A 508,702-nucleotide genomic window follows, 5' to 3' on the forward strand; every position below is an offset into this window, starting at 1 on the left:
TCATTTCTGAAAAAGTGGATGATGCAACTTTTCTAACCATAAAGCGATAGAAAACTTTCCTAAAAATATGTCAACAACCAGAATAAAGATGTATGATTTGAAAAATTGGACAAAGTCATACATTTTCATACATTCTAGCATATGGTAAAATATGCAGGTAACAAACACTGAGCATATCATCAAAATTTATATATGCCGATAAAGAATGGATCCTTTAAAGACATCCTGTAGTTATTCAAAGCCACAGCAAACATTCATTAAGCCATTTTTTTTTTTTTTGGAATTGCTCTCAAGTTTATGGCATGATGTTCTGACTGTCCTAGCAGGTGCCAAATCATCATCCCTTAAGGATCAATTTTAATTTAAATTTTAATAGTGGTCAGAAGCCATTTAGAGTGAAGTATGGTGAATAAAGCAGTCACTCTATTTATTTATTATTTATTTTAAGTAGTTTCTTTTTTTTCCCACTGTCCTGCATGGGGACTAAGCTACACATACATGTATACATAGTTTTTCCTCCCGTTGTTGTGCTGCGATGTAAGTATCTAGACATAGTTCTCAGTGCTACACAACAGGATCTCATTGTAAATCCTTTCCAAGAGCAATAGTCTGCATCCGTTAATCCCAAACTCCCAATCCCTCCCACTCCCTCCCTCTCTCCCCGGGCAGCCACAAGTCTATTCTCCAAGTCTATGATTTTGTTTTCTGTGGAAACGTTCATTTGTGCTGTATATTAGATTCCACTTATAAGTGATATCATATGGCATTTGTCTTTGTCTTTCTGACTTATTTCACTCAGTATGAGAGTCTCTAGTTCCATCCATGTTGATGCAAATGGCATTAAGTTGTTCTTTTTTATGGCTGAGTAGTATTCCATTGTGTATATATACCACCTCTTCCTAATCCATTCATCTCTCGATGGACATTTGGGTTGTTTCCATGCCTTGGCTATTGTGAAGAGTGCTACAATGAACATGTGGGTGCATGTGTCTATTCGGGAAAGTTTTGTCCGGATATATGCCCAAGAGTGGGATTGCGGGGTCATATGGTACTTCTATGTATAGATTTCCAAGGTATCTCCATACTGTTCTCCATAGTGGTTGTACCAGCTTACATTCCCACCAGCAGTGCAAGAGGGTTCCCTTTTCTCCACACCCCCTCCAGCACTTTTATTTGTGGATTTATTAATGATGACCATTCTGACTGGTGTGAGGTGATATCTCATGGTAGTTTTGATTTGCACTTCTCTAATAATCAGTGATATGGAGCATTTTTTCATGTGCTTGGTGGCCATCTGTATATCTTCCTTGGAGAAATATCTCTTCAGGTCTTTTGCCCATTTTCCATTGATTGATTGGCTTTTTTGCTGTGGAGTTGTATAAGTTGCTTGTATATTCTAGACATTAAGCCCTTGTCAGTTGCATATTTGAAACTATTTTCTCCCATTCTGTAAGTTGTCTTTTTGTTTTCTTTATGGTTTCCTTTGCTGTGCAAAAGCTTTTCAGTTTGATGAGGTCCCATGGGTTTATTTTTGCTCTATTTCGATTACTTTGGGAGACTGACCTGAGAAAATATTCATGATGTTGATGTCAGAGAGTGTTTTGCCTATGTTTTCTTCTAGGAGTTTGATGGTGTCTTGTCTTATATTTAAGTCTTTCAGCCATTTGGAGTTTATTTTTGTGCATGGTGTGAGGGTGTGTTCTAGTTTCATTGCTTTGCATGCAGCTGTCCAGGTTTCCCAGAAATTATTGCTGAATAGACTTTCTTTTTCTCATTTTATGCTCTTTCCTCCTTTTTCAAAGATTAATTGACCATAGGTGTCAGGGTTTATTTCGGATTCTCTACTGTTCCATTTGGTCTGTCTGTTTTGATACCAGTACCACACTGTTTTGATGACTGTGGCTTTGTAATATTGCTTGAAGTCTGAGAGAGTTATGCCTCCTGCTTGGTTTTTGTTTCTCAGGATTGCTTTGGCGATTCTGGGTCTTTTGTGGTTCCATATAAATGTTTGGATTGTTTCTTCTAGTTCTGTGAAAAATGTCCTGGGTAATTTGATAGGGATTGCATTGAATCTGTAGATTGCTTTGAGTAGTATGGCCATTTTTACAATATTAATTTTTCCAACCCAGGAGCATGGAATATCTTTCCATTTCTTTACATCTTCTTTAATTTCCTTGATTAATGTTTTCTAGTTCTCAGCATATAAGTCTTTCACCTCTGTGGTCAGGTGTATTCCCTGGTATTTGATTTTTGGGGGTGCAATTTTAAAAGGTATTGTATTTTTGTATTTCTTTTCTAATATTTCATTGTTAGTATACACAAATGCAGTAGTCACTCAATTTAGATAGCAAAATTTACAGTAAAAGAAAAGCATCATATAGGAGTTCCTGCCATGATGCAGTGGGTTAAAAAATCTAACTACAGTGGCTCAGGTCACTGCAGAGGTACAAGTTCAACCCCTGGCCCAGCTCAGTGGATTAAAGGATCTGGTGTTGGCACAACTGCAGTGTAGGTCACAGTTGTGGCTTCCACAACTATGGCAACTGTGGCCTGGACTCAATCTCTGGCCCATATGCCATGGGTGCGGCCATAAAAAGAAAGAAAAAGGTGTGGTATAATTACAAAACAACATGATTGTTCTATAAGCTCTGAAAGAAACAATGCCTATTCCTCAAAGAAACTTGACTGTTTTAAAAAATACAGCATCATTTGAATTATGTTGCCTTCCTAATAAACTACTTTAAATTAACTTTGATGAATAAATATTAACCTGTCTGCTAAAAACCAACCTAATGACTTATAGTAACATTCTGTTTATTATAATTGTTTTAAAATATGAGAGTACAAGATTTTTTAAGCTATATGTCTAAATACTTTAGATCAACATTTAAACTGGGTCATGAAACCAATTTAGTGGTTGCAACCAATATTAAAAATATAGACGAGGAAATACCAGAATGCCACAAGTATAGTCGACATAAGTATGACTTTATCAAATTATTTCAGTAATATATTTTTAGTCAAGCATTCCTTATTCAGCAAAAATTTATTGGGCAAACATACCACACCGGTCAGCCATTTGGACCACCACCTGGTATTCTCTCACCTAGATGTGTCTAACTTCTTTCAGCCTTAACATTCTCTGGAATAATGAATTCCAAGTTTAATTGCATTTTAAAAATTTTTCCATAAAATATTTTTAAGTGATTACTGTGTGCTAGAACTTTATGTGCACTTTACTATAGTATCTCATTTAATCTTTGTTCTAGTTAAAATTGCTGCATAAAATACCATTCTAAAACACAGTGGGTTAAAACAACAATAATCACTTACCTAGTTCACAAACTTTGAGCTAAGTCAGCAATCAATAGAAAAGGCTTATGTCTGTTCCATGTTGTATCAGTTGGGGCAGCTTCACTGGGGTTGGAGAATCTGCTTCTAGTATGCATTAATGCATGGCTGGCAAGTTGGTGCTGGCTGTCAGGTGGGAACTCAGTCATGGAAAAAGGCAAGGAGACCCCATGCCTCTCCCTGGTTTCTAGGATTTCTTCTCACCATGGTTGGATGGATGAGTTCCCAGAAAAAGCATCCCCAGCGATAGTAGGTTTCTTTTTTTTAGGTTGTGCATATATATTTTTTATTAGAGTATAGTTGATTTACAATGTTGTGTCAATTTCTGCAGTACACATAATGACCCAGTCATGTCTATGTGTATATCTATATATACATTCTTTTTCTCATACTATCTTCCATCATGTTCTACCCCAAGAGATTGGATATAGTAGTTCCTGGCGCTGTATAGTAGGATCTCACTGCTTATCCATTCTAAATGTAATAGGTTGCATTACCAACCCTAAACTCCTAGTCCATCCCCACCCCCATATTCCCAACCACAGATCTGTTCTCCATGTGCCTGAGTTTGTTTCTGTTTTGCAGATAGAATCATGTGTGCCATCTTAAGATAGCTAGTTTCTTAAACATCCAGAACCTGACACCATGCATTCCATTCATGAAGTAACCATAAAGCCCAGATTAAGTAGGAGGAGACATTGACTCGACTCCATGATGCAAGAAATGTCAAAAAATTGGGGAACCATGACTCAAACTGCCACATCTTCAAATAGCCACATAAGGTGTATTTTCTATTGATACATCCCAATCTTATAGACAAGGCAACTGACACAAAGGGATACTTAGTAATTTTCCCCAAAGTCACACAGCTTTTACAGGTCACCTAAGCCCTGGGCCTAGGCCTTTCTGTCTCCAAAGCCAGGCTCTTGTGACTCTGCTATTCTTCTGATTAGTGCATATAAAACTCTACATTGTTCATAATTTATAGCCAGGATTTGTTGTTTCAGGGTAAAAGCCAATAAGTGCCATAAATTGAGAAAAGTATGAGTAAGGATTTACTGATAGTGAGTAGATAAACAGACGAAAGAGCTTAGTAATCTGTGAAAGAAATACAAAAAGGTTGGCAGACACACGATCAAGATAATGCTTGAATTTAAGCAAAACAGTAGTACACGAGAAAGTCATTCTTGACTTATTAACCTTTTTGAAAAAAAAACTATTCCAGATGGAGATAAACATGTTCCTCAAGTATGCAATGAAATTCTTTTAGCCTTTAAGAAGAAAAGTGCTCTAAATGAAAAGTACTTTTATTATCAGCCAAAACAACCCCTATCAACATTGTAGGAGTATGAGTGATTTTTTTCCTTATGTCTCCAGAACTGAATACTAAATAGGGTCTAGTATTCTTTTTTTCTGTGATGTTAGCTGTAAGTGGTTCTTAGATATTCAACACGAAACTCAGTTCTACCCTTTGAGGTTAACCCTTGCTCTCTAACACAAAATATAAAAATATTTAAAATTCAGAAGAGTGTGAAAACACACCATTGGCTTGTTGAAAGAACAAATTTCTTCCTAGAAGGAAAACAGAGGAGCCATTCAAATTCATAGAAATAATTTAAATGTGTTTTCAAGTGTTCAGGATATAGTGGCAGTTTGGTTTCCAGTGACATTCTTTAACTTCAAAAGGTGTGCTTTCTGCTTTAAAAAAAAAAAAAAAAATGGAAGGACTACTTTTATTTTTCAGGCAGCAATAAAAATCTTAACTTCCATGATGTTCAATACACTAACATGTGGAGAAGCTGACAGTGCTTTTGATCACTATTTTCACACCGCATTTGCACTGCTGGGACAACGCCTGTTGTATTCACTCTTGTAACCCCAATACCTAGTATTGTGTTTGGGTTAAGACATTTGATAAACAATTGCTGAATGAATGAGACATTTCATTTGTTTTAAGAAACAATATTTAGGAGTCCCCATCGTGGCACAGCAGAAATGAATCCAACTAGGAACCATGAGGTTGCAGGTTCGATCCCTGGCCTCACTCAGTGGGTTAAGGATCTGGCATTGCTGTGAGCTGTGGTGTAGGTTGCAGATGAGGCTCGGGTCTGGCATTGCTGAGGCTCCGGCCTGGGAACCTGCACATGCTGTGGGTGTGCCCCCCAAAAAAGGAAAAAAGAAATAATATTTAGTCATAGTCCATGTACATTTCATGGGTTGAATGAGTTTGATCAGTACGTAAAAATACATTTTTACCTTGCTTCCCTTAATAGTTAAATAGAAGCAGGCATATTAGAGACCATCTCTTTTAGACGTTTGTTACAAATAAAGAAATTGGGCCTAGAATCAGAGAACCTAGCAAACCTGGCCAAAGTTCATGGATGCTGCTGAGAGTCAAACCAGGCAGACCCCCACCCAAGTGGACAAGGACTTCGCTACCCTCATTATCAATATGAAAGGGAAATGCAACTGCCCTTTACAGACCAAACATGCACCCATGTTCCCCCAGATGAGGTTTAGCTTGGAAAAGAGAATTGATCACATAAATGAATTCAAGCATTTGTAATTTCTTTTTTTTTCTCTCTCTATTAAAACGTTAGCTTTGTTATTATTTTCACTATCTTTACATCACTTTTTTTAGTACATTCAAATGTTGAAAAGACCACGGTTGTGTTTATTACCATAGTGCCTGTTACCCGGTAAGTTAATAGGAAGAAAACAAACATAAAGCTGTGTTGTTAGAACACCTCCAGGAGTCTCACTTGTTCCATATACTGGTTATATATATGGAGACTGGCTTTCCTACTCTGCTCAAGAGGCAAGATGCCTAGAAACCATGAAGATGGTTGCATTTCTTTTAAAATCAGTGGGAAAAAAAAAGAAAAATAATCCAGATTGGATTTTATTCATCCTTACACCAAGAGAAGCACAAGTGTTTTAATATTTTTATAGAGAAAGCGCTCATGAAGGCAAAACTTCTGAGGGCCCATTGGAAATCATGATGTGGCCCTTGGCTCTCTGGGGTACCTTAAGAATGGATGATGCTACAGAAGTCCACTGAGCTCATTGAAAATCTATGGACCATGGTGAGAGTGGGCATCCTTGTGTTGTTCCAGATTTTAGTGGGAAGACTTTCACTTTTCTCTATTGAATATTATGCTGGCTGTGGGTTTGTCATAAATGGCTTTGATTATGTTAAGATATGTTCCCTCTAAACCCACCTTAGTAAGAGTTTTTATCATGAATGGATGTTGGACTTTATCAAATGCTTTCCCTGCATCTATTGAGATGATCATGTGGTTTTTGACTTTTCTTTTGTTAGCATGGTATATAGCATTGATTTATTTGCATATGTTGAACCATCCTTATGAAACTGGGATGAATGCCACTTTGTTGTGGTGTATGATCTTATTTATATGTTGTTGGATTCAGTTGGCTAAAATTTTGCTGAGAATTTTTATGTCTATATTCATCAAAGATACTGGCCTTAGGTTTTCTTTTTTGGTGGTATCTTTACTCAGTTTTGGTATTAGGGTGATGGTGGGTCTTTGGGAGTGTTCCTTCTTCAACATTTTGGAAAAGTTTAAGGAGGACGGGTATAAGTTTCTCTTTGTATGTTTGGTAGAATTCGCCTATGAAGCCATCTAGTCCTGGACTTTTATTTGTAGGGAGTGTTTTATACATATTCAATTTCATTTCTAGTAATAGGTCTGTTCAGTTGATCTATTTAGTCTTGATTCAGTTTTGACAGGCTCTAGGTCTCTAGAAAGTTTTCTATTTCTTCTAGGTTGTCAAATTCACTGGCATACATTTCAACATAGTATTGGAAGTCCTAGCCAGAGCAATGAGACAAACAAAAGAAATAAAAGGTATCCAAATTGGAAGAGAAGAGGTAAAATTGTCACTGTATGCAAATGACATGATACCACATACATAAAACCCTAAGTACTCAACTCAAAAAATACTTGAACTGATCAACAAATTCAACAAAGTAGCAGGATATAAGATTAACATTCAGAAATCAGTTGCATTTCTGTATACTAACAATGAAATATTAGAAAAGGAATACAAAAATACAATACCTTTTAAAATTGCACCCCCAAAAATCAAATACCAGGGAATACACCTGACCACAGAGGTGAAAGACTTATATGCTGAGAACTAGAAAACATTAATCAAGGAAATTAAAGAAGATGTAAAGAAATGGAAAGACATTCCATGCTCCTGGGTTGGAAAAATTAATATTGTAAAAATGGCCATACTCCCCAAAGCAATCTAGAGATTCAATGCAATCCCTATCAAATTACCCAGGACATTTTTCATAGAACTAGAACATACAATCCAAAAAAATTTATATGGAACCACAAAAGACCCAGAATTGCCAAAGCAATTCCGAGGAACAAAAACTAAGCAGGAGGCATAACTCTCTCAGACTTCAGGCAATATTACAAAGCACAGTAATCAAGACAGTGTGGTACTGGTATCAAAACAGACAAACAGACCAATGGAACAGTATAGATAACCCAGAAAGAAACCCAAACACCTATGGTCAATTAATCTTTGACAAAGGAGGCAAGAATTTAAAAAGGGGAAAAGACAGTCATTTCAGCAAGTGGGGCTGGGAAAACTGGACAGTTGCATGTAAATCAATGAAACTGGAACACACCCTCACACCACGCACAAATATAAACTCAAAATAGCTTAAAGATTTAAATGGAAGTAAGACACAATCAAACTCCTGGAATAGAACATAGGCAAAACATTCTCTGACATCAACCATACAAATGTTTTCTCAAAGTAACAGAAATAAAAGCAAAAATACAAATGTTTTCTCAAAGTAACAGAAATAAAAGCAAAAATAAACCAATGGGACCTAATCAAACGGAAAAGCTTTTGCACAGCAAAGGAAACCAAAATAAAAGAAAAAGACAACTTACAGAATGGGAGAAAATAGTTTCAAATGATGCAACTGATAAGTGCTTGATCTCTAGAATATACAGACAACTTACACAACTCAATGGCAAAAAAAGCCAACAACCCAACTGAAAAATGGGCAAAAGACCTGAAGAGACATTTCTCCAAAGAATATACACAGATGGCCAACAGACACATGAAAAAATGCTCCATATCACTGATTATTAGAGAAATGCAAATCAAAACTACCATGAGATACCACCTCACATCAGTCAGATTGGCTATCATTAATAAGTCCACAAACAACAAATGCCAGAGAGGGTGTGGAGAAAAGGGAACCCTCCTGCACTGTTGGTGGGAATGTAATCTGGTACAACCACTATGGAGAACAGTATAGAGATACCTTAGAAATCTATACATAGAACTACCATATGACCCAGCAATTCCACTCTTGGTCATATATCTGGACAAAACTTTCCTTAAAAAAGACATATGCACCCGCATGTTCATTGCAGCTCTATTCACAATAGCCAAGACATGGAAACAACCCAAATGTCCATTGACAGACGACTGGATTAGGAAGATGTGGTATATATACATAATGGAATACTACTCAGCCATTTGCAGCAACATGGATGGAACTAGAGATTCTCATACTAAGTGAAGTAAGTCAGTACGAGAAAGACAAATGCCATATGATATCACTTATATGTGGAATCTAATATGTGGCACAAAGGAACTTTTCCACAGAAAAGAAAATCATGGACATGGTAAACAGACTTGTGGTTGCCAAGGGGGAAGGGGAGGGAGTGGGATGGATTGGGAATTTGGGGTTAATAGATGCAAACTATTGCCTTTGGAATGGATAAGCAATGAGATACTGCTGTATAGCACTGGGAACTATATCTAGTCATTTATGATGGAGCCTGATAATGTGAGAAAAAAGAATGTATACATGTATGTGTGACTGGGTTACCTTGCTGTATAGTAGAAAATTGACAGAACACTGTAAACCAGCTATAATGGAAAAAATAAAAATCATTTTAAAATAAAATTTAAAAAATACATAAAATAAGTGATGGACCAAAAATAGGGGGAAAAAAAGAAAATATACAGACTGGAATACAGAGCTCAATATGAATCACCAGCAGGTGGAAAAAGTGAGCTGATGTCTGGCTCCCGTTTAAGAAATATCTTGGGTACAGATGGCCAACAAGCTCATGAAAAAATTATCAACATCCCTGATTATTAGAGAAATGCAAATCAAAACTACCATGAGATACCACCTCACACCAGTCAGAATGGTCATCATTAATAAGTCCACAAAGACGAAATGCTGGAGAGGATGTGTAGAAAAGGGAACCCTCCTGCACTGTTGGTGGGAATGTAAGCTGGTACAACCACTGTGGAGAATAGTATGGAGGTACCTTAGATATCTATACATAGAACTACCATATGACCCAGCAATTCCACTCTTGGGCATATATCTGGACAAAACTTTCCTTAAAAAAGACATATGCACCCGCATGTTCATTGCAGCTCTATTCACAATAGCCAAGACATGGAAACAACCCAAATGTCCATTGACAGACGATTGGATTAGGAAGATGTGGTACATATACACCAAGGAATACTACTCAGCCATAAAAAGAACAAAGTAATGCCATTTGCAGCAACATGGATGGAACTAAAGACTCTCATAGTGAGTGAAGGAAGCCAGAAAGAGAAAGACAAATGCCATATGATATCACTTATATCTGGAATCTAATATACAGCACAAATGAACATTTCCACAGGAAAGAAAATCATGGACTTGCAGAATAGACTTGTGGTTGCCAAGGGAGAAAGGGAGGACACGGGGTGGTTGGGGAGCTTGGGGTTAATAGATAAAAACTATTGCCTTTGGAATGGATTAGCAATGAGATCCTGCTGTGTAGCACTGGGAACTATGTCTAGTCACTTATGATGGAGCATGATAATGTGCAAAAATAGAATGTGCACATGTATGTGTAACTGGGTCACCATGCTGTCCAGTAGGAAAAAAAAAAACTGTATTGGGGAAATAACTATCAAAAAAAAAAAAAAGAAAAGAAATATCTTGGGTTAGCAAATGGTGAAGTCAAAGTCAGTGGCAGAAACTGTGAGGGATCTGTTCTCTCAAAGTTTGTTGAGGAAAAGGATTCATAAGTTTTTCCCATGGACTATCTATCTCTGAGCTACATTTAAAGGAGCTGTTGTGCACTTTCCTGGGATATTAATGGGCCTGAAGGGACTGCCAGGCTCCTAAGCAGCTGCAGCAGGAGTAGGTTACCAGTTGAGGCCAGAGCACATGCCTCAGTTCAAAGGGGGCCAGGAGACTGGTTCCCCACTAGGGATTGAGAGTGTCATTATAAAGAGAAATCTTTCAGGCTGACAGAATAAAGCCAGTTTACAACAATGTTAGTCAACTAACAGCTTTCCTGCACCAATGACCCCTGTTTGCTTCTGTCAGAAAGCTGTTAACAAGGGGGAGGAGAAGCCACAAAAAGGAAGAAGAAGCAAACCACAGTATCCTCCAGCACGTATAGGCTTCCTACCTGCATGAGGTCCTGACTGCTGCATCCGAGAGGAGTTAACTTTTACTCTATTTTGACATTTTGATTACTATATGGGAGTGGAAATTCCACATGTCAGAATCAAGACAATTTTAAATGACCATACAACATTTTATTAAAAGAGCAATCCAGTCATGCCTGAGGCTTGCTGAAGGGGCCTGAGGGAACTCTCCTCCCCACCCCCCTGCATCAAATAAATGTTAAAGAGATCTTGAGAAACAAAACAAAACAAAACAAAACCTGGCAATTTGTTCAGTATCATCCATTTCAGCAAAAGTATTCTGAAATAGTTAATCAGTTCAGAAATGGTTTCACAAATTGAGATTTCCTGTCACTTGAATATTCATTATTTCACTGTGTGGAATAATCATTCTTCATGTAATAAACAAACAGATAAAATGAGCACAGAATTTAATGCATGATTTTACACACCAAACCATAAATGAGGGGAAAGAGTCTCCAAGAGCCTTTATATAAAAAGGAAGGTGCCTCTTTTTATAAAGTCAATGATGACACAACATCCAGGCAGCAAAAGAAGAGGGCTGGGTGAAACTAAGCAAATCCCTATTTCATGTTGTAGGCTGCCAATCACATCAATCAATCCGTTCTTGATAAACACAAGACATGTGTTTGACTGTGATCACTTCTGTTTATATAAAAATATTCATGGAAAATATAGAAATATTTTGAAAGTTTAGAGAACTTTAATATAGAGGGGAATTGTGGAATTGTTTATCACTGAAAGTGCATATCCCAAATATACATTTTTTGGAAATATCTTTACTCTTTCAATCCTAGAAATTTCTTTCAACTTCTAAGTAATTTTATTTGTATGAAATACATGTGAAAAGATTTTTCAAATAACTTTAATAAAAATAAATAACTGAAATTCATTTATTTATTTAAGTATCCTATGTACATCTACTCCAATTACAAAATATGCACAAATTGTTTTCCTAATAATACGAAGATATGATTTGCCTATGAATAAGGAAATTAATGAATGATGGACTTTCCTCACAAATGCTTGACCATGGAAAGGTAGGTTTTAAGAGTTCTAGTTGAAATGAATATTCACACAACTGCTTTTAAAACATGAAAACTCATCTTAGGATTGATATAATAGCCATTCCTTTATGGTTCATTTTTGAAGTTATTATTTCTAATGATCATTTCTCTGATACAAAGGGTGTTAAAAATATCTGCTGACGGGAACACTGGTAGAAAGCCTTTTGTAAGGAACATCTTCAATAAAAAATATCAATTACTTCCCTTCACAGAAGTGATATTCTAAGTCCATCCCATCTTATTCAATACTGTCCCATTCAAACCCACTTTGTAGCCTTCTACCTTTACTGGTCACCTAATAGGTACTAGACACTAAGCTTAGTAATAAATGTGCTACAAATATGAGGAATCCTTATTTTCTACCTTTAAGGAGATCATTTATTCATCTAACAAACATTGGGTGTGAGCCTATTATGCTACAGATTTCCTATGGGAGTTGGAGATACAGTTAGCAGAAATGTGGCCAAGGTTCTGGCCATGTGAAGCTTACACAGTATAGTAGGAAGGTAAATACTGAAAAAGTTAATCTAAGCATAGTTGTTACACAGAAGTACTGGATGGGTTATGACAGCACATGACAGGGGCACCTAACTCATCTGCAATATTAGGTCAGGCTGTTATGTGGACAGCAGGCACTAAATTATAATATCTGTAGGAGTTCCCGCACAGTGGGTTAAGTCTATGGCATTGAGGCAGCTATGGCATAGGGTGTGGCTGCAGCTCATATTTGATACCTGGCCTGGGGAACATCCATATGCCATGGATGCAACTGAAAAAGAAAAAAAAAATACATAAATAAAATAACTGGAATAAATCCAGAGGATTATAAGTGCTAAAAGAAACATTCCAGGGAGTTCTCATGGCTCAGTGGTAGTGAACCCGACTAGTATCCATGAGGACACGGGTCCGATCCCTGGGCTCATTCAGTGGGTTAAGGATCTGGTTTTGCTGTGAGCTGTGGTGTAGGTCACAGACACAGCTTGGATCTGGAATGGCTGTGGCTGTGGCAGAGGCTACCAGCTGCAGCTCCGATTTGACCCCAGCCTATAAATTTCTATATGCCATGGGTGTGGCCCTAAAAAAAAAGAAAGAAACATTCCAAAGTACAAGGAACAATGAGGTAAGAGTGACCAGTTCTAATTGGCATATGACTAAAGAAAGCAGAAATCTGGAAGACTACCCAGATGCCATTTGAATACAGCAATGAAAGATATTTTATCAGGGAAGAGTTTAAACCCTCAAAACAAACTTCAAAACGTAATGGCATGAACAAAGTACTACCTTTAGCTCAAATGACGCTATCATCCTCCAGACATGACTTTCATCTTTGGCTCCAAAGTAGCTGCTCCTGCTCCTGTCATCACATATGAATCCTAGCCAGCAGAAAGAGAGAAGGGAAGTAGACCGTATGAAATAACAAGGAAGAGTAACCATAATAAAATGTAAAGTGAAAAATGTAGGTTGTGTAATAATCTATAAGGCATTATTTCTGTAAAATATAGCATATATACTATTTTAAATATATAACATGTGTATATTATATTGGGGGATATATACACATATAATATATGTATGTATATTTCCTGAATAGAAGAATATTCTATTCCAAATATATCTCTATTCAGGAAATTGCATGTTCCTTTGGGCAATGGAAGTAGCAGGTAGAAAGAAGGCATTTCTACCTTAAATAGCTCTATATTATTCAAAATTTTATATGTATTACTCTGCAAATAGCTCTAAAATAAAGGATACCAGAAGAGTTAATGTGCTTATATTTCTCCCCATAAACACAAACACACATAACTTACACATTAAATCAAAAAGCATTACTTTTAATTAACTTTATATAGAAATAAAAGCCATCAGAGAAAATACATTTTTCTCTTGGTTAGTTTAAAGATCATGCTAAGGAAAAAGTAATCCAACATTCATTCCGTTGAATGAAGAATTTCATAAACATGCTCCATTTCTTATTCTACCATTGAGCATAATAGGTCCCCAGCTAGAGAAATAACAGTACTAAGCAGTGGCTAACTTTTTTTTTGACTTCAGGATGTCAACTTAGGATTGCTAGATCTATCATATTTTAAAATTAAGACTTCATTTTTTAGAGCAGTTTTAGGTTCATAGCAAAATTGAGCAGAAGGCAGAGAGATTTCTCATACATGCCATGGCCCCACACATGCATAGCCTCCCCCACTATCAACTTTCACTGATGCATCTATACTCACACATCATAATCACCAAATGTCCATAGTTTACATTACGGTCACTCTTGATGTTGTATATTATACGGGCTTGGAAAATGTATAATTACATGAATCCATCATCACAGTATGATCCAGAGTATTTTCATTGCCTTAAAAATCCTCTGAGTGCTGCCCATTCACCCCTCCCTCCACCTTAATGTCTGGAAACTACTGCTGTTTTTACTATCTCTACAGCTTTGCCTTTTCTAGATTGTCATATAGCTGGAATCATACATTATGCAGACTTCTCAGGTTGGCTTCCAATATTTAAATATATATTTAAAGTTCCTCTACACCTTTTCATGAAATAATAGCTCAGTTTTCCTAGGCAAGCATGTTCCTATCACCTCATTAGTATTTAACTTCCTTAACACTAAGGTAAGACAAGATTTCCTTTGGATATCTTGAAAATAATGAGAACAGTGCTTTTCTTGGGAATAAATGATGTTCCAAATATCATTAGTAGTAAGACTGAAACTAAAAGGACATAGAAAGATTGAGAATGTGGAATACATAGGAATAAACTTAACCAAGGAGGTGAAAGACTTCCTCAGTTAAAATTATAAAATGCTGATGAAAGAAATCAAAGAAGATTCAAATAATTGGAAAGACATCCATATTCGTGGATTAGAATCCTAATAAGTTTAAAAATGTCCATAGCATCCGAAGTAATCAATCTACAACCAATGCAATCCCTATCAAGTTCCTACAGCATTTTTCACAGAAAGAGAAAAAAAAACCCTTAAAACTCATAAGGAACCACAAAGACCTTAAATAACCAAAATAACCTTTAGAAAGAACAAAGCTGAAGGTATCATGCTTCCTGATTTCAAAACACTTAAAAATTAAAGCATTAAAAGAGTTGGTGCCCACATAAAGACCGACACAGACCAATAATACAAAAGCCCAGAAACAAACACGGTTGCATATATGTTTAACTAATCTTCAGCAAGATTGCCAGGGTTACATAATCAGGAAAGGACAGTCTCTTCAGCAAAAGGTGTTGAGGGGATTGGATACCCATGTGTTCTTACCACAATTAAAAAAAAAAAAAAAAAAAAGGATGAAGGCGTTCCCGTCATGGCGCAGTGGTTAATGAATCTGACTACGAGCCATGAGGCTGCAGGTTAAATCCCTGGCCTTGCTCAGTGGGTTAAGGATCTGGCATTGCCATGAGCTGTGGTGTAGGTCGCAGATGCGGCTCGGATCTGGCGTTGCTGTGGCTCTGGTATAGGCTGGCATCTACAGCTCCAATTAGATCCCTAGCCTGGGAACCTCCATATGCCGCAGGAAGCAGCTCTAGAAAAGACAAAAAAAAAAAAAGGATGAAAATGTGGGTGATCAGCTCCCTGATATTTAATTAGTCAATGGTATTGGTAACTAAATAAAAGGTTCATCAGTATCTCCAATTTCCAGCTGTGGTCTGAGAGGTACATATTTTACATTCTATATAATTAGAAGGTACAAAATGTAAATTCAAACTCTTAAGAATTACTGGATTCAAACTTGGCTTCACTGCCATTTAGTTGTATGAACTTGGGCAAGCCATTCATTTGTCCATGTTTCAGCTTCATTATTTGTGAAATCATAACTAACCCCTAGTTTATAAGGAGCTTATCACACTGCCTGGTACATACAGGTTCTCAACAGAAGTAACTTACCATGACTCTGTTGATGATATCTGCTGACCATGGTTTGGAGAAAGGATTCTTTCATTTTTCTGTCTCCCCTCCCTCTTTCTTTTTTTCTTCTCTCCTTTGTCTCTTTTAAGTGTTTTTTTTTTTTTTTTAACCTGCATTCTATTTCTGGAAAAGAGCCTATGTAATTGTATCTTTCTTCTGGGTATTATTTGCCAAGCAGGTGTAAAAGTGTAGTGCAATATAATTTAGTAAAACCTAATTTTAGGTATTGGATTTGTACTTCTCTCTGTGTGAGCAGATCCAGCAGGGTCCTCACAGAATTGTCAAGCTGTGTGAAAGAGTACATGACCATGAAGGGCCAAAGGAGTCAATTTTCTAATGTCTCATATTTGACTTAATTTGGTTTTTTTACTTAAAGGAAAGAATAGGAAGGAATAAGTAAACGAGTTCTTATAATTTCTGAACAAGTAAGGTTTCCTTTTGCCTCATTAAGAGCAGATGCAAAAACCATTTTGTCACAGCACAACACAGGGTCTAAAGGCCATCTGGAGAATTTAATAAAATGGAAAGTCAGTAAAATTTGGATTACATACTTTTACTAAAGATATGAAAGAATAGATCTGATCTTTCCTGTCTTCATCGTGAAATAAGAATATAATTATTAGAGACTGCAAATACTGCCAAGAAAAGTATTTTTAAGAAAAATCATAAAAATTCCTGCCAAAGTTCTACTTATAAACATCAAAGAAATAAAAAACTTTAATATTAAATTGCTTTTTTTTTGGAAGTATATCAGGAAACCTCCCCCTGAAAATGTTTTAAGAATGACCCAATATTCTTACCAACCAGAAAGAAAGAAGCATTTTGGGGAAAAGAAATCAGATTTCCAAAAAGAAGGCAACAAAGAGAAGCAAACAAATGATTTTCCCAAAGTGTTTATTGTAAGTGGTTGTTGAATGATAACCACTACTTGGGGTCCAAATACCATACACCATCTCCTTATCACTGGGGTAGGTTCTATTTCTTGGCCTTTTAGTAGCTTTCTGTATTAGGTTCTTCTGAATGCTTCACTTGTGTTAACTCATTTACTGTTACAAAGTGATGTGGGTGGTATAGTTATTAACCCCATTTTACAGACAGGAAAACAGAGTGACAAGATTTTAAGTGACCTTTTTGCTTAAGGTCACACAACTAGGAAGTGATAAGGCCAGAATGTGATGAACTCAGTCCATCTGATTCTAGAACTTGTGTCATTATTTCTCATGCTGGACTCTTGCCTGGGGAAGAAGACTTTAGGCAAGGTGTGCCCATTCCTTGGGCTCCATTTAACTCATGTAAAAAGGGTAGTGAGCAGTATGGGATTAACTCAGTGCTGTTATGATCCATGAATCTGTGAAAACAGGGAAGTGATCCAAGGAGAACGTCTAAAATGACAAGCATTTTGGAAAAACAAAGCTAATGATGAAAGACAAAAATAACAGAATGATCGAGCCTTTGAGAAGGGAGAGTATATTTGTAATTATGTTCATGGAATAACAGCATAGTAATAATAGTAGTAGTAGCAGCAGACAATGGTGCCCATCTTTTTATTTCTCCAGAGAAATTTTGTTTATGTTTCAGCAAGAAAAATATTTTTGCCTAAAGCTTGTGACAGTTTCAGATTTGCACAGGAAACTGCATATCATCTTTTTCTTGGAAACTTATGAGGGTGCAAGAAAAATCATGACTCTGCTGTTTACCATCCATAAAATTTCAGCTGAGATTTTTAATTTCTCTGAGCCTGTGTTTTCTTCCATACAAGGCAAGAAACAGTAATACATACTTACATGGTTGATGAAGATATTAAATGAGTTATGCCCAGAGAGATGCTTAGTATTCTGTCCAGGATCTACTTACCACTTAAATACATTGCAAGGGTCATTATTGTGATTACTGTTACTATTTTCCCTGGGGTCAGTGATGAATCCTTTGACATGAGTTTTGGACCTCTAATGTGCATAGATTAAAGCCTGGTCATATTTGCACATATATCTTTTGTTTAAAACAAAGATATAAATAGCAAAATATTTTGTGACTTGAATTTACATTAGCCATCATATTTGAAATTTTTTTATCAATTCTGATTGTCAATTAACAATGATCCTATTTGAATGCTAAAAATTCCATAGGAAGCCTATAGAATCTTTTTTTTTTTTGGATAAAGTTTCAAACCAAAGACACATCCTTCCATGTTTTATTGCAGCCATTTAAGACTGAAACAGAGATAAACATGGCTTCACCTCATCAGTGGGTTGATAGATAATGCTACATTTATTGTAAAATCAGAGTTCTTAATGTTTCCTCACCATTCCCTGTCCTATGTACCAGTGGTCCCATGCAAACCAAGCACACAAACGAATATTACACAGATGTGCTATTGGCCTTTGCTTTCGTGCTTACCAGTTAAGAGTTGGAAAGATCAGGTTAGCAGCAGAGGATGAAATAGATAACATTTTTCATGACTTCCACTCATTACTTATTTTCGGTAATTTTTTTTGGCTTCACCTGTGGCATGTGGAAGTTTCCAGGTCAGGGATCGAACCCACACCACGGTTGCAACCTGTGCCACAGCTGTGGCAACAGTTGATCCTTAACCTGCTGCAGCACAAGGGAACTTTCCTTATTTTCGGTATTTTAAATAACATTAACATATGGGTGGTATTTCCTCCTGTATTAAGTTGCTATGGATAAAATTTTAAATCACTTTTTCCTTTTTGCCACAAGAGACACAGGAAGATGAAACCCAGGTATGTTATTTCCTGAGATGGAGATTTAATTTGCCTGAATAACTCAAGTTCAAGTCCATCTACAGCAGCTTGGTACTTTTTTTTTTTTTTTTTGATTTGATTCAAGGTTAACCCTTTTTGAGATTCAAAATGTTTTTTTGAAATTTTGTTTATTTGCTTGTCTTACCAAATATTGAGTGTGAACAAATTCGGTTGATAGTATATCCCACTACAAGTTAAGCCCAGTGAAGGCAGGTATTTTGTCAAGCTGTTTATAGTTTACAGAACAACACTAACTCATAACTGGCTTAAAGTCCTTACTTGTTGAATGAGTAAGTCAAGGCTTCTCAATCTTGGCAACTATGGACATTTCCATATGATTCTTTGTTGTGGGCAGCTACCCTCTGCATTGTAAGATATTGAACAACATCCTTGCCTCTACCCTCTAGATGACAATAGTTGCCAGGAGTACCCCCTCCCTGTTGTGACAACTTAAAATATCTCCAATTCTTGGCAAATAACTCCTGGGGGAGGGAAAGGTCCACATTGCACTTTATTGAAAACCACTGCAGTAAATGAATGTATTGCCTTCACATGTCAAAGGAAATCTTCATAACTCTAAGTGCCTGGCCAAAAATGAAAGAACGTGGAAGCTATCTGATTTACATAAGCAATAGAGGCCACTAAAATGGATCATTTATTCTCCATTAAAGTTAACAAGGTTCTTGAATAATTTCAATATATTTGTTAGACCAAGAGGGAAATTATCTTTCCTTATCATGGGGCAGAAGACGAATCACCCACCCTCCCCAAGGTCTGCAGCATCCCTCCTATCTCTCCCAACCTAGTTCTTTAAGGAACTTAATGTTGTATCCAGGTCTGAATATAAAGGTTCTAGCCCCAAAGTCTATGGAGCATTCAACATTGCAAATGGGATATGGAACTCTGGGTTATTTTGGTGATGCAGCTGTTGGCGGCTCATACATTTCTGGAACGTGAAAAGCATCCTCTGACAATGTGCAATTGTTGTCTAAGCAACTACAGTGCCACTTGCTACAATTCTGGGTTCCTATACATGTGTTTAGAAGACTTGGAAAATGTGCCACCATATTAGCAAGAAGGAATGTTGAGTGTGAAGAGAGGCCTGGGGAAATAGGCTCAGTAATCACACTTCATCCTCTCCAAGTTCTCAGCTCAAATGAAATGCAAGTGGGTGGTATTTTAATGAAATCTACCTCTCTGTCTCAAGAGATACAAATGTTTAGCTGACCTTGGTCAAGTTACTGAGCCTTTCTAACCTGTATATGCTGTCCATAAAAGAGGGGATGGCTGCGATGTTTAAAATGATGTACTCAAAACACCTAGCACAGTGCTTGGCATGCAGCGAGAACTGAATTGATATAGCTATTATGATCATTATCATCATGATCAAACATTTGCAGGAGGTGTTATACCTCATAAGCTAGTTGACTATGATGGAAAGAGCAAGGATGCAAGGACAATGAAGTCGTACAGACTCAGAGTGGAATCTTGGCTCAGCCAATTAACAAGCTGTGGGAACTCTTGTAACAATCAGTTTAGGTTATGTTGTACTGTAGTAACAGAAGACTTACACATCTCAGTTACTTACAACTCCAAATGCATTTCTTGCTCAGGTCCAGGTCAGTTAAGGTCCAGTTGCGGCTCTGCTCTACATCACTCTTATTCCAGGACCCAGGGGGTGAGAGTAGCCTCTGTGTAATACATTGTATTAGTCGTGGTAGAAGGAAATCAACAAGATGGCAAATCATGAAGGGGTTCTTAAAACTTCTGCCCAGAAATGTATTTATCACGTCTGCCCACTCCCACTGGCCAAAGCAAGTAACATGGAAACTCCCAAGTTCAAAAGGGCAAGGAAATACAGTGGAGGGCACTGCAGAGAATGACAAGATGGTGCCACAATCGACCATACCTGTGATGTGGGCCTCCGAGCCTTTGTCTTTGCTTCCGCAGAAGCATGAGCAGTTAAAAAGTTAACTAATACACATGGGGAGATTATGATGTGCTGGACTCTGCCCAAGATATGTTATCTACCAAATCTCACCAGGTCCTCAATAACAACCATCTAAATGGAAACTGTTGGCTGAATTTTAGAGATTTAAAAAAAAAAACCCTGAGATTAAGTAACGTCACACAAAAAATCATACACAAAGATTTGCAGGAAACATGCACACACACACACACACACACACACAAAGTATTTGTAGTTGCATAATGGCTTATTTTTGAAACAAGTTGTTTCTAATTGTTTTAGACTCGATCTGCATGTAGGAAGAGCAGGAGGAACAAAACTGGCTAGCTGCAGATGGTGCAATGAGCCCTTTGGAGTTCTGACTCACTAACTTTCCAGTTTTTCTCCAACAGAATCCATGGGCAGGGGACATCTACACTGGGTCCTCTTTCTTTACCAAGTTTTGGCCTGCTGCCTCCCCTTCTCAGACTCCAAACTATTCATTTCTACCTTTCTCCTCAACTCCTGAATATTAGTCATCAACCCCCTCCAATTCCAAACCTTTTTGGCAGATCTTTGTGGTAAACAGATGGGCTATCTGTGTTGCTGGGAGACCACTTCATAATGGAATTCTGTCCAAAGGGACTAAAAAGGAAGAGGACCTATCAGCTCTATGAGGAGCGTTGAAGACTCCTCCTCCCCTTCCTTTCCTTTTTTTTTGTCTTTTTTTAGGGCTGCACCTAAGGCATATGGAGGTTCCCAGGCTAGGGGTCGAATTGGAGCTACAGCTGCCAGCCTACACCAAAGCCACAGGAATGGGGATCCAAGCCACATCCACCACCTACACCACAGCTCACGGTGCTCAGGGTGATGTCAGATCCTTAGCCCACTGAGCAAGGCCAGGGATTGAACCCACATCCTCAAGGATACTAGTTGGGGTGGTTACCACTGAGCCATAATAAAAACTCCCTGTCCTGACTATTTTGAGTTCAACTCTGGCTTCATTCTCTGCACCTCCCTTCCATGGCCCTCTACTCCCTCATCTCTAAAATGAGAATCTTAGTACTATGGACCCATCTGGGATTTGTGAACATTTAATGAAGTAATGTTATAAAGCCTTTAACACAATTTGTGATTCATGGAAAGAAAACTGTTTTGTCGTTATATATTATTTCTGGTAAGGTTAGCAGACTAAGGGAGGAAAAGAGTATGAGTTGGGGGAGTGGCGCTCAGTCCTATTTATGATGGATTTGAGGAGGGGGGCTTCATTTGAGGACTCTATCTTAGGCAAAGGATCTTGGTAGAAACAGCATGAGTTTTACAGGAACTTACATTCCAAACCTTGTTTAGCCTCATGAGCTGTGTCACCTAGGCTAACTTTGCCTCACTAAGTCTAGTTTCTACTTTTAAGAATGGCATAAAAATACGCCCCTGACCTCATACAGTAGCCATGCGGATTACCTGTCTGGCACACTGTCTCCTATTTTCACAACTCATTCCTCTCCCCTCACCTCTAGCCCCTTTCCCTCCGACCTGGCCCTCTGCTTACCGCTGAGGGAATGGGCAGTGTTTATCCTGTTCCCTGATGTGTCCCAGTACACCTGGAGAACGTTTCCAAGAAGGCTCAGGGAATGACCAAGTCATCAGTCTTTCTTTGGTGGTCAGAAGGCACCAGAACGCACACACCTCCTTATGAGGGGTATGGGCTGCCTCTCTCTTACCTGAAACCCCCGTATGCAGGCAAGGAAGCATCTTGCTGAAGGTGCCAGCCAGCTTACCTCAAACCTACAGGCCCCAAATTGCCCTGGAGCCTGAGGGCACCGAGCGCGCTCGACGACTCGGCCCCAAGGTCGCGCTTCCGCCTCGCCCACCTCCTGGCCCTCCCCTCCGGACCTCGCAGCTGGCCAATTGAAGCCTCGCCTGGGCAGTTGCGCGGGCTTCCCTCCCACCCCCACCCCACCCCGCCCGCCTACCGCTCCCCCGCCCCTCCCACCCTTGCCGCTGTGCTCGCTGCACCCGCGCGCAGGCTTTTGGAGCCGAGCGTTCGGGAGCCCGCACCTGGCACCCAGCTCTCCCCCGCCTCGCTTCTCCGGCTTTTCCCGAAAGAAGGCTTCTGGTCCTAGGGACGAGGACAGTGTTGGCCCTCGAACTTCATTTTCCCAGGCACCGCTGGGCGAGAAGCCCGAGCAAGACGAGCTATGGACCCCGTGAGTCAGGTAGGACCAACTGGGAGGCGCGGGTGATGCTGCGGGACCCCGGGGCTCCGGATGACGCTCCCCCAGCCCCTTCTTCACGCTATGTCTTCCTCTCTCTTGCCTCCTTGGTCCACAGCTGGCCTCAGCAGGCACCTTCCGGGCGCTGAAGGAACCCCTTGCCTTCCTGCGAGCCCTGGAATTGGTGAGTAGTGATGTGTGTGCGGGGAGGCGAAGGAGAGAGCGAACCAGCAGGTGAGGAGAGGTCGGGTGGGGTGCTCCCTGCTCGGTTCCTCTCCAAGCGTGGGATTCAAGCCGCTTCCTTCAAGCCTCCCCACTGCCCAGGTTCCAGTCCGGGGTTGAGGAACAGGACGAAGGGACCTGGCTTGGAGGCGGAAGCTTGGTTTTGCACGGGCTTAGACGAGGTGTCTTCTCACTTCGGCGGCTTGCAGACGCTCAGGGGCTGTGGAAAGGAGCCTCCTGGGGAGACGAGGACGGGAGCAGATGGAGGAGCTGTCCTGGGCTTTGGCTGCTCACCTGGCTTTCCGCGGGGGTGAGGACCTGGGGGTGAGCAGAGTAGCGGGGAGGACTTGGCCAAGCTCAGAAAGTTGGTCCGCACTCGGGGCAGCCCTCCGCCCCTCCTTCGATGCTGGAAGCGCTTAGCCGCCGCAGCTCCGGCAAGAGAAGCTGCGAGGCTGTGAAAGATGCTGTTATAGAGAACGGGAGTCCTTCCTCCCATCTTAGTTTCTTTACTCTGGCCACTCCTCGAGGGCTTTTCTGATTTCTCCACGAAGAACCTCCTAGCCTTCTCTGTGGAGCTTTCTTCAGCGACTGGTCATTAGGAAGTTGTAGTACTCTTCTGTTTTGTTCCCTTAAAATACAACTTAATAGTCCCAACGCAACTTATCTTTTGGCAGAAGAGTGAAGCGCAGAAACAGTTACCCAGGGGGTCACACAGAAATGTTAGTGTTGCTGGCTTGGATGATGGTTATTCGGAGTGAAATCTGCGGGTCACACATTCTCTCTTGCTAGGAGCTCTGAAAGGCAAGTGAATCTATCTGAACAGAAAGTTCAGAGCCCGTCATATAGCATTAATCACAGGTCCTATCACTGACTAGTTGGGAAATTATGTAAGAGCCTGTTCTGTCCTCCCAGATCTCAGCTCCAAGGGCCAGGATCCTGCTTTGGCAGCACAACCGTGATACATGCTTACTTGGATGGTCTACAGGGTAGTCATATTTGGCTTGTTTGTAAACTGCATAAAAATGCATGAATCTATCAGCTGGGCATACATTAGGGCAACGTTTGGAGGGCTGGGACTAGTGGTTCTGGTATGGCTATTCTAAAACTGTTTTTGTCACAGCAAAGTTAAAGCAAGCAGGACTCAAAGTCCAGGCAGCTTTCAGTTGACTTTCTCAGAGTTCTTTCTGCATTCATTCATTTAGCTGTTCAATAAACATTCTTTGTGGAAGAGTGATTTTTTTGTTGTTGTTTTTGTTTTTTTCTTAAAGTAATAGCTCCATTGTCAAGCCATTGCCTCTCAAAACCAAGTTCAAAGACCTGACATCATTTCTGATATAATCTCTTATTGTTTCACATTGTCATTGTCGCTGTCCCACTGTCATTGTCACTTACCTGAAACATTAGTTGGTATTCCCTTCAGTCCTGTTGCAGTGTTTTTTCATGTCACTCCTCATACACAGCCTCTATGATCATATTTTGAAGTGTGGTAAACCTGGATGAATTTTTTTAAAATGCAGATTTTGGAAATCAAATTAAAATATTGTGAAGGTGGGTGCCTGGGAATCTGCATTTTAAACAAGCTCCCAGGATAAGTCGTATACACATTAAATTTGGACAACCAGCACCCTAAGCTTCATAAAGTCCCTCCAAAACACCAAAGCACTTCTTACCTTAATGCTCTTGTTATTCCTGTTTATACTATATGGAGCACCCTCACAGCTCAAACTGAGAACAAATGTTTGCTTTTTAACCTCAGCTTAAATATTACCTCCTCACTGAAAATTGTGCTCATATTTGCTCCTTCCCCTTTCCTCTACCCCAAACTGAGTGATTCACCCCATTCTTTGGGCTTCTGTTACAGTTACATCTTAACCATTCACTCATGAGAATGTATCACACTGCCTTATAATTGTTTTTTTTCTTGATGTGTATGTGTGTAAATGAGAGAGAACTTATTACATTAAAACTTTTTTTTTTATCAAAGTATAGTTGATTTCCTTTCTTTCTTCTGAAGCTCTGAGGAAGAAAGGTTTTGCTTGTAAATCAGTTGTTAGGCCATTGTTTGTGGGAAAGAACCTGAAAAAAAGGGACCAGAATAACCTTAAAGGATAAGTTAGTTGATCACTACCTTTGGAAAGAGCTGAGGTAGAGAGATGAAAGCAGGGAGATAGGTAGTTTGAGAAAGTTTATCAAAGTGGAGAAAGGGAAAGAAAATACCTTTTCTGTGCATCCAATAGGTGAAGAGTTCCTCTCAGGTATTTGTTTTCTGTGGGAGATAGTGACAGTGAGAGAGTTTTAGCTCTTCAGTGGCAGGAAATGTGTTCTGTTTGTAGTCCCCACAGGTGTCTTTCATGGTTCTTGGTAAACAGTAAGTGATCAGCGAAAAGTGTAAATTGAGCACGACAAAGCACTAATAACACCCTAGTTTCTCCTGTTCTGTGGGGCAGCAGCTTTGAAGTTGGTAGTCTTTAAAGTCTTGGAACTGCAGTCCTTTTATATTTTCAGTATTCATATGTAGAAGTAAAAGTGTGTGTAAAGGTCTATGTTTAAGGTTATTTACTGTGACATCCTTTGTAGAGGATGCAACTGGAAACAATTAGTAAGTCCATTAGTAGGAAAATTGTTAACATATGATTCAGGCATGCTGTGAAATATTATACTGCCTTTAAAAAGATGGGTTAAATTAATATGCCTTGACCTGGGGTTCAGCGTATATAGTTATATTTGATAAAACTAAATGCAGAAAAATGCATTTCATTCTTTGTGTTTGATGAAAGTGTTATGTGGAAGAAAGTGGTTTTCATTCAGCACATGGAAAAAGTGAGCAATCAGATTTCAGAGAAATGGATTGTATACAATATATATTTTTTGTTTGTTTGTTTTTTTGCCTCCTGCGGCATATGGAGGTTCCCAGGCTAGGGGTCCAATCGGAGCTGTAGCCACCAGCCTATGCCAGAGCCACAGCAACGTGGGATCCGAGCCGCATCTGCAACCTACACCACAGCTCACAGCAATGCCAGATCCTTTAACCCACTGAGCAAGGCCAGGGACCGAACCTGCAACTTCATGGTTCTTAGTCAGATTCATTAACCACTGTGCCACAACGGGAACTCCCTGTATACGATATTTTTGAAAAAAGAAAATACAGTTTTTGTGTGTGTGTGTATGTGTGATTTGTATAAACAGAGATGTATATATCTCTGAACTTTTGAAATTGATTTTTTCCCAAGGGGTATAATTTGAGGTTCAGTGGGGAGAGGAGAGAGTGAAGAAAAGCTGTGGTCCTCAGGAATAATCACAGGCATATCACTTGTCCACAGTTTGTGCACATGAGTAATTATGTTAAAAAATTCACATTTGAAATGATTTCCTATGGATGGACCACATGAAGCAGTATTACTTCTAAAGACATCCACCACTTTGAGATTTATCGCCTTGGGGGGAAAATGCATTTTATTGATGTGTTCTTTGCTTAGGAAGGGCTTATGGATATAGTAGATTTAAAGTTTAAAAACATATAAAAGTCAAGCCTTCAGGGAAAAGCTTTAGGCAGTTTCAAAGACCTTGAGGCAAAACTTCCAAATCCTTAATCTCTACTTAAATGAGGTCGGGGACTTTTCATTATCTTTTCCATCAAACTCAAAATTCAGGAAATAGTGCTGACTCAGGTGGTCTGTTTCATTTATTCCCTGATGATAAAAAAAGGTCTAGAAAAGTGTCTTAAACCATCATTTTTAAATGTAAAACATTTCTTAGATTGAATTTACCCTGTTCTTCAGACTAAGTTGGTAGAGTCCTGCCTTCCACTGATGGTTCTTATTTTGCTCCTTCAATTCTTTGCCAGTAGAACTTTAGTCTAATTTTTTTTTTATTTTTTTGTTAATGCAGTCTTTCTGCTCTCTATTATTTACAAGGCCCTGGATTTGCACATGTGGATTTATGTGTAGTGGAAGGTAGGGGCCCCAACAATTTCACATTGTCCAGGACTAGAATTAGTGCAGATGTAAGGGCATCAGAGAAACTTCATCTCCCCCAAATGCTGTTTTCTTGGCTGGCAGGTCCAGATTCTGTCCCTCCAGAATGAACTGCTGGGGCAACTTGCTTGATTACTCTAGTTCCTATTCTTTGATCTCCATCTCCTATTTTGCTATGCCATTTCTGCTACAACCCATGGGTTCCATATCCCCATTCTGCCTTCCCTGTCTGCCTTCCCACAGGAGGCCAGCTAATCCAAAGATGTTGGATGTCTGATGTAGGAAGTATAGAGCTATTTGATTTCAGTGGAGGCACTTGCTTCCATAGTCTTGCCTCTTGAATATAAATTCTGATCTATGTTTTCCAGACATCATACTGCCTGCTTGATATTAATGGTGTTTCTTTTTTTAATGGCATTTCTGATCATGTTATTGATAATCACACAGTAAGTATGTTTATAATATATAATATAATGTAATATAGTATAGTTATCATTTTAAATCCTTAAGCAGAGAACTAACAATAGTGACCTCTGTCATGCAGACTTCATGTGAGGCCTTATATTGCAGTGTTTTCTATGCATCATCGTGTTGAATCTGTATGACTAACTTTCCCATTTCACCATGAAATTCAGGGGATGTTAATAACTCATCAAGGACAAAACGGTAGGAAATGGCAAAGCCAAGATTTGAGCGTTCTCACTCCAAACTGTATTCTCTTAAATGCTACACTCTTCTACTTCCTTCGATGTGGCGCGCACCTGCTGTACCTTATCCCTAATCCTCAGAGAAACGTTAAAAGGCAGATGCTATCCTATTTTGCAGTGTTTATCTCACCCACTCTATATACTTGAGGCCTTTTCTGAAAATGCCAGGGAGTGTTTATATTTAGAGACTAACTCATCAGACAGCAGTTGTCTTTGACATTGCTTTTTCTTTTGATTATTAATTAACCGAGGTAGAGTAGGTTCTAATTAAAAATCAGTGTCTTTTCACAAAAAAATATGTAGAAAAAGACTTTGATCATAAAGCCAGTAAGTTTTATTTTATGGTCTCTTTTTTGCTTTTCTTAAAAATACCTGTTCATGAGTCAGACAAGTCTTTTTTTTTTTTTTTTCCTAAGTAAACAAGACAGGAATTATATATAACTAGTTTAAATTATGAGCAGAAACCTGCCATTGAGGATCTGATGTAATTTCAAAGCTACATTAATTTGTATTTAATTATAACTTTCTAGCCACTCAGTTAGTGACAGAAATCGTAGGCAACTGGGACATAAATCAATACATAGACTTTTCATAAAAGAGCAACTCCCCAGGGGGCTAATGCATTTGTCACTTAATGCTTTTCTGAGCTTTATTAAGGCAGTTGGTATTTGGCCCCACAAGTACCAAAGATATGTAAAAACACTGTTTATAGATTTGGAATTGATTTTATTTTTTCACTTGCTTGGTGACCTTGGACAGTTATTTAACTTTATTAGGTATCATTTTTCTCATCTGTACAATGTAATAGGATAATAGTTCTTACTTCAAAGTGTTGCCATAAATGATTTAATCCAATAAACTGCCTTTTTACAGTGCCTGAGCTATGAAAAGTGCTCAACAAACTATTTTGAATATGATAATGATGGTAAATAATAAATTGCAGGGACTTTGTTCTCAGGAATTTTTTTGTTGAGGTGTGAGGAGACTGTTTTCCTCATCTTTCTGAAATCATAATTCATAGACATTGCTTATTCTTGAAAGAGTTACATGTATCCAACTGAATTCTCCAGGGTGTAGACAAAGGTACTTATAGACTCAACCATGGCCACTTACTAACCACATGCTAATACCCATGTACACCTGGTTCTTGGGAGTCACCTAGACAAAAATAGGATAAGAACCCTGTGCTAATATTATAAGACAAAAGAAAAAGTCTCTAAGGAATAGATCTACAGAACCACAACTTTCCTTTGATTCTTTATTTCTGCAGGTGTATCTTTGATCTTGGCTGTATTTGCAATTATTCTCGTTCATTCTGTTAGCTTGGCCATCCTATGAGAATCTCACTTCCTCATTGAATTTTGGAGACAACAACTCTTGCCTACTGTCTCACTGTTTTGGAAATTTTAAGTAAGAACAATCATGTGAAACAATTTGTAAACTATTTAATGTTCTCCAAAAGTAGAAGAGAATTGTGGTCATGATGATGACAAAGGAGTAGTTTTTTTTTTCCCCAATCTAGGTGACTCTGGATGTCATAAAATAATTGAGTGAAAATTAAGGTGTGACGTGATCTTTGCTTCAGCATCCATTCTCCAGTCTCTGCCCCAGTCTCTTTGGTCTCTTTGGAACCCACAAGAGAGAATGATGCTACCACCTCAAGCTGATGCATCATCAAAACTTGGAGGAAGTCCACCCTCAACCCTTTTATCTCTCATACTAAAAGCCTATTTCCTGCTCTGTACACCTTTCACATCTCTGAGGTTTTTGAGGGGCCTGGTGATGGGTTCTTGATGGTTGATGGACTTCCACACATGCCCCCTCCTCTCACTCTCCTTTTCACCCAACCCCTTTTAGCTGGCAAATTCCTCTCTTTTCAGGTGCCAGATTAGATGTTACTTCTTTGGGGAGGGCCTCTCTGAGTAGGGAGGGCCCAGTAGATGAATCAGCCTCCTGATGACTCTCGGAACACATTCTTTAATGACTTTTCTACATTTTAGCACCTCACCCAGACTAAAGGCTCTATGAAAACAGGGATCTTGTTTGTGTTGCCCATCAGTCCATTCTAAGTACCTAACACAGTGCTTGATACATGGTAGGAACATCTCCAGGGGCATTCTTAAGTCCCAGCAAAACACCTAGGCAGTAGGTGCTTAGCAAGTGTTGGTTGAAGGAAGTCGGGGGGAAAAGGAGGGAGGAGAGTGAGTAGAGAATGAAAAAGTGAATCCATGAGAACACATTGGATGGGGTTTCAGTTACTTTTTGTGATCTCCATTGTGAAGAGGAATTATAGGGACTCCCATAGAAACAAGGGTACTTGTTAGTAGCTGTTAGTCTTGATGGTAGAGGAGAGTAAGTCACAGGGACTGATTCAGCTGTCAAGGAAAGAGGGCAGCTATAGATGTATCCACTGCCTGGCAAGGGAGGAGAACTCAGGGAAATAAAAGTGTGAGGTTGGAACAGGCCCAGGCCTCAGGTCTTGGGTTCAAGGCAAACCCTAGCAGGAGTACAGCCAGTATTGTGCCTTGGCCACTGTCCCACAGCCCTCTTTGCTTGTTGCCTTTCTGCTGCCCTTGGAGCTTATTCTTTCTGTGATTCTAATCTCCTAAGAGAAGGAGTATGATTGGTTTATTGGGTAATTTTTTCAGAGTGGACACAACTGTCAGCCCCAGGCCATATCTGGCTGTGGATGGGCTGCCCTAAGCCAAAGGTCCCCTGCAAGTCCTGTCACTAGTGGCCTGAATCAAAAGGATCATGAGATTGAAAACATGCCCCTGGACTTCTTTTTCAGCTGGAGCCATGGGACAATTCTTCAAGTCCTGGGCACTTTAGGCCCAGGGAGAGTTTTACCTGTCTGGTGGATGGACGAATAAGGAAGCACTATAAAACTTCTCCAGAACAAGACATTATGTCTTTGAGATTTGGAGAGCAGCATTCCTAGAATTCTCTCTGCTGAGGGGCCATTGGTGGGTCCATACTGATGATGTTATCTTGGTCTGTGCCTTTGCCCTGTCAGCATGGGGTTCTACCAGCTTGTAAAAGCCTCTTCGTGAAGCAAACATGGGGGTTTTTCCCTAGTGTTGGGACAGCCTATCTGTGAAGGAAAACGTGTTCCCCTCAAGCCACATGCACATCATCTTTGTTCATATATTGGTAGGTTAATTCAACACTGGCACTTAATGTTAGAACACTATGTTAATTAGTACATCAGTTTATTAATGTGGTAGAAAGGAGAAAAGCATGAATGGATGGGGTTTGGGGGCTTGTTTTTAACTTAATATTCCTATGCCAATTAATTTTTTTTTCTTTTTTGGCTGCCCTGCAGCACATTGAGTTCCTAGGCTGGTGATAAAATCTGAGACACAGCTGTGACCTACTCCACAACTGTGGCAATGCAGAGACAACTCCAATCCCATTGTACCACAGTGGGAATTTATGTTTTTTTATCCTGAATGTTTATTTGTGGGAGAGTCATTGGCTTCCAGTGACTCAGTGGTCTGATGTGTCCTGTTTGTTTCAGGAAGGGGAGAGGAAGATTGGTTGAAAAGCAAGAATCACAGGAAAAATCTGGAAGGTAGCATGGAAATTAAAGTGTCATGGGCTTTGGAAAGATCCCTTTGCTAAAATTCTGGCTTTTCTTTCTAGCCGTGAAGCACTGAGCATATTACATAGTCATGCTAATCTCAGGTCTAAGGTCATCAAATGAAGATTATAAGATTCATGTCTTTGGGTTGCTGTATGCGTTAAGTAAGATAGGGTTTATAAAACCCCCAGTAGAGCTTCCTTTATTCCGAGGCTCCCTCACTGTCACTAAGGAAAAGTTTGTTAAAGACAATGATATGCCATCTATAAATACAATTAAGCACTTCTAAAATTTCTAGGAGGGTATAAACATAAAGTTTGCTCAATGTGTTTTTGTCATATCATTTTTCTATTATTATCTCTCTATTGTGAGAACATTCATTATGAGATGACCAGAAAATATACACAAGTAGGGAGCTCATGACACAGTGGTTAATGAATCTGACTAGGAACTATGAAGTGAGGTTGCGGGTTCGATCCCTGGCCTTGCTCAGTGGGTTAAGGATCCGGCGTTGCCGTGAGCTGTGGTGTAGGTTGCAGACCCGGATGGGATCCCGTGTTGCTCTGGCTGTAGTGTAGGCTGGCAGCTGTACTCCGACTGGACCCCTAGCCTGGGAACCTCCATATGCCATAGGTGCGGCCCTATAAAGACAAAAAGACAAAAAACAAACAAAAAAATCCACAAGTAGTAGTAACACTTATATACAAAGACAGGCACTTAACCTAAGTACAACACGTGTGTTATTTCACTTTAAAAATTTTGAAGGACCAAATAATAACCTCCTCTAATATGTGAAGAAACTGAGGCCTGGAGAGATCAAAAACTTTCTTAAAAATCATGCAGAGAGTATGTGAGAGAGCTAGAACTTGAACCTAGGAAACTGGATACCAGACTCCTTAATCTTAATCATTTTACAATGTTGCCTCCCATTAATAACGATCATTCATTACTTCCAAATCTTGAAATTAAATGATTTTCCCAATGGAAACAGTGGGGACACTGTACATAGTTCCTTCTTAAAGTCATGTCTTCTTATTCCTAATCAGGTCCCCTTTCTACCATCTCATGCTATCAGAGCATAAAGCAAAATTTAGATGCTCAGCCCCATAATGACTAAAGATGTGCAGACCTTCTCAGGGACTTTTTTACTTCTCAAAAATACTCCTAATCCCTGAGGAAATTCTACTGATTGGTGTATATTTTCTAACAAAATCTTTGTTCACTGGTCCACTACATAATGAAATTCAGGTTCAGGAATGTGTTGTTGAAAATTGCCTGTAAAGAGTTCTATAGAATTCAGAAAGGATCTGGGTATTTGGCAAGATTATGAACACATAAATTCATTTTGGATGCCTGATAAATTACTTGAGTCAAACATATTCATCATCATGGATGCAAGAAGAGCAAGTCAGTTTTGTCTGCTCATTGTGTGTGTGTGTGTATGTGTGTGTGTGAGAGAGAGAGAGAGAGAAAAGGAGAGAGAGAGAGAAAGAGAGAGAACAAGCACTGCCCTTCTTTGGATTTGTTACTTTGAAGGATTTGTGTGCCAAATAAGAAGACATACCCCCTGTGGTTTTAACAAGAAGTGCTCACACATCCATCTGGTCTACCACGAAACTGCCTGACTCCTTGTTCATGCCTTTAATTCACCTGCTAGCTTTGCCTGCACCTGATAGACAGTTGGCAGTACCTTTGGCATCCTTCCTGAAGCTGCAATCCAGAAGAACTGAGAAGGTAGAAGGGTTAGATTAGAAGAAAGAGTGATAACAGAAAGTTACCAGGCACAAACCCATCATCTGAATGAAGAATGGAGATCCTGGGAGATATTTAAACTAGAAAAGGGAGTGTCTTGATGAGTAGAGATGGTGATTATGATTTAGAGTGATGGCTTTAGAGCCACACAAGCCTGGGTTCAAGCATAGACCTTGGGTGTGTTTAAGGGCAAAGCATCTTCACTAAGTCTCAAGTTCCTCAGGGATTTTACTCACTTAAAAGATACATTTACATGGTGAAAATGAATTCATGACTGAAAAACCTTTGACAAACCCTTTACGTCCCTAACATTCAACTTCTTCAACTGTAAAATGAGGATAATATCCATAACACAGATTTGTGAAATCAAATGAGCTAACTTTCTGTATGAAAGTTCCCATCGGAGGGCCCAATACATACTGAACATTCCCAAATCTAGAAACTTAAAGCTCAGTTATCTGGGAGATCTTTACTATAGGAGCAATGCCTGATGTATTACCTTTAATTTGCATCTATAGCTACAGTTGTTTGAGGAAAGGAAGAAGGCGTATTTCAGGAAGAAGGCATATTTCAATGTTTCATAAAACTATACTGTATATAATAACTTTTTTCATCACAATCACATCACAGATTCTATTTATGAAGCAACTGAAAACAAAACATGATTCTATGTATTTGAAATCTGTTTTAGAAGACATGCTTCATTGGTTAAAAAAAAGTGGGGGGGAGTTCCCATTGTGGCACAGTGGAAATGAATCCGCCTGGTATCCATGAGGATGAGGGTTCGATCCCTGGTCTTGCTTAGTGGGTTAAGGATCTGGCATTGCCACGAGTTGTGATGTAGCTTGCAGACTTGGCTCGGATTCAGCGTTGCTGTGGCTGTGGTGTAGGCTGGCAGCTGTAGCTCCAATTTGACTCCTAGCCCGGGAACTTCCATATGCTGCAGGTGTGGCCTTAAAAACAAGAAGAAAAAAAAAAAACCCACCAAAGAATATATGTGAAATTGTTTGTGGCATTAAACTCCAGATATTCCAGGGAAAATAATGTGTTTATTGGCAAGAATAATAAATTTGAAATGTAGATACTGTTTGTACCTTTTATTGTTATTTTAAATTGCTGGCTGCTTTTTGTTTTCTTTTTAATGCCTGGCTTTATTCACTCCATTTAACTCTTTTGGTAACAGAAAGAATGCTTGGGTTTGACTCTCAGCTCCACCAGTGTCAAGCTATGTGACCTTGGGCACATTATTTGACCTCTCTGGTTCATATTTACAAGAGCAAAATTAATAGTAATTAGCAGGAAGAATTATCGTGTTGGTTAAATGAGATGACATTTGCAAAAGTGATGGCTCATAGCAAGCACTCAGCACATGCTTATTTTTCGTCTTTTCCCTAAGATATGTTTTAGTGCCAATGTAAATTTCTCAAGATTTTGTGAAATTTTAAAAATTTCACAAGGGTCTTTTTTCCTCTGGATGTTTCTAAGTGTTCTTCCTGTCTCTCTCTTTGTCTCTGTCTGTCTGTCTCTCTCCCCCCACCCCACCCCCCATATGAATTCTTTTTACTAGAGGCCATAAAGACCTGGAACATAACCCATATGAATTCAAATGGGACTGTTCAATTTCGTATGTGTGGCTGGCAAGGAAAGAATGATTAGACTGGATTGTCAAGTCCTAGATCAGTGTCCCAGACACTTTGGAGCCCCAGGCTGTCCACAGGCTTTGGGAAGGTGACCATGAATTTGTGAAACTTTTCTGAAAGGAATAACATACTTATTTATTTTAAAGAAAGACAAAGCCCCCATAAATAGTGGGAGTTCACTAAATGGCTGTAAATAAACGAGCTCTTGTTATGTGCCAGGCTGTCCTAAGTCAGTGCTGTGTACATTATACACACAATGTCATTCGAACCTCACAGTGACCTCACTTGCCCAAAGCTACAGAGCTGATAGGTGACCAAGGCAAGATTTTAGGCCACGTCTGTCTGACTTCCTGCGTCTCCCACTCCTGCCGTGACCCAAACATACTAAGCATGTTTGTATTTGGGAGTGCATTTCTTTTGACTCGCTGTTTACAGCCACTTTTATTCATAAGTTATTTGTTTAGTAATTGAAAAATCACAAAAATATAAGCAAAAGCTGATAACTAAAAATTACCTTATCCTTCTACTGAGAGAGAACGAAAGTTAATATTTTGAAAAATATTCTTTCAGACATTTTAATGTTGATGTACCTTTTCTTTCCTGAAAAACAAAACAAAACCAACCCATGATGTTCAATTGCTAGGGCTGCCATATCATAGTACCTCAAACTGGGTAGCTTTAACCACAGAAATTTACTGTCTCATAGTCCTGGAGACCAGAAGTCTGAGATCAAGGTGTGGCAGTGTTGGGTCCTTCTGTGGGCCATGAAGGGCGTTCTGTTCTGTACCTTTCTCCTAGCCTCGGGGGCTTTGCTGTCAATCTTTGTGTTCTTTAACTTGTAGATGATATATCACCTGAAATTCTGCCTCTGTCTTCACATGGTTTTCTCCCTATGTGCATATTTATGTCCAAATCCCCCCCTCTGTATGCACAGGTTACATTAGATTAGCACCCACCCAACTCTAGTATGGCTTCATCTTAACTAATTACATCTGCAGTGACCCTCTTCCCAAATAAGGTCATATTCTTAAGTACTAAAGGTATGGATTTCAACATAAGAATCTTGGAGGCACACAGTTTAACCCATAACAAATGAGTTCTTAGAATAGGCACATTTTGTCATCTGCTTCGTTCTCTTTAAAGTATTATGAGTATGTTACCATGCTACTAGTTAAAATTTCTTTCTCCATAATTTTGATGACTATATGTTATTACACTGTATGCCTATATTAGAAATTATGTAACTAATCTCAACTTTCAGTAGTTTTAAAAATGTATGTTATTTTTAAAACCTGCAAAGAACCCCTTCTGAAGTGTTACGTATACCTCTGTTATAGTTTACTTAGTGTCTAGATGTAGAATTTCTGGTTCAAAAGGTTATGCATTTTTAAGCTATTTGAAACAAATATCAAATTGTCCTCAAATGAGGTGGTCCCAGTGTGGGCATTACCAGTTAAAATGTTTTCCATTTTCATAGACAAACATGAGATCTTGATTAAATTTGTACTTTTTAAATTTTGTGGTGAGATTGTGTATTTTTTTCATAAGATTGTTTATATTCTTCTTTTCATTTGGAAACATTTTAATGGACAGAATGGATTTGTAAAGCAATAGCTGAGGCTGCCAAACTCATGATGCTGTTCACATGGACTTTTACATAAGCTGCTGCCTTCATCTTTCTAGGTCACTGTACTACTCCACTATTTGGAAATTATTTACATTGCTATACTCTGACTTGGTTAGAGACAAATACTGAGCTATCCTTTCTCTGAATCATGATATTAGAATAGATGTATGTGATTTTTGGAATACCAAAGTTAACTTCTATGTCATGAACCTTGAATAATAGAAATAAATTTATAATGTAAATTTAACCATCCAATTTGCATTTCTTTACATTTTAATAATACGCTTATTTATTACAAGTAACATCATTGTTTTACCTTAAATTATACTCTTAAGTGTTGGTCATACTCAGTACCTTTCTGAAACTTGCAGCTCATGTATATGTATGTAAGTAACTCATGGATACAAATTAATGCCACACCTTTTTTGAGGCACTTGGAACTTTAATAATTCTTCTGAGGGAAAGGCAGGAGTGGATGAGATGTTATTGCTTCATTTGAAGCATACCTGGCTTGTGATTACGAAAGGCTCTATCAATGAAATAAAACAAATTCAGCATCTGCCTGATGCCAAGGGCATTTCCGCTCTCTCGGATGACATTCTTGACCACACTTGCTATTAACAGAGATAACATTATGGACGTTCTGCCTCTGCCTCACATATGGCTATTTTGGACCACCTTGGCCTCTTTGTGAATTAAAATAACAGTCGTTAACATTTATTATATACTTATATACTTCTGAGCTCCAGGCTCTGTGAAATGCTTTCAACAAGGATGTCATGTAATTCTGACAAATGTATTACAATGCATGCGTCATTATTTCCTCATCTTTAGGGCAAAGAATCTGAAGATTAGGAAAATAAGTTTAAGTGGGTACCGTTTAAATGTGTGCAGTTGCTAACAGAAGAGCTAAGATTTGAATCCAGGTCTTCAGTGCTTCAAAAAGATCCAATGTGGAGTTCCCGTCGTGGCTCAGTGGTTAACGAATCCGACTAGGAACCATGAGGTTGTGGGTTCGGTCACTGCCCTTGCTCAGTGGGTTAACGATCCGGCGTTGCCGTGAGCTGTGGTGTAGGTTGCAGACGCGGCTCGGATCCCGCATTGCTGTGGCTCTGGCATAGGCCGGTGTCTACAGCTCCGATTCGACCCCTAGCCTGGGAACCTCCATATGCCGTGGGAGCGGCCCAAAGAAATAGCAAAAAATAAAAATAAAAATAAAAATAAAAAAAGATCCAATGTGCTTATTAAGCCATCAGCTGTAGAGGAAGAAGAGTTCCATTTTCTCCCAGACACCAGATCCATATGGGAAGAACAATCCCAGCCCACCAGGTTGCCATTTATAGCCCAAAGTGAACCCAGATGAGGGGTAAGCCCAAGCATTTAGCCAGACAAATGGTATCCATGGGGCAAAATCCACCAATGTAGCAATTTGACTAAAGCTATTTATTTATCTCAATTAGGTGGAGAATTCTGTTATGGGCTAGCAGAGCAAAATTTTTGAGTTCTCTTTGCAGTTCAATGGCAAGTACATTTTTAAAAAAGTTGTTTCTTATGAGTTCACTTCATAAAACAATAAATGAAAGAAAGGATGGTTTTGATTTGCTTTGAATTGCAAAAGAAATTCTGATTTGTAGATCTCAGAACCACAGTGGCCAAAGGCAAATGATGGAAAATACTCAGAAAGAACAAGGGACTGGTTGCTCCCTACCATATCATTTTGTCAATAACTTCTCTGCCACCCTTTCACCGACCCACATCTGCTTGTAAAAATGCAAAGATCCTTGCACTTATAAACCTTTTGTTTTATTGACTTGTTTTAGGTGACATTCAGTTTCCTCTGCCATATTGATTAGCCTGCCTTTGAAGAACCTGGGGAACATGCCCAAGGCCATCTGGTTGGTAAATGTTTGGGGCAAGAATGCAAACCAGGTCTGCTGGGGGCCAGGCAAATAATGTATAAGGAAGCAAGAAGCAGGCTCCCACAATGGACAACAGCGGCAGCCAGAGATATTGGCATTTCTGTCTACAGAAGCAGCTTCTTCCACTTTAGCCAATTGTTGCTGAGCAGGAGCATAGGCCCAAAGTGTCCAGATAGTTACACTTTTCTTCAGAAAACAGCAATAAGGATTTCGGTGCTATTCTTGCAAGGTTTTAATGTTGGAAATGTCTTCCATTTTTCAAACACAGTGAGACCCATTCTTTGCAAAATACACAAAGCATCATTTCCTTCTGGATGTAGCCCACAGTCTCCAGCTTATTCCCACCTTACCACAGCATCCTAGCCCCCCTGGAGGCTTTGTCTCCATGCCCCGCGCCCCCCCCGGCCAAGGACCCAGCCCAGTTCCTCTTGCACGGAAAGAAAGTTCTCAGGAGCCATTTGGCTGATGGATGAATGGGAACTTTGGTGTTCAGAAATTAACCCTAGCTTGGTTTTTGAAATGATAGAATTAGTAAGTTCAAGAGTTCTTTTACCTTCCTCCAGATAAAATTTAAGAATTTTTCACTAATGTCTAGGAAGCATAAAAATATAGGGATTATGTCTTGGGCCAAAACCATAATGTGAATGGAGGCAGTGGCTCCTAGTAGCGACCAGGGTAAGTTAGTGACACAGCTCTGGGTGCCAGACAATGCACTGAGAAGACCTGAACTTCTCAGTTAATCAGTGTAACCTCAAATAATTCTGTTCCTAAACAGTGTGGTTTAATTGTTGTTTAAAGAATCAATGAGTAAAGAATCCTGATGAGGGAGGATTCTAAATATTAGAGTAGGAATGTCCAAGAGAATATTCTGCATGCAGTGTTCTGAATATTCTGTAGTATTCTAAATAGAACATTATATTCTTCACTGTCTGTTACAGTAGTCCCTAGCCACATGTGGCTATTGATCACTTGGAATTGAGCAACAAAATTTTTAATTTATGAGTAATTTAAATGTAAAGAGCTAGTGGTTACCATATTGGATAGCATGCGTGCAAAGAATTAGCCCATCTATCTGTTTGGCAAGGGCAAGATGCTAAACTTCAGTAAAAAACTTAAAAGGGACTGGCTGCTATGTAACAGAAAATATTCATCGTGGCTCTGTTCTTTTTTTTTTTTCACTTTTAAAAAAAATTTATTATAGTTGATTTACAGTGTTTCATCAATTTTTGAAAAAAAAATATATATACACACACACACACACACACACATTCTTTTCCTCACATTATCTTCCATCATGTTCCATCACAAGTGATTGGATATAGTTCCCTGTGCTGTACAGCAGGATCTCATTGCTTATCCACTCCGAATGCAATAGTTTGCAACTACTAACCAGAGCCAGGAATCCCTAAATTCTAGAAGAGAAACAAGCAATTCATGTTTTATTTAGTCCTACTGCCTATATTTTATTTTATTTTGAGTTAAATATAGTTGATTTACAACACTGTGCCAATTTCTGCTGTATGGCAAAGTGACCCACGTGACTCTGTTCTTTAAAACATTAATTTTTACATTTATTTTGCAACACACCTCATTCAGTTGGTGGCAGGGAGGTTTTCAAGCCAACTTCCAGAAATTTATCAGACCCTGAATCTTCCAAACTTTACCAACTCTTTAGTATGCTTTTTACACATTTTATATATATGTTTATATGTTTATGAACTTTATACATTTGTACATAAATTTTAGAGCTTGAAATAAAAAGATAAACAAGTAACCTTTTCTGTTTGTATCCTGATATGAAGCAAGATGACAGTTGTTAAAGTTTGTACTAATTTGTTAGCACAAGAATATCTCATAATAGTAGTTACTGTTTTGTTTTAATGGCTGCATCCATGGCACACAGAAGTTCCTGGGATAAGGGATTGAATCCAAGACGCAGCTTCGAATTATGCCACAACGTGGCAATGCTGGATCCTTTAACCCACTGCATCAGGCCAGGGATTGAAGCCTCTGCAGCAGCCTGAGCCACTGCAGTTGGATTCTTTTTTTTTTTAGACTGGTGGAGCAGTTGGATTCTTAACCCACTGCCCCACAGCAGGAACTCCAGTAGTTACTGTTTTTTAATGAGGATTGCATTTTATTCATTCAGGAAGCAGACTAAAAGCAACACAGATTGCTCATTATTATATAATGCAGATAAATTAATTTCTTCGAGGTTTAGTTATCAAGAAATCATGGTGAGACATTTATTCTATGATTAGCAATGTAGTCTGGTAATGTTTTCACAGTGGCCGTATGAGCGTATCATTAGCATGCAAATGTACATTTAAGAGAAATAGGAGCATGGTAATCAGATTATGAGAGCAACAGTGATGCAGATGCATCATGATTGTGGTGTCAGCCATCTGAACAAGACCTGGGAATGAGTAATTGCATGTGTCTCATACCCTTCTCTCCTCCATTTGTCACCCATAGAGAGTATGGGATTTTAGAGATGGCCCAAGTGTTTTAGTTTTGTAGTGTCTTTGGGGTCCCTTGAAAACAATGCCAAATTCAAAAGTGGCATATCTGAGGGTAATTAACTGGGAAGTGATGGCAGAGAGCAGGAATGAGGGACCAGGGAAGTGAAATCGGGATGGGGAGGAGGCATAACCAATATAAGAGTACATTATGGAGTTGGTCATCCCTGGGGGACACTGTTGCTCAAACTTATAGGGCTTCCTGAGCAAGCAGCCTCAGGCAGTACCTGTCAGAACTATCTTGGGAACAAAAGGGTGAAATAGTAACCTTTGGGCTCCAATTCCCCATTACACAAGGGTAGCCTCATGGAAGTTAACTCCTGTGTTAGTTCGAGTTCCTCCAAAGCAAACTCTTAGGTAACGATGATAGTTTATTTGGCAATTAATTCTAGCAAACAGTGGTAAGGGAGTGGAGAAATGAGACAGGGAATGGAAGGCAGTAGGTAATACATTATTTAAAATGTTACCACCATTGGCAAGCAGGTTAATTCCAGTGAGAGACCCTGGGTACTAGTGTGGAACACTCATTGGCTGAAATTGTCACCTGGCTACTTTTAGGAATACTGGGAAATGTAGTTTGTAGCTGTCCGTGCTGTTCCCTCCAATAGAACTGCTGTTAAAGAAGAAAGAGAGAGTGGATCTTAGGGAGTTACCAGTTTCTAACACAAATGTTTTTCAGATAGTTGATGAACTCCCCATTTTGCTTTGGCTGAATTTATTTATTTATTTTAAAAATTCATTCTTATCCTTATCAGAGATCATTAAGCAGAAATCATTTGGTTGCAAGGAAAAGGAACCCATTGAAACTGGCTGAGGGAAAAAATAGGATATGTTGGAAAGTATCTGGTTCTCAGAAGGCAGAACAATTGGTCAGACTTCATGAGAGAGAGGAAGAGGGAAGGGGGAGCTGGGAGTTGGGAAATTCATGAAGAGTTTTCCACCATCTTGAAGGGCTCTTGTTTCATCTGCCATTTGCTTCTCTTAGTGTTCTGACTCCATTTCTTTGACTTTTAGTGTAAATATCTTGCTCTACTTTTTGTGTTCAAGAAAGACCACCTCTGCCCCTAGCCCAATTCTAACCTCACAGTGTGAGCAGCCAATATTGCTGCTCTGGGCACAAAGTCTCAAGAGTCAGAGAGCAGCTGACTCAACCTCCACTGTGGTGTGGTTCCAGATCTGGGGAGAGGAACAGGACCACAGAGTATACAGAGGCTAGCTCGTGTTGGAGGGAGGGAGATTCTTCTAGAAGGAGCAATAGGGAGCAGGGAGAAAATGGTTACTATCTCCACTCCCTGACAGTGACTTTTTCAAGTATGAGAAACTGCAACATTTATAAGAAAGCAGAGTCCCAAGGCAGTTGGTAATCTTTGCTGAATCACAAACTCCCAGGAGAATGGTGGTAGGCATTCCCCAGTAATTGAGAAACTAGCCCAAATGAGGTATCTCTGTGGGTGGTGACCACCACTTAGATGTTGGAGACACTCATCTTAAGACTATCTCCTATGCAGGGGTGTGAAGCACTTGCATGTTTTGAACATAGCATTGTTGAATTCATTAATCAGTAGAGGTGCTTGGTATTAAAATTAGCAGCAAATGATGAGTGTCCTTGATTGCAGACTTGGGATGTGTTTTTCACTTGTGGTGCTCAAGAGTGATTTGAATATGTTTTTGATAACTGTTCCAAGTTTCCCTGCCAGTTTTAGAAGAACTCTTCACAGAGCTGGTTGGGGTACCAAAATGGGGAGTAGAAGGAGGGACTAGAACTCACCTCTAAGTGATGCCTTGCAAATGGTACTTTGACAGTTTTATAAAATTTGTTAACCAGAACCTCCTTTTATTTTTTAATTTTTTTTCAGAACCTCCTTTTAAAATGCTACTTATGTTCTGAGTTATAAATGTGAATTCTAGAAGGCACATTGTGTCTGTGTCTTTCTCTCTCTCCATCCATCATGCATCCATCTGTCCATCTGCCTTCATCCTAAGGTAATGTCAACATGAGTCTGCAGATTTAAATGCTTTGGTTTAAAGAAAAAGGGCACAGACTTGGTATTCACTAGGAGTACAAAGGACTGGGTCCCTTACCTCTGGCTGGCATCACATCTTTGAGCAGCCCCTTCTCTGGCTCTCTTCTCCTTCCCTCTTCTTTCCTGGAGAGCACTTCCCCAGGAACTCCAGAACAATCAGATCTCTATCTCAGGCTCTGCCTCTAGGGAACCTGTTCAAAGATAAACATGTTACTGTGGTTAGACCCTGTTTTTTAAAAAGCATATTGGCAAGGGAGCTGTCGAGGGTTGGAAATAGTTTAAGTGCAGTGAAATACGATTTAGTGAAAAGAGAACTGGTTTGAGAATCCATGCTTCAATCTCTGTTCCCCATGTGACGTTAAACAAGTCACTTTCTGACCTCCACACCCTCATTGGAAAAATAGGAGTGTGAATTGATCTTTCCTGCACCATCTCCTACTAATCTGGTGTTGTGTAGACATAGCCCTTTATTTCAGTAGTGTTACCATGTCAAGTTGGAGAAAGAAATCCAAATATTTAGATAATGCCGTGAATAACTTTTAGATAGGAAATGTGCTTATTAGCATAATACCTAGTGTAGAGTAGGCCTTCAAAAAGTGTTAGGCATTTTGAGCAATTATTTTTAAATATTTATACTTAAAATGGGATACTTTGTAACTGTTGTAACTGTTGGCTAAGATAGCTCAAGCTGTAGGACAACATCTAAAAAAGGTTTCATTACAAGGATTTAGCTATTTTTTTTTTAAGTTGGATTGGTACAGAAGAGATAGCTAGAGGACATGGTTTACCATCTCACATTGAGTTTTATGCATATACCAATGTTCACTAGCTTGATAAATTTATTTTGGTACTGAAGTGTATCAACAATTAAAATTTCCTACAGTCTTCCTTCACCAAAGTAAATGATTTTCTGTCCTGAGGCTGTGATATGAATCCTCCGGAGATGACATATTTTAATGTATACAGTTCTTCCAAGTTTATTGCAATAGGCTTATGCTTAAATACGTATGATTTAAGGAGGAAAGCAAAACTATTTTAGAAAATTCTTCATAGAAACTTAGCAGTAACTAGCAGATGGATGCTGATGAAATGAATTTGTGTCACTTTTTGACACCTCTGGATTTTGTAATGTCCCCATCTTGTTTTCTGTTGGGGCTGCTCATCTGTCATTTGTCTCATGAATTAATTTCACTCTATTATTAAAGGTTACTATAAGCTTCACCGAAATATATGTTCATTGAGGATGTATGTAATTCACCTCTACAATTCCATTACCGAGAGCTGGGCCTGTTTCACAGTGGGCACCCAGATGTTTCCTAAAGGAATGGATGTATGAATAAAATAATTAGTTGTTTTCCCACCTTGAATGCCATTCCTCATCATTGTTCCTTGTCTCATCATTTTCTCCCCTGTTGAAATTTTACCCACCCTTCTAGAACCATCTCAGATTCTTAGATCATTCTTTTTCCTTATTTGAACTTTCATGAAAGACATTTCTTCTGTTTGGGAGACTCATGGTTTTCCTTTGTGTCTGAATGAGTTAGGCTGGTGCTTCCCAACCAAAACTAGCCTTTGCAGGAGGAATCTCTTCCTATTGTTATTCAGACATAATAACATTATATCCAAATACACAGGTCTTTAAGTTTGTGGAACAGAATTAAATCTTTTTGGGCCTGACCCCAAGTTCATTATTCAGTCCTCTGCACCACTTTATTTCAATGGTCTTCAGATTATCTAGTTGTATTTTATATTCTTAAGTATAATAAAAATTTTAACATATTGTTTTTCATTATTGAAAGCATCAATAATAGTCACCAACCACCTTGAATAAATGTGCATAATTTATCATATTTTCTTTAAATTTTCCCTTAAAATAAATTTTTCTACATATAACAGTCATCATTTTAAACGTAGAAAGTGAGTACAGTAATGAATTCACTTTCAAAAATTTATATTTTCAGAGGTGAAGTTCAGGTATAAAACATTGTAAAACATTCATATAGAAATACTGGCTTTGGAAATATTCTATCCCGTAATTCTGAACTCAGAAAAAAAATCTGAGAACAAAATGCTGTGCATCACGTTATCACTTATCACAAGCATCGTGGCTATTGTCATGGTTCCCTGTGTACCAAGTATCCAATTCAAGCAAGATGATGTAGAGGGAGGAAGGCCTGAATTTGTTCATCAAGACCTTGATTCTGGGTCCTGACTCTGCCACGCACTAGCTGTTAAGATCCTGGATGAATCACTTCTGTGTATGAGCCGTGCCTGCTTATTTCCCAGTTTTTGGAGATCAAATAGTATGTGAGCCATGTGTGTGGTTATGTGTACTAAACTCTATACACACAGAAGGTAATTTATCCTGTGGAGTCAGACAGATTCATGTTCAAGTTTGAGCTCAATTGCTTCTGAGTGTAGGGAAGGTTTTTGATCTTATCTGTAAAATTGAGATTAATATACTTACCTCATGTATTTATTGTGACCATAACATTTTCAAATACATGTACAGTACTTAGGATAAGTACTCAACAAAAGCTAGCTACCAAAGAGTAATGAAAAAGCACTGAATGAAGACTTTAGTTTGTTCTATTCCCCCTTTTAAAAAATCAGTTTTCCCTTCACAATCATGATCATTTGGACTCTGCCAGAAATTTGGGGTGAGGTTTTGAAAAAAGCTACATCATTGTTTGGTGTTATATGGTCATCTCCCATAAAGCAGAATGGTCCCTTTGAGTTTTTCCAAGAGAAAGCTGAATTATCGGGAGACATTGGCCATCATGATCTGCTGTGAGGGTTAAGAGCCATAGGGTTCATAGCCCATTGAGATCCTATATAGTTAATGAACCTCTCCCAGTAATTCTGGGCAGCTGAGGAGCAAAAGTATATGGTTGCCAAGGGCTATAGAACTGATCCAACACAAAACCTGAACCAACTGAAATACTACATGAATTCTCCAATAAGTGCTTTTTTTAAGCATTAAAACTTATAAGAATAAAGTATTTTAAAGAAATATTCTGAGAGGCAGTTCTCTTAATTTTATTTTGTAGAATTATTGATAGCTATAATTTTTATAAAAGATGTAAAGAGTGTTTAGCTAAATATTAATAACATCTTTAATATAAAATTTGTTGTGCAAATGAACTTAGATGCTGTGTTCAATATAGATTAGCAGGTTTTTTCTTTCTTTTCCACTATGGTTTATCATAGGATATTGACCATAGTTCCCTGTGCTATTCAGTAGGATCTTATTGATTATCTTCCTCATTTATTAGAGCTTACATTTGCTAGCCCCAACCTCCCAGGCCAAACCTCCCCCAAACCCCTCTCCCTTGGCAACCACAAGTCTCTCCTCCACATCTGTGAGTCTGTTTCTGATTTCATAGATAGGTTCATTTGTGTCATATTTTAGATTCCACATATAAGTGATATCATATATGTCCTCTTTCTGACTTACTTCACTTAGTAAGATCATCTCTAGGTCCACCCATGTTGCTGCAAATGGCATTATTTCATTCCTTTTTTTGACTGAGTAGTACCCATTGTGTGTATATATACCACATTTTCTTTTTTTTAATTAATTAACTTTTTTTACCTTTTTTTCCTACTGTACAGTATGCTGACCCAATTGCACATACATGTGTACATTCTTTTTTCTCACATTACCATGCTCCATCATAAGTGACAAGAGAGAGTTCCCATTGCTACAAAGCAGGATCTCATTGCTAATCCATTCCAAAGGCAATAGTCTGCATCTGTTCACCCCAAGGTCCCAATCCATCCCACTCCATCCCCCTCCCCCTTGGCAACCACAAGTATATTCTCCAAATCCATGATTTTCTTTTCTGTGGAAAGGTTCCTTTCTGCCACATGTTAGATTCCAGATATAAGTGATATCATATGGTATTTGTCTTTCTCGTACTGACTTACTTCACTCAGTATGAGAATCTCTAGTTCCATCCATGTTGCTGCAAATGGCACCATTTTGTTCTTTTTATGGCTGAGTAGTATTCCAGTGTGTATATATACTACATCTTCCTGATCCAATCATCTGTCAATGGGCATTTGGGTTGTTTCCATGTCTTGGCTATTGTGAAGAATGCTGCAATGAACATGCGGGTGCATGTGTCTTTTTTAAGGAAAGTTTTGTCCAAATATATGCCCAAGAGTGGGAATGCTGTGTTGTATATGTATAGTTTTCTAAGGTACCTCCATATTGTTCTCCATAGTGGTTGTACCAGCTTACATTCCCACCAACAGTGCAAGAGGGTACTCTTTTCTCCACACCCCCTCCAGCATTTGTTCTTTGTGGACCTATTAATGATGACCATTCTGACTGGTGTGAGGTGGTATCTTATGGTAGTTTTGATATGCATTTCTCTAATAATCAGGGATATCGAGCATTTTCTCATGTGCTTGTTAGCCATTTGTATATCTTCTTTGGAGAATTGTCTATTCAGGTCTTTTGCCCATTTTTCCATTGGGTGATTGGCTTTTTTGGTGTTGAGTTGTAGAAGTTGTTTGTATATTCTAGAGATTAAGCCCTTGTCAGTTGCATATTTGAAACTATTTTCTCCCATTCTGTAAGTTGTCTTTTTGGTTTCTTTATGGTTTCCTTTGCTGTGCAAAAGCTTGTCAGTTTGATTAGGTCCCATTAGTTTATTTTTGCTTTTATTTCTGTTGTTTTGGGAGACTGACCTGAGCAAACATTTGCAAGGTTGATGTCATAGAATGTTTTGCCTATGTTCTGTTCCAGGAGTTTGATGGTGTCTTGTCTTATATTTAAGTCTTTCAGCCATTTTGAGTTTATTTTCGTGCATGGTGCGAAGGTGTGTTATAGTTTCATTATTTGCATGCCCCTGTCTAGGTAACCTAGCAATACTTGCTGAAAAGACTGTCTTTTTCCCATTTTATGTTTTTGCCTCCTTTGTCCAAGATTAATTGACCATAGGTGTCTGGGTTTATTTCTGGGTTCTCTATTCTGTTCCATTGGTCAGTATGTCTGTTTTGGTACCAATACCATTTTCTTTATCCTTTCATCTTTCAATGGACATTTAGGTTGTTTTTGTCTTGGCTATTGTGAATAATGTTCCTACGAATGTAGGGATACATGTGTCTTTTTGAATTAAGGTTTTTTCCAGGTGTATGCCCACAAGTGAGATAGCTAGATTATATGGTAGTTCAATATTTAGTTTTCTGAGGAACTTCCATACTGTTTTTCATAGTGGTTGTACAAATTTACATTCCCACCAGCAGCATAACAAGATTTCTTTTTCTCCATACCCTCTCCAGCATTTCTTCTTTGTAGACGTATTCATGATGGCCATTCTGACTGGTGTGGGGTGGTACCTCATTGTAGCTTTGATTTGCATTTCTCTAATAATTAGCGATGTTGAGCATCTTTTCACTTACTGATTGCCCATCTGCATTTTTTTTTTTTTGAGAAATGTCTATTTAGGTCTTCTGCCCATCTCCAATGAGTGCCTTTGACGGTTCTTTGCTCCCATCCTTATTCTAGGACTGTTCAAGAAACCTGTTCACTCCACAGTGATAACATTTGAATGGCAAATTTTCTTGGAACAAGTAACAGCTGAATTAATTTTATATTGTAAATGACTGCTAGCAGATCCTTTTCTGCAAATGAGTTGTCTTATAAGGGAAAGCTTTTGGGAATGAAGGGGACAAAGAAAGTATCACTGATACCAGTCCAGCTCCTAAAAAAGTAAATAAGACCCTTGGTCACCTTGAGAATCAAGTAAGAAAAGTAAGCGTGCACATGCGTGTGTGTGTGTGTGTGTGTAAGACATTTTAAATTGATGGTCATTTGGGAGTTCCCATTGTGGCTCAGTGGTTAACAAATCCGACTAAGAACCATGAGGTTGTGGGTTCGATCCCTGGCCTTGCTCAGTGGATTAAGGATCCAGCATTGCCATGAGCTGTGGTGTAGGTTGCAGATGCGGCTTGGATCCCGTGTTGCTGTGGCTCTGGCGCAGGCCAGTGGCTATAGCTCCAATTCAACCCCTAGCCTGAGAACCTCCATATGCACCGGGAGCGGCCCAAGAAATGGCAAAAAAACAAACAAATAAATAAATAAATGGTCATTTGGATGTAGTTTTTCTCTGTAAATAATATCAGAATTGGTAAGGTCAAAGGAGAGACCAGGCTGGAGGAATTGCCTAACTTAGAAAGGAATTGATCCTCCAAATTGCAGGACACGCTACAACTTTTCATTTCTTGAGAAAATATTTTGTCTTTCTTTCAGAGCCTCCCAGTTGGAATTCTATGATTTAAAAATATTATAAGTGAGAATTGTTTGAATGACTCATACAAAATATTCAACATTTTCTTCCTCTTGGGACTATAAGTATCACAATCTCCCCTTCACCTTTTTTTTCAATAAAAACATTGTGTCTGTCTCACTGGAAGAAAAGGAGAGGATTTGTAATGAAGGGTTGGCCTTTCTGGAAATTAAATTTATAGTAGTTAATTTTACTAATTAAACTTAATATAAAATGTAGAATTGTATTGTTCAGTGGTAAGACAAACTAGTATCTTAGAAAATAGGATTTTGTATGGTAATTTTTATTAAATGCTTCTTGTGAAGAAGACTACGAGTGATGACAAGAGTTTTACACAAGTTAAGGATCAGACAGTTCTGGCTTGCTGTCCTGATTCTGCCATGTTACCTGTAGAAAAAAGGGGAGGGTTATATTCTTTCGGAGCCTCAGTTTTCAGATAAAGACAATGGACCCAGTTTAGGAATGACATGGTGTACTTTCTGGTCTCAGAGATGGTTCCCAGTGGCCCCACCTCCTGGTATTCACACCTTTGTGTAGCGCCCTCCCACACTCAGCTGAGTTGGTCTGCCCAGTGGAGAGGCCCAGGAGATGGGAAACTGAATCCTCCAGCCAATAGCCAGAGAGGAGAAGGGGCCTGCAAGCAGTCACATGAATGACCTTGAAAGTGGATTCTCCCCTGGCCAGAGTTGAGCTTGGAGATGCCAGTAGCCCAAGCTGACAGTTTGACTGTGATCTCCTGTCTGGTACCACCAGCTCAGCATTCCTGGGTTCCTGACCACAGAAATTCTGTGAAATAGTAAATATTTGTTATTTTTAGTAGCTCATTTTTTAAAGCTAATTTGCTCTTCAGTGGTTGAAAACCAAATTTGCATGACGACAGGAAGAAGAGTATTCTTTATACTCTAAAAAATTGAAAGCTTGCTGAACATTTACATAGGAAGTGTACGAGATTTGTGTTTTAGATTTTTTTTTCCATACTTAAATCCTATGTTTTCTGCCAGTTCTCAAACTATATTGTGATAAATAAACACCTGGTGAACTTGTTTAAAACATATACACCTAGGCTTCACTACCAATCATTCTGACTTAGAGAATCACAGGCAGAGCTTAGGCATCTTTCATTTAAACAAGCACCTACACAAACACCTCTCAGAAGCTCTGCCCTTGTCAAATAGAGCCGTTACCCTTAGAACCAGTTCCAGTCCTTCTTGCATATCTTAGGATAACACCCCATCCCAGTTTGCCAAATACTTTCTCTTGAAAGTGCTCTGTCCCAGGTGATCCCTCATTTGTGGGCACACTGTGATGATTGGTCATTTAGCAGCTTCCCACACCAGCATCTATAGCTGGTATGCCCTCATCACCCCAGTCTCTGCACCTCTGCCTGCCAAGGTCTCACCCAGCATTCAAGGCCCTGTTCAAATGCTGTGTCTCCATCCCAGATGACTTCTCAGATTCCCCTCTTTTATTCTGAGAGCTTTTAGATTCTCAAAGCATGTTTCCTTTTACAGTATCTTATAAAAGGAACATTTGTACCTTCTTTATCCTTTGTAAATTCCTGGAGGCAAGGCCTGCTGTCTTATTCATCTCATAATTGAATGTCAGGTTCCTTGATTTGAAGTGTTGATTCAAGATCAGTTGCCAGCTTGCTGAGGCCCTGAGGAGCAAACCTTTAGGGCAGGTGACAAAGCATCTCTCTTTAGTGAGGTTTCTCAATATGCTCCCTTTCAGTATGTTTGAATTTAGAGAAATCCTCTATTTCTCACTCTGGCAACAGTAAATAGGCTGCCATTATGAAGAAAATGCTGCATCAAGGCAGGTGAGTTCTTCCTAACACCTGATAGTTCCTCACTGGCAGAGCTGACTGACATGTTCCTAGGGCCTTCCACTTATACCCGGCCTCTGCCTACCAGATGTGTCAATGATGAAAAACAATATAAAATTAGTTTGTAGATGGCCCATTAAGATTTGCCAGGGAGTTCATTATAATAATAAAGATCAAAGTAGGGAACTCAGCATGCTTAATTATGACTTCAAAATGCAAAGAAATCCATTCCAGCTCTCTCTCCTCTCGTCCTTGAAAAGGATGAAGTTCTCTCTGCCCAGTTTCAGATGGATTCCATACAAAAGGAAGACTGTGCTTGGGGGATAGGTGGTTTTAATCAAAGGTTCGATGTCTACTCAGTTTAGGCTGGAGGAAGGCAGGTTCATTCAGTTGATCCAGGGAAGGGAGGAAGGCTTTTCTTTTCAACTGTCGTCATTTTTATTGTGCTTTCTCTCACAAAGTGTACAGTTTTCACTCTCCAGAGAAGTGAAGGCAGAATAACTGGAGGACATTTCTGGGCCATAGTAATAATAATAATTGTTGTAAATTGAATACTGAGTTCTAGGACCTTTGCTATGTGAAAGCATCTCTTTTGGGTGAGGTTTTTCATGGTCCCTTTGTGAATTTAAAGTAACTTTGTGCTTTATTCAGTGGTAGATAGGGCATTTTCCAACCTAATTTTCCCAATAATACAAAGGAGGCAGTACCATTATTGTCTCCATTTTACAGATGAGGAAATAGAGGCTTGAGGTTCAGTGATTCACCCAGAGTCACACATAAGTTACATAATAGACCAGGATTCAGACCCACACAGACTTCCTTCCAAACCCAAGTTCACAACGACTGCATTACGTTCCCCACCACCCTCACCACTTTCTTAAAAAAGAGAGTTCTAATGAAACAATTCTCTTTTTGGAAAATCATTTCAAAAATGGTTACTCGGACATTAACAAAGTGCCAAGATCACTTCCTTCATTCCTTAATATATGTTTGTCTCCCCAGATGTTGTGTACTGATTATTCATATTTTCTCATTGATTGATGTATAACTTCAAAAATGCTTAATTCTCCTTTCTCTTTGCTCTTTAATTAGCAGCTTCCTCAACCTGAGCTGGAAGTTTTGTGTTCTTTCCTTCTTCCTCTGTCTTCTCCTCACCTCAGCCTTTCTGCCAACTAGTTTTTTTAAGTTGAAGGAATTCTTTATAGTTCAGATAATCAGCCCTCAATTTACATGTTCTGTAAATTTTGGTTTTTATGTATTAAATTGTCTTAGAAAGAGGTCACACATTGAGATGAAGTGAGACATCCAGTGGTGATAAGACTCCTAGGGGAGTCTACTTAGAAAGTTCACTTTCAAGAAAAAAAAGCTAGATTCTGGTCTAATTGCTGTTGGGGGACTAATAAAGATCTGATATCAGACTCGAGAAGGATATAGTTCATGGCTCACAGTAGGGAAAAATAATAAATAAGGGTTTTTACTGTAGGAAAGGACTTCGAAGGATGAAGAAAAAAAGGAAGATTATCTTCAATAATACTAGGAAATATTAAGGAAGAGGAAGAACAAGGGCCTGAATATCATTAAATATATGAAATAGTGGAATTAAGTCCTTCATTTTGCTTTGGCATTGAAGTTGAGTGATAAAGAGGAATGTGACCTTTTTTTGTAATGTTTTTAATTATTGTGACTTCTCACTGTAGTTTAAATGTAGCCTGTAAGACATTCCAGGACAAGGAATGTGTCTAATCAGTGTTGATATCCTTAGCATAGAATGATTCCAACACATAGCAGGCATTCAATGAATATATCCATAAGAAAATTTTATTTACCTACATGTTTTATTCCCTAACACTTTATTGAGATATAATTGACATATAATAAAACATATTGTTACCATTTCCACTGTTTCTCATTCCTGTGGATGGATACACATTTCCATCTGCTATCATTCCTCTTCTGTATGACGTTCTTTAACATTTTTTTATGCTGTGTCTGCTGATGATAAATGTTCTCAGCTTGATTATGTCTGAAAGAGTCTTTATATAATTTTTTGTTTTGAAGACATTTTTGCTGGGTATGAAATTCTAGGTTGTGAGTTTCTTGCTTTCCATATTTTAAAGACGTTTATCCACCATCTTCTCACTTGTTTTGCTACTAACAAGACATTTTCTGTAATTCTTATCTTCACCCCTCTGTACATAATGTGTTTTTTTTTTTCTTCCTGGCTGCATTTAAAAGTTTTCTCTTTATCATGTGTTTTGAGAAGTTTAATTGTGATATACTTTAGTGTTAGTTTCTTTCCTGTTTATTGTGCTTAGAAATTCATTAAGCCTTGGAGTTCCCATAGTGGAGCAGTGGTTAACGAATCCGACTAAGAACCATGAGGTTGCGGGTTCGATCCCTGGCCTTGCTCAAAGGGTTAAGGATCCAGCATTGCCATGAACTGTGGTGTATGTTGCAGACGCGGCTCGGATCCCACGTTGCTGTGGCTCTGGCGTTAGGCGGGTGTCTACAGCTCCAATTCGACCCCTAGCCTGGGAACCTCCATATGCTGTGGGAGCTGCCCAAGAAATGGCAAAAAAAAAAAAAAAAAAAAAACAAACAAACAAAAAAGAAATTCACTAAGCCTCTTGGATTCATGGGTTTATAATTTTCATCAAATTTACAAAAAAAAATTTTTTTTTTGTCTTTTTGCCTTTTCTTGAGCCGCTCCTATGGCATATGGAGGTTCCCAGGCTAGGGGTCGAATCGGAGCTGTAGCCACCGGATTTTTTTAATCTTCCATGCCTTTATTCAACTTCTTGAACATCTGTAATATAATTATAACTGTTGTAATATCCTTGTGTGCTAATTCTAATATCTATGTTACTTCCAAGTCAATTTCAATTGATTTTTCTTCTCATTAAGGTCTGTATTTTCCCCTTTGCATGCTTGGTAATTTTTGCATGGCTACCAAATATTGTGATTCTTACTTATATGATGCTGTACTTCAAAAATTTCTACGAATATTATTGAGCTTTATTTTGTCAGGGGGTTAATTTACTTGGAAACAGGTTAGTCCTTTTAGGTCTTGCTTTTAGGATTTGTTAGTTAGGACCAGAGGGGTGTTTGATCTAGAGCTAATTAATCCCCACCACTGAGATGAGAGCCTTCTGAGTCCTCTACACGATGCCTAAGAATTAAACCCTTTTCATTCCAGCCATTGGGCCCAGGCACAGTTACTGGCCCTGTGTGAACATCATGTACTCTTCCCTCTAACCTTTCAGGTGGTCCTCTCCCCAGCAGTGGGCAGCTTCTCCCATGTGTGCACTGACCGGTAGCTGCTAAATAGTCAAGGAGAGCCCTCTGTGGGTTTTCCTCTGTCTCACCCTCTCTTAAGCGTCCTACTGTGCAAGCTCTAGAGGCTTTAGTCTCCTAGACTCTTATATGCAGTGTGTATGTGTGGACTCCTAGTGCTGGATGGATTCTTCTGGCTTTCTGCCTGGGATGGGATTTGCATGACAGTAGACTGTATCTTAAAGTCCTGTTCTGTGTACCCACTCCCTATCATTTAGGTCTTCTCTGTTGAGTGAATGTTTTCTCCACTAGAGACCCAGTACCCAGCTGGGTTTAGGGGGGAGCTCCTTCCTTTACCCTACATCTTCCACCTCCAGGTACACACCCCAGCTTCCCCTACTTCCCACCATCCCACACTGTATTCTTTTTCCCTTGGTGCCATTGAGACAGAATCAGCTTCACCTCTCTCTCCATCAGTCTCTTTTTCATCTGGTTTCTTCACAGAAGATATCAACTTTGAGAGGAATATGGATTCTCATTGTTTTAAGCAGTTAAAAAAATAAATAAATCTGCTTATAAAAAGGAGAGTTTATTGACTTAGAAGCCCAGAGTTAGAACTGGGTTTATGTTAGAAGTTCAATTTTTCATCTTTAACAACTTTAACTTTCAAAAAATGGAAACTTCGTAATTTTAACTTCACAGTTTTTTCTGTCTCTCAGCTCTGCTTTCGCCTACATTGGCTCTACTCTCAGATTCTTTTTTTTTTCAGCCATATATTCTTTTTCAGATTCTTTTTCATTATGTTTTTTTTTTTCAAGATATTTAGTATAGTTTCCTGTGCTATACAGTGGGACCTTGCTTTTTATCTATTATTGGCTAATCCCAAACTCCTAATTTATCCCTCCCTCCACCTTTCCCCTTTAGTGACCATAAATTTGCTTTCTCTGTCAGACAAATTCTTGCTCATGTCAAGATGGCAGTGGCAGCACCAACCTATGCTTTCTCAAGTCCAGTCCAATGGACTATTGTTGTTCTAAGTTCTTCAAAAAAGTTTCACACCACTATTGGCTCTAACAGGCTCACATACCCAACACAGAGCCAACACTTGGGCTTCTGCAGAGTGCAGGCTGGCTTAAGCCTTAGAACCAGCAGGGAAGCCTTACCCTGAACCACCTGACATGAAGATTAGGAGGGCTCATTGCCCAGGACAACTCAGGAAGGGGCCAGTGGAACAGGCTCTGACCATGACACTGTCTTGCTCCCAGTGCCTGAGTAAACACGTTCAGACCAGTGTGGGAGAGGGGCTTCTGCTGAGCTGTTCCCTGCCCTACCTTGCTAGCTGAAAGCCAGCCAGAGTGCACATATGTGTTATTCCGTGCAGGTGTCCTCCCCACATTCTGCTGAAACTCTGATGGATAAAGTTAAGTGTGCACGAGTCAACAGAAGCCAAGAGAAGGTGGTAGTATTTTTGTTGTTTGTTGCTTCATTAAAAAAAAAAATCTTTTTGCTTTTTTTGTGATTTTAATTAACTTCTGGTTTTCCCTGTAACATCTTACTCTAAGAAGACATGTAATTTAAGAAATGTAATTATATTGATAAAAGAAGCTCAGTTGTCACTTGGAGAAATTTTTTTCTGTGCCCATGAGAAGACTGGCTGACAGTTGGGAAAATGACAGTCAAAAAAAATCTCCTGATTGACTTTTCCATAGAACTGCTCAATGTGGTATGTGTAGAAATAAGTAATCTCAAAGATAAAAGCAGGTAATCCACTTTAAAGTTGTGTATATGTGTGTGTGAACAAATATATAAACCCACACATATGTGTATATATATATATACACACACACACAATTTAATACTCTATCTAAACTTAATATAGGAAGGACCCTTGTGTTGGAGTTAGGAACCCTGGGATGTATCCATCTCTGCAGATCAATCCTTTAAGACATAAAAAAAAAAAATCGGAGTTCCTTTCGTGGCACAGTTGTTAATGAATCCAACTAGGAACCACGAGGTTGCGGGTTCGATCTCTGGCCTTGCTCAGTGGGTTAAGGATCCAGCATTGCCATGAGCTGTGGTGTAGGTCGCGGACACGGCTCGGATCCCGCGTTGCTGTGGCTCTGGCGTAGGCCGGTGGCTACAGCTCCGATTAGACCCCTAGCCTGGGAATCTGCATATGCCACGGAAGCAGCCCTAGAAAAGGCAAAAAGACCAAAAAAAAAAAAAATCTTCTTCCTGGCCTCAGTTTTCTCATTTTTTAAAGGAGAAGGTAGGAAGTAAATCTAACATTGAAATAAGTCACACAAAATAATTCAAACAACAAAGGATAAAGTATTCATCACAATCACTCACTCTATACGTAGATAGTGTTTGACGTATTGGTGACGTTCCATCTGGGATTTTCATTGCCTGTGTGCCCAAAGATACATGAATATGCTTTTACGTAAGTAAGATTGACTATGTTTGCTGTTCTGCAACCTGCTGGTCAAAGACTTAATTTGCTGCTATTAAAACTATAAATTCACAGCCTTCTACTAGCTGGGATCTAGGTGCTGCCCAACAAATTCTCTGTTTACTTAGTCAGCTCTCTTCCTCCTCCCTGCTGTTTTTCAAAGGGACTGTTTTGAACTGGGCCATTTTCAAGCTTCCCCTACATCCATCTTTCTCTTCCCACCAGCACATGCACTCATTTCCTACTTTCAGAAAAGAAAGAAACCCTTTCATTCAAATTCTTGCAGTAAAACCTACTTACATAAATGACCTGTGTTCATGCACATCCTTTTATCATTCCTTCCTGAAAGAAGTCCTGCTCATGACTGTCCTGTCCACCTGTGTCCTGGACCCCTGCCTCTCCCAGCATGGCATAGCCCCATCCAAGTCTGTTGTGCTGAGCTCCCTGAAGGTCTTCATTCGAGGGCCACTAACCTCATCTTAGTTCTTTGAGCAGACTAACCTCTTTCCAGTCTTAGGACTCATTCTTGTCCCTGTTCCTGGAATGCTCTTTCTTCCACTCACACCAGAGCTGGCCACTTCCCACCTTTCAGATTTCCTTTTGGATATCCTTCCTTTGCAAATGCTTCCCGACAGTCTTGGTAGATGTCTCTTCATCTTGATAGATTTTCCATCAGCTCCACGCTTGTTTCTTTCACAGCACTGATCACAGGAGACATTATTGGATTGTTGGTTTGTTTCTTTGTTCATCGTCTGTCTCTCTCACAAAGTTACAAACTTCATAAAGGCATAAACTCTGTTTTTATGACCAAGGCATACTCAGGGCCAAGCAGAGTACCAAAAAGTATTGCCATTATTGAATGAATGAATGGACAAATATCTTCCTAACTTGGGGAACATTTTACTTGAAGAAAAGTTGACCTGATGTTTTATCTAGGCTAATCTTGTAAATATTTAGAGATTAAATTTGGTGGTATAACCCCAATTCTTCATGATTCTAATCCAGGTCTTGAAATGTATGCACTGTTTTCTTATAACCAATTGAATTGTCACATACAAGTTCATGTGAAAAATAAGACGTGAATAGACATTTTAATATGTTGTATGAATTCAGTGCTTTCCCTTACTTGTATGGTGAGAAATTAATATGGAAGTGTTTCCATATGAAATTGCCTTTATTTCATGGATATAACACTGGAGAGTTCTGACATAAGACTCTGCAGAGTCAAAACTTATAGTTTATTCAAGAGGTCATAAATAGCATATTTTCCCAGACATGAATCTGGGATTTAGAAAATTAATTCTGTAAGGCCATGCATTTGCTGGTCTATTGAAGTCAATAAAAAAAAATGTATTTGAAAGACACTTATTTATCTACACAATGTTCCCCGAAAAATACTGGCACATAATTTAGTCACTAAATAAGAAATGAATACATTTCCTTTTGACTTAAATTTTTGTTAACAGTGGCCAACCTAGCACAGTAATGCCATACTCACTCCTGGCAATTACTGGTTTTATAGAAGAATTACAAAAAAGATAAATGATTATGTCATCTACATCTCCTGTGAAGAAAATTTAGCTTGTACTGAAATAACCTTTATTATAGAAAACATATTTGCATCATTTAAAAAATTATATTAGGAGTTCCCATAGTGGCTCAGTGGTTAACGAATCTCACTAGCATCCATGAGGATGCCGTTCAATCCCTGGCCTTGCTCAGTGGGTTAAGAATCTGGTGTTTTCATGAGCAGTGGTATAGGTCACAGACACAGCTTGGATCCTGTGTTGCTGGGGCAGTGATGCAGGCCAGTAGCTACAGCTCCAGTTTAACCCCTAGCCTGGGAAACTCCATATGCCGCAGGTGCAGCCTTAAAAAAGCACTAAAATAAAATATAAATTAAAAATTACATTGAGATATAGTGGATGTACAATATTATATGTTACAGTTTTACAATTCACAATTTTTAAAGGTTATATTCCATTTATAGTCATTCTAAAATATCAGCATATATGCCCTATATTGTACAATATATTCTGTAGCTTATTTTATACATGCTAACATTTTTTAATTTATATGACAGCTTTTTTATGATTACCCAAATGACATTTTGCTGTTAAAGTTTGGAAAATATAGAAAAACAGAAAGCAGAAAATAAGCCTCCCTCATAATTATAACACCCAAAGATAATGCCTGATTTTAGATATACTATGTATACATGTTCTACATGATTAGAATTATGCTGTAAGTATTTTTATAGCCTTTTTTCACATATTTTGAAAAATTTTTTATCATGTGGAATTCTCATAAAAGATTACTTTTGCTAATGGCATAGTATCATAACGTATTGCTATATCATAGTTTAATCAGTCACTAATTATAGGAAAATTAGGTTTTAATTTTTGCTTTTTTATAAATAATGCTATAGTGAACATCTTAAGATATACGTCTTTATGCATTTTTTATTATTTCTGATTATAAATTCTTAAAGTGGAGTTAATGAGTCATTGGAAAGTCGCAACAACTAGGCTTAGTCACTAAAAAGTATGTCAAGGTAAAACAGAAGGAAGAGAATCCAAACTCATGTATGGTCACCATATATTTTAAAAATATTCCTATTTCTTCTGGCAGCTGCTTGCAGACTAAACTGAATAAAAATATATTCAAACCTTCTAGTGGGGCACATTTTGTAATAAAGGCACATTTTGTAATACAGAGAACTTTGGGGTCTAAACTTCTGGACCAGAAAGGCAGAGTCCAGGGAGAGCTCCCTGCTCTGTGTCCACTGAACTGATCGAATTACCTGGCATGTAGCAGTAAGTTAAGAGATGTCTAATCCAATGATTGAGTGAATGAACCATTATTCCTGCCAGAGAACTTTTAGACTCTAAGAGCTCATCCATACACTTCAGGAATTGTAATTACCAATTTTTTACTGACTTCCTGCGTGGAAATGACATCACTCTGAGAAACAGATACACATTTGAATTGAAGCTTTGTGCTTCACTCTGTGACCTTGTTTCAGTTTCCTCCTCTGTAAAATGAGGATGCAGTATTTGGTTTCCCAGAAGTTCCTGCCTTTCAAAGAAAATGTAATCCAAAATCTCTTCTCTCTTCCTCTCCTTTGATTAAATCAGTTATTAATTTTGAAAACCAGAAGCATGAACAGTGCTAGGAAACATGTGTCATGGAAAAGTCAGGAGAATGAAGGGCTTTGGTTACATAAGCATGATGGCTGTAGATTGGATTCTTAACCCAAAATAACCTAATTACTTAGACTGCAGTTTTGAAGGTTATACCCCTTGGAAAATTTTCACTTATGAAAAGGTTTTATGTATTTTGAACGTATTTTTTAATATCAATATTCTTTAGTCTTTTCATTTTGTCAAAGTAGAACTGCGAGGGGCTTAGTCCATTCCTGACCTGTGAATACAGTAGCACTCTTCTTTATTATCATGGTATACAGTTGAAACATATTTAATTATAGAAAAATGTGGGTCCTGGAGAAAAGTTCAAAGAGGAGAGTGTAGTTTTCGCTCTCCCTAATCTTCCTACATTGGAAATTGTGAGAGTCAGGGTTTCTATAAGAATCCATTTACCTTTCTAGAATACATTAATGTGACGACTATAATGATGATTATGAAAGCCAAGTAGTACGTGGGCACAGAGAAAGGAGAATTTAATTTGAGCCCCCAAATGTTCCATGGTGTGTGTGTCCAGATCTCCTGTGAATTTGCTGGTTTCTTAAAAATGAGGAATATGCTTTATCTTCTCTGTCCTAATACACAATTCATTGCTTAGCACCTAGTAGGTGCTTATTCTTCACTGTCACCTAGGGCAGGAGAAACTTCTCTGCCCCTCTTATAGGGAAAAGAGTTTAAATTTCTAGCCCTGTGTATATGCACAGAAGTTTTCTGTGTGCTTATGCACGTGTCTCCACGTGGGCAGCCAGTCTGAACACAAAGAAAACTCTTGAATAAAATCAGCTGAAGGCCTCCTTGTGATGCCCATTAGAAAGCGCCCAGTGAGCCCTCTGAAGTTTCCCTGACAGGAGTCAGCTGAAAAGCAGCCCTGTCAGGCTGGCTGCCAGGGAATTAGCAGTTTTCAGCTCAGAGGAGGTTGAACTTGTGCTTGTCCCTGCCACCAAGGGAGTCCACTGTTGTTACTCTCCTGTTAGGTTTGCAACAGACAGCAGTCAGTGGGGAGAGATGTTGCCTTGCAATGTCCTGCTTGGCCAGGATGCTAGGAAAGTTTTTAATGGGGAATTGTTTGACACTTGACAGTGGTTGGAAAAACACACAGCAATTATCTGCATCCATTGCTTAGAGGCATGTAGGGTTCCCATAATGTCATCCATAAACATTTGTCACGTGATTTCATTTGTAAAGTATAGCATAGACACTGAAGATGTGAGCACATATAAACAGCATATGGGGACAGACTTTTGAGTTCCACATGTGGACTAGTTACTGTGGTAGGTACTTTCCTTTCTCTAATTCATTGATTTTCCATAGATTTTCAGGTAAGTGGTGGTATCTCCACTTTCCAGCTGAGGAAACAAAGCCCTAGAAAGGGTAGGCACTCTCTTGAGGTCACACAGTTTGAAGTGGATAAAAGAGCACTTGGATCCCATCTACCTGGTCCCCCAAGATCTGCATGCTAGACCATTGACCTATACTGCCTCCACAAATATACATTTATTTTTAAGTATTATATTACTGATCATATACAGGCTTTTTTATATAGGTCTTTAACCCTCACCATGACTCTGTGAGTTAGGTGACTCTGTTTACCCTTTTACAAAGGACAAACTAAAGTGCTAAGAACCTAGTCACTTTCCCATGACACTCAGACTTTCAGGGTTAGACCTGTGTGGGGCAAATACCAGACCCTTTTCACTCAATCTCAACATCTCCCCTGCCCTTGAGAAGCTCAACGAAGTTCTACTGTATAGTGCAAGGAACTATATCCAGTTTCTTGGGATAGACCATGATGGAAGATAATGTAAGACGCGGAATGTATGTATATGTATGACTGGGTTACTCTTCTGTACAGCAGAAATTGGCACAACATTATAAATCAACTATACTTAAATAAAAATAAAATAAAAAAGAAGTTCTTCACGGAGATGAATATACACAGATGTAAAGAGATTTACAAGTCCCCATCCAAATACCTGCTCCATAAGAGTGATCTCTTGTAGACGAGATTGCAGAGTCTCAGGAAGGGCCATCTGTTTATAGGGCATTTCTCCTGCATAATCATCCCTTTAAGGGGCAGGGAGAGGCCATTCACTGGGGATTATCCAGTAAGAGCTTTCTCAGGTAGGCGCTGCAAAGAAAGGAATGGAAGATAAGACCTTAAACCTCAAAGAGGCCTTCTTTTCAGAATTCAGGAAGTGCTCAAATGGAAGGGGTAGTTTATGTGCATCAGTAGAATTCAAAGAAGCAGGACTCTAGCTGCAGAGTGACTGTGACATTCTTCAGGGCAGACCTTTTGACACTGGTTCCTTTTGAAGCAACAGCAGAGCTTGTGAATCCTTAGCAAGCTTTCTCTTGAGGGCAGAATGCTCAAAAAATGACTCCAGAGGAAATAACAAAGGACCAAATGGAATATTATAGATTTGACCCATGGATTTTTCTTTTTACCTCATGGTTTCATTTCCTAAACTTGTGGGTCCTTTGGAGAAACAGATGGGAACTGGTAGGAATGTAGTCAGTTCCACAAGCATTTATTGAACTCCTGCTGTGGAGGTGATAGAAAGATGAGTAGATTGAGTCTCTCTCCTTGAACTTGTTAATAATTGAGATAAAATATACACAGTTTAGTGATGACTTTAAAAAAAAAGCTCAACCTAAATGTCGACAGTTATATTTTATTACTGGATCTTAGTGAGGACTATGGCGAGGAGATAGCCTCTCAGGTAGCTCTGAGGAACTGCTCCAAAGAGGTCAGGCAGGAGAGAGCCAGGATATGTAGGAGTTTTTCCTGAAAAAAACACTTGTAATTGAACATCAAAAGATTACTGCTAATCACAAAAATCAAACATCTCAAATAAATGATTTTAGTACTTTCCTATGAATGGGAAGATGCAAGAGTCTGGGCTCATTGGAATGATTGTTTTGATATGCATCATAAAAACCTAGAGGAGTTCCCGTCGTGGCGCAGTGGTTAACGAATCCGACTAGGAACCATGAGGTTGCGGGTTTGGTCCCTGGCCTTGCTCAGTGCTGTGGTGTAGGTTGCAGACGCGGCTCGGATCCCGCATTGCTGTGGCTCTGGCGTAGGCCGGTGGCTACAGCTCCGATTTGCCCCCTAGCCTGGGAACCTCCATATGCCGCGGGAGCGACCCAAGAAATAGCAACAACAACAACAACAACAACAACAACAACAAAGACAAAAAAAGACAAAAAAAAAACAAAACCTAGAGCCAGTATCCTGTTTTTCTCCATCCTGAATTCCCTTTAGGGTGCACCATCAGGGCGGCTGCAGTGGCTGATGGCTTCATGTTAGGAATGGCAGGCGGCATTCTTTGTCCATATCAGAAAGCCTCCGTTATCTTGGAGTAATTTATTCCTGAGAAGTTATTTCCTACTAAGGCGCCAATAAAAGCTTCTTGGAGGAGGAAACATTTGAGTATTTTATTTTATTTTTTTTATGCCAGGACACCCATAGCATACGGAAGTTCCCAAGGTGGGGATTGAATCCAAGCTTCAGCTGTGGCAATGCCAGATCCTTTAACCCACTCCACCAGGCTGGGGATCAAACCTGCACCTGTGCAAAAACCTGAACCACTGCAGTCAAGTTCTTAACCCACTGCGCCATAGTGGGAGCCCCAACATTTGAGTATTTGATCTGGATTTAAAGACCATAGGACCTGGTAAATTATAAATAGAAAGCTCATTCTAGAATAGGGGAAAAAATCAAAAGACGAGAGTGAAAGAATGTACATTCAAAGAGAGTATATTAAAGCAAGCTCAAAGTATGACAAGAAATAATGCTTGACTTTTCCTCAGCACTTACTTTGTTCCAAAAATTATGTTAAGTTTTTCACATGCATTCTTTCATTTAATATTCACAACCTCCCCATGAGACAAGTATTATTATTTCCATTTTACTGAGGAGGATAATGAAGCCCAGAAACAGTAAGTAATTTGCTCAGGTCACACAGCAAGTAGCATAGTCATCATTTAAGCAATATGATTGTAAAATCCTGATGTTTAAACTCTTAACAGTATACTGCCTCAGGAGTTCCCATTGTGGCACAGCAGAAATGAATCCAACTAGTATCCATGAGGATGGAGGTTCGATCCCTGGCCTCACTCAGTGGGTCAGGGATCTGGCGTTGCTCTGAGCTCTGGTGTAGGTCGCAGTTGTGGCTCAGACTCCGAGTTTCTATGGCTGTAGTGTAGGCCAGCAGCTGTAGCTCTGATTTGACCCCTAGCCTGGGAACTTCCATATGCCATGGGTGTGGCCCTAAAAAGGAAAAAAACAAACAAACAAACAAAAATAGTCCTATAATTGAGGCTGGAATATTGGCCAATAGCAATAATAATTAATATAAAAATAATATAAAAATTAATAGAATTATTGTAACTATCACTTGACTCCGGTGAATATTTTAAGAGTAAAGAAAATATTTTACTGGGCAAATTACTTTGATCTGACTTACTCCCTACACTAGTTGTATATCATTAATCACATTTTTTCTCTTTCTTTCTTAAATGGCCACACCCGTAACATATGGAAGTGCCTGGGCTAGAGGTCGAATTGGAGCTGTAGCTGCCAGCCTACACCACAGCAACAGCAACACTGGATATGAGCCACATCTGCTGCCTATGCTGCAGCTTGTGGCATCACTGGACCGGATCCTTAACCCATTGAGCAAAGTCAGGATCAAACCTGCATCCTCACAGACCCTATATTGGGTTCTTAACCAGCTAATCCACAGTGGGAACTCCAGATCTCATCTGAGAGAGTAACTAACTTGATAAAAGAACGTTAATGAAGTAATAGATCTCAGCTTTGAATCAGTGTCAGTGCCCTCAACCGTTACATTGCATTGCTTCCCAAGACTAGAACCAGATGATAAGATCCTTGAATTCTAAGCCAGGAAGTTTGCATTTCTACTGGAGACAATATGGAAATATTAAACATTTGTGAGCTGGAAGGTGATGTGCCTTGGTCTCGACTTTTGGATGATTAACCTGGAACTGGTACATAGAATGGAGTGTCAGAGCAGAGGGAGAAGTTATAGGACCTATTGCAAGGGTCCATGCAAGAGGTCCAATCCAGGAGAGATTGTGAACCAGGCAACTGCTCCTGAGAGCTCAATAAAGATCCTTGGGTTGAAAGCAGGAAAGTATATGGTATTCAGTTTATGAACGGTTTATGAATGATTAGGCTGCTCTTTTGGTGCCTTGAAATCTAGATCTCTTGCTAGAGACAGAGGCTGCCTGTAGTGAATCGGCTGGCCAGGAAGCCTTTGGAGCTAGCAGCTATTTAGTATGGAGAGAACCTGGAGCTTTGATTATCAGACACTGGGGTACAGCTGCAGCCACCCAGATTTAGCCTAGCCAGATGGTGATGGGTAACTGGCTGTTCTCCACAGACCTCGGGAGAGAGCACAACAAATATCACAAGTGAGAGGCACATGGCTCCCCATGGACTCAGAAAACTTGCATTGTGCTTTTCTGATTCACTTAAGGTATTTTCTTCCCATGTTATCTCAGTGACATGAATTCAGGTTGATAATGGTGAGGAATGTTTTATACAAATTAGATTTTTTAATAAGGCCATCTGGTGGGTTGTTCATATTTATATCCTAATATCCTTCGAAAGTCCTTCTAGGAGGTTAGAAGCTGAAAAATTATCTGCTTGTACAGTATTAGTAGAAACTATTTATAGCATAGCAGAACAGCCATTGTAATTACAACTTAATTCTTGGGTGACAAGAGACAGGATGTTAATTAGATCTTTCAGATAGTAGTAATGACCACTTACTTATACCAGGCATTTTTCTCACATGTGATAGATATGAATTCTCAGCATCACTCAGTTGGGGGTATACAAGAAACATAACTTTAACAGCTTCTTTAATAAAGAAGTTTGAGCTCACAGTCTACCTAGTGGTCAGAACATCATCCACCTACTTTGAAGAAAGGTGTGATTCAGAAGTGTGTTAGTTGGTCCAGGTTTGGAATTCAATCATGTTCAAAATCATCCTCCCTTCTATTTATTCCTCCTTTTGACCCAGTGAGGGTACTAAGCTCAGGAGATCTTACTCAGGTGCCAACCTGGTGACAGTTGGGAGTGGGTGTCCATTTATTCATCCAGACCTGCAGGCCTACAGTCAATGTAATTCATTTAGCCAGCTCTTGATGCACCTGCAAACAGAAACTAGAAATCTGCTAGTTCTGTCTGGACCCCATTAGACTCCTGGCTCAGATCACCTAGTGAGGTGAAATTCAGCCCTCCCATTATTCCCAGTGCAAACTATCCACATCACTGGCATTTGACCACTCTCCTCAGCCAACCACCATTTCTCCCTCCAGACCCATGAGAAATTTTGCATGTCCTGTCCCCACAATAGCCTAGAGCTCTGGAAGTCTTGGGGCTACAAAAGGAGCTGCTTTTTATCTCCAAATCTCTTTGTGTGGGAAGCTGAGACACTGTCATTTTTATTCAGTGGTCTACTTCTGAGGAATCCAGCCCCAGGACAAATAGTGACTCATGCCTATCCATTTGAAGGGGGATGAGGTAGGAAGAGAAAAAGAAAAGATGAGTAATGGAATTCTGTTGTGGTGCAGTGGAAACGAATCTGACTAGGAACCATGAGGCTGCAGGTTCTATCCCTGGCCTTGCTCAGTGGGTTAAGGATCCAGCATTGCCCTGAACTATGGTGTAGGTTGCAGATGCAGCTCGGATCTGGCATTGCTGTGGCTCTGACGTAGGCCGGCAGCTGTAGCTCTGATTAGACCCCTAGCCTAGGAGTTTCCATATGCCACGGGAGCTGCCCTAAAAAAAAGGCAAAAAAAAAAAATTAAAGGCGTCTCATCATGGCGCAGCAGAAACAAATCTGACTAGGAACCATGAGATTTCAGGTTCCATCCCTGGCCTTACTCAGTGGGTTAAGGATCCAGCATTGCTGTGAGCTGCAGTGTACGTCGCAGACGTGGCTTGGATCTGGCATTGCTGTGGCTGTTGTGTAGTCTGGCAGCTACAGCTCTGATTCGACCCCTAGCCTGGGAGCCTCCATGTGCCATGGGTTTGGCCCTAAAAAAAAAAGAAGGGATGGGTAAATATTTCAAATGATGATTCTGTCATGCATGTGTGATCTTAAATCTCCACAGGACTTCTGGGTAGTAGGACCGATGACCTTAATGAGAAAAATGAGTCTTAGGAAAGTTAAGGCACATGTGAGAGATCCCACCGAAGCCAGGAGACATACAGACAGATCTGTTTGGACAGACCTGTCTGATGGCAAACAGTGAGCTCTTACTCATCATTCTACAGATAGCAGCTGAGGCTGGCTTATGAGACGTCTCTTAGAATTTACCTCCTAGGGTACATACTGGGACTGTTGTATGAACCAAATGACCTTGTGATAGAAAGGCTTTCTTCTTACATTGTCAAACATTAGGAGCAATAGTTAAGCCATGTCACTATTGTGAAAATCTCCTTCATACAAATGGGATTATGCTGACATTCCAAAGGACATCACCTTTCTTGGGGATTTTCAAAGGAACTTCAGAGAGTCATTGATTGGGATTTCTCTTTGTTTACTCCAGATCATTGAGTGGCCAATCTTGTCATAAATGTGACATGCTGGCATGATGAAACTGAAAGCCTGGAAGCCTAGTTTCTGGTCCTTCAGTTTCTCACAGTGAAGCCCTGAAACCTGTGTCTTTTTCATCCCCAACCAGTGTCTCTCTCTGTTAAATAGCACCAAGAAAGGGAGTTGTGGTTGTTACTAACTTTGAGATCTTCAGAAGAAAGCAGAAGTTCGTGGCCGGAATTGGACTCGGTAATTCATGGAAGTAATTGAAGGGTTGTGCTTTTACTCTTCCAAGTATACACTGGGCTGGTTTTTAGAGGTGTGATATGGAAATATCTTGGATTAAAATGGCCATCAAATCCATTTCCTCACTCCCAAATGTTACCAAAATGAAGAGTGATATTTTCCCAATCCATTAGAAGACTAAATTCCTTGTAGAAATAAAATGAACCACTGACATTTTATTCTTAGCAATTTTTTTTCAGTGACTAGATATGTATTAATTACTAGCTGTGTTAAAGTTGCAATCATTTGTGCAAATTGGGAAGGAAAAAATAGCCACTGGCTATGATAAGTGGAGATAAATATATACACTATAAAAGGAAATGTGCCCCCACCAAAATGACTAAAATGAACAAAGCAATACCAAGTGATAACAAGGATATGAAAGAATGTACATCAGTTTACCTTCCCAATGCTGGTTGAGAATGTAAATTTATGTAATTTTGGATAACTAGTAGTACGAAATAAAATAAATATATAGGTAGATCGATGTGGAATGTATGTTCAAAATGTCATATGTGTAATTGTATGATATATGCATTTATTATATATTATTAATATTATTATATGTAGTGTAACTTATATAGCCAAGCAATCTTAGAAGTGAAGAGAGTAACTAACTTTGCTGGGAAAAGGGTAGGATGAAATTTCTGGGGTTCTGATAATATTCTTTTTGTTGATCTAGGAACTGAATGGATAGATGTGTTCAGTCTATAAAAATGCATTGAGCTCCTTTGCAGTTTTCTGTATGTATGTAACGTGTCCAGAAATTTGCTTTGAAAAAGGTAGTGTGTGAAAAGGACCAGGAGAGGCCCAGATGGAAAAGCAGGACCAGCTAAATATTGTTAACAAATTATTTGGATATAAATTACAAAATGTTATTCAAATATAGAATATCGTGTATGTGGGATCTAAAATAGATTTTAGTGGGCCTATCACTCAGTTTTAACATGACTTTTAAGAAAGTCTACAAATCTTACATCTGTCACAAGACCAGTTATATCATTCAGGATGCTCCATACTAAGCTGTAAAAAAAAAGTACACATCCTCAGGAAAAGTATGATATAAGCAGAGAGTTCCTTCTCACTTTTCCCTTTATCCTCAAGTTCTAGAAGCTCAAAGCCTCCTCTCCCTCTCTACATCTGTCTAAAATCTTTCTATTCAGGCTGCACATTTCACAATTAAGTGACCTGTTTAGCATTCCTAGCCCGAGTCAGTTCATTTCATATCAAATGAAACTGGTCTATATTTAAAAGGAGGAATTCATAATGTCCCAGCATGATCTAAAAACTTAATCACTGGGTTGAGAGCGCCCAGCCCCCAGTTCCCCTAACATGCCTTTTCTCTCTGGCTTTGACTCACAATCATGTGTTTTTAAAATGGACAAGAGGATGAGCATAAAAGCAAAATTGCTGGTGACTAAGAATAGTAGCCAGCAATCCTGGTAAGAAGGCAGTGCTCCAGGGCTTAGTAGGAAAGCTGTGGAGGCTTGTGCACTGTGGTCATGCAAGCCAGCATATGACTGGAGGATTGATGTGACCTCTGAAGAACCGAAATCCCCAGAGCTGGTGTCTGAATCCTCTGTGATTAGATAAACTTGCCATGTTTGTTAGTGGCTTATGTGTAGATAAGAATATTATATGGTTTTACTTTCTTTCTACTTTTTACTTATTATAAAGTTCATGAGAGGTCAGGATCTGTTTTCCCAAATTTACTGCTGCATCTCTGTTTATCAAATAAGATGTACTGTAGTAACTTCACATTGCATTTCTTATCTGAATGACTTGAATACAGTCTGTAAGTCAAAGTGAACCTGAGGATTATCTCAGCTATCCTAGTTTTGGAAAATTGGGCTGGTGCTTAGGTCCTTAGTGCAAAGGTAATAGTTATTATCATTGAGCCTGGAAAAGTACAGTACCCACTCAAGCAGATAAATGGAATACTTGGACTTTGCAGCAAACTGACTCCAGAGCACCTGATTCACAGTCAAGGGTTACTTATATATTAAAAATAATAGCTAATAACAATGAAAGTTTATGACTCAGCCACTGATCACTTAACCTGCATTATAATTTAATTACCATGATAACCCAAAGGGGTAGCTACTCTTCTTAGACCTATTTTACAGGTGAAAAAACTGAGGCATGGAGAGGTAACTTGTCCCAAATGGTATAGTTGTTTAGTAGTCAAGCCAGGATTTGAACCTAGGATCTAAAATAGGTTAATATATCTACAGCAGTCTAATCTTTTAACTGACCTGTTTGCTAACCTTTACCCTAGTCATCATGATGGAGTAATTTGGAAGACAATGGAATGAATTTGTACTTAATCCAAATTATTTCTTGAATCAGATAAAATCTCCAGATGTAATGCAGTACATTTCTTGAGAAGAGGACAGTACTGCTTAATGACTGGTAAAGATCACATGTCTTAGGACCATCCTGATTTACCTTGGGGCCTTGAGCAATTCACAGAGTTCCTTTTCACTCAACTAAAGTGTCTGTGCCCAATAGACTATATGGTTACCCTGTGAACATATTTGTCTCTACCAAAAATGCCCAAACTTCTCAAAGCTCAGGTGTCCAGGAGTTCCCACTGTGGTACAGCAGGTTATGGATCTGACATTGTCTCTGCAAACAGCATAAGTTGCTGCTGAGGCATGGGTTCAGTCCCCAGCTGGGCTGCACAGAGAGTTGAGGATCCAGCATTGCTGCAGCTGTGGCATAGGTCAAAACTGTGGCTTGAATTTTATCCCAGACCTGGGAACTTCCATATGCCATGGGTGTTGGGGAAAAAAAAAAAAAAAACCCTCAGGTGTTTAGAATAGAGGCTACATTAATGATGAGACTGGTTTCTTCATCGGACCCAGGACTTTCAGAATCAAGACCAGGCTGCTGCTTGACTACAAATGAGCTGTCCAGGCACCTCTGGATTTTATGCACAAAGGTGATCCCAGATTGGCCAAGTAGCCCTCTCTTACTTTTCCCTTATTAGAGCAGCGAAGTAACAGCACAGTCTTCTGAAGTTGGATGGCATTCAGGGGGATATGTAACACCGTGTTCCCAGGGCTCTGGGCATCTGGGCAGAGATTTTAGCATCAGTTTGGACTTGCTAGGCTGAGAGAATCCTGTGATCTGACACATGCCGGCTCAGCTGTTCCCGATGTTGTCCAGGAGCTCGGTGACCCTTTCTGGGCTTTAAAGTGCTTCTCAGACTTCAGGAGCCTTTTATCCAACCCATGTACCCTACGGAAAAGCAGTCCTGGGGCCCTGTCCTTGCTGGCAGGACTGGTCAGTCTCCTCTGGTCCTTTGGGTATGTTCTTCTGAAATATAGGACTTCAGGGACAGACCTTTGCATAAGAGTTAAATACCCCTCCCATATGAGTGATGTCTCTTCTAATTGTAAACGGTAAAAGCATTGGTTGAACTGGCTTAGGCAAAACAAACAGACACACAAACAAATCCATTCTTTGTCTTGGTTCAGATTCCTGCATGAGATATGTCTAGTTACAGGATTTCAAGTGATGTCTTTGGAATCTATCTCTTTATTTCCAACTCTTGGCTGTTTTTCCCTGTGTTTGTAGATGTGCAGCCACAGTGATCAGAAGCAGGTCCAAGCTTCCATGATTCTTCATACTTGAGACCTGAGAAAGACCACTTCTCTCTGCATGCATTTCAGCCCTTAAATAAGTGCTCTAACCAAACCGGGGATGAAGGAGGAGACAGTTAACACTCAAAAAGTTTTTAGGAGTTCCCGTCGTGGCTTAGTGGTTAACGAATCCGACTAGGAACCATGAGGTTGCGGGTTCGGTCCCTGCCCTTGCTCAGTGGGTTAATGATCCGGCGTTGCCGTGAGCTGTGGTGTAGGTTGCAGACGCGGCTCGGATCCGCATTGCTGTGGCTCTGGCGTAGGCGGGGGGCTACAGTTCCGATTCGACCCCTAGCCTGGGAACCTCCATATGCCGCGGGAGTGGCCCAAAGAAATAGCAAAAAGACAAAAAAAAAGTTTTTATATGCTAGTTGCAGTTTAATGCTTCATTTATATATGTTAGTTGATTTAATCTCTCCACTGGCCCTATGAGAGAGGAATTAGTATTATTATCTATATTTTACAGATAAGGAAACTGAGCTACAGACAAACTAGGTAATTTTTTCAAGGACATATAGCTTGTTATTGGTGAGTGGATATTTTAACCCAGTCTTACTGTGGAACTCATGCCCTTGACTCTACACTGTATCTTAAGACAATTAATGAGTAGTTCCACCATATGAGGAAGACACATTTTTCTAAAATAAGACTTTTCATTCAGACAAATAAATTAATAGTGATAGAGGTCACTAATGTTGTTCTGTAGACCTAGATCATACTTGTGTGGGTCACTGAACTCTCTCTGATTCTTCATCCTCATTGTAAGGAAGGTATTGGTCTAGATAAGGGTGTGAAATACACAACGCCCATACCACAACACTCTTATGCCCATAATGTACCCAAGGCAGACCCTGCTAATCTTCCATCACATCATTTGTCCCTTAGATCTGGATGCAGCCTTAGGATCCTTCTCAACACACTAATCCAGGCAGCCTTACTAACTGGACAAAGTTTACACGTGAAAATGAAACCTGTTGCCATTCTAAAATCGAAAGATCTCTACAGGCATTTCCAAGGCTTACGTTTCAGAATTCTTCTAAGGCAGCTGAGGCAGTCAGAAAGGCTTTTAGATCACAAAGCATAATCATAAGAGTTTATTAGATGCTCCTGAGAAAGGATTCCTAAGAATCCTTCAAGAGTTCTCTAACTCTGCTTCAGTTCATCCTGATAAAGTGTTTGGTTTGTTCCATTCTTTTCCTCCTCTTCCAAGAAATGGTGATAACATACCACAAACCTCTCTTGCTATATTCTCTCATGTGTTTACCCCCACTCTCCGAAGTGCTTTCCATCAGAACTCCTGAGACAAGCCAGCAGTTGCAAAGGGGCCTGGGCCTCAAAAATAAACCCATGCACATATTTTTACCTGGGGAGCTTGAAAAAAATTCTTTAGAGGGCCTGAACCTGTTCTCAGTAGCCCTGGGTAGTACACTCTCCCACTTTATGAGAAAATTGAAACTCCAAGAGATAAAAGACTTTTCTAAAGTTATACAACTGGAAGTAACCAACTTGATTCCTAGATCTCAGGCTTCTGGCAACAAATCTACACATGTCTATTGAGCTTTTACAACCCAGGCTGCGTGCTAAAAGCTGAGGGTTTGGAAGAGGCTTAAGCCAGTGTTGTCTCTCCTGGCAGGTATTTTCTAATTGGCAAGATGGAACAAATATAAAACACTGATGAGATAAAAAGTAAGTGGTCTCAGACAGTGAAAGACAAACATCATAACGACATTGCTTATATGTAGAATCTACAAAAAGGATCCAAAAAATGTACTTGCAGAACAGAAACAGATTCACAGACTTTGAAAAACTTATGGTTACCAAGGGGGTCAGGTTGGTGTGGAGGGCATGGACTGGGGGTTTGGGATTGACATGTGCCCCCTGTGGTATATGGAATGATTGGCCAACAGGGACCTGCTCTATAGCACAGGGAACTCTACCTAATATTCTATGATAATCTATGTGGAGAAAGAATCTGAGAGAATGGATATGTGTATATGTATAACTGAATCACTTTGTTGTATGCAGAAATTATCACAACATTGTAAATCAACTATACTTCAATAAAACTTTTAAAAAATGAAAAATAAAATGCAGAGACTCTCCCTTCAAACAAAAAGCAGTGTTCTATGAGTCCTGAAATTCCCTTTAGCTAGTGTGTAGTCTCAAGGGTAGTGCTTTCAACCTCTCTGGGATGCATTCCCTTTCAAAACGTGTCTAGCATATAGATCTGGAGTAAAAAGTTTCAAAAGAAGCAAGACCTGTGGGAGGAAGGGAAGAAGATGGTTAAGTCTTTTCATTGCTTTCTCTTGCTCATTCTTCTGACTCATCCTTTACATGAAGCTCTAACCTCACTTCCACAGGAAAGTGTTCCCTGATGGCCACATCCCACTCCTGCACTCAGATTTGGTCCCCCTCCTGCCCATGTGGCTTTGTCCAGCTCCTGTGTTAGACTTAAGTAAGTGGCCGTTAAGCAATCTGTCTCTCACCTGGAGTGTAAACGCCTCCACGGGGGTTAAAATACATCAGTCCCTTCTCCTTGTATCTTCAGGATTTAGTTCAGTACTTGGTGCATAGTACCCCTTCAGTATATGTATTAAGGAAAGAAAAGAGGGAAGGAGGAAAAAAGAGAAGTATATACACCTTAGATCTTAACCTTAATAATAATTCAAAATGAGACTAAAATTCCCTGAGCCCTTATGAGGTCCCAGAGTGTTTCTCTCATTTCTGTAGGATATAGGTTTCATCCTCCCTATTTTATAAATAAGAGATCATGAAACTGAGAGGGTAGAAAAAGGTGTTCTATACATATGGAAATCAAAAGAAAGCTATTTTATCATATCAGATAAAATAGACTTTAAAATAAAGACTGTTACAAGGGGAGTTCCCTCATGGCTCAGCAGATTAAGGATCAGGCACTGTCACTGCCGTGGCTCTGGTTACAGCTATGATGTGGGTGGGTTCAATCCCTGACCTGAAAATTTATGCATGCCATAGGTGCAGCAAAAACAAACAAACAAACAAAATGTTTCAAGAGACAAAGAAGGAAACTATATACTGATCAAGGAATCAATCCAGAAAGAAGATACAGCAATTAAAGATACATATGGGAGTTCCCGTCGTGGCGCAGTGGTTAACGAATCCGACTAGGAACCATGAGGTTGCGGGTTCGGTCCCTGCCCTTGCTCAGTGGGTTAATGATCCGGTGTTGCCGTGAGCTGTGGTGTAGGTTGCAGACGTGGCTCGGATCCCGCATTGCTGTGACTCTGGCGTAGGCGGGGGGCTACAGCTCCGATTCGACCCCTAGCCTGGGAACCTCCATATGCTGCGGGAGCGGCCCAAGAAACAAGAAATAGCAACAACAACAACAACAACAAAAATACATATGAACCCAACATAGGAGCACCACAATATATAAGGCAAATGTTAACAGCTGTAAAAGGAGAAATCAACAGTAAAAAAGAGATCAAAGCCCAGAAAGTTTTCATAACTCACAAAGTCACCCCATTATCAGGCAATGCATAGAGGATTTGAACTCAGTCTGTCCAACTCCAAGGTTCATTCTGGGGTGTGTATCATTCAAGAACAGAGTTTCTCAACATTGGCTCTATTGATGTTTTGGGGCACATAATCCTTTATTGTCAAGACTCCCTTGTGTGCTGTTGAATGTTTAGCAGCATCCCTGGACTCTACTCACAAGTGCCAGGAGCACCTTTCCCTATCGCTATTTCCAAAAATGTTTCCAGCCCAGGCCACATGTCTCCTGAAGGACAAAAATCATGCCTAGAGATTTTATTCATGCCTTAGAGTAATAAGCCACATCCTAAAAATAACTGATTAAAACTCATAATTTCTCAAACCATATTTTTTCCTAATCCTTAAGTTTATCTTAACCTTCCTTGGTTGAATTCAAATTAAGGAAACTTTCAAATCCTAGTAAATTCTTTTTTGGTTGCACTCTCTCTTTGGACTTTTTAGAAACTTGACAATTAGTAAGTTCCTACTAACCCCCAGCCCAGCCTGGTGTCATCTTTGAATCTGAACAGCAAAGAGAATAGCCTCAGTTTCAAGGGAAGCCAAGCGTAAAAGTGATGGTTCAGACTGAAATGAGGCATTTCTGCTTTGCTACCTCTTTTTCATTCATAGCAGTCACCAGTCCAAAGACAGTTATAAAATTAAGGGTGTAACTAAATTTTGTCTTTTCTATCTAACTCATTTTTATAGGTTAATTCACATTCAGTGCAGAGGGGATTTTTTTTAAAAGCTGAAATGTTTCATTAAGATTTTCTAAACAAACTCTTTAGAATGACACGATGGTCTATAATAATAGGGAAATTGGTGACACCTGATAGTGGACCACATAAAACTTCTTAGAGTTTAAAGAGGGGGTTTTATTAATTTTTTTAAAAGAATACTCTGTGCTCTTTCATTCAAGTACTGTAAAGTATTTTTGGCTCACAGCTGCTTTAATGGGCAGAGAAAATGGGTTGGCTGTGGAATTCAGAACAGCTAACACATTTTTTCTTCTGGCATGTAAAAACCATGTGCAGGCAGGGACAGGAGGTAGAGGCCAATCCATGTGCTTATAAAATCTCCATCAGGAACTGGCTCTCTCTCTTACAATTAGAAAGTTAAGCTTGGGTCGTTATAGAATGTGGTCTACTTGGAAAGGCTATGGCTTGGACATAGTTGCTGCAAGGGAGAGTCTGGTGAGATGGGAGATCAGTGCCATTTGGGTGGTGTGGCAAAGGATGTAGTCAAGAGAGGCCAGGTTGGTACACATAACAGGTATTATCACAGCTGCCTTTCACTACCTGCTCTGCTAAAGTTCAACCTGGAATTTCTAGGCAATTGTCTCAACGGAGTGTGTGTGTGTGTGTGTAGATGATGGTGCTTAGAGATGCCCTTTAATAGTCACAGGCACTCAGAGTGAAAGCTGACTGCCTCAGAGGGAAATGCTTCTCTTGCTTTTACAAACTCATTGTGTAGATTTGAATCCTGGGCTGATCCATAATGCTATTTCCCTGCAGTCAATCCTGACTCAGACTCTTGCTAATGTTTGTGTCCTTTGACTCCTTGTAGCTGCTGAAATTAGTTCCACTAGAAGATGCCTAGAAATCCTGCTACTGGAAGAGAGTTTTATGTGGAACAGGGACTGAGCTGCCAGGAAGGGCCCTGCCTTAATATCTGGGATATAAAGCCAGCTGAGAAATAGCCCTGTATTTGGGGGTACAAAGTCCCCGGGAGACGGTGGTCATGTCAGTGTTGGGTTTGGTGCTATAGGGAGAGAGAACACTAAGTGCAAGTGGTCATGAAGGAGGGCTGGGCCAGTAGAACTCACCATACCTGGAAGTGCACAAAGTTTCCACCTTCTATGAGTTTGGTTGACCCCTGTATCCTAGGAGTGGTCTTTCCTTAGGGAAACTGTTCATCTGAGGGCTTCTGACCTCAGTAGCCTTGACCCAGGTTCTCTCTTGACTCACAAAACTTTCTCACCTTCCTGACTTTGTTCCTTCTTTGGGGCCATTGTTCTCTGCAAACCCTTTTCTTGCTTGTCTCCTAGTCTTTTTTAAAGGCCTCTGTCCTGACCGCACTCAAGTTCCTGATAGCTTCTTACATCTCATTTGTCAACAAACAGAAATATTGGAAACAACCTAAATGTCTGACCATTAGAATTTGGTTAAATATTTCGTGGAATAATATACAACAACAAGAAGTGATGACATAGGAAATTCTTTTAAAATATATTCACAATTATTTAGTAAGGCAGAAAAAAAAAAGATGATAAAAGAGTATACATAATATACTCCAGTGGCCACAGCCACATCTTGCTACTTTGAGATGAAACCAGAAATTGTCCCAGGAAAGTACTGAATAAAGGGGTTGAGGGGGCCTGGCTTCACCTAATAGGATTCCAAATACACAAAACACACATATACCCACACAAAATGGAGTAAAATACTGATGAAATATTCACCTAAATGTTAACAGTGGTCACCTCCAGGTATTCATAAACATTTAATATTTTATAACCTAAAAAATGTATTTATAAAATCTAGCCTCAAGGCAGTCTAGTGCAGAAATAGTAGTCTTTTCAACAAATGGTGCTGGAGCAACTGGATATTTATGCAAAAAAAAAAAAGAGAGAGAGAGAAAGAAACTAGCACTGAGTTTTACCTTTCGCAAAATTCAAGTCAAAATGAATCAGAGACCTAAATGTAAGATGCAAAATTATTCAACTTCAGGAAGAGGACATAGGAGAAAGTCTAGATGATCCTGGGTTTAGTGATGACTTTTTAGATCCAACACCAAAAACATGATGTGCGAAAGAAAAAAAATGAAAAATTGGATTTTATTAAAATTAAAAACTTTTGTGAAAGGTACTGTTAAGAAAATGAAACAAGTCACAAATTAGGAGAAAATATTTGTAGAACATATATCTTATCAAGGACTTAATTGTATCCAAAATACATTTTTTTAAAAAATCTTAAAATTTGACAATAACAGAACAACTCTATTGAAGAGTATATAGACATGTAGCTTAGGAAGATTGTAGATGGAAAATGAACATATGAAAAGATGCTCAACATCAGATGTCATTACAGAATTGCAAATTAAAACAACACTCAGATACCACTACATACTGTTAGAATGGCTAAAATGTAAAACACTGATAACACCAAATGCCAGTAAGGATGTGGAGCAACAGGAACTCTTATTAATTGATGGTAAGAATGCAAAATAATACAACCACTCTGGAAGGCATTCTCTAATTACAATCTGTATTCTGAAAAACAGTTTGTCAATCTTTTACAAAGCTAAACTTAGCATCCTATGTGATGAAGCAAGTTTCCCTTAGATATTTATCCACATGAGTTGAAAACTTATATAATACACAAAATATGGTCCACAAATGGTTATACACTTTATTCACAATTGATAAATACTGGAAGCAGCCAAGATATCCATCAGTAGTTGGATGAATAAGCAAACTGTGGTACTTCTAAACACTGCAATATTATTAATAAAAATTAAATGAACTATCAAGCCATGGGAAACATGGAGGAACCTTAAGTATATATTGCTAAGTGAAAGAAGCTAATCTCAAGAGGCTAATTTTTGTGTGATTGCAATTATATGACATTATAGGGAAGACAAAACCATGGAAATAATAAAATGATCAGTGGTTTCCAGGGCTTCTAGAATGATAAAGGAAGGGAAGAATGAATAGGTGAATCTTAAGGGATGTTTAGAGCATAAAACTATTCTGTGTGATACTGTAATGGTATATATATGACCACATGCATTTGACAAAACCCACAGAATGTACAACTCAAAGAGTGAATCCTAGTGTAAACTATGACTCTAGTTAATGATATTGTATCAATACTGATTTACCAGTTTTAATAAGTGTATCACAGCAATGCAAGATATTGGTAATTGGGCAGTAATATTGGTTTTTTAAATTGTCCTTAGAAATTTTTTAAATCATCCTTTTCCAACTTACTGAAGTGCTAACTTCATCACATAGTAAGCTTTCTTATATACAAAAACTGATATTACTGAATGGGGAAATAGACAAATCCAAAATTACAACTGGGGACTTCAGCACCCTGCCCAGCAATTGATAGTACTACTAGATTAAACATCAGCAAGGATATAAAATATAAGATATATCTTATAAGGATATAAGAACAATGCCATTAATCACCAGGATCCAGGTGACCTTTATAGAGCACTTACTTGGTATTCATAAGACAATCAACACAATAACAGCAGAATACACATTCTTATCATGCACTGATGGGACATTCATCAAGATAGACCATATTCTAGGTCATAAAACAAACTTCAGTGTATTTTAAGGAATTGAAATCATACAAAGTATGTTTTCTGACTCTAATGGAAATGTATTTTATGGTGGAGAGAGGGAACACATGTAAACCTAAAACTGCTCTAAGAAATAATTGTTCATTTATTTAAAAAGAAATCTGACCTCCAGTAAAGCCTTGAAAACTCTCTTCTGACCTTTGGACTCATGCAAACCAATCTGGCTTCTCATCCACTCACTACCCTGTGATAAGTGCTCATGAGAAGGCAAGTCATGGTGGTGGGAAGTCTAGATGTCTAGTCCTCTCAAAATAACCAAAGGAAGAACCTGGGGATGGGGTTGCCTGGCGTTCTTGGTCATCTCTTCTTGTCTTTTTCTGGACATCTTCAAATAATGAGTCAAGGTGAAGGTAATAGAGTAAATCTCCAGTTAGGACGTATGGCTGCCTTTGGACTCAAATGCCTTCTGAATTGTTTTCAGATGTGCATATGTGAGTTTATCATTGTCAACCGCCTGAGATAAGAGCCATTAAGGAACCTTGGAAGAGATCCTCACATGAGGGTCACAGACACATGTGGGTAGTGTTATTAATTCTGTTTATGCTTGAGAAAAACTGTGGCTCAGGGAGTCTGAGTAGTTTGGCCAAGGACACACAACTGGTGATCACACACAGGGACCCTGCAGAGACCAGAAATCACAGTCTCTGCTCTGTTAAGGCGGGACTTCCACAAAAAGGGCCATTTCAGCATCCAGCAGTCCTACTACATGACAGCTCCTTTCTGGCTTCCCTTGCCTCCTTCAACTCTTACTCTACATTGAAGCTCCATCACTGCCCAGAGTAGGCTGACCTCACCAGTGAATGTTAGGATACTTTCCTCTCTACCCCTAAAGAGACCCTACTGATGATTTAAGATCAGGCAGAGACAGTCTCTCTTCTAGAATCCTTGCCTCATGTTTTTGCTTTTAATTCCCTGAAGATGATGACTTTTCTTGGTTATCTGGTATGCTGTCAGGTTCTTGAGTAGTACTCAATAACTTCTAGTGAATTAATGAATGATACTTTTATCAAAACAGTTATTTCATGCTAACATGTTGTCATTGTCACTTTTAGTAAGCACATTTTTATGAAGCACGTACTAATCCCAGGGAACCATGAATGAGTATACAGCAGTCAATATGACAGGTGACATCCCTGCTTGCTATCTCCTGGAGAGACAGACAGTAAGCAAATAACAACATTAGTATGTTTAAGTTTTTAATTGAATTTTTATTCAGATAATTGTAGATTCACATGCAGGTATAAGAAATATATATCCCAGATGTTAATATTGCAGGGTCTATATTGTTCCAGAATCCAGCTGTGTTCTAGTAGCACGATTATAGTACACTGTCACAGCCAGGACAGTGAAATTGGTACAGCCCACCTGTCTTTTTAAGACTTCCTCAGTTTTACTTGTGTGTGTGTGTGTGCATGTGTGAGAGAGCACATGTGTGTCTATTTCTGTACAATTTTATCATACGTATGCTTGTGTATCTACCACTACATTCAAGAAAGAGAACAGTTCCATCACCACAAGGATCCCTTGTGTTGCCTTTTCTAACCACCTTCCTCTCCCACCTTATCCTGAAACCTTGTGCAACCAGTGTTAATGTCCTCTTTTTCTATAATTTTTTCCTTTTTAAGAATGTTATATAAATAGAATCTTACAGGATGTAATCTTTGGGGCCTGGTTTTCTTTACTCAGGGTAATTCCCTTCAGATTTATCCAAGTTACACTGAGTACCAATATTCAGTCCTTTAAGGAGTTCCCTGGTGGTTCAGCAGATTAAAGAACTGGCACTGTCACTCCTGTGGCTCAGGTCACTGCTGTGGTACAGGTTTGTTCCCTGACCTGGAACTTACACATGCCATGGGTGTGGCAAAAAAAAAACCCATATTCAGTCCTTCTAATTGTTGAGTAGTAAGCCATGGAATAGATGGAGGACATTTGTCTAAGAATTCACTCACTGAAGAATATCAAGACTATTTTTGATTCATGGCTTTCAGCAATGAAACTGCTGTGCACTTTTGTGTACAGGTTTCGTGTGACCATTTTTTTCTCTCAATATTGTGTTATAAAATGTTTCAAACATAAGGCAAAGTTGAAACAATTTCAGGAAACACCCATATACCTACCACCTAAATTCTACCATTAATTTTTTAATTCATAGACTTTATTTTTAGAGGAATATTAGATTTACTGAAGAAATAGCCAGTGTAGAGTACACATATACCCCTTCTCCTCTATACAGTTCCCCCTATTAGTCATATCTTGCATTCATGTGTTACCTTTGTTGCAACTGATAAACATAAATTGATATATTATTAACTAAAGTCTATAGTTCACATTAGGGTTCACCCTGTTTTGTAGTTCTATGGCTTTTGTCAAATGTTCAGTGTCATGTATACCTCTTTATAGTATCATACAAAACAGTTCCAGCACCTTAAAAATCCTCTGTGCTCCATCTGTTCATCCCTCCCTTCCTCCCACTTGGGATCCCTGACAACTACTGACCTTTTTACTGTCTCTGTAGTTTAGCCTTCTCTAGAATGTCATATAGGTGAAATCATACAATATGTACTCTCATCAAACTTGCTTCTTTCACTCTGCAGTATACTTTTAAGGTTCTTCCATGTCTTTTGTCACTTACTAGCTCCTTTCTTTTTTATTGGTGAATAATATTCCATTCTTTGGCATTTCCACAGTTTGTTTATCCATTCAACTCCTGAAAGACAACTTGTTTGCTTGAGTTTCTGGCAGTAATGAATGAGGTTGCTGTAAACAATTGCGGGCGGGGTGGTTTTTGTGTGAATGTGTATTTCAACTCATTTGAGTGATACCTGGGGGCACAACTTCTGGATTAGATGGTAGACTGGGTTCAGCTTTGTGAGGAACTGCTCAGCTGTGTACAGAGTAACTTTACCATTTTGCATTCCCACTGTTGCTCCACCGCCTCATCAGCATTTGGTGTTGTCAGTATTTGAATTTTAACAACTTGGCTAAATTTATAATTTCCTAGTGATATTTGATGTTGAGCACCTTTTCATATGCCTTTTTTTGCTGTCTGTATGTCTTCCTTGGCAAGATGTCTTTTCAAACCTTTGCCCATTTTTAAGGTTATTTGGTTTTTTATTGTTGGATTTTCAGAATTCTTTATATATCTTGGATACAAGTTCTTTTGTTTATCTTTTGAAAGTGATTTTTATTTTTTTAATTATAATTTGTTTATAGTGTTCTTCAATTTTCTACTGTACAGCAAAGTGACGTAGTCACACACATATATACATTCTCTTTCTCACATTAGCCTCCATCATGCTCCTTCACAAGTGACTAGATATAGTTCCCTGTGCTATACAGCAGGATCTCATTGCTTATCCACTCCAAATGCAATAGTTTGCATCTACTAACCCCATACTCCCAGTCCATCCCACTCACTCCTCCTCCCCCTTGGCAACCATAAGTCTGTGTTCCATGTCCATGAGTTTCTTTTCTGTGGAAAGTTTCATTTATGCCATTTATTAGGTTCCAGATATAAGTGAAAATCATATGGTATTTGTCTTTCTCTTTCTGACTTACTTCACTCAGTATAAGAGTCTCTAGTTCCATCCATGTTGCTGCAAATGGCATTATTTTGTTCTTTTTATGGCTGAGTAGTATCCCATTGTGTATGGATAACACCTTTTCCTAATCCAATCGTCTGTCGATGGACATTTGGGTTGTTTCCATGTCTTGGCTATTGTGAATAGTGCTGCAATGAACATATGGGTACATGTGTCTTTTTCAAGGAAAGTTTTGTCCAGGTATATGCCCAAGAGCGAAATTGCTGGGTCATGTGGTAGCTGGGTCATGTGGTAGTTCTATATATAGTTTTCTGAGGTACCTCCATACTGTTTTCCATAGTGGTTGCTGGGAAAATTGGACAGCCACATGTAAATCAGTGAAACTGGAACACACTCTCATACCATGCGCAAAAATAAACTCAGAATGGCTTAAAGACTTAAATGTAAGATAGACACTCTCAAACTCCTAGAAGAGAACATAAGCAAAACATTCTCTGATATCAACCATACAAATGTTTTCTTAGGTCAGTCTCCCTAGGCAACATAAATAAAAACAAAAATAAATCAATGGGACCTAATCAAACTGATAAGCTTTTGAACTGTGAAGAAAACCATTACAAAAAAAAAAGTCTAGGGAATGGGAGAAAATTTCAAATGATGCAACTGATGAGGGCTTCATCTCTAAAATATATAAACAACTCAACAGCAAAAAAAAAAAAAAAACCAACAACCCAATTGAAAAATGGGCAAAAGACCTGAATAGACATTTCTCCAAAGAAGATATACAGATGGCCAATAAGCACAAGAAAAAATGCTCAATATCACTAATTATTAGAGATAATAGAATTAGAGATAATTTTGAAATGCAATCAAAACTACTATGAGGTACCACCTCACACCTGTCAGAATGGCCATCATTAACAAGTCCATAAATAACAAATGCTGAAAGCATGTGGAGAAAAGGAGCCCCTCCTATACTGTTGATGGGAATGTAAATTGGATATAAGTTCTTTAACACATATGTATTTTGGAAATATTTTCTCCCATTCTGTGGCATGCTTTTTCATTTTATTAAATAGTATTTCACAGAGCTAACATTTTTAAACTTTAATCAAGTCCAATTTATCAGTTATTTTCTTTCATGGATTGTGTTTTTGGTGTTTTATCTAAGAAGTTTTACCAAATCCAAGATCACCTAGATTTTCTCTTGTCTTCTTCTAGAAGTATTATAGTTTTGCATTTTATATTTAGACATATGCTTCATTCCAAGTTAATTTTGTGAAAGTTCTAAGGTGCACATTTAGATTTTTGTTTTGTTTGGTTTGGTTTTTGCTTATGGGTATTTGATTTGTTGAAAATGCTATTCTTTCTCCATTGAATTGCCTTTGCTCCTTTGTCGAAAGCAGTTGATTCTTGATGCAGATGTTCTTCTGGTCTAGTCATCTATTCTTTCTCCTATGCCACACAGCATTGATTATTGTAGGTGTTCCAACTTGAAGAAGTTCCTCTTTAATCTTAGTTTGCCTAGAGTTGTATATATATAAAAAAATCATGAATGGCTCTTGGATTTTGTCAGATGCTTTCTCTGCATGGATTGCTATGATCATGCAATTTGATGTGTTTGGTTTGTTGATGCGGTAAGTCACATTGCTTGAATTTTGAATGATGAACCAAATTTGCATACCTAGCATAAATTCCAGGTACATACTTGGTCGTGACTAGTGACCAAGTAATGATTGGGTATACATTTGGTCATGGTGTATAATTCTTTATTTGCATTTTTGGACAAAGTTTGCTATTGTTTTGTCTAAGACTTTATGCAAAAATTCAAGAAATATTGGTCTGCAGTTTTAATTCTGTGATGTCTTTGTCTGCTTTTTGTATCAGGGTGATGCTGGTCTCATAAAATGAGTTGAAAGTGTTCCTTTCTTTTCTATTTTCCTGAAGAGATTGTGTAAAATTGGTGTTAATTATTTTTTAAGTGTTTGGTAGAATTTCTAGGAAAACCATCTGGGACTAGGATTTCTTTATTGGAAGCTCTTTAATTACAAATTCAATTTCTTTAATGGTTATAGCACTATCCAGATTGTTTATTTCATGTTGACTGAGTTTTGGTACTTTGTTGTTTTGGAGAACCAGTCCATTTCTTTTAAGCTGTAGAATTTATGAGTACAAAGTTATTTGTCCTATGCCCTTATTATTCTTTTGCATGTGCTTTTAAATAATGATAAGTATCATAAAAAAAAAAAAGGATGATAAGGGAAGGCCTCTCTAAGGAGGTGATAGGTGAGCTGAGATCTGAAAGAACCAGCCTCAGATAATTGAAGAAAGCATTCCGGGCAGAGGGAGACATCAGCACAAAGAAACAGAAAAACACCTGGAGCAGGAAAAGCAATAAGGAGAGAGTTGGTGTTGAGCCTGGAGAGGACTGGAGTTAGACAGCATGGTGGCCTTGGGTCATGGGGAACTCTTAGTTGCTATTGTAGGTGAAGGGGGCATCATTGCATGGCTTAAAGCAGGAAAAACCATGCCTGAATGTATATTGATAAAAGGTCGCTGTACCTGCTCTGTAGAGAATGGATGGTAGGAGAATCACAAATCAGAAAACAGGTATGAAACATTGGTGATTTTTTCTCCAAGATGATGGTGGCTTGGCTCTCAGGGGCAGCAGTGGGAGCCAGAGCAGGAACATGGTTTGAAAGTACCATTTCTTTTACTCGTTGCCCAACAGGCCTGAATTCCTTCTCCTAAGGGCTAGGATCAGCCATACCCTTTTTGTCGTTCTTCCAGCCCAGTTACCTTTGTTCAGACCATCTAAGGTTCGTGAAATTTAAATAAAGTTCAGACTATCAAAAATCATCTCAGCTATATTTTGGCTTTCCTTCTCAGTCCATTCAAGCTGGTGGCACAAACATACCATAGACTGGGTGGCTGATAAATGATAGAAATTTATTTCTCCTACTTCTGAAGTCTGGGAGATCCAAGATCAAGGAACGGGCAGATCTGCTGTCTGGTGAGGGTCAACTTCACGGCTGATAGAGGACCACCTTCTTGCTGTGCCCTCACATGGGGTCTCTTTTTTAAGGTCATTAATCCCATTCAGAACCTTTTCACCTCCCAAAGACCCCACCTCCAAATACCATCACATTGGAGATTAGGATCTAACCTACGAATTTGGGTGGGGACAACACAGACATTCATCTGTAGTTCAGACCATCTAAATCCATGAAGTTTAAATAAATTTGAGACAGTCAAAAATCAGGACAGCAGTATTTTGGCTTCTCTTCCACTATGTAAATCACCCTAAAATTTTTTGTCTAGGTGCATGATTCACAGCCTCGCGTTAGAGGGTTTCTCGAAAAGGCTTCAGCCATTTGTTTTGTCAGAGGTTCAGGCCATTGTTCAGCGTTGAGAGATAACAGGAATACAGTTTAATGTGCTACAGATGTCTGGGACGGTGACTCAGGCTCCTGGCAGAAATCCAAGCCAGGAAACCTGCTGCTGCAATTCGTATTCTTCTTCGTGTCAGTGCCGGAAACAGCCCGCGCTGTAATTGCAGAGTTTATAGTGATGTAAATGCAGCCAAACCCCAAGTGAAGCCTCACAGATGTACATCATTAGGAAAGCTCTCAGCCTGTCTTCTCTGCTGTTCAGAGGCGATTCATTTGCAATCAATTTCAAAGACTCTGTGGACGAGAAGAATGTTCTCTCATGCTGTCGAGCTCACTTGAAAATCTGCCCTCCTGACACTTTGATAAAAGGTAATAACCCAACTTCTTGTGTTCACAGAATGTGCTTATAATAACAAGCCTGGCATTTTTAAAAAGACCCCGTGTATCTTTAAATAACGGAATACATCATTTTTCATTTGAGCCAATTGTCTGCAGCCCCTCCCTTCTCCTTACTTATTTTCTGGTTAATAAGGAGGCAGACCCTTGAGCACACAAGTCAGAAAGCCCTGGGTCCTTATTTTAGAAGGTCTATTTCCTAATATGAAAGTCCAAAAAAATTTTTTTTGGTCAACTTTAGCGTATAAACTTTTTTGGGGGGGGTCTTTTTTTAGGGCCGCACCCGCGGCATATGGAGGTTCCTAGGCTAGGGGTCTAATCGGAGCTGTAGCTGCCAGCATATGCCACTGCCACAGAAATGCCAGGTCTGAGCGGCCTCTGTGACCTACACCACAGCTCACAGCAATGACAGATCCTTAACCCACTGAGCAAGGCCAGGGATCAAACCCACAACCTTGTGGTTCCTAGTCGGATTCTTTTCCACTGTGCCATGACGGGAACTCATAAACTTTTTGAAATAAAAAATTGTTAAATGTAATTGTAATATTAAATATGCATATTATATATTAATATTTAGCTTTTCTCCTTTTTTAATATATTAAGATCCCAGTGGGAAATAGGTGCACAAGCAAAGAAGACAGTTCATTACTAAGGGGGTGTTAATGAGTGTAGCTGGGTCTGGGGGGCCACCTTGGGGGTCAGTTGCCTGGGAATGTGTAGTAGCAGAGAAGTTTTTATCATAAGCCCACAGGGATGCAGGAGGAGGCACAAGTGGGAAAAAGGAGCTGTCATGGGAGATTGGTGACCTCCAGTGAGGGGGATAGCTTGGCTGAGATACCCTTACAGGAAGTGAGACTGAGGAATCCCTCACTCTCCTCCTCCTCCCCATCCTCTGATCTTTTGCTAGGCTCCCATTGGCTGAACCTAACTCAAACTGAAGCCCAAGGGAACCCACAGATGTTCCTCTACCTAGGTCACCTCCCAGGGAAAGGGTAGGGGAGAGAAGGGTGGGAAGGGGATCTGGAGGGACAAATTCATATGTTTTTAAAAGGTTTATGTCCTCACATATTAATTTTGAAATATTGCATATGTCAACTATAGAATTTCCTCAAACTATTTTATTTAAACTCTCCTCATGCATCAGTTTTGTTTTCATCACTAAAGCCATCTTTGAGTCACCTAATACAGTTTTAAGAAATCTTCACTTTTTAAATAAAGAACTTCTAAATCTTTCTGTGATCCTATTACTGGAATCTTGACCTGTCTCAAATAGACTTTCATGTATTATTATTTATTTCATTCTTCATATAGACACATGTTTATGTGCTCTGCTATATAACTACTCACTATTTTACTTTTTTTTTTTTTTTTTGCCATTTCTTGGGCCGCTCTCGCGGCATATGGAGGTTCCCAGGCTAGGGGCCCAATCGGAGCTGTAGCCACCGGCCTATGCCAGAGCCACAGCAACGCAGGATCCAAGCCACGTTTGCGACCTGCACCACAGCTCACTGCAACGCCGGATCGTTAACCCACTGAGCAAGGGCAGGGACCGAACCCGCAACCTCATGGTTCCTAGTTGGATTCGTTAACCACTGTGCCACGACGGGAACTCCCACTCACTATCTTACTTCTAAAAATGATTTTAAGAGATTATTTTTAATGCTATTTGTTCTTTGCTCCTAAGAGGTCTTATTAATAGAAAGTATGATGAAATACATATTAAATTTCTTTGTTCCTCCTTTGACCAGTTCTATCAGCTTGCCTTAATAAGTGTCCAAAAGTAGGATTGATTGAGGTCACTTCAGAAATGTTGTGCCTTTTCCAGTGGCACAACATATTGTGCCACTGGAAAATATATAATTGGGGAGGTTTTGTAATGATATAAATGTAAAGCTATTCCTTTTTTCTTCAGGAATCATTTTGTGAAGGGAAACATTGTTTTGCTCAGACATACACTATGCTAAAACTCTAGACCTCAGTTCCCTCATCTGTAGAATAAGAATAATACTAGTTCTTACCTCAGAGAATTCCTTAGAAAAACCAGCACAATGTAATTAACATAAAACTGAGGAGATAGTAAGTGCCCAAGTCATTTGGTTTATGTTAATTATTTATCTGTAAGGTTTCTCAGTGGCCCTACATAATCCACAGGCAAAGGGGGTTGCTCAAAATGAGGCAGGTCCTTTTGTTCTCAAGCCAGCAGAAAAAGGTCCAAGCAGAGCAGATTCAACAATAGTATACTGAGAGACGGAATTGGATGAGTGTAAAATTTAGGCAGAGGATAAACAGGTCTTCATAAACAACCTGTAATCATCCAGGAAGTAGCCTGCCTCCTACCTGAACTCAAACTGGAAATACTGGAATTTATCCACAGCAACCAAATACAAATATTTTTCAACTACACATTTGCGTTTCATTATTGTTAAATCAGGTCTTTAATCTACTACATCCTAGTCTGAATAAGAATAATCATCAATAATCTTCAGTAATTTTCTTTAAAGATAGTTCTTTAAAGAAATGGATTATGGGAGTTCCCCTTGTGGCTCAGCAAGTTAAGAGCCTAATTAGTATCCATGAGGATGCGGGTTCGATCCCTGGCCTCGCTCAGTGAGCTGATGATCTGGCAACTCCCTTTGCCCGGTAAATGGCAGAGCATGGGTGAATCAGTGGTACAGGTCTTGGGCACCAAATGATGCTGTCTTGACTTCCTTTTGATGTTGTCTTTTAGTTTCATTTTGGTTCTTTTTCTTGTCTTTCTCATAAAGGTATAATGCAGAAAATTGGAATAACCCATGGAGTTTGTCCAATTATATTTAAGCTAATCAAAGCTTAAATGTAAGCCATTCTTAATACCCTGGCTTTATATTTCTAAAAGGCAGGTCTTTTGTGGCCCCTTCATACTGAAACTAATAAAAAAAGCTAATGTGTCATGATTTTCCATTTCAGTGTCTCTTCCACAGCATTGTAGGAAAGAAATCTTAATTATCAGAAGACACCTTCCATAATTACAATTATACTTAGTATGTCCAAATATTAAGGGGAAGGGAAAATATGTAGGTCAGTCCTCTTCTACACACACATGTGCATGCATGCACATGCACACACACACACACACACACACACACACACATGCACTTATTAACTTCTGGGTAGAGACAGAGATTTTTCCTTACAACAGGATCTGTATCATCCTAGCTTCTCACATTCCCTAAATCCACTCTAAGATTTGTGCTGGGAATAGGAGACAAGGAATAGGGGAGTTCTGTCTTGTTCATGGTTTTTGTTTTTGTTTTGTTTTTTGGCAAATGAGTACTTCAGAATATATCATGATAGAAGCTATATTGCTAAAGGTGTGGGTGTGCACACACATGTGCATGAATACCTGTGCACACTTGTGCACACATGCTTTGGGATGAAGAGGAGAGAGATGTTGCACCATTGTGCAGAGCATCCCAAAGGCATTAGGCAAAAGTGTAAAGTCACATGCCTCAGGGTCCAGGCAGGTCACAGCCTGCAGGAAAGCAGACTGGCCATTGGAAATCCATCAATGTGCTCAGTGGAAATGACACGTGCCCTCCATGCTGACATCACAGTCAGAAGCATGCATGTGTGCGTATCAGAGACAGGCACACTATGGCAATTTGGAGAGCTCTTGCCTCTCCTGATAGTTTAACAAACAAATTAGGGGCTGAAGCATGTCTATAGCTTGGATCTGCCTCAGAGACCATCAGACCTCTTATCAAGGCACAGCTGCTCCTTTTACCAATGAGGAATTTGACCCCCACTGTGGTTACCTAAGGCCATATCCTCATGCTCTTGGCTACCTGCCCCATATGAGACATTTTGGTTCCTTCTTGCATATTTTCCCCTCTCCTGTGTAGTCCTAATTGTTTCCTAGACTGTCTTAAAGTGACCAGTTATCCCTCATCTTTGTTGGTTTTACAGGAAGAAATATGCTCAGTGTCTCAAAAGCCAGAATTCTGAGTGATCCACTCACTTGGTCTTGGTGATTTTTTTTAAAGTTTTATTGAAGTATAATTAATTTGCAAGGTTGTGATCATTTCTGCTGAACAACAAAGTGACCCAGTCACACATATATACATGTCCATTCTCACTCAGAATCTTTTCCCATATAGATTATCACAGAATACGGGTAGAGTTGTCTGTGCTATACAGCCCAAACAGATAGGCACCATGCATACTGCTTGTTTATTTATGGCAGGTCTTACTCTTTTCATCTGTTTACTTCATCTGGTTTCAGGAGTAACAGGACGCTCTGTGCCTAATGTATTTGACAGTTTGAGTCCAAGCTGCAATATTACATACTTCCAGTAGAGGGCAGGTGTGCTTTTCAAATCACAAATGTGAGTGTGCAGTAGCTGGGAAATCATTTCAGCTGGCTTTCCCCTAATGCGCCAAGAAAAAAAAAAATTCTTGGTTATTTGTTGCTTTGAAGAAATTTAGACTAGGTTTTTCTTAGCTGAGAGAATTTAAAGTAGAAACATTGGCTTTTTTTTTTACCTTTTTTTTTCCTACTATACAGCACGGTGACCCAGTTACACATACATGTATACATTCTTTTTTCTCACATTATCATGTTCTATCATAAGTGATTGGACATAGTTCCCAGTGCTACACAGCAGGATCTCATGGCTAATCCATTCTGAAGGTAATAGTCTGCATTTTTTTTTCTCTCTCAGGCAATAGAAATTAAATTTGGGGGCAGTGAATGATACACTGAGAAATATTACCTGAGATGACAGATTTCTAAATGTAAATGTGACATTTGGTTTTGTTAATCCCAGGCTGGTTTTGGAGTAAAATCATATGTAGCATAGTGTTCAAAGATTTTTTGATATTCGTGGATGCCTTTATTCAACAATAACTTGAACTAAGAACTTGCTGTGTGATAAGTAAAGTATATCCATTTCTAGAAACTGGGCATACCGCAGAGACAAGAAAAAGCTCCTCCATGAGGTCACAGAATTTACCTTCTAAGTAGCAGTGAAGTAAAACAATCAACTACTTAGTAAGGAGAATCTAGTTGCATCAATATTGTTGCAGATGACATTATTTATTCTTTTTTTTAACCACTGAGTAGTATTCCATTGTGAATTAAGTCAGAAAGGGAAAGACAAATACCATATGATATCACTTATCTGTGGAATCTAAAATATGGCACAAAAATGAACGTTTCTACAAAACAGAAACAGATTCACAGACATGGAGAACAGACCTGTGGTTGCCAAGGGGAGGGGGTGGGAGTGGAATGGACAGGGAGCTTGGGGTTAGTAGATGCAAACTATTACACGTAGAATGGATAAGCAGTGAGACCCTACTGCACAAGGAACTATATCCAATCTCTTGGGATAGGACATGATGGAAGACGGTGTGAAAAAAATAATGTATATATATGTATGACTGGCTAATTATGCTATTCAGCAGAAATTGACAGAACACTCTAAATTGATATACTATAACAAACAAACAAACAAAAAGCCCCAAATAAGTAACCGAATGAATGATGACTGATTGGGATACTACTAACTGCTAAGATGCTGTATTAGCGAGTATGGAGGCTGAGGGGCAGTGTGGTGCAGGTAGTGTGAAAAGTGTTTTCTCACAAAGTGATATTAGAGCTGACCCTAATGAAAAGCAGGAGTCAGCCATGCAAACACCTGGGGGAGGGCATTCCAGATAGAGGGGACAGCAAGGAAGAAAATCCTGAGGTGGAAACCAGAGAGGGAATGCCAGTGAAACTGGAGTGAAGCGAGCTAGGAGAAGAGAGGATGAAATATACAGAAAGAGGTGGTGAGCAACCTTTCATCAAAATGTGCAGGCATTGTCAAGGAGCTGTAGTTTGCCCCATAAAATTAGAGACTTTTAGTATTATCCATCCCATTGTTCTCAAAAGTGACAAAAGAATCTCCTGAAAAGCTTGTCACATAGGCAGTCTGCTGGAAATTCTTTTTTTTAATTTTTTTCTATTTTTATTTTTTCCCACTGTACAGCAAGGGGATCAAGTTATCCTTACATGTATACATTACAATTACATTTTTCCCCCACCCTTTCTTCTGTTGCAACATGAGTATCTAGACATAGTTCTCAATGCTGCTCAGCAGGATCTCCTTGTAAATCTATTCTAAGTTGTGTCTGATAATCCCAAGCTCCCGATCCCTCCCACTCCCTCCCCCTCCCATCAGGCAGCCACAAGTCTCTTCTCCAAGTCCATGATTTTCTTTTCTAAGGAGATGTTCATTTGTGCTGGATATTGGATTCCAGTTATAAGTGATATCATATGGTATTTGCCTTTGTCTTTCTGGCTCATTTTGCTCAGTATGAGATTCTCTAGTTCCATCCATGTTGCTGCAAATGGCATTATGTCATTCTTTTTTATGGCTGAGTAGTATTCCATTGTGTATATATACCACGTCTTCCGAATCCAATCATCTGTCGATGGACATTTAGGTTGTTTCCATGTCCTGGCTATTGTGAATAGTGCTGCAATGTACATTAGGGTGCACGTGTCTCTTTTAAGTAGAGTTTTGTCTGGATAGATGCCCAAGAGTGGGATTGCGGGGTCATATGGAACTTCTATGTATAGGTTTCTAAGTTCTATGTATAGATTTCTCCAAACTGTTCTCCATAGTGGCTGTACAAGTTTACATTCCCACCAGCAGTGCAGGAGGGTTCCCTTTTCTCCACACCCCTTCCAGCACTTGTTATTTGTGGATTTATTAATGATGGCCATTCTGACTGGTGTGAGGTGGTATCTCATGGTAGTTTTGATTTGCATTTCTCTTATAATCAGCGATGTTGAGCATTTTTTCATGTGTTTGCTGGCCATCTGTATATCTTCCTTGGAGAAATGTCTATTCAGGTCTTTTCGCCCATTTTTCCATTGATTGATTGGCTTTTTTGCTGTTGAGTTGTATAAGTTGTTTATATATTCTAGAGATTAAACACTTGTCAGTTGCATCATTTGAAACTATTTTCTCCCATTCTGTAAGTTGTCTTTTTGTTTTCTTTTTGGTTTCCTTTGCTGAGCAAAAGCTTTTCAGTTTGATGAGGTCCCATGGGTTTATTTTTGCTCTAATTTCTATTGCTTTGGGAGACTGACCTGAGGAAATATTCATGATGTTGATGTCAGAGAGTGTTTTGCCTATGTTTTCTTCTAGGAGTTTGATGGTGTCCTGTCGTATATTTAAGTCTTTCAGCCATTTTGAGTTTATTTTGGTGCAAGGTGTGAGGGTGTGTTCTAGTTTCATTGCTTTGCATGCAGCTGTCCAGGTTTCCCAGCAATGCTTGCTGAATAGACTTTCTTTTTCCCATTTTATGTTCTTGCCTCCCTTGTCAAAGATTAATTGAGCATAGGTGTCAGGGTTTATTTCCGGGTTCTCTATTCTGTTCCATTGGTCTGTCTGTCTGTTTTGATACCAGTACCACACTGTTTTGATGACTGTGGCTTTGTAGTATTTCTTGAAGTCTGGGAGAGTTGTGCCTCCTGCTTGGTTTTTGTTTCTCAGGATTGCTTTGGCGATTCTGGGTCTTTTGTGGTTCCATATAAAAGTTTGGATTGTTTGTTCTAGTTCTGTGAAAAATGTCATGGGTAATTTGATAGGGATTGCATTGAATCTGTAGATTGCTTTGGGTAGTATGGCCATTTTTACAATATTGATTTTCCCAATCCAGGAACATGGAATATCTTTCCATTTCTTTACATCTTCTTTGATTTCTTTGATTAAAGTTTTATAGTTCTCGGCATATAGGTCCTTTACCTCCTTGGTCAGGTGTATTCCGAGGTATTTGATTTTGTGAGGTGCAATTTTAAAAGGTATCGTATTTTTGTATTCCTTTTCTAATAATTCATTGCTGGTATACAGAAATGCAACTGACTTCTGAATGTTAATCTTATATCCTGCTACTTTGCTGAATTTATGAATCAGTTCAAGGAGTTTTGGGGTTGAGTCCTTCGGGTTTTCTTTGTATAGGATCATGTCATCTGCATAGAGTGACAGTTTGATCACTTCTCTTCCTATATGGATGCCTTTGATTTCTTTTGTTTGTCTAATTGCTGTGGCTAGGACTTCCAAAACTATGTTGAAGAGCAGTGGTGAGAGTGGGCATCCCTGTCTTGTTCCAGATTTGAGTGAGAAGGCTTTCAGTTTTTCCCCATTGAGGATTATATTTGCTGTGGGTTTATCATAAATGGCTTTGATTATATTCAGGAATGTTCCCTCTATACCCACTTTGGCGAGGGTCTTGATCCTGAATGGATGTTGGACTTTGTCAAATGCTTTTTCTGCGTCTATTGAGATGATCATATGATTTTTGACTTTTTTTTTGTTAATGTGGTGTATGATGCTGATTGATTTGCGTATGTTGAACCGTCCTTGTGAACCTGGGATGAACCCCACCTGGTCATGGTGTATAATTTTTTTGGTATGTTGTTGGATTCGGTTGGCTAAGATTTTGTTGAGAATTTTTGCATCTATATTCATCAATGATATTGGGCGATAGTTTTCTTTTTTGGTGGTATCTCTGTCTGGTTTTGGAATGAGGGTGATGGTGGCATCATATAATGTCTTTGGGAGTATTCCTTCTTCTTCAACCTTTTGAAAGAGTTTAAGGAGGATGGGCACCAATTCCTCTTTATATGTTTGATAAAATTCACCTGTGAAGCCATCTGGTCCTGGACTTTTATTTGTAGGGAGTGATTTTATGACCTCTTCAATTTCATTTCTAGTGATCGGTCTGTTCAGTTTGTCTGTTTCTACTTGATTCAGTTTTGGCAGGCTGTAAGATTCTAGAAAATTGTCCATTTCTTCCAGATTGTCAAACTTGTTGCCATATAGTTGTTCATAGTATTCTCTTATGGTTTTTTGTATTTCTGCATTATCCGTTGTGATTTCTCCTTTTTCATTTATAATTTTGGTGATTTGGGTTCTTTCTCTCCTCTTTTTAGTGAGTCTGGCCAGGGGTTTGTCAATTTTGTTTACCTTTTCAAAGAACCAGCTCTTGGTTTTATTAATTTTCTCTATTGTTTTTTGAGTCTCTATTTTATTGATTTCTTCTTTGATCTTTATAATTTCCTTCCTTCTGCTGACTTTAGCACTCTGTGTCTTTTGATTGGAGCATTCAGTCCATTGACATTTAAGGTGATAATTGATAGATGATTATTTATTTACATTTTGGACCTCGTGTTCCAGTTGATTCTATGGTTCTCCATTCTTCCTTTCTTTCTTTTTTTTTTTTTTTGGTTGGATGGTCTCCTGTTACTATCTGCTTGAGTGGTTTTTGTTTTTTTTTTTTTCCATTTTTGCGAATGCAATATTTGGTTTTGGCTTGTGGTTGCCCTGCTTTTTAAGTATGCTAACCCCTTCCTATAATTGTGTGTTTTAGCCTGATGGTCCTGTAGGTTCAAGCACTTCATTACTACATTAAAATTAAGAAGAGAAACATACAAACAAACAAACAAAAAGGGTTATTTATTTCCTAACATCCCTTGCCCACATTTTATGGTTTTGATGACTCCTTTTTTTTTCTATTTAATTTTATTTTGTTTGAAGCATGTTCATGATTAAATCTGTATGCTGGCTTATTTGAGTGACTGCTCTCTGACTGCGGTTTCCTCAGTCCTAGTTCTTCTTCTTCTTCTTTTTTTTTTTTCTTTTCTTTTTTCTTCCCTGTCCTTCCTTTCTTTTTGGTTTAGGGAAGCCCTTTCAGTATTTCTTTTAGCCTGGGTTTTGTGTTGCTGTATTCCTTAAGTTTTTGTTTGTTGGAAAAAAATTTTATTTCCCCTCCTATTTTAAATGATCTTCTTGCTGAATAGAGTATTCTAGGTTGCATATTTTTTACTTTTAGCACTTTAAATAACTCTTGCCATTCCCTCCTGGCCTGTAGTGTTTCTGTAGAGAAATCAGCTGATATTCTTATGGGGGTTCCCTTGTAGGTAACATTCTGCTTTTCTCTTGCTGCCTTTAGGATCCTCTCTTTATCACTAACTTTTGAGATTTTTATTCTTATGCTTCTTGGTGTGGGTCTATTTGGGTTCAATTTGTTTGGGGCCCTCTGTGCTTCCTGTATCTTGAACTCAGTGTCCTTTAGATTTGGGAAGTTTCCAGTGATAATTTCTTCAAATATATTTTCCATTCCCTTATCTTTTTCTACTCCTTCTGGAATTCCTATTATGCGTAGATTGGCCTGCTTTATATTATCCCATAGGTCTCTTATATTGCTTTCCAGTTTTTTGATTCGGTTTTCTGTCTGCTGACTGGATTGGGTGATTTCCATTATTCTATCTTCCATATCACTGATACGTTCTTCTGCATTATTCATTCTGGTTTTTACTGCCCTTAGTTCAGTTTGTATCTCTGCAAATGAATGTTCTAGTTTTTCTTGGCTCCTCCTTATATTTTCTAGTTCCTTTCTGAGGGTATCTGCATTACTGTTCATATCTTCTCTTAATTCCTTCAGTATTTTCACTATTTCTCTTTTGAACTCGAGGTCTGTCAGACTGCAGAGATCTGTTTCATTGTTGACTGTTTTAGGTGAGTTCTCCTGTTGGTTTGACTGGGGGTGGTTTCTCAGCTTCTTCATCTTGCTTGTTGTTTTCTTTTTCCTGAGGGAGTTGTACTCTCCGTTATTGGGCAGTGTTTGCCTTGTCACTGCCGTGGAATATTTCCTGAGGGCTGGCGTTGTTGGTCAGTCTTTTTTGAGGCGTGTGGCTTTTCTGGAGTGTTGATGGGGCTAACAGGATCTCTTTGAAACAAAGGAGGACTTCCTGAGGGCAAACTGGAGTGTGAGGTCCACACCACGATGGTAGCAGATTTCACTCCGTCAGGTAGAACTTGCTCTGGTGTTTTTAGGCTGTGGGGTTCTTGCAGGGTGTTGGAGGTGTTGGGTAGCTGTTCCTCAGGAGTGCAGCACCCCCTGGGGGCTGGAGCAGCTATCTGGGTCACTGAGAACCCAAGAGGCTCTTCCCTAGGGCAGCCCAACTCAGAAGGACGGTCTGAGAATGTAGGCAAATCTTTTCACAGTCTGGCCAATCTTGTTGTAGGTTTTCTGGGCTGCAGGTGGTCCTGCGGAGAGCTGGCAGTCCTTTGAAGCTGTTCCATGAGAGTGTGGCTCCCCCTGAGGGCTGGAGCAGCTAGCTGGGCTGCTGAAAACCCAAGAGGCTCTTCCCCAGGGCAGCCCGACTCAGAAAGACTGTCCAATAATTAGGCAGATCTTTTCATGGCCTGGCCAGACTTGTTGTAACTTTTCTGGGGTGTGGGGGGTCCTGCCAGGAGCTGGCAGTCCTGTGCCATTGTTCCGCGGAAGTACCGCTCCTCCTGAGACCTGGAGCAGCTAGCTGGGCTACTGCGAAGCCAGGAGGCTCCTCCCCAGGGCAGCCCAACTCAGAAAGACCATCTGAGAATTAGGCAGATCTTTTCATGGCCTGGCCAGGCTTGTTGTAGCTTTTCTGGGCTGCAGGGGTTCCTGCCTGGAGCTGGCAGTCCTATGCAGCTGATCCCCGCGAGCTCGGCACCCACCTGAGGGCTTGAGTTGCTAGCTGTGCCGCTGAGAACCCAAGAAGCTTTTCCCCAGGGCAGGCTGATTCGAAAAGACTGTCCGAGAATTAGGCAGATCTTTTCACGGCCTGGCTAGGCTTGTTCTAGCTTTTCTGGGCTGCAGGCCTTTTCTCGGGGGCTGGTGGTGTTTGGTGCTGCTCTGCGGGGTGTAGCCCCTCCAAAGGGCAAGCAGGCCTGTGCAGGGAGAGCCCCTGTGGTGGTAGACTTCAGGCAATTGTTGAGGCCAGCCCTCCCGGATGGCAGGCAGCCCCAGGTTCGGCGAGAGCGTAGGGGGTGGCGGGGGTGGGGGGAGGGGATGCACTGGGAAGCACAGCTTTCTGCTAGCTAGCTGGCCTGTAAGCTTGCTGTGGAGTGAGGAGTATTCTATGGGGACCCACCCCTTCTTCTCTCCCCTCCCCAGCACAGGCGCAGACCAGGCTCTTCTCCCAGGTTCCCTCTGATGTGGCTTTCTACTTCCCGCCCCTAGATTATTGCTCCCTTCCTCTGTGACAACTTTGTTTTCTAGTCTCCCAGGCAGTCTCTGCCCCGTCAAACTTGACAGACCGGTTTCTAGACCTCCCAAGCAGTCTCCACTCCACCCCGCCTCCCCAGCCCTTTCCTGGGGACTAACCTCTGGAGCCGAGGTCTCGGTGCCCAGCCCCCACCCAGGCATCTCAATTTTTGGTGACTGTGCCTGTAGTTTAGACGGTCCGTTCAGTTCTCGATCTGCTTTTCAGAATTCCAACTTACTGCTACACTCTTCTCTGCATCTGGAGATTCCTCTGGTTCATTTGATCTTTCCCCCGAGTAGGTGACTTTCCAGGGTGCAGGATTGCTTTCTCCTCCTCCGTTCCCTTTCGGGAGCGCCTGTCCAGCTCGGATTCACCTTCTCTCACTCTCCTCTTTTCTCTTGTTTTGCCTAGTAATGTCACGAACTTCTTGCTGTTATTGGAGTTTAGGTTCTTCTGCCAGTGATTGGTTGCTGTTCTGTGCGAGTCATTTATCCTGTAGATGTCTTTTTTTTTGGTTGTGTTTGTGGGAGAGGGCGAGCGTGTCCCCCTACTCTTCCGCCATCTTGTCTCCTCCAGTGGAAATTCTGATTTAGAGGTGTAAGGTGAGCCCCGTGGATCTGTATCTTCAAGCTCCATGGCTTAGAGATGCAAGGGGTCCATGGACCACATTTTAAGAAAATAGTGACTTATCGGTTAGGGTTCTAAGGTTGCAAGCAACAGATTTCAACCTAGCTAAGTGAAGTAAACAGAGAATATGGAAGGCAACTGGGGAGCTAATGGAACAAGGGGAAGTTGATAAACAAGACCCAAAGATGCTCTAGGGAGCTAGATGTGCAGAAAAAAAAAATGGGGCATCTTTTCAAGGCAGTATAATGTAGTGTTCAACTCCAGCCCAGGTCCTCTGCCTCCCAGTGCAGACCATTTATTCTTTCATAGTTATTAAGCATCTCCCAAGGGCCAGACAGTGTGCTAGGCTCTGGTGATGCAGTGATAACAAGAGGGGCCTGAATCATTGTGCCCTTTCAGAATACATCTTTCTTTTTTTTCGTTTTTCTTTTTTTAATGTATTAACTCCTTTAATCCTCACAACAGCTCTGTGGATGACTGTCTTTATCACTACCCCCCGTAAAACCATATTGTTCTTTCTCCATATACATTTATTTGTTAATTGAGGAAACACTTATTAACACCTACTGTACACAAAGTGCTGTGGGTAAAATAGAAATCCACAAAATAGTCTTCATGGTAAGGAAACATATGATTAGGGGAGAAAAGTACCCATAGAACTCAGAGGGGTAAGAGGTTGTTATCAACCCACAGGAGTTGAGATGTCCTGGGAAGAAACTGATTGTCCTTATTCATCTTCCTTGACAGTGAGGAAGACTTGCTGGGGCTGCCTAGAATTAGGCATGCCGTGGGCTCCCTGCTAAGGCGGGACCTCTGATGTTGGCCTTGGGCCTCCTGTGGTTTCAGCAGAACATTCTGGACTTATTTGACACTGATGACAGATTACAGAGTCCTTGCTCATGCAGCCCTGGAGATTTGGGATCACGATGTGGCCAGATCAGTAGGATGATTCAGGCCCTCCTCCATCCCCCTCCTGCCTGACTCACTGATGACTCCAGCCCTTCTCATTTCAGCTCCACTCGAAGCAAACCCTCCACTTGTAAAAGCTTTCCATCACACTAAGCTGTTAGTGCAGCCAGCTAGGGGGCTGAAGCAGGCTTCCTAATGCTGTGGGTGGTGCTGTGATAGGATTCCAGGAACAGGCATTTCCTTAGCCTGGGGAGAGCTAATTTTTTGTGTGAATTTTTATGCACAAAGCTAGAGTGTTGTCAGATCCTCGTTTTTTCACTTCTTTGCTCTTCATGCTTTGTGTGATATTTAGAAAGACCATCTGAAACTTGCAATTTGAAGGGTTTGACTTTCTTAGGAGGTTCATTGTGTGAAAGGAAGGACACAGATTCTGAAGTTAGGCTGCCTGGGTTCCAGTCTTAGCTCTGACACTTACTGGCTACAAGAAGTTAGGCAAGTCCTCATTTGAAAATGAACTCTAATAATAATAACCATCTTAATAGAGTGCACAAGTTAGCAGTTGCCACAAAAGTGCTATGTAGCAGGGTAGCAGGCCACCCTGCTACCCAGAGGTTGAGTTATCTAATAAGAATCAGGGGAGATCAGTGGATCAGGCTGATCTAAGATCAGCTCGGCTGGTTCCACACTGCAGGTTAGGGTTTGCTACACATGGCCCTCATCTACCTTGGACCAACAGATTAGCAGCAAATGTACTTCTTATGGGGGTGGCAAAACCATAAGAAGACGAACATGAGGCCTCTTAAGACACAGGCTTGGATTGCCCCACTGTTACTTCTTCCCTGTCCTGGTGACCAAAGCAAGTCACATGGCAAAACCCCAAGTCAAAAGGCAGAGAAATATACTCTTCCCCTTTAGTAAAAAGAACTGCCAAGTTCTATAGCAAAGGGAGTGGCTACACGGAGGAGTGAAGAATAGAGATAAATAATTCATATAACACATAATGTTATTGTGGAAATTAAATAATGTGTGTTAAGTGCTTCGATGCCTGACACATAGTGAACACTGTATCATTATTCTTTTTTAAATGTCTTTTCAGTCTAGAAAAATTTGCAGGTATGATCATGAGCATCTTGAGACAGATTGGAGCCTGCCTTATAAACGATGGACATGCATGTTATAATAACCACCATCAATATTTGTTGAGTGTTTTTGTATTCATTATGTAATGTGACCTTCACAGCAAACTGGGGAGTGGGTTTGACTTTGTCTGTTGTAAGTAAGGTGACAAAAGCTCACAAAAGCAGATTTATGGGACAGGAGATCCTAGGATTTCACCCGAGGTTTGTCTAGCTTCGAAGCCTGCTGCAGGCCTGAGACCAGCATCTACTGAAGGCCAGAGCCCCCCCCACTTCCCAGATCATTCGGATTTCCAGAGCTAAGATACTGCCATTGGCCATAGCTTTGCCAATGATTGCATGTCCCATTTCCTCCCCCGCACCACTTCTCTGTCCATCCTGCACTCATCAGCCAAGGCGATTCTTTAAAAATGCAAGTTTGGGGAGTTCTTTTGTGGCTCAGCAGTTAATGAACCCTGCTAGTAACCATGAGGATGTGGGTTCAATCCCTGACCTCACACAGTGGTATAAGGATCCAGCGTTAGCTGTAAGCTGTGGTGCAGATTGCAAATGTAGCTCAGATCTGGTATTGCTGTAGCTGTGGTGTAGGCTGGGAGCTACAGCTCTGATTCGACCTCTAGCCTGGGAACTTCCATATGCCAGCCATAAAAAGAGAAAAAAAAAATGCAGGTTTGACCATGCTACCCACCTGCATAGAATTTAAACAAGGCACTACTACTTTCAGAAATCTTAAGATTCTTAACATTCCCTCAAAGACCCTGATGTTCCAGGGCCTGCTTCCCTTTGCATCCTCCATCCTTCCAGCCTCTCTGGGTCTGGGTGCTCTTGCCTCCCCAGCCCTTGACCAGCCCCCTTCCCTGGCACACAGACCTCTGCAGATGTTCTTCCCCATCCCTGGGCCTGTCTCCCTCTTTCCCTGGCTCTCCACCTGGTTAACTTGCATTCATCTCCATGTATAAGTTGGAAGACTACTTCTGCAGGGAGACACCCCTTTCTCCCCGAAGGTCAGCTCCTGATTACCTGCTTTCTCTTAGGCCTGTGCACTTGCCTTAACAGCACTTGCCAAAGCTGTAAGTCTCAGTTGGTAATTGCATGATTCTGAATATCTGTGAAACTCACATCTCTGTTTTAGGGTCTTTAGGACAGGTTTGAGGTGGCTCATCTGCCTGGGATCTTCTCCAAATGCCCCCTGGCCTTGGGTCTCCTTCCTACTTCTCTTTGGTCTCGGCTCAAGCCCATCTCCTTAAGGAGTAGGACACAGCATCGCTAGTTATGTGAAGCTCCATCCTTCTCTTCTCTAGTACTTTGCACACTCAGAACTATTGTATTCATTGTCTGCCTTTTGGAGAAATCCATAAGCTCCGTAAATTTAGCAGTGACCGCTGTGCTCATTGATATTCCTAGCAGCTAGTGAGGAAGCTTGATTAAACTTGTGTACCCAAACCTCACTGGAATCACAAGGCATCAAGAGTGTGTTCATCACCCTGGCCATCTTGGCTAACTTCTGTGGCACCTTTGGAACTTTGTTCAAGGAACACAACAAATGCATGGCATTTATTAAACACTTACTATGTGTTAAATACTATGCCACATGCTTTACAAACAACATCTCATTTAATCCTCAGAATAACCCTCTTAAGGTTTTGTTAACATTATCTCTATTGCCAGTGGGGGAATAAAACTAGAAAGACAGATGAAACCATTTTTTCAAGGTCAGTAGGAAGTGGTGTCTTCCTTGAATCTCCAAGACTGAGTGAATGCCTTCCTCGTTTTACTGTGCTCCCAAAGGACTCATGACGTTTGTCGTTGTCATTATTGCCCTGTCTTATGAGACTTTGAGAGCCAGTGTCTCACTCCTCGTATTTTTTTCTTTTTTTTAAATTTTAAATGATTTTTATTTTTTTTCATTGTAGTTCGTTTACAGTGTTCTGTCAATTTGTACTGTACAGCATAGTTATCCAATCAAACATATATATTCTTTTTCTCACATTGTCCTCCATCACATTCCATCACAAGTTATCAGATATAGTTCCCTGTGCTATACAGCAAGATCTCATTGTTTATCTACTTCAAATGCAATAGTTTGCATCTGTTAACCCCAGACTCGCAGTCCATCCCACTCCTTCCCCCCTCCCCCTCCCCCTCCCCCTTGGCAACCACAAGTCTGTTCTCTAAGTATATGAGTTTCTTTTCTGTGTAAAATTTCATTTGTGCTGTATATTAGATTCCAAATAGAAGTGATATCATACGGTATCTGTCTTTCTCTTTCTGATTCACTTTGCTTAGTATGAGAGTTCACTCTTTCTTGTTCCTGTGTCTGCGTATTGGATACCCAATTCATGTTCACAGAATATGAGATATATGTGTCCTGAAACAAACCCATAAGCAGTTTTAGAAAGGGAAAAAGAAGGATTTCCCCAATAGATTAAGAAAAAATGAAAGAAAGCGATGAAATCAGTAGATGTAAGCAAAGCAGAAGTAACAATATCTAATTGAGTTGTAGTAAGAGTGAAATGATTTAACATGTTACCACGTGCTTAAAATAGTGCTTCTGACTTTTAAAAGTACCCTGCAAATAGTGATTGTCATTATACAAATGTTTATGATGTGGCCTAGACATCAGTGCCATGTTTCTCATGTCTCTGGCAGGGTTTAGATCCTTGTCCTAGCTCTGCTGCTGGTTGCGCCTAGAGGGTGAGCAGACCCAGCTCTAATGCTTCCCCAGGGATGGGATTCCCTATCTGAACTCCAAAGATCCCTCCCACATTAGATGCCCTCTTATCAACCTCTCTGGAATCTGCATTTGTACTCTGGAACCTGGCATTGCTGGTTTCTGGCTGAGCTAGCATGGTAACCAGGTACCTTGACATTAGGACCTCTGAAGTCTAAAAGTCTAACATAAAATTCCTCTAATACCATTTAATGTCCTTCTATTAATTTTTTTATGATACTAAGCATGCTTAATGCCTTCTCTTCTCTTTTGTATTAAGAAATTCAGGAGTTCTTGTTGTGGCTCAGCAGGTTGTGAACCTGACTAGTATCCTTGATGATGGGGTTTGATCCCTGGACTCCTTCAGTGAGTTGAGGATCTGGAATTGCTATGAGTTGTGGTATAGGTCACAGATGTGGCTCGGATCCTGCATTGCTGTGACTGTGGTGTAGGCTGGCAGCTGCAGCTCTGACTCCACTAGCCTGGGAACCTCCAGGCTCAGTGGGTTATGAACCTGACTAGTATCCATGAAGATGGGGTTCAATCCCTGGCTGTACCTCAATGTGCCACAGGTACAGCCCTAAAGGAAAAAAAAAAAAAAAAGAAGTTCAAATATTTTCCGTGTTTTTATTCAAAACATACACATTCAACTGCTGTATACCAGGCACTGTGCTGGGCTCTGGGAAGCACAGGAATGAACATGAGATTCACCCTTCTCCTTCTAGGCCCAATGAGAGGCTAACCTTCAATAAGGAACCCATAGAACCTTATCTTCCACTTCATGTAGATGAATCTTATCAGATTCTCCCAGCAAGAGAGTGTACCCACCTCTGAGTATTTGAAAGTGAATTGAATGTCTGCACAGTAGTAGCTTTCTCCCTCCCAACAGCTCTCCTGTTAGGAAAATTCACCCCAAAGTTAGGTTGTTCGCACTTTGCGACAGAGACTCAATGTAAATCACAGTGTGCTACAAAAAAAAAAAAAAAAAAAAAAGAAAGAAAAAGAAAAGAAAAAAAAGAAAAAGCAAACTCCCTGTTGCTTTGAGATGCCTCTGAGATTTCAGGTTGGCAATTGCTGGCTCTCCCAGAAAGATGCTCTTTCCTGTGTGCAGTCATGCCCCTCTCCGGCACCCCCTCACCACTGAGAAGTCACTTTGAACAGCACTGTTGGCTTGAAGCCTTTGAAGACTTCTTGCTAAGGAGACCATGCAGGCAGCAGCTGTATGATCTTTCTGATTTCGGAGAGGTAGCTATCTTACAGACACACCTGGCTTCAAGTCCCAGCTCTTTGGGATTGTCTTTGTGATTTTTGTCCAGTTTCTTTACATCTCTGAACTTCAGTCTCCATATTTGCAGAATGAGGATGATAATAATACTATATGCATCAAGGTCTTTGGTTGCAAGCGAGAGAAACTTATTTTGGTAAATATAAGGGGACACAAGGTGGAAAATGTTTTTGAAGATTATGCAGTAACTTGTAAATACTAAGTGAAAATACAAAGAAGCAGACTCAAAGAATGAGAATTAAGCAGCCCTGAGAATTTATGAATTAGGAATTAAGAACTACTCTCATCAGATTCTCAAAGATAAGTGTGAAAATCTACCTAGAGTTACGACAGGCATCTTAAAGTTAATATTTATAAAATAAAACTTGATTATTCCACCAAATCCTGGAAATCCCTATTTTTGTAACCATACCCTCTTTCATCCAGTTACTTTAGGCAAAAATCTTACAGACATCTTTGCTATCTTCTACTCCTACCTCACATCCAGTTCATCAGCAAACATTTTTTAGTCATGCCTTCAACCTATATACCTGATTCTGACTGCTTCTCACCTCCCCTGCATCAACCACAGACCAAGAAGTGCCCCTATTTTAACTGGACCCTTTGCAGTGATTTTCTTTTCTCTTCCAGTTTCATTTCTTGCTCCTGCTCCAGTTCTGTTCCACACCAAGCAGTCAGATTAATTATTCTAAAAACAAAATCAAAACATGTAACTTATCCTTTAAACTCTAACGACTTTCCATTTTATTAAAAATAAAATCCAATGTCTTGATTTTGGCCTGTAAGACCCAGCATCATCCAGATATTGGCCTCATCTCCATCCTCACTGTGTAGCTTCCTTCCCCTTTGCTTGGCACGTTAGCCTCCCTCCATATTCATTGAATAGACTATGGCTTCAACCAATCTTGGGTCAATGTATTTGAACAAAAATTCCAGAAAGTTCTAATAATCAAAGTTTGAATTTGCCACATGTGGGCAACTATTTAAATATCATTTACATTGTATTTACAACTATTTACATAGCATTTACATTCTATTAGGTATTATAATCATCTAGAGATGATTTAAAGCATGCAGCATCTTAGGTTATATGCAAATATTACATCATTTCATATGAGACTTGAGCATGTATGGATTTTGGCAAGAAGGTCTAGAGGGAGGTAGCCTGGAACCAATCTCCTGTGGATTCAGAGGCACGGCTGTATACTGATTCTACTTTCTGAAATCTGTTCCTTTTAGTCCTTTTGCTCTATAGTTCAACCTCTTATTAGACAAGTAATAAAACAAAATTTCTAAAAAATTGCTCTATACCTTCTAAAAAATTGCTCTATACCTTCAGCCTCTTATTAGACAAGTAATAAGACAAAATTTCATAGAGAGTCAAAGCCATTATCTGAACGATTCCTGAGGAAAGTGACTGTTAACACCATTGTAATTCCCTGAATTCCAAATAGTTCCCTGAATATGGAGACTGCATAGTAGTATGACACAAGGATTTCTGCAATGTTCATATGCAACTAACCTGCATTGTAGCAAATACAATGTTTGGTTTTTAATATCATTTGGAGTAATGTTCTTGTGTACTTAACTATTGGAAGCAAGCATCATTTTTCATAATTATTACTTGTTTTATTGCTATCTTCTGCTGAAAATTCAAAGCTTTTCCCTTTTACAGGATCTATATTATAGGAGGAAATATTAGCTCTTTGATGTTTAGCTATTTAGGCATTTTCTTCTAAAGAAGATCAGAGAGATAGTAATAATAATAATAAATTCTTATGTTTACGCATTTTCTCCTTCAAGTGTTAAAAAATGATAAGCAGGGAGTTTCCATTGTGGTGCAGTGAAACAAATCCAACTGGTGTCCATGAGGATGTGGGTTTGATCCCTGGCCTCGATTAGCAGGTGAGGATCTGGCATTTCTGTGAGCTGTGGTGTAGGTCACAGACAAGGCTGGGATTCTGTGTTACTGTTTCTCTGACATAGGCTGGCAGCTGTAGCTCCAAATCGACCCCAAGCCTGGGAATTTCCAAAAAATAGAAATAAAAAAGATAAGCCTGACCAACACCATTTTTCCTATCTTTTGAATATGAATTCTGGGACCCTGGAAGTTTCTGAGATTTTACCACTGACTATCACTAGTAGGTGACTGAAGAGTGAAGCAAATTCAGTTCTTTTGAAACCATAGCTTAGAGACAGATGAGGTGTATTCCTGATTTGGCTGCTGAAATACATAGGCATGGGTTGTTGTTCTTACACTGATTCTCTCTGTGATCTTAGGCAAGTCATTTTCCCTTTCTGAGCCTCCTTTTCCTCATCCAGGAGGTAGAAATGATAGCTAACTCATGGGCTATTGTAGAGTTTAAGCAAAATGAGCTGTAATCATTTAGTCATTTATTTACTTATTCATGTAAGTATTATTTGAACCCCACTTGGTGCCAGGTAATGTCGAGGTACTCAGAATACAGCCCTGAATTAAGACAGTCTTTACTTTGACTGGTAGGTAACAATGAAAGTGCTTCAAGGCTCACATAATAATATTTCCTTTTGTCTTTTTTTCAACTAACTTCCTTTATAGTATCATTGCTTGCACCAGTTTTGAAAACTGTGCATGGTAATGAAGGAGAGCATTAAGTATTAAAAGAAATTTGTCACTACCACATTGTTACTACTCTTGGTCTATTATCCCTGAAGAAGCAAGTTCTCTGATTTGGAGGGATGGAAAATGTTAACTAATACTACTGGTTAATAATAATATTGGGGAGTTCCCGTCATGGCGCAGTGGTTAACGAATCCGACTAGGAACCATGATGTTGTGGGTTCGGTCCCTGCCCTTGCTCAGTGGGTTAACGATCTGGCGTTGCCGTGAGCTGTGGTGTAGGTTGCAGACACGGCTCGGATCCTGCGTTGCTGTGGCTCTGGCATAGGCCAGTGGCTACAGCTCCGATTCGACCCCTAGCCTGGGAACCTCCATATGCCACGGGAGCAGCCCAAAGAAATAGCAAAAAGACAAAATAATAATAATAATAATAATAATAATAATAATAATATTGGAGTAACCATCTGCAAAAGTTTTCCCACTCTCAGATCCTGTTCTTTTTTTCCCGTTTTCTCTGTCACAAAGAAATCCACTGCTAAGTATATTGCAATATATGAGTGAGTCCATTTGTCTATTCTAGATGAATTGTACTTTTGTGCAAGGTATTATGTGAGTTTCCCAATTTGGATATTAGTGAAAGTTTGTAAAAAGCAGGTGGGAAAGGTAAGTAGATAGTATGACTTATGGATTCAGGATCTTCATGTCAATCCAGTGCCAAATTTTAGGACAGATAATCAAATAGATAGTAGATGAGATACCAAAGGAAGAAAGTAAACTAGAAGTATCAACTTCAGTGCCTCTTTAAAAATTTAAGATTATATTAAAAATTTTGAACATATCTCAAGGTAAATAAGGTATTTGGATAAGTCACTCAAGAAATCCTTGTTGTCAGCTTGGGTAATAGAGACAGTAAATTCTGAATCAATCGAACGGTCAAGCATAAGCTGTGGATTAAAAGCGACCAGTCCAGATGATCTCTGTCCTTGGTCCTGACCCATTCACTGCCACTGATGACTTGTATTAAAACCTCAAGGAGTGGTTCCCAAACATTTGAATTACTTGGGGCACGTGGGGAAAATAGGGCTGCTTGGATCTAATGTTGGAGATTTTGATTCTGTGGGCATGAGATGTTCTTCTTTAAAGAAATTACCTTCATCAGTCTTGTAAATAACATTAAATTGGAGGATAAATCAATATATTAGGTGGCTAAATTATAATCTCAAGTGACCTGAATAAACTGAAACAAGGGCTGAGTTTAATGAAATGACGTTTTAAACAATAAGGGTAAATGTAAAGGCTTACTTTGGAGGGTCTGGAAAACCATCTGTACGGGACATGAAGGGGAGTGTGAAAGCTTAAGATCAGTCACTGCAAAAAATATTTAGACATTTAGCTGACTGCAATGTACACATATGCCACCAGAGGGCTTTGGCTTCCAACCCCACAAATGTGAGCTGAAGCACAAGATATTTGCCAGAGGACGAGAGTTCAACTGTACAATTTATAATTGATTCACAGGTTCCAACAAATGACACCCTGTATGTTCAACAACCAGAATGCCTTCGAGAAATAGAATTTAGAGTTTGGAATGATCTGTAGCCATCTAGTCCAGAGTTATTCACACAGAGTTCCATGGATCTCAGAATCCTATAGGGAGGCTTCCTGACTAAGGGTTGAAGGGGGCCTCTGGGATGAGGGGACAATTGGTGGAGCTCAACACTCCTGCCCCAAATGGAGCTTCAGCCCAGGTAGTTATGCTAGTATCTCCTTTATACTTTAGGTGTCCCAATAGAGATTTGTGTAAGAAATTTAATTTTAAATTTTATTAAATTTTAACAAGAGGAAATAAAGCTGAAGAATTCCTGAAAAGTATGTCACCCTTAATATTTGCTGTCAAAAATATCACCAGGGTATATTTTCTCCAAAAGATTCTCAAAGAGGAAAGAAACACACATAGTGCTCTTTCCATTAATTTGAGGGAAAGCTGTTACCCAGGGGAAAACAAAAAGGCCCCTATCTAGCTAGCTAGTGAGCTCCTGGCCAAAATTATTATTTTATTACATTTTCTATTCAGCTGAAAATCAATGCAAACATTTTGACCCTTGGTACCACTTCAGGATGCTGGGTCTGTAATAGGAACACGCCTCATTTTCTGATTATTTCTCACATAAACCTGGTGAGCAAATGATCTGTGGGAAGCTTTTGATGTTCTATTCCCTGATTTCCTTTGTTGCAGCAATAGCTCTTTGCTATTTTAAATGATACTGAACATTGTCTGTATAATTCATAAATATTTGCATTTAGTAATTATATCAGTAAAAGATTTGGAAGACAATTATGCTGAATCCATTTTATTTTCTGCAAAAGAGGCAGAATCTTAATTAGTTTTACTTTTGGCACTCATTACCCCATATATAATCTCTGATTATGTATTGAATTCAAGTAGAATTTAAATCTTTTCAAGACTTTCCTGGGATAAAATTGAGGGTTTTCTTTTCTCCCTATAGGTTTCTTTTTCTTCTAAAATGCTAATTTTATCTGGGGGTGGGGTGAGAAAAGAAATGTTTATTGTCTTGCATAAGTTTAGACAATCTTTATCGCTACAATTATAGGGCAAGAAGAGAGTAACTTCACCATACTATGAAAGGAAAAAGGCCAAGCATGATACAAACCAAAGAAGGTCTCTCTCAGAAACTTCTGGATCAAATTTTTAAGTAAAGAGTTTGCACCTTTCAGAGCTTCCAGTGTGGTGCAAGGGGATCAGTAGTGACTCTGCAGTACCAGGATGTAGGTTCGATCCCTGGCCCAGCACAATGGATTAAAGGATCTGGCGTTGCCACAGCCGCAGCCTAGATCACCACTGTGGCCCAGATCTGATCCCTGGCCTGGGAGCTCCATATGCCACCGGGCAGCCAAAAGAGAAAAAAAAAAAAAACTGTGCATTTTTCTAGATAACATTGTCACCCAGTAGTTCATTCATTGTCATTCACTTAGCAAGGGTTTAATGTGTTTTCTCTGTGCTATTTGATTTTATTAAGAAAATGAAGTAAATAGAAGACACAGTTCCTTCTTGTTTGGCAGCTCATCAGTCTAGGAAATAGGATATGGATGCACCTGTAACAGACTTAGTTTTACAGCCTCTATCCAGGAGTTATAATGAGTAATGCAGAGGAAGAGTCATAGGACCATCAGTTGAACTTACCTCTATGCCAGGCACTGTAACTGGCCTATATTATCATATTCACTCCTTACAACGCTGCATTTTGAAAACAAAAAACACCCAAGTCAGAGAGTAGTTAAGAAACTTACCCTACTGTTAACACAGCAAGTTTACAGAGTGAGGATTAGATGAGATACTCAACAGTAAGCAGTAACCACAGTGCCTGACACATGAAGTGCTTCTTGAGCATCAGCTTGTAGAGCAGGTAGTATCATGGCAGAAGTAGTAGCATGTGCCAGGGTCCTTCCTACCAGCTCCATGAGTTCATTACCTGTTTTGATCCTCATATTTCTGTTGAGAAATGGGCCCTGTGAGGGTAAATGATTTTCTTGAAGACAACAAGCATGGAAATGGTGAAGCAGGAATTCACATATGTTCTTTTTGTGCAGGCTTACCAGCTCTGGAGTTTGGATTTTGTTTTTCAGAGAAGAGTATCCTTATTGAAGAATTTCTGCAAGGAGTGACAGCAACAACAGTGGTAGATAAAGGCTACAGTTGCAGTGATGTTCTGGAGAGACAGGGTGGTGAAGGTCAAAGAAGGTAGAAATTATAGGATCAGTTTGGAGATGATCACATCCATTCAGGGGTGATAAAACTGATGTCATGAGAAGAAAGCTGTTGGTTTTGAGAGCAACAAATAGTCAAAAGAATATCTGGGCCTGAGTGATGTGTAGAAGAAAGGATTTATGGAAATTAATGACAGGCTGTGAGGCATGAAAAGGAGAGTTTGCCTAGACCAAGAGCAGGTGCAAGGCTGAGGGCTGTATCTCTTTCTGTCACCTGGTATCTGCATTGCTGAGCAGTGTGTGCCTCCCATCAGGGGCTCTCTAAACACTTGTGTGATACATTCATGAATGACCAAGCCCATACTAGGCTTCAAGCCTGAGCATCCTGCACAGAAGCAGAGAAAGTACAGGAAGGGACACTGGTTGAAGTAAACAAGGAATGTGAATTTGCAGATGCTAAGCTTGAGGTAAAGTAATTGCAGGTGCAGAGCCAAGCACTGAACATAAGAAACTCAAGTTCAGAGCAAGTTTAGGTCTGGAGATGTCACTTCAGGGCCACCCATGTAGAAGGTGATGGTTGACATTAAAAGGGCAGAGTTTTCTTAAGGAAAGTGAGAACAGAGCAGGCCAAAAGAGTAAGGAGCCCTTTGGTGTGGAAAGTCATCATCCCAAAAGAAGGAATTTATTTCCAAAAGGAGGTGGTGACAACAGTGTCCAGTCCTGCTGAATGAACTGGGGGAAGTAGAATGGAGAGATGGTCTTAAAATTTAGCCAAAGGACTTTATCAAAAAGTTCAGAAAAAGCCATTTTATTTATACAGTGTTGTTTCAAGTCAGATTGCAAAAACTTGCTATGGTGAGCATAGTGCAGTAAAAGATGACCACCCGTTGGTAAATATTCAAATCAGACCTGATCCAGGGGGGTTTCTTAGAGTTGAGTAAGACATTTTATGTGTGGATGTGGTTTATTTTCAAGATTAGGAAAAGTAAATCATCCATGCTTATAGTCTGTGTTGTAGGCTGAATCTTTTCCCCAAAAAAATATGCATGTTGAAGTCCCAACCCCCAGTAACTCAGAATGTAACTGAATTTGGAAATAAGGTCTTTAAAGAGGTGATTGAATTAAATTGAGCCATTAGGATGGGATCCAAACTCAGTATGAGTGGCGTCCTTATAAGAAGAGAAATACTCCAAGGGTGTGTGTGGGACAGAGTGTGACCATGTGAAGAGGCAGTAAGCCAAGGGGAGAGGCCTCAGGAGAAACCAACAGTGCTCACATGTTGTCTTGGACTTCTAACTTCCAGAAATGTAAGAAAGTCAACTTCTGTTGTTTAACCCACCCCTTCCCCCCAGACTGTGGCATTCTATCATGGCAGCCAGAGCTAAGGCTGCCATTGTTGGGGTGAGAGTTAGTGTGAAAAGAGGGACAGGCAGTGGATAGATGGAAAATAACAGTGTGCATACAAAAACAGTATAAAGTTCATTAAGATGTTGAGGTAGGTTCCCTCTTTGCCCACTTTCTGGAGAGTCTTTATCCAAAAATAGGTGTTGGATTTTGTCAAAAGTTTTTTCTGCATATGTTGAGATGATCATATGGCTTGTATTTTTAAGTTTGTTGATGTGGTGTATCAGACTGATTTATTTGTGGATATTGAGGAATCCTTGCATCTCTGGGATGCACTTGATCATGGTGTATGATCCTTTTAATATATAGTTGGATTCGGTTTGCTAATATTTTGTTGAGGATTTCTGCATTTATGTTCATCAGTGATATTGGTCTTTAATTTTCTTTTTTTGTGTGGCATCCTTGTCTTGTTTTGTTATTAGGGTGATGGTGGCCTCATAAGTAAGTTTGGGAGTGTTCTTTCCTCTGCAATTTTTTGGAAGAGTTTAGAAGAATAATAACTCTTCTAGTGTTAACTCTTCTCTGAATGTTTGATAGAATTCATCTGTGCAGCCATTGCATGCTGGACTTCTGTTTTGTGGAAATTTTAAATCACATTTTCAATTTCAGTACCTTTGATTGATCTATTCATATTTTTAATATGAGAAAAAGAATATATTATACTTTTTATTAGAGTATATATCAACTATATACTCTATATATCAACTATATTCTAATAAAAAATGAAAAAAATTAAAAAAGAAAATTATATCTCAAAGTAGATATTAAATATATGAATATGATATATTGAAAAAAATCAGTTAAGAAAATAAAACAATTAAGTGCTGAATGCTGAATAACATAGACTGTGATATTTCTTGATCACTTAATTTTCTTAAAACATATTAACTATTGTCTTCTTCTACTGAACACACCAATTTGTTCCTTTGATGTTTGGAACTGATATTCAAACTCCTTGAAGTCTGATCTCTTTTTCTATTCTGTGGCCTTTTTTGGCTGTTGTTATTTAATGTATTACTACCTATGAATGACAGAGGTGTTGCTCTCAAGGCCTTCCATGTAATTTTTTAATGTGATCATAATTGGGATATTCATCAGTCATCTAATACCATTTTTTACTTGTAGCTTAAGCATTTTCAGACTCCTTTCTTGTTTCATTATCATTGTATGAAATTCCGAGATTGATTTAAGCCATGGAAGATGAAGCAGATTTTCCTTCCCCACCCACAGTATCCAAAGATTCAGAATCTCCAAGCTTGTCCAAGTCCTTTTCTCATCCCAGGACCATTTGTCATGGGTGAATTCTTTCTCGCTTATTTAAATCTTACTTTCTAAAACAGAGAATAAAATTCACAAGTGGTTTGTGTGGCTCCATCCTTGTGGATCAACCACATTCTTTCTGGTTTGTTAAAGCCTATATAATCAGCAAATGGCCGGATATAGAGGGATGGAGGAGCAGTGTACAAATGATGCACTTGTAGATGTCAGCATTAAGTGGATGTGTTAATGCTCCATTATTCTCCAAGCTCTTTGTCCTATGGGAGAAGCTTTCCCCAAATCTAGCCCAAGATTAGAACAGTGATATTTTAGAATATTTGGCAAGATTTCATTTAGAAAAACCAGGCCCTTGAGAGTGTCCTGAAAGGATTGACTCTGTCTATATCTGGGATTTCCTTAATCTTTTGATCATCCTTTAGGTAGGTTTTTTTTTTTTTAAATTTTAAACATATTGACAAGTTGTCTGGTGCACCAGTAAGAATCTATTGGACATTTTCTTTTAATATAACTTCATAATCTTCTGTAGAAGTCTGAATACAGAATTTGTGCTCCTCTGCAGTATTATCCTGGAACTCAACTGTGTCCATCTCACCTTGGGATGGTTAAAGTGTACCAGTACCACATGGCTTTTTCTATATGATTTGTGGGCATAACTGGAAGTTTCTGGATCAAAGGCAAAACTGTAGGATGTATCTCTTAGCATGTTTTGGATTTCAAAATAAGGGGAATTTTTCAAATTTTATGTTTTATACTATGAGGTTGAACTTTGAATTCATGAGGGACAACCTTGTAAAAATTCAGTGCTGAGTTCAAGAATCCTATATGATAGAGTACATTAAGAAGCTAAGAAAATATCCTCCAAGCCCTGTTGTTGAATTAGAATTTAAATAATCCCATTTTTGTTATATAATTAAATCACTTTTTTAAGATTTTATTATTATTATTATTATTTGTCTGTTTAGGGCCACACCCATGGCATATGGAAGTTCCCGGGCTAGGGGTCAAGTTGGAGCTGTAGCCTCTGGCCTACACCACCGCCACAGCAATGCCAGATCCAAGACCTACACTACAGTTCATGGCAACACCGGATCCTTAACCCACTTCATAAGGCCAGGGATGGCACCTGTGTCCTCCTGGATCCTAGTCAGATTTGTTTCCCCTGAGCCATGACAGGAACTCCTTAAAGCACTTTTAGACCCTGAGTCTTCAAGTCCTTCAAACCCATTTATACTTACATGATATTTTGGTTATAGTTTTTATAAATGGAAGTGCCTACCATTAGTTTTTGCTGAGGCCTTAAGTTTACAGTTAAAGTATGTTCTACACAGGCTCCCTGAAGTGCTATTTAATGTCAGTATAGTGATTTCATTGGGTACTGCTTAAAAAATATTATCTGGATGCCAGTGTGTCCAAAACTATCTCCAGCCCTGACCTGCCGTTGACACCCAGACTTGAATATATAATGCTCCATCAGACACGTCTACTTGGATGTCTCAAGGCATCTAGAAATTAGCATGTCTAAAAAAGGAACTCTTGGCTTTCTACCTTAAAACCTGCTCCATCAGAATTCTTCTCCTGCCAAGAAAGAGCACCACTAACTACCCGACTGAGCAGCCCCAAACCTGAGTCGACCTTGGTTTCTTTCCTTATCTCTCCCTGACTTTTCAGATCCATCATTAAATGCTGTCAATAGCATCTTTTGGATATCTCAAATTCATCTGCTTCTCTTCATCGTTTTTGCTCCTACTCTAGTCCAAGTTGTCACCATCTTTCAAGAGGGTTCCTGTAATAGTCTTCTTTTAAAATTTTTTGTGTTTCAGGTTTTTATAGATTATACTCCATTTATAGTTATTGTAAAATATTAGCTATATTTCCTGCACTGTGCAATATATCCTTATAGCTTATTTATTATGTACAGAGTACTTTGTACTTTTTAATCCTCTACCCCTATCTGCCCTATCCCTGCATTAGTTTTCTAACTCAGACCTTCTTCTAGTCTTGCCCTTCTAAAATCCACTCCCTTTACAACTGCAGGAACAATCTTGTTACTGTGTAAATAAGTTCACATCACTTTCCAGTGAAACCTTTTATGGTTTCTCCTTAACTTTAGAATAAAATACACACTATCATGGCCTGCAAGGCCCTGCATGATATGGCCACTTGCCCATCTCTCAACCTCATTATACACCTCTCTCTACCTTAGTCACTGTTCTCCCATCACCTTGAGCTATTTTTGTAAATAGGCAAGACGTCCCATGCCAGTGCCTTTGCACTTGCTGAATCTCAGCCCAAAGCAGTGCCCTGCCTACCATTCCCCTTCCCTTTCATCTCTTCATATGTTGAATTCTTTCTCCTCATTCAGGCTTTAGCTCAGGTACCAAGTTATGGGAGTGACCTTTCTTGATCATCTCATCTAAAGTAGCTACATACATTCCCCTCTGTTTCTATCTATCACGTCGCTTATGTTTGATTACTGTCTGAAATTCTTTCCTTTTTTATTGACTTCCTCCTCCTCTATAATGTACACTTTACAAAAAAAAAAAAGACCATACATGTGTTATTTGCTATTATATTCCTAGTGCTTCAAACATCTCCTGGAACATAATAAATGCTTCGGTGCAGAGTCATGTCAGTATTGTATTTTTACTTTAGTGTTTTTCACAAAGTCATGCCTTAGATCAATTTCTCTCTTTATCTTTCCCTCTTAAACATCCCATTTTACCGATTACAGCTTACTTAGCTCTGTGTGTGTTGAGGTGATAGTTTTATTTTGAAATTGTTAATAGAAAGGTTAAAGAAAAAACAGGAGTACAGTATGTTGATTGAGCTTATAGATTCTGACGCAGTGTAAGTGTAATTTATGAGACACAGCTGCTGTTAAATGACTTAAACATTTATTTAGCAAAGGGCACATGAAAAATAAACATTTAATCACCAGAAAAATGTTTTCTTACTGATATAACCCAATAAAATGTGGCATTTTATTTCCAACTTTTTAGCCAGTGGTTCTGGAATTTCCTGAAGCTTAAACAAAGTTAACAATTCCAGGTTTAAAAGGCAACTGGCTCTTAAGTTAGAAGTCATTTTCAGGTAAGAAAAGAAGTCTTATTTTATAAGTATAATTATCATATTTAAGTGAAACTGACAGCCTGGAAAGGTACAATAAAATAGCTTCAGGACAGTAGCAGATTTCAGTAGAGTAATGCCAACCTATCATCTTTAATGAAATCATGTACTTTGACTTAAAGTCTTTGTTTAGTGTACTATAAAATAAAATGCAAAAAAATTTTTTGAAGAATCAAATAGCAAGGATGAAGCAAACCAAATGTGATACACTTTAGATGCTTTAAGAAACCCTGCTCATGAAGTCACAATGCTCCAGAAAATTGGAGTCTATGTTTTTAAACAAAACATTAATTACATGGTTTTATACTTAGCAGAGCACTGTAGAGTTATTATTCAGAATGTTTCATGATTTTTTTTCCTCTTACTGACAAGTTGAATCTTTAATAAACAAGTATAGTGGAATTTGGTGGAATACAGGAAACTTGGACTGTCAGAATAAATAGACACAAAATATTAAAAGATCAACTTCACTAAGAAGTCTCATTATATTGCTTCAGAAAGTAAAGAATAAAAATTTCAGGCTAGGAGTTCCCATTGTGGCTCAGTGGTTAACGAATCCGACTAGGAACCATGAGGTTGTGGGTTCGATCCCTGGACTTATTCAGTGGGTTAAGGATCCAGCATTGCCGTGAGCTGTGGTGTGGGTCACAGGCTCAGCTCAGATCCTGTGTTGTTGTGGCTTTGGCATACGCCAGTGACTACAGCTCCAATTCGACCCCTAGCCTGGGAACCTCCATATGCCGCGGGAGCGGCCCTAGAAAAGGCAAAAAGAAAAAAAAAATTTTTCATGCTATAATTCTGTACAGTTGATCTGTGGATCCATATTGCATTTGCTATGAGAACATAAAATCAAATATTTTATAAAGAAAAATTATGCAGTATAATAAAATATTTTCAAAAATCTCATATGTATTTTTGTATATAAATTATAGATATTTATAATATTAGTATTATAACTGGGTTTCAAATATAATATTTCATGATGTGACATGATGTTATTCAAAGCCATAGCATTAAATAACCTTAAATCATATAGTGGAAAAATATTCATTTTCAAATTCTTTCTCTCTTTCAAACTTTTATGGGATTTTCCACTGTGGAGCAGTGAGTTAAGGATCTGGCTTTGTTCTATGGTGGAGTGGATTCTATCCCTGGCCCAGCACAGTGGCTTAAGGATTTGGGGTTTCGGAGTTCCTGTCGTGGCGCAGTGGTTAATGAATCCGACTAGGAACCATGAGGTTGCAGGTTCGATCCCTGGCCTTGCTCAGTGGGTTAAGGATCCAGCATTGCCATGAGCTGTGGTGTAGGTTGCAGATGCGGCTTGGATCCCGCATTGCTGTGGCTCTGGTGTAGGCTGGTGGCTACAGCTCCAATTAGACCCCTAGCCTGGGAATCTCCATATGCCACAGGAGTGGCCCTAGAAAAGGCAAAAAGACAAAACAAAACAAAAAAAAAGGATTCGGGGTTTCTAAAGCTGTAGCACAGACTGCAGTTGGGGTTCAGATTTGATCCCTGGCCAAGAACTTCCATATGTTGTGGGTGTGGCAAAAAAGCTATTATGGAATTTTGCAAGCACACACCAAACAGAGAATAGTATATTCGCATACTCATTGCCCAAGTTTATATCTCTTGCTAAATTTAAGAAATTTCCAGCCCTAATCCTTTAAGTACTTCTAAGAACTATCCTCTTTGTCCTCTCCTTCTGGGACTCCAGTGACGTGAGTGTTATATCTTTTGTTTGAGCCCTACAAATCCTTGAGGCTCTGTTCAATCTAGCAAGACAGAAAACCTTTTAGACAATAGCTATTCCACACCAGTCAAGCCCCACTGAAAACAACTGGGGCCCCACCTTCCCCCCAACTAGCCAAGGTCAAGTGGGAAGGGGAGAGTTCCAAATCCACCAGGCTGTAATGAGGAACCCTAACCACCTGCTTCTCTACCCTCACCAGAGTGACAGAGAAGGCTGTGTAGGTGGGCAGGTCTTTCCTGCCTGTTGGGTGGTAAAAAAAGCCCCACCCCATCCACAGAGTAGCAGAAGACCACCTAGGGTGCCTGGATTTCCATGCCTGCTGGAGTGCTTTGGGAAGAAGCCTGGTAGAATCAGAAATTCCACAGCTGCCTAGTGGCAGTGTGTCCACACCCTACTCCTGTGGTGTCAGTGGAGAGAAGAGTAGCAAGACACTCCTCCCCAAGCCAGGGAGGATCATTAGAGACCTGTGCGGAAGTAGGCTTTCCCACTCCCAGCAACACTAACACAAGTCCCTTCTGTTCCTTAGCTGTCAGTGGAGGTAGGTGAGGAGCCTGGACTTCTTTCCCACCAGGCAATAATGAAATGAGGCAGCATTCCCGGCCACCCCACCCCAGCCCCAAGCAGTATCAGAGGAAGCCAGTTAAAGTAGAGATTTGGAGTATCATGATACTAGACTCTTTCTATTCTTTTCATGGTCCTTTGTCTAAACAGAATAGCTGTTTTTTTTTGTTTTTGTTTTGTTTTGTTTTGTTTTGTCTGTACCCATTGGTATTTTCAGGGAGCTGGTTGCCTCATCTCCATGTCTGGGGTATAACAGGCAAAAAGCAAACCCAGGGAACTCACTGCCATGTTGTTTCTTCAGTTCCAAGCTCCCTAGACAGCCCGACCTTCTCCTTCTCCCCTTTCATTGTTGTCCTATGTCTGATTGCCATATAATTTCCAGGGTTTGTACTTAGCCAGAAAAATAATGAAAAAAGTGCCTCCTCCCAGCTTTATTCAGGCTGGTTTTTATGTCCTCACCCCTTCCCCTTCTCCTGCCATTTACATGTTGGAAAAAAAGGAGTGTTTTTATTTTTTGTTTGTTTTGAAGAATGTCCAGCATTCTGGATTTCTGTATTTTTATGTATCCCTTAATAGGTTCTTCCATTTCCTGTATTTCCGTAAGCTGCCAATTAGAACCAGAGACTTGATTAACTGTGGCTTTTATTCTTTAGGCAAATATTTTATAGATTGTGCTGTGACCCTCACACCAGGAGATGCTAAACATCTGGACCTCCCACTTTCAGGGAGGTACAGATTATCAGAGAGCTAAGGAGTTGTGGCCTTACTCATCCATTATATAGTTTCCTATCAACTTCCTCTGATGGTGTTCACATTCACCTCTCTTTTGGTTCTAATAAAATTGCCCGCCTTTCACCCAACCACATTCTGAACTAATTGAGAATAAAATTGAGGACTACAAAGCATGTGGCAGCCATTGAAGGGTTGAATTGGGAAAAAATAGCATAGCTTGAGACTTATTAGCTCCCAAGAGAAAAGAGTGGATCTGAACCAAGATTTTACCTTTTCCTGGCCACATTCATTAAGCAGATAAGTCAGTCCAGCCCTTCTGAAGCAGCATGAGCAAAGGGATGGAAGAGGCCATCAGTTGCCCTAATAGGACTCCTGCCATATACACTGACAGCATCCCTCCCTACAATACCAAGAAGTATACCTTGGCTTCCTGTCTCATCTCTAGCAGTTTAATTGGCAGCTGCAATATAGTTTTACTAAAGGTTAGTAAAATGTTTGTCTTTTACAGATGACTTCTATTTATATCACAAGATACCAACTTCTAATTTTGGGAGTGATATAGGATTTCTTTTGAAAAGATAAGTTTATTAAAACAAAAACATGGGGAGTTCCCATCGTGGCGCAGTGGTTAATGAATCCAACTAGGAACCATGAAGTTGCAGGTTCGGTCCCTGCCTTTGCTCAGTGGGTTAACGATCCAGCGTTGCCGTGTAGGTTGCAGACGCGGCTTGGATCCCGCGTTGCTGTGGCTCTGGCGTAGGCCAGTGGCTACAGCTCCGATTCAACCCCTAGCCTGGGAACCTCCATATGCCACGGGAGCGGCCCAAAGAAATAGCAAAAAGACAAAAAAAAAATGAAGTCATTTAAAGAATATAAAAAATGGAGAATAGTATGGTGAAATACTGCTGTGACAATAATTGTCACTAAGCTTTATATAAATGCTTAATATTTGTGAAGCCCAGATTAAATATCTAATGGCATTGTATTGATGTGGACACAAAGAGAGGAAAAAATGCCTTATCTAAAACATTTCAAGGCAATCATTGCTGGACGTGAACTCCAGTTACCTAAAGCCTTATTGGCTGCTCCTTTCTGGCTCTGCTTTTTCCTGAAAGTGCTAAGAAGATTGTGTGACCTCTGCACTAGAGGCTGAGAACATTTGGTTGCAGCCCTGCAAAAGCAGTGCCTGGGTCTCTCCTATTTATTGCTGTATTCCCAGCACCTGGTGGAACGTGCAGCCCATAGTGAGTGCTTAATAAACATTCCTAAAATGTGTTGGATACTAACTTATATCCTGCAAAATTTTATCTTTTACTTCTAAATAGAGTATCCTTTGTTGAGATTCAATTAAGGTCAATTTCTGACCTCCTTTCCTCCTCCAAAGTCTGTTTATGACATGATCTTTGCCAGACCAAAATGTGTGATTTCAGGTTTCCTGTATCTTAACTAGTCAGGAAAAAGTCTTATAATTCCTTAACCCTGATCAGAGTTTGTCCTAGAAAGGACATGAATAATACATCCTAAGATAGACAGATGCAAATGGTAAAAATAACCCCTCATTATAATGCTAGAATGTTCAAGCATTTGGCAGAGTTTTGATTTTAAGCCTTTCAATCAGTATTTTTCCAGTTTATTGAAGTATGATTGACAAATAAAAGTGGTAAATATTTAGGTTGTACATGTGATTGTTATAAGTGTAATACATAGTGATTTAATATACACATGTATTGTGAAATGATTACCATAATCAGGAAAATGAACACACCCATTACCTCACATAGTTAGCTTTTCCTTGCAAACTTCAGGTATGCAATAGAGTATTAACAGTAGTCATGATGTTGTACATTAGATCTTCAGAGCTTATTCTTCTTATAACTGAAAGTTCGTACTCTTTGACCAACTTCTCCCCATTTCACCCACCTCTAAGCCTCTGGAAACCACCATTCTACTCTCTGCTTCTATGTGTTCAACTTCTCCACATTCCACATGTAAGCGAGATCGCACAGCATTTGTCTCTTGGTGTCTGGCTTGTTTCACTTAGCATAATGTCCTCCAGATTCATGTATATTGTTGCAAATGTCAGGATTTCCTTCTTTTTATGGATGAATGATATTCCATTATTTATATATTTAGATATATTTGTGTGTGTATATATGTGAAATGTAGTGTATACATATATATGTATGTATTAAATTTTCTTTATTCACTCCTATGTTGATGGACACTTTAGTTCTTTCCATATCTTGGCTATTGTAGCATCATGGTGAATAATGCAACAGTGAACACAGGAATGCATATATCTCTCTGAGATACAGATTTCATTTTCTTTCGATATACACTCAGAAGTGGGATTGATAGATCATACGGCACTTCCATGTTTAATTTCTTGAGGAACCTCCGTACTGTTTTCCATAATGGCTATACCAATTTACACTCTCACCCATAATGTAGAAAGATTTACTTTTCTCCACATCCCACCCAGCACTCGTTACCTTTTGTCTTTTTTTGGTAATAGTTGTCCTAACAGATGTAAGGTGACATCTCCTTGTGGTTTTGATCTCCATTTCCTTGGTGATTAGTGATGTTGAACACCTTTTCAGGTACTTGTTGGCCATTTGTGTATCTTCTTTGGGAAAAAAAATCTCTATTCAGGTCCTTTGCCCATTTCTTAATTGGGTTATTACTGTTATTTTGTTGTTGTTGTTGTTGTTGTTTGCTATTGAGTTTAGGAATTCCTTATATATTTTCCATGTAAATTCCTTATCTCGTGTATGGTTTACAAATATTTTTTCTCATTCATTAGGATGCTTTTTCATTTTTGTTGGTTATTTCCTTTGCTGTGCAGAAGCTTTTCAGTTTCATGTAGTTACACTTGTTTATTTTTGTTTTTGTTGCTTGTGCTTTGGATATCATATCTAAAACAGTCATTACCGAGACCAATTTCAAGGATATTTTCCCCTATATTTTCTTTCAGGATTTTTACCATTTCAGGTCTTACATTTAAGTTTTCAATCCATCTTGAGTTTTTTTTGTTTTTTTGGTTTTTTTTGAATATGAAAATAGGAATCCAGTTTGAATTCCTTTGTATGTGCACTTACAGTGTCCCCAGCACCAATTATTGAAGAGCCTACACTTTCTTCATTGGATGTTTTTGGTGCCTGTGTCACAATTGGTGGACTGTATATGCATGGGCTTATTTCTGGGTTCTTGATTCTGTTCCATTGGTATGTGAGTGTGTTTTTATGCCTGTATCATACAGTTTTGATGACCATAGCTTTATAATGCAATTTTAAATATTGTGTAATATTAAAATGAAGAGTGATGCCTCCATGTCATTAATATTTATAAATAGAAATTTATAGAGTTTCTATGTGCGCAGAGTGTGCTAAGTGCTTGCTAGTGATTTTTCTCACTCGAACATCGTAAAACTCTATGAGTTAGTTGCTGTTGTTATCTCCTTTTCTAAAAGAGATCGAGGGTTAGAGGTGTTAAGTAACTTGTCAGGTGAAGCATAGCTACTGCCCTTGAGACTGGATTCAATTTCAGATCTTCCTAACCGGAGAGAAGAGCTCTTAACCTCCACTCACACTTGTCCTTGGAATAACTTAATTATTTAGAAGGCGTTCTTGAGGTGCGAAGACTACCAAGATTTAGATTTGAAAGGACCCCTGGCCCCAGCTCTCATACTTACAGCTTTATGACTTGATGCAACCACTTCCTCCTCAGTGTTTGCATTCTACTGATACCTCCTGTACTATTATTTACTTAGTATGTACTTGATCCTCTTCTTTGAGTAGATGACTCTGAAGATCAATACAGTGAAGAAAACAGTATTACTAAAATTTTCCTAAATACTGCCCAAAGCTTTGATGGTGACAACCATGTCCTTCCCCCATCCTTCCATTGCCTTCCCTCCCCTCCTCTCTCCTTCCCTTTCTTGTTTGGAGGTTGCCAGTAAGTATTATGGAAGTGTAAAAGCTGTGCTGAGACCACACTGAGACTCTCTCCTGGGTGTAATAAGGAATACTGAAAAATAATTGAAAAGAAAGTAATTTTTTGATGGTGTGGATTCATCATATAACATTGTGTGTCATCATGTAATATCACCTCTCATTCTAAGTGTGTGCCCCACAGTTTGAGAATAACTGGCTTAAACTCTTTGCAGATTTTTGTCAGAATCAAATGAAAGCACGGAAATGAAATCACTCAGTAAAGTGGAAATTTCTTTTACCCCTCTTTCCTTCATTTTGGAAGAAATAGCAACTCATAATCTTATTCTTAATATTAATAGCACCTCTGGTTCTTCTGTCTGTATATTTTTCCAAAAATCATCTATGAAATGTTTTCAAATGAGGTAGTGGCTGAGGACTGCGAGTATATAGTTAGACTTTCTATGAGACCAAGTGGAAGAAAACCCTTCATTCAAGTTCAGGGAAACATGTATTTATACTGTTTACTCTGTGAATGATGGAGTCAGTCAGCATCTGTTTTGAAGCACATGCTATATGTAAGCCACTCTACAGAGAAGAACCAAATATGGTTCTTAACCTCACAGACCTAAGAGTTTTGCATAGACCAATAAAGTTGAGAGACTCAAAAACGAACATTAGCCTTATCAAGATCATGTAGGTTGAATGCCAAATTATACCTTGGGGATTGTAACTAGGTAGAAGGTCATTCACGTTTATTTCATCTTGCTTAACACCTACTGGGTCCCTGTAATGCATCAGGTCTATGGTTCATAGTAATTATTTTGGTAGCACACAGGTAATATATGCAGGGTACTTATGACAAATGAGGCTCCATGGGGGATGGCCTCACACATTTATCATAATCATCTGTTACTCATCCTTACTTTATATGTAAAAATTGGAGGCACAGAGTGTACGTATGCTAAGTGGCTAAATGGCGTTTGAACCCTGTTTTAATTGACCCCATGGCTTCTGCCTTAGTTGCTGAGCCTGATTGTCTCATCCCCAAAATAAAGAAAGAAATTTCTTCTACCCTGTAGGAATCCACGTGTTCCATTGCCGCCTGCCATCTTCGAAGGCATGGGGCAGTGCTGAGTTCTGGAGTAATGACAAGGTGTCTGCCTTCTTCGTTAACAAGCTTTGTTTGAATCTTTTCGATGGCATTCTTAATGTTCCTGAAACCTGCTTTGTGTTTGTTTAATTATAATATAGTCTGGCACTTTGACATTTAATTTTCTTGTTTGGTTGTAATTATCTTCTATGAGAGTAAGAGAAGAGTTGGATTATATTTACTTCCTTTCTTCCTTTTTTTTCTTTTTTTTTTCTTTTTCCTTAACATGAAAATCTGACTGTGACTCACTGTGTTCCAATGAGCCTCTTTTCTGGGTGACTGACCTGGGTTCAGCCTTCAGGGACGGGGCTGTACAGCCAGCCAGGGTCAGCCATCTGGGAACTGGGAGCTGATCTTGCAGGACGCAGCATGGTGCTGCCCCAGGTCAGCATATCAGGCAGGCTGTGTCAAAGAGTACACTGTCAGTATTCACAACTGATGGTGAGCCTTGGGCCACAAGAGAACCTCGACAAGACAGTGGGGACCCTGCCAAGTGACCTCTTCTCTTCTATCCACATAATTAAGTTTTTCAAAAGAAACAGTCTTGTCCCTCAAGAATCCCATTTTGCTGGGGTCAGGTTGTATTTGGCCTGGTAGACCACTTAAGAAATCAGGACAGTTCTTTAATAGATCGTGCAGTACTGCATAGAGCAAAACAAACATCTTCCACTCACACAGTGTGTATGCTTTCTTAATGATTTGACCTGATCCCCGCAGCAGCCCCCTAAGAAAGGGTTTCCTCTAATTTAGTTATTTGCATACCACCTTTATGATTTTTATTATATCTGTGTACTACTTTTTATCCAAGTAGGTGACTCTGTATTTTTCTTTCAATCACTATTTTTTTAAATAAATATAAACTTATGTACCACATAGTTATGTTAGAACTCCAAAATACTTAGAAAGAAAAGTACAAATCTGTGATTTTCTTATAGATGGGCTTCACATCTCTTAACCTTTAGAATTTTCCATCAACAAGTTCAAGTTAATGATCTCTAAATGCCACCGGTCATTGCAGCCCCCACTTCTTTCCATACTTAAGTTTCCCACTCTGGAGTTCCCATAGTGGTGCAGCGGAAATGAATCTGACTAGGAACCATGAGATTGCGGGTTCGATCCCTGGCCTCGCTTAGTGGGTTAAGGATCTAGCATTGCCGTGAGCTGTGGTATAGGTTGCAGACATGGCTCAGATCCGGTGTTGCTGTGGCTGTGGCGTAGGCTGGAAGCAAAAGTTTCTCACTCTGTAAAGAGAACTCTAGCATCACTATGACCATATGTGATTAGAACAACTTTGAATATATTCTCCTAAGCGTTTCTCATCCAGCCAGGCTCCTGTTCACTAGCCTGGTTTCAGGGGGTAGAGTAAGACAGAGTGAGAGGGAACATAGGAACACAGTCTTAGTCAAAGAGGCCAAGATTACCAAAAAGTTGGGCCAAAAGGAGGAACAGAGGAAAAGAAGAAAGACTCACGGGGTGGGGGCTCCTGCGGGAGATCGAGGGGTTTGAAGTGAGAAGTACAGAAGCATCTGTGGGGTGTGAGAGACTGAGGGGTGGGAAACAGCTTGGGGCTCTCCTGCTGTGTGTAAAAGGTTGGGTTTCCTGGGAAGCTGACCATGAGTCTGTCTGAGACTAATACTCAGGACATTTATCAGAGAGGACTTGGATCAACACCTGGCAAGAGGAAGCAGGATGAAGCAGAGGAGGAGGATGAGCCACAGTGTGGTCATAGAAAGGCTTCAGCTGAGCCTGCAGGATTCTGAAGACAGGATGACCCTTCAGACCTGCCCACATCCTCCTTCAGCCACTGAATGTGGGTTGTCTCAGGAAGAGAGAGAGGACTCTGGGCAAGGTGGCCCTCTTCCTCTGAGGCCATCTCTGAAGGGGCTGAGAGCTGGGTGCTGCCCACTGGGCACTGAAAGCTGGCAGCATGACCCACAGCTTGGGTGATATGTCCCTTCTTCCTGAAGGAGTCCCTGGGGTCATATCACAGCATCTACCACATCATGTATTATAAACTTATCCCCATTTAAGGTTCAGGTTAAGTTTGGAGTTACTTTTTAAGCTATATGTGTATTTTTTTAATGGTGTCTTTAAACAGTGACTCTGCAGAGACTGAGCCCATGAGGTCCCAGGAGTTAGAAGATTTATACCCAGAAACTTAATATTAGGTTCCCAAAGCTATTAAATGATACCTGCACACACAAATTCCTGTAAGTAGAAAAGAGGTGGGTAGGGAGATGTTTTATTATATTTTAATAAAACAATAGTCCTGACCTCTGAAATTAGATATTTTTGGCATTTTCATGAAGAGATTTAGAATGTTGGCTACAACTGGGCTTTTATTTTTATCAACTTATGTTCAGCAAGAGTAAGAGTGGTGATTTCTTGGATTTGCTGTCATAGAAGTTGGAAATAAAAGAATATGTTTTATTGAGCACCTTGGTGCACAACAGATTGAGAAACATTGCCTTAAATTGATGGACTGTGTGTTTGGACTCTCTTTTCAGACAAGGTTTTTTGTTTTTATTTTTGTTTTGCTCCAGATAACCAAAATGTACCTTAAGCATAAAAAAAGAAAAAGAAAATTTTTAGGTTTATCATGACTGGGACCCAGTCCAAATTATGTAACAGGTTGGCTCCATTCTCAGGCAGCCTTTCCTTAAGATGGTTGTCGATGGTCTTGGACTTACATACTCCAAAGTACTAAACAGAGAGTGTGTTTCCTACCAATGATTCCACCCAATGGAATGATTCCACCCAATGCTGTGGGACTGATGCTCTTTGGATCTGATTGGCTCCTTTCAGTCATGCGCCCATCCCTGAGCCAATCACAGTGGCTGAGGGGTAGGGTATCCTCATTGGCCAGGTGGATGTGACGTGCCACTCTGCAGCCAGGACATCCCATCAGCCTGTCTGGAACCTTGTGGATTGAGAATTCAGTTGGGGTGATTCCAAAAGGAAAATCAGTATGCTGTCAGTGAAAAAAGGGGTATGTAAATGCCAGTCAGATAAAAACACCTAACATCAACTATCCTTTCAGACCAAAGTGAAAATTCTGCCTCTGCTGCTTTTATTTGGTAAACTACATCAATTATTTTCCCCACTGTTGTAGTATATAAAATGGGGCTGATAACCCTGATTTGGCAGGATTAGTGTATCAATAGTTGTTGTATACATAAAAGCTCTTTGGAACATAGGAGGTGCTCACTAATTAAGAACTATAATTGTAGTTAATAGCAAGCACACTCTTGGCTCTATTCTGATGTTTCCACAAGTATTATCTAACTTTCCATTAGGAACCTATGAAAGCTGTCAATTTGGACCAAGCACTAAAGACACCTACCTTTTCATAGGATAGTTAATGTTGTCCCAGCACCATGAAGAGAAAAATACATGATATCTCAGCATTTTCTACCCTGCACACAAATTGGCAACTGGGAAATAGTTCTTTCTCTAAAGAACATGATCAACAAATGTGTTTTGTAGCCCACTTTTGAATTTTAATCAAAAGATTGAACAGAACTAGATAGAATATCAGGCAGGCCTTTCTCTTGATGGTGCATTTAACAAATCAGTGCAGCAAGAATACATTCTTCAAATGGTACCCAGGTGGCTTTAAATACATCAAAGGCAGGAAACTTGGAAAAGGATGAATGAGTGTGAAATTCAAGTGCGATGGGGTTTGATGTAACTGAAAGGTTAGAGATAAATGAGACTGTATACCTCAAAGAGAGGGATCTGGGCTGCTCCCTGAAAAAGGATATGGTATCATTGATGATTGCTTTCTAAGGACACCTATCTCATTTGCCATTGTGGGAATACAATGTCAATGCCGATGGCACTGTGGGAAAGGAAATAGAGCAGTGTTAGGGCCAGACAGTCATGGGCAAGCATCCTGTTGGGTGAACTTGGGCAAAATGTTCTAATGCCCTGGACCTCCGGGTCCTCATCCCTTCACATGTTCCTAGTGATGGTCTGCCTCCAGCCTGTTTTTTTTTTTAACTCTCTTAAAAGTGCACCCCACCTCGGGGCCTTCTCTTACATTATTTCCTCTGCCTGGAATGCTCATCTCTTAACTTCTCCTTGCTGCTCATCCAAGCCCTCCTCCTCCTCCTCCTTGGAAGTTCTCCATGCTCCCTGGGTCTCCTGATGCCTCCAGAGTTCAATGTACCCTTCCAGAGCCCTCTGCCCTCTTTCTTCTATTTCCTCTTAGATTGTCAGCCTGTGAAGCTTGGTGTCATATCTAATATATTCCCAGGTATGTGCTCAATGCCAGGGACAGTGCTGGGCCAAAGTAAGTCCTCACTATTTTTTGAATGGATTAAGTAATTATCATTTAAATTAGATATACTGAATTTCATCACAACTTGTCTGCTTCTATTAATAAACTTTTGGTCTATTTATGGGAGAAAATATCAAGAATGGCTCTTCCTAGAATTCTCTCCATCTCTTTTGAGCACCATAGCTAAGCCAGGAAATGGTCTAAAAGAGCTCCTACCTGCTCCCCGCTTCCTTCCCTTGGGCCCATCCTAGGCCACTGCAGACTCTGCCTCACTGTAACATGGGAAGTCCATAAAACTGGCACCGGTGGGTCTTGTGACTCTCTGTTTCATAGAGGCTTTTTTTTTTTTTTTTGGCTTCCTGAGGATATTTGTATCTGTTAGTCATTTAGGTATTGGCCATCTACTGAGTACCACTTTGCACCTCTCCCAGAATGGGGGAATCTGGCCTCGAGTTTGTATGAGTCTGAAAAATTATCTTTCTGAATGTCAGTACTATCAATATTACCACAAACATCAACTACCATTTATTGAGGACTTACTATGTGGTGCTTACAATGTTAAGGCAATAATAATAATTGCTAACACTTGTGAGAATTTGTGTCATATACACACACACTATATATACATATAAAAATATATACACATTATATATATAAATATACATATAAATAAGATGTGTATATCATATATATTCGTTTAAATCTGAGAATTAAATTAACCTTATGAAGGGGGACCAAGTGTAATCTCTCATACAGATGAGAAAAGTGAGGCAAAAATTTAGTAAGTAGGAAATCACAGAAAGATAGTAGCTGAGCTGTGATATGAACCCAGATAGATGGGTTCAGAGTCTGCTTGAACTCCTATGCTAACCTCATTTCAGAGTTGAGGAAACTAAAACTTTTTATGTACCTGACATCTCACAGCTAGCAAATAGAGGCAAAAGTAGTAATTCAGGTGTGCCCGACTTTGGTGATCCTTGACAACCATGTCTATTGCCCTTTCCTAAGCTGTGTTGCCTCTTTTTAGACATGAGTGATGAGCAGAGGTTTCTAAGTGTGAGCTTAGATTAGAAGTAATCTCCAACTCCATTAGGACTGGCAACTCTATTCCCTAACTCAAATGCACTATCAATAATTAATATTTGTGTAATGATAAATTTATCATGGAGAAGAGAAGTCACAAGAATCAGTCTCAGTAATGCTACCAGATGTCCCTCCTTCAGGGTCTTGCATTAGTATACTCAAAGTAGAATATCAGATTGCAGTAAGAGTCAAGTTCTCAGAAATGATCCTGCTGTCTGGTTTCAGACGTAAAAATTGAAGAGATTCTCTGGTTACACTGTTGTATACAAACTTTGCAAATTACTGGTTTCCGTCCCACATTTGCCCAACTCAAGGGATGACCATATACACAGAAGAACCTCTAAAATAAAGTTATTCATTATCCTTGAGGAAATGGCATGTGTGTCTGTGTTTATCTGTTGATGGAATCTTGGAAATCTGTTGCCTTCCCCGTGCTCTTAAGCATCATCTGGGGAATAGAGCTACATCCTTATAAGGCTATCATGAGAACCTAAGGAGGTAATGTATGGAGAAAGTACTCTGAAAAATGCTGCCGTGCTGAAGAAATGGAAAGTGTTATTATCATTATCGTCCCAGAATTCACTTGCTCTTCAGGTGCCTGATGGTTCAACCGTAATATCCAGCCCAAGTGGAAGCTCTTCTTTTTCTGCAAAGTAATGCTGAACCAGGCCTCCATTTTCTTATTGGGGGAATGTTGCCACTCAGAAGGCAACATTTCCTTTTCATTAGCTTTTCTTAACACAGGTAACATATGAATGAATTATTCCTTGTTGGGGGGGACTGTACTAAAATATCATAGGTAAACCTCCAGTTTTTCTTGACTCACACCCCAATTCCCATCTGGCCTTCTTCCTCAGAGAGAAGCACTGTAGTGAGTATATTTTGATTCTTATCTATATTTTTATGCATTTCCCTATGCATATGGCCCTGGAAAACTAAGTGGTATGATTGGAAGTCTTTAAATAAGTAATATCATTCTGTTTGCATTGTTTTGCAATTGGACTCAACCATAAATCACTGAAAAATATGTCCTGGACATTTATTATTTTGTTACATATGGACCTACATTATTCTTTGGAAAAGCTATGCCATATTAAACAGGATAAATATACAAAAAATTAATTTTATTCTTCTTCGTACTGATAAATAACTGTGTTCCTTCCTCCCTCCCTCTCTTCCCTCCTTCTCTGTATCATAGATAAAGCTAAAATAAACAGTCTAATGCATGTCTCCTTGTGCATGTTATGTGAGTATTTTCCTAAAATAAATACTAAGTGTAGTTACTGTTAGAGTAACTATAGAAATTTAAACAAATTTATAGTAAACAAATTTCCAAAGTGGCTGCATCTTTTATATTTATTCCTTTCATTGGTGTTAGAAAGTGACTATTTTCCCACATTTTTCATGGAACTATTGACAGATTTCTTTATGTTTGCTAACTGAACGAATAACAAATGGTATGCCTTTGCCGTCTCCTTATTGATGGATGGCATTTCATTTCATAGCCTTTATTTATTTGTCTACAGAACATTGTTTCATTGATTTGTGAAAGTTCTTTACTTATTATGGCTACTCATTTTTTTGTCTGTTGTATACATATTATAAATATGCTCTAGGTAGATATAATTTTAACACTTAGATAAAAATTTTCCTTTTCATCTTTCATGTTCTTAGATAAATGTCCCCTCCTCAGGAGTTCCCATTGTGGTGCAGTGGTTAACAAATCCGACTAGGAACCATGAGGTTGCGGGTTCAGTCCCTCGCCTTGCTCAGTGGATTAAGGATCTGGCATTGCCATGAGCTGCTGAGGTGTAGGTTGCAGATGCGGCTAGGATCCTGTGTTGCTGTGGCTCTGGTGTAGGTTGGCAGCTACAGCTCCAATTCGACCCCTAGCCTGGGAACCTCCTTATGCCGCAGGAATCAGCCCTAGAAAAGTCAAAAAGACCAAAAAAAAAAGTCCCCTCCTCAGAGAAATCTTTTTTTGACCTCCCGGATCAGATCAGCTGTCTTGGTATACTCCTTCAAGACACAGTGTGCTTTTCCTTCATTGCATGTGGCATAATACTAATTAATTTTTTCCTAATTTTTATTTCTGTGTCTGTTTCCTGGTCAAATGTAATCTCCCCAAGGTCAGGATTGTGTTCAATCTTAGCCAGGACTTTTCCCCAGATCATTGCACTAACACATAATAGGTAAAAAAATAAATATATGTTAACTGATCATATAAGCTTTGGAATAGGACAGACATGAATTCAAATCTTAGCTCTTCCCCTGGCCTAGCTGTGTGACCTTGAACAAGTCTCCTAAACCTCACTTAGCCTAAAACACATTTTGTAATTCTCTTTTCTGCCTGTTCTTCATTTTTGTTTAATTTCATGTTGGAGTCAAGCTTTTAGTACTCATTCTAACCCAGAATTTGGTCAAAATTAAATCTTGTTTTGACTCTGTCCAAGGGATTATTTATAGAAAAAACAGAAAACTGTGTTCACTTTGAGGATCTCCTGGTTTGGTCCCTGAGGACAATATTAATTGTGATTCTAAGCTTTCTTAAAAATTGGGCAATTGCATCCACAATTTTTTTTATTATGGTGAAATCTCTTACCTTTAAAACAAATCATTTTCACCTTTTTTAGATCAAAGGAGCCATTCAGCCATCTTCTAAAGAGAAAATGCTCCCTAGATTTCCCTGGGCAGGAAGAATGTCAAATTGCTGTAGGCCACACTGCTAAGATATAACCAAAGAAAGCTGAAACACCAGATCTCATTCTGTTCAGAATCACATCTCTAGAATTTTAGCTCTGAGAAAATAGAAATGTGTTCAAAGAAATAAAAAATGCCTTAAATAATCATCCTTTAAATAGTGCTTTAACTAAATGCCAATATTTATCACTAAAGCCATCCTGAGCTTTAGCACCAGATAAACTTCATGATTATCTCATTTTTATGCGGCAGAGTTTATCTAAAAAAATTCAGTTTAAATAGGCATATTTATCAGGTTATGGATCTAGTTTATACACCATGTGAAAAGCAGTGTGCTATTATAACCCACACATGGTGGGTAATAATAGGTTTAGTCAGGACTTGACTACTGATTATCAAACAGTTCTCATGCTTGAGGAGTTAAGTCATACTGGGTCCTGGTTTCTGACTCCAGTTTCTACTTTATTCAGAAACTTGTTAATGCCCATCCATCTTTGCCTAAAACACAAGATTATTGAAGGTAATGCTACCAAATGCCATTTGTACTAGTTTTTGATTTGGTTGAATTATTTCCTTAAAATAAATTTCCAAAAGTGGAAATAGATTCTCTATGACCCTAGTGTTTTTCTGGACAGGTGACACACATTTTCAGTGCTGCTCGCAAAATATGTGCAGTGATAATAATAATAGTAACAAAATGACTAGCTTCTGTTTGTTGAGTAGTTATTGTGTGTTAAACACTGTGCTAAGCACTTTGCACACATTATCTTTTCTGAACCTCACAACAACCCTGTATGGACTACTATAATTAGGCCTGTTTCCAGATGGAGATGATGAGATTCACAGGATCAGAGAGGCTAGTCAAGTTGCCTAAGGTGACACAGCTCATGAGTGTTGTCCTTCCATTATATATGAAGTAATAGTAGTAATAACTAGCAATAATTGATCACAAGTATTGCATATTTAATATATACCAAGTATTGTATATATAAACATTGTATATTGTACATACATAATCTCTTTAACGCATTTCTTTATCACTGAAACTTTATCTGTATCGGGTATTGTACTTCAAATTTTCTTTGTTCTTTTTTTCTTATTTAGTGAGTACAAAATCATCCCTTGGGAGTTTTTTAAAAAGGTTTCTTTTTTAATTGTAAATATGAATGCCTCTTCTATTTTACAGCTTCAGCATCTATAATTCTGAAAATGCACTACATCTATCTAAAGCCCAACTCTCTGTCTTACTTTATCTTGCTTTACTTCAATTTCCTCATCTTTCATAAAGAGTTAATGAGTGAAGACATGCAAAGCATTCAGAGCTGCTCCCAGCCCATAGTAAGCAGCCTAATAAAGTTAGGTATTACTTAATAATAATAATAACCTAATAATAATCACTCAAGCATCATCGGCCATCTATGGTTAAATTCCTGCCCAGAGAGAGACACACTATTGCTGGCAGCGTATTTACCCCCTTGGGGCTTACACCCTCCCATTGGATAGTCCCTTGTGTGACTTCAGCTCCACAATTATTTAATTCTGGGGCTGGCAAGCCCTCTCCATGAAAGGACTCTGCCCTTCTGTTCAGTGATTCATCCTATCACAAGGCTCCTCCATCTCTTTCTTCTAAGAAAAGCTCTTAGCCTAAAAATGAAACTTCAAGAGCTCCCTTTCTGACAAAACAGGTTTTATAGAAACTCAAGGAAGGAAATTATAAAACCAATTCTGTGGACAGGTCAGTATCCCATGTCTAGAGGGAGAGGGAGAAGCTTTCAATCACTTGTTCCCAATAGCCTGAATCAGTCTCCCTTTCAGAAACAATGTTTTTTTCTTAGTCTGTCAAGAACACTTCTGGCTAAGTCACTCGGCTGTCCGGTCTTTAGTTTGAATATGATGGCGGGGGAGTGGGGAGTTCTCCCTCCAGCTCAGAGACCACCAGTACTCAAAATCTGACAAAAAGGCAAACGGTAAAATTTAAGTATTTCATACCTGTGTTTCATTTTATTTGCAGTGAGAACCTTCTGATTGTGATTCTTTTTTTAATCATTTATTTATATATATATTTTTTTCCCACTGTACAGCATGGTGACCCAGTTACACTTACACGTATACATTCTTTTTTCTCATATTACATGTTCCATCATTAGTGACTAGAATGCCATTTGCAGAAACATGGATGATTATGATTCTTTAGTAATAGAATAAGGGCAGAGTTTGAAGCCTTGAGGACACTGACATGAAACTGCAGTGGGGTAGGTTAGCGCTAAGCAGCTTTAAAGAAGGGAGAGAATAGGGAGTTCCCATTATGGCTCAGTGATAATGAACCTGACTAGTATCCATGATGATATGGGTTTGATCCCTGGCCCGGCTCAGTGGGTTAAGGATCCAGCATTGCCATGAGCTGTGGTGTAGGTCATAGACATGGCTCAGATCCCACATTGCTGTGGCTGTGGTGTAGGCTGGCAGCTGAAACTCTGATTTGACCTCTAGGCTGAGAACTTCCATATACCATGGGTGCAGCCCTGAAAAGCAAATAATAATAATAATAATAATAATTAGAAGGGAGGGAGAAAAGAGGTTCTTTTGGGTGACAAGCTATCTGGGAGTAGTCTTGGCACCGCTATTTACTGAGGCCTGGAGCTCACTTAACCTCCCTCTGCAGTCATGGATCTGGAAAATAAGGGGAGTGATTCAAATTGGTAGTTTTTTTTAACTTCTTAATGCAGTGGAACCCTTTAAAAAATATTTAGTTGAAACTCTGATATATGAAACAGATGGAAATCAAGCTACACAAGATAAAGTTAGAACTGAGGCCCCAACGTGCTTGGGCCTTCATTTCACTTATTTCTTCCCTTTATTCCCCTTCCTCCACACCCTCCTCTGTTCTCCTCTTCTGGCAGCTTCTGGGGCACCTTTGAGGAACTCTTGGGACCCAGACTGTCACAGTTAGGAGATCTTTATTAAGGTCTTACTAGTTCTGGCAATCTCTGATATCAGAAGCTAGGTGAATACTAGGCTACTGAGTATGATGTAGAAGAAAGACTATCAGTTTCGGAATTAGGCAGACCTGGGTTTCAATCCATGCTCTTCCCTGCACTCACTCTATAACTTTGGACAAGTCAGTTATCTTCTCTACAAACCCCGTTTCTCATATGAGGAGGATGAATGGTGATAATAGCTCATGACCAGTGTTCATGAGATATTAATTCCCTTCTTTTCTGTGTCCCAAGAATTTTCTTTGAAGGAAGTGAAAAGTGGCATTGAGCTAGGCTTTCAGATAGCTTTGGCCAAGGTAGTATTTGGGGATATGTACATACATATACCATAGTGGAAAATAGGATCTCCAATTATCCTTGGAGATGGATAGAGGAGATTCAAGAGGATGTGATGAAGGGAAGAGTGAAAGCTTTTTTAGAAAAATCCAGGATGCAAAATGACCAAATGACCAGTTTGGCTATTGGGAGCATGACTCAGCCCCAAGTTTGATTGTTCTTCACCATCTGTAAATAAAGTCGGCTCCCTAATCAAGAAGGACTCCCCAGGGTGTTGGAAAAAGGGAACCCTCCTACACTATTGGTGGGAATGTAAGCTGGTGCAACCACTGTGAAGAATAGTATGGAGTTTCCTTAAAACACTAAATATGGAACTACCATATGATCCAGCAATCCCACTCCTTGGCACCTATTCAGAGAAAGCCATAATTCAAAAAGATGCATGCACCCCAGTGTACGTCACAGCACTATTTACAATAGCCAAGACATGGAAGCAACCTAAATGTTCATCAACAGAAGACTGGATAAAGAAGATGTGGTACCTATATGCAATAGAATATTACTCAGCCGTAAAAAGAATGAAATAATGCTATTTGCAGCAACATTGATTATCATACTAAGTGAAGTAAGTCAGAGAAAGACAAATATCATATGAGATCACTAATATGTGGACTCTAACAAAAAATGATTCAAAAGAACTTACGAAACAGAAACAGACTCAATTCAAAACCAAACTTACGGTTACCAAAGGGGAAATGGGGAATGGGAGGGATAAGTTAGGGGGTTGAGATTGACTGCTATATATAAAATAGACTAACAAAGACCTACTGTATAGAACAGGGTATCCTACTCAATATTGTCTAATAACCTTTATGGGAAAGGAAGCTGAAAAGGAATGGATATATGTGTTGTATAACTGATTGACTTTGTAATACACATGAAACAAACACAGCTTTCTAAGTCAACTATATGCTAATAAAATTTATTTTTAAAAAAGAAAGACTCTGCATTTCAAAAGGGGACAAAGTGGGGAGATCTCGTAGTGGCTCAGTGGTTAACGAACCCGACTAGTATCCATGAGGATGCGGGTTTGATCCCTGGCCTTGCTCAGTGGGTTAAAGATCCTGCGTTGCCATGAGCTGTGGTGTAGGTTGCACACATGGCTCAGATCCCGAGTTGCTGTGGCTGTGATGTGGGTCAGCAGCTACAGCTCCAATTTGACCCCTAGCCTAGGAATCTCTGTGCCACAGGTGTGGCCCCCAAAAGCCAAAAAAATGTGTCAAAGTGACTGTATAGTTAGAGTATGGGCAAGTGTCCTAGGAATAGTACCTTATAAAATGATTTTGAGTGAACAGTAAAAGCAAATGGAATCTTAATCTCCATTACAAAAGTCTGGTCTCTGTCACAGAGAGGTACACTCTTTCTACTCTCTGTTGCTGCAAACATGCATAAAGAATCTGACCACTTGAGGATATTCTTTCAGAGGACTCTGTCAGATAAGGCAGGAATCAAAAACACATCCCAGGAGGAATGTTCGAATGAGACCCAGTCTGGGAAGCAGGCAGAAAAGAAGGCACTTCTTGAGCGAGGAAGCAGGAATGCATAATTGCTTTCCTGGTAGGAAAAGCTCATCAGGACCTACAGCTAGAATGACTGAGATGCAGGATGTTGGGGAAAGTTTCTCCAGTCTTGCACCATTGAGCACAAGATGCAGAACCCAGGAGGAAACTTCCTCCCAAGTAACAGAATTATACATCCACAGTCGTTACCCTGTTACTTTGTAGTTCCTTTCACTAAACTATATATTTTTTTGTATTTTGACTTTGTATTCAACTGTATAATTTGCTTTGACCAGTCGAGTGAGGTGGAAATGAAGTGTATCAGTTAGAAATGAAGTGTGTCATTTCTTAGATTATTCCATAAAAGGCTCCCCATATTTCTCCTTGTTCTTTTGTGCCTCTGCTACTTCCTTGAGAAGACAATGCCTTCATTGCTCAATGGAATGAGAGTCACTTGCTGAGAGCCACATAGCTGAGTCAACCAGCAAATTCTCTAGAGACATAAGAGAGTTCAGGCAAGAACAGCAAAGCCCTCCCACATGAACTATAGACCTGAGAGGAAAAGAATGCTAATTGTTCATATGCACACAAAATGTGGGAGTTCTTACATAGCAGTAGCTTGTTTTCTTAATGGGAAACATTGTATTTGTTATCTATTGCTGCCTAACAAATTACCCCAAAACTTAAAGGCTTAAAATAATAGTAAGGTTTTACTATCTCACACAATTTCTGTGGGTCAGGAATCCAGAATTAGCTTCGCTGAAAGGATCTGACCTGGGGTCTCACGTGAAGCCAGAGTGAAGATGTCAGCCAGGTCTTCACTTACCTGAAAGGCTGGCACTTAGTTTACTTCCAAGATAGCTTACTCACGTGGATGAGTTGGCAGAATGCCTCATTTCCTTATCACATGGATTTCCCTGCTCATGGGTCCTCACAACCTGGCAGCTGACCTTCCTCACAGCAAGAGATGTCCCAAGAGGGAGCTCAAGGAGGAAGCCACAGGCCTTCTTTAAGTTAGATGGAGAAGTCACCCACCAGCACAGTTGCAACTTCTCTTCCTTTGAAGAAAGTCACTAAGGTTAGCCCCCACTTAAGGGGAGGAGAATTATGTTCCACCGTTCAAAAGCAGGAGTGTCAAAGAATTTGTGGACATATTTTAAAGCCCTTCAGGTAAGTACTAGATTAGATGATCACTGAGTCAAACAAAATGCAGGAGTGGTAGCTCCCCAAAATAAAATAAGGTAATCCTCCCCCCAAAAAAAATTTAAGTAATTCCCCACAATAAAATGCTATAGGAAGGGGAAGTAGAAACAGAACCATCAAAAAATAAAATAAACACAAAGGGAGGCAATGCCATGTAAATTGGGCTTAGACTCCCTTCGTATGACCCAAGGAAAAGGAATGGGATATTGTGTCTAAGAGCTATAGCAAGACAGAGTGGCCTGGATCTTGTGACTAAAGGTCCTCTGAGATTGTCCAGAAGAAAGCAAAATTGGCAGTAGAGCAACTGATGGCAGAGGGAAGGTCAGGATATGAGAACTAGATGTAATACACACAAGAAGGTTTGTTTAATTATGATGCTAATGAAAAAGAGATTCCAGCTTGAGAAGCAGAGGTTTGTTAAACCTATGGTACTTTAAAACCTGTAATGCAGGTGGATAAAGGAAAAGAGAAGGATGGAGTTCATGCACTCATAAAGGTATTATGAGGAATTCTGAGAGGGGGGCTACGAGTGAAAGGCAAAGCAAGCATCGGAGAAGATAATTGGATTTGCTGATGAGTGGCCTGCGGGCGTGCCCTCCACACACAGGCCAGGAATCAAATAAATGCTTAATATGAGCCATTCAGTTAAGAGCATGCCTTTGCTGTGGTCAGTTAGATGTAAGAAGAAGAGGATGGTGATGCTTTATGGGTTTGGCACCAAGGTGAGACTAGAAAGTGCTATTCCAGTCATAGGCCACTGGGGCTCAGGCCTTGCTACTTTCCATCATGTTGCAGGTGAACTGGCTTAAGGGCAAACAGCAAGAGGGTAGGGAGGAAATACAAATACAGCATCGTTATCTGCTTACTGGCTTACCTAGGTTGTCTGTGCAAAGTTTGCATGTGGTTAACTGTGAACTTTGTAGAGTGTCTTGCATCTAGCCTAGAACAGAATACAAACTTGAGGATCAAGTCAATGACTTAGCTGTTCAGTCCCAAAGAGGTAGAACATCCTTGGTACTATGCCTGCGTTCATAGCAGACACCACTGGTTGATGGCTCTGTTTGCAAGTGTAAAGGAGGCCAGGGGAATCCTTATGGGAATCAAAATGGTGCTCCTAACAGCTACTACCAGTCATTCAGGGTTTAGTGTGAGGAGAGCCCTGTTTGCCATCCCTAGGATCAGTCTCTCCATAGGGTGAGGAATTCTTGACCAGTAGAGGATGAAGAAAGCAGTATATTTGGCAAGGAAGACACCAGTCTGCTGATCCTCAGAGACAGCAGTGATCTCTTGATACAAAGAAGCCCATGCTATGCATCCTTAATTTCATATATCCAAGCCTCTCTGGTCATAAAAGGAGAGGATTATTACAGATGAAGGGCCTCTACTGTCCTCATTAAAGATGCAGGTGGAAGCTGGGAAAGTGGTTTGAAGAAGACCACTTTCTAGACCTGATAATGTTGGCATGTGGGGCTGGAGAATTCTTTGTTGCAGAGGAGGGGGGATGTCCTGTGCATCATGAGATGCTCAGCATCCTCTGGACACCAAAGCATGTCCATCTAAGTTGTGACAGTCACATGTATGTCAACAAATTGTCATACTTCCTGGGGTGTTTAGGAGGGTGCAGAATCTCCCTCAGTTGAAAACCACTGCTCTGGTGGTTTCTGATGATAATAATCACCAGCATGAATTCCAGCTCCCATAAAAATGTATTTTATAACCCAGTGTCCACAATGATAAGAGCACAAAGGATTCTAGAAACTCTGTCCTTTGGTCATTTTTCTTTTCTCCATTAACCCCCCGGGCAAAACCTTTGCAGGAAAAAAGGGCCAGCCTGTTTGTGGGTATAGCTGAGGGCACTCCCCCCAATTCTGGTAATTCCAAGACAAAGAGAATGGCCAGGGGGTGGGGACTGTGTATTCACTGAAGGAAAGGGAAACAAGAAGGGCCACAAGTCTTACTTGGGTCATTCTCATCTTCAAGCCTTTGCTTTTGCTGTTCCCTCTGCCTGGATCTCTCTTCCTACAGATCTGTGTGTGGCTGGTTATTTTTGATCCAACAGGGCTCTATCCAGATGTCACTCTTCCTGAGACAACCCAACCAGAGAGCACATAGCCCTCATCATACCTTACTTCATTATACTGTTGCATTTTTCTTCATAATCTTTAACCTCTGAATTTGTTGTCATAATTTGAACATATACTTATTTCCTATTTCCAGACACTCACTGGAGTGTGAGCCCCCCTAGAGCAAGGACCTTATCTTTTTCATTCACTGCTGTATCCCTTGTGCCTGGCACTAAGTGGCAGCTTGGGAAGTATGTGTTGTACAAACAGGTAAAGCGTGGGATGCTTGATGAAGTCATTACACGTGTGATGGTAGTGCAGATTTGGAAATACACGGGGCATGGATGTGAGCACACGGCTTGGAGACCTAAATTGTTTCATCATATGAAGGGAAAATGGCCTCAAATATGAGACCAGAAAACATTGACTGGGAGATAAGACTAAAAGAGTGAACAGCCATATATATCTTCTAGAATGTGTGTATTAACCCATTAAATCCTCTCAGTGAACCCATGAAGTAGGTACCTTTGTTGGAGACCACCACCACTTAACAAATGAGAAAACAAAATGGTACCCAGAGGCCAAGGTAGCTTGTTCAAGGTCATACTGCTCGTGTTTTGGAGAGCCAAGATAGGAAATTGAACATTCTGGTCTTAGACCCACACCCCAAACCATCACACTAATGGAGGAGGACAGATGAATGGGACCCTTGATGTCCCAGAGGTGAGAGAGAACATGATGTTGGGAAACTGGAAGGAGTCAAGATGGATTATGTGGCAAGAACAAGTAAGAGGGTGGTAAGGGATAAAGTAAGCTGAATAGAAAGGAACACCATCAGGGAAAAGCCCACTCATTAACAAACTTGGAGTCATCCTTAATCCAGCACATGTCTCACATTGCATGTTGACATCAGCCACCCCATGAGCTGTGGTGCAGATTTAATTTCTTGTGACCAGGTCCAATTTATCAGTTGGTAATATTTAGAAAGGTATTCATGGTAGCTGTCCTGCCTCCAACCATCATTTGCAGGGAGAACAAAAACACTGAGCCCAGGTGCTTAGCATCCTGCTTTGGTTTATTTATTTATATATTTTTTGAATAAAAGGCAACGGAGCATTCGTTTTTATCCTGGAATAGATGGTTTGTCCAGCTGTAGATGCTGTAGAAAGGAAGCTGAATGTTAATTAGATGTCAACAGTAATTATGGTGATTATGTTTTTTGAATAGCTATTGGGAATAGCTGGATCTACATCTAGAATGTGATGTGAATGACATTTTAATAGTTTTTAAGAGAAAAAGAGAGCAGCCTGTTACTAAGGAAATTACAGTGAATAGAATTATAGTAAAATAGATTCCTTAACAAAGGAATATAACAATGATAATCATCACACATGAAGTATACACTATATATTGAGGGAAATTATGAAAAAAAGTTTTTGAGACAGGATCCATTATTTAAAAGAAAACCAATTATCTTAAATCTTTGCCTCAAGGTTTCATTGGAGTGTTTCCAACTGTAAGTATCTTTTTGGTTTTTCTTGGAACTGGGTCATATCGCAGATTTTATAAACCTATCATTGTAATGATATTTTAATTACATGCTTTTTATCTACTACAGGGACTCTGGTTCTGCAACATTTCTTATGAAATGTTCATCCACTTCATAAGAAATTTTTATTTAATTAATTTATTTTTAGTATTTTTAAAAATAAAAGTTTGGGGCATCAATATTTTAAAGCAGATATTTATTCTGCTTTTTTTAATATTGAAGGAGCCCCCCCCTTTGTATTTTTTTTTAATAAGTCACATGATTCTTTTAAATAGAGCATCTGTTTCTTATATTTAACATATTTCATGTAAACCTTGAGGGTAAGGCAAGATTAATCTGGCCTCTCAAACTGGAATTTTAAAATCCACAGAAGGGAGAGGCACTGGTCTAATTCTTTGTCATCACAAATTATCAGCCAGCAGTGTAGATGAACATACAAGTATTTATTTAGTCATACATTCAACAAACACTTGTTGCAGGCCTACCACGTGTCATGTGTCATGGGAGAGGAGTGGGCAGTAATCCATGTCATTATTTGGTGACATTATTATGGGGAAAGGACATATTGACCATCTGTATTAGTGGTTCTCTACCACAGCTGCTGCAGCCCAGGTGATTGCTGCCACCCCCCAAATCCCAGGTAAGAAATGTAGTTGACAGTGATAAACAAGAGAGGCTCAGGCCCTATCTGTAACCATCCGTGGGAGGTCTTTAGAATTCAGTGGGCAAAGAGTAAACAGGATGATGATGAAAGAAGAAATACCTGAAGCTGTGGGGTCACGTGGGTGGTATGAAACAGGTATAAAGGGAACCTTCTTGGGAGAAATGGCCTACAAACCAAGAAGAAGGTAGTACCAAGTGCAGAGCTAGGGCAAGAGGGAGCATCATTGCAGAGCACTGAAGGCAAGAGTGTGGTACTCATCCTTGTCAGCGACAGTAGTCCTCCAAGACCTGATCTAAAGGATGGAGGAGGCTGTGTTGAGCATTGAGTTCTGACAAGTTCAGGGTCTGTGGACTATGTGAAAGCCAGGACATTCTCTCAAGAGCAATCAGAGGCAGAGAGAGGGGGTTGAGCAAGAGTGAAGAGATCAGATTAACCTTTGAGGAGGCTGCTTGGGCTGCCTGTGCTGAGTGGTGTGGGAGCCCAAGGGAGAGCAGTTAAGGGGTTCCTTCCTACGAGATCCTGGGTAGGAGATAGGGCGATTGGAGCTACAGGATAGAGAATAAATGGATTTAAAGTAATATTACATATTAAACAATGGAATCCACAGAGCTTGGTTTACTGTCACTCGAATTCTGTGTTACTGGAGAACATTTCAGCGTGTTGAATTCAACAGTAGTAACAAAATAATAACTGTAATCTTAATAACAGCATTTATTGTATTCTGCTCTAGGAAGGGCCCTTTTCATCAGCACTTCTTATTTAATCTTCACACTATCATGATGAATTAGACATAGTTGGGTATAGAGAGAGAAATCGGGGACCCAGGGGAATTGAGTCTCTTGCCCAAGATCACACTATGAGCAGGTAGCAGAGCTGGGATTTGAATGCTGATGGTCTGACTCCGGAGCCCATGTCCTTGCTGGAAATACACATCTGAGACCAGTAATGGGATTCCTAAATATCTGAATCTTCAGATATATGGGTTAAGAATGTAGTTTTTTATTACCAATATTCTGCTTGTCAGGTCCAATATCCTTGTACTTTCAGTGAGATTTATTCCTTTTGCTATGGAAAAAAAATGTAGGTTTTGGATAAGAAAGAGAAAAAAGAGGGAAAAAAATCAAATTTTTAACAGCATAAGCATGGACTAGGTATCCAGCACTTTCTATACCAGGTATTTTTCTAGGTGCTTTATTTTTATTCCTCGCTGTCCTGGGTGCAGAGGATATATTATTTTTAATGTTCTAAGAAACTCTAGGAGGCAGGTGGTATGCTTCCATTTGATGGACTCAGAACCTGAGATGGACAGAGATTTAGGGTTATGTCCAAGGTCATTCCACTAGAATGAGGCAGAGCCTAGCCATGTTCTTGTTTGCTTTCCGGGGCACACCTCCTCTCGCAAAGAGAAAAGGAAGACAGAGGTATGTAAAGCACAGAAAGAAAGGGGAATTCAAAAGGTAGAGAAGAAAAAGGAAATCTTTGCAGAGTGTAGAATTTGGAGTTGGACAGCCTCACAAGCAGGCCTCATTAGAATAACTGGCTCTCCTCTCTTCATCTTGTTGCCAAGTTCCTTGAGAGTAGAAATGGTTCTATTAACTTTAGTGCCCTACTTTGAACTTCACAATGGTTGGAAGCCAGGACCAGAACATAAGTTCCAGTCTAGATATTTTTACTGCTAGCAGATGTGATTTGGTGCCCTTTGGATTGTCAGAGATCAGTCCATGTTGAATAATTGAGACTCCAAGGAATATCAGCTCACCTCTGAATTTTCTGGGAATAGATGATCCCTGGACTCACAGGCCACCTGTCCTAGACCCAGGATCTTAACATTGGAGGACTGAAGCACAGGCAGTTTAAGTGATTTACTTACTTACTGAGAGTCACACATGTACCTGATGATAGAGCTTACCCTGAGTTATTTCCATTGCATCTTGGCTTTCCATGGAGAAATTCCAGGAATAGTTCAGGACTGCAACAGCAACCACCCACTGCAGCACAGACCAGGAGTGGTTCAAGAGTAGTGATGCTGTGTCCAACTGGCCTCTTTATCCCTGTAGTTAATAGAGTGCCTAGTTCACAGCAAGCTCTCAAAAAAAGCTTGAATGAATGAAGGATTACAAGCATCATGAACAACTCAGTCCTGTATATTAAAAAGGTGTTGTAGTCTAGCGATCCAGCCTCTGGTGCTGAGATCAGATTGTCTAGGGTCAGATCATCCCAGCTACATGTTTGACATTTAGCTCTCTTGAATTCAGTTTTCTCATCTATAAAATGGAAATAATACTGTAGTAGGATATTCCACTCAAAGTACTTGATAGGGCTTGATGTATAGTAAGTATTATCTGTAACTAATTTGTTAGCTCTAATAAACATACTAGTAAAATGCCTTACTTTGTAATCTTACATCATTTCCCCAAGTTACCTTTGCTCAACAAAAAGAAGAATACACGGACAGAAAACAATCTTTTGAGAGATGAATCCAAAGGTGTAATCTAGTCTTAACAGGGAGCAAAGCCAATGAAGTGAGTAGAAAAGGTACCCAGATATCAGCTGATAACCCAGAGTGGGTGTCTCCATTTTCCCACCCAAGTACAGATGCTAGGGCTCTCCCTGCAACACCCCATGTTGATATTGATGGCTTGTCTTTCAGAAGATTCAAGTGTCCAGGACCTCTAGACATACTAGGGCCATATTTCTGTTGAATGATTCACAGGTATCTTTAGAAAACTGGCTGCCTTGGGTTCTCAGAAAGGGGGCATGGAGGGCTCAGCCATGAAAGTTGAAAGGTTTTGGTGTGGCTTCCCCTTGACTGCCCCCCAAGAACCTTTGCAGTCTCCATGTTGACTCCCCCTCTCCTCCTCTTCATCAAGTCTCTCCTCTCTGACTCTGCTAACCTCCCTCGGATTTTGAGCCCCTCTACTCTCTTCCTCTCTTACCTACCCCCAGGGGCTTAATGACCCTTGTCTTGTCTCCCTCCCGATCAGTTGGCAGCTTGCTTTCTTCTTGTTCTGATAAAATCATAGCATAAACCCTGTCTCCTTTCTTCATTCCTCAGAGGCTTCCATTTTGATTCTCAAAAGCTTTTTCTTCTCTCAACAATATTCCTTATATTTAAAAAGCCATGGGTTTCAAAGCTATTGTTTCTGATGCAAGCTTTAAGAACATATTGGGAATTCAGAAAAACTGAACATTGATTTTTTTTTTTGTTTTATTCTCTTTATATTTCTGCTATAACCACACCAGTTCTCCTTGAGGTAACGTGGTACTTCTGACTGACCGTATGAAGCATCATAGTCAAAGAAGGGAAGAAAAGCACAAAGATTGAGGTTTCAGGATCATATCTTGCTCTGTGACATCCATGCATTCTGGGTTCTACTTTCCAGTTTCAGCAAATTGGCCCCTGTTTTTGACTCCAATGTGGACATGGATCCCTGGACTCTGCTCTCTTGCCCTTCTGAAGACACCAAGTGAGGACTGGGGTGATGTGGGTCTCCCAAAGTTCACCCTTGTTCTTCACATCATCCATTGGTCCTTATTTTATAGATGAGGAAACTGAGATTCAGAAAATTTGAGGCCATCAATTTTGCTGTTCATCACATATTTTCAGCTCCTCTTTTAAGCACTGTTCTACCTCCTTGGTATTCAGTGCACCTATATAATTTACTTTGGTAAATAAAATATGAACAGAAGTGGTACTTATGGGTGGAAGCTCTGAGAGCCAATGCACAGTTCACCATGCTCTCCTTCCCTGTGCCTCAACCATGTCCCACATGGTGGGAATTTCCATTCACTTACATCCTGGAATAAGGGCAATGTAACGCAGAGCCCTCTCCCACCCTTAGTGAACAGGTAGCAACATGCAAAAAAAGAAAATTTCATTGTTTTAAGCCACTGGGGTTTAGGGGTTGTTTGTTAACCTGACCTGACCTTGATCATCCTCATTAATACAGAAGTCACTCATTCATGCAATTATTTATCCATTTATTTATTCAACAGATAATTATTGCATATCTACTCTGTGCAAAATATAGGCTAGGTACTGCAAAAGTAAATCGTGTTATTATAGCCTCTGGTAACTTGTTCACCGAAGTCAGAACTTTAATTAAATGATTAAGTTGGGTTTCATACTCAACTCAATGGAACCATTGGATTTCAGAGTTTGTGTTCTGAAGTGCTACATTCTACTATTTCAAATAAAGAATTCTAGAATAGTTCATGATTGGTTTAAAACACCTTTCAAGGTCTGAGTCTTATCTGTATTAGAGAGCATAACAGGCTAAATTCCTTGTGTTGTCAGTTCAGTTGTAACGGGCAAAGTGAATTACTTTAGACTCACCACCAAAGAGAGGTTGAACAAGATGCTAAAATTTGCGCCATGTGTTATGGGGAAGGCATTGGTCATGGTTTCTGGTTGTCAATAGTATCTTCTAAATACTGTTAAGTTTTCAGGATTTTTCCGCTTGATGGTTTTCACCTCCCCAGTGTAGGAGTCTGAAAACTCACTTCCATTCCATTGCAGCTAGACCACAAGGAATATATCAATTCTCCCCAAGAAAATTCATCCCCTTTAGACTTTGATTCAGAAACGAGCAATCAGGGGGTAAAGGCTTACTGTGGAATCCTTTTAGGTGGGGAGGGGCAACAGAGAGGTCCCTGGCATTGAGAGCAGTGATGGCAGGGGTGAGTGCCTGGCATGTGTGTAGCATCTGAAATGAGGCTGCAGTGTTGAAAGTAGCTCATTCAGTAGTACCAGTGCTGGGGGGAGCACTTTTGTTCTCATCAGGCTAGTTTTGGAACACGATATGGGGCATTATTCCTGGAAGTCTGGCATTAAGCCCAGTTCTCTAAACCTCCCAATAATTCTGTGAACTACCCACTATCCTTTAATGAACTTGTTTTCTGCTTAATCAGCCACAGTCAGCTTCTGTTTCTTGCAAGTCAGAACCCCAGCTGATACAGTATGGAAGCTGAGTCAGAAAAGTTTCAAGCCAGATCCTGAGAAAAGAGAACAGCAAGTGGCAAATCCAAAGGTGTGTGGGTGGGTGAGTGGAGAATTAAAGTCTAGGAAATCTGAAATCAAAGATGGGAAGGGTTGAAAAGGAAGTGAACTCCTGGTTCCCCATGAACACATTGGTGTGAACAGCATCCTTCTGCAGGTCCATGACGCTCAGATCTGTTTATTCAGTCATTCAACAAACAGTTATAGAGTACATACTATATGCTTAGCCCCATGCAGGGTAGTGGGGGATGTGATGATGGATAAACCATTAGCCTAAAAGTTTTATGTAATGGGGAGGCTGGTCATAATCAAATGATCACACTAATCAACAAATATGTAATTACAAACTGACAATTTTTTAAAAAGTGGTATTCTGAGTGCATTTAATAGGATGACATGACTGAGTGTGGAGAGCAGAGAAGGCTTCCTGAGAAAGTGATTTTGGAGCTGAGATCAGAAGAGCAAGGACAAGCAGGGGGTGGGAGACAGCAGAAGAACATTTAGGAGATGTGAACAGCATGTGCACAGATGCTGGAGGCAGAACAAACAGGGTATATTTGAAGAACCATGCAGCAGCTGAGATTGAAGGGAGCAGAAAAGATGATAATGGAATGTGCTAAGGCTGTAGTGGTTCAAGGGAGTTAGGGAATACCATGCAGAGTCTGAAGCTCTATTAAGGATTTTAATCTTTTTCGTAAAATCAATAGGAGGCTATTGAAGGGTTTTAAGTCATGTGCTAACACTGTTAGAATTGCAGTCTGAAATGCTATGCTGATTATAGTAGTGACAGTGTGTGTGGTCGGGGAGTGGAATGAATACAAGAAAGTGGATTAGGAACCTATAACCATAGGCTGGACGTGAGTGGGTTGCTAGATCACGCCAGAGCATTGGCAGGAGAGATGGAGAACAATAGAGTGATGGGAGAGATGGAGAGGAAGAAAATCAGTGAACTTCACAATGCGTTAGATGTATAGTTAGTGGACCCCAACTTTTCTGAGTTGGTCAACTTATGCAAAGACCATTGGAATAACATTAGTTTCGACAATGGAAGAGTGGGGATAGTATCTTTTTCATGCTGAGGTGTCTTTGTACCAATAACAATAAAATACATATAGTTGAATATGGGGATCTGAAGCTCTGGAGTGTTTTGCACTAGAGGTATCTCTCTATTGATCCTAAAAATAGAATCTTCTGTTAATCCCATACCCCTAATTTGTCCCTCCCCACTTCCCTCTCCCCTTTGATAACTACAGGTTTGTGTTCTCTGTCTGTGAGCCTAGTTCTCTTTTGCATATATATTCATTTGTATTAATTTTTAGATTCTACAAATAAGTAACATATAGTGTTTGTCTTTCTCTGTCTGACTTATTTCACTAAACAAAATATTGTTTAGGTTCATCCATCTTGCTACACAAGTTTCATTGCTTCATGCTAGGTTTCATTGCTTTTTATGGTTGAGTGATACTTCATTGCATGTGTATACATAAAATAGATAAGCAACAAGTATTTATGTCTGAATAGCCAGATACTTATACCCATTACTTTGTAATAACCTATAATGGAATATAATCTGCAAAAATAATGAATTGCTATGCTCTACACTGGAAACTAACAATATCATAAATAAACTATACTTCAATTAAAAATAAATAGCTGGGTCACCTTGCTGTACAGTAGAAAATTGACAGAACACTGTAAACCAGCTATGATGGAAAAAATAAAAATCATTGAATTAAATAAATAAAACCCCCACCACAAAACTGGGAAAGAAATCAGAATCCTCTGAAGCTACAATCTGTCTAAACCCAGACTGAAAAACCCAAGTTATATACATTTGCCCACTGATTCACTTCATTTAATGGAGCATACACCTGGCACCAAGTGTGAACATAGAGAGACAAGAAGGGGGCACAGACTTAGAGGAGCATTTAGTGTAGTTGAGAAGTAGAAAAGTCAATACAAAAGCAGAATAAAATGTAAGTAATGGAGTTATGCACAGAAGTCTTTAAGAAGGCACTCTTTGGAGGGCATATTTTAGGGCTGAGATACAAGTATAAATTGTGTTCTAGGAATTGAGAACAGTGCTGCAAAGGCTTAGAGGCATCAGAAAGTATGTTGTTTTTAAGGAATCACCCATATTATTAAATAAGGCTGAAGTAAGGGCATTGAGGGCTGGAAAGTAGTAGAAGATAAGGCTAGAGATTTAGACAGAAGATGGGTATCAGCGATCCTAGAAACATTTTTAACTTTAAGATTGCTCACGTCACAGAAGCATTTCAAGAATGGGAGAATGGGACCAGATCTGTGTCTTACATAGCTAACTCTCCAGTGTTGTGGTGGATAGCTTTAACAAGAGATCAGTATCCAATATCCAAACTTGATTTCTGCATCCTTTTGGTAGGAGATTTTATATTTATCAGTGCCTTTAGGGTTTCAAGTGTCCATGTCATTATCTTATCTCATTTGAAGCATGACAATTAGAAAATGCTACAAATCAGTGTACTATTATACTTTATCCTTTTCATGGTTAAATTAGGTAATGCTCACAAACTAACACTGACTTGCTCACTTGTTAGAAGTCATAAAATAACCTTCCTCATTAAGCAACCATTTTCTCATCACAAAATTTGGAACAAGGTAAAACATATATTAATCTCTATTTAAGTGATATATATTAACTTCTATTGTATTCTGTGATTCACCATATCTTGACCATAGGTGACTTGAACTATAAAGGTCTCTTATCTTTCTGCCACAATTTTCCAAAAGCTCAGAGGGTAGCTGTCAATGAGAACACTGGACTAAAATTTGGGTTTGTTTGGTCTTAATGAGTAAATAATTGAGAACAAATTCTAAGGAGGAGTCCCCAGGGGCTTATGAAATGGCTTATTTGGTCCACCAATAAAGCAAGGTAGAAAATTAAGTTTTGTTAGGCTAAAACCATTTTATTTTCCTTCACTGACACAAGCGATGAGGACAGAAATTAAGACTAGATGCCTAGAGCAAATAGAGCCCCAAGTAGCACTTCAACAGAAAACAGTCCTGCTAAACTAGAACTTCAAATAGCAACACTGTGGATACTTTTAGTTTATCCCATTCAAGTCACTGTGAGCTATTGACTTACTGTGTGTTTTTATGTGTAAGAGTCAGGCAGCTACTGCTACTCCTGACTGCTATTTGGGAATAAGGGACTAAGGGTCTGGGAAGGAAGATCCCCACCGTGTTTTTCATGCTTTCCAGGGCTAAAGGTTCTGGTGCTATGAAAGTTAGGAGGCAGCTGAATATTAGCAAAACAAGTGGTCTTTTAAAAGCAAGAAGCTGGGGTATCATCATATAAGGAGAATTCTTCATTTATTTTTTAGTAATAATTGGAGGTGAGAATAAGATACTCCAAGAGGGGAAGAAAAAAAATTAGAAACAAATACCCTTCTGAAATAGAAACAAAGACCCTTGGCTGTTTTTTTCTAAGGCAGTAACTTGAGTATCTTGACTGACAATCTCTCTTATGAAGCCAATATTGTGAATAAAACAATGATTCTTGTATGGGAAGAAAAGCAAAGGAGGCTTCAGTGGTTTAATAACAGCCTTCTACTGGCTGGGTTGCTGAAAATTTAAAATATAAATTGACAGTAATTAGTTTTGTTTCTTTTATTTTAAAAATATTAAGCATTAAATATCTTTTTTTAAAAATCATGTACAATAGAAATCCATCTTATTCTTTGGAGCTTTATTAGGTTGTGAAAGCTTCACTTCAGCCTGGGTTCTAAGTCTGCTGAATTGAAAGAACTATAAAAAGAGACTTTGCACAACAGATCTGCCAAGTGCCTTCATCATGGGAACAATGATAGTGAGATGTCAGCAGTGCTGAAAAAGAAATACAAACCTATCCCTGCCTCTTCATTATTGCAATTTAGAAATATTGTGAGTATTCAAGGTGATTACAGAAACTTTCAAAACCAACAGCCACTAATGAATAACTGGAAAAATTATCTACTAAATATTTTGAAACAATCAAAATCAAATGCACCTGCTACGGAGTTTATTTATTTATTTTGAAGTTAAAAGAAAATGTATTAGAGGTGGAGAATGTGAGAGTCTAATTACTGACTGACTGTATAAACTGGAGCTTTTCAGCTTAGATATATAATAATTCATCCAGTATCATTTGCACATACAATGGTATTGACTAGGCATTATGTTCATGCTTATGTCTTTCCTTGAAGTATGTGTGTGTATTTTGAAGTTTACCACTTTTTAATTCACAGTAAGGTAGTCAAGTACTTCCCTCTTATCTCTGAGTAGTAAAAATTTCCTAAACTTTGTGATGTGCTCCAGGAGGCTGGTTCTGACTCCTAAGTGTCAATGGTTAAATTTTCAAGGATTTTGTGAGCTGATTGTTAAACATGGTCATTATTAAAAATTAAATCATATTGACTCATTATTGAATAGGTTATATTTTAAAAGGATAGTAAACACCTGAAAGTCACCATTTTCTAATTATTTCATTGCCTCTTATCTGTTCTCTTGGGGTGATGCCTGTTTATTGTATCATGACATTTCAGTTCACGTGATTATCTGTAGCAAGAAGCTTGGCATTATACTGTATTTCATTTTATTTCATATAAGTGTGTTGCTGTGTAGATCCATATGCATACTTATACATAGGGTGTATATCAAACACGCTTAAGGTATGAATGTTATCACTGTTCCACCCAGTAATCTGGAAAGTCTGGTTACAACTGCCTAGATGTGTTAGGTGTTATTCATTTGTACAGTTTGGTGGGAAAAACTATAAAGTGGCATGCTACTGCCACGACACTGTGTTTGACTCTGAGTGTAGGTAGCTTGAAGCTGGTCATGCTGGGAGTATTGACACCATGGATACAGATCAGAGTTTAATTTATGGCTTCATTGATTATCTAAACCAGAGATTGGAAAACTATGGCTTGAAAGGCAAATACTGTCCCAGAGAACGAAGACTTTTTAACCTTTTTTTAAGAGTTATTTTTCAAAAAAGACAAATATTTGACAAATCATCTGTGGCAGTTTTTTTTTTTTCTGTAAAAGCTGGTAGTAAAAGTATTAGGCTTTGTGAGATAGTATGTGTCTCTCACAACTTTTTAAATCACCCTTTCTAGCACAAAAGCAGCCACAGACAGGTTGTAAACAAATGGCCATGGCTGAGCTCCAATAAAACTTTATTTACAAAATTTATTTACAGCCAATGGGGCTGATTTGACCCACAGGCTAGTTTTCAACTACTGGTGTAAGTTCTAAACAGACATAATTAACTATGTTCTGCAAGTGTCCTTCTAATCAATAAATAATAACTGTAATAATAATCATTAGCTCTAAGTAGTGCCCTTAAGGAATTAAGAGTATCAATGACCTTTCACTATAGCAAGAAGCAACACAGCTAACTGGAATCACTTGACTGTCCCATTACAGGAAACTTCCATCTCTGAAGGCTCTTTGTTCTATCATGTTATAGCAGTGGTGAAATGAAGCTTTGTGGTTTTAAAGCCCTTCAAAATTGTCTGATTCACTAGGCCACACAGGTAACTCACAAAGCAACAGAAGCTTACAAACAAGATATGTCCACTTACTCAACCGACTGGTCTTTCAAGTGATCTAAAGCCAAATGTTTAGGATGTGCTCTTAACTTTATTGAGACTCTTTTTTGTTGAATCATTGAACATGACATTTAAGTTCACATGGATTAACTCTAGTAAGTAGCCTGGTATTATATTGTATTTGCTTCTATCTTATTCGAGTGTTTATATGGAGCCAAATATACATACCCATAGCAGGATGTATATCAAACATGCCTAAAGCACAAATGCTCAATCTTCCCACCTAGTAATCTGGGAAGTCTCTTTACAATTATCCAGATTTTAGGGCCATGAGCCACTTAAAATTAATGGAATATTTGGCTTAATAGAGCCTTAATAGTTTGTAGGCATTTTTTTTTCATTTTTAAAGTTTTATTGAAATATAGTTGAATTTACCATGCTATGATAAATTCTGCTATACAACAAAGTGATTCACATTCATTCTTTTTCAGATTATTTTCCCACATAGATTATCACAGAATATTGAGTAGACTTTCCTGTGCTGTACAGCAGGTCCCCTTTGGCCAATCATTCCATATACCACAGTGTGAATATGCCAGTCCCAAACCCCTAGTCCCTGCCATCCCCACCACCTGTCCCCTTCAATAACCATAATTTGTTTTCAAAGTCTGTGAGTCTTTTTCTGATCCACAAATAAGTTCATTTGTATTCTCTTCATAGACTCTACATGTAAGTGATATCATATGATATTTGTCTATAATTTCATCTTGAAGGACAATATTTATATACCTGAACATTCCTTCCACTTTGTGTAGAGTTCCTCCACATGCACCCTAAAAAGGAAGAGTCCCTCACCTGTCAATCAAACTCTTATTTATTTGAGGCCTTGTGGGAAGGGTCCCAGCCTGTCCTTCAGAGGCCCTGTAAATAATCGGACAATGTAAGTAATGGTAAACCTGCTGGATGTGTGCTCAGCCCATCTGAGTTCTAGGTCTGGCCTTACCTCTAGGTCACTGGGTCAACCTGGTCAGCCTGGACTAGATGTTTCCCTGCCATAGCCTCCACATTGCTATAACCATCAAAACAGAAGTAGGACTAGGCAGACTGTAACATGCCTTACAGCTAACACTCTGTGATATCAGCTACTTAGAGCTAGAAAGTATTTCCAAGGCACATTATCACGGCCCTGCCCACCTTCCGGGGCTGAAGGAGTGTGGTACAAGGGAGAGGGACTAAACTGAGAGAGGATTGTGGTGACAGAGCTACCCCAGAGGTTGAAAACTGGCAGCCCTCACGTCACATCAGGTTTCAAGGCTGATAGTTTGTCCCATATAACATTTAGTGCTTTTTTAAAAAAATATATTTACCAATGTTTTAAAAGTTACAATTTCATGTTAAAGTTTGGATTGTCTACTCTTCTTGAAAAATGGAAAAATCTAGCAACCTGGTCCCCACATTTCCTAATTGCTATGGGATCTGGGGCCTAGTAGCAGCTGCTCCTATTAAGTGAGTCAGGGATGCTATAGGATATCCATATCTTGAATACAGATAGAAGATGATTTTCCAAAAAGGCATATGAAATTCTCATTTGAAGGATCACAACACCCTACTTTCTAAGCACCAGCTAGAAGAAATATCATTGTAGACATCAGTTCATAAGCAATACTAGGATTAGGTTCATTTTCTTTGTTGAAAGCAGTCCACTCCATGAAATTCCAGTTTCTTCACATTAAAACTTTCCTAGGGAAATAGCTGTGATGGTTTGCATAAAATTTTAAGACCATATCTACATAGGAATAAATCCAACAAAAAAAATGAAAGATCTTTATGGGAAGAAATGCAAAATTTTACTAAGATATCTAAAAGAAGACAAGAAAAATTGGTTAGTTTAAAAAAAAAAACCCATGGGTGAGAAGGCTCAATATTGTAAAAATGCAAATTTCTCCAAATTGGTCTATAAATTCAGTGTAATTCAAATTAAAAAGTGCATCAAATGTTTTTAGATACATTTATTCTTCACTTTATTGGAAGAAGTAAAATCAAGGAAAGGTGAGTTCCCTTCATGGCTCAGCAGTTAATGAACCTGACTAGAATCCATGAGGATGTGGGTTTGATCCCTGGCCTCGCTCAGTGGGTTAAGGATCTGGCACTGCTGGACGCTATGGTGTAGGTCACAGACACAGCTTAGATCCCACATAGCTGTGGCTGTGGTGTAGGCCAGCAGCTACAGCTCCAATTAGATCCCTGGCCAGGGAACCTCCATGTGCTGCAGGTGTGACCCTAAAAAGACAAAAAGACAAAAAAAAAAAGCTAGGAAAGGCCAGGATAATTTTGAAAGATAAGATGAAAGAGGGGGAAATGTCATAAATGTTATATGAACCTTATTGCAAAGATATTATAATTAAAACAGTACAGTATCAGTTCATTCATAATTAAATACATCAGTGCATCAGAATGGAAAGCTGAAATATTATATCCATATATATTTGAGAATTGCTATATTTGACATTTCAAATCAATGAAATAAAGATGAACTATTTGCTAAGTACAGTTAGGAAAATAGACTTTCTTTATAGAAAAAGTGTATTACTAAACCCTTCATACAAAAATAAACTCCAGAAAGATTAAAGATGTTAATGGGAAAAATGAGATGGTAAAACTATGAGGAAAAAAATTAGGGAAACATCTTTATAACAGGTTAGGGGGATTCTTAAAATAAGCGATAAAAACAAATATTTTTAAGATAAATTACTTAGACTTTATTCAAAGTTAAATTATATATGACAAAGGATGTCTTAAACAAAATTATAAAATAATAGTTGATTTGCAAAAGACTTCAAGTTGTATAATGTTAAACAAAGAATTTGCATTCAGAATACATTAAAAAAACCCTCTTACAAATCAGTGAAGAAAAAAATACAAAATAACCCAATGGCAAAAGACAGTAAGAGGCAAATCACAGGGGAGGACACAAAGTAGGCAGTAAAATACGAAAAGGTAATCAGTCTTTACCAGTAATCAAGAAAATTCAAATTAAAATAAAAGAGATAAAAACATATATCCACACAAAGACTTGTGGTTTTTATTTGAAAACCATAAAAACATTGGAAACTACATAAATGTCCATTAATGTATAGATAAAATGTGGTATAGTCATACATTGAATAGGAAGAAACTAAGTATTGATAAACAACAAAATAGGTGACTCTGAAAAATTTTGAAGCTCAGTGAAAAAAGCTTGCCCCTCCCAAAATTATATCCTGAATGATTTCATTAATTTAAAAAATGTAGAAAATGCAAACTAATCTTTAGTGAAAGAAAGCAGATTTGTTGTTACCTGGTGTATTCGTTTTCCATTTCTGCATGATAATTATAACAAACATAGAGACCTACTGTTTATTTATTTATTACCTCTCACTTCCAACAGAGCGGCAATCAGCTGGGCTGTCTGCTCAGGCTCTGGGTTCTATTTCAAGCTCTCCGGTTGTTGGTAGAATTCTGTTTCTTGCACGTGTAGGATTGAGGCTCTAAACTCTACCAGCATCTGTCTTTGTTGTGTGGACATCTGTCTCCACATAACAAAGTTGGGTCTGTCAAGGTCAACAAGAGAGCTTGTTTGCTTTTTCACATCTTTGTGGCTTCTTTATCTGACCTTTAGAACCTCTTTTAAAAGGCTCGCATGATTAGATCGACCTATCTGGGATGACCTTCCTTTGATTAACTTAATCAAGTTAATCAACTTCATTGGGGACCTTAAGTCAACTGATTAGGAACCTTAATTACATTTGGAAAATTTCTTCACCTTTGCCACATGATCACTGGAGTGCTGTTTCTTTCCATATACAGGTCCCATTCCCATTCAGGGTAAGAGGATTACACAGGATACTACACCACAGGAACTTGAGAACCATCTTAGAGTTTTGTTTGTCACACACAGTGTCAAAGTTGAGAGGGATGCAAAGAGGCACTCATTACTGGAATTTTATTATTATAATATTTTATTATTTTAGTATTACCTCAGTTGCATTTGTACTGGGTAACACAACTATGGTATCCAGAATCTGTATTTAAAAAAAAAAAAACAAGTTTGTATTGTCTGAATTTAATATGCCACTGTCCCAGGACAGGTTTTTAATCACTCTGTTAACAAACATTAAGAAAATGTATACACTGTGAACAGTCTCTTTGACAGTATGGGACAGTTTGGAGAGTGGGGCATATTCATAAGTTACATGATTAGTCAGGAGAATTTTCCCTCCTGCTCTTCTTCATAAATCCAAACCCAAATTTTATTACACCACTCTCTATCCAGTGAGAAGAGAGAACAAAGGAAAAAGTGTGTATTGAAGGTTATCTTCCTCTTTCAGTCAAATTAAGCAGGGCAGGGAGCCAAGGAGGAAGCAAGACCCCTGTGTGTAAATTTGTAATGCAGGCATATCCTTCTTGCTAGTGTCTGTGCCTGATCCCAAACACATTAAATCCATCCCCTTAGGAGAGAAGAGGGAAAGGGCAGAGTCTGCCTCCCTGTCTCTTCAGTTGATCTATACCACGAAATGATGTGCCATTGAAAAATCCTGTTTTCACAGAATAGTACATGGAATGGGGGAGATAATTATGATAGAATCACCAGGAAGAAAATGCAAGATTAGGTCCTATTTGTAGAGTAATCCACATTTTGATTCAAAAAAAATAGGCACATATTCATTTGGGTAGAGAAAAGACTGGAAGGATCTACTCTTCACGAAAAGAATAGTCATCTGAATGGTGGGATTCGTGAATACTTTGCTGCATGCATTTGTTTTCAGACCATAATTGACAATATTTGGAATAGAATGAAAAGCAAGTTTAAGTTCTTGTAATAGGTTTATGCACTAGGAATCATGAACAGCAAACATGGAGGGAGCTTACAGCTCTAGCAGAGGGCTCCCCATGTAAGTAATAACATCTCAAGGTACTCCTCTGCCAATAATGGTATTAGAAGCACCACTTCTGAGCTCTCACTGTTTCCAAGCACTTGGTAGAGAATATCCTATTCATTCCTTGTAGCAACTTCATAAAGACCTATTCACTCTAGCCTAGTTGCTACAAGCTTAGGTTCCACAATCAACCTGCCTAGTTTCAAATTCAGATTTTATCTCTTACTACCTCTATGACCTAGTTGAGTTCACCTTTCTGAGGCTCAGTATCTACATCTGTAAAATGGGAATAACAATAGCAGCTACCTCCTGGAGTTATTATAAGTAATAGATGATATCATGGAAACAGTCCTTAAAATATCTTGGCATATGGTCAGTGTTCAGCATTCAAAAAATGTGCTATAATTATCCCCATTATATGAATGAAGACTTTAAAGCTCAGAGAAGCTGAGTTATTTTCCAAGGTCACTTGCCTCTAAGTAGAGGAAGTATTCAAACACTTGTCTTCTCAAGTGTCAAGCTTTTAATCATTATACTAGGAATTACTTTGATTGCTAAGCCACATGAAGCTTAAGACTTTACAGATAATTAACTTGGGCTGGAATTTTTCTTTTTGTCTCTGTAAATAATTTGACTTTCTTTGAGCTGGAATTTAACTTCCAAATTAATTTAAAATAATTTAAAATAATTTTAAAATGCCGTCTAGACTTACAGCTCTATCAAAATAAATATTCTTGTTGTGATATGTCTTGACAGCTGCATTCCTTGAAGAAATTATATGACAAAAAAATGTCTTTCTAAACCTCAAATTTTGAAGACAAAAAAAAAACTCATGCTATTTGTTTGAAAGGATGAGTTATATGGAGCAGTAAGCTCTCTATCTAAAAAAAAAATGTACTACAAAGCTTCAAGGAGACAATAAAGTTTAAAAGAACCTGTTATCTTCATTTTATTTATTGCTTTTTAAAAAAAGCTAACACTGAGCTGCATATTGATATACAAGATAAACCAGTTCTTGGTATATTTCAACTTGTCTGCAAGTCAGTTACTTTGGTTACAGCTCCGAGTACATGTTCTCCATGAAGAATAAAAGACATATTCACATAAATCATTTCCTCAGCCTATAATGTTTGTATCAATGAAGATGAGGTAGATGCTGACCTTGGAAAGAAAAGTGCTTAGAACAGGATCTCAGCAGATTTCTGTCCTTTGATGAACTGAAGGTTGCTGTCTCAGTCATAAGCCTTATGGAAGCTGGAAGCCGTATGGCTCAGGCGTCTCAAGGTGTGCTTTTCAATCCCAGATCAGCCATTGATTGACTCCATTGGAAGTCTTGAGCTCTTTATTTAATCTCTCCTGGTCTTGATCTTACACCTGATGAATGAGAAGGGGGTGGATAATAAGGCAGTGGTTTCCCACACTGGCTATGTGTCAAAAAAAAAAAAAAAAGCTTAAAAGATACACATCCTCAAGCCCAACTCCAGATCTGCTGCATCAGAATTCCTGGCTATGTGGCTCTGGATAATATTATATTAAACCAGTTCATTTGCTAATTCTTGTATACCCATTTACTGCACACCAGGCACTGTGCTTGGTGAAACTAGCAGACTGCTGATTTCTTTTTGTTTTTTCTTTTTACAGTTGCAGGTGCAGCCTATGGAAATTCCCAAGCCACGGGGGTTGAATTGGAGCTTCAGCTGAGGCCTGTGCCACAGCCACGGTAATGGAAGATCCATGTTTAGTGGTCAGCTGGCTGCTGGCTGTTGGCTGGGCAATGAGAATGACTAAACATGGGTTTTTCCATATTATGCATCAGGCTGCCAGCACGATTCACATGCTTGCTTGAAAAACTTCCAAAAAAGAAAGTGAAAACTTTCAAGATAACTTGAGACAGGCTGGGAACAGGCAAAACTTCATTTCTGCCACATTCTATGAGCCAGAGTAAGTTATAGGTGAGGCCATATTCAAGCAGTGCAGAAATGAACTCTATTTCTTACCTAATAAGAGCGATAAAGTCACATTGAATGAGTGTGGATAAAAGAAATAGAGCATTGCTTTTTTGCGATTGATATACCACGAATAGGAATAAGAACTGGACAACATAATTTAAAAATGCCAAGAACTCATGTGTTGACAAGTTAGAGCTTTGGGTTTCTTTTTTTTTTTTTTTCCTTTTCCTTCACATTTTTTTCACATAGGTAGCTATTACATTGTTGATGAAATAAACAATGATTGAAAGCTAAAACACAGTAAGGGGAGCCACAGTGAGAAAAAGATCAACAACTTCATTATTCACTGTACTGAGAGAGTTGTATCCATAACTTGCATATCACAGACCAATTAATGTAGCTTTCTGTTCTCTAATGCATGCAGGTGAGTAACAATTGGAAGATTCTGAAATTGCCAAAGCCCAGTAGTTCTCTAAGATATATCCAATGGCCTTGGATCTCAAGTGGAATTAGCCATGAGAAATCCAATTATTCTTACCACTTCTGCACACTCTGCAAATTACTTGGGTTCTCACTATCTCAGGACTGTAAACACTTTAGCAATCTCTGGAACCCTCAGGGAACAATTCTTTCTTAATAGCCATGATTTGTGATCATTGAAGTTTTGTCCATTTAAGAACCAAAGTTTTAGTCCTTTTTAAAAAACTTACAACTATTTTGTATAGAAGTCGTTCTTTAAAAGTAAAAGCTGTTCATGTCCTTGTGTTTTAAAATAGAGTTGATAAAAACCATTTTAGCATAACATAGTTTTTTAAAATATTGTTCTTTGCCGTAGTGCAGTGACATCTTCAGAGCTTTGTGAAGCGAAGTAAGGTTTCTTTGCCGTTACATAAAATATTCTGAGAATATTATTCTTTCAAGTTCTCATTTATGCCCTTTTTATTGTTTCTGTGCTCTCTCTTGCTCCCATGAGCTCTAAGTATGCCTTCCTCTGACAGTTTGTTCCATTTTACTTGGCTTTTTCTGCTATGCTGTCATCTTAGAAAACCAACTTTATTAAGATTATTTGTAGAATAAGAGTAATTATGCTCCACGTAAGGACCAGGAAGCCTCTAATCTGAGTAAGGGGCATAACCTTTAGTGTACCTTTGGTGACGTGTCCTTTGACTGCTTTTTTTCTTGGTCTTGCCTCTATCCAAGGAAAGACAAGAGCCAGATCTGGGGATCCAAATCACCTCATCGAGTGTCAAGGAGGTAAAGATATTAGCGACCTGAATGAATAAATAAAATACAGTCTAGACAGGCTCACTATGCTTAGGACATAAAGCATTCCATAAACCTATTTTGCCAAAGGTTAGTTTGTCAAATTACAGACTTTTTCAAAGCATTAGCTTATTTTTACATTGTAATTCAAGGTTTAAGGTGAGTTTGCTCATTCATTCCACACATTCATTACTCCTGCTCTGAAGATGTGCATGCATGCTAACATGTACACAAACACACACAGACACACAATGATAGAGGTAGAAACCCTGTCCTTGTGGAAAGTATATTCTTGTTTGGATGGTAGAAATATAAGCACATAATTGTGAACTCTTAAGAGAGATACCATAACTGAGACATTATCAGCCACTGTGGAAGAAGAGACAGTGGAAGCAGAAAAAGACGCCCTGTAGGTATCTCTCTGTCCCTATAAAGTATGGTTGATAATATCCACCTAACAGGTTTATTTTAAGGGTTTATAATAACCCTAAGTAAGGATATATAAATTCAAAACTTATTATATAAAAAATTATATATAAGGTGAAACTTGGATTCGAATCTTGACTTCATCATATTAGCTAGGTTTTTGCTTAGCCCCACATTTTTTTTTCTGGAGAATGGGGTTAAGGCCTACCTTCTGGTTTGGTGTAGGAAGAATTAAATAAAAGTAAAATGCCCTACATAGTGCCTGGAACAGAGTAAGTGCTCCACAGATGTCAGCTTTTTTCTCTTTTTCTTCTTCACTGAAAGGGTGGTAAGTGAGCTGGGTTTTGAAGGATGAGTAGGAATTCACATACCAAACCAAATAACAGATCTTCAAAAGGGAAAGAGGATTTTCAACAAAGAAAATGTGGATATTTGCTTTCAGAAGTGGAGGGTGATTTGTGAAGTTGTTGCCCTTCCCTACCAAGCCAACAGTGCTTCCCTGTTTCTTTCTCTGTCTTCAGTAAAGCTAGTTCACTGACTTAGTGGGTTCGTCAGCTCACCTGTACCACCTTACTAGTATAATATTATTTGAGCTCTCGTTACATTCTAAGAGTGTTGGGACTTTATGAAGGACAGAGAGGAAAATGCCAGAAATCCATAATACTGAATGAACGAATAGAATTTTGAAATTGTATGAAGAGGAACAAAATACCCCTTCCACAGTCATATCCTCATGGTCTGAAGGTAAATCATAGACAAGAAACTTGAAATCCCTTTATTTAGAAGTACTCTGTTCATCCATTTAATAGACATTTATTGAGCACCTATCATTTGCAAAATGTTGGATTGAAAGGGAGAGCAAACATGGCAATGGCTAACTGTGAGTCAGATGGAAGGAAACAAGGACTATAAATGAAAAAACACAAACTGAATTGGATGGTATGGCAATTGGGTTGGTCTTTGAAGGGCACGTAGGGCTGTAGTTATCTGAGAGGAAAAGTGAAGGCATTTTATTGGAGGGAACAGCACAAGTAAAGGGGAGAGGTATTAAAGCAAATTGCTGAAAAGAGAAGTTCGGTTTGTTCTATAAATCACCAAGCCCCTTAAAAATCAAATAAACACAAAGAAAATATCACACAGGAGACACAGAGCTAGAACCAACATAGTCTTTCCTTGGTACCCTCCTAAAAATGTCTTAGTTTCCTGCTTCACTTTTTTTTCTTTTCCTGCTGATGACTTAGGCCTTTCAAAGGTGCCTGTAAACTGTGTAGCAGTCACTGCCAAGGCCTTGCTGTATCCCTGAGCTCTCACTGCTCCAACACAGGTCCTTGGCATCCTGCAGGGACCCAACTTCTCAGCTTGGGGGCCTTAGCCCCTCCCATGGGATGGGCAGGGATTGGAGGAAAACTGGGCCAGCTTCCTGCCCCTCATGATGACCTGCTCATTAATGCATTCTTCACTAGCTTCCTTCACTTCCCTGACTCAACCCTCCCCTGCCTTTCCTGGAATCATCTTCCAAATAAATGCTTTGCACTTAGAGCATTGTCTCAAGAGGAACCTTGCTTTAAGGGCAGCCAAAGACAGCACGTCAGGCTGGTTTGAGGCAAGAGAGCAGAATCTAGGCTGATTCTGTGGCATGGTTCAAGGAGCATTTCTTTTGGTTGGGAACTCTGATTTTTTTTAGTTATGTTTTCAGGAGGATGAAATGAGTTAATTCACATGAAGCATTCAGGCAAGGGCTGAGCACATAAACACCCACCGTGGTCATCGCCGTTATTATCTTTATATTGGTTCCCCCTCTTATCTTTGGGGGTGAGAGCATGCTTACTAAGAGGGGAAAACTAGACATGTAGAGGTGGGCATGAGGGCTCATTAATTCCCCTTCCACCCCCATGGTACAGATTCCAGAAGACAGCCGTTCCTTCTTGAGGTCAGAGACCTCTTCCTCCTGAGAGCCTTGGTTGAATGTCGATCTCACCTTATGGGACAAGTCTCATGGCTGGGTTGACTCTAATTTAATCCAAGCCTTCCAGAAGACAGCCGTTCCTTCTTGAGGTGAGAGACCTCTTCCTCCTGAGAGCCTTGGTTGAATGTCGATCTCACCTTATGGGACAAGTCTCATGGCTGGGTTGACTCTAATTTAATCCAAGCCTTCCAGAAGACAGCCGTTCCTTCTTGAGGTGAGAGACCTCTTCCTCCAGAGAGCCTTGGTTGAATGTCGATATCACTTTATGGGACAAGTCTTATGGCTGGGTTGACTCTAATTTAATCCAAGCTGTGGCCTAGTCCACTGTGCAGGGATTGCTAACACCTATCAAATGCCCACTAGGAAGAAGGAGGCGGGGACCCTCCCAGCTTAAGACTGAAGAAGTCTGAGTTTGGAGCTGGTAATTCATGTTTCTTCTGAGCTGCTCAGGTGATCCAGGTGCACAGCCAGGTTTGGGAACTGTACTTCTCAGTGGCCTTGGTCCCCAGGATTCACATCAAAGACCTTGTGGTGTCCTAACAGAAAGGGGAGGACATTTTCTTTCCAAAGAGAATATAAGGCTGACTGCTCTTACACCACTCCAGCTAATGTGAGAACAAGTTGTGTTTCTAGTCCCTTACAGGCAATTTCTGTGCCCACACTTCCATAGAGATGGGAGGAAAAGGGCTGCTCTTAGACTTGAGATAAGTGACATTCTGGAAATATCAGAATGTCCTGTTCTTCAGCTTCACTCTCTTAATTTGTATCATTTAACAACTTGGGGATGGTTTACAAAGGAACTAACATTTTAAGGGAGACATTGGTAAAGCATTCTATTTTAAAAATAGATGCACAGCTGAAGAGGAAAACTGGTTTCTCTCTGAGTGAATGCATAAGGCATGTTGAACCATTCTAAGCAGGCCCCGCAATAATAAATAGTCAACTAGTCTAGAAAGAGAGGTTGTATTTTATGTTTATGGAAGCAGGCACTGAGCACAGATACCAACAGGAACTCAGGAACTCTGTTGAGGGCTCTAAATTTCAGTTCTCAGAGTACCTTCACCAAAGATGTCTCATGCTGGTATCATTGCTGCCCTGTGAGATTGGCCAGGGCTGTGGCATCTTTTTTGGTAGGCTTGAGTCCAAGGATTTGAGGAAAATATAAATTAACAATGCAGGAAGTATCCCCAGAGAGGAGGGATATTCTTGGTTTATAAAACTGTAAGAGACTTTATTGGCCAAATGGATTGGCCAACACACACTTAATTTGCTTTAAGTCAAATGGCCAAATCTTATATCATAGGAATCCAGAGGTATCTCCAGTGTAAGACATGCTCAGGCCAAAGAAAGTTGTTTTCTCAAAGATTTCAGAAGCCCTTAAATTCAAATAACACCCCAGATCTCATTGACAAATCCCATTCTCCAGTTGCATCACATCGTAACTTAAGACCGGGGTCAGGATGGGAAGGGGGGAACAGAGTAAGGGAAATTGTTTCAGATGGATCCTAACCCAGTAAATCATGGCTGGTGTCCTTGGAACTTCATAAGCACACTCATATGTGCCAGATTCAATGTTTTGTAAACTACTGGGGCCCTCATTGTCTTTCCCATCAACACCCTGTTTTATGAAGAGCTATAACTGGTTGTGAGTTTTGGAGGCGTGTTTGTTTTAACAGGGAAATTTGAACTCAGTTTGTTGGGAAGGAAAGAAAGGCCAGAAAGCTGTTCTGTAAGCATTTGACTCTTAATTCTGTCTTGCCTTAAGTGTTAGCGAGGAGAGAAAGTGCATGACACTTGGGTCGTTATCATTACTGTCAGGCTGCTTTCCTGTGTTTCTGTTATCACTCAGCATTATCCTTCCCATTTTACAGGTGAGGAAATTGCAGCTTAGAGAGGCTAAAAGGGCCCTACAAGGGTACACAGTGGGCTGTGACCCCCTTCATCAGTAAAGAAGTCACAGAGCTCATCATCTAATTGACTAGTCATTTCTCAGTGTACTGGGCATCATTATGGAAAATGGTCCCCATGTTTTACTTCCCTCCCTCTTACTACGTTACCAACAAGATTCATGTGAAAAAAAAAAAAAATGGACCTCAGCGATTCTTTCTCATACAAAGTCTTAATCCTTAATCATAGCAACAACTGTTCATCTTGTGGTTCCACACCAGGCTTTGAGAAATATGTGTCAAACCTGTAAGCCTTCGCTTTGTTGATGGAGCTCTCTCTATTATAAAAAAAAAAAATGATAGGAGGAAAACAGAGAGCTAGGTCCTTGCTCTTTCTCATTAGAATTATGAGTATGGACTTAAGAAAATGTCTTTATTTTCTCTTCTTGATTTAGCAAAGATGTACTGAGTACCTATTATATGCAAAGCAGTATTGGGTACTCTGCAAGATTAACAAGAATGATTCTACTGTCCAGCAGTTTAGGGTGAAACCACTGCTAACCACTAATACCAGAACAGTGGGTGTTATCACCAGAATGTATGCCTTTGAACAACATCATCACTCTTGTTTTCCAGTAAGTATAAGCTCAGTCACAGAGGGGATGGGCAGCTGCCCTCCCTGGATATCTATTCTAAAACTGCACACATTAGCAAGGCTGGTAATGAGATTTGCAACCAGGACTTTTGAGTCAGACAACCTAGGTTCAAACCCTAGCGCTAACACTTTTTAGCTTTACAGATTTGGGCAAGTTACTGAATTGCACTAAACAATAGCTCCCTCATTTGTAAAATGAAAACAACACATTCTAGATCACAGGGTTGAATGATAATTACATGAGTTACTACATGAACCGAGCTAAAGCTAATACCCAGGAATAAGTATTAGCACCATTCTTTGCACCACAAAGACAATTGTAAGGAATGACACTTGCCAATTTCCTCCAAATTCCATCAGTGGTTCTCCATGCTCTCTTGGCTTCAGAGGTAAAACTTTTTGTTCTTGTATAACCATGCATAGAAGCCTGGGGTATAGAAGAGCAAACACCATCTTCCCCACCTCCACATATTTACTTTTATCATTAAGATGTGCATCATAGTAATTCAGCACTATTCATTGAGTTGCTAAACAAATATGTGTTGAGCACTGTTTATACAACAAGCTCTGGTATGTTCCAGGCTTACACAGGTAAATCCTAATGATCCTAAGTACCTTTCAGGCAGGGATCTCACTTCTCTTTTTCACCACTGTATCCACAGAACTTCGCACATGCCTTCACATAGCATTTGCTCCATAAACAATTGTTGAACTGAAACTTTTAGACTAAGAAGTGAGTGTCCTTTCATTTTGGATGTATAACAAAGTTCTCATGGATTTGGGCACTGTTCTTCCCTAGCAAACATATGAGCCCCAAGTAGGCTTTAGCTATGATATAAACCTGGAGTTACCTTCTCTCCAGAGTTAAGGTCTTTCTGGGATATCGAGGGAGTTTCTAAAGGTATTCAGTCCCACCATTGGCTTCAGGTATTTAATTAGAGCAGGAAATAAAGCAGACGTTACCCAGCTTGTAATAATTCTGGAGGTATGGCCTGAGACCTAGGAGATTAAGGATGGATCTCAGGGGATCCCTAGACTGCCCTCCACGACATGTTAGAAGGAAGCCAATTCTTTAGAGACCTGCTCTGAAGACTCAGTAAATCGACCCAGGTAACATAACTATTCAGAAATGCCAACACTCAAGGCCATTTCCAACGAACACTCACTTACTTTAAGCCATGTGCCTTGGCATTCCCATTGTGGCTTAGCTGGTTAAGAACCCAACATAGTGTCCATGAGGAGGCACACTCAATCCATGGCCTTACTCAGTGGGTAAAGGCACCAGTGTTGTCACAAGCTGGCACAAGTAGGTCACAGATGAGGCTTGGATCTGATGTTACTGTGGCTGTGGTGTAGGCTTAAGCTGAAGCTATGATTTGACCTCTAACCTCGGAATGTCCATATGCCACAGATGTGGCCACGAAAAGAAAAAATAAAATAAAATAAAATAAGCCATGTGCCTCAATGACATTCCTGTAACTCCCTCACCTTCAAGTGAGGAAACTCTGCTAAATCTTTTTGAACAGGGCATGGGCTGTCCTTTCCTTTCCAAAATGTGACAGGCTCTTCCCTCTAGAGGAGAAATGAAAGAGCTGTGCATCATCTCCCTAAAGCAAATAGGATCTGGCAAGGGGTTTTATTATCAAGATTATAGCTGTCCCCATATTGTTATACGCCCTGTGTCCTTACACTCTGCATGCAAGTAGTTTACAAAGACCCAACGGCATAGAGTAAGCAACAGAACTGGAACTCAGATCCATCTGTTTGTGTAATCAGGTTCCAGGTAGGAAAGAGCACACTCAAACTGGGTGATTAAAGGGAGTTGTGTTTAAAGGGGGAGGGGGCTTATTGAAAAGGAGAAGGTAGCACTTAAGTAGAGCAAAAAGGAATAGTGTGCACATGCAGCAACTTGAGGCTAGTAACTGAGAAGAGCTGTTACCACCCTGAGCCTGAAGGGTCAAGTGCAGGTAGGAAGGGGAAAGGAGAGACAAAGAGACAGGAGAGACAGTGTGCAGCAATAACAGTTTCACTGCCCTGGTGGTCTCTGCTAGGGGGATGGAACCACCTCAGGAACCCATCAGGAGGGACCGAGAGAGTAAGTACCAGATTTCAATCTCCTCTCACCCTCTGACCTCCTGGCAGCACTTCCTATTGGCTGCCCCTCCACTGGGAAGCCTCAGGGAGAGGGAGCTCGTGGATATGGTCCAGTTAGGTCAGCCTGGGACACAGAGCGGGTGGGAAGGGAATCTGGAGAGACAAATGTGTCCCTGAAGTACAGCATCTACCTGAAAGGTTGTGCACTTAACCATACTTACTCTGCCCCCAAATCCTTCTGTCCTTCCACTTTTAGCAGATCATCTTTGCTTAGCTGCGTCTGTGCCAGGTTCTTTGCTTTAGAGAATTTAGAGATGAATAAGGTGTGGCCCTGCTCCTAAAGAGCTTAAACTCATGGTCTTCAGAGAATGTGTCAAACATTTTTCACTCGCTGGTTTTTGTTTTATAAATGTTTTTATTATTTATATTGAAGTATACTAGATTTACAGCCATTCAGGTATATAGCAAAGTGCTACAGTGTATGTATACATAAATATATATATAATCGTATTCAGATTATTTTCAATTATAGGTTATTACAAGATATTGAATTTAGTTCCTTGTGCTATACAGTAGCTTCTTGGTGGTGACCTATTTTATATATAGTAGTGCATGTCTGTTAATCCCAAATTCCTAATTATCTCTCCCTTGATGATCATAAGTTTGTTTTCTTTGTCTGCTCCACTTGCCACTTTCACTATCATTTTTTCTCCTTTTTCCTCCCCCAGTGGGGCTACGTTTGCACCGAGACATCCACACACTCCTCAAAGCTTGTGCCATTACATTTCTTAGCTTCTCTTGTTTCCACAGACTTTTCCTCTGTGCTCAGCTTCTTTTTGCCAGCCTTGAACTCTACTGAGGAATGCTAATAACCTACTAAATGTTCAAATGCTATTGATATTATTTTAACTCATTAGGTCTTTGCAAATTAAAAGAGAGTTAGAGAAAAACACTCTCCTTCAAGAGCAAGAAAAAAAACAAAAGGTCTAGAAAGTTCTGCTAGTTCTCACCCTAGCTACCTGTCTGATGTGGACAGGTAGCTAGTTCTCACCCTAGCTACCTGTCCACATCAGAATAAATTGCATTTTACTCCTGCTAGGAGTTGTTTGCAGTCAAAGTAAGGAAGGCATGATTAAAGATTTCAGGGTTGTTCCATAAGTAGATTGAATGTAAATGCTGTCATTACTATAGCATGAAAGAGTTGAAATTGCTTGGTAAGCAAAATGCAAGAGCCTTAGCTAATGCCCTTGGTCATTTATTAGTGTGGCCAGAGTAACGTTCTTGTCTTTGATTACCTCCCTCTCCCTCCAGCAATGGAGAGATCCTCATGGTGCTGGAATTTTCCTTTCAGTGTTTGCTAAATGCTTAGAAAGCTAGACCTCCCACTGTCCAAACCTGCAGCAGACAGGCCTGGAAGTACCCCTTATGAGAAGCCAGATGTTTACAAACAGAAGCTGTAAGGGCAAGGCACTGTTGCTTTTACCAGGAGGTGTGTCCACCAGGGGAGACCAGCTTGTTAGTTTAGGGAGAAAAAAGATTCATTTGAAGTTGTCTGAAGGCTGTGCTCAGTTGAAAGATTCGAGCTAAAGACCTGACCATATTGGAAATTAGCATTGCTAATGATGTTTTTAGAGAATCACAGATTACTTTAATCTATTTAACCTTCTCTATAAATACCCAACATAGAGAACATTGTACTATTTTTAATAACCTAATAATGGGTGGATGTTATTTTTTAAGACAATAGTGACAATGCTAATATTTTTTTTCAAACAAGAGCCATCAAACAATGGCATATGGCTTTAATTTTGTCAGTTCCAGTGGCATGTTAGAGAGTGGTAGCCAACTGTCTGAACTGTCTGATAGAGGAAGATAAGGACAGTCTAAATGGCTGGCTGAGATTCATTAAAGGACTTGACGTTGACTCAAAGGTTCATTCAATAAATATTTCGTGGGAGACGGGATTAAGATGGCGGAATAGAAGGACTGGAGCTCAACTTCTCTCCTAAAAACAACAAAATTCACAACTAAAGACTGAGCAATCTCCACCCAAATGGACTGGAAACCCATACCCTACTCCAGAAGAAAAAGAGGAGGCCACATCCACAGGTAGGAGGGGTGATTTCGTGATATAAACAACCCCATACCTCCCAGGTGGGAAGCTCCACAGACTGAAAACTAACTGGCTCACAGAGACTCACCTACAGGAGTGAGAGTTCTGAGCCCCACATCAAACCCTCACATGCTGGGATCTGTCCCTGGGAGAAAGAGCCCCTGGAGCCTCTGGCATTGAAGGCCAGGGGGGCTTGTGCACAGGAGCCCCACAGGACTGGGGGAAACGGACACCCCATTCTTAAAAGGCGCACACAGACTTTCACGTGCACTAGGTCCTAGGGCAGAGCGAGGTATCCACAGGAACCTAGGTCAAACCTGACTGCAGTTCTTGGAGGACATCATGGGAAAACAGGGGTGAATGTGGCTTGTTGTGAGGGAAGGACATTGAAGGTAAAGTTCTTGGGAATATTCAGCAGTTGCCTTTCTCTGGAGGTGGCCATTTTGGGAAAATCTGGCCCCACCCATCAGTCAGTGCTGAGAAGCCCCAGGGCCAAACAACAATCCAAGTGGGGTCACAGCCCCACCCAGCAGTAAACAGGCTACCTAAAGAGCCTCAGGTACACAGCAGCCCCTAATCCCATCCAGAGACTAAGCCCCACCCACCAGAGGGATTAGAATCAGCTCTACCTACCAGTGGGCAGGCATCAGCCCCTCCCATCAGGAAGCCTACAGCAAGCCCCCCATACCGACTTCAGCCACAAGGGGGGCAGACACCAGAAGTAAGAGAGGCTACAGCTCCATTATCTATAAAAAGGTCACCACACCAAAAACCTATAAAAATGAAAAGACAGAGAACTATAACTCAGATGAGGGAGAAAGGAAAAAACCCCAGAAAATCAGCTAAGCAATGAGGAGATTCTCAGCCTCCAGGAAAAAGACTTTAGACTGTCGATGCTGAAGGTGATGCAAGACATTGGAAATAAACTGGAGGCAAAGATGGATAACTTACAGGAAACACTAACCAAAGAGATACAAGATATAAAACTTAAACAAGAAGAGATGCAAAATACAATAACTGAAATAAAAAACTCACTAGAAGCAGCTAACAGCAGAATACAGGAGGCAGAAGAATGAATAAGCGAGGTGGAGGACAGATTAGAAGAAATTACGGATGCAGAACAGAAAAGAGAGAAAAGATTGAAAAAAAAATGAAAAGAGTCTCAGGGAACTCTGGGACAATGTTAAACGCAACAACATCCGTATTATAGGGGTGCCAGAAGGAGAAGAGAGAGAGAAGGGGACAGAAAAAATATTCCAAGAGATAATAGCTGAAAATTTCCCTAACATGGGAAAGGAACCACTCACTCAAATCCAGGAGGCACAATGAGTACCATATAAAATAAACCCAAGGAGGAACACACCGAGACACATAATAATCAAACTGACCAAAATTAAAAACAAAGAGAAAATATTGAAAGCAGCTAGGAAAAGAAACAAATAACATACAAGGCAACCCCAATAAGGTTATTGGCAGATTTTTCAGCAGAAACTCTGCAGGCCAGAAGGGAGTGGCATGATATACTTAACATGATGAAAGGAAAAAACCTCCAACCAAGAATACTCTACCCAGCAAGGCTCTCATTCAGATTTGAAGGAGAAATCAAAACCTTCACAGATAAGCAAAACCTGAGAGAATTCAGCAACACTAAACCAGCCTTACAACAAATACTAAAGGAACTTCTCTAGGCAGGAAAGAAAAGATCAGCAACAGGAAACAAAAATTCTGCAAATGACAAGGCTCACCAGTAAAGGTATATATACAGTTAAGATACGAAATCATCCATGCACAATTATACCATCAAAATCAGAAATCATGAGAAGAGGTGGGTACAAATGCAGGACACCAGAGATGAACTTGCAATTAAGAGAACAACAACTTAAAACAATCTCATATACATATAGACTCTTACATCAAAACTTCAGAATAACTGCAAACCAAAAATCTACAATTGATACACAAACAAGGAATCTCTGGAGAAGAAATATATCTCATAGTAAATAAGTGCATAATCCACCATGAAGGGGGTCATTTGACATCATTCTTGGAATGCTGAAGTCTTCTAAGATCTGATTCTGATTTCCTCTCCATCAAAGAACTTATCATAATTATAATTAAATAATGCCACTATACAATTAAATAATACAGTTCTACAATTGTATTATTAATAACTATTTCTCTCCATGGTACAGTGTAAAGTCTATAATGTCTTGTTTATCACATCACCTAGAATGGTGTAATGCCTTCATTGAAAAATCAATGAGATGGAACAAATTGTGAGGACATATTTATATAGTTACACTGTTTTTTAACCAACTTACGCATTTTATATTTTACTTATTTTCAGAGGGTGTATTATTTTTGTTATTCTTACCAGTTGTTATTCTTTTTACTATGCTATATAAAATATTTAATGGTATATAAGGCTTTTTTCTTTATAAATTTTAGTTGATAATGTAACAATTTAATATAATGCTAATTTTTAAAGAAAAATTGAAATGTAATAGATAAAGCTAAGTAGTAAAGATGAAAGCCATAAAATTGGGATAAAGTATAGAATAAATTTCCTATTTGTCTCAGCATATTTTCCATTCCACTTCTCCAGTGGGAGTCACTTAATCTGTTTCTTAAGATCCATTTTATAATAATCTGTGTGAATGTAATTGTGTGTAAATGTATGTATTTTATTCTGTAAAAAAATAAAAAAAATAAATGGCTGGCTGACAAGACTATTTGCTCTCCAAGGACAAATGTACAGTCAAGTATCCAAATATCCAAATATTGCTGTGGGCCTAGATGAACTGAACTCTGGCAACCCAGCTTCTATAAAACATCCGATCAGTATGGTTTACAGAAGAAGCTTTCCACTATCTTTGACATGGCCTCCACTGAAATAAACATGATACAGAAATCCACAACCTTTCAAGAAGATTCCCCAAAAGAGGAGATATAGTCTCTCTGCATTAATATGAATGAATCAGTCACCTTTGTTCACCCGCACTGTGTTCCAAGACCCAGCTCCCTTGAGAAGCTGGTTTCTTGGCCTCTTTCTCAAGCCTAATTTATTCTTTGTTGATTGATTCATGAGACATTATTGAGCATCTACTATGTGCCAAGTCTTCCCTTAAACACTGAGGATGTGGTATTACAGAAAACAAACAGACTTCCTACTTTCCCAGAGGTTATCTCCTAGTGAAAGATGATAATCAATAATTAAATAAACAAATAAATAAGCAAGAATTAATTGGGTTAGAAGAAGTACCAAAAACCCCATATCTCTCTCCCACGTGCACATACACACACCACCACCAGCACCACCACCACAACAGCAAAATAAAGGGTAATGTGAAAGAGAGTGGGGAGAGAGGGTGTCTTAGGTCTGGTAGTCAGGGAGGAAGGACACTCTCAAGAGTGGACAGTAGAGCTAAGGATCCAATGACAAAGGAACAGAGTAGGCAAAGATCTGTGGAAAGACTGTTCTAGGCAGAAGAAATAGCAAGTGCCGAGGTATACAAGACTATATGGCTGAGGAGTAGGGAGGGAGAGAGTGGGAATGAGATAAAAATAAAAGGGCAGATGGGAGCCAGGGCAGAGAAGACTTTGAAATCATGGTCAAGGTTGGAGTTTTAGGAGTTCCTCTCGTAGCTCAGTGGTTAATGAACCTGACTAGTATCCGTGAAGATGCGGGTTCGATCCCTGGCCTTGCTCATTGGGTCAAGGATCCGTCATTGCCATGAGCTGTGATGTACGTTGCAGATGAGGCTTGGATTCTGCGTTGCTGTGCTTGTGGTGTAGGCCAGCAGCTGTAGCTCTGACTCCACCCCTGGCCTGCGAACCTCCATATGCCACAAGTGTGGCCCTAAAAAGAAGAAAGAAAGAAAAAAAAAAAGTTGGAGTTTTACTTGAAGCCTACTGGACAATGATTGAAATATTTTTCTTGAATGAGAGTTACGATCTCATTTATACTCTGAGTAGCTCAATCTAGATAACAGGTTTCTCAAGATAAGAGGAAAGGCAAGGAGATCTCTTGGGGGTCTCACAGTGGTCCAGGTGAGAGATGAGGGGAGGAGGACAGTAGAAGGTTAATGCCTTATCTGAAATGAAACAGGAGACAGGAACAGCTTACCTCAACAGGAGAGCAAAATCAAACCAACAGTCCTACCTAGAACATTATCTAGTCAAAGTTGCCCCCAAAAGCTCTTTGGGAATCATTCAGTGGAAACTATTCAATTTAAACATGAGAAAACCTAGAGTTCCCTGGTGGTGCAGTGGGTTAAGAACCCAGCGTTGTCACCACTGTGGTTCATGTCGCTGTGGTGGCACAGGTTTGATCGCTGGCCCTGGAATTTCCACATGCCTGTGGCAAGACCAAAAATTTAAAAATAAAAAAGATAAACACAAAAAAACCTAAACATGGATAAATGAAGGGGCATGCTCAGTGTCACTGAGCAAACCACTCACAATCCCAAGACTGAGCCTCACATTGCCTATCTTCCAGGGGATTGAATATGGTCAAGTCCACCCAGAAAGAAGCCAAGTCTGGGTGGCTGGTAGACCCCTGTCTACACCTGGGGTTCCCAGTCTCTGTGGTATGAATCTGAGGATTGGGAAGAGCAGTGGAGTTATTTCAGAGTTCATGTAGCCATATATGGATTGTGCACACCCTTTGGCTGAATAAATAAAAGTGTAAATGCTGCCATGTGGCATCGAGAACAGAGAGGTTAACAGCTTGATGCCTGGCATCCAGCTAAGTTGAAATCTGGGCTGTGCCAATTATTGACTGTGTGCCTTGGATAAGTTACTTAACTCTTTGGGTCTTGGTTCTCTCTTTGGTTAACTGGAATGAAGATTGTAACTCTTTGCAGTTTTGTGAGGTCCACATAGGATAACACACTTGTACAAAAAAGAACAAAAATCTTAGCATAGTACATGACACAAGCAGATATTCAAGACATGATTGCCTTGGAAGACAAAACTTCTTTGCTTTCAGTAAAAACAGGGCTCTTAACATTCAAAATGAATGAAAATGCCTCATTTGCCCTCTAAAGAGATGCTTAGGTATGGTTCTGCCCCACAGGTGTGTGGCTGGACCCATGGCCTCTTGAACCCAGCTTTAATGCTATGGGTGCATCTTTCATTCATTTATCCCACAAATGTTTACTGAATGCTAACAGAAATGCCTGGTGGTTCTCAGCCTTTTTTGTTTCCTGCTTCGACTGTGTTCATTTGCTTAATTTACTCACCTGAGTGACTTCTCTCCTTGAAATGCAGTGATTTTTCACTTGGCAGGTGAGAGGTGGCAGAGAGGGGAAGGGAGGTGGAAGGATGAGGTTCCCATCAGAATTTCAAAGGGGCCACATACAGTTGGAAGCTCCCATCAGTATTCTGGAGCATTCTGTGTGAGGGGCAGGCACATGGCAGGAAGAGGAGAAAGGGGGCTGGAGGATGCTGAGCCCTGATCACATGTGCTTTGAAAGCACTGCCTTAGGTAATTGTAATGTGTTCCTCTCCAGTCCACCAACAGCTCTGTGAGGGGTTATTATGCCCATTTCACAGAGGACACACTGAGGCTTGGAGACTTTGTGGTACTTCCCACATCACATGACAAGTCAGTGGAAGGATGGAACAGGAACCCAGGTTGCTTGACAACTCATCAGGCTTGGTTTATTTGGTCCCCTAGACTCCTCGAGTTGTTGCTGTGTGTTTAGAGAGGGAAGAAAAGGAGGAAGGAGCTGGTGACGCGGATGCTTGGTGTGGTGGTGCCAGTGCTGGTATGTGTGCAGGAGAGAGAAAGGGAGAGGGACCCAGAGAAAGAATCAGGACTGATTCTGAATTAATAATGACCAAGATAAAGCCTGGCCAGCCCAGGGGAGTATCAGTCAGGCCATCACCAACCACATGAAAGATAAAGCAGAGACGCCAGGGCCAACCTCACGCGCTTCCTGTACTGAGTGGAATCCTGAAATGAGGAGCAGAGAGGGGAAGAAGCTTGTGGATTTCTTCCTCCTTTGCTGTGGTGTTGCCCTCTGAGGGAAGGGGCCTTCAGGAAGCCAGTGTGGGGAGAGCCTCTAACCCATGGGCAGCCTCTCCATGAATCCCGTCCCAATCCCACAAAACATGTTGCCTCAGGATGTTTTCAGCCCTTGGAACTCGTCCACTCATCTCCCTCCTGCAAAGGCCTGTTTGTAGATAAAGCAGACCCAGGTCTTATGGAAACCTCTGTCATCTTTTTGATTTTCAGATTTGGCCGGGGAGACTTGAAGTCACACTCCTGGGACAAATAAGCTACCAAGTCCTCATTCTTCCCTTCCCCAGTTGCCAGAGCTTGAAAAGCCCATCTCCCGGCACCACCACCTTAATGATTATTTATGGATGGTGTGTGGCTTTCCCAAGTGGGAATCAGGCATAACATCCAGGCATTTCCATAAAAATGAGGGCCATTTTTTAAACAAACATATACGTGTCCTTAATCTATGCAAATCTATTCACAAGGATTTTATAAATCCACCACTTCCCACCCTCACCCTGAACACATAAGATCGCAGCTCCTTTTTCTTTCCCATTTTGTTTTTAAGCACAGGGTTGAGAGAGGAGGGGGCTTGTGGAGTCAAGGGGGAAATGGTTCTCCCTGGGTGGTGCAGCCAGCTTTGCGCAAAGCCAGCGGTCCGGCACTTGCAGTTGGGAGCAAAGAGCCAAGTGTGGGATGGTAACCACCTCCCGCAAAGCAGTCAGCCTCTCACCAGAGGGAAGTATCAGGTTGCTGTACTTCGGCTGTGGGTTGTCACTGTCTAATAATATGACCGTCTTGCCATCTCTCTGCAAATAAGGCAGAAGCTGCTACCTGATTGGTATAACATCTCACTTACCCTCCTCATTGATTTTCTTGTTCTCCTCCTTTGCTTCATAAAAAGAGGGACCAGTGGCTGGTGCTGTGGACAGAGACGCTTGGTTTTTAGTATGAGACAGCCTCTGTTTTCTTTCAGGAGAGGGAAGTTGGATTATCAATTCTTTTGTAAATGTGTATGGTGATATTTGCTCCGGTAAGTTTATATCTCTCTTGATTTACAGCTGGCTCTGTGTGTGTGTGTGTGTGTGTGTGTGTGTGTGTGTGTGTGTGTTCATAGACACATTTAGGCTGTACAGTCACTTATCTTTCCAAATACCATTTTTTGAGATATTTGGTGATAACGTCTTTTTTTTTTTTCACTTTCCTTGCTTGTATTCATATGTTTCAGCCAAAGAGCTGTGCTGTGTGATAGTGTGTCACTTACCGTAGTTGTTGAAGGATGTGCCAGGTTTCTTTGAACAGAGTAAGGAAACTATTTAAGCGAACTTATATTTGGCTTCATAAAAATGTAATGTCATTCTGCCTCCCACCAGGAGTGTTTAATATCTTAAGTATATTCATTGTGCCATAACCTGCATACCATTTTAATTAAAGTTTCTTCCTCGGCATCAGACCAAGAATTTCTTAAACTCTAGAAATAGGTACTAAATATTGTATACTGTGCCAAAAGGGGTGTGCTAATTTCATGAGGTCTGTAAACCAAGGTAGAATGGATAAGATGAGTTTCCTCTAAGATCAGGTTCATGTGTCTTTAAAAGAACTGAATCTAGGGAAAGTATTCAGATCATTAAAGTAAATCTCCAGCATTCCATGAAAAGATATAATCACAAGTGGCTGTTGCTTCCCTTCTCTCTTTCTTTCCACTGTGTATTTGTGCCACCATCTGTCAGATGCCCAGCCCTGGCTGTTGTGTTTCTATATCTGAAGCTGATCAAGAGAAAAGTTGCTGTTATTAAATTCCAACTAGTGTAAAACCACGATCTGCTTATCACTGCTAATAATGATTTTTAAAAGCATTACCTGGTTAACTGCTTTGTTTCTATTTTTTTCCGGAGAGTGTTAGAGGGTCTGAATTCTTTATTGTTAATTCAAGAGTCTGAGAGAAAGTTTATTAATATAAATTATCCTAGTCAGAAATGATAAAGTGATTAAGTAATTTCTCTAATAGAAACAAACTGAGGCTTTCATCTCCTCTTTTTGTTACACCATCAACAAATCTGTACAGTCTTTTTCATGATGAAAAAGAGGATATTTTTATAATGAAAGTTAAAGGCACTGTTGACTAAGAAGCAAGAGGAGGTCTGGCTATATATTTTTTGGAGATTTTGAAAGTAAAGTTGGGAAGGTCATGTATGCCTAGACCTCTTAGGCATAGAATCTTTTTCAGAAAAGCAATGATTCAGATCCTGAAGTGGTCTGGGGCATCTCATGGGAATACGGTGTCTAGGAATCTAGGGATGTGGTCCTCATGTCTGTTTCTTTGGGGAATTCTGCCCCTCGCACCCTTTGCAAGATGGAATGAAACTTCTTATTCAGAGAAACAGAATTTTGAATCCTGGTTAATCTAGTTTAGCCTCAAAAATTTCCATTTCAACAATCCTACAAACCCATCTGAACTCACGTTGCCTCTTATTGGTCCCAATAAGCATGTACCTAATAGCGGCCTTCGATGCCATAAACCCTCACTGGAACCAAGTGATCCCTAGCTGATGGTTTCTTGAAAAAAGAAACAAAACTTTTATCCTTGGGCCGTTGGCATTTACTGCCAAGTAAACTCAACAGCTCTGATCATTCATCTCTGTCTCACCCACACTCACTCCCCCAACATCCTTAATATTTTTGTCTCCTTTCTCTTTACCTGGCTGTTGTAACAGGATATATACAAAGTTTTTAGTTCTAAATGGAGTTTATCATCCTCTCAAGCTGTTTAGTAATATAAATTAATGAAAATGTGAGAGGGGAGTGGACCCCTGCTGGTGAAACATCTGTCTTTTCCTCCAGGTTGCCAGTTTGCAAAACTGTTAGGGCTCCAAGCATGCTTGCATGCACAGATGTCCTAAGGGTGATGGGGCACCTGTATCTTGAAGAGGTCAAGACCTTTTGTGTGACTTAGGATTAGTGTGCCTGGTCTTAAAAGCATCACTTTGGAAAAGTCCGGAGTGCCATAGCCAAAAAAACCGTTGTAACCTTTTCCAAGAAATAAAAACCTGTGCCATGTTGGGGAGAGTAACAAAGAAAATTTTTATTTCACCATGAGACTGTTTAATCTTTTTAGCAAGATGAAGAATGCATTTAGTGAGTATCTACTGTATGCCTGGCACTATGCTAAGCATTTTACGTGGTTCATTTCCTTCCATCTTCACAAACACCCCAGAAGACAGATAACATGACCTCCCTGTTTCACAGATAAGAAAACAGAGACAGAGGGCAAGTGTGTGATTTGTTTGAGGCAACACAGTGATGATGATGAAGCTCAGAGCCAGGCTAGCTCATTCCAGAGTCAAGCTCTTCACCTCTCCCCTCAGCCGGGATCTCACATCATCAGTACAATCTACAAACAACTCCAAGGCTGCAGTGATCTACAGGGGCTTCCAATAACACACCATATTTCATGAGTGCTTTTCCCCTCCTGAAGCTGCATAGGATCCTTCTTCGCAGACTGTGTTTTTGCGACTCCAAGCTAATTATGCATTTGAAACTAGAGAACAGGTATTATATTTCCACACAACTTGGGCAGCTCAAAAAATGTGGATAAGAGGAAAAGGAGGCAGCCTAGCAAGAACTCTATGCAAAGGTGGCAAAGTTAAAATAGCTTTTTTAATTGAGCAAAAGAAATCCATCCCTTTGAGTTTTAGTCTTTTGAGCCTACAGTCAAAATAAAAATGTGACAATAACACAAATATCCATACTTCAAGGTATCTGGCTTGTCACTGATGCAAAATATAAAAAGCAACTGCTACTGAATTGATGTATTTATGGAGAATTTGTAGAATTCTTACTCTTTTTTTTTTTACTCACTCCTAGTATGATTTTCTTACACCCTTTAGCCATCTGGAAAGGGCTGAGGTGGTGCTTAAGGTAGAATATTGCAAAGTGTCTATACCACCTGGGTAATTAAAAAATAAAAACAGCTGCCGATAAAGATGCTGAGAAGCGTGACAAAGTTGAAATTCAGGATCCCCAGATGCATTCTTTTGCACCTGAGCACTGAACTCCCCATTTGAAAGCCATTTAAGCCAATAAAATTCAAATAGATCTTTTAGGAGGAAAATGTGACTGACATAGAATCAATGTTTGAAATGTCTTCTCCGCTGGCAGTTTGCAGACTAGAGGCAGGGCCCACCCATTGCAGGGTGAGTCTGTGAGATGCTGCGTTTCCTTCCCTCAGTGAGAGAGAAAGGATGTTGAGTGATGAAAATGTTATTAGAGGATAGAACCTAGCCGAGGGCACTCTTGCCATATTTCACCCCAAACCAGAGGGATCTAAAACCACGAATGAACCAACAAATAAAAACAACCCATCACAAATCGGGAGCATTAAAAGTCAAGTTTTGAACTATTGACACAAGATTGACTTCTTGGTGTGGTCAGCTGCATCTAATAGCGATAGCTTTTGAGTTCCCTCTGGTGTAGCCAAGAGTTCAAAATGCAACATTCAGTAAGTTAGGTTTCATCTTTTTTTTGTCAGAGGTTGGTAACTTATTGATTCTCTATTACCTCTTTTTCTTGCTCTTGAAAAAAATAATAGTTGGGTGGTTTTAGAGCCAGTCGGGATAAAGAAATTTAAATCAATCTGCTTTTTCCAACAGCATTTATGAGAATTTTTAAATATATTAATAGTGATCAAATGGGCACTTTTACTTTAATGAAATATGTTGTATTCAGCCCCCATGTTCATCCAATATAGGCATATCCTTTAAAACTAAGCTTAGAGACAATTTTAGAAAGTTTGTAATTCATCAGTTTCCTTCTCTAAGATAGAGCTTTCTTCCTAGAGGTGACCAAATCCAAAATAAATCACAGTACAGATTGTATTTCATCTTACCTGTGTTTCCTTCTGCCTTTTCTTTGGCTGTGGATGTGTGTAATTGAACACGTTGATCCATAAGAGCTTAAAAATGATCTGTTAAGTATGGAGACAGCATCTGGTGTTAAGACAGAATGAGTGTTGGACGAGGCTTGAATTCGTTATCAAACATTGTAAGCTGGTGTGCAAACAGTGCTGGTGGTCCTATTCCATCTTTGTCTAAGAAAATGAAATCAGGGAGGTTGTCAAGCCCAAAAGGAGCCCGTGAAGGCTTCAATCCTCTAGAATAGGCTTTAGGTCAGTGATGTGTCTTGAAATGTTTAAAGATTAAGGGTGAGTCGAAAATGGAAACACCTCAGTCTCTCTGCAGACTAATGGATCTGCATAATTAATATATTTTACAGTGATCATCTTTAAACACAGATTTTAGCCAAAAGTCCTAATGGAAAATGGTTCCTGGGCACATTCAGATGCATTCCACTATACTTTCTGGAAAACTTATTCCCAACACAAGGCATTAGTTCACTGTGGAGCTTTGGATTGGCCAATATAATTGGGTAATCATGTCATTTGGGATCCTTTAGGGACTGGCATGTTGGGCTTATTGATGATCCCCATGTGACTTCTTTATCCATGCTTACAAGAATCTTTAAATCCTCCCAAATTACCATGCATTGTCTCCCTCTAGGCTTTCTGGCAATGATATGACAAATATTTTAGGCTTGTTTTATTTCTGGTACAGTATGGCTTTAAGAACATTTGTGCCCAATATAGATTATTACTGCAAGGACTTTTTATATCTTTCTTTTTTGGTCATCCCACAGCATATGGAGTTCTCAGGCCAGGGATCAGATCCGAGCCACAGTCTCAACCTAAGCCGCAGCTGTGGCATCACTGGATCCTTAACCCACTGTGCTGGGCCAGGGATTGAACCTGAGTCCCAGCACTCCCAAGGCACCATTGAACCCATTGCACCACAGCAGGAACTCCTACATGGACTTTTTAAATCACCATATTGACATCCATCTCTGAATGATTAACCTATCTAGCTTTGGATCTCCTTAAGGAAGGAAGATGGATATAATTTGGCATCCCAATTGCCTTCCTGTAAGAATGAATGGTTGACACCAAAAATCTTTTTTTTTAATTGGGAGCAGATTTGAGGGAAAGATTGGAGTGTTAATGTCACCAGGCTATTCTTTCATTCATGCACTATTTAAGGATGCCTGCCATGTGCCAGATACCATGCTGGACGTGGGAGATACCATGATGAACAGATAGACATAATATCTGCACTCTCAGAACTAACTGCCTTCATTTTCCGTTTTCTCATCTAAACCTAGTTTCTCTTTCATGGCCCAGGATGTGTCTTTTTAAAAGCATAATTGAACTGTTCTAGTAAGACATTTGCAGGAAATATGTGCTTTTGGTTCTGTCTGTTCATGCTCAGTGAAGTAACGAAAGTGAATCCATTTATTTACTGATGTGATTACTGTCTAGCTGAAATGGAATGGTCTGAAGGGGGGAACTAGGGGAGGTCTTGCAGGTGTCTTCTAAGCATTATTTATTACTCTCAGGCATCCTTGGATTTGATAGGCTATTCTCATGCTTGCCTGTGCTGGACGGACTGAAAGGGAAGAAGCTTCAACAGGATATAAAAGTAAAGAAAATAGAAGAGTAAACAGAGAGTGTGCCTAGAGGACATAAGATTTTCACTGGCAATATGAATTAGATCTAATTGGCATTATCAGGTTTTCTCTGTGTGTTCATTCAGTCATTCATTTATTCTGCAAATATATTCATAAATATATTTGAATTCAATATATATAGTGTCCACTTCATGTCAAGTATAGCACTAGGTGCTAGAGCACTTGAATAAGTATGATATATTAGTTTCTAAATTCATCCAACTTCTAGGAAGCCAGGATTTCTTAGCTTGGACACTATGAACATTTTGGTCTAGAAAATTCATTGATGTGGGGGCTGTTTTATACATTGCAGGATGATGCTAAACGCAGCATCCCTGGCTTCTACCCACTAGATGTCAGCAGCAAACTACCCCCCACCCCGACCCCGCCAAGTGGTGAGAACCAGAATTCTCTCCAGACAATGCCAAACATCTCTTCATTAAAATCTTGCAAGAAACTGAGTAATTGGCACCAGCTCTGACTGAGTCTTCCCTGCACATTTTTACTTTTCTACTTTCAGATACTCTGCTGCATGCTTTGCTCCAGGATTTTTGAGTGGTTTTCCCCACATATTCTGTACAACTTGTCTAATAAAGACAAGTAAGGCTTCTTTAATTCTTTTTCTTTCTTTCTTTCTTTTTTTTTTTTCGTCATTTGTTTTTTGAGGGCCGCACCCACGGCATATGGAGGTTCCCAGGCTAGGGGTCTAATCAGAGCTGCAGCTGCCAGCCTACGCCACAGCCACAGTAATGCCAGATCCAAGCCATGTCTGTGACCTACACCACAGCTCAAGGCAACACCAGATCCTTAACCCACTGAGCGAGGCCAGGGATCGAACTCACAACCTCATGGTTCCTAGTCAGATTCGTTTCCACTGCACCACGATGGCAACTCCTTTATTCTTTTTTTTTTTTTTTTTTTACTAGTCTGTCCTTTACTTCTCTTTAACACTTTACCAGGTTCACTTTCCCTACAGGGCCTTGTTAGATTCCAGCAATCAACAAATGAGGTGATACTAAAATATAACCTTTTAAGAGATGAATCAATGGAAGTTTAGAATCCTTATTTGCCTACCTTCTTGCAACTAATAATGGATAGGACCTAAATTCACACTCATGTGTCCTGACTAAAAATATCTGATGTTTTTCTACAGTATTATAAACTTTAATGAGAAAACAAAAATATGTTTAAAGCACACTCTCTCTTGGAGACTGTTTTGGAAATAATGGCAGTGTAGCAGTGTCTGGAGGTCCACAGGCTTGACTCCTTACTCAATATTTTTAACCAGGTTGTTTTGAGCTCTTAGGGTTTCCTCAGTAGTTCAGGGAACGTGGACCCATATATCAAAAGAGCCACAAGAAGCCTTCAAGATGGGTAGAGTAGATAGGGCATGGCTTATGAAGTTTAGATGCACCTACGGTATGAGTCAGCATGCCAGCAGGAAAAGATAACTTCCTCACACCATCGGACCATTTCCTGGTGACGGTGAAACATTAAAACTTAATTTTGTTAAGTCATGAAACTGAGATCCCAAAAGGTGAGTTGTATTTCTCCAGGCCTCATGGTGAATTCCATACAGAAGGATAAGAGCAGGGCTCAGTGTACTTCCAGCACAGTGAGCTGAGGAATCATTGCCGATGGAGAAAGGCCAGTTTATGGATCTGGCACATACCAGAAATGGATTTTTAAAATAGTGGTAGACATTAAAGACAATAGTAGTTTGCAGTAGTGCTTATCATGCATGCGCCTGAGCTTGGGTAGATGCATGGCTTTCCAAGAGAGGGCCTCCACCTTACCTGAACCCGCATCCTTGATCATCTGATGAACTGTTAAAAGGATAAATTAGAAGTTTGGGATTACATAAACACACTACTCTATATAAAATGGATAACCAACAAGTACCTACTGTATAGCATACGGAATTATACTCAATATTTTATAATGATCAATAAGGGAAAAGAATATATAATGTATATATATGTGTATATATATATATGTGTGTGTATATATACATATATATATATGTGTGTGTGTGTGTGTGTGTGTGTGTGTATGAATCAGTTGGCTGTGCACCCAAAATGAACCCAACATTGTAAATGACTATACTTCAATTAAAAATAAGAATAAACCCTCCTGCACTGTTGGTGGGAATGTAAACTGGTACAGCCACTATGGAGAACAGTTTGGAGATAACTTAGAAATCTATACATAGAACTTCTATATGGCCCCACAATCCCACTCTTGGGCATGTATCTGGACAAAACTCTACTTAAAAGAGACACATGCACCTGCATGTTCATTGCAGCACTATTCACAATATCCAGGACATGGAAACAACCCAAATGTCCATCGACAGATGATTGGATTCGTAAGATCTGGTATATATACACAAAAAGAATGACATAAAGCCATTTGCAGCAACATGGATGGAACTAAAGACTCTCATACTGAGTGAAATGAGTCAGAAAGACAAAGACAAATACCATATGTTATCACTTATAACTGGAATCTAATATCCAGCACAAATGAACATCTCCACAGAAAAGAAAATCATGGACTTGGAGAAGAGACTTGTGGCTGCCTGATGGAAGAGGGAGGGAGAGGGAGGGAGTGGGAGGGATTGGGAGCTTGGGGTTATCAGACACAACTTAGAATAGATTTACAAGGAGACCCTGCTGAGTAGCATTGAGAACTATGTCTACATACTCATGTTGCAACAGAACAAAGGGTGAGGGAAAAAAAATGTATATATGTAAGGATAACTTGATCCCCTTGCTGTACAGTGGGAAAAAATAAATTTAAAAAAATAATATTAATAATTTTTAAAGAAAAGATATCTGTAACTATTGAGACCCTTGGCACTTTTGCCAAGATATCCAAGATACAAGACCATCCAAGCCTATTGCTCTGGCAGAGCACTGTTTTCTGCCTGCATTGTCTGAAAGAACTGAACTTAGAATGAGAGGAAATAGATCCATATTCCACTTAGGGATATTCATGGTCTTAGACAAATCATTAGCTTTCTCTGGGCCTCAGTTTCTTCATTTGTAAAATGGAGATCATTAATCCCTTCCCAGAGTTTTGGAGAGGATTGCTTTCATAAATGATATGGGAAAACCCTTTTAAGACCACATAGACCTAGACAATCATATCATTATTTCTTTCCCTCTGTAATCAAAGTTCAGACTGCTATCAGTTTTCATTCGGTGCTCTTGATGAGTGCATGAGGTTAGAGGAAATGCCTCCCCCATCTACCGAGAAAATGACTGTATTTATGGGATGGGTCTGAAGGAGTCTAGAAATGCTTTGATGGGTAATTCCATCTCAAGGGGAGATTTATATCCATATTGTAAATTGCAGAGACAAAGTATCTTCACCGAAGAATAACTGTAATAAAACCAAACGTAATATGGATAAAGCAGTTCCCTATGATCAGCTCATCTCAAGGCATGCTTCTGTATTTTCCTTTCTCCTTCCTCAGAACCCTTTCACTGCCATCTGTCCAGGCATAACACGTTTGCTGTGGGGTCTTGGAGGAGGGGATTGACATGACCTCTGACCTTAACCCTCTCCTCTCTCCAGATGATTCCAAAAGCCCCTTGGAGAGCTGACAAATTCCAATTTTTTTCCTCCTCCCTAAGGATCCAAACTCAGGAAAAACATCTTGCTGGCTGCCCTGGGTTTCTCGTTAGCCCCAGATGCAGGAAATTCAAAGGTTTCTCACTTCTCATATTTTATTCTCCTCAAAGCATCTCCCAACACATTTCGTTGGAAAACTCAGTTAGCTCATATTTTTTCCAAGAGCATTATCTGCTGGCAGTCCCCTGCCAGACTCCTTTTCTTCAACTCACCTCTTCACGCTGGCTGGTATTTATAAATTCCTCATCATCCGAAGAGTTAGGAAGACACATCATCTAACCCTCCCCCAGACCAGTTCCCCAGTGTGATTACCTTTCCATTCCCACTGCCTCTAAAACCCTAAGAGTGTTTCTCACACCTTTTTTCCCCTATGGATCTCCTCAGGAAGCAAGAATGTTTTCTCAGTCATTTATTTGCTCATCCATTCATTCATGTGTTTCTGCTGTATTTATTGAGCCAGTAAACACCTGGCCACTATACAGCCAGGCCTCGTGTTAAGGTTTAGGATACAGAGGTGACTAAAACTGGTGTAGTCCCTACTCTCCTAAGATTTGCAGTCTAGTGGGGGAAGAGGCAATTTAAAAATTCCTCAAAAGTGACTTAATTACCATTGTAGTAGGTGCTAAAAATAAAGCTAAGCCATCTTAGGTACTAATTATGTGATAGGCACAGCTCGTGTATTTCATGCATATTAATTCATTTAATCCTCGTAATAACCCTTTAAGGGAGTTCAAAGAGGGAGGATTAGAGCCCATAAAATCCTGAAGGGCATAGACTCCTTTCATAAATCTAAGAATATGGGAATGAGGGTAACACAGCAGGACAAGATGCTAAGAGTTCACGTAGCTGACGTTGATGCAACACTTACTGCTTACCCTGTGCTCTGCACGTCCCTAGGTCTGCACCTTCACAGCAGCATCCTGAGGGGGTCACTGTTATTATTTTCATGATGGGGAAAAGAGATGTAGAAACCCTGAGCTTCTTGTCCAAGGTCACACATTTTATAAGTGATGTTTCTGAAACTATAGCTTAGGTGTCTTTGACCCCAAGCCTGGGCTCTTAAATGTAATGATAACTGAAAGGCTGATTAGGATATTCCTCATTTGGTTCATATTCTGGAAAATACTCTAGAATGGGAATAAAGAGGATTATTTTAATGCATATCTGATTAAGAAATATAATGATTTATCTTGGAGCAAATCAGAGCTTGTGTGACGAGGAGTATTGTGTCCTTAAATATCCTTAAGCATATTTCAAGGGAGACAACCAGCTGCTTTTACAGCTTCCTATTCAAAGGATGGATTGAGGACCAGCTGTGTCAGTGTTACCCAGGAGATCATTAGAAATGTAGAATCTCTGGTTCTACCCTAGACCTACAGAGTACTAAAGTCCACATTTAGTTGATCTCCACATAGTTCAGATGCGCAAGTAAGCATTAAAGCTCATCTCTAGAACAAGCTAAAAGATTGGGCCTCCAGATCTGCTCATGATGCTAACTGACCAGTTGTTTGTCCTCCCCAGATTTTCTTCGCTCTGCATCCTTATGGGTAGAATCAGCATTGCCCCAGAGAATAAGAGCCCGAAACTGTTGGGAAGATTCTATAGAAACTCTGAGTCTCTTTTTTACCTCTAGAGTCATTTTTTCCTAGTGTGGTCCATAGACCACTTACATCAGAATCACTTGGGGATTTTATTTAAAATAATGCTTAGATTAAAAATAGACTTCTCAGGAGTTCTTGTCGTGGCTCAGTGGTTAACAAACCTGACTAGCATACATGAGGACATGGGTTCGATCCCTGGCCTCGCTCAGTGGGTTAAGGATCCATTGTCACGGGCTGTGGTGTAGGTCGCAGACACAGCTCAGATCCCGTGTTGCTATGGCTGTGGTGTAGACCAGTGTCTGCAGCTCCGATTGGACTCTTATCCTGGGAACCTCCATATGACTGTGAGTGTGGCCCTAAAAAGACAAAAAGACCAAAAAAAAAAAAAGTAGACTTCTCAGAGCAGCAGCAAATGCCAAAATATATAGTGTAATGATGTCCTCAAAACCAAGAGATTGTCAAATGAGCACTGAATATCCTTCCTGAGGTGTTTATCAGGAGCAAAGATACAGTAAAGACGTTATCAGACAAACATTAAATCACATTTAATTTTTACATTTCATTAATCCTTTTTGGGAGGAACTACCTCTGTGGAATGTATACTTTGGACCATCAAACTTTGGTTTCAAATTCTGGCGCCCATTATCTACTAGCCATGTGACTTTTTCTTAAGTGACATACATCTGTGAAGTGAAGAAAGAATTCACACTACTAGGTTGTGAGGTTCTCGACAGCGTATACGTATATAGCATGTAGTACTGCACTAAATAAATTGTAATTCTTATAGTTGGTTGTTGAATGAAATATCATAAAATCACTTCTCTTAAATTATCTATACTGTCATAACATAATTTTTTTTTTTATTTTCCCACTGTACAGCAAGGGGGTCAGGTTATCCTTACATGTATACATTACAATTACATTTTTCCCCCACCCTTTCTTCTGTTGCAACATGAGTATCTAGACAATGTTCTCAGTGCTATTCAGCAGGATCTCCTTGTAAATCTATTCTAAGTTGTGTCTGATAAGCCCAAGATCCCAATCCCTCCCACTCCCTTCCCCTCCCATCAGGCAGCCACAAGTCTCTTCTCCAAGTCCATGATTTTCTTTTCTGAGGAGATGTTCATTTGTGCTAGATATTAGATTCCAGTTATAAGTGATATCATATGGTATTTGCCTTTGTCTTTCTGGCTCATTTTGCTCAGGATGAGATTCTCTAGCTCCATCCATGTTGCTGCAAATGGCATGATGTCATTCTTTTTTACGGCTGAGTAGTATTCCATTGTGTATATATACCACCTCTTCCGAATCCAATCGTCTGTCGATGGACATTTGGGTTGTTTCCATGTCTTGGCTATTGTGAATAGTGCTGCAATGTGCATGTGTCTCTTTTGAGTAGAGTTTTGTCTGGATAGATGCCCAAGAGTGGGATTGCGGGGTCATATAGAAGTTCTATGTATAGATTTCTAAGGTATCTCCAAACTGTTCTCCATAGTGGCTGTACCAGTTTACATTCCCACCAACAGTGCAGGAGGGTTCCCTTTTCTCCACACCCCTTCCAGCACTTGTTATTTGTGGACTTATTAATGATGGCCATTCTGACTGGTGTGAGGTGGTATCTCATGGTAGTTTTGATTTGCATTTCTCTTATAATCAGCGATGTTGAGCATTTTTTCATGTGTTTGCTGGCCATCTGTATATCTTCTTTGGAGAAATGTCTATTCAGGTCTTTTGCCCATTTTTCCATTGATTGATTGGCTTTTTTGCTGTTGAGTTGTATAAGTTGTTTCTATATTCTAGAGATTAAGCCCTTGTGGGTTGCATCATTTGAAACTATTTTCTCCCATTCTGTAAGTTGTCTTTTTGTTTTCTTTTGGGTTTCCTGTGCTGTGCAAAAGCTTTTCAGTTTGATGAGGTCCCATGGGTTTATTTTTGCTCTAATTTCTATTGCTTTGGGAGACTGACCTGAGGAAATATTCATGATGTTGATGTCAGAGAGTGTTTTGCCTATGTTTTCTTCTAGGAGTTTGATGGTGTCCTGTCGTATATTTAAGTCTTTCAGCCATTTTGAGTTTATTTTTGTGCATGGTGTGAGGGTGTGTTCTAGTTTCATTGCTTTGCATGCAGCTGTCCAGGTTTCCCAGAAATGCTTGCTGAATAGACTTTCTTTTTCCCATTTGATGTTCTTGCCTCCCTTGTCAAAGATTAATTGAGCATAGGTGTCAGGGTTTATTTCCGGGTTCTCTATTCTGTTCCATTGGTCTGTCTGTCTGTTTTGATACCAGTACCACACTGTTTTGATGACTGTGGCTTTGTAGTATTTCTTGAAGTCTGGGAGAGTGATGCCTCCTGCTTGGTTTTTGTTTCTCAGGATTGCTTTGGTGATTCTGGGTCTTTTGTGGTTCCATATAAAAGTTTGGATTGTTTGTTCTAGTTCTGTGAAAAATGTCCTGGGTAATTTGATAGGGATTGCATTGAATCTGTAGATTGCTTTGGGTAGTATGGCCATTTTTACAATATTGATTTTCCCAATCCAGGAACATGGAATATCTTTCCATTTCTTACATCTTCTTTGATTTCGTTGATTAAAGTTGTATAGTTATAATACCTTTTAAAATTGCACCTCACAAAATCAAATACCTCGGAATACACCTGACCAAGGAGGTAAAGGACCTATATGCCTAGAACTATAAAACTTTAATCAACGAAATCAAAGAAGATGTAAAGAAATGGAAAGATATTCCATAATTATGAAATTATAGATTAGTTGCCATAAAGAAAAACCTACTTTCAGTACTTTACAAGTGATATTTACCTTAATCTGGCATGTATATCTTATCATTTTATTCACTTATTTATTCATTCAACAAATGTTTATTAAGATTCTACTAATGGCAAGGAATTTTCCTAGGCATTGGAAATGCAGCAGTGTTATATGTTACTGAATAGGATAGAGATGGTGGGTGGTGGGGAGGGGAATAAACAAAGAGAAAAAATGTCAGATAGTGGAGACATAGAAATCAGGCAGAGGGGATGGGCTGTTCTTTCAAACTTGTATTTTTTTTTTGTCTTTTTGCCATTTCTGGGGCCGCTCCCACGGCATATGGAGGTTCCCAGGCCAGGGGTCGAATCAGAGCTGCATCTGCACCCCACACCACAGCCCACAGCAACACCGTATCCCCAACCCACTGAGCAAGGCCAGGGATTGAACCCACAACTTCATGGTTCCTAGTCGGATTCGTCAACCACTGAGCCACAATGGGAACTCCTAACTCGTATTTTTATAAATTGAATTAAAAAGTAACTTTATCAAGGGAAGCCTACAGAAAATTTTTAGACGTGTACATAACAATTTTCCATCTTGGTGAATTTTTGGATTTTCTCTTTAGGTTTTCTTGATAGTGAAGCCTATTTGAAAAACTTCAATTGGTTTGGGACTTAGTGAGCATTGGTACCACCTTTCTATCTTCCCAAACTTGACAAAGTCATGTTCATTCCATGTGATATTAACAGTAACCTCAGGAAATGAATAGATTAATTGTGTATTGAATTTTCTATCGAGTGAGGGAAACTTTGACTCAGAAACACCATTTTCAGTTGACCAGGGGTTTACAATTGGTAAGGCTGATAGAAAGACTCAAACTTAAATCCTCTCTCCCTGAATTCAGCATGGACTCTACCATAGTACCTCTTCTTATTTTACAGCCTCTACAAAGCCTCCATGAAATAAAGGTCAGGGCTCTAGGATATTGGTCTGCATTGTGACGACTTGTTGAGGTTATTTTAGGTTTCAGCTCTTACCATTGTCTAAATATGGTGCTGAGGATGAAAATGGGATAAATAACATAATGGCAAATGGAATTTATGAGGCATGGAGCATCAGCTATAAAACCATTTGGAAAATATGGAATTTTCCCAAGCAAATTTACTTATATTTTAGAATAGGCTTTGTAAGCATTTTATTCCTAATACCTCTCTTTTAACAAATTCTGCTTAAAATTTAGGAAGAGTTTATTCTTACTCAGAATTGGACTTATATCCTAGTGAATTCTACCAGCCAAACATTCAAATTATCTCGAAGATGTTACGTCTTTCCTTCTCATTCTCTTGCTAGTCCACAAACAAGGCTACATTCTAATAATGAAAATATTAGAGGGAATATGTGAAAAGAGAAGAACACCAGAACTGGCTGTAACTATTTTGTGAATCTTTCCAGCACAATTAGAGCACAACTGGGCTCCAATGGAGCCATGTCTACCTCTGGATCCTAGAACAGCCTCATTAATTTTCTCATCTTATTACATCGAGGTTAAAATCCACATTACCGTGTTCAAACTCTGCTTGCTAGTGAAATAATGAAATTTTCTACTGTCGTAATAGGTCACGTCTTTGTTACTCACACACACAGTGCTATATTTCTTTCCCCCAACTACATATGAATATAAAATTTCCAAAACAATAGGAAACACCCAGCCTATTCAGCCATCCTAAAAACATAGTGCACATGGCTTTCTAATATTTGTGGCCCCAAAGTTCTGACAGGGAAGATATTTATCCAGAACTGTGTCAACTTAAGTATAATTAAAGATTATCAGTTAAAAAGAAAGCCGTTCATAAATAATGTAATGTGATTGAAGGGCAGTTTTCCCCGCAATCATAATTTTTAAGCATCTTCTTTTAGTCTCATTCTTCCAGGTCCTCCAAGCTAAGAGCGATAGTTAATCATGGTTAGCCAGGGTGTCTGCCAGATACAGGTGGGTTGGAGCTAGAAATCAAAACATATCAAGAGTAGAGAGGAACCTGGACATAAAGTTTCAGTCAAGTTAGATGAATAAGCTCTACAGAGCTGATGGCCAACATTGCATTTTAGTCAACTATCATTTTTATACACTTAAAATTTATTAAGAGAACAGATCTCATAGTAAGTGCTCATTTCACAATTTTTAAAAAATAAAAGAGTTACCATTGTGGTTTAGCACATTAAAGGACCCAACATAGTCTCCGTGAGGATCAGGGTTTAATCTCTGTATTCGCTCAGTGGGTTAAGGAGCTGGTGTTACCATAGCTGCAGCTCTGATACAACCCCTAGCCTGGGAACTTCCATATACCACAGGTGCGGCCCTAAAAGAAAAAATAAAATTAAAATTAAAAAATACTTTTTAGAAAGTAGAGGGACCTGATGGTGTTAGCAAATAATAATGACATTTTATAATTTGCAAACACAGTAGAAACTCTTTGAAAAACCCTACTCATTGCACTTGTTGGAATAGTCACTGTTCTTTATTCCCTCTAAAAAATTGTTAATTCTTATGGCATGTAGAATTCTTGTGAAAAGTTGGTATAGTCAAGCTCTACTGAATCCACCAACTGATTTGTACATTTATTCACACTGTGAGTGAGTTGTTCTAAACCTCAAAAGGCATGCCCCCTTTTTTCCTCTCATTTTGCTTTGTGTATAGCTGTAAGTGTATGTTCAGATAATCTCAATGCTAAAAGTCACTTGTTTTATCCTGTTTCCATTATATTGTTTACTGTGAAATAGACCTCAAATAGACCCTGTTCTTTTTGCTGTCACTCCCGAGTCTCTGTGTCATGGTTCTTAGCAGAGAGTAGACCTTCAGAAAATGTTGAATGAATAAGTGATGAGTATATAGAATTTGCTCTTTGAGCAGGAACATTGCGTTGCAGCAGGATCTTTAAACTCCTCAGGTGAACCAATTTCTCTTTGGTTTGGTTTTGTGGGTGTGTTTGTTTTTATTTATATGTTTGTGATTACCTTTTGTATATTTGATGTACAATATTATATTAGCCTAAGGTGTACAGCACTGTAATTCAGTACTTTTACAGATTATACTCCATTGGAAGTTATTACAAGATCATAGCTGTAATTCCCTGTGCCATACAATATATCCTTGTTGCTTATCTATTTTAAACACAGTAGTTTATATTTCTTAATCTCATACCCCTAAGTTGCCCCTCCTCCCTTGCCTCTCCTCTTGGGTAGCCACCAGTCTCTTTGGGTTTGTTTGTTTGTTTTGTTTTCCCCTGCCTTAAAGTCGTTTACCTCAATTCATCCCAAGCCCTATCCCAGCTGTTAAAACAGATTGGAGCTATCCACTACCAATGAAGACCAAACACAAATACCAACAAAACTGCTTTTCATTTTCTGCCAAAATCAGCAGACCCAGGGGAGCTCCCCTCTTTGCTGAGGGACACCTCAACAGTGTGCTCACCTGGGCTATGTGAAGCCCAGGTGGGTGTCAGGTGGGCAGTGCCCTAGGCCTTTGCTTGTTTCTCCTTACCTGGAGCCATCATTCTCTAAGCTTCCCTTCTCTTTGCCTTCTCTTGCTTCCCTCAAAGTACCTCTCCAGGAGTTATCTTAGAATCTGATACATGCCCCAAATCCTCTTGTTTTTCCTCTCTCACAGAAGAATTAGCTTTCTGGTAAACCCCTCAGTGTTTTCTTTTTGAGTAAATTCTGACTTTCCAGAGATAGTTTTCAATTCCAGTTATGTTTTTTATTCTGACAACTTCAGTCTCTTGAACTGATATTTCCACTTAGAATGATCCCTTTTTATTATTTTATTTTTCTTCTTTAAAGTCCTCATAGGTCATTGTTTTTCCCCCTAGAACTTAAGGACATGTGAGAACCCACCAGTAGGCATAGCACAAGAAGCACAGAAGGCTCGTACATTAACAAGTTCTTTGGTGAAGTTCTTGCATCTACTAAAATAAATTAGGTCAAAATAAGATTGAAGAGAGCTTCAAGTGCCCCAACATCTAACAAAATGACTTTATTATCTAGAAAATAGGAAGAAGTGAAAAGAACTTGCAGAATAAGAAAATCATTAAACTCCTGCATTTATTAAAGGGATAAAGTCTCAGTGGAGCAAATTCTAACGTATAGTAACTTAGAAAGAGGGGAAAAGTCCCCTGAAGAATTATACAGGTCCCTGGAGCTCAAACTGTATTGGGGCATGTTAAGTATTTAGCAAGTATTGGTCCAGGAAGGAAGGAGGCCCTACTGCTATATTCATGCCAGGTAAATGGAATAATTACCTTATTCCTACTGATGTCTTGGATATTACTGATCACATTCGATACAATAACTTTGGTGGTGACTTACCCAGCTTGCTTTTGTTACTCTAAATTAAGGAATTTTCAACCTACTTCTTATGAATTGTTCTCTCCTTTCAAGACCCTCAATTAATTTTCTTCTTACCTTGTCTACCCTTAATCCTAATTGTGTATGTACCTTTTGTGAAAATCAGGGCATTTGGGACACTAAAACTTTATTTGGTTTTGACATATGATAAAGTAATTGAATCATTACATTAATAGTCTCATTACTAACAAGATTAGGTCTTCCTTGAATTTATGTGATATTTCTTAGCACTATCCTCTGCTTTTCTCACCTTCATTTTCTTCCTTCCTTTCTCTCTCTCCATCTGTCTGTGTATCAGTTAGTTTTTGCAGTGTAACAACCCACCTCAAAATTTCATAGCTTTAATCCATACTATTTATGATTCTGTGAGTTAGCATGTTGGCCTGAGCTGAGCTGGACTGTGTGTCTCCTGATCTTGATGGGCTCACTCATGATGCATCTGTGGACATTTTCTAGTTAGTAAGGTGGTTCTCTTTCTAGAGATTAGCCATCTCTCAGTTGGGAAAATGGCCATGACTAGGCAACTTACCTCTCATCATTTAGGAGGCTAGCTTGAGTTTGTTCTCAGGAAAATCTTTAGACTCCAAGAGTGAGCAGGAAAGCTGCAAGCCCTTTGTAGGCTTAAGCTTGGAGACTCATAGAATGTCACTGTCATCACATTCTGTTGTTCAAAGACTATAAAGCCATCACAGATTCAAGGCTTGGAAAAAATAGACTACAACTCTTGATGAAGGTAGCACCATTTTTCAGTGTATCCAGCACTCAACTATGATTTCTGTGACTGTCCCTTAAATCTTGAGTCAAGTGTCCTCCCCTCACCTCCAAAGAATTCTTACTTGCCCAATCTCACCTGAACTCAGACCTCTTTAAAACAGGCCTAACTACTGTCTCCCTTTCCTCGTATCCCATTCCTGGCAATAACACTGTCATTTTCTCAGGCTTTTAATTGTACTCCTCTCATGCCCTTCTCTCTCTACACTTTCTTTATAAACCAAACCACCAAGTTCTGTGGGAATCCTTCTCAAGTATCTCTCAAACCCTCCTCTTTGACCACTCAGATTTCTCCTCGATTTCCTTGCTGCCAATGGTTCTTCCATCTCAAACATCCCATACAGTTTTCCCAACTAATTTTGACTTATTTCTTCCCTCTCCAGCTTTGAACCTTCCATGACTCTCCAAGATCTGCTACACCCAGCTCAGATTTCCCTGCCAGAGCCCGCTTTCTGATTTGGCCCCACATACCCATGTAGATTGATTTCTGCTACCTACCAACGAGACACTTCACTGGCCCCAAACACTCCAAACTGCATCTCTCCTTTACTCACTTCATGTTATCCTCCATCCTTTTTGCCTTTTAAATGCTAAGTCACATAGAGACCAACTTTCCTTCCTCTAGAGAGCTGAAAGGCAGTAGTCAGTGATTTCTCACTTTCCTGTTGTTCCATTATATGTTTAGCCAGCACTCTATATTTTGCCATGTAATTACGTTTCATCCTAAATAATCCCAGTATTCATGTGCACTAGCATTGGCTTCTCCAGCTAAGTCTGATATCTTTAAAGTAGAGAAACACATCATATCCTCCTTTTGGACTCTCCGGATCTCATAGGACAGGATGTGGGCAAAATAGTTATTCAATGAAAACTTATTCCATTGAATTAAACCTCTGATTTCATTTAATTACTCCCTTTTTGGAGATAGTTTTTCTATTGTTTTAAGAAACAGAAAGGCCTTGGAATTTATCAAGTCCACACAGACTAATACTTATGGGTATGAAAGGAAACTGTGGGTCCCTAAGCTGTTCTTTACATGGACTCTGTAACCTCTTACTCCTGACAGAATGGTCTCTACTACCAAGCTGTAGGAATAGGCTGCCTTCCCTCATTCAAACAAGCCATCCTGGACACCTTCCTTACCCACCACATCCAACTCAGCACTGAATCCTATCATTTTTGCCTCTGGAGTATCCTTCAGTATGTCTGCTTCTATCGCTACTCTTACCTCTCTCACTTTCCCTTGTCCCCTTGCAACTTCTCATAAAAGGTCTCACTGTTTTCCACTCTTCTGCCCACCCATATCTTCCTCCAAGGCATTTTCCACATAGTGACAAAAGTGATCATTTCTAAATTCAAGTCTGCTCACCCAGCTTCCCTGCTTAAAATGTCCCAGTAGTGTTTTACTGTTAGGGTAGAGGTCAGTATCTTTAACAGAACTTGTAACCATGTGGCAGCTAGCCTCTGTCTGCCTCTCCAGATAAGGCCTTCTTGTCATGCCCCACACCTACCTCCATCCAGATCTGTTCCCCAAATGCTCCATCTTCCCACAGGGGCTTTGCCTGTCCCATTTCCTCTGCCAACCCTGTGTACCCTTCATTCACTTGTAGACATCCTTCAGTCAACTTGGATTATTGGGGAGTGATTTAGTTAATGTTCACTCTTCCATCAAACTATAATATCCTTGAAGACAAAAAGCCTTTGTTTTTGCTCTTCAGTGCATTTACTGAGCATAGCAATGTCTGGTACATGTTAAACATTCAATATGTATTTGAGAAAATGAGTAAACAAAAGAATGAATGAATGGCCATATGGGTTCTAGCCCTGCAGTCATGCATAAGTATGCAAGAGATGTGGTTTCTGCCCTCAAGAGTTTACATTTTTGTTAAGAGAGGAAGGTATGTAAGTTATAAAGTATAAAGTGTCCAATAGAAACTTAAAGACAGAGGGATTTTGTGTATACAGGGAATATATATTAGTTTCCCATTACCACAGTTACCACAAATTACCGAAACCTTTGTGACAGATAATGAAAATTTGTCTTAGGGTTCTGGAGGTGAGAAACCTTTTTTTTTTTTTTCATTTTTAGGGCCACATCAATGGCATATGGAGGGTTCCCAGGCTAGGAGTCAAATTGGAGCCTCAGCTGCTGGCCTACACCACAGCCACAGCAACATGGGATCTGAGCCTCATCTGCAACTTACACCACAGCCCATGTCAATACCAGATCCCTGACCCACTGAGTGAGGCCAGGGATTGAACCCTCATTCTCATGGATACTAGTCAGATTCGTTTCTGCTACACTGCAGTGGAAACTCTATGGCGGTAAGAAACCTTAAAATCAAGGTATCATTGGGATTGCATTCCTTCTGCAGGCTCTAGGGGAGGTTTTTTTGTTTTGTTTTGTTTTTGTTTTGTTTTTTGCTTTTTCCCTGATTTATAGAAGCCTTCTGCATTCTTTGTGGCCCCTTCTTTTATCTTCAAAACCTGTAGCCTCTTCTAGCCATATTTAAATTCCTTCTCTCTCTCTCTTTTTTTCTCTCTCTCTCCTCTCTGCTTCTGTCATCACATCTTCCCTGACTCTAACCTACCTGTTTCCCTTTCCTATGAACCTGTATACTTATATTGAGCCTACCCAGATAATCTAGGATAATCTCAGGGTCCTTAATTTAATTACATTTGCCAAGTCCCTTTCACTGTGTAAGATAATAACATGGTAGGAGATAATTCATGGATATCTTGGGGAGGGGGCCTAGTCATTATTCTGTCTACCACAAAATTGTAAAGACTGATATAAGAATTGCTTCATGGAAAAAGTGGCACTTGAACAGAGACTTAAAAACACAGAGTTGCTGAAGGCACCCTAGGGAAAGACAGACACATAGGTGAGGGCTTATAGGCAAAGAACAACTAATAATATGGTGAGATGGATTGTAAGTAATTTGTTGTTCACAATAAGTACTGAAAGCTGAGGCCAGAGAGGGAGGCAGAGACCTAAAGACAGAAGGCAGGTGGGGATGGTGGCCTGGGCTAGAGCAGTAGCAAGTGAATAGAGAAACTGTAATCAGTATGAAGAATGTAGAACCAATGAAGCCAGATAACTGAATGATTGCGATGAAGGAAGAATGCAGGGGGCCTTTCAGGTTTTTTGACTCTTGGGGTGGGACAGAAGGAGGTACCTTGGGCTGAGATGCAGCACATTTCAAAGGAGGTTCTTCCCATGGGTTCCAAGAGTCACCTTAAAAAGAACACAGCCTTTAAATACTCATTAAGCCTGGAGTCCTAATGCCATACTGGTTAAATGGGTTTGTTGTTACATCGCCAATGTTTCATTGAACTTGCAGCATTAGTAAATGATTGCATTATAATCATCATAATCATTAATGAGATCTGCTTCCTATGAAGCAAACTCTACATTACACAGTTCTTTCTGCTTCCCTCTGGCATTTGTCTACCATTTCTTCCCAGGAAACATAAACATGTCCACCGATAAAAGCCAAATGCAGCAGCTTCCTCCTTTTGCTTGAGCAAGTCTGACACCTTCTTACATCTTTGTTCTGGCCTTTTTCTGGACTTGTGTCATAACTTTACTTCTCGTCCTCTCCCCATAGACCTCTGGTTCTCTTAGGGTTTTGGATTCCATCCCAGCATCTGCCAGATTCAATGGTGAGGCCCAGGGAGATCAAAAGAGCTCAGGTCCCTCCAGGTTCTCATCCAAAGGCAGGTTCTGCTTGTCTTTGAAAGCTTCAAGGTATGGATGAAGTTCAAAAGAAGGAGGGTGTCCCTGCTTTTGGCTAAGAATTCAAGGTACATAGTCAGGTTCAACTCTTGACTTTACCACATACTTGCTGTAGAATATTAGAGAAATTACAGTGTTATGAGCCTTAGTTTCCCCATTGCAGAACCAGGCTAGTACCTACCTTGCAGGCATGTTGACTGTTCATTTGAGATAATGCATGCAAAGCACTTTATTCAGATCTGGCAAGAAGGAGATGCTCCCCTCACATTAGTTGCTTTTTTTGTCTATGAGTATTTTATTAATAATAATTACTGTAATGTGGCTTGGAAGTAAATAATAACAGATTTCATATGGTAAGTCCAGACTCCTTCTGAAGACCTGCCTTGTCCTGACCCAAGTCTCTCATCTCACATTCTTCCTCTCCTTGCCCAGTGCAGCTGTAACAGCTTCATTTCATTCCTCAAATGTTCCAGGCTCTTGCCCTTCCTAGAATCTTCTGCCTGGAATCTTCTCTTCATCCATCTCCAACTCTTCCCAAGGCTTGCTCCTGTTTAGTCCTTTGAGCCTGAGTGTTCCTTCCGTCTTCACAGAAACCTTCACTGTTCACCTTGTCACCTGAGAAAGCCCCTCTGTTATTCCATCACTTTACCTATTCATACTTTCATTTCCTTTATCACAATTTTATATTGGTTTATTGACTTATTGCCCGTTGTTCCCACAGTAGTTTAACCACTGAGAACAGCATCCATATATGTCTATATCTGTCATCTCTAGCACACTTAGTAGGCAGACGATTTAGAAGATTTTTTTTTTTAAGGAAAAAGCCCACAGACCTCTGATAAAATTGCAATGGGTAAAAAACTATTCCAGGAAGTGCCATATATTAAATTCAACCTTGAGTCCAGTGATGTGAATTTATACTCACTAATGTCTATTTTAGATCACTGAACTACACTTTATTCCCAGATCATAGGAAATCAGCTTCCTAGGGTTCCTGATAACAGAGGCTATAGAGGCGCCCTTTCTAAATTGTGCATTGATGGAAAATGAGCTGAGACTTAACTCTTTCAAATGATGTTATCCTCTCACCTCTATTATGACCAGGAAGAGATGAAAACATCAGACCAAGAAAGTATTCTTTGCATACTTCAGTGTGCATCCATTAAAATATGCATTTCCAGCCCATCTCTGCCAAGGAAGTCAAACCACCATAAGGTTTTGATGTTCTCCTATTGGCCTCCGGGGCATGTATTTCTGTTTCCTGTAAGGGGAAGTGTGCTGGTGGGGAGCGTCCAGACCCAGGGCCATCAGGAAAGGGAGTGGAGTTCATGCTGCGCTTCAGGCTGCTCTGCTCTGCAGACACACAAGTTCAGCTGCCAAGGCCACTGCTAACAACATTCCTCAGAGACTGGGTTGTTCCATTAGAAATCCATTCTGTACCACAGAGTCACTGAAATCTCTCGTGTGCCAGCAGGTGCCAGCAGACGGATTCTGCCACTTTCCCCTATAGTTGAAGGAACAAGAGAAAGTTGTTTTTATACTTTATAAGACAAAAAGTTGTTTTTATACTATATAAAACAGAAAGTTGTTTGTATACTTTATATACTTTATACTTTACTATGGAACATGTATAGTTTATCTTTTCAGCAAAATGATTTACTTTCAGGTTATCCCCCTGTAAGAAGCAGCCTGGCTCAAAAAAAAAAAAAAAAAAAAAAAAAAAACCAGATCCAGGATTTTGTAGTAGACAGAGTTTTGGTGCACATGGAATTAGGTAATGACATAAATCTAAAGGACATGACTTTTGATAAGTGTTGAGGAAATTCAGAAGATGTGGAATCCGAAACCTCAATGTATATGTGTGAATGGGGGGTGGCAGGGTAGGAGGAGGGGCATTACACCTGGAAAGTGCTTGCCTGAAAGGCACCTGTCTGATCAATTAAGTTTTAGTAGGAGGTGTGGCTAATCTGTTACCAGCTGTGGCACCTGATAAGTTGTGCTTCTCTTTAAGAGCAGTGGTTGGCCGTGGTTCTGGAGTTCCCGTCATCAGGCAGTGGAAACAAATCCGACTAGGAGCCATGAGGTTGCGGGTTCGATCCCTGGCATCACTCAGTGGGTTAAGGATCTGGCATTGCCATGAGCTGTGGTGTAGGTCGCAGATGCGGCTTGGATCCTGTGTTACTGTGCTGTGGCATAGGCTGGCAGCTGTAGCTCCAATTCCCTAGCCTGGGAACCTCCGTACACCACAGGTGTGACCCTAAAAAGCAAAATAAAAAAAGAGCAGTGGTTCTTAGCCTGAGGTCTTTGGGTCACTAGATGTAGTTTATTAGGGACCCCTAGAGGGCTGAATCCACTGAATCTATATGATGTTTTAAATATATGTGGAGATGAGAATTTTCCTATAAAGTAAGTCCATTGCCTTTAGTAGCTTCCCAAAGAGTTAACAGAGGAAAAACAGCAGTCCACACATATTCCCCACATCATCCCATGAGATGACCTAGATGACCACTTTGTCAAATTTCCCCAAAAACATATTTATGTTATTCCAACTTCCACGATGATCTCACACCATGGAGTATTGTTATTTAATTAAGATAACTCTTCTTTATCTATTTTTGTCATATTGTTTCTGCTTTCTTTTCCTTTATCGCTTCATATTTTACCTGGATGGTTTTTATTCTCACATCTAGTTCTTCTAGTTCTGTTTATTTCCTTACAGACTCATTTGAACCACTTGTAGGGGACATCCTCCCCCCACCCCCAACCAGGTACTTTGATATAAACTTGTGGATCTTCCCTGTTTGGAGGGAGATAAGGGGTGTGGTTCCATTAGTTCAACAAATTACTATTAAATGTGTGCTATGAGCTTAGTATTATGTTTACCCTGATGACAGTAGTGACATGTTGGTCTTTGTTTACTTTCATCGAGAACTTTGGCTCTAATATTCTATCCTACTTTTTATCTTCTCTGTAAGTGTGTGGCAGATCCTGGAGGGTTGCTCTGGGTGAACTTGCATTAATTGAGGAGATGGTTTAACTTACAGACGTGATGAGAGCACCTCAGGAGTAGGTGGGTGTGAAGGTAACCAAGAGATGGCCCCTGCTCTCGGAGGACTTCCAACCAGACAAGCAAGGAAAGAGCATAGTGGCATCCTGCCATTTTGCAATTCTTAATTATTTCATTTGCAGTTAATTTCTTTCCACCTCTTCTGTAGGTAGTCCAGCTTTTTTGTCTAGTTCCTCAAATTCCTAGTCTCCTCCTTCACTTCCACTCATTATATGATTTCACTCAATCATCTGCTGAGAAAATTAACATCCTTCCACATAGGACTCCTCAATTTCTCTTCTTTCCAATTCGCTTTAATTCCCTGGAGCCCCATCCAGTGACTACAGTTTGTCTCTTAGAAGAAGAATTGTCCTTCCCGTTCATTAAATACATTTTTATTGGGCATCTACTACTTGCAAGGCAGATTCCATTTAATTTCTATTCCCACATCTTCTAATTTCCTCTTGCCCATGGAAATCCCTTCTTTTAGAATAATGTCACTTTTGGGGGGCATAATTGTCTTTGATTCCTATGAACAAATAAAGTGATTTTCTGATGATATTTTAACCTTGCTAGATGTGATAAAAAGTGGTATGAGTTTAACTTGGGAGCCAGAAGTTAAAATGTTTAGAAAAGGTCACTGTGTCTTTTGACATGTCTAGTGATTTTGAATGGCTACATATTTGCCGACTCCTCTGCAGTGCTAGAGTTGATGGGATAATATTTATGTCTGTGCTCATGGCTACTATGATCTATATGAACTCCACTTAACAACATTAGTACTCAGAAACTAAAACCAATCTATTAAATATTAAGTAATTTGATATTTTATTATCTCTTGCATTTGATCAATAGAAAGACATTATTGAATGATGGTGGGGACTTTTGTCTTATTGTCTAGGAAATAAGGTGCTTTATATGGAATGTATAGCCCTTCAGGCTATGGTGATCTTTCATCTCATTAAAACATAATGAGAAAAGGCTCCTCTCTCGTAATGAGGCAGAACTAAATGGGTTCTTGGAACAATCAATAAAATATTATTAAGAAAGAAAATTTTTGTAAAAGAGGAGAATATATTTTCCTCTAAGTCTTGTGATTTTATAATAATAAAACAAAATGAGACTTCCTTACTTTAAAAAATATTCCTCTCAGAACTCTTAAGATTATTCTTCAATAGCCTCTATAAGAACCATCAAACCTATTCACATTATATTAAATTTTAAAAACTATTGTATTTTATCTATACATGGACGTTTATATCTACATCAGTTTATAATATGATCTCAATTTGTAAAGACTTTTAATAATGGAAGATTTCAAACATAGAAAGAAGCACAAAATAATAAAATGGGCCTGTATTTCCTCATGGCTCCAGCAATAATCAACTCATAGCTAATATTATACTCCCATCATTACCCTCTCCCCAAGCATCAGATCATTTCTCCCATAATAAATTTGTTTTTATCTCTCAAAGTTATGGAAAACAAAAACACTGAAGTGCCATTTCACACATCTTAAAAATAGCAATAATTCAATATCATCAAATATCTATGAACTTTAAAATGTCATTTAATCTCATGGCTTTTTTTTTAGTTTTGCAAATCTGAATTTTTGATATATCTGTTATGACCTTTCTCCACTTCTCTGTTTCTTTTCATTTTTTGTACATTTTATAGTTTATTGTTGTTATTCTTGAAATGAACAAGGCATTTGCACCTGGAAAGTTTCTCAGAGTCTGGGTTTCGCTGATTTCATCCTTGTGGTGTCATTTTACATGTGTCTCTCTCTCCTGCATTTTTTATAAATTGGCTGTTGGACATAGAGTCTTGGTCAAATTCAGGTGTTTCTGGTTTGTTTGGCAAGTATACTTGAAACTTGGTGAGATCTTCCATAAAAGGCACATAATACCTAGCTGCTTCTGTTTTTGTGTTATCAGTCATTAGCACTTAGATTGATTCATTAAGCGTTGTGTCTTAGCTTGGGCTGCCATAGCAAAGTACTAAAGACTGGATGGCTTAAAAAATAGAAATTTCCTTTTCACAGTCCTGGAAGCCAACAAGTCTAAGATCAAGGTGCTTGCAAGATCAATTTTAGTCTGAGGCCTCTTCTCTTGGCTTGTAGATGGCTGCCACCTTGACATGTGCTCACATGGTCTTTCCTTGGTCAGTACACTTGGGAAGAGAGACAAAGAGAGGGAGAAAGCTCTTGTGTTTCTTCTTTTAAGAACACTAATCCTGTCGGAACGTGGCTCCATCCTTAACCTCATTTAACCTGAATTACTTCCTTATAGGCAACATCGCCAAATATAGCCACATTAGGGGTTAGGATTTCAGCATATTAATTGGGGAGGGGCATGTATATTCAGTCCATAATGGGTTGAAAAAAATGGGTCTAATTCTATTTTCCTTTCTTCATTATTAGGTGAATAGTTCTATGAAGGGAAACTTCCTCTCTACTGTTAGATCACTTACTTGTAGCACTCTTAAAGAAAAGGCAAGATAAAAGATTGATGCTTCCCTTTCACTCACTAGGTTAAAAAAAAAAAAGGATTTGTTCAGGAGTTCCCATTGTGGCTCAGTGGGTTAAGGATCCCACATTGTCTCTGTAAGGATTCCGTTTTGATCCCTGGCCTCACTCAGTGGATTAAGAATCTGGCGTTGACACAAACTTCAGTATAGGTCACAGATGTGTGGCTTAGCTCCCATGTTGCTGTGAGGCTGTGGTGTAAGCCAGCAGCTGCAGCTCTGATTTAACTCCTGGCCTAGGAATTTCCATATGCCATAGGTGGAGTGGTAAAAGGAAAGAAAAAAGAAGACGGGAGTTACTGTCATGGTGCAGTGGAAATGAATCCGACTAAGAGCCATGAGGTTGAGGGTTCAATCCCTGGCCTTGCTCAGTGGATTAAGGATCCAGCGTTGCCATGAGCTGAGGTGTAGGTGGCAGACGCGGCTCAGATCTGACATGGCTGTGGCTGTGGCTGTGGCTGTGGCATAGCCCGGGAACCTCCATATGCCGCAAGAGAGACGACAACGAAGAAAATGGATTTATCCACTGGTAAACTTTAACCAATTAAATATTTATTCCTTTTAGTGTAGTTCTGAATTCATGGCTTCAAACTGTCGTTTTCTATCTGTGTGGCCTTGGATGAGTCACTTAAGCCCTTTAAGCCGTGGTTTACCCAGCTCTGAAATGGGGATGATGATAACACCTTGGAGATTTCAATGAGATCATGTCTGTAAAGCAGACATTATAAATAAGTGTATTGCTGGACACTAATAGAAGTTCCCTGAGTGGTAGCAGCAGTTGTGTTTTTAAGATTAGAAATATAGTTGGAAAATATTACTTTAGAATATACATCAAACTGTCCTTCTACTCTAGTATTTTGGGTATTTTTCAAATGAATAGTTTGCTGTCTTTTAACTGCCTATTTCAAGTTTGCATCTTTTCTATTATACAATCAAAATAATACCTGGTAGCAAGTTCTCTATTATTACAGAGATGATTTGATGACTATGCTTTGGGAGGTTCAGACATTGATTTCCTAGTAAAGAAGCACAGCAATCAAAACAACTTCACAAGGAGTTCCCATCATGGCTCAATGTGTTAAGGACCCGACGGTGTCTATTTGAAGATATGGGTTCAATCCCTGGCCTTGCTTAGTGGTTAAGGATCTGGTATTATGACAAGCTGTGGCAAAGGTGTGGCTTGGATCAGTGTTGCCATGTCTGTGATGTAGGCTGGCAGCTGCAGTTCTGATTCAACCCCTAGCCCAGGAACTTCCATATAGTGTAGGTGCGACTTAGATGGAAAAAAATAAAATGTTACAAATATCTCAAAGTATGAACAGTATAGAGATGAAACTTGCCAGTGAGGAGTGCAAAGCCAGTAGAATGTGAAAAGGGCTTTGACTCTCTCCACATAGCTATTTGCATGTTTTAAAATTCTTCTGGCAATAAATGGTTTTATGACTCATTCTGGGTTTCTATCTCCTATATCATGAGCTTAAATATGATGCCTGTTTATATTCACGGCTTATAATTGGTAAGCCTTGGATGTTATTTAATATAGCCACAAGCACAGAAAATGCAAAACAAAGGAAAATCAACTCATGTTCTTTTTATGGGACCCTGTGCTTGTCTTTTTCATTCAAGTGAAGCTGCATTTAAAACAAAATTTTTTTGCTTTAATTTTTTAAAGGGAAAAAGGAACGAGAGAAACATCTCTGTTTAATGAGCCATGCAGTCTAATGAAAAGAATTCATTGATTGTGGCCAACTGGTTATGGATCAGTATTTTTCTCCCAACTAATCCTATGTTATTCTAATTTGCTTTATGGATATAAATATAACCCTAGTTTATGAAATGTTCAAATTTTAGAGAAGACATGTCAAATATACTAAATTTATCCTGAATAGAATCCCAGCTTGACTTTTACTTTCCATTTAGAGGCCTGGTAACTAAAGCCTACTCTTTAAAAGAAAGGGGTTAAAGTGTTGTGACTTTTCTTTAGTTTAAAACAAAAAAATTTAATCATTCTAGGTTATCATGAAAGCATGACTTCTGGCAAGGAGTAATTCATGTCAGCTTATTGAATTACAAAACAGTAGCTGTGTTCCATGCATTTATTTTGTTCTAATTTTCCTATCAAGCAGAAGTATGCAGTTAAGATATCTATGAAAGATTTTATTCAGTGGTATAAAATTACAATAGGTAAGATGGTTCAGGAAGTCCGTATCAGAAATTTATTCTAGAAGAATGTCAAGTTCAAAAACACTACAATAGGCAATAAATTAATTCACAAGACTCTCAAATCAGGTATCAGAGAAATGGTGTCAGTTCTGGGTGAGAGGCTCTGTGGAATTTTTATTTTTTCTTGTTGTTCCATTATAAAGGATATGAGAGAATTGGAGCTGATGCCTTTAAAAATAATGACCATCATTGACTCTAATGAAAGATAAGTTACACTTTTACTCAACTAAGTATTGGCACTTACACTTAAACCATATATTCCCGTGGCATATTTTGAAATAGTCTTACCTTGATTGTAAACAGTGACTTCACCAAAACATTTTAATAAATGAGTGAGTAAAAAATGTGATTTTATTTACATTTTTTGAAAATGTAATTTTTAAAATTTTTTAATTGAATGTAAATTCTTTAAATTCTATAGTGCTTTACAGTTTTCAAAAGTTTCATGCACATGATTTCATATAATCATATAATCACTTTTTTCCCCTACTTTTATATTCCCCCCAAATGTAAATAATTTGAAGGTATTACTAAAGATGATTCTGGCAGGGAGTGAGTTTTCTTTGATTAAACATTTTTTCCTCCAAATGAAAGTTAAAAACAGAACAGCCATCTAATGGCAGGCCTGATTTTACTTTGCTCAAGTTGCCCAGAGGTTGTTTAAATAAGCAATTTTGATAAAATCTTTTTTAAAAATTGAAGTATAGTTGATTTACAATATTGTTTAAGTTTCAGGTTTACAGCAAAGTGATTCATTTATATATTTTTCCAGAGTATTTTACATTATAGGTTATTACAAGATATTGACTATAGCTCCCTTTGCTATACAGTAAATCCCTATTGCTTATCTGTTTTTATGTATAGTAGTTTTATTTGTTAATCTCATACTCCTAATTATTCTTCCCTCCCTCCCTTTCTCCTTTGTTAACAATAAGTTTGTTTAATAAAATCTTTATTATTATTATTATTTTATATAGGGAATTAATTTTGTTAAAGTATGATTGATTTACAATGTTTTTTCAATTACTGTTGTATAGCAGAGTGACCCAATCTCACACAGTTCCCTGTGCTGTACAGTAGGAGCCCATTGCCCATCCATTCCAAATGTTACAGTTTATGTTCACCAACCCCAAACTCACTCTCCATCCCACTCCCTCCCCCTTTCCCGCAGCAACCACAAGTATGCTCTCCATGTCCCTGATCTGGTTCTATTTTATAGATAGCATCATCTGTGCCATATTTTAGATTCCAGATATAAGTGATATCATATGGTATTTTCCTTTCTCTTTCTGACTTAGGTCACTTAGTATGAGAATCTCTAGTTCCATCCATGTTGCTGCAAATGACATTATTTTGTTCTTTTTATGGCTGAGTAGTATTCCATTGTATATATGTACCACATCCTCTTAGTCCATTCATCTGTCAATGGATATTTAGGTTGTTTCCATGTCTTAGCTATTGTGAATAGTGTTGCAGTGAACATAAGGGTGCATGTGTCTTTTTGAATGAATGTTTTATCTGGATATATTCTCAGGAGTGTGGTTGCTGGATTATATGGTAGTTCTATATTTCGTTTTCTGAGGTATTTCCAAACTGTTTTCCATAGTGGTTGTACCAGTTTACATTCCCACCAACAGTGAAGGGGGTTACCCTTTTCTCCACCCTTTCCAGCATTTGTTATTTGTGGACTTGTTAATGATGGCCATTCTGACTGGTGTGAGGTGGTACCTCATTGTAGTTTTGATTTCCATTTCTCTAATAATTAGTGATGCTGAGCATTTTTTTCATGTCACTGTTGGCCATCCATGATATTTTTGGAGAAGTGTCTATTTAGGTCTTCTGCCCACTTTTCAAACAGTTTTTTTGGTGTGTGTGTGGTTGTTGTCATTGAGTTGTATGGGTTATTTATATATTTTGGAGGTTAGGCCTTTGTATGTTGCATTATTTGCAAAGATTTTTCTGCCATTCTATGGTTGTCCTTTTGTTTTAATGGTTTCCTTTCCTGTCCAAAATCTTTTGAATTTAATTAGGTCCCATGGGTTTTTATTTTTGTTTTTATTGTCAAAAAGCAAGGTGGATCAAACAAGATGTTGCTGTTATTTTAGTCAAGAGCATTCTGCCTATGTTTCCTTTAGGAGTTCTGTAGTATAGTTTGCAGAAGACATGATACTATACTTGGAAAACCCTAAAGACACTACCAGAAAACAGTTAGAGCTCATCAATGAATTTGGCAAAGTGGCAGGATACAAAATTAATACACAGAAGTCAATTGCATTTCTATATACTAACAATGAAAGGTCAGAAAGAGAAATGAGAGGAAACATTCCATTCACCATTGCATCAAAAAGAATAAAATGCATAGGAATAAACCTATCTAAAGGGACAAAAGACCTATACTCTGAAAACTATAAGATGCTGATGAAAGAAATCAAAAGACAACACAAACAGATGGAAAGATATACCATGCTCTTAGATTGCAAGAATCAATATTTGCAAAATTACTACACTGCCCAAGGCAATCTACAGATTCAATGCAATCCCTATCAAATTACCAAAGATATTCTTTACAGAACTAGAGTGAGATATTTTAAAATTTGTATGGAAACACAAAAGACCCCAAATAGCCAAAGCTGTATTGAAAAGGAAAAATGAAAATGGAGAAATCAGGCTCCCTGACTTCAGACAATATTACAAAGCTACTGTTATCAAAACAATATGGTATTGGCACAAAAACAGGAGTATAGATCAGTGGAACAGGATAGAAAGCCCAGAAATAAACCCAAACACCTATGGTAAACTAATCTGTGACTGGACAGCTACATGTAAAAGAATGAAATTAGAATACTCTCTAACACCATAAACAATAAAATCTTTTTTGATTACAAAAGTTTTACATACTTACTGGGATAAATTGAAAAAATACAAAAATAATATTAAAATGAGATTTCGCTTCCAAAATTCAGTCCTCAATGTTAACAACTGATAATACTTCAGTGCTAGTTCTCTAGATCTTTTCATATACCATTATAAATGTATGCGTATATAAATACTTTTATAAAAATGCAATGCATGTAGGTCATATTGGCAGTTTGCTTTTTTTTTTGCTTTACATAAGGTTACATATAACTTTCTATATTGCTTTTCATACTTTCTAGCATTTGCATAATAGTTCATCGATTGAATGACTCCAAATTTATTTGATTATTTTTTAATAGGCATGAAGATTGTTTCCAATTTACTTTTTCTGCTACAATTATGCATTTTACTTAAAAGATTTCTGTCAGGCATTATATAGGAAAATACAATTCAAGCAGAAATTTACATTTCAGTTCATGGGTAAGTGTTAAATTTAGCATATAAAGCACAGGACTTTCTAGGCGCTGTCCAGGGCAAAGGAAGTGACCTGATGCTTGGATAGGTTTGACTGTGCCATCTTACCTTTATAAAATGCCACAAATGCTTATTTTACTTCTGCATCTTTTTCTCATATATATCCGGGTCAGACAGTGGCAACTAGCTGATTAAACAACTGCTCCCAGCCCTTGTACTATCGCTTACCCCCTCTGCAGCCCCGTAAAGCTAAGCGTTCACTTCCCAGTTTCCCATGCATCTAAGGATGTCCATGGAAACTCAGCAGCCATTTTTTCTGGTGATGCAGCAGAGACCATAGGAACCAAAGAGACATCATCACTACCAGCAGCCATCTCAATATGGACATCTCAATATGTGTGCAAAACCAAGTCCTCATTGTTTAAGTCACTATACCTGAAGCTTTCTGTTACCTGTATCCAAATCCTTTTCACAAACTGCTCCATCTCCACCTTGCAGGTTTAAGAAAACTATTACATTTAAAATGGATAAACAATTAGGTCCTACTGTATGGTACAGGGAACCAGGTCCAATCTCCTGGGATAGACCATGATGGATAATAATATAAAAAAGAGCAAATGTATATGTATGACTGAGTCACTTTGCTGTACAGCAAAAATTGGCACAACATTGTAAATCAACTATACTTTACTTTAAAAAAAAAAGAAAGGAAAATGAAAATGGAAACTTCTTATGCTATGTAAGTAATTTGGGGTGCTCCTTCTGCAGGGATCCATCAGAATTCCCCAGGTGATTTGTCTGAAGTACCAATTTTATGAGGCTTCTTTTTCTTGGGAAGATTTCCTATAAATCAGAAAGCAGCAAGATAGGCACAGTATCCACTTTTTTGATAGGTAGCATGAAATGGAAAGAAGCGAGGAAGATGGTGGAGCTGGTTAAGAACATAGTTATAAACAATGACAAGAAAAAACATACAGCTCAATGGTAGAAAGCTTTTTGACAATGGTTTTCAGTGCCTCTAAATAAGATGAAATTATACTCTCTTCCAGGGGCAAGTTGCAGTTTTTATGTTCACAGCAAGGTCTCATCCAAGATTTTACAGGGTTGTTCACAAAAACCTTCTGGGTCAGAGTGGGTGCTTAGTCAGTTTCTTTGGGAAAATCCAATTATCAACAAGAGAAGAAACACTAAAAGAAAGAAGAATTGGACCAAAAATGAGTAGAAGTGGAACATTAAGTTTTAGAGGCATTCCTCAGTCAGCTGAGGGCCTTCTGGGCAGTCCCCAGGGTATAAGGAAAGCCACAGTTAATCAAACACTCTTTTTGCACCAGAAAGCATCCTGACAGTATGTATTCCTTGCTTTTCCAGGGCTACTATTGAGTAATCAGCTCCTCTAAACAACTATGTTCCCAGAAATGCCCCTCAGGGGTGCTAAGGACCAATGACTCATCAGCCCAAGACAAATCATAAAAGAAGAAGGGCCAAGAGGGGCTGGAGAGGCAGGAATTGGATCTCTTTAGCCTATAAGCTGTTGAATGATGGACAGGTATGAAAGTGAGAGACCCACAAAGCCCTTACTGTGGGTGGCTGACAGTTAAGAGGGACTTGTCAAATGTAATTGGCAGAACTACTCCTGTCAGGCTTCTCCAGTATTCCTATCATAAGAGATTCTCAGTCTTTCCCCGCTGATGGCCTATGATGCTGCTGAGAGAAGGATTGAGTTGCTTGGGCAAAATCCACGAGCCACCATGGGCAGCCATTTGGATGATCAGGGCTTTGTCTTAGAGATGCTTTATTTCTTCTTCACTTGGCTTTCTGAGCGTTGATGTGACACAGAAAGCCTTATCCAGCCTATATTTATATTTCTGTATTATTTACCTTTCTATAGTCTTTCCAGCCAGTGGGACACCCTTCAAAGCTCTGGGAGACTTTGGAAAAACTAAGATAAACTTGAGAGAAGGGCAGATCCGAGGTCTAAGCATGACTACTTCACGTACCAATAAACCATGTGATCTGGGTATGCTGTTTGACCCAGTTTCCTCATCTGGAAAATTAGAGATTGTTTTCACTTTAGGGTGTTGTTGAGGGTTAAATGAGCTCATGTAAATAATGCCTTTCCTGAAGAGACTGGCACAGAGTAGTGATTTTTTTCATTACTATCATCATCATCACCATCCCAAAGTTTGTTATTCAGCTTCGCTACCAGGGTACCCATTTCCAAACCCTTCATCATCTCCTCTTCTTTCACTCATTCATTCATATGTTCATTTGCTTGACAACATTGTTGAGCTACCTACCATATTTTGGCACAAGAAGGGTACAAAGAGAACCAAAGTGTGGTCCTACTGGCAAACCATCTACAAACTGTCTAGGGAAGCAAGACACCTGCCCATCTTCCAGCCTCTATCCCTGCCTCCTCTTGATCCATGCTCCCTATTGCAGTCAGTGTGGCCTTTCTGAAATGCATATCCCTCCCCTGCTGAAAACCCAACCCCCTCCTAAAACTCAAGTTTCTTCACACTGACAAACTATTTCTGTAAGGGTCAGTTAGTAAATAGATTTGCCTTTTGGACCATAGTGTATTTATCATTAGTACTCAATTCTGTCATTGTAACCTGAAAGCGCCATAGACCATACCTGAATGGGTAGAGAGGGCGAGGCATGGCCAAGGGCCCTAGTTGTCAGATCTCTGCTAGACCAGACCTGGTGCATCCCTGCCACCTCTTGAATGGAGTCTCCACTTGCTTCTCATCTTACAGTGTCCACCCCAGTAGTACCAAGTGCACAGCCCAGATGTGCTTTGCTTGCTCACTTGAGTGTCTTTAACTTGCTGCTCTCTCTGACTAGAACAGTCATGTTCTCCCTCTTACCTGGCATGCTTGCCTGGCATCTACTTGCTCTCCATTCCTCCAGACTCCACTCCTCTGCAAGTATGCACCACTTTTTCCTCTAGCATGCTCCAGTGAGTGCCACTACCCTAAAACATGGTCACCTTGCCTGTTCATTCACTTGTCTGCACCCCCAAAATAGATAGCAAGTTCTCTGGAGTTGGGGGAGGGAAATATATTTAAATATTTAGTCAACAGGTGTTTAAGGAGCACATGCTTCATGCCAAGGGCTGTAACGGTGGCTGAGATTCAGCAATAAACAAAGAGAAATATATTACCTTTCCTCGGGAAAGTGGTCAAAATCTAAACATGTGAATACATGGTGCCAAACAAATATAGATTTTTAAATGTCTGCTCATATATATATTTAAAAAAAAGAAAAACAGGGAATATGAGAACCAGAGTGGGGATGGACTGGGCTCAGGAGGCCTACTGTAGTCAAATAAGACTTGCTGTTTGCAAAGGAACTCAGCTTATTTGGAGAGTGCTGTGAAAATGAGAGTGTGGTGAGCTCGAAGCTGAGGTTGCATGAGGGAAGGTGCCCAGGGTGGTACTGGTTCTTCCATTAATACAGTCCTAGGGCCATTGAAGTGTCTGAAAAGTCATAAGTGCCTGGTCCGTGTTTGGTAACCTCCTCGGTTGCCTCTCCCAAAAGCAGATCCTGAGACCTGCTTTTGGGAAATGTAAGGATTTAGGCTGAAAAATGTTACCTAAGAAGCAATGTCAGGAAGCACAAACATGAGTGAGAAAAACACCAACCATGGGCATGTTTGTGAGCAGATGTTGCCATGGGCAACAGGGGGCTCAATCCCATTGGGAGAAACTATGTTGAACACATCTCAGACTTTCCTCATGGATGGACAAGGACACCCAGTGTTTATCCACCAACTTCCATTCCACATTGTTTGGAAGCTGCCAGGGAATTGACTTGCAGTGACATGCACTGCACCTAGTCACAGGATGAGCACATTCCTTCTGCCTGAGAAAGCCCTCAGCAGAGAGACGAATGTTTGGGGCAGGTGCTTTGATGTGTATGAGGACTGTCCCCTGAAGCTGCAGGAGGCCTCTGGGGTGGGCTAAGGGGATCTAAGCTGAGCATCAACAACCTCTGCTATAATAATGGACTAAATCAGTAAGTGAATAAATGATTGAATGGAAAAATGAATGAATGAGTGACTAATTGAGGTGAATCAATGAAATAAGCCCAAGGTGAGTGATAGGAAATAGCAGAAATATGAGATATGAAATAAGGGGAAATGTGAAATAAGAAGAGTGGATCAGGAGTTCCTGTTGTGGCTCAGGGGGTTAAGAACCCAACACAGTGTTCAGAAGGATGCAGATTTGATCCCTGGCCTCACTCAGTGGGGGAAGCATTTGGCAGTGCTGTAAGCTGTGGCTTAGATCACAGATGCAATACAGATCCATTGTTTTTGTGGCTGTGGTGTAGTCTGGCAGCTGTAGCTCCAATTCAGCCCTTAGCCTAGGAACTTCCATATGCCACATGTACAGCCCTAAAAATAAAAATAAAAAAGAAGAGTGAATAAATGAAATCAGCCCAAGGTTCTTGCTTCAGAGGAGAGAAAGGAAAACTCCTTTGATGGCAGTGGTCTACTAGAACATAGCTGACTGTGTAGCTCTTTTCCCATTCAGGGTTCAGAGTTGTCATGTTGGTAGCTTGGAACTGGCCATGGTGGGAGTATTTACACCATGGAAAGTGGCAAATGCTATAAACCAAAGCCTTATCCCCTGGACATCTGGTTGTCAGTACACACAGCTTGATAGTAAGAGAAGTACCAATAGTTGGTACCAATCTTCCAGTCTCTTTCCACTCAGTCTCCTTACTCTCACTTATTTTTTTCTAACGCATCTTTCAGGCCCAAGGATGTGTATCAAGCCTTGGAAAATGTTTCTGCCCTGACTTCACTGCAGACCCCTGTCCCCATGAGGGCCATTAATCAGCCTGGATTCCTGTCCTCCTCCAACCTATTGCTTTCAACTATGCCTTGCAAATTAACCAAAAGGATTAATAGCAGCTTTCACTGATGCTCCTTGTGTAGTTCAATTAATTCAAAGGAGGGAGCTACTTGCCCTCTTTCCAAGGGAAAACTTTTGGTATCATTAACTGTGTAAAGGTATCCCTACTATGGGGGATTTGGGTTTGCGGATGCTCATTAAGCCAGAAAACACAAGGCAATGCTTCTCTTTCACCTCAATGTATTCCTAATCAGGCTGCATGTGAGGGAAATCTTTGCTGGCTAATTTCATCCATTTAGAGAGTAATTTTTGTTGTTAGGAACAGAACCGTAGATCATCCAAGACAGTAGTGATATGAGAGTTCATTGTAGGAGATTTATTTCAGTCTCCTGAACTCAAGGGAAGTGAATGATTGGGCCAGTGGTTATGATATTGATTATCTGAGAATGTGCCAGAAGGTGAGGTGTCTGCCCTATTTGAGGAGAATTGGGACTTTGAGAAAATGTGGCAGCTCAGAGCTTTTTTTCATTGAAATATAGTTGGATTACAATGTTGGGTTAGTTTCAGATGTACAGCAAAATGAGTCAGATATATATATATACACACACACATATACATACATATATACATATATATATATTCTCTTTTTAGATTATTTAGGTTATTACAAGGTATTGAATATAGTTCCTTGTACTATACAGTAGGTCTTTCGTGGCTATTTTATATATAGTAGTGTATATATAATTTAATCCCAAACTCCTGATTTATCCCTTTTCCCCCTTCCTCTTTGATAACTTATTTGTTTTCTATGTCTTTGAGTTTATTTCTGTTTTGTAAATAAGTTCATTTTTGTCATTTTTTTAGATTCCATGTATAAGCAATATCATATGTTTGTCTTTGGCTTACTTCACTTAGTCTGATAGTTTCTAGATTCATCCATGTTACTGCAAATGGCATTATTTCATTATTGCTTATGACTGAGTGATATTCCACTGTGTACATATGTACCATATCTTCTTTATACTTTCATGTTGATGAACATTTAGGTTGCTTCCATGTCTTGGCTATTATAAATAGTGCTGCAGTTAACATTAGGGTGTATGTATCTTTTCAAATTAGAGATTTATCTGGATATATGCCCAGGAGTAGTTCTATTTTTAGCTTTTTAAGGACCCTCCATGGTATTTTCCATAGTGGTTGCACCAATTTACACTCCCACCAACAATGTGAAAGGGTTCCTTTTCTCCACCCCCTCCAGCATTTGTTATTCATAGAGTTTTTGATGGTCACCATTCTGACTGAACACAGAGCTTTTGTACTTTCACTTGATTTGAATAAATGGACCTTTGCCCCTGGGTTTTGCCCCCGATGTCTAGAAAGGTGAGCAAGTATAGTGCACTATCAGAAAGAAGGTACAGGTTTGGCTGAGGATGAACATGGAGCTCAGACTTACAGAAAATAACACTTGTGCAAGTGCACACACATAAACACAGTATCTTTACATCTGTCATCAAGTTGCATATGGGCCTTAGAGAATTAGCCTCAGTTGAAAATTTTTGTTCTCTCTCATCTCTGTCTACATCTCACACACATGGGTCCCTTCAGGCTCTTGTCCCTCTTGAGTCCTCCCCCAGTTCTTCTACCATCTTGGCTGCATAATACCAAGTTTTCCCATCTCTTCCATCTCCCAGGAGAGGACACTGTCCCCCTCAGGAATAAGCATTAGTCTGGCAGCACCAAGCATCTACAGACACACAGACCATCTTCTTGCTAATATTGATGGCCTCTCCAAGCAGCAGTTGTTAAGAAAGTTGATGTCTCTTTACAACATTTTCCAAGATTCTTCTTCTAAAATCCTTTATCCTATCAAGGGTGAAAAGAAGAAGGATGGGGGGATGGAGAGAAGGAGGCAGAGAGGGAAGATAGGAAGGAAGGAAGGAAGGAAGGAAGGAAGGAAGGAAGGAAGGAAGGAAGGAAGGAAGGAAGGAAGGAAGGAAGGAAGGACAAAGTACACATTCTCCTTGGCCATGAGCTTGCAGTATGTGTTTATGAGATACCAGTGGGACACATGGAAAACCTCAGGCCACTAAAAGTTTTGGGGCATAGAAGGCTGGAACATTAGACAATCTTTATTTCCACATGGCCCAAAATTGTTCTTTTTCTTATTCTAAAGTTAAATAGAAGGCTGCTGACTGAGGAAGTCTACAAACTAGGATTCTAGTTCCAACTCTGCTCTAGCTGAGCTGGGGAAGTGAATTTTCTTCCCTAGTTCTCAATTTCTTCACTAGGGTGGTGGAGGGAACGGAGGAGGGCGAGGAGGAGAGGGGACACTTTAATGGTTTATTGAGGGTTCTGAGCCTGGTGCTTCAGTGTGTTCTCTCAGCATATGTATACAAAATCATGTGCAGTATGTTACTCTCAACCTATTTCACCATTCAGCTGCCACCTTGGCCTTTCATTGGCTCCTTGAACCTGTCAAGCCTTTCCTCCCCTGGGGCTTTGATTGAAGCTGTGCCCTCTGCCCAAAGCACTTCCTGTACCCCACCCTCTGTCACACGTGGCTTCCTCTCCTTTATCCTCAGGATATTAGCATAAATGTGACATCCTCCAATACAATGCTCTATCTAGGAGAGATTCTCCTCCAAACACTGAACACAGTTCATAATTATTGTGTTTATCTGTTCTTTTGCTTCTGTTGCCATCCCCCATCCAGCATTAAGCTCCATAGCTGGCAGACACCTACTTTGTCTTTGTCTTTTCTCTGACTTTTTTACCTTTCAGTTCCCCACCAGCTGGCACCTGGTAAATATACCATTAAACATCTGCTGAATGAGCCGGTGAATTAGTTCTGATTTAATGGCCGTAAGCTTGAGGTTTGGAGAAGTTAACTCACTCAGTGTCAGACAGCTACGAGTTGGACTCAAGCTCAGGTCTGCCCAATTCCAGAAGGCTCCTCTCTACTACCTAGAGTAGAGCAGCTGGGCAGACTCGGGGAGGGGAATTAGGGAGTGGGTTTCCAAATTTCCCTCCACTCTACATTTCTCTACAACACTGAGAGAATTTTGAACCCACAGAGAGTTTTGATTTCTTCTCCCCACCCTGTCTTGATGTATTCTAATTATAGGACCAGGCCCCTGGCTGATATACTCTGAAGGAGTTAATTTCACTCTCCCAAATAGGGAATCAACCATCCCTATAATATGTTATTCACTCAGCAGGATCCAACTCTTCCGATGTTATACAGACATTATCTGTTTAATCCTCACCAAACCCATGCGAGTTTGATATCAGTTACACAGTATGATTTCCCTTTAATCAGAGGGGACTGTGGGGAAGGAAAGTTAACCAGAAAGCCCGTAAGTATCATATTTAACTTGAGTACAATGTCTTATATTTTCCAAGCTCAATAGAAGTTAAAAGAAAAAGAAGTAGTGTGTGTGGTTTTAATACTCCGATGCCTTCCTTCTATGAGGCAAACATATGGAACTAAATACATAATTATCATTCCATCTTAAGTTCACTGCATGGTAGTATTAATAATATGTTACTGTATATAAAGCACTTTAATATAAGATGAAAAACCAAAGGTAGTTTCTTTGTAGCAATTAAGCCCTGAAATGAAAGGATTTGTTCTTAGGCTCTTCACCTCTAAATCACTACGTTTTAATGTTTAAAAAATTTCTAAGAATGCAACTGTTTGAAAACATTCTGCTATTCTGCCACATTTTCACTATAGGAATGTTAAACTTCACACGTGTGCACACACACATACACACACACTGTTGTTGACATGAGGAAATATGATCACATATGTTAAGTGCTGGGCGTGATGCCTAGTCCACAGCAGGCATTTAATAATGCTACCAACAGATAATTCCTCCTAACATTTCCATGTACAAGTGTTGATTACACACTTAGGATTCTTGCCCCAGAGAAATGCACATGTATAAACACCACACAGACCTCTGCATGAATTAAGAAGGAACTGAACATAAATACTCCATCTTAGTGATTTGGGAAGATACAGAGGAGATCCCTGTTGTACAGGTAAGGAAACGACCATCTCCACATCATACCACAGGGCCTTGGGCCCCACGACTCCATTCTTTCTTATGGAAGAAGTCAAACCAAAGGTGTTATCATGACATAGCACAAAAGGCTGAGCCATCCAGTAGAGTATGATGATACCTCAATTTAAGCGTTGAACAATTAAAATCATGTCCTCCTTATTCCTACCAATACTAAGATCTGACAAGCAAATGCACACTGTAGGGATAAAGATCTGATTCCCTTCAGCCTTGGTTCTGTGTGTATCATCCCCAGATTTCACAGTGGGTTACAGTAGCTTCTAAATGCCTCCTCAAGTCCCACTGGTGATATAAACTAGACAGAAAAGCAAACAAAGCAAAAATGATTAGTTTTTCTGGATGGTTCACCAGGGCTAATAGTCATATAGATTTAGCTAGGGAGTAAGTCTAAATTTCCTCTGTTATGTCCTGCAAGATCTTGCCAGAAAGCTCATCTACTGACAGTAATAACTTTTGTTAACATTTATTGAGTGCTTTTTCTGTGCCAGGATCTATTCCAAATGCTTTACACACATTAACACATATGAACACATCTATTGTAGCTTTTGGTTAAGTTGTTTCCATTTAAAAATACTGATTTTTAAAAAGTAATAACTTGGTGGATTCTGGCTCAAGATGACACAGTAGGAAGATCCTGAGTTCACCTCCTCCCAAGGACACACAAAAACTACCACCACATATAGAACAACTATCTCCTTGAGAGCAACCTGAACACTAGAAAGAACAGGTTTTCCAAAACTAAGACTATAAGGAAAAGGCTACATCAAGATGGGTAGAAGGAGCAGAGACCTGGTCTAGTCAGAATCTACACCCCTGGTTTCCTGACCCACAAGAGGAGGGATATCAGAGCCATGGCATTTTCCCCTGAGGAGTGAGGGGTTCGAGCCCAACATTGGGGTCCCCAGTGTGAGGGACCTGCATCCAGGAAAATGAGCTCCAGAACATCTGGCTTTGAAAGCCAGTGGGACTTATGTCCAGGAGAGCTGGAGGGCTATAGGAAACTGAGACTTTGTTCTGGAAAAGTTCACACACACACTCACTCTCTACAAGTCCCAGGGCAGGGGCAGCAGCTTAAAAAGTACCTGTGTCATAGGAGAATTCATTGACTAGATTTAGGGTATGCACAGGAGGGGCAGAGATCTGGTGGAACTTTCTCATGGGACAGAAGCACTGCCAGGTGCCATTTTTTTTTTAAACTCTCTTTCTACCTACCAGGCCTGGCACTGGCATATACTTTTTCTTTCACTCTCCATCAGCTTAGCCAACACTGTGTGAATCACCCTGACATTTTCCTGAGGACCTACCCTGCCCAACCCGCAAATCTCACATGATTCCTCCAAAGCAGTTGCTACCACATTCCACCCAGCAGACATCCCCAGCTGGCACTGGTATCCCTTCAAAATGCCTCCTGCACCAAGGGTCCAACCCCATGTACCAGCACACCCACAATAATCTCAGTTGGGCCTCAAAGCTACTTCAGAAAGTGAAGGAATAGAAAAGATATTCTATGCAGATGGAAACAAAAAGCAAGCTGGAGTATTAATACATATCAGATGAAATAGAGTTTAAAACACAGTCTGTAAAAAAACAAAAAGAAGGGCATTACATAATAATTAAAAAAAATAATTTAACAAGAGGCTATAACACTTGCAAATATGTTTATTTTATTTTATTTTATTTTATTTTATTTTTCTTTTCTTTTTAGGGCCACACTTGTAGCATATGGAAGTTCCCAGGCTAGGGGTTGAATCAGAGCTACAGCGCCAGCTGACACCACAGCTACAGCCACATGGGATCCAAGCCGCAGCTTCAACCTATACCACAGCTCATGGCAATGCCAGATCCCTGATCAAGGCCAGGGATCGAACCCACAACCTCATGGATGCTAGTCGGATTAGTTTCCATTGAGCCACAACGTGAACTCCCTTTTTTTTTTTTTTTATTTTAGGGCTGCACTCATGGCATAAGGAGGTTCCCAGGCTAGGGGTCCAATCAGAGCTGTAGCTGCCGGCCTACAGCATAGCCACAGCAACACCGGATCTGAACCACATCTGCAACCTACATCACAGTTCACAGCGCTGCTGAATCCTCAACCCACTGAAAAAAGCCAGGGATTGAACCTGAATCCTCATAGATGCTAGTCCGATTCGTTTCTGCTGAACCATGAAGGGAACTCCCTGTAAATATCTTTGCACCCAACACTGGAGCACCTAAACACATAAAGCAAAAATTAACAGACATAAAAGAAGAAATTGATAGTAATTCAATAACAGTAGAGGACTTTAACACCTCACTTACATCAATGGATAGGTCATTCAGATAGAAAGAAAATCATTAAGGCCTTCCATGACACATAATATCAGATTGACTTAATATATACAAACTGTTCCACCCCATGAGAGCAAAACGTTTTTCTCAAATGCACTTAGAACATTCTCCAGGATAGAGCACATGTTAGACCACAAAATGAGTCATGATAAATTTCAGAAGACTGAAATCATATCAAGCATCTTTTTTGACTACAATGGTATAAAACTAGAATCTAGTTATAAGGAAAAAACTGGGAGAAACACAAAGACTTAAAGGCTAAACAACATGCTACCAAACATGCTTCTTCTGATCAATGGGTCACTGAAGAAACTGAAAAATACCTGGAGACAAATGAAAATGGAAACAGCATTCCAAAAATCTATGGGAAACAGCAAAGGCAGATATAAGAAGAAAGTTTACAGTGACACAGACCTACATCAGGAAACAAGAAAAGTCTCAATCTAACATTATACCTATAGGAACTAGATAAAGAAGAACAAAGCCCAAAGCTAGTAGAAGAAATGAAATAATGGAGATCAAAGTGGTAATAAGTGAATAGAAGCTGAAAAACAATAGAAACAGTCAATGAAACTAAGAGCTGGTTCTTTGAGAAAATAAAACTCTAAAACCTCCAGACTCATCAAGAAAAAAAGAGAAAGGGCCTAAATGAATAAAATCAGAAATGAAAGAGGGAAAGTTACAACTGACACCACAGAAATACAAAGGATCCTAAGAGATTACTATGAACCATTATATGCCAACAAAAGAAATGGATAAATTCCTAGAAATGTACAGTTTCCTGAGACTGAATCAGGAAGAAACAGAAAATCTGAACAAGACTGGTCGCTAGTAATGAAATCGAATCAGTAATCAAAATAAATAAATAAAAATAAAAACAGACCCCAACAAACAAAAGTTCAGGACCAGCCAGCTTCACAGGTGAATTAAGCACCTTTCCCATGGTCACATTCCAGAGCCAATGCACTTAACCCTTATGCAATAACTCCTCTCACTATGTAAGGTGAGCTGGTATACCTAGTGGGGACCCTAAGCTACTGTAAGAAGCTGAATTCCAAAATTAAAATTTAAAATATTGGGAGTATTACAGCATTGGTTAGTGTTAAGTGCAGTGGACTTTCTTTTGAAATGAGCAGGAAATTCTTTTGTTTGCTTGCTGTCTTTGGCCAGATGTATCTTCTCTCTGGAAGACTTATCTGAATTTCTGCTCTTAATTGTCAGTTCTAATTCCCACAGATCCAGGTTCTGTCTGTACCAGGATAGACTATGACATTAATTGGTAACCTTTTAGCAGTTGACTTAGAAAGCTAACACAGAGCTGTAACCAACAAGGGGGCTTGAGGCTGACATATACTGAGACCTTATGTTATGAAATGGCACCTCTTAAATCTTTTCCTCTACTGGTCAACTCTAAAATTCTGTATCTTTTTAAAAATTGATACTATTTCATACTAATATGTGGAGTCTAAAAGTAATAATAATAATAACCTTCATAGAAATAGAAAAGACCAGATTTGTGGTTACCAGAGAGGCAGAAGGGGGGTGGAATTGTGGAATTGGATGAACGTGGTCAAAAGGTACAAACTTCTCATTATAAGACAAATAAGTCCTGGGTATGTAATTACACTATGATGACAATAGTTAATAATATTGTATATGTGAAAGTTGCTAAGAGAGTAGATCTTAAAAGTTCTGATCACAAGGGAAAAAAATTATGTTGTACACCTAAAACTAATGTAATGTTATATATCAATTATATCTCAATAAAAGAAAAATGTTTTTTTAATGTCAAAAAATTTTTAAAAACTATACTATTTCAAAAGACAAAACCTTTTTATGGCAGAAAATACAGATAAAAAGAAGCAAGCAAGGAGGCATTCCAAATTCTTCCCAGGTGGGTATAACCATCATTAATCCCTCCATGTGCAGCTTTCCAGAGAGATTACCTCTCTACCTTCTGAGGCATGACAGCTCTTTACACAGACAGCTGGTTTCAAACACAGACCTTTTGTCCTTTTGTTTAATTTTTCTGCAAACAAAATTACTCCAGCTTTCCAGACAATTTTTTCAGACCCCAACCCTTCCCCGCATTCCCCACCATCCACCCAGGACTTCATTCCAGCCTGAGCCAAACATGATGCCACACTTTAGAAACACCATAACTTCCTTCAATGTAGATGCTAAGCCCCTATATATATCTCATGAGATAAAAGCCATCCTAATCCCCACCTTCTCTTTTGTGTGTCTTTGTTCTCCACAGCTTTTTGCCATCTTTGCATTTGCAACATGCGGTGGCTATTCCGGAGGCCTGCGGCTGAGTGTGGACTGCGTCAACAAGACGGAAAGTAACCTCAGCATCGACGTAGCGTTTGCCTATCCATTCAGGTAGGGAATGGTGACCAGTGCTTGTTCAGCTCTCCAAGAGGGAGAGCACTTCCTTCCTTCTGTGGTTTCTTTCTTTTCTTTTCTTTTCTTTTCTTCTTCTTCTTTTTTTTTTTAAGTTTCAATGGAGTATAGTTGGCTTACAATATTGTATTAGTTTCATATGTACAGCAAAATGGATCAGTTATACATATAAATATATCCATTCTGTTTTCCCATATAGGTTATTACAAACAATTGAGTAGATTTTAATGTGCTATCCAGTAGGCTCTTGTTAATCATCTACTTTATACAGTAGCGTGTAGATATTATACCCACCCTCCCAATTCTTCCTTTCCCCAACAGTTTCATCCATAGTAACTATAAGATTAGTTTTGAAATCCATGAGTTTGTTTCTGTTTTATAAGTTCTTCTGTGATCATTTTTGTCCTTCTCTGGTTCTTAAAAAATGCAATCATGGGGTTCCCGTCGTGGCTCAGCAGAAACGAATCCGACTAGGAACCATGGGGTTTGCGGGTTCGATCCCTGGCCTCGCTCAGTGGGTTAAGGATCCGGTGTTGCCATGAGCTGTGGTGTAGGTTGCAGATGCAGCTCAGATCCTTCATTGCTGTGGCTGTGGCATAGGCAAGTAGCTACATCTCCAATTGGACCCCTAGCCTGGGAACCTCCATATGCCATGGGTGCAACACTAAAAAGACAAAAGACAAAAAAAGAAAAAAAATGCAATCTCCCAGGGATTTCTGGGCTCCTAAAAAGAAGGATTCTGCCTGAGCCCAAAAAATACCCAAGCAAATAAAATTCCCAGCCAACACCCTGTGGAAAAGTTATTCCCTTGTATCAACAAACCACAATTAACTTTCTTACCCCATAAAAAATGCTACAAATGGCCCTGTATTGGGGTCATCAATGAGGAAACCTCAGTTGTACAATTCCTTCTTCTCCATCCATATTTCTAGTCGCAGGGTCTCCAAAATTCTAGAATTGTGTCACCTCTAATTTCATATTGACTATGCAGTACTTGCTGATGATGTCTTTAATGATGTTAATATCTAATGTTGTTTCTATGTGCCACACATTGTGCCTAGCTCTTTACCTGTTTAATCTCATTATCTCATTGCCTTTAGGGAGAGTACCTCATTTTCAAATTATTCTTGCCCTTTTCAAATCAGAAAACTGAAGCACAGATACATTAGCCCACATTCCTTTGGCCAGTAAGTGGCAGCATCAGTGTTTGAGCCCACCCAGGTTGAGCCCAGAGCTCACATCTCTATTCCTGTACTTAAATTGTTTGAGATAACTCTTTCAACCTCTTTATAAATTCACTATGAAAGGTAATACCTGTCTATAAAATGATGATTAAATACCTACCAAGACTTGTCCCATATAAGACATCTTGTGATTCTGATCCATGTACCCAAAGTAAATGAATCAAATTCAATTTTTAAATAATTTATTTCTGTAAAGCTACCAAATACTTGGTACCAAATAACTGGTGTGATTTTTGAAAACTACTTTCAACATAATATTTTAGCATCTTATTAGTATACTCTCTTGTGTGCACTTTAATTTTGCAGACATTTATTGAATATTTGTGTTGTGCCAGACACAGTGCTGGCTTTGGAATTACAGAGAAAAGTAGAAATTAGCCCCTAAAACCTTTTATTAAACAGGCAAATACAATAAAAGGTGAATTCTGAATCCTTAGCTCCTAGCTCAGGGATACCCACAAGTAGCTGCTTCTCAAATGTTCTGGATGATAATGGCATGGATAAAAAAGCAAAGAAAATGTAATGTAATACAACAGCCTTTTCTTTATTAAAAAAAAAAAAACAGGCAAATACAGTGTTTTCCAAATCTTTCCCATGGAGCCCTAGATATTTAGTGTTTCTAAAAAGAAAGGAAGAGAGGAAGAAAGTAAGAAGAAATGGACAGAACCTAGAAGGGAGGAAGAGAAGGCGGGAAGAAGGGAGAGAAGGAGAATTTTTAAATTACATGATAAAGTAAGTTTAAGAAATACTTCTTGGCGCTTTGCCTTTCTAATACACATTTTGAATCACCAAGAACATCATGTTTCCCCAAAAATATATTTGACCATAGAAACCCTTTCTCACCAAGCATCTCAGAAGATTTGTATATCTTGGAACACATCCTTAATATATTGAGTGAAGAGTTTAGAGGCTATGAGAGTAAATGTTTTCATGGCAAATTTTAGTTTTGAAAACTCAGAGTAATAAATGAATGAATAGATGTGCAAATACTTATCACAAGGCTGTAATGTGCCAAACACTGTGCTAGACACTTTCATGTATATCATATCACATAGTTATTACACCATCTCTGTGAAGGGGGTTCTAGGATTCCGATTGAGAAGACTGAACTAAGAAATTTTGTCAACATCACAAAGAAAATCAAACCCAAACTTTGGGATGTCCTATGTTCTAAAATATAATCCCCTGATTGAATAAAAGCTAAAGAAAGCAATGTTCAGGCTGTTTGAAGTGTGATGGTAGAGCCAAAAATTATGATGGAGTAAAGTGAGAAAGTTGAAAAAGTGGTTTGGGGCAAGACTTTAGAAGACCTTGAATGCTCAAGTGATTGAATAGGGAGTATTTAAAAAATGGTAACGAGAGAGTAATAAGGAAAATCATTTTAAAGTTGAGAAGATAAGTTTAGATTTGATCCTACCCAGTTTGAGGTGTTTTCTGTCAGGAAGTTTTGTGTTCGAACCTCATATAAGAAGGAAGAGGGGAAGCTTAGAAATGGAGCTCCAGGAGTCATCTCCATGGAGTGAAAAGTGAGTCCTGGACAAAGAGAGGTCATTGAGAGAGATGGAAGAATGAGCACACAGGGCAAGATGCCCACCCATAAAAGAGGAATGACTGAGGGTGACCGAGAAGAGCCAAATGGAAAAGGGGTGAGACAACCAGCAATGGTAGGCTTCATGGAAGGTAGGAAAACATCGTGCATGAGTGGTACCACTCAGGTCTTCAAAGTGAGGGAGTGAAAACTAAGCAAAGGCTGGTGGATATAATGAATGGTGGGCATTAGGAATTTCATGAGCTGTATCAATAGGAAAGAAAGCATGCCATGCTGGTGGAGAATGGGACATAGAATTTGGTAGGTTTTCCCTCAGACAAGTAAAATGCAAAATGTTGGAGTTCCCATCGTGCCGCAGTAGTTAACAAATCCAACTAGGAACCATGAGGTTTCAGGTTCTATCCCTGGCCTTGCTCAGTGGGTTAAGGATCCGGCATTGCCATGAGCTGTGATGTGGGTCACAGGCTCGGCTCAGATCCCGCGTTACTGTGGCTCTGGTGTAGGCCAGCAGCTACAGCTCCGATTAGACCCCTAGTCTGGGAACCTCCATATGCCGCAGGAGCAGCTCCAGAAAAGGCAAAAAGACAAAAATAAAAAATTTTTTTAAATGCAAAATGCTAAGGCTGCAACTATTTTCCCTTCAGTCTGCATGAGATGATGTTTGTGAAGAAAGACAGCAAGTTTGTTAATGACCTTCTTATAGAGAAAGTGTTCATCTCCTGCTTCTTGAAAGTAATCACCTCATTTCATGACATGATAATAAACTTGCCACCTTAGCTAGACAGTAATAAAGGTTTCCATAATAAAGGCATAAAAATCTTCCATCACTTGAGAACAGTTGAATATAGAAAATAGTAGCAGATTCATAATGAAAAATAAATTAAGTTGTTATATCTCTTCCATGTCTTGAGACCACAATCAGGATAAAAAAATAATAAGCTTTCTGTCAACTTCAAGCATTCTTATAGATATGGGAGTAGTAATCACTGCTTTTGATAATTAACAAATTAGTAATCACTGCTTTTGATAATTAACAAAATATCAGGATTAATTTATCCTCATATTTATTGTTGAATTTTCCTAAGTAGTTCAAAATTAGAAACAACTTATATGTCTAAAAATAGGGAATCAGTTAAATAAAATATGGTAGGCAGCCACTAAAAGTCATTTTCTCAAATAACATTTAAAGACATATGAAATGCTCTTGGCATTGTATTAGGTGACAAAGCAGACTACAAAATTATTTGTGTATAGATATATGTCATGATTCAAAACGTTTTATTTTATACTGTAGTACATACTCCCATTGTCCATCTCTCTCTGTCCCTCACATTTCACATCTATACTTTTTACTGAAAGCCCACATGTCTGTGAAAGCACTTCATGTAGCCACAGGCACTTTCTTGGTCAATATGCAGGTCAGGCAAAAAAGGCTGGGGAGTTCATGTCTCCTGGAGCAACCCTCATACAAAGACATTCTAAGTGAGGATAAATATCCTAACTTCCTTACCTCCGATGGGGTGTAACTCTAAGCCATGTTCCATACCCAGAAATACCCAGCAGGGTAGCTCCGCCCACAGTGGAGCTGGTTATTAACAAAACTTTTATTACCTACTTTACCTTTCCTGTCTCAATTTTCCACTGCCCTAATGGTGTTTCCAGAGATGATTCCTCCAAAAACAAGTTGCCCTCAAATCTTGATCTCAGAGTCTGCTTCTGAGCAGTCCACCCTCAGACACTACCACTGTGTGAACTACAAACATTAAAGGAAGTGGATGGATGAATGCGTGGGTGAGTGGATAGATAGATGGATGGATATATAGATGGAGGCATGGATGGATGGATGGATGGATGGATGGATGGATGGATGGATGGATGGATGGAGAGATGAAGAGAGAGAAGTAATAAATAAAGATAGATCACTGTTTCCTCTCACTCTAAATCCTGTTGCAGTGTTGCCCATGTGAAAAGCAGCTTGGAAAAAATCAAAACTTTCAGAAACATCTCCTTTAGTGGTTTTCAATTCAGGTTTCATATTGGAAGCCATGATTGGTTTTCTCTGTCCGTGTTATTTTAGCATATGTGGTAGGTCTTTTCCTTTTTATAGTCATAGTAGCATGTACTTCAACCTTAATTTCTGAAAAATAGATGATCACTTAGATTTGAGAGGTGATCCCTGAGGCCCCCAGAATGAATTTGTTTAAGACATAGTCTATACTTTCTCCATCCCAAATATCTTCTCCAAATTTGGCGATTTAACCACATAGCTTTTCTCTTAGGGTAACAACAAAAACCATGTCATATTTTATGGAGATTATGTGATGAACACTGCATCAAATGGTTAGTTTATCTCTAGGTGGTGAGATTATGAGTCAATCGAGTATTCTTTGTACACTTGTCCACATTTTCCAGATTTTCTACAATAAGTTTTATGACTTTTTACACTACGAATCTACTGAAGCCACATAATGCATGTTGAACTCTAGAGATGGATTGCCTAGGTTCCATCCCTACTCTGGAACTTAACTTGCTATGTTTTGTTGAGACTGTTGCTCACCATCTCTGTTCCTTGTCCATAACACAGAGACAGTGTTACCTTTATCAGAGTAGTGTTGTATTAAATGAATCATATGTAGGAAATGTTTAAAATAAGGCCTGGCACTCCATAAGTTCTCTCTTAGTGTTTTATTTTCACTTTCATGACAAGGAAACGATAATTTAAAAAGAGAGCTGAAGAAGATGATTATTCTAGTTAATTAGCAAAATTACCCTCAAGACAATGAAATGACCCCTTCATTATGTTATATTTTACCCAGGATGGGAGCTTCCCCAACACTCTCTCTCTTAAGATACAAACAGAGAGAGATCTTACATATTTAATGGTGTTGCATTTATTACCTTGCTTTTTAATTCTTTAATGCTTATTTTGGTTGTCCTGGAAGGTATTATTATCATCAGGCCTGAAATTTTTTCCCATTAAACTAATGGGAGAATGAAAGCCTCCCAAGGTACAGAGTGGAAGGTGTTCAGTGGCCCCAGCATGACGTTCCCAGGGTTGTTGGGCATGAGTGGGATGGGCAAATGGGACTCCAAGTCTGATCCTTGTGATCCTTAAAGCAGAATTTGATGATGGGTCTTCCATGTTGAGGGAAAGGCCAGCCGGGCCAGCTTACTGGGTACTGGCTGCATGAGCAGTGTCATGTCCTCTTTATGACTCTAGCCACTTGTTCTGATTCACCCACTCTCTTTGGAATGTGGAGCCAAGTGGAGGTGGGTGCCAGGAAAGCGGCAGAGTTTAGGCCATTATCCTGTAATGCCAGCTCTGCCACAGGGGAAAGCATTTGCCCCTGAAGATCCTTACCCTAGAGCAATGGCATTAAACTTTTTTTTATCATAATGGCCAATTTGAGGGGAATAAAAGTGTGAAGGGCTGCCATTTTTTATATCTTATGTTCCAGAAATGCTGCATTTGCAAGTATATTTGAGTATGTGTTTATTGGGTTTCACACTTTGGGGTTCAAATTTCAAAAACCTTATATAACTCCTGTATCTCATGTTATTGTTATGCCTTGAAATAAATTTTGTATGTGGTGAAACCTGGTGGTTCTCTGGAGCAGAGTGCTTGGGAGAGTGGAAGATTGTGTAGCCAAAGGATTGATGGTAAATCTCTGGCCAAACCCTTGGCTTAACCAAGCTCTACCACCCAGCAGATGGGCAAGTTAGAGTCTCCCTGAGCCTAGGGTTCTGTATTCTAAGAAATAAGAGTACTTTCCTTAAAGTACAGTTGTGACCATTCAGTTAGGTCATACAAGTTGTTTGTGTAAAGGTCTGGCCCACATCAAGTGTTCACTACATTGTATATTCCTTGTTGTTAATTGCATGGATAGAACTTGGTGCAAGGAATTGGTACAGGGTACAGTTGTAGACCAAGGACAAGGACTGTCCTATTTGGAGATATCTCCAAGGAACAAAGGATCCATCATTTTCAGGGAATGTCTGCAGAGATTACAGAAAAATGTGGCACACTGGTGGCTGCCATGGAATGGGTTAAATTAAAAAATTAGAGAGTGAGCAATTAATTTATTCCACCCCTGCCTCACTGTTGGCCTTGCAATCTGAGTTACTGCTAGGTGGATCATTTTGTTGCAATTCTTTGTCAAAAGAAGAGTGGTGGGGAATTCCATACAAGGATGTCTTAGTTTGGCTTCTCCCAAAAGCACACACCAAGACAAGGATCTGTAGTTTTCTTGGTAGGTAATCCCTGGAAATACCATTAAGGCACAGAGTGGTATGACAAGGAAGTGAAGGAAGCCTGTGAAGAGTGGATTAACAAGCGAGGTACCATGGTGGGCACCTGGGGAGATGAAGACTTCCAGGAAACCCTGGATAGCATGCTTCAGGGTAATTCTAGCTAGCAAGTGATGAAGCTAGGGTCATTATCCAGCAGCACCTGCTGGCCGTTGGTCAAAAGCTGCACCTACAGGGGTTATGTCCCTGGCACTGCATCTAGACCAAACATACCCTAGCAGCCTGTGAAAGCCTTCAAGTTGAGATCATGATGCTTGCATTAGAAAGCCATCATTGTATACAGAAATGGTGAGTACCAGAGAGGTGTGGGTGGGCAACCAATGGCCTCTCACACAGTGAACAAACTCTTTAATCATCTTTCCTAGATCTGTGACTGATCCCTTGTTGGATCATTTATTCATTCTTTCCAAAAATATTTATTGAGCGCTTAGTCTACAAGGGCCTGAACTACATAGACACTTTGGAAGTATTGGTTGGTAAAGTGGACACTTCCCTCATAAAATTTCCCTTCCCTCATAAAATTTTCAATCATTTGGGAACAGGAAGAATGCAGAAAAAGGGGGGACAAAGAACACAGGTGCACACACACACACTCACACACTTAGAGTAGAGGTGACTTACAAGAAAAGGTGTGCATTGTACAGAAATGTACAATCAGGGTTGGTGGGAATGGAAGGGGTTAAAGGATCCCTCCCTGTATAGGAGGATCCAGAAGGGCCTCCCTGAGGAGGTGGCATTTAAGCTAGTCAGAAGATGAGAGGGAGAATGTTCTAAGCCAAGGGAACAGCATGGGCAGTGTGATGATGAAGAGAAGAGGGGGAGAAGCTGCGCTGTGTGCATGAGCTGGGTGGGGAGAGCCTCTCTGATGAAGTGACAGTGGAGTTCAGACCTACAAGAATTAGAGAGAGAGAGAGAGAGCTATGATCCTTGGAGTTACCAGAGAGTGTATTCTAGGGAGAGGGAAGAGCCAGGGCAGGGACCTGATATCTGGGTTTGGGAAGAGTTGGGGAACCTGCGAGGAGGAGGAGGGAGGGAGGCAGGAAATGAGCTTGGAGAAGCAGGCAGCAGCTGGACCACATTGAGCCCTAAGAGCTAACAAGAGGAACTGGGATCTTACACTGAGTGCGATGCAAAGTCCTTGGAGGTTTTAAACAGTGGAACCATGCAACGTATGCTTTTAGCAGATCTTTTTTCACAGCTATGAAAATAGCTTTTTGGGAGCATGGGGCAGGGGGAAAGTCAGGAGGCCAGTTAGGCAGCTGCAGCCATCTGGGGATGGGGTGGTGGGGGCGTAGACACAAGTGGAGGCAGGGGAGAGGGAACTGTATGGTCCATCACACGTCAGACTTGCCTGGTCATCCATGTCTCGCCTCTTAAGAAAATTTGCATCTACACCCCAGCCCAGTTTGTCATCTTTTCCCAGGTTTTTCCATCACTTTTGTGAGTGCCGTTGGGTAGCATTTGGTCAATATAGGGATCAACTTTCATATTTTAAGTTTTTTGTTCCTGACGTTGGCCTTGGGTACCCTTGGAGGGGGTCACTAGTTTTTCAGCACTGTATGAGGATATCATCCAGAACAGTCAAAATGCAAGCTGCCAGCTGACTTAACTTGGATGAAAACTTACACCATCAGGACCTGTTTGTGAAGGCATTTCTTATAGCAGTAAGAAATATATGAAGTAGATAATAATCCCACTTTGTGGAGTATGGTTTGAAACAAGTCATTGCCTAGTACCAGTAAGAAAGAGACCTCAGGACAGGTGATTCAATTTTAAAAATTTAACCTAGGGAACGAGGGAGGCAGGGCTTGGATGCTCAGATCAGAGGACAACCCAGAGATTAGTGACTGTGAGAATTCACCACCACCACAAGGTCAGAGCCTGGGGTGGCAAAGTTAGGCCCTTGAGCCAGATCCAGCCAGCCTGCAGCCTGCTTTTAAATAGTTCAAGAGCTGAGAATGGTTTTTACATTTTTTTAATGATGATCTTTGAAACATTAAAGTTATATAAGTATCTACAAAATATCCTTGGTTTTTACCTTTTGGCCCATCAAGCCACAAGTATTTATTACTGTCTGTCCCATCATAAAGAAAGGTTTACTGAGCTGTGGGAAAGAGGCATAAAGGGAGGAGGTGCTCTTATTAGAGCTTAGGATGGGCTCCTGTGTGGCAGGAGCTGGGACTGTGGAGAGAGAAGGTGTCCAGATGACCATGAGCCAAGATGCCTATTGCCCAAAGCAGCAAGAAAGAGGGGAAGGGTGATTCTGGCTTCTCCCTTGCTCCTGCCCTCCAGTCTCCCACCAGAGCTCCCCACTGGCCTAACCGAACTGCAAGCCACATGGTAAGGAAATCAGGCCCCTGAGATGCAGAGCAGGGGAGAAGCAGGTCATGGAATTGAGGCAGTGACCAGCACAGAGTGCCTCGCTAAACCTCAGTTTCCTTGTCTGCAAAATGAGCAAACTGGACTGAAGCTTTCTTAAAACCTTTCACTCTATAAAAGCAGAAATACAGCCACAGCTGATTCTGAGAGAGCAAGAGAAAATGTAAAAATTCAACAAAATTACTTTATATACTTTTTCTTTCAGCCTCATAGGGCTTGTTCTGAGATTTATCCTATTTTGGCAAAACTCTGAACAGGGCTTTTCAAACCAGGATTGGGGCACGTACTGAAAATAATTGTAGGTTATGTAATCAAAGCTGTTGTTTCTGTTGAGCTCCCTTAGGGAGGTGACAAGTGGCAGAGATTAAATCAGTGTATGCTGGGTGAACCTTTTATGTAGTTCTTAGTCTCACTGTGTGTAATTGTATAGAGCAGGGGTGGCCAGAACCTCATTTCCTGGGAGAAGCTCTACCCCCTAGAAAAACGCAAACATTGCCTTTCTTCCAAGTTATAAAAACACGTTCTCGTTCTTCTTTTCAGCAGTTTTCATTCCTAGGGGTGGGGGATGGGGTTGAGTTGCCCAGAAAAGAACAAAGGAATTCAGCTATAGCAGCAGCCTGGGAATGTCAGAAGGAAACATCCCACTCACATCTGTCTGTATGTCCCTTGGAAATGTTAGGTGCCTGCTCCATCCCAGTAACCCCCATCTCTGCTTCCTTCTCTGTGGGAACCAGAGGAATGTTGAGGCATACTTTGCCTCCCCTGGAGCTATCAAGCATGTGGCCAGAAGTCACACAGTAGACTGTAGGCGGTCCAGCTGTTGTCAGTTGAGTGCTCAGACCTGTGTGCCCCCTTCTTATCTCCACCCATCCCTGAGAGAGAGGCACATTGGTGAGCTGCAAAAGGAAGTGAATTCTCCAGGGACCAGGAGAAAAAGGAGGCAAATGCTCAAGCTGCCTGCTTGCCAGATGCTCAGCAGTCAGAACTGAAAAGGAAATATATGGGGGCCTGGGGCATCAAATGGTGACTACTGTGAGGCTGGAATTTGCTTTCCCTCTCCCTCTTCCAGGATCCAGCTGTGGGAATGCAGAGACCTGGCTGGGAGTCAGGACTTCAGATTCTCTCTCATCTGTGTCATGTAAAAAGCTTGTTAAAAGTGGAGGTTGTAAGATCCTACCCTAGACCTACCTGATCAGCATGACTGCTGGGGGAGCCCAGGATGGATACTTAGCAAGTCCCCAGATGGTTCTTAGTGACACAGAAATTGGAGACCTGCTGATCTAAGAAGAAATAAAGAGGTAGCACTTCAGTTTGCAATTGCCTGATAGTTTGTTTTAACAGTGATAGATTTTTTGAAAAATATTTGGGATTGCACTTTGGCTTAAGCTAACACTTGCCTTATTTATTATATTTAATAGGATAAAATAGAAAAAAGAAAGTACCATAACTAAGTAAATGAATGTTTCTATTTTCTGTTATTCCCGAGTTGTCTTTTGTAGCATGTATTACTCTTAGAATGAAACCCAATACATGATGAAAAAGCAAATAATAATTTAAATTTGGTAGTAATGGGCAAACTGGCAATTTCATGGTAGTACTTTCCTTTTCTCTCTAATATGCTTTTGAGCAAGTCCTCCCAAAAGAGGTTGAACTGCTAGTTGCCTTTCCTCCTTAGGCTAAGCAGCAATTAGGGTAGAAATCAAAAGTAGGATAGGTATGTTAATTGTTTTATTTTGTGTATGTGTGTATGTATACACACATATGTAAATGACTGACATATAAAACGATTGATAATTATTGATAGGGTCCTTATCCCCTTGACTGTCACAACAGCACTGTAACAGAGGCAGAGTTAGAGTATTTTTATTTCCCTTTTTGTGGATCAGCGCACAGAGACTTAAAACTTTATTCAAAGTCACACACCTAGTAAATGCCAAAGCCAGAAACCTCCCCAAATCTTGTGACCTCTTTGGGTGTCTTAGTGGAGTTGTTTACCAACTACTCCAAACTTTATTTTAATAGCAAGAATGAAGATGAGGATGAAGAAAGTGATGATGATCACCATACCATCATTATCATCAAACAAAAGCCAGTGTTTATTAATAATTCTACTATAGGTGAGGAACTGTGCCAAGCACATCATGCATATCGTCTGCTTTAGTGCTGACAACATCCCTCTGAGATAACATCCCAGTACGATAGCTGCTCTGCACCCCACTTGACAGGTGAGAAAACTAAAGCCCGTTGACATTGAATAACTTGTTCAAGACCACACGGCTGTTAAGCAGCAGGACCAGACCTTGAAGAGCTGGGGTGGGCTTAGCTCAAAGGTCATGCTCTTCACTGTCACACTGTGGAGAGCAGCAGTGATGTCCTTGAGTTGACAAACTACCACGAGAGCAGAGAGTCTTTCCTCACTCCTAGACTTTGAGCCTGCTCTCCACCAGCAGTCAGGCTGGGCAGGTAAGAGGGAGGTAGAGAATGGTTCTTGGGGACATCGTGTTCCTTGGGACTCAGAATTATTGGCCTTTATTTTTCACTTGACTTCCCAAGTCCAGGAATAAACTATAAAGCAAAACCCCCTCAGGCAGGAGCTATCATGAGCACCCTTTTTCCTTTCGCAGCTGGCACAAATTTGAAAGAAATGAGCTGTTGCTTATACAGTTTGTGGAGTGTTTTGATTTGAAAGATTCTATGCCAAAGGAGCAGCTGTCACTTGGAGACTGTTGAGGAGTCACATAAATGGCAGGGTTTTCTAAGAATATAGTTGTTCTGAAGAGTTTAGTGCTGGAGCAGATTCTGCTTTCCCAGACAGAGGGATGGATTGTGGAGGGGAGCAGAGGTTGGGAAATTGAGTTTTCCTAGGTAGTGATCGAGGGATTTGAACATCTTTGATCACAGTGAAGGATCTTTAGTTATAACTCTCCTTAAGCCTGGTACTGAGATATCAGAAATAACTAGAAAATGCAGAGAATCTATCTACCTTAAGTACAGAACTGGCACTTCTGAGATGTACTCAGCTCTAAGGATCTTTCTAAACTAGCCGAGAATTATGTTCAACAATCTCTACATACATGTTTTATTTTAACATACCTACCAGAGGGTTCATTTTTCATCCTTTCTTCCACCATTTTTTACTCCATCATCTTAAACAGTTACATTTTTTATAGCCACATGTTAAATATCTCTTTTTTATTAGAAAAAGGAACAGTATTTTTTTCTGTTCTAAAAATCCCATTGTTCAGAAATTAATGAAGTAGAATATCAGAATCCTCCTTAATGCAACTTCTTAGAGATAATCACTCTCGAGAGTTTTGATGTGTATCATTTCAGACTTTCTTTGCATGTACTTGTTTTTACTCAAACTGATTTTGTTGTAAATATTATTTTGCAAATTATTTCTTATTTTTTAAAAACAATGGTAAATATCCTCCATCAGCCCTTATGGATCTACCACATTCTTTGGCCTCATAACTTTACCATGATTTATTAAGCCAATCACTTATTGATGGATATTTAGGTTATTTTAGTTTTGCACTGTTAAAAACAATGCTACACTTTTAAATAAATTTTATTAGAGTATAGTATGCTCCACTTAAGGTAGTTTTATAACTTTATTTGTAAGGTAAGTTCCTGGGACAAAAGGTTCTTCACATTCTTCCCAATAATAGAATTGAACAAGTGAACAAAATTAATTATTAGTGAGAAGTGTGTTGTTATATAATTATTACACATTTGTATTCCTGGGAAAAATTTATGAAGAGCAATGTACTCATCTTTCTTTATATCCAATCCCCGGTGTATGTACCTTATCACTTTTCTCCACCCCTGTTGCTTCATTAAATCAGCATTCCTCAGCACAAATCTAATGAGATTTACTAATCAAAGCAACATTCACTGTAGTGCCAAGTACAGTACCTGGCAATGATGGAAATTTGAAAAAGAAAAGAGAATATGTTTGTGCCACATTTTAGACTCCACATACAAGGGGGAGTGGGAGAGAATGGGATGGACAGGGAGGGTGGGATTAGTAGATGCAACCTATTACATTCAGAATGGATAAGCCGTGAGGTCCCACTGTATAGCATAGGGAACTATATCTGGCCTCTTAGGATAGAACATGATAGAGGAGAGTATGAGAAAAAGAATGTGTATATATGTATGACTGGGTCACTATGCTCTGCAGCAGAAATTGGCACAACACTATAAATCAACTATAGTTTAATTTAAATATTTTTCTAATTTTAAAAAAGAATATTTTCTCTCTCCATTGAGTTTAGTTAGTCTCTTAAAAGAATGCTCGATATCACAGAGAGATTACGTGGCTCATCAGGACCCACAGCAAGTCCTTGATTATACAGGAATTGCACTAATATCCCTGAAACCCTTCCTCGGTCTGACCATCACACAGAGTCACAGTGTAGATAATTAGAAATAAGGCCCTATTCATTTTTACTAGTGACAAGGGGGTCTAGAACAAATTGCCTAAATTAACAAATTAATATTTACACAATGTGACCAAACTTTTTAAGAATTCATACATTAAATTAATTTACATCATGGATGCTCATCATAACAAACCCTCATTAAATGTTGGCATTGAACATGGTCTGCCCAATAGAGATTGCAAAGAGAACTCATGTACCAACCCCTGGTCCCTCGCAGATAGAAAAATATCATGAAAGAGTGTGTCTTCAAGTTTAATTTTCAAAAATTGCATCTTGCTTATCTCCGTGTTTAGTTTATTGCTTGTCAAAGTGAGAAAGGACTAGTTTCTCTGATCTTTTCACAAGTCACCACAAGCAATTGTTAAGAGAGTAAATGCTGTCAATTAACACCCAATTAAATAGGACATTTTTTTGTCAGTATAAATCATCTTCTTAGGCTGACATGAACTTTACCATTTTCAAACCTGAAATTATTACTCTGATTACCATGTTCTTTAGAGATGTAATTCAGTCTCTCTGTGGAGTGACTGTTCTCTGGAAAAAAAAATGATAAAGTTTAACATTTCCTTTATGCAGAGAAAAAAAATTAAAGCATAAATATTCCATATTTAAACAAATAACACCATAGAAGAAAAGGAATGTAAATGCCTTATGTTGTACAAGGCTAAATGAAAAATGTAATGTGAATTACTTTCTAGTTCAGCCTCATCATCAGTGCCCAGATGACTGTGTTTCTGTAGTTTTAAAAATCACTTCCATTTTCATCCAAATGCTGCTAGCCAAATAAACAGTGTGTCTCTAGCACTTTTGATAATGCTTTCTGGACGAGAAATACAGATAGTATGAAAATAAGCAAAGCATACCCACTTCATCTTTCAGAGTCTCACTGTACATCAACCAGGAGTCCTCAGAGACTTGTCGAACTTTTGAACTTGTCCATTTACTCATTTGCTCAGTCAATGCATGCCAAGCATGCAACCAAATGAGTATAGGTTGCTTGCCCTTTGCTTCACATCCAGCCCGTACTTGACCATGTTTGGGTCCTAGGGGCCCCACCCATCTTAGCTAATTGGATGATGGATAGGCACCAAATTATTAGTTGGTCACCAATCTATAAATGGTTGCTGGGACAGAGAGAGACTCATTCATTTAGCACATTTTTGGAATGCCTGCACTGTGCAGGGAAGTGCTCTTGGTGCTGGAGATGAGTGGAGAGCAAGTTGCATTGGGTCTTTCTTCTGGAACTTAACATGTGGTGGTGAGGACAAGGAGCAGAGACAAGAAATATGCAAAGGAGACTGAGATCATGTTAGGTTCGATGACAGAAACTAAACAGACTGATGTGGGAATGAGGTAGGCAAGGAGGTCCCTTTTATATTGGGCCATTTAAGCTGAGATGTGAATGACAAGAAGGATGAACCATGGGAAGATCTAGGTGGAACATGGAGATGGAGCAGCAGGTGCAAAGACAGAAGGGAACCTGGTGAAGTAGAGCAATAGATAGAATAACAGTGCATATAGAACATGGTGGAGAAAGCAGAGAGTGGGCTGCAGTGAGTCATGCAGGGGCCAGTAACAGATAGGGTCTCATGGGCCCTGTAAGGCACTTGAATTTTATTCTGGTTGCAGTGGGAATGCTTTATTTAAAACAAAAGGAGTGACATGATCTAATTTATTTTAAGAATTGCTTTAGCTACTGTGTACAAAATATTTTTTCAGTTTACACAAGAGATGAGGGTGGCTTAAATAGAGTTTTAGTAATTAAGAGGGAAAAAAATGTAAAGATGTAGGATATGTTTACAAGGATGGTACATAGAACTGGCTCATAGAAGCTGGGAACAAGGTAAGGCAAAGAAGGAATCAAGCCTTTGGGGTCCAAGAGAGTGGTAGTGGGAGGTTGGTGGGACATGGATCAGTTGTCCCGTTTTGGACTTACCCAGTTGAGATAACTACTAGATGCAATAGTAGTTGTTTTAAAACAGACGAATGAATGGCCTGTTGTAGAAAGTGATAGTAGACCAATCAGTCCCTATTTGAGGAATTTGCACTAAGAAACTGAAGGGGGGAGTTGCAGATGATGGTGCAGTCCAAGCCAGAGAGCCCACGGAGAGGTCTGTATGAGCCAAAATTTTAAGGAAGCAAACACTGAATTAAAAAGAAAGCCAGCTGAAGGAAAAAGAATATCAGATCAAAAGAGATAGATATCTCTTGAGGAATCGTCAGGGCGCTTGGCCCAAGAGGGACCTGGGAGGTGAGTTGCCTTATATCTTTCTTACTTTCTAGTTCTGTCTTGATATGCCCTTCTGAAAATATGCTGTTTTCTTATTGTAGCTTTGGTGGGTCACAGTTTCTTTCCAATAAATTAACCCAATTGAGATGAATACTTCAGTACACTAAGGACCACAAAGATGAGAAAGATAAAGTCATTGTCCTCAGTTGAGTTCACAGCCCAGTGAAGAAGAAAAGATAATAATAAAAAGAATTGTTATGTAAAGTCCAAACGGAATGCTAAGGATGTTAAAATGCTATTTATTTGCCGTTTGGTATTGCCTGTTTTTTTGTAAGCCATCAAAAAAAGCAGATATACAACTCATCTCTTGGAATCTGCATCAAGTAATAGAAACTGCAAACAACCATTTCTGTTAGGAAATGTATGGCATTATATAAGGTAGAGTTTCCCAAATTTGATCCCGGGATTTACCATAAGTGTATACCACGTAGACTCATTTATTTAATATTTTTGTGGGGTTAAACTCACTTTTGAAACTTATATACATACTGTAGCCTCATCCAAAGCAATAAAGCCCTCAAATAATAGTTTGTTTGCTATTTATAGAGTATTCTAATATCATAAAAATAAATACAGATTGTGACAGTAAAGAGCTGACCTGTGTGTAGCTAAAATCATGTCACCACCAGTAGGGCTACAATTGCCAATTCTCATAAAGACTGACATGGAGAGAAGAACACTAGGCTCAGATGTACAAGATCTGACTTTGAACTTGGCTCCTTCACCAAGGAGCAAATCTGCAGTTCTGGGGGAAGGAATCTCCTTTCCCCTCAGTAATAAAATGAATATACACATTCCCTACCCACGAAGTGATTATAAGGATCAAATAAGCCAGAGGATGTTCAGATGCTTTTCAAAAGAAGTGTCCAGCCAATGATGGTGCTCATTAAGAATGCAGCTGTGGACTATAATGATTATACATATGGCTTCCTGATTTAAGTGCCGCTTGGTCAGTGCTGGCACTTAAAAACCAAAAAGATTATTGTCTCCTCTAAGTTGTGCTCCAGAATCCTGCAGCTCTTTAAACATGACTGCACTTATTATCAGAACCACACAAAATGGACTGTGCTTCAAATAATTTCCAATTATTTCTAGCAAGCAAGCCTTGTCTTCCCAACTATATAAAGGAGCCCCCAGGGAAGGCACCTTCTTTTATCAAATGAGTTTATTATGAATAGACTGTACCTTATAGTATGTGGCATGGCATGAGCAAGGATTTAGTGCCACTTATTGCCTACAGCCCTGGTAAGAAATAATTAAGCTCTCTGAATTTATTTCCTAATTTGTAAAAGGGGAATAATAATAACTGTTTTGTAAGAGTTTTGAGAACTTTAATGAAAAAATGACAGTTAATTGCTTAATGGTACCTCAGCTTTAGCAAGCTCTAAATAAATATCAGCAAGTCTCATTACATTGCATGAAGGATAAGAATTACTAATGACATTGGTGACATCTATATTAGGAGTCTACGATTTTAAGTATCACAGTACCCACCTCCTAAGTTTACTGAGAAAATTAAATCAAAGTTCTGACATGTAAACAGTGACACATGATAAGTGCTTAATAAATAGTCTTTGCTATCTTCATCAGTGTTTACTACAGAAAGTTTTACTTTGAATAAAGCGGGGTATGATGACAAGTTTCTTAGTTGTAGAAAATTCTGTGTTAAATCACAATTGATTGTCTATGTTATCTGTATTCTGTCATCCAAAAAATACTATAGGAATTTAGCTTAATGTCGGAAAATAATAGGTGTTCAAAAGATACTATGCTATAAACAGGAGATATTAGCATCTGGTTTGAATACCTAGAGCTCTTTACTGATAAAGAGCTAGACACGTGGTATACACACTACCTACTTGTGGCCACAAACCCTTGAAATGTGGCTAGACTGAACAGAGATATGTTGTAAGTGTGAAATACACACCAGGTTTCAAAGACTTAGAATGAAAAAAAATTAAAAATTTTATTGGTAGTGTTTGTATTGGTTAGACATTGACATGGTAACATTTGGGGTATATTGGTTTAAATAGATAGATCCATGTAAATTCATTTTACCTATTTGTTTTTGCTTTTATAATGAGCTACTAAAAATTTTTAAAGTAATCACATGGTCTCATTTGTGGTCTGCATTATAGTTCTTTTGGACTGCACTAATCTAAGCCATTTCATAGTTCAAATGTTGACAAAATACTGCAGCTCAACTTAACAGTAGCAAAAATTTTTTTTGGAATTTTAATGTAAATTATTTTTGTACTAGTTTTTATGTGTTGAAGCCTCTTTCTAAACTTACTGTTTTGTAGCAAGTCACGACTTTAAGTGGGGAGAGATTGGTCATCTCTTCTGTTACTGGTTTATATCTTAGTGTATGTAAAACATATTACTTTGTAAGATAAAAAATGTAAGGTAGTTGTTTTCCACTGAATTAAAGTATAGAGAAAGTAACACTTTGCCCCAAAACTAACAAAATAACAAACACAGAAATGAATAGTTTATTATTACATACATAATCTTGAGGTAGAGTCAATGGCTGAAATTAGGTGATGAGTCTGAAAACAATAGTGGATTGCTTACATATCAGTAGTATTTGGATTGGTTTATATTAGTAAAATATTGCTTTCAGTAGTGCCATTATGCCCCACAATAATGTTTTGATTGTAGAAGACTATCATGTCCTATATGATAGACCACATTAATTTGTGAATCCAATGGATTTTTACTGAAAATAATCTTACATAACATGCTGCATTTCCAAATCTCCATCAGGAAGATGGTATATATGAGAGGGTGGCCTTTTAATGAGTTGATTTAGGTGATTTTTGATATGAATACATTTTACCCAAAATGTGTCAATAATTTTTTAAATCTTATATGGATGCACATGTTTTAGCCCTGTGTAGTTCTGAGTATCCAAGCTTTTGAGCAGGTTATAAAATGAAGAGCCCTTGTCAGCTAAGGGCAGAGAGAAAACTGCTTTACTTTATGGAAATCTTCTTAACAACATTCCAGAAACTTTCTGAAGCATCCAAAATAACTTCCTATAAAGAGGTATTAAGCACCAACTTGCTTTAAGCACCAACTTGCTTTAGCTTAGAATTCATATTTCACAAAATACAACAAACAGAACATCTCTGTGTCTGCAGTCCTGTCCCCTGTGCTTTCCTCCTTTGTCCTATGGGATTTTAATAACATGCCCTTTTCCAAATTTACAACTGATTTGCTCTTCCAATTTTCATCTATAAGTCTGTCTTTTTCCTTTTGGAGTGCAGAGAGTGTTAGCTTCCACAGCTAGCCCAGGAAAGCCACATGCATAGCTAAAATCATATGCATTTACAGTGACCACCACAGGTGCAAGATGGTCCATTCAAAGAGATGCTACAGAAGTTCCCCTAGTGGCTCAGCGGACACAAATCTGACTAGCATCCCTGAGGACACAGGTTTGATCCCTGGCCTCTCTCAGTGGGTTAAGGATCCAGTGTTGCCATGAGCTGTGTTGTAGGTTGTAGACGTGGCTCAGATCTTGCGTTGCTGTGGCTGTGGTGTAGGCCGGCAGCTACAGCTCTGATTGGACCCCTAGCCTGGGAATCTCCATATGCTATGGGTGCAGCCCTTAAAAAAAAAATAGATAAAAAGATGCTACAAATTGAATGTTGTCTCAGAATGTGCCTTGAGGGTCTATTCATGAAGAGAAGCAGTTTTAACTGGCGACTGAAAAGTGAGTAAAAAGGACTTCTGTGGATATACTGAAAAGGGCTTTGGGAACTTTCAAGGACTGCAGAGGTTAACTGCAGAGCTTCTGTTGTCATTGGATAGTATTTCTAAATGCTGGTCTTCTTATTGTCAGGGGTATGCCCCCTCCTTACTCTTCTGCTCAGTCATGATGAGCTGCTTTTGTGGTGCAGGTAGACAGAAGGTTGTGGGGAAGGGACAGAAAAAGAGCAGGACAGCATAGAGAGATTTCTGAGATGATTTTGAAAGAGATATAAGGAAGAAAAGGGGTGTTATTTCAAGAGATGGTGTGTGTGTGTGAAAGACAGTAACCAAACTAAGAAGGAAGAAGGAAGAGAGAACGTGGGGCTTGCTCCATGCTCAGTGATGGCAACTCTTTTCTTGAGCTTCCATGCTGTTCCAGGACTGTGCCGTGTACTTTACACACATGTGATCTTCACAGTCAAAGGTAGTACTAGTCCCATTTATGAATAGGAAAACCAAGCCTCAGAGGCTTAGATGTTAGATTGAACCATATGACATTGCCATATCCCAATCAAAATATTGGCAGCATCATATGATTCAACCTACTACTTTTCACAAGGACACAGAACTGGTAAATTTTGGAATGAGCATTCAAATGCAACTCTACCTGGCCCCAAAACACTCTACTGTCTCACTTCAATGTGAGATCTAAAATAGCTGAACTAATAGCAATAAAGGGTAAAAGGATGGTTGCCTGGAGATGGAGGGGTCACATAAAAGGGGAGATATGGCCTAAGGTTATAAACTTCTAGTTGTAAGGTGAGTAAGTTCTGGGGATCTAATCTACAGCATGGTAACTTCAGTCAACAGTATTGCACTGTGTACTTCAAAGTTGCGAAGATCTTAAATATTCTCACCCCCCACACACACAAAAGGTAATTATGCAAGGTGATGGAGGGGTCAGCTAACCTTATTGTGCAATATCTGTATCAAATCATCATGGTGTACACCCTAAACTTACATAATGTTATATGTCACATGTATTAATAAAGCTAGAAAAATAAGTGAATAATAATGATAGATTGGGGGGAGAAAAAATTTGAATACTTTCAAATAGAAAGGGGGTTGAAAACCACCCTTTACTGGCTCCTTTCACAAATGTACCCTGAAATAGTGAAGGCTCTGAAAAATCCGGCAGAAGAGAAATCTGTTTATCTCTGTTAACCCAGTATTTCCCAAACTCGTGTGATCATAGGACCTTATCTTTAATATAACATCTATTGTTAACATCACACAGCTATGCTTCCACAGGACATACTTTGGAAATGTTGAGCCAGACATTAGCAAATTTTCATTCTAATTGAAAAAGAAGAGTTCTGTCTCTTAAAAGGATCACTTAAAATTAAAAGCTTCCATGCTGCCTCAGACACATTCTCTTTCCAATTTATGGATCCGCTTTTGACAGAGGCAGAAATGGTGTTCTCTGGGTTAACCCATTCAAACCTACCATGTCCATTCATTAGTCAATGTGTTATATTGAGCACTGACTCTGCTAGCCTGACTTAGACAGTGACAATGCTAAGAGAGGTGGATAAAGATCTAAGAGCTATGAAGCACCTCATGTGGTGGAAACATCAATCAAATGAAAATGGAGGGGAAGAAAGGGTCAAGAACGTCTCTTGTAATTTTATCTTGGGTGACCAAGTAATTAGTGGATTTTAAACTGAAGGTGTGTCTTAATCATACTCCATTTTCCTTGATTATAAATAGATAATTCATGAGTATGTAGCCAGACAAAACTTACTAATGAATAATGACCACAGTCTTATGCCCCAGCACCCATGAAAAAGCACTAGGCTTTATTAATTTTGCTTCCTCCCTTCACCTCCTCTCTGAAGGAAGTGCAGAATCTGAGTAGTGACCAAGATAGTGATGATAAAAACACCTGGATGAACCTGAGCTCTTCTGAGGCAGTCAAGTAAATGTTCCCCAAGAATAAAGAAGGACTTGAATTTGTATTGAGTTGCTGTTGTAGAACACATACAATGTTTAAGAGAATCAAGTGCAATGATTGGGATACTAAATAAGCTACACTCAGTTATATATGACAGTGCAGAGGCACTGGGCTATGAGAACCTTGGCTTCATAGATAATGAGCCAATTTTAGGGAGTCTGCGAACTCAAAAACCAGCAGTGTCAAGCAAGTACTACCGATGAAGTAGGCAGGGTATGAAAACACCACGGTGCAAAAGGAATGGAAAAACAGTCTCTGCCACTCAGGTCTAGAAAGAACCGATGCTAAAAATAGTGTAGAAAAGTTTTAGGAGAAACTAAGTATTTGCATAATTTCTCTAAGATATTTATAAGTTACAAAGGGGAAAATAATAAACTTGGTAGTGGAGAAACCCAACAGATGCCACCCTAACCAAGGTTAACATCACCAAAAATAAGATAACATTTACATCATGGACCCCATGATGTGAGGCACTGGGATTACAAAATTGCTTCTGTGGCCTCCTTGCTATAAAAGGCATAGCTTCAAGCCAATCATGAGAAAAAAGTAAATCAACCCAAAAAGAGACATTCTGTGAAATAATTGACTAGTAATTATCAGAAGTGCCACACATAAGACCAGTAAAAAACTTGGAACCGTTACCCATTGTAGAAGAAAAAAGAAGCCTAATAACTAAATGCAGGAGTTCCCTTGTGGTGCAGCGAGTTAAGTATCTGGCATTGTCACTGCAGTGGGCATGGGTCACTGCTGTGGCATGGTTTCAGTCCCTGGCCTGGGAACTTCCACATGCTACTGATACAGCCAGTGTGTGTATATATATATCAGTACTATATATACACACACACACACACACACACACACATATGCACACACATGCACACACACACACATACATACAAACAAACAAAGAATATGGGATCCTGGATCAAGCTCTGGAACAGAAAAAGGACATTAAGGGGAAAACAGTTGAAATTTGAATAAGATCTAGTTCAGTTTAAAATATTGTGAGATATTAACAATAGGGAAGGTGGATGAAAGATATATAACTACTGTCTATGCTATTTTTTTTTGCAAATTTTCTCTCAGTCCAAAATTAGTTCAAAATAAAAAAGTCTAGAAAAATAAAGAGAGCAGAAAAACAAAGGAAAAGAAATGATGAGATTCAGAAACTCCAACACAGCACCAACCTGTAGAAATGTAGTGTGAGCCATGAATCTGAATCACATATGTCATTTTTAATTTTCCAATAGCAACTTAAAGACAAATTTTAGAAATTTAACCCAATATATAAAAAATATTGTCATTTCAGAATGTAATAAATATAGAAAATCACTGAGATCTTTTATATTCTTTCTGGTTCTAAGTCTTCGAAATCCAGTCTCAATTCGGAGTAGCTACTTTTCTCATTCTCAAAGGCCACATGTGGCTAGTGGCTACCATGTTGGACAGCACAGCTCCAGCACCATCAAGACATGATGTATGCACCATACATTCTGTATGCATCTCTTATTTGTGCTTCTTTCTATGAGGGTTTTGTTCTTTCTTAATATAGACTCCTTCCTTCCTTCCCTCACTTATGAGCTTTATATGTTCCAGGCATTGTTCTATCCACAAAATAGAGAAAAATTCCCAACTTCATGGAGCTTCCATTCTTGAAGGAGGGATTGCCGTAAACAGTAGCTATAGTAAATAAGTAAGTCATATAGTAAGTAGGAAATAGTAACTGCTCTGAGGTGGGGGTGTAGGGGCACAAACCTGGGTAAGGTGACTCAGCTATGCTGGGGGTAGGAAAACTGAAAGAGGCAGGACCTAAATCAAACCCACATCACCTATGACTTTATTCTGGTCCTTCCCATCCTTTAATTTCAACAGACCATTTTGAGTGGACATAATAATGAGACAGTGAAACACCTGGTTGCCACTTTCAATGTCTGGTATAAAGGAGGTGTTAGCACTCTGAACAGCCAGCCCTCCAGTTAAACAAAGCAAAAATTTGCAGGAGTTACCTTGTAAGGACTAGGGTATCTCAGCAGAAACCAAAAGTTTTGAAATCATGCAGTCCATTGTCATTTTTTGACCTGAGTCTAGAAAGGTTTGATGAGTAAGATTTGATTCTTTCTCGCCCTGAAATTTGAATAATTACCTACAGCCTGGTGAACTTAACATATTTGAAAAATCGATTTATTTTCCTTAGAGGATGGTGAATTTTGTTTACTCCAGTTCAATGTTTTGTTTTGTTTTTTTATTTCTGGTCAATAATAGTTACTTATTGAAATACCTCCCAATCTCAGTTCTTTTTGGTCTGGGATGTGAGAAAAGAGTAGCTCCCAGAAAGATTATAAGGAATCCTGCAACCTCTGCCTTTCAGAATCTGAGATACCTTGAAGTTAAAAGGCAGAAAGTACAAGAGAGACAGAGAGAGATAATTTGTCTAGTATTGTGTGTGTATTCGTCCTGCCTCTGATTTTGTGAGGTACTTGTCGGAATGTAGATTCTTGGGCCTAACCCCAAATATTTGTAAGGTGGAGCCTGAGAATATAAGTTGTTAATAAGATTCCTGAGTGATTCTTATGCCCACTGGGTATGAGAACCATGAATCCTGGTGCTGGAAGAGCCCAGTTTTGAATCCAGATGCTTTGCTCAGTGGCTGGGTGCTCCGAGGGTCTCTTGTAAGGAAATGACATTGGACTGCCTCCTGCATGTTGGGTCCTCTGTCTGTGAAGCCTTGTAACCAGAAGACAAGAGAATTGGGATCCAGCATCCTACCAAGCCAGGCCCAGCAGAAGGATTCTTCAGAGCTCTTAAGTTGTGACATTTTAACTAACTCTTCTTTTCCCATTTTTTAATGCAGCTGGAGTCGAGACTGCTTTTGTCTCTTTGTTTTGCTAAGGGAAATGCAGGCATTTGTTTCTGCTCCTTTTCTTTTCACTTGGTTTCCTCTATGGCAGGTATTTGTAGTCCAAGGAGGCAAGAAAGAGAACTAGGACAGACTCCTGCTTTCAAGGCCTGCCTTGTGGACCTGGGAAGGGACATGTCGGGTCTTGAAAGATGAACCAGCAACCTCTTTGTGTACACTGTGAGCGTAGGCCTTTTATCAACTGTGGTCCCATCTAAATAGCTTTTTTTAAAGTATAAAGTGTATTATCAGGGCCTAAGAGGTAACTTGTAATTATGGGCTCTCTAATGGACCCAGGTACTGTTTAAAAGCACCAAATAAAAGAGAAACCTATGAGGTTTGTGCTCTTTAACTAGACCTTAGAGTCCTGGATGAACTTACTTTTTTATGTTACAGTCTCTTATTTTTAACTCATTTTTTAAAATTACAAAAGCAAGAGATGCCCATTGTACAATATTCAAATAAAACAAATATATTAAGTAAAAAATGAAAGATACCCTATACCAACCACTCCAGTTCTATTCTCTGCTACTCTTTCTGGATTTTTCCATACGTATATAAATATATATAACTACACACATACCATACAAACACACACACACAAGAGTAATTAGGGCACCTTAAATTGTAAATGAGACCAACTTATTTCAAAAATTTTAGATAAATGAGAGGAATCTCAGCTTACGTAATCGTACTTAACTGAGGTAAGACTCTGGCTGGATCCAGGGTCTCCAACAGGGTAGTCTCTCCTCTCATCTCATGATTTCTTGGCATGTCCTCTTTCTGTGTGTCTGCCTCATTCTACTCCCTTCAGTTGACTTTCCCCCCATGTTGAAGAGGATAACTAGACCCGCAGACCTGGATTTGGTCTAGATTCAAGACAAAATAGTACCCCATCTCCCTTCAAAAATGTAGACATCCTAATCCCCAGAACTTGTAAGTATGTTGCTTGACATGGAAAAGGAGAATTTTTTTTTTTTTGTCTTTTGTTGTTGTTGTTGCTATTTCTTGGGCCGCTCCCGCGGCATATGGAGGTTCCCAGGCTAGGGGTTGAATCGGAGCTGCAGCCACCGGCCTACGCCAGAGCCACAGCAACGCGGGATCGGAGCCGCGTCTGCAACCTACACCACAGCTCACGGCAACGCCGGATCGTTAACCCACTGAGCAAGGGCAGGGACCGAACCCGCAACCTCATGGTTCCTAGTCGGATTCGTTAACCACTGCGCCACGACGGGAACTCCGGAAAAGGAGAATTTAAATGGCAGATGGAACTAAAGTTGTTTATCAACTGACCTTAACATGGAAATATTATCCTGGATTATCTAGGTGGGCCCAAAGTAATCACAAGAGTTCTTAAAAATGAAAGAGGGAGGTAGAGACTCTCGTACTAAGTGAAGTAAGTCAGAAAGAGAAAGACAAATACTATATGATATCACTTATATATGAAATCTAATATATGGCACAAATAAACCTTCCCACAGAAAAGAAACTCATGTACTTGGAGAATAGACTTGTGGTTGCCAAGGGGAAGGGGGAGGGAGGGGGATGAACTGTGAATTGGGGCTTAATAGATGCAAACTATTACCTTTGGAATGGATAAGCAATGAGATCCTGCTATATAGCACTGGGAACTATATCTAGTCATTTAGGGAGCATGATAATGTGAGAAAAAGTATGTATATATGTATCTGTGAGTAGGTCACCTGCTGTACAGTAGAAAATTGACAGAACACTGTAAACCAACTATAATGGAAAAAACAAAAATCATTTAAAAAATAAATAAATAAAAGCTGACTAAGAAAGAAAGAGGGAGATAAATTAGAGTTAGAAAAAGAGATGTGACAATGGAAGCAGGATCAGAGAGATGTAATGTGGGAAGGACGCAAACCTCCACCGCTGGATTTGAAGACAAGCAGAGCCATGAATGAAGGAACTGGATGGCCTCTGGAAGCTGAAAAAGGCAAGGAAATGGTTCCCCCCCACTCAGTCCTCCAGAGGGTAATGCAGCCATGCTAACACCTTCAGACCTTGGTCATATTTCTGATCTACATAATGATAGTAAATGTGTGTTCTTTTGCACCACCAAGTTTATGGTAATTTGTTCTGGCATCCATGGAAAACTAATAAAGGGCCCCAAAGGCAAAAGATTTCTTCTCCTCAAAAAATCCAAATTTTAAAAAATCCATGGGAAGCTTCTTACCAGCCTAGCTTGGTTCTCAAGCAACCTCCATCCCTGTCACCATGATCAACAAAGTTAGTATTTGATTACCCTTTATGTCAGGCAGAGGGGATCAAGAGATGTGACTGACAGCCCTTCTCCTCAGAATCATGTTAACTGTCCTGGGAACAGAGAAATTCCCCCAGGGAATATCGTGCAGCTTTGTTGCTTATAGTTTGTGGTTTAGAATGGATTTATGATGTTTATTTTTTTCTATAATTTGCTTCATTCTCTTTGTAACATATTTTGGAGATATTTCCACTTTAATTCATATAGATCCTACTTTGTTCTTTTTAGTAGCTACATGCTATTCCATTGGTTAGAGGAACCAAGCTTATTTAACCAAGTTTTCTGTTAATGGAAAGTTAGGATGTTTCCAACTGTTGCTTACAAAAAAGACCGAACAGTGTGTCCTTCAGTATGTCTCTAGGAGCAGTGGTCCCTACCAAATAGGTCCAGGTCTAAACTCTCAGTACCTGTAAGTGGGACCTTGTTTGGAACCAGGGTCTTTGCAGATGTAATTAAGTTCAGGGTCTTGAATGAGATCATTGTAGATTTAGGATGAACCCTAAATCCAGTGACAAGTGTCCTTATTAGATACAGAAAAGAAGAACACATAAAAACACAGGAGAAGGCTACATGAAGATGGAGGCAGAGATAGGAAGGAGCCTCTACAAGCCAAGGGATGCTAAGAATTGCCACATCCACCAGAAGCCAGGGGAGAGGCTTGCCATAAACCCTCCCTCAGGGCCTCTAGAAGGAACCAACTCTTCTGAGACCTGATGTCTGATTTATGGCCTCCAAAATTTCACAAGATAAACTTCTTTTGGTTTAAGCCACCCAGTTAATGGTGCTTTCTTAGGGGAGCCCTAGGAAACAAAAACACACGGGTTGTGGGAGCAACCGGTTCTCCTGCCTCCTTGTTTTTTTAGCTTCTGTTCATCTCTCAGTCACCTGGGAAGACCAAGGACTAGAAGGTCAGATCACAGAAACCAGAGCCCATAGGAGTCATTTCAATCTCCATTTCTTGTGAATAGGCTTTGTGATTTTCCTTCTAGGCCCATTTTGTTTAAACAAATGATGAAATTAGTTTGCTCTTCAGAGTCAGCTCCCAGCGGCTGTGTGGGCAGGAGGCAGACCTCGTGTGAAAGGAGTGGCCAAGCAAAGGGAAGGCTTAGGCAGGATACTCCTCTCACGTGATCCATTGCACTATAGGTCTTCAGTGACTATGCATAAGAGGAATGAGTAAATAGGCAAATGAAGGAAGGAGGGAGGGAAGGAAGGGAGGGTAGGGGAAGACAGATAAAGTCAACTATGACTATGACAAAGGGAGACCTTTCAATGAATGCCCAGTAGAGCATCTTGCTAAAAATTAAGCCCTTTATATTTAATTCACAAACGTGGCTGAAAATGCTCATGATGTGCTTGGTGTGTACTACAGTCACACAGGCTGGCCATGTCCCCACTGTCACCACCCCTACCACTGCTGTTTCAAGTCACATATTGAAATGCAGTGAGCGATATCTCAAGCAGAGAGCTAGGCATCTGATTATTTTTTTTTTTTTAATCAGTAAAGCACTAAAAACAAAACCAACAAAGAAAGGCAGTAAGGCATACAGGTATAATCACAGTAGACAGGGGTCTTTACTGCATTGAACTTTTTCTCATCTGGCTTCTGACTTATGTGAAAGACCATTAGGCCAAGTAGCTCATGCTGGTCATTAGCAGCTGCATTTTAACTTCAGGCTTGAATGTTTTGGGGAGGTAGGAGGAGAAAGAAAGAAAGAGCAGGTGTTGATATGCCTGTTTTCAGGGTGTGTAGTGTATCACTGCCTGTCCTTAAACCTACTGAAGGAGACAGGTTATGTGATGGAAGATCATGGGAAATGGAGCAACTCTAAGAAACCCCTGCTGTTGTTCCTGCTAGAGCAGATATAATGCCTGTATTTGGCTGTTGGCCTCCCAGCAGGTACATGGCCTTGGCTCCTGCCACTCCCCCTTCTGGAGTCCCCTCCCCTCATCAACGCCTCTTGCAAATCCTACCTCCTGTCTTCCTACCCTGGAACTTCAAGAGAACAGTTCACAGACCTTATTAAATTGGAATAGTTGATATGAATTGTAGGAGGAGGCCACTGGGGACCAGTAATTGAATAAAGATGTAAACCAGTGTTAATAAGAATTGGACCAACCAAGAATTGCAGGGCCCCAAATGAACACTTTTCTATTTTCACTTTTCCTCAAGCTCCTGATGAATAACCTTCTGCCCTTAGGATGCCTGAGATTTGCTCTTTTGATAGCCTCTGATGTGCTTGTTTTCTCAATGCATTGAAATTTGGTCACAGGGCAGGAGCTAGCAGAGCTCTGAAGCTTCCTCAAGAACTTGGGTCTGTGATGTATGTTTAATGTTTTCTCTCTGTTACAGAGATAAATGTCATCAGTAATTCTGATTGGCAGGCTGGTGTTTAAGGCTTTGGGAATTATCTGAGTCCCAGGGTAGCAGAAATTGTTCTCCATCCAAATATTTACAAAGCATAATTAAAGGGATTGATGATGTAGGGTTCTAGAAACAATATGGTAGTGTTACGTTTTCCAGAAGTTTTCCCTTCCTCCATTTCTACTAGTTCCATCATTTCTTTTTTCCCCCGTCTCTGTTTTTTTCAATTCATGATTTTTGCTTTCAGCCTGCCAAACCTTTGCGAGCTTCTGATACCTCAGACTCTGCATTGAATTTCTCCCTTGGCCCGTCTTGTTACTGCCCCTCTGTTAATTTCATCTCCTCAATATCCAAAGGCCCCCTCAGGCTTCGTAGATTAAATCTTCCACTCTTGTCATTGTCCTCCTCACTTTGCTTAATTAGATAATGTCGGAGACAGCTTTGAAGATGCGAGGTGCTGTCCCAGTGCTAAGTGGGATGGTTATAATTATTATCTTGAAGCCTCACCGTAATCTGCTTCTTCTCTCTTGTTCTTTTCTCCCTTAGTCATCTGGGTATGAATAATGAACACAGTCTTTCCTTAAATGGAAAAATGGAAATAGAGCTGAGTTCTTTTTTTCCCCCAGGATGCCTGCTAACAGAAATTGAGGCATAGCCGTGTGCTTCTGGCCTGGGAAAAGGGACAGGGAAGGTTAAGACACTGCAGTGTGTATTTTGAACAATCATAGTCTTAGAGGTTTTTTAAATGACTTCTGTTTTTACTACCAAACCAACAAAAAAATTGCTGTAGAGAATGTGGATAATTCAGAAAAGCACACAGATGAAAAGACATATGACATGTGTTTTCACTTACCAGATTTTGTGTATATGTGCATATGTGTGTGTGTGTATATATATATATATATATATAATGTCCATATTAATCTATTTTCACACATAAAATAGGGACAACTTGAACATAATGTTTTCTAACGTACCTCTTAAATTTACTGCACTGTGAACATTTAAATTACATTTTCTTCACATCATCATGACCACAGAACCCCCTCTTATACAAGTACCACAAGTTATTTAACCCAGTCCCCATAGGTGAACAATTAGTTGGTTCCCAAACAACAGTTAGTCTAACAATTAATTGGACTGAAATAAACAATGCTGCAATCAGTATCCTTTATGAATAGTGAATATAGGTTTTTTAAAATAATTATTTCTTCAGTGACAATCCCTGAAATTAGATTTGCAATTCAAAGGCTATGAAAGTTTAGTTAGCATTGGGCGTTGAGTAAGACACCCACAAGGTGATAACTCATGCTACTCATCTTGGTTTGGATAAGAAAAGGAAAACCCTGTGTTGGAGGGTCTCTTTCCTGGTCTTTCCTCAGCTTGAATGACTAACACCAGATTGGTCTTCTTTCTGGATGGACATGCTTTGGGAGTATCCATTGGATTTTTAGGATAGCTCTAAAGAATGGTTCAGGGCTCCTTGTGACTCATCCCTGAGGTCGTGTGTCTCTAGGATATCAGTTGTATCAAAGGCAAATTCATGTTTAAAGAATGGCCCACTGGAAACATTTACTCAGATTTTGAGCCAAATTAGAAGAGAAATTCTAAAGAAGGAAGAAGGAATATTAGTGCTTGTTGACTACCTATACAGTGCTGACATTGTCTTCTCCTAACGGATCTTAAAAGATAGTGAAGTTGCACCCTTTTATGTTTTCCTTTTCCTTTCTTTCTCTTTTTTTTTTTTGTTTTTTGTTTGTTTGTTTGTTTTGAGGACCATGCCTGTGGCATAAGAAAGTTTCCAGGCTAGGGGTCGAAGCAGAGCTGCAGAAGCTAGCCTATGCTACAGCCACAGCAACGCCAGATCTGCAACCTACACTGCAGCTTGCATTAATGCTAGATCCTTAACCCAATGACCAAGGCCAGGGATTGAACCTGCATCCTCATGGATACTAGTTGGGTTCTTAACCCACTGACCAAGGCCAGGGATTGAACCTGCATCCTCATGGATACTAGTTGGGTTCTTAACCCACTGAGCCACAATGGGAACTCCTTGCCTTTATTTTATAGTTGAGCTAGAGTCAAATCCATCTCTAACTGATGCCAAAGTCTATGGTCTTTCCTCCCCTCTATAACTCAGTTTTATAGTTTTTACCACTCAGAGCAAGTTTCAAGAGCCATGAAGAATCTGCCTCTGACTTACCTGTTTTCATCTTCTGTCAATTTTTTCCTTTCTCTTTAAATATCAATTTGGTACATATTTGGCTTTCCAAGTATTAGAAAGCAACATTTCTCTTGTTTTACATGTGGGTCATGTTTTCATTAGAATCTCTGATGTATTAAAGTATTCTTTTTTTTTCTCCTTACCTATAAATGTAATATATATTCATGAAGGCTTTGAATACTGTTATATATGGGATGTCATTTAACCTGCTTTGCAAAGTCTGTTTATAAAAGCAACATCTGCTTGTTGGGGGGAATGTTAACATCTTAACTCAAAGGGAACATAAACTGTGGGCTTTAGAGTGATCTTTCTACACATGTATTGACTGAATGTTTAAGGAGATTCTGACATCTCTAGCCACAGGTGTTGTACAAACCAAACAGTGGACAAGACAAGCTTATATCCATAAATTAAGGACTCTAGCAAAGACAAGGATAATATAGCATGAGTGTTATCAACCCAGGTAGACAGCTTTAGAAGCAATCTTAACCTCTAAGTCTCAGTTTCCTTTTCTGCAGAATGGGAGATAGTAAGGTTTATGTGGACAATCACTCTGCTGGTTAAATTAGTTCATGTGCTTTCAAGTGCTTAGCAGAGCACTTGGTACCCAAGTTCGATGTTGGTGGATGATGGTAGAAGAAAAGATACTTTAAGAAGCAGACAAAACCATAGAGTGGATTTTTATTGGGAAAGCATAAAAAGTATACAAGGATGGACTTTCCTAATGTAGACATCAAGGATCTAGCATCCAGCATAAGTCACAACTGCTGCTCAGATCTGATTCCTGGTCTGGAAACTCCATATGCTGTAGCGTGGCGAAAAAGGGGGAAAAAAGTGCTATGAAGAACCCGAATTACTCTATAATTTGTTTAGTTACACTATAAATTCTTTTGGAACCATGTTCCCTTCACCCCAATTTGAGAACTAAGGCAGCTTTGCATTCTCCTAGAAGCATGCCACATTTCGCAACATCAGAGCAACACGCTATACCAGGATAAAACTGCCCCCAAACATGGAGGTCATAGAATACATTTTCATTTATCTGAACAAGGTCGAAAGGGAGAGGGCTCTAATGAGGAAGACCCAACCCCACAGGCAGAGATCCCAACCACAGCTGTGTGCTGGATACGTTCTGTGCCCTTGAGTACTTAGAGTGTGGAAAAGAAGACAAACAGGAAAATGAAAAAGTGCAGGGCAGAGGGGCAAAGGTAACTGTATATGCAGACACTGAAAGGAATGATTTCATGTTGCAGGTTGGGGAGGAAGGAAAGGAGGGCTGCAAATGTTATGAAAACAATGGGAGCTTGGGGTTAACGGATGCAAACTATTGCTCTTGGAATGGATTTACAATGAGATCCTGCTGTGTGGCACTGAGAGCTATGTTAGATACTTACTTTGCAGCACGACAATGGGAGGAAAAATTATGTATGCATGTATGTGTAACTGGGTACCCATGCTGTACAGTGGGAAAAAAAAATTTAATTATCTCCATAGAAAAATGCAGCAGTGGCCCAGAATCTTTCAGAATCTTGGGAATTTCTATGGACCATGTGCCATATATTACACCAAAATCAAAGTCCCAGGTCACAGGTAACTCAGAAAGTCACCCATGTCCTCTCCCATTAAGTTCATCCTCCTTCTCTTTATGAGAGAGAGGGAGCAGAGGATATAGGTGAGTGGAACCTGTCAGGAGACATGCCTTCATCTCTGCTTCACAAGTTCTATCTCTTCTATGTTATTCTGTAATGCCTAGAATACCTAAGCCTTCAAATGCCTGAATTCTTTTTTTTTTTTTTTTTAATTTGTCTGTACCCATGGCATGCAGAAGTTCCCAGGTTAGGGATCAAACCCATGCCACAGCAGTGATCTACAGCATAGCAGTGACAATGCTAGATCCTTAACCTGCTGAGCCACCAGGGAAATCCAGAAATTCCTGAATTCTTTTTTTTTGTTTTTTTGTTTTGTTTTGGTTTTGGGTTTTTTGGGGGGTTTGGGGTTTTTTTTGGGTTTTTTTTTTTTTTTTGCTTTTTAGGGCCGCACCCACAGCATATAGAAGTTCCCCAAGCTGGGGGTCAAATCAGAACTACCGCCTATGCCACAGCCACAACAATGCAGGATCCCAGCTGTGTCTGCAACCAACACCACAGCTCATGGCAATGTCAGATCCTGACCCAATGATTGAGGCCAGAGATCAAACCTGCATTCTCATGGATACTAGTCAAATTTATTTCCACTGAGCCATGACAGGAACTCCCTGAAATTCCTGAATTCTTGATATCCAAAGGAAGGTACAGACAAACCTTTTCACTATGCATATACAGCCTTGTTTGTGGAGGACTCTAACTGGGTCCCATGCCTAAAGGCCTGCTTGCTCAACAGAGGGCTCTAACATGGACAAACCAGAAAGGGGCACTACTAAGGAAGTGGTCTGGTCATTCAGTGATGTTTGAGTGAGGTGAAGCAAAATTAGAGCCCTTCTCCACTTTCAAGTGCATTGCTAATTCCATTTACATTAGCCCCTCGATGCTTAGTATTTTCCTTTAGACACACCTAAATTCATATCATAGCCCTATTCCAGCCTTGGACAAGTGAGCTAACCTCTTTGAAAACTGAGTTGACATGTACTGAATGCCAGCTGCATATGCGATATTGTCCCAGGTGTTTGATGGATGTGGCCTCAGCCCACTCTCAAAACAACTCTACAAAGAAGGAATTATTAGTAGTAGTATTGGATATTGCTCAAGGTCACACAGCAATGAGTGAACAGAGCTGGAAATGGAACTCAAGATCTTCAGCTCCAAGGATAGAACCCTCACTGGTGCTTCCAGAACCACAGATAAATTTCAGCATTTGCGAAAAAGAGACAAGACTGATCATTCTTCAGGGCAGTGGTAAGGTGAAATTTACCACTTACTGAAGTGGTAAGCTTCAGCTATCAGTGAATAGTAGGGTCCATGCCCACAAAGGGAATTCTTTTGGAAGAATCTACAGGCATAGAAATCTGGTTGACCACAGAAAATTCACTGTCACACACCCCTGACCATAGCAAGCCAGCCCACTTCCTACACCAACAGTGCCTTTTATCTGTTCTCTTTTTTTCATCTGGTCACATTGTTCCTTTCTACATTATTCTTAAGTGACTGTTCAAATAGGTTAGAATGATGGCATTTCATTTCTCAGTGGTCTTCATTCCTGGTTGCTGTGATCCTTCTTAGTGAACAAATGACTTGGCTTTTCTACAGTTCTCTGGGTTGATATGTTTCATTTGCAGTTGCAGTATGGTCTTTCAAAGATGAATGATCAGAAACCATCACTGAAAAATCAAAAATGCACTTGGAGGCAGAGAGCCAATATAGTTTTTCTTGTTCCTTTAATTATTGTGTAGATACGCTTAGGTTTGGAGTGTTGTTATTCTTGTGGAAGAGAACTGAAGGCACATAGCTAACTCTTCAGTAAACATTTTTGAGCCCTAGTTTTGGATACAATGCAAGGCTAACACTGGGCAAAGATAAAGGGACTCCCAGAGAAATCACAATGGAGCTCGTCTTCAGAGTGGGCCAGGTAGGGGTTGTGGAAGATTATAGGCTGAGAGAGATAAGACAAAGAGAACTACTGTCCATTAGAAAGGTGAAGGAATAGGCTGGGATGATTTACCCAAGAGAAAGACTACTTCCATCTGGAATGATCACTGAAAGCTTCCTAAAGGTGGTGGCGATGGAACTGGACTTTGAAGGACATAGATCATCTAGACTAGGATATGGTAGATCAGGGAGGGTGAAGGACAGTCCAGCTATGCAGAATGTATCTGGAGAGAAGCATATGATAAAGGGAATTTATGAAGCAGATTAATTTTTATAAAGAAACATGACATCATTTGATGAGGTAATGAATAGGGACTGAACCAAATTCACATCTCTGACGTCATTAACTACCCTTCTCCCTGGCTTGCAATCCCTCCAATTCATTACTGCCCCAGGGCCTTTTCACTTGCCATTCCCTCTGATCTGAACACTTTTCCCAGATCTTTGCAGTCCCTTACTCTGACAAAATCCTTGTTTGTGTTTAGCAAAACATATTAAACATGTCTTGTTTAATACCCTCTGCCTGGCACAGGAAATCTCACATCCATTGTGTTCCTATTTTGTGCCCACCCGTGTGTCAATATCACTTCAAAGTACTAGTTTTTATGTGATTCTAGAAAATTGAAATTTTTTATTTCTTCCTCTGAAAATGAATTTGAAAATACTTACTTCCCTTCAAGCAATGGTTCTCAGCCTGGAGAACTTTAGAATCACCCCTGGACCTTTTGAACACCCTCCCTCTCCTTAGGTGCCCAGGCCTGGCACCAGACTAGTTAAGCCTGAATCTCTATAGCTGAGGCCCAGGCTGTGCCAATATCTTTATAAAACTCCCCCTGTGGTTCTGGGGGACCACCATCCCCCCCTCCCCTGAGAACCGCTGCTCTAGGTGGAGAATTCAGGGGTGGTGGCCCTCTGTGATAAGATTTCCCTTCCTTGCTTGCTCTGGTTGGGGGGAGGGAGGGTGAGTAGCTGGATCCAAAGCAAAGAGACACAGTCAGGAAGGCAGGAAGCATGATATGTTCCTGTTATTCCAGGACGAGTAAAGGCGTGTCTGCTGTATGTCAACAAGGCACTGTCCAAAAGGGGTTCGGGGCATCGGGAACCAGAGAGAAGGGTTGGCAATGAACATTTGGGTCCCCTGAAATGCTCCCTTCTCTTGGAGATAAGACTGCTGCCTGCAGGGTTTGGTCATGAACCAAGGAGGATATTCTAGTTAGAAGGCCAAAGGGGATTTCCTTCAGATCGTCGCTAAACCAAAAGTGTTATTTCCCAGAGTGCAGTAGCATGTTCTACAATCACCGTCCCTTTTAGACTGTGATGCAGAGTCATTGCCTTAGTCCACAAGGCTTGCCATGCTCTTGTTCTCCCTTCTGTTCCCACTTCCTGGTGCTTTTCCCCTTCCTGGGGACACTCCAGCCACACTCCCCTCCTTACAGGCCTTGAGGAGCGATTCCCCTCTCTGGACCATGGCCCGTTCTTACCTGGGCCCTTTAAGACACATTAAGCTCTCTCCACATGGTTGCACAATTTGCTCTTCTTAATCTCTGCTCAAATATCACCTCCTCAGACAAGTATACCTCCCTGATCTCTTTATCTAAATAGCACCCTACTTCCTCTCAGTCTCTTGGCCCTGCTTCATGTGATTTATAGCTTTTATTATAGTCTATATTGTTTGGCAGTTCATTTTCCATTTTCTCTAATGGAGTGTAAGCCCAAAGAGCTGGAATCATGTCTTTCTTATTCATTGCCATATCCCAGCTCCTACCACAGAGCCTGGTACTGAGTAGATGCTCAATAAATATTTGTTAAATGGATGAATTTAACAAGGTTTTAGTTTCATTGTATTCATTGGCATGTTTATCTTCTCTAAGGGCAGGTGATACTAAACTTTGCATTCAAGGTAAATGGTCTGCTTTTTAAATGAGATAGTGTCAGGAAAGGGGAACTCCATTTAAAGCAAGTAAATGGAAGCATAAGTAGTCCACAGATGTGATATAACTCACAAGAGTGATGAGAATGACTGATGTTTGGGAAACACTGGTCTAGAAACAGATCAGAAAGCCAAGAACAAACCAGGAAGTAAGAGGACTATCATCTAGTCACCCAAGTCAGGTTGCTGAATGGTACAATTCACCTGAAATTTACTGAGCATTGGCTGTGAGCTTAGTATGGCGGGGTAGGTGTGATGTGGAATCCAGTCCATTTTCAGAGGTAAACCTCCGAGACTGCCTTGGGCACCATGGTAGTAGAAATCTAAACATTATCCATGCTATAAGCAAGGCCCAAAGAGGCCACAGAAGGGTGGCATTTGTTTCTCTGGAGGTAATCAGGAAATCTTTCTCTGAAGAGAAGGGAATTTTGAACGGGGCCTTGAAGAATGGGTAAACTTTCAACAGGTAGAAATGGGGGCCAAGGCATTCTGGACGGAGGAAACAGCTGGAGCAAAAGCCAGACAAATATGGGGAAGTGAGCCCCCAGGGTACAGTGAAAACAATATTTATGGACATCAGTGGAAAACTATGCAACACTTCCAATCTGCCTGCTTTAATCTCTGTGTAACTTACTCCTCATGCAAAAGGCACTTCATATGACTGTGTCCATGTCCTCATGGACAGGGGCTTTAGAAAGGCATCTTTACTTCCAAATAACCAACCTCAAATCCACTATTTTTTTAAATTGAAGTATAGTTGATTTACAGTGCGTTAATTTCTGCTGTACAGCAGTGATTCAGTTATACATACATATATACATTCTTTTTTCATATTCTCTTTCATTATGGTTGTCCCCAGGATCTGCTCTTTATTTCTGCAAAACAGGTACCTGGAAAATACCATTCTATCATTTCCATTATAAGAAAGCAGGCAGCAATGAACCATTGCCATAGCTGTGTATTAAAACGATACCCATCCTTGATTTAAAAAAAAAAAAAAAAACCCTCTGGAGAATCCTTCTGACAAGGGGACATTACTTGTCAGAACCCTGTTAAGCTCCATGGACTGGGAGCAGCTCTCCTTCAGCACCAGGAATCCAAATATATCTACACTTGGAACTATCAAGAGTCCACCCCAAGCAAAAAAGCTCTTAGTGAAGTCCTTTATCTCAATGGGGAAAAGAATCCTTGAAAAGAGGTTTCCCTTGATAGCCGTAAGTGCATAAGCCTCCCTGCTCCCTCTCCCCAGCAGCCCCCTGATGAGTAATTAATGTCCTTTGCATGGCTTTATCCTGCTACTTTGCAATATTCTGCCCCCCAACCCCATGTAAAGCTCATGACCTCAGTGATCATTTTTAAAAGTTAATATGATTTAATATGGCACCTTATCTTCCCAATGTGCTTGAGAGTTAACATCCTACTGAATTTCATCAAAGGTTTTTGTTTTGAGTTACAGTATGGAACAGAAAAGTCTAGGGAGGACGTTCTGATATTAAATAATGCATGAAGAAAGGAGCCATTCTTCCCAGTATTTCAGGAGCTCATGCTGGTTTCTAGCTTTTCCCACATGCTAATTCATCATTTTGATAAATCTTCCACTTTGGAGAATAACTACAGGAGAGAAATCTCTTTTTCTCTGCCTGTGTGGTGGTGGTGGTGGTGGTGGTATGTGTGTGTGTGTGTGTGTGTGTGTGTCTGTCTGTCTGTCTGTCTGTATGTATGTATGTATGTGTGTATGTATGTCTGTCTCTGTCTTCCTGAATTAAGAAACAGCCCATGAAGTGAATCTCTCTCTTGATCTCCTTTTATCATTAACATCTCATTTTCTACCAAAGCGTGCTTCACGGAATGTTAACAGCTGTTACACAACCTTAATTTGGAGTCAAATAAACTTTAGGGAAAACTGAGTTAAACAGAGTTAAGCAGATATATTTACTGAGGTCATGGAATGAAGCCTTTAATAGGTGGCTCCACACGATTAATATTCAAGAGGGCTGTGTCATTTGCAGCATTTCCCAAATTGAGTGTTTCCATGGAATCTTTCCTTGATGAAGTGTCTAGAGAGACATGAGTTCATCAGCTAAGTGTTAAACCAGCAAAAAGAGGCCTGTGTTGGCAACAGATGCTCAGATGGCCCCTGCAATAGCTTGGATATCTTGTTGCCTGAAAATCCACAGGGTAGGCCAAGTCAGGCAAGTTGTGCAGAACTGGGAAGAGGGGTGGACATACTCCCTCTGCATTTTCCAGTCCAACTTCACTCCGACTTTCTCATATGTAATGGGGTGGCAATACCTACATCGCAGAATTGTTACCAGAATTGTCAAGATGACTAATTTGTAATAATGTTAAGTAAAAACTCTCAGCTCAGTAGCAGATGAGAAGCATACATTCAGTAATAGTCTCTGGTTTGTCAAGGTCCTTTGGTGCTGCCCCTCAAGTTTTACTATCTATGCAATCTCACAGAAACTTGTTACAATGCAGATTCTGATTCAGGTCTGAGATGGAGGCTGAGATTCTCTGAATTTATTCTCCTAGTGTGAGGACTGTACTTTGAGAAGCAAGCATCTCCAAGATAGCAAAGGAACAGAACATAGTCCCAACTTTTAAAGAGCTATCATATATGGAGAAAAACTAGACATGCAGGCAGCTAGCAATGTGCTGGTACAAACGATCCACTGTGGAGGACAATGTTAGAGCTCAATCAGGGTTTATGGGGGAGTTCTCACCTTGATATGACTTTGAATGATGAGTAGACTTCAAGTGGGCCCAGGATCCTGGGTTCTGGCTGTGCCGGGGAGGCAGCACGCTCCCAGAGCTGAAGAAGCACATAGGAGACTCAGAAGATGCTCATGAACCATAGCGCGAAAGACTTGGTGAAGAGGAGGAGGTCAGTATAAAGTGGATCATGAACCTGGACCTGAGTCACAGGTATCAATAAAACACAATCTGGGAGAGGTTTAAGCAAACATACGTTTCCCAGGGATGCCATAACTAAGTACCATAAACTACATGGCTTAAAACAACAGAAGTTTATCATCTCACAGTTCTGGAGTCTAGAAGTCTGAGATCAAAGTGTCAGCAGGGCCCAACTCCCTCTTGCAACCTACAGGGAAATCCCTCTTGCCCTCTTCCTGGTTCCTGGAGGATTGCAAGCAATGCTGGAGGATTGCAAGCAATTCTGGAGGATTGCAAGCAATGCTCGGCATTCCAGTCTCTGCCTTGGTCATCATGTGGCATTCTCCCTGTGTTTTTATCTTCGTGTTGTCATCTTCTTCTAAGGGCCCCAGTCATATTGGATTAGGGGCCCATTCTACTCCAGCATGACCTCATTTTAATTAATCACATCTGCAGTGACCCTGTTTCCAAATACGGTCATAGTCAGAGGTATTGGGTGTTAAGAATTCAGCATCTGAGAGTTCCCGTCGTGGCTCAGTGGTTAACGAATCCGACTAGGAACCATGAGATTGCGGGTTCAATCCCTGGCCTTGCTCACTGGGTTAAGGATCTTGTGTTGCCCTGAGCTGTGGTGTAGGTTGCAGATGTGGCTCGGATCCCGTGTTGCTGTGGCTCTGGCGTAGGCCGGTGGCTACAGCTCCGATTCGACTCCTAGCCTGGGAACTGCCATATGCCACGGGAGCAGCTCAAGAAAAGGGAAAAAGACAAAAAAAAAAAAAAGAATTCAGCATCTAGAGTTCCGCTGTGGCTCAGTGGGTTAAGAACCCCACTAGTATTCATGAGGATGCAGGTTTGATCCCTGGCTCTGCTCAGTGGGTTAAGGATCCGGCATTGCTGTGGCTGTGGTGTAGGCCAGCAGCTACAGCTCCAATTCAGCCTCTAGCCTGGGAACTTCCATATGCTGTGGATGCAGACCAAAAAAAAAAAAAAATAATAATTCAGCATCCCTTTTTTGGAGGACTCAATTCTACCCTTAACAGCAAATAGGTATGTATTCATTGGGTCCCAGCCATCTTCTAGGCCCCATCAGATAAACTTCAAAAGTAACTTTTTCCCACTGAGTACTGGGAACAAATGCAGGGCCAAGGGCTGCAGACCTCTGCCTTCTCTATCTCCACCCCTTCCCAAGTATGAAAAGATTCCCTAGGACATCCCCAGGGTCACTGAACTAATAAGCTGGAAACTCAGGACACTGATGCTGGGAAAACCAGGGCAGTATTAGAATTCCCACAGATGGACACCTTCTTTCTTCATTCCCCCTACTCCTACAGGAATGCTACATCATCCTCAAGGAGCTTCTGAAAGCGTGAGCTCCAGCTGCACCCTCTCTAATGTGTTCACACAACAGGGTTCAGTACAATAACAACATACAAAGTCCTTCTCCCTGGGCTTTCTAAGAAGCGGCAGCCTTCCATTTTTTTTTTCCTCTTTGTTCCTCTCCAGTGGAAGACTAAGGTAAACAGCGCCCACAATATGAATTCTGTAGGTGAGTGAAAGGGAGCTCTTGGCTACTTATTTTGTCAAATTAAACTGGACCTGAAAAAAATTAGAACTTAAAAAAATAGGTGACTTTCTTTCTCTCAATTATACGCTCTGAATAGCTAGATGAATTCATTGTCACCCAGGTACACAACATTTTGTATTCCCAATAACACTGATTCCTAATGCCTTTGAGGTTACCAGCATTAAAGGAAAACCCCTGCCAGGGTGGCCATGAGCAGTAATAACTTTTTCAAGCCTGTTCTGTCAGGCTGATTGTCCATCCCAGATTTATTCAGAGCATCCTTTCTCTGTTAAAATGAGGAAGAACGTTGGCTGCATTATGTGGACAGAAGAAAGGAAGATGTGGAAGTAAAAGGACGTGAATGGATTATCTGTTTTCAAGGCAGCTGAACACAAGGTGCAGGTTTGGTGAAGCCGCTGTCCTCATTTGAAGGAAATAAGCCCGGGTGGCTACTTGGAGGTAGGAGTTAATTCTAAGCCATATTTAAAGACTGCTAAAAAAAAAAAAACACGTTGGCCCCAATCCAGACCACAGTCAGTTGTCCCTTGGTTCCACTGACTGAAAAGATGCAAATACCAGGCCCCAGACCTATTAGGCACTCACCAGCAAGATTTGCCATCTTTGTGTTCTCAGTCCTGGACTAAGCAATTCAGCACATTGCCCAAGAAGGCATAAACCTTGGAAACTGTAATACGCCATGCTAAGAAAAAAAATAAACGATCCTCTGCAGGCCAGACTTAATTTTGCAAACTCCATTTCCTGGAGATAATTGGCCACTGGGCACTTACAGGAGGATTAGTGGGCTTGAAGTCTCATCTCCTCCCCTGAAATCTTCCCCAGTCCTTCCAGCCTGAATTAATCTCCCCTCCCTTTGTGCTCCTGTAGCACTTGATCTGTACCTCAATTGTAACTCTTATCACAGTCTCGGTTGGCATCACTGCTATTTCTGTGTGTCTTATCTCCCCTACTAGGGTATAGGCTCTCTAAGGGACAAGACTCTGTCCTCATCATTTTTGTATTTCTAGCATCTAAGACAGGGCAGGTATGTCCTCATTAGATATTTATTGAAGAACTGGAGGATGGAAAGGAAAGAAGGATTTTCTGGCATTTTCCATCATTATCAAACATCACTTTCTTCTGTCACACATGGTCTCAATCAAATCCCTTGAAGGAGAGTTCCAGAATGCTTAAGAGATTCTGAAACATAAAAGGAATAGGAGAATTTCAAGGGAATTTACAGATGGGCCTTTTGGGAGATTAAATGAGTTGAGAAACAAACACACATGGAAAACTCCCTCTAGGTAGCCCTGCTTCTTTTGGAAGGTCCATGAATGGACAAGGATGGAAGCAGACTTTGTGACACTAAGAGTTTTTGAGGTTGCAAGTAACAGAAATTGCCTTCAAGCAACAAGTGAAGTAATTTATTGGAAGGTTTTTAGGGACGTTCACATAATGAAAGGGAATGCTAAGCAGCTGGGCTCCAAAAAATATAGGAAGCGAGACAATTCAAGCACATATACCGTTGAATCTAAGGAATGGCTTCAATTCACAGTTGGATTCATGCACTGCTATAGGAAGGATTTGACTCAGCCCCTCATCCCAGTCAATACCCCTCAAGCTCCAAAATAAAGAAAAAAAAATCTGATTGTCTAAGTTGGGCCATACACCTACCCCTTTTGTCTCAGGAATGTTCCTTTTGTAGAAGAGATGCAGTCCCCCCAAAAGATGTGATTCCCCAAAGGAAATCAGGGTGCCGTTAATAAGAGAAGGGAGAGTGAGTGCTTGGCAACTAAAGCACAGCTAACATCCGCTACAGCCTTACCTTGGAAACCTACAGATTAGAAAATGACTTCAAGGAATGAAACTCCCTTATGGCTAATGAGGAAAATGAGACACTAGAAAACTTTTATTTATTAAGTAGATTAGACTTGAAATTCAAGCACAGTACATTTGAAAGAGTGCTGTCAAATAGTTTTTCCATCATTCATATCACACTCATATTTTAGGAGGGTTTTTTTTTTTTAACCTGTTAAATTGCTTAGAAAACCATTGGGGTTTTTTGTTGTTTTGTTTTGTTTTGTTTTGTTTTTAGGGCTCCAGTTCAGCATATGGAAGTTCGCAGGCTAGGGGCTGAATCGGAGCTGCAGCTGCCAGCCTGGCCACAGCCACAGCAACACAAGACCCAAGGCACATCTGCAACCTACATCACAGCTTGTGGCAGCACTAGATCCTCAACCCACTGAGCGAGGCCAGGGATCAAGCCCACACCCTCATGGATATTAGTCAGGTTTGTTTCTGCTGAGTCGCAACAGGAACTCCAGAAAAGCATCTTTTATGTAGAAAGATGAAAGGACCAACCTTAGAAGTCATCAAATGTTGACTAAATCAGAAATTGGAATTGCTGAGTTACTAAGGTAACTGAATGTCTGTCAGCACTTTTCTTTCTCATGCAGGTATGGAATCAAGTTATAGCGTGGAGAAAAAAAGAACAAGCTGAGTTTGTTTAGTGAAATGGGACTCTAGGAATTGCGTTGTCCACTTCCAATTTCTTTAATTAATGCATGAAAATTACATTTTGTCAACAGATACTCATAGTGCATCTCCTACTAATACTCTGATAGTAAAAGTAAAATAGCAAAAGCTATCAGTTGAAGCATTTTAAATGCTTCTGTGTATCAGGCATTCTACTAAGATCTTTACATGCCTTTCTCATTTAATATTTATAAGAACCCAACAATAGTAGGTACTCTCAGTATTAAGAAAATAGGAATCAGAGAAATTATGTAACTTTCTCAAGATTGCATAGCTAGTAAGTGACAGAAAGTAAAATAATAAAGTGAAATACAGAAAATACTGATGTGGAAAATGAATACACTGAGTATACATTGATACATACAATTACGAACATGGTTATTTAGAAATTATTTTCTGAAGCACTTACAAAGGTCAGGTTTTCCATAGATGCATACTAAAGGCAAGAATTTATAATGTGATTCTAAAACTGTAACTTCCAGGAAATTTGTGGGTTAGGGGAAAAGATCCATCAGTATAAAAGAGCATTTGATATAGAACACAATGACCTGTTATTCCTTCTACTGGCTCTGAAAATGCTATGCAGTTGTTATATTATGACTAATTTGAAAGAAAAAAAAAAACTAAGTGATTAATTTTTCCACCCTTGAGTATTTTTGCATTTGAATGGATTATTAAAGTCAGTGGTGTAATGTAGTGTTCTGACATTTTTTTAAAAATAGGGTAATCAGGAAAGTGATCTTGGCATAAGGTTAGACATATATATCTATAGACCAATGGCAGGGAACTCGCATTCAGAAATAAACTTTTGGAGTTCCCTTTGTGGCTCAATGGGTTAATGATCCAAAGTTGTCTCCTTGAAGATGCAGGTTCAATCCCTGGCCTTACTCAGTGGGTTAAGAATCTGACATTGCCCCAAGCTGCAACATAGGTCACAGATGTGGCTCACATCTGGTGTTACTCTGTCTGTGGCCTAGGCCTGCAGCTGCAGCTCCAATTCAACCTCTAGCCTGGGAGTTCCCATGTGCTTGGGTGCGGCTGTAAAAAGAAAAAATAAAATAACCTTGTACATTTATGGCCAATTGATTTTCAACAAGGGTGCCAGACTTATTGATGGAGAAAGAATAGTCTTTAGCAATAAAACTCTTTGATAAAAGCATGGGAGTAGACCTGTATGACCTTCAATAAGGCAGTGGTTTTTTAGAAATGACACTAAAGCAAAAAAGAAATAGTAGGTCAATTGAATTACGTCAAATTAAAAACAAACAAACAAATTTGTGCTTCAGAGAACACTGTCAAGAAAGTGAAAAGACATCCCTAGAATGGGAAAAAATCTTGCAGATCATATGTTGCAAAGGGGACTTGTATCTGCAATATGTAAAGAACATTAATAAGTTGTCTCATAAAAAAGACAACTCAGTTTTTAAATGGGCAAAGGATTTGAATACACTTTTATACAGAGAAGACATGCAAATATCCAATAAGCACATGAAAATATGCTCAACATCACTAATCATTGGGGAAATACAAATCAAACCCCAGTAAACCAGCTCAAATCAAAAATATAGATAATAGTTCTGTGAAAAATGTCATGGGTAATTTGATAGGGATTGCATTGAATCTGTAGATTGCTTTGGGTAGTATGGCCATTTTTACAATATTGATTTTTCCAATCCAGGAACATGGAATATCTTTCCATTTCTTTACATCATCTTTGATTTCTTTGATTAAAGTTTTATAGTTCTCGGCATATAGGTCCTTTACCTCTTTGGTCAGGTGTATTCCGAGGTATTTGATTTTGTGAGGTGCAATTTTAAAAGGTATTGTATTTTTGTATTCCTTTTCTAATATTTCATTGCTGGTATACAGAAATGCAACTGACTTCTGAATGTTAATCTTATATCCTGCTACTTTTCTGAATTTATGAATCAGTTCAAGGAGTTTTGGGGTTGAGTCCTTCAGGTTTTCTATGTATAGGATCATGTCATCTGCATAGAGTGACAGTTTGATCTCTTGTCTTCCTATATGGATGCCTTTGATTTCTTTTGTTTGTCTAATTGCTGTGGCTAGGACTTCCAAAACTATGTTGAAGAGCAGTGGTGAGAATGGGCATCCCTGTCTTGTTCCAGATTTGAGTGAGAAGGCTTTCAGTTTTTCCCCATTGAGGATTATATTTGCTGTGGGTTTCTCATAAATGGCTTTGATTATATTCAGGAATGTTCCCTCTATACCCACTTTGGTGACGGTCTTGATCATGAATGGATGTTGGACTTTGTCAAATGCTTTTTCTGCGTCTATTGAGATGATCATAAGATTTTTGACTTTTTTTTTGTTAATGTGGTGTATGATGCTGATTGATTTGTGTATGTTGAACCATCCTTGTGCACCTGGGATGAACCCAACCTGGTCATGGTGTATAATTTTTTTGATATGTTGTTGGATTCGGTTGGCTAAGATTTTGTTGGAACCACAAAAGACCCAGAATCGCCAAAGCAATCCTGAGAAACAAAAACCAAGCAGGAGGCATCACTCTCCCAGACTTCAAGAAATACTACAAAGCCACAGTCATCAAAACAGTGTGGTACTGGTATCAAAACAGACAGACAGACCAATGGAACAGAATAGAGAACCCGGAAATAAACCCTGACACCTATGCTCAATTAATCTTTGACAAGGGAGGCAAGAACATCAAATGGGAAAAAGAAAGTCTATTCAGCAAGCACTGCTGGGAAACCTGGACAGCTGCATGCAAAGCAAAGAAACTAGAACAAACCCTCACACCATGCACAAAAATAAACTCAAAATGGCTGAAAGACAAATATATGACAGGACACCATCAAACTCCTAGAAGAAAACATAGGCAAAACACTCTCTGACATCAACATCATGAATATTTCCTCAGGTTAGTCTCCCAAAGCAATAGAAATTAGAGCAAAAATAAACCCATGGGACCTCATCAAACTGAAAAGCTTTTGCACAGCAAAGGAAACCCAAAAGAAAACAAAAAGACAACTTACAGAATGGGAGAAAATAGTTTCAAATGATGCAACCCACAAGGGCTTAATCTCTAGAATATAGAAACAACTTATACAACCCAGCAGCAAAAAAGCCAATCAATCAATGAAAAAATGGGCGAAAAGACCTGAATAGACATTTCTCCAAGGAAGATACACAGATGGCCAACAAACACATGAAAAAATGCTCAACATCGCTGATTATAAGAGAAATGCAAATCAAAACTACCATGAGATACCACCTCTCACCAGTCAGAATGGCCATCATTAATAAGTCCACAAATAACAAGTGCTGGAGGGGTGTGGAGAAAAGGGAACCCTCCTGCACTGTTGGTGGGAATGTAAACTGGTACAGCCACTATGGAGAACAGTTTGGAGATACCTTAGAAATCTATACATAGAACTTCTATATGACCCCGCAACCCCACTCTTGGGCATCTATCCGGACAAAACTCTACTTAAAAGAGACACGTGCACCCGCATGTTCATTGCAGCACTATTCACAATAGCCAAGACATGGAAACAACCCAAATGTCCATCGACAGATGATTGGATTCGGAAGAGGTGGTATATATACACAATGGAATACTACTCAGCCATAAAAAAGAATGACATCATGCCATTTGCAGCAACATGGATGGAGCTAGAGAATCTCATACTGAGCGAAATGAGCCAGAAAGACAAAGGCAAATACCATATGATATCACTTATAACTGGAATCTAATATCTAGCACAAATGAACATCTCCTCAGGAAAGAAAATCATGGACTTGGAGAAAAGACTTGTGGCTGCCTGATGGGAGGGGAAGGGAGTGGAAGGGATCGGGAGCTTGGGGTTATCAGACACAACTTAGAATAGATTTACAAGGAGATCTTGCTGAGTAGCATTGAGAACTTTGTCTAGATACTCGTGTTGCAACAGAAGAAAGGCTGGGGGAAAAATGTAATTGTAATATATACATGTAAGGATAACTTGATCCCCTTGCTGTACAGTGGGAAAATAAAAATATATATATATAAATATGTAGATAATAATGGAGTTCCTGTCGTGGCTCAGTGATTAACGAATCCAACTAGGAACCATGAGGTTGTGGGATCGATCCCTGGCCTTGCTCAGTGGGTTACGGATCTGGCGTTGCTGTGAGCTGTGGTGTAGGTCGCAGACGCAGCTCGGATCCTGCATTGCTGTGGCTCTGGCGTAGGCCAGTGGCTACAGCTCCAATTCGACCCCTAGCCTGGGAACCTCCATATGCTGCGGGAGCAGCCCTACAAAGGGCAAAAAAAGACAAAAGTATATATATATATATATATATTTAGATAATAACAAGTATTGCCAAGGATAAGGGAAAATTTGATGTTGCCTATATTGCTGGTAAGATTGTAAATGGTACAGTCACCTTAGAAAATAATTTGGCAGTTTCTCCAAATGTGACACATATGAGTATGTTAATGTTTAATCATATGATCTAATAGTTCCACTCCTATGAGAAATAAAAACATGTATCCAAACAAAAACTTATATAAGAATGTTCCCAGCAGAATCATTTTAACAGCCCCAAAGTGGAAACAACCCAAATGTCCATCCACAGATGAATGGCAAACAAATGTGGTATATCCACACAATGGAATATTATTCAGCAATATAAAAGTAATGAAGTACTGACATATTCAAGGAGGAACCTTGAATGCATTATGCTACGTAGAAAAGCAAAAATTGTATGATACTATGTATATGAAGTATCTAGAATAGACAAAGTGATAGAAACAGTATAGTAGTAGTTTCCAGGGAATAAGGAATGGGAGAATGGTGTGTGACTACTAATGGATATGAAATTGCTTTTGGGGGGTGATAACAAATATTCTGAAATTAGGCAATGGCTAGCTTGCTTTATAAATATAATAAACTGTGTAAATGTACTAAAACATACTATATTGTATACTTTAAAAGGTTGAATTTTATGGTATTATGATTAATTCTATTTCAATAAAGCTGTTGCTTAACCATAAATACCATGGTCTGTCCTTATCCCTCTTGGATGGTAAGCTTATGAAATGACTTGTAATTCCCCAAACTTGCTATTTTCATACATTGCTGTAACTATCCACACACTCTGCCCTTTGTCTATAAACATCTACCCTCTTTCCCATTACTAATCTAAACCCTCTTCCCTGCCTTGTACATTTCCTATTCCTCTTTCATGAGTTGGCTCAGATTTTATCTCTACTACAAAATCTCCCTAAATCCCTAGTTCAACCTTGAGCTGCATTTATTTGAGGGTTTCATTGAACCTTGTACACATTTTCATTCCAACCATGGATCATATCCCATGGTGATTATCCTTTTGTGTGTATGCCTCCCCACTAGTGTATAAGCTCCTTGAGGCATTTGTCTTTGTGTTTTGAGTTCTGGCACATAATGAGTGCTTAGAATATTTACTGAATGGATGCTTAAAGATAGAAAACTTGCTATCTCCTAGTTGAAGGATTCTATGATATCAGGATATTTTCTGATCACAGAAAGCATCTTGGAGTTACACTTTAAATAATTTTGTGTGATGAATTCAAATTACCCGTGGAAACCAAAGCTACGGTGAATACATATTTGCGTTCTAAATGTGAGATGCTACCTCTGTCCAAAAGTGTCCCAGGGTAAGCTGAGCTCCCTAAAAGGAGCAAATAATTCTTCCCAACACGTGGAATACTCTTATACAACGAACCAGCTATATTGCAGCATCCTAAAACATTCCACTGGAGTATTTAGCTTTGATTGTCAATATTTTTTTTATTTTTATTTTTGTCTTTTTATGTTCTTTTTAGGGCCGCACCTGCAGCATATGGAGGTTCCCAGGTTAGGAGTCCATTCGAAGCTGTAGCCACTGGCCTACTCCAGAGCCACAGAAACTCGGGATCTGAGCCACGTCTGCAACCTACACCACACCAGATCCTTAACCCACTGAGCGAGGCCAGGGATCAAACCTGCATCCTCGTGGATGCTAGTAGGGTTCGTTAACTGCTGAGCCACGACAGGAACTCCTGATTGTCAATAAACTCAAGATATTTTAAGAGTTGAATTGTGGATCTATTGTGGTGGGAAATAGAGCCTCTAGTGAATAAATTTTATCAGGATTACTGTCCTTCCAAAACAGTATCTCGATGCTGCACTACTTAAGCACCTTGCTATTTGAAACATCTGAACAAAGTTATCACATAGGCAAGTAGATTAAGAATGTACAATGAATTTTGACCTGTAAGACTTTTGGACTCAAATCCCAATATATAAACAGCTGATGGCATCAGAGAGATAAGAAACCACCATCAGCGAATACAATAGACCCTCAAAAAATTGCCTCCATGGAGATTACATTATAGAAGTGGAAGAGATTTAAGGGGTCATAGTTTCAAGCAGAGAGAATTATTAGTGTAGAGGTGATAAGATGCTTGGTAGATTGAAGGGAAACAGAGTGACTGGAGCATAATGAACATTAGGCAGCAGGGTGATAATTAATATTATCCCCTTACTGACAGACTTACTGATCACAATTCTTCACTACCTAAACCAAACTCATTTTTGAAAAGCCGCCTTTTGTCACCATAGTCACATAGAAACAGAGCATATTTCCCTGCTTGTTGATGTTGAGCTTGGCAGATGACTTGCTTTCATCAGTGGAAGGTGGGCAGAAGTAATGATAAGTCATTTTCCAGATGAGACCTTAACAGGCATGGCATAGTCGTGCTTGCCTTCCTGTGCTTCTACCATCATCAGGAAAATAACTCTTCCAGGTAGATGTGCCCCTTTCATCCTAAACCCCAGGATGACATGGATATACAAAGCAAAGCTATTCCCGCCAACCCAGAGACACAAGGGCAAGAGTAGGTGCTGATTGTTTTAAGCCTCTGAGTTTGGAGATGGTTTATTATGCATCATTATTGTGGCAAGAGTTAACTGATACAGTCTTCACTACTAATCTGACACATTGTAGCATTAACATTCTATTTTTCGCTTTTTTGGACATTATTTATTGTTCATATAATCTATGGTTGCCAAGACATATCTGAAAATGGCAGGTTGTTTGTAAGTCATAAATAAAACAGACATGAGCCTAGCTATTTTATCGGAAAGAATAAACCTCACCCGACCGGACTCCTAATTTATGCTAGCCATTTGTTTAGTGGAAGGAATACAAAGGCTTTTTCTCTTTTCTCCACTCTGTTTCCACCTCTACACCAGGACATCTGTACTTTCAGTTCCATAGTTTGAAGATTTTATATTCCTTTAAAAAAAAAATCCACAACCCTGTGGCTTGTAGTGTATATTTTCTCATCTTTGTGTGTTAGTATTAGTCACTCAAAAGTGGGGCAATTCCTCAACAAAGTAAAATCAACCAGGCAAAGTGTGAAGTTATTTTCACAAATAAATCCAATTTATGGCACATTTTCACAAGTTGCAGTTCTGAGGTTAAATTTTCCAAAAGGGTTCAAGCTTTCATGCACGTATAGTCCAAACTTGAACCTAACAGGACTACACATAGAAAATTAAGCTCATCAGCTGTGGTAAGAAATATCATAGGAATTCCTTGTCTTGAATCTCAATACTAAAACATTTTCTCAAAATGTATCAGTTACTCAGCAAGGAATTCATGGGTGTAGGTCCACACAACATGCCAAGCAATACAGAGGTGAGGAGAGAGGATCGGCAGAATGGGTGATGGCAGTCAAAAAGGTACGAACTTCCAGGTATAAGATTAATAAGTGCCAGGGACATAATGTACAGCATGGCGACTGTAGTTAACAATATACTGTATCCTGTATTTGAAAGTTTCTAAGCAAGGAGGTGTTGCCTAAACGTGTTGTGGTAATAAGTTCATACTGTATGCATAAATGAACTCTTCATGCTGCACACCTAAAACTAATACACTGTTATACGTCAGTTGCATCTCAATTAAATAGAAAAAAAGTTGTGGTACCTGCCTTAAGTAAATGTAACCTGGGAGATGATTTTGATAATTGAAACTGCTGGGAGCTCTCTTAATTTGGATCCTCCCTATGGCAGACCTTGAGGCAGACTTGGGCCTGGGAGGTCATGTGTGTGAAGTGATTCCCAAGAGGCACAAGCAAAAAAGTGGAGGAAGTGAGACAGAGAAGGGAGAAAAGCCAAAAAAAAAAAATGCATTAGTGAGCAGGTCACCACTATGGGCAGCTGGGGCCCAGTCCTGCTGGGATCCTCTGAGGAAAAAGACCAGAATCCTAAGACCAGGGGGCAGGGAGGCTGGCACTTTTATCCCCCCATGTTTAAAGGCTCCATTCAAGATTGTTAACCTCCACACTTCAGCAGTGCTTGCATGCAGCCAAACAGAGCTTCCTGGGCCAAGGGAAGCCTTTAGATAGAAAAGGGAGCATACAGTGGGAGGTTAATCACCATCTGCAGCAGCAGCCTGATCTCAGGCAGGTGAAGAAAAATAGTGCAGGACATCTCCTGTGTCTGCCACAGGGTGCAAAGCTGTTTATTCCATCAGATATGACAACATTCAATATTTACTAAGCACTTACTCTGTACCAGGCAATGCTAAAAACCTTGTTATAGATATCATCTCATTTAATCTTTGTAACCACCCTGCAAGGTAGATGCTGTGATTAGCATCCTCCACAGACAAGAAAACTAAGATATTTGCTAAGGTGACAAGGCAAGTAAATAATGGAGATCTGAACACAGGTCGTCTGACTCTAGGGGCCTAAATAATACTTCACTCATGCAGGGCTAGGTGCAGGAAACAGAAGCACTGGTAACTCAAAGTGGGAGAATAGTGAGCCATGTAGTCCTCAGAAAGCCTTCAGGGTAGAAATATGCTTGAGTAGTATATTAAGATTAAGTGGGAAAGTGCAGAAAAGAAATGAGGTATTGCAGGATAAGGATGGAGAAAGAGGAAGGGGGAAGATGGCTGTAACAGGCATTAAATACAGCAAAATGTCCCCATTGGAGAGTACACAGAGTTGGTTCTTATTATGGAGTAAGGCATGTATAATATTGCATGGAACTCTCTGTTCATTTGGCAAATATGTATCGAGCATCTACTTCATACTTGCCTTTAGTGGTAAGGAGATTTGAAAAAAAAAAAAAAAGAAGAAAAGATCTGCTAGAGAAGAGAACCATATAGTCGATATGTGTTGTTTCTGTTTTCTAGTACTAGAACTCTTTCAGTAAATAATCCATTCATGAAGGTCATGTGAAGTTCTGCTCCATCTCTTCTTAGCCCCTAAACACACACTCACACACATACACATGCACACGGCACCAACTGCAGCCTGGCCAATTAGGGCACCCAGCTTCTTGGCTTCAGTGACTGTTCAAGAGATGGACACATGGCCTAATTTGGATTTTTGAACTGGGGGCAGAAAGGGAGATTGGTGTTTGATGATCAGGCCTACTGAGCTGGTGAGATGTGTTTATGAAAGTGCCACCTTGCCCACCTGGAGAAAGAGTAAAGCCAAGCAGAGACAAGCAGAGTGGAGGAATGAACAATCCTTGTCCTGCCTTTTGTTTTTGTTTTTGTTTTTAGCTCTTAGGCTCAGTCTTGATAGTAAACAAGAGATAAATCTTATCCCAAATTTTTCAATAGAAGCCCTTTTAACCCCATAGAGGAAGGGAATCTGGTTGGGTAAGCTTTTCTTAACATGTCGTCTTATTTAATTCAACCAACCAAAGGTGCAGAGTCACAGTGTGCTGGCCTCATCAGTCTGCAGGACATCAGAATGGACTAGTCCTTTCTATTGACCCGAGTCATCACAGATCATCAGACCTACTGAATATTTATATAGGTGGGATTCTGAAATAATTGCATATATTTCAGATGGAAATCTGAACTTGAGGCTAATTTTTCTTCGATTGAAGCAGCCAAATCAATTGAGTACAAAATTCTTCTAATTATAATCCTCCTTTTAGAAAAATCTTTCTCTCCTCATTCACTCTCTTAATCCACTTTGGTTCCTGTTCATTGACTGGATAGCCAGACTGAATGTTGGCATAGGTTGGCCACATGTGGAATTTCTCTCACAAGACTTAGGAGCCCAGAGAAACTAAACAGAGAAATGCAAAACTAAAAATACATTCAGAGAAGAGTGCTTTTGAATCATGGAACATATCCTGATTTAACACAGCTACCTTCGCAGGAGGGCACTTAGAATGAAAATAAAAATCTAGAGAAGTGGTACAAGGTAGCACAAAGAGAGGGTAAAGAGAAGAGAGGAGAAATGTATTTTATCAGACCTTTGAGATGGCAGTGGGTATTTCTTGATTGGTACCTGTTCACAATAGAGGATTAAATGGGCCCCTGTTTTTATCCAGGATGCTCCAGTCCTTTGTAAAGAAGCTAGATTAAAGTCATTTGGATCACTAAATGTTTTTGAGTACCTGCTATGTGCCAGGACCTGTGCTAGGTGCTAGGGACACAATCTAGCATTCCCAATATCTAGGGAACTAGAATCTTTTTCTTTCTTTTTCTCCACATGTTTTCTTCTATATGGGCCTCATTATTTTGGAGTAGTAGGATCAATTTTGCCTGTCTTAGGTCTTTAAGTCCAAGGAGTGAAGCACAACAGTTGATCCAGGTCTAGATCGGATGTTCAAATCTGAAAAATCAAGGGAGTGTTCAGAATAGGAAGAATAGGTGCCAGGTAAGCAGGAACATCAGATGTTTACTATGTAGGGATACTAAGATAAAAAACTCTTTCTCCCATGTTGCAAATGTCTCCATCTTGAGGCCTCAGTCTGTGACTCCCTTTCAGGGATGAGATGAAGGATGGAGAGGTAATGACTATATGTGATGCTCATCACAATGCAACCTCTCAGTCTGACCTCTCTTTTCCTCCCTCTAGCCTGAGAGACCTTGAAAAATAAAATGTCAAAGACCAGGGTTCATTTGTAATCTGAGATAAAGGCATCTGCCTTCTATGAGGCATGGGCAGTCAGGTGGATAGAGAATACTTAGGTAGTATCATTTACAGCTCTAACATGAGAGCACTCTGTCTAGTATTTGCCCAGGAAAGGGAGCTGGTACACACTCTTTGGCTGATGGCAGTAGAAACTTGCTTTGCATGATGATGCACATATGATAGATATTCAGTATCAAGCCATGCAAGCCCATATTATTTGAATATCCAAAATGGGCATAAAAAGGAAACGAGCATAAGAGGAGTTTCTGCTGTGTGGTTAAGAATCCAGTTGCAGGGAGTTCCCATCGTGGCACAGTGGTTAACGAATCCGACTAGGAACCATGGGGTTGTGGGTTCAATCCCTGCCCTTGCATCCTGCATTGCTGTGAGCTGTGGTGTAGGTCGCAGACACGGCTCGGATCCCGCATTGCTGTGGCCCTGGAATAGGCTGGCAGCTACAGCTCTGATTAGACCCCTAGCCTGGGAACCTCCCATATGCCGCGGGAGTGGCCCAAGAAATGGCAAAAAGACAAAAAAAAAAAAAAAGAATCCAACTGCAGGTGCAGTCCAGTCTGGGGCTGCAGAAGTTCAATCCCTGGCCCAGCACAGTGGGTTAAAGGATCTGGCATTGCCACAGCTGCAACTCAGATTCAGTCCCTGGCCTGGGAATTTCCATATGCCATGGGTATAGCCATGAACAAAAAAGGCATAAGAAAAATGAAAAATTGGGGGAAAGTAAAAAAACCAACATTTAGAGCAGCCATTCTCAAACATTAAGTCCCAAGACCCCTCTACATTTTTGGAAATGATTAAGGGCCACAGAGCTTTTCATTTGTGTGTATTATGTCTATGAATATTTAAAAGACAAGATTTACATATTAGAAATCAAAACTAAAAAATGTACAAAATATAAGAGTATGCAAATATACATTCCATTAGCTATCAGAACAATGGCTATATCCCACAACACGTGGCTTCTGGAGAACTCCACTTGTGAGGGAATGAAATTTAAAATGACAATACTTTAGTATTATTGTGAAAATAGCTTTGATCTCATGCACCCCCTGGAAGGGTTTCAGATATCCTCAGGAGTCTTTGAATCACAGTTTGAGGAGTTCTGATTTAGAGTTTTCAGGAACATTAAGTATTTCCAGGGAGCTACACAAAATATTGAATATAAAATTACTTGCAAGACTTATTTGTAGCATATGATCACATGGTTTAGACACTTCTAATTATCAGGAGAAGAAGCTAGATTTAGCTTCTGTTCTCTTCCATTTAAATATTCTGTGAATTAAAAAGAAAAATAAATAGTAGAAGGGTTTTTGTTTTGTTTTGTTTTGTTTGAAATCTTTCCAATGACTAAATATTATTTTCCTTTTTCAAATCTCTTTGAATCCTTCAATCGATAGTTTGGTGTCATTGGCCTCATTGAAAAATTCAAAGTCTTAGAGTTCTTGTTGTAGCTCAGTGATAACAAACCCGACTAGTAACCATGAGGACACGGGTTCAATCCTTGGCCTCACTTAGTGGGTTAAGGATCTGGCCTTGCTTTGAGCTGTGGTGTAGGTTGCAGATGCAGCTAGGATCCCACATTGCTGTGGCTGTGGCACAGGCCGGCGGCTACAGCTCCAATTTAACCCCTAGACTGGAAACTTCCATATACCCCAGGTGGGGCCCTAAAAAGACAGAAAGGAAAATAAAGAAAAATTCAAATTTTTTTGGCAGAATCCTTGACAGACATTGTATAAAATGGTCTTTCATTGACTTATTTGGGTGACTTATCTGGAAACAGAAGTTTAGGAGGCTGGCTTGGATAAACAGGAAGGGATTAAGCTGGACATAGTAAAAGATTGCCTGAGGCCACAACCACATATGTAGACTAGAATGCACGAGGGAAGGAAGCCATATCAACTGGGCATCGTGAAGGGACAATGTCTCCTTCTCAATGTTAGCTTCAAAGGAACCAAGTCTGTCCCTAAGAATTCTTTTCCAGGGTCAGTGTGAGTTGGTCCTGAAGGTTTCTAGGTTCACTCCCATCAGAGCTTAAAATGCAAGAAAGCCATTTCTCTTGAGCCAATTTCCCAGATAATTTTGGTGAAAGATACTTCCAATGTATTATCTGCCCTGGACCAAGCCCTGCACCACACTCCAGCACACACACACACTCACACACTCTCACGCACACACGCACTCACATGCACACACTCACACACTTTTCTTACCAGTCTTCCAATTAAGGATCATCTTCAACCTCATTCATGGTAGCAAAACAGCTGTGGTGAAATCTCCTTGACAGTTTCAGGTTAATTGATTCTTTGGCAAATTGCTTTTTTCAGTCCGTTAATTTTTAACAAACTAGTTTCTCATGTATCAACCATTCTGAAAATTTGCCAAGCGCCTCCTCACTGCAAGTGAATAAGGAAGTGGCTTCGTTGAGCGCCTGGTAATAGCTGAAGAACTATTTAATCTGCTGGAGAAGTGTAGCACATGTGGTCAGGGAGGCAAGGTGAAGAAAGTGTCACTGTGCAAGAAGAGACAGACAAATGCCTCTTGGCATTTAACAAATTTGTACTGGGTCTTTATTAGGAGCCAGATTTGGCCTAGTGCTTGTAATAGAGAGGCAGTGGAAATAAATAGGATTCCTGCCTTCATGCTGCTTAGAGTCTAGTGGGAGAGCAGGCAAAGAGGATGTTCACAAATAAACAGGGCAACTTCCAACAGGCAGTAGAGAAATAAGCAAAATAAATTACAGCAGTGTAATGGGTTAATGTGTTAGAGGATGACTAGGGCTGGGACATGCACCTTAGACTAGGTGGTCAATGGAGGCCTCTCAGAGACAGTGACATTTGCATTGCGGAGACCCAGATGAAGAGATGGAGCTGACTGTGGACAACATGGAGGAGGCCAGTTCAGAGGCCCCAGTGGGTGGGGGGCGGGGAATTGTATCCTGGGAAGAGAAAGTAGCAAGAGGGCTTGATGATAGCAAACAAATGGGCAAGATCTACATTAGACGGTGTTGGTCCTCAGAGGCCGTGATGGTGGCAGGAGTTGGTGGCGGGGGGCGGGGGGGGGGGCAGTTGGATATGACCCTGAGTGTAAGGGGAAACCTTGGGGTGGGGAGTTTTATGCAGGGGAGTAACATGTTCTGATTTCTGTTTTTAAGCAATTTCTGGTCACTGTGCAGAAAATGAATTCTTACATGTCATCTTCCAAATTAGAAAAAAGTATGACTAATCCCCTGTTGCTGGCAAAGCATTGGAAACATGGGTGACATTATACTTGCTGACAATAAAGAGCATTCTTTCCATCCCAAGCTGATAAATATGTTGAATAAACTATGTTTAGTTAACTAAGATGAACAGTGTTTACTTGTGCCTTAGACTTTTTTTTTAGAGAAAGAATTTGTGTATTTATGGTAATATTAACCACTGAAGAACTGGAAATTTACAATTCCATAGTCACTTGACAAGGCAATAACTTTTCAGTGGTTTAAAGGAGATTGCATTTTGTTCTACATGTATATACATTTCTGCCTATTTTATTATAATCTGGGAGATATATTGAATTTCCTACCCAACAAGGGTTCTGTTAGTTTCCCTATCCTGAACATTCAGCAAGGTCAGTTATCATGTGAAGAATGAAGTAACAGCAAGCAACAGCAGAAAATGACCAAATAACTGCTTGATAGGGTGCCTTTTTGACAGAGCACTATAGAAACAGAACATGCCACATTTCCAAGTCTTACAATTCTGCTTTTTGAAAGCATTTGGATTTAAAAAATCAACTTTAGTAATTAGACTTGCACCTTGAATTTTGAATGTTGGAAAGTATTTGCAATTCACCTAATAATAGTAACTGTAATTGCACGTTATATGCAAGCACTGCCATCAATGCCATGTATTATATTATCTCATAATGTGGGTGGGCTCCAACCAGTCAGTTGAAGGTCTGATGAGCAAAAACTGAGGTTTCTTGTTAAAAGAAAACAGGAATTGCCTTTACATCGCAACATAGAAATTATGGTTTTCCAGGCTTTGGACTCAAGTCTGTAACAGCAGCTTTTACCAGACTCTCCAGCTTGCTGGCTTGCCCTTTGAATTTCAAACTTGCCAGACCCCAAATCACAGGAACATGAATATGTAGCATATTCTGACTGTTAATGAATCAAATCATTTCCTTAACATAGATTCCTTAAATTCCTTAAAATACGTATCCTGTTAGTTCTCTTTCCCTGGAGAACACTGAATGATACACTCCTTTCCCCAGTAGTCCTTCTTCTAAAAATTTATCCAAAGTTATACAGCTATCCAGAGATACATGTTCTAGGCACTGTTTTAACAGTTAAAGATGGGAAACAATCAAAATGTCCACTACTAGGGGACCATTAAGGAAATTATTGTGCAATACGAAGTTCCCATTGTGGCTCAGCAGAAGCAAATCTGACTAGTATCTGTGAGGACTCAGGTTCCATCCTTGGCCTCGCTCAGTGGGTTAAGGATCCGGCGTTGGTGTGAGCTCTGATGTAGGTTGCAGATGATGCAGCTAGGATCCCATGTTGCTGTGGCTGTGGTGGAGGCCGGCAGCTACAGCTCCAATTCAACCCCTAGCCTGAGAACCTCCGTATGCCATGGGGGTGACCCTAAAAAGACAAAAATTAAAAATAAAGGGTTAACAAAAAAAGAAAATTATTGAGCAGTGTGTACTAATACAGGATATTCTACACAGTATGATAATTCATATATCCTGTAGGTATATTATGTGACTGTTAAGAAGGAGAAAGTAGGTCTTCCTTAAAAAAAGGTATTTACTGGTCCTATTTTTAGATAATAAATAGCAGATTTAAGACCCTGTTTGATTTTCATTTTTGAAGTTGTTAACACAGGGGTTGAAATTGTGAGGAAACTTCTGTTTCTCTCTTGTAAACATTTCCATATCAATTGACTTTTTATATGTAGCATGTTTTGAGTGTTTAATGAATCAAATCAATTTGGCCTAAATTCTAAATAAGAGGTCACCTCAGCCAGATTTCTGCTGCCTTCTCCCATACAACTTGTGTGTGTTCTGAATGTTATAAACTTCTTTTAGTCAAACCTTTTAAATTATTTATTCCTAAAACATTTCTATACTAACTAAATAAAACAAACAGAGATAGGCAGCTGTCTGGACATTCACATGTTGAAAAAAAAAATGGGACTTTTTTGTTTCATAATTCACGTGAGTACTGTACCACAGTTCAAAGACAAACAAGAAGGGAAAAAAAGATTTTCCCTGAAATATACAGATAATGACCTCATTATCTATTTTAATGTGACAGTGTATAGACAATCTGAGTTCCCTATGACTCAAATTCTATTTGAAGAAACTAAAATTAATAAATCATAGCCTAACAGTGCCTCTCTGCAAGTCATTATCGGGGTTTCATAGAGTTTTTCTTCTTTCATTCTGGCTCCAGGCCATGCCCTGGCTTCCACTAATCCCTTCCTTTTTAATCACCTTGAGGTCTACCCTTTTACTTTGAAATATTCAGCTCTATAAATACAAACTTGTGGAGGGGAGATGAAATTAGAAAAGATCCTTCTAGCATAAGACACTTTAAGTAACTTGGAGAGAGATCTTTGTGGCTCATGGAGATGACAGTGCTGGAGGTAGGAGGGGCAGTCATCTTCCAGGCTTATCCGCATATGAAAGCACAGTGAGTTGTGTTAAAAAGAATATTGTTTGCAGTAACCTTGATTGCATTTTCCTATGTCTAGCTCAGTCCCTCTGCCCGATATTTATTATTACTCTCCTTAAAAAAAAAAAATTATCTTCCCTAAGGGTAAAATGAAGAGCACAAAAAGTAATGGAAAGTTCCTCCCGTGGAGACAGTAAGTTTGAATACATTTAATATATAATCACATCAGGGAGAAATGCCCTTGTGTTTAAGAGAAGAAAACATACTGGATTTTGTCTTTCATTTAGTTTTGGTTTTTTCCTTACAAGAAAATATTTTTAGGAGTTCCCGTCATGGCACAGTGGTTAATGAATCCGACTAGGAACCATGAGGTTGTGGGTTCGATCCCTGGCCTCACTCAATGGGTTAAGGATCCCTTGTTGCCGTGAGCTGTGGTATAGGTCGCAGATGTGGCTTGGATCCCTCGTTGCAGTGGCTCTGGCGTAGGTCAGTGGCTACAGCTCCAATTAGACCCCTAGCCTGGGAATCTCCATATACTGCAGGAGTGGCCCTAGGGAAAGAAAAAAAGAAAATATTTTTAGTGAATACAGGACATGCTGTTGTTATAAGGCTTGGAGATGAAGCTGGGAGTTCTCTTGTGGTGCAGTGGGTTAAAGATCTGGCGTTGTTACTGCAGCAGCTTGGGTCACTGCTGTGTGCAGGTTCAGTCCCTGGCCCAGGAACTTCCACATGCTGCAGGTACAAGGGGAAAAAAGAGAGAGAAGGTGGTTTTGATTCAACCAAGGTTAAGATAAAAATATCTAGGAAAACAATTCTGGCTGCCTAAACAATGCCATTTACCTCGAGATAAGGAAGCTAGAAATCAGCTCTTAGGTCTAACAGATATGAGTGTGGGAAGAATCACCAGGTCCACTTACCTTCATGGGAACAAACATCATTACAATCCCTGAGGTGCTTCTAATAGGATGTTTTCAACGAGATTGTTTTCTATTTCTGCTTTTTTTTTTGATGTTAGCTAGAGCCTAGCAATGACCCTTTTTATCAGCAGAGGCATTCCAGACACAGTCCTTCCAGTCTCCTTTGCAAGATGAGAACTTCAAACCTGTGTCCAGCTTCAGCAACCTGAGGGTGGATGCTGAAGCTTCTCTCAGTTCTCGCTGCAGCCGGGGTATCTCTCAAGACTGTCCTCAGTCCCCACCTTGTCCCCATCCTCTGCCTTTTCCACCCCCAGATAGGTTCTGTAACTAAGGCTCTGTGAAGTCAGACACTCTCCAGACTTTGAGCACAGCATAGAAACATGCTTTAGGAGGTGCTGGAAGCATAAGGGAAAACCTTGCTCTCATCAGTGTGTGAGTCTTTAGAAAGAGTGTGAGGGAGCTCCCGGCATGTCTCAGTGGTAACGAACCCCACTAGGATCCGTGAGAATGAGGGTTCCATTCCTGACCTTGATCAGTGGGTTAAGGATCTGCTGTGAACTGTGGTGTAGGTTGCAGACGTGGATCCTGCCTTTCTGTGGCTGTGATGTAGGCCAGCAACTACAGCTCTGATTCAGTCCCTAGCCTGGGAACTTCCATATGCCACAGGTACATCCCTAGATAAAGAAGAAAAGAAAGAAGGAGTTTGAAATCACTCAGAGGCCTGAGGAGTGTGGAATAAATAATCCCAGACCCCATGCTTTCATCTTGTGACAATTCTTCTGTTGAGAAACAACTGGAAGTGGGGAGAGAGAGAAAGGAGAAAGAGGAGAGAGAGAGGGAAGAGGAGAGAGAACATGAGAATGAGCTGGCTGCAAAAGGGCCCTTAGAAAAGGAAACTGTGGTATAGAAAGTCAGTAAAAAAGTGAGTGATAAAAGCAATGAATAGTATTATATTTTTTTCACATGACAGGTTAGGAGTAAAAGCTTTGGTATCAGATAGACAGTTTCAGGGCTCTTGCTTCCATAAGTTGCATTACTGCTCTGCTCCTGACTTCCCTTGCTGCTAAAATAAGGGGAATAGTACCCACTTTATCAAGTTTGGAGGTTCAAGTGAGATAATATGTGAAAGCTGCTGGCATGGTGCCTGGCTTAGTATGTGCTCAGTAAAGATGTCAGTTGGTGATTGGCATCTAGTGGTAGAAGAGGGCAAAGCACTGGCACCATCTTAAATAGCATTACCAAATGCCATGCTTTGGGTTCAGTAAGAAAATTAGGGCAAGTGACATCAGAGAGGACCTGTCCTTTTCAGCCTCCTGGATAATCTCCACCTGAATTCTTCACAGCCCATCACCTTCCTATCTTGGCTTCTCTAATGACTGGCACACGGTGTTCCATAAACGTTTCTTGAGTGAAAGGACTTGAAAGCTTAGTGGAGATTGCATCTTTTCTCTTCCAACTGTGTGACCTTTGATGATTCTTTCAGTGGCTGAGCTTCAACCTCCTCATCTGTAAAATGGAAAAGGTTGCTGGGGAGAAAACAATGAGAGTTAGTGTGTCAAAGTGTGCTTAAGCTCCTAGGATCTTATTGTGATCTATGATGTGAATCATACAGGCTGAGCAAAGCAAGTAGGAGTGTGTGAGTGTGTAAATGCACATGGAAAGGCACTTGTTATACACACACACACATGACTAGCCAGTGAAAGGAACTAGAGACTCACATACTGAATGAAGTAAGTCAGAAAGAGAAAGACAAGTACCGTATGATATCACTTATATCTGGAATCTAATATAAGGCACAAATGAACCTTTCCACAGAAAAGAAAATCATGGACTTGGAGAATAGAATTGTGGTTGCCAAAGGGGAGGGGGAGGGAGTGACATGGATTGGGAGTTTGAGGTTAATAGATGCAAACTATTGCCTTTGGAATGGATTAGCAATGAGATCCTGCTGTGTAGCACTGGGAACTATGTCTAGTCACTTATGATGGAACATGATAATGTGAGAAAAAAGAATGTATACATGTATGTATAACTGGGTCAGCATGCTGTACGGTAGAAAAAAAGCATATTGGGGGAATAACAACTGATTGCAATTTTTTTAAATAATAAAGTAAAAAAATGAATAAATAAAAGCAAATGCCAGGATTTACTATTGGAGAGAGAGAGAAATGGAATAAGAGGATTCAAGTGTCTATCAGCTGGTGAGAAGGATTGAAACAGGGCCTGGGAAAATGGCCAGGTGACAAAAAATGATTTGCCAGATGCCCTCTATAACCCTGGCTGTCAGAAATTCAGCAACAGCAGCTTGCTCCCAAACACCCTTCATGCTTCCCACATTTACTCCTGGGTGGGATCACCACCCTTGGGACATGTCATTACTGTCTTGTTCTGAATATTGTTAGGAGCTTTAGTTTCCTTCTCTTCCACATGTGGGGAGAGATACTGTCAACCATTTCAAAAGTCTTATTACCAGATGCTTGTAATGGTACAGTGCTACCTGAACATAAATCTGTACTCTCCTTACTCCCATTCCATAAAGAACCACAACACAGAGTTCCCTGGGGGCTCAGCAGGTTAAGGATCCGACGTTGTCACTGTTGTGGTGTGAGTTCAGTTCTTGGCCCAGGAACTCCCACATACCGCAAACGTAGCCAAAGGAAAAAAAAAAAAAAAAAAAAGAACCATGGCCACTAGGATGATCACAGATCACGATTTCAGTAGTTGAGGCAGTCAGGTTCATTTGCCCTCTGCTTGTTTCTAAAGCAAATGTTAGAATAACCCAGGACAAATTTTGGAAAAAAAGGAAGATTTTAATGACTTCCCATTGGTTGATCTAAAGAGATTGAGATCTCTCTTTGCAGGGTACCTTGTCCAGTGTCTCATCCATGTGCTTTAAGGTAAAAGCAGAATGAATGTTGGCTTAGACTATTATTCAGTGTAAACTATCAGTCAACCATTAGCTTAGATGGCATGGGAAAGCTGATTTACTCTTCTTTATACAAGCATTCACCTGGAAATCTAGGGATGCTGTAACTTTTGAAGCAGAGAAGCAGGAATTGCCATAGTTACTAGTATGGTTCCTCTGAAGTGGCTTGCACTCAGGACTCACCTCTGCCCTCCACTATCCACGTGACCTCTAGCAAGCTCATTACCCACCTCAGGCCCCAGTTTCCTCATCTGGATAATGGTGAAAGCTCCAGTGCCTACCTTAGAAAGTTACTATGAATATTAAAGTTAGTAAAGAAGCTAGCACAGTGCCTGGAAGTTGAAAATTGCTGGCAGTTGATGTCATAAATGTTTTTATTAAAAAAAAACCAACTTGCCTAATATTTTTCAAAGCCCTACAAACGGAACTAAAAACTATGGGTGCCTAGCAGTTCTTTAGTTTACTTGAAGCACCAGCGAAACATTTAAGCACCGTTTAAAAGTATTGGTAAAAAATTTTAAAGAGAAACCTACTCTAACATGAAGTCTTTTGTGGATAGACACAATGCAGTAAAACCCAATGAAATTCAATTACTCCTTGATTGAATCAGGCCAGCTGAGAAGGGAATTATACATTGGAAATCAACAAATTGGATTTGGTGCTTTTGCAGGCTCAGCAATTGCTCCCTGACTAGTTCCTCATAAGATCAGAGGTGGCCCCATCGCTTCCAGATTCTACCAGCTGACATGCTCTATCTGCGCAGAACAGTTTTTCCCTTGTTTAGGTTCTAAATGAATGATATTTGCTTCCAAAGTTATTCTAGCTGCCAGGCACATGCTGACTATCAAATCTCTCCCTCCCAACTATAACATATATTTATGCATAAATATGTTAACCGTTCCTTAAAAGAACCTTCCTGGTAAAATATGTATGTTTAGTAATAGACACCATCCTATAGCATTCAAACTGTTCAGTGATATGAATTATTATGCTCAAACCATTTTGAGCTGGCATGCTCTTCCTTTATAAATGTTCCCTGTTCACTCCCTCAGAAGAGACACCAGCTTAGAGCTTTACTTCCCTTTCCCCTCTTGCTCCTGATTTTACCCCTTGTAGCCTGAGGGCTAAATTCCAAGCTATAGATCATTGGTATTAATAAGCACAGCAGATTTGTTAGTGATTTATTTTTTGCCTTGTGCCAATAAGCACTACTAACATTTACGTAAATCAATACAATAAATTAGCAACGAGGAAAATGTTGCTATTCAGCTGATTGTATAAAGGAAAATGATTTTGTTCTCCCCTTCCCTGCTGCTCTCAGCATATGCAAAAATCACAGACCCAGTCTGTGCTTGTTAACTGAGGGAACTGGCCTTGGGAAGCACTGCTGATCATGACACCTGGAAAGTAGGTGTACTTGTTTCTAAATAGTTGTTGCAGGTGATGTGGCCCTGCCTGGTATTTTTGTTTTACATGTTGTTTATTGTAAGAGATATCTTTGCAGTCTATGTCATCAGATAAAGATCCACTCTCACTATTTATCCCAAAGAAAACAAAGTAGAAAAGATATATGCACCCCTGTGTTCATTGAATCATTACTCATACTAGCCAAGAAACGGAAGCAACCTAAGTGCCCGTAAGTAGATGAGAGAATAAAGATGTGGTTTATATATACAGTGGGATATCAGCCATAAAAAAAGAATGAAATCTTGCCATTTTCAGCAACATGTATGAATCTAGAGGATATTGTGCTTAGTGAAATAAGTCAGAGAAAGACAAATACTGTGATATCATATGTGGAATCTAAAAAACAAAAGAAATGATCAAACATTCAAACATAACAGAAGCAGAATTATAGATAGAAGAATCAGGTGATTGCTGGAAGAGAGGAGGGTGGGGCGAGGAGAGAAATAGTTTAGGGAGATTAAGAGGCCAAATTTCCAGTTGCAAAATAAGCGAGTCACGGGTATGAAATGTACAGTGTGAGGAATATAGTCAGTAACTATGCAGTATCTTTGTACAGTAATGTCTTAACTACATTTATCGTGATGATCGTTTTGAACTGCATAGAAATATCAAATCATTGTGTCATGCAATAGGAACTAACGTAATGTAGGTCAATTTTACTTGGAACAAACTCTGAGAAAAAAGATCAGATTTGTGATTACTGGGGTTGGGGGAGTTGGATGAAGACATTCAAAAAGGTACAAATGCTCAGTTACAAGAATAATAAGTTCTAGGGATATAATGTATGCCATGATAAACATAACATACTTACATGGATGCAACTAGAGATTCTCACACTAAGTGAAGCAAGTCAGAAAGAGAAAGACAAACACCATATGATATCACTTATCCGTGGAATCTAAAATATGGCACAAATGGACGTGTTCACAAAACAGAAGGAGAGGGAAATGGGATGGATGGGGAGTTTGGGGTTAGTAGATGCAAACTATTACATTTAGAATGGATAAGCAATGAGACCCTACTGTATAGCACTACTGTATCCCCCAATTTCTGGGGATAGAACATGATGGAAGATAGCATGAGAAAAAGAATGTATATAGGTATGTATGCCTAGCTCACTTTGCTGTACAGCAGAGATTTACACAACACTGCAAATCAACTACACTTTAATTTTTAAAAAATAAAAACAAGAACCAAAAAAAGGGAAAGTTGTTAAGAGAGTACATCCTAAAAGTTGTCATCACTAGGAAAAAATTTAAAAAATAAAGACCCAGGTCTATAACCTGACCTACAGGATCCAGCAGTGACGGTCTCTGGCTACTTCATCTCATCCTATATCACTCATCCCCTTTGCTGCCTTATTCCAGTTCCCATGCCATATTTCTTTGTTTCCCATGTGCTGTGCTCCTTGCCTATGCAGGATCTTGATACATGCTCTTTCATACCTATTTAACAGCTTTATTGAAATATAATTCACATACTCTACAATTCATTCATTTAAAATATTCTATTGAATGGCTTTTAATATATTCACAGTGTACATCCATCCCCATCATCAGTTCTAGAACATTTCCATTGCCCTCAAAAGAAATCCTATACCACTTAGCCATCATCCCTAATCCTCTTTTTGTCTCCATAAATTTGCCTAGTCTGAACATTTCATATACATGGAATCATACAATGTGTGGTCCTTTATAATGGGCTTCTTTCACTTGACATAATATTTTCAAGGGTCATCTACACTGTAACATGGATCAGTACTTCATTCCTTCAAATTCACAAATAATATCCCATCCGCTGGATGTACCACATTTTATGTATCCATTCTTCACCTGACACACATTTGGGTTATTTCCACTTTGGGGCTATTTCTAGTACAAGTTTTTGTGCAGACGAATGTTATCATTTCTCTTAGATAGGTATTAGGAGTGCAACTGCTGGATCATATGATACGTCTATATTCAACCACTTAAAGAACTACCAAACTATTTTTCAAAGTGACTGCACCATTTTACATTTCCACCAACAATGCATGAAAATTCTCATCTTTCTAATTGGAACTTACCATCCCAAACCCATTTCATTATTGTAATCTAATCTCATTAACTCTTGTTATTCCAATCTGGTGATATTTTTGGTTATAGCCATACTAGTGAGTGTCAAGTTGTATTTCATTGTGCCTTTTTTCTTAACTTTTGATCGAGATAATTTCTATTCATTTTTCCAACTGCAGCTACAAAAATCACTTCCACAAGGAATCTTACCTTGACCACCCCAACCCCAAGACTAGCCTCAGGCTCCTCTCAGAACACCTGTCTTTTCCCTCTAAACTTGGGAAAGTTGAGCATGGGCAGAGACCAGCCCATCTCTCTTTATTCCCTTTATCCCCAGAACCTAGCCATCATGTGAAGCATAGAGCTTCTTGTTAAACATGTGTTGAATGGAGGATGAATTACAAAATAGTGAGAAAAATTGGTAGATTATTTAAAAATCACCTATGTCAGAATAATTGGCATAATTACCTTTTTACTCTATATCATTTTTCAGCATTCCCACAGACTAAAATATTAAGAAATGTTTTAATGTATCTGCAGTATAATCATGATGAAGGCTTATATTTCCCTGAATTTTACTGAAACTGTACACTTTTCTGGTTGACAAGGAACAGGAAGAGGCTCAGTATACACAAGCAAAATCAAGTGGACTATATAAACAGTTTTCTCAAGTCAAGCAGTAAATGAAAAAGAATAGTTTTCTTAGAAAGGACTTAGAGGGACTGAACTTTCCTGCTTTGGCTGTCAACTAGGCTACACCCCTAGAGATTTCAATGCAGTAGGTGTGGAATAGGGCCTGGCATATACACTTTTATCAAAACCCATAGTTATGATGCTAGCTGTCTATGGACTCCACTTTTTTAAAAAAAATGTATCCTAGTTAATATTCTCATTTAATAGAAACAGATTAAAGTAGAAGTTAAAAACTTTCTGGCCCTGTTCACTAGCTATGTGGTTTAGAGCAAATTACTTCATCTTTTCTAAGCCTTTTTCTTTCTGTGTAAGGGGGGGGAGGGGCAATAAAGTACCTGTTAGCATTAAATGAAATAATATATAAAACACAATATTGGGCATATAAATGCTCCACGGTCAGTTACTATTGGTATTACTATTTTATCATTACATTATTATTTAAATTGTAAGAGAACATCCACAACAAATCTGTTTTAAAGAAATTAAGCCTTGCTTAGTAAGAAAAATACTTCTGAGGCATAAATTGCAATGTATTAGATTCATCAATGGCTTTATTGTCACTGTTACTTTTATAGATCAGGTGGCCCTTTACTGATATCTCTAAGCCTTCTTCATGTCTATTTCTGAGTGCCTCTCTAATACTCAAAGAATAGTTCAGTCATTTTTGAAGCAGAATTTTGGCTCCTATAATGAAATACAGATCACCACCCAGTTCACACTAAGAGCTATTATACTGGATATCACATATCTTCCTTTGGAGTCATTTATTAAGCAGAAAGTACTGCCCTCCAAAATCATATTTTTCTTTCTCTTAAGTAATATATTAGGGCTGGGTGCTGTCTTGATAGAACTTATTCTGTAAAATAGAAATTCTAACAGTTTGATCAAACCAGGACCTATCAGTCATCTTACAGAATCAAGAATGTTCATCTACTTATCCAAGTCCTGTTTGCTGAGTACCTAACAAGTGTCAGGCATTCAAGATTTACAGGGAAGAAGAAAATCAAGATCCCAAATCAAGTGGAGACAGGGAAAAAAAAAAAACTATAATTAAATACGTTTCCAAGGCAGTGTGGCTGGTGATGGGTGCTGTGAATGACACTGAATAAGGTGATATGATAGAAATGTCCAAGGGAAAGGAGCTATTTTAGATTAATAGTCAGGAAAAGACTCTTCCAGGCAATGATATTGGAGCTGTCATCTGAATGCCACAAAGGAACCAGCCATGGGCAATGTCAGGGGACAGAGTGATTGAGGACAAGGAAATACCCAGTGAAAAGACCCTAAGCCAGGAGCTGATGTAAGACTGGTGGGTCATGTTTAGGAGTTAAGGCTGTGAGTCCAAGTACAGTGAGAAAGTACCAGAGGATGTCATGGTCTAATCCATCATCATTTCAGGGCCCGACCCTGTCCTTCCTCCCCTCTCTTTAAAGTGACTAGCTCTTGCACTCTTGCAAAACCCAGTGGAATGATGTCTGCAGCATCTACTTGCATGATTCCATCTACAATCTCTGTAATTTCTTTAATGAACCTGTCACAAAGGCTTGCCATGAAGATCCCAAGTCACATCTCGCTTGTGGCATCTAGTTTTCTCTCTGTAGCATTTTAAAGAATCTCTTTTCTGGTACCCTAGGTTACACCAGGTGACGTTTGAGGTGCCCACCTGCGAGGGGAAGGAGCGGCAGAAGGTGGCCCTGATTGGTGACTCCTCATCTTCAGCTGAGTTCTTCGTCACTGTCGCTGTCTTCGCCTTCCTCTACTCCTTGGCCGCCACTGTCGTTTACATTTTCTTTCAGAACAAGTATCGAGAAAACAACCGGGGTCCACTCATCGTAAGTGGTTTGCTTTATGCAGTAACTTTTTCTATCCCTTCTCATTTCTTTTTCCAGTGCTTAGAGGGCTGTGGAGTTACCTAAGCCTTCAAGGCAGGTATTTGAAAGGCAGTCACATTCTTTATCATCCACATCTCTTAGATCTAAAATGAAAACATGACACCTGTCATTCTTTTGTGCCCCCGCACTGGAGAAGTATTGTAAGAGTTGCTAGGAACTCCTCTGAAATAAAGGGTTGGAAATCTCATGAGATCAAGGAAATACTAGTACTGAGGCTTGCTGCAGATTTATTTATAATTCCAGTATTATGGAGTTTTTCCACCATTTTTTTCTTGCTGGTTATTTAGACAATGTGACTTGTGCTTATTTGAAACATGTTATTCCTTTAGCATATGATAGACTGGTCATAGAATGGCTAAATCTGAAGACAGAAGTGTCAATCTCTGAATCACAGTCTGTTCCCCACCCCCTCTCCCCACTACCAACCCTCCCTCGCTTTTTTTTTCTTACACAGTAGTTCATAGACTCACTCGGTAAAACCCATCTAGCTTAATATGTCCAAATAAGGACACACATACACCTAGGAGACATCCGCTCCAGAGGGCTTCTTGGGTGTGGATAATTTTAAGGAAATAATTTTAAATTAATCAGCCTTCATATGTACCTTTGACTAAAATGTAGCTTACTGAGAATGTCCTACATCTGAAAATATCTTTCTGCTTCTTTCTTAGTCACCTAGCCCCACCTCATAAAAGAAAAGCCTCATACTTTTCCATCCCAAATATTACTACATGATACATTGCTAGGATGCAAAACCTTTGAGACACTGAAAAAGGACCATTTGAAATATCAGTGTTGATACTGACCAAAGAGAGTGATTCAAATGCCTGGGTAATGTATCCTTTTGCTTGTAAGGAGGTTTCCACTTTTTTTCTTTCAATAAAATAGAAAGTCCTAATCTGCTGGTCAGCTGATAGATCATTTAAAAAATAGTTTTTGATGACAGATCACTGTGTGGTCCGGGACATGTTACTCAGAAAGAATTCGGAGAAATTAATGACATCACTATAACAAACATCCATGTATTCTCACTTCATTTATGGAAGCAAGCCTTCTCAACACATTTGTAAAACAAAAAATGAAAATAGAATTTATGCTGAATCATGTCCCATTTTGAAAGTAAATAATATTTGTCCCTCAAAAATACATAAACCGGTTGAAGAAAAACAGTCCCAATTTCTAATAAAAAAGGTTACTTTTTAAATTTAATAATTTTTGGCATTTATAATACATTTATGTTGTTTTAGACAATTATGCATGAATAATATTTGTAATGATTACCCAACCCAAAATAAATTTTTGATACTTAAAGCATTATGGTCATGGGTAATTTAAAAGTAATTTAAATTGATATGCATATTTGTGTTGCAAAGAAATATAATAGGGTGATCAATAAAATGCTTTCCAGTATAAAAAGTGTTATATGATGCTATAATTCAATGGTGGAAGTATAATGGAAATACAGGTTTAAAGAGAACAAAAGGAACATGTAAAGTATCAACTGTTAGAGAGGAATTTATTGAACGATTTCTAAATGGATAATAGTATCACATAACGATTTCATTGGATCCATCTAAAAATGGACCAGTGAGCTATATTTTTAGGTACCAATACTTATGCCAGAACTTACATTCTTTAAAACTGTTTTAAGTTTCAATAAAAACAAAATTAGATGTCCACTTTATGCAAGTGGGAATAGTTTTTACAAATTATTTTAGGAAATGTGTGAGTGAAATTAATTTTACAGATTTCTAATCTGTGTATAATAGGAGCCAGAGCCTTAAAAAGGAACATGTTTTGAAGAGTAACTGAGAAAAATCCCTATTTGTCAAACATCATGATAAAGTTTGAAGGCACTGGAAAAAGATCAGTTTGTAGCACTTCAGCATGTTATTGTGGAAAAAGAATAAATCAGCAGCATTTGAACCTTTGGAAGATGTCTATTTTTTTTCTTCCCAAATTGGAGCTACTAGTCTTAATGGTTTTAAAAAATCTTTAGGAGTTCCCGTCATGGCTCAGTGGAAACGAATCTGACCAGGAACCATGAGGTTGCTGGTTCGATCTCTGGCCTCGCTTAGTGGGTTGGGGATCCAGCATTGCCACGAGCTGTGGTGTAGGTTGCAGACATGGCTTGGACCTGGCATTGCTGTGGCTGTGGTGTAGGCTGGCAACTATAGCTCCGATTGGATCCCTGGCCTGGGAGTATACATGTGCCATGGGTGTAGTCCTAGAAAAGGACAAAAGACAATAAATAAATAAATAAATAAATAAAAATCTTTAACAGAGTCACCTACTTTGGGTTCATTCTTCCCTTGATGAGCAGATAGATACACCAAAGAGATTGGTGTGTGTGTGTGTGTGTGAGTGTGTGTGCATGCACATACATATGTGTGTGCCATGAAACCAGCATGCATGCATCCATTTCTGGATACATTTCGACACTCTCTCAAATTCTAAAGTCTGAGGAAATACTCTGACTTCCAGAGAGAAGTTGACTCAGCTAGTTTGCCCATAAAGTGGGAAAAGATTTTTTTTTTATATTTTGTTATATAAAACTACATTCTCCTCATTCAAAGTAATCTTGTCAAGCCATCCTATTTCATCTCTGTGTAAATAGTCTTTCCCATCAAGCAGGATATAATGAAATCCTGAATTGTGTACTACATTGGATAGGTTTTGTTTTATTATTGTGGGAGAAAGGGAGGAGTGGGGAGATAATTTTAGTAATAAAAAAAGGAAAGGCTCCTTGGTGAAACTTCAATGATATTAAAAAACTGTTGTGCTCATTGCTTAGCAGATGAAAGTTAATTTAAAAGTGAGCTGAATCCTAAAAATCACAGAATGAAGGTACAGGATCAGCACAATGCCGTGTCAGCTGGTGGCAACCTTCCCAGTTCTCATCTCACTGTGAAAGGGGCCTTGAGTGGGCAAGGAGGGGTGGGCTGCAAAACCCCCCTTTAACTGTGAGTTAGCAGAGTAAAGCAAATCCATAGTGTCAGCAAGATCTCAAAAAGTTGGGCCATACCTAAGAAAACCTTCAAATACTATGTTAACAGTAATTATACTTTTTTTTTTTTTGGTCTTTTCGTCCTTTTAGGCCCACACCCAGGGCATATGGAGGTTCCCAGGCTAGGGATCTAATCAGAGCTGTTGCCACCAGCCTACGCCAGAGCCACAGCAACACAGAATCTGAGCCGCATCTGCAACCTACAGCTCAAGGCAATGCCAGATCCCTAACCCACTAGACCAGGGATCAAACCCGCAACCTCATGGTTCCTAGTCGAATTCATTTCCACTGTGCTGTGACGGGAACTCCCTAATCATACTTTTTTAAAAAGCCAATCCTCTTTATTCAGAAAGATGGCCGCCGATCATTGCTTGTTTATGCTGGTCTTGTTCCCATCTATTCTTTTTTTGTTGTTATTGCCTTCCTTTTCACAAAACACACATTTTTTTTCTTTATTGTGTAGTTGGGAATTCTCTGTCATCCTCTAGGATGTGACAGTAACCATCACATATGAAGATGAATGTGGAGGAAAATGACGAGGGTGGTAATGATGTTGATGATAACAGTGATAACAACTGACTGGTATTGATTGAGTTTTTATCTCTGTGTGGGGTTTGTTTAATACCCACAATCACCCTAGTTGTATTATTATTCGTATTTATAGATTAGGAAAGGGAAACTCAGAGAAGTCGCCTAATTAATTCACCCACGTCATATCATAGATAGTCAGAGGGTAGGGTTTGAACCCAGGTCTCTCCAAGTTTAGGGCCCACATATAACTACCATGCAAGAGGGTCCAAAATCCTGATAGGCAGTGTGCTACAAATTTAGAAAGGTGTGGGTGGCGGAGTTCCCATCGTGGCTCAGTGGTTAACGAATCCAACTAGGAACCATGAGGTTGCAGGTTCGATCCCTGGCCTTGCTCAGCAGGTTAAGGATCTGGCGTTGCCGTGAGCTGTGGTGTAGGTTGCAGATGCGGCTCGGATCCCATGTTGCTGTGGCTCTGGCGTAGGCCAGTGGCTACAGCTCTGATTAGATCCCTAGCCTGGGAACCTCCATATGCTGCAGGAGCAGCCCTATAAAAGGCAAAAAGACACACACAAAAAAAGAAAAAAAGAAAGGTGTGGGTGGAGCTGGACAGCTCCAGTTATTTTTTTGCTGTAGATGTAGAGAAAGCAAACTCTAGGACGTTCCCCTAGACTTTTCTGCTCATTTGACTGTCACAGGGAATTGTTTTTAATTTCCCATCAGAATCCATTTGGAGTTACAGAATGGCTGCTATGCATCTATGATGCTGGGATAGATGGAGGGTTCTGCTGTTTATCTGTTGCACCTGGAGGATGTCAGTGATAGAAAACAAGCTTTAAAAATGCCTAAGATCGATGGCTATTATAAATCAGAGATCGCCAGGACTGAATCCCATACATTTGTAAGCAGTTGTGAGCAATCTCAGGCAGGCTGGAGCCAAGTTTTCAATGGCTATTTTTGAATATACCTTTCTCTACTGAAGATGCTTGACAAGATCACACACCTTTAAGTGAAAATGAGAATCTGAATATCTTTAAAAGTAACATAATTGTTAATGATGCTGAATGACACAGTGGCGAGGAAATCAGGCCAGAGGAATCAGCCAGCTACTGGCATCACTACACTAAGTGCCTTCTTGTACAGATGAATAAATATCATTCTCAGAAAACAGAAGCGGCCACCTGAATGGTGTATGATTGTGGAATTGAAATGTCACCTCTGGTTATATCATTTTGTCATGTTCCTTAGAGTACAGTCTTAAAGCCAATCTCCCGCCTAGATTTCTGAGACAGGATGTTCTGAACCATTTTCGGCTCTCATGTCAAATAGTGACATTGTGAGGCTTTATAGTTATTAGTTTTTTATACTAATATAAAGTAGGTTAAAAAATAACCTATCTTACTGGGGCTGACAAAGTGCTCTAAGAATGAGTATCTAATAAACACCATCCCACATTTTGGTGAATCCTTGTCACAAGGGGTTTGGTTTAAAGTAACTACTCTAAATAGTAAGGAGAATCAATATCCACCTTAAGATTTTGTGGGAAAGGAAGGGGCTGTGTTATTCAAACTCTTCTTTTCTGATAAAGAAGACCAGGCTAGCCAAAGGCAGTTTGTGAGACTAGAAATATTTACCCATCGCACACACGTGGTGGTACCGTGGCTCACATTTGTTTTGTGCCCAGTGCATTCCTAATATTTTCATATTTGCTATCCTTCCTCAAAACAATCCTGAGAGGGAAGTAGAGCAATTACAATCAGCTTCATTCTGCAGATTCACTTTAACGCCTCTCTGTTGAGCACCAGGCACTGGAAAATGAGCTCCTGGAGATGAGGAACCTTGCCCATGGTCAGAGAAGTCAATGGCAAAATGAGGACTCAAACTCTGAGGCCAGGGATCTTGAGGATAGTGGCTAGACTCTGAAGCCCTGGATTTTAATCTTCCTGAATGATCTATTATTTTACAGTTGGAAGCCTGTTACTTTATTTATAAAATGAAGCTAATAATAATACACAAGTCCCAGGGCTGCTGTAAGAAAAGGAAGAGTTAATGCACTATGTATAGTGCTCTGCAGAGGGACAGTCACTCCAGTAAGAAATCAGTTGATGGACTCTAACTGTCGCACTGTCACTGTCCTTCATTTTCATTATTCTTCTGCCCATTACTGGGTAGGACCTTTGCCCCCATGAAAGGGAGTTGCAGGCACCTCCCTTTCATTGCCTGCAGCACTCACCATTCTCCTTTCTCCAGCCCCCCTATGCCAGGCATGTTCTTCTCCCCCACATCCAATAGGATCAAGCTTGATTCAGAACTACTTCTAAGATCATAATTGCCAGGTTGAGCCATCCAATGAACCTTTCTGTTCCTAGAACCCTATTCTACTACATGATTGGAAGGTGGATTTTTAAACACCCCCCCCCCCAAAAAAAAATAAGGCTCCCATTGTGAAGGATGGGCTGAAGCCATCGCTGAGGAAAACAGGAGGCAGGCACAGAGCTGGAGGCACAAAGAATCCACCACGGGTTCTTACTGCCAACTGCATCTTTCTTGGCTGTCATCAGAGATGGAAATCAGAATCGTAGTCTCCAAGCTAGTCTGGAATTGCTGAGCGACCTCTCTCTCCTCTCCCCTCCGTGCCCTTTTTCCCTCTTTTATTTTCTCTTTTCTTCCCTTTCTCTTCTCTCTCTTAGCATGTTAGTTATTCTTCAAGTCTAAATGTATTTCACTTAAATAGACTCTTCAGTGGGCCAAGCAACATGTGTGTGGGGATGAAGTCAAAGCATTCAGTCTGGTGAGGAAAATTATTTCATAATTATGACTCTCCTACAAAAGACCTGCTAAAGGTAGATGGGCTTTGGCAACTAGAAGAGGAAGCCTACCTCTACCAGAAGCCAAGGCACTCCCTCCCCAGGTAGGCTGGACTAGTATTAGAGACAACTCCAGGGCATCTTGTGGTTGATGAAAGGATAGATGAAGGAGATTAGTTTTGAAGTGTTGCCCCACGAATAGTATGTTTGATCCAAAAACAATAATAATAACATCATTTGACACCCCCAAAGTATGTCTCTTGTTAATGGTAGGGACATCTGTCAGAATCTGGCCGGTGGTGTGTGTGTATGTGTGTGTGTACATGTGTGCCTGTCTGTCTATATTTTCCATCACCTCACTTTTTGAACCCAGAAGTGTTGGCAAAACAAAAAGGCATGGACCTAACCTTAAGTGAACTGTTCATCTAAACTAGTATATATTTCGCATCAACAAAAACATTTTTTGGAGTTCCTGTCATGGCTCAGTGGTTAACGAATCTGACTAGGAACCATAAGGTTGTGGGTTCGATTCCTGGCCTCGCTCAGTGGGTTAAGAATCCGGCGTTGCTGTGGGCTATGGTGTAGGTTGCAGATGTGGCTCGGATCCTGCGTGGCTGTGGCTGTGGTGTAGGCCAGTGGCTACAGCTCTGATTCAACCCCTAACCTGGGAACCTCCATATGCCACAGGTGCAGCCCTAGAAAAGACCAAAATAAATAAATAAATAAATACATAAATAAATAAATACATTTTTTTCTAGACTCAGCACCACAGAAGAAGGCAAATAAATTAATCCTTTTTAAAAGTTCCCAGCACACTGTCTACACATTTGATCAGATTTTACATTCTCAGTTCTTTTCCAGCTTTCTTATGATTAGTGGGTTCTTAATTACAGTTTAGACGAGGGTTAATTCCTACCGTATTTAGCACTACGTTTCTCCAATTAACTAGTCAAACAAAGAGACGAGCTGCAATGAAGGCAATGAACTGCTTATGGAGTGAGTGTGACCGTTCTGCAGCCCAGAGCTCGTCCTGTGCTGTGTTGGAGTCGGCACCTTCCATATGTGTCCAAACCCCATTTGTCAGATTTCCTCTCATTCCAGGGAACTTCTCATTCAGTTAGAAAAATCAGGACCTAGTGGAAACTTGGCAAAGGCCCAAATATCTTTCCTGCGTAATTTTTTTTTTTCATTTAAAACAACACATAATGGGAAATATGTGTGCCCCATGGCCCAGGATAGCCAGAGAAAACCCTCCTCCCTTTCTCAGAGAGACCAGTGGTTCTCAGCTCATGGGGAGACAGTTGGCAATACCTGGAGGCAGACTGGATTATCCCGGCTTGTGGGGGCACAGGGGTATTGCTGGCATCTCGTGGGTGGAGCCCAGGGATGCTGCTGGGCCTTCCACAATGCATGGACCACCCACCACAAGTGAGAATTATCCGGCTCAAAATGGCAGTAGTGCTGAGGCTGAGAAACCCTGAATGATGCCAACAACCGGCAGCTCTTGAGCCCTGACTGTGTGCCAGGCACTGCATAAGCACTTTTTATACGTCTTCTCTTTAAATCCTTCAGCCCACCCTTGGAGTTTGGCCTTTTAACTCCCATTCTTGAGATGTAGGAACTGAGGTGGAGGATGTTTAAGAGATGTGCCCGAGAGAAAATTCAGGCCTGTCTTACCTCACCTCAGACTTTGCTTCATTTTTTCTGACGTCTTTCCATATGAATGACTCTCCACCCCTCATAGTGTTCCTTTCTTTTGGTCTGTGAAACTCACTGCTGTCTCTTGGCTTCCCTCATGCCCTCTGTTATCCCTTATATTCCCTTCCTTAGCTACACACACACACACACACACACACACACACACACACACTCATGCTATCTGAACATCTCGGCCCTGTAGTCCTTTTTCTCCAAAGCTAGAGAAAAAAAAATGATACCCACCCCAATTCTTTAACCAATTTTAGGTACTACCCCTAGAACTCTTGTATTCTCCAAGAAGACTTTGGGCACTTTTATATTGCTCCTGACTCCATCTTTAGCTGTGAAATTTGAGCCACTGTAAATGTTTCTTAGCAACTCAGGGCACTAGTTTAAACTCAAGGCTCCAAGTCTTTTCTTCAAGATTCCCAAAATAGCATAAAGCTGGGGAGAAAGGAGGCAAAGGTACTTCCCTAGTCAATTAATAGCTATCTACATTTTTTAAAGAAATAATTTTGTCTTATACTAGATTTCCCTATGGTACCCTCAGACATTATTAGGTTTAAGTTTTTGTTTTTTAACCAAACAAATGTTCACATGGTATTTCCTTTTTGATTACAAGACAAAACTCTTCCTTGGATTCAAGTCGTCGTCATGGCTGCTTCAGTCCTGCCTGGTCCCAGCCCCCATGCTTGGTACCAGAGACACACTGCAGAAAGATGCAGCTCCTGGCCTCAAGCTACCTGCTTTATTCCTGTTACCCCCTCGGGGGAAAATCTGTCATGGTAAGACAGTGGGGAACCACTGGTTCACGAATCCAGGCTCTGTACTCAGAGTACCTGTGTCCACATCTCAGCACCACTGTCTGTCATCTGTGTGACTTTAGACAGGTTACAGAACCTCTCTGGGCTTGCTTTTCTTCACCTGTGAAATAGAGGTAATAATGGTTCCTGGCCTAGAAAGCTGTCGGTCAGGTTAGATGAGTTATTGCACATACAAAGCAATTAGAACAAGAGCAGGTGCCCATGAAGGCAAGCCATTACTTTGATCATCTATCTGGGTGTCCACAATGTGTTTTCTGTGTAGCTAGAGTGTATTAATGTCAGTGGACTGACTGACTAGAAAACAAGTGGATAAGTAGAAACTCTACTGACTCTCATCTTGAGAAATGCTTTGGAAGGCTTCTTGTTGCACTGTTAACATCGAACACTCTTTTATATTGTTTTTTTGGTTCTTGGAACCTGCAGATTCAACATAAGCTGCTGTCATTACAGAGAGGTGCAATCAGCCCAATGATGGGGTCACACTGCCCCCATCACTCAGTTTCCCCCTTTAGCTCTCCCACCCCGACCCTGGCACTCAGATCTCACCCTTTAGGGAAAGAAGGGAAAAAACACAATTCCATTAAATAAACCAGGCTCCAGAGAACAGGAGCTTGAATCCCTTATCAGCTGGCAAGTCTGAAAATAGCAGGAGAGTGTGAAGAGCACAATTGTGTAACAGGAAGAAACTTGGAAAATGGGATTGTTTGGGGCATCCAACTGAGAAACTAGGTTCAGACTTCTACCTTCCTCCTATCATTTTCAGAAAGTCACGAAATATCACCCACCCCAGCCTTGCCATGATGGCAAAAATATCCTTACTCTTCGCTAAGTTTATTTCTTTGTTTCCAGAACAAGCAGACACACACACAGCTTTGGATTCACTGGGGCTTTCAGCAGTTCTAAAATGGAGTGTCTTCCACTCATACCCATGGTTCATTAAACTTTCAAATAATTGGCACCAAATCCAGAGCTTGGATTTTTTTGCAGCCCTCTTCACCCTTTCTCCCAGCTGGGCATCTTCATTTCCATTGCTTATTAGCAGGGCTCTAATCAAAGCCACAGAGCCATACAAGGGAGTGCTTCACTATTTGCCCTGGGAGCACAGAGAACGTGACTCGGGTAAATCTGGCCTGGATCCCTTATGAGGGATGTGATTAATTGAAAATACCTGAGAGCTTGGCCAAGTTGTGATCTTCCTTTCACTCAAACACCTACTTATCTTAGACCTGCAACTTAGAATCTATTTCCGTGTTGTTCTGAAATGTCTAAGAAACATCTAATTGATTCATATACTGTCTTAAAAACAGTTGAGCCTAAATTGCAGGGAGTTTTACTTATGGTCCAGTGGGTCCACTGCCCAACTGACTAGCCACACCTGGAGGCAGAAAATAAAATTACAAGATCAAAACTAAGAACTTATTAACCATGGAAAAAGACAACCTAAAAATTACCCGATCAAAAGTAAGAAATTGGAGTTCCCATCATGGCACAGTGGAAACAAATCTGACTAGGAACCATGAAGTTGCAGGTTCGATCCTTGGCCTCACTCAGTGAGTTAAGGATCCAGCGTTGCCATGAGCTGTGGTGTAGGTTAAAGACGAGGCTTGGATCTGACGTTGCTGTATCTGTGGTGTAGGTCAGCAGCTACAGCTCCAATTAGGCCCCTAGCCTGGGAATCTCCACATGCCACAGGTGTGGCCCTAAAAAGACAAGAAAAAATAAATAAATAAGAAATTATTCAACATGGAAAAAGAATTTTGGAAAAATTCATGGAAAAATTGCAGTCAAGGCTAGGGGAAAGCAGGCTAAAATGCCTTCGTTTGGGCTGCCATTTACTCCTGAGCACTTTCCACTTAAATAAGATGGAAATCTTGTTTAATTCTCTAAAGCCCTTTAAGGTGGGTATTATTGTGCCCGTTTTTTACAGATTTTGGATCAGATTTACAGAGGTTAAGTAACTTGTACCATGATGCACAGAGACCAAGGCTTCACAGACACACTCTTCACCGTGGCACTCTACTGCCATCTCATTTTTACCTGGAAGTAAGAAAATGAAAATCCAAGAATATCTATCTGCCCCTTCAGCACCCACTGTGTGCCAAACACATGGGAGCTGCAATGACATAAAATACCCAAGTCCTCACTCTACTGGAACTGACAGTCGAGTCAGAAGGACAGGACAAAGACATATCGTGATCAAAGCACAAAAGAAATGAGTTATATTGTCGCCAATAATCAAAATGTCATGGAGGAATCAATGGGAAAGAGTGGGTGCTATTTATTGGCTTGAGTAGTCAAAGAAGGCTTATGAAGTCTGTGGGACTTGACAAAGAATAGAGACCAGCTGGGTGGAAGAGAGGGCTTTTTGACCTGGCAAATGGCTTGCTCAAGAATGTAGGGGGAGATAATATAATAGTAGATGCTTTTGTTGGCCTGCCAGCTTCCTTCATAGTCTCGTTCAGGTGCCTCGCCAAGTAATATAAAATGGTCAGGTGACTCAAGCCAGGCAGTCAGAGTCTCCTCTGGGACTTATCTGTAGAGTGAAGTCCTTCTGGAATTGCTAGTTTAGGAAGATGTGAGTCTAGTTGGTAGGTAGTCACGTGGCCCACAATGTGGAAGGAATCTGTGAAAACACTAAAGCTAAGCAGAGATAAGCAGATCTTAGATATGGAGAGAAAAAAGAGGTAGAGAGATACAGAGAGACTTGAAAAAAAAAGAAAAAGAAAGAACATCTGGATTTGGCCATACCTGAAGCCAGACATACTCTAGAATTTCCAGATTTATAAATTACTGAATTTCCCCCTGCGTTTGCTAGTTTGACTTGGATTTCTCATACATACCAAATGAAATATTCTTATCTATGCTTAATTTCTATCTCTTCTATAAAAAAAAAGTTATAACAAACCATATGTCAAAAGATAATTACTAAAATTAAATAATAAATATCAAGTATGATGATTAGGTACTAAGCACATAATGAATGCTTAGAAAGAGTTTTTTTATTCATAGGACTAAGAAAGTATAAGGTAGAATAACTCTGGTAGTATTTTAATACTATTATTTAACTCTAGCTCTTTCCACTTGTAATGGCTGTATTATAGTCCATTTTCATGGGATGGTATGAATTATGTAACAATATCTTATTGCTGGAATATGAATTTTGTGTGGCTTTGAATTTTTGTCTCTTAAGCAATACTGTGATGATCTGCCTTTTGCTGCAATCTTTTTTATTAAAGTTTAGTTGATTTACAGTGTTGTACCAATTTCTGCTATACAGCAAAGTGACCCAGTCATACATATATATATATGTATATATATATGTGTGTATGTGTGTGTGTATATATATGTGTGTGTGTGTGTGTGTGTGTGTGTGTATACACATTGCCTTATATTATCTTCCAATATGGTCTGTCCCAAGAGATTGGATATAGTTCCCTGTTCTGTACAGTGGTACCTCATTGCTTATCCATTCTAAATGTAGTAGTTTGCATCTGCTCATCCCAAACTCTCAGTCCATCCTTGTGCTTCCATCTTGACATGTATTTTAAATCATTTTTTTAAAATAGAAATTGAGTGCTTTCTTGATTTTTACATCAGAAGTTTCTATTTTAGGCCCATATAAAACATATCCCTAATAAGTTACCTCTGAATTGAGTGAAAATTTTGGATTCCAGCTTTTGACTCTACCATAGACGCTGGAGCTTATGCTGTTGGAGAAGAGCTCTTCCCAAAAAGATCTACAAAGAGAATATTCTCTTCAGAGAAGGAAAAAAATACAACAACTTGCTCTCTGAAGGCTACCACCAAAACATTTGCTTTGAAACTTGGGATACTACAGGCACATCAAAAATTCAATTCAACCTATGTTTAAGTATGCAGAAGCTCAGGCTTTAATTACCAGGGAGAATCCCCACAACCAGCGTTAACCTGCATGGTGGCTTACGCCCAGCCCCAGAGCTGGGCTGTGCATTCCTGTAGCTTTGGCAGTCTCCTTTCTCACTGAGGATCACTCAGTGAAATTCAAGATCATTAACTGCTCCTCTGGCCACAAATGTAAGAAAAAAAACCTACAGAAGTTCCATGCGATGATTTTTTTAAAATAATGGAATGCTTTATAAGTCTCATCCTGGGCTGTCTCTAAGGCCTGAAGTTCTGCATGTAGCAAGCCAGCAGATGGTCGGGGAGCAGGAAGAGCAGCAGGCGTCTGTGTCCAGCCCTGCTGGCTGCAGTTGGCTTCCCAAGAGCTTCTGCATAAATCTGGTGGCTTCTTTCAAAACCCCAATTAAGCTATATCCCACAGCCTGCCTTTTCTCTTTTTTTCCCTGACTCATCTGTAAATTGTTGATTCCGTATTGAAAAAAACCAAGACCAAACTATAAGGGATTCATGTCCATTATTAGAGGATCTGGTTGCTGAAAACCCCATTCTGGGCTTTACAAAATCCTCATGCCTGGAGGATTGACAGAGTTATAGGGAACAGGCCCGGGGGGGACTATGGAAAGGGGAGAATTAATTCTTATTAGGTCGAATTTGTGGAGACCCACAATGAAATGGTTGCCTTTCTTCTGTTTGTTCTCCCAATCTTCACTTCTGATACAACTGCCTTTATGTTATGGGCTGTCTCTAGCTTCTAGAAAGAGTCTCTTTTCATCCTAGCATTCAAGGAACTCCTGACCCATGACCCTTCACCTACTATCCAAGGCCAACTCCTGCAAGGTCCCATATCCCATGTTTTCTCCAAACTGGCTGCTCACCGCTCCCTAAACAGCTATTGAAGGTCCTATTTATGCATAGTTACTGAGCACCTGCCACCTGGAAGGTTCTCTCCCCCACTCCCCACCACATCTCAACCTACCAGAATCTGACTCATCCTCAAAGACCCATCTCAAATGCTTTCTGTTCCATTCGATATTTCTTTATTGTCCACATCCTTCATCCAAAAGATATCTGAGTTCTCCCTCCACAAACCTCCACACCTCTGTGTGGAAATCTTTCTTTCTGCAAAAAACTATACTGCTTAGCACTTGAGTTAGATGGAGCTTTGTTGGATTCCACCACTAAACATCAAATATCTGAAGGGCAAGGACTATTTCTAACATAGCTATATGTCCCTAAAGTCAGTTTGAAAGTAAAATTAATGACCTTCCAAGCTGGTCATCAAAGATAAGGTCCAGGAGTTCCCTGGTAGCCAGGTTAAGGATCCAGCATTGTCACTGCTGTGGCATGGGTTCGATCCCTTGCCTGGAAACTTCCACATGTTGTGGGTACAGACAAAAAAAAAAATGGATAGGGTCTATTGTGTGTATTTACTCAACATAAACTTGTTGAGAGTTGCTGCTGTGTGTCAGGAATTGTTATTAGCACTGGCTGCACACAACAAATGTGTACTTCAAGAGAAACATAGGAAAAACTGCCAGAAAATATAGAATATGCACTATTTAGATCTGGGTCTATAGATACTGGAGGTATCCACTAGGACTGCTACATTTTAAGTGTCATAATTTCCAAAATCACAGAAGCATCATTGTTATTGACAACACCTCAGCTCGGAAAAAAAACTGAGCTGCTAATTCAAAACACTGGACCCTGGCTTTTCTTGAATTCTGCCTACAACATGCATATTTACTGCCAACCAAAGGACACAACTTAAAGTGTCTCTGTCATGTACTTTGTACTGATTAGGTATTTTGTAAAGGGGAAAATGGAATCAAAATATAGTCCACTGGCATCCCTGTTTTCTTTGTTCTTCTCTGAAAATGTGAAATTTGGCTTTAATTCATACCTTTCATTTAAAAGAGGTATTTAAAAGAGGTATTTATAATTGTGCTTCATCAAGGCAAATTCAGATTTATAAACTTCTGAAGCATCCTTTCAGCTACTGGTTACTGACGCCTGTTTCTGCTTATGGGAGGTTATTTGGGAAATGTGTAATCAGAAAGCTAAAGAATTACTCTTGAATTAGATCTATCCTCTTAAAGACCTAGAGATGAATTTTCTCCAAAAAAGAAGTGAAGAACTGGTAGTAGTCTATTTTTTAAATTCACATCATTTCCATTACAGTACATTGCAAATGCTTGTAAAATAAATGTTTTTTCTATTATGCCTAATAAAATAAAGCTAATTCACCAAGATGTTATACTCTTGCTGATATAAAGTAATTTGATGATATATGAATGGATTCCTTGGGTGAGTCAAAGTTAAGTCAACTTGTTTCTCTAAAATAAATGAAATTCCCTGGGAGAAAATTTTTCCTGGCTGGACACAGTGACTCTGACCCCATCTACGATCCCAGGACAATGCCCCATTTTACTTTTCTGCTTATATATCAGTTTACTGTGCTGGAAAATGAGCTTCTTGTAGGTAGGACTAAGTTTGTTATCTCTGAAGAACCAGCACTAACTGGCATAGCACAGGAATTCAGTAAGTGCTTATTAAAGGAGTGAACTCCATGCTCCAGTATGGGTGTCCATGGTCCTTTAATTCCCCAGATCCCCTTGTCTGTCAGTTTAAGGCAATTTTACACCTGTCTGAAAGTGCTCCATAGTTCCTGGGTTATAAGAACAAATGGCTTGTTCTGTTGTAATTCTACTCAAAATCTTTCCAGCTGATTTTTTTCTACCTACTGAACCAAATTTCTCTAACAAGCCTCCGTTTTCATCAAAATTCCATTTCTAACTATGCTTTCTTTGTATGTGCTCTTATACCTCAGTGCTCTTAGATTATTCAGCCGTCTCTCCTGTCTTAAACATTGTTCTTGCCACAGAGATTAGTGCCCGCTGCCTTGGAATAAGGCATTATGAGAGGTACCATCCTCTAAACCGGTGTCTCTCCATCCTCCTTTGCCCTCTCATTTAATAGTTTATCTCCCCAAAACAGAAATGCTTTCCTTCCACAAAGCTCTTGAATTAGGGAAAGAGGTCAGAAATTAAATGCTGTCTCATCACTCTTGTTTAGAAATACAGAATCTTTATTGGTTTGTGAAAGGGGGGAGTAGGAACCCATTTTTTTCCATCTAAAATTGAACAACAGCTAAGCAGACGTGAAGGGATAGATTTAAATTAGAAAGGCTGTATTAGATCATCCAAAATCAAAGCTGATTTCACTCCAGGAACTGTATGCATGAAAAGGTGGAATTATAAAATGTTGATATTCTGCTGCCTTTATGCATATTCACTTTATGAACTTAGACCTCCAGAAGCCTCCTAGGACTGCTTCCCCATTTTTAATAAATATTGAGAATGAAGCACTTCCTAAAGGAATTAAAGGAGGGAGAAGGTTTTTTTTTTTTTTTTTTTTCAGGCTTAGCAGCAACATTAAAAGAAAGAAGCAGCTATTCTACTGGTTTTTTGTGTGCTTTAACATTGCTACAAATAAAATGAACTTCTGAGGAGCCAGCAAAGAAATGATGGTTTGGCATTTAGGGGGACACCTGATTCCTTAGGGGAGGGATATTATTAATTGCAAGTTCTGAATAACATCAGTGGGTCTCCATGCAGTTGCTGGGAATATTTATCTTGGGAGAAGGAAGAGGTTCCAGAGAATTCCCAGAGATCTGTTAACCTGAAGCCTAGGGCTACAAGCCAGATCATGCTCCAGTCCATAGAATGCCCTAATGGTCAACTCACAACCAGCTGGAGGAGAGCTGGGAGTTGGCTCAGACTGAGCAAATCATCACATGCATTTATTCTCCATTGCTGCCAACCTCAGAACTCTCTTCTTTGAGGTGTCATCATACATCACATCACACTATTATGGAGGGTTGTCAGGACTGCTGACAGGCTGACTTTTCTTTAACATTTCTCCCTCCTCCACCAAACCCAAAATCATAATTAATGCTGTGAACCCTTCAGTTCCATTCATCTTTAAGGATGTAAAACTGTAAATATAATCTTAATGAATGCTGCCAGCAGCTTGGAAATCACTGCTTGCTCTGCCCTTTGCCTTACCCATGGAGGCCCAGAGAAGTTGTTGCTTGCCCAGAGTCACATCATTTGTTCTGGAAAGCTCCATCATTGTTCAGCACCTCTAAGTCCATGAAGAAAGGCCAACATGTGAGTCTCCTCATCTTGCCCATCGGCCCTACTGTCCCATTATTTCATGTCAGTCTGCCTCAGGGCAGAGGCTTGTAAAAGGAATAGGTGGGTTGTGCTGTGAGGTTTTTGTCCTCATTTGTAACAAAACAAAGGCCCACTTGGGGATGCATGCCTCCACCAAAGTTAGGACAGATTTAACTATATTTTGCAAAGAACATTGACTTCCAACATGCACTAGATTTCAAGCTGCCAGGTGTATACATCCGTTAGGAAAGCCATTAGTTGAATGTCAGGGCTTTTATTTTTTTCTTTCCCCTCTTAGAATCTGGGTTCTTTTCTTTCCCTGCTGTGGTGATGAAATCTAAAATATTTATGCGCCTTTATAATGACTATTTAGTATTTAATGCACCTGATATTTGCCAAAGTGCTTGACAATCAGTATTTATTAACAGGAAAATAACTGCTAGAAAATCTGCACTGTGACATTTAGGGAGCCAGTCCCTCTGGGACTATGAAGGCTGTTTCTGGGAACTAGGTTGAGGCCAATGATTCAGACTGAAATTCGTCGGCCAAATTCTGCCTCAGGCCTCATGCTTAAATATCCCCATGGCTTATTAGACTTCGTTCCAAGAATCCTGAAGGGTAGTATGATATTATGCATTCCATTCCTTCCTCAAACACTCATTAAGGATTGACTCAGTGTTGAGGCTAAAGAATTAATAAGACTCTGCTCAAGTCTGAGTTAGGGGCTCTTCCCATGATGCCTTGGGTCCAGTCTTAATGGAGCAAGTGGTACTCAATAGTGGGGACTTTGGGAGGGGGACTTCCTTGGTTGTCACTACTGGAAGAGGTGCTACTGGCATCTGGTGGTAGAGGCCCAGGATGTTATCAGCATCCTAGAGTGCACTGGACCTTCTTACACAGCCAAGAATTAACCAGGTCCAGAATGTCTTTAGTGCTGAGGTAGAAGAACCCTCGGGCAAGCCTCCTCTCTCTGGCTTGTACTTGTTTGGTTATAATATCAGGCAGAGCAGCCTCCCCTACCATATTGTAAGGCCTTTGAGCACAGAAACCAGTTCTTATTTTTCATTGTATACCAGCACCTGATGCCTATAATACAGAACTCAGTACACAGTGTTGAACAAATTAATGAAGACAGTATTCCCTCTCTGAGAGAGACCGTGGTCTCAGGGGTGGAGATCAGTAAACAGGCAATTCACAGATAAAATGTATCTGGTCTTCAAAGTATAGTCAGATAAGAGAGCTATTTTGTGTTCCCTTATAAGTTATCATCCAAACAGGTACACTTATGGAGTTCCCTGGTGGCTCAGCATGTCAAGGATCCGGTGTTGTCACTGCTGTGGTTCAGGTCACTATTGTGGCACGGGTTCGATCTCTGGCCCAAAAACTTCCACCTAGGATCCCCAGCCCAGGAACTTTTGGCCCCAATAGTGGCCAAAAATATATACATATAACAAACAACAGCAACAACAAAACAGGTGCACCTCTGAGAATGGAAGCTAGAACTTTCAAATATTTGAGGCAGGGTAACAGGAGATACCATTCATCAGGCCTAGCCTGCAACATCCAGACACAATCATGGGAACCCCTGGCTGTGGCCACCACAGCACTGAGAACCAGCCAGGAAGCAGGTGCCAGCATTTCATAGAGTCCACCACCACACACACGAGCTAGGGAATAGATATCTGGAAGATTTCATGGTGAGCTAGGAAAGTTTACATTTCATGTCACATAAGTTAATGCAAATAAATAAGACCTTGTCAGAGGCTTGGTCTTCATTCCAGGCCCCCACCCTCTGCCAGCATCTATCTCTTCTGCTTCTTGAACTGCCCCCACCAAGGTTTTCAGAGTTTGCTTCTTTCCTGATTATCACAAACATGGAGCTCTCTAAGTTTACCTCCCCACACCCAGTAGCCTTGCTCAGTCACCCAGGCGTCCTCCCTGCATAAGGACCGTTAAAGACTGTAAATAAGAGTAACCTTTCCCAGATGTGGTTCCAATGGCTCTAAACTACACTTGGGCTTTCTACAGTGCTGTGGCTACAGACCAAAGGGCAAGGCTAACCCTAGCAAGAATTACAGGGTTATCCCTTCAGAGAAGAGAGAGTGTTCAGACTCTCTTATCAGTTTACTCAAAGGAAGTTTCATCATCAAGCTCATGGAAACAAGATGGAAAGTTTGGGCCTCATGCTTTCTGAGTGGGTAGAATTACCTTCAGCCACAAGCATCCTTTGGTGGCGGATCAGAAAGATCTTAGGGAGAAACTTGCTAAAGAGAGAAGCAAATGACAAGTTTGGTTTGCAATTTCTCAAAGCCTAGGCTTTGAAAGAAAGACACCGAGGCTTCAAGTTAACTTTTTATTTTGTTTTTATCCTAAACTCCATTTCAATGAAAACCAATTGTTTATAATTTTAGTGCAGTTATTATGAAAATAAACAACTACTTTATTATGATCCAAAGTGTCATAATAAGTATATGAGCAGATATTAGGGACACTAAAGTTACTATCTTGAACTTTAGGTAAGATAACTTTTTCTATTCTGACACACAACTACAGCAGAAAAGTCCCCAACTGAGACTAACGTACTGCCTCTTCCTGCACTATACTAAAAAGATTCTCCTTGACACACAGTCAACTACAGCCATCACCCTTGTATACATTTAGAGATTTCACAACTTTGTAAAACAGTTTGATATCAAGTGGAACTTTCAGGATAAAATGTTACTGGTGAGAGGGTGTGGAAAAAAAGAAACACTCCTGCACTGTTAGTGGGAATGTCAATTGGTAAAACCACTATGGAGAACAGTATGGAGGTTCCTCAAAAACTAAATGTAGAGGGAGCTCTCATCATGACTCAGCAGTAATGAGCCTGACTAGTATCCATGAGGATGCGGGTTCAATCCCTGGCCTCACTCAGTGAGTTAAGGATCCAGAGTTGCCGTGAGCTACAGTGTAGTTCACAGATGCAGCTTGGATCCCGTGTTGCTATGCCTGTGGTACAGCTGCAGCTCTGATTTGGTCCCTAGCCTGCTGCAGGTTTGGCCCTGAAAAAAAGAAAAAAACTAAATTTAGAACTACCATATGACCCAGTAATTCCACCCCGGGCATATATCTGAACAAAACTTTCATTCAAAAAGATACATGCACACCTGTGTTCATTGCAGCCCTATTCACAATAGCCAAGACATGGAAACCTAAATATCCATTGACAGATGAATGGATTAAAAAGATTTGGTACATATACACAACGTAGTACTATTAAGCCAAAAAAAAAAAAAATAGGAGTCCCTGTTTTGTCTCAGGATTAAGAACCTGACTTTAGTGTCCTTGAGGATACAGGTTCGATCCTTGGCCTCGCTCAGTGGGTTAATGTTCCACGTTGCTGCAAGATATGGGGTAGGTCACAGATGCACCTCGGATCTGACATTGTTGTGGCTGTGGTGTAGGCCACGGCTGCAGCTCCAATTTAACCCCTAGCCTGGGAACTCCATATGCCACAGGTTTGACCATTAAATATAGTAATAATAATAATAATAATAATAATAATAATAATAATAATAATGCCATTTGCAGCAACATGGATACAATTAGAGATTCTCATACTAAGTGAAATAAGTCAGAAAGAGAAAGATACCATATGATATCACTTATATGTGGAATCTAAAATATGGCAAAACTGAACCTATCTATAGAACAGAAACAGACTCATGTACATAGAGAACAGACTTAGGGTTGCCAAGAGGAAGGGGGGAGGAAGTGAGATGGACTGGGAGTTTGGGGTTGGCAGATGCAAACTATTACATTTAGAATGGGTAAACAGTGGGATCCTACTGTACAGCACAGGGAACTATATCCAATCTCCTGGGATTGACCATGATGGAAGATAGTATGAGAAAAAGAAAAAACTGGGTCTCTAATGCTATACAGCAGAAGTTGACACAACACTGTAGATAATTCTTAATAAAAAATAAAATTTTAAAAAAATATTGTAAGAGTGGAATTAAAGTTTGACCAAAAAAAAAAAAAGTTATTGGTATTTGCTATACTCTATTCTAGTTGGCTTTCTCTAAGTACATGAAACAAACACCAGATGGTAATTTGTATAAAGATAAGGGAATTGGTGCTAATTTTAGAAAGTTCTTGGCCATTTCTCTCATCCAAAGTTAGGCAGGGAATTCTCAGTTGGAATGACTTTCTAAGTTCCAAAAAGCAGCTGTCTGGTTTTCGTAACACTGTGCTATCATTCTGCTTAGCAGAATGTGAAGCCAGATCACAGTATTCCATGTGTAGGAAATATGCTATCTAAATCTCCTTTCCAATCATTGGCAAACCTATTAACCAGGACGGAGGTGCACTTCAGAAGCCCGTGACCCATGTGCACATCCACACTGCCCCTAACCAATACCATTTTGAGATAGACTGGATGAACCAGTTTTCAATAGCTGATCTAAAGTGTCAGGTGACAGATCTCCCCCAAAAGGCTCACTGGTGGGGAGAACTAAATGTAAGGTGTGTGAGGCAAAGTCTGGCCAATCCAGGCTGCTGGCAATGTGTGAGACAGATGGCTATGCAAATAGGATTCTCACACTCAGTTGTAAGGTAAACTGTGAACCGGGGAGCAGCAGGTGTCTGGGTAAATGCAATGCTTAAATGCTGTCTCTATGTTTACATTTAGCTCTTAGAAACTGAAATCTTCCTAATTGAATTCAACAAACAGTTATTGAGAAATCATTATGTGCAAAACATTGTGCGAGGTTCTGAGTAAGTTGAATTATAGAGAGACCTCACTTTAGAGCTGTTTGGTGCACTCTGCCAAGGGCTATGATGAGGGGAAAGCAATGAGCAAGAAAAGAATGAACAAGGGATTGATTTCAACCAGAAAAAGGGGAATTTTTGTTGGGGAGCAGGTCAAACGTGAGAGCAAAGCTTGGCTTCTCTAAATAAATGCAGTGGGAAGCTTCTTCCATGACGACAGAAGTAGAATGGGGGACCAGACATAGAAGAGAATGTGTACGTGTGGGTGTGAGTGTGTGTGAGTGAGAGCAAGTGTGTTTACAAACGGGGAATTAGAAGGACATGGGGTTCTGAGAGGTGGGATCAGCTTAATGGTGGAGCATAGCTTTACATGCTATGAAAGGTCTCTGACCCGTCCTCCCCGCCCCCAAATATTCCTAAGGCAGGATGAATTCTAAGACACTTATCTATGCAATTGGAAGTTTTCAATTGGAGAAGGGTGTTAGGAAAGCTGTGTTTTAAAAAGTTTATATTAACAATTAATAATATGGAGGTAATAGAGGTGGGGACTGAATAGCAGACAATTGCATTAATCTAAAGAGGAAGCGGCAAGTGTCTAAACATAACATCAGCTCTTTCTTGAGCAACTTTTCTTGAGCTCCAGGCATCAATCAAGGGCTTCATGTGCATTACTAATGTAAAGCTCACAGAAATCCTGTGAATTAAATGTTTTTATTCCCATCTCAAGAGAGGCCCAAGCTAACATGGCTGGCGAATGGCTGGGCCAGCAGTGAAACCAGATCTATCTGATCAGGGGCCTGGGCTGGTAAACACCACCCTACACAATCCCACAGGGAGGCAGGAGGGTCTTAAGGCTCCCTGGTGTAACATGAGATCTTGCCTTCGGCCAAGCTAATACCTGCAGATGGAGAAGTAGGTTAAAGAGAGACATGGACTTCATTTTCGAACAAATTAGATGGGAGGAAAGTAGGGCATCCATATGTGGGTAGTAGCAAAGAAATGGGCTGTGGATCTGAAATTCAGAGGAGGTCGTGACAGTGAAAAGAAAGTAAAGAGAGGGGAGTGAAACAAAGAGTTAGGACCTTACAAACCCCCGTATTTTAGAGATAAAGAAGAAAAGCGCTCTCAAAGAGAACTCTTAAGAATTTCAAGTAATAGAAATGACCATCAGAAGATCTCCCATCTAAAAGATTTTGAAATTAATAAATGAGAGGTTTTCCTTAGCCATCCCTATTCAAAGAGAACATTTATAAATACAGTGGTACTTTTTTCATGTAATTTTAATGGGATAAACTAAACCCAAACCTGTATTTTGATCAAATAACCATGCAAGAGTCTGACATGAACCCAGAACCTCAGAACTTACTGACTTCATCAGGGTGGGTCCAGCAAGTCAACATACTGAGCTGGTAGGATTTGCTGCTGTGAAATATTCTGGAATCACAGATTCTCAGAGTTGGATCCCCAATAAGTAGATTTACCATCTTCCCAGACAGAAACATGGGTATTTTCTATGATACTTTCTCTCCACCTCTAAATCAAATCCCTTATAAACTTCATTAAATCCATTTCCTTATTATCTCTTGCTTGACTCTGTGGATTATCTAGCTAATTTTCCTAGTTCTCACTTGAGAGAATCATTTCAAAGTAAGTAATCTCAAATTCTTTTTGAGGTTGGTTCCTCATATTTAGCCATGAAAATAAACGAACAAACAGAACACTTGATAGATGTCATTTCAAAGAACACTCTGGTATTTCTCTTTAGTTGTCTCTTTTTTTTTTTTTTTGTCTTTTTGCCATTTCTCGGGCTGCTCTCTCGGCATGTGGAGGTTCCCAGGCTAGGGGTCCAATCGGAGCTGTAGCTCCCAGCCTACGCCAGAGCCACAGCAATGCAGGATCCAAGCCACGTCTGCAACCCACACCACAGCTCACGGCAATGCCGGATCCTTAACCCACTGAGCAAGGGCAGGGACTGAACCCGCAACCTCATGGTTCCTAGTCGGATTCGTTAACCACTGCGCCACGACGGGAACTCCATTTCTCTTTAGTTTTGAATGCGGAGCACAGTGGGGATAGGGTGGGGTGGAAGACCATTTAAAATTATGAAAAAATGAATTACAATTTTCAGTTGGAAGATATTCCCATTCATTAAACTCATAAATAGCTATTATATGACCCGGTTGAAGTAGGGGTTCTCAGATGACTAAGATGAAATGAGCCCTCACATCCGTCTTGTATATAAAAATGAAAAAGTCAGTGATTGTTAGAAAATGAAAGCTCTCTGCTTCATTGCTTTTTTTATGAGCAAAGTTCTTCAAAACCTCTTCAGGACAGAGCTCAGAGTTGTAAGTTCCCCTTGTCTTGTGGAAAACATGTGTATGAATAAAATGCAGGTGGTTTAGCAAACACAACAGTATCTGTGGGAAAGGTTGCATTTCTTTCCCACATTCATGGAATTAAGTGCCCTGGGGCAATTGAAAATGTGACTCAGAAAAAAACCCTTTTATAGCTATTCTTTGCTCATTGCGATACAAATCCTAAGGCAGCCTTGGCCTGTGGGCAGTGAAATGTAGTGTTGCTCTCAGACTAAGGTGAAAAGAAATACCCACAAAAGCCATGCACACAGAGCAGTACAAGTGCCTCAGAGGAAGAAATTCAATTGGGTAGCTACTACTGAGCGACCAGGAAGCTGAAGCCAATGTCAGCCTTTTAATTACAGTGGTGTCAAAACTAGTTAGATAGATTTAGTTACCACTCAGTCCTGAAGCCAGTGGCTTGCTCTCATTCTAGTCAAGTGGGTTGGTACCCCGCATATACTGTCTCACTTCCAGAAAGGCTGTACCTTAGCCACCAGTGATCTGCTTTGGGAATTCATTCTTCTTTTTTTATTATTATTATTAGAGTATGGTTGATTTGCAGTATTGTGTCAATTTCTGCTGTACAGGTCATATATTTATATACATTCTTTTTCTCATGTTATCTTCTGTGTTCTACCACAAGACACTGGATATAGTTCCCTGTGCTGTACAGTAGGACCTCATTGTTTATCCATTCTGCATGTAGTAGTTTGCATCTGCCAACCCCAAACTCCCATCCATCCTACTCCCTCCCCCATCTCCCTTGGCAACCTCAGGTCTGTTTTACATGTCTGCAAGTCTGTTTCTGTTTTGTAGATAGGATCATTTGTGCCAGGGAATTCATTCTTGACAAGTCAGTCTCCTTTCTAAACAAGTCTGGCTTGTGTCTAGTTCACCTGAGAGGAGTAATGCTAACAGTTAATATGTATTGAGTAGTCACCAAAAGTCAGGCATTGCGTAGTTAGAATTTCTTATGTTACATCTTATTTAATCCTCACAAAAGTCTTAGGAGACAGGCAGTCATTCCCCCCCCCCATTTTACAGATGGGGAAACTGAGGCTGGGGGGGTTTAAGGATTTGGCTAAAGTCGCACAGTGGATCAGCCATGAAAAATCCGGAACCTACTTAAGAACTATAGCAATTAATCCCTATGCTCTCCTGCCCTTCAAAGGGATGAAAAACTTAAGGAGATGGGGAAAAGGAAAGAAGTGACCACCAAGGGGTGTGTTTCCACCACTGTCCTGAATATGGTCAGAAAGGCTATGTCCTAAACCAGAAGAAAGACTCATCCAGTCTCTCTTCCAAGTTGACACTTCACAAATTGCTTCAAGGGACCACTAAGTTGAGAAGCATTCTTTTGAAACCTTTGGGTCAGGTGAGGGCAGGGCTGTCACTAAAACAAAACCAACCAACCAAACAAACAAACAAATCCTGATGGCCATTCCAAGCCCATGAACATAGTGGAGAGAACTGTATTTGCATTATGATCACTCAATGATATGTGTTTATCAAAGGGCAAAAACTAACAAAGCATGAGCCCATATATAAGATATATAGAAAAAGATACTTCTCCAACCTGTAGTCACTCTGTCAGCCATCTGATCAAAAAGCATCAGTACCGCACTCACTCTCCATCCCAGCTCCCTCATGGCCCTCACCATGAGAGCATCTCCCTGAACTGCAGCTATTCCAGGGTTCAGATACATGTTTTTATCTACAGCCCCCAAACACAAAACCCACAACCTCATGCATGCACAGCAGCAAGGACACCGCTCACTGTGGGAGATTTGAAAGGCTTATCAAAGATTATTTCCACTCTTGGTGATTTTCTCATTACAAAAAGATTTTAGACCCCATCTCCAGTTGTGCATGATTTAACGCTCGTATTTCCAACCCATTTTCAAAGGTTATTGTTACCGCAAGTGTGGATTTCTTTTTACCTTAAGCTACACACAGTTACTTTAACAGGTACCATAATTTGGCTTTCAGATTCTCTCAAAATCATCAAAACAGAGTACTTGCAAAAGGTTTATTTCGCAGGTGTTTCCCACCAGGTTTGATACTATTCACCACATTGCATAAACGGAATGGATGTGGTTCTGAGATCTGGAACCTGGATGTTGTATACTTACCTCCAGAATGGGGTGCAGCTTTCTTTGTGCTGCCCCCCAAAAAACCATTTTCTATTTGGCTTCATTTTTGTAATATTGAACAATACTTTTTCTTTTTAAAAAAGGCATGATATTCTTTCTGAGCAGCACTTAGCAGGGGGCAGCTCTGCAAACTGGTTTATTACATCTTTAGCTAATTTCTGCACATTTGTGTGGAATCAGGGTTCTCTTTGTGACTAAGAATATCTTATGTAAAACTTCCACTTTTTAATAGCCAATTTTTCCTCTCATTAACAGGATACAACATGGCATATAATGAGATCACATTATAACCGATTTTAATATACCATGGGTCAAATGGTGCCCTCATAGCATAACTACTCGAGACCAGATTCTAATAAATATGCAGTTTAGCTAAGTACCTACTATTGGGCTTTTGTCTGATAATGTTACTTCTAATCCCCTGATACTCACCCCCACAGGTTTCATTAAGCAGTCAGTTTGGGGCGGGGGGTGGGGATGAGCATATGCAATTCTTCGTTTGTATAATACATTTTTACTCTCTCTGCTTATGTGTATTAAATAGAACAATGGACTAGATGCAGCAGTAGTTATAAAAATATATTTGACACCGTCTCAATAAGACAGTGAGGGCCCAGGCTCTGGAGTCATAGTGGGTTCATGTCCTGAGCCTCCCATTAGCTTAGTGGGTGACCTTGGGCAATTTCCACCTCGCTGTGCCTGTAGATCCTCACTTGTTAATTGATGGTAATAATAATACCTCTCTTATCACTAAGAATTAAATTAGGTTAGCACTCAGCACAGTGTCTAGTATATAGAAAATACTCAATAAATGCCAGTAGAGAGAAAATAAGAAAATTATCTTAAAATTGAATTGGGAAAATGAGACCTCCCCATATGAAAATGAGACAGGACCACAAAGTGTGCAAAATAGCATGGGAAAGATCTTGAGAGCAGAGCGGGGAGACCAGTGACGATGGAGTGGACTGGGAAGCCTTCATGGAGGAAGTTTCCACAAGACTAGGACCTTGTTTCTCTAAGTTTGTTCATGGACCAGCAGCCCTGGCACCACTTGCAAGCTTGTTAGAAGTACAGACTCTCAGAGCTATGGAGCCAAAATCTGCATTTCAACCAGATACCCAGCTGACCCAGAGTACTGAAGTGGAGAAGCCCAGCTGTTGGACACATCTTACATCTCAGAGTTTTCAGGCCTGCTGTTATCTCTTACCACACACATCAGCAATTAGAAAAGGAGAGCCCCGGGGGCAGGAAGGCTGTCTTCCCCAAAACTCCCACTGCAAAAAACTGTGACTGTTTATTTTCTAAGAGTTATATGTTGGGAATATGATAGAACTGACAAAAATAAGTGGAATTGGCTAAATAAAGCAAGAAACATAAGTTATGATTCAATTAATATTTATGCCTCGACAGGGTACAAATCACAAATATCTATTTTATCCAGATTGAAAATGAAAACCAAGAAAACATATGATGACTCTTTGGAGTAGGGTTTGGGCAGAAGTCCCTGGTCCCCTCAGGCTTACAAAAACCATGTATTCCTACAGAATGCAGTGACATTTCAATTCCATGCATCTCCCTGTTCATTCTCCACACACACACACACACACACACACACACACACACACACACACACCCCAAATGACAACACCATGCTTCCATGAAGTTGCACTATGTACACGACACACTCAGACTCACCCACACCTTGCCACATTTTCACATTTGCCTTCCTTCTGTCCTTAGGCACCTGGTTAAATCTTGCCTGCCAGAGACACAGAGCCTTTGATCTGGAATAAACATATGGGAAATAGGGTAAGAACAGAAGGAAGAACCTGTGGTGAAAATAATAATACCTATCATTTATTAATTGTTCAAGATACTGTCCCACAGACTATCCATTTTTTTGTTGTTGTTATTGTTCTTGCAGTAACTCTCTAAGACAAGCCATTAATTCTTTACTATTTCAGTTGAGGGCATAAAGAGCTACATGATCAAATAAACTGCCAAGGGCTGTGCAGCTGAGAACCAGCATAACTAAGACTCGAACCTAGGTCTGTCTTTTCCCCAACTGACAGAATGAAGCCAACATCTTTGAATCCAGTAATCATCTTTTGGAGGAATGGCTTCTAATTTGTAATTCAAATGTAATATTTTCCCTCACTTTCACTTCGTATGATGAGTGGGGAAATGATGAAGGAATTTTCTGAAGTCAGGCTGAATTTAAGCTGTGGATGGTGAAGTGCAGGATAATTTCCTCGTTGGTATTTTAGAAGTTCTTCGTCTTAACCATCTGTTGCAGGCTGACAGATGGGTTGATATATGACAGAATAATGGGTCTTCAATTCTAGAAAGGCAGAAGGAATGCTTGAAAAATAGCAGCTCTTTTCATGAACCTAACTGTGCTAACACTGCTTGCTCACTTGCCAAAAAAAAAAAAAAAAAGTCAGTGGGAGGGAAGTGTGAAATATAATCATAATCATTCCCCTAAACAGAAAGTTTCTCACAGTTGCCAAAGGTCAAATCCAGTAAAATATGCCTGTTCTAAAATTAGGCTAAAGTTTCCAAATCCGACTACTTAGAAGGGCATGTGCGGGGGGATGATAAACATAAAGAAAAACAATAAAAGCAAATTCCCTAAATCCTACTTTCATCCCTTTTTTCCAGTCACCTAGTTTTTTGTAGGCAGCAAGTATTATGAGTTTCTTATATCTTTGAAATATTTATGAAATCTGAGATTTTTGAGATCCAAGTGATTTCCACTCTAAGTGACTCTGCCAAATGTGGAGTTTCTTTCTTCTTGCCTTGAGTGGATATATAAGAGAGGTCAGGGAGTTCCCATTGTGGTTCAGCGGAAACGAACCCAACTAGAATCCATGAGGATGTGGGTTCAATCACTGATCCTGCTCAGTGGGTTAAGGATCTGGCATTGCTGTGAGCTGCGGTGTAGGTCGCAGACACGGCTTTGACCCCTGTTGCTGTGGCTGTGGTGTAGGCCAGTAGCTGTTGCTCCAATTCAACCTCTAGCCTGGGAACTTCCACATGCTGCGGGTACACACCTAAAAGGCAAAAAAAAAAAGAGAGAGAGAGAGAGAGCGGTCACGCCAGATGTTTGACTAGGCACAGAAACACAGGTGCTAAAGACTGTCCCATCCATCCCCAAAGACCTTCCAGGCCAGTGAATGAGGTCAGCAACTGAGCAGAATTTCAATAGTTCATACTCTGTGCCTTCTGAGAGTGTAGCAGTGACCATCATGGCAGTGGCTCATTCTCCTAGGCAGAACTTCTTCAAATGGCCTTATATGTCTTAACACAATTATCCCAGGGTTTTTTCTGATCATGTATTATAACCAGATGTAATAATCACACACACACCACACACGCACACACCTGGTTGTTGCCAAATAGATTTGAATCTCTACCTACCAAGAACTACTGGCTTAGACTTTAGGCCGTATTAACAGAATTTTTGCCATATGAATTTAACCTCAGAAGAGTGAGTCTCTTTTTAAAAGAACGTCAGAATACAGAGTGAAAAAAAAATCTGTCATTACAGCTGAATTCGTTGTCAAATGTCATTGACCATAACAAAATCAGGCCATGACATTTGAAGATGACATCATTTTTACCCCCATCATCTTCCCTACCATAAATGCAACAAAGAAAATTCTCCAGTCTCCATGATTAACATTGGTATTCAGTTTTAATCCTCACACCAATCCTGTAAGGTAGGCACCCCTATTGTGTGTTACAGATGTAAACACTGAAGCCCAGAGAATTTTTAACTCTGTGATCAGGTTTGCTTTATTATATTATTCCCAGCTGCACCTACCAACTCTTCCATGTCCCATCTGGAAGATATCAGTAGTGTAGAATAGTAAGTTAAGAATAGGATTATGTTTTCAAAGGAGGGTTCGACAGCCTGAATTTATCTGCTCGGCAGTTCCTTCCTACTCTACTATTATGTAATTCTGGAGAAGGAAGATGTGCATTTTGTTCCAACTTCAAGGAAGGTGATAGCAGGAGAACAGAGAGCAGGATTCAAAGAGGAGTTGATTTGGTTCAGAAGGTAGCCACTCAAAGGTCTGCCAGCATTTTCTGAGTCACAGTTTCTCAGTGTAGCCTGCTTGAAATCATTTCCTATAAAATATCTCCATTTCTAAATATAGGTTGGTGGTAAGAGCAACTTAAATTTATTTAGACAGAAGTTCCCACTGTGGTGTAATGGGTTAAGAATCCAACTGCAGCACTTTGGGTCACTGAGGAGGCATAGGTTCGATCCCCACCTGGTGAAGTGGGTTAAAGGATCCGGCGTTGCTGCAGCTGTTGTGTAGGTTGCAGCTGTGGCTTGAATTTAGTCCTTGGCCCTGGAACTTCCATGTGCTCGGGCGCAGCCAATAAAAAAATTTTTTTTTAATTATTTAGGCAAATTAAGAAAAATCCTTAGGGAGTTCCTGTCGTGGCTCAGTGGAAATGAATCTGACTAGCATCCATGAGGACGCAGCCTTGATCCCTGGCCTCACTCTATGGGTTAAGGATCTGGGGTTGCCGTGAGCTTGGTGTATGTCACAGACCCGGCTTGGATCTGGCGTTGCTGTGGCTGTGGCGTAGGCCAGTGGCTGCAGCTCTGATTAGACCCCTAGCCCGGGAAGCTCCATGTGCCGCAGGTACAGCTCTAAAAAGACAAAAAAAAAAAAAAGAAAAAAAAAGAAATTAGGTGACCTGATATTTTAACTATCCATGTCTACTGTTTGCCATTGCTTGGAAGAAAAAAACATAGTTTTGTGTCATCCATTTTTTAAAAACAGTGTGTATGTGGTATCACATATGAATGACACCCAATATATATGTTTATAAATATATATATACATATATATTATACATAAAAAACTGTGATGGAGTAGTTTTGTTCACACAATAAAAGAACATTGTAGCCCAGGGTACGTGTGAGACATGAGTGATGAAGTTCAAAGCTGGCTGCTTTTCTTTTGACTTCAAACTTCCCATCATGTCTCCTATATGCAACATTTCCTCCAGATGTTTCATCTATGTGCTGCCTGACATCTGCTGTTTTCGAGACATGTTTACGCTGCTCCGATGTTTCATGTCAAATAGACAAAGCTGGTGGTTAATTGTCTAAACCTGAGCATTTTCATCTAGTTTGTTCCATGGCAGGCCCAAAATATTTTGGAAATGCTAAAACATAAAAATGAAAAAGATTAGTAAGATGCTTAATAAACATCTCTGAATTCCCAGATGTATCCTTGACTAACTCTACAAATGTAATTTTTCCCAATTATTTTTAAGATATCCAGTCTAGTCTCAACAGTTGCCTCAACTCTTATCTAGGATTTGGGCATCTTACTTGTTTCTGTACTTCTTGATGGATGTGTCAAAACCAATAAGCAGCTTTTTGGAAAGAGTGCCATTTTCTGCATAATCTAGCAACTCACCCAGAAGCATTAACAGCCTGACATTTCTCTAGGCTTACAAACTTCTAGAGTGCAAGGGTCCAGAAAGGTAGGAATACTCTTTGGCCAACATTTTGGTATGTAAACAGCTCCTCTCCAGACCTCTTCACCCCCGGTCTCACTTTGTTTACTGCTTGACCTTCTTAGAGGGAGAGCGTTACTAATAAGCAAGTGCAGGGAGCTGATAGCCTCAGCAGAAATGTGGGCCACCCAAATTCCCAATAAACAAGCTTCCCCCATCACACTTAAACCTCCCTCTGGGTGCTGACCAATGTTAGTGTGCTTCCTTCTTGGGCATGGAGTAAGCAGGTGGTAGAAAGCTCTCTCTGGATTGTAAATTCACAGACCTTCCAGAGAAGTCATTTTACAGTCTGTTGGTTATTCAACATGAGTCTTCTTTGAGAATTAACCACAGGACAAACCTAAAAGGACTCTGAACACAACCAGATCTGTGCAGCCTTCCCTGTCCCTCTAGACTGGACAGTGCCCCACCTGCATTTTTTTGTTCATTTTAAAACCTCCAAATCCCTTTCCTGCAAAGCCATTATCACCATTTGCACTTTCACCTTCTTCTGTGATTATTTGAGTAAGATCTCTCACCTCCAACTGAATGGATACTGGGACCATGTCTGTTTTTATTAACTACTGTATTCTCAAGACTGGCACCTAATCAGTTCTTACTAGAGAATTGTTGAATAAATAAAAGAACCACCTCATTTATATGACCAGCAAAACCCACTGAATAATACCAATACACTGTTGTATATTCAATTATTATATATAGAATTTTCCTTTATACAGGTGTGCATTGTGTGCATGTGTGTGAGAGAGAGAGAGAAAATCCATTGAAGGTTTACTGTGTTTCAAGTACTAAGCAAAGCATTTTATTGAGTTAACTCATTTATCCTTGGCAAAAAATCTCTTAAAAAATATATTCCATTGTGCCCCTTTTTTTACATACAGAAAGACTAAGGCTCAGTAGGATTCCAGAGCTACTTAGTAAGAGTTGAGATTTGAACCTAAGGCTACTTGATTTCAAAGACTGCAGACTGAACCACCAGGTGGTACTTTTTTTTTTTTCTAAAGACCTTCATATAGCCCTACCTCCTAAATCCTTGATTAAGTGGAATAATGTATGTAAAGGTCTCAGCACAGTGCCTGGCTTATAGTAAGCACTGAATCAATAGCAGTTATTCCTAGTAATATTATTACTATGACTATAATTTATTTTCAACAGTTATTAATTTTCTATTATTACTATGAACTTGTTTTGAAAGGTTTGTGCTATTTGTAATGAAAAGTTTAGACAGGTTGATTGGAAATCAAATCAGGTTTTAAGGAATGTCTTTAACATATGATTTACAATGCATTGCAGCATGTTTAGTGAAGACATTGCCTCCCTCCCCAGATCGCCAAACAGCCAAGAACACCTCCTTCTTGTACCCAGATTGTAAAATCAATTGTCTATGACTAAGTTAAAGGGAGCAATGCAGAGGCTCTTTCTTCAACATTTTCTTTTCTTAAGAAAAGTTTAAAAAAAGGAAAAAAACAGGAGGCCTCAGTTCCACAGCCGAGCAACCTCAAATCAATGGATAAAGTTCTCTGGGAACAGACTGAAAAAGTGCAATATGTCAATCATAATCAAATTTAACTTAAAAGAAATGAAATCCTACATTGATTCTCAAGTGTAAGCCAGAGTCTTCACACATGGAGCAAGATGATTGATTGGTACCCAGCCCCTGGAACAGAACACCAGCATCCACTGCAGCTCCCTTTCTGCAAAATCCTGATTAGCTGACAGTGTGACAATAGATTACTATGTAGGAATAACATAAAACAACCCAGAGAGTAGAGAGAAAGCAAAGATGTAAACCTCTTGAGAGCTAAGAACAGATCTTCTTTGGCTGGTACCTTCCTGCCTCTGCTCCATATTTAGAACAGTTCCCAGTGCAGAGTGAGGAAATAATGAACATTGGACAAATGACTGGGGAAAGGGTCAAATAGAACTCTGGACAAATGAATGAATCAGGGGATATACAGTCAAACAGATCTAAGTATGGTACCCAATTCCTCTGTTTACTTACCTTCTCTCAGCCCCTCCTCCGTCTGTAAAATAGAAAAATTATCGCTATTTCATAGGGTTGTGGTAAGGCTGAACTGAGGTGAAACATGTAAAGCAATTAAACGTCATGATGACACATGGTGGGCTACCCATCAAAGCTGATTTGGAATATAATGAGGTTCACCTTCTGATGAGAGACTCAAACTTTATTTTTTTTAGGGCTGAACGTGCGGCATATGGAAGTTCCCAGGCTAGGGGTCGAATGGGAGCTGTAGCCGCCAGCCTGTGCCACAGCCGTAGTAACACGGGATCCAAGCTGCATCTGCAACCTACACCACAGCTCACCACAAGGCTGGATTCTTAACCCACTGAGCTAGGCCAGGGATTGAACCTGCATCCTCATGGATACTAGTAGGGTTCATTACCACTGAACACCATGGGAACTTCAGAGAGACACAGACTTTAAAGTTCAGCAAAACTTGTTCGCCAACGAAGGCTAGCAACTTAGTAATTTTGAGACCTCCAGCAATTTATTTGATCTTTCTGAACCTTGATTTTTTTTTTCTTCAGTGAGGTGGGGCCAATAATAGCCACCTGAAAGTGTTATCATGAGAATTTAATGAATTATACTTGGAATACACAAAGTCTGGTACATAGTAACTGCTCTATAAATGATAGCCGTAGGTATGAACATTGCAAAGTAATTTTTATTATGAGTCGATAAAATCATGGGCCTCTAAAGGCAACGGAGTGCTTTTCAATAGATTAAGAACACAGATTCCACAGCCAGACACCCTGGATCCATGTCCTAGCTCTACATCTTCCACGCTGGGGGTAAGTCATTTATCCCATCTGTAAAATGGGATTTCACCCCATTTCACCTATCACCACCCTGTAACATGTTTTGAGAACAGAGGGGTCAAAATCAGACTTTCCACCTACATCTGGCATGAAATGTAGCTCCCACTTGACAGGGCTGTTTCTGTGAGCCCATCTCCTCCCTTGAGCCACCAATACTGAAAACCCAAGCCTCCCTTTGCCCACTGATCTGCATTTAGACCTCTACCAGACCACTGGGCCGATGTACTGGGCCACCATATCAACCCACTGTGGGTTCCTACAGGCCAGGGGGGTATGGGGGGCAGTGTGGGATATGAGAGGTGCGCTAGCCTTGGAAAAGCTAAGCTGAGGCATGGCTGCCAGGGCCAACTTGGGCTCAATTCCAAGAGAAACTGTGACACCAGTGACCCAAAACAGGACAAGGGACACAGTGAGTATAATTGTGCTTCCATGTGTTAATGGTGGATTTTCGATGTGCTGTCCCAGAGGGTAGCCATAGCAACATGTGACCACTGACTGTGAAATGTGGCTGATATCAAATTAAGATATCAGCTATAGGTATAAAATACACACCAGTTTTCAAAGACTTAATACCAAAAAAAAAAGGTTTTATTTATAATTTTATATTATATGAAATAATATTTTACATATTGGGTTTTATTACATAAATACATATAATGTATTAATGTAATGAATTGTATCAGGATATTTGCTTTATTTTAATGTGGCTACTGTAAAATTTTAAATTACATATGTGGAGTTCCCATGGTGGCTCAGCAGAAATAAATCTGACTAGTATCCATGAGGACAGAGGTTCGAGCCCTGGCCTCACTAAGTAGGTTAAGGATCTGGCATTGCTGTGAGCTGTGGTGTAGGTCACACATGTGGCCTGGATCTGGCAGGGTTGTGGCTGTGGTGTAGACTGGCGGCTACAGCTCCAATCAGACCCCTAGCCTGGGAACCTCCATATGCTACAGGTGAGGCCCTAAAAAGACTAACTAATTAAAATAAAATTACATATGTGACTCACATCTCTGGCTCTCTTTTCATTTCAGAAGAGAGCTCTGGCTGAGTCCCAGTGTTCCCAGTCCATGATGGAGCCATACAGTCCTTTCTACACCTCAGGCATTCTCTGCCTTGCTACTCTCACTTGGGCCACAAATTATTTACTATCATTCTTTAGATTAAATTATTTTTTTAAACTTCAATAAAATGCATTTTTGAAGAAAACCCTGTATGACCCTTCAATGTAGAAATCCAGCATTATTTGACATAAATAGAAAGTAAACATAAATCAGTAAAAAAGGAGCACTATATTCCAGCCAGATACCATTGTTTACCTGAAGGCTCTGAGCCTAGGGCCAATTTTCTTTGATAGACAGGTGTTAAATATTTGTGAAATATGTATTAGAGACTTTTTATTTGATCGAGCACCGAGCATGTAGAAGTTCTCAGGCCAGGGACTGAACCCATGCCCCAGCAGTGACACAAGCTGCTGTGCCATAAAGGAACTCCTAGAGATTATTAACATCCAGCTGAGACTTCTTTACTACACCTATAAGAAGATTACTGTGAGGGAAAAAAGCCTTTCCTCCTGCATAGCTCAATGTTATTTGTTGCTCTGTGTTCCCACAGTTAAGTAGCCCAAACTTCAGAACACTTGGTCATAATGGAAAACCCGCTCTCAAACATGGAGCCCAAGGTCCTGATTTCAAATCTCAGTTGCTTTAGACAAGATGGATACATCATTTAACTTCCCTGAATCTATAAAATTAGTTTAATTATCTCCACCCTCATGCAGTAATTGTGAAGATCAAATGATGGTCTGCCATAGTGAATTAAAAACTGCTAGGAAGTTGGATGTCATTATTAGTCTTTCCAAATGAAACAATGAAACAAACCTGTGAGGGGACAGAATGTTATCCAATCCAGCCTCTGCTTAGCAATTCTCTCTTCCAAAACAAGTCCAAAGCTCTTCCCTGAGCTGAGATTCTATCCTGCTGTTTGATTTCTGTTTCCTGATCCACAGCTTCACTCTGGGACTCAAGGAAGCTGACTTAGCAAAGTGAATCCAGCTACACCGGGACTGAGAACAACTCGTTGCACTTCACTTTCTGGTATAGGCACTTGGTATGGGAACCAGCCACAGAAAACAAAGCAAAGCCATCAAATAGGATAGATAATAAAGTAATTGGGGTTGAGATACTGGGAATATTTGCTAATAGATAAAAATGGGAAGTTGTGTTTACCAATATCCGGTGGAGTAGTGCTGAGCCACCATCAGGGAGAGATGGAGACCTGGCTCTAACATTAAGTTTTCTGACACCATAGACGACTCCTTCTTCTATGCCCCAGGACAAGCATCTTTAATACATAAAATTAAATTCTAGTAAAAATTAGTTTGCTAACACCAAATTAGGAGAAGTAGGGGCAACAAAAACACACCCAACAGATAAAATGGAAACAAACCAGGGAGCCAGCATGAAGCCAGGCTTCTCTCTCTGACAAGGAAGCTGTTTTCTGGGATCACTGAAAGATACTTAACACTTATTGCAGAAACACAACCATATCCATGTTCTTTGGGTAAAGAGTGAGGCCAGTAGCTCAGAGCTCATTTTATAAACCACTTAATGAACCGTGGGTACATCATTCAGCCCTCTTGGCCACAGTTTCTTCATCTTCAATATGGAGCTAGTAATACCTCTTCTGACTACTTTTTGGGGTTGCAGGGGGCAATTCATCCCAAGTATGAGAGGTTTGGGGAACCATTAAAGCACCTTTCCAATGTCAGCCTCTCTTCTCTATGGGAGGAAATAGCATAAACAAAGCTAGCAGAAGATATCTTCAGAGGGTTATCAAGTGTACCATGATAACCTAACAGTAAGATTCTCATCCTGAGTGAAGTCAGAAAGAGAAAGGAAAATACCACATGTTATCACTTATATATGGCATCTAAAATGTGGCACAAATGAACCTATCTACAGAAACAGATTCACAGACATGGAAAAAAAGACTTGTGGTTGCCAAGGGGGAGGGAGTGAAATGGATAGAGAGTGTGGGGTTATTAGATGCAAGCAATTATATTTAGAATGGATAAGCAGTGCGGTTCTGCTGTATAGCACAGAGAACTATATCCAATCACTTGTAATAGAACATAATGGAAGACAGTATGAGAAAAAAATATCCATCTATGACTGCATCACTATGATGTACAGCAGAAATTGACAGAACACTGTAAATCAACTATACTTTAAAAAAAAATGTTTAAAGTATGTCTTGACTTTATTCCATGCATATTCTATCTCTGTTAGGCAGGCAAGGGTAGCATTCGTAAACAACTGGATTCTTACGTACACCATCAGGAGGAAATCACTCTCAAGTACAAGGTGCTTACCTGTCCTGGTAAAGAAGACGGTTTGAGATGGGCCGCTAACACGGCATTTAATAACATGAATGGAAAAGATACTAACTATTCAATTTAACTGTAAGCTTTCTAATTAGGTCATGCTAGTATTTCTTTAATATCCCTCTAACACTCATTGATCTCCCTTTTAACAAAGATCCTAAGTTCCAAAGCCTTGTGCCAACATACCCAGCTGTAACTTAAGGTATTTTATTTTTACTGTATAGCCTTTATGTTTGCAGTTCTTCTATCTGTGGCAATTTTGGTGGTTTAGTGTTTATGCTACACATATAATTTTCTTCTGAGAACCTTATTTATGTAAAATAAGTAATTTTCTTTAGACAAAATATTTAATAACACCAGAAATATGTAGATAAGATCAAAATTGTTTAAGTAATAACAAATGAATAAAACTTAGAGAACATCAACTAATTACCTAAAATACACTAAAGAACATTTGTCCCAACTTTTCAGAAAACTCATGATATGGCACAGTAATCAAGCCAGGAATTAATTGTAAGGAAAGTATTTGTTCTGTCTGTGCTTCAGTTTCCTCCTAAGAAAAGCAGGCTAACATAAGCACCTAGGCATGAGATTAAGCACCTGTGGGTGCTTAGCAGAGTGCCTGGCATAGAGGAAACACTCAGTAAATGTGACAGCACACAATGTGACAGCACAAAAGGTGGCCATTAGCTGTTGTTGCAGTTCCTAAGACAACCAGTAGTTGGGACAGCTTCTGATGGACCCTCTGCTCCTCACTACCTTGTTCTGTGTGCAGAAGCTAACTTGCATGGATCAGATGGGGTTCCAGTGGGGTGTGGCCCATGGGAGTGAAACGGATTAAATCCATTTCACCTGCCTTCATTAATCAAGGTCATTTTAAGACCTGCATGTCCTCCAAGCAAAAGGAATTTAGTCAGCTGTGTCTCATTCCAGCTGAGTTGGTCAAGATGGGATCAGACCAACAATCCTTCAACTGGGCATGCGTCAGTGCCCGCTAGGTGACCTTATTGATATCAGAGGGTCAAAAAACTCCACTTGCGGAGGTTTGTAGCCTTCTTAACCTGAACAGAACAAGGATTCCTGCACCTTTTTCCAATCACCTTTCCCCAAGCTCCCCACGCCTCCCACACCTCAGACGGCCCTGCCATTTTATTCCTCATCCCATAAATACCTCCCAAACGTTTGCTTTCTGTGGGTGGGTTTGAAATTTGTTCTCGGTGGTTACAGGCGTTTTCCTTGTAAACAAACCCTCTCTTTGCTGAAATCCTATGCATCTCTACTTGCTGAGCATTGGGCAAAAGAACCTGGCTCGGTAACAGGAACCTCTACAGGAGATGACGGGGTGGGAGGAAAGTGGGTTCAGAGCTTTGCTCCCACATCTCAGTCTCTGAATGTAGCTTCAAACTCAGGCTTCCACTCAAAGTCCAAAACAAGTTCAGGCCAATTTATACTCTAGCTAGAGTTCTGCCATATTTGCCTCCATTGCCACATTTTGCATAGTTAGAGAAAACCTGGCTGGAGTCTGCTTTCTGAAACCATTGACACAGAAACTCTCAATTCTAATGACATTATTAGGTCTGAGTATACAACCTGGTACTGCCATAAGAACAAATGGGGCCACCTGAAGTTCTGTTTGGGAGAGCTGTTGATCTAATCAATCAGTGCCTTGGTCACATTGGCATGCTGTTTTTATTTGGTCTAATTAAATGTTTAAAAATATACAAGCTTATATAAAATAGAAGTCCTCTCTAGTCCTACCATTACCACCTGGTAAACTCCCATAAGTTTATATAAATTATAAATTTATATAATCAAATTGGGACCTTTTGTATATTCATTTATTCTATCTCTCAACCAATGTTGCTGGCACTTCTTCTGCCAAAACCCAGCAATAAGCAAGGTAAACAGTCTCTGTCTTCATGGAGCTGACATCTTATTTGGAGAAATAGGCAAACATACACATTTTCACTCCCCACAACCATCCTATGGGATAGATACTATTATTATCCCAATTTACAGAGGGCTAAAATGAGCCTCTGTTTAGTTTAGCAAATTGCATAAGGACACACAACTAATAAGTAACAAAGTCAGGATTCAACCCCAGGCCTATCTTATGACAGACTCTGAGATTTTAACTCATATGAGATATCTCAGTACAGTACATGGATCTCTATAAAATGGTACTAAGGTGTAAAGGTTTAGATTAGCTCTCTCAAATAGCATATTTACTCCAAGGACATAGATCTTGACTTTAGTCTTAAAGTTTGTTTATGGAAAGTGATTGATTGCTAGCTTGTCATGCTGAACTTAAGCAAGACCTCAAGTCTTCCTTTTTAACTTTCTTAGTATTCCTGTTTTAAATAAAAAGATGAATATTCCCTGAAAGCAGACCTAAAAGGCAGTGTAGAATATTTAAGCTCACAGGCTAACTGCAAACAGACAGACTGGCTTAGAATCCTGGTTCCCCCACTTACTAACATGACTCTGAGAATTTTATTCAACCTCTCCATGCTTCAGTTTTCTCAACTGTAAAATGGGGACAGGATCAGCATCTGTTTCACAGTGCTGTTGTCAGGATTAAAACAGTTAATTCTGGAGTTCCCATCATGGCTCAGTGGTTAACGAATACAACTAGGAACCATGAATTTGCAGGTTCAATCCCTGGCCTTGCTCAGTGGGTTAAGGATCTGGTGTTGCCATGAGCTGTGGTGTAGGTCACAGACGCAGTTCAGATCCCACGTTGCTGTGGCTCTGGTGTAGGCCAGCGGCTAGCTCCAATTAGACCCCTAGCCTGGGAACCTTCATATGCCACGTGAGCAGCCCTAGAAAAGGCAAAAAGACGGAGTTCCTTTCGTGGCTCAGTGGTTAACAAATCCGACTAGGAACCATGAGGTTTCGGGTTTGATCCCTGGCCTTGCTCAGTGGGTTAAGAATCCAGCGTTGCCATGAGCTGTGGTGTAGGTTGCAGATGCGGCTCGGATCCTGCGTTGCTGTGGCTGTTGTATAGGCCGGCGGCTACAACTCTGATTAGACCCCTAGCCTGGGAACCTCCATATGCTGCGGGAGCAGCCCAAGAAATGGCAAAAAGACAAAAAAAAAAAAAAACAGTTAATTCATGCAAACTTGGAAAAATAAAACACAAGAGCTCAATAAATGTTAGATATTATTACTATTATTTTAATAAGTTTGGGTTTTTTTTGTCTTTTTGCCTTTTGCAGCATATTGATGTTCCCAGGCTAGAGGTCTAATCGGAGCTGTAGCTGCCAGCCTTTGGCAGAGACGCAGCAACACAGGATCCGAGCTGCGTCTGCAGCCTACACCACAGCTGACAGCAACACTGGATCCCGAACCCACCAAGCGAGGCCAGGAATTGAACCCGCAACATCATGGTTCCTAGTTGGATTCATTGGCCACTGAGCCACGATGGGAACTCCAATAAATAAGTTTTAAAGAGGTGGTATTTTCTTCAGTTTCCAGTTGAGAGGTTTCCCCATCCTAACAGCCTTTTAAAGTTTCCCCATCCTAATAGCCTCTAATTTTTAAAAGGGTGGTCAGATTTCCAGGAACATTTCCAAAATTCTTAAGGCAGTGGAAATAGAGTACTTGCAGTTTGAAGACAAAAAAAAAAAAAAGTATTTCTAACTATGATGAGCGTAAATAATGATAGCTACTCATAGTTGGAATTATAGGATATCTACTGGCTACTAACAAATAAGTAATATCAAGAAAGTAAAGCCTAGATTGTGCATTTTTAAACCCCCAAAAGACCTTACTGAATATCTGATGCATTGCTCAAAAATTACTGTTTGAAGGAATGAAGGAATGAGATAGGTACAGATTGAACATGAAGAGAAAGTTGTATTTGGCACAGTCATCCTGGCTTGTTTATTTGTAACCATTCCTCCATTTTCTAATTCAAACCCCACCCCTTGAGTTTCTTTATTCCAAATTTCCTTACAGATAATGAAATAGTTGTAGAGACTGTATTTTTTGCCTGTTCATTTATACCTATATCTCATTCCAGAAACAATTTCACATGGCTTACAGAGACATATGAAACTCAAGATGAAATTAATTAAAGATGAAGACAACAATAGAAAATGCAGGATGGGCATAAAAGCAAAATTAGGAGTAGGGTTAAAATACTCAGGATAGTAAAAAAGAAAGAAAGAAAAAAACCTTTGAGGAGATAACAGGTTGGCCCTACATTTTCTAAAGCCAATGTGAAATGGTCAGTTGATGAGTTACATAATTGGCAATGGCCCCTGGATAAAAAAAGACCAATTGTTCAGAAGATTCAGCCCCTTTTAGCTGTGGACCTTCTAGAACATTCTCACAAAAGACACATGTAACAAATCATTCACAACAACAATATTAAAGCATAAGAGTTCCTTCAGTGTAGATCAAGAGATCTTGATGAAAAATAATTGAATCATAGCATGAGGGGAGACTCACAGAGGAAGTGAGATGTGACACTGCCTTAGGTAGGAAAGAAACAGATGCCAAGTTTTCTATGTGAGGTATTGATCATTTAAAATAAAAGAGAGGTCTGTTTCTGTTGGTATGTCAAATTTATTATTTTCCTTTCCAAGTCAGTGTTTTTATTTTTCTGGGTAAACAGTATGCAACATTTTTATAGTTGTCAAACATAAATACAGTAAATCTGAAAAGTTGTCCTATGCTAGAACATGGTCTGCTGAAGTCTTGGGTGTGGGTGACTCCCACCCCCACCCCCAGTCTCTGAGTCACAAGGAAGGATATGAGAAGTAGCCCCTCATCACCAGAAGCATAGTAAGCATTCATTATTGTTGCTATTATTTATTTTCCAGAAATATAAAAAAAAAATCACAAAACTTTTTTATTCATTTTTCAGCATGGTTCCAGTGCTATGGGATCTTGGACTTTTCCAAAAAGCAAACCAAAGCGTTGTACAAATGCATCTATTTGTTTCTAGAATTCACATTTCTCTTCCTGTCTTATCTCTTTCTGTAGGACTTTATCGTCACTGTAGTCTTTTCATTCTTGTGGTTGGTGGGTTCCTCAGCTTGGGCGAAAGGGCTGTCTGATGTCAAGGTTGCTACAGATCCCAAAGAAGTGTTGTTACTGATGTCAGCTTGCAAACAACCGTCCAACAAGTGCACGGCCGTCCACAGCCCTGTGATGTCCAGCCTGAACACTTCCGTGGTAAGTTGCCCTCTACATTTCACCTCCCAAATCTTTTTTTTTTTTTTTAAGGCCACCCCTGTGGCACATGGATGTTCCCAGACTAGGGGTTGAATCAGAGCTGCAGCTGCCAGCCTACACCATAGCTGCAGCAATGCCAGATCTGAGTCACAACTGCAAATATGCCACAGCTTGAGGCAGCACTGGACCCTTAAACCACTGAGTGATGCCAGGGATCAAACCCTCATCCTCACAGACACTATGTTGGTTTCTTAATCTGCTGAGCCACAGCGGGAACTCCAACCTCCCAAATCTTTGTTTGCCAATGAGGGAATCAGAAAAACAACTCAAGAGTCATCTTGGAAATTTTTGCCTCTGAAACTGTGCCCATCTAAGAGGTGACAGTTCACTCTCTGTGCAAGACACTCCCTGGGCCTTCCAGTTTTCTATTGTCAGAACCCATAGACTTAAATGCTGCCAATTACAGAGTTCTTAATAAGAGCCCAGCAGGTACTGGCAGCTGTTGCTTGGATGACAGTCAAGTCAGAATTCTAAGCCAGAAGCAGATACAAAATCTGAACTTTAAGGCTGAAATCTGCCAGAAGTTAAAAGGAATATTTGATGGCATAGAAGTTTCCTGGGAAGAAAACATTGTTCAAGCCACGCATAGGTAAAATATACCCAGTTGACTGTCTGGAGAAAAATTTGGACCCAGTAGTGTACAGAAAGAAATGCCGAGTATAAAAAAAATACGTATAATAGTTATGGTAATTTTTTTAATATTCTCCATGCTCCTGGTTTAGTTGCTTGATAACTTGGGGAAAGTTGAACTACATTAGTTGAACAGAGTCAAATATTATCATCAAGTGTATGGCTTGTAGAGGAAGACAGAACATCTGACAGTAGAGCCACTAAATTTCTTTCTTTATGAGTTTTTTGTGTTGTTCCAAAGAAAGAAACTGTATCTGAGAGACAGAAGCTATAATGGCTGCAAAAAGCAGTAGTTAGCGAAGAATAGAAGGGCCAACAGTGTTTGATGAAGGAATGACATTCCTTAGCAACCCTTACAAAATAATTATCTTTGCTTCAATGTTAACTTATGTTTCTACAGCTTTCTGAAATTTAATCTGAGACTGCATTTAAGAAAGGAAAAATGGGAGCTAATCAGCTGCTGGTGATTTGACAATGAATCTTGCCTTAGTAATAAGATAGTAAACATTGAAATAAATTATGTATTAGGGCCTCACAGTAATTTTTATTTATTAATATATGAAGTACACTTTAAAATATATTATGCTGCTTCTGTACTTTGTTTATAGGCTTAATGAAAGTTATTGTAACCCTGATCTCAGAATCTGAGAACAAAAGATAAAATCATGCAGTGTTTTAGTCCTTCTAGTAAATTATGACATCATGCATAGCCTGTTGAATTCTGTTTCTGATGTCTCTAATAAGTTTTAGACTAGCAGATGCCAATTTTGAATGAGAAACAATGTGACGTGTGTCTTAAAATCAAAAGGAGAACATATAGAAAGCAACTAATGTAACCTGTGTGGAAGGGCAGGCCTGGGGCTGTTAGAGTTCTTGATCCCTATCTGTGTCTTCATTTCCTATAACAGAAAACTCAATTTAAACTGGCTAAAGTAAAATAATCCTCCTATTCCTAAAGGCCAGCCATTCTTCATACCCCACTTCGGGTACCAGTATCCCTATGTGGTATAATAGTTAGGTCACAGGTAATAGGAGCTGACTCTGACAAACCATTCTCAGTGTATCTTTCTATTTCTCCAGCTTCACCAGAGCAATCTTTTTTTTTTTTTTTTTTGCTTTTTTTGCTCTTTAGGAAGTTCCCAGCCGAGGGACTAGAGGTCAAATCAGATTTGCAGCTGCTGGCCCACACCACAGCAACTCAGGATCGAAGCTGCATCTGTGACATACATCGCAGCTCACAGCAGCGCCAGATACCTAACCCACTGAACAAGGCTAGGGATCGAACCCACATCCTCATGGATACTAGTCGGGTTCTTAACCCCACTGAGACATGTCAGGAACTCCCACCAAAGTAGTCTTGATACATGTTCTCAGACAAGCAAATGTCCTCTCCCCATTCTTTCTCGTGTTATACACTGTCTGTTTTCAGTCTTTCTGCTGTCCCACATCTAGGCTAGAATCAAAATCCTCAGGCTGATTTCAGTTACAACAAAATGGCAAGGAAAGTACCACTGAGCTATCAAGGGGGTTGCTAGTTGCAAACTATTACATTTAATACTGATAAGTAATGAGGTCTTACTGTACTGCACAGGGAACTATATCCAATGTCTTGGAATAGAACATGGTGGAAGATAGTATGTATATGTATGACCGGGTCACTATGCTGTGCAGCAGAAATGGACATAACACTGTAAATCAGCTATAATTTAAAAAAAAAAAACAAAATTTTAAATTTTTTTAAAAATAGCAAGGAAAAGAAATGGCAAGGAAAAGTTCAAGGGCCCATGTGCCCCTGAAATGGACCAGCCCAGAAATCTGTGAGACCACTCTGGTGGCAGTAAATTTAGACATCACCACTCTTTAAATAGATTCATGGCAATGTCACGTTTATGTACTTACTTTTAAGTTGCATTTCCCTGATTTCTAGGTTCTTCTCAAGCATCCCTTTTTTAGAAACCAAGTAGCCGCAGGGGAAAGAGAGAGACCAAGGAATAGAAAACGTGAAATTATAGACCTAGGCAGAGCCATCCCTTCATATCTGAAAAGATTGCATGATAACTTTTTTGTACTCATATATTGACATGTACTCACAGAGATGTAGTTTAATCATAATCTCCCCTTTGATGGAAAATATCCTAGTGATTGTATACATGGCTTTGAAGTCCTGTATGTAAATTAGAGTTTTGTCCATGATTGCCTAATTCATTCTGATCACACAGCTGTTAAACTGTAAGTACCTTATTTATGTTTTCCATCTCTCTCAGTAAGGAGCCTAGCACATTAGGTACAAAATAATGTTAAATAAACCTCAATTAACATGAAAGGGAGGAAAGAGGATGGAATAGGGAAGAAGGGAGGGAGGGAAGTCTGGATGAATCAGTCTTCAGTGAGATCAGTTAGGAACCTAGATACTCCATTTTGGCTCTTGACATCTCTTGGGGTTACAGCCTCACTGTCAAAACCTTGCTTCAGTTTCTGCCTCAGCAAAACAATTCATAGAAATGTTTCAGAAAGTGACTTAAAGCATAACTTAGCAATCAGTAAGCATTTACTAACATGTCCTGCTGGGACTGTGTTGCTGCTTTAATCCTCACAGCTATCACCCAAGGAAGGAAAATTGTCATGTCATAGAATTTTAAAATGCTCAGGTTCAGAGGCTAGCTGCCTTATCATAAAGAGAAAAACTGCAAAGCCCAGACCACTCAGACTCCAGAGGCAGAGGGCTTGGCCCCACGGTAGTGTGCCCTGATCCACCTGCTGCTAAAAATCTAGAAGTTTGGAGTCTGTGTTCCAAGCCCCCAGGCCCCTCCAGAATATCCCAACATCCAGCAACCAAGGGATGAACTCTCTTGGCCCATCAGGGAGCTTCCAGAAACCTATTCCAGAACTGCGGCCACTGCCCAAGTCCATTTTGATTAGTTAGTGTCATGCTGGCGTGGTTACTAAATGCAATGTCGTCACAGCTTTGTATCACACAATCATTGTCTGTCTCCAAGAGGGGGCTGTTAAAAGTGACCTCCCGTGGTTAATTCCCAGTCACCCAGTCCTCCTTGAAAGAGGCTGCAGAACAACTGTTCTGTTTTGGCCTCTTGAAGCTGCACGCAGTTCTGCTTCCATCCAACACTCAGGACCTGGGGAAATGACACCTGATCCTTTGGATCAATCACTGAGGACACCCTTCCAGAAAGTGAAAGCAATCTCCATACGAGAGTTTCACCCTCGGTCTTTGAGGAAACATTCACACTTCTCTGAAGCCATCCCTTCATTCAGACTTCTGTCTGAGCCTTCACTTCTGAATGTGAGAGGCACAGGAAGCACAACTATTCAAAGAGGCACACACTCTGGGTATGCTACCAGGTGTATGCTTGTCTGCATCCCACCTGGACCATCGCTGACTCCATCTTTTTACTTTGATTTATTTTACTTATATCATTTCCATAAATGGAAAAGTAGTATCTTTAGCATTAAAGTGAAGGTAATCTTATAAATTAATGAACCATCATTAAAATGGAAATACTCAACCCCATATGCCCTGAAGATATTTTACACACCAAGGGGATTACTTTGTTTGGGGAGATATTGATGGATTAGGTAGGGGTGCAGACTCTGGAGTACAGTGGGATAGGGTTTAACTCGTCTACTACTTGTCATGTGATCTTGAATAAGATCCTTATCTTTGTAAACCTCAGTCTTCACATCTAAAGATGTGTATGGTTATAGTAATAGCACCTTCTTTGACTAAAGGAATGGATACACATACAGCCCTTTTTACAATGTCTCACAGGTAGAAAGCATTCATGAATAGTCAGATATTGTGGATGAAAGAGTGACTCTGAATGAGAAGTTGGAAGTGGCCTCCACATTGAGGCAAAAAGTGACCTTTTGAGTTGTGAAAGATTTTTCTGAAATGGAGATTTTTCTGGGGTTTCCATCCACTCATTTACTGTGATCCTCCTTTAGGTCTTTGGATTCTTGAACTTTATCCTCTGGGCTGGAAACATCTGGTTTGTTTTCAAGGAGACCGGCTGGCATTCCTCGGGACAGAGATATCTTTCAGACCCAATGGAAAAGCACTCCAGTAGCTTCAACCAAGGTGGATACAACCAAGACAGCTATGGCTCGAGCAGTGGGTACAGCCAGCAGGCGAGTTTGGGGCCATCCTCAGATGAGTTTGGCCAACAGCCCAGTGGCCCTGCCTCTTTTACCAACCAGATTTAACAGGGTGATGTTGGAAATCTTTGGAAGATAGTCTTACCACTTTCCATGTCAGTGGCAGAAGAATTTTTTAAGAGTTTCAATTATTAATGCAGAGAGTGTTGAATGTAAATCAGAGATCTGTAGTCCTCATTAAGGCAGAAAGGCCTGAGTTGTGATAAATGGTACTGAGAGATAAGATGACATGAGGAGATAGATTATTCATTATGGATGGCTAATTGGAGAGTACCTTGTTATATACACAGGTACGTTTATGGTCGTTTTGTATGCGTGTCGAGATAGAAGCATTTTGTAGCTTGAAGTCTCTAGTATGTAATATGCAAAAAGCCAATTAAATAGCATTGAGTTTTCTTATGCATTTTGATGCGAAAGATGTTTTAACGATTTCTCGGAGATGATTTGGTGCATCACAACGTGCATGTATTATTATTTTTAGTTGCAGGCCCTGTAGGATTGTGAATCTCTAAGTATTGGTTTTAGACAATTACTCTGTATTTTTTTTATTTGTGAATCAATGCTCATATGATTTAGTGCATGAATAAGCATTTCCTCACACAATGAACATTTGAACTGTATTTATGAAAATTTTCCAGTTTGCACCATGAATTTGTTAAATGGACGTTTAAAGAAATATATTCACTACTTTGCATTCTTGCAAATCTGTCTCTCTGGCTTTATCCAATTTTGAATGCATTGTAACTAAGGTTTGGGTTTTTTCTCCTGATTAGTAGATATTCAGTATTCTAGATGGTAATTGCCCAATATTTATTCTATTTAGTTAGCTAAATATTTACATTCTTGTAACTTTCTATGATGTGTTGTGGTTCTTATCCTATGGACTGTGAACAATAAGCCCACTAACTGTTTGTTGATGGAGAGTTTTTTTCCTTAGAATAATGGAGATGCAGCTATTAGACACCATAGTCAAGAAGATATCAAGCTGATAGATTTATGTGTGAAGGACATTCTGTGGAAGCTTCACTACCAACTAAATGAATAAATCCTATTTATTTCCAAAGTTAATATGTTCCTCGAACCAATTATTAAAAATTCTCGTCTCAACTCAACTTACAAAGTCTGATTTGAATGTTACCCATAAATTAAAAATGACTTCTATGAACCACTCTGTATCCCAAAGAGTGTTCTCATTAAATATTCCTCAGAATGTATTAATTATCAAGAAAGTGTCCATCTTCACCTCTTTAACTCAGTTGAAACACCAGGGCCCAGCAGTGAGGGCAAGCTCAGCATCTCTATTTTCAGATAAAAGTCATTATCAATGTACAAACCCATTGTGTGATCTGTGATGCTGGAAACATTTTAGCACAAAGCAGATGTATGTCTTAGATGATATCTGTAAACAGTTTCTGGATCCTGTTGGATAAATCTGTATTGTGATATATATTTGAACTTAATAAAGTTATTGCATACAATGCTGGTTGGATAATGGAGAATTACAACAATAGAACCTGATGAGCTTGACCAATGAGAGAACAGAGGGTGAATGCACAGTCTTTCCATCTCTCACCCTGTCCTTGTTTTATGAGCCCAGAGATGTTCATTCATTGATTCCACCATGGCAGGACCTCTTCTATACCCATGGCTATGCAAGGTGCTAGGGATAAGATCAGCAGAAGCAAAAACATGCCCTACCTCAGGAAGCTTACACTCTATTGGGGAAGACAGATAGTAAAACATCCCACCCCATTTACACTGTGTGACAGAGAGGCATGGGATTCTATGAGAACATTTATCAGAGGGGACTTGAGCTGCTTGGGGAGAACTCAACGGGCTTGAGGAGCTTGAATCAGCCTTAAAACTGCACCGTTTCACAAGGATAGGAGGGAGGGAGAATACTTTCATAGAGTAGCCTTGCAAAGTGGTCAGATGGCAGGAGGCAGGCTAGAAGTGTTGAGTTGCCAGAGTGTAATAAGCAAGGGTGGCCTCGTGAGAGGTGTAGCTGCTGGTTGGGAGTGTGGGTGAAATCCTGCTTGGGGGCCAGGATCAAGATTTCTGTCTTTACCCTAAAGAAGCTAAAGGGAAAGCATCGAACAATTTAAACAGAGGAGGGACACCATTAGATTGACATTTTAAAATGACCTCAGTGGCTATGGGGTAGAATGGGCTGAAGAAGGCTAAGAGAAAGGGGATAGGAAATAGCCTTGACCTAACTCCCAAGAGCAGTGGGCTGGGAGTGGGCAGAAGGGAACGGGCATAAGTTTACCTCCATCCACCTCTGATTTCCTGGGATAGTGGCTAGATTTGATTGCTTTCTTTAGCCCTATCTGGGAGGAGAAAATGGCCTCTGTTTCTTAAATTGTCATGAACTCTCCAGAGTGGAGAAATCTTCAGAAACAGCAGTTCTTGTTACCAATCTTAACAGTCCTAAAGAACACTGGAAAGCACTGCCTGCCCTGGTTCAGAGAGAAAAATGCTTCCATAGGCCACTGCAGATTTACAGTAAAATGCTGCTGTATTCCAACAAGGATTTCATTAAGCTGGTTTTATTCATTTTTGGTTTCAAGATCATAGCAGTAGATCTGGCCTTTTTTTAAAGGGGAGTAATCAGTGTGATAGGAGAGTTTGGGTCAATATGTCTAGTAGACCTAATTCAGAATCACAGCCTCATTGCTAACTAGCTATATTTCACCTTCTAGAGCCTTCTGTTTCCTCAGAAGAAGGTAAATTACACAAGTGAAAACGGTGGGTTCGGTGACCCCACCACCTGGGTTAGAACCCCTGCGCTGCCATCTCCTTGCCTGTCCTTCATCCTCTGTGCCTTCTCCGAAGCCCAGGTACTTCTCTGAAGCCACAACCTGGAGGCAGGTACAGCCTGAGAACATAAGGGACTTTACACCCCAGGGACCCCTTTCAGCCTTAAGGGTTTGTGGTCAGGTCCGAAAGCCCCTGCAGGATGCTAAACTGCTCAATTCTTCACTCTCCCTGTCTCTACAGTACAGATAACAGTAAGCTCTGCCTCATCGGAAGGGTATCAAGAAGGAAAAGGTAAGCCATGTAAAGGCATCAAGACAGCTTCTGGCATAATGTAGGCACTGTCTTAGTTTGGCTTCTAGTGATTTGAGGAGGCAAGAGTAAGGGAGCAGGGAGAGTGAGACCAGGAAGGAGGGAAATCTGATAAGAGGGGGCACTAGTGGTTGGTGGTAAGAGCGGTGGGAACCCTGCTCCATCAGGATGTCTGAGCAGTGTTCAGAATGGCTCTGGCAATTTTCTAGCAAGGGACAGGAGTGGAAATATTTATCTATCAACCTCCATCCCCCACCAGTTGGGAGCTGCCCAGAGGGCAGGTAACTTTCTCTCATTTCCAGGTTGCAGTTGCTTGTGGGCTGAGCAGGCTCTTGCAGCCTTGACTCCCAACAACCCTTAGGTAGCAGCTGACAGTAGGAGGAGGGGAACTGACATGAGTGCTGTTACTGCCCTCCCCTCCTCCACTCTTGGGGCTAGTGGCCTTGAGGAAGCGTAAGGGGGAGCCATGGAAGGTGCATGCATGAAGGGGATCACTGTCAACATGAGTAGGAACTATGCCTCACAGCTGCGGCTGAAGTTAGAGAATGGACAAGAGCAATGTCACAGAGCATCAAACCTCCTACAGCAGCCACCAACAAATGTTACTGTTATTGCTGAGGGGATGCAGATAATTCACCTCAGAGGGGAGGGACAAGAACCAACCCAGTCACATGCAGAAAAGCTGATAAAACCATACAGCACTCTACAAAAGTTAGTTTGCTATTGAATGTTGAGATAACATCTTATATCTTCACACTTATATAAACCTTCGTTTTTATAAGTCAAATTTCTAATCATAGTGTGATGAGCAAAATACAGCTCCTGGCATCTTGGAGCTTACACTCAAGACTGAAGCTCAAATAATGGACAAGTAAGCAAACCAAAGACAGGCATATCTTCTTTTACTGAGCTTTACAAACATTGGGTTTTTGGTTTTTTGTTTTTTTTTTTAACAAATTAAAGGTTTTTGGCAACACTTTCATTGTCAGATGGTGATTAGCATTTTTAGCAATTATTTTTAAATTAAGATATTCACTTTTTTAGACATAATGCTATTGTGCAATTAATAGGCTACAGTATAGAGTAAGCATAACTATTATATGCACTGGGAAACCAAAAAAAAATTCATGTGCCTCGCTTTACTGCGGTATTTCAGCAGTCTGGAACTGAACCCATCATGTCTCTGAGATATGCCTTATGTAAGAATACATTTTGATTACTCTGAGGTGCAACAGTGCGGGGGTGGGGGGGGAAGGGAGTGGGCAGTGGAAGCCTCTCTGAGAAAGTCACATTTAAGCTGGGATGTGAAGAATGAGAAGGAATCAGTGATGGGCAGAACATGTGAAGCAGAGAGGAAGGTACATCCAAGGCCCCAAGGGGGTGACCGTCCAGGGTATCAGAAGGACTGACAGGAGCAGAGCTGGGGGGCTGGGACATTTAAGGGAGAGCCAAGGGTTTGGGCTGCAGAGTTTGGGAGACACAGATCATGAAGGACCTTAGGAAGCCACTAGGCAGCTAAGCAGGGCAATGACATGCTTCAAATTTTGGTTTGAAGGAGTTACCGTCATGGCTCAGTGGTTAACAAGCAAGACTAGCATCCATGATGATGTGGGTTCGATCCCTGGCTCCCGTGGGTTAAGGATCCGGCATTGCCATGAGCTTGGTGTGGGTCACAGATGCAGCTTGGATCCTGCATTGCTGTGGCTGTGGTGTAGGCTAGCGGCTACAGCTCTAACTGGACTCCTAGCCTGGGAACCTCCATATGCCGCCCTAAAAAGACAAAAAAAAAAAAATTTGCTTTGAGGAATTCCCATCGTGGCGCAGCAGAAACAAATCTGACTAGCATCTATGAGGACACAGCCTTGATCCCTGGCATCGCCCAGTGGGTTAAGGATCTGGCATTGCCATGAGCTGAGGCATAGGCCAGTGGCTAAAGCTCCTCCTATTAGATCCCTAGCCTGGGAACCTCCATATGCCACGGGTGTGGCCCTCACAAGCAAAAAAATAAATAAAAAGAAAAGAAAAGAAAATTGGTTTGAAAGGATCCCTGTATCACTTTTCCTGGCTTTGATGTTATAGCTCAGTTATATAAGGTGTAAGCACTGAGAGGAAGCTGGGTGGAGGGTTCATGAGACTCTGTGTACTACTTTTACAACTTCCTGTAGATGAGAATGCTGAGAATGGGTTAGTGACTTCATTTCACACCTATTTCTTGTGTACTTTCCATGTGTCCAGCTCTGTTCCAGGTTGCTGGGGATACAGAGGTGAAGAAGATAGATGTTATCTGTGTGCTTGTGGAATTTACAGCCCAGTGTTGGACAGAGGGTGTATACAGATAAAGAAATAAGGTTATTTCACATAGTGATAAATGATAAGGAGGACATGAGAGGCTGACTGGAAGGCAGCAGGACTGCAGGAGGATGGACACAAAATGAAATACCAGAAGCCCTAAAATAAAAACATGGTAGCCTGAATTAGGATGGGGGCTCCATCCATTTTCAGCAACAGCTTAGGCTGGTTCCTGGGGCTTAAATATTGGTGTGTGGAAATCTTCAATCTGGCAGAACAGTAAGGTCTGACTTACATACAGCACTTACGCTTTGGTGTTCAAAAGTCATAATGTATATGATTTCATTTGATCCTCCCAACAACCCAGTGAAAATGGAGAGATCGCTGTCCCCCTTTGAAAGTGAAGTTCCCACAGAAGTAGACTCTGAGATAAGAATTCAAGTACAAGTAGGGTGTTGAGGAAGGGAGGTGAACCAAGGAAGGGAGGTAAACCAATAAATCTTGCATTATGGAGGAGGTTCCAGGTGTTGGGAACTGTGGCTCAACCGCCCTGGAGATGACAAGACAAAGAGCAAAACATATCACACAGTTTGACTAGCCCTGCAGCAAAGTACCTGTGGTGTTTATCCACCACCTCCAGTCAGTCACTGGCTGGCTGCTCTGGGGAAGTACCGAGCCCCCCATACCTTCCGACCATGCTGTGCATGGACCAGGCGGCTACAGCAGACAGAAAAAGGCAGGGTCTCAGGTCCTGGCATTTGGGAGTCAGTGGATCAACAGGTATGCAGTGGTGAGTTCCAGAGGAGATGGTCATGGATAGTGTCCACTGCACTGAGGTTTGGCAATGTTGAATAGGTTCACTGCCTTAATGCTGGGAAAAAGACTAAAACTTAAGTCCCTTTCCTTTTATCCTAAGAGATACTTTTCCCATTAATTCCCAGACTACCCAGCATATAACTAAGACTTTAACCTCAATATGTCATGTGATTGTTATCTAACTGTCCAAAGATAAATTTTTAATAACAACTATAAAGTAACAAGGACCATTTATAGAGCGCATTGTGCCAGCCACTGAGCTAAGCATTTTACCTTTAACCACAACTGTGTGATGAAATAGCATTACTCCCATAAAACAGGTTGGAAAACCAAAGGTCAGAAACTTTAAACAATGACAAAATCCTTTCAATCACCTTCCCTAATAAAAATTGTTCTTAATTGCTACTGTCTACTGAGCATCTGGTCCACACAGAGAACTATACCATCCACTCTATATACACTTTCCCATTTAATGCAAGATGCAATACTAGTTTTATACCCCTTGAGCAGATGAGAAAATTGAGATTCATAAACATCAGGTAACCTCTTAGCTCAAGGTGACTGAGCTGGAAGTGGGCAGATGCCAAATTCAAATCAAGGTCACTCTGAGTCCAAAACAACTTGCTCTAAACCTTGCTAAACCGTAACAGTGCTACCCCACTGTTCTACTATATTTTAAGCCAGATGTGCTTTGCCTGTCTGACTGAGGCACATTCAGCAATAACCCAAATTATCAAGCGCTACTATAGGGATGCTGAGTCCTTAATAGTTATAAGGATAGTTCTTGTCAGAATCATTTGCCAGCTGAATAAAATAAGGCTTAAATCACCGAATAAGTTAATTAAGTCATTAAGACTTCTAAAGGTTCAGTTGAGTGAAGAATGATTTCTTAATATGCTTGACTTGGATTTGGAGGCTTTGCTGGTTTTTAGGGCTCAGCTGAATGCTCTTCTGAGCCTCCTGGCAGCAAGTTCTTCCAAGAACAGCCCTGGCTCCAACAGTTCCCCCTGGGACCCCATGAATAATGGACACTGGACATTAAAAGGCCAGCGTGAGAACAGAAGATTTCCTGGAAGTCCTGTGTTTTGGTGGAAAATATTTTAAGTCTACTTGAGTATTTTCATTAAAGGGGCAGGCCCCCTGGTTTCTTAAACAAAACACTTGAAGGAGGTTGTAATAAATCTGATAGGTTTCCTGGTGGCTGAGAAAGGGTTTGTCTTTGAGCCTCTGCTATATTATTCATATTTTGATTGCCTGACTGCTTGTAGTTTAAGAGAGTCTAATTGGCTTGCACTGTGAACTTGACTCACTGGCTCATATGAACATAAAGTCATCTACCTACTTACTAGAAACAATTTCATGACGTGTATTAACTCTCATACCATTTTGGCCAAGTCAAGAGAAAAACAAAATACAAACTCAATAGTTATCTTATTTCAAGTATTTTCCCTGCTTGCCTGTGAATTGACATTCCTCCTGATATTTTTCTCCCCTGTTCTCTTCAGACCTTCAGGTCTCTTCTGATTGATTTCCACTGCCATGTTCCTTCCAGAATGTGATACATTCTGTAGCTTACACATGGCCCTGAGCATCACGGCCTTTTTCTATAAGTCCACTGTTATTCTCACTTTCTGAAAGCTCCTAGACTGTCTATGAAAATTTCACAGTCAGTAATGACATAGGTTCCACAGAACTTGGTGGCATGGTGCCACATGCACTCACAAGGAATACAAATACAAACAGTCACCTCAATAAGACAAGTTTCAGATCCATGTCTTAGTAGCTGAGAGCTAGGTTGCATTTTTAAGCATTGATAGAGGTTGGCATTAGCCATATCGACATTAATTGATCATGTAAATTCCTAGCAGTAGCATGTAAGCATCAGCTTGTAGGCAGGTAGACCTGGATTTCCATCTTGGTCTCATCACTGAAACCAGGCTGTGTGATCCTGCGCAAGTGCCTCAACATATCTGAAGCTCAGATTCTCTCCATGTAATGGGAAATGAGGATATCAACCTCTCTTTGTTTTCTTTGACTACTGAAACAAATTACCATAAATTTGGTAGCATAAACAACACAAATGTATTATAACACTCTTCTGTAGGAAAGAAATCCAGTAGAGATCTCAGTGGGATAAAATCCAGTAGTGGGCAAGACTCCATTCCCTTCTGGAGGCTCTAGGGGAGAAGGCTTTTTCTTGTATCTTCCATCTTTTAAAATTTACTGCTGATGGCCCTCTTTCTCCACCTCCAGATCCAGCAACAGCAGGTTAAGTTCTTTGCAAGTTGCATACTCTGACTTCCTCTTGGCCTCTCTTTCACTTTAAAGAAGTTTTGTGATTATATTAGATCAACCTGGATAATCTCCTAACTTTAAGGTCAATTTATTAGCAAACTTAATTCCATCAGTCACCTTAGTTCCTTTTGACAGAAACATACACATAGATTCCAGGGATTAGGATGGGGGCATGTGCAGGGCAGGGTGGGATGGGTGTTATTCTACCCCCCAGCTACCACACTGATCAAGGATGAAATGACACAATGTAAGCAAATTTCATAGCAGATTTGCCTAGTCAAGAGTGCTCGGTAGCTTATAATGTTTAAAACGGGAAGTTGTTCCAAGCCATAGCATTAACTTTCCTGCGAGAAAATTACCCAGCCTGTAGCATTAATGTGGGGCCGCTGAAAGCTTTTCAGTGCTCATGTATTGAGATACCAGTGTTGACAACGCTCCCAGTCAGGTAGCCAATGTTTATCCCATCCCCTGCTGAAGTGCTCTAGTAAATTAAAATGCATTATTTACAGATTGAATCCTGGAGGTACCAAACATTCTTTCAGGCCAGCGCACTGAAACAGCTGGAGTTTCAGCTGAGAAACAGCTGAATAAATACAATTCTTGCCTCGATCTACTGACAGTCCAGTGGGAGAGATTATATACAGACGTGAAATTACATTATGCATTCCTTGGTTTACTTGTCCTTTACATCTGTCCCTCTCAAATATAAACTCCATTGAGGGCTGGGACTTGATCTCCTAGACTGCGCACACCTGTGTCCTCAGCACCTGGAGCAGTGCCTAGAATATACTAGGTACTCAATAAGTATTTGTTGAACAAATATAACATGATCCATTATACAAGCTACTATATGAAAAGTTGTTCATAAAATATGCAAACCATTATAAAATAGGTGATATATCAACTCACTAGAGAGGAAAAAGAAAATAACTCTCCTTTGAAAAGTTTCCAGTGTGCTTCCAGGGAGCTCACAGTGGGCCCTCAGAAAAGGCTTTCTGCCCTGTGGGGCCTGCAATCCTGGAGCCACACTGACTCGCTGACTTTTGTCACCCAGTTTGCAAACTGCACCACCCCCAGATCACAAGACAGGAATGGCCTGAAGCCCATATGTCAAAAACTATCCACTGCATCCACCCTCCCCTCTGTACCCCTGGCCTCCCAGTAGGTAGTAAATCAGCAAATTTCAGACACTGATAAGCCATGAGGGATACAAAAAAGAGGAATGAAATCGAGAGTTCCTGGGCGAGTGAGACATTGGTAGGGAGGCTGCGGGCTATCACAAAACGCCCGGTGGAAGCGTACAAGTCATCTCTCCATAGTGCAGGCACTCTTAACAATAAATATGCTTTGAATGCGCCCCAGTCCACAGAGAGCCCTAAACTCAAAATTTCCCAAAACAAATCTTACCCTTACCACCTGCTGTTTTCCACTAGATTCAGCTCCGTTCCATTCCGTGGTGCTCCATTTGTTTCTGAATGCTGGTCTCCACTCAGTTGATTCACATGCATGAAAGGGTCACTAATGGTTGATCCAGATTATTAGGGGGCCAGTTTTCCATGACACATGCAGTTTTTTGACACCAGGTCAGAGGTGTGGTTTAGTGCAAAAGAGGAAAACTTAGAGCCTAGAAGATGCTTATCCTGGTCCTAACCTGTTCTCTGCCATGACTCCTTCCCTCCACCTCAAATGCACACTGTTGGATCCAGCAGAGCCTTCGTTTGTAAGAAAACAAAGAGTGAGTGGGCAGTGTGCTTGGTTGGCCTGACCTCAGAGGGGATTTTGGGTCTCCAGGAGAGTCAATGGGAGGGTTAAGTATCTTCTAACAAGGGGTTAAAGAAGTCACTAAAAATCATTTCTTTTTTCCAGTTTAGAGTTGTTCGTGGGGAACAGAGACTCCTGAAAGCCTCTGATGTGGGAAAGGGAAGGAAATGCTGTCAACCGAACCACTGAAGCTGGCAAACAAGCCCTCCCACCAGATGTGAAAAATGGCAGCAGTCCTCCAACCAAGGGCTTCCTGGGGCCTGAGTCCTCATTAGCACTCAGGAACCACAGCCAGGCCAGGACAAATGGGGGGCTCCGCAGGTGACCCCATGGAGGGTGTCTCCCGCTCCTTCACTGCATGGTTATTTGTTTTGGCAACTCAGAGACTTTTATTTTCTCTTTTTTCTTGCAGAAAGTAATATAATAAGAGGTCTCCACCTTTTGACTCTCCCAGACTGTACCCCCAGAAGCATTTTCTCAATTCTTATGCGTCCTTCCAGAGATGCTCCGTGAAAATGTGAAATCCATCAATTTTCAGTGGGAGCAGCAGTGCCCCCAAAGGGGTGAAAACTGTTTCCTCAAGGACAGACATAGCTTATTCTTTATGTGTAAAGCACAGATAATACAGTAATAAAGAGATACCCTGTATACCTGCGATATTAAATTTTCATGTGGCGGGGGGCATTAGGAAAAAATTATCTAAAAAGGTTCCTTAGAGTAGATGTTATGAAAAATAGGTTAAAAAACACAGGTTTAATTTCATTTTTTCATGTACATCAACGGCAGCACACAGTCCTGGTGCACCCTTTTCTAGCAGGTAGCTTGTGGGAGGGTGGGACCTTGATCTTGGGTTTCAAATTGTGATTTGAATCATGGGAAATTGACCAAATTTCTTAATGCTCCTGCCTTAGTTTTCTCATCTGTAAAACGGGGTGATAGTGGTAACTACCTTGTAGGAGTAATTGTGATTATTAGTGAGTTAATGTAATAAAGCACTTCAAACAGTGCCTGGCACATGGCAGATACTCTGTAGGTGCCAAATCATGATTTCCTACTTAATTTTGTATCTCAGAGATTGTCCTATATTCCTTTTAATGGCTGCATAGCATTCCCTTGTATGCCCATACCATGATTTATCTAGACCAGGAGTGAGCAAATGGTAGCCAAATCCAGTCAGCCTTGTTTCTATAAACCCAGTTTTACTGGAACACAACTATGGTCATTTGTTTATACGTTGTCTCTGGGTACTTTCCCACTATAACAGAGACCTGGTGATCCACAAAGCTTAAAACAAGTGTTATCTGGCCCTTTATAGAAAAATTGTGCTAACCCCTCTTTTCATCAATTCTTTGCTAAAGGACATAGACTGTTAGATCAATCTTCTCCTACAACAAGTATCACAGCAATTAACATTCTTGGTCAAACAACTTTGAGCACATGTGCACGAACACCTAAAAGAGAAATTCATGGTAGTGGATTTCTTGGGTCTATATATATGTATTCTTAATTTTCATAGATGTTGCCAATTCCTTCTTTAGATGTTTTATTAATTATACTCTCACTGGTGTACAATATTCCTTTTTACCTCTCCCTAGCTTAATTAGGATTCATAATGACTGTGGGTGGATGGATGGATGGGTGGGTGTGTGGATAGACAAATGTAAAATGCAAGAATCTATTCTAACTCATGCAGCTACAAAGAAATTATTCCAAAATATGTCCCAGTGTGTTCCTTCCAAAAGTAGCATATGTAAAGACGTACAAATCAACAATAAACACATGAAAACATTTTCAATATCATTAGCCACCAGGGAAACACAAAACTAACCCACAATAAGATACTATTTCACACCCACTCAGTTGGCTATAAACAAGGATAGATAACAAGCAGTGTTTGTGAGCATGTGAAGAGTTGGAATCCTCAGATACTGATGGCAGAAATTTAAAACAGTGCAGTTCTATGGAAAACAATTTAGTGGTTCCTCAAAAAATTAAACATAGAATTGCCATATGACCCAGCAATTCCACTCCTAGGTGTGTATCAAAAAAAAAAAAAAAAAGAAAAGAAAGAAAGAAAAGAAAAGAAAAAGCCAAAACCCCAAAAGTAACCCTTGTTCTAAAGTAGACATTTGCAAAGAAGAAATCTCAGAGTATGTGAAGAGATAGAAATTCTTGCTGATCAGGAGTGTTGGTGATTGCTGGAGGTAACCGAGGTATCAGCTCATTTTTATGTGGGTGTTATTTTTAGGTGTACTTTGTGCTCTGTGACTCTTACAAAGGGCTTAGCATCTTAAAATTGGTAGGTAGTGGGATTTGCTCGAGCAGATGTGCCGTGTAACAATTTATCATCATGACAGGTGCTAAGGAGTTCAAGGCAACTTGCTGATGCCCCACTTCCCTGAGTCTGAGCTCAGGAGGAAATATATTTTGTTAGGGAAATTAGAAACCTCCAAAGAGATTCTTCCGTGTATTAATATCTCTGCTGGGCTCAAGATTGGATATTTCTCTTTACAACCTGGTTATCTGTATTTCTATCTATCCAATTTCAACCACGCAACTAGGAAGACATATTGCCAGCAGTTTGAAGTTTTAAAAGGTCAATTTTATCAACACCATATATTTAAGCCCCCTATGCACACTATGGTGAGAAGGTAATCCAAAATACAGTAAAACAAAAGTGCTAAAAAGAAAATCGATCTTGCTGGTATTCTGGCAATCCAAGTCTCTCCAGGCTCAATCACATTCCCTTCAACACAGAAGCAGCGGTGATGATTTATATCGGGTTGTATTTTACTTCTTCAGTACAGATTAGTCTCAAACTCTGACGCCAGCCTGGGAAAAAACTTCCACTGCATTTGAAAAGTCGTGGGCTGGAGACATAAAGTGAGAAAAAGGTAGGTCTGCAGGAAGGCTGTGCCCTGCAGCTCCCTGGGGGGACATCAGAGAAGAAAAAAGCAAAGGAAACAGCAGCTGAGAAAGAACTAATCATCAGAGGAGGGGGCAGCCCAGGTCCTGCTGGGACCAGAGAGAAGGCTCAAACACCACCAATGACGGAGCTAAGCAGTGCAACGACGTCTCCCACTCTCGGAAACACACAAAGTGGCTTATTAGAAATCAGGCAGCAGGCTCATGGCCTCTGAGAGGTGCATAGGAGAGAGAGAGAGAAGGGGAAACATCACTTTATCATGTCTCCCCTGGATCCCTTGTTTTTATAGTTTGAGATTTATGTCCTCATTTATTTCTGTGCCTGGTCCCCTAAAGGACTGAGGACAATCTTGATTCTGTATGAGGACTGTACATGGGATTTTCTTAAGGGAAAAAAAAAAATTCAGACTTTCTAACTAATTCAGACTACGGTGGTTATAATTGGAGGGAGGAAAAAACTGGGCAAATGGGGCACAGAGAGAGCAAGGAAATTTTTCACTATATGCCTTTTATATGTTTGACCAAAAATCCGAAAGGTTGATATTTACTCAAAAATAAATGTTTGAATGTATACTGGTAAACACTTTCAGATGAACTTTGAAAGCAAGCCTCTTCCCCACATAAGCTATCATTTTGGGTAAATGCAAGCAAGCATTGCCTCATCAGGGTCAACAACTCCTTCAATCTTTCCGTCAAATCTCTTAAAGCATTTTTTGTGGAGCTGAGCATTCTCGCCTGATTTCTTCACCCTGTGGGCTTTAAAATCCTAAATTAAGAAACAAGGATTAACCAAAGCGATTAGAGACTTCTCTTAGTGAGTGGGAGATTCCTAACAATAACAAAGCTTAAAATCTTGTTTAATTATCTGCCTTAATTGACGGGATAATGAGCATCAATTGTACATGTATGCGTGTTGGCTGCGTCACAGCAATTACCTGGCATGTTTTATTCATGCAGAGGCTACACTGTCCAGGGACCATCAGAACCAGTTTCTCCCTCTCAAGCAAATGTCATAAAGGCCTGCATGATGACAGTCACCAGTAGAAAATGACTCTCAGTTTTTCTCCCATTCCATTGTAAAATAATTAAAGCCCAGACCAATCAAATGCCAAGCATTCTTATTCAGAAATTAAATCTCTCTTATGCCAGACAGGCAGTTAAATGCTTGAAGCCATCTGCTGGCAACTTCACTGCCCAGGCCCATAGCAGAGCCAAGGTGTTTGTTTCGTTGTGTTTAGGTGATTTTCCTGCAATGACTGATCAGAGAAAGGATAAGGGTCTGACAAGGGAGCCCCCCCTGCATTGTTGACAGGCTCAGGCCCCAGTGTCTGATGGCTTCTGGGTAACAAATCCTAAAGAACCATTTGATTGAAACTGGACAAACAAAATAGGTACCATGTAAAATACATAACATGCGAGGGTCAAATTCTGCTGTGGACTCACCATATTTTCAGGAAGCTTGAATCTCTACCCATCTGTGGGAGTGTGCTGGCTGTCAGCACAGGGGTTTCATGTCAAGATCCCCCTATAAAGACAAGACCATCTCAGTGCAGACCATGATGAGATCACGATAGCATGGGCATACAGAAAAGGTGAACAAAATGTAGATACAAACATTATTAGATAGGCTAAAAAAATAACAAATAAATAAATAAACAAGGACCCAGCTACACAGTACGTGGAGGCCACAGGGAGACTAACCACACTGCATGGCCTTCCACAAAGTCGGATAAAATTATTGGCAAGGAAACACAGTGAGGGTATATAAGCTCTAGGGTGTCAGGTCAGAAAACAGGCTCTTGAGCAATTTATTAAGCCTTCTGAGCCTGTTCATGATTATACTACATGTATTTTAATAAGCTCATGCTTCTAAAATTACACAGGAACTACCATTTCCGAGAAGATGGGGTCGACACATTTTCCCTAATTCTCCTACTAAGTACAACTAAAATCCCCGGGGAATTTTACATGAAACAAACACACGTCCAAAAGATGGAGGAGAGAAGATGGACTGTGAGGGACTTCAGGACTTAAACAGCAAGGCAGAGAATTCCCTGGGATTTCTTTTTGCCTCAGGTATCCCAGGCAGGATGCCACCTACCAGAAACACCAAAGGGCACAGACAATAAAGGCCCCAACAAAAGCTTGCTCTCTCTCCAGACAAAGGGACAGGAAAAGGACAGCCTAGCAGGACAGAAATCTTTTAGGAAATAACTACTCGACTGCAGCCAAACAACTTTATAGACAATTATGCCCCATCCCCACCCACACCAACCAAGATCAAGTGATGAACCTGGACTCCCACCCTCTCCTGGCTGAAATGAGGGGCCCCAACCACTAAGTCAGAGTGGCATCAGAGGAATCTGAAAAGGAGGCCAGGACTTTGACCCTCTGAAGGTGGTAATGAGCCCTCCTACCTGCCATGGTGTCAAGTGAGACCATGTGGGGACACTGGACTTCTACCCTACCTGGTGGTACTGAGGCACTGTCCCCAGCATGGCTAAGAGAACTTGTTGCCAGCAGACCTACTTCAGGAAAAAGGGTTAAAGGATGCTCTCTAAACATAATGCACTCTTTATTTGATGTATTTATCTTGTTTATTGTGTGTCTTGCCATAGGAAGGCAAGGCTCTTTGTCAGTGTTATTTTTTCACTGTTGTCACCTCATTGCTTTTAATAGTTGAGACTTACAGTGAGTGCTCAATAAATATTTGGGGGAATGAATGGCATGTTAATTTCTCTATGTGTATTCAAGTATAAATTTATGTTAATGACATTTCTATTCCATATTATTAAGAGGATTAAATAAGATAATGTTCAAAAACACAACTTTCCTAGGATATGCAAAGAATTCCTACAACTAAAAGAAAAAGCCAATAGCCTGACTTAAATTTGAGCAAAGAATTGGAATAGACATTTCTCCAAAGAAGATACATAAATACCCAATAGACACATGAAAAGATGTTTAAAAAAATTAATCCTTTGGGAAATGCAAACTAAAACTGCAATGAGATCCCACCTTATTTGAATGGCTACTATCGGAGTTCCTGTCGTGGCGCAGTGGTTAACGAATCTGACTAGGAACCATGAGGTTGCAGGTTCGATCCCTGGCCTTGCTCAGTGGGTTGAGGATCTGGCGCTGCCGTGAGCTGTGGTGTAGGTCGCAGACGCTGCTCGGATCCCGAGTTGCTGTGGCTCTGGTGTAGGCCAGCAGCTACAGCTCCAATTCGACCCCTAGCCTGGGAACCTCCATATGCCACGGGAGTGGCCCAAGAAATGGCAGAAAGACAAAAAAAAAAAAAAAAGAATGGCTACTATCAAAAAAAAAAAAAATAGTGAGGAGGGGAGAAAAGGAGTATTGGCAAGGATATGGAGAAATAGTCACACCTGTGCACTATTGGTAAGGATGTAAAATTTTGTGCAGCTGCTATGGAAAATAGTACAGTGTTTCCTCAAACAATTAAAAAAGGAATTTCCATATGCTCCAGAGATTTCATTCCTGGTAATATACCCAAAAGAGTTGAAAACAAAGATTTTCAAACATGTATTTGTACGTCATGTTCATAGCAGCATTATTCACAAAAGCCAAAATGTGGAAGCATCCTAGGGATCAACGGATGGAAGTATGGATGAATGGATGGATGAATGGATGGATGCATGGATAGATGGATAGATTTTTAAAAAGTTTGTGTGTGTGTGTAAAATGAGGAGAAGGGGAAATGGGCAATTATTGCTGAACAGCAATAGAGTTTCATTTTTCAAGATGCAAAATGTTCTGAAGATGGATGGTGGTGGCTGCACAACAATATGGATGTACTTAATGCCACTAAACTGTACACTTTCAATTGACTAACATGGTAAATTTTATGTTCTGTGTATTTTGCAATACATTTTTAAATTAAAAAAAAAACATACCATACACCATATCGACAATATAGTAGAAACTCATTAAATGATAGAGTACAGAGGTGGGTTAACATTTATAGAAACACATTGTGTTTCTTGCCTATAATTATGGCTAATCAACAAGGATCTAGCTGCATAAGTAGGTCTCATTGTCCGTTTGCACCAGCTTGGCAAAATCAACCAAGAAAAAAGGGTGTGTGAGGGAAGGGTCAGTGTCAATGGCTACAGTGACACTTCCATCTAAAAGTTAGATTGCTACCGCCTGGCTACCTAAGACACTGTCTCAGCAGGAAAGAAAGTTTCTAGTCTCCTTTTACTGCAGGAAAAAATAGAGCCAGTAAGAGAATAACAGAATTGGATTACACCTTGGAAAAAAAAAAAATCAATACACATTATCCCAGTGCCCATAGCCCAATTCTGTAGTTTATTCAACAGAGTTTGTGACAACAAAATTGAAGAAGCACTCAGTAAACTAAATTATTCCTATCAAATTCCCATTGAAAGAAAAGGAGCATCTTTACTAACAGAATTGAAGACCTGTTTAGTTGGAGGAGTAAGTTTCTAAGACCGAGAGGTATTCTTGCCTAGCAGGAGAAGGACCAGAGTTCAAAGAGAAGACCCGAGCACCAGAGGGTCAATGGCAGTTTTCTCTCAGCTGGGGGACCACAGCAAGGTTTGGAGGAAGAGTACTGTCCATGCCTTCCAAACCACAATGGTCCAAGCTGCCTGCATTCACTCTTCTCGAAATAATTCACTTACCAAAAGTTTTAATAAACTGCATTAAAATAAAATTTTCTTTTAAGTAAGAATATATACCCCCCATCCCAGATCAAGATAGTCAACATTTTCATTATCCCCAAAAGTCCCCTTATGCTGCTTCACAATCACTATCCCTTCAGAGGGAAACCACTATTTTCATATTTTTTTATAAACAATAACCTTTTTTATTTTTTCTCTCCTGCAGCATATGGAGTCCCCAGGCCAGGGATCGGATCCCTGCTGCAGCTACCACCTACTGGATCCTTAACCAATGTGCCAGGCCGGGGATCAAACCTGAGCCCCAGCACTCGAGATGCTGCCCAGCGGGTTGCGCCCAGGGGAATTCCTGATCTATTTTTTAATTTTTATTTTTTTTACTTTCTTATTTTTTACAATTTTGAAAGGTTACTTGCCATTTACAGTTCTCACAAAATATTGGCTAAATTCCCCATGCTGTACAACACGTCCTTGAGACTACCTTACACCCAACAGTTTGTGCTTCCCACTCTTCCATCCCTATATTTCAACTTCTGTCCCCACAGACTAGTTTTCCTTGTCCTGAATCTCATAGAAATGGAATCATACAGCATATATATTCTTTTTTTAATCTGGCTTCTTTATTAAGCATGTTGCTTTTGTGTATTTGCAGTTTGTTGTTTTCTTATTAATGAGCAGTATTCCAAAGGCGATTACCCAAGAGCCAGTAGGCATATGAAAAGTCACTTAATATCATTAGTCGTCAAGGAAATGCAAATTACGAGCACAGTGCAATGCCAGGATAAATAAAGCTTTAAAAGGCTGGCTATGACAACTGTTGGTGAGAAAGGGGGAAAACTGGAATTCTCATCCTTATGGTAGAAGTGTAAAACGAAAAAACTTCTTCGGAAGAGTATTGGACCGTTTCTAAGAAAATCAAACATAATCTACCCCAGGACCCAGCAGGTCCACACACAGATATATAACCAGAGAAATAAGTGTATATGTACACAAAAATCCTTGTAGAGAAATGTTCATAGCAGCTTAACTCATAATGGTCCAAAACTGGAAACAATACAAATAGCCATCAACTGGACAATGGCCACATAAACTATAGTATATGGAGATCCAGTTGCACAATTGGTCAGCACATGGTACTTCTATGGACACATAAGCTGTAGTATATGCCAACGAATTGTTTTTGAGGGCCTACTGTATGCAAAACAATCACACAGTAGGCCCTTCTGCTTGTCATCTCTTCTCCAGTGAGCATGACACCCTCTCCTTGGGGATTCCATTTTACCCTCAGTTTCCTATGACAGCAAGCAGAGGGCACTGGACACTATATACCTCCCAGTATCAGATACATGCCCAGTTTCCCCAGTGGCTATTACATTCCAGATTCTGAGTCACACAGTAGTCAACAGATGTCTTATTTCATCAACATTTCCTGATCTTGGTGCCAGAACCTGAGAGGCAGATACAAAGATAATTAAGACAGGTCTCTGCCAAGGGGATGATGGTTGAGATGGGGCCTGGAATCAGAAAGACCTGTGCTTGAATCCCAGCTCTGATCAGCTGTGTGCTCTTGGGCAAGCCCTGATCACCTCATCTGTGTAAGGCTTTTGCACAGTGCAAACCAGAATAATAACGCCATCAAAAGAGCATTCTATGAGCTGCCTGTGAATTGCACAGCATGATGTCTGCCACTTAGGAGGTTTTTAAATCAATGTTATTTATTATTGTTGTTATTATAATGTTCACAATCTAGAGAGAAGAGACATCAATGAATTTCACATAAAAGCAGATGATCAGAACAGAAGTATCAGCTTGAACAGAGGTAAAATGAGTTTGGGGGATATGGAGAGAAAAAAGAGGCTAATACGGGGTAGAAAATTCTGGTAACATTTCTCATAGAGTCGAGTGTCAGCTTAAGAATTGCAGCTCTAGGAGTTCCCGTCGTGGCGCAGTGGTTAATGAATCCGACTAGGAACCATGAGGTTGTGGGTTCAGTCCCTGCCCTTGCTCAGTGGGTTAATGATCCAGCGTTGCAGTGAGCTGTGGTGTAGGTCGCAGACGCGGCTCGGATCCCGCGTTGCTGTGGCTCTGGCATAGGCCGGCGGCTACAGCTCCGATTCGACCCCTATCCTGGGAACCTCCATGTGCCGCAGAAGCGGCCCAAAGAAATAGCAAAAAAAAAAAAAAAAAAAAAAAAAAAGAATTGCAGCTCTAACGTTAATGACCAAATAGTGCAGTGAGAGGCAACACGATGTCATAAAAAGAGCATCAAGATTGAAACCCTCCAGCCTTAAATTTGAATCTAGATTCATTTATTTATTAGCCATAGGATTTCAGACAAGTCATTTAACCCCCTCTAAACTTCAATTTCATCACTTCTAAGTGATGAAAATTCCCATTTATAATGGTTGTTGAAGATGAAAAGAAATATTTGTCAAACACCTGGGATAGGAGTTCCCATTGAGGCTCAGTGGTTAACGAACTCGACTAGCATCCATGAGGATGTGGGTTCTATCCTTGGCCTCACTCAGTGGGTTAAGGATCCAGCGTTGCTGTGAGCTGTGGTGTAGGTTGCAGACATGGCTCAGATCCCGAATTGCTGTGGCTCTGGGGTAGGCTGGTGGCTACATCTTTGACTGGACCCCTAGTCTGGGAACTTCTATATGCCATGGGTGCAGCCCTAAAAAAAAAAAAAAAAAAAAAAAAAAAAAAAAAAAATAGACAAAAACACCTAAGGCAAGACCAGTTACTCACTACACAAATTTTAACAATCACATGAACTGAATACTAAATTAAAGTCTTACACACACTGTTCCTCTTGGGGTGAGAATGGGGGTTCTTTACAAAAAGGCTACATCATGACCACCCTGGTGGCATTCACCTCCTGTCATAACATTACAGCGGTTGTAAGACACTTAGGGAATCTAGCAGCCTTTTCAGCCAGGAAGATGCACACCTACATGAAAAATTTTGCAGAATCTAAGAGGTTCAGGGACTTCCCCAAAAAGTGATCCATGGAGTTGCTGAGTTTCCAGCCCCTGGTGAAGAACTGAGCACCTGAAAGAAGACAAAACATCCAAGGCATGTCTCTTAGAACCTCACTCCTATTACCTGCTATTTAATTTGGGCTCAGTAAGGAGCAGAAGAGTGGACCGAAGTGTGAGAGCAAACCTGGTAAAAACGGTCTCCTGGGATTACATTTTTGCTCACTCAAAGAGTTTATGAAACCTTAGCACCATTAATAACATGCTAACCTTGAGCTGACTCAGCCTGTGGAGCCCCATTGCTGCAGCCTTCGGGCAGATGGGCTTGTGCACTTGTCAGTAAGTCCACATGGAGTCGTTTGTCAATACCCCACTTGCCATCCACACCCTTCCTTTCCCCAAGTTGATACCGACCTCAGTACACTCAAACGCCACCTCGCCACAGGGTCAGACTGACAGAGGGAATTTTTAAAAATGTTTTCTCCAGATGCTTTGTCACTGTGTACATAGCCTAAATGTTCCATGACACTGTGAGAATCTGGTATAGGGGGAAATGAAATAACATGACCTGAACTGTCTGTAGATGCTGCTTTGTCTTTCTGAGAATATGTCAACTTTGATTCAGTCTTGAGAAGAAAGTTATCAATAAAACTGATCCCCTATATTTCCTTTCCATCATCATCACCACCACCACCACAATCGCTGCCGTCACCACCAGCGCCACTGTTATTAGTACGCTGGCAGGCTCAGAGGAGATCACTCTCTGGAGTCTGAGCCCCAAAGAAGGGTTTCACAAGGCTTTTATGGGCTACCTCTGGCTGGTAGTGAGCTGGTAGTGAGGTCAGGCAAGGTAGTAAATAAGGAAACAAGTTTACAGAAGCAGATGTGTGGGGGAGGTATGGTTTGGGCAGTTGACTGGACTTTGCTTAGTCATTATGGCCAAGGTCTCTCCTTTCTACATTTTTATTGGGACAGTGTCTCCTACGTCACCACCATTGCCAAAATGTGGCCTCTGTTCACTGGTGCTGAATAGAAAGCTCAGCGACAGAGTTTAGGGTGATGAAGAAAAAAATAGCTTTATTGCTTTGCCAGGTAAAGGAGGCCACAGCAGGCTAATGCCCTAGAGACTGTGCCTCCCTTGGGAGAGATGAGGAAGTGGTTTTACTGTTTGAGAGCAGAAAATAAGGCCACAGATAAGGATCAGGGTAGATGATCCTTCAAAGTTGGTATTTAGCGGCCCCAGAACTGGTTCTGCTGGTCCTTCTCTCTGGTTTTCACTTATTGGGGGTTTTAGTTCTGCAGAAGAACTCAAAGATACTGTTATGTATATCCTTGAATGGGAAGCAGGACCCTGCCCCAAGGCTGCACTATCAGGTTTCTTGACTATTCCTCCCTTGTCTCTGCATCCCCCTCCCTTGTCTCTGCATCCCCCTCCCTTCCCTGATTAGCAACTGTTTGAACCTGCCCTTTGGAACCCAGGGAAGGTCAAGGAGGCTGAAGCTTATTTCCTAAAAAAAAAGAAAAGAAAAGAAAAGAAATGGGGGACACAGGAAGCCTTGTGCCCAGGAGCCCCACAGTGTACTTCTCAGTGTCACCATCACCTCCATCATCATTGTCATGATGCTTCATCTTGTCCATTTGTTTACCCATCTCTCCTATTCCATTCTCTGCTCCTTTATGGCCTAGGAGGATGATTCCTCAGACTCCCCCTCCCAGATTTCCTTCCTGCTGGCTTCCTGATTGGTTTGGTCAATTGGAGGTGGAAAACAGAGCACAGGGTATTTCTTCCCCACTCCCTTCTGGTTTGTTTGATTTATAGCCATGGCTGCCTCCTTTCCACCCGTAGCTTTTGTCAAGTGGCCTCAGCTCCAAAGATCCCAGCTCTGTCTGGGCTCCAACATATGATTTCCTCTCCTTGTCCCTTCAAGATATGGGTGGTAAGTCTCCCACTGTTTCCAGTCTCTGGGTGCCCCAACACCCGTGTTTATTTTCCTGTCACCACTGGAACCATGATTCACAGTGTTGCTGGTACCATCCCAGTTAGATTCTGTGTCCTGCCTAGATCCTGGTGATCTACTGTCATCTTCTCTGTGACTATTGATGGATTGCGCTTCGTGTATCAAACATTGTGCTTTCCTTGAGGAAAGTACTATTTTACAAATGAAAAAGTAGATTTAGCCATCTTAGAAATCTTATCCCAGGTAACACAACTAGTAAGTTGCAGAGTCAGAATTCAAGCTACTCCAGAGCCTCTTTTTACATTCCCAAGAGTTCTCCAATACTGTCTGTGTCAGAATACATGTTTGCTACAGATCAAGGTTCTGAGAAACCGACTCACAGCTCCGTCGAGGAACCCGCTATAGGTTTTCACGTGCACAAGAAAAGCTGGCTGAGGGTCATCACCTGATCCAAGGGAGCTGATTGCCTGGGCTAAGTGACCGCCTGTGGGGCAGGCTGGCATTAAAACTCTGACCAGTCCAGGCAAAAGTAATTACTTAGCCAATAAGACCTTTACCCCCGCCCATATTTAAATGAAAAATGCTGAGAAAATTAGTCAGGAGATAGAGGGAGGAGAGGAAAGAAAACTGCGAAGAGAAGCAAGCAATGGCCGTGTGGTAGAGCAGTGACCAGAGGTGCAGCAATGATAATAATGTCCCCAGAGCCAACCTGAAGCCCAAACAATGGCTATTCTTCGCTTCACTGGTCAGTTCACCAGTGATCTAAGTAATTGTTGGTCATGTCTTGCCTGACCCAGACTCATTTGATTGAGCTGATTTCATCCAGCTTTTCCAGAACGAGCTCTCAGCTAACAGAGTGACATAGCCCTCCTACTGGTCTTCCTGAATTTACTCTGTTCTTTTCTCTAAACCATTATTCACTCTGAAGCCAGAGTGATGTTTCTTTCCAAAGCGTAAATCTAACTTTATTAACCTCCTTGCTTAAAAACTCACACAGAGTGAAAATTCCCTACAATAGCATGCAAGTTCCTGCATAGTCCACCACCATGCCTCCTCTTCTTCCTTGGCTGGAGCATCAAGCCCTCTCAGCCTCTCTGGTCCAGCCATCCTGGCCTTCCTTCAGTCCCTCTTGATCAGCACACTCCCTCCTGACACTGGGCTCAGCACGGGCTGTTCCTTCTGCTGGGACTGTAGACCCCTTGCCCTTTCACCTACTTCCACTCAGCATCAAACATCACTCCCTTGACTTCCCTGCTAGATGTCAATCTCACAGTATCCTCCCAGCACGGTGTTGTCACAGGTGTGACTTCTTATGTAATTACCTGATTGATATCAGTCTTCCCCACCAAGGTCCCTGAGATCAAGGTCCATGTCTGATTTTTCTCACTGTTGTATCCACAGTGAATTGTAGGGTACGTGGCCCACAGCAGGCACTCAGATATTTGTTGAATGCGCGAATGATTTAATGTCTACCTACAAATAACACTAGGGAGAAACTCTTCCACAAGTGCCACTGAAATAGTCGTCATGGAGCAAATGACAATAGTAACAGTGGGCAAGTGACTGTTGCTTAGGAAGGGCCAACACACAACAGGAGACCAGAATATGTGTGGCTGTGTTCACAGTACCCAGGACCAAGTGCACTGCTTGGAAGGGGAGCCCAATCCTTCTGCAGCCCCGACATCTACCTTGGCACCTAGGAAAATGCCCAAAAGGTCAGTGGCACTTGGCTCTCCTTTATTGAGTTCATTTGAGCTTACAGGTGTTATTTCCAAAGAGTTCATGTCCACAACTTGGTAGCCAGGATAGTGTGAGTTTGGTGCCTATGATTACCCACCTCAATCCAGCTTTAAATTCGACTGGAAAATTAAAGAGAACAAGGAGTTCCTGTCGTGGCACAGTGGTTAACAAATCTGACTAGGAACCATGAGGTTGCAGGTTCGATCCCTGGCCTTGCTCAGTGGGTTAAGGATCTGGTGTTGCCATGAGCTGTGGTGTAGGTCAAAGATGCGGCTCGGATCCCATGTTGCTGTGGCTCTGGCGTAGGCCAGTGGCTACACCTCCAATTAGACCCTTAGCCTGGGAACCTCCATATGCCACGGGAGTGGCCCTAGAAAAGGCAAAAAGACAAATAATAATAACAATAAAGAGAACAAATTTGCAGCTTTGACTGCAAACCCAAAAGGTAATACATTAAGACAAATGTCTTTGCATCTTGGGAGACATTTGTTAATCAAAATTGGTAATGATTTTAACTGTACGACATATTCTTTCAAATGACGGAAATTTTTTTCAGATCATTCAAATGGGTGAAATTATGGCTCATGAAAAATATTCTTCCTTATGGAATTCCCTTTAGGGAACCTACTTCGGTTCAAAAAAAGTAATAGGTGTCAGGTATTCTGCTGGGCCAGCGATAGTAGGAGATATAGAGTAACCTCAGAGCTCTTGTTTTCAAGGACCTCACAGACTAATGGAGGAGATTGTAGCAATGGAAAATAACACAAGCCAGGTGTTCCTGTTGGGGAAATGAATCCAACTAGTATCTGTGAGGATATGGGTTCAATCCCTGGCTTGGCTCAGTGGGTTAAGGATCTGGCATTGCCATGAGCTGTGGTGAAGGTCACAGATGAGGCTTGGGATCCAGCTTGCTATGGCTGTAGCATGGGCTTGCAGCTGTAGCTCTGATTCGATCCCTAGCTGGGAACTTTCATATGCCACAGGCGTGGCCCTAAAAAGCAAAAAAAGAGAGAGACAGAGAAATACAGGCCATGCTGAAAGTTTACATGGTGTTCTATACACATAGGATAAACCGTACATCATTTATTATATGGAGATAATAATGGTTCACAGTATTTAGAAAATAAAAGAGCTCATCAAGAAGACCATAAAAGGTCTAAGATATCATAGAGTCCAGCTTCCTAATTATACAAGTAAGAAACATGAGGCCCCCAGAAGTCATGATCTCTTGGCTAGTCAGTGCCCATACCAGATCTTGAACCCAAAACTTCACTTTGAAGAGCTGTCAAAGATAAGACCAAGTTGTACTGTTCTTACTGGCTTTCTCCAAACCACTCCAGCCATTGGGGGTTGAAATATCAAGCAAACATGGATTTTCTTTTTACAAGGGAACAAGATCCATCTCTCTGCCTCCCATCTGGCCCTTTCCACTCTCCTTCTCTTATATCAGGGGAAATAACTTCCTCAAATGCAAATCTGATTATGTCATCCCCTTCCTTCCATGGCCCTTAGCGTAAAAACCTGCAGCCTTCCTAAGGCTCACTCAGCAGCTCTGCTCCTGGCCCTTGACTGCAGCCTCAATTTCCACCTCTCTCTCCTCCCTTCTCCAGGTTCCAGCCACACTGTTCTTCCTCTCTTCAATCACGCCATGCTTTTCCCCCATTCTGGGGCTCAGCCCATACTGTTCCCTCTGCTCAGAACATGCTTGCTTCTTCTTCACCTAATGTTGCATGTGGCTCAGATAAAATACCATTACCCTGAACTGTAGATGGGCGAGTCCTTCCCTGGCCCATCTGTGCTCTGCCATTGCTCTATATAAAATTACCTGTTTAACATCTGTCTTCTGCACTGGACCCTTAGTCCCAAGGGTGCAGGAATTGCTTCATCCCCACCCTCCAGCATAGTAGATTCTTAGATACGCTAAGCTGCTGGAACAAAGACACTTCAAATCCTTGGTGTTTTACAGAGCAGGAAATTGTATTTTTCATGCGACAGTCCAGAGTGGGGGTTACAGGTCCATGGCACTTTTACTCCATGTCACCATGTAAGGACCTAGACTGATGTGGCTGGTGCCTTCAAGATGTGGCTTCCGAAGTGCCCCCAATCATTTCTGTGTTAATCAGCTGGAAACGAAAAAGAGCATGGAAAAGCTTGCATGGAAAGAGATGGCTTCTCTTCTGCTCCTTTTCCACTGGAAGGCATTTCATTACACAGTCATAAGACTACAAAGAAGGCTAGGCTGTGTGGTCCAGCCATGGCCAAGCTCCTCTTCACTATGTGACCGGGGAGAAAGGATTTTGAAAGAGAGATGGCTGCTCCAACAGAATGCTCAGTGCAGATTGAAAATAATCTTTAAATCATTATGTTGCTCTACTTTAGATGCCGATTATCAGTACCCAAACTCCCAGAATCATTATATCTCTTTCACTTTGTTGGCAGAATTTCAGTATCCAAACAACTGGCTTCAATAAAAGGTAAGGCCTGGGGTGACAGAGATGTATGTGTTTCTCCTCTTCCATGAGAGCATGCCAAGAGTTAAATATCATAGGACATCGATGTAAGAGACCTTGTGGATGAATCATCAAACATTTATGATGTGCTTTTTAAACATTTGGGAACATCCTGCTGTGTAGCACTGGGAACTATGTCTAGTCACTTATGATGGAGCATGATAATGTGAGAAAAAAGAATGTATACATGTATGTGTTACTGGGTCACCATGCAGTACAGTAGAAAAAAATAATAATGTTTTGGGGAAATTAAAAAAATATGCCAAAAAAAAAAAAAACACATTTGGGAACAGAGGTCCAGGGACAGATATTAGCTCCCCCAAACTTAGAGGCCAAGCTAAAATAAGACATGGACCCCTCACTCCTAATTCAGTGTCCATCCCCCCATGCCCAACTTGTCTCCACGGGCAGCAGCATCAGTGTGTCCAGAACAAGACCATCAGCATCTGACTCATGAAAGTTCCATGGTACTCAGGATGCAAATAAGTCCCCAGCTGCCTTCGTTGATTAAGCAAAACACAGTGTGACAAACTCCCAAGGTATAAATATTTGCCCTCAGAATTCCAGTTCATAGGTAAAATATCTTTAGAGCTAACATTATCATCATGGAAATAACAGTATATGAAAAAAAAAATGTGCTCATATACTTGGATCATTTTCTTATTCCAAAATATGTGGCTTATTTACAGCATAACAAGCATAGCTGGATACTCCTATATTGCAGTTATTTCTCCTCCTGGATGGTTAGTCTATGCATCCAAAGGATAGGCTTTATGTTTTAACTTAAATAAATCATCCTGATGAAAATAGTATTTTTATACTCTCACAACACAAGAGACCCATGATTTCTTTTTTATAATTTACACAGTTTCAGGTACTTCTGATAATTGTCCAGGACAAAATATTATGTCCATGACATGATAAATATCCATGACATTTCTCATGTAACAATCCTTTCTGGGGCTTTGAGGGGAGTTTGTAACTATCAGCCTCACTGCCCCTCAACAAACATACACACACATCCCATTCCTAGCACTAGACTCCTTACATTAGGCTAGTGAGCCATATTTACTCCCACATCCTAAGAAAACAGAATAAATATGCCTTATCTTGCCAGAATGTTTTCTTCAGTGATAAGAAATTTTAAGTGTTATTCATTGAATCAGACATGGTTAGATCATGGAATGGAAGGCAGTACCAACTACATTTTCTCTTCCAGCTACATGGGTTTAGGCCCTTAATCTCTTGGGGGGAGGTGGGTGGAGATAGGAGTTGAGAACATATTTGCCACTAGCATCCAAAGTAGTTTTATTGTGGAAAAGTTTGAGACGTGCTGGAGTTTTGGGGAAACTATTGATCTAGCAAGAAAAGAGCAAGAGATCTACTAGTTTTTAGTTTTGTCAAATACTAACAAACTTGGAAAAACCACTTTCCTCCTGTAGGTCTTTATTTCTTCATTTGCCAGAATAAGTAGTATTAGAATAAGTTCCAAAATGAGCTGATTCTGACACCTTGCTGTACTAAGGGTTGTGTTTCTACTATGCTAAAGTGTTAGGAACTCACTCGATCAAATGTTTCATGTTTCGTGTTCCGCGTACCAAGGCAGGTAAGGAGAGAGAGGCAGAGAGTTGTTCTGAAGCTCAAGTCAGTTCAGTCCAGTACACGTATGCTGAGGCCTACAGCACACCAGAGTCAGGCAGCGAATGCAAATATAAGGTGCAGTGACTGCCCTCAGGGAACACGCAGTCTGGAGCTGAACTGTCCAGTATGGTAGCCATTAGCCACATGGAGATATTGATCCACTTGCCATGTTGTTAGTGTGAATTGAAATGTGCTATAAGTGAAAAATTATGTCAAGACTTGAGAATTAGTAGAAAAAAGTATAACATATCCCAATAGCTTGTTTCTGTTGATCACGTGATTTTTGATTCATTGGTTTAAATACCATATTTTTTAAATGATTGTATCTGCTTCATTTCACTTTGCTAATGTGACTACTTAGAAAAAAATTTCATTATAATTATGACTCGTATCTTCTTTTGGACAGCACTGATCTAGAGGGTAATTTAGACAGAGGAACAGAGTGTTTTGGTCTGAGGGTTATGATAAGTTCATGTTTAGGGAAGTAGAGAAGCACAAAGGAAAGGTATGTAGCCCAGTCCCGGGATTTGGGAAAGAGTCCTACAGAATACGCTGCCCGAGAAGCAGCATCTCCAGGCAGTGTACATCATGGGGAAATAGCAGACAGGCTGTGTGACCTTGAGTAAGCTACTTAACCACTCTGTGCTTCAGCGTCCTCATCTAAAAAGTGCGGATGACACTGGGACTCACGTCCGAGGGCGGATGTAAGAGTTAAAGGAGTCAAATTGCGGGGAGTTCCCGTTGTGGCGCAGTGGTTAACGAATCCGACTAGGAACCATGAGGTTGCGGGTTCGGTCCCTGCCCTTGCTCAGTGGGTTAACGATCCGGCGTTGCTGTGAGCTGTGGTGTAGGTTGCAGACGCGGCTCGGATCCCGCGTTGCTGTGGCTCTGGCGTAGGCTGGTGGCTACAGCTCCGATTCGACCCCTAGCCTGGGAACCTCCATATGCCGCGGGAGCGGCCCAAGAAATAGCAACAACAAAAAAGACAAAAAAAAAGGAGTCAAATTGCGAACATCCCATAAATAAGTGGCTCCATAATCCTTTACTACTATTGTCCGTCAGAATACAAGCTCCAGGGAATCAGGGATTGTGCTCTTAACATCAGCCCCTGATCTCTCCCCAGAACTAGGACAGGGCCTGGCCATAAGTAATTATTGGAAGGATAGAGGGCATAAGAAACTACAGACAGTTTTTTATACTATTAAAGAGTAGAAAGTGAGAGAGGAAATAGCAGGAGAGGGGGATATGAAGGGCCTGGCTTAATACCCTGTCCACTGCTCCCATTCCCAAGGCAAGAGAACTGAAAAAAAGAAACATCCATCCTTTGCGTTTTTAATAGCACTTAGCCCTTTACAATATGCTTTCACATATTTGCTCACAACTCTGTGAGGCAGACAGGGCAGGAATTAGGAGGCAACATGCTGGGTTTATTAAGGGAAGAACCCAACCATAAAAACAGGAAACCAAAAGTATCATTAGTATTGGTAGGGTAACCAGAGCTCCTTGTTATCTTTTATTTTTAATTTCTTCTAGTGCTGTTTTTGCCATGAGCATATGTTATTTTATAGTCAGGAAAAAAACGCATGCTGTGTTTAAAAGATTGGAGGAGAAGGAAGAGAAGTGGGCTGGGCCAGATGGAGTCCCCATCCTAGAAGGCAGTCAGACCTGAGCTTAATCAGAGGATTGGGAAATGTCAGGATTCCACAGCCTCCATGGAGATGCTCTTAGAAGGAGTTATTCCAAAGCAGCAGATCCATCTTTCTATGGCCTTTCAAGGAAGACAGGCCTTCAAATCTTTCCTCTGCCATTTCTGAGCAACGTGGCCTGAAGGTTTTTAATTGTTTCATGTGTCAGTTTCCAATATATGAAACTGAGACACAAATAGTACCTACCTTTCTGGGTTTGCCAAGCATTAAATAAGATTTTGCTTGAAAGGCATCTGGCACCTAGTAAACAAGAAAGGTGTCTGTCATTTGCAGGCTCATACACAGCTTGAAAGTTCACCCCTTCCTTGCTAGAACAGAACTGGCAGGAGAGTAAGAGGCTATTGTCCCCCATGAGAAGTCTCAGGCCCAGTAAAACAACTCATACTAAAGCTTTCCTAATTATTCTGCATTACCAATAAATAAATCAACTGGTAAAAGTTACAGAAGGGAGGATAATGTGAGAAAAAGAATGTGTATGTAATATATATATATATACATTATGTTTATGACTAGGTCACCTTGCTGTGCAGCAGAAATGGACAGAATATTGTAAATCAACTGTAATTTAAAAAAAAAATTTTAAGTTACAGAAGGTTTGTTTACCTCCCAAGAAGGTATGCTGCTCCCTGAGCTGGAACACTCAACACAACCATCCTCCAAGCTTGCCCCACCTACCCTGTACATGGCAATTCCACCTCTTATTGTTCTTAGCTTAAATAGTAATCTTCTTACAGATGCCTCCAAAACCACCTAAGTACTTTTCTCCCCAGACCTACTCTGTAATTTCCTATTTTTTTTCTGTCTCTGTACTTTCTTTGCCTCACATATCACAAGTTGCACATATGCACATTATGCATGTAGATGGAGAAAAAAGTATCATATATATACATAAAAAACCCATAAAATATACACTCATATTCTCTTGACTCTTACTTATTCCTCCACTAGATTGCAAGATAGGTGAGGGCAGAGGCCACATCTGGTTGTGTCACTTCGGGTACTAAGCAGCTCAGGATGTACCAGGAACACAGTAGGTCCTCGATACAAAAGCCACATTTTACTTACTGATCCTCTTTCTTTGAATCAATGATTACTGCACGTTCTCTGGGTGGAAAGCTGTGGGATTTTTTTTTTTTTTTTACATTTTAAAAAATTAAAATATAGTTGATTTCCAATGTTGGGCCAATTATCTTGGGTTCTGTTTTTCTCTTCTTCCTATTCATACACTCAGCAGTATTTACTGGCACCTACTACATAGCAGCCATTTGTGCTGGTCACTGGGAATATGGTGATGAAAAGGAAAGCTATGATCCCCGGCCTCATGGAGCTTGCAGTCTAGTTGGAAAGAAAGATGATTAAACACGTGATAATTGTAAAGTGAGAAAAGTCCTTTTAACAGTGGATGTGATGGGGACTGAGAGAACAGAGAGGATAAGAATGTTCTCCACTGCACCTTGTAGAGTACTCAGGTTTCACTGTGTGCTCCTCACTGGAAAGAAGTGAGTTAGTGCCACCATTTCATGGAGTTTAAACCAGAAAAACCAGCTGGGAGATCACTGTGTTTGAAGTCATGAGTCAAAGAGAACACTTTTCTATCATTAAATCAAAGGACTTGTCCTAGACGTCACTCTATCTCACTGGTGATGCTCTATCTGACATAGAATATAAACTCCACAAGAGCAGGACTTCATCTTCAATGAAGTATCCCTAATGCCAGGGACTGTGCCAAGCACATAGTATGTGCTTTATAAATGCTTGTTGAATAACTGAATGAAATTACACATTTGAAAATCAAGGCTTAGAGAGGTCAGGTGTTTTTCCCAAGGTCACATGGCAAGCAGGGGGTCGATCTCATCCTAATTCCACTAGCCACTGAAAGAATTTTTGTTCTTTATTATTTAAAGATCCAGAGTCGGACACCTCCATGTCCCACCCCCAGACAGGTGACAAAGAGCTCAAGGTCAGGCTCATATTGACACACAGCTTTCAACTTTGTCCCCAAGTTCCTGTGGAAGATGGAGCCTCATGTCTGGGGAAGGTCATTTCTAACATAGGCTACATTGTTGTACATCTCTTCTCCCATAGCTCTGCGCAAGGGCTCAGATCTGGAAAAAGCCATCGCTACTGCTGCTCTGATTTTCAGAAACTCTTCTGACCTTGATGGCAAACTTGGAAAAACTACTGCCAAAAACCTGCTGCGAACCCAATTCAGGAATTTCACAGAGGTAAGAGAATTAACAAACTGGTAGAAAGAGGGAGCCACACCGTAATGGCTGACCCAAAGAGCCAACAATTCCAGCACAGAGCCCTGTTACGTTCTTTGTTCTTTCATTCAACAAATGTTTACTGAACAACTACCCTATGCCAGGAAGTGAGTTGAGCGCTGGGATTAATGTAATCAACAAGCCAGCTGAGAAGAGATGTGCCAAAAAAGTGATTAGAGATGGTCAAAGACCATGAACGAGTAGAGCATGCAATGAAAGAAAAAACAGGGACCCATCTTGGGCTTGGTGGTCAAAAAAGGGGTCCCAGAAAATTACGGGATAGCTGAAGAATGAGATCGAGGGTGAGAATGACAGCTTGGAGGACTGGGCATAAAGCATGTCGAAGGCCTCTGAGGTCAGTGAGCCCTGGTGAGAAGGTGGAGGGAAGCAGGAAGTTGTAGGGGAGGAGGCAGGGGGAGGTGGAAAGAAGCTACATCTACAGAGGCACAGCCTGAGGGCGGGAGGAAGCCAGGGATGGTTTCTACATCCATGAATGAAGAAATTACATCAGCTGCAGCAGGAGATGAGACTGGGGTGGGGGTGGGGAGAGAGACAAAGAAGAGGAGAAGAAATGTGGGGAAGGAACCTAAACAAAGGAGGACGTTGGTTGGGACTAGGGTGGCGAATGTGAGAGGCATTTGCAAGGTGGATGAGCAGGGTCTGATAACTGATGGGCTATAAGGGTCGAAGGACAGAAGGAACAAATAATAATACCCCAGGTCTGCCTGTGGGAAGTAATAGCCGGTGGTCCCACCCCCAGAGAAGAGAAAGACTGGAGAATAAGCAGATTGGAGGGAGGGAAGGGGGGTGCGGGGAGGTGAGAAATTCCGTTAGGAGGTGTCAAATTTTAGATGTCTTTGAAACTTTCCTTTGCAGAAACTCAGGCAGCAACAGGGTATATGAGCATGAAGGTCAGAAAAGAGATCTGCAGCAGTGAGAGTCAGCAATATAAAAACAGATCGGAAGGGAGTGACCTAAATCATCTGGAGGCATGTTCAAATCCTCAGCCATTAGAATACCATCTTCAGTATTTCTCCCACATCTGCCTAGAGCCTGTATTATAGTTGACTTAGAACTTTTTAAGTTAACTCTCTACTTAAATGAAATTATTTTATAAGGAGCCTTGATCACCCTTCTAAATGTAAATTCAGTGGGTAAAAGTGGAAGGTAGTAAAAAACAGTTGACCATTCTTATTTACTCTTTATTCTTGCATCACCTAAAATTGCGTTACGTTCTACCAGCAGTATGTGCTCCAAACTTCAGAAAATACTAGCCTAGGGAAAATGTGCAAAAAGAAAAGAGAACCTCACGCAGAAACTAAACAGCCAACATTTAATAGTAGCTCAAGTGAGAAAAAGAGTTAAATGGAAACAGTCTCTCAGGTTCTCTGTGTATTCTGAGAAGTTAGAAAGAACTATTATAGTCTCTTTAAAATATAACATATATATGGTTTAGCATACTACGGTTATATAAGGTGTCATCCACTGAGAGACTCTGGGTCAAGAGTACATTTTTCTATGAAGCTATGGTTATTTCAAAAGAGTATGTATGAACTCATCCTTTTCTTTTTAATTCCACAAATAAATGATTTTTTTCTAGAAACAGTGAATAGAATGTTGGTTGCTGGAGGGTGGAGGGTGGGCTGATGTAAGTCAAAGGGTACAGATTTCCAATTATAAGAAGAATAAGTTCTGAGGCTCTAATGCACAGCATGGTGACTATAGTTAAAATCTGATCTGCATACTTGAAAAGTCTCTGAGAGTAAATCTTAAGTATTCTCACGGCACATACAGAGTTAACTCTGTGAGGTGATGGATGTGTTAATTAGCTTGATCTTGGTAATCATTCCACAAAGTACGTGTATTATCACCTTGTAACCTTTAAATATATACATAATTAAATGTGTCAATTATTCCTGAATAAAGTTTTTAAAAATGTGTGTGTGTGAGAGAGAAAGGAAGAAAGAGAGAGACACACAGAAAAGTGACAGGAAAGAAATATTAATAGTTATCTATCTTTGGGTAATCTGTTAAAGGGTTATTTTTACATCCTCTTTTTAAAAAGTATTTTTTCTCAATGTCCAATATTAAACATATTATTTTTGAAATAAAATTTTTTAAGAAAAACTAAGCCAGAAACATCAGGCAGAACTGACAAGAGATCAAAAGTTCTGGGGAGTCTTTACAGAAAGTGTGGGAGAACATATCCTGTATCATCAGCTTCCATCAGAAGCCAAAAGAAATGACAAATCCCAAAGAATGCTGCGTCTACCTGGCAAATTCTCAGCAAGCTTCTAACTAGTGTGCAAATGAGAACCTAGTGGATGGATCACATCATCTGAGGACCCCAGAGGGAAAGAATTCAAACCAAGGTCATTGGGAAAGGCACCTCATGTCCCTCAGGTTAGGCTGAATCCCAGAAAGGCAGCCAATTTCAGGATCTCTAGCAGCAGACATAGCCAGGCCCCATGCCGTCCCACCCTCTCCTCCAGGTGAGGGGTTAGACACCAGGCACCAACTCCAGGGGACCTGAGGGGCTCCTCCCTGGTGCCCTCAGTCTCAGGAGCTTCCCTTCATGGAGTATCCCTTCAAATGCCATTGTGGTCCAGCCACCCCCTCTGCCCCATGAGATCCCCTAAGGCAGACAGGGCAGAAGATTCTTCACTACTGACTGGCCTTCCTCCCAAATCCTCTCTGCTAAACTGAGCTAGACCTTCTGGCTGAGGCCTGGGTTCTGAGGGGAATATGTCCTTTCTCCTAAACCTAATGTGGGGGGTCTTACTTATCCCTCTATAGCCAGCCAGAGAAAATAAAACGCAGCACCTAAAAGCACTGCTAAAAAGATACAAAAGCAAGATGGCGGGCCAGCCCCAAGAGCGCTGAAACTTGTCAGCTCCATGCTCTTATAATATGCAGAAAAAAGAGAGGAAGAGAACCTCCAGCCATCTCTGACCTCTGAGCAAACAGGGAGCTTAACATTAGTAAAAGACTTCTCTCTCTGTCTCTCTCTCTGGTCTCTAGCTCTCCTGGGAGAGGCAGAGACAGCTCCTTTCACTCTCACTGGTAGGTGTGACCCCTAGAGGAGAACCAGCCCAGAGAACCATGAAACGTCCAAGCCTATAAGAGGAGTATCATCACTCCCAAAGTGCCTTAGTCATTGCTATGTTGGTTTGTTCAACTGGCACATGGCTGCAAGTTTGGAGTTGAACTAAATGCCATGAAGCAAATGACCTTCACATTTTTGATGCCACTTGGGGAGATAGTTCACAAACTGTGGCTGGAACTGAAAAGCATCTCCATTTATGTGCTATTCACATGTCTTACTTCAATCTGTCTATGGGGACCATGAACTTGGGTTTGATTTACAGTCACACTAAATGCTGATCCTTCTTCCAAAGCACATATTTTTCTTTTAGCATGTTTTATTCCGTATTTACGAATAATCTTATGCTCAGTAGAACACACAGTTAATACCTCCAAATAACAAAGGGATTGTAGTTTGAAAATCTGGAAACATAGCAATATCTGTGTTTGTAGAGGTGGGCTTGGCAGTTGAGTGTGGGCTCCAGAGTCAGGCAGCTAAGCAGTCAATCCTGGTTTCCCACTAATAGCTGACTAGCTTTGGGAAAATTACGTAATTCTCACTGAGTCTCTGACACTGCATCTGTATAACAGTGGGGATAACCACAGTATGTATTCAATAAGGCCTCTGTGAGCACTCGGTGAGGTAACCCATGAAAAGGCTTAACACATGGCTAAACTAGTAGAACTGGTAGCAACTTGACATGTTGTTAATAACATGTTTACTATTGCTTATTATCTGTTATACCAAGGTGGCACCATGAATTAGGTATTTTTACTTTTTCTTCGTTATTCTGACAGGGACAAGAAACCAAACCAAGATACAAAGACCTCCTTTCTGAACTCGATGAGCATACAGAAAATAAGCTGGATTTTGAGGATTTCATGATCTTACTGTTAAGCATCACTGTAATGTCAGATCTGCTACAAGATATATGGAGTGTGAAAGTTAGGCAATAAACAGCTTTAAATATATAGTTAGGTAAGTGAATGGCAAATGCCAGTGTTAAGTGATTAAAAATTTTTCTCATTTTTAATTAACTGAAGGTACCCAGCATGTATCTATGGTTGCATGGGATGGTTCTGATTGCTGATATTCAGACCCAGTACAACTATATATAAAAAAAAAATCTATGCCAACTCTTCACGAATGTTTAAATAATGCAGTCTCTGGTGTTTTACAATATGATAGGTGTCATATATCACTGAATATTGCATTGCTTTTGCTGAGTCAGTAATGTCTTACAGCACTTTTTATTATAGTCCTTACAGCCACTCACTCGATCATTCATTCACTTATTAAACAATATTACTAAGCCTCTCCTTGATGGTATTGCTGAGAATACAGTAATGAACCAGCTAATCCGTGCCCTCACACATGCCGGCAGAAGTCCAGCAGAAGAGAGAGACTACAAGCAAATTATCAATCAATTGTACATACAGTGTAATTGTGATAAGGGCTCCAGGAAGCTAAGAGAGCTGTTATCACTGACCTAGGATCAAAGGTCAGAAAAGCTCTACTTACATTCTGCAAAAGACAAAACTATTGGGGGGAAAACATATCAGCGTTTTCCAGGGCTACAAGTGGGAAACGCTGTTGTTCACAAATGGGCAGGAGGGAAGTTTTAGGGGGGATGGGAATATTCTATATCTTTGATTGTGGTGATGATTACAATGGCTGCTCACATTTGTCAGACTCTTAGAAGTACACACTAAAAATGGTGAATTTTACTGTATGTCAATTAATCCTAAATAAACATAACTTAAAATTCTTAAATCCCATAATCCTGGTAATTTCTGGCCATGTTTAACCAACAACTCCTTGAGAAAAGGATCTAAAAGTAGCCGTGTCCTAAGGACACACATCCCCTGTGGACATCCCTGTATCCCTGAGTCTGAATTCTACAAACACGCACAGGTCAACACCTGAATCTTTGAGATAGACTTTCACAAAGATTTTTACTCATTATAAAATTATTGTAGCTTCCTGAGGAGTTCCCATCATAGCTCAGCGGAAACAAATCTGACTAGTATTCATCAGGATACAGGTTCAACCCCTGCCCTTGCTCAGTGGGTTAAGGATCCGGTGACATGAGCTGTGGTTTAGGTCACAGATGCAGCTTGGATCCCATGTTGCTGTGGCTGTGATGTAGGCTGGCAGCTACAGCTCTGATTCACCCCCTAACCTGGGAACCTCCGTATGCCGTGGATCCAGCCCTAAAAAGACAAAAAATAAATAAAATCATTGTAGCTTCCTGAGTTCCTTCCCTCATCTCCCCTTTTCTTCCCAGCCCCACACTGTAAGCCTCAGAGGCACATATTAAGAAACGCCTTCAGGCAGGAGACCGCCGCCCCTGGTCTAGAGAGGTGTTATCTCATCCTGCAGTGTTCAAATCCACCAAGACCTGACTCCTTGGCCCTCCCCACTTTCCAAACCTTACACTGTCTCTGTCCAAGAGTTTATATACCATGTGAGGGAAAGCCCCAGACTCTACCCTCTGTCACCATTTTAATAGGCGGTATGAGTGTTCAACAGGACTTACCCTGTGTGTCAGGCACTTTTTTTAGGGGCTTTACAAGTATTAACTCAACTCCCATCACAACCCTATGAGACAGATACAAGTACTGTCATTTCATAGATGAGGAAACCGAAGCATAGAGTTTTCAATTTTTCCAAAGTCATACAGCTGGCAGGTTGGAGAGTTCTCTGCCCTCTCTGTGGGCTCTGTTAATTTTAATATTAGACTGCATCGTGAACAATAATATAATTCAACACTTCAGGCACTGTGCAAGAGAGAGAGAGAGTGGTGCCAGCTGGGTCCTAGAGCACCATTTGGCAGTCCTCAAATAGAATCTGTGGGCTGCTCTCCCTCAAACCCCTTTGTATCTCAGTTGCAAGTAGCTGAATATGGCAACCTCAGTGACCCATTAAAGGTCAAATTCACACCTTTCAGGGAAGGAGAGAACAGATCCTGGCCAATGGTGTGAGGAAGAATCTTGGAGCCAGTCCAACCCTCTGGGCTCCCGGTAAGGATTTTTGAAACTCCATCCCAGATGGGAACTCACACTCCTCCAAGGAGGAAATCAATTATAGAATCTATTTTAGCTCAATGCAAGGAATGAAAACAGAGCAAAAGCTCGGGCAGCATCAGTGACAGATGAGCATAATGCCAAGACTCAAGATCACAGAAGCCTCACCTCTTAGTTCGAGTCCCCAGACCACGAGCTCTTCTATTAAAACAAAGCTTCCATCTTGAAATGGTACTGTCATCATAGGTGAGATTATGGATGCAAATCTGACCTGGAATCCTTTGGTTGCAAGAACAAAGTCCACTCAAATCACATACAGATACAACATACACACCCTCAAAAGAAAAAGGAATGAGTTGTATTGATGAACAAAGTACAGTGGTAAAGACTGAAATGGAAGGGCAGAGAATGCAACAACTTTTCACAAAATACTCGAAACAGTAATAGAAAGCAAAATCAAGGTTTTGCTCTTAGGATCTCTTAAATGAATTGGTTTCTCATCTCTGCTTCTGTCTGCATGTGGTCTTTCTCTCATTTCTATTTCTATCTCTGCCTCTTTATTTATCTCTACCTCTTGACTAATTCTTTCTGATTCCTGGCACAAAAGCCAAGCACAATGTCCCTGTTGCTACTTTTCTTCTGTCTTTAAATGAACAACCAACACTCCACAGCATCTTAGAAGCCCAAGGCCAGTACCCAGGAGCAAGAACCTACTTGGCTGAATTTAAGCAGGGATGACTCCAATCTAGATGTCTGCTCAGGGATGCAAGTCACATGTGCCCTCAGCAGGGCCTGTGAGAACTGACCCCAAAAGTATATGGATAGGTTCTCAAAGAAGGGAGGGAGTTGCTAGGGGAGAAATGACTGACAGAGGAGATTATAAGAATCTCTACTACAAAATCCATAACTTGGACCAGCAGGGCAGTGTTCCTGGCTTCTCAGGGAACATGGGAATGGATAGAATAATCTCCTTTGTTATTCCAACAGAAACCTTTCTTGCATTGTCACTGGATAAAAGGAGCTAACCTGAGCCTCCCTGGGAAGTTTTCCTGTGATTAAATAGTTAAGATGTTCCAATACAAGGGCTGCAAGCACCCTTGCAATTTGGTGAGCATGACAGGAACGTACCGAGTCCTCAAACCCCTAATTTTCTTTATTTTAGCATCTAAAAGTGGGCCCAAGTATGAGATCAGGAATTGTGCTTTAAATAGGCCTTTGTGAGGAAGGGGGAAAGGGCTGGAAGGAAACCAACAGGAGGCCTGCTCATCGGCTGACCTTCGGCACTGGCAGAGCTAACGGGAGTTCTCAGCTGAATTCGGAGCCAAGAGAAGGACCAGAAAGGCCAGTTCGCTGAATCTGGCAAAGGCTGACTCAGCCTGTGCACAAGGGACGCCCATGCCCCAGTGAATTCAGGCCTGAACGATGTATTGTGCCAGTTTCCTTTCCTCTCATTTTAATCTCAGACACATGGATTCAGATTTCCCTTTGATCCTTGGGAAGGTACAGTTTTGAAATAAATTCTGGCATAAAGCGAGATCTCCACATGGTTTCCACACCAGCGGGCTTGAGGACTGCGTTCCTGTCCCAAGTGTTCAATACTTCACCCACACTTCTGAATCTAACAACAGTGGATGCTCATTTCACACTCATTTTATGACAAAACATGAATTGTAACTAATCAGAGGTTCTTTGCAGTCTTGATTTCTCCCCCGCCACCAGTGTTCAGACCTTGTGGTTGGGAGGTCTATGCCCCTGGAAGAATCGCTGGCCTGGAGGAGTGGACCAGAACAACAGGGGGCTGGACTTCCACCCCAGCTCTGCCACCACCAGCTGTGTAGCTGTGGAAAAACCCTCCACCTTTTCTGAGTCAGCCTCCAGTTTTTCTAAATATAAATGTGGGATCAGGGTGGGGCCTGTTTTCTTAGAAAGTCACTGTGAGATTTAAGAAAGTATATAAACACTTCAGGAATGTAGAGTGGGCCTGCAGACATGTCTCATATCTCTTCTAACGTGTCTAAATGCTGGACAAATGGTCATCATCATTATTCTTGACCACGGCTGTCCCTATTACAGCATCTACTATACTCAAGTACTGCCAGATGGTCTTGTACTTAATTCCCTAAACAACTTTAATAGACTGGTATTATTATTTCTATTCTGCCAAAGGAAATGCAATTTAGAGTGGTCAAGTGACTTAGCAGGTCACAGACCAATAAGTGGCAGATAAAACCTGGGATTCCAACCCCCATCTATCTTGTGCCACAGTCTGGATCCTTTCTGTGATAACAAGAGTGCGTATACAACTACCTAAAACAGAGCATCACCATTATTTAAGGCTTATACCTGATTATAAGTTGTTATCCAAAACAAGGAGGAAAAGGAGGAGGAAGGGAATAAAGAAGGAGAGGAAGCAGCAGAGGCAGCATCTCAATGTCCAGAATACAAAGGGGATCAAGAAGCACTAAGAGAAAAAGCAGTAACAACAATACTTTTCCCCCCTCCTTGTCTTTCTATGTCATTGAGGGAGGGAATTCTGCCTTTGGGAAAAGGCAATGGAATTTTAAATTCTGTGTGGCCTGTAGCCACAGATGTAAATACAAATGGTTTTCCTTGAAGAAAGAATAAATGGCAGGAGAGAGGCCGTGGAAGCAGGGAAGGAAGGGCAGCAGGCCTCTTGGGAGGGGGGCTGTGTCCTAGACATGAGGGCTCTTGGCGGGGATGCTGATTTGAAGGGCTGGACCTTCTCTCCTGGGTCTGCTGTGCTCCCCTCCTCTCCAGGTCTCAGATTCTTTCTTACTTCATGAAAGGGTGCCCTGTGACCAGACATACCCCCAATCCCCTCCCATTCTGGTAATCTCTTGTACTAACTAAGACTGGTTTTTGTTGTTGTTGTTGTTTTGGTTTCATTTGATTTTTTTGACAATACCCATGACACAAAGAAGTTCCCAGGGCAGGATCTAACCTGAGCCATGGCAGCAAACCAAGCCACAACAGTGACAATGCCAGATCCTTACCCCACTGAGCCACAAGGGGACACCAAAAGTAATTATTTTATTTTATTTTATTTAGGGCCACACCTGCAGCACATGGAGATTCCCAGGCTAGGGGTCAAATCAGAGCTGTAGCTTCCAGCCTATGCCACAGCCACAGCAACAGCAACACTGTGTCCCAGGCACATCTGTGACCTCCAGTGCAGCTCACAGCAATGCCAGATCCTTAACCCACTAAGCAAAGCCACAGATAGAATCCATATCTTCATGGATACTAGTTGGGTTCTTAACCTGCTGAGCCACAACAGGAACTCCAACCAAAATTCTTTTTTAAAGAAAATTATAGCAAGTGCCAGTGAGATTATGGACAAATTTGAACCACTTAAACACTTGACTCTTCTACTCCTTGTTTCTTTCCTTTGACCTTGGCAATCTGAGCTATAAGCCCCATACACAAAGGGCTAATCAGAGAGATGTCCAAGGGAACAGAGAGAGAGAAAGAGAAAAAGAAAAGAAAAACTGATGATTTTCCAATGCTTTGTGGATTAAAAACATGCAGCTATGCTTTATATGAGTTTTGAAAGTGGCACATAAGTCACACAATTCACATGGCCACTTACTGGCCTGTAAGCAACATTTTTAAAAGGAATAGCCCTGCTTGTCTTGCAGAGAATCCTCTATGCCTAGAACAGCACGTAGAGTACAGGAGGTGCTTGATGAATATGAAATAGACAGATGAATGAATGAGTGAGCCCTTCGCCAACAGAACAGGTGAAAAGGGGAACATTAAGATATTTGCTTAGATACAGGTCAAAAAAAGAAAACATGGTATGCTTTCTTAATAGATGAGCAAGCTGGGTTTGATTAAAGACTGTGCTAGATTTAAAGATTGGTAAGAAGATTTACACTCAGTTGAAGATTGCCTTCACTTTAGCTCAGAACCAGCAACCCAGCAGTGCAGAGAATAGTCTCCAGATCAAAGACACAGAGAGTGAAGCATCCCCATCATCTAGGGGCCAGTGAAGCCCACGCAGAGGGGATAAGCCACCAAGTCCGAGGAGCCCAGATCCCAGCGCCACCCTCCAGCTAGGATTATCTGGAGGCAGAGCCACAAGCGCACTTCCATCCCGTTCTGTGTCTTATTGATTTTTGGACCTCAGACAGGTCCCAAGACACATTTTTGTTTATAAGATAAAGCTATTTCAAAATTCAGTCATTTATCTTTCTTTTCAAAGTAACTTCCCTGGTTTCCTCTACTGCTCATGATGGTTCCTTATCCTTTTTGACCTTAAGGTTATGCTTTGACCTTGAGCAGATTCGCAGACCCAGCGGGATAGTTAATTCTGAGAAAGTTTTGGACCTTTCCCCGGGGAGAGAGAAGAGGCCTTGGAAGCAGGACTGGGTTGATTTGGTCCTGGCGCAGCCTCATCCTTAGTGGCCTGGGAGAGCTGGGAACTGGCAGTTTTCTCCAAACCTCTCTTTTTGAAGGAAAGAAAGTTGGAGGTCCTGGCTGTCTCTGAAGGGCTTAATGAAAATCGATAATGAAATTAAAAGCGGGAAAAGGACAACTTTGATTTCTCTGACGCTTTAGTCTTCAAGGCAGGCGCTTTGATTCCCCGTGAAACGTCTGTGTGGAATAGTGGAGACCGGAAATACTGGCGTCATGCAGTACCTTGTGCATGCGCCGTTCAGAGCCAAGTCCCTCCACTCACCTGCTCCCTGAAATCAGAAAGGTAGGGGAGGTGAAGAACGGAAATCAATTCTCATCTCTGGGTGGTCGTGTGGGAAAGAACCGGGCTCTCTTGATGCTTGAAATCCTCTTGAAGTTAAGCTAGAGGTCAGTGGTCAGGCTCAGAGGAGTGGGAGGCTTTTGTCAGTGCCTGAGGCCGCACACAAAGCCAAATTGACTATGATATCAACTCTGCTCTTCATTTCAACTGTTCTGAGCTGCTTTGGGACTGATGCAAAAGCTCTGGAAAAAGAAGTCATGGTAGAAATCCTATCAGTTTTCTGAGAGAACCACAGTCTGAGAAATGAGACTGGTCTCGTGTCTGTATCCTTAGGAAGAGGTTTGGTTGCCCTCATTGGCACACGCAACACACGTTCCCAAAGAGCATCTATCCCCATTGATCTGGGCTGATGTCCTAAGAGTCATATATTTTGAATGTCACACTGTAGCAAATGATGCTGCTGCCCAGCATGCATCTGCTCAGCATACCTGAGTTCCCCTACCACCTCAGGGGACCAGTTCCAGCACAATGACAACTTGCTACTGCGGGTACATGTGTTTTTCTTCTCTGGAGCCCCACAAGCTTGCTCCAGAGCAGACAGGGAAAATAAGGGCATGTGGAGCGTTAAAACCCCAGAGGCAACTCTCAGGTCATGAGAAGGAAAATCAATGGCTAAATCCTCCAGCCTCCCCACCCTATGATTATGAGGCAAGTCCCTCACAGCTTCTCAGAAGGTCCCCAGGGAGATGGAGACCTGGTTGCCTTCAGTGTTAATTTACCCTTTGATGTGCCTTTATTACCTTTTCTCCTTTCCTTAATTCTTTTTCCCATTTTCCTTACTTTTGCATCCTAGGCCTGCGTTCCCATTAACTCCTGCACCTAATTCTACATCTCAGAGCCTGCTTTGAGGGGAAAACCAAACTGAGAGAACCCCTCCCCTGACCTCTACCAGAGAGAACAGTATTTTGCACATCATGAGTAATCAAAAACATTTGTAGGTGTTTTAGGAAATCTTGCTAACGACAATTCCAGATATTCCTTAGGATCCTTTGGGAGATGGTTCACAACTGGAGATCATGAAGATGAGAAACTTTCTCCCTTATAGTGTTTATAGTGTCCATCACTGGTTGAATCTGCTTTCAAGGTCATTGACTATCAGATCCTTCCAGCTTTTTCTGTGTGTGCTCCCTTGGTCAGGAGGAAAAGACAGTAAGAGAACAAGAACCTAGGGCAAGAGCCACAGGTGTGTATGGTAAGCAGAGAGTGCAGCATATGTGAGCACAGCATGGACAGGGGGCTTGGCCATAGGGAGATGTGGTTTGTGAAGCTCCAAGAAGGGAGATAAGGTTTATGCATTCTCCAAATGTATTTGCCCACAGTATCCTATCCTTTTCTGAGTTCCCATTGTGGCTCAGCAGCATCAAACCCGACTAATATCCATGAGGATGTGGATTTGCTCCCTGGCCCCACTCTGTGGGTTAAGGATCCAGTATTGCCTCGGGCTATGGTATAGGTAGCAGAGGTGGCTGAGATCCGGCATTGCTGTGGCTGTGGTGTAGGCTGGCAGCTGCAACTCCAATTCAGCCCCTAGCCCTGGAACCTCCATATGCTGCAGGCGAGGCCCAATATATATATTATACATATTATATATATATATATATAATATATATATGTACATATATATCTCCACAGCATTCTTTTGTATAGAGGATCCTGAAAGACTAGTAGTGTCCACTACTAGCAGACACACATTGTGAGCATTCCTTGTCTAATTCAGTGGTCAAAAAAAGGGCCAGACAATAAATATGTTTGGGCTTGAAGACTAAGTGATCTCCGTTATAGCATCCCAACTCTGTTGTATCTTGAAAGCAAAGGTAGACAACATGCAAATGAATGGCCATGGCTACAGTCCAGTGAAACTTAATTTACAAAATCAGGCAGGGGGCCAAAGTGACCCTTGACCTGGTCTAGAATGTTCCCATAGCCCCATCCAGCTTTAAGATCCTAAGACATGTTTGTGGTTGCCCTGTGCAGCAGAAAGTTCTTATTGACTGATCTTAGCAAAATCTCTGCCCCTCCTCCCCATGAGGCTCTGTGGTAAATGTGTCTCAGATCTCTGTGCCTAGTCTCTCTGGAACCCATCCCAGTCAGCTCTCTTAGCAGCCTCTTCATCCCATTTTGCCCACAGCCTCTCTGCTGGGGAAAAGCAACTGAGCCTAAATTTAATTATTCTGCTGGGAAAATAAAAATAGTGTTATCCTGAGGCTGTCTGGTGCCAAGAATTTTCCATGGCACGAGAAGAGAAAAATAAATAGCAGCTTGAAATAAACAAGTCCTACCCACGCTTCATCAGGGGCCCAAAGAGGTGTGAAAACCCGGGGAAGCAGGAGGTAGGGGGGTCAGGTGGCCAGACCCCACTCCCTCTTCTTTGTTTTTGAGGTTAAAGATATAGGACAACAGTCCATCCTGATACACACACTTAACCTGCATTTACTGACCACCTAAGGAATGCCTGACATTCATTCTTTCATTCAATTAAACACAGTTTAAATGTCTCCTTTGGGCTAGACAGAACTGGCTACAGAACTTGTGGTGTCCAATGCAAAAAGGAAATGTTGGATTCTTTGTTTAGTAATTAAATTCAAAATGGTAATAGCGGAGCATTTAACCAACTATGGACTCCTATGTGTTGTCCACAAAGCCAGCTTTGGTGTTTAATGTTAATGTTATAAAAATACATATGATGTTACAAAGAAGACCCAAGTCGCTGCCCTGGAGAAGCCTGCTTTCCAAGGAGGGAGAGAAGATGTGTGTCATAAAAGAGCCATCAGGGCTTCACCCCATCATTTTCAATTCCTTTACCCCTTTTGTCCACATCAGCTCCCAGGGGGCAATCACATTTAACAGCTAGACCCTTCGTCCCTGGGTTAGCATCTGACCACAGGCTGCTGGAGCCACTTTGCCTGCAAGCTCAGAGAACTGGACGTCCTTCGCCAATGACTGACTTGTGCTGGCGTCCATCCAGCTGGCCCCTTGCCTCTGATGGGGTCAAGTCTGAGGCCAGCTGTGCACTGACCCCGAGGTGCCTCCCCCGCAGCATTGAGTCATAGCCTGGCTGTGTTGCCTTCCCTTCCTTCTTCCCATCTTGCATGGCAGGTAGAATTCTATGTTCTCCCAGTTCTTCCTGAGAACCCTTCCTCATAGATCACCCTGACACAAAGTCTCATGTCAGAGTCTGCTCAGGGGGACCCAACCTAAGACACATGCACGTGAGTTACAAGGGAATGAGGTTCAGGATGAGAAGGACTCAGCTCTTACAGAAATGAAGGAAAGGAGATCCCGTCGTGGCGCAGTGGTTAACGAATCCAACTAGGAACCATGAGGTTGCGGGTTCGGTCCCTGCCCTTGCTCAGTGGGTTAACGATCCGGCGTTGCCGTGAGCTGTGGTGTAGGTTGCAGACGCGGCTCGGATCCCGCGTTGCTGTGGCTCTGGCGTAGGCCAGTGGCTACAGCTCCGATTCAACCCCTAGCCTGGGAACCTCCATATGCCGCGGGAGAGGCCCAAGAAATAGCAACAACAACAACAATAACAACAACAACAAAAAGACAAAAAAAAAAAGAAATGAAGGAAAGTGCCATCAGCTGGAGGGCCTTAAGTGGCACAGGTGGGAGGAATCCTGGGTGAGTTGGTATCCACGTTGGGTCTCCATTAATGGAGAGCATTTCAAAAGGTGGAGATGAATGGTGGCAGCAGGGGCAGGTCTCGTGCCTCTTCTCTGTTTATCCCTCCAGGTCTTCTCTGCACTCTTTTCTCCCCTGCTCTGTGTCCAGGAGGGCTGACCTGAATGGATGACAGTAACAGGTAACTCACCTTCTGGCTTCTGGTTGAATTAAGCTTGGAGAGGATAGGAAGGTGAAGGAGCATGAGCTGTTTTTCAAGTTGTTTTTCGGCAGGGCGAGGGGGTTTTGTTTTGGCCAAGCTCCTGCATGTAAAAGTTTCCAGGCTAGGGATCAAACCTGAGCCACAGAAGTGACAACGCCACACAGGGCATTCCCAAGCTCCTCTTTCTGTATCTGGCAACAGCCCCATTTCTTCCTTCTTCAGATTTTGTGGTCGTCTAGAACAACTATGGGTTCTGTCCCATCTCACGCTGGCTCGCTTCAACCCTGCCTGCATGTATGTAAGTACAAAATCTCTTTTTTTCAATACTTCTCTGCTGTCTGGTTTGAGGGTACCATCAGGACCTTGTGGGGACCTGACTCACACGGATAGGGAGGGGATGAGGACAGAACAGGTGAAAGGAGGGGCTGAACCAAAGGTGCCAAAGCTGTGAGGAGGAGTTGAGAGTGCTAGGATTTAAACCACACAGGTCGATTACAGACAAAAACATGAAGAGCCTTGAATGTAGCCTAAGAAATTAGGTCTTGGATGAGCCACTGTAAGTCTGACCAAACTATGATGTGATTGAAAAAGTATTTGGGAAGAGTTCCCTGGACAAAAATTGGGAGTATATGGACCAATGGTAAACTGGAACAGAGCAGGATTTGGAGGCTATGCAGTGATGTAATTGGAGCCAGATTCGAGTGCAGACTGGCTGGACAAGGTGCTGTTGGAAACGTGGTGAGAGGTACAGAGCGTCTGATGCCTTTGTTCATGCTTTTCCTCTTGCCTGGTGCACCCTCCCTCCCTCATCTGAAATTCCTTCTCATCTCCAGGTTCACCTTAAATGCTATTTCTCCTAGGAAACCTGTGCTCCCTCCCTTCTGGATTTTCTGAGGTGCCCATGTTAATATGCTCATATAATGCCTTGTACTCACTTAAAACGGATCATAATGCATTTTGACTGTGTATTTAATTTTCCAAGTGCTCCTTTGCACTGTAAGCTGCAGGAGGGCAGAGACCATTTTATAAATGGTTATTATTCTGTATGTATTTCAAAAACATAGAAATAATTGCATTAAATATGCCTTCTGTTTTTCTTTTCACTGATTAGGTTTTGGAGGTCTGTCTTTAAAAAGTGTGTATCTAGTTTATTACTCTCTTTTCTTTTGGGCCATGGCGTGCAGCAGCTTTATGTGGGATCCCAGTTTCCAGGCCAGGGAATGAACCCAGGCCACAGGAATAAAAGTACCAAGTCCTAACACTAGACCACCAGGGAACTCCTGACCATGTCTGTCTTGCTCACTATTGTATTTCTAGAGCCCTGCCTAATTCCTTAGTACCTGATAAACATATACTGGTTGGACCAACAAAAATGGATGGGTGCAATCAGTGGCCTCAGAATGCTGCTGTTTCTAGTATCTATTTGGATAGAATCATTCGTTCATCCTCCTGTGATATTTCCCAGGTTCTGATTTAGTTCTGCAGCTGAGCTTCAGAAATCTCATTTCAGAAAGTAATTAATAGAGTCCTTTTTCTTACGAAAAAATTGGAATCTCTAAAGCTGTTTGTGCTCTTGGCGTAAAAGAGGGTACTGACAGGAGGAAGCAGTTGCACCAAAAAAAAAAATTATGAGAAGCATTTTGCAGAGTAAACATCATTAGGAGGAAGGAATGATGAAGCTAAAATAAATGTTTCCTGTTGAAGCCTAGTTTGTATCACAAATCATGAAGCCACTTGATTGGATAGCCTGTTGGTGACAAATAGCCTGCAAATCATTTCTTTCTCCAGCTGACTTTTGGCCAACACACTGCAAGATTCATGTCACTATTATTTGACAGCCCCTTTCTACATGCTGGGAGATGAGGCAGGCCTCTGCCCAGAGAAATACCTGGTTTGGGGGACCGGGTCTACTGCATACTACCCCCAATTGTACAAGCTGTTGAACTGATCGAAGCCCTTCAAGGCACAGCTAACACACCTTGACAGGCAAATTGAGGTGGCAGTAACAAAGGGACCATTTACAGAAGTGTGGACAGGGTAAGAGAAACCAATAGGAGTGATGTGGCACCTAGTGACGGTGCAGACATAATATCGACAATTTGCAGTTGAGAAAACAGGCATGGATTCTTCCACCCAGGTGATCCAAGGGAGGCTCAAAGAAGAAAACTTACCTGACAGTGTTGTTAATTTTCCAAACATGTTACTCCATCACTCTCCTCTCCTTGCCTCCACCACCTTCAGTCCACGCTGCCCTCTTGCTTTTTGTTTATTGCTCTTCAAAGAAAACACATGTTTATGCCTTTGTGGTTTTAAAAAGGAGTCCCTTCCTTCTAGAAGCTTTCACTGGCTTCCTTTCCCCTGTTTCAGGAGCATACACTCACTGTCTTAGTGTCGGTTCCCCGTTCGCACAACTGTACCCCCATTGCCCTTTGGCAAATGAATTGGGTGGTCCATCAGCACCCACTGAGTTTACCCTATTCCCAGAATCTGGGGTGGGCCCACAGTCACAGGGCTTGGTTCCGGGATGAGCACACAGTCAATTCAAAGTGTTAGTGCTGAAAATGTGGTTGTTACTCTTTAGCAGAAGGACTTCTCTTTCAGCCAGGGTCCCTAAGTCAGTGGAATGTGATGTGGAGAGAGCTGTCTGAGGATGAAAGCACTGCAAGAGGACCTGGGACTGAGAGATGGATCCCTGAGACGTTGTGCGAGCACTTGACTCCAGCCTTGCTGGAGAGCAGCAATCCAGAAAGCCCACTTCCCCCATACCTCTCAGTACTGGAGCCAGTGAGCCCCTGCTTTGGCTTGAGCCAGCTGGGGCTGGCTTCTATCACCTGAAACCCTGCTCTTCTAGGCTCTCAGAACCCCCTGAATCACACCTGCCAGTGCTTATCTATCAGTCCATATGGTCTGATGTTTTTTTGCTGGTCTCTCTACTGGATTTTGAGTTTCTCCTTTTCATTTTTGCCCGGGGGCTGGAACAAGGGTGTGAGTAATAAATGTGGAGAGAAAGCAATACAAAGAGTCAGGGCTCTGGGATAAGATAACTCAATATTCCTAGTTTCTTAAAAATATGTTTGGTGATGATAACTACCTTCAATGGCTTTGTAGTTTCAATGGCTTTTTTTTTAATATCATTAAAGTATTGAAACAGCTACAGCAAGTAGTTCTGTTAGACCATACTGCTTATCAAGAAGCAAAGGCTCGGAGATTTCAAATAACTTGTCCAAAGTCACACAGCTAGAAGTGGTGGAGACAAGAAATCTGATCATCTCTGGCTCCAAAGTCTGTGCTCTTGTCCACCACGTAAACAGCTCCCTAGCCTTTCTACCTCCCCACCCCCGTCCTGATTCACCACTCTTGGTTCTACCGCTCTTGAATTATAGCAGGTTAAAGAAACAGGACTTAATTTCTTTCCCTCTCCTGCCTTCCCACACCAGCCCTGGCCCTTGATGGACCATGTGGCTTCATGCCCGGTTTGACACAAAAGCATCTTCTCCAGTTTGGAAGCACTTGGGGGGCTGAGAAACACGGTGGCACCTGGACCAAGAAGTTCGGACTCAAAAGTTCAGGGAGGATAAAAAGCCTGATACCAAACTCTGCAGAAACTCTAAGTCAGTTCCCCCAAATATCGGTCCTTCTTCAGGGCCTGGAAGCAAATTTAACAGTACGTGAACATACAGGTTTTGAAGTCAAGCCCACTTGAGTTTCAACTGTAGTTTAAACACAACCTGGATAACCTTGGGCAAATCACAGCAGCTCTCAGTCTCAGTTTCCTCACCTGTAAAGTGGGAACACCTGCCACAGAGATGGTGTTGAGAGAAAATGAACATAATTATGGTAAATTAATGGTATCTGGAACTTTGCAAATATTTCAGCAGTAGTAGCTTTAATTATTATCACCTAAATCTAATATTTTCTGGTGACTGAAATATAAAAGCTTTCAGAAGCCTGAGAAGGGAAGTTAAAGTCCCCCAGAACTCCACACCCTGCTACCTGTTGTTCCAGATCCATCGATATATATATATCCGAAAGTGGGGTCCAGCTGCTCGCTGCTATAAAGCCAATAAAGAGGCAAGACTGATAGAAAGTTTCCTTTATTTCAGAGGCCAGCAACAGGGGAGGAGGGAGGAGGGCAGACTCCCCCCATCCCCCACTGACAATCAGTGGGTAAGAGATTTTAAAGGGGAGTTTCAGGGGTATGTAGGGGGAGGGAGGGGGCTACATGCAGAACAGCACAGGCAGCTCCAACAGTCATCTTGAAATTGGTCATGCCATGGTCTGATCAGTGTCATCTTGATTTAAGTACAGTTCATCTTCAGTTCCAGGGTCAGTTTTTTCCTATTTCTTTGAGGCCCGTTCTCAGAATTATTATGGATTATGTCATGGCTACAGTCTGGTTATCATGTAGTTAACTTCTTCCACCTGGTGGGGGTTTCACCATCTATAAGACAGTTCGCAGATATGGCTCAGGATATTATCTACAGCCCTTGAGGAGGAACTAAAGGTCCTTGACTTTGCTTAATGACTAAACTCTTTTTATTTGGTCTTTGTTTCTATATTTTTTTATTTTTCTGATTAAATTTATTCTTTGACTAAAGTTTTTCTACAGAAAAGAGGCAGGCAGAGGACATGGGGCGGGGAGAGACCATAGGACCTTGGTCTGTTTCATATACATATGTATGTATATTGAACAAAGGCAATCTATTCCCGGGAGCCACAAGTTCAATTAAAATTTGGGGGGTTTCAAGAGTTCCTGCTGTGGCAAAGTAGGATGGGTGGCATCTCTGCAAAACCAAGGCCAGTATTCAGTCCCTGGCCCAGCACAGTGGGTTGGAGGATCCGGTGTTGCCGCAGCAATGTGGGTTGCAACTGCAGCTTGGATCTGGTCCCTGGCCCAGGAACTCCATGTGCCAGAGGCCAAAAATGGGGGAAAAAAAACAACAACACATTTTTTAAATCAGGGGTTCCATGACTAAAATACAAAGGATGAATGAATCCTGAGAGGCAGCTCGCACAGTCTGCCACAGATGGACGAACTAGGTGTTTGTTTGGGAAATGTTTGAAATGTTTATGTCTTTGTACATCCCAACTATTTTTCTTCTCTTTTTTTTAAATGACATTAATTTTTTTCAATTATAGTTGGTTTACAGTGTTCTGTCAATTTCTACTGTACAGCAAAGTGACCCAGTCACACACATATATATGAATTCTTTTTGTCACATTATCCTCCATCATGTTCCATCGTAAGTGACTAGATATAGTTCCCTGTGCTATACAGCAGGATCTCATTGCTTATCCACTCCAAATGCAATAGTTTGTTTCTATTAACTCTAGACTCCCAGTACATCCCACTCCCTCCCCCACCCCCTTGGCAACCACAAATCTGTTCTCCAAGTCCATGAGTTTCTTTTCTATGGAAAGGTTCATTTGTGCCATAGATTAGATTCCAGATACAAGTGATATCATATATTTGTCTTTCTATTTCTGACTTCACTCAGTATGAGAGTCTCTAGTTTTATCCATGTTGCTGCAAATGGTATTATTTTGTTCTTTTTATGGCTGAGTATATTCCATTGTGTATATGTACCACATCTTCCTAATCCATTCATCTGTTGATGGACATTTGAGTTGTTTTCATGTCTTGGCTTTTGTGAATAGTGCTGTAATGAACATATGGGTGCACGTATCTTTTTCAAGGAAAGTTTTGTCCAGATGTATGCCCAAGAGTGGGATTGCTGGGTCATATGGTAGTTCTATATTTAGTTTTCTGTGGTCCCTCCATACTGTTCTCCATAGTGGTTGTGCCAATTTACATTCCCACCAACAGTGTAGGAGGGTACCCTTTTCTCCACCCACTCCAGCATTTGTTATTTGTTGACTTGTTAATGATGGCCATTCTGACAGGCGTGAGGTGGTACCTCAAAGTAGTTTTGATTTGCATTTCTCTAATAATTAGCCCAACTGTTTTTCTAATAGTCTTCCATTGCACTTGATGTGTGAAACTATAGAAGCAATGAGAGACCTTTTATAATTCTGTCAGTGCATAATGACTAAGGAATATACCTCTTTAAGGAAAAGTGACAGGGAGGGCTTGCCTGTTCCCAAGCAGGAAACCTTTAACTCAGTACAAATGTGAAGATGGTACAGACCCCTAAACACAGGAAAAATCAGACCACAAAATTCGTAAACTGCCCACGTAACTCCCCATATGAGTTAGTTAACTAAGGATGCCAACTAAAAACTAAAACTAAAACCCAAAACATGAGGATAGGGGGATAGATGTTTACATATTATGATTATTTATATATTGTATGTATGTGTGCATATGTTTGTGTTGTATATATGCATGTGTATTTATATTGCCCACATATTTTCTCTTCCCATGTATATGTATTTCCCACCAAATGTTTGCACTAATACAGCTTTCCACAAAGTTTATCCCTATTTGTTTAGAATTGTTTTTTATAGACCTTCTCACACTAATATTCAACAAATTTTAGATTGTTCTCACATTACTCTGTTCTTAACAACGACTTTTGTCCTTCTTCAAATACTCTGTTAGGCTATCAACAGATTAGTGATGAGTCTGTTGTCCAAACTGCATTTCTCAAAGGTAATTTTGAACCCCAGGACACTGTGCTTCAGTTGTTAAAATAGTCGCTCTAGAATCTCTTGGAAGTGCCAACAGCTTCATTAACCTCCCACATATTGTTTCACACTTTCGGATTAAATGCTCCTGTCCAGTTTTATCATCCAGACCTAAACACACAAAGCATAAAGCTGGGTTTACATGCAGATTTACCATCCAGGATGACAAACAAATTAAAAATGTTTAAGTGTCAACAACATGATATTGAATTGCAAACAGCTCTGGCTTCATTTGAGTGAGTGGGTTGGGCTAAATCGAACCTGAAGCCCTGAAGTAGAATTCACCTACTGTTCCTGCTTAGCAATTATGCCAGCTTTTTTCCTTAGAGATTGGAGACTGGTTATGGAAATTGCATTTGTACCTCTTCTAAATATGCAGACTCATACTCCAAACCTCTCATTTGTGATTCTATAATAAAGAAAAAAATAAGCAGAGAGGAAGACAACATTCTCATTTCTGAACTTAATTTGAGGTTGGCTTAACTCACTCTGAGCCACATATAAGAATTGAAACAATCCCCCCTTACATACCAATTAGAACAAACCTTTCTTATCAAGTTGGTGTGGAGGTTGGGAGAATATAGTTATTTAGATAGATAGGGATATTAAGGGTCAGTCTTTGGGGTGGGAATGGGGCTGTTTATCCCCTGAAATTTGGGACAAATAGTTTCTATCCCTACATATAAAAACAATATCTAACATTTACTGGAAGGCTGTTATACCAGAAACAGTGCTAAACTCTTCATTTAATCCATTAATAACATCTTTTTTTTTGTGTGTCTTTTTAGGGCTGCACCTGTAGCATATGGAGGTTCCCAGGCTAGGGGTCTAATCGGAACTGTAGCCGCTGGCCTACACCACAGTTCCTGGCAAGGCCAGATCCTTAACCCACTGAGCGAGGCCAGGGATCGAACGCGCAACCTCATGATTCCTAGTTGGATTCCTTTCCACTGCGCCATGACGGGAACTCCTTTTTTTTTTTTTTGTATAATGATTTTTATTTTTTTCCTATAGCTGATTTACACTGTTCTGTACAGTTTCAATTTTCTACTGTACAGCATGGTGACCCAGTTGCACATACGTGTATTCATTCTATTTTCTCCCATTATCATGCTCCATCATAAGTGACTAGACATAGTTCCCAGTGCTACACAGCAGGATCTCATTGCTAATCTATTCCAAAAGCAATAGTTTGCATCTATTAACCCCAAGCTCCCAATCCATCCCACTTCTTCCCCCTTGGCAACCACAAGTCTTTTCTCCAAATCCATGATTTTCTTTTCTGTGGAAAGTTTCATTTGTGCTGTATATTAGATTCCAGATATAAGTGATATCATATGGTATTTGTCTTTCTCTTTCTGACTTACTTCACTCAGGGTGAGAGTCTCTAGTTTCATCCATGTTGCTGCAAATGGTATTATTTTGTTCTTTTTTATGGCTGAGTATATTCCATTGTGTATATATACCACATCTTCCTAATCCATTCATCTGTTGATGGACATTTGGGTTGTTTCCATGTCTTGGCTATTGTGAATAGTGCTGTAATGAACATATGGGTACATGTATCTTCTTCAAGGAAAGTTTTGTCCGGATATATGCCCAAGAGTGGGATTGCGGGGTCATATGGTAGTTCTATGTATAGTTTTCTAAGGTACCACCATACTGTTCTCCACAGTGGTTGTACCAGCTTACATTCCCAACAACAGTGCAGGAGGGTTCCCTTTTCTCCACACCCCCTCCAGCGTTTGTAGATATCTCCATTTTTACAGATTAAGAAGCAGAGGCTCAGACAGCTTAAGTAACTTGCCCAGGTCACAGAGCTTCTGCTGGACTTCGATTTGAGGTGCAGTGAGAGTGATTCACTTACGTTTTCTTAATTTTCTTTTTTAGAGTTTTAAAACATCTTTATTCCCTCTGGAATTTATTTTGCAACATGACTTGAAATGAGATATAAATATTTTGTTTGCTACAAGTATACAAACATACTTTTTCTACAAATGTAACTAATTGGCCCCATCACAACTTTGAAAAACAAAGTTTTTAACAATTTAATGACAAGGAGAAATGTTTATGACGTAAGTGAGAAAAAGGAGGAACACGAAGCTATATATTGTGTAACTACATTAATATAATCTATGTGTATATTTAGAGATAGAGATGGAGTGCCATTAATATGATATGTATTGAACAGCTACATAGAAATAGAGCCCTGGGATGGTTTTGAAGAGGCTACGATCTGGCGTCAAACTGCCTGGGTGGGTCTAAATCTCACATCTACCTCTTACTCCCCCTGAGTGTCCTTCTGCAGATTACTTAACCTCTTGGTGACCAGCCTGTCTGTAAAATGTGGGTAATAATGTTACTTACCTGCTGAGATGACTATAAGGATTAAATTGATGCACAACACTTAGTATAGGACTTCCCACTGTGGTTAAGAGGGTTAAAAATCCCACTGCAGTTAACGATCTGGTGTTGCCGTGAGCTGTGGTGTAGGTTGCAGACGCGGCTCGGATCCCGCGTTGCTGTGGCTCTGGCGTAGGCCGGTGGCTACAGCTCCGATTCAACCCCTAGCCTGGGAATCTCCATATGCCGAGGGAGCGGCCCAAGAAATAGCAACAACAACAACAGACAAAAGACAAAAAAAAAAAAAAAAAAAATCCCACTGCAGTGGCTTGGGTTGCTGTAGAGGTGCAGCTTCATTTCCCGGCTGGGCTAAGATTCAGTCCCTGGCCTGGGAATTTCCATATGCTGAGGGTATGACCATTTAAAAAACAAACCGAACCAAACACTTAGCATAGTACCTGGCACCTAAAAAACACTGCACAAATAAATATGCCAAATCCTATATTTATAGTTGTAAATGAAAGGTGTAATTGTATATATTTTAAGTTTTCAAATTGTATCCAATCCAGTTGCTTGTTTTGTTTTAGTGTTATAGTCAGGAAAAAAAAAAAAAAAGTTTAGTATTTTTAAAAGCCTTGGTCTTCAGCATTCCACTAATACCAAAACACTCTGAAACCAAAAAAAGTAAGCCCCTTGCAAACTTTCTCTTGAGATGCACCTTCATCCTGGAGAACCCTCCTGTGTCTCTGGCAGAAAACGAGCTCCTCATTTCCATAAACTGATGACCCAAGGAGCTTTGGTGCAAGCATTCGGTAAAAAGAAAAAGATGTCCTTAAATAAGAAATTGGAAGTATTTGGTATTAGGAAAACAAGAAGCAATAAATGTAAATAACTCCCAGGTAAATCATCTCTTCAAGTCCTCAAGGTGTTATGAGACTTGGGAATATGTTACATTGCATTATAATTTATAATTGGATCTAGAAATCTGTTCGGTAATAGGTCTAGTAACTGGGGTAAGAATTAATCCTCAGTGCGCACCTTATTACATTGCTGGGAATATCGCCAAACCAGACTCCTTGTGAAATGGACTCTTCAAGCATATAAATAAGGGGGCCAGATATAGGACTCTGATTCAGGTATTTTCTTACACTCAGGGAAATGCTAAGGTAGAAAGCTGATTATTCAAAATAATGCAGTTCTCCAGCTAAACTTCCCCAGGCTTCAGATGAAGCTAATGAAGCGAAGATTTATCTGTGTTTCTTCCAAGATGATTGATGAAAAAATCAGCTGCAAATAACTGGGGAAACAATTGGGAGAAAAGCTTAATATGTTTCCTCTAGCACTGAATCTGTCCTGGCTATGAAACTGCTAATGTTCAGAAATTCAATGTATGGAAGAAAAAATTAGGCAGCTTAGTCCTGGCAACCTGTCACTCTTCCAGGAAATGGTGGTTAAACATCTCCTTCCACACTGTTAACCACCCAGCCCCACTTCCAGCGGGGACTTAGAAGGCTAAGAATGATAAGTCGTAGCTGTGTGACTCTGAACCCCTTTCTTGACCTCTCTGAACTTCATTTTCACCATCTGTCCAATAAGAATACCTACCTTGGAGCAGCTCTATGAGGATTCCAGGTAATTCATTTAAAGTGCTTGCTTTAGAACCTAACACCTAACGGATACCCAGTAGTTATCTGCATAATTTCCAGGATTCTGATTTCAGGAGCTTTGGAAGGGTGTCTGGACTACCTGCTCCCCCACCTAAATTGCTAATCTTGTATTCCACTGTTACAAACAAGGCTTAACCATAAACATCTAGGAGGGACAGCAGTTAAATTTACACTAAGCTAGAAATGATTCATAGCAGATTCTAGAAGGTTCTGAAGGGCTAGAAGGGAGACAGAAAATAATGCTCAGTCATTAAGCATTTATTTAGTACCAGCTATGTGCCTGATTCGCACTGGTCCCAGGGGGATGGAGACTGGACAAGTCTATGGACCTTGAAAGTGTTCCTCTCTCTCCTGGCTCCTCATTCTCATATTTCCTACCTCCTTGGGTTAGATGCACTTCTTAGGTAACATGGGCACTCAGATTCTCTAGTGTGGATTCCAACACTGCAACTCCTACCATGGAATCCTCCATAGAACATGTAGTGGTAGTCTTAGCCCCCACGCTCAGATGGAAGACATTGCTATTTATTTGTTTTATTCAAACTCAGTTAAAATCAGTTTCCAAGCCTGATCTCCTCCAGACTGGATAGAAATTTCATCTCAGTCCCCACAAAACATTTGCCTCTCTGAGAGTCACTTTAGAACCTAGGAGACTTTCATGGTACCCAGAAGCTAAAGGGCCCCAAACTTCCCATCCCCCGTAGCCATCACCAACCTCCTCATGGTCCCAGCTGGCAGGGATCCCTCCCACTCTCAGGAGTGCTCAGCTTCTGTGGGAGCTCAAACCCTGTGAAAACAGGGAGCTGGGGTGTCTTCAGGCCCACCACCCCCTTGATATCTTGCTGCTGCCACTCTGCAGTGGAAGTGTCCCACCATCACCCACCCTCTGACTACAGTCTCTTCCTGAGTCCAGACAGTGCTTTCTATCCCAGGGCTCTGTACACTCTTTCCACAAAGAGCCAGATAGTAAATACTTTAGGCTTCCTAGGCTGTGCCATCTTGGTCACAGCCATGCAGCTCTCTTATAGCACAAAAGCAGCCCTAGGCAAGGCAGAAGTGGATGGATGGGCCTTTTTTCCCCATGACACTTGACTTACGGACTCTAAAATTTCATTTCCACAAAATGTTCCTGCATCACAAAATCTATTCATTTGATTTTTTTTTTTTTTTTTGGTCTTTTTGCTATTTCTTTGGGCCGCTCCCGCAGCATATGGAGGTTCCCAGGCCAGGGGTCCAATTGGAGCTGCAGCCATTGGCCTACGCCAGAGCCACAGCAATGTGGGATACGAGCTGCATCTGCAACCTACACCACAGCTCATGGCAATGCCGGATCGTTAACCCACTGAGCAAGGGCAGGGATGGAACCCGCAACCTGATGGTTCCTAGTCGGATCCGTCAACCACTGCGCCACGACGGGAACACCCATTTGATTTTTTAAAGACGGATTTTAAAAACTATTCTTAGTGTTCAGGATATTTAGAAAACAAGCAATGGGGCAGCTCTGGCACTCAGCCAGTAGTTAGCCAACCCCTACTCTTATTTTCAGAGAAACTTAGTATCATCTCTTCAGTGAGTGTGGCTTTTTGTTTTTAATTACATTATGAATTGCTTTATTGTTGGTTAGGTTGCTAAAACTGATACATCCTTACTGTTCAACCAATTAACTTTGAACGGCAAGAACTTTTAATAACACGTATGAGTTTATATGTGTGTGTATTATCCATAGATGTCTGCAAACAGTAATTACAAACAAGAATAGATTTTTTAATGAATCATTTCACAGCTCTTCACAGGCCTCCTAAATCCTATATCATGTGTTCTATAATTCTTTTTTTTAAATTTTATTGCAGTGTGGTTGACTTACAATGTCAAATTAGTTTCAGGTGTACAATGAATCAGGAGTTCCCACTGTGGCTCAGTGGTTAATGAATCTGACTAGCATCCATGAAGTTGCAGGTTTGATCCCTGGCCTTGCTCAGTGGGTTAAGGATCTGGCATTGCTGTGAGCTGTGGTGTAGGTCTCAGACGTGGCTCAGATCCTGCATTGCTGTGTCTGTGGCATAGGCCGGCAGCTACAGCTCTGATTCGACCCCTAGCCTGGGAACCTCCATATGCCAGGTGTGCGGCCCTAAAAAGCAAAGAAAATAAAAAATAAAATAAAATGATTCAGTTATAAAGATATATATATCCTTTTTTGTTTCCCATTATAAGTTATTACAGAATATTGAGAAAATTTCCCTGTTCTATGCAGTAGGACCTTGTTAGTCATCTATTTTATATACAATTTAGTGTGTAAATGTTAATCTTATCCTCCTAAAAGATCCCTCCCCCCAGTGAGTGAACCAATGCTGAACCTCATTCTTACCTATGTCACAGAATAGAACCCAGGATGGGCCATCTAGGCCTAGGGAGCAGAGTAAAGCCTTCCAGAATGGCTCAAATGTCTTTCACACCTAGAGACAACTATTGTAGTAGAAAATGGAAACATCTCAAAACCACATTATAAAAATTGTGGGCTATCTTACTTGTTCAACCCTATTGGTCTGATGCTATGCTATACTTAGACACTCACTTGGACTTCATGAGAAAAGTTTAAATTTGAGGCCTTTGGGAAATGCGAGGTCCATGCAAAAGAGCTCTCCTCTTCTCCTTCACCCATACCCCAATCCCATTTTCTGAGAATTTGGTAAAGTGACACAGCCTCACCAGAGCCCCTCTCAGCCTATTCAGAATCTTAGTTTAATTAGAAAAGTTTCCCATTCTGGGACCACATGCCACAGTAGTGAGTGATGCACAGACTGGATCTTCCTCTTTCATCCCTCTGGCAGGCAGCTTTATGCAGTGTACAACCTGTGCCACCATACAAAGCCACTGTGAGACAACTGTCTGACTCCACGAAAGAAATCAGACCCCTGTCTGAAGTTGAAGGAATAGAGGAGAGTGTGAATCTAATTGCATCAGACATCTCAGGCCCCATGAGGCCACATGCTCAGGGTAACGGAGTTCCAAACTATTGTCTCTGACTCCACAGCAGTAACTTGCTCCTTAAGGAAGTGATTTCTGTCTTCAAATCACTTGTGTTTTTGACAGCTGGCTGGTTCTCGCCTATTGTGTCTTCCTGCAGTTCTACTTAGAGAATGTGCCCACAAAGGCTGGGCTGAAGCATGGGTTGGGAAAGCTTTTGAAAGCCAGCCAGGCGGAAACTTGAAGACAAAAGGTCTTCAAGCAGATATTATTTGCAATCTTGGGTTAAGGCAGCTGCTGGGGGAGAACAATAAAAAGTGCACCCTAAATTAAGCTTCAGAGCGGGACTTGTTTATCTTGGCTGATGGGGGGCGGCGCTTGAAGAAGACCATGGGACAAGAGCACTTATACATCTGCCACTCCCCTCCCCCAGCTGAGAACTGTTAATCAGGTAGGGTGGCAAAGTCCCCTCTATGCACAGCATGACAGCACTGCCTGACAGCTGGTAGTCAGGTTGCCATGTCAACAGGAAGAGACCCTATTGGGGTTTTTGTTTTCTTACCAAGTTCTCTGAGTAGCTGTTAGCTGTGGGAGAAGGTATGAAAGCTGATCCTGTGACTCCCAGACTGCTCCCCTAGGCAATGGATTTCACAACAATTTGAATATACTTCATGCCACTTAAATGGTTAAAATGGTAAATTTTACATTGTGCACATTTAATATAAAATAAATATTCTTTTTCAAAAGAACACTAGAACAAATTAATATAAAAACAGATGTTAATAGTCTATATTGGGCAGTTCCCATTGTGGCACAGGAATATAGAGTAGCTGTATTAACATCAGACAAAAAAGACTTCTAGATCAGCATTCCCTTCATGGCTTAGTGGTTAACAAACCCAACTAGGATCCATGAGGATGCAGGTTTGATCCCTGGCCTTGCTCAGTGGTTTAAGGATCTGGCATTGCTGTGAGCTGTGGTATAGATTGAAGACTCAGCTTGGATCCCACGCTGCTGTGGCTGTGGTGTAGGCCAGCTGCTGGAGCTGCAATTTGACCCTAGCCTGGAACTTCCATATGATGTGGGAGCCGCCATAAAAAAGCAGAAAAAAAAAAAAGACTTCAAGATAAAGAATATTACCAAAGATAAAGAGATCTGCTTCATAATGAGTAAAGGACCAATTCATCAGGAAGATATAACGATCATAAATGTGTTAAGAATAGAACTTCAAAACAAAGGAAGCGAAAAGAATGGCAGAGTCCCCCTGTATGCACAGTTTTTCTGTGCCTTTGGTGTGAGCTGAGTATAGTTCCCTCCATCTTGACTTTGGCCATATGACTTGCTTTGGCCAATGGCATGAAGGTGGAAGAGGCAATGGGCTAATTCCAACCTCAGACCTTAAGAGGTACGGCAGACATCTGCTGGCTTACTTGTGCCTCTCCCTTACCCAGGAGAAGGACATTCCCCAGCTGACCCACTGAAATTAACATAATGACATGACAGACACATAGTGAAGAATGACCTGAGTGACCAGGAGACTTGCAGCTTAGAGCCACCCAGCCAAGCCCAGAATCAGAGAGTATTATGAACAACTTGACATCAACAAACACGGCAACTAGATTTAGGGATACCCCCCTCTAAAAGATAACAAATTCCCATTGTCTAGGGCATGGAAACCAGCAACCCCAAATAAGGATGCTTATGAAGAACTCTGAGAAGCAACACCAAGGTTGCTCAGAACAATGCCTTTGTATATAAATCCCAATCTGGGAGACCCTCTAAATTTTCCATGTTGCACTGAAGATTAGCCTTGCAGCTTATTGAGGGTCACTCAGAAGAAGTGAGAAAAAGGATGGAATATAAGCAAGTTTCCAAATGAGGGAGGTGCCTCTTTTCTTTCTGAAAATTAAATACAGCTGCAGGAGTGCCTTCACTGTAAGTGGGGGTGGTCAGTGACAATAGATCCATAAAGTGCAATCTCCCAACCTCCAGATAACATATTTGGATCACTGCACAGTGCTGGTAACATATACAAAATGTTCTGAGTGCTATGGAACTTATAATATTTTTGGAAAGTTTTATCTGTGTTTATCTTGCAACCACAAAAATATAGTCTATTGATTGCATTGCCACTCTGTCAAGTGTGATGCTAAAAGCTTTATAAACATTGGCCTAAAGGAAACCATACGAAGTTGATATCATAAGGCCAGGGAACTCGGGTAATCTGTTTAAAGTCACACCTTGATTTAAGCCAGGTCTGCTGAGTGTAAAAGCCAGATGATATCGCAGTGGTTTAGAGCAGGGAGTATGCAGTCCAGCAGACAGCCTTGGAATTGAATTCCAGCCCAACCCCTTGATAGCGCAAGGATCTCATGCAAGATACTTAAGGTGTCTGAGCTCCTTTTTCTTTATATGTAAATGGAAAGAAGAATACCTACCCTTCAAATTCAAAGGGAATTTAAGAGTCCCTGTTGTAGCTCAGCAGGTTAAGAACCCAACAAGTATCCATGAGAATGCAGGTTCAATCCCTGGCCTCACTCAATGGGTTAAGGATCCAGCATTGCCGTGAACTGCAGCATAAGGTCACAGAAGCAGCTCAGATGTGGTGTGGCTATGGCTGTGGCATAGGCCAGCAGCTACAGCTCTAATTCAACCCTGGGAACTTCCATTAGCTGTGTATGGGAGATCTGAGTGCACATAGTGGACATGGGAAGCAGTCCTATGAATGTGGGTAGGGGAGTGGAGGAAATGACACAGGGAATGGAGGGGTGTGTTATGGAGCAGATATTACGGTGGGTAGTAGAGCTCTGTTCTGCTGGGGAACCACAGGAGATGGTGTCAAATGTACCTTCGTTAGGTTATCCCAGCTGAGAGTTGAGGAGGCTGGCATGTTTGCCCACAGGCTCCCTGTCCAGCACTGACTGAGAACTGCTCCTGAGAGCATTAGCCTGATGATGCTGTTGGCTTGCTCAGGGTCAGCCTACTCCCCAGCCAGGAAAAAGCCCTCAGGCAGATGCTGCAGACACTCACAGTCAGGATCACTGAGAAATTATGGGTGGAGTACCAAGACCATCCACTCCAACTTTGAAAGAAGCACAGAATTCTGATACACGGAGAGAAGCAGAGAAAAGAGACTTACAGTTTGTTTTCTGTTTTCAATTTCATTAGGAGTTCAGAATAGCTACATAAATCCTGAGTTGATTTCATTTTTTTTTCTATTTCATTTTTGAACCAATACATTTCCTTGTTGAATATTTCCAACCAGGAGTCCTTTTCTTACACCCCCAGAGCAGAATGATCTGATAAAGGAAAGCTGGGGACGCCTCCAGGTCATCTTCAGGTTCTTTGCTTGATGTAGAATCAGCCAACCTGTGTTCAAATCCCCAGTGTGCCCCAAAGTAACCCTGGCACCGGCACACAGCCCACTAAGCCTCAGTTTCTTTATTTGTGAAGTGGGAATAATGCCAGCATCCCTTCTCCCTCTGAAAACATGGTAATGATTATTCACCTGCCTTCACCAATCAAGGTTGTTTTAAGACTTGCTTGTCTTCCAAGCAGCACCTAGTCTAAACAATAAGGTATTTGCCTGGGTTGTTTTTCAGAAGCTTGGAGTCAGCTGTGTCTAGTTCTACCTGAGCTGGTTAAGACTGGTTAGGACCACTAACTAGGCATGCGCAAGCATCATTTCCATGGCCCTTTGACTTCAGAGGGCTGAAAACCCCACCCTCACATCATGCTAAGTACTTCCAATTGCACGTGCAGAGGCCTGTAGCCTACTTACACCTGCTGGTAATGACAATTCCTGCACCTTCTTCCAATCACTTTTCCCCATGTCCCACCCACACACACACCTTAGACTGTCCTGCTGCTCTATTCCTCATTTCATAAATAGTCCCCAGCTCCTTGGCATTCAGGGGTGGCATTGAATTTTCTTCTTCTCTCCTCTCTGTCGGTCGCCTTCCAAGTTAAGCCCTCTCTTTGCTACAAACTTCTCTTTCCCAGCATTTTAGCTTTCTGAGCTTCAGGCCAAAATGAGCCTGGTTCAGTAACACCCTCTCTCTGAGTGTAAAGCTTTTCCTATGCCCCCCGGGGTGTCACATCCTGTGTTATAGCTAAAAGTTGAAAGATAATTGAGATGTGATTCTTGTTCTAAAAAATCTTAGTAATATAGAAGACAAATAACCAGGGACTCTAATACAAGGAAAGTGGTGTTACAGAGGAGCTAATTGCCTCTAAGGCTAAAAGAGCAACAGAAAAGTGGAGTGGGAGAGAAAAAGTAAGCGTGAGGGTGACACAACCTTGAGCTTCATAGTGGCCATAAATACTCCTCCTGCAGACCCCTGCTCTGGGGGGTGTAGCTGACTGGGGGCTGTGGCTGTTCAGTCTGCTCTGGACTCCACCCCAGCACTGTCACCAAGGCCACACACCATGGGCTGACTTTGGTTCAAGGACCTCCCCCCCACCCCAGCACTGGACCTTCCTGAGAGCAGGTAGCCATCCAAATGCCTCCACTCAGCCTTCTCTCCCTGTGTCCTCGCTTTGCAGTCAGACAACTCATAACTTTTTCCAGCCATCTCCCAATTCCTTTTCATTCAGGCATTTGCCCTTAAAAAAAAAAAATGGCTGTTTAATTCTATCTTGACATCTGTTTCTTGGAGGGCCCCAGACTCACTGTCTTCAAGGATAGGTAGGAGTAGCTAGGCAAAGAAATTCAGACAAAATAGCGGCAGACTGGGCAAGGAAGTGGGAAGAAGCTACAAGCTCAGGGAGTAGAGCCATGTACAGTACCTGATGGAGAAGGGGAAGAAGGGTTTGGAGCAGGGAGTGTCCCCTGGGCTAAGTGGTAGATTAAACAGGGGAACTGATTGGAACCAGATCTTCAAGAACCTGTTAAAGCCTTTGGAACTTGTTCCGAGAACAATGGGGAGACTGGTCTCTAGAATTAGAGAAAAAAGTGCTTGGCCGCTGGCAGGGAGGGAAGATGAATGAGTGGAGAGCAGGCCTGGGAGGTGAGAGAGGACACTGGTGATTCAGGTGAGCAATCCCAAGGGCATCACCTGGGGGAGGAAAGAGCCAAGTGCTTTGCACAAAGTAAAATTGTTGGAACTTGTTTTTCTTGGATGCCGCTGAATATGGAGGGTGGATGAAAGTAAGGAGTTGAAAATACCCAGGATTCTGGTGGGTGTGGCCTATTACCTAGATGCCAACAGGTCACAGGAAACAAACTGGCAGAGAAGAACACAGGTGCTTTCTTTAAGCTCCATGACATTCACAACTTGTAATTCACAGGAAACTTAAAAACCTTAGATAAGTTGTTATTCCCCAACCCCCCATCCCCAAATCTTCAAAAGCCATTGAAACCATCTCCTGCAACACACATTACTAGAAATTTGGTTTAGTCACATCAACATTCTGGCCACCCACCCGTGTAATGGGGTACCTGGAATGTCCGTGGTGCCTGGAGCCCAGGTAGAGCTGTGCCTCAATCATGAGGGAAGTGAAGGTGAAGGAATCCTAGGTGTGTAGGTAGAAATTGAAGTCAGGAGGCTTTGAGTGGTTGAACACACTCTGAAAAAGAAAGGGCAGGAGGCCAGTGTATTAGTTTTCTATTGCTGCCATAACAAATTACTAAAATCATGGTGGCTTAAAGCCAGACAAATTTATCACGACTTTCAGTTCTTGAGGTAAGAAGTCCAAAAGGGGGCTGAGGGAGTTAAAATCAAGGTTTGGGCAGAGCTGCATTACTTCTAGAGGCTCTAGGGAAAACTCTGTACCTTGCCTTTTCCAGCTTCTAGAAAGTGATCCCTTAGCTCATGTTTGCTGCCCAGCAGTGGCCTGACCCTAATCTCCTTTTTGGTCATCATAGTTTGTTCTCTGACTCTGACCTTTTCGCCTCCCTCTTTCACTTATAAGACCCCTTGTATTGCATCAGGCCCTCTCAGATAATCCAAGAAAATCTCCCCATCTCAAGACCCTTAACTTAATTACATCTGCAAAGACCCTTTTGCTATTAAAGTAACATTTCAGGCTCTGAGGATTAGGATGAGGATATCTTTGAGGGACCATTATTCTACCTCCCATAGCCAGAGACTACCTCCTGAAAAACATAACTATTTATGGCGCAGACAATCCTTGGAACAAGATGGATAAAGAACTAAAGGATAAGTTCCAAGCAGCCAGTTACCAGTGATATTTTCAGTTCCAAGATATCTCAGCTCTAGTTAAAGTTGCTGTATTGAGAAGTAAGGTCTGGGTAATTTTTTTTTTTTTTCTCCTCTCTCTCTCTTCCTGTCTGTGACTTAGTTCACCAACTCAAAAGTAAAAAGCTATTTGGGATAGAATGCAAGCCTTTTACACAGCACGGGGACATGCATAAGAAGCATTCAGGGGCTAGAATAATATCATTTTGAAGTTACTCTCCCCATAGGGAAATCGGCCTCTTCTGAGAAATGTTGGTCTCATTCACTGAAATGGCTGTGGCCTCGTGGGGTGGTTCCTGATTGGTGGATAAATCTGGGTTCTTGGTAGACTCCCTGAAGCCCTTAGCTCCTACCTCAGTCCATCTCTCCCACTGAGAACTCACCTCTCCATCTGTGATGACTATGTGGCTCTACAGCAGCCTCTCCCTCAGTTTGCTTGGAAGAAGCTGCATTAAGGTTCACTCTGAATTTTCTCCTCCCCCAGCCTCAAGCAGGGTGCCTGGCCATTGGAATTTTCTTGCCTCCAGAATTTCTGTCATTTTTGACAGCATAACTCAATGATGTAGATGAAGTCAGAGATCAGAATGACATAGGTCAAATTCCCCAGAAGCAAATCTGAGACAAGGGCTCATTTGAATGTGATGCACTAAGGAGGTATTCCCAGGAGAAGCCGGTAAGGGAGGAGGAGAAGCAGGAGAGGAAAGTGAAAAGACTAAAACTAGGCCACAGGATTAAGCAAAGGTGCATCCTCAGCCTGTTCCTTTAGGGAGCCCTGTAGGGCAAAGTACAACTCCTGTCTGTCCTGCTGAAAGCAAGGGAGCTGAGCTTCCCTGCACTGGTCACTCGCTGACTATGAGCACCCTCGGGGGGTTCCAGTTCTCTGTGCATCCCCTGAGCATAAAAGCAGTGCCTGGCACAGAGAAGGTGATCAGGAAATACTGGTTGAAAACAATTAATATTGTGATGATCATTGGTTTTTTATTGTTGCTGCAGTATTAAATAAGGCACTACATATGAAGCACCCATTCTAGTCTCTGGCCATCCTGGTCATCTGAGAAGGGGTGCACCCTCCCCCAACATGTGACTGGGAGCATACGCATTGCCCAAGGTATATAATCCCAGTAAATGACTTGTTTTTTGGCAAATATATGAAGCAGGTGCTGCCCCCCAAAACCATCGCCAATATTGTTACCGTCTGTGGCTAAGCACAGGTGTGATAATGAAAGTACCAAACTAGGCATTTTACAGAGGAATTTACCTGAAAAAGAAGATGACCAAAAGTGGAGGGGCAAGAGACCCTGAAAATAACTGGCCTATTTATACCTGAGACTCAATGATTGCTTGTCACTTGCCTTGGAAATGGAGTCCAGCCTTGGAATCAGACAGACCTGAGTTGAAAAGAGCTAGCACTTATGATGTCCATGGCTTGGGTGGATGGCTTAACTTCCGTAGGTCTGGGTTTAAAATGCAGGACAGTAATCATTGTACCCTCTTCCCAGGGTTATTCCAAGGAATGAATGAGTGAATGAAGAAATGCTTTTATCATGCCTCACAAAGAGTATTCAGTTGTTGTTGTTACTCAGCTTATATTTAGTCCCTTCAAGGTCTTCCCTCTGTCTAAATCCTTAATTCACTCAATTAATATTTACTGATTACTAACTCAGTGCTGTGTACCAGAGCAGGCCCAGGAAATAGCTGGAAACAAGACAAGTATTTAACAGACTAACAGTGAACAGAGTAAGAAAGCACTTACTGAATATTTACCATAGGTCAGCTTCTATTCCAAATGAATTCTATATACTGTGTCATTGAATGTGCTCACAGCCTTTCTACAAGGTTGGTCCTTTTGTCAGCCTTATCAAACCCAAGTCTGTGCACATTGCACAATGAGGCCAAGTAAAGCTAAGTATCAGCATTTGGAGGAGAGAAAAGTTTATGCAAGGACCATGCGTGGAGAACGGGTGGCTTGTGCTCAAAAGACCCAAACTCCTTGATGAGTTTCAGGGCAGAATTTTTTATAGACAAAATTGGGGAGCAGGGAAAGGGAGGGTTGCACAGTGTATAACCCTCCTCTGATTGGTTGGTGGTGGTCCAGGAATCTTAAATCATCATCGGGCTTATGGTTCCAACCAGTCTGGGGTACACATGCTTGTGCTCAGCCTGAAGTTAGCATCTTCCACCTGGGTAGGGTCCTAGTTCCTATAGAAAAACTTGGGTATATATCAAAGAGTTACAAACATCCCCCAAGGTGGAACAAGGACCAGGCCCTCTCGCTGCACTAATGTTTCTGCTTTCCTCCTCTATATAGTAACCGTTTGAATCTGCCCTTTGGAATTCAGAGGAGATCTAGGAATCCAAAACCTTTTTCCTACAAGTAAGAAATGGGGGATACAGGCCTTTGTACTTGGGAGGGTCCCATAGGGTCCTGCACGTTTTCATTATTAGACAACCCAGAAACAGAGGGACTAAACTACCCATACCATCAAGTAGTAGAACTGGGGTTTGAACCCAGGCTAGCAGGATTCATCACAACCCCACCTCTAGGGCTTCACCAGAGGGTTAGGCTGTCCTCCACTGTGTAACACCAAGTTGCCTACCAGCCTCTAAGCCTGAAATTCAGGAACACTTGGCACTCCGCAAGCCCAGCAAATTTGGAGGGCTTTCAGGGGATGACAAATTCTTCTCCTACTGGCCCAAACTTGTGACAAATCTAATTGAATGCTGAAAGCTGTATGATTGCTTGCGATTTGCCCAGGATGAATGGCTCTGCTTGTCTTCATTTCAAAGAGCACACTTCTCGCCTGTGACATATGACCCTAGAGAATATGTGTTCTTTCCCCGAAAAATCAGCAAAAGCTAATTTCCCAAATATTTCCAACAATCCTTCAACACACAAGCTCAGCCAAATGAAATTAAATTCCACCTTTCTTGAAGGTGAATCTTTTTTCCAAAGTGTGAGCAATTGATTCATGTTTCATTTCAAATCCCCAAACATTGAGGCTATTGATCTTGGTTAAGTGCAAAGATTAATATTTCTGAAGAGTATATACATGGAGGGAAATATCCAGACAATTTCAAGTAACATCCCATAGAGAAACATATATGTCTTTTTAGGGCCACACCTGCAGCATATGGTAGTTCCCAGGCTAGGGGTCCAATCAGAGCTGCAGGGGCCAGCCTACACCACAGCCACAGCAACACAGGATGCGAACTGCATCTGCAACCTACACCACAGCTCCTGGCAATGCTGGATCCTAAACCCACTGAGCAAGGCCAGGGATCGAAACCACGTCCACATGGATACTAGCTGGATTCATTACTGTTGAGCTACGATGGGAACTGCCATAATAAATGTTTAATAAGTTGAAGGAACTACTAGTAGAGAAGAGGTGGAAAATCACGTGTGTGTGTAGAGAGACAGAGGGAGAAATTACTACTGAGAACTACTCTCAAAACTTAAATTTTTATTAGGACAAGTTTGAGTCCAGTCCTAGCCCCAGAGTTTCTGCCTTTTGCCAGACTCTTCTACTAAAACTTTTAATATTCAGGCATGTGATGATAAATTAAAGTGGAACACCTGAATTTTTAGTGAGAAACGTGGCCTAGGAGCTGGCAATGTTTTATCAAGGAAGAATTCCTTCTAGAATATCTAGGGAATGAGAAATGGGGAGACAAAATAGGGTTAGACCTGAAGTTTATACCCTCTGAAATACACAACACAGAACTTAACTATGGCCAGGCCTTCAGAAAAGTTAAAAATTCTCCTCAACCTGGAGAGGTGGTGGTGGGGACATCCTTTAGAGCTTCTGCCTAAGTTGTCATAAACCTAACTTGTATTAAAAAAAAAAAATGACCACTTATCATAGTGAGGCTATAAGAGTTAAATGGGCTAATAAGTAAAAGATCCTTAAAGAAGTGCCTGGCACCTGATAAGTGGGACATATTAGGGATGATTGGAGGATTTGAAGAAGGAACAGCAGCAGAAAAAGATTTATGTTTTAGTAAGATCATTTGGGCAGTGGGGGTGGATGCAGGTGGATTGAAGGAATGAAACTGAAGATGGGAGGACCCATTCTACCTGTGACTAGAATATGTGATGATGACAACCGTGGGCTCCTCACTGGCACTGCTGAGGCTGGAGAGGAGGCCACATATAGTGATGAGAATTGACGATGAGTGCGGGGGTCTTTGGTGGACATCCAGACCGTCTGGGTAAATGAAAGGCTTGCAGTGCCATTTACTAAGATGGGAAACATAGAGAAAGAATGAACCAGTCAGAAAAATTCAGGCCCGTGTCCCAAAACCTTTCAGGTTTTCATGCCACATGATTTTGTCAAGTGGTTTCAGAATAAAGCCCGAGAGTGTGGGCTTTGAAATCCTGAGACTCTTGTTTCAAATGATGACTGGGCTATTTATTAGCTCTGTGTCCTTCAATATGTTTTTGTGCCTCAGTTTTCTCATCTGTAAAATGGGCTAATACTCTTCCTCAGAGAGTTTATAGGCCTGAATTAAACACAAAATGTAAGGCACATTTGCATGGAGTCTGCCACATAGAAATGTATATCCTATTTTAGTCCCTAGTATCTTTATACAATGGTTGATTACAAAGTCAATATGCATAACGTTGATCTGAGTCACTCTTGGCTGAATGGAGTCAGTTGGTCTAAGCCCCCCTGAAATTAGTGGGCCTCCAAAGTACAAGGCAGAGAAGCATTTCAGGTGCTGCAGTGAGCGTACCATGCTCACCTGAGGGCTTCTGTTCCCTCTTCCTGCCACACTCTTCCCTCCCCACTCACCCTTCACTTCACCATTCAAAAGTTACCTCCTCAGGGAAGCTTGCCCCGAAACCACAAGCCCTATGCTAGTGAGGAATCTTGGCTCCCATGTTCTTAGAGTACCCTGGCCCTTTTCTTTATATCATCATCATAAATTGAATTATATGTTACTTAATATCCATCTCCCAGGCTAGACTGGAAGCCCCATGAGGGCAGGAATAATGCATTATATGATCCTATCCCTGCTGCCTGATTTAAGGTGTGGCATGTAACTGAGGTTTAGGTGGTGGCAGTTGGTCAAGGGTAGAGCATTTGGCTATAGCTCCAAAGATGTTTCCAGACACATCTAGGCGCCCCCTTTCATGATTCTAAGTGGCCAGATACATATACATGCCATAGACTGTGGATCTGGGTCTAGACTCTGGGGTCAGAAAGCCTGTTGTTGAATCCCACAAGAAATAGATTGATCTTTTAGGTATAGAACATCTTTCTCCATCTCTCCATGCTTGTATATGTGTGGGGATAGGGCTGGAGATACGGGTCAAGGGGACATTTATTTCATTTCACTTCATTTCCTTCTTTTTATGCTTCCAGCTGCAATGGACCTCACCAATATTCCTTATCCTTACATTTTCCCCCTGTCCTTCTCAGGATCTTGTTTGGGTAGTAGGTAAAGCCTCCAGCCAAGGGCTATGAATGCACAGTGTCACAACAATGCCAAGGACATTATGATAGTGATAAATGAACTTAAAAGAAATCTGGGACCCTCCAAGAAAAACAGATGAAAAATAAAACTGTTTTCCAGTGTGATTTATCTAAAGTCACTTAGGGTAAGACATTTCAGGGCAAACAGACCACAGCAGAGGTGTGTATTTCTCGGGGAAATTCACCCTCAAAGGAAAACGAGATGGTTTCTAACAGCAAGGTCCTTAAACACAAGCCAACCCCTTCATCTGGGACTAAACTAAGAAATAGAAGATGCATACAGCATGAGAGGGGGAAATGACTGTAGCTTTTTAGACTTACTCAGAGATGACCAAGTATACACAAAGTGATGGAGTTTGGGGCACTTTGATGATATAAAGGATTTTCAAGGGTAATTTTGACTCCACACAGTTCTATGGTGATTTTTTTAAACCCTAATTCCCACACAAGATAGGACTCTACTCTGAAATCCTTTAGCACCTGAGGCCTCAAGAATCATTCATATTATATGAGTTTTTTGAAAGGCTCTCTGATTCTAATCGAAACTGGTCCCACTAAGTCCTAGTGCTTATGTTGGCTTTTAAACAACTCACACCTTGGTTGAAAGTGTAGGAGTTTTTCCATCATCTCATTTTGGCTTGCTTTAACATTGTGGGCCCTGGCCCCAAAGAGCTTAGGGTCAGATGGGCTTTGAAGTTTAATTCTTTTTTTTTTTTTTTTTGTCTTTTTGCTATTTCTTGGGCCGCTCCCACAGCATATGGAGGTTCCCAGGCTAGGGGTCCAATTGGAGCTGTAGCCACCAGCCTACACCAGAGCCACAGCAACGCGGGATCCGAGCCGTGTCTGCAACCTACACCACAGCTCACAGCAACGCCAGATCCTTAATCCACTGAGCAAGGGCAGGGACCGAACCCGCAACCTCATGGTTCCTAGTCAGATTTGTTAACCACTGTGCCATGACGGGAACTCCTGAAGTTGAATTCTTAAATCAGCAGTTCTACAAGTGAGAGGAGTGACACTCCGAAAGGAATCCAGCAGCTGGTGGTGGGGTGAATAAGAGGACGGAAAGCCAGAGACATAACCAAGCCGTGGACCTGGGGTTTATGTAAGCAAATGAGAAGTATCACAGTGTCTTTAGGAAATAAATAAGTGGACCTTTCCCTGTATTATTCCCACTTTTGTATCGAAAGAGTGAATGTAATTCTAAAACATTGCCTGGCCATTGGGAGAGAGATGATGATGCCAGAAGGAGTTCACCGCTTGGGGGACCTTGGCCAATGACTTCAGTTTTTCCACTGAAAAAGAGAAGAGGGGAGTTCCTGCTGTGGTTCTGTGGATTAAGAACCCAGCGTAGTGCCTGTGAGGATGCAGGTTTGATCCCTAGCCTCACTAAGTGGGCTAAGGGTCTGGTGTTGCCACGAGTTGTGGCATAGGTCACAGATTTGGCTCAGATCTGATGTTGCCATGGCTGTGGTATAGGTTGGCAGCTGCCACTCCAATTGGATCCCTAGCCTAGGAATTTCCAAATACTTCAGGTGCTGCAATGAGGAGAAAAAAACAACAAAAAGATGAGGGTCTTCTCACAGTGTGTTCTGTAGAACACCAGTTGTGAACAGTGTTCCATTATGTAAAAGTCAGATAAGTCCAGCCTTGCAAGTTTCCCTTGCCACATTCCCCTCTTGGAAACTCACAATGTACCTGAGCAAGTTAAAGGCTCTGAGATGTCCTGCAGTAAAGAAACTCTGCTTAAACTCAGGATGTCCCAAACATTCTTGAGCCTAGATAATATTTTTGGTGAAACATTAAGGTGTGTTCCGAGGAACCCATACCGAGAAAATTCAAAAGCTTCATGTAGCTTCTGCGAGGGTAAAGCCATGTCTATTTGTTCACCTTGCTCCTAGTATATAGGAAACTGGGGGGTTGCCAAACTGTGGCCAGTATGCCAAATCCAGTCTGTGGATTAAGTATGTTTTTACATTTTAAATGTAAGTGGCTGAAAGAAAGAGACTTCTATTTCACAACATGAAAATTACATGAAATTCAAATTACAGTGTCCATAAATGTATTGGCATATAACCACACCCACTTAAGTATCTTCTATCACTACTTTCAAGCTACAATGGCAGAGTTGAAGAATTGTGACAAAGACCTCCACAGCCCCCACAGCCTAAGATACCTCATTCTCTGTCCCTTGGCAGAAAAAGTTGGCAGAGCTCTGGAGCAGACAATTAAATGGTACAAGTGCACTAGACCCTCCTCTTCCCACTCTCCATACAAGCTGCCTCATTTTCTGAGGAAGAGGATCAAGGTTATAACCAATTTCAGAATGAGATAGGTAGCCCTCCATTGACTTGAGCTGAGCAACTGCTTGAATTCCAGGTCTTCCCATCCTTCAAGTTGTTCCTAGTTTGTTTTGCAAGTCTTTCTCAGATAACAGTTATGCTCAGACAGAAGAAATTAAAGTTTGGGTGGCTTTGGCTGGGATGTTAGGGTTTCCAAAAGAATCCCCCACAACTGTTGGTGGGGCAGGTAGGGATGAACATGAGCAAGAAGATGAAAGATGGGAGGGAGATCCTTCAACTTAATTTGTAAACATTCCGGTAGAAGTCAGCCCACTGATAGGAGACCAACCCAACTGAAGAAGCAACACAAGGTGCTGGCATCAGAACGTGATTTGAACCCTGGTCCTCCGGCTTAGTTTCCATGTCACCCTAGGCAGAAAGCTTAATTCATTGGGAAAACAGGCAAAATAGTCAGGTGAGAATTAAATAAGATTTTGTTCTTTTCTTTAACAATCACCATTGCAGGAATAAAGTCTAATCCTCACCACAACCCTGAGGAAGAAATGATTATTTTCATCCCTATTTTACAGATGGGAAGACTGAGACCCAAAGAGGTCACATGGCATAGCCCAGATTTAAACTCAGAAATCTGATTATAGTCTCCGTGCTCAGAACTGCTGGACACACACAGACTGGAACATGTTACACATTTGATAAATGACAGCTTTTAAATGCCTCTTAAAATTAAAAAACACGTTATTAGCCACTCTTTCTGTATGTATATGAAGAGCAGGGCTTCTGGGGTTAGACCAAACTACATTTCATTTCTTGGCCTCCTAGTTAGTAACAGGATTCAGTAAATACTTACGTGAAGATCAGGCATATTACTTCACCCCCAAACTTTAATGTTACCTACAAAGTGAAGATAACAGTGCCTACCTTATGATGTTGTTTAAAGGCTGAGATAACGCCCTCTAAGTACCTATAGAGGGTCCAGAACAGGATCACCACATGCCATCTCATGAACACTGTCTTGTGTTACCCAGAACATCCTGCCTCATGAAATTCTGTTCATTCTTCTGCCTCCATCCTGCTCCCCAGATTCTCCTGGACCCCGTATTAGAATTCCACCTCCGTTCTGTTATGGAGGGAGCTTTGTGTGGGTCTCCCCCACCACACATCTCACTCTGGTGAGTTTCTGAGGTCACGGACAATGGCCTTTTCACCTTGGCAGGAACCTTAGCAAGAACTCACCTGAAACCACCATCAGGAAGGTAACTCACTCCGATTCCTGAAGTAACTCTGCCCACTTCTCCAGCCAAAACAGTCTGACTGCTGTCATGCATGAATCATACCATTCCTTTCCCCATCCTTCCCCACCATTCCCAAGGATAAAAGCCCACATTCTCTACACAGCCCCAAGGACCTTCCCCACCCCTCTCCACCATATCACTTCTCGTCTCCAGCCACGGTGGCTCTCTCCTCTTCCTCAAACTTGTTGAGTCATACTTGCTGTCTTTGGGGCCAGAAAGATGGTTTTCCCCCAGTACCCACCTCCCTCTTCACCTCGCTCACCCTCCCTCATTCTCATCGATTTCGCTCACTTCAGGGAACCCCTCAGACAAGGTCACCTTCCCCTACTGGCTGCACCCATAAGCCCTCTACTTCTTCATAAGCACTGACACCATTATAATGACATAATTGTGTCGACGTTGCATCTTATTTCCCATCTCCCTTTTAGACCAGCCCTGCACAATGGAATTATGCTGAGAATAATAGATGTCATTTTTAAATGTTCTTATAGCACAGTTAAAGTGAAAAGCAGATGGAATCAATTGTGCTCATATATTTTATCTAGGCAAATATCCAAAAGACTGCTGTTTCAACATGTTGTTAATATAAAAAGTTATTAAAGGTATACTTTATATTTTTTTCATGCTAAGTCTTGAGAATTCCAGTGTATGTTATACCTGCAGCACAACCTAGTTTGGTCCAGCCACATTTCAAGTGTTCAGTAGACACATGGGGCTTGTGGCTGTCACAATGGACAGCTTAGCTCTGGGCAGTAAACTCCCCGAAGTTTCAGAACACAATGGCCATACCTCTCTATGCACAGGACCAGACTATGCTTGGCTCAAAGTAAAGAGCCAACTAAGAATTTGGCATTAAAAAAAAAAAAAAAAGGAATACTTGTACAGAAGAAGAAATGGAAGGCCAGAGAGAGGAAGTGTGGCCCCAAGGTCACAGGACTAATTACTAGCAGACCACTGCTAACCCCCAATGCAGGCATTTCTCAGGACAGTCTTCCCTTCTCTGTGAGGCCGGCCCAAAACACTTTTCTTTAAAATTTGACCTTAGAAGACAGGAAAAGTTTGATTCTCTGAGAAAAGTTTTCTTTCTTTTCCCCTGTAAATCCTATAGATTAATAAGTATTATGTAAGCGGCATTAATGCCTACAGCCCTGACTGCTGGAGATGGTATTTTGAAGTCCTTGGTACAGCTATTACATTATCAGCAGAGATTTCCTTCAGGATTCAGCCTTCAATTTCTTTAGGCGAAGCTGCAGAAGTGAGTCAGAATGAGCCTTAGTCCCCAGGCTGCTTGTGCAGGAAGCAGGGGTGGGGACCTGTGGGCAAGAGTGAGATGGCCCAAAACATGGTCAGCACAGCTCACAATCCTGACCTTTTTGTCCTCTCCCCTCTGAACGTCAGTTTTAGGGTCATCATAAGAAAAATCTTATTTCATTGTAAATGAAGGGACAATAATCACCGAAAAAAGAATGGAGATGCAGAAAAATAATGACTGGACCTATATTTATAAGCAGAATGAAGAGTTACACGATATCACAATATGACCTCATTTCCATTATAAAATTCATACTTCATCTATTTATAAGAAACCTAGAAGATTATTTTTCAAAATACTAATTATAATTATCTTTAGATAGTGAAAATAGGAATGATTTTTTTTTCTCTACTCTCGGATGATCTACAGTTGTGAATTTCCTTTGGTGGATATGCAATATTTGTGTGAGAAGGAGAAAAGTGAAAATTGAAAGAAAATAAGTTCATGTACACATAAACACACTCCTGTCTGATCCCAAATGTTCTAGTAATATGTAGGTGCTCATGATTTTGGAGGCTCCCATGAAGCCCATCTGCTTCTAGCTTTTGAGTAAATGACTTTGCCCTTCTCATGCTCACATTAGTCCTAGAGACCAAATACCAACTCTCAGTGCTCTCAAAGGGCTTTAGAGATGCAGCCTCCTTCTGTATGTGAGCAGAAACCTGCACCCACAGAGGCTGCCTGGGGCTGAGAGGCCTTTTCAAGGACCAAGGAGTGGCAGTCAAAGGTTTGTTTTGAGATTTGGCACCACTACCAACTGACTTGTGAGGAATTCAGCCTCGTTAACTAGGAAACAGGGAGTCACCTATCTTTCTTCTGGTTCAGTGATGATTAATTCAAAGTCGTTGCCCTCCTCTGAGAGAAGCACTCAGGTTGGAGATCAAGGCCCACAGAGGAGTGTTTTAAAACATGCTAAAGCATTTTATTTCCCTTACCTGGAGGCTGCCTCCCCAGGCAGAGTTCTCAGCCCAGTAGATGGCACTCTGGGAGCCATTTGGCAAGGTCTCAAGATGCTTTCATTTATCCCACCTGGTGGGAGGTGGGTTTTGCTGCCATTTAGTGGATGAGGCCAGGAACACTGCTAAACATCCTATAATGCTCAGGAGAGCCTCCCAGCAACAAAGGGATTATCTAGCCCATAGTGACAGTAGTGCCACAACTGAGAAACTCTGCTTAAGACGGTGAAGGAAATTACTTGAATCCTTCAAAGGAAGGCATGGGTTTTTGCTTAAATGTGTCAAGTCAGGGATAACTGGCTGTATTTTCTGTAGCCTGCAGGCCAGAGAAGGATTTGAGCTTGTCTATTTTTAGGAATTATTGGAATGTCCTGAGTATCTTGATTATATCACTCGGTGAGCACTGGCCCAAGGAAAGACAGCAATGGAAAATGGACTTAATTCCACATGCTAGTTCCGAGCTAGTTGTAATTACTACTAGGTAGGGAATCTCTAGTGGCAGACCCTGAGACCTTAAGGGTCTTGGAGTTTAGAGTCTGAGAGGCTTATTAGGGATCAACACCCATGTAGAGAAGGAAAAATAGAATTGGGCAGAAGGAAGAAACCCAGCAGGCAAAGCAAGCCTGACAAAGCCTCAGCCAACTTCAAGTTAGAGGTGAGTGGGCCTCTGGAGCTGGAATTTCCCATCAGAGTTGTCCAAAATTGCACTGGAATGGCTGGACCTTTCTAACTTCCCCTCCCTACCCCTTCTCTAGCCACCTAACTGGCTCAGCCACTAGGTGCTTGGAGAAGGGCTTGACTTCCAGGCCAGGGATGCTCGGCAGCTGAGGCTGACCTCAAAGATCCTAACAGCTGGAATGTCTGCCGACCATACTCTCTACATCTGGACAGCAAATGCTTCCTCGAAAGGGAACCTGGGTGGCACACCTTCATGTCTGCCACAGTGTGCATCCATGCTCAGCAAAAAGGCCTGCTGCAATCCATTACCAATGTCTGCCACAATCCACCTGCAGAACAGCAACATCTGTGTCAGATATTAGGCAACCCTACATTAGTAAAAGGTCCAATGGGTAAGGCCTATAATTGCCATATCATGGTGATAGCCAAAAATAAACTGGATCTGGAAGAAAACCCAAAAGCATATAGTCAAAAGGGGGATGGAACCTGCCTGCTCACTATCAATTGGCCTGAATTGAGAATGGAAATGTCCCTTTGGTGTTCGATGTGAAATCTCACCTTCATTTGATTATTCCACATTCACTAATTAAATGCCTACTCTGTGCCAAGTACAGGACTTGATGCTGGAGCACAGCAGAAGAGAGTGAGCCATAAGTAACCGATGGTTTTAACCCGTAAGTCTTCAGGCTTTGCACTTCTTGCCTTGCTGGATTTGGCTTTTATCCAGTTAATTTGTGCCATCATCCCATAGGTCTCTTCCTTCTCCACAGCATGAGCTAAGAAGCCCAGAGCTACAATAACAGAGCCTCTGGGATTCTACCTGACACCCTCTGCTAAGCCTCCACTAGCTTTTGACTAAATCTTGGGCTAGATTAAAACCCAGTTCTGTATGGGAAGGAAAAAATGAATGTGCTCATAGGGAAGAGTCTGAGAATCTAGAAAGTTCACAAAACGGAGAACAGTAGTAGTACTATTGGCTACTAATAGTCTAGTAATAGCAATAGTTACTAGTATAATATAACTGATAACTTTTCTCTAACACTATACATTAGATATTTTACTACTAATTTTATGTACATTGAATAGAGATTTCCATGTTGAGTTTTTAAAACTGAAAGGATAAGAGAAAGAGCTCAATGAACATCCTTTGTCCTTGAGTCTTACTTACAATCAGGGAGGCTGGTGAATGTTAAGATACTGTGTAATGTTAAATAGAAACTGTTCAAATCTAATGTTATCTTTCACTACAATAAACACAAACTAAACTTGTTTTCAATCCATTGGAGTGTCTGGACTGGCCCTGTAACTGTGTGTACTAGGAAGCAATGTTTGCAATACATCAAGCATACAATAAAAGTGTCAATTTTTTCCTATTTAAAGACATCCACAGAAAGTTAAGATGATGAACTAACAAAATGAGATGCTGTTAATTACATTCTTAGGTAATTTTGATCCAAGAGGGATCATTTTGTTTTTTCCACCTGAAAGTAAATCATTTATTATAGATGAAGGAGTGTACTTTTGGAGCTGGATGGAATTTAAAGGAACAATGCTGAATGGAAGCTGTTATGCAGATGTTCTGATCCATAGAAACTTCTTTATCAGCTGGGGGAAATATGCCTGTTTTATCTAGGGGAGCTTCTTAATGAGGAAAAAAAACTCACATTTATGAATTATTTAGTTTTGATTTCACACTAGATTTCCTCTTTGCTTCAGCAAAATAATTATAATAAATAAGATTGTGCTACAAAGGAAAGGGCTTCCTCGAGGTGGTGAGTGCTCCGTCATGATGTTTAAGCCTATTCAAGATCAACACTGGACAGGCTGTAGGGAAAATTCTTCTCAATGAGTCTTTCAGATAAGGATTTGACTGAGAATATTTCAAAGGTAACTGACTTCATAAATGCTTGTTGAGCCCTTCTCTTGGGCCAGTGGCTCTGGCATGGTAGATAGGTCACAGCCCCCTATCTTCCAGAAAAACACAGTCCTATAATCCTTTTTTAATCTGAGATTCTACAACTTCATCATAGTGAAATTTATATATGATCTCTCTTTTCCACCTGATAAATGTTTACTTTGGTCTCAGCTATTTTGTTTTTGTTTGTTTTGCTTTTTATGGCCACACCCACGGCATATGGAAGTTCCCAGGCTAGGGGTCAAATCGGTTTTTTCTTAAATGACAATTACTTTTAAACTTTTTTTAAAATAGAGAAATATGAAAGACAGCATCCCACATCCTTTCTGGTATCAATTAGTTGTTGCTGTACAACAAACCAGTGGCTTCAAACAACTCATTTATTGTTGTTGTTCATGTGTCTGAGGGTTGGCTAAAGATGAACTGATGTATGCTGGCCTTAACTGGGCACTTCTGCTCTTTTATCCTAGACTTGTGCATCTGTAGATTGGCTGGGGGTCTGGCTTGAGGCTGGGCTTGGCTGGGTGGGGCAGCTCGGGGTGGTATGTAGATGAGGCATGGAAGGAGTGACCAAAAGTCTGCCAAGATTTTCTTCTCTCCACACCAGAAGAGCACAATAGGATCAGCCTAGGGGAGCCACAGAGCACAGATCTGAAAGGGAAGATCTCACTTTGGGAGCTTACACTGACTGGACACCCATTCCCCCATCCTACCAGAGAGAATAGGACATTAACCAAAAAAGAGGTGCCATGTCTCCCTGACCCCCAAACACCTGCAGAGGCACTGAATGGCTGCAAGACGTGGCTCTTCTGTCCCTGGAACATAGAGGCCAAGGAAAGCCCTCCTGTCATACAGGGTCCTAACCTCTGCCTCTGCTGTTCCATTAGAAGGCCTGGGAGAGACAGCAGTGGTTCCACCATCGTGTCGGAAAAGTGCAGAGCAGCTCAACCTCAGCCCCCAAGCAGACAGAAAAGTGACAAGAAGCCCAAGGGAACCAAGGACTTTTGAGGAAGAAAATCTAAAATACTCAAAACAGACTTCCACTGAAATGGACAACAGTTTCAACAAAAACAGATAAGACAACTTAGATTGATATGTGAATTGGAGATTGGCACTTGCCATCTGTCTCTACAAGGATCATGAGCCACTGCAGCTGCTGACTATCAACACCCCCTGAAAGCAGCTCAGGAGATCAGGAGTGAGATACTCTGTGCTCTGGGGAAACTGGAAGAACAGGTCTTCAGATAGTTAGATATTTTCAGAAGATTTTATGGGCCCAATTCCTGCATCTCCTCGTATCTAGAAAAGCACTAAAATCCTTCCTGGTGATGCCTTCTCCTCCTGACTAGTAGCAACCTTCTGTAAAATATGTGCTTGGTTACATATACCTCCCCCTTTACCAAAATCACATAGATACTGACCTTCTCAAACTTTTGGAGCTGTGTTTCAGAGCTATCTGAAATGCCGCCTCCCAGGTTATAGTTGCCATTTTGCTCCAAATAAAATTTAACTCTGGACTTTTAAGTTGTGCATATTTTTAAGTTGACACGTGAATTATGTGCATGTGTGCACACCTGCCCTACACACACACACACACACACACACACACACACACACACACACACATACATATTCCTGGGACTAAAAACATGATTTTAAAACTTAAAAAGTCAGCAGATGAGCTGAAACTGAGTGGTTACTGGTGAGACCCGAATTAGTGACCCATAAAATCCAGTGAAAGAAATCTCTGAAACAGCAGAGCAATAGTACAGTATGTTACAAGCCATGAGTGGAAAAGATGAGAGATTTAGCTACTAAATCCTGGAGGCCTAACGTGAGAATAATTCTATTTTACAGGAGAAAGAGAGACAGACAGAAGAGCAACAATAATTATCTCTTATAAAACTCCAGAAAAAGTATTAAAAAAGAAATGAGTGTCCTAAATACTCATCACCAGATAATACCTGCTTACATTATTAGAAAATAAAAATAGCATATGTACAAGGTTAGAAAATGTAATGGTTCATAAAACTGTGAAAAGTAAAATACTTCCTTCATCCTCTGCCTTCTCTCCCCAAGGCTTTCTCTGAAAAGATAATCACTATTTAGAGTTCCCTGTGATTTGTCACTGCTCCCTGAAGTATATGCATATACTATCATATATATATGCTTATTTTTTGCATATTAACAAGGATTCTGTAGCTTGCCTAACTTTATATCACATTATATCTTCCATATCAACATATGCCTAATTATTTTTAATAGCCACGTTGTACATTCTGTAATATGAATATGAACACAATGTGATTTTCCAACCAATCACTTATGAATGGACACTTTGATGTTATTCCAGTTGTTTTTCTCTTAACACAGGATGCTACCATCAGCTACTATCTTTTAAAAAAAACATTGTAGCTCTTTTATAAGTGTATCTACAGGGAAATTCCAATCAGAAGGACCAGGTCAAAGGCATCTCTGAATTTTTTATTGATAAAAGGCCTTGAAGCAATCTTGGCACACAATAGGCACTCAATTTTTAAAAAATTTTTTAATTATCATTTCCCCAATACAATTTTTTCAATAAAGTAAAATAGTCCTATTGTTCACCAGAAAGAGTACATTGATTTATATACCCTATATTAGAAACTTTGAAAATTATTGCAGGTTATAGAATGATAACCACCCCCCTGCCAAAGATTTACCCGTGTTCTAATCCTCAGAACATGAAAACAGTGTCTTATTTGAAAATTCTGTCCATGTGTGAGTTAAGGATTTTTTTTTTAACTTAATGAACTGTATTACATTTACAGTTGTATAACGATCATCACAACCCAATTTTATAGCATTTCCATCCCAAACCTTCAGCTTATCCATGGTAACACCCCCCCTCCCCCAGTTAAGGATCTTGAGATAAGGAGATCAACCTGGACTGCCTGGGCAGGCCCTATATCCAGTCACCACTGTCCTTGTAAGGGTGAGGCAGAGGGAAATCTGACAGACCCCTGGGAGAGAAAGTGATGTGAGGGCAGAGTCTTAGATGGGAGGGATGCAGTAAGACCAGGGCTGCCCTTGGAGCTGGAAGAGACAAAGTACAGGTTGTCTCTTAGAGCCTCCAGAGGGCGTGGGGCCTGCCAACCCTTGGACTTTACAATGTTAGCTTCCAGAACTATAAGAGGATCCATTTCTGGTTGGGTTTTTTTTTTTCTGTTTTTTTTTTTCTTTTTGCCACCATTAATGGCAATTTGTTACCATAACCTCAGCAAACTAATACAATCATTATTAAACTAAAGTAGAAAAGAACATCTAGGAGTTCCCATTGTGGTTCAGCAGTAACAAACCCAATTAGTATCCATGAGGATGTAAGTTCGATCCCTGGTCTCACTCAGTGGGTTAAGGATCTGGCATTGCCATGAGCTGAGGTGTAGGCTGGCAGCTGTACCTCTGATTCGACCCCTAGCCTGGGAATGTTGATATGCTGAGGGTGTGGCCCTAAAAAGACAAAAACAAAAACAAAGAAGAAGGAAAGAAAGAAAGTACAAACATCAGGAGTTTGGAGGCAAATTGATTATGACCCAGTATAGAAGTCAGATTCTAGAGTCGCAGCCCTCCGCTTTCCTCCAAATGACTCCCCTAGTGTTACCATCATCCTTTCTTGGCCATGTCTCAAGGAGAGACCCCAAACAACTAAGCAAAAGGAAGTAAACCCTCAACTTAGCCCTTACGGATTTTTCTTGGTTTGGCACAGGCAGATTAAGTAATAGCTGATCCAGTCCAGACTTTGAAAAAGAAGTATACAAATGCTGGGTTGTTTTGTTTTGTTTTCTCAAATGCTCAGGTGGGAGCAGGTGGGGACTCACATATCTACATCCATCTTACCATAATTGATTCTGTGAGAGTCTTGCTGGAGGGGAGAGCATTTTCCAGACAGTCCTTCATCTCTCCCCTGGTGAAGAATTATCGTGCCATCTGGAGTGAGGCAGTCTACTCCTCTCACAGAAGTTGTGCAGCTAATTATTGACCAGTTACAACACAGATTGGCTTAGAAACATGAGTGACCCTCTCTGTGTTCCAAGTCGCTGCTCTCTGAGCACCCAATTTTGACTTAATGAAACTGATCCTATATTACACTTACAAAGTGCTTACTGTTCAAAAAGTGCTGCCAAATGTCAGATCTCAATTGTATGTTGTAGGAGTTCCCGCTGTGGTGCATCAGGATTGGCAATGTCTCTGGAGTGCTGGGACACAGGTTCTGTCCTAGCGCAATGGGTTAAGGATTCAGTGTTCCTGCAACTAAGAGGCATAGGCCACAACTGCTACTTGCTGGAAACTCCGTATCCTAAGGGGCAGCCAAAAAGAAAAAAAAAATCAACAAAACTTAAAAAAAAATCAGCTGTTATATGATGTTTCTTGCAATCTAACTTTGAGATAGACACAAGGCAAGAATGACTATACACATTTTCTAGAAGAAAACCAAACTTCAGGGAGGCGATGTGACTTGTCCAAGCTCCAGACTTCAAATCTGCCTCCACCCTCCACACCAGCCCCTCCTGAAGTTTGACCCAGCTGAGCTACATACATAAAACATGAGCCCGTTTTTTTTCAGGTGCTCTCTTGTTGGGATGCAAGGTGTTCCTGGACTGAAAAGAAAACATCTGTGTGTGCACATGCAAAGGAGCATAAATATCAAGGCTTTTCTGATCATCTGAGTCCTCATTATCTATCCTCTGATTCAAATACATCTTAATTCTTTGCTTATGGTATGCTAAACTCGGAATAAGATTAGTTTAAAAAAATTATCCCAACTTGGAGTTCCCATTGTGTCTCAGTGGTAACAAACCCAAGTAGTATCCATGAGGATGCAGGTCTGATCCCTTGCCTTGCTCAGTGGGTTAGGATCCAGCATTGCTATGAGCTGTGGTGTAGGTGGCAGACTCAGCTCAGATCCTTCATAGCTGTGGCTGAGGTGTAGGCTGGCAGCTGTAGCTTCAATTCGACCCCTGGCCTGGGAACCTCAGGTGCAGCCCTAAAAAGCAAAAAAAAAAAAAAAAGGAAAAATTATCCCAAGTTGAACTCTATTTTGGGTTAAATGTGAATTTAGCCTCTACCATCAGCAGTCCTTTAGGTCTTCTGCAACCAAAGAGGAGGATCACCAGAGAGCTCATAGGTATTTTAAAACTACTTGTCTAAAAACATAGCTCTCAAAAGACTGAAGGCCAACATTTCTTTGGCAAATCATTAATAAGTAAAGTTTTCAGGTGGTCATTCTCCGTAGCGCTATAAAAAGAAAAGCAAGATCAATTGTGCTTTTTAAAAATGCTGAGAAAAATCCTGCATTTTTTATGACTTCCAGAAACCAAAAAAGTTCTTTTCTAAAGATACATCCCATTTCTAGGTCATAGGGAGTAATAAGTAATGTGAATTAAAGGCAATATATGTAAATTAATAAATTCAAATGCATTTATTCATAAAATATTCATGGAATCCCTCCTAGGGCTAAGCGTGTGCTAGGGCTACAGCAGTGATCAAAACAAAGTCTCCAGTAGTAACAAGCATACCTTCCACTGGGCCAGACAGTGAACATGTATCCATTTAATCTCTAGTTGCCAGCAAAACATTATCAGAGAAGTGAATTTGACCACTCCCACTGCCCTCACTCAGACACCCTGAACTGGAAGATTACAGAAAGCTATAAACACACAAAAAAGCAGTGGCTTCACATCAACAATCTAATTGTAGATAGTCAAGGGTAAAGTGCCCATTGACAGGCAGGTACACACAAAAAGCAATCAGCCAGAGACGTAGGAAAACCCTATCCTTGCATGGATGGGAATGTTGACGGATATAGATTCCAGGAGGGAGTATATATTTGCCAAAGACCCCCTCTGGTGCCTCGGGGGCTTCTTCTATTTTCTTGCACCTGTTCTGCTGTTATATTCATACATGTTCCCAGAGACTGTGGGGAGAAGAACCCAAAACACAGAGAAAGTGAATTATAACTAACTCACAAAGCATTTATTTCTCCCACAAAATGTTTATTGAGCATTTGCTATATAGCCAGCCTAGTGATGAGTTGCTTGCCTTCTAAGTTTTACTCTGTTATTAAGAAAATTAGAAGAAAAAGTTAAAGCACACAGGACTTTCACATACATTAAACATTATCCCTTGAGTGCAAGAAAGCACTTTTGTGGTGAAGGAACAGTTCTTTATCTTGACTGTGGTTGGGGTTATATGAGCCTGTGTAAGTGATTAAATGTCATAGGATTATATACCCAGACGTAAAAAATCACGGCATGTAAAAACTGGTCAAACCTGAGTAAAGGCTGTAGAGTAGTTAATTGTACTGGACCAACGGCAATGTCCAGGTCTTGGTGCTAAGGTTGTAAAAGATGTTGCCTTTCGGGGAAGCTAGGTGATGAGTACACAATCCTTTCTATACAATTTTTTGCAATTTCTTGTGAGCTTGTCATTATGGTAAACTCAAGTTTTACAAAGAATACATTGAACTATTTTTTTAATTGTCCCTTATACGGTGTCTGAGATTAATCAGTCAGCCCTTCATAGAAACAATAATGAAATGAGAATAATACCTGTGAAAATAAACAGGGTAAATAGAGCCTGATATAGGTTTCTTAGGTGACTGAGGTATAATTAATAATAACAAAAATAGCTGACTCCTTTAGTATTAACTATGTATCAGACTGTTTTTACATACGAATTCATTTCATCCATTCAATGACCCTGTGAGATACATACATTTTATGAGCCACATTTTAGAGATGAGAGAACAGGCTGAGAGATGTTAAGGAACCTGCCAAAGCCACACTGTGTGTAAGTGGCACACCTGGCTTTGAAGCCAGGGAGTCCAGCTGCAGTGCTCTAAATACTAACCACTAGAGTAGAGGGCCAAACTTTCTCGCACTTTGATTGGACTCCATGAATAAAACAATGCCTTATGCATCATATTCTGTGTCCCCCAGAACATTTGGTAATGATAGTATGTCCTAACACAAACAGCTAACCTTATTTTTATTTTGAAATATTTCTCTTTATAAGTATCATGTGACATTTCAATGTGTTGAGTCACCTCTCAAAAATCCATTAATTGAAAGTTGCTTCTTCCTCCAGGGTCCCTGTGCTAAGGTGGGCAGTGCATTTCGCTTTCAGACTCCTCCCTCCATCAAAAAGAAAACACAAAAATCCATATTATGCATAAATAGTGCATGTTGGGGGAGTTCTCATTGCAGCACAGCAGAAACTAATCCCACTAGTTACCATGAGGATGTGGGTTCGATCCCTGGCCTCACTTACTGGGTTAAGGATCTGGTATTGCCACGAGCTGTGGTGTATGTCACCAACGAGACTCAGATCCCATGCTGCTGTGGCTGTGGCATAGGCCGGCAGCTGCAGCTCAGATTCGACCCCTCGCTTGGGAACTTCCATATGTCACAGCTGCAGCCAAGAAAGAAAGAAAGAAAGAAAGAAAGAAAGAAAGAAAGAAAGAAAGAAAGAAAGAAAGAAAGAAAGAAAGAAAGAAAGAAAGAAAGGAAGGAAGGAAGGAAGGAAGGAAGGAAGGAAGGAAGGAAGGAAGGAAGATAGTGCATGTTGGAACATAAAAACTAATTGCTGAGTCACATTAAGCATCTGGGTTCAAAATAAAGCCAAATGCAGGGATCTTATAGGAAATGTGTCCTCAGTACTGAGAAGACCACAGGCAATGAGTGTCATTCAAACATTGAAGGGGCAAAGAGTGATTGCAATCTCTTGTTGTCCTTATTAGACTATGTAGACTGGTTTTGTTTCTGTTTTGTACAGTGGCGCTATCTAGGGCTCAGTATTTGTTCATGTGTTGCTTTTTACCAGGCGTTGGTAGGAGACGTCACAACTAGGGTTGGGGTCAGAGTTCCTGTGTGAGACTGCTTTTAATTCCTTTTCCTCTCACTAAACACTGATTCTCAAGAAGTTACTTTGTGTCTCTGTGCCTGTTTTATCATTTATAAACTGAGGGTAATGATAATAGTCACCACCTCATAAATAGTAGTGAGAATGAATAGTTCATATGAAAGCATTTTTAACTGTATTAAGAATTCAACAAATATTTCCTATGATTTGCTATTCGAAACACCCCAAAAATATCTCATAGTAAGTCTGCAAATGTAGAGTTAAATATAAAATCTTTGTATGCAAGAGATCTTAAAATTCAGTAGTTACTTAGCAGCATTAATAGTGAGAAGGTGGAAGCAATCCATGTAGCCATTGCTGTGAGAATGGATAAATAGAGGTCTGTACATACAATGGAATAATATTTAGGCTTAAAAAGGGAGGAAATTCTGACACTTGCTGCAATGTGAATGAACCTTAAAGTAATGAACCTTATGCTTAGTGAGTAAAGCCATTAAAAAAAACCATTACTGTATGATTCCACTTATAGTAAGTGCCTAGAATGGTCATATTCATAGAGCAAAAAAGGAGGATGGTTAGGGTCTGGGGGAGAAGAGGGCATGGAGAGTTAGTGTCTGATGAATTTAAATGAAAAATGAAAAAGTTCTGGAGATGCATGGGGATGATGGTTGCACAATAATGTGAATGTACTTAATATCACAGAGATGTATGTTTAGAAATAGTTGAAATGGTAACTTTTGTACATTTAACACAAGAAAAAATTAAATAGATTAGTAATTATAAGGTTCTTAGAACAAGACTGGCACATTTAAAGTGCTAAATAGGCATTTATTAAATACATTTTTTTAAATGTTAGATGGAAACAAGAAATGGCGTGTAGTCATTATTATTCTTTTCAATAATAATAGTCAAGTGCAGGAGTTCCCATTTGTGGCACAACGGAAATGAATCTGACTAGTAACCTGCAGGTTCAATCCCTGGTCTCGCTCAGTGGGTTAAGGATCCGCCATTGCTGTGAGCTGTGGTGTAGGTTACAGACATGGCTTGGATCCTGCACTTCTCTGGCTGTGGCCAGTGGCTGTAGCTCTAATTCAGCCCCTAGCCTGGGAACCTCCATATGCTATGGGTGCGACCCTAAAAGCAAATAATAATAACAATAGTAATATCAAGTACAAAAAAGAACTAGGAGAAGTGCTTGAAGGTCTGTTGCAGGCCACTCTGCCCTTCCTCCACCAAGAGGTCATTTAAGACCCTCCATCCAATGCAGACACATGACAGTCTTCTCACTGCTCTTGCAGCCAAGTACCTACTATCTCCAGCCAGCTGCCTCTGTCTACCATGATTAAGATTCAGTCTCTGTTCAATATCACTTATATGCATAATCTAAAATATGACACGTATGGCACAAATGAACCTATCTACAAAGCAGAAACAGACATGGAGAACAGACTTGTGGTTGCAGGGGGCAGGGGGTGGGGGAGGAAGTGGGAAGGGGAATTTGGGGTTAGTAGATGCAAACTATTACATTTAGAATAGATAAGCAATGAGGTCCTACTGTACCACACCAGGGAACTATATTCAAAGTCTTGGGGTAGAACATGATGGAAGATAGTATGAGAAAAAAAATACGCATGTACATTTATGTATGATTAAGTCACTATGCTGTACAGCAGAAATTGACTCAACACTGTAAATCAACTACACTTCAATAAAAATAAGATTCAGGAGTTCCTATTGTGGTTCAGTGGTTAACGAATCCAACTAGGAACCATGAGGTTGCGGGTTTGATCCCTGGCCTCGCTCAATGGCTTAAGGATCCGGTGTTGCCGTGAGCTGTGGTGTGGGTTGCAGATATGGCTCGGATCCTGCATTGCTGTGGCTGTGGCATAGGACAACAGCTACAGCTCTGATTAGACTCCTAGGCTGGGAACCTCCTTATGCCGCAGGTGCAGCCCTAGAAGGGACAAAAAATAAGATTCAGTCTCTGTTCGAAAACTCCACCAGCTTTTCCCCCTCCTTTCTTCAAAAGGAAAGAAAGCTATGTAACCCTAAACACATTTCCCGCCCTCTCTGAGCCTGTTTTGATGTACATAAAATGGCTCTAGTACTTGGATACCAAGTAATAGCCATGTTCCCCAAGCATCAATTGCCATTGGTGACTGAACTTACTGCCTTATATGGCCCTTCTCATCATTTATTTTACTTACCTAGTCCTTGAATGGTTTGTTTTAGGACAGAGTCTCATTGCAAAAAGCATAATGCATCAGTACTGCATTCACATGCTTTCTCTTCCAAATGCAAAAGATAGGCAAACACCGTGCCTGGATCAATGGCTTCTCCATCAAACACAGTCTCATACACGATGGTTTCTTGTTAAAAAGCGCAAAATGTTAGCAGTAAGTCAACTTGATAAAATTAGTACTCAATACAGAATATTTTGACCAGATGATTTCTTACAAATTGCCTCATCTTCTAGCATATAAAAGGCTAGCAGGCTAGGGTCCAAAAACTTCTTGTCTCCTGCCAGCCCCAGTCCTCACTAATTCTGCCCACTATGCTCTGCCTGAACTCAGATCTTTGTGTTGATGTGAAGTCTCCCCCTTGCAGGGGAAAGTGTTCTGGGCTGTATTGAGTTCTTCCAAATTGCACATGTTCACGCCCTAACCCCCATATCTCAGAATGTGACTGTGTTTGGAGATAGGACCTTACAGAGGTGATTACAGTAAAAGGTCAATCCAAAACGTGGTGGTGGGCTCACCTGCATTAATCTAATATGTCTGGTGTGGTTATACAAACAAGAGATTAGAACATAGACAACACAGATAAGGAAGGACAGGTGGGGACACAGGAGAAAGGCAGCATCTGCAAGCCAAGGAGGGAGAACTCAGAAGATACTAAACCTACCAACACCTCTATCCTCTAACCTTCAGAACTGGGAGAACATAAATTTCTGTCATTGAAGCCACCCATTCCTTGGTACTTTGTTATGGCAGCCTGAGCACACTAATACAGGAGACTAGCTATAGATTTCATCATCTGCTAAGAAACTCCAGGGTTGAAAGACTTATTCAACTCTAGGACATGGATAACCTATTTTCAAATCTGGATCTTACTTTTAAGAAATAGTAGCTAAAGCTGGATTTCCATTTGTCTGGAGTTGTTTTGGCATATAATGCCGATGGGAAATTTTGACCTAAACCAAATTCTAAGACTGAATCTGAAATTCCAGATTTTTAATACACAGAAACTCAGCAGAGGCAGTTGATTTGAAATGACCGTATTTCTCTGATGTCTGAGTAGATTTGCCATAATTCTAGAGAAAATATAGTTCTTCTTTCTGCTACTATAGGGGAATCACAAAAATGTCCTTACTGTTAATACTTCCAGTTCTTTATTTATGTTTCCAATGACAGTCTTTTCCTTTTCAGTTCTGTGTTCTGTTCAGAAAATCAATAAATGGCAGATATTGGACAAGTGGCTTTTTAAAAATCACACAATTTAAAATAATCATGTGACAACAAGCAAGCTGTATCTTACTTGTTATAGACTTTATTCTTCTGCAGGAAAAGAAAATTTGACAAAATATCAGCTTCATATGCTAATAAATGACAAAAAATTCAATTTTTTTGTAGCATATGACTATTATCCAATCTTTTCCCATCCCATTTTTTTTAATGCTGTATGGGGAATAATAAACTGGTCTCATTAAACATCTTTACCCCCCACACTGAATTATAAATTGTCTCTACTTAGCTAATAAAAATTCATATCCAACTCTATTTTTGAAGCCATGCTATTTTGTGCCCTGAAGAATTATTTTCGGGTGATGATGAAAGCAGCTGCAATTTCTAGCCATTTCTTTGGCCTCTCTGCCCAGCCTCACAGAGATTCAAAATGGGTATGGAGAGGGTACCTGGCTTTATCACCTGCCTCTAGGCTAGTTCCCAGGGGTTGTGAAAAACCTGCCCATGAACTGCTTGCATCAAAATAGCATGGGGAGTTGTTGGTCTTGTCTCTTCATGAACTGAATTGTTTAAAATACATTCTCACAGAAAATCTTTTTCAGATGTTCTAAGATAGAAACCAAGAATATGTTGTTGCTACTGTTTGAAGAAAGCTCTCCAACTCTTTGTGAGAGTGAGTTTGGAGCAATAGCGAAATGCACTGTCGAGTTTTGTTTTAGAAGTACTTTCTTCTGTGCTCCTCAAAAGCAAAATTAGGCAGAAGCTTTTAGAGTAAGATCACCAAACCTCAACTCATTTTAACTCTTTATAGCAGAAGCTTAGAAAGAAAAATCACATACCTGGGATTGGACTTGGAGACTTCCTTGGCCATTTTGTGACAGCATTGTATCTTGTTTCCATATCTCCAAAGCAGGAAACATAGCCAGGAAGCCAACCCAGCAAAGAAAATAGTCCTCAGAGTGAAGATGAAAGAAATGTACCAGTCACTGGATTTGTATGTGTTGATAGCAGTGTACACAATGGTCAAAACTTTTCTTTTCTGGGAAATATTATTTCAAGGCAAACAGAGCCTTTGGTCTTTGTTTTCAAAGAGCATCTATTTACACATAGTTGCCTCAGTATAGAGCTATGGTCCTATGGACAGTAGGGTATTGACTCAGACATACAGAAGTTTTTAATACCACGGGTAAAACCAAGGAACACCTGAGCCTAAAGAAGGCACCAATTTAAGGATCTGAAGACTTGAATTGCATGCAGTGACTGCTCTGTGAGCTTGAACAAAATCATTTCTCCTTTTTGGCCTCAGTTTTCTCATCTGTAAAATCAGGGGGGTGAACTACATGGCATCCGAAATTTCTTTTAGGCGTGCATGCTGCTATTATCTACTCTACACAGGATAAACCCTTTTTCTGCAGTGTAAGAGAACAGTGTGTTCTTAAAAATCAAATATTCTGGTGGAAAGATTTATCATCCATGTTGTAAAAAGAAAAAAGCCTCTATTTCAAAGGAAAGAAGACAGTAAAATGCACTAACCATAAAGACTACTGAAAAGGCTTTATCCTTGGGTAACTATGAAGCCATTCTGGAATTTTGCAGAGGCTTTACAATTTTTTTTCTTTTTTTGGCAACACCCGTGGCATATGGAAGTTACTGGGCCAGGGATCAAATCTGAGCCACAGCTCTGACCTATGCCATAGCTGCAGCAACGCCAGATCCTTAACCTGTTACACCACAGCAGGAACTCTAACATACCTATTTTTGAAATAACAAAATACTAAAAGATCTGCTCAACTTCACAGGGTTAAATCAAAGATGAAGTAAAGATGGTAAGCCATGGAACACCATTCCTAACACATAGTAGGTGTCTATGACTATGAATAACATGATATCAATGATAGATTTCATTGATGAATGAGCCTTTCTGGTGGACAGGACTTTCAGATCATTCAGGCACAATTAGTTGTTTGGGGGTTCTCTGATCCACCTGCAATTATCACAAATTCTCTCTCACTCTTTCAGTGTAGACTCATGGATGTACACTCTAAAATGTCACCTGGTGGTTGGATGGGGTGGTGCCTAAGTGAAAGGCACATGGGTGAAGGTACTACCCTGAGTAGCTTTTCAGCCTTTCTAGATGAAATTTGAATTTGCAGTAGAACGTTTCCCACACAGAGACCCAAATTAAATTCTGTAACACCTTACTTCAGAACTAATGGTTGGAGGAGGTAGCATATTGGCTATTGCTACATAAATATCTATACCAGCGGTGCCTGTCCTGGGCTTGGAGTCTTTGCCGTATTTCAGGTTGTCAATAATTATGTGCACTACAAGATGGTACTGCCACTGCAGTTCAGCTCCAGATTCAAAGTTAAAAGGATTTTTTTACAATTAATTTTGGAATAATTGAGCCTCGAGTTGGGTCTAATCCAAAATGATGGTTCACATTTCCTTTGAAAGATATAAAGAGAAAAATTACAATTATTCTAAGATATGTTAAAAGGTTTTCTCAAGCTACCTTAAATAGCTTTGGAAATACAGCAAGTGTAAATAAATAGAATTTGATTGTTCTATGAGTCTTTATACCTATACAAGGCTTAAAATAGAATTGAAATCAAGTAAGCAATGAATTCAGTGGGCTAGAAAAAAATTGTTTTAAAGGTTAAGATCATGAGTCTGATCCCCATATGTGGTCAGCAATCTTCACACTATTATCACATTATTCTGCCTAATTGCTTTTACTTCCTTTATTTCCCACACAGAGCAACTTCATTCCCACTTTCAACTTAGTCTGGATCAATATCAAATGGGCCAGTCAGACCATAAACATGTATTGAGCCTCTACTAAGATTCAAGTCAAGTCTCAATGACCCTGGAGACACTGCTGTAAACAATAAGTACATAGCCTCCACTTTCATGAAGCCTCTCATCTAGCAAAAGGAGCAGACATTGAACTAGTCTGTTATAATTAGTTGGCAATATGTTAATTTATGCCCATACTCCCTTCTTCTAGCTACAAGTCAACAGGTAGCTAGACCTCCATACTTTAAGTACTTCTTGCTATTTTCTCATTATACTCAGTAGTTCTCCTGTATAAAACTTGTCATATTTTTATCACTTTATAGTTGTTGACATTACTCCTAGTCTAATGAGCCATGAATTCCATAAATGCAAGATCCATATCTCTTTTGCACACTACTGTGTACCCTCCTCATAGCCCATATTTGGTCTCTGATAAATTTCTTCCATATGTCCCAAGATTATGCCTAGAGTTGATACAGATCTGTGTAATCCAATAATAATAAAGCAGAAAACATTGATCCTAGTGCCTCTGTATTAGCATCACATGGAGAGATGGCTGCTATTTTTAACCAGTACCATGGACAGCAGATGTAGTTACTCATAACTTAACCTTCCAAGTCCAAAATCTCTTCATTGTCAAATATCATTGAAATCACTGATAGTTCCACCATAGGAGGAATTAGATCAGACATAGGGAAGTGAAAAAAGATTCCTTGAGAAAACTTAATGCCATAGGTATGAAATGGCTTAACCTTTATAAACACAGTTGTCTCTAAGGTTATATTATTTATGTCAGAGAGGTTATATCAATTTGACACATGCTTATGATTAAAAGAAATAAGAAAATTATCCAGCAGAAAGCATTTCAAAGCACGTCTCAAAATCTCGTGAATCTCTGTCGTGGCAGTTTAGCTGGAAGCCGTTGACGTTTGTCCCAGCAACAACATTGTCAAAAATGACTGCCTTGTGTAGAGAGGGTGTGCAGACAGGTGCTTCATCATTCTCATCTAAGATGTCAATCGTGACCTGTCAGCAGTGAGGGAGGAAGAAACATCATATCCACGTCATGTGACTATTTATACACAAAATCAGAAATAAGCATCTGGGTAGAGACAGATCATTTATAATTATTAAATAAAAAGTCTGGGATTTTGAGTTGGAAGAACTGTTCCTGCAGATTTGGCTTCTGGCTGTCAGTCAACTAGTCAGTTGGCTTGTTATTCCCGGGTCAACTATGACATTCAGTGTGGCCATTAGGGAGAGCTTCGAGCTTATTAGAAGAACCTGTGGAAAGCTCACAAGTTACATAAATGATAAGGAAAGCCGAAGAATGATGCCTCTGAAAATTGGAATCCCTTGAATCCTTTAAATATCTAGGCCTAATGGCAAATATACCCTAAGTTTGCTTCTTCCTTTTCAACATAGGGGCCTCTTCTGCACCATTCTTTCAAGCACAATATGTTTTTTTGGTAACAATATGATTACTTCAAAGTATCCTCTGACCTTAATTAAGGGCTGTTATCAACCTTTTCTTAATTAAAATACCATAAACCAGGAAAATGTGATTTACATGGGAAAAGATCACAATATCAAGGATTTTAAAATGTCAATGATGAAATGCCAGTCAGCCTAGAAAGGTTATTTGCCCACCTCTTAGATGAGTAATAACTTTCTCAGTAACATTCACGGAAGAATGTCTGGTGTACTCATAGTTGCAAGTGTTAACATTTTTAAAATGTTTTCTGAAGATTTGAACAGCTAAATTCCTAGGGAATAATTCAGTCTTTGATGCTATTTCTATAGATTGAATATACTGTGTGTTCTATTTAATATGACTTCAGGAAGATTGCTGTGATATTATGGAAATAGCACTTGGAATCAGAACTCTTTATTAAAACCCTCGGCCTTCAAATTAATTGTCAGATCTTTTTTTGATACAAGGAACTTAATGTCAATTTCCTCCTCTGTAAAAAGATCTCAATCCTTCCACTTCTTGGATGTTGGGGGATAAATTCATCCATTGAATGAATATTTATTTAACACTCTGTGCTAAATACTGGTCTAGACTCAGAAAATACAAAGGTAAATCAAGCGAAGTCCCTCTTCTATCATTGATATTTTAAAGGAGAAGGTAAAACAATTAAAAATAAACAAATAATATATCAGAAAATGTTGTGTGGAAATTGGCACTCTGAAGTTTAAGGAACTAGAAAATAGCTGGTAGAAAGAACTCTTTTAATGGAATGTCGAAGAAGGCCATTCTTTCTTGACTCTCTCCTGTTTCCTTTCTCCTCTCCATATTTGATACATGTCCTTAAGCACATATGTATCCCCACAGAATATGCAGTGTTTGGTGACATGATTTTGATTTGCATAAATGATATGGTGCTGTAGATCCTTCCTGTTTCCTACTTTCTCAAACAGCACATTTTCTCGCCTTTCCAATGTTGATATTTGTAGAACTAATTTTCTATGTTTTCTTGATTCTAGGTATCCTATTGTTTGCATGGACCATATTTTTACTTGTTCTTTCTCTTAATAATGAGCACATGGATTGCTTCAAAATTCCACCATTCCACACAGCAGGAAAAAAAATTTTTTTTGAGCAAGTTTCCTTTGGGCAGAAATAAGATTAAGGTAAGAATGTGAGTCATGTAGTTTTCTGGAGGGCAAGTGTTAGAGCCTTGGGCTAAGTCTCTGTGGTGTAAACATTTTTGGTGTGTTGAAGAAACTGTAAGAAATTCATGTGGCTGGATTGAAGAGGAAGAGAACTAAGAGAACACAAAGATCCAGGGTCCAGATCACATAGCACTGCAGACCTGGAAAATGACATTGGAGCTTTTGTATGTGTAATGGGAAGCCATTGGAGAGCTTTGAGGAAGAGGGTGAATTGGCTTTTGAAAGGATCCCTCTGGTGACTAGATGGAGTAGATTGTAAAGAACATACGTGGACTGGAGATTCTAGTTAGGAGCCTGTGGCTCTAGTCCAAATAAGGGACAATATGGCGTGACTGGAGCGTTAGCTGTGGATTGGTGAGAAGTGGACTTATTCAGGATCTATTCTGAAAGCAGAGACAATGGGATTTTGCTGATGGATCAGAGAGAGAATTTAGGGTACATGACAATGCTTAAGTGTCTAGAGTTAATCCTTCTACCCCTTTCTATCTGGGTAAACTTGGATGAGTTGCTTAACTTGTAAACTTTGGAATGAAATTCTTCCACTGATAAAAAAGAGTAGCTACCTCATCAGATGGGGTTGAAGACTAAATGAGATATCTTAGTACTTGGCATTTATTAGGTTTTCAGTAAAGGGTTGGTGGTGATGATGATGGTGACAATAGCATTGATGGTGGGTTCCTATACTTTGGGATGAAAGAACTATCTTCCAGGACTTCCCACTGCGGTGCATTGAGTTAAGAATATGACTGCAGCCGCTTGGGTCGCTGTAGGGGCACTGGCTTGATGTCTGGCACAGTGGGTTAAAGGATCCCCCCATTACCGCAGCTGTGGCTCAGATTCAATCCCTAGCCTGGAAATTTCATATGCCTCAGGTCCAGCCATTAAAGACAAAACAACACACACACACAAAACTATGTTCTCTAAACTTAAAAGTCATGTTTATCTCTACCAATTACTTGCTGTGTATTGTTTATCTTTTCATGGGTTAAAAATTTAAGTTACCTAAAGGCATGTATGGTGTCTTAGAGTTCTTTGTAACCCGGATGTTGTATATGCAGTAAACACTCCGTAGATACTTGTTTAAAAAATAAAAGGAAGGAATGAACTACTACTTTATCTTTAGTTAAATTAAAAGTCCTTTTTTTAAGAATAGAGTCACATGTAGTTTTTTAAAAATTATCTGCTTTCCCCTTTTATCAGTTGGAATAAAGGAATGATAACTGCAAGTGATATCATCCTATACAATTCTCATGCATTTCTGCAGGAGAAACTACCATGGGTTCCTAGGTGTAAAGATCACTCATAGGTACCATCCTGAACCAAGGCACTTATTCCTATCCACATGATTGTGCTTAAGTCCCTGTAAAAGTCATTCTGACTATTGACATGAGTAGGCCTGACGCTTTCTTCACAATGACACACTCCAGAAGCCTAATCACTACATCATTAGCAAACCAGGGAGTTCTGCGTGGTAAGAGGAAATGTACAGTGAATCACTGGGCTGAATGGGAACCTTAAAATTCCTCAGTTCTACTTTTGTCTTTTCTCCAATGACAAAACCTTAGAGTCATTAACAACACATACCACATCACCAACACAGCAGTATTTATTCTTGATGTCTTGCAAGAATCTTTTGTTGCTAGAAATAATTTAGAGCCCCACACCTACCTCCACTGTGATGCCAAAAGAGCAAGCTTAGTTAACTATCTTCATTGTAAACATCACCTCTTGATGACAGACATCCTGGGTGTGAGTCCAGTTCTACAAACCCTAAGGAACATCAGCTAAGTTTCCCAAATGCTGTAGTTTCCTCATCTGTAGAGTAGAAATGATGATAACATTGCCTACCTTGAAGACTTAAGGTGAAGATTAACTACATTAATAGATAAAATGTACCTAGAACAGGAAATGGCACATGGTAAGGGCTAGATGCATGTTTGCTATTATTACAATCTTGGAATTATTATTATTTGACAATTTCCATTGTAATTACAACTTAACAGATCATCTCTATTACATCAAAACTGAGGGCTTTCTACTTACAATGGTAGTCGCCATGTGAGTGTGAAACCTGTCACAATCCACGCCTTTCACGGTGAGGTTGTACTGCTTCATGATCTCACAGTCTGTGTGATGAGTTCAATCATTCCAGAGAGGGTGAATCCAGAATCTTTGTACAGCCTGGATGTCTCCATGAGTTATCTTATAAATTACACAGTTTGGTGGGTGGTCCTCATCAATGGCTGTCACACTTCCAACTTTGTAGAAAGCTGCCACTAATGTTTATTAAGGTTAATTCTTGTCATGTAGTTACACCATTTCAAAAAGCTTAATGTGCCTTTGCACATTACTATTCAGACAGTACTATGCGAATAGTACTTGCCTTTGCACATCCAAACAGTACTATATTTTCTCAAAGAGTCAACCTGTGTCGTTTTGGGCAATGTAATGTGTTTAAAAAGTACAACTCTACATGATGGAAGGTAAATGTAGAGACAGTCCACTTTAAACTACATGGCATGAGTCAAATGGTAAGAGTTAACAGTAGCTTTATAAAAATACTATTTGGCTTACCTGTATTACAAGTTTATTTTCTACCAGGCATTATGCTAATATTAGCATCAGATAGTGGTTCACAGCACAGACTCTGAAACCAGACTGCTTAGGATCCGAATCTCAGCTCTGCTACTCATTAGCTGTAACTCATTAGAAAATTCTACTTTTATCATTAGAAAACCTCTCGACCTCATATCCTTTATCTACAAGCGAGGGCTAATAACAGCATCTACCACATAGAATTGTGAGGATTAAATGAGTTAAAATATATAAGGCACATTGAATAATACCTGATATATAGTAAATATAGTAAATGTTACATCAGAATTGGCTATTATTTTTACACATATCACTTGAATCCAGCCTTATAATAGATGTACTATCACTGTCCCCACTTTACAGATAAGGAAACTATAGCCCAACAGTACTAACTTGCCTAAGGTCCTAGAGCTACTGAAGTAGAGTCAGGATTCAAATCTATGTTTGCTGAATCCAGAGCCCACATATTTTTTTTTATTACTCAATGAATTTGTCATATCTGTAGTTGTATAATGATCATCACGATACAATTTCACAGGATTCCCATCCCACAGCCCAAGCACATCCCCCAACGCCCCAAACTGTCTCCTCCAGAGATCATATGTTTTTCAATGTCTGTGAGTCAGCATCTGTTCTGCAAAGTTCAGTCTGTCCTTTTTTCAGATTCCACATGTCAGTGAAAGCATTTGATGTTGGTGTATCATTGTATGGCTGACTTCACTAGCATGATAATTTCTAGGTCCATCCATGTTGCTAAAAATGCTGGCATTTCGTTCCTTTTAATGGCTGAGTGATATTCCATTGTGTATATGTACCAAATCTTCTTGATCCACTGTTCTGTCGATGGACATTTAGGTTGTTTCCATGTCTTGGTTATTCAAAAGAGTGCTGAAGTGAACATCAGAGTACATGTGTCTTTTCAAGTCATGGTTTTCTCTGGATAGATGGCCAGGAGTGGGCTTGCAGGATCAAATGGTAGTTCTATTTTTAGTTTTCTGAGGAATCTCCATCCTGTTTTCCACAGTGGTTGCACCAATTTACAATCCCACCAACAGTGTAAGAGGGTTCCTTTTTCTCCACACCCTCTCCAGTTCTTATTGTTTGTAGACTTTTATGTGGTCCTATATCAGTTGTGACATTTTTGTCTTGTGCTGCTTTCACACAAACAATAGGTTGGGCTTTTTATATTCTGGATTTGCCATAATGAAATATTAAGTTCCTTTTCACACATGCCATCTCTAGCATACTTTCCTAGGCAAAGATGGTAGCATTTTCACATTTAACACCTGGCAAAGTATAACCGGAAAGCTTATTCTTCCGTAGGTGTAAAATTAACTTTCCAATAAAACTAAAAGCTATCTTGAGCATCTTTAGCTAAGTTTAGAGTAATGATGAAACTGTAACTCTGCCAAACTTCCTCATCAAAAAACTACTGAAAATGAAACATGTTTTCCTTTGTGACTTGCAGCCCAGCGTGATTTAATTTTCATGTATTTTCCTTGCAATCACTTCTGGTAAAGGAATTTTTTTTCCTATGCCTCCCTCCCTCCAGAAGTTTTTGTCCATGAGACATTCAGTAATTTATCACATACCATCACACATTTTTTTTAACTTTACAGATTCCCATAATTTTGTTAAGATGAAAAACCTCATATAGTCCTCAAAGCACACTCAAATCCTCTGTGCTATGCAACACATCATGAACAAAGACCTCCACAGTAAGAGGTTTTTAGTGTTCTCAAAGTCTATAGGCTAAATGTTTCATATTCTGGGGAAAAAAAATTCTCCTAGGAGTAGTTTTAACTTTCCAGTTTCCCCTTTCAAAGCAAATTGCCACTGAGTTATGATGAGTTATGATGGTGTTTTCTCTGATGGGCCTTGCCTCAAAACGCCAGCTCTCCCTTAATTTTGTTTACTATGTTGGGAAAGATCAAGGGATCTTTTTTTTTAAAAATAAGCAAGGGAAAGTTTCTAGCCCCTTGTAGGCACTCAATGACTGTTAGTGGTTATTATATTGTTATTATGTTATTATTGTTACTATTGGCAATGTTGTGATGGCTCTTGTTAGTATGTTATCATGTGGTTTAAATAACTACAATGATCAATTAATACTCAACTCTTTGACCAAGTTAATAAAAATTTCCATTGTTGGGAGTTCCCGTCATGGCGCAGTGGTTAACGAATCCGACTAGGAACCATGAGGTTGCGGGTTCGGTCCCTGGCCTTGCTCAGTGGGTTAATGATCCAGCGTTGCCGTGAGCTGTGGTGTAGGTTGCAGACGCGGCTCGGATCCTGCATTGCTGTGGCTCTGGCGTACACCGGTGGCTATGGCTCCGATTCGACCCCTACCCTGGGAACCTCCATATGCCGCGGGAGCGACCCAAGAAATAGCAACAACAACAACAACAACAACAAAAGACAAAAAAAGACAAAAAAAAGAAAAAAAAATTTCCATTGTACAAATGAGAACTGGAAGGCCTGCAGGTTACAGAACTAGTCTAAGGTCATTTAACTAACAATGGCAGAGTTAGAATTTGAATCTAGTTCTATCTGACTCCAACACTCATGGTTTTTCTGCTACGTCCTGTTGGCTTTCTTATGAAGACCTAAAAGTCTTTCCTCTGGGATGGTGGGTCAATAGCCAGCTATTTAGAAAATAGTACATATAGGAACAACTCACTTATCTCTTTGTATGAATTCTCAAAACTTGTTTTCACACTTCTGGTGACCTCAATCATCAAAAGATACCCCCGCCCAAAAAGAAAAAAAGAAAAAAGATTCATCAAAACCATAAAATGTGGGCAAGGGATGTTAGGAAGTAAATAACCATTTTTGCTTGTTTGTATGTTTCTCTTCTTAATTCTAATATAGTAATGAAGTGTTTGAACTTACAGGACCATCAGGCTAAAACACACAATTATGGGAAGGGGTTAGCATACTTAAAAAACAGGGCAACCACAAGCCAAAACCAAATATTGCATTTGCAAAAAATGAAAAAAAAAAATACACTCAAGCAGATAATAACAGGAGACCATCCAACCAAAAAAAAAAAAAAAGAAAGAAAGAAAGAATGGAGAACCATAGAATCAACTGGAATACGAGGTTCAAATGGCAATAAATAATCATCTATCAATTATCACCTTAAATGTCAATGGAATGAACGCCCCAATCAAAAGACACAGAGTGGCTGAGTGGATACAAAGGCAAAAACCTTCAATATGCTGCCTACAAGAAACTCACCTTAGGACAAAAGATACATATAGATTGAAAGTGAAAGGGTGGGGAAAAATATTTCACGCCAATAGACATGACAGAAAAGCAGGAGTCGCAACGCTCATATCAGACAAAATAGACTTTAAAACAAAAGACATAAAGAAAGACAAAGAAGGACACTACTTAAGGATTAAGGGATCCATCCAAGGAGAGGATGTTACTATCGTCAACACATATGCCCCAAATACAGGAGCACCCAGATACATACAACAAATATTAACAGACATAAAGGGAGATATTGATGAGAATACAATCATAGTAGGAGACCTTAATACCCCCCTCACATCAATGGACAGATCCTCTAGACAGAAAACCAATAAAGCAACAGAGAGCCTAAAGGAAACAAAAGTTAGACTTCATTGATATCTTCAGGACACTACATCCCAAAAAAGCAGAATACACATTCTTCTCAAATGCTCATGGAACATTCTCAAGAATCGACCACATATTGGGACACAAAGCGAATCTCAATAAATTTAGGAGCATAGAAATTATCTCAAGTATCTTCTCTGACCACAATGCCATGAAATTAGAAATCAACCATGGGAAAAGGAGAGAGAAAAAACCTACTGCATGGAGACTAAACAACATGCTACTAAAAAACCAATGGGTCAATGAGGAAATCAAGAAGGAAATTAAAAACTACCTTGAAACAAATGATAATGAAGACACAACCGCTCAAAATCTATGGGATGCTGCAAAAGCAGTGCTCAGAGGGAAATTTATAGCAATACAGGCCTTTCTCAAAAAAGAAGAAAGATCCCAAATGGACAACTTAACCCTCCACCTAAATGAATTAGAAAAAGAAGAACAAAAAAGGCCTAAAGTCAGCCGAAGGAAGGAAATTATAAAGATCAAAGAAGAAATCAATAAAATAGAGACTCAAAAAACAATAGAGAAAATTAATAAAACCAAGAGCTGGTTCTTTGAAAAGGTAAACAAAATTGACAAACCCCTGGCCAGACTCACTAAAAAGAGGAGAGAAAGAACCCAAATAACCAAAATTATAAATGAAAAAGGAGAAATCACAACAGATAATGCAGAAATACAAAAAACCATAAGAGAATACTATGAACAACTATATGGCAACAAGTTTGACAATCTGGAAGAAATGGACAATTTTCTAGAATCTTACAGCCTGCCAAAACTGAATCAAGTAGAAACAGACCAACTGAACAGACCGATAACTAGAAATGAAATTGAAGAGGTCATAAAATCACTCCCTACAAATAAAAGTCCAGGACCAGATGGCTTTACAGGTGAATTTTATCAAACATATAAAGAGGAATTGGTGCCCATCCTCCTTAAACTCTTTCAAAAGGTTGAAGAAGAAGGAATACTCCCAAAGACATTCTATGATGCCACCATCACCCTCATTCCAAAACCAGACAGAGATACCACCAAAAAAGAACTATCGCCCAATACCATTGATGAATATAGATGCAAAAATTCTCAACAAAATCTTAGCCAACCGAATCCAACAACATACCAAAAAAATTATACACCATGACCAGGTAGGGTTCATCCCAGGTTCACAAGGATGGTTCAACATACACAAATCAATCAGCATCATACACCACATTAACAAAAAAAAAGTCAAAAATCAAATGATCATCTCAATAGATGCAGAAAAAGCATTTGACAAAGTCCAACATCCATTCATGATCAAGACCCTCACCAGAGTGGGTATAGAGGGAACATTCCTGAATATAATCAAAGCCATTTATGATAAACCCACAGCAAATATAATCCTCAATGGGGAAAAACTGAAAGCCTTCTCACTCAAATCTGGAACAAGACAGGGATGACCATTCTCACCACTGCTCTTCAACATAGTTTTGGAAGTCCTAGCCACAGCAATTAGACAAACAAAAGAAATCAAAGGCATCCATATAGGAAGAGAAGAGATCAAACTGTCACTGTATGCAGATGACATGATACTATACACAGAAAACCCGAAGGACTCAACACCAAAACTCCTTGAACTGATTAATAAATTCAGCAAAGTAGCAGGATATAAGATTAACATTCAGAAGTCAGTTGCATTTCTGTATACCAGCAATGAAATATTAGAAAAGGAATACAAAAATACGATGCCTTTTAAAATTGCACCTCACAAAATCAAATACCTCGGAATACACCTGACCAAGGAGGTAAAGGACCTATATGCTGAGAACTATAAAACTTTAATAAAGAAATCAAAGAAGATGTAAAGAAATGGAAAGATATTCCATGCTCCTGGATTGGGAAAATCAATATTGTAAAAATGGCCATACTACCCAAAGCAATCTACAGATTCAATGCAATCCCTATCAAATTACCCAGGACATTTTTCACAGAACTGGAACAAACAATCCAAACATTTATATGGAACCACAAAAGACCCAGAATCACCAAAGCAATCCTGAGAAACAAAAACCAAGCAGGAGGCATCACTCTCCCAGACTTCAAGAAATACTACAAAGCCACAGTCATCAAAACAGTGTGGTACTGGTATCAAAACAGACAGACAGACCAATGGAACAGAATAGAGAATCCAGAAATAAACCCTGACACCTATGGTCAATTAATCTTTGACAAGGGAGGCAAGAACATCAAATGGGAAAAAGAAAGTCTATTCAGCAAGCATTGCTGGGAAACCTGGACAGCTGCATGCAAACCAATGAAACTAGAACACATCCTCACACCATGCACAAAAATAAACTCAAAATGGCTGAAAGACTTAAATATACGACAGGACACCATCAAACTCCTAGAAGAAAACATAGGCAAAACACTCTCTGACATCAACATCATGAATATTTGCTCAGGTCAGTCTCCCAAAGTAACAGAAATTAGAGCAAAAATAAACCCATGGGACCTCATCAAACTGAAAAGCTTTTGCACAGCAAAGGAAACCCAAAAGAAAACAAAAAGACAACTTACAGAATGGGAGAAAATAGTTTCAAATGATGCAACCGACAAGGGCTTAATCTCTAGAATATAGAAACAACTTATACAACCCAACAGCAAAAAAGCCAATCAATCAATGGAAAAATGGGCAAAAGACCTGAATAGACATTTCTCCAAGGAAGATACACAGATGGCCAGCAAACACATGAAAAAATGCTCAACATCGCTGGCTATAAGAGAAATGCAAATCAAAACTACCACGAGATACCACCTCATACCAGTCAGAATGGCCATTATTAATAAATCCACAAATAACAAGTGCTGGAGGGAGTGTGGAGAAAAGGGAACCCTCCTACACTGCTGGTGGGAATGTAAACTGGTACAGCCACTATGGAGAACAGTTTGGAGATACCTTAGAAATCTATACATAGAACTTCCATATGACCCCGCAATCCCACTCTTGGGCATCTATCCGGACAAAACTCTACTTAAAAGAGACACGTGCACCCGCATGTTCATTGCAGCACTATTCACAATAGCCAAGACATGGAAACAACCCAAATGTCCTTCGACAGATGATTGGATTCGGAAGAGGTGGTATATATACACAATGGAATACTACTCAGCCATAAAAAAGAATGACATATGCCATTTGCAGCAACATGTATGGAGCTAGAGAATCTCATACTGAGTGAAATGAGCCAGAAAGACAAAGACAAATACCATATGATATCACTTATAACTGGAATCTAATATCCAGCACAAATGAACATCTCCTCAGAAAAGAAAATCATGGACTTGGAGAAGAGACTTGTGGCTGCCTGATGGGAGGGGGAGGGAGTGGGAGGGATCGGGAGCTTGGGCTTATCAGACACAACTTAGAATAGATTTACAAGGAGATCCTGCTGAATAGCATTGAGAACTTTGTCTAGATACTCATGTTGCAACAGAAGAAAGGCTGGGGGGAAAATGTAATTGTAATGTATACATGTAAGGATTACCTGACCCCCTTGCTGTACAGTGGGGAAAAAAAAATACAAAAAAAAAAAAAAAGATACCCCCGCCAAAAAAAGAAGACAAAGAAGAAAGGAGTTCCTGCTGTGGTGCAGTAGTTTAAGAATCCGACCACAGTGGCTCAGGTTGCTGTAGAGGTAAGGATTCAGTCCTCTTCCCAGCACACTGGGTTAAAGGATCCAGCATTGCCAAGCTGCAGCGTAGGTCACAGCTGTGGCTCAGATTCAGTCTGTGGCCTGGGAATTTCCATGAACCATTAAAAAAGGGTGGGAGGCAGCAGAGAACTGGACCAGGAATTTGAAAGTCTGCATTTAGCCATCACCTCTGAGACTCACTAGCTCTGTGGTGTCCCAATTTTCTCTTAGTAAAATAAAGAGGTTGAATCTTTTCATCCCTTCCAAATCGGTAGCACTGTAATTGAAAATTTGAAATCCTCATCCTCAGCCATCAATAAGGTATTAAATTTTCCTTAAGAAAACATAGACGTGTTCACTACATTGAGAAAGTTTTACCTTCAAAATATAAAATTAAATTTCAGGACAACTTTGGATTGTTGGAAAAGAAACTAACACAAAACAGTTGATTCTCATGAAACCCTATTTTTTTAAAATGCCAGTCAAAAGGCAAAACTATAGCAATAGTAAAAAGATCAGATGTTTCCAGGGGAAAAGGAAGAATGAATAGGCAGAGCACAGAAGACTGTTAGGGCAGCAAAACTATTCTGCACAATGCCATAATGGTAGATACATGTCACTGTAGGTTTGTCCAAACCCATGGAACATCCAACACCAAGAGTGAGCTCTAGTATAAACTATGGACTCTAGGTGGTGGTGATGCATCAGTGCAGGTTGATCAATTGCAGTAAATATATCACTCTGGTAGGAATGCTGATAGTGGGGAGGCTATGCCTGTGTGGGGAGAGAGGGTATATGGGAAATTGCTTTACTTTCTGATTAATTTTGCTGTAAACCTAAACTGCATTAAAATATAGTCCTTTTTTTGAAATGCAAGTCTCTAAGTTAAAATATAGATTGGCTGTTGTTAACTATGGAGGGTCATGGTATCCCTTTGATGATCTCATGAAGGCTATGGGTCATTTCCCTCAGGCACCCTCCAAGCCAAGGCTCAGATCCTCTGGTCCAGATTTACAGTTTATAAGCTAGGAGATAAATTAGGAGACTATGAACTATTTAACATCTGCATAAACTCTGAATGCTCCATTAACTTTAGAACTCCCTGGAGCTAGAAGACTACTACAGAACTGGAAGAATACACCAGGAGGAAAGAAGTTGTGGTCATGAGACTCCCTTATTACTCAGAAATCAACACTGAGTACTTCTGAAATAATAGCATGAGTCCATAGGGGTTAAACCAAGATTCTATTTATAATAATTTGATTTACATACAATTTTTCAGAAATTGTCTCATATATTATGAGTCAATATCTTATATTCCAGAACTAGGATATAAATAAGTGCATTTATTTTGCAGAGAGGCTAATAATTTGTCCAAAACTGCATGGTGAGGCAAACAAAGGATTGTAATCCAAATACATGGTTTTTTTTTTTAATTTCCTAGTCTTGCCTCAGAACAATTGGCTAATGATTGTATTTGTCTGCCAAGGAAATAAGCTGGTTTAAAGTAGTGTGGGTTCTACCCAGTGATGTGCTAGCAAATGCTTACCAACCAGCTCTCAGAAAAAGAAACAAACCGAAAAAAAGAAAAAAAAAGTGTGTACATGTGTGTGTTTGTAAGTGTGTATGAATATAATCCACATAAGTACATAAGTTTATTATAAACTTTACTGATATAAAAGATGTATAGCATACATTTTACAAAGAATTACAAAATATCCAATATTCTTTATGTAAATTATGTACAGACAATGATTCTGGCAGAATGTTCTTACTGACTTGTGCCAAACTCTCCTCTCCATGGCCACTGCAACTGACAAATGAAGGTAGTTCTAACACAAATGTTAGTGGATGTTTTCCTTTGTTAGAGAGGAAAGTGGAAGTGAAACAATGTCAGAGCTTCACTAATTCATAAATTAAGGGAATGACTTCTCTGTTGAACTGGGTAACAGTTTGATTTCTAGAAGAATATTTCCACAAGTTTTGTGATACAATAATAGCTTCAGACACAAGACTTTCAAGTTTAATCTGCATCAATTATATTATCACTTACTTAAGTCTAGGTAATCAAAAAACTAATAAATCAAGCCCCAATATGTACTATTTGCCTATTTCCCTGGTGTAAATACTCCCACTACTGTCCATTTCAAGCTATCAACATAACGAAACTAAGTTGGGAAGACAGTTGCAATAGCATACCACTATATATATAGAATTTACCAATGCAGATCCAATAGATGTAAATAACCTCAATGTTGATGTATTAAGTTTTGAGTATTTACTAATTTTCTTTTTAATATAATTTATGTCACTAAGTTTATGTGATTTTATTTTTAATGGCAGTTACTAATAATAAGGTCACAAAATTCCTACAAACTCCCGTAAGTATTCAAACCAAGCCTGAATTACCCACCATCCAGAGGTGCTGAGGAAGGGCTGGGTTCCTCTCTTGGATGACAGAAAATGCAAGTATTACCTTTGATATCCCTTCCTTGGTTTGTGCTAGCAAAGTGGTCCTAATTCATATATAATTCATGGCTTACCAAGATCTTGACTCTGGACCTAAAATCTGATCTCAGATGTTCACAGGATTTAAATTACATGAACAATGATCACATTGTCCCTGCTTTGTTACACTTGAACCTAACTCAGAGGCAACAGGAAAGGGGGACAAATTAACATCATGTGTTTTTTTCCATTACAAAAATCCTAGATCTGACCTCAAATTAAAGGGAGCCTTGGGGGAACCATCAGGATAATACACTGAGAGCATTACTCGTGGAGATGAACTTCTCTGAACATCCAGAGTTCCTCATCTGCTTGTGTTTTGTCAGCTAACATGCTTTTACCACCAGTCATTGATTTGAGATCTGGTAGGAGTTTCTGTGTGTACACTTTAACAACATAGAAGCTAGGGACCTCTTACCGCCTGATGTTTCTGGAACAGAGTGAATAGTGAGCAGTTCTGAACACAGGGCTGAAATCATTGACAGGACCAATTTCTACAGTGATCATCACAGTTACTGAAAAATTAAACAGTAAATAAGTGCTTTGTTGTGGTGCTGGTGGTATTCTACCAACTAGTTAAATGTGCCCCCAGGAAGAGGCTTAGCAGAGGATTTGGCAGATCCTTAGCAGCAGGATTCTCTCTTCCAAAATGATCCCTGTTCCTAGACTCTGCATTCTCAAGGAACAGAAAAGGGTTCTGGTGCTAATCAAAGTCAAAGACATAAAATATACCTCATGCCGTGTTTTATTTTATTTTATTTTTTCTGGCCACACTTATAGCATGTGGAAGTTCCCAGGCCAGGGACTGAACCTGTGCCATAGCAGTGACCCCAGCCACTGCATTGACAATCCTGGATCCTTAACCCCCTGTGCCCATGATTTATTTTATACAGCAGTGATATATATGTATATATTTTTTCTATATACCATATGTAAATGTATAACTATATACTTTACAAAAGAGAGTTTATTGTATTTTTCATGCATATAATCTCTTCCATTAGAGTTTGGTTGAGTGTCACTTTCAACCCAGCATATGACATTTTACATTCTGCTTTTAATGTATATATTAGGAGGTGGAATGGAAAGAGACTGAGAAAACCTGTATCCAAGGATTGGCTTTGACATACGCTTAGTGGCCTTGAACTAGCTTAACTTCTCAGAGGCCCAGACTCTTCATTAGTGAAAAGGAATACCATCAGTTTCAATCTTCTATTTCATAGTGTGTAAAAAATGAGATCATGCTCAGGAAGGTTTTCTTCCCTGAAAAGGCTTGGTGATATATAGTTATTATTCTTCATTCATTTCAATCAGATGTTTGTATATTACATGTTATAAAAAACAGATTCTATTTTTCATACCAACACACTCAAACTTACAGAAAGTTGTCAAAAGAAGAAATTCACTGGTCAAACACAAAAGCAAATTTCAAACTGGGAAACTTTTAATATTAAAAATAAAACAGGAGTTTCCATCATGGCTAAGCAGTAACAAACCTGACTAGTATCCATGAGGTTGTGGGTTCAATCCCTGGCCTCACTCAGTGGGTTAAGGATCCAGCGTTTCTGTGAGCTGTGATGGAGATCACAGAGGTGGCTTGAATCCCATGTTGCTTTGGCTGTGGTGTAGTCTGCCACCTACAGCTCTGATTTGACCACCTAGCCTGGGAACTTCCATACGCTGCAGGTGCAGCCCTAAAAGACAATAAAATAACATTTACTATGCAAGGCACTGACTCAACATTAGTTGAGAAAATTTAATCTGGGGCCCATTGAACCTCTACTTCAGAGAACCTTTAGCATTCTTTATATTTTGGCGCACATGATTACATCTTTCTATAGGTATTGGGTCTATAGCTTTCATCAACATCTCAAAGATAGTCATGACCACCAAGGAAGGGTGAGAAGCACTGTTCTATGAAGACAGGTGATTTATGTGAAAGTCTCTACATTTCCCTCAATAAATTCCACTTATGTGCTATAAGAGCAGGTGCCATTTATAGCTCTGCCATACTATGATTTTTATTGCATCCATAAAGACTCAAAATTGTGCTAATTGGTTGGCCTATAAAAATAGACTGAACCCCAGGTGGGGTGTTACATTCTTTATGAGCAGTTGCTGTGAATGTGTCGGAGTGTGAGGGCCCGAGAAGATGTGGATTTATTACCATGAGAGATTTTTTTCATCTCCATAATGGAGAAAGGCTCAAATCTGGTAACAGGAGCAGATTTTTTGATTAGTTAGGCCATCAGGATGAATAGATACAAGAAAAAGCATTCTTCCTAAAATATTACTTAGGCTATGTCACAGGCTTTTGCATAAAACAGTGAAATTCCACCAGTGGAGAGCAGAGAAAACACAATAAGAAAACTTCTGGGCATACTGTCATGCTGTGTGCCTGTGCCCTACAGATCATTTTTCCACAGAGTTGGGTCATGTAAGTCTCCAAATCACATTTGTAAACTGAATCCTATTAAAACTGTCATATCAAGGAGTCAAGACTTACGCTTTAAAGTTCTTTAATAAGTTCCCTTTGGTTGCCATCATATAAATGCATACCATCATTCTACCTGATTCTACCTGCTTAATTCCAGAAAACAATACTCTTTCCCATTTTCTCTTTGCTTTTTATTTATTTATTTTATTTATTTATTTTTTTTTAGGGCCGCACTTGCAGCATATGGAAGTTCCCAAGCTAGGGGTGGAATTGGAGCTACAGCTGCTGGCCTACACCACAGCCACAGCAACGAGGGATCCAAGCTGTGTCTGTAACCTACACCACAGCTCACAGCGACACCAGATCCTTAACTCACTGAGCAAGGTGAGGGATCAAACTCACATCCTCATAGATTCTAGTCGCATTCATTTCTGCTGAGCCACAGTGGAAACTCCTTTCCACTGCTTTCTGATGTGACCTCAGAACCATTCTCAACTCAATAATCCACATGCCAACCACCAATGGATTAGAGTTAGCCCAAGAGATAAAACATAAACACCCACCTCTTCTAGGGTCTCCCTTACCAAGCGTTGATAATCTGCTACTCACCCTGTATTCTCCACCCAAACATCTACACCCTCTTGAATGTCTTTGATGACAACTGCCTCCTAAATCACTTATTACCATTCTTTCCCCCACTTTCCAAATGCAACAGACACTGGGTGTTAATATTAGGTGTATCCAGAAATTTTGTGAATCACTATTTTCACAATTACCACTGTACCTACAAATTCACTCTTAACATGGGGTGATGTGTATCTGAACATGTAAATGACCTCTTGGGGCACTTAATGTGTGTTCTCATTTGTACAAAAATAAGCAGAGAGAAGCAGGTATTGGGTGGTTGACTAAGCTCACTCACCAGCTAGGTGCTCTGCTCTGGCTGCACAACACACCATTTAAATCTATGCCTGAGGGTGTTTTTCTTAGCAAAACAATGACTGTTAAATCCCAAAATGTCAAGGGACTTATGACCATGCAATCTGGGTGAACTTAATGGCAGTGTACCAAAAGCCCATTCCAGTACAGGCTGATCCAAAATGATGGAATCATTAAAAGGAGGCCAAATGGCTGAAAGGGGTGACCACTCTGGGCACTTTCATAAAGGAAAGGAGCTTTGGAACTTGGAATTGTCCCATAATTTGCATTGAAAATGGCTCTACCTATAGCATGTACAATAATTCAAATAAAATATAAAATATTTTTTAAAAAGCATCCTATTTCCCCTATGTTTGGACTACATGTTACCAAATATTTGGCTCTTTCCAAACAAGAGACGTTTGGAATCACTGAATACTAAAAACTGAATATTCGTGTCCCTCCAAAATTCCTATGTTGAAACTTATTGCCTGTAGTGGTATTAGGATGGAGGAGTCTTTGAGAGATAATTAGGTCATAAGGGTAGACCCCTCAAAATGGGATTAGAGCTTTTATAAAGGAGACCCTAGAAAGTTCCTCTTACCTCTTTCGTCATGCAAAGTTACAGTGAGAAGACAATCATCTAAGAACAGGGAGCAGACTATCAATAGACACCATGTCTGTCAATGCCTTGCTATGGACTCCAGAACAACAAAAAAAATCCCTGTCATTTATAAACCATTCAATCTATGGAATTTTGTTATAATGGACTAAGACACTTGTCATTTAAGCAGTAAGCGTAAGTCTGGTCTCTAGAATCCCCAACAGCTCCCACCTTTAGCTCCAAGGATCTCTAGCCTGGGCTGTGTTTAAGAATTGTGTTTTGCTTAAGGTGCTGCTAAGAGCTGAAAAAGACTCTCAGTTCTAAAGATAACTTCCAACATGAATCTGATTCTCCTTTCTTCCTTTGCCTAATTTAACAGAACTGTGTCAAATATAAGGAATTTTTACATCTTACTATCTAAAGGTATAGTCAAAAGTCACTTCTCCATGAAGAGCTTATCATGCTTACCTGTATGAGAGGGATGTACATCATCATATACTGAAATTGTCATTTCATGGATATGTCCTGCTGCAACCATCTCTGGGTCTTCATGATTGAATTCTTTGGCACCTTGTAGAACATTATTTCATGAAAAGGGACTGAGTTTTTTTGTTTAATGTACATATTTTAAATAAGTCATTCTGTAAAAGGCAAATCTATGGCCATTATCATATAATAAAGATGGTATCAGAATATGCCTGAGATTTGGAGTTCCCATTGTGGCTCAGTGGTAACGAACCTGACTGGTATCCATGAGGACACAGGTTTTGTTTCTGGTCTTGCTCAGTGGGTTAAGGTTCCGACATTGCCATGAGCTGTGGTGTAGGTCACAGACACAGCCTGGATCCCTTGTTGCTGTGGCTGTGGTATTGGCCGGCAGCTATAGCTCCAATAGCCTATGAACTTCCATATGCTGTGGGTGTGGTCCTAAAAAAAGAAGACAAAAAATAAAAATAGAATAATATGCCTGAGATAGGCTCAAACTGACACACAGAAGTAAGCATTTTGGTGGAACAAAGGGACATCTTTGATCTCCTTCCAGAGTAGACTACTTTTGGACAAAGCATCCTAGCAGAGTAGAAGGAAAGCACAGGTCATATCCTGTCTTCATCTCATGCTAATTGTATGACCTTGATCAAAATATTTTAAAAAGACAAAATATTTTGAAACTACTTTATAAGTGATAAATCACTACAATAAATGTAGTTGCTCCTATTAGGATAAGTAACTCACCATGTTAAAAATAATCCCTGAGGGGAGTTCCCATTGTGGCGCAGCAGAAATGAATCCACCTAGGAACCATGAGGTTGTGGGTTCGATCCCTGGCTTCGCTGAGTGGGTTGAGAATCCAGCATTGCTGTGAGCTTCAGTGTAGTTCTCAGATGTGGCTTGGATCCTGCATTGCTGTGGCTGTGGTGTAGGCCAGCAGCTGTAGCTCCAATTAAACCCCTAGCCTGGAAACCTCCAGATGCCATGAGTACAGCTATAAAAAGCAAAAAAAGAAAAAAGAAAAAAAATAATCCCTGAGTACTCGTTAAATGCTAAGTACAGTTGAAGGCATTAGGAATATAGCAATAAACAGCATGGTCCCACAGAAGAGACTTGAGGACAATCCTAATGTTATAGTATTAGCATGAATCTCAGCATTCATTGGAATAGGTCAGAATGACATCATGTATCCAGGTGTTTGGGAACAACCACAATTTTGAATTTAGTATCTCATTTATTGACTCATTCATTCATTCAGTCATTCATTCATTAAAGTAAATTGAATAGCTACTATTCACCAAGCACTACAGGAGATATTGGTACACAGAAATAACTCAGAAACATACGTAAAGCTAGACTCTAATGAAAAAGACCCACAATTAAACAGGCAGTTAAATTAGAGTGTAATAAGGGTCTTGATAGGAGAAATAGAACTAATAATGTGAGCTCATAGCAGAGAGAATTAAGCCAGTTATGATTATAAAAGAAAGCTTGTGGCAACAATTGATATTTAAGACCAAAGGATAATTAGGAAAATATTAGTTAGATGTGGGTGAGGGGTGGAGGGAGTTGTTCAGAAGCAGAGAAAGCATATGTGAGGGCCCAAATGTTAGTTAGCATCCTGTTTACAAAACTGCATTCTTTATCCAAACTCCATTTTTAAAAATGACAGTTTGGCATTGCATTTCAAAATGAACATCAACCCAGGAAACCTCCTGGCTCAGTGCCTGAGCTTCTGAATTCACAACATATGCAAAAGCTCAGCTTGTAACTTGTGGAGTTTTCTAGAAAATTTAGGGTTTGGACCAAAGAATGAAAGAGAACATCAATGGCTTTGTCGGCCATTTCTCCTGGCTATGGGGGAGCGTTGATGATGTTTTGGTTAAGGAATAATTATGCCAACCTGACAGGGATTGGTGCTTTATAAAAAGACCTGTGAAAATTAAGAGGGAGAAGGAGGATACTCCCAAAGTAGAATGACCTCTTGGCAAAAGAAAAAGAAAAAAAAAAAGCTTACTGTGTTTGTCCTCTGCCAAGGGAAAATTTATAATCTCAAAAAGGAAGAGCTGGTCTTCCACTCCCAATGGGAGGAGAATGAGCCATCATCACCCATGGAGTCAAACCAACTTATCTTGGGCAGATCAGCATGGTTTTTAGCCTCTGATTCATTTCCCCAGTGAAAGAGGAAGTAAATTATTTTATGCTCATTACAAGAAGGAGAAAATGGTGGCTGGTAGCAGGATAAAGAAGGACTTGCTCAAATGCCTTCCAGCAAGATAGCAGAAGAGGCTAGACTCTGTGGCTGCTGTGTCCCAGCTCCTTTTGCTAAATCTACCTACACCAACTGCACTGTGGCCGTGAATGACTCAGCCCCCTTGGGAAAACTCCCCAGAGATACAACACCTAGTGCTCACCTAGATGAAATTTTCAGCACTTGGCACTTGCTCAAAGAGTTCTCCAGAATCAATTGACCCCAAGCTCAGAGCATAATGGATTGTATCAGGAGGTTCATCAAGGTCAGGACATAGGAGTTTTGCAACTACTGTATCTTTTGCAATCATCTCTTTGCCTGTGTACCTGATTTTTAAGGAAAAAAACACAACACACTTGAGATGAATAATCTTTTAAAAGGTAATGCTTTTCCCATAAATACCCTCTAGTTTGGATAATGCACATGTGTTCTGCCCTGCTTCTCCTGGGGTAGAGAGTTCAGCTTTGGAGCATCCTCTGGAAGCCATTTCCCAAAAGGTGCTATGGATCTGGTATGACTTTCTTTGTTTTCTGGGAGTATTTCTTTCCTGCACCCAGCTGCGTACTTGTTTGGAAGTCTGTCAAGGACATTACCTCATTGGAGAAGGCCTGAGTGGGAATCAGATAATGGTGAGACTGTTCCAGTCTAAAGCATCTGCATGATGTGGTCAAGAGGGACAGTCCTTGACATTCTAGAGTCACAATGGCCTTACTTCCATCACCCATTTCTTCATTGGGATCCCTCAGCCCCAAGTGCTTAGTTTTAAGCCTTCAACCTCTAAATCCTAGTCATTCTTCAAAGACTTGGGTATAGATCTCACTCCTTTAGGAAGCTCCTCTGAATATTCTTGTCCCACATATTCTTCCTCTTAACAACGAAAGCACCGCACCTATAATTTAGTTTAAGATCATCTTGTACGAGTTCCCACTGTGGCACAGTGGGTAAAGGACACGGCATTGCAGTAGCTGTGGCACAGGTTGCAGCTGCAGCTCAGATTTGATCCCTGGCTAGGAAACTTCCGTATGCCATGGGGCAGCCGAAAAAGAAAAAAAAATTAAATCCTCTTGTATTTTTTACTGTTGTTAAATGTGTATTCATCGTATCATCCTGACAAGATACAGCCTCCTTAGAGCAAAGGAGCACAATAAATAATCCTCCTGACCCTCCAGGAACTAGAGCACTGAGTTCAGCAAGTAGGAGATATTTGATTAATTAACTGTGATCCTGGGAGGGGGCAGCGAGAGAAGAAGGAGAAAGAAGAAGAAAAGAAAGATATGATTTCCTGAGTGCCTGCCAACTCTTACACAGAACAAATTCCAGGCATTGCTGTATTTGATCCTTAAAACAGTGCTCTGAGGTAGGTACAATTATCAGTTCCATTCGAAAGGTAGAGTAGTTGGGAACCAAACAAAACCCCATGGGTAGTAATTAGCAGAAGTTAGGCTTTATTTCTTATTAGACACTTGGGTATAAAGCTTAGGAAATGAGGTTGAAGGGGAAGCTGTCCTATGTGTAGTTGAGACATTGGTTGGAATGAGGAAGAGAGACACAGAAAAGTAACAGAAATGTAGGTTCTGTGACTGGGCTTTAAGTAATAAAAATAGCCATACTGACAGAAATGCAACCCCATGATCTCTTATCCAAATTCCAAAATCCCAAAGCCTGACGCTCAGAATTTTGTCCTAATTTATTGAGATAATCAAAGCCTGGCCTAACCTGACCTGTCAGGTCTTTCTTTGTTCCACTTAGTGTATTTATATGTTTCACTGCAGATATATTCATGGATGAATAAGGGTATTTACATAATATATAATACACATACCATATTACCTTTCTAAAATTAAAAATATATATATATCTTGAAATATAGCCAGTGCTGAAAGTTTCAGATAATGGATCATAAAACTGATAAACAATATTTATGAAATTCACACCACATGCTCAGCACTGTGCTAAGAATCTTTTAAAAATTATCCCATTTATTCTTCACAACCGCCCTAAAGAGTAAGTACTATTGTTAGCTCATTTCATAAAGAAAGTGAAAATCAAAGGCCTTTAGTAAATTACTCAAGATCACACCAGGATTCCAAGCCAGGTCTCTGATGCTAAAACCTAAGCTTTTAACAACTTACCAGCTGTCAGATTCAGGAAACCTAGCTTTCAACAGGTCATTTCTGAGGACCAAAATACAAGACAGAACAGGAAGTCAACATGATAATCTAACACATATCCAATTGAACCAGAAAATATATCAGCACCTCTGCTCTCCACTCTCCCAAAAGTCTTAACTCTGCTCACCCATCTCAGCTCACCTAATCAGATCCTGATCACAGAAAGGCACATTGTCATTGATGCCATGGATATGGACAGTCACTATAATTGCCACACACCACCAGTCCTGGTCATAAGACTTAATGGAGAAGGAGTGGACATGTGTAAACCCAGCTCTCTCCATTTCAAGGCAGGCAGCAGTAACCATGGTCCTGTGCCTTATAACAAAACAACATATCTTGCTGCAACCTGGCCCATGCAGTCATTTTCAAAATTACTATGTTACTTAGTGATGGGAAAAAATAAAGTGTGAATTATGCCCCATTCATTAGAATTAAGCTGATTCAAAATGTAAACACAGTGTGTAATTTTTTATCCCCAAAATACCCTCATTAATCATATTAGCAAGTAGCAAACAATAAAATTGTTTTTGACCTAAGGGAACATGGAAGACTCTGGGATGGCCTTTATTTAGGCCTTGAAGGATCTGTAAGATAAGGACATAGTGGTGAGTGGAAATCATTCCCAGCACAGAGAACATCACACATGAAAACAGAGTGATGACAGAGTTCCCATTGTGGCTCAGCAGAAACAAACCCAGTTAGCATCCCAGAGGATGCAGGTTCAATCCCTGGCCCCTCACTCAGTGGGTTAAGGATCCAGCATTGCAGTAAGTTGTGGTGTAGGTTACAGACATGTCGCAGATCCCGCCTTGCTGTGGCTGTGGTGTAGACCGGCAGCTATAGCTCCAATTCAGCCCCTAGCCTGGGAACTTCCATATGGCACACCTAAGACCCAAAAAAGCAAAAAAAGAAAAAAAGAAAACAGTGATGAGAACACAACTTATCAGACTTCCTTCCACACAATCCAACTATCCATTCATTCAACAAGCATACATGGAGAACCAACTATGTGTCAGGGGCTGAGCACTGTATGTTCCACAATTAAAGCCCTGCCTTTATGGAATTTACAATCTGGGCCAAAAGGCCAATACTAAACAAGTATAAAAAAGAAAATAAAATCAAATAGAGGTATTATTAAGGAAGTGAAAACTTTCTCAATAATAAAAATGCCTAGGCTTCCAAGTCAGCCTAGTCATATGGCTGCAAGGTAATGATCAAGAGGAGACAAGGAACAGGATGAGGTTGGAGAGAGAGGCAGGGGCCAGAAAAAAACATGGTCTTGGGGATGAGGTAAGAATTACGGATTGCATTCCAAGTGCAAAGAAAAATTACAGGAGAATTTTACATAGATTTAGTTTGACTTTCCAAAAAACTCTGCTCTTCTGAGGAGGGGGAAAGTTGGAAACTAGAAGCCCAGTTGAGATTTGCACAGTAATTTAGGCAAGAGGGGATGATGGCTATCTTGACTGAGATGCATCCCCAGGAACAGAACCTGAGATGAGCATTTGAGAGCAAGTAGTTTATTTGGGAGGAGATCTAGGGCACTGCAGGGTGGGAGAAGTAAGACAGGAAAAGAAAGGCTGCCAGTAAGAAAAATTACATTCAGGAGTTCCCGTTGTGGTTCAGTGGTTAACAAAACCAACTAGGAACCATGAGGAAGAGGGTTTGATCCCTGGCCTCACTCAGTGGGTTAAGGATCTGGCGTTGCTGTAAGCTGTGTATAGGTTGCAGATGCAGCTTGGATCCTGCATTGCTGTGACTTTGGTATAGGCCGGTGGCTACAGCTCAAATTGGACCCCTAGCCTGGGAACCCATATGCCATGGGTGTGGTCCTAAAAAAGACAGAAAAAGTGCATTCATTCATTACCAAGCAAGTTATCACCATAGACAACTAGAGCTGAATACTACTGGGAAACTCTAGAAGCCAGTGCAAAACATGCACTCAAAATTGTCCCTCCAAAGGCAATGAGCTGGAGTATTTATACACCAGTTCCCTTCAGCCATTGATTGAGAGCTTGTGGGGACAGGTAGTATTTTTCCAAGATATCTAACCTGTTCTTAGTGGAGGAGGGGCAGGGTAGATGTCAGACCCTCAAGCAAAGAAATGCAGATACTGGCAATTGAAAGGCAGGCCACCTAAACGTTAAGGCCTGAGGAGACATGGACAGCATCTGCCACAATGGCTTAAACTGCAGATGTGCTAAAGATATAACCACTTTTCTTCTCTGCTCAGTCCCAGAAGAAGCCTCACATACCACAAAATCTGATCCACCCCCAGCATAAGCCATAGCTAATTGAAAAATAAGTGAATTATTGACTTGAGAAAGTCCAATGAGATTCTCTCTCACAAAAATTTGGACTTGGAGCAGAAAGAAGAGTGAGTTAGGTCTGAACAGTTGAGCCAGAAGATCAGGGTGGAAAGCCAAGGTCATCATTCTGTAGCAGCCATGAAGAGCCAGGTTGGCTCATGAGTGGACTACGTTTTGCCAGAAGTTATGCAAAAGATGTGTATAAGCATCTACCAAGTGCTTCTTGTAGGAGTCCTAAAAATGAAGACAAGCCAATATTTATCCTTAAGGAAGTCAGTCTTGCAGAGGAGACATAAACAGATGATAACAGTAGCATATAAGAGAGAGAATTTGCTAAGAACAATTCTCAACCTACCTTTGTCAATTGCAAAGTAAACATTCCATGGATCTAGTTCAAAGTTTATATCTCCCAAGTCATCTTCATCAGTTGCCTGGCATACTCCAACTGTTTTCCAATAGGAATTTCCTCATCCAATGTGACATGGACTTCATCATGCAGAGTTGAGTTTATAGAGGTAACACTCAAGACAGCATTTTCTATACTGAATAATCTTGTTTTAAAAGAGAAGACTATTACAGTAGCATTTGCTTGGTACGTATTGTTGTCTACCTCTTAATGTAGTGGAGAGGTAGGAGCTAGAGGTGGTAATGATGAAAGTGGAAACTATGACTGTGGTGTTCATAGCTAACCCATTTATTGGGCACTTGCCCAAGGTTTGGACACAATGCTAGGCACTTTTCACTTATTATTCACTGCAGCCCAAGAAGCAGGTACCATTTCACTCACACACATATGGAAACAGACCTTAAGAAATTTTCAGAAGTAAATATCAACATGGTTAAGAGAGGATTTGACCCCAAGTGTAACTGGCTCTAGAGACTGTATGCTTAACTGCTGCACTCTTAGCCCCCTATTTTAAGGACCAGTTTCTTAAAAATGCTGTCCCTTCAATATGGTTTTATAAATTCCGGGGTGATAATTTTCACCAAAATTTTCCTTTAGGGTGGTGAGAGATAATACAGCCCACCACATACTAAGAATAACCACACTAATAACAATTTTTTCTCTTGTAATTTCAATACATTTTATACCCTTAAAAAAAAAGACTTTGTGCTTTTAAGTAAGCCTTTTCTTTGGAATTTTAAGTGATTATTTATATCTTATTTATTTTCCTTCTCAGCAAAAAGAAAAAAGAAAATAAACCATTTCATTCTAAAGGAAATTCTTCTAATGATTTTCAGAGTCTACATTTTCATATTCAATTTTCAAGGCCAAATTAGAAGAATACATTATATTTTCTTATCTGCAGGTAACAGTGGGGTCCTTATTATTGACAATGATGAGGAAAATCTTTAGATTCCCAGCAGTAAACAATCCCTCAGGATCAACCACTTTAATAACTAGTGAGAAACTGAAAGGGCAGCCACAGGAAAGACAGCTAAGATTTTATAGTTACTAACAGGCTTTTACAGAAATAGAATCTATTGGGCTTTAACTGACCAGTAAAAACAATCAATCCATTTAGTTAAAATGTCAGTCAAACCAGTTATTTTAACAGTTGGAAATGGCTAATACTTTGTTAGGAACCAAATTAGACAAACCCGATGAAAGGACAGGCAGGAACTTAGAAAAGTATGTTAATCTCCATCAATAATAATAAAATTGAAGGGAATTCCTTAGTGTGGTAGAGCAAACAAAGCTATGGTTATGGGTTCTTACCTTTAAATATTGACTTTTCAATATGGAAAACTGATTGACAAATGCAAAGAAGATGTTAACATTTCAAGACAATGTAATGACTATGAGGAATTTTTAGACAGGTTAGATGATTAAAGGGTTTTTATTTCGGCAGAGATATTTGAAGGGTGTGAAAAATGAGGATGCTGAATGTATCCTAATGGAAATATGAATGTTCATGTACATAAACTGTGATCCAGAGTCACCAATGGTCCCAATTTGCCAAGACCAGCACTGAAGGTTCCACACACATCCTAGGAACTTCCCAGACAAACCAGAACAGTTGTTCAACTTTCCAGAAAAAAAAAAATCTATTTTAACTTGAAACATACTGATAATTGAAACCAAAATACCTGTTTTCCTTCTGTTTGTCCTAAAAATCAAACCATCTTTAAGTTTCCCTCATATATCATAACCTGTCCTCCAAGAAGATGATTACTTAGGCGATGACTCTTGACAGAAGTCATCAAGCCAATCCACTTTGATGAATAAAGATATTTCATAAAGTGAATGAGAATGGGAAGGAAAAGAATAAAGACATTTCCTTAATAATTCTGGAAAGTCAGACTACAAGAATAGAAGAAATAAAGCATGGGCAGGATTACATTTGGTCTAGCTGGATGCTGAAGAGTTGACTGCAAGGGAGTAAAGAAGAAAGGAGCCTTGCCAACTCTTTCACCTGGATTTGAACAAGCCATTTCATGGCTTCTATGTCTCCTTTGAAGGGAGGGAACTGATAAGATTTCTTGGCCAATGAGGCATTCCAAATTTGCCTTTACTCTCACTGAAATCTGCTCAGTGACGCTGGAAACTCTGTAATTAAGAGAAAAATTAAGGAATAGTATTCTCTCTGAAGAATTTCACTGAAATTCCATTTCAAATTTTAGCCAAAGAGTTTATTTATTCAAATTCCTCAAACAGAACTTAAATCTTTCAGTGCCAACTCCTCTGATTTAAAAGATACTGAGAAAAGGGAAAGCTTTAGTGTTTACTTATCAAGAAAAATGTCAGTTTCTTAAACTTTCATTAAGATTTGTTTACAAATAAAAGTTATTAAGATTTGTAAATACCTTGAATATGCATAATCCCTTTTCCATGAATATACCAGGCCAAAAAAAGAAAACAAGGGAAACTGTGATAGAGAACATTACCCATTATTACCAATGATATTTATGAGATTTGATAAACATGGGGCAGAGGATTTTGAGAGTAAAGGGATATGGATAAAGATTTTAGCAATTTCTAACTCCCCTGCCCCAAATATATAGTGACAGTATAAATTTAGGAATGTTCTTCTTTAAGTAGTATCCCATTTTTGAACCTCCAATCTGTTGTTAACACAGGATAATATCCCATCCTCAACTTTTTTTTTGTCTTTTGTCTTTTTTTGTTGTTGTTGTTGTTGTTGCTATTTCTTGGGCCGCTCCCGCGGCATATGGAGGTTCCCAGGCTAGGGGTTGAATCGGAGCCGTAGCCACCGGCCTACACCAGAGCCACAGCAATGTGGGATCCAAGCCACATCTGCAACCTACACCACAGCTCACGGCAACGCCGGATCGTTAACCCACTGAGCAAGGGCAGGGACCGAACCCGCAACCTCATGGTTCCTAGTCGGATTCGTTAACCACTGCGCCATGATGGGAACTCCGCATCCTCAACTTTTTTAATTGGAAAAAAAGGTCATTATGAGATTCATGAACAAGCTGATTGGAATGGTGTAAAGGTCCATTTCCTTTTTTTATAAGGCACTTTGATGTAGAACATAAGACTGAAAAGGACGGTCATAAAAAACCATTATAAAAATAGAAATAATAACTATGAACCAACCCCCTTTGGCAGATGATGAGGAAATAAGGAGAAAATGTCAGGCCATTAACTTTTCAAAGTTGCTGGATTACGTTGTCAATGAATTCTGTGTCCCAGCCATTTAGGGAAATGTCCCCACCACCTTCTATGGCACGTCACAAACATTAGCACTGTAATCACCTTGATGCTTGGCTCTAAAGAAAGTAGATGATGCAGAGAAGGGTCAAAATAGCCACATCTTATACCTGAACCAGTAACTGTGCAATTAGACTATAAGCGATGACTTCATATCTAAGGCAATGCCAAAAGCATCTTCACTGGGGAGCACAAAAGACCAGATGAGGTGAAATAGTCTCAAAAAGAGAAATAGGAAGCAAAGGGCAGGCATTTTGAGTGAATGAAAAGCAAGTAGCCATATTTACCTTCTACCTTCACTCTCAAAATTAAAAATTGCTGATGTAGAGATTGTTCCGATGCTGTTGATTGTGAAGCCAGAGCCCTCCGGGGAAAGGAAGTACTGTTTATTGGACGGTACAGAGAAAGCAAAATATTGCAGAGATGCTGACACGGCCAGATTACATCTACCTCTAAGAACCAGGCCTTAAACCTCTTTGTGCTCTAGGCCACCCCCCCTCCACCCCATATGTGAAGGTGCTCCTTAAATGTTGGCTAGTAATGATAACGATGAAACTGTACTCCATTCGACTGACTTCAAGTCAGATAACTTGCCCTTAAATATTAAAAATAGATTTTCCTAATCCCTTATATTCAGTTATCTGACTATTTCTCACAACACTCCAACCAACCAAAGCTAAAATTAAATAAAAAGGAGTTACATTTTTAAAACATGCTAGGAATTCCCTTGTAGTGCAGCAGGTTAAGTATCTGGCATTGTCAATGAAGCAGCCCAGGCTGCTGCTGTGGTACAGGTTCAGTCCCTGGCCCAGGAACTTCCACATGCTGCAGGTGCAGCAAAGAAAGAAAGAAGGAGGGAGGGAAGAAAAGGAGGAAGGGAAGGAGAAAGGAAGGAAGGAGAGAAACAGAAGAAAACATGCTGTTTAGTGAGAACTTGTAGAAATTATTTTGCATTTGTTTGGTCATGTTCAGGGTACACTTTTGGGGCTACAGAGAGCTGCAGAAGGGGAAAACAAATATTGGGGTGTCTCTTCATCTCATTTTATGGTGCAGGAACAGGCAGTGCTTAAGTTGATATGTTTTTAGTATCTTATTGACTTTCATTTATATTATCTTCTAGTTTTCTGATAAATGATGCAAATACTTACCTTCTAATGATGACAGCAACTCTGTCATAGGTGCTGATATTATTCCCCATTTCAGAGAGGAATACTGAGGCTTAGAAAAATTAGAAGTACTGGCGGCGGGAGGGGGGCTGCCTCTCTCTGAGAGCTGAACTTCTCATGATGCCTCTTTGCTCACCACACTGAATCCTTAAGACAAAAGAAAATTTTTTTTTTCTGAAGAGTGTACTTGAAGCCAAGTTTTCTAGGATAGGTAAGAATCAAAGATTAGAAAAAGCTGGGGCAAGAATCCATTTGAAGATTAATATCAGGAGTTAATTATACTGAGCACTACTGGCTTAATAATTGTGTAGACCCAGAGATAATTTAATAGAGAAAATTAAACTCAGAAGGATTGCAAAGCAGCCTAAAAATCATTTGGAGAAATTTGTGACCTTTTAATTTATTGATTTTCTGATGAATCATGGTGTTCTGATTAATTGAAATTCATACCATCCATTTCTACACATATAAATAAGATGGAATTGAGTTCTTCTTTTTCTGTAAAATAATATTGTAGGGGTTAGCATTCAGGAACTGTGGGAAAAATCCACCACATATTTACTTTGAGGGCAAACACAGGACTAATGATGCCCATTTCATGGTGGAAAAGGATGGTTGGTGGCTACATTATCTAAGAGGGCTCAAAAGCACTGGTAATATATAAAAATAGATAATTTTTTGAAAAACACCCACATTTATGTTTGTAACCACTCACGAATTTCCAGTTCTCACTTCAGCTTCTGTAATACAGAGTTGTCAGCAATTGTTTGGGAACAACATATATTGGGGGGGCTGTATTTTTTTACGAAGTTTAATTTTTCATAAAATGAGACAGTCTTTTAAAAAAAAATTGATGGCACTGATATGAACTCCTGCCGTTGTTCGGAGAAGGTTGGAGCTGCTGGTTGCTAGGCAGCCGGGGCTATCACAGGGAAAGCCACCTAAATGAATGATCCCCTGAACAGGAAGGCAGTCCAAGGATGAGAAATTAACTCTCTGTGGGACCAGGCAACTTCAATTCATTTTCCCCCATTTTCTCTACAATAACATCATCAACTAGTAAAGAAAAAATCTCAGCCAGAAGGGTAAGAATGGCAGCCTCACTCCCGGCTTCAGAGATATGACAATAGCATACAGGGAGAAGTACGGCCAGGGAGACTTCTGCCTGGATAGACTTATCTTCAAAATCCAGTTTTTTCCCTTCTTTGAAGGCTCATTCATGACTGTTTGCTCTCAGAGAAGCTTGGGAATTAGAAATGTCAGAGCCCAAAGTGCAGGCCAAGCTCAGCAAGGGGAGAGTTATAGATTCCGTGCTTCAAGAGTTATAACACAAGATTCTTTTAGATTCTTCTATGTTCTTAGCATGAGTGATAATAAAAACAACGGTGGTGGCTCCCTGTTACTCTGACCCAGACTGTGTGCTCAGCATTTTTTCCTGAACTATCTCATTGAATCCTTAAAATGATGCTAAGGGATCCAGGTGAGGAAGCTGAGGCTTATGAAAGTTCAGGAAGCAGTCCAAGAACATAAGCAGTTAAGCTGAACCTCAAATCCAGGTCTTTCTGACTCCAGAGCTATCGTGTTAATACCGTCCAGGTTATGGGAGACTCCTCCTGGGAAAAAGCAGTATACATTTCGATTTCTAAAACATTTTATTTAACTTGTTCTTAAATGTTTAGGGAGAGGATTGGAAAATCTAGGTGAGTGAAGACAGAGTGACAGTAACTCAGTGTTGCTGTTTACAGAGGGGGGAAAAGAAGCGAGGACAAGGAAAGACAAAGATGAAGCCCAGAAAAACTCTCAACATTTGAAGGTTGAAGGCTCAACAGAGGAGGATGAACCAGGAAAGAAAAGGACTAGACAGAGAAGAACCCAGAGGGCTTATTATCAGAGGAGAATTCTAATATTATCTAATAGTATTGTGTACTACCTGCCAAGCACTATACTAAGCACTTTGCATGTATGACATTATTTAATCTTCATAATGGCCCCAAGGTAGGTTCTACTATTAACCTCTTACAAATAAAGAAACCGAGGCACAGAGAGTTTAAAAGCCGAGGTCACAAAGCTAGAAAGTGGCAAAGTCTGAACTTGAACCTAGGCTATATGACACTCAAATCTGAGCTCTTTGCTGATACACTGTGTATGATTTGGTAGTTTGTCCCAAGGTAATATTTTCTTGGAGGAAATTAGTACACAAGTAAGATCTGGGCTAAATGTTTGCTATACAACAAGACATTCTGTGCTGTTTTTAAAGCACAAGTACTGGCTAATCACAGTTCACCTACAAAACCTTTTTTAGGAGAGATATGTTTTCAAGACAAGATTTTCCAATTAGAAACACAGATAGGACTTTAGAGTAAACATTGGTTATTTTTATTGTACCTTGCATTTTAGTTGTATTAGAACACTCTGGGAATTACCATTGTGGCTCAATGGAAATGAACCAGATTAGTATCCATGAGGATGAGGGATTGATCCCTGGCCTCGCTTGGTGGGTTAAGAATCCTGCATTGCCACGAGCCGTGGTATAGGTTGAAGATGCGGCTTGAATCTGGTGTCACTGTGGTTGTGGTGTAGGTGGGCAGCTGCAGCTCTGATTCCACCCCTAGCCTGGGAACTTCCATATGCTACATGTGAGGCCCTAAAAAGCAACAAAACAAAACAAAAAAAAAACAAACACTTTGCTACATTCACTTTATAAATAATAGAAATATTTTGCTACCTATACACTTATTCTGGACTATCAGAGCCCTCATTCTTTCTAGACCAAAGCCTTATTAACCATGTCTCATTCACTGTCCCAGTAGCTAGCTAAAGTTAAGAGACTTCTGTGTAAGCCGGAACACAGTATCTTTACTGGCTGAACCTAGACTGCCTCAGACTCCTCCTTGATCCATTAGAGAGGCTATGCAATTTGAAACTTATTTGCCATCCCTGACTAAGCCAGATGTTCCCAGTGGACTTACCAAGGTATTTACTATACACTTGGTAGTCATTACAGCATCTGGAAAAAAGCTAACTTCACAAACCTTTTTGACATGGTTCTCAGCCGGTGGCTCAAGGATCACCTACACATTAAGAATCTTCATCCACAAGTTAATTGCTGAAGCTGGAAATCAGCAGGAATTATACTGTTCTGTCTACTTTTATATATGTGTGAAATTTTCATAAATGTTTATTAGATGTGCAAACCGACTTGATTCAGAACACCTGGGGTAGGGATGCCTGAAAATGTAGATTTTTAGCAGGCTGACCAGAGTGATATTTAGGTTCTCCGAAGTCAGTTCTTTTAGAGTGCTTCTCAACCTTGGCTATACAGTAGAGTCACTTGGGGAGCTTTAAACAAGCCAGTGTTCAGACCACATCCCTGATGGATGAAATCAGAATCTTTGGGGGTTCAATCTGGGCATCTGTATTTTTTGGAAACTCTTTGGATAGCTGCATGATGCAGCCACATCTGAGACCTACTGATACAGCACACCCTATCTCTCCTCATACATCAGTAATCTGTTAAGGTCCCACATTTCTCAGTGATTGACAGGTACACAGGTAAGGGATCTGGGAAGAGCGTGGATATTTTCTCATGCTATCTCTAAAACGGGCTTTGTGATAGCAGCTGAAAACAGTTGTTACGTTGACTGGTACTAGAAAGCAGAGCAAGTTACCACACACACTCTTTCACATGTTTCCACCAGGTGACTGAACTGCTGTGTGATTTAAACCCTGGTTAATACAGAGGCTCCTAGAGCCCAGTGGCCTCAGGTTTTAGCCTCTGGCTGAGGAGTTCCCCAGAAACTAATCCAGAGGTGAACATTTCTGTGCAAGCGATTTATTAATAAGTACCCCAGGAAAACTAGGGTGGAGGCGGAGGAAACAGGAGAGAGAAAGGGAGGAAGCCAAGCAAATTGCTATAGAGCCCACAGAGGCAGTTTTAGCCTGATCACACAGGGGAGCTGCAGAGGGGACCTCTTACCTCTGAATTGTCCCCACCCAAGGAAAAGGAAATGGGGCTTTCCTTATCTGCATTTGGTGATGAAGGGCTACTCCAGAGAGATGTAAATTTCCAGGACCTTCCTGCCCTTTGAAGTGCAAGGAAACTCCAAGATCGGTCCTCCTCTTGCTGAAGGAAGCAAAAGCATCTTGAAGTTGGCAAGAGCCAGGGAGCATCCCACAGAAAAGGTTCAAAGGTATTCAGTGGGATCTGGAAAGAATATGAATATTATTCCCTATAGTCTCCAAAATGACCTTTGTTAGAAGCAGCTAAAAACAATTGCCTGGGTGAGTTGTACTAGAAAGCAGAGTTAACCATTAAGAAAACCTGTCACCTTCTGTGGAACAGTTCACCCTGTCCAATATTCTTTGATAACTCAGATAGCAAATAGGCTTCAATTCAACTCTGAATTGATTGGTAAGGGCTACCTACAGCATTTTATTGTGCAAGGACTGTGAGCTCTGGTTGGAAGTGTCACATTCAATTAGCGATGCCTGCCGTGAGTAGTTACTGTCGCAATCGCAGTAGTTACTGTCAGAGAACTGTTATGTCTAAGGTATCACTAGAATGCCTGGGCAGGTTTTTTAAAATACTGATGCCTGGATCCTCCCTCCAGAGATTCTGCTTTAGTTTGAGGAGGGGAACCTGGCAGCTATGTTTTGTTAAAGCATCCCAAGTGATTCTATTATCACTGCAAAGGCAAAGAAGCCCAGTAATGTTCAGCTAAGTCACCATGCTACTTCCCAGTTGTTCCAGAAAATATTTTCAGGCACACTTAAAAATAGTGAAATAAATCCTCCAAAAAGCAAATATTTTATTTATATTTCCTTTCTTAGACTCATAAAAATGCCTTTTCGAACATGAACAGCAGAACACTTGTTTTGTCTTGAAACTTCATTATGGTATGGACCTTGAGTAGGCTAGGCATGACCAAAATCTTCATTTGCCTTGTATGAAGAGACATAAATTATTGATTTCTTTTCACACATCCCTCAAATAATTACATTTCCATATGCATATCATCATAAGGCAACAGTATTTAACTACAGAAAACATTGCTTAAATGTATATATTTGTAATTCCTAAGGCAAAAATAATAGCTTATGTGTGATGTAGTTCAGTGTTTCTGCTCATTACAAGATGATTTAGCAACAGTATGACTACTTGCTAAAAGTATGTTACAAACTTGCATGCCATCTTGTGGAAGATGGTGCAAGTGGTGTAATTACAAAGTAAATATTCCAAAAATATATTTAATAAATTATGACTGTGGTTTTCTCCAAACATCTGCCTTTCATGTAGAGAGTTAAAGGTGTTTTTCTAGGTAATTACAACTTTTCTTAAAATCACTTTTTTCCCAATTATATACTGTTTCAAGCCAAATTATTCTTTAGCTTGAATAACCCAGATAATTGCCTCAATTCTCAAATTCATTTAGCTAGTATATGCCTATACAAAATATTTCAATACATACCAGGACTTTCCAAGAATGTCATAATGTATGATTTAATCCTTTCTCTCTTTTCTCCTGGTGTCACAAAGAAATGAAATTTTAAGTGAAGACTAGAAGACCAGGCCATTGGGCCAACTCAGAAATTAATATTTTAAGTACATACCCAGAAGTGAAATTGCTAAACCATATGGTAGTTTTCTTTTAAATTTTTTTGAGGAAACTCCATACTGTTTTACATAGAGGCTGAACCATTGTGCATCCTCTTCAACAATGTACAAGGTTTCCAATTTCTCTACATCCTTGCCAGTACCTGTTGTCTTTGTTTTTTCAATAATAGCCATCTTGAGTATTATGAGGTAATAACTCATTGTGGTTTGGATTTGCATTTCCCTGATGATTAGTGACATTGAGCACTTTTTTAACATTCCTTTTGGTCATTTGTATGTCTTTTTTGGAGAAATGTCTTTTCAAATCCTTGGCCCATTTTTAAATTGGGTTATGCTGGGAGTTGCTATTGAGTTATAGGAGTTCCATACATATTTTAGAGATTAACCACTTATCAGATATGTGGCTTGCAAATATTTTCTCCTGTTCTATAGGTTGCCTTTTCATTTTGTTAATTGTTTACTTTTCTGTGTAGAAGATTTTTAGTTCAATGTAGACCAACTTGTTTATTTTTGCTTTTGTTGTCTATGCTTTTGGTGTCATATCCATAAAATCGTTGAAAGGATCAATGTCATGAAGCTTTCTTCTCTGTTTTCTTCTAGGAGTTTTACTGTTTCAGGTCTTACTTTCAAGGCCTTGTTATGTTTTGAGTTGATTTTTTGTGTATGGTATAAGATAAGGGTCCATTTTCATTTTTTTCAATGTGAATATCCAGTTTTCCCATTTGTTGAAGAGACTATTCCAGCTTCATTCTTCTTTCTCAAGATTGTTTTGATAATTCATGGCTTTTCGTGGTCCCATATGAAATTTTAGGATTATTTTTTCCATTTCTGTAAAAAGCACCAATGGTGTTTTGATAGGGATTGCATTGAATCCATAGAATTGAAATCATATTTTGAAGAGATAACAGCCTTCTCAAACTGCAGAATTACTCACAATAGCCAAGACGTAGAGATAAGCTGTATGTCCACTGACAGATAAATATATAAAATGAGTTATATACATATAACAGAATATTATTCAATTTTCTAAAAGGAGAAAATCCTGCAGTATGCAACAATATAGATAAAACCTGGAGGCGTTATGCTAAATGAAATAAACCAGTCACAGAAGGAAAAATACTCCATGATTCTAGTTAGATGGGTATCTAAAATAATCAAATTCATAGAGGCAGAGAGCCAAGTGGTGGTTGTCAGAGACAGGAAGGAAAGGAAAATGGAGAGTTGCTAATCATTGGCTTTAAAGCTTCATTCACACAAGATGAGTGAGTTCTAGAGATCTGCTCTAAAACTTTTTGTCTATAGTTAATGATATTGTATTATACACTTAAAAATCTATTGAGGGTAGAACTCATATCGTGTTCTCATAAATGATGAAATGAATTTTCAAAGTTATCCTACAAAAATGTTGAGAGTCTCCTATAAATCAATAAGAATAGCCACTGCTTATTTGAAAGACACAAATGCAGATAACACAAGAGTATTGATACATCAACACTACCACAAACCAGTTAGGCAAAAACTAGTCATTCCCTTGCTGTCTTAATTGACATCAAGCAGCCAGGAAAAAAGTTAGTTTTTCTACTAGGCGCAAAAGATTTTCTTCTTACTGAGTTTGGGTGAAGATTTGTGTAGAATAGGCATTACCCAAGTGCAGTGATGTTAACTTCTGATTAATTTTTCGAATATGGGTGGCAGAAGATTTGACTTTGAAGAGGATCATTAGTGCATAATTTTCTTTTTTGTGTGTGTGTAAATAGACTTAAATTATGGATTCCTGTGTAGTGGCTCCTGGGATGGCTGCCCCTCCCTAATCTTTTGACACTGACCACAGCAAGTTTTAGAGTTCCTCCTACTTCCAATAAGACAACCACCTTTTTTCTCCTCTCAATGGTGATGATGTCTTAGAACATTCCTAAGAAAGCAATCTCAGACAATAGTTAAAATTGATGAAGATTATGAACATCCTGCCCATTTAAGAGACCATCAGGACATGTCCCATCAATGCTTACATACTTCAGTGACCCCGAAAGCTTAATCCTCATCTCCAGGACAATTGCACATCCTTCCCAATACTCCTCAACCCTCCCAAGATGCCTTTAGGAATTTACTCTCTCCTCCCAGAGGCAGCAAATTCATGCCTTCTTCCCTCTCCTTCAATCTCTAGCACTCCCCACCACCTCTTCCCTCTCCCTACTCTCTGTTGCTCACCTTGCTACCTACTTCACTGAGAAAGGTAGAAACAACTAAAGGAAAACATCCAATGGCCTCTCTAGTTAAAATTATCAATTATAGTTTTAAAAATTAGCAACTACTTCCTTAAAGAAGTCCTTAGCTCCTTCCCTGCTCTATATTCCTCTGTCACTTGGCACCATCTGATGCATTGAAATAAGCAATCTTTCTTCTCCCACTAGAAAGAACATAAGCTTCAGAAAATCAGGGGTTCTCATTTTCCTTACTAATGGAGTCCCACTTTCTAGAATATTGCTTGTCTCTAGTAAGTGCTGAATAAATAACTGTTGTACAGGCAGAAGAATGAATAAGAAATCACTATTTCTACTAAATTTTTGCATATGCCTCCTGTATTCTTCCCTGTTTCTCTAGATGAACAAACTATGCTTCTTCTTATGCCAAGCTCTCCACCTAAACACTGGATGTCATCACACTTTGCCTATGCAAGGCCATCACTCCAGCAATTGTTGCCACTCTCTCCAACATTATTTATTTTCTCCTCCATACTAAATTATTCCCATCAGCAAAAAAAGTACTGAAATATTTCTCATTACTCAAAACTGAAAATTTCCCTTGATTCCACATCCTCAGGATACTGCCCAATTTCTCCACTCAGCTTTTTAGGAAAACTCATTGAAAGTAGTCTCTGAATGCTGTTCCTGCTTTCCTCATCTCTGATTCTCTTGAAGCTTCTCTAATCAGACTTTGATTCTCACTGCTCTACTGAGCACATCTACTTATCAAAGTCACCAAAGATATCCATTCATTCATTCACTGAAAATTGCTATGTGCCAGGCACTCTCCTGAGTTCTGGAAAATAACACATTGCCACCTTCAGTGATCAGTAATCTCAGTTCTCAACTATCTTAGCAGTCAGCAGCACTTGATCAATCCCTTCTTCTTGAAATACACCCACTTGTGCTTCTGGAAGTCAGTCCACTCTCCTGATTTTAGTTTACTGGCCCTGCTTAGTCTGATTTTCTCAATCCTTTTCCTCTTTCTAATTTCCAAATGTTGGAATACCCCCAAACTCAGTTCTGAACTTTTTGCTCTTCCCTCTTGTATCCACACTTACTCCCTACATAATCTCATCTGGTCCTCAGAGGTAATTACTATGTGCAAGCTGATGACTTCAAACAATGCACCAACCCCCTGTCTTTGCTGAGCTCCAAATATTTTAATCTAGATGACTATTCTTCCTGCATGTCTGGCTTCTGTATCTCAAGAGGTTCAAAATGAAGCTTAATTTTCCTCCTCAACCCCACTGCTCTTTAACAACTTGCTCTGTCCAAAACACCTAGAAACTCTCTTGATTCTTCTCTATGCTTTACACGCTACATCCACATTTGTCTACAAGTCTGTGAACATTACCCTTAAAATACATGCAAATTACTCTACTTAGTGAAATTTACTATGTCTGCTGCTTACTTTAAAGTACATACAAAGATGGGAAGGATGGACAGACGAACACAAGGATGGATGGCTATGTGACAGTGCAGATGTAGTTGAATATTAACTATAGAACCTAGTGAGGGTATATGGGTGTTCACTCTTTCCATTTTTTCAGAGTCATGAAGATGCTTTGAATTTTTGGGGAGGGAGCTTCAGATGGGGCTAAAACTGTTAGGGGCAGGGTTTAGCATTCCTGCCATCATTTGTTACTAAATGGAAAACAGAGAGGACTGAAGTTTGGAGGTCCAGCAGTGAATCTGTTTATGTCTTCCTGATTATATCACATGAACCCAGAATTCAGTTGTCTTGGAAGCCCAGTCTTTTCAGTTATTGCAGCCACAAGTCTCATTTGGATCAAGTTTTCTCTAACCCCAAAGATCCTAATATACTTTTTAAAGTGATTAAGTTTCCTAAAAAGACAAAAAAAAAAAAAAGTTCCCATCATTGTGGCTCAGCAGAAACAAATCTGACTAATATCCATGAGGATGCAGGTTTGATCCATGGCCTCACTCAGTGGGTTAAGGATCCAGAGTTGCTGTGAGCTTTGGTGTAAGTCACAGACATGGCTCAGATCTGGCCTTGCTATGCCTGTGGCATAGGTCAGTAACTACAGCTCTGATTGGACTCCTGGGAACCTCCAGATGTCACAGGTGCGGCCCTAAAAAGACAATTAATTCATTAGTTTAGTGGTTAAGGCTCACAAAAGGAAGAAACATACTCCTATTTATTAACTTTATCTGCAAAATATGTACAGAAATGACATGACCTAATACCACCAATGATTGGATACATTTAACCTGTTTGATGTGTACCCCTCACACACAAAAAACTTACAAAAATTGAAAATGTAGATGCTATTTAAAGGAAGCATGGGCCTTTTCCCTAAAATGATTATACTTAAAAACAGGCCATTTGTACCAGAATTGCCACCCCAAATTATAAAGCAAAATTTACATATTATGGTTTCTAACTCCATAGTTTCATCCTTTTCTCCCCTCTAATGTTTGTTTTACAGCTGGGTTATAAAATAGGAGTATATAATTAAAATCCTCAGGTCTATAATTATAAGCTCTACCATGGTTTAATTGTTAAGTCTTTTGATGATCCCATCACTAATTATGCCCCTTGGAATATCTAAATAACACTTTACCATAAAAATCTGATCATTGTCAGCTTTCAGTCAATATACTTGACCAAATGGAAAATACTGTTTATTTCCACATATAATCTGTGGCCTACATTGAGTCATTGAGGGAAAAATAATAAATAGGTTTCTAATTGTCATTAATATATATCTTATATTTCAAGGGCTACCATGAAACATCCAGAAATTATTCTTTATTGGAATTTTTTTAAATCTTTCCAGCAAGTTATTAGAATATTGGTTTAGTTAGCTAATTATTTCCTTATCTTATTATATAATGCTCAGGGATTTCCCTTCATGGCTCAGTGGTTAATGAACCCAACTAGGATCCATGAGAATGCAGGTTTGATCCCTAGCCTCGCTCAGTGGGTTAAGGATCATCATTGCCATGAGCTGTGGTATAGGCTGCAGACGAACCTCGGATCCCATGCTGCTGTGGCTGTAGGTATGACTGTGGCCAGCAGCTGTAGCTCGGATTTGACCCCTAGCCTAGGAACTTCCATATGCCACGGGTGCAGCCCAAAAAAGCAAAAAAAAAAAAAAAAGAAAGAAAGAAAGAAAAAAATATATATATATGTATGTATGTATGTATGTATGTATGTATAATGCAAAAGTGAAAATAAAAATTTATTAATAGACAACATATATCTAAGCTCTATATTCTGACTAATTTTGGGATACCTTGAATGAGATATTTTACCTTGAAATGGAGTTATTAAAAATCTTCATGAAAATAGTCCCATTTTATCCAAATTTCATCATTTCCACCCTCAACCCTACTCTCATCCCTCCCACTGGCCCACCATTGCTTGTGCTCAAAGCCAGGGCTTATTTTCACAAGGTGCTAATTAACTGTTTTGACACCGTAAGGCACAACACACTACTTTGAAAACTACCTTATAGGGAATATGTTTATTTTACCATTCAGAAAGGAAAGGATGAAATACATATTGAGGAAGATAACTCCCCTAGCCCTCCACTTCTTATTTATGACAGTCAGAGGCATCTACACTTCCCCAGGAAGTAGGATTCTTAAAGCAGAATTGAATTGAGGTGATGTACATAGATTTCCAAAACTGACTTTCAATGTAATAAAGAAAAGAGAAAGCTACAATCGACGTCCTTAGCACCCCGACTCCAACCACCATGAAACAAGGAAAGTTAAGATGGTCATTTGGGGGGTGGGGGTTGCAATATAGATGAGATGTGACATGGAGAGTTGGGGTAGAGTTAAGGCCCAGGGAAGAAATGGAAAGACCTCTGTGAGGAGGAGTAGAGTCAGCTTCAATTCACCCAGGGATCCCATTATTGCGGGGTAGGAAAGAAGGGAGGTGGGGTCGTCTATCTGCAGCCATTTTTTTAGTCTTCCCTAGATGGACCCCAGGTATTGCCACCTTGCTCTTTCTGGACCTTCCCTGGCTGCCTACTCCCCACTTTTTGTTTCAAATTTGCTTTCCAGGGATTGGTATTAACATGATGCATCTTTTTCCATCCCTTTACTTTTAGCCTATTTGAGTTTTATATTTAAAGTCTATTTCTTGCAGACATCATACAGTTGGTCCTTGTTTTTGTTTTCTTCATCCACTCTGACAATCTCTGTCTTGAACTGATGCATTTAAACCATTTGTCTTAGCTGAACTAATGTCTTAGTTGAACTGATATCTACCACATTTGTAACAGTTTTCTATTCATTGCAATTGTCTTTTATTTCTTCCTTCTTTGTTTTAATTGAACATTTTATATGATTTCTTTTTGTCTCCACAATTAGCATGTACATTTTTTTTGTTATTGCCTCAGAGTTTCAGGCATTATTATTAACTAATCTAAATGGAGCTTCAAATAACACTTTATTGCTTTTTAGAGAGTACAAAAATAACGGTAGAGGTAGTTCATAACAGAGTATCCCCAGTTTCCCTCTCTTGCTACTTGTGATATTGCTGACATTCATTTCACTTATCAATATACTATAATCTTCTACTATATTGTTATTATTAAAATTATCCTTTAGATTAATTAAAAATAGAAAATTATTTTACCTTTGTGTATTTCTTCTCTCATGTTCTTCCTTTATGTAGATTGAAGTTTTTTACCTATATTATTTTCCCTTTTGCTGATGAACTTCCTTGCAGGCCAGGTATGCTGGTACTCAATTTCCTCAGTTTGTATTTGGCTGAAAAAGTCTTTATTCCACCCTAGCTTTGAAGGATAATTTCACTGGATATTTTCTTCTTGTTGATTTTTTTTTCTTTTCAACATTTAAAATACTACATTCCACTCTTTTTTTTTTTGCTTGCATGGTTTCTAACTAGAAGTCTGCTGTATGTCTTATCCTTGTTCCTCTCTAAGATGGCAATTTATTTTTCTATGGTTTCTCTCAAGATTTTCTCTTTGTCTTTAGGTTTTTGAGCCTTGAATATGATTTGCCTGTACGTATGTGTGTATGTATGTGTGTCTATCGCAGACGAGATAAGGTTCAGGAAAAGTCATTTCCCCAAGAGTAGGCTTTGTTAGGAGAAAGATTTATTTCCGCAATGATTCCCTTCTCTCCCTCTTGCTATCCCCCCAAAAGATGATTTTTTTTTAATCTTTCCTGTGTGAACTTAATCAATGGAGTTCCTGGTGTTAAAAAATATGTACATGTAGGGTTCCCCTAAGACTGTGGCATCCAGCAGTTTGTCACTCTCGTAGTAGTCCACACTCAGCCTCAAGCAATTCACCAAAATTACCATGTTAAGTCTCTATACCTGCTTATGGCTCTAGTAGTTTCGGCTCCAAGTAAGCAGAACTTGGCTGTGATTCTCTGGATTCACCAGAGATATTTTGAAGCGCTGGTTTGTTCTGATGGGTCCAAGAAAAGTCTTGGATTTTCAGCTTGTTTAGGATAAGAGGTCTCACTTTTTCTATCTCTAAGAACAACCCATGAGCCAGAGTTTCAGGGATCTTTGAACACATACAATAGCAATGGTATTACAGCATGGAAAATCTTAGTCCTAGAACTTAGTGGGTCTAGATATGGATAAAATCCACTCTTATTAGATTAACTGTTATGGGCTACGTCTTCAACTGGAATTTCATCTTTCATCATTATAACAGCTCCAGAGATATGTCATGTTTTATCAATCTTGCAGCTGGATTTAGTATAATCTTTCTATCTTGTGGGATGCTAGTTATGCATTACATGAAATATTAACAGGTGTTAACTTTCATTTGAAAAGTGCTATGGGGTGTTCCTGTTGTGAATCAGTGGGCTAAGAACCTGATGAGTATCCATGAAGATGCAGGTTTGATCCCTGGCCTTGCTCAGTGGCTTAAGTATCCAGCATTGCCATGCACTCTGGTGTAGATTGCAGATGTGGCTCATTGCTATGGCTGTGGTATATGCCAGCAGCTGCAGCTCTGAATGTACCCCTAGCATGGGAATTTCCATATGCCACAAATGTGGCCCTTAAAGAAAGCAAAAAAAAAAAAAGTGCTATAGACAAATAATTAGAATAAATCTGATTAAACAATCATCTCTCTATTAGAGAATTCCTCAAGGCATTTAATATGCTATGAATTGTGAATTCAGAGGAGATAAGTAGATATCATTTCCCCAAATCATTTGCCCATAGGATCTTTATTTTTTTCATGGAACATCTGTTAGGGCTTGTGTTTTAAGAAATACACTTTAGTATGGTTTTGGTAGTATGAGAAGAAACACACTGGCTTTAGAGCAAAATGGACATGAGTTTGAATCTCAACTATATTATTATTCTTTAGGCAAATTTCTTAATCCTATTAGCCTAATGTTCCTCATCTATAAATTAAAAGCATAATATTTTTACTTATTGATCCACTCATTAATATCATAGTAAACAGTAGCATCCACTTCAGGGATTAGCATAGAGGTTCAACAATATAAGGTATGTGCCTGTCACATGATAAACACTTAACAGTTATTAATACTATTGTTATTGTTATCATACATCAGACTCCAATGCAGTGGTGAGCTTTTTCCCAAGTTAGAATCAATTGTCTGAATCAATGTGCAGTCAGATACAAATGAAAGTTGTCCAGTCATGAGTACTTGAATAACACATCTGGCCTGGTCTACTGTGTTAGAAGGATGTGTGTAGGCGTGTATCTAAATTTAAGTCTCCACAGCCTATGTCAACACTGAAATGTCATTCCATGTTTGGTAAAATTCAACAAAGAACATGGCATGAGACTTCCAAATACAGCTCAGGAACCAGTTCTTATCTGAGAAAAGTATAGGATCACAGCCAGAAGCATTTAATCTCTATGAGCAAGCATTTGGGAGTCTTTCATTTGAAATGAATTACTTGCATTAATTGGCTAGTAAGTCATTGTGATTGCATATCAAAGGCACAGCTAAGCCCTATTGGACTGTGATGTGTTTTCCACCCTAAAATGTCAACATGGTGAGTGAGCTTCCATGGAGAACACCAAGGAAGCAATTGCAATATGGTATCTGATTCCCATGTGGTTGGAGTTGCTCAGTGCTGGATTCAATACTATAATCTTCAACATGTTGATTCGGAGCAATATGCATGATTAGGTGGCTTAATTGCACGTTGTAAAGGAAGCTGTGACCTTTCCAGTCCCATCCTGGATGTGGTGGTATTGTGCTCTTGGGAGGACAAGACAAATGTGTGTGGGGAGCTTGACAACAGCAGTATTCATTCCTGTGATTACTTGAGTCTATTCAAAACTTTAAAAAAAACATACGGACAATGCCTCAGACATTAGTGGCCATCTATTGTTTAAAGGAAATGTTGTAAAAGTCAAGTTGCCTTGGATAAAGACACAGTAGCATTACCGGTAAATTGTCAGCATTGGAAGTACAGCATCAACATGTACAATTCTGTAATTTTTCACCAATTTGGAAAATTAATACAAACATTAAAAATTAAAGGCCTATCAATCCATTAGGTAAAAATGTTACAGCCTAATAATGCCATAACCATTCATCAAAAATTAAGATAGTAATATTAATCCTGTCATTTGCAAGGTATTTTATAGATTAAAAGCAACTTTTAAGTTGATTGCAACATGAGAGAAAGCGTAGGAGAGAAAACAAAGCAGAGAAGCAGGCATGATAAATGACTTACAGCAGATGAAGTTGGAACTTAAATCCAAGCCTCTTGGCACTAAATCTCATTCCCTCCCACCTCCCAGCCCCCCTCCCCTGACATGCAATGTGTAAGTAGAGGTCACCTATTCTAAATAAGTGCATTCCTGGGGCATTACAAAGCCTGAGGACTGAACCTAACATGTTGAAATACAAATTAATTCTGCCAGAAAGGTGCATTGTTTCTCAATACCATGTGCAGCCAAAACCCACAAGAATGAAAGGAAATGCTTGGCATCTTCTGTGAAAAGTTACCTAAGGATTAGGCTGGGCCTGCCTGCATGCAGTGGAATGTATCAGCATGGAAGCAATTACCCAGACAACCCAGCCATCAGTAATTTTCACCTGAAATGTCTCTAAAATTGAGGCAAAAGTTATGTTTGGGACGTGAATTGCAGGTATAAATGACCTGGTTATCTTCCTGGCTTCGTATGTGACTGCAGTCATACATAAAACCACCAGGCATTCTCTTCCCCAAACCATAAATTACCTCTAAAACAGCATCCTCTGGATCCTTGGCCACTGCTCTGTAATGACTGTGCCAGGGGCAGTGTCTTCTAGGATATAAATCTCAGTAACTGCCAGGAAATGTAAAATAAATGTGCTTGAATGAGTGTCATCATTATAAGCCCAGAAACAATTCATTCAATCTGGGATTTTTTTTTTTTTTTTTGGCCACACTCCCGGAATATGAAAGTTCCCAGGCCAGAGATCAAATCTGAGCGACAGCTATGAATTTTGCCATAGCTGCTGCTACACCAGATTCTTAACCTGCTGCACCAGAGTAGGAACTCCAATCCTGGATTTTAAATAAAACTAAAGGCATTATTCTCGGAGTTCCCGTCGTGGCTCAGTGGTTAACGAATCTGACTAGGAACCACGAGGTTGAAGGTTTGATCCCTGGCCTTGCTCAGTGGGTTAAGGATCTGGCTGTGGTGTAAGTTGCAGACGCAGCTTGGATCCCGCATTGCTGTGGCTCTGGTGTAGGCCGGCGGCTACAGCTCCAATTCCACCCTAGCCTGGGAACCTCCATGTGCCGCGGGAACAAAATGACCAAAAAAAAAAAAAAAAAAAAAAGGCAAAAAGACCAAAAAAAAAAAAAAAGACTTAAGGCATTGTTCTTGTTCCCTACAGATATTTTTTTAGGGTGATTCCCATTAATCATAACAACAAAAACAATAATAATAGACACCATTTATCAAGGGTCTATTATGTTTCAGGTATATAGCAAAGAAATTTATAAACTTAAACTAAATGGTAACAATGTCGAATATTTCCTGAGTGGTTATAATTGCTAAACACTCTGAATCATTGGTGATTTTATTTTTTCCTTTTTACTGAGGGTTAGAAAGATACCAGCTGATTCAAGGTTATACAGCTAACACATTAATATTGCCCAATTATTTTATTAAAGCCTGTCCATTCCTTAAGTTTGCCCTCTCTCTATCCACTCTTTAAAACAGTAGGGACCATAAATTTGCAAATTTACTTATAAAACCACTCTTCTGGGATCAGGAACACTGGGGCAGAGGGAGATCCCTTAGGGCCTGAGAGAGGACTCATTCCCAGAGAAGCCGATACACCATTTTGCCAGGGCAACGGGACTTGTGGAATAAAAGAGTCCACAGCCTGCTTGACTCTAGCTAGGACACTGGCCAGGCCATCCCGTAAACAAAGATGCATGGAGTGTCCACCAGCAGGCTGGCATCAGGCTCGCTGATAGAGAAGTCAGAAGAGCATGATTTGACCTTGGAACCACCATTCAGGAGTTTGTCATCTGCTTGGAAAAGGGAATGAAATGAAATTAACATGTATTCAGCATCTCTTCTGTGCCTGGCACTGGGGTTGGCCCATTAACACTCTGTCTTAGGGGGGCTTCATCAGGAAGGGACCAATATCTCAGTTTATACAGTGAGGACACTGAGGCTCAGGCAGGATGAGTAACTCTTCCTAGTCAGTGAGCACTCCAACAGCTATGCCCTCAATTTTTTTTTTTTTTCTTTTTAGGGCCACACACAGAGCATATGGAAGTTCCCAGGCTCAGGGTCTAATCGGAGCTACAGCTGCTGGCCTATACCACAGCCATAGCAACTTGGCATCCGAGCTTTGTCTGCAACCTACACTACAGCTCACAGCAACGCCAGATCCCTAACCCACTGAGCACGGCCAGGAGTCAAACCTGCAACCTCATGGTTTCTAGTCAGATTTGTTTCCACTGCACCATGACGGGAACTCACTAAGCTTCAAATATTTATGGTTTTAATAAAGAACATATATCATCCACATGTGGCGATTAATTTGCCTACATAGCAAAAAACAGAGTTAGGAATAAATAAGACAAGAGTGGGATAAAGAGATTCATATGTGGTGAAAATCACATAGAGAGGGGTAGGGAGAGAGAAAGAGAACAAGGACTTGATCCCTGCCTTCATGAAACATCTAACTTTAAAAGACATAGACACACTGTTAATTAAGTCATCACACCAGTAACAAAATACTTTTAGTACACAATAATCAAACAGATAAATGAATTTTTTTTAACAGTGAGCAAGCTACTTCACTTTTCTAAGTCTGTTGACTCATTTATACAATGGTTACTAACAGAACCTACCTCCAGTGCTTTTAGCATTAAATAAACGTATCTATCTGAAGCTCTTAGGACAGTGCCAGCTACATAGTGCCCAGTAAGTGGCAGCCATGTAGCTTTACTTTAGCTATCACTTCTACAGCCACGACACTATTAGAGGACACAGGGCATAACTATGGTCCACAGGGTCCTTCTTTCCCCAAGAGAACAGCTCTGTACCTTGATCTCCCTGAGCAAGGGCTCCGGGGAAGGTGGGTGGCTCATTCACATCGGCAATCTGGATTAAAATGGTCTGTGATGCTGTAGCCCCTTGGTCATCTTTGGCATAGATTATCAGGGAGTTGAGATACATGGTCTCAAAGTCCAGCTTGGGTACACCAGTGGTGAAGAGCTAAATTTGTTTTTAAAGCTAAGAATAACAGAGTGAATGACTGGCTTCCTAAGGATGTAGAAAGAATACTTAAATCTATAATCTCCATTGTGGGAGATCCTGCTGTGGCACAGTTGGTTAAGAATTCGACTGCAGCAGCTTGGGCCACTGTGGAGGTGAGGGTTCAATACACAGCCCAGGGCAGTGGGTTAAAGGATCTGGCATTGCCTCAACTGTGGCATAGTTTGCAGCTGTGGCTCAGATTCAAGCCCTAACCCAGGAACTTTCATTTGCCACAGGTGCAGCCATAAAATCTTTTTTGAAAATCCCCAGCATGAATCAGCATTTTTTCCTTCTTTAAAATTTTATTTTATATAAAATATATATTATGTTTATATATTTTATATAACATATTTATATATGACCCCCGCCAGTCTACCCCAAGGCCCTTACGCAAAACAACACCACGTCCAGCAGTAACACCTTAACACCTGAGTGTTTTCCTCTCCCTACCATGAGAAGTCAGTAATATATTCATATATGACAGTGATTCTCCACTGAACACTTATCACAAACTGGACACTTTATCTTTTACATTCTCATAATTTTCCCCTGAAGAAAACACTGTTAGCATCCTCAATACCAGTGAGGAAACTGAGGTAACACAGCTAGGAAGTACAGAGCTAAGATTTAAAGCCAGATTTAAAGTCTGTTAAAACCTGTTTTCTTTTTCTCACAGCCTGATGAGTCCTGAAAAGTTACTGTTTAGCCTGATTTGAAGACATATAGGATTTTCAAGCTGATGTTCAGCACAGTCTTGTTCTCAAGGACTCTCTTACCCAAGAAACACAGCCCTGAGCTCAAGCTGGCCCTCCTGGCCCTGCTGCCCTCTGCCTTGGGAGCCCCATGGGGATAGTAACTATGTCCTTCTTGCTCCCTAACACCTTCCACAGTATCAGGCTTTTCACCAAATACTTGCTGAAATTTTTTAAATGCAAATGCTATTCTTTACACTTTACAGTGGAAGAAGACAGGAGGATGGTTTAAATCTTCCTCTGGTTGATTCCTCCCATCCAGGAAACAGAAAATATACACCCAAAGGGTAAACTTGAATCCTGCCTGGACAATACTATTTAGATTATTCAATGACAGGTAGCAATTTGAGGATTATATAATCAGAGCCTACCTTGTTTCATTTTGCTGATATATCTACATAATTAGGTCATTTCCAGCTCTCCTATTGTTTTTCCAAGAGACTAGTTTGGCTTTGGTTTTGTTTTGTTTTTTAAATTCTTTTGAGGTGGGGTTTTTTTTTTTTCCCCACTGTACAGCAAGGGGATCAAGTTATCCTTACATGTATACATTACAATTACATTTTTTCCCCACCCTTTGTTCTGTTGCAATATGACTATCTAGACATACTTCTCAATGCTACTCAGCAGGATCTCCTTATAAATCTATTCTAAGTTGTGTCTCATAAGCCCAAGCTCCTGATCCCCCCCACTCCCTCCACCTCCCATCAGGCAGCCACAAGTCTCTTCTCCAAGTCCATGATTTTCTTTTCTAAGGAGATGTTCATTTGTGCTGGATATTAGATTCCAGTTATAAGTGATATCATATGGTATTTGTCTTTGTCTTTCTGGCTCATTTCACTCAGTATGAGATTCTCTAGTTCCATCCATGTTGCTGCAAATGGCATTATGTCATTCTTTTTTATGGCTGAGTAGTATTCCATTGTGTATATATACCACCTCTTCCGAATCCAATCGTCTGTCGATGGACATTTGGGTTGTTTCCATGTCCTGGCTATTGTGAATAGTGCTTCAATGAACACGCAGGTGCACGTGTCTCTTTTAAGTAGAGTTTTGTCCGGATAGATGCCCAAGAGTGGGATTGTGGGGTCATATGGAAGTTCTATGTATGGATTTCTAAGGTATCTCCAAACTGTTCTCCATAGTGGCTGTACCAGTTTACATTCCCACCAACAGTGCAAGAGGGTTCCCTTTTCTCCACACTCCTTCCAGCACTTGGTATTTGTGGATTTGTTAATAATGGCCATTCTGACTGGTGTGAGGTGGTATCTCATGGTAGTTTTGATTTGCATTTCTCTTATAGTCAGCAATGTTGAGCATTTTTTCATGTGTTTGTTGGCCATCTGTGTATCTTCCTTGGAGAAATGTCTATTCAGGTCTTTTGCCCATTTTTCCATTGACTGATTGGCTTTTTTGCTGTTGGTGAGGTGGATTTTTTGTTTGTTTGTTTGTTTGCTTGTTTGTTTTTTGTCTGTCCAGTCACCCCTCCAAAGCTTAGTCTTTTGCAAACCAAACATATATCTTGCAGAGAAGGAAGTTCAACAAAGGATAATGATAGGCTAAACCTCAAGTAGAACAATACATGCCCTTTTAAACAGTGATGTTGGAAAGACAGATATTAACCCCCTTAGTTGTGCCTTTATCTATAGATTTATTTCCATGCTATGAAACTGTTTCATCTTTGAATTTTTTCTGAAGCTATCTGGAGCTGGTTTATGACATAATTATGGCAATGTGACGATCTTTCTTACAGTTTTTTATTCTCCATAATTTAACTACAATAGTGCTGAATATCGAAGTATAAATATATTTTTATCATAATGTCTATAGTGTGTTAATTGTTCGTTATGGCCAAGCTCTAAATAGCATTTTGCATATATTATCTTATAAGATCTTCTTAACAACCCCTAAAGTGAAATTATTATTACTAATCCCTCTGTACAGAAAAGAAAACCAAAGTGCAGAAAAATCAAGTAACTTTTCCAAGGTCACACTGTTACTAACTGGAGGGACTGTGATTCAAACCTAGGTTTCTTGGACCACAAAACCTATGCTTAGAACAGTTATGATTCACTTTTTCACCAAAAAACAAAACAAAACAATAAGCATAACTACTGAATAATTTGCTGCCATTTGGAGGTTTAGACTTCTAACAAAAATCAAATAAAGAACAAGCATTAGATGGCATTTTTCCCCAACTGAGGTTGGAGGCAAATGTAAAATCTGACAAAACCAAGATTTGGCAAGGATAGTCAGTTAGCCTCCTAATGGGTGTCCTTTGTCCCCCTCTAGTCAGTTCTCCTTATAGCAGCTGGAGTGGTCCATTTAAAATGTAAGCAAGTCATGTATCTTTTCTGCAAAATTCCTCAAAGTTTTCTTAGATGTGTGTTGTGGATTTGATGTTGCCACTTCTTTAGCCTTTCCTATGTTCAAGTCCTTTGCCGTGTGATTTCATGGTCCCTTCCATTCAAAGCAGCATCTACGTCTCCACACCATGACATGGATATGTGACTTGCTTAACCAGTATGATGTCAGCAGACATGGGTCTTGAAATGGACATGTGGGCTTGGGTGTGTCCTTAGCATTATAGGGTGAAAGGCAGGAGAAACAGACCTGAATCCAACACACAGCCTAGAGCCAGCTAGGGTACATCAGCTCACCACAGGCCAACCCACAGGTACATGAGAAAGAAACAAATGCTTACTGATGGGTGCCAGGGAGTTGTGAGGTGGTTTGTTATTCAGCATTGTTGCAAGGATAGATAAATAATGCCACACCTGATTCAGGATACATCTAACATCCTAGCCACTCCCCATACGCTTTATAGGCCTGCCGGGGCCAGCTCAGCAGGATGGAGCTGGAGAACGGGTGCTGTGGAACTTAAGGAAAAATAGTTAACATAAAACAAGACACAGAGACATTTATCTTAAGTAAAGGTGGGAGCCAGGGAACTCAAGGTCTCAGGGACCAAGAGCACCCTGCCTCAAGAAACCACACTGCTTTTATTGTGCTCTTTAGATGAGATCAAGTGAGGAGTGGCTATGGGTGGATGATACAGGGTTTGTTTACTATTATATAAGTTCTTTTACTATTTAGAAAGCCACTTAGGTGGTAAAGGGTTAAGCTCTTACTCTGACCTCTAGGCACATAACAGTTCTTAAGCTTAAGTCACTTATGCCTTTAGGTCTTTGCTCTTAAGCTTAAGTCATTTACCACCACTGCTTCCAAGAAGGGGAAACACAGCTGAATCTTCAACTATGGAAGGGAAAGAAGACCGAGACTATCTAAGCCAAGAAGGCAGTGTGTTAGGGACACTGCTTGCTGGGAGGTAGAGTTTGAGATGCACAGACCCCTTTGGGATGTGATTCCACCTACCTTTTCATAACTCACCTCTGGCTATTTCCTCCCTCACTCTTCCAGTCATAGTGATACCCGGCCTTTAAGAAATGGCATATTTATACTTCTACGCTCTTGCTAATGCTATTTTCTATAATATATGCCCTTTCCTTTGTGTCCTTTTTTTTTTTTGCTTTTTAAATTTCTTTTTAATGATATTATTTTTTCTATTATAGTTGGTTTACAGTGTTCTTTCAATTTCTAATGTACAGCAAAATGACCCAGTAACACACACACACACATATATATATACACATTCTTTTTCTCACATTATCCTCCATCATGTTCCACCATAAGTGACGACATATAGTTCCCTGTGCTATACAGCAGGATCTCATTGCTTATCCTCTTGAAAGAATGTTATATCCTTAACAGAGGCTCTCTCAGGCTTTCTCAGTTTGGATTTCTCCTGAGTTATGACTGTTCCTTGTGTCAACCTCTCTAGCCCAGATCATCATTATAATAGCATAACTAACACTGATAGAGAACCGACTGAATACCAGGCAATGTTCAAGCACTTCTTTTACTTAATACTGTGAGGGAGCTCTTGTTCTTATCCACATTTTACAGATGGCAAACATGACAAGAGCAAGGTTAAGTCATTTGCCCAAAGTGGTACACACAAAGCAAGGATCTGAACCCAGGCAGGTAGGCTCCAAAGTCTGTGTGCTTAGCCACCATCTCATACCGCCTTCCCTGATTCACCACAACTGGTCATGTAGGTATCTGTTCACCCTACCAGTTTCAGAATCTCTTAAAGCCAGGAGCCAAAGCAGATTCTCCTACATCAGGCTTTTGGTGGAAACAACACACTTCCCTTTAGGATTTCATTACCCATAGCACAGCAAGCAGCATGTGCTTCGTGTTCATGTGGTTCCCCTTGCTTTTGAGTCCCAAGAAGGAGACACAAGGCATTCCAAGTGAATGATGTGTATGCAGTGGGTTTGCGTCATATTTGAGTAACCTTGAGCTTAGGAAGCCCAAATCTTATAAGATGAGCAGTAAGCCTGCCTAAAATTTGCCCCAGAGGAGGAAATTGGCTTTATTTTACTGGGTAGTAAACACAACTTTCTAACATGGCTCACAGGCCCTGCAGGATCTACTCCTCCCACCCACTGCCTTTATAGTCTAATCACTCTACATTTCCCCTTCAGCTCCTGCTACATGGCCCCCTCTCAGTCTCTTCACCTTGCTATATTCTTTGCTGCCACAGGGCCTTTGCACATGCTGTCCTCTTTCTTTGTCTATTTAATTCCTATTCATTCTGAAGATTCTCTCATGTAGTTCTTCCTCAGGGAAGCCTAATTCAAATGTCCCCTTTAGGTGCTCTCACAGACCCATGGGCCTGTCTTTTGAGGCTCCTATTGCACTTATAATTTTTTACTTGTCTGAGTACTTAGTGTATTTCCCTAGGAACTAGTAAACACCATGAAGGCAAGGACTGTGTTCCATGAGAGCCCCACGGTCTTGCCCTGCGTCCGAGAAAGTCCTCAATAGATACCTGTAAAATACATCTTGATGCCCAAGAGGATTTTTTGACACACATCAGGGTCCCAGTGGGTAGGTGCTAAATTATTAAAAGACAGTAGAAGGTAAGAGGGAGAAGATGATGGTTTCCTTTTAGAGGCCCTGTGATGCCAAGTGATGATACTCTTTGCTTGTATACTTCCCATTGATGTGTGGATCTACGGGAAAGTACAAACGGATGAACCACAGGATCTGCAATGATGATAATAGGATCTCCCATCAGAGAAGCGTGGGGTGAGACAGACACAGTGATGATGGCCACCCCTGTGTGTTCAGAGGCACTTTCCAGAAGAGGAGTGGCATTTTCAATGACAAAATTTGGAAAAGCTAGAACATCCTAGAGAAAACACAAAATTGGACTTTTTAATAGGGATTTCTGCAGTGCTTCCCAATCTCTTTCATATTTCAGAACCACAAAGAAAAAACACAATAAATACTTACAGCTCCTTTAAAATTAAAAGTCTTTAAAATTCATTGAGCAAAAAAAAAGGAGTTCCCGTCATGGCACAGTGGTTAACGAATCCGACTAGGAACCATGAGGTTGCGGGTTCCATCCCTGGCATTGCTCAGTGGGTTAACAATCCGGCGTTACCGTGAACTGTGGTATAGGTTGCAGACGTGGCTCGAATCCTGCATTTCTGTGTCTCTGGCGTAGGCTGGCAGCTACAGCTCCGATTAGACCCCTAGCCTGGGAACCTCCATATGCCGTGGGAGTGGCCCAAGAAATGGCAAAAAGACAAAAAAGACACACACACAATAAAAATCCATTGAGCAGGCATGGTAGGATCATCACAGGCTGTGAAGGCTCTGAGAACTTACCCTACTTCCCAGATAACAGGTTAATTGGCCACAATTTCACAGAGGCTGGCAGAAGACATGAGACTCCTGGGTCAGAAACTGTGATGGTTAATTTAATGTGTCAGCTTGACTGGACCACAAGATGCCCAAACATCTGGGCAAACATTTTTTCAGATGTGTCCATGGGTTAAATTTTAAACTATGGCCGTTGAATTAGGGCAGAATGTTATGGACTGAATTGTGTGGTCCCAAGGTTCATATGCTATAACTCCAACATGTGCATACCTGGAGTTAGGATCTTTAGGAAGTAATTAAGGTTAGTGAGGTCATAAGAGTGAGGCCCATATCCAGTAGGATTGTGGCTTTATTGGAGAGGAAGAAATCACTGTCTCTCTCTTTTTTGGACACATCAGGGCACAGCAAAAAGGCCAGGAAGAGAAGTTCCCGTTGTGGCTCAGTGGTTAACAAATCCGACTAGGAACCATGAGGTTGCGGGTTTGATCCCTGGCCTTGCTCAGTGGGTCAAGGATCCAGCGATGCCATGGGCTGTGGTGTAGGTCGCAGATGCGGCTCAGATCCCTCGTTGCTGTGGCTCTGGTGTAGGCCAGCAGCTACAGCTTGGATTCGACCTCTAGCCTGGGAACCTCCATGTGCCGCTGGAGCGGCCCAAGAAATGGCAAAAAAAAAGACAAAAAAGGGGAAAAAAGGCCAGGAAGAGAGCCTTCCCCAGAACTGACCATGTTGACCCTCTGATCTCGGACAACTGTAAGAAAATCAATGTCATTTAAGCCACCCAGTCTATGGTACTTTTTTATGGTGGCCTGAGCTGACTAATTCAGAGACATGGGACTTTATTATTCCTGGTACAGCAAGCAGCATGAACTTAGTGTTCACATGGGTTCCCTTTGCTCCTTAAGCTCCAGTGGGGGCAACAAAGAAGAACCCGGGTTGATGCCATGCTTGCACTAGGCTTCTGACACATTTAAGGAACCTCAAATCTTTAAAATGAGCTGTAAGCCTGCCTGACCTTTACCCTGGAAGAAAAAGAAGCTGGATTTTATTTTATTACATAATAAGCATACATCCTCTGCTCCACAGAGAGATACTATCTCTACCACTATTTAAACATCCTTGAAAACATAGTCCAGACACAAGCAGTCAGCACCTTGAATCACAAGATATACAGAATGCAAGAGACCAATGGAGAATGTCTCCTAGACAGAGTTGGTCTTTTTCTTTATTTTTTTTTCAAACTTGTTTAAAAATGTATATAGATGCTCAGTGTCCTGCCCCCATCCATCCATATTCACTGCTACCTCCTGAAGGCTACTTATTAAGAGCGTTTCCAGGGCGAGCCAGAGTGCCAGAGATTTTACACCCCTGGAAGCAACCTTCTACTGATGGACAACAGGGACCTGGTGGTTAAACTCCTCAGCTTCTTCACCCTTGAGAACTTGAGCTATGTTTTCCACACCGGATGCCTGAGTCCCCATTGGAATTAGCTCTGGTTTCCCTCAGTGCTGACACATTTGATTACACACCTTTTTTTAGCTGCCTTCCTGTCTTCATTGTCTTATCCCACTACTGGTGTTTTCTGGGATCACTTCCCAAATAAATTGACTCGCACTGGAACCCTTCTCTTGGGTTCTGCTTCCAGGAGGATCCAAACTGAGACCTTACGAGATGATTCTTTTACAATGTACAACAACACATAAAGACTACTGCAGTGCCATTCACAGTAGGAAAAGAGCATGAGGTGGGCAACACAGAGGGTCTGGGAGGCTGCCATGCATGCCCTGGGCTGGCCTCACACTTGAGAAACTCTCTTTATGTCCTCTGTTCCAGTTATCCAGACCTTGCTTCCATTTCTCTTGACCATCTCTGGACAATTAAATGTCTCTAAAATACTTTTTGCTCAGACTTTTCCTTGTGGCATAGCGGGTTAAGAATCTGGCTTTGTCATAGCTCTGGTGCAGTCACAACTGTGGCACAGGTTCAGTCCCAGGACCAGGAACTTCCACATGCTTGGGACTCAGCCAAAAAAAATATATATATATATATTTGCTTTCCCGAATTCTACCCATTCTTTGATTGCCTCTTAGATATCACTTCCTTCAGAAAGCCTGCCCTGACCTGCGCTGCTGGATTAAACACTCCTTCTCAGTGTTTCCTTGTCACCCCATCATAACATTGGACACATTGTGTTATAACTTCCTTTTACTTAAGTGACAACCCAGGGGATCACAAATTTTAACTGCAAGGAATATGTCCATTTTTGACACTAAATAAGAGTACCTGATATATATTGTTTGAATGAAAAATAATATTAAGGACCATTTATAGGACACTCACAGGAATTTTTTTCATTTAATTCTCACAATAGTTTTGGGTGGAAGGATACCAGTATTATCACTTCCATGTTTCACATAAGAAAACTAAGGCACAGAAAGTCTACCTGGCTTAAAATTACACAGCTGATAAACAGTAGAGCCAGGATTTGAATCCCAAAGTTGATGGATCCAAATCACATATTCTTTTTTTGTTTGTTTGTTTGTTTTTGTTTTTTTGTCTTTTTGCCATTTCTTGGGCCGCTCCCACAGAATATGGAGGTTCCCAGGCTAGGGGTCTAATTGGAGCTGTAGCCAACAACCTACACCACAGCCATAGCAACTCAGGATCCAAGCCACGTCTGCAACCTACACCACAGCTCACAGCAACGCCGGATCATTAACCCACTGAGCAAGGAGCAGGGATCAACCCACAACATCATGGTTCCTAGTCGGATTCGTTAACCACTGCGCCACGACGGGAACTCCCATATCACATATTCTTAAATGATGGAAACGTGTTCATGATTCAGAGTGAAGTTCTTTGGGATAAAAATTGGGAAAGGCCAAAGTCCTCAGAATTTCACATTTTGAGAAGGCCCTCGCCCACTAGCACTCATCCTGGGGAGAAAGGAGAGAGAGACCTCATCAGGAATGGACTTTTGAACCAAGCCGACCTTGACTGACATCCCTAATCTGCCTCTCACTGGCCACATGACCACTTGGGCAAACAATGCATCCTCTCTAAAGCTGCAAGTCAACTGCTCTTTGATGAGAAGCTTCTTTGGCTGAACTAGGTCTAGGAGCATATCACTGTATTTAAGAAATAAGTGATGTAGATTATTGGCCATTATTTTAATAGTAATGGGCCATTTACTCTAATGGAAAATGTAGGAGTCCTTTTTATAGCAATTCATTGTAAATTTTATTAGACATGATGCATGAAATATGGGCAAAAACAGTTTCCTAAATGACCTTCTTCCATAACTTCTATCTAACCTTACAGTGACGGAAAAATTACTCAATGCTTAACGTCATAATTCATTCAGAGACGTAAGTCATTTTCTGCCCTATGGGACTTGATTCTGTTTTTCCATCTTTCCTTCTCTCCCTCTCTTTTATTTGTTCTCTGCTGCCCTTGAATTTCAGCTGAGCCTCTTCTTTATGATGAAGAATGTAGCTAGGTGGACTAAGGCTAGACTCTCAAAAACTTCTTTGGAAACATCAAAGAAAAAGACAGTGCCCTGAATGCAGGTCCTATTGTCCCTCCACTCTCAAATTAAAACTCTGTTCGGGGAGTTCCCATCATGGCTCAGTGGTTAACGAATCCGACTAGGAACCGTGAGGTTGTGGGTTCGATCCCTAGCCTTGCTCAGTGGGTTAAGGATCTGGTGTTGCCATGAGCTGTGGTGTAGGTTGCAGACGCAGCTCAGATCCCACGTTGCTGTCACTCTGGTGTAAGTTGGCGGCTACAGCTTGGATTCGACCCCTAGCCTGGGAATCTCCATATGCAGTGGGAGTGGCCCAAGAAATGGCAAAAAGACCAAAAAAAAAAAAATCTATTCCACCTTAATTGAGGCAAACCATTATTAAGTGCTAAGGAGGTAGGACAGGTGTTGGTATATAATCATTTTTTCCATTGAGCAACAAAACATAAAGGACATTACAATGGCCATTCACAGTAAAATACATACTCTAAAATATATACTCTTATACAATGATGAATAGGGCATTTTATCTGCTTCTTCTCTCCCACCCAGGCACTGACAGCCTAATAGGAGGTATGATGTATCTGGGAAGAAGAAGGAAGCAGTTTTAGTGCCCTGCTCATGTTTCTTTGTCCCCTCAGCTCTTAGTATTTCCCTGCACACAAGCCCAACCACCATTTGCCCACCCTGGCACCTCCCTGTCCAAAGGTGCCCTCTACCTCTGAGGTGCTGGAGAATTAATGCTCCTTCATTTTTTGTTTCCAAGATTCTCTTTCTAAATATGTTTGTATGGGGAGTTCCTGTTGTGGCTCAGTGATCAACAAATCCGACTAGGAACCACGAGGTTGAGGGTTCGACCCGTGGCCTTGCTCAGTGGATTAAGGATCTGGCGTTGCTGTGAGGTGTGGTGGATCCCGTGTTGCTGTGGCATAGGCTGGCGGCTACAGCTCCGATTAGAGCCCTACCCTGGGAACCTCCATGTGCTTCAGGTGTAGCCCTAAAAAAAAAGACAATAAATAAATAAATATGTTTGCATGGGATGGACAGGGAGTTTAGGGTTAGCAGATGCGAACTATTACATTTAGAAAGGATAAGCAATGAGGTCCTGCTCTAGCACAGGAAATTCTATCCAATCACTTGTGATAGAACATGATAGAACATGAGAAGAAGAATGTATATATGCGTTGCTTTGCTGTAGAGCAGAAACTGACGAAATATTGTAAATCAACTACAATAAAATTTTGGTGTTTTTTTTTGGTTTTTTTGTGGGGTTTTTTTGCTATTTTAGGGCCACACCGTGGCATATGGAGGTTCCCAGGCTAGGGGTCTAATCGGAGCTACAGCTGTTGGCCTACACCACAGCCAGAGGAATACAGGATCCAAGTCTGTGACCTACACCACAGCTCATGGCAATGCTGGATTCTTAACCCACTGAGCGAGGCCAGGGATCTAACCCACAACCTCATGGTTCCTAGTTGGATTCTTTTCCACTGCACCACGACAAGAACTTCTATAATAAAATTTTTTTAAATAAATAAATATTTGCAAGTTTCTCTCCAGTCATAGGTATTTCACCTCCTTCCCACATCAACAAATTCTATTCTGCTTCCAAATGTGTACTTCAGATGACAATACAAGAGGCTTTCTGTTTAAGAAATGATCCGAAAATTTCTGAACCATGAAATTTATAAGTGGAAAATTTTAATTTCTTCTCATGGAGCTCCCCCTGAAACAGCATTTCCAAGTCTTATTTGGAATTTTTTTTCCATAGCTGTAAATTGCATTGTGTGAAGGAAATACATGTATTCTAAGGTAGAGGATTGTGGTTATTTAGCAAAGTAGAATGCTTGAGGTTTTTGATAGAAGAATGGCCCCACCTCAAGGAAGTCCACTTTCTAGTCCCCAGGACCTCTCAATATGATACGGTACAAGGCAAAAAGGACCTTAACAACATGGTCAATTTAGAGACCTTGAGATAGATCATCTGGATGAGACCAATGTAATCACAAGCCTCCTAAAAAATGGAAGTGGGAGGCAGGAAAAAGAGACTGAAAAGGAGAGCTGATGAATGGTCACAAAGATGGAAAGTTGCTGGCTCTCACATGGAGGAAGGAGTGGCCTCGAGAGGCTGGAAAAGGCAAGCTTCTGGGTACAGCCCTAGAGACTCAAGCAAAAAACACAGCCATGCCGACACTCTGATTTTTAGCCTGGTGAGACCCATGTCAGACTTCCGACTGTAGAACTGTAATGTCATAAATTTATGCTGACTTAGGGCACCGCCAAGTTTGTGGTAATTTTTTATAGCAGCAAATGAATGAGAAAATGATTCTTTTTAGCTAAGTGAAATAGATAATTTAGATACCATTGACCTATTCATCAAGGCCTTATTATTTTCTGACACTGTATGCATTTGAAAGCTTACAGTTACATGTCATTTCATTGGTTCAGATTTTCTATTTAATTTACAGGTTGGACCCTGTTAATAACGTATTTCTGCATTTGATTATGCCTCTTTGCCATTGCATTAAAGAATGAATTGATTTTAGGCTTTCTCCCTGCTAAGGGATTTGGGAATACTTAGTTTCCCACTAAAGGTATATTCTGAAAAATAGCTCAATACCTTGAACGTATAATAATCTAGGAAAGAGGACAATTATTTTAAGAGCATATCAACCCATCCATCAAACCGATATTTAAATAAGTAGAGTTGGCGTTTTATTATGCATTTCTTGTCGGAATAATTACAAAATGAATACTTCACTTTCTGAAATTAAATCAATAAGTCAAAATAAAAGGTACAAAAAAACATGGTAGGTGCATCATTGGATCATAGGGAGAAATTGTGAAAAATTACTTAAAGCTATGTTAAAATCCAGGCATGTGACTTCATGGAATGATGGAGAATTAAGATGCTACATAGTTGTACCTAAGGACAAGCAGAGATTTATAAAAAACTATTTGTACTCTTTAAGTAGAAATTGTATATAATGTCTAACAACTTGTTGTAGGACATAAGGGAGTAGTGGGGATTGCGGTGAAACTGAAAACCTAAGGGAGGCAGCTGCTTCTCAACCCACATAGAAATGTGGGATGAGTTGCCTGATCTTCTTACTTTTTTGTGAGGATCCTAAAATGGAGGTTGTAATGTAAAATCTTCTGTTATTCAGAACACCTTGTATACCAAATGCAGATGAGAGTCTGTAGTTTGTGACCCCAGGTTTAAGATAAAATATTCACCCAAACACCCAAGGAAAGCAAAACAGAACAAATAAAGTCCTTCTTAGACTTCCTTATATCCTTACTTTATTAAATGTCCCACCTGCTGAGTCGATGTGATTAAGTCATCTGTTATTTCAATTTCAAAATTCAGGTTCATGTATAAAACAGGAATAGTGGGTTCAAGGAGAGTATTCCATAGTTTAAGAAAAAATCTGTTTGCAGAATTTTGAGGACTCTATATAGAACAGCCCTGTCCAGTATGCAATTTAAAATTTTCTAGTAACCACATTTTTAAAAGTTTTTTTAAGGTGAAATTAATTTTGATATTATATTTTATTTAACTCAATCATTTCAACCTAAAATCACCATTTTTAAATATAAGATATTTTACATTATTTTATTTACTCAAGGTCTTCAAAATCCTGTATGTATTTTACACTTCCAGTACATCTCAGTTCCGACTAGCCATGTTCAAGTAGTTAATAACTGTGAGTGGATGGTGGTTACCATACTGAGCACTAGAGCTGTAGAAGTTCGTTTTTTTAAAAATACTATTATTCATTTTTTATTGGAAAAATCAAATCTAGTCATGGATAAGAAGGTGAAAATTATTTTAGAGAACTTTTTCAGACACACATCATTTATTCTTAGAATGTTAAGCATATTTTGTACAGCTTTGTTGCAATAATGACAGTTTGACTTTAGTTCTGGAGGTGACTGATTCTAAAGGAAAAATCATCAGTTGAGTTATTTTATGAAATTAATACATGCATCAGTGAGGGAAATCCACCACTTCCACAAGTGTCTTGGTATTATGCATTCAAAATTAGGATAAATAATTTTTAAATTCTTGGAGTTGATTTTTTAGTTTAATGTTATGCATTTTTTTAAATCAAACAATATAAAGTGAAAAATTTTAAATCTCCTACATATTCCTCCTGCTTCCACTGCTCTGCCACCACTTCCACTCTCAATTGCCAAATATAACCACTGTTAAATCTTTGGTAAATATTCTTCTCAAAATTTCTCTGCCTGTTTGCATGTGAATATTGTTTTGCTTTTTGTCTTTAAAGGAATCTTCTTGTGTTCATAGTTTTAGGACATCCTGTCTCCACTGCATAGCACCTATGAATTATCTTTTTACTTCCTCATTGGAACACATAGATCTCCCTCCTTCTTTAAATGGCTGCAATGTCCATAGATGTCTGTAGGACCATTTATTTATTCTTCTATTGATGGCCATGTAGGTTGCCTCTGCTTTCTGCCATTACAAGTAAACCTACACATATCCTTACATCATTATGTATTTCTGTAGAATAAGGTCCCAGAAGTGACATGCTGGCTCTGAGACTGTGCAGATATCAAACGCTGGTAGATTTTACCAAACTACCCTCCAAAGAACTTGCACAAATTTATACTCGGATCAACCACATCTGAGAGGTCATTTTGATCGAAATGTCGACTTTGCAATGTGGTACATCCCAGAGCACTTGACATCTTCTGAAGAGTTAGAATTACTAAGGAGAGTAAAAGCAAAGCAAATGATTATTTCAGAGCTATATGAATAAGAGTCTAAAGTTATAGATACCAACCCGGGGCAGCAACCAACACCAAAAGCAAATGGAAAAAAAGGCATCATTTCTTGAAAAGCCTCTTGCTGCTTAAGAAACACTGTTCTCCAGCCTGTGCCTTCCCCTACCACTAGAAAGTGATACCGCCTTGGTAAGGAATCCTTGGCTGCAACATTCTGTCTCTAGGCACCCAGTATATACTTCCTCATGATGCAGTTCTTGCTAAGTTATCTGTAAAGTGACACCTTCTCTCAAATGGGCGAAAGCTCCAGGAAGGGGATTTACTCGAGTAAGAAGAAAAAGTCCCCAGTTCATATTCCTCTACATGCAGAGGCCTTCCAAACCCTAGTAAATCTGGAGCTGCCAGAATTCATGAGGATTCTTGAGCTTGCTAGGTTCATTCATTTTCAAAATGATTCAGTTTTAAAATGACTCCGGGTCACTAAGACACATCGTGCTGCATTGTTCTATATGTTGATTCCTCCCAGATTAGAAATCACACCTGGAATCTCTGCTTACCAGGTTTTCAGAGAATTTACACATTGCTAGATGAAGTTAGTGCAAAACCAGAGAGAACAATTGAATCATTGGCCCTAAGCAAATAAAATGCAAGTTACTACGTTTAAATTAAAACTTGGGGGCTGGGAGGCAACCAGACTTGGGATCACTGATGGGAAAGACCTGGCTGGCTGAATTGAGAATTTACCTTAAAAGATCTCTGGGGCCAGCAAATAAGTGACCCACAAGCTAAATACATAGGCTACATTTTTAAATGAAGAATCTTAACAGTATGAAGTTCAAAGGCATTTGATTGGCCCAGCACTCTACAGTTGACTACAGTTGCTGCCCCTCCCTGTTAAACCAGCTTCTCCAATTTACCTGCCTGGCTCCACAAGCTTTCATGTTCATAATCTCTGCCTCAGTGGTTTCAATCAGTTGCTACCTCTTAGGAGTCAACGGTTGTTATGATTACCCAAATAGAATTAGGTGATCCCAGAGGTGTTCAAGAGAAGGATAATATTAAGAACTAGGGAGGTTGTGATTTGCCTGGACTTTGCCCACCTCTGGCTTTTTAAAGAGTTAACATTTACAAATGTCTAGGAATAATGGGGTGGGCTTGACTCCAAGCTCTATCCCGTGAAGGACAGGTGAAAAGAGGACTTCCGGGGGACTCTTGAATTGGTGCCCTTCTCTTCAGCTCCATCACCCCTATTTAGTTAAACCATTCCCATCTCAGACTTGAACCACTGGAACAAGCTAACTTCTCCATCTTGTATTTCCCTCTCTCCACTCACCCCACCCCCCTACCCAATTCATGTCAGTATTATGCCTCCTAAATACTCCCTGAATCTGTGCCCTTCTATCCCACTCTACTCCTAACAGTAGCATCTCTGTCCTGGACCAATTGCTTCTTCAACAAATGTACATTTTCCTGTCCAATACACACTCCAAGCTGCACACAGCAGTCTTTTTTTTTTTTTTTAATCCTTTTATGGCCACATTCACAGCGTACGGATGTTCCGACCATGCTGGATCCTTTAACCCATGGCACCAGTAGCACTGGGCTGAGGATCGAACCCATGACTCCACAATGACCCAAGCTGCTGCAGTCGGATTCCTAACCCACAGCAGGAACTCCCCAGCTATCTTTTTTTGTTGTTTTTTTTTAAACACAAACAGAACATTGCCTTCCTTTGTCACTTATGTTCCCACTACATGGGTCTCCTTCCTGCCTGCAAACATGCACTAGTTCCCACCCACCTCAGAACCTTTGCTCTGCTAGTTTTCCATCTTTGGAATACTTTTCTTTGGAATATAGATCTTACCATAATTTGTGCCCCTTTCAACCTGAAATGTCTCACCTCAAATGTCACTTCTTTGAGAGGCCTTTCTTAATCACTCTGGCAGAAGCAACCGCTTCCACACACTTTCTACCATGCGTTCCTAATTTTTCATAGCATTCCTTATCAATTGTGTCTGAAATGCTTGATCAATTTGCTAACAAGTGTGGTATCTGTCTCCTTCACTAGATTGTAAAACCTGGACAGTAATTGTTTTGTTCAACAGTGGATCCTCATTTCCCAGAATAACTATGTATTGACTAGCTCCTTCAAAACAATCATCACATTCATACAGACAGAAAAGTTATTGGGAGTTATGGTTTAATGGGGACAGAGTTTCAGTTTTGCAAGATTTAAAAAAAAAAAGTTCTGGAGCGAATTCCCATTGTGGCTCAGCTGGGTTAAGAACCTGACATAAGTCCATGAGGACAAGGGTTCAATCCCTGGCCTCGCTCAGTGGGTTAAGGATCTGGCATTGCCACAGCTGTAGTGCAAGTTGCAGCTGCAGCTCAGATTTGCTCCCTGGCCTAGGGCCCAAAAAAAAGTGGTTAAGATGGTAAGTTTTATGTGTTTTACTATAACTTAACTTTTTAATGATTGAAAAAAATAACTTTCCATTATTCTGAAGATCAAGACCAAAGTCTTTGGATTGTTCTATAGGATCCCATGGATGTGGCCCAGCCTGTCTTTCTAGCTCAACACACACATCCATCTCTCTTCTGCAGCCACCCTGCCTATTTTGTAAACTTTCAAAGCCATCAGACTCCTTCCACCTCAGGGCTTTGGTACCTGCTATTTCATCTGCCTGGAACAGACAGATCTGCACACAACTGACGCATTTATCTTATTGAGCTCTCAGGCCCAATGACCTCCTCCATCAGGCCTGCCTTTGCTGATTCCTTGTCTAAAATTGCTCCTCCCCTTCAATGGTTCTATCCTATTTTCCTCAAATGTTTTTCATCACTCTTACCACTAACCAAAGCTAATTATTTGTTTTCTTTGTTGCCAGCCTCTCTTACAGCATGTTAATCTATATTTGTTCCTGGATTTTGTATATATGGTTCACTGCTGTATCCCAGATGTCTAGAGAACAACTAGACATTCAAATAATTGTTGGGTAACTGAATGAATAAAACTTCCCAAAACTAGAATTTTCTATTCTTTTTAAGATAAGAAAATGCAGGTTCAGGAGTTCCCTTCGTGGCTCATCAGTTAACAAACCCAAGTAGGATCCATGAGGACACAGGTTTGATCCCTGGCTTTGCTCAGTGGGCTAAGGATCCAGTGTTGCCATGAGCTGTGGTGTAGGTTGCAGACATAGTACAGATCCTGTGTTGCTGTGGCTGTGGTGTAGGCCGGCAGTTGTAGCTCCAATTCAATCCCTAGCCTGGGAACCTCCATATGCTGTGGGTGTGGCCCTAAAAAAAAAAAGAAAGAAAATGAAGGTTCAGAGGGGTTTTGTCACCTGCCTTTTAGCTTGTAAGCGGCAGAGCTAAAATTTAAAAACAGATCTGGCTCAAAATCCATGCCTGTCTGTGCTCTTTGCCTGGCTCTTCCCTCTCTTCCACATTTGCAAGCTCCATCACCTGCTTTAGAACTCCTTGGAGAACCCATACATCTTGTAATGGAAGCCAGAGCAACACAAGTTTCAGCCTGTTACCTGCACACTCACAGTCACATGCAAACACAAATAAGAACCAGCTCTATTTTCCTATGTAAAATTAATCCCATTCATGCAGGTATTTGGCAAGATACAAGAGAATTGACAGCTATTCCAATAATTGATAAAAAAAAATTGGTCTATGGTTAAAGAAAATGCTCATTCATTCAAGCACCTTTTATATATTGTCCTCTGGAGAGTCTAACAGATGAAGAAAAACAGACCAGTAGACCCACATACCCATTTTTGCTAAAGCATATCAGGTATGCTGTACTTCAGTGATTCTCAAAGGACCACCTGCACCCACTCTCCTATGGTTGAGTCAGTTAGTTTCCCTACTTTACAGATGAGAAAACAAGCACTGAGAGGTTACATGAATTGATGAAGGCTATGGAGCTTGGCTGGAACAAGAACCCAGGTCTAACTCTCAAAACTGCCACCTTCTAACCCCTTAATATTACACATTTCATTCTTGACCATTTTAAGCTTTTTCCCAAGTACAAGAATATAAAAAATTCTCACTACTCCAAATGCAATCTACGGACCAGCAGCATCAGCATCATCTGGGAGTTTGTTAGAAATGCACATTCTTAGGTCCCACCCCAGATACACTACATTAAAATCTGCATTTTAATAAGATCCCCAGGTAGTTTGTGTGCACACA

The 508,702-nt window shown here is 40.2% G+C and overlaps 2 protein-coding genes across 3 annotated transcripts; both read left to right on the forward strand.

Moving 5' to 3' along the window:
* Positions 1–22,571: 22,571 nt before the first annotated feature.
* SYNPR (synaptoporin) lies at positions 22,572–346,258 on the forward strand. 2 transcript variants are annotated; one of them, XM_047778464.1, is made up of 6 exons: positions 22,572–22,787; positions 22,903–22,968; positions 225,871–225,995; positions 296,522–296,720; positions 339,729–339,920; positions 344,571–346,258. In XM_047778464.1, the coding sequence occupies exons 1-6, from the start codon at positions 22,770–22,772 to the stop codon at positions 344,826–344,828; spliced, it is 858 nt and encodes a 285-aa protein (XP_047634420.1). In that variant the 5' UTR covers positions 22,572–22,769; the 3' UTR covers positions 344,829–346,258. The 2 variants fall into 2 exon arrangements, with proteins under 2 accessions (XP_047634420.1, XP_047634427.1); XM_047778471.1 differs by lacking the exons at positions 22,572–22,787; positions 22,903–22,968 and adding an exon at positions 178,472–178,770.
* Positions 346,259–369,123: 22,865 nt separating this feature from the next.
* Positions 369,124–382,249, forward strand: SNTN (sentan, cilia apical structure protein). The gene is made up of 4 exons (XM_047778483.1): positions 369,124–369,250; positions 371,715–371,749; positions 377,218–377,357; positions 381,279–382,249. The coding sequence occupies exons 1-4, from the start codon at positions 369,141–369,143 to the stop codon at positions 381,435–381,437; spliced, it is 444 nt and encodes a 147-aa protein (XP_047634439.1). The 5' UTR covers positions 369,124–369,140; the 3' UTR covers positions 381,438–382,249.
* Positions 382,250–508,702: the final 126,453 nt, after the last annotated feature.

This window comes from Phacochoerus africanus, chromosome 1 (genome assembly GCF_016906955.1).
Source record: "Phacochoerus africanus isolate WHEZ1 chromosome 1, ROS_Pafr_v1, whole genome shotgun sequence".
Classification (NCBI taxonomy): domain Eukaryota; kingdom Metazoa; phylum Chordata; class Mammalia; order Artiodactyla; family Suidae; genus Phacochoerus; species Phacochoerus africanus.

What these genes read in the sequence shown, in the direction of transcription:
- SNTN (XM_047778483.1), top strand. Translation starts at nt 369,141, where the DNA reads ATGTGTGGCTGTGTTCACAGTACCCAGGACCAAGTGCACTGCTTGGAA. An exon ending in CCTAGGAAAATGCCCAAAAG is followed by an intron (nt 369,251 to 371,714) that starts GTCAGTGGCACT and finishes CTTTGTTGGCAG; the next exon opens with AATTTCAGTATCCAAACAAC. An exon ending in AATTCAGGAATTTCACAGAG is followed by an intron (nt 377,358 to 381,278) that starts GTAAGAGAATTA and finishes TTATTCTGACAG; the next exon opens with GGACAAGAAACCAAACCAAG.
- SYNPR (XM_047778464.1), top strand. An exon ending in TCCTGCGAGCCCTGGAATTG is followed by an intron (nt 22,969 to 225,870) that starts GTGAGTAGTGAT and finishes TGTTCTCCACAG; the next exon opens with CTTTTTGCCATCTTTGCATT. An exon ending in CCAGCCTGAACACTTCCGTG is followed by an intron (nt 339,921 to 344,570) that starts GTAAGTTGCCCT and finishes ATCCTCCTTTAG; the next exon opens with GTCTTTGGATTCTTGAACTT.